Source organism: Sparus aurata, chromosome 19, assembly GCF_900880675.1.
Source record: "Sparus aurata chromosome 19, fSpaAur1.1, whole genome shotgun sequence".
Taxonomy (NCBI): Eukaryota; Metazoa; Chordata; class Actinopteri; order Spariformes; family Sparidae; genus Sparus; species Sparus aurata.
This window is the reverse complement of record NC_044205.1, coordinates 26,877,553-27,409,657: the sequence shown is the minus strand read 5'-3', so window position 1 is coordinate 27,409,657 and position 532,105 is coordinate 26,877,553. Positions and strand designations below refer to the sequence as shown.

Sequence of the window (532,105 nt, the reverse complement as noted above, 5' to 3'; positions counted from 1 at the left end):
TCATTGTCCTGACGAGGATGAGCAGCATTTAAGTCTCTTTAAGTTGATTTTTACACTAAAAAGAAACCAAATCCTCAAGAAACTGGAAACGTATAAAAAACTCAACGATATCGCCTCTTTTAACAGTGTTTTGCGTTTGTTTGAGGGTCTGCAGAGCAGGACCGGACGATTAAATGTCAGTCCGAGGTCACGATGTCCTGGCCAGCTAAAGAGCTTACCTCTGAGGTCACGTCCTCGCATCAGTCACCTGACTTGGCACATAACAGAGGCTGAGGTGGATCGACTCCAGGAGATTATAAAACCAGCGGATGGTCCGACTTAAAGGGATATTCCGGTGTAAATTTAATCCATGGTCTAACACACCTTGAAACTGTGTTAGACTCAGCACAGCATCTAACCTCCGCTAGCTTAGCTGGATTTCTATTGTGAAGCTAAAAACAGATTTCAACTCTCCTCCATCAGCTTCCGGGTCGGGGAAGTCCCGACGCGACGATTACCGAGTGCGGTTAGAAATGCTCAATTCCGTTCTTTTCCCTGTCCGCTCTCGATAATAACTGTTATAAACTGGCAGGTAAGACACATATGAACTTTGATTGCTTTTCCATGGAGTCATAATCAGACATTTTCATCCATGAGCCGCGGAACTCTACTGCACTCGGTAATCGACTCGTCGGGACTTCCCGTCAACAGGAAGCTGCTGCAGAAGAGTGGTAAATTTAGTCAGCTTTTCAGTAGAAATCCAGCTAAGCTAGCGGAGGTTAGATGCCCCGGACTATGTGCTGAGACCCTATTTGTACTGTTGCTGAAGTTTGGTGCTGTTCTGAGCATTATTTGTGGCTTTTTGGTGGCGGTTTATATTTGGATCCATTTACTGCAGTGTATTGTTGTCGTGCGGTCGTTTCTGAGGTTGATAAAACTCCGTAAATTAGCGGTCTGCTAACTTGATCTCTCGAGAGGGAGTCTAACACAGTTTCACAGTGATTTAGACCATGTATTAAATTTACACCGGAATATCCCTTTAACTATTTCTCTTTTAATATAATCTTGATTTATCCAGAGACAGTTGACAGACAACAACTGCTTCACACGTTCTTCTTACCTTTACGCTTCAAACTTACTGGAGGTGCAGTTTCCTCATCCTGTTACGAGCTAGCCTCTATTTTGTGTCTCTGCAACTACAAGGTCTATTTGAATAATGAAGGCAAAATAATAAAGGGAACACCTAAAGTGTTTGTTCAGATGTGTATTAGCAGATGTGGCACTGGGCCTGAGTGGCACACAGCATAAATTAAAGAATTTTTAGAATGAATCTCCCTGACATCTGATGCAGCTGCAGCTCATAGTCTCCAGCAAACCAACACAAAACATCTGAACATCACCTCTGCAAGCTTTTATGCTAATAAAGAGAATCAGAACAAAATTAGAGAGGTTTGAGTGCCATTTCCTCACATTTGGCACATTTTGGCACCAACTGTGCCATTTAAAATTACTACATATTTAACTTATATGTTGCTGTAGGTGCTCAAAAAATATCCCAATTGGGCTTCGCTCAGGTTGAACAGACAGCAGATAGTTCAGGAGACGTGGTTAGTTCCCAAATTCAAATCTGATTTTGACGCGTCCTGTTGGCGTGTTATGAAGGCGCCGTAAACCTCTGTGATCATGAATCTGATGGTACTCTGTTGGCAGAAGAGCTGTGATTGGCCAAACTGGATGTTTGAATTCAGATAAAACCTTTTACATGGTTACATTTAAGATTTGAAGATCACATTTTAGTTTGGGTTTGATGGGATGAAGGTAAAGAGAAGCATCTTGAAGGAACTGTGATGCAAACCAACAAAATTAAAATCTCAAATAAAGATGAATCCCCTTGTTCACGAGACAATCAGAAGCTCCTGCAGCTGCTGTGAAAAGGTCAGGAGGGTCTGGATGTTCTATTATAAGAGTCTTCAGCTAAAGCTGCAGAGATAATCGCAGCTAAACCGTTGAACCTGAACATATTCATGTCTCTGTTAAACTGCCGTATTAGATAATGATAATCGGATAATCCAACATTGATCCGTTCTCTGACACCATGAGCTGCATTATCAGTTATAGCCTCCTGCAGTGTAAGTTCTCCGCGGCGATCTCTGAGCAGGAGGGTTCGTGTATCTGTCAGGAAGTGTCCTAACATCTGACCCCTCGGAACTGGAACAGCCAGTAAGTCAAGAAAGTGTCAAACAAGTCGGCATGACATGAAAGATATGTTTGAGTTCATTCAGAGGCTGTTCAGACCTAATAATACCACCTCCATCCTGATGAGACCTCAGTTCACCGCTCTATATGCAAAATAAACACATCACTGAGACAAACAGATCGGACATTTTAACACAAAGAAATATGGAACTTAATGCAGAAAATTTGCCGAATCAACAAGAAGGCTCAAATAATTAGGAATTTGTCAGAGACAGTGTTTCACAAAGTTTATAAAGTGTCTACAAACTCAACAACTCACAAAATTGATAGATTTTTAAAGGGAGTCTGGGAACTTTCTTCACGGGGACAAAGAACTACTTAGGTAGTACGATGTACGATTTGACATTTACTGTCAATAAAATGTTGTCTTCTTTCATAAATTTAGTCTACATGGTTAAATCAGTTAAAGCAGCTGTTGGTACAGACATGCTGCCACAAACTGGCACTTTTTACAAGGAAACAACTTCATGTTTTGAATTTAAAGCCGAATTTACAAGAAGGCACTAATGATTTAGAATTTTCTTTGGCAAAAGTTTCACGCAGTTCCTTAAGTATCTCCTCACTCAACAACACACTCAACCAGACGATTTGTGAAGGGAGTCTGGTGATATGTGTTCACAAATATCACAAACAAGTTATTTACGCACTCTGACCCACACAGAAATGAGAGAGTGTGATCCATTCTGTCTGTGGTTGTGGTTTCTGCTTCTTCCCCTGTCACAGCGGAGACAGTTGAGTCCTTCAATGAGTCCATTACACAGTTTGTCCACCAGAGAGTGCTGACAAGTTCATCTTAGCCATGCTGACAGTCCACCACTTTGGTCCAAACTGAAACATCTCAACAATGATTTGATGCGTTGGTGTTAACTTGGTAGATTCATGTTATTTTCAGTTCACATTTGTTGTTTGAAGAGAACTGTCTCAATAATTACCGGATGGATTGACATGAAAACTGACTCCGATGAATCAGACATTCACGGTCCCCAGAGGATGATTTGTAATCACTTTGAGGATCGCCTAACTTTTCACAAAGTCCCATTATCAGGTCTAATTTTACTTCTACCCTCTGTTTTGTGACAACATGCCTGCATCAACAAAATCAGCTGTGATTACTGTTTGACAGGGAAGTACAGTAACAAGCACTGAGTCAAAAAACAGAAACCTGGAATGTAAATATAGAAATCAATTTTATTAAAAGAATAACTGATGTACAATTACAATCACATATTAACAATCTGTTTAACAGCAGCAGACAATTGAAACATGACAAACATCTGGTTGAAGACACGTTTGACAAGCTAGTTTACTGTTGTTCTCATCGGCTTGATATCCTGCTGCGAGATCTCCCTGCAGAGACATTCTTGTCCTGTATCTTGTGGCCAGTTAAGGCTGATGGGAGAGGAACATGTCGAGGAGCTCTGTCGGGAGGGAGACGACCACGATGGACGCAGTGCTCTGGACGGAGGACAGCGACTGCAGGTATCTGAGGTGAAAAGCCACGGGGGAAAGTCCTGACGCTGCCTCCTGTAGAGCACGAGACGCCTTCACCTCTCCTGCAGCCACGATCATCTGACAAACACACAGACAGAAACAAGGTGAGGCAGAAATTCCTCAAGATGCTCCTTGTTTGTACACCTATTTTCCTCACTAAACAGAAAAAAAACTGAACCAAGAGGGGCTTTATCGCCTCATTAAATCATCTGAAAACACACTTCAATCAAACTGGACTGAAACTAAATAAATCTCACCAAAACAATCTTGGTCTAACTTTCCACAATCACCTCCGCCGTGTCTTCTCGTCCCTGGAGTCGTAGTCCTGGTCAGAGCTGTTGTAAATCGCCTCCATACTCTGTCCCCTGTCTTCAAACTGACCGCTGTCACGATCCAGGCTTCTGTCAGCTAACAAGGCCATGTAGCTCCGAGGCTAACTTAGCTACTTGCTAACAACAGCTCCACACTACAACTAAAGATAGCTACTGCAGAGAGTATAGCGAGCAGCAGTTAGCAGATCTGCTGCCCTGTGGTGTTTTGGAGCTACCTTTGACTTCTGGCCATTTCTTACAAATCACACCTTTCACTGACTGTTTCTTTCAGCTACTTTGTGTTAAAGCCTGCTGTATATCACACAACCTGAATGACTGAACAACCTACAGTTTGTTTAATGTGTGCAGGGTCAGTGGGATTAAATGAAACAGATGGCAGCAGCTAAGACGCACCTGTGTGTTTGTACCTGTCCTCATCGAGACAACACACAACACAGACGAAGTGAAGCTGACAGGGAACATCTGACAGACAGACTGTGTGTTTGTGTGTGTGTGTGTGTGTGTGTGTGTGTGTGTGTGTGTGTGTGTGAGTGTGTGTAGATACTTTAGCTCTGGCCCTCCTGGCAGCCTCGGCCTCTGACGCCATGCAGCGCTGCAGACTGACGGGGAGCGTCAGGTCTTTTAACTCCACCCGCTCCACCAGAACACCCCACAGTCTGGATGCAGTGTACAGCGCCTCCTGCAGGACGAAACAGGTAAAACTAATTTCACCATGTGATTATACTACTGAGGGGCAAAGTGAAGCATCCAAACATGAATATGCAATTTGGACATTTATTTAATCCTTTAATGAAACATGTAGTCTTATTTAATCAGAGCATAATGGTGAGTACACATTAAGAAATTGTTTATAAAATCCATTTTAAATCCTCTCCTGTCCATCTGAATGCAAAAAAAAATGTTTTACACCCTTTTAAGAGCCAAAATCTTCACTGGAGCTGCTAAGCTAAAAGTGTTAGTGCACACCCCGTCTAACATGTGTGATTGAGCTCGACAGCATGTCTAATTTGTAAATAACGTCTTTTTAAATCAGTTTGGAATCTCAGGGCTTCTTGAGACTTGGATTACAGCAGACAACCTTTATGGAGCTATTTGATGTTTTTTTGGTTGTTTTTTTCAGTTTTAAATCAAGTCTCCATCTACTTCAGCTGCAACGCTGTTTTGCTGTGAAACTCTTGTTTTGTGGACTACGAAACTTCACCTGACTTTATATCAGCATGGAGGGAGAAGAGGATGACTGAATTCTCACTGTTCCTTTAATATATTACGCTCTTGACCTGTGTTGGATTTTGTTTGCATACATCATGAACTTCAACCTGTCATATTTGTTTCAAAAAATCTCACTGGATTCTTGTTTGCTCTTTGAACGACTTAATAAAATGTTAAAACAAAAAATAAAAAAATAGAGTTACAAGTTTGAAAACCAACAAAAAAGAATAATAATAATAAATGTTAATAAGAAAATAAAGAGGCACAGACTGGGCTGGCCGCAGTAAAACGTTGAGCTCTTTGATCAGAACACAGATGTAGCGTTAGAGGCAGCGTTTCACTCACCTCCATTCTCTTGGCGATGCCCGTCCTCTGTGTCAGTATGTCCGTCAGAGTGTGTGCGCCCAGTGTGGCTCTCAGGGTCGTCTGGGCAAGCGTGTGTGTGGCCTGGTAGCCATTTTTAACACGGGTCACCCAGACGGAGGGGTCCACCACCCGGTAAAACACAACAGCATCCACCTTTAATGGCACCCAGTCGGCAGTCAGAACCTAAACAGATGACCTCATCAGTAACTGCAGATTACTGCAGTCATCTCACAACCTGGCAAATCATAAGAACTACTGCTGTGTGAACATGCAGAGCTGACTGACTCATGACAGAGCTGCTGCTGACCTCTTGTGGCCGGATGTTAAAGCAAACAGTCCGCAGGTCCACAGTCTGGATGACGTCCAGCCAGGGGATGAACCAGAACAGACCTGCAGAGACGGAGGATCACAGCTGGAACACTTTATTTGAAACATTTTGAAGCAAAACCTTGGAATTATTATCTATAACATGTTCAGTCAGTTCAGCTTTAGACTAATTGTTATGATTTTAGCTGGAGTTCCCAATGGCCGACATGTTTTATTTCCGTTTCTTTGATCATAGTCTGTTAAAGGTCTTTATAGAGGCGAGCTGTTTGAATTCAAACTATGTGTGTATTATGTGAGCTAAGTTCAAAGGAATTATTATAACAAACTGTACTGCTGGAGACAGACAACATCGTCACCAACAGAAGTTGATAATCTGACAGCTTGTCTGTACATTTTTGCATTCTGTCACAGCGTTACGACTGTTTTGGAATCAGGGTTGTAATATTATAGTTGTTCCTTCTGGCAGGAGGCTCGTGACATTTTATTATAATAACATTTAGAAGCACTGCGGTTGGACATCATCAACAATTTGTCATTATTATGTTTTGGGATTCCATTTCACAGGACAAGCTGTTAAAAAATACGGGAACATGGATCTTTAATATCATACCTGTACGTCATTATTGTTCAGTGTTAATTTCTTTCCTTCCTTTGTTTCTTGTTTTCTAAATGAATCTGGTATCATGAAGCTTCTGGTTCTGCTTATCAAGTTCTGTTTTTCCACTTTTTGTACATCGCTCTATATATGTGTATCAAAAGTATTTTATTGGTCCTGTTACAACTGTTATATCTAGAAAATAATTGTAGATTGAAATGATTTGTACTGTACCAGGTCCTTTAGCTTGTCCTTTAATGACACGGCCCAGTCTGAATATAACGGCCCTCTCATACTCCTGGATGACCTGCATGAAGGAAACCAGTCAAAAACACTCCATCCTTACATACAGACTATTTGTATTTATTCATTACAGTGTATATGTTGTTGTCAGTTAACTGATTAACTGCTTTTCTTGTTGTTACATAATTAAATAGATTTTAATTTAATTCAACTGTAGGTATCATGACCATATCAGTTTTTATGTTGAAATTCATATCTAACTTACAGAAGCACAATTCACTAGCATCTATGTGTTTTGGTGTGTAGGAGCAGATGCATGTTTGTGTCCTCCCTGTTGTTTACATCAGATCACCTTGGCACACATCCAGCCTGTGAGGGGGAAGGTGAGCAGGATGAAGGCCGCGGACAGCAGGGTCAGCACCGCCCCGAGCACCTCCCACACACCGCCGCCCCTCCTCTCTCCATCTACCGACAACAGAGGCAGCAAGGCGGATAAAACGATAAAACAACGACACTCCGGCTGTGAAGAAGTTACTGAAGCTGCTTCTTAAAATAGCCCAAGAAATGTTAGCTAGCAAAGTCGAACTAAACGACCGTTAGCTTACGTTTACGGTGGAGTTTGACGTTTTCAGCAACAAATTCATCCGCACAGACAGCTCCAACTCTGTTACCGCCAGGCATCACCCCGCAGCACAGCTTAGTGAAGTATTAACTAATTTAATTTGGTGTAGGAGTCATTACCAGGCCGTATTTTACTCTTTTTCAAACCATTCGTAACGACAACTTTCAGCCGTTGGGGTCTGTTGGGGCCGTCCCCTGGATTCCGCGTCACGTTGCCCAGCAACATGGACACGCCCCCGCCCTTTCAGGTTAAAAGAAATTAAACAAAATAAAAGCACAAATATATTATATATATCTTAAAAAGCATTTCCCTTCTTCATGTTTTACACCTAGTTTATTTAGTGAGTCGAGTTACTCAAGTACTGTATTTATATTTTATCTAAATGATGCCATTTTATAGTTTTACCTAATGTGGCAATCCTGAAATTTCTGGAAGCGCAGTTGCAGGTGTATTTTTGCGGGCCAATTACGTCACAATGCTGTGTTCAGGCTGTCCCAATTCGACAGTGTTGTGCATGAACTCGTTCATATTTTGGGTGAACGTGAACTGAACGTACTGTATTCTGCCTGATTAACATTATTGTGAACGTGTTCATTCTGGCATTTATGAACGGTGCGTTCTCACAGTTTAACTTCGTTCAAACAGTGCCAGATTTCCATCGAGCCTTCCAGGCGAAAACCAGCTAAAACACACCGTGAACAGGCCTGAATATGTAGCGGAAAAACACCCAGTCTGGCTGTTGTGTATAAAAAGGATGCTGGACGAGAGGTTGGTTCAACTCGCTTTACTTTCGATCAAAACAAAACTTGACTATTTCAGACAGAAACAGCTGCATACCAAACATGCAGTGAGGCATTACCAAATCGAACACAGATAAATTCGTCCTGAACGGACATAACACTGGCAACACCCGTAACACCTCCACAGAGTCGCAACGTTGCACAGTGTTGGGAAAGTTCACTTTCTACATGAACTAGTTCAAAGTTCAAAATTCAAAATTCTGAACTAAGTTCACAGTTCCAAAATGAACTAGTTTATAGTTATTTTTTTCCTAATATGTTGATGCGAGCTATTATTGTTGTAAATTATTGCCACAGCCCATATAGAACCACAGAACCACATTATTCTATCAGTTTTAACACTGAAACTGCAGCTCTCCGAAAATATTCTGCAAAACCAGGTTGTCCAGCTGCAGCTGGGAGATGAAGAAAACGGAGCCGCTACTGTACATCGTTAATGTGATTTGGGTGGTAGAGGATCTGTTTTGGCTCGCCGTTGCCGTGTCTTTTGATTTTTTATTCACTACCAGCAGAAGTAACAGACAAAGATTTCACAGAATGGGACAAATTAATTTCAAGATATATTTGGCGGGGGACAAGACCTTGAATAAGATATAAAACTCTTCAACTGCCTAGAGATAAAGGGGCACTAGCCCTACCATGTCTTAAGAGCTACTATCAGACTGCACAGTTAAAAACTTTGTGGAATTTATGCAATCCGGCCTACAGTGCAAGATGGAAGGACATTGAATGTCTCACATCAAACGCACATGTTCCAATACAAGCAATATTAAACGATAAAATATTGAGGGAACATCTTCAAGAGGAGTTAAATCCTTGGCTGGGGTTATCCTTAAATATATGGTTTGAGATTATTTCAAAGAACAATCTGATTGTGCAGAGCAAAGTACTGCGATGGATCGCACATGATTCAGACTTCACACCAAACACGATAGATAGTAGATTCAGTAGATGGGAAGTGGGACCAAAAATATTTTGGGAGCTTTTTAAAAAAAAGGCCATCAAAAGCTTTCAGGATCTAAAAAATCAGTATGGATTAAACAATCAAGATTTATACAGATATTCACAGATGCGGCATTATATGGAGCAAAATATAAAAAAAGTTTAATTTGGATGAGCTTGAGTCTGGAATTATTAAATTATTCAGCTGGACAGCTGAATGATTCAGACCAGGGCAAGAAATTAATCACAAAATTATATAAAGAAATCGAAAGATTAAAGGGCAATAATACAACATATATAAAAGAAAAGTGGAGAAAAGAGGCAGGGAGGATGTTACCAGAGGAGGAATGGGTGATAGTAAATGAAGGACAGTGGAAAACAACATGCTTCCTCTCATGGAGAGAATATAGCTGGAAGAACATTGTGAAGTACTTTATTACACCAGCACAACAAAAATCTCGAGATACACGATGTTGGAGACTTTGTGGGGAGAATAAAGCCATTTTTCATATCTTTTGGGGATGTCCCTGTATTCTACCTTATTGGCAGGAGTTACAGTATGGAAACAATTCTGAAAGTGCAAATTCCACTTACATTTGAAGTATTATTGTTGGGAAAAGAGAACCGGGAGATTACAAGGTCAGGAGAAAAATACATATTTCGAATAATGCTGGTGGCAGCTAAAAAAGCCATCACCAGAAAATGACTTTCTCAACTAGACTAAAAACAGAGACTTTTAAAAATTACTGGGAAAACTGAGTTAATTTTGTGTCTCCACTGAGAGCAGACTTTGTGCAGTAAGGACACTGTGTATGGTAGATTACTGGTCCCCTTGGTTCAGACTACAAACTTGTTAATTGTTCATATGTTTATTATGTTTACCCTCCAACAGGAGAAAAGGGACATGGTAAGAGAGGTGTGAAAATGAGGACAGGAGTGAAAAAGAGATTTTTTTTTCTTCACATTCACTCTACTGTAACTTTCTTTGAGAATGTACGTCTATCTATGTCTCTGCTCCCTGGTGGAGAAGTACAGGAATGTTTTATATGTAAAATGTTGAATTTTGATATGTGGGATCAATAAAAAAAACGTTAATTAAAAAAAAGAAAAGGAAAATGAGTTAATTAGTCTTACTGTGTGTCTGAGGGTCCATTACTGAAGAATAAAGGTTCATCTTTGGACCGGTCACTCCTCATAGACAGACAGCTGGATACTGGAGACTCTGCTCTCTGTCTGTAGAACTGAACTCTGCAACAACATGTTTATATTAATATCACATGAATCCTTGATCAATTATCTGATGACAGCCAACTTGGGTGCCAACAAGACAAAATGTTATCAGTAGGGCAGTCAAACGATTCATTTTTTAAATTGTGATTAATATATTTTTTTTTGGCACATTTCTTTCTGTTCTAAATGTACCTTCATGTATTTTGTTCATGTTCTTAATACTTTTAACAACATAAGAAAGAGCAAATATGCTTGCTTTATGAAAATGTTTATTCAACACTTAAAATCATGCACTTCAAATAAAAGGCTCAAAAATTACAAATCCCCTCACCCTAAATGGGATCAAAACATGGTGATGTCTGCTTTTGGCGGTGGGCTCTCTGCGTCTGCTGTGTGTTTGGCTTGTAAATGATATCTGAGACTCAACGTACTTCAATGGTAACTCATTTCATGTCGACAGTACGTGCAGATAACTTTTGTCCTATGAATTCACAATAATTGTGTGACATCTCGTCCTGTGTTTGTGTGATTCTACGGTGCAGCAGATTAGACTACGATGGGCTGCCAGAGTCTCGTTAATCGATGGGAAACACTGTATATTTAGGGAAACAGCTCATGATTGTCCCAGGAAGGGTGGACTGGACTCCCCTGTCCCCCCTTAACATCCACTGATGGTGGTCGTTGTTGCAGTAGTAATAGTAGTCGTGCTATTTATAGTAGTAACACAAGTTATTGCTACAAGGAGCAAGTAGCAGAAGTAGTCAGGAGTGGAAAGTAACTGAAACTCAAGGACTGTACTTAACTGCAGTTTTGAGGCACTTGTACTTCTTCTGAATATTTAAATGTCACTCTGCCGTATACATTTGGACCGAACCATCTGGCAGTGTTTAGAAAGTAAATTTGCCGTTCATAAGTTCTTTCTCCATTTACTTTCACTTTCGCTTTTCAGTCCACCGTGTTTTTCCCGAACGCCAACCCTGCTTCTTCTTCTTCTGATTCCCTTTCTTATTCTTCTGCCACCCTCTGGATAAAGACTACAGGTGCCACTGACGGCCGTAAATCAAACAATGCGCGTTCCTTTACTTTTTTAATACAGAGTGTTAATCGAGATTAACGCGTTAACTTTGACAGCCCTGGTTAGCAGTTAACATTTCTGCAAACTACAAATACGTCCAGATTTGTACATGTAATAGGCTACACACCATATTGGACGCCCACATGTGACTCTTCATGTCAGGTGTGATGTCACTGGGAATGGAGATGTGGACAATGTGTTGTTTTTTTTATGTAAATCTTTATTTAGTTTTTCAATCAACATGAACATTAACACAAATATGGAGAAATAAAAAAAACCCTCAAACTGTTTTCTAGTAAACACATTTTATGAAGGTGGACAGCTGTAAAGTAATAATGATGAAGTATCTTATAGTGTATAAATCTGCCTCTGGCTTCTCTTCTGAACCAACGGTGAGTTAAATTAAATTTCTTGGGGTGATAATAGATTAAAAAATTAGTGGCATTGCAAAAATAAGTCAGCAGGCGTAACGTTACATTCAAAGTTATATTAGGTGGCGACTATTTTCACTACCATGGCATGTCCTGTTGATAATGATCCCGTGGATGAAGGTGCAGCATTACTGCGCAGAGAATTAAATATTCGTCAGGAGATGATTATCAGACTGCGCATAGATGTTCTTGCATTTCCAGACAATTATCTTTTTGAGCGGTACCGTTTCACGTCACAGTCCATCATTTACATACACAACTTGATCCGTCCTCACATTTCCAACATTACCAACCGAAGTCATGCTCTCACATCCCAGCAGATATTGTGTGCTGCGCTGCGTTTTTTTGCAAATGGGAGTTTTTTTTATACAACGTCGGAGATGCAGAGCACTTGAGCAAGGCAACTGTATGCAGAGCGGTCAGAAAAGTGTGTCTCGCCCTGAAACAGCTACTACCATCTTTATCATTTTCAGCTCCTCTGCCTCCGTTAGAGGTGGCGGTGCTTGGCCACCACCCGTTGTACGGGCATCTGCTTTCTTTCTGTTGGCTGAGTAGAAGTCTGTGTTAGTTTAAAGGAGTCATATTATACCCTATTTCTACAAGTTAATCTAGTTCCCTGGTGTCCTAATGAAATGTCTGTGACATGCTTTGGTCAAAATACCATAAGGATGAAGCACAATAGCAGTTCATAACTGTTCAATAACCCTGCCAAAACAGCCCTGTTCAGAACAGTCGGTTTTGAGTGCCTGTCTCTTTAAATGCAAATAAGACACAGGTAATCCACCCACTTCTTCCGGGAGGTGTGACGACGCCGGCACGCTCATGCTACCATGACAACAACTGAGCGTGAACCCTGGGAGAAACATGGCTGCAGGAGGAAACTTTGCTGTCCAACCTTAAATGTTTGAACCAGAGTCAGACCCTGAACAAGAAGGAGCTAGCTAATAAGTTGCTCAATGTAGACTGCAACAAGACGTTTCTGAATGGTGAGTTATGATCTTTATTTTACTTTTTTCTTAAAAATGTGTATGTTTGTACGTCGGTAAATACGGTCGCTGACTAAATACGGTCGACCGCTGACCGCTCTATGTGTAACTCACTGCTTATAAAAATCTAGATGTGTTGAGTAAACATAAGTAGCATGCTATTCCCGTTACACGAGTAAATTTCACAAGTCCGCAATGTTTTTTCGGCAGCTACGAGTGGGAATGTAGCACTTTTATTCTCAGCTACGCCATAATAATGTTAACTGTTACGTCATTATTTTGTCCGACATCTAACTCACAGCCATACACTTTTCACGTGTGTGCGGGCTGGGGCGACTGTCTGCCAGCTCCGTATCCCCCATAGTAATGTCTGTTTATCCGTTTGTACTGCGTTTCAACATAATGCACTAATTCCAATTAATAACGTTACATCGTTGCACATGCTGACCAGTCGTTATTGCTAACAACATATTCAAATAAAAAAAACCGTTAAACTGATATGTTCCCTTTTTCCCCTCTGGTTTAGGTGTGTACTTATGTTTAGATGCATAACAATGCATACAGCACCTGAGAATGTCTGCTTGTTGAATGAAAATGTAACTATTCAGTCATATTATCAGTCATCAAACGTCACTTAACCTTTCACATTTACAGGTTATAAGAAGACTAAATCAGCTTCAAAACTCACGTTCCTGCATGGCAGACCACCCTGGCCTCGTACCAGTGTGCATTCTCACTTCAGAATGCACTAAATATCTACAGAGCCTTTACGTCTGAGGGGAATAGAACAGTAAGTGTTTTTTTTTTTTGCATACCGTAAAATATCAAATAATAGCCGGGCGTTTATTTGTTTGTTCCAACCACTTAACAGACCAGGCCTTTGTTTTGGACAGGCGTTTAATTGAGACCCGGCTATTATTTGGTAATATACGGTATAAATTCTGTTACTGTAATAAAAATATGAGTAATGAAATAAATTCAATTTTCCACTTTGTTACATTGCTTATTTTTCTTTTTGAAAGGCAGTTTGACAATTGTTAAAATGTTACATATCAAACACTAGGAAAGATACATTTCTGCAAAAAAATCAATTTGCAAGAACACAGTTTATTAGCAACATCTACACCTAGGTCTATGACAATCTTGCTGCTCATAAATGGTGGAAATACAAATTAGATATTGTGCAGGAATTTATGTTTTGTACTTTTGGATACTCATCCCACTCCTACGAACCTGTCTCTTGATGATCATAATTCTTATGTCTACATGTCAAACACTGAAAGTACAGAAAACAGCTTATATAATTTTATAAATACAAGTACAGCAAACAACACACAACTATTCAAAAAGTTACTGAATGTACAAGTAGTTTTTATTGCCTGTTGTTAAACAGTAGGTAATATAAATATTTACAAAAAAATATAAGGTAAATCAAAAACTATGTCTAAATATAAATGTATAACTAAATATATCCACTCTGTTCAGCCGTTACAGATACTTGGCATATAGGAGCTTTGAGAGCTGGTGTTGGGGCTTTCTGGGCTGAAGAGTTTGTGGCACTGCCCAGCTGTGTGGTGCTGCGTATACGGATGGAGTTCCCCGGCACTCAAGGCATCTACGTGGGGTTCAGACCGGCCCTTGACTGAACCTTGTCACATAGTGGTCCATCACCTTAATTATTTAACAGAACATGATATAGATGAGAAGACATTTATGTGTGTGAAAGCAGCATTATGTTGGGGATAAAACAACTGTACAGTCAAACAGCCACTTAATATTTAGCCTACTTTACAATGTAAAACATGATCAAAATGAGGAACCCCCATGAGATTATGCCGAGGTCTAATGTTTTTATGTGTCATCTTAAACTGCAGCCAAGGGCGCTTCTCCCCCGCGGGATTGCACCTAAATTAAATAAATTAATAGTCTACCACTCAAGTTTCCCCCTGTAATATTATTGTGATTACAAAGGACTACATTTAAACTTACGCGTTGACCCGAGCACCAATGTTCTCTCACGCCGTCTCCCTCTCTTTTGCTGCTGCAGCGGTGTTACACTTCCTTCTAAAAACGTGCGCAAACTCACCGTATGAGCGCATTAATATTTCCAATTCCAGTGGGGTGAAAAACGTAGCCCTCCTCTTCCCCGTTGCCATGGTGACTCGTTGAATCGGGGCTCCATTGATGCTGTCTTTTTATTCTTGTAGTGCACGCGCTTAACTCCAGGTGAAACTACTCCGAGTTGATCAAACTAACTCAAATCAGCTGTTCTGGAACCGAAAACTCAGAGTTTCCTATCTCAGAGTAGATCAACTCAGAGTTTGTTGAACCTGCTTTGTGAAACGGACCCCAGGTTAAGTTCAGAGAGTATGTTATAATCTGAAATGATATTGCTTTGTTGTTGTTGTCGCTATCATCATGGCCGTTACATGTCATCATATGTATCATAACTGCTATAATTAAGTCTACATATTGGGATGATGAATGGGAAAAGAAGAATCATGTTTTTGTTTTGTTTTCTTTCTTTCTTTGTTCTCTCGCTTTCCTCCCACTCCTTCATTTGTCTTTGACTGGTGCATGTCTTTACATTTTGTCTGATAATGGTTTTCTCTTTTTTATTTTCTGTTTACATGTTTGCAATAAACTAACTAAACTAAACCAGCCTGCAGTGGAAATGATCTTTGCCCACGTGTCCTCGTCAATGTTCACATTCAGATCCCTCTGCCACGTCAGACTAAGATTCTCATAGTTACTGTACATAGAATTCACAATTATCATATAAATAGGGACAGTGTGACATCTCGTCCTGTGTTTGTGTGATTCTACGGTGCAGCAGATTAGACTACGATGGGCAACCAGAGTCTCGTTAATCAATGGGAAACACTGTATATTTAGGGAAACAGCTCATGATTGTCCCAGGAAGGGTGGACTGGACTCCCCTGTCCCCCCTTAACATCCACTGATGGTGGTCGTTGTTGCAGTAGTAATAGTAGTCCTGCTATTTATAGTAGTAACACAAGTTATTGCTACAAGGAGCAAGTAGCAGAAGTAGTCAGGGGTGGAAAGTAACTGAGTACTCAAGGACTGTACTTAACTGCAGTTTTGAGGCACTTGTACTTCTCCTGAATATGTAAATGTCACTCTGCCGTATACATTTACTGCACTACGCTGGAAGCATTTGAGGTTTTACTGCAGGACCTTTACCTGACGGCTGTTAGCCTGCAAGTTGTTTTACATGCACAACATGATCTGTGCTGCGATGTTTTTCATCCAGGATTATTGTACTCTTTCCATTTAGCCAACAGCTGGAGTTAGATTTCACACAACAGCTGCCCATCTTATACAAAACGATGGATTGTCATTTCCAACCTCTTTGACTCGTGACTCCGTATGAAGAAGCAGAATCTAGTCGGGGCTCCTTGTCAAACATCAGAGGTCTGTTAGTTGTTAGCAGCCCCCCTCTGAACCTCTGTGATCCATTAAATACCAGAACTGCTGAGCTGTTTCTTAATTGATGACATTGATCAACACAAGTGGAACCATCAAAATATTGTTAAATTATGTTTAATTTTATTGTTTAATGAAATTAACATTTAACTTTACATGTTCATAATAATATACAGAGAGATTCATATGCAATACAAAATATAAACATCCAGAGTAACGAACACAGATCCAGAAATAATCTTGCAGTGATGAATATGATGCTGCAGACTTCTGCATTCTGACATCAACCTCAGAGCTGATCTCAGAGCAGTTGACACTGCAGCACTGACAGTCATCTCCACTTGTTGTGATTGGTCCGTCAGTCACTGCTGGATGAAGCTCTCCTCTCCACTCCACCTCCCAGTAACACGGCCCAGTCAGAGCCTCTCCACCCACCAGCTGATGGTGCTGCTTCAACCTCTCTGGATCATCAGGACACAGCTGATCCTCTCAACACCTCCACCTTTCTCATCACTCTCACAGAGATCACCTCCATCTGATGAGAGAAGCAGAGAGACAGCAGAAGTGATAAATGAGTGTTTCCAGAGACTCCCTCCATCAGCTATCAGTCAGTGATATAAAGACCAGCAGGACTTCAGTCCTGTTCAGACCACAAGTGGAGCGGCTGTGTAGCGTAGCCAGCTTCCTTTCTGCTTCATGTTAACGTGTTGGAGTGAAGCTCACAGACCTGCAGACACTTTGGACATCAAGTCTGTTTACTCTGCAGGTTTCACTGAAGGACACAGTGGAAATAAACTGCTGACAGTCCCTGAACGCATCATTACTGCAGGAACACAGATACTCACAGCTCACTTTAATGATGATTTACTGCTGTTAAAAACCAGAGTCTCACTCACATTTAAAGATTTCAGCTACTTTGGAAACATTACATGACAAATATGTAAATATGGAGTCTGTTATAAAATATTTGGACAAATCAAATGACACGTGGGCAGATATAAATATAACGTTAAAGGTCCTACATTGAACAGTAAAACATCAGCTGTGGTTTCTGGACTTCAGCAGAGGTTCTGGTCTGTATACAGACCACATGGTTACTAAATGATGTAATGATGGTTCTCTGAAATAAGAGCCTTCAGTCAGACTGATCTGAGAGCTGTGACAAAGATGAACTGATGAGTTCTTCAGTGTTGAAATGAGAGAACAAACACTTTGAGATCAGATTTGATGCTCCGACAGTTTGATGAATGAGGACACTGTCTCTATACATCCTGTGATGCTGTCAGCTGTGATCAGCTTTATTTCCTGTAGACATGAACACAACAACAACAGTCGTCTTCACATCAACTCAAACACACCATCACAACAAGCTTCTGGCTCGTCTGATTGGCTGACTGTTCTCCTCTCACAGCTTCACTGAGGAAAGCAGGAAATACTGGATCTTTACTTTGATACTGTGTTTAGTACAATACTGCTGAAACCAGCATGAACTGACTCCAACCCTCTACTCACAGCAGAATCTCCAGTCTGCAGTCTGGACTCTCCTTCAGATCACACAGCAGCTTCACGTCTGAATCCTTCAGGCTGTTCCAGCTCAGGTTCAGCTCTCTCAGATGGGAGGGGTTGGACTTCAGAGCTGAGGCCAGAGAAGCACAGCTGATCTCTGACAAAGTGCAGCTGATCAATCTGAATAAAGAATAAATGATGTAAGTTTAGAAGACAATGTTCCTGCTTGAAATCATTCAGGCAGTAATAATCTGTTCAAAAAGAAAATGAGAAAATGGAAACTCCAAACATCTGAACCCAACAGGACGCAGGTTAAAACCTCTAAAATACAAAAGGTGACAAAGAGCTCTCATTAATATTAATGACAACGTGCTGCTGCTTCAATAAAGACGTCGTGACTTCACCTCTTAAACTCTGCAGCTCCACCAGTGGCTCCATCTATACAAACTCATGTTGTGAAGCCAAACTAATAAAAACTCACTAAAACTGATTTTAGATTCAATTCAAGATCACAAAGTTTCCAAAGATGCAAATATGCATCTATGAATGGATTTGGTGTAGGAAGCAGAATCTCTTCTTGTTGGTTCTCAGACTCTCTTGCACTATTCATCACGTGCACAGCACTGAGTCTGGCTCGCTCACTTTCCTTTACTTTTTACCTGCGTCGCTATAAGACACCTGGTTTGTTACTTTATATTTCTGCACCTCTCTGGCTTGCCTTTGAACTGGACTCCCTCCATAAGCAGCTCTATGTTCACCACCACAGTTACAGCATCTGATTTTTGTGTCTTGGCCACACTTTCCATATTCATGTTCACCTGCACATCTTAGTTTTCCTTCACATTGTCCTGCAGTGTGTCCCATTCTCTGACACTTGAAACATGGTAATGGTGCCGGGATAAACTCTCTCACATCACAGCTCAAATATCCCATTCTTACTTTCTTACACTCACTGTTTTCAAACTGGAGGACGACTGACAGACTGTCTGATTTCAGCCACTTTCTTTGTGTTTGCAGCTTTCACCATCTTTCCCTCTTTTACTTCTTGAGCTATCTCATCCATCAACATTGCCAAAGGAACATCATAAATAACACCTCTAAGCTTTGATCATTTTCCTGGGATGTGAGCACTGATTTTGTCTCCATCTAATGTATCTGCTCTGAGGAACTGATCTCTTTGCATCTGATCTCAAGTATTTAGCAAACGTGATGTTCCACATTTCTTTTTCAGTTGCTTTTGTCAGTTTCAGTGGGTGAAAATGTTCCTCTTCTTTTTTGAACACTATCATTACTTTCCATTCTGTTTGTTCACTCTCCCTCCTCATGTTGTCCTCCTTAGTTTTTTAACCATGTTGCCGCCTCCAAGCCAGAAGCTGCACTACCAGAGCTGTCACTGCTATCTGTCCTCTTTCTACTGACATCCTGCCATGGCATAATATCACTATCTCCATCCGTACTGTCACCATGATGGTTACAGTCACTGTACAGTTCCTGCTAATCCACCAATACTCTGTTCACTTCTCTCTCGCAATCTCGTTCTCCAAACAATTCTCTCTCTCACACCTTCTTACCTCTTTCCATTTCTTCGTCTGTGGTCTCAGCCTTCCTTAGTTTATACTTCCACATATATTTTATGATAAAACTGGTGTGTAAAGTTCTCCAAAATGCTGAAAGAACCGGATCCTTCTGGGAGCTCTCAGATTATGCTACCATCAGTCTCGCCACCATAATAACTGTAAATCTCACATCTAATTTACTTTTTATTTATTTAAAACTTTTTAATGAAAAGTGGCGTCAGAAAATCAAATCATCTTCAGTTTAAACTATTCAGTCAGTATAAGCATCATATAGCTTCATAAATCTATCATTATCATTTATTTAAAAAAAACTTGACATCCAGTGTAGATGTTTGTTGTTATATGAAGGTTTTAAATGTGCAGCTCCACATTAAGATACTCAGGGACTGATTTACTAAAGGTTTGCGTGTGTAAAAACGTGTGCAAACTTGATTGCACGCGCAAACACATGTTAAAGCTGATCTACTAACCGGACGCAAGGAGGATTGCGTCCCTCAAACGGGCAAAATAGCGCACGCAATCCATTTAGCGTGTATGCCTTAATGAATATGTAAATATGGGCGTCGTTGCCTGAACACGCAAAATATTGGGAGGAGTAGATGCAAATAGATTAATTTAGCGCACGCAATGTGATTTACCAAACCTAGAACTAATTGCGTTCGCTGATTTTGCGTCTTTATTTAGCACGTTTGAAAGTCATGTATTAACTGGCACAGCTTTACGCACACATGGCTGCGGTCGTTGTAGCAAGGAGGAGGCATAGGCACAACGAACGAACTATCTCTAACAAACAAAACAAACAATAACAGCCACCAAAAAATGACGACCCAGCCTAAATTTAAACAAAATGAATATTGAAATTGCCATTATCTATTTTCTTTCCGTTTTCGCAGGCTACCCTCCCTCTCCCGGCTGCTCAGATGAAACACCACTGATGCTTAATGACCTCCCAACTGCCTGTACGCCCCCCTCGATCCCTTTTGCCAGGGCATTGATGGCCATCGTCAGCCCAGATACAGCACTGACTAGCTGCCTGTGTGCGTAACGATGGCACGAGTGACCCGCCTGAGCGCGCGCGTCACAGAGGCCACAGCTCTCACCTCCTGTGCCATGGAATGTAACCCGTCTTCAAGTGCCACAGACTGTTTCATTATAGGGAAAAACATCTTGTGATACTGGAAAATGAAACGCACACACTTCTGCGTCACTGTTGGAAAATAAAATCCTCTGATAAATGCAGAAGCAAAAATACTTTTGTAGCCTAAATGATGAAATTACGCGTTTTCAGTGCACATTCAACTAAACGTTAACACAGGAAGCACATTCTTTTTCTTATTTTTTCTTTTTTTTTTTTGGCACATATCTGAATAAATTAAATGTATCCAATAAAAGAAATGCGTGTTTGTGCTATTATGGGCATACCTTGCTCTGAAGTTTCTGGCTCAAGGGTGTCAAATCCTTCAATTCCCCAAATCTGTTCATCGGAGAAAGTCAGCAGTACCTGCTGCTCAACTGAAGACAGGGGATGTCCTCTGTCGGTCCACCACCTGCTTCATTTGCCGAGGTTTTATTATAAGCCATTTTTTCTTTTGCTCTTCTTCTTACATCTTGCCATCCCCTCTTAATTTCATCGGCCGTTCTTCTTGTTTTGCTGACAGCATTAACAGTGTCACAGATATCCTCCCATATTTCCTCCCGTTTCTCCTGGATAAATTAATGTTTCTTTGTTGTAACTCGTGAATATGTATCCTCCACTAACACCTCCAATTCAATAGCATCAAATTCATCTTTCGTTTGCGCCCACTCTCTCCCACGCTCTCCATGGTGAAAACTAGTAACACACGCAAAAACCTCATTTAAATAGGACGGTTTCCAACACGTTTGCTCCTGTTATTCATTGCGCGAGCAATCATAGTTGACCACCCACAACACGCAAACCAACAGCGCGTGCAATCTTTTAGCGCACGCAAGCAATTTAGCGCCCCTTATCTGGGATCTTAGTAAATCAGGCCCTCAGTGAGGATCAGTATAATATCAGCCTGATGTCTGCAGTTTAGTGTCACCACAACTTTCACATCATCTTAATCTGAGCACAGAAGTAAAACATGTTGTCTGACCTCAGAGTCTCCAGTCTGCAGTCTGGACTCTGCAGAAAATCACTCAGATGATTCACTCCTGAATCCTTCAGGTTGTAGTTCTGACTCAGGTTCAGCTGTCTCAGATGGGAGGGGTTGGACTTCAGAGCTGAGGCCAGAGAAGCACAGCTGATCTCTGACAAACTGCAGCTCCTCAATCTGAATAAAGAATAAATGATGTAAGTTTAGAAGACAATGTTCCTGCTTGAAATCATTCAGTCATTAATAATCTGTTGAAAAAGAAAATGAGAAAATGGAAACTCCAAACATCTGAACCCAACAGGACGCAGGTTAAAACCTCTAAAATACAAAAGGTGACAAAGAGCTCTCATTAATATTAATGACAACGTGCTGCTGCTTCAATAAAGACGTCGTGACTTCACCTCTTAAACTCTGCAGCTCCACCAGTGGCTCCATCTATACAAACTCATGTTGTGAAGCCAAACTAATAAAAACTCACTAAAAACTGATTTTAGATTGAATTCAAGATCACAAAGTTTCCAAAGCTGTAAATATGTCAGGATGAATTCTGGGGAAATGTGATTAAAAGTTATTTGTATTCTGGCTGTAGTGATATAAGATCTTTAAAATAGAATTACTGAGCTGTTAAAGACAAATCTTTGCAGTGATAAATATAAATATTCCAGCCAACAGAATCAAATACCTTTTCGGTGTCGAGGTTGAGAACAACAGATTTATCTTTAGTTTTGCTCAGATGTTCCATTAAGTGTAAAACCCGTCTTACATCATCTTGTGTCTGTCTGTTCTTGATGAATCCTGTTTGGTCGTCATCTATTATGTCAGGAAGTAAGTTCTCAAGTCTTGTTGTAATTATTGAGGTGTACAGTCTGCAGTCTGAACTTTGTATTGATATGGGTCTGTATGAACTACACTCAGATTTATCTTCATCTTTGGGATTATGGAAATTATTTCTTGTCTCCAGGATTTTGGTGTTTCTCCACCTTTAAGTGTAAAACTGAAGCATTTCAATAATACTGCTGTTAGTATCTCTCTGAATGTGTTGCACCATTCAGCTGGGTATCCATCCACACCTGGTATCTTAACTGTAGTCTTGATATGACATTATCTAATTCTTGTTTCATTATCTTACCTGTCATTACTTTATCATGTTCTGTTCCAATGGATGGCAGGTCCAGTGAGTTCACAAAATGTGTGATGCTTGTCAGCCTCCAAGCCAGAAGCTGCACTACCAGAGCTGTCACTCCTATCTGTCCTCTTTCTACTGACATCCTGCCATGGCATAATATCACTATCTCCATCCGTACTGTCACCCATGATGGTTACAGTCACTGTACAGTTCCTGCTAATCCACCAATACTCTGTTCACTTCTCTCTCGCAATCTCGTTCTCCAAACAATTCTCTCTCTCACACCTTCTTACCTCTTTCCATTTCTTCTTCTGTGGTTTTAGCCCGTGGAAGTAGAATCATGTCATTAATCAAGAGCATAGATTTTCAGTTTGAGAACATGATTTCATTCCTTTTCAGTGACACAGCTCCTTCGCGTGCTCAGATTTTTTCTCCTCATGCTCACATTTTGTGCTTGCATTGAAATGTCTTCTGCTTTCTTTCAAAATGTCTGCTTATGTTGTTTTGGAAAGATTCTCCATCTGGTGACACCACCCCTGAGTGGTTACGAATGGAAAACTCCTCTTGTCTTCATACTTCTTTACACTCACTTCTATGCTCAAAACTTCCTCTTTTGGATTCCATATCTAAATTCACCTCAAATCCAATTGTGAAACACTCTTTTAAAATTCTGACACAGTTCAGACAAAGTTTTTCTCTCAAGGACCTGCCCACTTGTGCTCCTATAACAAAAAACCACCAGTTCATGCCATCAATCATAGATGGTGCTTTTCATGAATGGGCTAATAGAGGAGTTGCCACAATAGAGAATCTATTTATTGATAATATTTTTGCATCTTTTGATCAACTAAAGCTTAAATTTAACCTCCCAAACTCTCATCTTTTTAGATTTTTGCAGCTCCGTAGTTTCATATCAACATCATTTACTCACTTCCCATCCCAACCACCCAATACCCTCCTAAATTCCATTCTGAAGCTTAATTCAGGTTCCAAAGGGAATATTGGGAACGTATATTCCTTACTAAATGCATATAATTTGGAACCTTTGACATCATTAAAGATTCTATGGGAGGAAGATTTGGGGTTTGAACTTCCTGAGGAGATTTGGGAAAGAGCTTTAGATAGAATACATTCCTCTTCAATCTGCTTGCGACACACAGTTATCCAGTTCAAGGTCATGCATCGTCTTCATTGGTCTAAAGTGAGACTAGCAAAGTTCGCACCTAACGTCGATCCCATTTGTGATCGATGCAGGCAAGCACCAGCCACCCTCTCGCATATGTTCTGGTTTTGTTCAAAACTAGACAACTTCTGGCAGTCAATATTTAAAACTTTTTCAGATGTTTTACAAGTACCCATTGAACTTTCTGCCATTACTGCCATATTTGGAATAACTCCACAAGATACCCACCTTAACCGCCAGGCACAGAATAGGATAGCTTTTGCATCTCTTATTGCTAGGCGATTAATACTTTTTAAGTGGAAGGAGAAACTTCCCCCTACCTTTAAGATGTGGATTAATGACCTTCTACACCATTTGGTACTAGAGAAGATTCGTTACTCTACAAGAGGATGTATTCAAAAATGTCATGCTACATGGAGACCGTTTTTAAGTTATATAGAGAAATAAGATGTCACTAATTTTGGTGTTCTATATGATTGATCCTGTATTATGTATAATTTGAAACCCATAAGGACCACTTTCAATCACCTGTTGATGTTCTTTTTTTTATTTTATTTATTTATTTATTTACTTGTTTATCATGCTGTTTGTTTTAATCAACTATTATTTTCTTGCTATTCCAATTGTGTCATTTTCAAAAATAAAATTTTTTTATTTTATTTTATAAATATAGAATTGTATGTGATGCATGTAATACAAGTGGCTGCATACCAACTCAATACAAGATTGTCGAATGGTGCAGTAATACTGTTGCAGGGATGGGGCTCCGTTGGAGTGGGGGTGGGGGCTGTTGTTTATATTTGTATTACTCCTGATCATTTATACCTTTGAATATATGTACTTTGTACATTATCTTTCTATGTACAGATATGAATAAAAAGACTTGGAGCAAAAATGTCTGCTTGAACTAAAAAATCACATGCCTGTGTTCACATTTCTCCTTCTTGCACACAAAGATTTCGCTCGCATTCAAATGTGCCCTCTGCGTGCTCAGATCTAAGTGCACGCGCTCAGAACACACACCTGCTCACAGGTCGAGTTCTGCTCTCGGATCTCTCCTCTGCTCACGGATTTTTCTTGCATCAACACTGTCAACCAATAGAAGGCCGGCTACTGTTGACCAATCAGATTATACCCGCTTCTTTGCGGGGCGGGCACTGTTTCTACTGGGTTTATCAACTTCCGTCCTCCAGGCTGTTAAATGTGGTGGTTCCCTTTATTTTATGACGACTTTTGGAATAAAATATCAGTTAATTAATACACGAGCGCCCGTGCTTTTCATTACAATAGCTACATCAACATAAAGTAGAACAATAGCTGCTCTACTTTCGCCATATTAGCCAGCTACCCAGGCAGCGGGATATATCTTCTATAGTATAAATACTGAGGGGTGAGCATGATCGTGACGATAGTACAGCAGTTAAGACCTTCATATTATGCTGCTTTTTGCATCATGGGACGCTGGTTCGCATCCCGGCCCGGCGTACAGAGCGGGGTGTAAATGTACCGTATATTACCAAATAATAGCAGCGTTTCAATTAACCGCAGGGTCCCTTTAAACGCCGGGTGCAGGTGTATATTTTGATAAATAACCGCTGGTTCCAAATAAATGTCGGGTCTAATTCATTTATTTTTTTAAATAGAGGAAGAAGACGTGACCACTGACACTGCACGTTTTTCTTCTTCACCTTTTTCACGCGTTGTGCTGCTTTCTGTTAGTCAGTATCACACTGATGATCGCCATGGCTCCGGTGCAGCAACAAAATAAAAAGTACCACTTGAAATTCAAACTTTCTGTCTTAAAATATGCAGAGGAAAACTCTGGAGAAGCAGCCGCTAGACGTTTCTCTGTGGACCAAAAGAGAGTGAGAGACACTGAGCTTCAGCGTCTGTCCGAGGAGGACAGCAACAGGGCCAGGCTGCCTGCTGGAGGGAGGAAGAAGGCTAGAGAGGAGCCTGAGATAAACATGAGGGGATGAGTTATCAGCAAACGGGCACGCCACGAGAGAGTGTCCCGCAAAATGATCAGGGCGATGGAGAAACAAATGTCCGCCACCGTGAGTGACGGCAGAGATGAGGAGTTTGCAGCGAGTGCTGGTTGGCTGAATCGTTTCCTCCGCCGCAACAACTTCACTTGCAGAATGATGCCAGAGAACTCACTGAGAAGCTGGCGAAGTTTGTAACATTTTCATTCTGGATTTTTGAGAGGAAGGAATTAAACTCCTGTCACAAATAAACGCCTGGTCTGTTCAGTGACTGAAACAAATAAACGCCCGGCTATTATTTGGTATTTTACGGTATGATAGCTCGCCTGGTCGGGGAGAGAGACATGCATCACAGTGCTCAGCTGCAGACACAGCAGAGAGGTGACGAGACGCGACTCATCATGACTGACAGGCATCAAGGCCACTCAGCGTTACCTTACCGACCCGCCCCCAGATATTTCATTCACATAAACAAGGCCTGTGGCCAGGGGCGGTTCTAGGGGGGGCCAACAGGGGTCAGTGCCCCTGTGACTCTGAGTCTGGACCCCCCTGTGGCCCCCCTGACAGGGAGTCTGCATTAATATCACAATGACAGATTTCTTGCAATGATTTTGTTCTGAAGGGAAAGGCAGAATTAAAGTGTCTCAGCAGTTTACTACCCAATCGAAATAGCTGAAATTGTAAACACTGCTTTGTCTGAATGAGGGATTTATCCTTTTTTCCGGGTTGTATGTGCCCCCTAACAAAAAAGCCGGCCCCAACCTGGCCCCCCTATTAAAACTGGTCTAGAACCACCACTGCCTGTGGAGGTTCTAGACAGCTGTTTTTTTTTTTTTCTTTCTTCTTCTTCTGGGGGGGCAACTGCAATGAACCAGCTTTGGGGGCCAGCTTGCAAAAGGTTGAGAACCCCTGCAGTAGTAGAATCCGTGTACCCAGCAGATTCTCTCACTGCAACGCTTAACAAGAGATGATGGGTAAACATACGTGATTAAAAAGGTGTACTGAAAATTACGCTATGATGAGAGCGTATTTTTCATTCATTACACGAGCGACGGTGCCGGCCGGGCCGGGATGCAAAAAGCAGCATGATATGAAGGTCTTAACTGCTGTACTATCGTCACGATCATGCTCACCCCTCAGTATTTATACTATAGAAGATATATCCCGCTGCCTGGGTAGCTGGCTAATATGGCAAAAGTAGAGCAGCTATTGTTCTACTTTATGTTGATGTAGCTACTGTAATGAAAAGCACGGGCGCTCGTGTATTAATTAACTGATATTTCATTCCAAAAGTCGTCATAAAATAAAGGGAACCACCACATTTAACAGCCTGGAGGACGGAAGTAGATAAACCCGGTAGAAACAGTGCCCGCCCGTACGCGACGCTCCTTGAAGTACAGCGAACGCACCTGCAAAGAAGCGGGGATAATCTGATTGGTCAACAGTAGCCGGCCTTCTATTGGTTGACAGTGTTGATGCAAGAATAATCCGTGAGCAGAGGAGAGATCCGAGAGCAGAACTTGACCTGTGAGCAGGTGTGTGTTCTGAGCGCGTGCAGTTAGATCTGAGCACGCAGAGGGCACATTTGAATGCGAGCGAAATTTCTGTGTGTAAGAAGGAGAAATGTGAACACAGGCATGTGATTTTTTACTTTAAGCAGACATTTTGAAAGAAAGCAGAAGACATTTCAATGCAAGCACAAAATGTGAGCATGAGGAGAAAAAATCTGAGCACGCGAAGGAGCTGTGTCACTGAAAAGGAATGAAATCATGCTCTTAAACTGAAAATCTATGCTCTTGATTAATGACATGATTCTACTTCCATATTAGCCTTCCTTAGTTTATACTTCCACATATATTTTATGATAAAATTGGTGTGTAAAGTTCTTCAAAGTGCTGAAAGAACCGGATCCTTCTGGGAGCTCTCAGATTATGCTACCATCAGTCTCGCCACCATAATAACTGTAAATCTCACATCTACTTTACTTTTTATTTATTTTCATTTTTTAGGAAAAGTGGAGTCAGAAAATCAAATCATCTTCAGTTTAAACTATTCAGTCAGTATAAGCATCATATAGCTTCATAAATCTATCATTATCATTTATTTTAAAAACTTGACATCCAGTGTAGATGTTTGTTGTTATATGAAGGTTTTAAATGTGCAGCTCCACATTAAGATACTCAGTGAGGATCAGTATAATATCAGCCTGATGTCTGCAGTTTAGTGTCACCACAACTTTCACATCATCTTAATCTGAGCACAGAAGTAAAACATGTTGTCTGACCTCAGAGTCTCCAGTCTGCAGTCTGGACTCTGCAGAAAATCACACAACAGCTTCACGTCTGAATCCTTCAGGTTGTAGTTCTGACTCAGGTCCAGCTCTCTCAGATGGGAGGGGTTGGACTTCAGAGCTGAGGCCAGAGAAGCACAGCTGATCTCTGACAAACTGCAGTACTCCAATCTGAATAAAGAATAAATGATGTAAGTTTAGAAGACAATGTTCCTGCTTGAAATCATTCAGTGATTAATAATGTGTTCAAAAAGAAAATGAGAAAACGGAAACTCCAAACATCTGAACCCAACAGGACGCAGGTTAAAACCTCTAAAATACAAAAGGTGACAAAGAGCTCTCATTAATATTAATGACAACGTGCTGCTGCTTCAATAAAGACGTCGTGACTTCACCTCTTAAACTCTGCAGCTCCACCAGTGGCTCCATCTATACAAACTCATGTTGTGAAGCCAAACTAATAAAAACTCACTAAAACTGATTTTAGATTCAATTCAAGATCACAAAGTTTCCAAAGATGCAAATCTGCATCTATGAATGGATTTGGTGTAGGAAGCAGAATCTCTTCTTGTTGGTTCTCAGACTCTCTTGCACTATTCATCACGTGCACAGCACTGAGTCTGGCTCGCTCACTTTCCTTTACTTTTTACCTGCGTCGCTATAAGACACCTGGTTTGTTACTTTATATTTCTGCACCTCTCTGGCTTGCCTTTGAACAGGACTCCCTCCATAAGCAGCTCTATGTTCACCACCACAGTTACAGCATCTGATTTTTGTGTCTTGGCCACACTTTCCATATTCATGTTCACCTGCACATCTTAGTTTTCCTTCACATTGTCCTGCAGTGTGTCCCATTCTCTGACACTTGAAACATGGTAATGGTGCCGGGATAAACTCTCTCACATCACAGCTCAAATATCCCATTCTTACTTTCTTACACTCACTGTTTTCAAACTGGAGGACGACTGACAGACTGTCTGATTTCAGCCACTTTCTTTGTGTTTGCAGCTTTCACCATCTTTCCCTCTTTTACTTCTTGAGCTATCTCATCCATCAACATTGCCAAAGGAACATCATAAATAACACCTCTAAGCTTTGATCATTTTCCTGGGATGTGAGCACTGATTTTGTCTCCATCTAATGTATCTGCTCTGAGGAACTGATCTCTTTGCATCTGATCTCAAGTATTTAGCAAACGTGATGTTCCACATTTCTTTTTCAGTTGCTTTTGTCAGTTTCAGTTGGTGAAAATGTTCCTCTTCTTTTTTGAACACTATCATTACTTTCCATTCTGTTTGTTCACTCTCCCTCCTCATGTTGTCCTCCTTAGTTTTTTAACCATGTCGCCGCCTCCAAGCCAGAAGCTGCACTACCAGAGCTGTCACTCCTATCCGTCCTCTTTCTACTGACATCCTGCCATGGCATAATATCACTATCTCCATCCGTACTGTCACCCATGATGGTTACAGTCACTGTACAGTTCCTGCTAATCCACCAATACTCTGTTCACTTCTCTCTCGCAATCTCGTTCTCCAAACAATTCTCTCTCGCACCTTCTTACCTCTTTCCATTTCTTCTTCTGTGGTTTTAGCCCATGGAAGTAGAATCATGCCATTAATCAAGAGCATAGATTTTCAGTTTGAGAGCATGATTTCATTCCTTTTCAGTGACACAGCTCCTTCGCGTGCTCAGATTTTTTCTCCTCATGCTCACATTTTGTGCTTGCATTGAAATGTCTTCTGCTTTCTTTCAAAATGTCTGCTTATGTTGTTTTGGAAAGATTCTCCATCTGGTGACACCACCCCTGAGTGGTTACGAATGGAAAACTTCTCTTGTCTTCATACTTCTTTACACTCACTTCTATACTCAAAACTTCCTCTTTTGGATTCCATATCTAAATTCACCTCAAATCCAATTGTGAAACACTCTTTTAAAATTCTGACACAGTTCAGACAAAGTTTTTCTCTCAAGGACCTGCCCACTTGTGCTCCTATAACAAAAACCACCAGTTCATGCCATCAATCATAGATGGTGCTTTTCATGAATGGGCTAATAGAGGAGTTGCCACAATAGAGAATCTATTTATTGATAATATTTTTGCATCTTTTGATCAACTAAAGCTTAAATTTAACCTCCCAAACTCTCATCTTTTTAGATTTTTGCAGCTCCGTAGTTTCATATCAACATCATTTACTCACTTCCCATCCCAACCACCCAATACCCTCCTAAATTCCATTCTGAAGCTTAATTCAGGTTCCAAAGGGAATACTGGGAACGTATATTCCTTACTAAATGCATATAATTTGGAACCTTTGACATCATTAAAGATTCTATGGGAGGAAGATTTGGGGTTTGAACTTCCTGAGGAGATTTGGGAAAGAGCTTTAGATAGAATACATTCCTCTTCAATCTGCTTGCGACACACAGTTATCCAGTTCAAGGTCATGCATCGTCTTCATTGGTCTAAAGTGAGACTAGCAAAGTTCGCACCTAACGTCGATCCCATTTGTGATCGATGCAGGCAAGCACCAGCCACCCTCTCGCATATGTTCTGGTTTTGTTCAAAACTAGACAACTTCTGGCAGTCAATATTTAAAACTTTTTCAGATGTTTTACAAGTACCCATTGAACTTTCTGCCATTACTGCCATATTTGGAATAACTCCACAAGATACCCACCTTAACCGCCAGGCACAGAATAGGATAGCTTTTGCATCTCTTATTGCTAGGCGATGAATACTTTTTAAGTGGAAGGAGAAACTTCCCCCTACCTTTAAGATGTGGATTAATGACCTTCTACACCATTTGGTACTAGAGAAGATTCGTTACTCTACAAGAGGATGTATTCAAAAATGTCATGCTACATGGAGACCGTTTTTAAGTTATATAGAGAAATAAGATGTCACTAATTTTGGTGTTCTATATGATTGATCCTGTATTATGTATAATTTGAAACCCATAAGGACCACTTTCAATCACCTGTTGATGTTCTTTTTTTTATTTTATTTATTTATTTATTTACTTGTTTATCATGCTGTTTTGTTTTAATCAACTATTATTTTCTTGCTATTCCAATTGTGTCATTTTCAAAAATAAATTTTTTTTATTTTATTTTATAAATATAGAATTGTATGTGATGCATGTAATACAAGTGGCTGCATACCAACTCAATACAAGATTGTCGAATGGTGCAGTAATATTGTTGCAGGGATGGGGCTCCGTTGGAGTGGGGGTGGGGGCTGTTGTTTATATTTGTATTACTCCTGATCATTTATACCTTTGAATATATGTACTTTGTACATTATCTTTCTATGTACAGATATGAATAAAAAGACTTGGAGCAAAAATGTCTGCTTGAACTAAAAAATCACATGCCTGTGTTCACATTTCTCCTTCTTGCACACAAAGATTTCGCTCGCATTCAAATGTGTCCTCTGCGTGCTCAGATCTAAGTGCACGCGCTCAGAACACACACCTGCTCACAGGTCAAGTTCTGCTCTCGGATCTCTCCTCTGCTCACGGATTTTTCTTGCATCAACACTGTCAACCAATAGAAGGCCGGCTACTGTTGACCAATCAGATTATACCCGCTTCTTTGCGGGGCGGGCACTGTTTCTACCGGGTTTATCAACTTCCGTCCTCCAGGCTGTTAAATGTGGTGGTTCCCTTTATTTTATGACGACTTTTGGAATAAAATATCAGTTAATTAATACACGAGCGCCCGTGCTTTTCATTACAATAGCTACATCAACATAAAGTAGAACAATAGCGGCTCTACTTTCGCCATATTAGCCAGCTACCCAGGCAGCGGGATATATCTTCTATAGTATAAATACTGAGGGGTGAGCATGATCGTGACGATAGTACAGCAGTTAAGACCTTCATATTATGCTGCTTTTTGCATCATGGGACGCTGGTTCGCATCCCGGCCCGGCGTACAGAGCGGGGTGTAAATGTACCGTATATTACCAAATAATAGCAGCGTTTCAATTAACCGCAGGGTCCCTTTAAACGCCGGGTGCAGGTGTATATTTTGATAAATAACCGCTGGTTCCAAATAAATGTCGGGTCTAATTCATTTATTTTTTTAAATCGAGGAAGAAGACGTGACCACTGACACTGCACGATTTTCTTCTTCACCTTTTTCACGCGTTGTGCTGCTTTCTGTTAGTCAGTATCACACTGATGATCGCCATGGCTCCGGTGCAGCAACAAAATAAAAAGTACCACTTGAAATTCAAACTTTCTGTCTTAAAATATGCAGAGGAAAACTCTGGAGAAGCAGCCGCTAGACGTTTCTCTGTCGACCAGAAGAGAGTGAGAGACACTGAGCTTCAGCGTCTGTCCGAGGAGGACAGCAACAGGGCCAGGCTGCCTGCTGGAGGGAGGAAGAAGGCTAGAGAGGAGCCTGAGATAAACATGCGGGGATGAGTTATCAGCAAACGGGCAAGCCACGAGAGAGTGTCCTGCAAAATGATCAGGGCGATGGAGAAACAAATGTCCGCCACCGTGAGTGACAGCAGAGATGAGGAGTTTGCAGCGAGTGCTGGTTGGATGAATCGTTTCCTCCGCCGCAACAACTTCACTTGCAGAATGATGCCAGAGAATTCACAGAGAAGCTGGAGAAGTTTGTAACATTTTCATTCTGGATTTTTGAGAGGAAGGAATTAAACTCCTGTCACAAATAAACGCCTGGTCTGTTAAGTGATTGAAACAAATAAACGCCCGGCTATTATTTGGTATTTTACGGTATGATAGCTCGCCTGGTCGGGGAGAGAGACAGGCATCACAGTGCTCAGCTGCAGACACAGCAGAGAGGTGACGAGACGCGACTCATCATGACTGACAGGCATCAAGGCCACTCAGCGTTACCTTACTGACCCGCCCCCAGATATTTCATTCACAAAAACAAGGCCTGTGGCCAGGGGCGGTTCTAGGGGGGGCCAACAGGGGTCAGTGCCCCTGTAACTCTGAGTCTGGACCCCCTGTGGCCCCCCTGACAGGGAGTCTGCATTAATATCACAATGACAGATTTCTTGCAATGATTTTGTTCTGAAGGGAAAGGCAGAATTAAAGTGTCTCAGCAGTTTACTACCCAATCGAAATTGCTGAAATTGTAAACACTGCTTTGTCTGAATGAGGGATTTATCCTTTTTTCCGGGTTGTATGTGCCCCCTAACAAAAAAGCCGGCTCCAACCTGGCCCCCCTATTAAAACTGGTCTAGAACCACCACTGCCTGTGGAGGTTCTAGACAGCTGTTTTTTTTTTTTTCTTTCTTCTTCTTCTGGGGGGGCAACTGCAATGAACCAGCTTTGGGGGCCCAGCTTGCAAAAGGTTGAGAACCCTGCAGTAGTAGAATCCGTGTACCCAGCAGATTCTCTCACTGCAACGCTTAACAAGAGATGATGGGTAAACATTAACATTATTAAAAAGGTGTAATGAAAATTACGCTATGATGAGAGCGTATTTTTCATTCATTACACGAGTGAGGGTGCCGGCCGGGCCGGGATGCAAAAAGCAGCATAATATGAAGGTCTTAACTGCTGTACTATCGTCACGATCATGCTCACCCCTCAGTATTTATACTATAGAAGATATATCCCGCTGCCTGGGTAGCTGGCTAATATGGCAAAAGTAGAGCAGCTATTGTTCTACTTTATGTTGATGTAGCTATTGTAATGAAAAGCACGGGCGCTCATGTATTAATTAACTGATATTTCATTCCAAAAGTCGTCATAAAATAAAGGGAACCACCACATTTAACAGCCTGGAGGACGAAGTAGATAAACCCGGTAGAAACAGTGCCCGCCCGTATGCGACGCTCCTTGAAGTACAGCGAACGCACCTGCAAAGAAGCGGGGATAATCTGATTGGTCAACAGTAGCCGGCCTTCTATTGGTTGACAGTGTTGATGCAAGAAAAATCCGTGAGCAGAGGAGAGATCCGAGAGCAGAACTTGACCTGTGAGCAGGTGTGTGTTCTGAGCGCGTGCAGTTAGATCTGAGCACGCAGAGGGCACATTTGAATGGGAGCGAAATCTTTGTGTGCAGGAAGGACAAATGTGAACACAGGCATGTGATTTTTTAGTTCAAGCAGACATTTTGAGAGAAAGCAGAAGACATTTCAATGCAAGCACAAAATGTGAGCATGAGGAGAAAAAATCTGAGCACGCGAAGGAGCTGTGTCACTGAAAAGGAATGAAATCATGTTCTCAAACTGAAAATCTATGCTCTTGATTAATGACATGATTCTACTTCCATATTAGCCTTCCTTAGTTTATACTTCCACATATATTTTATGATAAAATTGGTGTGTAAAGTTCTCCAAAATGCTGAAAGAACCGGATCCTTCTGGGAGCTCTCAGATTATGCTACCGTCAGTCTCGCCACCATAATAACTGTAAATCTCACATCTACTTTACTTTTTTTTTTTTTTTTTTCATTTTTTAAGGAAACGTGGAGTCAGAAAATCAAATCATCTTCAGTTTAAACTATTCAGTCAGTATAAGCATCATATAGCTTCATAAATCTATCATTATCATTTATTTAATAAACTTGACATCCAGTGTAGATGTTTGTTGTTATATGAAGGTTTTAAATGTGCAGCTCCACATTAAGATACTCAGTGAGGATCAGTATAATATCAGCCTGATGTCTGCAGTTTAGTGTCACCACAACTTTCACATCATCTTAATCTGAGCACAGAAGTAAAACATGTTGTCTGACCTCAGAGTCTCCAGTCTGCAGTCTGGACTCTGCAGAAAATCACACAGATGATTCACGTCTGAATCCTTCAGCTTGTTTCCACTCAGCTCCAGCTCTCTCAGATGGGAGGGGTTGGACTTCAGAGCTGAGGCCAGAGAAGCACAGCTGATCTCTGACAAACTGCAGCTCTCCAATCTGAATAAAGAATAAATGATGTAAGTTTAGAAGACAATGTTCCTGCTTGAAATCATTCAGTGATTAATAATCTGTTCAACAAGAAAATGAGAAAATGGAAACTCCAAACAGTTCTCTCTCTCACACCTTCTTACCTCTTTCCATTTCTTCTTCTGTGGTCTCAGCCTTCCTTAGTTTATACTTCCACATATATTTTATGATAAAATTGGTGTGTAAAGTTCTCCAAAATGCTGAAAGAACCGGATCCTTCTGTGAGCTCTAAGATTATGCTACCATCAGTCTCGCTGCCATAATAACTGTGAATCTCACATCTACTTTACTTTTTATTTATTTTCTTTTTTTTATGAAAAGTGGAGTCAGAATTTCAAATCATCTTCAGTTTAAACTATTTATTAAAAAAAAACTTGACATCCAGTGTAGATGTTTGTTGTTATATGAAGGTTTTAAATGTGCAGCTCCACATTAAGATGCTCAGTGAGGATCAGTATAATATCAGCCTGATGTCTGCAGTTTCGTGTCCACAGGTGTGGACTCGAGTCACATGACTTGGACTCGAGTCAGACTCGAGTCATGAATTTGATGACTTCAGACTCGACTTGACAAAATGTAAAGAGACTTGCAACTCGACTTAGACTTTAACATCAATGACTCGTGACTTCACTTGGACTTTAGCCTTATGACTTGACAAGACTTGCTACTTTCCCGAAAAAGGTTCCCCAAAAAGGCCCTAAAAAGTTATTTAGAAGCGCTCTGTATCTTTCATTGTGTACTTGTGTGTCTGTGCGTGTATGTGCTGTTGGCACAACATCCAATCAAATTAGATCCACATTGTTTTCATCCGACAGCATCCATCCAATCAAATTGCAGGACAGCCAATGAAGAGGAGCTGTCAAATAACGCGCCAGTTTGAAAAAATGATACCAAAGATAGTTTCGTTCGGGTATAAAAACTACGAGGTGGTCAACAAAAAACTAATTGCAGTATGCAAAACATGTTCCAACTTCGTTCGACATTTGAAGATGCACAAAGAACGGTAAGTTCTGAATGTAAGCTAACGTTTATTGGCTAAGTAACTTTTATTTGCTGTGTAGTTAACGTTAAATCAATGAGGCTGCAAACTCACTTAAGTTATATTGCAGACACGGTAATCTGTTGTGTCCACTGTGAGTTCACTATCTTATTCATACTTTTGTTATGTGATTTTTGCAGGGTTGTATGAGGTACTTATACATAACATAAGTCAATGTATCACACACAGCAGACGGCGGTCAGCAGCAACGTATTTTAGCCACCTACAAAAAGACAAACGTAATAAAATAAAGGTCAGTTAAAATGTACACTATATTAAGAATATGTGTACCGTTTTACCTAACTTTCCGAAAGGGAAATGAAGTTACACTGCTTGTTGTTTACCTCGCAACACATGTGAGTTGCTGGTCTCCGTGCTGCATGATAAAATTGCTGGTGGGCTGGAGACAGCGAATTAACAAGTGATATAACTTCAGTTTCTTGACAGAATGGACTGTCTTGACAGCAAAATAAAGCAATGAAAATATTCTTTATATGGCTTACACTTAAAACTGACATTGATTTTATTAAGTTTGCCTCTTTGAGGTGGCTTAAATACGTTTAGCTGCTGACACCATCCACAGCAATGTAAAGCCTAAAGTCATGTGCAGGTAAGCTGTCTGCTTCTCTGTATTGTGAGTGTGACTGACCACCATCTTCTGTGTAGTCCCTCATAGAACCCCACTTCACAAATCCCAACTATCCCTTCAACCCGAAATACGTTTTTTTTACAAGTCAAATACATGACCAGTGCTGCAATCTGCTATAGCAGCAACTGTAACGTTGCCCCCCCCGAAAAAAACAGAGAACAGAGAACCTTGCTGAAGAAAGACGCTCAAAATTAAAAACTCAATTGAGCAACACTGACCATTAGTGCTGGGCGGTATACCGGTTCACACCGAATACCGGTGTATATTTTCGTTATGATAAGAATTTTTAATATACCGTCATACCGCTGTATTTGATTACACAACGTTCGGAACACTACGCTGCGCGACACCGTTTCAGACCGGACCCTTTTCAATGTTGCGCTTCTAAACAGGCATGGTGCGCCAGGCGTGGTGAGGGTAAACAGTAGTGCTCTGGTGTTATGTTAAGCTGAAGATGGATAGGTTAGACATTGCAGTTCATCACTTCATCCGTGGACGTCAAGATGAGAAACTGAAAAGCCGCTGAGATCCGAGAGATGCCAGCGTCTCCTCTGTCTCTGTAGCTGTCAGCTTGTTGTTGTAGCAGCAAGCTACTAACGGTCGCTACTTTCAAATTAAAAGCCTCCCGCCAAGAACCCAGTTCTAAACTCCAATGGGGTGCAATGTAAAGCTCTTATTTTGAAGACAAATTCGACCTGTTTCCTGTTATCTGTCTGTTACTTGAGGCAGCTAACGGAGGGGGCGAGGCGCTCCGCTGCACGCTTCCTTTAATAGCGAGGGTTTAACACCCAACTTCGTGCTTCATGTCACGTCACGTTTACGCCTACCTCAGTGCCGCCTTTCTATATAAAAAAGGGGCCAGTAATTCCTCTCTCAACCAGTAGAAAATGCTGTGAACAACTGATTATGCATGGAAAAAAAAATACCGTCATATACCCTGAAACCGTTAGAATTTTGAAAAATACCACAACATACATTTTTGGTCATACCGCCCAGGACTACTGACCATGTTTCAGTCACTGTGGACATTTGGTCTGACCGAAAGATGAGGGGATTTCTCGGTGTCACTGTGCACTGGATGGACAAAGAGGCAGAGAGGATACAGCTCAAGTCCAGTCTCTTGGCCTGTGAGCCCTTCAAAGGCTCACACACAGCTGAAAGAATCTGTGACCAATTTGAGGCAATATGTGATGAATACAACATTAAAGCTAAACTGGACTACATTATTTGTGTCAATGCTGCTAACATGCGAAAAGCATTCACTGTGTGCTTCCCCATTGAACAAGAGGATGACAATGACGGAGATCATCTTGATGACCCTGAGCTCTGGTGTGACTTAACCCTGGAAGATCAGCAAACAGTAGATGTTGCTATGGCAAAGAAACAGCGCTTGCAGTGTTTTGCACACACTCTTCAGCTGGTGGTGGGAGACAGTTTGAAAGAAGCAGAAGTTGTATCTTCTTCTCTTTCGAAGTTATCAAAACTCAGCTCACTGCTGCACACAAGCACAACATTCAAAGATGTGTTTGATGCTGAATTTGGGGAACAGAAAGGCATCCCTGCTGCAGTCAACACAAGATGGAACTCAACACTGAGGCAAGTGAAGGCAGTTCTCCACTGCAATCATCTAAAGCTCTGTGCTGTTCTAGAAAAGGCTGGGCACAGGGAGTTGTCATTCACAGCATGGGAGTGGAATCTGTTGAAGGAGTTGGTGGACACCTTGAAGCCATTTGGAGAAGCAACTGATTTGACACAGGGGGAGAAGGTCATCACAATGAGTGCTGTTGTTCCATCCATCTTGTCCCTCAACCACCACCTTGAGAAGCTGAAGCCTCAAGTCTGTTTACTGAGCGGCCTGGTCAGAAGTCTCCAGGCATCCCTGAACAAAAGGTTTCCTCGAATCTTGATCAACGTGAAAATGGCCAGGACACAAGATGGGATCACTGCCTCCTTTTCAGATCCAGTCTACCTCAAAGCAGCTGCTTTGGATCCAGCCTTTTCTCTGTTGTGGGTGGAGCCCCACGTGGTGGTCAGTTGTGATGTCAAGGCAGAGGTGGCACAACAAGTTAAAGGTAAATGTTACTGAGTCTAATGTAACTTTTTCCTCATAATATGATCTAATTGACTGCAACAATGATTCAGTATTTTAGTCTAACAGACTGCATCAACAACACAAATGGTAATAAGGAGGGACTTCCGCCATGTTCGTGTAGGGCGTGAAGTTTGAGCTCTGCTGATTAACCACCCTACCAGACGACATTTTAACTAAAACTCTGCAAAAACATGCCCAACGACACCGCAAAGACAAACGCTGCCGATAGACTCTCCAGATATCAATTTAGAAACAAAGAAGCGGAGGAAAAGTCGGTAGAAACAACAGACGCTAACAAGCCTGCTAAACCTGACGCAGCTAGCGCTAGCAAAGGTGCTGGAGCTCCGGCTAAAAACATGGATGAGATGCTGCAAGCTATCGTTCAATCCAACCGAGAAATACGGCAGGATATTTTGCAGATGAGGATGGATGTAAAGGAATTTAAAGGCCAAACCAAGGAATCATTCACAAGACTTGAAACGTCAGTTGGAGGTTTGAGTGCACAACTAACGAAGCTTGAGAAGAGGGTCGTTGACGCTGAGGAACGTATAACAACTTCGGAGGAGACCACCGCGGCTCACAGGAAAGCCATCGGCTTCCTTCGCAACGTGAGGCGGAACTTGTGGACTGGTGTGAGGATCTTCAGAACCAGGCGAGAAGGAAAACTTAAGGCTGTACCAGGTCCCTGAAGGAAGTGAGGGAAGTGACATGGTGGCCTTCATTAAAAAACTACTGCCGAAGGTGCTGACCGACTTGCTGTTAACTGAAGATGACATCAGGATTGAGCGAGCACACAGAGTGCCTATGCCGAAACCGAAAGACAATGACCCCCCTCGCTCCATCGTGATTAGGTTGGTGGACTACGTGGTGAAGGAACAGATCCTGCAGCGAGCCTGGAAACAGCGCACAGTCAAGATGGATGACAGGCAGGTCTACTTCGATAATGACTACTCACCTGAGCTGCAGAGGAAACGCGCTCAGGTCAGATATGTTGTTAAACAGTTGAAGGACAAAAATATTAAAGCGAAGTGCATGTACCCGGCTCGGCTGAGGATGACGGTGGACTCCGAGGAGAAAACTTTTCAAATGGTGATGGACGCAGCGCCAGTACTAAGGGACCTAAAGATCCAGGTCCAAGTTGACGAGCGGGATAAAGTGGAGTGGGAGCTGGCCAGGCACAGGTGGGAGAGACGGGACACCAAACGAGGTGGTCGGAGAGTCGGCATGTTTACGGAGGAAGACTGCAGGTTTTTCTTACCCTGAAATGTCTGGGCATGTGATGTGGGAAGTAAGGGTTTTTTTCTTATTATTTTAAGACAGCCTTGTACAGCTGTGAATAATCTTCTGTTTGATGGACTTAAGTTTAATGCGCCCCTTACCCTCCCATCACAGTGATGGTGTTGGGGTATATATTTTTGCAGATTTGTTTCAAGTCTATATTACTATTTTTCATATATACCGATTTCTCTCTATATTCTGCTGAGCTAGAATGTAACAATTGCATATTATCTAGTCGTTTTTGGTGGTGGCATCAGCTGCAATTGACTCGATATGAGTGATTTACACTCAGCCATCATAAGGCTGCAGCAGTTTACCCGGTGGAGTGGGACTGCTGCACAACGTGACATTATCCCGGAGGAACTCCGCCCAGTTCCACATGGGGACTGGTCACTCTTGGAGATAGGCCAGTCGAGGACTTAGAAGCCAGGTTGATGTGTGTGTTTTCTGACGTTTTTGGTTGGAAATTGTACATAGTTCCTGTTATTTTGTGTGTTACTTCCTTGACAACTGCTAAGACTTTTACAAACGGTGACGGTGCATTTGGGACTTAGAAGCTGAATGTAAGGCATTATGATAGCAAGGATTAAAAGTAGTGTCATATGGATGGGTTGACTGTGGTTAGCTATAACATAAAGGGTCTGGGAAGCCCAATTAAAAGAAAGAAAATACTCAATCAACTTAAAGCTCTACACTGCTCTATTGCAATGTTACAAGAGACACATCTGTCTGAGGTAGAACACCTTAAATTAAGGAGGGATTGGGTGGAACAAATATATAGTGCATCTCATAAAGGAGGGAGAAAACGAGGGGTTGCTATTCTATTTGGAAGGAATGTCTTTTTTAACAACAACAACGGTATTGGAAGACAGGGATGGCAGATATTTTATGGTGATAGTAACTGTTCGGGGAATGATGGATGGATTGGGCTTGATTGATGTATGGCGTAATCATCATCCCAGAGTCAGAGATTACACATATAGATCACAGGTCACATGGGAGTTACTCCAGATTAGATATGTTTCTTGTTTCAAAGGCTGATGCACATAGAGTGACAGAGTGCGAGATAGAACCTATAACCTTGTCGGATCATGGCCCCATTAAGATGAAAATAAATTTAGGTCAGGAAAAACCATTCAGATATTGGAGACTTAAAGTGAAACTCTCGCCAAAAAGCAACCGAGGCTTTATTTGGGATTGAATATGAGTCAAACCTTCGTGTGAAAGCATAATTAGGACGAAAGAGGCACTTTTAAGATTTACTGTAGTTTTGGTTTTGAGCACTTTAATTTTGAACGGGAGTGCATGTGGCAGGACATGATAGTGTTCTAAAAATAGCGATTTTGATGCTAAGAAGTCTCGACACAACATGAAACTTTGCTCGTAGTATCACCAGGGTCTCTACTCATGAACACGAGCATTGAGAACATTGTTTGTGTACGCAGAGTTTATGAAAAAGAAGGTTTTTGAACTACTCACGTTATACGATATATCGCCATGTGCATGCGTGTATTTGTTTTCCTCGTCTCTTGCCTCCAAACACGCTGGATGACAAGAGGGTTCACTCTGTGCATCGGTCTCAGCACCTGGGCGCGTTTGTGGCTTAGCGGAATGAAATGAATGGAGTGAACCATCTTGTCAGTCATTCAGGATCTTTGTATCTGTGGGAGGAGGTGCAGCCGCAAGCGCACACACAGACAGCAGCAAGTGAGCCTCGTGAGGAACATGGAAAAGCTTATTGCAAAGCCAAATGCCACAGCCCCGGTGTGGGAATATTCCGGTTTCAAGCCCAGCCGGCGGACCGCCATTAACCACCAATAGGTTTTAACAGACCAGGTGTTTATTTGAGACAGGCGTTTAATTCCCTCCTCACAAAAATCCGGGATGAAAATGTCACAAACTTCTCCAGCTTCTCGGTGAATTCTCTGGCATCCTTCTGGGCAATAGTTGTCTTCTGCAAGTGAAGTTGTTGCGGCGGAGGAAACGATTCAGCCAACCAGCACTCGCTGCAAACTCCTCATCTCTGCTGTCACTCACGGTGGCGGACATTTGTTTCTCCATCGCCCTGATCATTCTGCGGGTCACTCTCTCGTGGCGTGCCCGTTTGCTGTTAACTAATTCCCGCATGTTTATCTCAGGCTCCTCTCTAGCCTTCTTCCTCCCTCCAGCAGGCAGCCTGGCCCTGTTGCTGTCCTCCTCGGACAGACGCTGAAGCTCAGTTTCTCTCACTCTCTTGGGGTCAACAGAGAAACATCTAGCGGCTGCTTCTCCAGAGTTTTCCTCTGCATATTTTAAGACAGAAAGTTTGCTGCACTTGAGTCATGGCGATCATCAGTGTGATGACTGACAGAAAGCAGCATGATACGTGAAAAAGGCGAAGAAAAAATCGTGCAGTGTCAGTGGTCACGTGCAGTGTGAGGGGACCACATGATGTGTTTGTAATGTGTTTATGTGTTTACAGCTGCTAATGTATGTAACGCTGTTACTGTGATGACACATGACAGTTAAATATTGAATCTGTCTATAATAACCACATCCTGACATGTAACTGGGATTTTTGATAATCTAAGTACTAATAATGGCAATCATGACAAAAAATGAACAAAGACTGCAGATAAAGATAAGAAGCTGCAACTGGCAGTGAGCTGCTTTCTTTTCTGTTAGCAGTGAAGTGATGTTCTCCATGACAGAACATTATAGAATATGATAATGTATAAAATAACATTTAATGGTAAAAAACTACAGTTGCATTAGACTTCTATTATAAATATGCAGCATATATATAGTTTATTATTATCATTATTATTATCAATTTTATTATGACTATTATTTTTCTGCATATTCTTGACTTTGAATGGGAGCTGCTGTAAAGCATTTCTGTTTCTGATTCATATATTATGCAGTCAGTTGTCCAAAAAAGTTAAATTAAATGAACCAAGACAGATGTCAGGTGTAGTTATTATAGACACAGATTCAATATTTAAGTGTCATTTATCATCACAGTGACAGCGTCACATACCAGCAGAGTAAATCAGAGGCGATGATGATGTCTGGGGCATGGCCTAGTCAACTTGATGATATAGTGTCCTTTCGCAGATCCAAACAGGGTTTCAGGTATTTATGGATCACACTCACTCCCCAAGTCACACAACTATACACAGCGAACTATAAAAAATAATTTGAGGCATTTAGGGATGAGCTGGCGGGATGGGATGTTCTACTGCTATCTCTTTTGGGTAGAGGCTGTTAAAATGAATCTGCTTCCCAGACTCTTTGTTCCTGTTTCAATCTCTCCCAGTCGGGATTCCAACATCGGCTTCCAATATGCCGGACAAGCTTATATCTCGGTTCATATGGCAAAAGACCACGAGTGCGGCTTAAAACACTCACTCTTCAGAAGAACAGGGGTGGACTCAGCCTCCACAATATAAAATACTATTATTGGGCAGCGCAATTTACAGCAGTGGTAGCCTGGATTAATAATGACACGGAGACAGGATGGGTAAACATAGAACAGAATTTGCTGCCGGCTATACCTCTGTCTGCCCTAGTGTTTTGGAGCAAACAGTCCCAGAATAAAATGGTAATCAAAAATTTAAGGCTGAAGAACACCTTAAAAGTATGGTCGACTGTCCAAAAGAGAATTAGAGGGCCGTCTGCCCTTTCACGGGCGATGCAGATTGCGGGAAACCCGGATTTCCTCCCCTCAACAACGGATGTTGCTTTTAAAAGATGGGCAGGCAGGGACTTAAAAGTTATTGATCAGTTGTTCTGTGACAATGTTTTACAGCTATTCTCATATCTCCAAGACAAATTATTTTTACCCCGAAGTGATATGTTTCAGTATTTTCAGATTAGGCATTATATCACAAGTCATACAGATTGGAATACAATTAAAGGTGCTCCGTCACACACAGAGGTGTACTTCATTAATATAATTAAACATCAAGTACCAAACAAAAAACATGTCTCCCACATGTACAGAAATGTGTTATTAGATACATAAGATAACACTTTTTATTTAAAAAATAAATGGGAACTAGAGTTAAATGTTGTAATTGAGGATGGAGAGTGGGAAACGATTTGCACTGGATGTCATAAGGGTATTAATAGTAATATGTGGAAGGAGTTTGACTGGAAGATGAAGACAAGATTTTTTAAGACACCTTTGGAGGTTTCCAAATTTGTAAATGAGCCAGCTGCATTATACTGCTGGAGAGAATGCGGGATGGTTGGCGACCACTCGCACATATTTTGGGACTGCCCAAAGCTGCTTCCTTCTTGGAAGGGGATAAAGAGCGAGACTGATACAATTCTGGGGATTGATTTACTGTTTAGCCCTAGTCAGTTTCTTTTCGATTTATCTCCTGATGATACATACAATAGAGACCAAAAGCACCTGTTACACATACTTTTGATGACTGCAAGAAAAATGATGACAATAAAATGGAGGAATCCACGGCCACCTACAGTGGCGCAGTGGAAACAGAAGCTGAGGGAGGTGTATGGAATGGAGGCTTTAACTGCTCAGTTACAATTACGGTCTGATGTCTTTAAGAGGAGGTGGCTACCTATTGCAAGAATTGATCCTGCAAGATGCTGCAGAAACTGAGCAACCTGTGCCTCTTGTTGATGAAGAAGAGCAAAAGGACCTTAGAGAAGGAGAAGGGCTGTTTGCTGCATACCATAAGAGACAGAAGAAGGATGTTGGGACTAATCCAGCACTACAGCTAAGTCACTACCTCGACATAGCCGAAGGACAGAACGCCCTTTTGTTCTGGCCATTGAACATGGAGACTCTTCCTTCACTGTTCCGAGTGGCCATTAGAGTCTTGGCAGTGCCTGCCTCCAGTGCTCCGGTGGAGCAAGTTTTTCAGCCATGGTGGCATCATACTACGTCCCCATCGTGCACAAATGACTGACAGACTTTTAGCCAATTTGGTCTTTTGCAAATGCAATGCAGCATAGGGCCCTGACATATAAAAAGCACAACGCTGTTCATTGGTATGTTCATGTATTTGTTATGTTTCTCATGTGTACACACACACACATAAACACACAGACAGTATGAGATGAGATAAGGACAGGACAGAAACTGCTGTGGAACTAGTTAAAATGCAATATGCCATGGAATTACAATGTTAGCACTTTTGTACAAATAAGTAAAGTTGCACTTGTTTTTTCAAATGTGTTTATTCTGTAAAGGAATTAGTTAAATGTTAAAAATGACTGGTTAATTGTGCAATTAGGAGGTGCAATGTCAGCACTATTTTTTTATCTCCTGCAATTTCAATTGCACTTGTTTTAATAAATAAATACAGATTTTTAAAAGCATACACGATCTGCATAAATATATTAGTCTGTGGTTAAAAGGACTTGAAAGGACTCGAAACTCAAACTGCAGGACTTGGGACTTGTCAGTCTTGACACGGGACTTTAGGGCAAAGATCTGTGACTTACTTGTGACTTGCAAAACAATTACTTTGTCCCACCTCTGTTAGTGTCACCACAACTTTCTCACCATCTTAATCTGAGCACAGAAGTAAAACATGTTGTCTGACCTCAGAGTCTCCAGTCTGCAGTCTGGACTCTCCTTCAGATCACACAGCGGCTTCATATCTGAATCCTTCAGGTTGTAGTTTCCTCTCACGTCCAGCTCTCTCAGATGGGAGGGGTTGGACTTCAGAGCTGAGGCCAGAGAAGCACAGCTGATCTCTGACAAACTGCAGCTCCTCAATCTGAATAAAGAATAAAAGATGTAAGTTTAGAAGACAATGTTCCTGCTTGAAATCATTCAGTGATTAATAATCTGTTCAAAAAGAAAATGAGAAAATGGAAACTCCAAACATCTGAACCCAACAGGACGCAGGTTAAAACCTCTAAAATACAAAAGGTGACAAAGAGCTCTCATTAATATTAATGACAACGTGCTGCTGCTTCAATAAAGACGTCGTGACTTCACCTCTTAAACTCTGCAGCTCCACCAGTGGCTCCATCTATACAAACTCATGTTGTGAAGCCAAACTAATAAAAACTCACTAAAACTGATTTTAGATTCAATTCAAGATCACAAAGTTTCCAAAGATGCAAATATGTCAGGATGAATTCTGGGGAAATGTGAACAAAAGTAAATCCATAAAATCAAAGTCTCCTCAGTTTGAACTAGTGTGAGTATCATATAGTTTTATAAAACTGACGGAAAAAGAAAATACTGAATATTTGTTGTTGTCGGTTTGTTGAAACAGAGATAACTTATTTATCAATCGTGTTTCTGTGTTTTATTGTCACTTTATTAAAACATGATGTGGAATATAAGATGACGATCAAGAGTTGAAGAGGATCACAGTGAATTATTCAGTGTAGATTTCTCTTTTTTTATGAAGGTTTTAAATGTGCAGCTCAACACTGCTCTGCCACAGTCAATGGATTAAACTACTGTAAAAGAAAATAGACTTTATCATTGAGATAGTCAGTGTGGATCAGTATAATAAAAACTTAACATTCAATTCAAGATTACAAAGTTTCCAAAGATGCAAATATGCCAGGATGGGGAAGAGTAAACAAAAGACATCCATCCATTTTCGTCCGCTTATCCGGGGCCGGGTCGCGGGGGCAGCTGCCTGAGCAGGGACACCCAGACTTCCCTCTCCCTGGACACTTCCTGGCCAGCTGGGTGACATAGTCACACCAGCGTGTCCTGGGTCTTCCTCGGGGTCTCCTCCCCGTGGGACATGCCAGGAACACCTCCCGAGGGAGGCGTCCCGGGGGCATCCGAAACAGATGCCCGAGCCACCTCAGCTGGCTCCTCTCGATGTGGAGGAGCAGCGGCTCTACTCCGAGCTCCTCCCGGGTGACAGAGCTCTTCAACCTATCTCTAAGGGAGCGCCCTGCCACCCTGCGGAGTAAACTCATTTCAGCCGCTTGTATCCGGGATCTTATTCTTTCGGTCATGACCCAAAGTTCGAGAGTAAATTGAGAGCTGCCGTTTGCATGCGGAAATCCTGCGCCAATTCTCCGCACCCTCCTCTGTGTGAAAGTTTCATATGCGGAGAGGGGGAAAATTTCGCTCCGGCGCTGATCCGCCTCTGGAGGTAGTATCAGGGCCGCATCATTGGTGAGCCGTCCCAGTGTGAACGGATAATCCGGAGGTGCGGAGTGAGGGCGTGTCGGTCTGACAGTCTGATAACTGCACAGGTCCTTCACTCAACTAAATACAGAGAAATGTCCCACAAAGCAACGTTACAGGACCGAACAAAAGTAACGTAGTAACTGTAACTGTCTTTAGCAACTTATATGAGGAAAACAAATACCACAGCTGTATGTGGAGAAGCGTCCGTCCTCCTGTCCGTCCTCCGCCTGTCCTCCTGACTCTTCCTCACATTTCTGCTCAGAAAACAGCGTTTGTCACCGGCAAAAAACTTTAACCCACCGAGTGTTTGTGATGAAAATAAATCACCGCGACCGTCAGCCCTCCTGACCGAGACTTCAGGGAGCAATTCCCCCAGAAAACAGCCTCCGTCCCCGCGAGTGACAGAGTCAGACAGCGTCCTGTTTACTGATGGTGATTATGTATAATTATGTAATTTAGCGCGAAAAACGTAACTCCGTCACTTTCCAGGATGTTTGGTGGGTCAGGATCTCAATCACTACATATTATAACAGCATCCATATGATTATAAACTGTCCGCGGATTTTGGATTAACGGGAGAACACCTGGGGAAACACCGACGTCATCAACATGACGTGTACCGTCACGCCTCTTTAGGAGCCGCAGCGCCGACTTTCTGTGTGGATTACAGACCTGAAGGCGGAGATTGCTTCGCTCTGTCGGAATCACCATCGGCGGAAAATTGCCGAACCACAGCTCCGGAGATAATGCGGAGACGCTGTTTAAAAACGGCTACAGACAGCATTACTGCGGCTGCTGCACCGATCCGCCTGTCAATCTCCCGTTCCATCCCTCCCTCACTCGTGAACAAGACCCCAAGATACTTAAACTCCTCCACTTGAGGCAGGAACTCTCCCCCAACCCAGAGGGAGCAAGCCACCTTTTTCCGGTCGAGAACCATGGCCTTGGATTTGGAGGTGCTGATTCTCATCCCAGCCGCTTCACACTCGGCCTCGAAGTATTCCTTCCACCGCCCGACGATGTCCCCAGTCGAGGTCAACAGCCCCCCACCTCCACTGTAAACAGTGTTGGTGGAGGACTGCTTCCCCCTCCAGAGGTGCCGGATGGTTTGCCAGAATTTCTTCGAGGCCGACCGGTAGTCCTCCTCCATGGCCTCCCCGAACTTTTCCCAGGCCCGAGTTTTTGCTGCCGTGACAGCCCGTGCTGCCGCACGCTTGGCCTGCCGGTACCCGTCAGCTGCCTCAGGAGTCCCCTGCGCCAACTAGGCTCGATAGGACTCCTTCTTCAGCTTGACAGCAACCCTTACTTCCGGGGTCCACCACCGGGTTCGGGGATTGCCGCCACGACAGGCACCGGAGACCTTACGGCCACAGCTCCGGACAGCTGCGTCAACAATGGAAGTGGAGAACATGGTCCATTCAGACTCAATGTCCCCAGCCTCCCTCAGGATCTGGTAAAAGCTCTCCCGGAGGTGGGAGTTAAAGATCTCCCTGACAGAAGGTTCCGCCAGATGTTCCCAGCAGACCCTCACAATACGTTTGGGTCTGCCAGGTCTATCCAGCTTCCTCCCCTGCCAGCGGATCTGACTCACTACCAGGTGGTGATCAGTTGACAGCTCAGCCCCTCTCTTCACCCCAGTGTCCAAGACATACGGCCGGAGGTCAGATGACACGACCACAAAGTCGATCATAGACCTCCGGCCTAGGGTGTTCTGGTGCCACGTGCACATATGGACACCCTTATGCTTGAACATGGTGTTTGTTATGGACAAACTGTGACTAGCACAGAAGTCCAATAACAAAACACCACTCGGGTTCAGATCAGGGAGGCCGTTCCTCCCAATCACACCCCTCCAGGTAACACTGTCACTGCCCACGTGGGCGTTGAAGTCCTCCAGTAGAACGATGGAGTCCCCGGTTGGAGCACTCTCCAGTACCCCTCCCAGGGACTACAAGAAGGCCGGGTACTCGGCACTGCTGTTCGGCCCATAAGCCGAGACAACAGTGAGAGTCCTATCCCCGACCCGAAGGTAAACTCCAAAACATGGCGGCTGAGCTGAGGAGCTATAAGCAAGCCCACACCAGCTCGCCGACTCTCACCGCGACAAAAGACATCTACTGTGTTTATTTATTTTCTGGAAAAGTGGAGTCAGAAAATCAAATAATCTTCAGTTTAAACTATTCAGTCAGTATAAGCATCATATAGCTTCATAAATCTATCATTATCATTTATTAAAAAAACTTGACATCCAGTGTAGATGTTTGTTGTTATATGAAGGTTTTAAATGTGCAGCTCCACATTAAGATACTCAGTGAGGATCAGTATAATATCAGCCTGATGTCTGCAGTTTAGTGTCACCACAACTTTCACATCATCTTAATCTGAGTACAGAAGTAAAACATGTTGTCTGACCTCAGAGTCTCCAGTCTGCAGTCTGGACTCTGCAGAAAATCACACAGATGATTCACGTCTGAATCCTTCAGCTTGTTTCCACTCAGCTCCAGCTCTCTCAGATGGGAGGGGTTGGACTTCAGAGCTGAGGCCAGAGAAGCACAGCTGATCTCTGACAAACTGCAGGTCATCAATCTGAATAAAGAATAAATTATGTAAGTTTAGAAGACAATGTTCCTGCTTGAAATCATTCAGTGATTAATAATCTGTTCAAAAAGAAAATGAGAAAATGGAAACTCCAAACATCTGAACCCAACAGGACGCAGGTTAAAACCTCTAAAATACAAAAGGTGACAAAGAGCTCTCATCTCTCTATAAAAGCAAGGAATCTCTGTCTGTCTGTCTGTGTGTGTGTGTGTGTGTGTGTGTGTGTGTGTGTGTGTGTGTGTGCCTCAAATATCTCTGCAGATCAGGATCAGACTGACCTGAGACTTTCAACATGGCTGCTGCGTGTTTCAAGGGTGTGCGACTTCGCATTTGTTTGGACTGCAATGATACCGTTAATAAATTATTTCATAAATGCTTTACAAATTCCGCTAGCATTGCTAACCATAGCCACGACAGTCACGTGCGCACCAGAGCCAATCACTGCAGAGCCCACCGCCACCCCCCACCTTAAGAAACAAGCAGATTTATACCTGCAGCGGCGCGAGCTGGACCGGGATTTTGCCGGCGGTTCGGTCCCGTTCTGTTTGTTGCATCTAAACTGACTGTTGTGTATTAATGAGACTAAAAGAATCCGGACCGAGTCTGTTCGGGTCTGAGGAGATCTGGAGATGTGCGGACAACAAAGTGGAATCGGAATCTGTGGATGTTCGTGTGTAGCTAGCTGCTAGCCGCTAGCCCTCACAGCCCACCTCCCGAGGCGACGGACCGGACGCATCGGCACGTCCAAAACCGGACTTAGGGTAAATAATGTCCGCCACGCTTTTTCGAGAATATGGCTGTCACTTTTGCTTTGTGTCTGGTGCAGGAAGAAACGGTAAAAACGGGCTTTTGTCACGAAAGTGTCCAAGCAGCAAGTTTGGTTGTTGAGGAACAGGAAGTTGTGGGAGGGACGTAGGCGGATGAATGACAGGCAACGACGGTCGGACAGCGATATTGAGAGTTGAGAGATTTGTGACATTTAGCGTGTTTGGAGTGTGTAGTTAGTGTGTTATGTAGTGCTGAATGAGCATTGCCTGCATTTAAATGTAAATAGTTATATATAACTTTGTAAATGTTTTTAATTTATGCACATATTTAGCAAACAACTATTTATATTTGCATTATAAGTAATAAAAAATGGTTTGTTAAACATATTTGTGGTTTTCACAGTAAAAAATCTAACTTTTTTTACTCTGATTTTATATTTTTTTGTGATTTTAGGTCCATTGTGTTAACACAGTATGTCAAAATAAGAAAATAACTTTACAGTCACACATGTGAAGTTGTGATGAAAAGAATGACATCAAGTAAATAGTTTTTAAGGTGATATATAATGGCAAAATCAAAAATAGCCAAAAACGGTCAATTATACCCTGGAATATCAGATTGCACAACAAACCTAAATATCCCTGACGTCCCACCTTCAAACACAGCCTCATTTGGCCATCCATGAAAAAGCTACTTAACCTCCCACTTTTCTTCAGGAATATATTTTTCTTACAGGCACTGCACTAGTTAATATTAATGACAACGTGCTGCTGCTTCAATAAAGACGTCGTGACTCCACCTCTTAAACTCTGCAGCTCCACCAGTGGCTCCATCTATACAAACTCATGTTGTGAAGCCAAACTAATAAAAACTCACTAAAACTGATTTTAGATCCAATTCAAGATCACAAAGTTTCCAAAGCCGCAAATATGTCAGGTTTAGGGGTGTCACGATTCTCCAAATCCTCGATTCGATTGCATTTTCGATTCTAAGGTCACGGTTCGATTCGATTGTCAATTTTTACATTTATTATTTTAAGCACAGGTTGCTATGCCATTTTAGACTAGACTTTTATGCAATATAATATCTGACCTTTGTTCACAATGTACCACACTACATTGTCAAATTTAAAACATTTATTAACAACTTCAGTGAAAGAGGAGCCGGTTTAAGTTCTGTCGATGGGTCTCCTGCATCTGTTGCCATTGTTGTAACACAGCTGTAGCCCCGCCCCCCTTCAGGAAGAGGGTGGTGCTTCAGGTATGTGTGGGCGAGCAAGTGTGAGGGAGGGTGAGTAAGTGCAGCAGTGAATTAATGGGGGATTATTTCCCGACCAGCTTAACAGGTCCACGGTCCGGGAGCCGAACAGGAATGGTGTAACACCATGCTGTCGTTTGGCTGACTGTAGCTAATAGCTGCTGGCTTAGCTAGTAGCTAAGTTAGAGGTGGTTGACTCGCAGCACTTCAACACGTGTGTGTTTTTGTCCACTTGGCAAGTCGACCGGATGTGACGTGGGGGCGTGGCAGCATCGACGATCCCATTTTTTAATTCAGAGTTCGAGATTGTGACTTAATTTCGGTTGATTTCGGTTTAAAATCTAAATCGTGACACCCTTAATCAGGATGTATTCTGAGGAAATGGGAAGAAAAGTTAATCCATAAAATCAAAGTCTCTTCAGTTTGAACTTATGTGAGTATCATATAGTTTTATAAAACTGATGGAAAAAGAAAATAATGAATATTTGTTGTTGCCTGTTCGTTGAAACAGAGATAACTTATTCATTAATTGTGTTTCTATATTTTATTATCACTTTCTTAAAAAACATGATGTGGAATAAACGATGACGATCAAGAGTTGAAGAGGATTACAGTGAATTATCCAGTGTAGATTTTTCTCTTTGTATTTTCTTTTTTTGGGTGGAAAAGTGGAGTCAGAAAATAAAATAATCAAATCATTCCGTCAGTTTAAGCATCATAGAGCTTCATAAATCTATGATCCCTCACAAGCACAGCTGATCTCTGACGGACTGCAATTAATCAATCTGAATGAAGAATAAATGATGTAGATAAAAATCCATTTATATTCCGATCAACGTTCAGTTGTTTAATGTGGAGTTCAACATCACTGTATCCTAATTAATTAACATCATCCTAAAATGATTGAGGGACTTTGTTATTTTGTTATTGTGGATCATCATATTGTAATGTCAGCCTTCTACATGTCTAAATGTCACCACATTCATGTCACCACATTCATGTCAACACAGATGATCAACATGCTGCTGAACTCTGCACCCTCTTTAACACCTGTCCCAACACTACAGTGTCCATAACAACATGAATCATATTAGAGTACAGACTGAATTCTACTGACAGACTAAAAAAAGAGTTGTTGTGTTTTTTGTTCAGACAAACACAGAAAAAAAAAGTAAAGGATGTTTAAAGTTCTGTTATGGATTGAAATCAGGAATATAAACACTGCACAAGAACAAAATACATGAACTGACCTCAGAGTCTCCAGTCTACAGTTTAGACTCTTTAGTCCTGCACCCAGATTCCCTCCTGAATCCTTCAGCTCGTTGTGACTCAGGTTCAGCTCTCTCAGATGGGAGGGGTTGGACTTCAGAGCTGAGGCCAGAGAAGCACAGCTGATCTCTGACAAACTGCAGCTCTCCAATCTGAATAAAGAATAAATGATGTAGATATAGATCAATTTATTTTCCAATCAATATTCATTTGTTCAATGTTCAGTCCAACATTACTGTGTCCTGATCAATTAGCTTCATCCTAAAATGATTGAGGGACTTTGTTATTTTGTTATTGTGGATCATCATATTGTAATGTCAGCCTTCTACACACATAATCTAAATGTCACCACATTCATGTCAACACAGATGATCAACATGCTGCTGAACTCTGCACCCTCTTTAACACCTGTCCCAACACTACAGTGTCCATAACAACATGAATCATATTAGAGTACAGACTGAATTCTACTGACAGACTAAAAAAAGAGTTGTTGTGTTTTTTGTTCAGACAAACACAGAAAAAAAAAGTAAAGGATGTTTAAAGTTCTGTTATGGATTGAAATCAGGAATATAAACACTGCACAAGAACAAAATACATGAACTGACCTCAGAGTCTCCAGTCTACAGTCTGGACTCTTCAGAAAATCACACAGATGATTCACATCTGAATCCTTCAGGTTGTTGTGACTCAGGTCCAGCTCTCTCAGATGGGAGGGGTTGGACTTCAGAGCTGAGGCCAGAGAAGCACAGCTGATCTCTGACAAACTGCAGCTCTCCAATCTGAATAAAGAATAAATGATGTAGATATAGATCAATTTATTTTCCAATCAATATTAGTTTGTTCAATGTTCAGTCCAACATTACTGTGTCCTGATCAATTAGCTTCATCCTAAAATGATTGAGTGACTTTGTTATTGTGTTATTGTGGATCATCATATTGTAATGTCAGCCTTCTACAAACATAATCTAAATGTCTCCACATTCATGTCAACACAGATGATCAACATGCTGCTGAACTCTGCACCCTCTTTAACACCTGTCCCAACACTACAGTGTCCATAACAACATGACTCCAATTAGAGTACAGACTGAATTCTACTGACAGACTAAAAAAGAGCTGTTGTGAGTTGTGTTCAGACAAACACAGAAAAAAAGAGTAAAGGATGTTTAAAAGTTCTGTTACGGATTGAAATCAGGAATATAAACACTGCACAAGAGCAAAATACATGAACTGACCTCAAGATCTCCAGTCTACAGTTTAGACTCTTTAGTCCTGCACCCAGATTCCCTCCTGAATCCTTCAGCTCGTTGTGACTCAGGTTCAGCTCTCTCAGATGGGAGGGGTTGGACTTCAGAGCTGAGGCCAGAGAAGCACAGCTGATCTCTGACAAACTGCAGCTCTCCAATCTGAATAAGGAATAAATGATGGAGATATAGATAAATTTATTTTCCAGTCAATGTTCATTTGTTCAATGTTCAGTTCAACATTTCTGTGTCCTGATCAATTAGCTTCATCCTAAAATGATTGAGTGACTTTGTTATTGTGTTATTGTGGATCATCATATTGTAATGTCAGCCTTCTACACACATAATCTAAATGTCACCACATTCATGTCAACACAGATGATCAACATGCTGCTGAACTCTACACCCTCTTTAACACCTGTCCCAACACTACAGTGTCCATAACAACATGAATCCAATTAGAGCACAGACTGAATTCTACTGACAGACTGAGTTTTGTTCAGACAAACACAGACAACAAGAAAAGTAAAGGATGTTTAAAAGTTCTGTTACGGATTGAAATCAGGAATATAAACACTGCACGATAGAAAAACACAAGAACTGACCTCAAGATCTCCAGTCTACAGTTTGGACTCTTCAGTCCTGCACACAGCAGATTCCCTCCTGAATCCTTCAGCTCGTTCTTACTCAGGTCCAGCTCTCTCAGATGGGAGGGGTTGGACTTCAGAGCTGAGGCCACGACTTCACAGTCAGTCTCTGAGAGTCCACAACCAGAAAGTCTGTGATGACAGAGAAAATAAAACTGAAGATCAAATAAAATCTGACACTTTATCTACAAAACAGACACAAACACATTTGGCTGTAGCTCAGCTGGTCAGTTGTTCAGTCTGAGCTGGTCAGTCATTGATCACAAGGTTTGTGGTTTGAAACTTGAGCTCCTCCTGTCCACATGTCAAAGTGCTCTTGAGCAAACTAATGATCCCTCAATGGCAGCTTTAGACCAAAGTGTCTCCCACACAAGGTGATGTGATTTGTGTCTGTTAAACTTTATTTGAACGTGATGTCCACTGAGTGCTACAATCACTGGAGGTTGTAACAGCACTTGTATGTATTTGATCCTGCCTGTCCTCCTCACTCACACCACCAACTTACATGCGTGTGTGTGTGTGTGTGTGTGTGTGTGTGTGTGTGTCTGTATATAATAAGAACAATAAACAGACACATTATAGAAACAAAGTGTAGAAACTCAATCCACTGTAAAAATAAGTAGAGCTGCCCCCAAATAGTCGACCAAGCACTGGTCGACCAAAAACTCATTAGCCAACCAAAATTTAATTGGTCGATTGGTCGCAGGAAAAAAAACAAAAAACATTTGGAGCCGTGTCGTGTCAAAATTAAGTCAAAATCTATGTGACTGGCTACTGGCCTGTGTATAAAAGGCTGGAGGGGTTTTAATTTGAAGGGCCAGATACAGGAAGTCGTGACAGTCACTTACTGTCAGTGTTTATTTTTTAACATGGCAGGTCTCTTCGACATCGCGGTTAGACAGTTAACAATTAATAGCCAACCATGTCGGGAAGGACGTCTAAAATATGGGATCATTTTGAAAAGGAGAAGGTTGACCCCAAGAAGGTGACATGCAAACTTTGCAAGAAAAACTTCGCCTATCACTCCTCCACCTTAAACATGTAAGTAGCCTAGCTACCTGCCCATGGCGGCCCGAACGTTTGGAAGCAGAGATAAATACATTTTATTATTGTTATATGCACTAGTGTTAGACTATTTTCTGACACATTAAGAATTAGAATGTGAAACAATTTGCTGGTGTCATTAACAGGCGGCAGACTTGTAGCACGCGGCTGTGTCATAATTTTATGTTAAATAATTTCTGTCCCTGAGGCTAGTATACTTGGGGGAAAAAAATGAATATATATATATATATGCGTCGATTAGTCGACTAATCGCTCTAAATGACGACCACTGGTCGACCAAGAAAATCCTTGGTCGGGGGCAGCCCTAAAAATAAGACTGTTGTGATAAAATGACTGTAAAACTTTTTAATCTTCCATCACTTGAAGAGTGAGAAGATGATAGAAGATGTTTTTTCTTTTAGATATTTATAGTTAAAAACACAAAATCAGATTTAACTTGTCTGAGTTTTATAGAGCTGAACTTTCAGATTGTGCATGTGTGTAACGTGTGGATCTTTAATACTGATGACGTCAGCTCAACATTGTTTTATAATGTAATAAACACACAATGATAATCACATCTGGACTCACAGAGCCTTCCTGCAGTTCCTCACAGCTGGAATCAGTCTCTGTCGTCCCTCTGGAGATGCGTCGTACTTCTTCAGGTCCAACTCATCCAGAACCTCCTCTGACATCTGCAGCATGTAGGCCAGAGCTGAGCAGTGGATCATAGAGAGTTTCTTCTTTGATCTGTTCTCTGACTTCAGGAACTCTTGGATCTCCTGATGGACTGAGTGGTCGTTCATCTCCATCAGACAGTGGAAGATGTTGATGCTTCTGTCAGGAGAGATATTAGTCTTTCTTCTCTTCTTCAGGTTGTTGATGGCTCTCTGGATGATTTCTGGACTGTTGTCTGTCTGACCCAGCAGACCTCCTATGAGTCTCTGGTTGGACTCCAGAGAGAGGCCATGAAGGAAGCGAACAAACAGGTCCAGGTGGCCATTTTTACTTTCAAGGGATTTCGTCATTACTCCCTTTAGGAAGTCATCCAGTGTTGAATCAACAGTTTTCTTTCTCAGAAAAGTCTTCAGGACCTCTGTGTTCCTGTTGGTGTAACAGTGGAACATGTAGACTGCAGCCAGAAACTCCTGAACGCTCAGATGAACAAAGCAGTAGACTGTTTTCTGGAAGATCACACTCTCTCTTCTGAAGATCTCTGTACAAACTCCTGAGTACACCGAGGCCTCTGTGACATTAAGACCACAGCGCTCCAGGTCTTCTTGGTAGAACATGATGTTTCCTGTCTCCAGATGTTCAAATGCCAGCCTACCCAGCTTCAGAAGAACTTCCCTGTCAGCCTCCGTCAGCTCCTGTGGACTCGTCTCACGTCCCTCATCGTACTTCTGCTTCTTCCTCTTTGTCTGAACCAGCAGGAAGTGTGAGTACATGTCAGTCAGGGTCTTGGGCAGCTCTCCTCTCTGGTCTGTAGTCAACATGTGGTCCAGAACTGTAGCAGTGATCCAGCAGAAGACTGGGATCAGACACATGATGTGGAGGCTCCTGGAGGTCTTGATGTGTGAGATGATTCTGCTGGACAGATCTTCATCACTGAACCTCCTCCTGAAGTACTCCTCCTTCTGGACGTCAGTGAAGCCTCGTACTTCTGTTACCCTGTCCACACATGAAGGAGGGATCTGATTGGCCGCTGCAGGTCTGGAAGTGATCCAGACGAGAGCCGAGGGAAGCAGCTTCCCCTGGATGAGGTTTGTCAGCAGCACGCTGACTGATGACTTCTGTGTGACATCAGACACGACCTCATGGTTGTTGAAATCCAGTGAAAGTCTGCTTTCATCCAGGCCGTCAAAGATGAAGAGAAGTTTACAGACAGCGAGCTTCTCTGCTGTCACCATCTGTAATGTTGGATGGAAAACATGGAGCAGCCTGAGAAGACTGTACTGCTCATCTCTGATCAGGTTCAGCTCCCTGAACGACAGCAGAACCAGCAGACTGACATCTTGGTTTTCGGAGCCCTCTGCCCAGTCCAGAGTGAACTTCTGCACCGAGAAGGTTTTTCCAACTCCAGCGACGCCGTTGGTCAGAACGACTCTGATGCATCTCTGTTGGTCAGGTGAGGCTTTAAAGATGTCGCAGCACCTGATTGGAGTGTCATGGAGGGTCTCCATCTTGGAAGCTGTCTCTATCTGTCTCACCTCATGTTGGGTATTAACCTCTTCACTCTGTCCCTCTGTGATGTAGAGCTCAGTGTAGATCCTGTTGAGGAGGGTTCCACTTCCTGTTTCATCACTTCCTGTTTCATCACTTCCTTCAGTCACACGTTCACATCTCCTGCTCAGACTGATCTTATGTTCATCTAACACCTCCTGCAGACCAGCATTCACTAAAAAAGGGAGAAAAGTGTGAGACAAAACAAAACACAACAACAATCTGCACATTATTTTCACTTTTCCCAGGACCAAGATAAGAATATATAAAGCAGTAAAGTTGCCGCTGTATGTGAACTGGCCTCCTACAGGAGGGCTGTAACAGTAGAGCATCCCATTTATTATTAGTCAAATAAACTTGATAGCTTTTAGAAATGGTGCTCAACCACTGAGATGGAGGCATTGGCACTAATGGCTCCAGGACTTGTTGAGGTTTCTGTCAGCTTGTCTGCAGATCCTGTGGTTGTTTTTACACATTACAATCAGAATCAGAATCAGAAATCCTTTAATGTCCCGCAGACGGGGAAATGTGTTTGTCACAGCAGCGACAGAATATTACAAAAACAGAAACATATTACAAGAACAGAAGCAAAAATAAGCAATAAAATGAAAAAGGGAAGAAATAAATACATATATACATATTTACATGATATAGTGCAAAATTAACAGCAGTTTTTTGTAACGTAAGTTTTAAATACAGATAATAAATATGGGTTTAAAGGAAATTGACCATATAGTGCAAAAACAGAAGTGACCTTTGTGCAGACATACTGCACAGTGCAGATCACCAGGTGAGGTCTGTAGGCTACTGGGAGCTGCTGGTTGTACAGTCTGACAGCAGCAGGGAGGAAGGACCTGCGATACCTCTCCTTCACACACTGAGGGTGTATCAGTCTGTTGCTGAAGGAGCTGCTCAGTGCTGTGATAGTTATATGGGACTCCTGCATCAGCAGCGATGACAGCTTGTTCATCATCCTGCTCTCTCCCACCACCTGCACTGAGTCAAGCTTTACTGTTGTTGCTTCTTCTGTTTGTGTTATTGGTGCAGTTGTCCAGTTTTTTGGGGGACTTTTTTCTGTTAGGTTTAGTTCTAGTTGGTTTGACTTTAAGGGCAGAAACAAGATCCTACGGCCCGTTGTGGTTGTTCTGGCGTCTCTTCGCCTTTGTTGATTTTGTGGGCCGATCGACCCTCTGTCATTTGTTGCTGGTGTTGATTTATGATCACATTTATAATGTTTTTAATGCAACTACTTGACTGTTTTGGTAATTTTAGACCTCTTTTGAAAAGAGCCTCTCTGGTGTTGGTAACACACGTGTGTTCTGTAAGTTAGCAAACCCAAGTTCTCCCAGACTCCACGATGGTGGAACGAGCTCCAGACTGAGATCAGGAGAGCAGGAACTGTGCACTTCTTCAGCCTGAACACTTACTAGAAGGCATTCGGTTTATTTGCTGAAGCTGATGTTCCTGCTTGATTCTTGTGATTTGGGGGTTTGTGTCCACGTGGTTGAATGCACTGACTGTAAGTCTTTAAATAAACAGAATGACATTTAGCAGGTGACATTTTTAATTGGTAGAGATGTAGAGTCTTACATTGAACACTGCTGCTCTGACCGGCTGGTCTTGTTCTGGATCTTTTTCCACACTGGGGACAGGAGGAGTCCCCTGATGAAGCAGACTGGTCCCAGTATGAGGTGATGCACTGCCTGCAGAACCAGTGTCCACAGCTGGTAGAGACTGGATCCTTCAGGACGTCCTGACACAAAGCACAGCTGCAGAGCTGCTCCTCCACACAAACATGACTCCTCTTCCTGTCAACACATTTCTTGGTGACTACAATGATTTGTTGAGTGTTGATACAAGGTACAAAACTAACAATACTTTCTTAAAGTGTAAATTCTCTAATGGAAGTTCTCATTTCGTTTGCTGCAGAAATTAAATGAGATCCATTTCACTTTGAAACATGTTCTGCAACAACATGTTTTTATTAATATCACATGAATCTTTGATAAATTCTCTGAAGACAAAGTCATATAGGAAGCTCTAAATACACAAACTGCTGCTGCTGTTGATAATTAGCAGGTTTAAAAGTTTGTTTCAGTTCTCTTCAGAGGAAGACGACACGGATGACTTCTTTATGTCACAAGTTTTACAAGTTTTAATGTTAGTAAATTCATTTTAGTAGAAAACTTTTAATAGATTAACATAAAATTACTGTCGGCAGAAGCAGCTGAAAATGAATCATATATGTTAGTAGCAGTTCTCTTACTGTGTGTCTGAGGGTCCATTACTGAAGTATAAAGGAAGCTCTTTGGACGGGTCACTCCTCATAGACAGACAGCTGGATACTGGAGACTCTGCTCTCTGTCTGTAGAACTGAACTCTGCAACAACATGTTTTTATTAATATCTCATGAATCTTTGATAACTTATCTAAAGACAAAGTCATTTAGGAAGCTCTAAATACACAAACTGCTGCTGCTGTTGATAATTAGGAGGTTTAAAAGTTTGTTTCAGTTCTCTTAGTTTAGATTACATCTTTTAGGTGACTGACAGCTCAGAGGAAGATTGTGACTGATTTATTTTGTGTCAAAAAATGTACTAAACAAAAACATTTTAATAGATTAACAGACAATAAACATTGGCAGAAGCAGCTGAAAATGAGTCATATATATTAGTAGCAGTTCTCTTACTGTGTGTGTGAGGGTCCATTACTGAAGTTGAAAGGAAGATCTTTGGACCGGTCACTCCTCATAGACAGACAGCTGGATACTGGAGACTCTGTTCTCTGTCCATAGAACTGAACTCTGCAACAACATGTTTTTATTTATATCATGAATCTTTGATAAATTCTCTGATGACAGCCAACTAGGGTGCCTCCAGGACAAAATGTTAGCAGTTACCATTTCTGCAAAATACAAATACGTCCAGATTTGTACATGTAATAGGCTACATACCATACTGACATCTTATAGATCGTGTCATATCACAATATGATGACAATATTATTCTGGTCATTGGGTTGAGGAAGCTTGAAATGCATTTTAGTAAAAATGTAATACATAAACACAAAATCAACATCTGTAAAAGTAACTGAACATGAGTCACATGAATAAGTTAGTAGCAGTTCTCTTACTGTGTGTCTGAGGGTCCATTACTGAAGTTGAAAGGAAGATCTCTGGACCAGTCACTCCTCATAGACAGACAGCTGGATACTGGAGACTCTGCTCTCTGTCTGTTGAACTGAACTCTGCAACAACATGTTTTTATTAATATCACATGAATCTTTGATAAATTCTCTGAAGACAAAGTCATTTAGGAAGCTCTAAATACACAAACTGCTGCTGCTGTTGATAATTAGCAGGTTTAAAAGTTTGTTTCAGTTCTCATCAGAGGAAGACGACACGGATGACTTCTTTGTGTCACAAGTTTTACAAGTTTTAATGTTAGTAAATTCATTTTAGTAGAAAACTTTTAATAGATTACCACAAAATTACTGTCGGCAGAAGCAGCTGAAAATGAATCATATATGTTAGTAGCAGTTCTCTTACTGTGTGTCTGAGGGTCCATTACTGAAGTATAAAGGAAGCTCTTTGGACCGGTCACTCCTCATAGACAGACAGCTGGATACTGGAGACTCTGTTCTCTGTCTGTAGAACTGAACTCTGCAACAACATGTTTTTATTAATATCTCATGAATCTTTGATAACTTATCTAAAGACAAAGTCATTTAGGAAGCTCTAAATACACAAACTGCTGCTGCTGTTGATAATTAGGAGGTTTAAAAGTTTGTATCAGTTCTCTTAGTTTAGTTTACATCTCTAAGGTGACTGACAGCTGACAGATACTCAGAGGAAGATTGTAACTGATTTATTTTGTGTCAAAAAATGTACTAAACAAAAACATTTTAATAGATTAACAGACAATAAACATTGGCAGAAGCAGCTGAAAATGAGTCATATATATTAGTAGCAGTTCTCTTACTGTGTGTCTGAGGGTCCATTACTGAAGTATAAAGGAAGCTCTTTGGACCGGTCACTCCTCATAGACAGACAGCTGGATACTGGAGACTCTGTTCTCTGTCTGTAGAACTGAACTCTGCAACAACATGTTTTTATTAATATCTCATGAATCTTTGATAACTTATCTAAAGACAAAGTCATTTAGGAAGCTCTAAATACACAAACTGCTGCTGCTGTTGATAATTAGGAGGTTTAAAAGTTTGTATCAGTTCTCTTAGTTTAGTTTACATCTCTAAGGTGACTGACAGCTGACAGATACTCAGAGGAAGATTGTAACTGATTTATTTTGTGTCAAAAAATGTACTAAACAAAAACATTTTAATAGATTAACAGACAATAAACATTGGCAGAAGCAGCTGAAAATGAGTCATATATATTAGTAGCAGTTCTCTTACTGTGTGTCTGAGGGTCCATTACTGAAGAATAAAGGAAGATCTCTGGACCGGTCACTCCTCATAGACAGACAGCTGGATACTGGAGACTCTGCTCTCTGTCTGTAGAACTGAACTCTGCAACAACATGTTTTTATCAATATCTCATGAATCTTTGATAACTTATCTAAAGACAAAGTCATTTAGGAAGCTCTAAATACACAAACTGCTGCTGCTGTTGATAATTAGGAGGTTTAAAAGTTTGTTTCAGTTCTCTTAGTTTAGATTACATCTTTTAGGTGACTGACAGCTCAGAGGAAGATTGTGACTGATTTATTTTGTGTCAAAAAATGTACTAAACAAAAACATTTTAATAGATTAACAGACAATAAACATTGGCAGAAGCAGCTGAAAATGAGTCATATATATTAGTAGCAGTTCTCTTACTGTGTGTGTGAGGGTCCATTACTGAAGTTGAAAGGAAGATCTTTGGACCGGTCACTCCTCATAGACAGACAGCTGGATACTGGAGACTCTGTTCTCTGTCCATAGAACTGGACTCTGCAACAACATGTTTTTATTTATATCATGAATCTTTGATAAATTCTCTGATGACAGCCAACTAGGGTGCCTCCAGGACAAAATGTTAGCAGTTACCATTTCTGCAAAATACAAATACGTCCAGATTTGTACATGTAACAGGCTACATACCATACTGACATCTTATAGATCGTGTCATATCACAATATGATGACAATATTATTCTGGTCATTGGGTTGAGGAAGCTTGAAATGCATTTTAGTAAAAATGTAATACATAAACACAAAATCAACATCTGTAAAAGTAACTGAACATGAGTCACATGGATAAGTTAGTAGCAGTTCTCTTACTGTGTGTCTGAGGGTCCATTACTGAAGTTGAAAGGAAGATCTCTGGACCAGTCACTCCTCATAGACAGACAGCTGGATACTGGAGACTCTGCTCTCTGTCTGTTGAACTGAACTCTGCAACAACATGTTTTTATTAATATCACATGAATCTTTGATAAATTCTCTGAAGACAAAGTCATTTAGGAAGCTCTAAATACACAAACTGCTGCTGCTGTTGATAATTAGCAGGTTTAAAAGTTTGTTTCAGTTCTCTTCAGAAGAAGACGACACGGATGACTTCTTTGTGTCACAAGTTTTACAAGTTTTAATGTTAGTAAATTCATTTTAGTAGAAAACTTTTAATAGATTACCACAAAATTACTGTCGGCAGAAGCAGCTGAAAATGACTCAAATATATTAGTAGCAGTTCTCTTACTGTGTGTCTGAGGGTCCATTACTGAAGTTGAAAGGAAGACCTCTGGACCGGTCACTCCTCATAGACAGACAGCTGGATACTGGAGACTCTGCTCTCTGTCTGTAGAACTGAACTCTGCAACAACATGTTTTTATTAATATCACATGAATCTCTGATAAATTCTCTGATGACAAAGTCATTTAGGAAGCTCTAAATACACAAACTGCTGCTGCTGATGATAATTAGGAGGTTTAAAAATTTGTTTCAGTTCTCTTAGTTTAGTTTACATCTCTAAGGTGACTGAAAGCTGACAGATACTCAGAGGAAGATTGTAACTGATTTATTTTGTGTCAAAAAATGTACTAAACAAAAACATTTTAATAGATTAACAGACAATAAACATTGGCAGAAGCAGCTGAAAATGACTCAAATATATTAGTAGCAGTTCTCTTACTGTGTGTCTGAGGGTCCATTACTGAAGCCAAGAGGATGATCTTTGGACCGGTCACTCCTCATAGACAGACAGCTGGATACTGGAGACTCTGCTGTCTGTCTGTAGAACTGAACTCTGCAACAACATGTTTTTATTTATATCATGAATCTTTGATAAATTCTCTGATGACAGCCAACTAGGGTGCCTCCAGGACAAAATGTTAGCAGTTACCATTTCTGCAAAATACAAATACGTCCAGATTTGTACATGTAACAGGCTACATACCATACTGACATCTTATAGATCGTGTCATATCACAATATGATGACAATATTATTCTGGTCATTGGGTTGAGGAAGCTTGAAATGCATTTTAGTAAAAATGTAATACATAAACACAAAATCAACATCTGTAAAAGTAACTGAACATGAGTCACATGGATAAGTTAGTAGCAGTTCTCTTACTGTGTGTCTGAGGGTCCATTACTGAAGAATAAAGGAAGATCTCTGGACGGGTCACTCCTCATAGACAGACAGCTGGATACTGGAGACTCTGCTCTCTGTCTGTTGAACTGAACTCTGCAACAACATGTTTTTATTAATATCACATGAATCTTTGATAAATTCTCTGAAGACAAAGTCATTTAGGAAGCTCTAAATACACAAACTGCTGCTGCTGTTGATAATTAGCAGGTTTAAAAGTTTGTTTCAGTTCTCTTCAGAAGAAGACGACACGGATGACTTCTTTGTGTCACAAGTTTTACAAGTTTTAATGTTAGTAAATTCATTTTAGTAGAAAACTTTTAATAGATTACCACAAAATTACTGTCGGCAGAAGCAGCTAAAAATGAGTCATATATATTAGTAGCAGTTCTCTTACTGTGTGTCTGAGGGTCCATTACTGAAGTTGAAAGGAAGACCTCTGGACCGGTCACTCCTCATAGACAGACAGCTGGATACTGGAGACTCTGCTCTCTGTCTGTAGAACTGAACTCTGCAACAACATGTTTTTATTAATATCACATGAATCTCTGATAAATTCTCTGATGACAAAGTCATTTAGGAAGCTCTAAATACACAAACTGCTGCTGCTGATGATAATTAGGAGGTTTAAAAATTTGTTTCAGTTCTCTTAGTTTAGTTTACATCTCTAAGGTGACTGAAAGCTGACAGATACTCAGAGGAAGATTGTAACTGATTTATTTTGTGTCAAAAAATGTACTAAACAAAAACATTTTAATAGATTAACAGACAATAAACATTGGCAGAAGCAGCTGAAAATGACTCAAATATATTAGTAGCAGTTCTCTTACTGTGTGTCTGAGGGTCCATTACTGAAGCCAAGAGGATGATCTTTGGACTGGTCACTCCTCATAGACAGACAGCTGGATACTGGAGACTCTGCTGTCTGTCTGTAGAACTGAACTCTGCAACAACATGTTTTTATTTATATCATGAATCTTTGATAAATTCTCTGATGACAGCCAACTAGGGTGCCTCCAGGACAAAATGTTAGCAGTTACCATTTCTGCAAAATACAAATACGTCCAGATTTGTACATGTAACAGGCTACATACCATACTGACATCTTATAGATCGTGTCATATCACAATATGATGACAATATTATTCTGGTCATTGGGTTGAGGAAGCTTGAAATGCATTTTAGTAAAAATGTAATACATAAACACAAAATCAACATCTGTAAAAGTAACTGAACATGAGTCACATGGATAAGTTAGTAGCAGTTCTCTTACTGTGTGTCTGAGGGTCCATTACTGAAGAATAAAGGAAGATCTCTGGACCGGTCACTCCTCATAGACAGACAGCTGGATACTGGAGACTCTGCTCTCTGTCTGTTGAACTGAACTCTGCAACAACATGTTTTTATTAATATCTCATGAATCTTTGATAAATTCTCTGAAGACAAAGTCATTTAGGAAGCTCTAAATACACAAACTGCTGCTGCTGTTGATAATTAGGAGGTTTAAAAGTTTGTTTCAGTTCTCTTAGTTTAGTTTACAGCTGTTAGGTGACTGACAGCTGTCAGACACTGAGAGGAAGAATGTAACTGATTTATTTTTGTGTCAAAAAATGTACTAAACAAATACATTTAGATAGATTAACAGACAATAAACATTGGCAGAAGCAGCTGAAAATGAATCATATATATTAGTAGCAGTTCTCTTACTGTGTGTCTGAGGGTCCATTACTGAAGACAGGAGGAGGATCTTTGGACCGGTCACTCCTCATAGACAGACAGCTGGATACTGGAGACTCTGCTCTGTCCTCCTCTTCCTCCACACAAAGTCTCCTGGAGGCCATCTTCTGGACTTCAGTCAGTCTGAGAGGTAAAACAGTTACACTGACTGTGAGCTCAAAACACGAGAATGAGGAAAAGAGTTTGTTCAACAGTGGGGTTGGGCCGATGAATGATGTCATCATCCATCACAGATGGCTGACAGCCATGGACTACTAATCTCTGACCATCGTAACACTGTGATTCAAAAGGTTTCCCCACCAGAGAGCACAATTAAGAGGCGTGTCCCCTCAGAGTTGTTGTTGTTTGTGGGGAGAGGATGAGAAAAGAAGTATGTTTCTGCTCAGTGCACTAACATCACGTCTCCATGTCCCGTTTATTGTTTTCTTATTAAACCAGCTCAGTTAGACGAACCCAAGACACGAACACAGGACGCTTTAAACCTGGCACAGGGATGTATGACGGTGGTGACAGGAGACAGTTTCCTCGTCTTTTTACAGGAAAAATGCACACTGGATGATTGGAGAGGACATCGGGGTATTTTCTCATGATCTTAGGATAGTGTGTAAATTATTGACCACACCTGAAATATTTAACTGCTGTTAATGTGCAGACGCAGGTTCAGATATCTGCCAGCAGGTGGCACTGTCCACATCTGATGGCTTATTATTATTTCAGGGCATTTAAAGACACTAAACAGTTTTCACAGTCTGGATTATTGTTTAAAGGCACCTGAGTATTTTAGACTAACTGGTTCTTGACAGGGCTGAAAAACTTAACATACATTAGAGGGTGTAGTTAATTTTCACTTTTCAAAATACACATGACTTGAAAAGCAGAAAAGTCATAGTTGGAAAAAACACAACAAAGATGAACAAATGAAGGTTCATAAATAAAAAAAATAAAAAAACGTATATTAAACTCATATATGATAAGATTAAGACAGTAAATCTGACATCTAGACCAGAACATTTAGGCTGTCTGTGCACATTTAGTAAAGATATATTTGAGGATGTTTATTAAATGTTAAGATTTAGACCATATTTCACCAGAATTTGGCTTTCAAATGAGAAATCTGTCACATTGTGAAGGATAAAAGGTAACTTTATGGCACAAAATAAAGATGTATAAAGAAACTCACTGCACCTGTGCACCTCGTACCTCAAACCTTCGCTTGTTGCCTTTTTCTCTACAACTACGGTGTCCGAGTGTCGTTGTTTACTAGGAGTGTAACGATACACGTATCGAAGCCGAAATCGCGACACTCAGATCCACGAGCCTGTCTCGCGCTGTGAGAAGGCAGAATCGCGACACAACTTCCAGTCCAGTTCAGCACTATGAGCTGTAACACCACATTAACACCGCAGCGGTCGTTCACCAATTCTCCGCCGTTGTTCGTTCACACAGAGCGAAACACCACCGTACCGCTGCGTAATTCAAACAGAGAGCCGGCGCTGCGGCTCCTAAAGAGACGTGACGGTACACGTCATGATGACGTGTGTGTGTTTTCAAGGGGTTTCCCCGGTGTCTCCCCTGTCAATCAAAACCGACTGTCTTCCGGGGTAAAGTTCACTGAAGTCTCGGTCCGGAGGGCTGACCGTCGCGGAGATTTTTTTTCATCAGAAACACTCGGTGAGGTAAAGTTTTTTTGCCGGTGACAGACGCTGTTTATCAGGCAGAAATGTGACGAGGAGTCTGTAGGACGGGCGGGAGGAAGGAGGCTTCTCCACGTACAGCTGTGGTATTTTCAACTTGTTGCCAAAGACAGTTACAGTTGCTAGGTTACCTTAGTTTGGTTCTGTAACGTTGTTTTGTAGGGACATTTGTCTGTATTAAGTTGAGTGAGGGATCTGTGCAGTTAACAGACCATCAGATAGACACGCCCTCCACAATACTGCACCTCTGGTACTATCAGACAAGTATCATATACAGAAGTTATTGAAATGTTACAGAAATAAAATGTTTAATTTAGAAAGAAAAAAAATATCGAGGTTTGAATCGAACCGTGGGTCAAAAATCGTGATACAAACCGAATCATGAGTTTGGTGTATCGTTACAGCCCTATTGTTTACAGTGTTTGCGCATGCGCTTTACAGTAGTAAGCGCAATTGCGTTGTTTGACATTAATGTATAAAACTACTCGCGTTACGGTGTCCGGGAAAGGTCTTGTTGGCTGCACACAGCCACTCATCAATGTAACGTCTCAGCAGAACGAGTTACACAATTTATTTGTGTTTTGTGACACATTCATGTTGTAACCGCATCTTCAATCAACGTTGAAATAACGGCTGCTGGTCAGTGGCTCAAAGTTTCTGCTATCGATTAGTCAGACTGGCTACGGTGGCTAGGCTAACGTTAGCCATGTTAGCTAAAGCTAGCTTTTGTTAACTTTGAGCAGTTCATAGGCAGAAATGTAGCAATATTACTTTACCATCATGTCACAAGCACTCCACGTGTCCTGACTGTCTACACACACACACACACACACACACCAACAACACAACATACAACAGAAAGTCCCACATTGTGTTATTTCTCCAGCAGGGGGCGGTACTCACCCGGCAGCTTCCTCTGCAGGCTGAGGCCGCTGGAGGTTCATGTCGGAGCTGCGGTGGGAAACAGCGGCCGCTACAGTGGTGAGCTAATACACAGCTGCTGCCTTCCAACCACACTGAGGGGTCAAGCTGCCTCCAGTTCAGAACAATCATCCATCATGTTTCACTGTAGACATCGTCACATACAAACTCAGCAGACATAAGTTGGCCCTGTTCAAGAGTAACACAACACAGAGAGAACAGGAAGTGAGACACAACCTGTCTCTGGATCAAATCCATCAAACTGTTGACTTTATTCCAACATGTCTTTCCTCTACAGTCCTCAGGGAGAGAACGACTTCAAGACTTTGACAGTAAAATAATAAAAATGTTGGATTAACACTCACTCACGTTCAGTGTCCCGCTCCGTCTGCTGTCGACACAAAATGGAGTCTGAGTTCACCTTTAGTTTCACTTTGAGAGTTCCCTCCCTGTTCTCATGCATCTGGATCACAGTGGCTCTCATTCATCAAACGAACGTACGGCAGAAAAACGTGCGTACGACCATTTCCACGCAAACTTCGGCATTTATCAATTTGGACGTGAGCGGGAGCTACGATCAAATCTCACGTCAGGTCTGAGATCGTGTACGCAAATCTGAGTCTGTGGATTTGCGGTGGCTGAGTCTGAAAATAACAAACCTCAGCTGTCATTAAGCATAAGCAGTCACATATTTAGATCAGATCAAAACGGATTCTTAAAACGAATACAACAAAAACATTTGTTTAGAAAGCCCACGTTTTTACTGATAGTCTACCACTTTTTTGTAATATAAAATATGATAGGCTAAATAGCCTAACATGACAACTAATTAACGGAATACCTAATAACCTGCTACAGAGCAGGAACGCAGACACAGTGCGCACACACGCACACGGGTCACAGTGGAGCTGTTCGGGCTGCTGAAGGGCAGGTGGCTCTGTCCCGGACCAGCAGGGGGAACGCTGCTGTACACCCGGAGAAAGTGTGTGATATTATTTTGGTCTGTCAAGTTTTGCACAACATCGCATTAGTGGCCAGCACAGCCTCCACTGGGGGCTACACGGAGGAGACAGGACCTCATTCATCACCTTTAAAACGTAAAGTATACCTTCAACTCTTGCAAATGCTCTGCAGTATTTAATCAGTCATGTGAAGTATTGGTGGAATTGGCTAAAGGCATAATAAACACAGAAAATGGACAACATTTACTCATTTTAACACTTTATTAAGGCTTTTTTAGAGTTTCATTAATTTCTTTTAATGTGTTATTTGTTGCCTCATGTGCGCCGACAACTGAGGCCAATAAACTGCATATTTCTGTTTGTCTGTCCAGGACCTCTGCTGTGATGATGTTTGGTCTGGACGCAGCTCCGGGGCCAGAGGGCACGCGCTCTGGGGAGGAGACCTGGCCGACATGATGCTGGTGTCTGGCTCTGAAACATTTAGAAATACAATAAAAATGTATACCCATGTAACATGTGTAAGCCTGATTATTTGTAAGAAATGTGAACAGTCAGAGTTTGATAGATTTTACAATGCAGGCAAAAGGGGGTTGTTAGTCACCATTCTGCTCTGACGCGAGTGCGTCTGCGTCACCTCAGCCGGAGTCCGTTCCTCTGGCAACGCTGTTGACTGCCTCCGTTATTCTCTTCCATACAGCGTTTTTATGACCTCCTTTAATTCCATTTTCCGACTGCCAAAAAGCACATCTTTGTTTTGCTCCACCTCGGATGTCAGGATGCCGATCTCCATCTCAGAACAGTTTATTTTCTTGCCAGTGTTTCTTCTCTCCATGTTTGACGTCAGTGGGCGAGGCCTCCGAACCAGGAATATTTAAGGGCGTAACATGTTAATGACGATCGAATTCAGCCGCAGCATTTATCAAGACCCGCTCATTCATAAGCTCAGATTGGTCAGATACGAATGTTTCATAAATCACACGTGTGTCCTGTCGTACGACCAATTCTGCGCTCAGATCTGCGCCCGTTTTCACGCAAGATTGATAAATGAGGGCCAGTGTGTCTCCTCCCTCATCAGTTATTTATCTCTGTTGTGTGTGTGTGTGTGTGTGTGTGTGTGTGTGTGTGTGTGTGGTGTCTTTGTGTTTGTAGGTGGATTGATGCAACAGTTTTTATTACAGGTATATCTGAATTAATAACATTTCCTGGTAAAAGAAAATGACTCCTGTACTAAGTTTAAACACATCTGTGATCTCAGTTTAGACTGCAGGGAGATCAGATGGGCAGTGAACGCCTCACTCACCTCCTCTGATAGAAGTCCACAGAAAGCTCAGGACCACCAGGTACACAGAACACCTGACCACAGACATCCTCTTCTTACATCTCCTCTGTGATTCTGTAGTTCACTGGAAAGAAAATAACTTTACAGCAGGAGTTTGACGTCAAAGTCGAAGCTGCCAACTGGTCTGACTGTTTTAAAGTTCCATGTCTGTTCATCCTGAAACAATTAGTCAAGTATGTGAGCAACTTTTAGGTGCGTCATCAAACTCTATTTAGTTTCCTACGGAAGCCCTGAGCGGTCATGTGTCTAACATATTATTTCCTCTGGTTTCCTGTGATAACAAGCTCAATTTTATTTTTATTTTCTCAAGATAAAGAGTTATTTATGTCAGTACCATCAAATAACCAGATAATTCTCTTGAGATCTTGAGAAAACGAGATAAATTATCGTCATTATCACAAGAAAATAAAAAGTTGTTGCCTCTTATTCCTGAAGGCTTCATGTCTATTTGATCAGCAGCGGCCTGCCAGCATGAATACACGGCATCTTTACAAGTGTAGCGACTGATTTAAGATGAAAATGTGAAACTAAAGAGTGTCAATTATTAATGGAAACAAATCATAAAAAGTTCTCTTTGTCTGCTTTGTTTCTGTAACTGTATAATGCAGAATAAACTTCATAATGAAGCAGAATTGCATAATTAAAAAAAAAAGAAATGCAGGATTAAATACATTTGTGGAAATTATTAGAAAAAAATACAAGTAAATAAATAAATACATGAAAAAATGTAGGAATGAATCAATAAAATGAAAAAGTAAGAGAAAGTAAATAAATGGTTGAATTAATAAAATATGGACTATATTGGTGACCAGAGTGCACAACTGATGTTAGACTGATTTCAGTCAGCTGTAAACACTACACAGCTGGTCCCACTTTATATTCTGAACCTGCAGTGACACTGGTCTTATGAACAAAGTCTGTTGGCTGACAAGAAATCGCGGCTTTGAACCAAAAGTGACTGAATGTTTGCGTTGATGTCTTCCACCCTCTGGAACATCTCCCAGTAAGAACTCACCTGCTTTGAGAGCACTTTGTCCTTAAATGTGTTCAGGCAGTAAAATGCTTCCAGGCCAGTCCAACCTACATACAAATATAAACAGTGAACATGTAAATCTAGAGGGGACGTCCAATGTCAGCTACTTGGACAATAAACCAATCAACAAATGACTCTTCAGGAGATCATCAAACTGAAATGTGCTCCTACAAGCTCCAGTGAAATAACATGTTCAAACTGAAGGTGTGTAGAAGCTTCAGGTTTCAAAGGGTTCAAGAATGAACACAGTTTCTTACTAGAACTACGTGGAGCAGCCAAGAACACACGACAGGGACCAAACAGACCAGAACTTCTGACTGACAATCTAATGGGACGAGGTTCTCAGTGAGAGAGAGACAGATTCAGAATCAACTCTATATATTGGCATTAGTGTTATTATTATGATGGTTGTTGTTGTTGTTGTTGTCCATCAAAACCCATCAGACACAGATTCACCTCCCAACACTGAAACTCACCAACACATCACACATTCATATTCAGATGAAAGAGAGATGAAAGAGAGCAGAATATAGAGAATCTTTGTTCACACTTTCTGCCAGCAGAGGGAGCTGCAGACCGTCAGGAGTTCATCAGTCTGTCTGCAAACTGACCCTGAAACCTGTCACACCTGAGTTCATCAACAGCTTCCTCAATCGTCTCATTTCAGTTTTAGTACAATTTAAAGTTTCCAACATTTACAGACAAACAGCTGACACCCTGCTCGTATGTTCGTGTCAGAGTCAGCGTTTATTTTAAACTAAAGAAGTCAAATAAAAGGAGAAAAGAGATTATTATGTCACATCTTTACTTTGCTTCTTACTTCATGCACACAATAACTTGATACCTTCCTATAACTTGCAGCAGTCAGTTCTCATCCTGCAAAACCTTTTGAAGATTTCTGCAAATGAAAAAGAGGAAACAATCTTTTCTTTTTGATAATAATTAAAGTTTAAAGGCTGATAAACTCTTTTTGTTTTACTTGAGTATGGTTTATTGAGAACACAGACATAATTTACACTCTGCAAAGCAAACTTGAAGGTATAAAAGTTATTTCCTGAGTTTGTGTTCATCATATTTATCACGTGATAACAAACAGATGTGGGAGTAATCTGTACGAGAGACTCTGAAGCAGCCACGTTATTATTGACATGTCTGCTCTGAGATTTACCCTACATCGTACATACATATCCTTACATCGACTAATTGATGTTATTCTGATCATTTGGTCTGCGTGAAACTCTTCTTATTTTAATAAACAAGAACCGTGAAGTTAATAATGTGTTAGTGATGTATAAATGTTGGATGAAGCGAAGAGAGAAAAAGAAAACTGAACTTGAGTGATAAAGAAATTCTGCTGCTTGTAGACGAGGTTCATTATGGACATTTTATAATAAGGAGAATTTAGTCCCACGTTGACAAGGACAGACAATGAAAGAGGAATTACATTTGGATTATATCGCTTGAGATAATGTTTAATTAATCATTATTATTCAGTAAAGTCACGTGGGAGCTGATGGAAGCTGAGCTCCCATAAACAACCTGTGGAGGTCCCAAATACATCAGCAACAACCGTTATTCTCAATCTGTAGTGATGCATTTTTCAACATGATGAATACTGTTTATGTTCATGATATAAACAGTCTGAAAGAAACAAGTTGTCCAAATGAACTAAGCACCATATTGTTGTGAATGTCAGTGACAATGACTGCATTTCACCACCGAGCCACCAGGGGGCGCAGTAGAACAGACACACCTGTGACCTTGAACATGAGTGAGTCGTGAACAGGTTGTGGAGCTGTTTGGATGGAGAAGCTACAACCTGTATCTACAAGTGTTATCCTCATAAATGTAGTGAGACAGTAATATAGACTAGACCACCACGCCAACCAGGAAACAGACGCTGCTAGTGACAGAGACTACAAGGCTGCCAGTTTGTTTCACTGCTACGGAGGATGCTAACTCTGCTCCACACCTGATGCTGCTGGATGTGGGAGGACCACCACACACTCACACTGTTCAGAAGAGGAGCAGGATGAGGTGGCAGGAAGCTGCTACGACCAAACCACCTCCAAACACCCGGGAATACAATCAGTGGAGATCCTGGAAGGAAAAACACTCCTGGCTGTTTGCAAAGGAAGATGGTTTAGGATGCCTCGTCTGTCAGGAAGACAAGACTCTGTTACTTTATGAGAACGAGTTTGGAGTTCATTTGGCAGATGTGTGGATCGATGGCGCTGTAAGCAGCCCTGTTCAAAAGCAGCAATGTTCTTACACCACGACAGCATTGACCATAAAAGAGCTGTTGAAATAGCAAAGCCACAAAAATAGAAAAGAGAAGTTCTTCCAAAGAAAGTGTCCGACCTCAGCTCCAGTATGTTGAAGGAGTCAGCCTGTTGGTTCAGGGCAGCTGATACTGTCTCTGAAGAAAGGTCGCCTTATACAGAACTGATCCCATCATGGAACTTAAAGAGATGAACGGGGCGACAGTCGGCCCTGTTCATCGATCCCATCGTCCATGTGCTCAGATTGTACAGCACATTGCAAAGGAAATGAAAAGGAAATGTATTTCTACTGTCAGATCACTTGATTCCATATCAGCAGATGAAAACACAATTCATGGACACCGCACGTGATTCTTGATGTCAGGTGTGATGTCACTGGGAATGGAGATGTGGACAATGTAGGTTTTCTGTTTTTTATTTAAGTCTTTATTTAGTTTTTCAATCAACATGAACATTAACACAAATATGGAGAAATACAAAAAAAAAAGCACAAACTGTTTTCTAGTAAACACATTTTATGAAGGTGGACAGCTGTAAAGTAATAATGATGAAGTATCTTATAGTGTATAAATCTGTCTCTGGCTTCTCTTCTGAACCAACGCTGAGTTAAATTACATTTCTTGGGGTGATAATAGATTAAAAAATTAACTGGAAATCCCACATCGAGCACGTACAACAGAAAGTCTCACTGCAGTTTTAAACAGAACAAGACAGGTTTTGTATCAAAAAGCACTTCACACTTTATTCTGTTCCCTCGTCCTTCCATATCTCACCTACTGGGCTGAAATCTGGGGACATCACTACAAAAGCAGGTTACACTCACTGATCATACTTCAAAAGAGAGCAATCAGATACATTCATAAAGCTGATATCAGGATCATACTAACTCACTATTCACACAGTCAGAACTACTAAACTTCAAGACCAAGTGGCATTTCAAACAGCACAAGTTATATTTAAGGCAAAACATCATCTATTACCAGAAAAACTTCAAAAACTATTCACAGAAAGGGAAGGAGGTTATGATTTAAGGGGGAAACATCATTTCATAACTTTGAGGTTGTGCACCACAATGTTTGTGTTTGTGTTTGTGTTGCTGGAGTGAGACTATGGAACAGTATGAATGTGGAGTTAAAAGAACACACGACCATAAAACAGTTCAAAAAGACATATAGAGAAAAGATGTTTATGTGATATAGTGAGTGAGGAAGGTGTTTAAATATCACCAGGTGTTCATTGTTTATTCATCAGCTTCATTTGTTACAGATTTTAATGTTGCCTCTGTTTATAGACTGACTGTGTGTGTGTGTGTGTGCGTGTGTGTGTGGATTAATCTTCAAGTTTAAATTTTGCGCTGTTAAAAATTATGGGGATTCCATTTGTTGAATTTTTTTTTTCTTCTTTTTTTCTCTAGTTGGTGGGTTACTCTCCAGATGCACATGATGAACAGAGAAGCACAGTGATGTGAGTATTTAATGATGGTGAAAGGAGGTCGGAGTTAATAAGTTTTACACTTCTTCTCCTCCTTTTCCAATGTATTAATTCATTAGTATTAGTATTATTTGGGGTATTAGGATGACGGTGGTGATGATGATGAGGACAATGATGATTCACATGATGACTATTATCTTAATATGAAATTATAATATTATTGCTTTGTTGTTGTTGTCGCTATCATCATGGCCGTTACATGTCATTATATGTATCATAACTGCTATAATTAAGTCTACATATTGGGATGATGAATAGGAAAAGAAGAATCATGTTTTTGTTTTGTTTTCTTTCTTTCTTTCTTTTTTCTCTCACTTTCCTCCCACTCCTTCATTTGTCTTTGACTGGTGCATGTCTTTACATTTTGTCTGATAATGGTTTTCTCTTTTTTATTTTCTGTTTACATGTTCCAAATAAACTAAACTAAACTAAACCAGCCTGCAGTGGAAATGATCTTTGCCCACGTGTCCTCGTCAATGTTCACATTCAGATCCCTCTGCCACGTCAGACTAAGATTCTCATAGTTACTGTACATAGAATTCACAATTATCATATAAATAGGGACAGTGTGACATCTCGTCCTGTGTTTGTGTGATTCTACGGTGCAGCAGATTAGACTACGATGGGCTGCCAGAGTCTCGTTAATCGATGGGAAACACTGTATATTTAGGGAAACAGCTCATGATTGTCCCAGGAAGGGTGGACTGGACTCCCCTGTCCCCCCTTAACATCCACTGATGGTGGTCGTTGTTGCAGTAGTAATAGCAGTCGTGCTATTTATAGTAGTAACACAAGTTATTGCTACAAGGAGCAAGTAGCAGAAGTAGTCAGGGGTGGAAAGTAACTGAGTACTCAAGGACTGTACTTAACTGCAGTTTTGAGGCACTTGTACTTCTCCTGAATATTTAACTGTCACTGCCGTATACATTTACTGCACTACGCTGGAAGTATTTGAGGTTTTACTGCAGGACCTTTACCTGACGGCTGTTAGCCTGCAAGTTGTTTTACATGCACAACATGATCTGTGCTGCGATGTTTTTCATCCAGGATTATTGTACTCTTTCCATTTAGCCAGCAGCTGGAGTTAGATTTCACACAACAGCTGCCGATCTTATACAAAACGATGGATTGTCATTTCCAACCTCTTTGACTCGTGACTCCGTATGAAGAAGCAGAATCTAGTCGGGGCTCCTTGTCAAACATCAGAGGTCTGTTAGTTGTTAGCAGCCCCCCTCTGAACCTCTGTGATCCATTAAATACCAGAACTGCTGAGCTGTTTCTTAATTGATGACACTGATCAACACAAGTGGAACCATCAAAATATTGTTAAATTATGTTTAATTTTATTGTTTAATCAAATGAACATTTAACTTTACATGTTCATAATAATATACAGAGAGATTCATATGCAATACAAAATATAAACATCCAGAGTAACGAACACAGATCCAGAAATAATCTTGCAGTGATGAATATGATGCTGCAGACTTCTGCATTCTGACATCGACCTCAGAGCTGATCTCAGAGCAGTTCACACTGCAGCACTGACAGTCATCTCCACTTGTTGTGATTGGTCCGTCAGTCACTGCTGGATGAAGCTCGCCTCTCCACTCCACCTCCCAGTAACACGGCCCAGTCAGAGCCTCTCCACCCACCAGCTGATGGTGCTGCTTCAACCTCTCTGGATCATCAGGACACAGATGATCCTCTCAACACCTCCACCTTTCTCATCACTATGACAGAGATCACCATCTGAAGAGAGAAGCAGAGAGACAGCAGAAGTGATAAATGAGTGTTTCCAGAGACTCCCTCCATCAGCTGTCAGTCAGTGATATAAAGACCAGCAGGACTTCAGTCCTGTTCAGACCACAAGTGGAGCGGCTGTGTAGCGTAGCCAGCTTCCTTTCAGCTTCATGTTAACGTGTTGGAGTGAAGCTCACAGACCTGCAGACACTTTGGACATCAAGTCTGTTTACTCTGCAGGTTTCACTGAAGGACACAGTGGAAATAAACTGCTGACAGTCCCTGAACGCATCATTACTGCAGGAACACAGATACTCACAGCTCACTTTAATGATGATTTACTGCTGTTAAAAACCAGAGTCTCACTCACATTTAAAGATTTCATCTACTTTGGAAACATTACATGACAAATATGTAAATATGGAGTCTGTTATAAAATATTTGGACAAATCAAATGACACATGGGCAGATATAAATATAATGTTAAAGGTCCTACACTGAACAGTAAAACATCAGCTGTGGTTTCTGGACTTCAGCAGAGGTTCTGGTCTGTATACAGACCACATGGTTACTAAATGTAATGATGGTTCTCTGAAATAAGAGCCTTCAGTCAGACTGATCTGAGAGCTGTGACAAAGATGAACTGATGAGTTCTTCAGTGTTGAAATGAGAGAACAAACACTTTGAGATCAGATTTGATGCTCTGACAGTTTGATGAATGAGGACACTGTCTCTATACATCCTGTGATGCTGTCAGCTGTGATCAGCTTTATTTCCTGTAGACATGAACACAACAACAACAGTCGTCTTCACATCAACTCAAACACACCATCACAACAAGCTTCTGGCTCGTCTGATTGGCTGACTGTTCTCCTCTCACAGCTTCACTGAGGAAAACAGGAAATACTGGATCTTTACTTTGATACTGTGTTTAGTACAATACTGCTGAAACCAGCATGAACTGACTCCAACCCTCTACTGACCTCAGAGTCTCCAGTCTACAGTCTGGACTCTCCTTCAGATCACACAGCAGCTTCACGTCTGAATCCTTCAGGTCGTTCAAGCTCAGGTCCAGCTCTCTCAGATGGGAGGGGTTGGACTTCAGAGCTGAGGCCACAGAAGCACAGCTGATCTCTGACAAACTGCACCACCTCAATCTGAATAAAGAATAAATGATGTAAGTTTAGAAGACAATGTTCCTGCTTGAAATCATTCAGTGATTAATAATCTGTTCAAAAAGAAAATGAGAAAATGGAAACTCCAAACATCTGAACCCAACAGGACGCAGGTTAAAACCTCTAAAATACAAAAGGTGACAAAGAGCTCTCATTAATATTAATGACAACGTGCTGCTGCTTCAATAAAGACGTCGTGACTTCACCTCTTAAACTCTGCAGCTCCACCAGTGGCTCCATCTATACAAACTCATGTTGTGAAGCCAAACTAATAAAAACTCACTAAAACTGATTTTAGATTCAATTCAAGATCACAAAGTTTCCAAAGCTGTAAATCTGCATCTATGAATGGATTTGGTGTAGGAAGCAGAATCTCTTCTTGTTGGTTCTCAGACTCTCTTGCACTATTCATCACGTGCACAGCACTGAGTCTGGCTCGCTCACTTTCCTTTACTTTTTACCTGCGTCGCTATAAGACACCTGGTTTGTTACTTTATATTTCTGCACCTCTCTGGCTTGCCTTTGAACAGGACTCCCTCCATAAGCAGCTCTATGTTCACCACCACAGTTACAGCATCTGATTTTTGTGTCTTGGCCACACTTTCCATATTCATGTTCACCTGCACATCTTAGTTTTCCTTCACATTGTCCTGCAGTGTGTCCCATTCTCTGACACTTGAAACATGGTAATGGTGCCGGGATAAACTCTCTCACATCACAGCTCAAATATCCCATTCTTACTTTCTTACACTCACTGTTTTCAAACTGGAGGACGACTGACAGACTGTCTGATTTCAGCCACTTTCTTTGTGTTTGCAGCTTTCACCATCTTTCCCTCTTTTACTTCTTGAGCTATCTCATCCATCAACATTGCCAAAGGAACATCATAAATAACACCTCTAAGCTTTGATCATTTTCCTGGGATGTGAGCACTGATTTTGTCTCCATCTAATGTATCTGCTCTGAGGAACTGATCTCTTTGCATCTGATCTCAAGTATTTAGCAAACGTGATGTTCCACATTTCTTTTTCAGTTGCTTTTGTCAGTTTCAGTTGGTGAAAATGTTCCTCTTCTTTTTTGAACACTATCATTACTTTCCATTCTGTTTGTTCACTCTCCCTCCTCATGTTGTCCTCCTTAGTTTTTTTAACCATGTCGCCGCCTCCAAGTCAGAAGCTGCACTACCAGAGCTGTCACTCCTATCTGTCCTCTTTCTACTGACATCCTGCCATGGCATAATATCACTATCTCCATCCGTACTGTCACCCATGATGGTTACAGTCACTGTACAGTTCCTGCTAATCCACCAATACTCTGTTCACTTCTCTCTCGCAATCTCGTTCTCCAAACAATTCTCTCTCTCACACCTTCTTACCTCTTTCCATTTCTTCTTCTGTGGTCTTAGCCCATGGAAGTAGAATCATGTCATTAATCAAGAGCATAGATTTTCAGTTTGAGAACATGATTTCATTCCTTTTCAGTGACACAGCTCCTTCGCGTGCTCAGATTTTTTCTCCTCATGCTCACATTTTGTGCTTGCATTGAAATGTCTTCTGCTTTCTTTCAAAATGTCTGCTTGAACTAAAAAAATCACATGCCTGTGTTCACATTTGTCCTTCTTACACACAGAAATTTCGCTCGCATTCAAATGTGCCCTCTGCGTGCTCAGATCTAAGTGCACGCGCTCAGAACACACACCTGCTCACAGGTCAAGTTCTGCTCTCGGATCTCTCCTCTGCTCACGGATTTTTCTTGCATCAACACTGTCAACCAATAGAAGGCCGGCTACTGTTGACCAATCAGATTATCCCCGCTTCTTTGCGGGTGCGTTCGCTGTACTTCAAGGAGCGTCGCGTACGGGCGGGCACTGTTTCTACCGGGTTTATCTACTTCGTCCTCCAGGCTGTTAAATGTGGTGGTTCCCTTTATTTTATGACGACTTTTGGAATGAAATATCAGTTAATTAATACACGAGCGCCCGTGCTTTTCATTACAATAGCTACATCAACATAAAGTAGAACAATAGCGGCTCTACTTTTGCCATATTAGCCAGCTACCCAGGCAGCAGGATATATCTTCTATAGTATAAATACTGAGGGGTGAGCATGATCGTGACGATAGTACAGCAGTTAAGACCTTCATATTATGCTGCTTTTTGCATCATGGGACGCTGGTTCGCATCCCGGCCCGGCGTACAGAGCGGGGTGTAAATGTACCGTGTATTACCAAATAATAGCAGCGTTTCAATTAACCGCAGGGTTCCTTTAAACGCCGGGTGCAGGTGTATATTTTGATAAATAACTGCTGGTTCCAAATAAATGCTGGGTCTAATTCATTTATTCTTTTAAATCGAGGAAGAAGACGTGACCACTGACACTGCACGTTTTTCTTCTTCACCTTTTTCACGCGTTGTGCTGCTTTCTGTCAGTCAGTATCACACTGATGATCGCCATGGCTCCGGTGCAGCAACAAAATAAAAAGTACCACTTGAAATTCAAACTTTCTGTCTTAAAATATGCAGAGGAAAACTCTGGAGAAGCAGCCGCTAGACGTTTCTCTTTCGACCAGAAGAGAGTGAGAGAAACGGAGCTTCAGCGTCTGTCTGAGGAGGACAGCAACAGGGCCAGGCTGCCTGCTGGAGGGAGGAAGAAGGCTAGAGAGGAGCCTGAGATAAACATGCGGGGATGAGTTATCAGCAAACGGGCATGTCACGAGAGAGTGTCCCGCAGAATGATCAGGGCGATGGAGAAACAAATGTCCGCCACCGTGAGTGACAGCAGAGATGAGGAGTTTGCAGCGAGTGCTGGTTGGATGAATCGTTTCCTCCGCCGCAACAACTTCACTTACAGAAGACAACTATTACCCAGAAGGATGCCAGAGAATTCACAGAGAAGCTGGAGAAGTTTGTGACATTTTCATTCTGGATTTTTGAGAGGAAGGAATTAAACTCCTGTCCCAAATAAACGCCTGGTCTGTTAAGTGATTGAAACAAATAAACGCCCGGCTATTATTTGGTATTTTACGGTATGATAGCTCGCCTGGTCGGGGAGAGAGACATGCATCACAGTGCTCAGCTGCAGACACAGCAGAGAGGTGACGAGACGCGACTCATCATGACTGACAGGCATCAAGGCCACTCAGCGTTACCTTACTGACGCGCCCCCAGATATTTCATTCACAAAAACAAGGCCTGTGGCCAGGGGCGGTTCTAGGGGGGGCCAACAGGGGCCAGTGCCCCTGTGACTCTGAGTCTGGACCCCCCTGTGGCCCCCCTGACAGGGAGTCTGCATTAATATCACAATGACAGATTTCTTGCAATGATTTTGTTCTGAAGGGAAAAGCAGAATTAAAGTGTCTCAGCAGTTTACTACCCAATCGAAATAGCTGAAATTGTAAACACTGCTTTGTCTGAATGAGGGATTTATCCTTTTTTCCGGGTTGTATGTGCCCCCTAACAAAAAAGCCGGCCCCAACCTGGCCCCCCTATTAAAACTGGTCTAGAACCACCACTGCCTGTGGCGGTTCTAGACAGCTGTTTTTTTTTTTCTTTCTTCTTCTTCTGGGGGGGCAACTGCAATGAACCAGCTTTGGGGGGCCAGCTTGCAAAAGGTTGAGAACCCCTGCAGTAGTTGAATCCGTGTACCCAGCGGATTCTCTCACTGCAACACTAACGAGATGATGGGTAAACATACGTGATTAAAAAGGTGTGATGAAAATTACGCTATGATGATAGCGTATTTTTCATTCATTACACGAGCGAGGGTGCCGGCCGGGCCGGGATGCAAAAAGCAGCATAATATGAAGGTCTTAACTGCTGTACTATTGTCACAATCATGCTCACCCCTCAGTATTTATACTATAGAAGATATATCCCGCTGCCTGGGTAGCTGGCTAATATGGCAAAAGTAGAGCAGCTAATGATCTACTTTATGTTGATGTAGCTATTGTAATGAAAAGCACGGGCGCTCGTGTGTTGATTAACTGATATTTCATTCCAAAAGTCGTCATAAAATAAAGGGAACCACCACATTTAACAGCCTGGAGGACGGAAGTAGATAAACCTGGTAGAAACAGTGCCCACCCCTACGCGACGCTCCTTGAAGTACAGCGAACGCACCCGCAAAGAAGCGGGGATAATCTGATTGGTCAACAGTAGCCGGCCTTCTATTGGTTGATAGTGTTGATGCAAGAAAAATCCATGAGCAGAGGAGAGATCCGAGAGCAGAACTTGACCTGTGAGCAGGTGTGTGTTCTGAGCGCGTGCACTTAGATCTGAGCACGCAGAGGGCACATTTGAATGAGAGCGACATTTTTGTGTGCAAGAAGTAGAAATGTGAGCACAGGCATGTGATTTTTTAGTTCAAGCAGACATTTTGGGAGAAAGCAGAAGACATTTCAATGCAAGCACAAAATGTGAGCATGAGGAGAAAAATTCTGAGCACGCGAAGGAGCTGTGTCACTGAAAAGGAATGAAATCATGCTCTCAAACTGAAAATCTATGCTCTTGATTAATGACATGATTCTACTTCCATATGAGCCTTCCTTAGTTTATACTTCCCCATATATTTTATGATAAAATTGGTGTGTAAAGTTCTCCAAAATGCTGAAGGAACCGGATCCTTCTGGGAGCTCTCAGATTATGCTACTGTCAGTCTCGCCAACATAATAACTGTAAATCTCACATCTACTTTACTTTTTATTTATTTTCATTTCTTTAGGAAAAGTGGAGTCAGAAGATCAAATCATCTTCAGTTTAAACTATTCAGTCAGTGTAAGCATCATATAGCTTCATAAATCTATCATTATCATATATTTAAAAAAAACTTGACATCCAGTGTAGATGTTTGTTGTTATATGAAGGTTTTAAATGTGCAGCTCCACATTAAGATACTCAGTGAGGATCAGTATAATATCAGCCTGATGTCTGCAGTTTAGTGTCACCACAACTTTCACATCATCTTAATCTGAGCACAGAAGTAAAACATGTTGTCTGACCTCAGAGTCTCCAGTCTGCAGTCTGGACTCTGCAGAAAATCACACAGCAGCTTCACTCCTGAATCCTTCAGGTTGTTGTTTCCTCTCAGGTTCAGCTCTCTCAGATGGGAGGGGTTGGACTTCAGAGCTGAGGCCAGAGAAGCACAGCTGATCTCTGACAAACTGCAGTACTCCAATCTGAATAAAGAATAAATGATGTAAGTTTAGAAGACAATGTTCCTGCTTGAAATCATTCAGTGATTAATAATCTGTTGAAAAAGAAAATGAGAAAATGGAAACTCCAAACATCTGAACCCAACAGGACGCAGGTTAAAACCTCTAAAATACAAAAGGTGACAAAGAGCTCTCATTAATATTAATGACAACGTGCTGCTGCTTCAATAAAGACGTCGTGACTTCACCTCTTAAACTCTGCAGCTCCACCAGTGGCTCCATCTATACAAACTCATGTTGTGAAGCCAAACTAATAAAAACTAACTAAAACTGATTTTAGATTCAATTCAAGATCACAAAGTTTCCAAAACTGCAAATATGCATCTATGAATGGATTTGGTGTAGGAAGCAGAATCTCTTCTTGTTGGTTCTCAGACTCTCTTGCACTATTCATCACGTGCACAGCACTGAGTCTGGCTCGCTCACTTTCCTTTACTTTTTACCTGCGTCGCTATAAGACACCTGGTTTGTTACTTTATATTTCTGCACCTCTCTGGCTTGCCTTTGAACAGGACTCCCTCCATAAGCAGCTCTATGTTCACCACCACAGTTACAGCATCTGATTTTTGTGTCTTGGTCACACTTTCCATATTCATGTTCACCTGCACATCTTAGTTTTCCTTCACATTGTCCTGCAGTGTGTCCCATTCTCTGACACTTGAAACATGGTAATGGTGCCGGGATAAACTCTCTCACATCACAGCTCAAATATCCCATTCTTGCTTTCTTACACTCACTGTTTTCAAACTGGAGGACGACTGACAGACTGTCTGATTTCAGGCACTTTCTTTGTGTTTGCAGCTTTCACCATCTTTCCCTCTTTTACTTCTTGAGCTATCTCATCCATCAACATTGCCAAAGGAACATCATAAATAACACCTCTAAGCTTTGATCATTTTCCTGGGATGTGAGCACTGATTTTGTCTCCATCTAATGTATTTGCTCTGAGGAACTGATCTCTTTGCATCTGATCTCAAGTATTTAGCAAACGTGATGTTCCACATTTCTTTTTCAGTTGCTTTTGTCAGTTTCAGTTGGTGAAAATGTTCCTCTTCTTTTTTGAACACGATCATTACTTTCCATTCTGTTTGTTCACTCTCCCTCCTCATGTTGTCCTCCTTAGTTTTTTAACCATGTCGCCGCCTCCAAGCCAGAAGCTGCACTACCAGAGCTGTCACTGCTATCTGTCCTCTTTCTACTGACATCCTGCCATGGCATAATATCACTATCTCCATCCGTACTGTCACACATGATGGTTACAGTCACTGTACAGTTCCTGCTAATCCACCAATACTCTGTTCACTTCTCTCTCGCAATCTCGTTCTCCAAACAATTCTCTCTCTCACACCTTCTTACCTCTTTCCATTTCTTCTTCTGTGGTCTTAGCCCATGGAAGTAGAATCATGTCATTAATCAAGAGCATAGATTTTCAGTTTGAGAACATGATTTCATTCCTTTTCAGTGACACAGCTCCTTCGCGTGCTCAGATTTTTTCTCCTCATGCTCACATTTTGTGCTTGCATTGAAATGTCTTCTGCTTTCTTTCAAAATGTCTGCTTGAACTAAAAAATCACATGCCTGTGTTCACATTTCTCCTTCTTACACACAGAAATTTCGCTCCCATTCAAATGTGCCCTCTGCGTGCTCAGATCTAAGTGCACGCGCTCAGAACACACACCTGCTCACAGGTCAAGTTCTGCTCTCCGATCTCTCCTCTGCTCACGGATTTTTCTTGCATCAACACTGTCAACCAATAGAAGGCCGGCTACTGTTGACCAATCAGATTATCCCCGTTTCTTTGCGGGTGCGTTCGCTGTACTTCAAGGAGCGTCGCATACGGGCGGGCACTGTTTCTACCGGGTTTATCTACTTCCGTCCTCCAGGCTGTTAAATGTGGTGGTTCCCTTTATTTTATGACGACTTTTGGAATGAAATATCAGTTAATTAATACACGAGCGCCCGTGCTTTTCATTACAATAGCTACATCAACATAAAGTAGAACAATAGCGGCTCTACTTTTGCCATATTAGCCAGCTACCAAGGCAGCGGGATATATCTTCTATAGTATAAATACTGAGGGGTGAGCATGATCGTGACGATAGTACAGCAGTTAAGACCTTCATATTATGTTGCTTTTTGCATCATGGGACGCTGGTTCGCATCCCGGCCCAGCGTCCAGAGCGGGGTGTAAATGTACCGTATATTACGAAATAATAGTAGCGTTTCAATTAACCGCAGGGTCCCTTTAAACGCCGGGTGCAGGTGTATATTTTGATAAATAACCGCTGGTTCCAAATAAATGCTGGGTCTAATTCATTTATTTTTTCAAATCGAGGAAGAAGACGTGACCACTAACACTGCACGTTTTTATTCTTCACCTTTTTCACGCGTTGTGCTGCTTTCTGTCAGTCAGTATCACACTGATGATCGCCATGGCTCCGGTGCAGCAACACAATAAAAAGTATGACTTGAATTCAAACTTTCTGTCGTAAAATATGCAGAGGAAAACTCTGGAGAAGCAGCCGCTAGATGTTTCTCTGTCGACCAGAAGAGAGTGAGAGAAACTGAGCTTCAGCGTCTGTCCGAGGAGGACAGCAACAGGGCCAGGCTTCCTGCTGGAGGGAGGAAGAAGGCTAGAGAGGAGCCTGAGATAAACATGCGGGGATGAGTTATCAGCAAACGGGCACGCCACGAGAGAGTGTCCCGCAAAATGATCAGGGCGATGGAGAAACAAATGTCCGCCACTGTGAGTGACAGCAGAGATGAGGAGTTTGCAGCGAGTGCTTGTTGGATGGATCGTTTCCTCCGCCACAACAACTTCACTTGCAGAAGGATGCCAGAGAATTCACAGAGAATCAGGCGAAGTTTGTGACATTTTCATTCCGGATTTTTGAGAGGAAGGAATTAAACACCTGTCCCAAATAAACGCCTGGTCTGTTAAGTGATTGAAACAAATAAACGCCCGGCTATTATTTGGTATTTTACGGTATGATAGCTCGCCTGGTCGGGGAGAGAGACATGCATCACAGTGCTCAGCTGCAGACACAGCAGAGAGGTGACGAGACGCGACTCATCATGACTGACAGGCATCAAGGCCACTCAGCGTTACCTTACTGACCCGCCCCCAGATATTTCATTCACAAAAACAAGGCCTGTGGCCAGGGGCGGTTCTAGGGGGGGCCAACAGGGGCCAGGACCCCTGTAACTCTGAGTCTGGACCCCCCTGTGGCCCCTGACAGGGAGTCTGCATTAATATCACAATGACAGATTTCTTGCAATGATTTTGTTCTGAAGGGAAAGGCAGAATTAAAGTGTCTCAGCAGTTTACTACCCAATCGAAATTGCTGAAATTGTAAACACTGCTTTGTCTGAATGAGGGATTTATCCTTTTTTCCGGGTTGTATGTGCCCCCTAATAAAAAAGCCGGCCCCAACCTGGCCCCCCTATTAAAACTGGTCTAGAACTGCCACTGCCTGTGGCGGTTCTAGACAGCTGTTTTTTTTTTTTTCTTCTTCTTCTTCTGGGGGGGCAACTGCAATGAACCAGCTTTGGGGGCCCAGCTTGCAAAAGGTTGAGAACCCCTGCAGTAGTGGAATCCGTGTACCCAGCAGATTCTCTCACTGCAACGCTTAACAAGAGATGATGGGTAAACATACGTGATTAAAAAGGTGTAATGAAAATTACGCTATGATGATAGCGTATTTTTCAGTCATTACACGAGCGACGGTGCTGGGATGCAAAAAGCAGCATAATATGAAGGTCTTAACTGCTGTACTATCGTCACGATCATGCTCACCCCTCAGTATTTATACCATAGAAGATATATCCTGCTGCCTGGGTAGCTGGCTAATATGGCAAAAGTAGAGCAGCTATTGTTCTACTTTATGTTGATGTAGCTATTGTAATGAAAAGCACGGGCGCTCGTGTATTAATTAACTGATATTTCATTCCAAAAGTCGTCATAAATAAAGGGAACCACCACATTTAACAGCCTGGAGGACGAAGTAGATAAACCCGGTAGAAAGAGTGCCCGCCCGTACGCGACGCTCCTTGAAGTACAGCGAACGCACCCGCAAAGAAGCGGGGATGATCTGATTGGTCAACAGTAGCCGGCCTTCTATTGGTTGACAGTGTTGATGCAAGAAAAATCCGTGAGCAGAGGAGAGATCGGAGAGCAGAACTTGACCTGTGAGCAGGTGTGTATTCTGAGCGCGTGCAGTTAGATCTGAGCACGCAGAGGGCACATTTGAATGGGAGCGAAATCTTTGTGTGCAAGATGGAGAAATGTGAACACAGGCATGTGATTTTTTAGTTCAAGCAGACATTTTGAGAGAAAGCAGAAGACATTTCAATGCAAGCACAAAATGTGAGCATGAGGAGAAAAAATCTGAGCATGCGAAGGAGCTGTGTCACTGAAAAGGAATGAAATCATGTTCTCAAACTGAAAATCTATGCTCTTGATTAATGACATGATTGTACTTCCATATTAGCCTTCCTTAGTTAATACTTCCACATATATTTTATGATAAAATTGGTGTGTAAAGTTCTCCAAAGTGCTGAAAGAACCGGATCCTTCTGGGAGCTCTCAGATTATGCTACCATCAGTCTCGCCACCATAATAACTGTAAATCTCACATCTACTTTACTTTTATTTATTTTTATTTTTTAAGGAAACGTGGAGTCAGAAAATCAAATCATCTTCAGTTTAAACTATTCAGTCAGTATAAGCATCATATAGCTTCATAAATCTATCATTATCATTTATTTTAAAAAACTTGACATCCAGTGTAGATGTTGTTGTTATATGAAGGTTTTAAATGTGCAGCTCCACATTAAGATACTCAGTGACGATCAGTATAATATCAGCCTGATGTCTGCAGTTTAGTGTCACCACAACTTTCACATCATCTTAAAACATGTTGTCTGACCTCAGAGTCTCCAGTCTGCAGTCTGGACTCTGCAGAAAATCACTCAGATGATTCACGTCTGAATCCTTCAGGTTGTTTCCACTCAGGTTCAGCTCTCTCAGATGGGAGGGGTTGGACTTCAGAGCTGAGGCCAGAGAAGCACAGCTGATCTCTGACAAACTGCAGCCCCACAATCTGAATGAAGAATAAATGATGTAAGTTTAGAAGACAATGTTCCTGCTTGAAATCATTCAGTGATTAATAATCTGTTGAAAAAGAAAATGAGAACATGGAAACTCCAAACATCTGAACCCAACAGGACGCAGGTTAAAACCTCTAAAATACAAAAGGTGACAAAGAGCTCTCATTAATATTAATGACAACGTGCTGCTGCTTCAATAAAGACGTCGTGACTTCACCTCTTAAACTCTGCAGCTCCACCAGTGGCTCCATCTATACAAACTCATGTTGTGAAGCCAAACTAATAAAAACTCACTAAAACTGATTTAGATTCCAATTCAAGATCACAAAGTTTCCAAAGCTGTAAATGTGTCAGGATGAATTCTGTAGGACAGAATCTCTTCTTGTTGGTTCTCAGACTCTCTTGCACTATTCATCACGTGCACAGCACTGAGTCTGGCTCGCTCACTTTCCTTTACTTTTTACCTGCGTTCGCTATAAGACACCTGGTTTGTTACTTTATATTTCTGCACCTCTCTGGCTTGCCTTTGAACAGGACTCCCTCCATAAGCAAGCTCTATGTTCACCACCACAGTTACAGCATCTGATTTTTGTGTCTTGGCCACACTTCCATATTCATGTTCACCTGCACATCTTAGTTTTCCTTCACATTGTCCTGCAGTGTGTCCCATTCTCTGACACTTGAAACATGGTAATGGTTTGCCGGGATAAACTCTCTCACATCACAGCTCAAATATCCCATTCTTACTTTCTACACTCAACTGTTTTCAAACTGGAGGACGACTGACAGACTGTCTGAATTTCAGGACTTTCTTTGTGTTTGCAAGCTTTCACCATCTTTCCCTCTTTTACTTCTTGAGCTATCTCATCCATCAACATTGCCAAAGGAACATCATAAATAACACCTCTAAGCTTTGATCATTTTCCTGGGATGTGAGCACTGATTTTGTCTCCATCTAATGTATCTGCTCTGAGGAACTGATCTCTTTGCATCTGATCTCAAGTATTTAGCAAACGTGATGTTCCACATTTCTTTTTCAGTTGCTTTTGTCAGTTTCAGTGGTGAAATGTTCCTCTTCTTTTTTGAACACTATCATTACTTTCCATTCTGTTTGTTCACTCTCCCTCCTCATGTTGTCCTCCTTAGTTTTTTTAACCATGTCGCTGCCTCCAAGCCAGAAGCTGCACTACCAGAGCTGTCACTCCTATCTGTCCTCTTTCTACTGACATCCTGCCATGGCATAATATCACTATCTCCATCCGTACTGTCACCCATGATGGTTACAGTCACTGTACAGTTCCTGCTAATCCACCAATACTACCGTCAGTCTCCCTGCCATAATAACTGTAAATCTCACATCTACTTTACTTTTTATTTATTTTCATTTTCTTAGGAAAAGTGGAGTCAGAAAATCAAATCATCTTCAGTTTAAACTATTCAGTCAGTATAAGCATCATATAGCTTCATAAATCTATCATTATCATTTATTTAAAAAACTTGACATCCAGTGTAGATGTTTGTTATTATATGAAGGTTTTAAATGTGCAGCTCCACATTAAGATACTCAGTGAGGATCAGTATAATATCAGCCTGATGTCTGCAGTTTAGTGTCACCACAACTTTCACATCATCTTAATCTGAGCACAGAAGTAAAACATGTTGTCTGACCTCAGAGTCTCCAGTCTGCAGTCTGGACTCTGCAGAAAATCACACAGATGATTCACGTCTGAATGCTTCAGGTTGTTCTGACTCAGCTGCAGCTCTCTCAGATGGGAGGGGTTGGACTTCAGAGCTGAGGCCAGAGAAGCACAGCTGATCTCTGACAAACTGCATCTCTCCAATCTGAATAAAGAATAAATGATGTAAGTTTAGAAGACAATGTTCCTGCTTGAAATCATTCAGTGATTAATAATCTGTTCAAAAAGAAAATGAGAAAATGGAAACTCCAAACATCTGAACCCAACAGGACGCAGGTTAAAACCTCTAAAATACAAAAGGTGACAAAGAGCTCTCATTAATATTAATGACAACGTGCTGCTGCTTCAATAAAGACGTCGTGACTTCACCTCTTAAACTCTGCAGCTCCACCAGTGGCTCCATCTATACAAACTCATGTTGTGAAGCCAAACTAATAAAAACTCACTAAAACTGATTTTAGATTCAATTCAAGATCACAAAGTTTCCAAAGATGCAAATATGTCAGGATGAATTCTGGGGAAATGTGAACAGAAGTTATTTGTATTCTGGCTGTAGTGATATAAGATCTTTAAAATAGAATTACTGAGCTGTTAAAGACAAATCTTTGCAGTGATAAATATAAATATTCCAGCCAACAGAATCAAATACCTTTTCAGTGTCGAGGTTGAGAACAACAGATTTATCTTTAGTTTTGCTCAGATGTTCCATTAAGTGTAAAACCCGTCTTACATCATCTTGTGTCTGTCTGTTCTTGATGAATCCTGTTTGGTCGTCATCTATTATGTCAGGAAGTAAGTTCTCAAGTCTTGTTGTAATTATTGAGGCGTACAGTCTGCAGTCTGAACTTTGTATTGATATGGGTCTGTATGAACTACACTCAGATTTATCTTCATCTTTGGGATTATGGAGATTATTTCTTGTCTCCAGGATTTTGGTGTTTCTGCACCTTTAAGTGTAAAACTGAAGCATTTCAATAATACTGCTGTTAGTATCTCTCTGAATGTGTTGCACCATTCAGCTGGGTATCCATCCACACCTGGTATCTTAACTGTAGTCTTGATATGACATCATCTAATTCTTGTTTCATTATCTTACCTGTCATTACTTTATCATGTTCTGTTCCAATGGATGGCAGGTCCAGTGAGTTCACAAAATGTGTGATGCTTGTCAGCCTCCAAGCCAGAAGCTGCCCTACCAGAGCTGTCACTCCTATCTGTCCTCTTTCTACTGACATCCTGCCATGGCATAATATCACTATCTCCATCCGTACTGTCACCCATGATGGTTACAGTCACTGTACAGTTCCTGCTAATCCACCAATACTCTGTTCACTTCTCTCTCGCAATCTCGTTCTCCAAACAATTCTCTCTCTCACACCTTCTTACCTCTTTCCATTTCTTCGTCTGTGGTCTTAGCCTTCCTTAGTTTATACTTCCACATATATTTTATGATAAAATTGGTGTGTAAAGTTCTCCAAAATGCTGAAAGAACCGGATCCTTCTGGGAGCTCTCAGATTATGCTACCATCAGTCTCGACACCATAATAACTGTAAATCTCACATCTACTTTACTTTTTATTTTCTTTTTTTTTTTTAGGAAAAGTGGAGTCAGAAAATCAAATCATCTTCAGTTTAAACTATTCAGTCAGTATAAGCATCATATAGCTTCATAAATCTATCATTATCATTTATTTAATAAACTTGACATCCAGTGTAGATGTTTGTTGTTATATGAAGGTTTTAAATGTGCAGCTCCACATTAAGATACTCAGTGAGAATCAGTATAATATCAGCCTGATGTCTGCAGTTTAGTGTCACCACAACTTTCACATCATCTTAATCTGAGCACAGAAGTAAAACATGTTGTCTGACCTCAGAGTCTCCAGTCTGCAGTCTGGACTCTGCAGAAAATCACACAGATGATTCACGTCTGAATCCTTCAGGTTGTTCTGACTCAGGTCCAGCTCTCTCAGATGGGAGGGGTTGGACTTCAGAGCTGAGGCCAGAGAAGCACAGCTGATCTTTGACAAACTGCAGCTCCTCAATCTGAATAAAGAATAAATGATGTAAGTTTAGAAGACAATGTTCCTGCTTGAAATCATTCAGTGATTAATAATCTGTTGAAAAAGAAAATGAGAAAATGGAAACTCCAAACATCTGAACCCAACAGGACGCAGGTTAAAACCTCTAAAATACAAAAGGTGACAAAGAGCTCTCATTAATATTAATGACAACGTGCTGCTGCTTCAATAAAGACGTCGTGACTTCACCTCTTAAACTCTGCAGCTCCACCAGTGGCTCCATCTATACAAACTCATGTTGTGAAGCCAAACTAATAAAAAACTCACTAAAACTGATTTTAGATTCAATTCAAGATCACAAAGTTTCCAAAGCTGTAAATCTGTCAGGATGAATTCTGGGGAAATGTGAACAAAAGTTATTTGTATTCTGGCTGTAGTGATATAAGATCTTTAAAATAGAATTACTGAGCTGTTAAAGACAAATCTTTGCAGTGATAAATATAAATATTCCAGCCAACAGAATCAAATACCTTTTCGGTGTCGAGGTTGAGAACAACAGATTTATCTTTAGTTTTGCTCAGATGTTCCATTAAGTGTAAAACCCGTCTTACATCATCTTGTGTCTGTCTGTTCTTGATGAATCCTGTTTGGTCGTCATCTATTATGTCAGGAAGTAAGTTCTCAAGTCTTGTTGTAATTATTGAGGTGTACAGTCTGCAGTCTGAACTTTGTATTGATATGGGTCTGTATGAACTACACTCAGATTTATCTTCATCTTTGGGATTATGGAAATTATTTCTTGTCTCCAGGATTTTGGTGTTTCTGCACCTTTAAGTGTAAAACTGAAGCATTTCAATAATACTGCTGTTAGTATCTCTCTGAATGTGTTGTACCATTCAGCTGGGTATCCATCCAAACCTGGTATCTTAACTGTAGTCTTGATATGACATCATCTAATTCTTGTTTCATTATCTTACCTGTCATTACTTTATCATGTTCTGTTCCAATGGATGGCAGGTCCAGTGAGTTCACAAAATGTGTAATGCTTGTCAGCCTCCAAGCCAGAAGCTGCACTACCAGAGCTGTCACTCCTATCTGTCCTCTTTCTACTGACATCCTGCCATGGCATAATATCACTATCTCCATCCGTACTGTCACCCATGATGGTTACAGTCACTGTACAGTTCCTGCTAATCCACCAATACTCTGTTCACTTCTCTCTCGCAATCTCGTTCTCCAAACAATTCTCTCTCTCACACCTTCTTACCTCTTTCCATTTCTTCGTCTGTGGTCTCAGCCTTCCTTAGTTTATACTTCCACATATATTTTATGATAAAATTGGTGTGTAAAGTTCTCCAAAATGCTGAAAGAACCGGATCCTTCTGGGAGCTCTCAGATTATGCTACCGTCAGTCTCCCTGCCATAATAACTGTAAATCTCACATCTACTTTACTTTTTATTTATTTTCATTTTTTTAGGAAAAGTGGAGTCAGAAAATCAAATCATCTTCAGTTTAAACTATTCAGTCACTATATATATATATACTTCCCCATATATTTTATGATAAAATTGGTGTGTAAACAGGGTTCGATATATCCGATGGCCCGGGGCCAGTAAAGTAGGTGCAGGGCATGTCGATTGGCCAGTCACTGCCCGTACGACAATCGTGATTCGCTAGAATGCATGCGAGAAATCCTTCGAGTGACAGCGGCGAAGGAGTGCTACGAGTCCGAGAGGAGGAAAAGGGGATTTCTCCCGAGGTGGAGGGATCAGTATACCTGGCTGAACCACCGTGGCGGCGTAATGTATTGTGAAGTATGTAGGCAGTTTCCGGCGAAGGCTGTCAGGGGCGTCGCGCCCGTGGGGGATGTGGGTGTTTTACCACACTTTTCCCGGTGAGAGGGTTCAACACCTTCACTTTTTCTGCAGTTTATCCGCAGTTTGAACAAACGCCTCACTACAGTCTCTCAGTGTCTCCGGCCGCTCTGTGTATGTGCTCGCTGCAGCTGCCTCCTCTCTCCTCCCTCTCCTGTTGCTGCTTCAAACATGACACCGGCTTTGGGACTGACCGGCTGATGATTGGCTGTTCTGCCTTAAGTCCCGCCTCTCTTGCTGTGTTAGATTTATTGTTCAGCTCGTGCTGATGAGGCAGGATCTACCGTAAAATACCAAATAATAGCCGGGCGATTATTTGTTTCAATCACTTAACAGACCAGGGCCCGTATTCACAAAGACTTTTATCTTAAGTAGTAAGTACTCCTAAATCGGACTAAAAGTTTTTATGTAGGAGTCGTTTCTTAAAAGTAATTCACAAAGCTGCTGAGACCTACTTTTAGTTATGAAAACAGTGAACTCCTAAACTAGAAGTAACTCTCTGTTGCTATGGATGACGTCATTCTATAAGGACGCACTTAGAAGCGGTGACAACGGTGATTGGCTGTTGAGTGACAGGGCAGCCCATTGAAAAGTCAATTAGGCTACGCAATGCATGAAGTGAAAATAAGGAAGTTGCCTACAAGCCCATGACAAAGCCTATGAAAAGATATTGGATAAAGAAATGTAATTATGAAGAGAATTAAGTGCACCCCCCACCCCCTGCCAAACAAATACGCTTCGGACAAAAATGACAAATTAGAGGATAAATAAAAAAAAACGGCAATAAATAAAAACGACATTTGCTCGAAAAGCTGCGTCAAACCACTCTCCATTAAAATTCGGGAATCGTGTGTTGATCCGGGCCATTTCCCAACAATGTCCAGTATATTGTAATGTGTGTCAAAGACAATTTGTGTATAGATGGAATGCAAGCCCTATTCGCACAGGACTAGTATAACGTGGGGACCTCCAGTAATTTGTAATAATTGCGGAGGTCGTCTGTGATCTTAATCCCGTGCGAATCTGCCATGTCTGTTATTTGTAAAGTAAAAATTCCACTGCAAATTACGTACCATATTTCACCAAACACAGAGTTCATGTGATAATATTAGTCCTGTGCAAATCGGCATCTCTGTGATTTGGGGTCGTTTTTTGTTTTTCTTAAAGGAGTCATCACCCGGAAATCGCAATTTCTCTCGTTAAATCATGCATATTGGTGTTGGACCTCTGTTGAAACTTGCCTGAAAAGCTGGAGTTTGAAAGTGGCTTATTTTTTTCGCTTTGGCTGTTTTTCCGAACAGGAAGAGCGCACAGTAGTGCGCGTTCCTAAAGCACAAGATTTTGACCCTGCTCCTGTGGTGACGTTACCACAGGAGGCTACTTGCATATTAAGCATCGGCTCACAGCCGTCCTCAGCCAGAGTGAGCACGCTGAATCTGCTTATTTCTCCGTCATTTTCACGCCATACATCGTGACCGCCAGCATTAAAACTCAGGTCTTACATGTAAAACACGAGTGTGAAAAGTAAGAAGGAAAAAACAAAGAATTTACCATTCAGAGACATCCTGCTGTAAACGTGTCTCTTCCACCGTCTCTGCCTCTTCACTCTCCCGTTCAGTTTCCGACTCCGGCTCGTACATAAATGCCTGAATTCCGTAAGGTTCGTCATTTAGTGTGTGCGCCATGACAGGGGGCTGTTTATGTTTTGGAGTCTGTGTGTGCACGCAGGCTCGCCCCCCATTCCGGCTCTGTCCTTCCTGCGGCCAATCAACGCGCGCCTCATTACATATTAATACAATGCACATCCGGACCGGTCAAAACCTCGCGCATAATCTCGCGTGAGAAAGTCGCGGTATGAAAAAGGGTCAGAACAAGCTCTATGTTTGATTTTTTTTTATTTTTTTTTTTTCTAATAAGTTTTAAGAATTGATCCAAAGCGATCCAAGAGGGACTTGATATGTAAAAAACCAGGTGATGACTCCTTTAAGGTTTTTTGTGTTTTCCACACCTTTTTCTGCCTTTTTCCCGGTCCAGAATTATGGAGGCTGCGTTGGGAATTATAAATGAAAGTTTTGACAGCATTTTGGGTGCAAATTCAGGAGGCTCATCAGAAGAGCGAAATCTCGAAAGATTATTAGATGGATTACATGCATGGCAGCATGCGGTAAGGAACATTTTTCCATCTTTCAACAGGCTCACCAGTTATTATATTAAAAAATATCCATATCTAACTGTTGTGTTGCTCCAGTAAGGGCTCCGGTGCGATCGACCCGGAGGATAATGTCAGTAAATCCGAGTTAAAACACAGACTTCGCTTATCCTGTGTGAATGCGCCGCACAAAACACGGACGTGTTGGGATCATTTCTAAATCACTTGAGGTCTCCAGGTAATACTAGTCCCGTGCAGTGGCGTGGCGTGATGAAAATTTCCGAGGAAGCCAAGTGAGACATAACCTCTAAGCTGTGTATGTTTTACGGGGGTGGGGTCAAAAAATCATATGTTGCAATTTATATGTTGCTATTTCATGTAGTCGGATGAACTATTAGAGCGCCCAGCATCATTTTACCAGGACTTACACACGCTTGTTATCTGACCGACACTTTGAGCACCGACGTGCTCTCTCTCTCTCTCTCTCTCCCTCAGTCAGTCAGTCACTCATACACGCACACACACACAGTCCTCACAAACGTCTCATTAATATATGCAACCACCCTCCCAAAAGCACAACCAGCTGCTTAATGCACAGCACACATTTGATATTGGAAAGATGCGAATTCATTCACACACTCAATCAGAAGCCGTTAAGTTTTACGTCCACGTCAAACACGACTTGTACGCTCTATGTGAGATACGCAAATGCTTTTCACTTTTCAGTTTATATACATAATAATAAATGTAAATGTTCATTATACAGCAACACAACAACCCAGTGCCAGTGGCTGTAAACAGCACACCTGACATGTGCATGTATTCAGACAGCCCGGCCCGTCACAGCCGCTGTCCGTGGTGCTCATTTTCTCCACATAAACAAAACAATAAACAACAACTGGAGTGGACTCACATGCTGCTTAATCAAAGCAAGCAAGACACAATAAGGACTATAATCACATCATTATGATGCGCACAGAAAAAAAAAAGCGTTTTCCTCACCCTATTCGTAGAGGAAGGCCATCCTCCTGTCTCTCATGGTGGCAAAGTGATCGTGACCATGTCGTATAACTTCCCACTGGCTTTTAGGTCCTCCACAACAACAGAGTCAATGGATATCTTGGTCAAGTTTATAAGCCTGTCCTGTCCACATGTGTTCCTCAGTTTTGTTCCTCTTTAGAAAGGAGAATGAGCGCTCTGCTGATGCGCTGGTAGCCGTAATCGTGAGCATACGCTGCAGCAGTTTGAAGACCTCGGTGTCAAACTCCACAAAAGTTTGCACCAACTCCACAAAATTGCCCCTGTTTACGCTGCCAGTGGCCTCACTGTGACCCCTGAACGCTTGCTCTTGGCGCGCAAGGTACAGGGCTGCAACGATGAGTCTCATTAAAATATCCCGTTTTTTCTTCACCTGCTCATTGTGCTTCTTTGTGCTCAGACTTTTTGCCAAATCCAGAGCCTCGTTAATCCAAGCTTGGCGCTACCAGCTAGCCACTCGGTGCGGACGTAATTCTCCTCATTAAAAGTCCGAAAACTTTTCTTCATCTCAGTACGGAGCTCTAGTGTTGGTGTTAGCCTGCCGTCAGATTTAATTCGGACTTGAGTTGCTGCTGTAGAGTCAGTTTAGTAAAATTATTTTTTACTAAATACTCCAAATCTCCACCCTCCATACTTGCGCTTAATATTTTTGCTAGCTTACCAAGTATTGACACAAAACAACAACTTCCGTCATTTCATTCAATGACGTTAACGTACTGTGATTTGATTGGCCTGAAGCCAACGAGTTTGTGCAGCGCCATAGAGAGAAAGAGTTGCGACACTCTGTGATGTCGCCGCCGGGGTGGTCACGTGGTTCATTTAAGCCCCAATAGTTCCAAAACACAGGCTGGCTGTCATGTTCTTCTATGGGACAGACAGCAGCGATTGCGTTTTTGAGCGGTAAATATTAAAAAACACACACATCCAAGTACTTTTTTAGCTGTTATTGTGTTATTGCATTTTTGTTAATGTCAGTTTTGCATTTGGAGAGTCAGGGTGACAACGAAAAGCTGTGTATTACTTAGATAACTTTTACATTTTTGGAGGGAAAAGCTTAGTGTTCATGTTTAACTTTTCTTTTAATTATCATGCATGTCATGATAATCGTCTCATGATTTTCATTTTAGTGCAACTGGCCTGTACTATTGATTACCGTGATTTGGCTTATAAATTCCGATTCAGCCATTAGCTTACCTTCGTGGTAGCAGAGGTCTGCCATGGTCTATTCAGCATTCACCCAGCAGCTAGCTTCACTTCTTCTGATGAACATGGTCACCCCAGGACCACAACGTCATGTTAGAACTAAGAATATTACTAGAATATTTAAGATTAAGCCATACACATATTATCAAAACTATTTATTTACGCCTGCATGCTTGGGTCTATAGGTAACTGCAGGGCTATTAAGATTTTTCTCTGTGGTTCTGGGTTCGTAACGTTAGCTGTAACTCAACTCAAGTAACTTAAGCAAATAACAAAACACTTGTAACTCCTGTTACAGTTATTGAGACATCAGTGTAAGGATGGCTGATACAAATCCATGTTTTCAAATAAAGTATTTTTTATTAAACAATGACAGACAACAAGAATGTGTGTCTGTGTGTGTGAACAAGAAAAACAAAAACCAGGGGCAGGTGATCCATGACATCGCAACCATGAAAAAAAAAAAAAAGCTCAGGAGAAGGACCAATGCCAATGCGCAGACCATTTGCAGCAGCCACCGCCATCACCGTCAGCCGCCGTGACCACCACCGTCAGCCACCATGACCACCACCGTCAGCCGCCATGACCACCACCGTCAGCCGCCGTGACCTCCAGCAGCAGCCGCTTAAAATAAAGCGCAGTAGCCTACATACAGTAATGAGAGTAACCATGTTAAAGTAAACACGGAACAGTACAAAACATTAAATGCAGGCAACAACACGTCACGTAATAAAAAAGGCAGTATGTCCCAAAATTCAATGAAATATTAAATGAAATATTTATCACAAACGCCCCCTTATTTCTACTACTGCTAGCAGCTAGAACGAGTCCTATATCACACACATAACCGACTAACGATGGCTGACACGGTCAGGTTCAGCAGATAAAAGCCAAAATAAATAAAACCCATTGATAATACATGTAAATTCTGCTTGTTAGTTACCAAACATCATTAATATAAAAGTTGCTAGCGATTCATTACCGGACTCTTACGTTACCTTCACAGCTGGCGACGTCGCGCTAGCTAACTAGCTAGCAGGCAATGCTTGAAAATTGTCTCTAACAACCAAGATAAAATATAGATAATTATGCCGTGCACGTACAAATGAAGACCAGTATACGCATCACAAAGGGCCTCTGATACAATATAGACAGTTGACAATTCAAAAGAGGTCGATATTTCAGCAACTTACCTCTGGAACTATTCGATGCGCCGCAATGTAAGTGAATGAGGTCCAGCGCCCAAATGACAGTGTTTGGAACTATTCCGAGCTCCATAACCCGGAAGTAGGCGGTACAAAGCGGCGCCATTTTTTACAACGGAGGTCTATGGGAGTGTCGCCACTCTGTTAACTCTATAGGCAGGAACACACCGGCCCAACCGTTGGACGTCTGAAGCGTTTGGAGAGGCTCGGACGAGGTCGGGAGCAAATATGTTTGGTGTGTTCAGCTCTGTCGGAAGCTTTCGGAGCCGCGCGGACGTTGTCGGATCCGACTGAGCATGCGAAGTCTGAGGAGGAGGGCCGTCGGACGTCTGAGCCATTGGATTCTCTGATTGGTTGTGTGCCAGCTGAATAGCCGTTCTGATTGGCGTTGTGCTAGCGAATCAGCGCGGTGTGTGGGAGGGACGGAATACTGTGTGCGCTTTGTTTTTCTATGCACTCCGTTCCGTCATTCCCCGTTTTCATGTTTTGCAGGACTGGCACAGACTAGTTGTTCTGTCCGTTCAGGACGAATTAATTCTTGTTCGTCTGGTAATGCCTCGCTGCATGTTTAGTATGCAGCTGTTTTTATCGGAAATAGTTAAGTTTCGTTTTGATCGAAAGTAAAGAGAGTTGCGTGCATAAGGTTCTCGTTTACAACTCACAACACAAGCGCCACCCGCTTATTGCATCTCGCGCAAGCGCAGAACGTACACGCTACTGTGGAGTAGGCAGCACGTCGAAGCGGTGTGTTCTATGCAACTTTTCTGCCGAACAGGTCAGACAAGAGGCAACGGAGTGGTCGGAGAGTGGTCGGATAAGGCAGTTGGACGTCTGGGCGGTGTGTGGGGGCCTCTCTCTGAGTTTGTGGCTTCCCTTAACACTGTCCTGACCAATCACAGGGGAGCAGTGTCGTGCCAAACGTCTCACCTGATTGGTCAATCATTCTTTTTTTTTTTCACGAAGGGAGGCCAGCTCAGCTTGGCCTCCTCACAGAGAACAGAGTGCAGTACCATGTTTTCAACGCTCATTCACCACGTAACATTTAGAGGGGCGCTGTTTTACACATTATGAAACGCTCAATAATTAATGAAGAGAGACGAGGAGGAGACGACAGACAAAACACAGAAGGATTACGTAAACTGTTAAAAAAAGTATTTTTATTAAATGACGGTTATATTCTGAAAAAAGTGAGGAAGCCTGGCTTCCCTTGGCCTCTGCAAGAAAACGCCACTGGTCCCGTGCACAGAGCTGCATTTTCCCCGTAGTCAAATACCGGAGTGTTGCCAAACATTTGAACTCTGGCGTTATTGGATTGTTTCAGTTGGTTGGGGACGTTACTGCGTCCCTCACCAACTCAACCACAACTTCAATCCCTTCACAGTCCATCCGACATCGTTTTAATATTTCCCTGTTATTTAGCGTCTCCAAAACATTCAGCTGTGACCAGGTCTTAGCGAGTTAGGAGTCCTCTGGACTACTTCTAAGGTCTCCCAGACTTAGGTGCTACTTTTAGGCTTAAAATGTTTTGTGAATAACTCTTATTTTCAAAAATTAGGAGTCCTAAAGTTACGACTGACACGCCCATTATTTTTAGGAGTTGCTCCTAAATTCGCCTGTTAGGAGCTACTTTTAGCCTTAAGATTCTTTGTGAATACGGGCCCAGTTGTTTATTTGGGACAGGCGTTTAATTCCCTCCTCACAAAAATCCGGGATGAAATTCATAAAAATGTCACAAACTTCGCCAGCTTCTCTGTGAATTATCTGGCATCCTTCTGGCCACAACACGTGAAAAAGGCGAAGAAGAAAAACGTGCAGTGTCAGTAGTCACGTCTTCTTCCTTGATGTTTTTTCAAAATAAATTAGACTCGGCATTTATTTGGAACCGGCGTTTTTTTAACCAAAATATACACCTGCACCTGCGTTTAAAGGGGACCACATGATGTGTTTATAATGTTTTTATGTGTTTACAGCTGCTAATGTATGTAACGCTGTTACTGTGATGACATATGACAGTTACATATTTAATCTGTCTATATTAACCACATCCTGACATGTAACTGTGATTTTTGATGGGTACTAATATAACAATCATGACAAAAAATTAACAAAGACTGCAGATCAAGATAAGAAGCTGCAACTGCCAGTGAGCTGCTTTCTTTTCTGTTAGCAGTGAAGTGACATAGTCCATGACAGAACATTATAGAATATGATAATGTATAAAATAACATTTAATGGTAAAAAAAAAAAAAAGTACAGTTGCAGTAGGCTTCTATTATAAATATGCAGCATATAAATAGTTCATTATTATTATTATTATTATTATTACTATTTTCTGCATATTCTTGACTTTGAATGGGAGCTGCTGTAAAGCATTTCTGTTTCTGATTCATATATTATGCAGTCAGTTGTCCATATTTTAAGTTAAATTAAATGAATCAAGACAGATGTCACATTTACTTGTCAGGGTGTAGTTATTATAAACACAGATTCAATATTTAAGTGTCATTTATCATCACAGTAACAGTGTTACATACGCTGTCGCGGTGGTTCAGCCAGGTATACTGATCCCTCCACTTCGGGAGAAAGAATGGTACTGTTTGTACAGTGCTTTCAGAAAATCAATCAACTGAAAAATGATAACAGAATTATAGGAGTGAGAGAAATGATACATCTCAAAATATTAAATATGTTGTAATTTCAATTTTGAAATTGTAATACTTGTTATTACGCAAACCCCTATTACTTTTTGCCATCATTGCCAGATCATACTGACTTTTCAGGGACAGACTCTCTAAACAATTAAATGGGAACAATTTCAATAAATAAACAAGTCTTTTTCTTTTTTCTTTTTAAAAAAAAACCAAAACAGTTATTTTCATTTTTCGTGGCTGGGCCACTAAAATTACACATGGGGCCAGTAAAACTCGAATCTACTGGCCAGTAAGAAAAAAATGTTATGTTGGACACTGGTAAAGTTCTCCAAAATGCTGAAAGAACCGGATCCTTCTGGGAGCTCTCAGATTATGCTACCGTCAGTCTCGCCACCATAATAAGTGTAAATCTCACATCTACTTTACTTTTTATTTATTTTCATTTCTTTAGGAAAAGTGAAGTCAGAAAATCAAATCATCTTCAGTTTAAACTATTCAGTCAGTATAAGCATCATATAGCTTCATAAATCTATCATTATCATTTATTTTAAAAAACTTGACATCCAGTGTAGATGTTTGTTGTTATATGAAGGTTTTAAATGTGCAGCTCCACATTAAGATACTCAGTGAGGATCAGTATAATATCAGCCTGATGTCTGCAGTTTAGTGTCACCACAACTTTCACATCATCTTAATCTGAGCACAGAAGTAAAACATGTTGTCTGACCTCAGAGTCTCCAGTCTACAGTCTGGACTCTCCTTCAGATCACACAGCAGCTTCATGTCTGATTCCTTCAGGCTGTAGTTTCCTCTCAGGTCCAGCTCTCTCAGATGGGAGGGGTTGGACTTCAGAGCTGAGGCCAGAGAAGCACAGCTGATCTCTGACAAACTGCAGCCCCACAATCTGAATACAGAATAAATGATGTAAGTTTAGAAGACAATGTTCCTGCTTGAAATCATTCAGTGATTAATAATCTGTTCAAAAAGAAAATGAGAAAATGGAAACTCCAAACATCTGAACCCAACAGGACGCAGGTTAAAACCTCTAAAATACAAAAGGTGACAAAGAGCTCTCATTAATATTAATGACAACGTGCTGCTGCTTCAATAAAGACGTCGTGACTTCACCTCTTAAACTCTGCAGCTCCACCAGCGGCTCCATCTATACAAACTCATGTTGTGAAGCCAAACTAATAAAAACTCACTAAAACTGATTTTAGATTCAATTCAAGATCACAAAGTTTCCAAATATGCAAATGTGTCAGGATGAATTGTGTTTCTATATTTCATTATCACTTTCTTTTATAACATGATGTGGAATATAAGATGACGATCAAGAGTTGAAGAGGATCACAGTAAATTATTCAGTGTAGATTTTTCTCTTTATATGAAGGTTTTAAATGTGCAGCTCAACACTGCTCTGCCACAGTCAATGGATTAAACCACTGTAAAAGAAAATAGATTTTATCATTGAGATGGTCAGTGTGGAACAGTATAATAGAAACTTAACATTCAACTCAAGATCACAAAGTTTCCAAACATGCAAGTATATCAGTATAAATTCTGTGGAAGACTAAACAAAATACATCTACTGTATTTATTTATTTAATGAAAAGTGGAGTCAGAAAATCTTCAGTTTAAACTATTCAGTCAGTATAAGCATCATATAGCTTCATAAATCTATCATTATCATATATTTTAAAAACTTGACATCCAGTGTAGATGTTTCTTGTTATATGAAGGTTTTAAATGTGCAGCTCCATATTAAGATACTCAGTGAGGATCAGTATAATATCAGCCTGATGTCTGCAGTTTAGTGTCACCACAACTTTCACATCATCTTAATCTGAGCACAGAAGTAAAACATGTTGTCTGACCTCAGAGTCTCCAGTCTGCAGTCTGGACTCTGCAGAAAATCACACAGCAGCTTCACTCCTGAATCCTGCAGGCTGTTTCCACTCAGGTCCAGCTCTCTCAGATGGGAGGGGTTGGACTTCAGAGCTGAGGCCAGAGAAGCACAGCTGATCTTTGACAAACTGCAGCTCCTCAATCTGAATAAAGAATAAATGATGTAAGTTTAGAAGACAATGTTCCTGTTTGAAATCATTCAGTGATTAATAATCTGTTCAAAAAGAAAATGAGAAAATGGAAACTCCAAACATCTGAACCCAACAGCACGCAGGTTAAAACCTCTAAAATACAAAAGGTGACAAAGAGCTCTCATTAATATTAATGACAACGTGCTGCTGCTTCAATAAAGACGTCGTGACTTCACCTCTTAAACTCTGCAGCTCCACCAGTGGCTCCATCTATACAAACTCATGTTGTGAAGCCAAACTAATAAAAACTCACTAAAACTGATTTTAGATTCAATTCAAGATCACAAAGTTTCCAAAGATGCAAATATATCAGGATGAATTCTGGGGAAATGTGAACAAAAGTAAATCCATAAAATCAAAGTCTCTTCAGTTTGAACTAGTGTGAGCATCATATAGTTTTATAAAACTGATGGAAAATGAAAATATTAAATATTTGTTGTTGTCTGTTTGTTAAAACAGAGATAACTTATTTATTAATTGTGTTTCTATATTTTATTATCACTTTCTTAAAAAACATGATGTGGAATATAAGATGACGATCAAGAGTTGAAGAGGATCACAGTGAATTATCCAGTGTAAATTTTTCTCTTCATAAGAATCCTTTTTCATTTTTCTCTTCATATTTTCTTTTTTTGGAGGGAAAAGTGGAGTCAGAAAATAAAATAATCAAAGTATTCCGTCAGTTTAAGCATCATAGAGCTTCATAAATCTGTGGTCCCTCAAAAGCACAGCTGATCTCTGATGAACTGCAATCAATCAATCTGAAAGAAGAATAAATGATGTAGATAAAAATCCATTTATATTCCGATCAATGTTCAGTTGTTTAATGTGCAGTTCAACATTACTGTGTCCTAATTAATTAGCTTCATCCTAAAATGATTGAGTGACTTTGTTATTGTGGATCATCATCATTCATGTCAACACAGATGATCAACATGCTGCTGAACTCTACACCCTCTTTAACACCTGTCCCAACACTACAGTGTCCATAACAACATGAATCCAATTAGAGTACAGACTGAATTCTACTGACAGACTAAAAAAGAGTGTAGTTTCTGGGCTGTCTTCATCAAAGATGTCGGCGTGTAGTATGTTGATAAAAGAATTCTGCGGAGGCCAGGCTGGCTGGAATGATAGAGCAATCTTTATTTAAACAGATCTCAAATGCCTGCATCCGGACAGAGTGCGGCCGCACGTCTGGTGTCAAATCTATGGCAAAGTAATGCCAAACGCTTTGCCCTCTGCTCTATCAGAACTCCTATCGCTTCGATCTTAGGAATTCTACCAAATACCACCACCCTTCTCTGCTGTGTGGGGCCATTTTAGAGCCTATTGTCCATAACCGCCCACTTCTCCTAATTGGTCACTTTGATAGATTAAAGCTACATCTATCCAATGGGAAAGAAAAGAAGGATGGGTCTGCCTCACATCCCCTATGAAATAACTCTTGTGGGGGCTACTTAACTTTGCTGATGTCAGCTAAAGTAGACAGGATGGTCTCTCTATACTCATGACAATTATATACGTTGAGTCAGCTCCAAACTTCTGGTGTGGGCTCCTTCCTGTAGCTTATCTCTGATGCTCACCTCAGGCCACCATCAGGGCTCCTGGTCAGCAGTGTTGTGCCTGAACGTGTTCAATGAACGATCGTTCATGAACTCGTTCATATTTTGAACTGAACGTACTGTATTTCTGCCTGATGAACGTTATTGTGACCGCGTTCATTCTGGCGTTTGTGAACGGCGCGTTCTCACAGTTAAACTTCGTTCAAGACAGTGCCAGATTTCCATCGAGCCTTCCAGGCGAAAACCAGCTAAAACACACCGTGAACAGTAATATGTAGCGGAAAAACACCCAGTCTGGCTGTTGTGTATAAAAAGGACGCTGGACGAGAGGTTTCTGCAACTTGCTTTACTTTCGATCAAAATGAAACCGAACTATTTCAGACAGAAACAGCTGCATACCAAACATGCAGTGAGGCATTACCAAACGAACACAGATAAATTCATCCTGAGCGGACAGAACACTGGCAACACCTATAACACCTCTACAGAGTTGCACCGCGCATGCGTCATCAATGTGCTAAGCATGGAGCCAAAAACAGATGAAGGCTTCACATCTGTTTTTTTATCTAAAAAGTTTTGGAGTGATGTTGTCGGATCTCATTTTTTTGATGCTGCCAACTCTGTCCATTCTCTTACTCTAAACATGTGATTTGCTATGTTAACCCAGAAGATAATGCTCTTGAACACACAATGAACTTTGTTATCCTATATAAAATGTTTTATTCACAAACAAAAATTTGCAATATCACTACCTAAATTTGCTCCTTTTCTCCTGGAACTGAGCTCTTTGCTTAAATCTCTGATTTTGTTAAATAACAAAAAAGTAATCTTACTGAGTCATGATGAAAAGTTTTTCCCTTTAGCCACTGTCTGAACTTTCCATTTATTTATTATTTCATGTTTCCCTTTCCTCATCTTTTTTTCTTTATTATTTATTTACTTATTTATGTATTCATGTATTTTTTATTTTTCATTTGTACTCTATCCTGTACCACAAACCTGAAATGACACATTTAACTAAAGCACCGGCGAGCCTTTCAAGGTATGTGCAAGTGAATAAAAATTCAAAAGACCCAAATCACATTAATGGTGTACAGTAGTGGCTCCGCTGTCTTCATCTCCCAGCTGCAGCTGGACAACCTGGTTTTACAGAATATTGTATGAGAGCTGCAGTTTCAGTGTTAAAACTGATAAAATAACAGCTGTCTGTGGTTCTATATGGGCTGTTGCAATAATTTTGAAAAATAATAGCTTGCGTCAACAAATTGAAAAAAAAAAGAACTATGAACTAGTTCAGTTTTGGAACTGTGAACTTAGTTCAAAATTTTCAATTATGAACTATGAACTAAACTAGTTCATTTTAATGTGTGTGAACTGAAAGTTGAACTACTTCATGTAGAAAGTGAACTTTCCCAACACTGCTGGTCGGGGGACCCTTATCCTGTCGTATTCCCACATTTGTCTACAGAGGAGCGTCTGATCCTGTCCCATCCTGTCCCATCCTGTCTTCCCCCTATTCACTATTGTCTTAGAACCCAGGATATGTAAGAAACACACAGACACTACAAGAGTTGTTGTGAGTTTTGTTCAGACAAACACAGAAAAAAAAGGAAAGGACATTTAAATGTTCTGTTATGGATTAAAATCAGGTAGATAAACACTGCACAAGAGCAAAACACAAGAACTGACCTCAAGATCTCCAGTCTACAGTTTGGACTCTTCAGTCCTGCACCCAGATTCACTCCTGAATCCTTCATCTCCCTGTTGTTACTCAGGTCCAGCTCTCTCAGATGGGAGGGGTTGGACTTCAGAGCTGAGGCCAGAGAAGCACAGCTGATCTCTGACAAACTGCAGTCCTTCAGTCTGAATAAAGAATAAATGATTTAGATATAGATCAATTTATTTTCCAATCAATGTTCAGTTGTTTAATGTGCAGTTCAACATCACTGTGTCCTGATCAATTAGCTTCATCCTAAAATGATTGAGTGACTTTGTTATTGTAGATCATCATATTGTAATGTCAGCATTCTACACACATAATCTAAATGTCACCACATTCATGTCAACACAGATGATCAACATGCTGCTGAACTCTACACCCTCTTTAACACCTGTCCCAACACTACAGTGTCCATAACAACATGAATCATATTAGACTACAGAGTGAATTCAACAGACAAACTGAGTTGTGTTCAGACAAACACAGAAAACAAGAAAAGTAAAGGATGCTTAAAAGTTCTGTTATGGATTTAAATCAGGAATATAAACACTGCACAAGAGAAAAATACAAGAACTGACCTCAAGATCTCCAGTCTACAGTTTGGACTCTTCAGTCCTGCACCCAGATTCACTCCTGAATCCTTCAGGTTGTTGTGACTCAGGTCCAGCTCTCTCAGATGGGAGGGGTTGGACTTCAGAGCTGAGGCCAGAGAATCACAGCTGATCTCTAACAAACTGCAGCTCTCCAATCTGAATAAGGAGTAAATGATGTAGATATAGATCAATTTATTTTCCAATCAATATTCATTTGTTTAATGTGCAGTTCAACATCACTGTGTCCTGATCAATTAGCTTCATCCTAAAATGATTGAGTGACTTTGTTATTGTAGATCATCATATTGTAATGTCAGCATTCTACACACATAATCTAAATGTCACCACATTCATGTCAATACAGATGATCAACATGCTGCTGAACTCTACACCCTCTTTAACACCTGTCCCAACACTACAGTGTCCATAACAACATGAATCATATTAGAGAACAGACTGAATTCTACTGACAGACAGAGTTTTGTTCAGATAAACACAGAAACAAGAAAAGTAAAGATGTTTAAAAGTTCTGTTACGGATTTAAATCAGGAATATAAACACTGCACAAGAGCAAAACACAAGAACTGACCTCAAGATCTGCAGTCTACAGTTTGGACTCTTCAGTCCTGCACCCAGATTCCCTCCTGAATCCTTCAGCTCGTTCTTACTCAGGTCCAGCTCTCTCAGATGGGAGGGGTTGGACTTCAGAGCTGAGGCCACGACTTCACAGTCAGTCTCTGAGAGTTCACAACCAGAAAGTCTGTGATGACAGAGAAAATAAAACTGAAGATCAAATAAAATCTGACACTTTATCTACAAAACAGACACGAACACATTTGGCTGTAGCTCAGCTGGTCAGTTGTTCAGTCTGAGCTGGTCAGTCATTGATCACAAGGTTTGTGGTTTGAAACTTGAGCTCCGCCTGTCAACATGTCAAAGTGCTCTTGAGCAAACTAATGATCCCTCAATGGCAGCTTTAGACCAAAGTGTCTTCTAAACAAGGTGATGTGATTTGTGTCTGTTACACTTTATTTGAACGTGATGTCCACTGAGTGCTACAATCACTGGAGGTTGTAACAGCACTTGTATGTATTTGATCCTGCCTGTCCTCCTCACTCACACCACCAACTTACACGTGTGTGTGTGTGTGTGTGTGTGTGTGTGTGTGTGTGTGTGTCTCTGTATATAATAAGAACAATAAACAGACACATTATAGAAACAAAGTGTAGAAACTCAATCCACTGTAAAAATGAGGAGGGCTGCCCCCAAATAGTCGACCAAGCACTGGTCGACCAAAAACTCATCAGCCAACCAAAATTTAATTGGTCGATTTGTCGCAGGAAAAAAAACAAAAAACATTTGGAGCCGTGTCGTGTCAAAATTAAGTCAAAATCTATGTGACTGGCGACTGGCCTGTGTATAAAAGGCTGGAGGGGTTTTAATTTGAAGGGCCAGATACAGGAAGTCATGACAGTCACTTGCTGTCAGTGTTTATTTTTTAACATGGCAGGTCTCTTCGACATCGCGGTTAGACAGTTAACAGTTAATAGCCAACCGTGTCGGGAAGGACGTCTAAAATATGGGATCATTTTGAAAAGGAGAAGGTAGACCCCAAGAAGGTGACATGCAAACTTTGCAAGAAAAACTTCACCTATCACTCCTCCACCTTAAACATGTAAGTAGCCTAGCTACCTGCCCATGGCGGCCCGAACGTTTGGAAGCAGAGATAAATACATTTTATTATCGTTATATGCACTAGTATTAGACTATTTTCTGACACATTAAGAATTAGAATCTGAAACAATTTGCTGGTGTCATTAACAGACGGCAGACTTGTGGCACGCGGCTGTGTCATAATTTTATGTTAAATAATTTCTGTCCCGGAGGCTAGTATACTTGGGGGAAAAAATTAATGTATGTATATATATATATATATATATATATATATATATATATATATATATATGCGTCGATTAGTCGACTAATCGCTCTAAATGACGACCACTGGTCGACCAAGAAAATCCTTGGTCGGGGGCAGCCCTAAAAATAAGACTGTTGTGATAAAATGACTGTAAAACTTTTTAATCTTCCATCACTTGAAGAGTGAGAAGATGATAGAAGATGTTTTTTCCTTTTAGATATTTATAGTGAAAAACACAAAATCAGATTTAACTTGTCTGAGTTTTATAGAGCTGAACTTTCAGATTGTGCATGTGTGTAACGTGTGGATCTTTAATACTGATGACGTCAGCTCAACATTGTTTTATAATGTAACACACAATGATAATCACATCTGGACTCACAGAGCCTTCCTGCAGTTCCTCACAGCTGGAATCAGTCTCAGTCGTCCCTCCTTTGGTGTGTTGTACTTCTTCAGGTCCAACTCATCCAGAACCTCCTCTGACATCTGCAGCATGTAGGCCAGAGCTGAGCAGTGGATCAGAGAGAGTTTCTTCTTTGATCTGTTCTCTGACTTCAGGAACTCTTGGATCTCCTGATGAACTGAGTGGTCGTTCATCTCCATCAGACAGTGGAAGATGTTGATGCTTCTGTCAGGAGAGATATTAGTCTTTCTTCTCTTCTTCATGTTGTTGATGGCTCTCTGGATGATTTCTGGACTGTTGTCTGTCTGACCCAGCAGACCTCCTAAGAGTCTCTGGTTGGACTCCAGAGAGAGGCCATGAAGGAAGCGAACAAACAGGTCCAGGTGGCCATTTTTACTTTCAAGGGATTTCGTCATTACTCTGTTCAGGAAGTCATCCAGTGTTGAATCAACAGTTTTCTTTCTCAGAAAAGTCTTCAGGACCTCTGTGTTCCTGTTGGTGTAACAGTGGAACATGTAGACTGCAGCCAGAAACTCCTGAACGCTCAGATGAACAAAGCAGTAGACTGTTTTCTGGAAGATCACACTCTCTCTTCTGAAGATCTCTGTACAAACTCCTGAGTACACCGAGGCGTCTGTGACATTAAGACCACAGCGCTCCAGGTCTTCTTGGTAGAACATGATGTTTCCTGTCTCCAGATGTTCAAACGCCAGCCTCCCCAGCTTCAGAAGAACTTCCCTGTCAGCCTCCGTCAGCTCCTGTGGCCTCGTCTCACGTCCCTCATGGTACTTCTGCTTCTTCCTCTTTGTCTGAACCAGCAGGAAGTGTGAGTACATGTCAGTCAGGGTCTTGGGCAGCTCTCCTCTCTGGTCTGTAGTCAACATGTGGTCCAGAACTGTAGCAGTGATCCAGCAGAAGACTGGGATCAGACACATGATGTGGAGGCTCCTGGAGGTCTTGATGTGTGAGATGATTCTGCTGGACAGATCTTCATCACTGAACCTCCTCCTGAAGTACTCCTCCTTCTGGACGTCAGTGAAGCCTCGTACTTCTGTTACCCTGTCCACACATGAAGGAGGGATCTGATTGGCTGCTGCAGGTCTGGAAGTGATCCAGACGAGAGCCGAGGGAAGCAGCTTCCCCTGGATGAGGTTTGTCAGCAGCACGCTGACTGATGACTTCTGTGTGACATCAGACACGACCTCATGGTTGTTGAAATCCAGTGAAAGTCTGCTTTCATCCAGGCCGTCAAAGATGAAGAGAAGTTTACAGACAGCGAGCTTCTCTGCTGTCACCTTATGTAATGTTGGATGGAAAACATGGAGCAGCCTGAGAAGACTGTACTGCTCATCTCTGATCAGGTTCAGCTCCCTGAACGACAGCAGAACCAGCAGACTGACATCTTGGTTTTCGGAGCCCTCTGCCCAGTCCAGAGTGAACTTCTGCACCGAGAAGGTTTTTCCAACTCCAGCGACGCCGTTGGTCAGAACCACTCTGATGCGTCTCTGTTGGTCAGGTGAGGCTTTAAAGATGTCGCAGCACCTGATTGGAGTGTCATGGAGGGTCTCCATCTTGGAAGCTGTCTCTATCTGTCTCACCTCATGTTGGGTATTAACCTCTTCACTCTGTCCCTCTGTGATGTAGAGCTCAGTGTAGATCCTGCTGAGGAGGGTTCCACTTCCTGTTTCATCACTTCCTGTTTCATTTCCTTCAGTCACACATTCACATCTCCTCCTCAGACTGATCTTATGTTCATCTAACACCTTCTGCAGACCAACGTTCACTAAAAAAGGGAGAAAAGTGTGAGACAAAACAAAACACAACGACAATCTGCACATTATTTTCACTTTTCCCAGGACCAAGATAAGAATATATATTGCAGTAAAGTTGCTGCTGTATGTGAACTGGCCTCCTACAGGAGGGCTGTAACAGTAGAGCATCCCATTTATTATTAATCAAATAAACTTGATAGCTTTTAGAAATGGTGCTCAACCACTGAGATGGAGGCATTGGCACTAATGGCTCCAGGACTTGTTGAGGTTTCTGTCAGCTTGTCTGCAGATCCTGTGGTTGTTTTCACACATTACAATCAGAATCAGACTCAGAAATCCTCAAATGTTTCAAAAACAGAAACATATTACAAGAACAGAAGCAAAAATAAGCAATAAAATGAAAAAGAGGGAAGAAATAAATAGACATATATACATATCTACATGATATAGTGCAAAATTAACAGCAGTTTTTTTTTGTTTTGTTTTGTTTTTTTAACATAGGTTTTAAATACAGATAATAAATATGGGTGTCAAGGAAATTGACCAGATAGTGCAAAAACAGAAGTGACCTTTGTGCAGACATACTGCACAGTGCAGATCACCAGGTGAGGTCTGTAGGCTACTGGGAGCTGCTGGTTGTACAGTCTGACAGCAGCAGGGAGGAAGGACCTGCGATACCTCTCCTTCACACACTGAGGGTGTATCAGTCTGTTGCTGAAGGAGCTGCTCAGTGCTGTGATAGTTATATGGGACTCCTGCATCAGCAGCGATGACAGCTTGTTCATCATCCTGCTCTCTCCCACCACCTGCACTGAGTCAAGCTTTACTGTTGTTGCTTCTTCTGTTTGTGTTATTGGTGCAGTTGTCCAGTTTTTTGGGGGACTTTTTTCTGTTAGGGTTAGGGTTAGGGCGTTGACTTTAAGGGCAGAAACAAGATCCTACGGCCCGTTTTGGTTGTTCTGGCGTCTCTTCGCCTTTGTTGATTTTGTGGGCCGATCGACCCTCTGTCATTTGTTGCTGGTGTTGATTTATGATCACATTTATGATGTTTTTAATGCAACTATTCGACTGTTTTGGTTATTTTAGACCTCTTTTGAAAAGAGCCTCTCTGGTGTTGGTAACACACGTGTGTTCTGTAAGTTAGCAAACCCAAGTTCTCCCAGACTCCACGATGGTGGAACGAGCTCCAGACTGAGATCAGGAGAGCAGGAACTGTGCACTTCTTCAGCCTGAACACTTACTAGAAGGCATTCAGTTTATTAGATGAAGCTGATGTTCCTGCTTGATTCTTGTGATTTGGGGGTTTGTGTCCACGTGGTTGAATGCACTGACTGCAAGTCTTTAAATAAACAGAATGACATGTAGCAGGTGACATTTTTAATTGGTAGAGATGTAGAGTCTTACATTGTACACTGCTGGTCTGACCGGCTGGTCTTGTTCTGGATCTTTTTCCACACTGGGGACAGGAGGAGTCCCCTGATGAAGCAGACTGGTCCCAGTATGAGGTGATGCACTGCCTGCAGAACCAGTGTCCACAGCTGGTAGAGACTGGATCCTTCAGGACGTCCTGACACAAAGCACAGCTGCAGAGCTGCTCCTCCACACAAACATGACTCCTCTTCCTGTCAACACATTTCTTGGTGACTACAATGATTTGTTGAGTGTTGATACAAGGTACAAAACTAACAATACTTTCTTAAAGTGTAAATTCTCTAATGGAAGTTGTCATTTCGTTTGCTGCAGAAATTAAATGAGATCCATTTCAGTTTGAAACACGATCTGCAACAACATGTTTTTATTAATATCACATGAATCTTTGATAACTTCTCTGAAGACAAAGTCATTTAGGAAGCTCTAAATACACAAACTGCTGCTGCTGTTGATGATTAGGAGGTTTAAAAGTTTGTTTCAGTTCTCTTCAGAGGAAGACGACACGGATGACTTCTTTATGTCACAAGTTTTACAAGTTTTAATGTTAGTAAATTCATTTTAGTAGAAAACTTTTAATAGATTACCATAAAATTACTGTCGGCAGAAGCAGCTGAAAATGAATCATATATATTAGTAGCAGTTCTCTTACTGTGTGTCTGAGGGTCCATTACTGAAGTTGAAAGGAAGACCTTTGGACCAGTCACTCCTCATAGACAGACAGCTGGATACTGGAGACTCTGCTCTGTCCTCCTCTTCCTCCACACAAAGTCTCCTGGAGGCCATCTTCTGGACTTCAGTCATTCTGAGAGGTAAAACAGTTACACTGACTGTGAGCTCAAAACACAAGAATGAGGAAAAGAGTTTGTTCAACAGTGGGGTTGGGCTGATTAATGATGCCATCATCCATCACAGATGGCTGACAGCCATGGACTACTAATCCCTGACCATCGTAACACTGTGATGCAAAAGGTTTCCCCACCAGAGAGCACAATTAAGAGGCGTGTCCCCTCAGAGTTGTTGTTGTTTGTGGGGAGAGGATGAGAAAAGAAGTATGTTTCTGCTCAGTGCACTAACATCACGTCTCCATGTCCCGTTTATTGTTTTCTTATTAAACCAGCTCAGTTAGACGAACCCAAGACACGAACACAGGACGCTTTAAACCTGGCACAGGGATGTATGTCGGTGGTGACAGGAGACAGTTTCCTCGTCTTTTTACAGGAAAAATGCACACTGGATGATTGGAGAGGACATCGGGGTATTTTCTCATGATCTTAGGATAGTGTGTAAATTATTGACCACACCTGAAATAGTTTACTGCTGTCAATGTGCAGACGCAGGTTCAGATATCTGCCAGCAGGTGGCACTGTCCACATCTGATGGCTTATTATTATTTCAGGGCATTTAAAGACACTAAACAGTTTTCACAGTCTGGATTATTGTTTAAAGGCACCTGAGTATTTTAGACTAACTGGTTCTTGACAGGGCTGAAAAACTTAACATACATTAGAGGGTGTAGTTAATTTTCACTTTTCAAAATACACATGACTTGAAAAGCAGAAAAGTCATAGTTGGAAAAAAACACAACAAAGATGAACAAATGAAGGTTCATAAATAAAAAAATAAAAAAACATATATTAAACTCATATGATAAGATTAAGACAGTAAATCTGACATCTAGACCAGAACATTTAGGCTGTCTGTGCACATTTAGTAAAGATATATTTGAGGATGTTAATTAAATGTTAAGATTTAGACCATATTTCACCAGAATTTGGCTTTCAAATGAGAAATCTGTCTCACTGTGAAGGATAAAAGGTAACTTTATGGCACAAAATAAAGATGTATAAAGAAACTCACTGCACCTGTGCACCTCGTACCTCAAACCTTCGCTTGTTGCCTTTTTCTCTACAACTACGGTGTCCGAGTGTCGTTGTTTACTAGGGCTGTAACGATACACGTATCGAAGCCGAAATCGCGACACTCAGATCCACGAGCCTGTCTCGCGCTGTGAGAAGGCAGAATCGCGACACAGCTTCCAGTCCAGATCAGCACTATGAGCTGTAACACCACATTAACACCGCAGCGGTCGTTCACCAATTCTCTGCCGTTGTTCGTTCACACAGAGCGAAACACCACCGTACCGCTGCGTAATTCAAACAGAAAGCCGGCGCTGCGGCTCCTAAAGAGACGTGACGGTACACGTCATGATGATGTGTGTGTGTTTTCAAGGGGTTTCCCCGGTGTCTCCCCTGTCAATCAAAACCGACAGAGACTGTCTTCCCGGGTAAAGTTCACTGAAGTCTCGGTCCGGAGGGCTGACCATCGCAGAGATTTTTTTTCATCAGAAACACTCGGTGAGGTAAAGTTTTTTTGCCGGTGACAGACGCTGTTTATCAGGCAGAAATGTGACGAGGAGTCAGTAGGACTGGCGGGAGGAAGGAGGCTTCTCCACGTACAGCTGTGGTATTTTCAACTTGTTGCCAAAGACAGTTACAGTTACTAGGTTACCTTAGTTTGGTTCTGTAACGTTGTTTTGTGGGAAATTTGTCTGTATTAAGTTGAGTGAGGGATCTGTGCAGTTAACAGACCATCAGATAGACACGCCCTCCACAATACTGCACCTCTGGTACTATCAGACAAGTATCATATACAGAAGTTATTGAAATGTTACAGAAATAAAATGTTTAATTTAGAAAGAAAAAAGAATCGAGGTTTGAATCGAACCGTGGGTCAAAAATCGTGATACAAACCGAATCATGAGTTTGGTGTATCGTTACAGCCCTATTGTTTACAGTGTTTGCGCATGCGCTTTACAGTAGTAAGCGCAATTGCGTTTTTTGACATTAATGTATAAAACTACTCGCGTTATGGTGTCCGGGAAGGTCTTGTTGGCTGCACACAGCCACTCATCAATGTAACGTCTCAGCAGAACGAGTTACACAATTTATTTGTGTTTTGTGACACATTCATGTTGTAACCGCATCTTCAATCAACGTTGAAATAACGGCTGCTGGTCACTGGCTCAAAGTTTCTGCTATCGATTAGTCAGACTGGCTACGGTGGCTAGGCTAACGTTAGCCATGTTAGCTAAAGCTAGCTTTTGTTAACTTTGAGCAGTTCATAGGCAGAAATGTAGCAATATTACTTTACCATCATGTCACAATCACTCCACGTGTCCTGACTGTCACACACACACACACCAACAACACAACATACAACAGAAAGTCCCACATTGTGTTATTTCTCCAGCAGGGGGCGGTACTCACCCGGCAGCTTCCTCTGCAGGCTGAGGCCGCTGGAGGTTCATGTCGGAGCTGCGGTGGGAAACAGCGGCCGCTACAGTGGTGAGCTAATACACAGCTGCTGCCTTCCAACCACACTGAGGGGTCAAGCTGCCTCCAGTTCAGAACAATCATCCATCATGTTTCACTGTAGACATCGTCACATACAAACTCAGCAGACATACGTTGGCCCTGTTCAAGAGTAACACAACACAGAGAGAACAGGAAGTGAGACACAACCTGTCTCTGGATCAAATCCATCAAACTGTTGACTTTATTCCAACATGTCTTTCCTCTACAGTCCTCAGGGAGAGAACGACTTCAAGACTTTGACAGTAAAATAATAAAAATGTTGGATTAACACTCACTCTGACAGCGTTCAGTTTCCTACTCCGTCTGCTGTCGACACAAAATGGAGTCTGAGTTCACCTTAGTTTCACTTTGAGAGTTCCCTCCCTGTTCTCAGGTATCTGAATCACAGTGTGTCTCCTCCCTCATCAGTTATTTATCTCTGTTGTGTGTGTGTGTGTGTGTGTGTGTGTGTGTGTGTGTGTGTGTGTGTCAACTCAAACAGGTCGCACAAGATTTAAGTAAGACTTCCTAGTAATCTTCTTTCTGCACTTCTTAGTAGCTGGTTTATTTTATTGCTTCACTTCTTTTTATTTTGATTGTCAAAAATGTTTTTCTTGCAGATAAAATGGAGTTGTGCGTTTTTTTCTTGTTATATGAACATGATCACTGTGAACTCTGTCACAGTCTACAGCATGACTCTAGTAATAAACAATCTCAGCATCAGTTATCATCAGTTTTTACAACTTCAATTATTCTAAAAGTTGTATTTTAACTCACACAGACCTGTTCTTACTAATCTTATCTATCTTAACTTACTGTTATCTGGCCGTCATGTCATGTGCTGACAGTTTAGACTCACTGCGTCAGTCAGTGTAGTTCAGGTGAAAGTGATTTTACAGCTTATCTACAGCTAATAAAACTGAGTTCTCTCCTGTTATATTGAGAGGACAACTTAACTTTCAAAGGACAATTAAAACATCTAAAACTGTGAAACAACAAAACTACAGAGAGTGTGTGTGGTGTCTTTGTGTTTGCAGGTGGATTGATGCAACAGTTTTTATTATAAGTATATCTGAATTAATAACATTTCCTGGTAAAAGAAAATGACTCCTGTACTAAGTTTAAACACATCTGTGATCTCAGTTTAGACTGCAGGGAGATCAGATGGGCAGTGAACGCCTCACTCACCTCCTCTGATAGAAGTCCACAGAAAGCTCAGGACCACCAGGTACACAGAACACCTGACCACAGACATCCTCTTCTTACATCTCCTCTGTGATTCTGTAGTTCACTGGAAAGGAAATAGGCGCGTTCAAGTTGACCTCCTGCTGCCTGACCGCATCAGCGAGATCTGCTGGCACAGCAGGGGCGGGGCTACAAACGCTGCTATGAAGTCGGACACTCTCTCTTCCCGTAGACGTGACGTGACCTGGCTGAGGTTGCGGTGTTTGCCTTCTTCGTCGGCGAAGAAGTGGAGGAAATTGAAATTCCATTAATGTTTGATTACAATCAACAACGACTGCGATCAGTTTTCTTACCTGATGCTATGGGAACTTTGCTGGCCTTTTTCTCATATGCTGCCGTGTTGCATGCAGACGACCGGAGATCAAGACCCGTGTCAAGCCTGTCTTTTTGCAGAGGGTGTATTCATCTGATTACTTTTTTATATATATATATACAGTTCATATTCACAGACAACAACAGAATGTGACAGCTTTGTCACAATAACAACTTCAAATTTGGATATTTTGTAATTGCTTCACTTCAAACAGTCACAGTGGCTCATCAAGAGTAGATGAAGAGCCTAAATGTTGTCTTACTGTAAATGATCATGTTCTGTTTTCCTTGTAATATCACCATTAAATACATTTGAACGTTGTCTGTCTGGTACATTATAGTAAGTCTTGCCTAATAACAATACAATACAATTACAACAGTTATTCATTATTATGATGACAACTGTGATTAGGTGCATGATTATATCACAGCTGAGGGGAATTTGCTGACTACATTTAACAAATAAGCATACCCTTAGCATAAAATAGTATACTTGAAGTTCATTTTATTAAGTATGCTTGAGTATAAGTATAAGTATAGCTAGTATACTATGGACCATGTACTTGTAGCGTACTAGAAAGTATACTTATTTAATACTTCTTCTGACTAAATTGGAACATTTTAAGTTTATAAAAGTATACTTTAAGTATACTTTATAAGGTCATTTTAGGTTTACAGAAGTACACTTTCAAGTATACAACAAGTACACTCATCTATATACTACTAGTGTACTAAGTATGTACTTCTGGTCCACATTTTATTTTATTAACATGTAAGTTTATAACAGGCGTAATACCTCAATGCAAACGTGTGTAGTGAATAACATTTTTACTCGCTAATTTAAATGTAAGCACAGGTAACTGACTTGACCTTAATCTACAATTAGATCAAAATATGCTAAGTATCAGTATTTGTAATTTGAAAAGTTCTAGCTAGAGATTCACCATTCATTACCACACACATCAACAGTTTAACAGACGGGAAGTCTCTCCCGGAAAACATCCCTTCACTCACGGTGCCAACATTTTTATCATCTTTGTTAACTCGACACAATTTAACCACAGAATAAGGATGTGAATTAACCCGCAACCGTCTTACACATCATCTTATTCACAACCACATTCACGAACCATAATTACACCAATAACAACAGAATACCCAAGAGTCTTTGCGCCACAGTCCACAAGGGGCGTTACAGTATACTAAAGTACAAGTATAAGCTTTAGTATTAAAGTATAAGTGTAAGTCTAAGTATTAATGTACTTAGTCTTAGACTATTCTTTATACTTTTCAATATAAGCCAAGTTTACTTCACTATACTTTTGTTAAGTATATAAAAAGTACACTTCAAGTATACTGCCTCAGTTTTAGTATAAAATAAGTATACTTGTAGTACATTTGTATAAACTAATTTTTGCTAAGGGTAACTATAGACACATGAGATGATGCATTTTCTCATAGCAACATTTTTCACAATGAATAAAATACATTTCACTGAATGAATGAAATACAATAATCAGAACAAATGACTGAATCAGATGCCTTGTCCCGCTGCGCCATCTCATCACACACAGGCTGTGTCCAAATTCAGGGGCAGCATCAGGCTCGGTTCTAGACTGCCTTGATTGGGGGGGCAGTAAGAAATGTTGATGGGTCACCAACTGCTACTGTTTTGAGTGACATCGGGATGACGTTTTGTTGTATGCCTCCCAGTCTATGATGCCAACCCAGACGTAAGCATGGCAGATTCGCCATGGTTCCATCAGCAAAGCTCTAACGGGAATTCTTTTTCTGGATTGACGAAGAAAACTAATTCTGTGGCCAACAAATTATTGATGTCAGTCTACTAACATATTTTCTATTTTAATTTGAAGCTACAATGTAATTGGCATTTTACATTTTAAGCCCACCTCCACCTCCCCGATGTAGGACAACTCTATCAATGCCCAATTATAATTAGTTATCTAATATTAAATGAAATCTAAACCTAAATACAGCGCGACTGGCTGATAGAATTTTTGACGCACGGAAAGAACACACACTTTGAGCCCCAGTGATGCTATAAACAACTGCACCAAAACATGGACATATCAATGCACAACCCCAATGCATAAAAAAAACTAAATCATCAGAGTCAGCTGCTCCATAATAAAAAAGGCTTGCCATCATTCGTTATCCATGTTTACCTCTTCTAGATGAAGCTGCACTTGATTTTAAAAACAAATCAGTTGGTTTGCAGCATTTTTCACCGTCAGCCTACAGTGCTCTCAGATTTCTCTCTCTCTTTTCTCCGCTCACTCCTTGTGTCGCTTGATGCCGCGATTCTTTTTTTTGCTTGCTTAATCTCAGTCAGCTTCCAATTTTCAATCTCCAACTTCCAACAACCACGCAGACGCGGTCCACTCGATTCAGTCTTGAAATTCCAGAGGGCATTGCTTCATTTTTAACTTTTGCAAACAAATTTAGTTAGATTTGTATTATTTCAGACCATGCATGTTTTTGAACATCTGAATAAGAAATTCGCTACAAAAGAATGCAAACTGACATGACTGTGATATAGAGACTTGTATGTGGTATGTAAATAGTGATTAGATCATAATTATTATATTAGATGTGGAGAAATTGGTGAGATTAAATGGTAATTTAGGGCGTTTTCACACCTGCCTATTTGTTTACTTCGGTTGAATCGAACTCTGGAGCGTTTACCCCCTTGGTGCAGTTCGTTTGGGAAGGTGTGAACACATCAATCGCACTCGGGTGCGGACCAAAACAGCCGGACGGAGACCTTGTGGAAGAGGTGGTCTCGGTCCGGTTCCAAACAAAATCTGGTACAGTTTGTTTGTGGTGAGAACATGATCCAACTCGATCCGACCCAATTGCAGGAAGCATCAGTGCTTAACCCCAAATTTCCACTGGATACGTGTCCGCCCGATCAGGTGTTTTGCTCTGCCATCTGCCGTCCGGTAACTCCCGGTTGCGTTTTGAGTGGGACATGGCGCAGTACAGTAGACAGCTGGCATCTCGAGGCCGAGGAGTTTCCGCGATAATCACATGATCACTCGCGACCGCAGTTATAGGTCTGTGTCATAAAAACAACAACACGAAGTGTTCCCGACCGAAGGATCAGCAGAAGAGCTTGTGTTTGTCTCTTTTTTTAGATTTGTGTGCTGGTGTAAACACTGAGTGTTTTATTTTGAAAAGTAACCGGATGTCATATTGTTGTTGTTTCAGTACTTGACTTCCTGTCTGCTTGGTGCTAAATTCAGCTGAATTGCTGCCTCGTTTTCGAAATTTAGACCAATTACAGAGCAGTTTCCTCGCGCATCACACATTGTGGTCCACTTGTAAATGCTGCTGTGTGAACACAAACCAAACTCGAGGTAATATCCAACATTGTAACAAGTTGGTCCCTGATTCGGACCAGAGCAAACGAACTATAGGTGTGAAAACGCCCTTAGCCTTTGAGTAACACTTGACAGGGAACAGAGTGATTAGTCAGCTGGCCCATAAGGGCTTGTGGTTCCTCTGGCATCTGCCCATGTTTAAGATTGTCAGTCTGTCACATACATTTTGCCCCACCACCAAATTTCCCAAATTCATCGTGGTAGATATGACAGGAGGTTGGGAAATTTGGTGTTGGGGCAAAATGTAAGTTTCTTTATAATCTGTGACAAAGCAATTTTGTAAACAGCGCTATAAAAATAAATAAATAAATCTTGTCTGATTGGTTGATGCTATATTATTGTGCACCACTTTCTCGCGCTTTGGAAAGTTGTGTGTGCCTGCCTGGGTTCCACGTTCCCCGCGGGGGTGGGTGAGGCTCGCGGGCCAACAGGACTAACAGCGGGATGGCAAGGGTTGAAAGTTGAAACCCGCTTCACAGCCGGTATGTAGCCTGCCCGTGTGATGTTTCCCATACAAACTTGGCGGTACAGGATAGAGTACAAATTTAAAATTAAAAATAAAATGATACATAAATAAGTAAATACATAATTTAAAAAAAGAAGAAGAAAGGGAAAAATAGATAGTTCAGACAGTGGCTTCAGGGAAAAACTTTTCATAATGACTCAGTAAGGTATTACTTTTTTTGCTATTTAACAAAATCAGAGATTTAAGCAAGAGCTCAGTTCCAGGAGAAAAGGAGCAAATTTAGGTAGTGATTTTGCAAATTTTTGTTTGTGAATAAAACATTTTGCATAGGATAACAAAGCTCATCATGTGATTTGTGAAGGGAGTCTGGTGATAAGAGTTCACAAATATCTGCTGCTAACATTGCCAAGGGAGCACAAACAAGTTATTTACGCACTCTGACCCACACAGAAATGAGAGTGTGATCCATTCTGTCTGTGGTTGTGGTTTCTGCTTCTTCCCCTGTCACAGAGGAGTCAGTTGAGTCCTTCAATGAGTCCATTACACAGTTTGTCCACCAGAGAGTGCTGACAAGTTCATCTTAGCCATGCTGACAGTCCACCACTTTGGTCCAAACTGAATCATCTTAACAATGATTTGATGCGTTGGTGTTAACTTGGTAGATTCATGTTATTTTCAGATCACATTTGTTGTTTGAAGAGAACTGTCTCAATTATTACTGGATGGATTGACATGAAAACTGACTCCGATGAATCAGACATTCACGGTCCCCAGAGGATGATTTGTAATCACTTTGAGGATCGCCTAACTTTTCACAAAGTCCCATTATCAGGTCTAATTTTACTTCGACCCTCTGTTTTGTGACTACATGCCTACATCAACAAAATCAGCTGTGTTCACTGTTTGACAGGGAAGTACAGTAACAAGCACTGAGTCAAAAAACAGAAACCTGGAATGTAAATATAGAAATCAATTTTATTAAAAGAATAACTGATGTACAATTACAATCACATATTAACAATCTGTTTAACAGACAATTGAAACATGACAAACATCTGGTCGAAGACACGTTTTAAAGCTAGTTTACTGTTGTTCTCATCGGCTTGATATCCTGCTGCGAGATCTCCCTGCAGAGACATTCTTGTCCTGTATCTTGTGGCCAGTTAAGGCTGATGGGAGAGGAACATGTCGAGGAGCTCTGTCGGGAGGGAGACGACCACGATGGACGCAGTGCTCTGGACGGAGGACAGCGACTGCAGGTATCTGAGGTGAAAAGCCACGGGGGAAAGTCCTGACGCTGCCTCCTGTAGAGCACGAGACGCCTTCACCTCTCCTGCAGCCACGATCATCTGACAAACACACAGACAGAAACAAGGTGAGGCAGAAATTCCTCAAGATGCTCCTTGTTTGTACACCTATTTTCCTCACTAAACAGAAAAAAAACTGAACCAAGAGGGGCTTTATCGCCTCATTAAATCCCTGAAAACACACTTCAATCAAACTGGACTGAAACTAAATAAATCTCACCAAAACAATCTTGGTCTAACTTTCCACAATCACCTCCGCCGTGTCTTCTCGTCCCTGGAGTCGTAGTCCTGGTCAGAGCTGTTGTAAATCGCCTCCATACTCTGTCCCGTCTTCAAACTGACCTGCTGTCACGATCCAGGCTTCTGTCAGCTAACAAGGCCATTGTAGCTCCGAGGCTAACTGAGCTACAGGCTAACTGAGCTAACTGGTTAACGAGAGCGCCACACTACGACCTAAAGATAGCTACTGCAGAGAGTATAGCGAGCAGCAGTAAGCAGATCTGCTGCCCTGTGGTGTTTTGGAGCTACCTTTGACTTTTGGCCATTTCTTACAAATCACACCTTTCACCGACTGTTTCTTTCAGCTACTTTGTGTTAAAGCCTGCTGTATATCACACAACCTGAATGACTGAACAACCTACAGTTTGTTTAATGTGTGCAGGGTCAGTGGGATTAAATGAAACAGATGGCAGCAGCTCAGACGCACCTGTGTGTTTGTACCTGTCCTCATCGAGACAACACACAACACAGACGAAGTGAAGCTGACAGGGAACATCTGACAGACAGACTGTGTGTGTGTGTGTGTGTGTGTGTGTGTGTGTGTGTGTGAGTGTGTGTAGATACTTTAGCTCTGGCCCTCCTGGCAGCCTCGGCCTCTGACGCCATGCAGCGCTGCAGACTGACGGGGAGCGTCAGGTCTTTTAACTCCACCCGCTCCACCAGAACATCCCACAGTCTGGATGCAGTGTACAGCGCCTCCTGCAGGACGAAACAGGTAAAACTAATTTCACCATGTGATTATACTACTGAGGGGCAAAGTGAAGCATCCAAACATGAATATGCAATTTGGACATTTATTTAATCCTTAATCCTAAACATGTAGTCTTATTTAATCAGAGCATAATGGTGAGTACACATAAGAATTGTTTATAAAATCCATTTTAAATCCTCTCCTGTCCATCTGAATGCAAAGAAAACATGCAAAAATATGTTTTACACCCTTTTAAGAGCCAAAATCTTCACTGGAGCTGCTAAGCTAAAAGTGTTAGTGCACACCCCGTCTAACATGTGTGATTGAGCTCGACAGCATGTCTAATTTGTAAATAACGTCTTTTTAAATCAGTTTGGAATCTCAGGGCTTCTTTAGACTTGGATCACAGCAGACGACCTTTATGGAGCTATTTGATGTTTTTTTGGTTGTTTTTTTCAGTTTTAAATCAAGTCTCCATCTACTTCAGCTGCAACGCTGTTTTGCTGTGAAACTCGGAAAATGTTTTGTGGACTACGAAACTTCACCTGACTTTATATCAGCATGGAGGGAGAAGAGGATGACTGAATTCTCACTGTTCCTTTAATATATTACGCTCTTGACCTGTGTTGGATTTTGTTTGCATACATCTTGAACTTCAACCTGTCATATTTGTTTCAAAAAATCTCACTGGATTCTTGTTTGCTCTTTGAACGACTTAATAAAATGTTAAAACAAAAAATAAAAAAATAGAGTTACAAGTTTGAAAACCAACAAAAAAGAATAATAATAATAAATGTTAATAAGAAAATAAAGAGGCACAGACTGGGCTGGCTGCAGTAAAACGTTGAGCTCTTTGATCAGAACACAGATGTAGCGTTAGAGGCAGCGTTTCACTCACCTCCATTCTCTTGGCGATGCCCGTCCTCTGTGTCAGTATGTCCGTCAGAGTGTGTGCGCCCAGTGTGGCTCTCAGGGTCGTCTGGGCAAGCGTGTGTGTGGCCTGGTAGCCATTTTTAACACGGGTCACCCAGACGGAGGGGTCCACCACCCGGTAAAACACAACAGCATCCACCTTTAATGGCACCCAGTCGGCAGTCAGAACCTAAACAGATGACCTCATCAGTAAATGCAGATTACTGCAGTCATCTCACAACCTGGCAAATCATAAGAACTACTGCTGTGTGAACATAGAGAGCTGACTGACTCATGACAGAGCTGCTGCTGACCTCTTGTGGCCGGATGTTAAAGCAAACAGTCCGCAGGTCCACAGTCTGGATGACGTCCAGCCAGGGGATGAACCAGAACAGACCTGCAGAGACGGAGGATCACAGCTGGAACACTTTATTTGAAACATTTTGAAGCAAAACCTTGGAATTATTATCTATAACATGTTCAGTCAGTTCAGCTTTAGACTAATTGTTATGATTTTAGCTGGAGTTCCCAATGGCCGACATGTTTTATTTCCGTTTCTTTGATAATATTCTGTTAAAGGTCTTTATAGAGGCGAGCTGTTTGAATTCAAACTATGTGTGTATTATGTGAGCTAAGTTCAAAGGAATTATTATAACAAACTGTACTGCTGGAGACAGACAACATCGTCACCAACAGAAGGTGATAATTTGACAGCTTGTCTGTACATTTTTGCATTCTGTCACAGCGTCACGACTGTTTTGGAATCAGGGTTGTAATATTACAGTTGTTCCTTCTGGCAGGAGGCTCATGACATTTTATTATAATAACATTTAGAAGCACTGCGGTTGGACATCATCACCAATTTGTCATTATTGTTTTTTGGGATTCCATTTCACAGCAACAGGACAAGCTGTTAAAAAATACAGGAACATGGATCTTTAATATCACAGCTGTACGTCATTATTGTTCAGTGTTAATTTCTTTCCTTCCTTTGTTTCTTGTTTTCTACATGAAGCTGGTATCATGAAGCTTCTGGTTTTGCTTATAAAGTTCTATTTTTCCACTTTTTGTACATTGCTATACAGGGTGTCCCAAAAAAATTTATACACACTTTAAAAGCTGATAACTCAATTGTTTGTTTTTTCTTTGCAGATTAAACCCATTGGAATTAATGATGGCAGCCAGACTAAACTTTGAAGAAAGGAAATTTATTCTAAAATGCTACTGGAAGTATGAAAACGCAGTTGAAGTGCAAAGACAAATTCGTAATGTGTGCGATTCCATTGCTTCGCGTTGTCAGCAGTGTCTGGACCAGAACAGAAGTCAGTTTGAGAACAGGCGGTGACAAAACAATAAAATGATGTTTGTAAATTCTATTACATTTTGAAAATTAAATGAATTTTAATAAACACCAACTTTACAATTATTTAAAGTGTGTATACACTGTTTTGGGACACCCTATATGTGTTTTAAAAGTATTTTATTGGTCCTGTTACAACTGTTATATCTAGAAATCAATTGTACATTGAAATGATTTGTACTGTACCAGGTCCTTTAGCTCGTCCTTTAATGACACGGCCCAGTCTGAATATAACGGCCCTCTCATACTCCTGGATGACCTGCATGAAGGAAACCAGTCAAAAACACTCCACCCTTACATACATACAATTTGTATTTATTTATTACAATGTATATGTTGTTGTCAGTTAACTGATTAACTGTTTTTCTTGTTGTTACATAGTTATAAATTAAATATATTTTAATTTAATTCAACTGTTGGTATCATGAGAACATATCAGTTTTTATGTTGAAATTCATATCTAACTTACAGAAGCACAATTCACTAGCATCTATGTGTTTTGGTGTGTAGGAGCAGATGCATGTTTGTGTCCTCCCTGTTGTTTACATCAGATCACCTTGGCACACATCCAGCCTGTGAGGGGGAAGGTGAGCAGGATGAAGGCCGCGGACAGCAGGGTCAGCACCGCCCCGAGCACCTCCCACACACCGCCGCCCCTCCTCTCTCCATCTACCGACAACAGAGGCAGCAAGGCGGATAAAACGATAAAACAACGACACTCCAGCTGTGAAGAAGTTACTGAAGCTGCTTCTTAAAATAGCCGAAGAAATGTTAGCTAGCAGAGTCGAACTAAACGACCGTTAGCTTACGTTTACGGTGGAGTTTGACGTTTTCAGCAACAAATTCATCCGCACAGACAGCTCCAACTCTGTTACCGCCAGGCATCACCCCGCAGCACAGCTTAGTGAAGTAATAACTAATTTAATTTGGTGTAGGAGTCATTACCAGGCCGTATTTTACTCTTTTTCAAACCATTCGTAACGACATCTTTTAGCCGTTGGGGTCTGTTGGGGCCGTCCCCTGGATTTCGCATCACGTTGCCCAGCAACATGGACACGCCCCCGCCCTTTCAGGTTAAAAGAAATTAAACAAAATAAAAGCACAAATATATTATATATATCTTAAAAAGCATTTCCCTTCTTCATGTTTTACACCTAGTTTATTTAGTGAGTCGATTTACTCAAGTACTGTATTTATATTTTATCTGAATGATGCCATTTTATAGTTTTACCTAATGTGGCAATCCTGAAATTTCTGGAAGCGCAGTTGCAGGTGTGTTTTTACAGGCCAATTACGTCACAATGCTGTGCGAAGGCTGTCCCAATTCGACAGTGTTGTGCATGAACTCGTTCATATTTTGGGCGAGCGTGAACTGAACGTACTGTATTCTGCCTGATGAACGTCATTGTGAACGAGTTCATTCTGGAGTTTATGAATGGCGCGCTCTCACAGTTTGTTCAAGACAGTGACAGATTTCCATCGAGCCTTCCAGGTGAAAACCGACTAAAACACACCGTGAACAGGCCTGAATATGTAGCGGAAACAAGACTTAACTATTTCAGACAGAAACAGCTGCATACTAAACATGCAGTGAGGCATTACCAAACGAACACAGATAAATTCGTCCTGAACGGACATAACACATGGCAACACCTATAACACCTCCACAGAGTCGCACCGCCGCATGTGTCATCAACATGCTAAGCATGGAGGCAAAAAGAAATGAAGGCAGCAGCACTACCTCAGACTCTGCCTCCACCATTAATACGGCATCTTTGTATGACAAGGTCAGTGATGATCCAGGTGGGAAAATTCTGACCTTTTTGTGTAAACTTTGCCCGCCGGGTTTCAAAAAGCAACTCCGTACATCAACAATGTCAACAGCGAACCTGAAACGGCACATTGAACTAAAGCACTTTGCATTTTGAATTATGAACTATGAACTGAACGAGTTCATTTTAAAATGTGCGAACTGAACTTTGAACTAGTTCATGTAGGAAGTGAACTTTCCCAACAATGCAATTCGAAGGCTCCTCCGGATGTAGCCCACAAATATTCCTTCTTTTCCCTGTTTTTGGAGGATGCACCGCTCCTATCATTCGTGGCCTCACATATCCCAAGATTCTTTGCGTGCCCGTAAAAGAAGAAAGACAGAACGAAAGTGGCGACATCACGTGGCGTAGATCGTCACTTTCGCAGGCCTGGGCAGCAAAAATCATGACGGGTAAATGAAGGGTAAAACATCTGGTGACGCAGCCAGGAAATGCTCCAAAGGCTAGACCGTCAAATTTAACAACGGCTGACACAATTAACAAGACACAACAAGGACTCGCCTTCAAAGACCACAAAGGCCGAGTCCTTCAGAGGATGCAGACCCTGAACTGAACGCAGCATCTATGAGTAAATGTGAGGTCTTCAATCAGTGGGCCGTAACCTCAGTAATCATTGTGGTAGCTCATTCAGAGATTGATCGTGATTTAACAGATATTTAGTAGTAAAGCAAAGTAGTTTTAGTAAACTCCACTTTAAAGGAACAGTTCTCCCCAAATTTTAAATTAAAGGGATATTCCGGTGTAAATTTAATCCATGGTCTAAATCACCGTGAAACTGTGTTAGACTCCCTCTCGAGGGATCAAGTTAGCAGACCGCTAATTTACGGAGTTTTATCAACCTCAGAAACGACCGCACGACAACAATACACTGCAGTAAATGGATCCAAATATAAACTGCCACCAAAAAGCCACAAATAATGCTCAGAACAGCACCAAACTTCAGCAACAGTACAAATAGGGTCTCAGCACATAGTCCGGGGCATCTAACCTCTGCTAGCTTAGCTGGATTTCTATTGGGAAGCTAAAAACAGATTTCAACTCTCCTCCATCAGCTTCCGGGTCGGGAAGTCCCGACGTGACGATTACCGAGTGCGGTTAGAAATGCTCAGTTCCGTTCTTTTCCCTGTCCGCTCTCGATAATAACTGTTATAAACTGGCAGGTAAGACACATATGAACTTTGATTGCTTTTCCATGGAGTCATAATCATACATTTTCATCCATGAGCCGCGGAACTCTACTGCACTCGGTAATCGACTCGTCGGGACTTCCCGTCAACAGGAAGCTGCTGCAGAAGAGTGGTAAATTTAGTCAGCTATTCAGTAGAAATCCAGCTGAGCTAGCGGAGGTTAGATGCCCCGGACTATGTGCTGAGACCCTATTTGTACTGTTGCTGAAGTTTGGTGCTGTTCTGAGCATTATCTGTGGCTTTTTGGTGGCGGTTTATATTTGGATCCATTTACTGCAGTGTATTGTTGTCGTGCGGTCGTTTCTGACGTTGATAAAACTCCGTAAATTAGCGGTCTGCTAACTTGATCTCTCGAGAGGGAGTCTAACACAGTTTCACAGTGTGTTAGACCATGGATTAAACTTACACTGGAATATCCCTTTAAGCCATTATCTCCTAACTGTTTTGATGTAAAGCTCCAGAAATGTTGTGTGGACCTGACTTTCCATCAGCGTGGGAGTGAGTAGATAATAGTTAAATTGTCATTTTTGAGTGAACTGTACCTTTAATCACAAAACCCTCTTGGATATCATGGTAACTGAGGTGTCACAAAGCTGGAAAATGAGCTTGTCGGACACACCGAAACGGTTTTTGGTTTTAACATTGATTTGTCACTATTCTGTCTCTTATTCTGAAATCAACCCAAGTCTTTAATGTGTACCTGAGTATTTTATAATCTTATAATCAGGAGAAAAGCATTCAGAACATACATTTTTAAAACTTTTTTCCATGTTTTTATGCCTCGTTATTACCCACTTCCTGCCATGTTATCACTCATTAAATCTTGTTTTTAAGAAATGACGTCCTCTATTAATACGTGGAAACTTTGTTGGGCCACTGACAGACAAGTTTCCTTCCTTGTTCGGGTTAAAAATGCCACTGTATGTTATCTTCCTTTTTCATCTCTTGCTTAAGCTCTCTTTCTCACCCATGCACACACTCACAAACACACTTCCTGTGAAACTGTCAGGCCAGCTCAGTGGTTTTCTCCTGTCATTGTGTTTGTTCTCTCTGCGCGTGCTGAGCGCTGACCTCTCCCAGCCCGCCTCCTCCTGCTGCAGAACCTCCAGAGTTCAACGCATCGAGATCCAACATCAACACAGCGTCTGGACTTCTGTGGAGCTTCTGTGAATGCAGTGCAGCCGCTCTCTGACATGAAGCAGTGCTGAGGAAGCAGCAGGTGGTGAGACGTGTTCATAGAGGTGACTGTCTGATGACATGGCAGCAGCTCTGCCGGTGTGTTACCACGGCTGCATCAGCAAGAAGGAGTGCGAGGATCTGCTGGGGAAGAAGAACAAGGATGGAGCGTACCTGATCCGAGACAGCGAGACCATCCAGGGAGCCATGTGCCTGTGTGTTTAGTGAGTAAACTCTGATGTGCCGGTCACATCGCTCCATCTGAAGTGTTTATTTAAGGCTTCAACACAGCGACTAGTACTTTGAATATTGTAGCACTCATAGTAGTAATCAGTTTTATGGTATTTTTTAATAATTATTGGTATAACATACTCCATACTCAGGTTCATTTCCCCCATGTGTGATGAAAAAAAGATCTTGAAAGTCATTATATAATCGAAGGTTGCTCAAAATAACGACTTAACTTAATAGTCACTAATAAAAATAATGAGTTGAGAACTCAAAACCATGAAAACGTGTCTCAGAATAACGACTAACTTCTATCGAAATAATGTGAATCTTTCTTAAAATAATGGCAGCGTCTTAAAGTATTCAGTCATTCTCCTGAGAATAAGGCTCATATTTTTGAAATACTAAGTCAAAATTTTGAGTTACTAAGTCAATATGTTGAGTAATTAAGTATGATTAAGATGCTTCAGTTGGTTGTTGTCTCTGTGTCTTATCTGTCGTAAGTCTCTGTGGTTCCATTGCGGTCGCTCGCTGTCGTTGCCTCGCAGCCATTTTCGATTTCATCTGACCAACATTTGTTCATGAAACAAGACACAGAGTAGTTCTGCTTTTACACAGAAAAATGCTTTTCAAGGGCTGTTCTGATGAGACACACTGCCCGTCCTTCAGCTGTCACTGACCCTGACAGCAAGGTCCAAACATGACAAAACAACACAAACTGAAAGTGGACAGATGTTTAATCCTCCACCTGTAAAGCTGCTACTGGAACTCCTCTTGTTCACACAGTTTACGGTTGAAATTCTGCTAAATATGGTGGTTCAACGACATGTATCATGTTTGTCTTGGCAGTAAACAGAAGACGGTGTTCACCTACAGAGTGCTGCAGACACACACCGGACACTATACTCTCTTGGTAAAGACACACACACACACACACACACACACACACACACACACACACACAAACACACACATATAAAGTGGGCCATTCACACAGTCTGCGTTCCCATTGGATGTTCAACAAACTGGGATTTTTTCAGATTTAGTCGCAGTTGTATTTGCTGTAACACAACGCCCTTTTCCACTGGTCATCAAAAATCACACTTAAACTCGCTGAGCTCAGGATGTTAATGCAAAGTCAGTGTCAGATGTTTGGTGATCAGCTGCTCCGTCGACACTTCTGGACTCAACCGTCCCACTTCTTCGTTTAAAAAAGTGTGAGAGTTGTAAACAAACACAAGTAAACACACGACTAGTTGTGAACTTACATAGTTTCATACTTCTAGTCCTCCTGTTAGTTGATTAAAGTAAACTTTAAAGTACACCTTCGTTAAAATAAGGGTTTAACAGTTTACTGCACTTCCTTTTCCTCCTTTGAGCCAACTTAACATCATTCTTACAGTTTAATATTCAGATATTATTTGTGTACTTTACTCACTGCTCATTACTCAAATGTCCCTTTAACTGTACTGTAAGTAGACTTGAAGGTAACACATCAAATACATATAAAAAAAAAATCTTATGTACAATTTGAGCGAAAGATTACAATCTAAAAATGAAGGCAATGAATCACAATAAAGGGAACACTTGAAACATTTGTTCAGATGTGAACGTGTGCGTACACGTGACTCTGGGTCAGAGTAAATTAAGACGACACAGCATAAATGAAAGATTTGCTCGGAAGGAACTGATGAGTCCACACAAAGTAAACCGAAAGCATGTGATAATCTTTTCAGTTAACAGTGGTATAATAATAGAACACTAAAATAAACGTGTTAATTTAAGGAATATGGGATCTTTAATGGTTAAAATTAAACGATATATAAATACCCAGCCCTCGTTCTTCACCGATGTGTGTTTAGAACTACATAACACTGAGGTTATGACCTCACTGTCCTCAGCAGCAGCTACAGCAGCTCTGCTCACAGAAACACCGCAATTCAAGAGAGAAAACCAGAGTTAGCGCTGCAGCCGCTGTCCAGCAGACACAGACCGTGTGACCGTGTGACTGTGTGACCTCAGCGACCTGAGAAACACTTTCCCACGCTGAAGTGGTGCAATGTAACTAAGTACATTTACTCAAGTGCTGCTGCTCGATGTATTTTACTCGAGTATTTTCATTTCATGCAGCTTTACATTTCCACTCCACTACCTTCGGCTGACGGCGTTTTCCAGCTCAGTTCTTTAATATTTGCATCAGATTGTCGTCGCTCGTAGACATCAGCCATACGGATGATGAGGATCGTGGAGGATAACGACTTGTCTCTTGTTTTTCTCAGAGTTCTGTCTTTAATTTTAGGATTAAAAAGGGGAAAATAGTGTTTGACACTCTCTGGCTCCATGTGCAGTTTCCTCAAGCAACGTTTCTTTAATTGAGAACGATGCTTGATCTTGAAGAAGGCCTGAGGACTTTTTCTCCACTTTTTAGTCTGCTGTCAGTGATCAGCACCTCTTCAAAGCCCTAAAGCAATACTCCCTCTGATTTGATATCAGAATTTGCTGAGAAAAAAGTCAAAATTACAACCAAAAATGTTAAAATTCTGACAAAAAAGGTCAAAATTCTGACAATAAAGGTCAAAATTCCATGAAAAAAGTCAAATTTTTCACATGAAAGGTTAAAATCCTACAAAAAAAGTCAAAATTCTGACGAAAACAGTCCAATTCTGGTAAAAAAAAGACAACAATCTGAGGGCAAAAGGTCAAAACTCTGACAGAGAAGTCACGTCAGCACATTTTGCTGACGTTTAACGCACAGTGACAGATCTTTACTGTAATACCTGCAAACCGAATTTTTCCTCTTCGCTCATCATCAACTGATCTTCACACTATCAGCTCCTGTGAGAGTGCAGATGATAATCTACGAGAAGTGAGCAGTGCCTTTGAAGTGTCTTTGAATCTAACAGCCATAAACTATTTCTGCACTGCAAAAGTTTCAGGTGTGAAAAAACAAAATCAGAACCAGCTCTAACAGGCAGATCGAACCTTTAAAGGAGCATTTCCCCCCCAAGTGGAAACTCAGTAGATATCAGTCTCTCCCCCACATCACAGGAAACTCCTCTGACGTCTCACGAGTGTCGGGCGCAACGCCGATGGGCACATGTTGTTTTTCCACTCAGAGCAGTTGAGGTTTTGGTTAATTCACAAACACTAATAATAGCTGCAAATGTTCTGGTTTCCTCCTCCAGGTCTGTGAAGTCTCCGCTCACACCTTAAAAACAAAATGTCAGTTCAAACTGATCATCCAGCTGCTGCAGTTTCACATCTTTAGACACAATTTACATTTTGATACGAGCGAAGAATTAAAGGAGCAGATCATCCAAAGTATATATAATGTCATGTGACAATGTAAGCATTGGGAGTACTTTTACTGTTATTGTTTCTGTTAAAGAAAGGGACAGTGAACATTAATCAACATTCAAACAAATGTAAATTGCACTTAAGTCAGCTGAGCGACTAGCTTCCATTGCGTAATGTGAGTATAATGCTTACACGTTTTAACACAAGGATAACGTCACCCGGAAATGTGAATTCACTCATCATCTCCTCCCGAAACGCATATGCACAGTCAGGTGAAGTTTCATAATGTACAAAACATTTCTGGAGCTTCACAACAAAACAGCGAGTCGCTGAGAACAACAGAAAAAACATCAGACAGTTCCACGCGGCTTCTCCGACGTAATCCAAGTTTCTGGATCTCCAGAATCCCAAACTGATCTGAAAAGACATTATTTACAGCCTTTATCAGATGGAATCTTTGCTGGAGCTGCGAAGCTAAAAGCGTTAGCGTGCCCAAAGTCTGAAGCGGGTTTGATGCTGCATTCAAGATCGTTTGGAAGTCATTCGCTCAAAGCATTTGAACCAAACGCTGGCAGCTGTTTTTCAGTACAGGAACGGATTATTTAAACCATGAAATGTATTCATCAAATGTTATCATCTGCCAAATGTTTACATTCGTCTGCCATGTTGCAGCGTCATCATGGCGTCGCAGCTCGTGTTCCAGAGTTTCCTCTGACGTTCCAAGTTTTTGCTCCGACTTGAGGAGATACTTCACGATTACGATGAGATCCAGACGAAGAGCGATTGACCACGGCAGCAGTCCTGTTGTCTTTGCACGGATGTCATCTCTCTCTAAACTAAAAGGTTTAGTTAGTAGATAAATACTGAAAATTAGGTCAGAGGCTTCAGCAGAGCTCTCTGTCGCGTCGAGCATCTGGGCAGCAGGTAAACGCTGAGGTCAGCAGAGATCATGAACTCTCGTTGAGCGAGTTGCTTTTAGCTGCGCAGCTTGAAAAAGGTGTAAATAACGTCTTTTCAGATAAATTTGGGATCTGTAGACTTTTATAAACCCCTTAAGGAACACCGTTCCAACATAGGAACACCCTTCACTAAACAAACACCCTTCGTAAAAACGAAGAGTTTTTTTTGCTAATAGTTTTAAGCATCAGATCTTAACAGTATATACTCACTGTTGGAAAGCTGAGACTGTCCTGATTATTTTAAAGCCCAAAAAAGTTATTTCCAGACCATGTAATAGCCTTCTAAACTCACCATGACACAACATTAGAAAGAGCCCTCTACCGCAAGAAGCAAGAATGCCTACACACCTTCAGGTGTTCCCTTTTTCCACAGCTACAACGTCATGCCACAATTTTTATTTCATAGTTTGCCAAGAGTCCATAGAATGGGAATATCCATGTAATTTAACCCAAAACTAGCTACAAGTGTCGAACCAGCAAGAAACCCTGCAGGGTCTTAGCTTTCATTTCAGACCAAGATTATGTTTCTAGGTAAAGGGGTTCTCACGTTATAAGCCTTTGAATCTCAGTAGGCGCTCTTGGAAAAAAAGGACCCAAGCAGAACACACAGTGATGCCTTTAGAAAAAAACTTCAAATGTTGAGTGTAGCAAACTGAGACCTGTGGCTGTGGCCTCATTGTGTCTGCTGTGTCCATAGACATACCTGAGCCCTCATATCTTAGTCAGTTTATTGACATTTGAATTGGACGGAAACCAAAACCTGTGTTCCAACCTCTGTAACTCTGTGTCAGTATGTCATAGAACTTCTAGAAAAAACTGAGCGTGTCACCTTTCCAATGGTACCAAGCACTGAGTCTCAGACTATGTGGGAGCTGTCATGCTTTTAATTTCAGTATGTAGTTTTGGAAAAAGAACCTTAAAATGAGGGCGTTCATTAAGAGGTTAACCCCGACGTTGCAGCACTGTTCCGCTGTTCTGCTCCACAAATTTTAATTTTTAGGTGAACTGTTCCTTTAATGTACCATTTTGTGCTGATTTGCACCTTTAAAGACTTTATTCTAATCGTCTTCCTTCTTAGTATTGTTTTGATTTAATGTGCTCTGTTTAAATCTCTCTGTGTTTCTCTTCTTTCACATCCTCCATGTTGTCAAATAGAAACTGTTTTCATAGATAATTATTTAAATTTATTTAAAACAAACACGTCAAACATTTGCAGCTGTTCTCCTCCGTTTTCTTTTGGTTCTGTGCTGTTAGTCAGACAAAACAAAACAACACGTTGGAAGACGTGTTATGTGATTTTCTGACATTTTATAGAAAATAACAAACAGATTCATCAATAAAATGATGATGAAAATAACTGTTAGTTGGAGAGTAGATTAAACTTTAATGCTAGAATTTTTCCAACACAAATACACGATAATAAAAAAAGGATCACAAACAACTTTTATACAACAAACAAATACAACAATCACAAAGTTCATCGCCTCCGTTCACATTCTCTGTTTCTTCTTCTTGTTCTTCTCCTCCCGTGTTATTTACCGCCTGCTGCTGTTGTTCCTTCAGACAGCAGGAGGTCTGGAGGAGACACTTTTCAAGAGTTTGGACGATCTGATTCGTCACTATAAAAAGAAGAATCAGGGCTTGGCCATGCACCTGCGCCACTCTGTGAAGAGGAAGACGGCCTTGCTGATCCAGCCCCGACACGCACCTGTACCTGAGGGGGGGGCCTGGGGGGCGTCCATGCCTCCACCAGAAGAGGACCACGACTATGAAAGTGCGTCAGGTTTTATCTCTTTCACAACTTCTTCTATGACTCACCGTTCGTCTGACCTTTTCTCTGTTTTTTCCTTCAGACGCTCCTGACTCTGAATACGTCGAAGTCTTACCTCCATGAACAGCTTCGTCATGAAGCGTCAAACGCACGAGCAGAGAGAAGACAAAGACAGACTCGAATATGGACGACAGGTTCACAGACTGAATCAGATTCAGGATAACTAAGATGGAACGTGGACACATGGACAGAGACTGAAGAACACATTCTCCGTCTGCTTGTTTTTTTGGCTTCCTGTTTTTTTCGCTATGTTAAAAAACAGCTCTAGTGAATTTCATTCAGACAGTGGATGAATTGAAATCACTTTGATGATCAAATAGACCAATTATCTGGTCTGCTTCTTTGTTTTTATGGCTGCTGGCTTGTAAAACTATAGATGTCCGTCTGATGGAACTCATGGAACCGTATGTTGGTGAAGTAACCTTGAGTTCAGTTAGCATGTTAGCACATCTGGTTCCCTCGTCTCAAAGTGTGTGACATTCTTTAATTGGTTTTCGGTCAAATGCCTAAAATAAGGTGTTTTCTTTTTTTCTTCTTCGTTAAACGTCCCACAGTTTAATCCTGAAGCTCTTCATGTGTTAAAAACAGTTAGCGGTTGCTAACGAGTGTCTGAATGAGACGACAGAGGTTGTCGGGGACATTAAACGTCCTCACAGCGAACACGGAGACTCATCTACTCACTAGTCCGTCTTTAGTAAAACACTGTTCTAACTCTGACTTTACAACTTGTACATACATCAGTTTATAGGAAACCTGGATAGTTATTGTGCAGTAAGACTCTTAGTGGTGGAGACGTTTCAGTCATGTGACCGTGATGTCGTCTGTTCGTAGGCTAACATTAGCTTTTTTATTGCTATGCTTAAAAAATCACGTAATCTTTTTGAGGAGGGAACCAGAGCGATCTTAACTTCAGGGTTAACCACAAAAACACATGATCCCAACATCATTCTATCAGGAGAGACAGATCCTGTTTGAATTGTGTCATGAATCCCCGATATCAAGTTTGTGAGTTTAAAATGTCCTTTTGCAAGTCAAGGAAGTCTCAGCTTGTCTTAACGATACTAAAATCTCATGTAGTTTTGTGTTAAAGAAATACATCGTCTCACGTGACGTCACATCGGCACAGAAAAAGTATCAACGAAGATGAAAATCACAATAGATAACTGCTGTTCTGTGACAGGAGAGCTGGTTCTGGTTCTGTTCTGTGAGCTGCTGATGTACAGGAGCAGCTCTACAGCGTTGAAGTCAGGATGCGACGTCAATAACGACACTGTGTCGTCAGTGTTGCCAGATCTTGCATGAGAAACAAGCAAGTGGGCCTATGAAAACAAGCCCAAAACAAGCAACTTCTCTGGCTAACACACACATGAATATCACCCTGAATCCATACATTTATTGCATTGTATCATTGCATTTGTTAATTAATATTTGTTATTTTATGTTATGATCCTTTTTTGTTTTAGTTCCAGGACTTCAAAACAATATGACATACAATACAACAGGAAGAGGACTGAGGAAGAACAAGCCCAAAAATCCTGCGACCCGCAACTACCAATATTTATAAGCGACTTTACAGAAAAACAAGCCCAAAGTCGCTTTTAATAAGCGGACTTGGCAACTGTGTCGTCTTTATAATGACGTATTCTCACAGTCTGATGTTTGATTAGTTTGATGACGAACTGACAAACATCATGTGTGATTCATGACACAATTCAAACAGGATCAATACTTTGTCAATATCTGTCTCTCTTTATTCACTACCAGACAAAGGTTTTATGAAATACGGTCCAATACGGTTGTCGTGCTATTAAACACAACCATGTCCAGGTAAACACGGTAAACATTCGGCCTGCGTTAGCATTATGTTGCCCTCGCGGCTGAAGACTCTTCCACGTATTTCTGCAGCTGCAATATGTGACGGATATTTGTGTTCATCTCAGTGAGAACGCCTGTTTTTTGTTTTGACGGCGGGTGTGAAACTCTGACTCTGGAGTTAGAAGGAACGCAAACGAGTCTACGTGTGTGCAGCCGACTGATCATTTGCATGTGACTCATCCTAAAAAACACATGCATGTGGAAACTCTTGATGTCAGTGCAAATCTGCTCATCTGCAAACCGTCTGCCATCCAGTCAGTCAAGTGAGGGAGTTTCAGTATTTCTCAGCACTTATCAAAGTGTCGTTTACCATCACTGACAGTCATGCAGAGAACTATGTCACAGTTTTTAAAATGAGGATCTATCCACTTTCACCACCGCAGCTTCTAACTGAGCTCAAACACAATTAACAGTCCTTCCAGAAAAATGCAGTTTTTTTGTGATTGTTGCAGGCAAAAATCTTTGATTATGCGGAACAAAATGTGATGGAATATGCTGGATATTTATGCAATTTTCCGCAATGAAATTGCAGGAACTTGCAAAAACTGCGGTTTGATGAAAAAGAGAATTTTTTTTTTAACCCCCACCACCCTGTTCTCACTAGGTTTCTACCTTAATGTAAAGAGTCATTTCTTATTACTTCCTATGACAAGCAGCACACTACATCACAGAAAGTGCTGCAAATATTTCAGTTCTCATCTTGTTTTATTTCAGACCTTAATAAACACACGGCTCAAATTTACGAAACATTGACGAGTAAAGCATGTTCCGTAGCTTTACAAAAGGAATATGCTACAACTTCTGTAAATATGAATAAATAAAATATAAAAAAAATAAAATATGCTTCCCAGTGGTGGTTCTAGGACCGTTTTAATAGGGGGGCCAGGTTGGGCCGGCTTTTTTGTTAGGGGGCACATACAACCCGGAAAAAAAGATAAATCTCTCATTCAGACAAAGCAGTATTTACAATTTCAACAATTGTGATTGGGTAGTAAACTGCTGAGACACTTTATTTCTGCCTTTCCCTTTAAAACAAAATCATTGCAAGAAATCTTTCATTGTATTATTGATGCAGACTCCCTGTCGGGGGGGCCACAGGGGGGTCCAGACTCAGAGTTACGGGGGCACTGGCCCCTGTTGGCCCCCCCCTAGAACCGCCCCTGGTGCTTCCTGATTTACAGACAACTTCTGTTAAAATAAGTGCTTCCAATGCACAAAGTGCAATCTCTTACTTTACCATACATGTACATAGTACTCTCCTCCTGCTTGTCACGGTCAAGAAACATAAAACTCACACAAGGTTTTTCTTTCATGTTCATGTTCTATAATTAAAAAATAAGATCATTTATTCACTTTGAATGGTTTTAAAAAAGGTTCAACTCTGAGCAGATAAATCCACTATATGACCTCTGTGTTTGAAACGCTCAGTTTTTTCTCAACATTAAAAAGAATAACAACAGTAGCCACACTGCCTCATTTCACTGAACCTGAAAGTGATTTAAAAACGTCTATGCCAGTATCAGTTCCTTCTTCATGTTGCTACTTATTGATCTGAAGATGGCAACACAAGCCGTGCTGTATCCTCACACTGAGGGTCAGCTGATCGACCAACACACCTGGTAATCTCTCAGGCCGACCAGGATGATGTCTGACGTGTTAATCCAAACCTGGAGGGAAACAAAACAGAGCGCTGATTACCCCGTATCATACAGCAACACACAGCACTTTGTGACCCTCACACACACACACACACACACACACACACACACACACACACACACACACAGAAGGTCAATAGAGTCCATACTGCCACATCAACGGTGGCTGACTGACCATTGAGAACACGCCGACTCAGCATTACGTCAGGGGGTTTCCTGTGTGTGCTGGAGGGGGAAAAGGTGCGAGAGGACGTTCAGGACATTCCTACCGGAGTTTTCCTCTGATGTGGCAAAGCCGCTTGGTTCCATCGAAGCACATGGCCTCCAGACGGCTCAAATTTACAAAACATTGACGAGTAAAGCACGTTCTGTAGCTTTACAAAAGGAATATGCTACAACTTCTGTAAATATGAATAAATAAAATATAAAAAAATAAAATGTGCTTCCTGTTTTACAGACAACTTCTGTTAAAATGAGTGCTTCCAATGCACAAAGTGCAATCTCTTACTTTACCATACCATACATACTGTACCTCCTGCTTGTCACGGTCAAGAAACATAAAACTCACACAAGGTTTTTCTTTCATGTTCATGTTGTTTATTTTTTTATGTATCTATGACTGCATGAGAAGCATATGTGCAAAAACATGTAAGATATGTGAGATTTTTGCATTAAAATGTTCAAAACAACGAGTTTTATAGTTTTGTTGAGTCAGGTAACCAAATGAAACACACCGTCACCTCGAGGAAACATTTGGGATAACGTAAGGTGCAATCAAGGTCGTGTATTCAAGTTTTCTTCGACTTCAGCGTGTGTTCCTCGGAGAACGAGACGAAATGTAACATGAAGAAGACTTGACCTTGTATCGCACTTTGAATTGTCGAAAAGTATTTGCATATTTTCACACACTGGTTTTTTTTCATGTTTGACACAACGTCCGCACTTGTTTTTTGGAATCGGGGTTGTGTTATTAGCAGACATGAACTCTGATATTCAGATGAAAAACCAGGTCAAAAATCAGTCCACATGCTCCGTCTCCTCTCTTCTTACCTTCCTGTCAACTTTTAGTGGATGTGAATGTTAAAAAAAAAAAAAGACTTTAGGGTCAAACTGACACAATAAACAGCAGTCAGACACGCCCCGTTTGGGTGCAATGTGTGAATGCAACCTGTGGTTGTAATGTCACAAGTTATTCACAATAATAGAGTACAAACTTGCGGTTTGACAGCCACTCAGAGCTGATATTGAACATTTGCACTGAGGCCTCCTGAGGTTTGAATTTAAAGTAAGGAAGAAAAAAAAAACGCTTCTCATCTCTTACTGTTGCTGCAGACATTGAGAATGGTGGCAATATTTTATTCTGAAAGTGTTCCTGTTATTAAGGAGGCGATCACCTTCTTTCTCACTTCCTGTAAATAAGATTCTCTGGAACATTTTCACTGTGACTAAAAGTTCATTCTTGCACACACAAGAAACCAGAATCCTCTGGAGACTTTACTTGATTTCATGGCTTTGGTTTGCAAAGTTAAAAATACGACTCGAGAAGCTTCAAGGCTCAGAGGACGTCCGTGTGGCCTCAGACGTCTTCTAGGTCTCGTTGACTTTAAGGACAGAAACATCACCACATCCTGTTTCTGTGAGTTTTGATGTTGCACATTGTTGCACGTGTCGCATGTCTTTATTTCACATGCCACGTTTGACCAAACAAGCGCAGAGGGAACAACAAAGACACATGAATAAGCGGAAATGTCAGCGGTGGGTTTTGAGACTATGCTCGTTGGTCTAACCACAGTTTCCACACACAGAAGCAGCTCTGAGCATCTACAGACACACAGCCACACACCAGCAGGACGCTTTCAAACAGTAATCTGATACAGTTACTAGTTACCTGTTAAAGGTGTAGTCAGCGATGTAATCCTAGAAAATACTAAGGATACACACTGGGATGGACACTTACGCTTACATTTATATGCATCCTAATTACGTTATACTGTTACATGTAATCAATTACTCCTCAGGCCTGCTGACATGAAAAATTGAAAAATGTTGTCAGCAACATAATCCATGTCTCATAATATTCATGTAATGTAACTTGATTACTTTCTGTTACTTTCGGGTTGCGTCCAGACAAAACATGCAGATAAAGACAAGAAAAAAGACGTATCAGACTTTATTTTGGAAAATTGTAATCCCTCTTTTTAACTCAGTGTACCTGTAATCTAATTACATATTTCTTTCTGTAACTTCACAAGAATACAGTTACATTTGTATGCATCCTGTTACATGCAAGTATCAGAAGTAACAGTACAAGTAAATTGCACACAGTTCTATGTATGTATGTATGTGTATACTGTATACTATAGCTCAACTGGTTTCCAGACTAATAACTAAAGCTGTAAAGTAACTAGTAACTAAAGCTGTAAAGTAACTAGTAACTAAAGTTGTGAAGTCACCGGTAACTAAAGCTGTAAAGTAACTAGTAACTATAGTTGTAAAGTAATGGCATTGACAAGGAAGGTAGTGAAAATAATGCAGAATAAATTAAATTCAGTAATAAGTGCTGAGTCAGTTAAGTAAGACATCTCACCTGTGTGTGTGTCTCTAACACTCCTCCTCACCTGTGTGTGTCTCTAACACTGCTCCTCACCTGTGTGTGTCTCTAACACTCCTCCTCACCTGTGTGTGTGTCTCTAACACTCCTCCTCACCTGTGTGTGTGTGTCTCTAACACTCCCCCTCACCTGTGTGTGCCTCTAACACTCCCCCTCACCTGTGTGTGTGTGTCTCTAACACTCCCCCTCACCTGTGTGTGTGTCTCTAACACTCCCCCTCACCTGTGTGGACCCTCGCATGTTTGATCAGTCCTGCCCTGTAGCCGAAGGTCTTCCCGCAGCTCTTGCAGCAGTACGGCTTCTCTCCCGTGTGGGATCTCATGTGAACCTTCAGTCTGCTTCCAAACTGGAAGTCTTTCCCACACAGTTTGCACACGTTGGGCTCGTCGCCCGTGTGCTTCCTCAGGTGTACCTGCAGGGTGGTCTGGTATTTAAAATCTTTCCCACAGATGTCGCATCTGAAAAACGTCTGGCCCGTGAGAGGGTCGTGATGTCTTTTCTGTTCCGGTTCTGAATCTGTGGTTGATCCTGAGTCTGGGTCGTGGTGCTGTCGGCTCTCAGCTTCATGATGGTGGTCAGCCTGTGGTTCTGGTCCAGTCTCCTCGTCAGCCTCCAGCTTCAGGACGAGCAGCTCTCCCTCCTGCCCGCTGCACAGTTCCTCCTCCTCCTCTTTAATCTCTACAGGCTCCTGGTTCCTCTCCTGGTCGTGGAGAACCTCCTCCTCCTCCTCCTCCTCCTTACAGACAGGTTCCTCTGGGAGCTCCGTCCTGTTTTCATGTCCTTCAGGTTTCCAGACTATGTGCAGCAGTTCGCGCTGACGGTCGATCTCCTCCTCGTACTCGACGATCATCCTTTTAAAAACTCCGAATATCTCTTCAGCAGCAGCAGTCAGCCGCTCGTTGACAAACTCTCTCAAACTGTCAACGGAAGGCATCTTTGTTTTATATTCAAAGTCAATAATTTGCTGCCCTTCAGCTAAAATATCTGTTTCCTAGCTCGTTCAACACAGAGCAGCTAGCTTAAATGCTACTAGCTGTGTTTTGTTTACTCGCAGCAGTGAGAGTTGTTTTTTTTTTCAAATAACTTTATTGAGAAACATTCAGATTCACAAACAGATGATTTATATGAAAATTACAAAATGAGTCTGTTTGATATTATGAAGATGAGAAAACAAAGACACAAAGAAAGAAGAAAGAGGAAAGACAAAAAAAAGTGATTCCTTAAAGTAGTGGTGTTTTGATGAACTGTGTTGCCAGACTTCTTGACAGAAACAAGCAAAAATGTCTATAAAAACAAGGTCAAAAGAGGCAACTTCTCTCTCGTTATATATATTTCCCCTGACCATTTCTTTAAAAACAGATCTGATCAGTTTATATGATTGGATTAGCTTTTACCTCTCTTTAATTTGTGCTTTTAAAATCACAAGCTAAATGGATTTGTGACTTTTTTGTGTGACTATGAGTTAATATATCTTGTAAATTTGCACAAGAAACCTATAAAGTTCAAGGGAACCCTTTGTAAATCTGACTTTTGTGCATGTGAAATTTGCCATACATAGTTAATAAATGCACAATGAAATTAACATCAAGGTTTTAATGTAAAGGACATAATCACACCCAGATTCAGTATCATAATTTAAGGCATAATATGCAAGAATTAGCCACCTGTTCAATTTGTACAAAACAAACGGGGTAATTGCTAACTGCTGCCCACTGTAGATTTCATTAGCTACTTAGCTCGGTTAGCCATTCATTCGGTGGTCTGAGGGCCCCAGGGGAGTGTTTATGTTTACACTGCAAGCACAGGAGCTTTGTACTGGACGGGGTCTAACTTGTTAGCGTGCTAACTTCAGAAGATGTCCTTACAACACAATACATACACATCATATCTTCATAACTGTTAATAGTTTGAGTCATTTTTGATAGAGTTTATCTTTAATTCTTACACACTGCACCATTAATTAACACATTAAGTTTGAATCCCTGTCTATTATTTTAGCAGGTTTTCTTTTTCTTGTTCTTTTTTTTTTTTAATCTCTGATCTACCTCGTCAGCTGCTTTAACTAACTGTTGTAAATTGAATTATGTAAATAAAGTTTTAGAAAAGACATGAATCTGCTGACAGGAATGATGACATTTCGCTGCCGCGGCGGTCCGCCGCGCCGCATCCAAAACGCACCGCTCACAATAAAATGAATGGGAGACCTGCGTTTCTGCCGCACCGCCTGGCTGGAATTATTCACGAACTGCAACGGCTGGTTCATGCCCCGCCCCCTTATCCCCAGTCTTGTATAAGAGGGGGGAGTCATTTTAGTTCTCTGAATTTATATATGTATTTATATACATTTAACATTTATGTGTTTTTCGGTTTGATACTAAATCGTACGCAGTACTCGAACGTATTATTTTATTTGCTACACAAATCAAACAAACTCGATCGATGTAGATTTAATCTGTTGTCTCTCCCCTTTCTCGTAGATGGTTCGGTCCATTCTCGTTCGAAGCTCGGAGCGGGAGGAAGTCGCTGTTCTGTAGCCGGTTGTTGTTGATTTTTCTCGAAGAAGGAAAAAAGCTTCACATGTAAAGTATGTCTCGTTTAGAGTAAAAGAGAAGCGGTCAAACATTTAAATCCACGTTTGAATACATTTGCTTAATCAGTCGGTGTCATGAAACGTATAGAAATATGGGATTGTAAGCTAGTGTTAGCAGCATGAGTTAGAGGTCCAAGATGGACGTTGTTGTAACATGTTAGTAACTTTGCTTTGAGAGCTGATGATGTGCTGTTTCGCCGTTTTACCCTTAAAGAAGCAGGTTTGTTCGACAGGATGGACATGACGACGTGTTTGAAGTCTTTGCTGTTGGCTATCCAGCAGTACAGAGACGGCAGGACAGCACAGAACGCAGCCCAGCTACAGAAACAAGTGGAGGTGAGCTCTGCTGTCTGCTTCATGACAGCTAACATAGAGAGGTTTGGTTACACTGGTGATGTCAGTATCCCAGAGGTTTAACCATTCATATCCTCTCTGCAGTAAACTGGCATCCACTGTGTACAAAATGGGAGATTATATGAACAGTACACACATACGTATACAAACAGTAGATCCATGAGTCCAAATGTTAGCTAACATGTCCCCGGACCCAAACTTGGACAATATATTCACCCTCACCCTCAGAAATAGGACAGTATAAATAAGTAACATAACATAATAACTTACTTGTCCAGATAAATACCATATAAACACTGACATCCAATCACCCTCAGAATGATTATCTGCACACCTGTATTGTTACTGCTATTGTATTGTTAAGATGCAAAATGTTCCAAGGATGCTTAAAGCTCCTTTAAAGGTGCAGTAAGTAGGAATTTTTGATTTAAACATGTAAAGACTAATTAAACAACACAGTGTGAAGAAATAATAGTTTTGGCGCAATGTCACAGTCATCTTTGTCTGACGTTGGCATGCTAACCAGCTAGCCCCGGGCCTGAACACTTCTTTTTCTCTCTTGCTGGTGATGTAAACACCAAGACTCCCTTAGCAGTCTGGCTAGCTGCACGGCTTACTAAACTAACAAGTTAATGGCAGTTACAGTTACAGTTAGCTGCAGCTACAGTCCCCAGTATCTTGTCTCAGTTATGTGTACCTACATGTTGTGTTTGTGTGTGTTCGCAGGAAGTTTCGGGCCTGAAATGTGACCAGCTGCTGTCCTCGGGTCAGGTTCTGCCCAGTGAGTGTGTGAGTGGGCTGGTGGAGCTGGTTGGAAACCCAAACACCAGCCTGACACTGACGAGCTCCATCATATCCCTGCTGGCACAGCTAGGTAGAGTGCAGCTTTATACGTACAACATATTAGCACTACATGTACTATAACTTAAATGTTCTGGTGTTTTTTTGTGTCATTTTATTGTCCTGGTTTGTCACCTGGTTAGCTTTTAGGAAAGCTCCTGACACAAACAAAAGGTTTTGCATGCACATAAACAGGATCTCACACAACCATCAAGATGGGTACCTTATGGGTCTTACAAACCAACTTGTTTGCAAAGTTCTTTCATTCTCCTTTTATGGTGACTTAAAAATCTCTGACACACTTTAATGAAACAGTGTGAAAGTAGAACACAACTCTGTCAGTGAGTGTGATTCCTGGGGCAGAAAAGTGAACTTCCAGCTTTGTTTTTTCACTTCAGCCTGTGATGATGACAGCCGGGAGACTCTTCACAGCAGCTACAACCTCACCAGCACCCTGGCTTCTGTCATCCACTGCCACCGTGCCACACCAAGAGAACCCCTGGTACTGCAGGTAAGTCCGTTGAGAAGAGCTGCACATGTTAGTTCTCTGTTTTCCAAAAAGAAAATAAATACATTTGTTCACACTTGAGGTGCAATCTTTCTTCAGGGATGGATCGTTGTCTTACTGTTGTCTCATACGTATCATTCAGTGTTTGCAGGTGCTGCAGAAACTGACTTACAACACTCGCATCTTCCAGTCTACAAACTATATCCATGAGCTCATCACTTTTCTCGTCACCAATATGTAAGAGCCAATTCTTACATCTCAGAGCAATGAAGCTGAAGTACTGCTGTGTTTGTTTTACTTTTAATTAACCGTATTACCTCTTTTTTTTTTTTTTTTTTTGCCACAGCCAGTCACACAATGACGACATCATCATGCCGTGCCTCGGCCTCATGGCTAACCTGTGTCGGGACAACCACTCGGTGCAGAGCCACATAAAGTCTCTGGTGAGTTAGTAACCTACAGAGAATAAGACAAAGTAAGACAAAAATGGGTTGAATAATTCTGCCTAAATGTCTTCCTGTCCTGATTGAATGAGACATGCCTCTTTTTATTGGATTTCTCAATTTTTTTATGACTATTTTTAAAGGAAAAATTCTCATTCAACCAGTATAGGAAGACATTTTGGGTCCAATGACATGGAAGCCATTGAAATAAAAAGATTACTATAATACATATAATGAGCATCCACGTCTTCGACGCGATGCATCTTGGAATCAATCATTTACGCATCTCGAGTTTTAAATACATCACATTGCTTCTTGTGAGTAGATCACGTGTTTCTGTGTTCTTGTAGGAGAACGTGAAGCCGTTCTACCGCACTCTGATCAACTTCCTGGCTCACAACAGTCTGACTGTGGTTGTCTTCACTCTGTCCATTCTGGCCAGCCTCACACTGAATGAGAAGGTTGGAGAGAAGGTAGGTGGGAAACACTCTCCTGAGATCTGCTCCATTTAAAACCAGGTGCTGTTTGTGCTGTGTGCATGTGGAGGCTCGTCTTTTTCTGCATCTGATCTCCCAGTTGGAAACAGATCTTATTTACAGAATTTCCATTGTGCTGTTTCATCTAAACTTCTCCAAATTAGTTGGGGATATTTAAATGTTTCACTTAGTGGTTTATTCTGTGATATATCTAAAGTTTTATTTTGGCTTTTTTAAATATTTTTGGTCCCCAAATAATAATAATGTAACACATTTCACTTGACTTTTATTGCATGCACATGCATGCACCCATATCCATGGCTAATTTTGAGTTGTGTATTTTGAAATGCTCCAGTAAAATGTTTTTTCACTTCACAGTTAGCTCAATCAAACATTCACTATCTGTGTCACCATCAGCAGGTCACAACCCTTTAAATAAACCAATATTCAGACGTCTCTCTGTCTGAGCTGGAGTGTTAAATATAATAAAGTGCAACAAGACATTTTATTTTTAGTGTTTAGTTTCTTGGTAAGAATTTTCTTTTATCTCAACATCACAAACCACAATTTGTTTCCTCTTTCTGTTCCCCTTTTCACTTCAGTTTTTATCAACACTGAAAATAATCTTCCTTCTTTCCTGTTAAGCTCTTTGATGCAAAGAACATCCATCAGACCTTCCAGCTTGTGTTCAACATCATCGTGAACGGTGACGGTACTCTGACGAGAAAATACTCTGTTGACCTTTTAGTCGACCTGTTGAAGAACCCCAAGATAGCAGATTACCTCACCAGGTACGCCCACACACACACACACACACACGTAAAAGTAGGTTTCTAACAGAGTGCTCAATGTTTTTCATCAAGTTGACCTGACTGAATTAAATTTGAAAATAATGTTTTCCCATTTCAAGGTATCAGCACTTCTCAGCATGTGTGTCTCAAGTTTTGGGACTGCTGCAGTCAAAAGATCCAGACTCTGCATCAAAGGTGAGACGAGCTTAACCAGACATGTTAGACTTTTTTCTGTGTAACTTTACACAACTGTCTGACCGCACTTACAGACACTGAAACCATCCCATGCGGCTAAAATGTGTCATTTGCGTTCGCTAGTTAAAATGTTATCTGGTGCATTGAACAGGGGCTCTGCAGCTGCAGTAACCAACGACCTTTCTGTGGTGAAAGAGACGGAGTACTATTATTTTTATTAATTAGATCTAAGACAGTAGAGCAGTGACAGGAAATAAGGGCAGAGACCAGAGGGAAGGAAGTGAACATCCTCCTGCACACCTGATGGCCTAAAACTGGCTCTTAATTATAGGTAATAGTCAGAAAATGACCTGTAGTGCAGGTGCAGTGCAGTGAAGTTGTGTTTGTAGCAACAAAAATATCTTTTTAGTGGTGAATAATCACAGTGTCATTATGGTGTGTGTGTGTTGTTTGCAGGTGTTGGAGCTTCTCCTGGCCATGTGCAGCGTCTCAGGGCTGCGTTCGCTGCTGTGCGAGGTGGTTTTCAAACCGGCCGCACCAAAACTCAGAGCTGCAGGCCGCAGACAGGCGGCGGGACTGGATGGCGGGCGCAAAACCGAGCCTGGGCTCGCCCTGGTGCAGTGGCTGAGCTCGCCTGTGGAGGGCGCTGAGTCCTGCTCGCTCAAGGCCCTGCAGCTGTTGAATGAGCTGCTGGAGGTACAGCAGACTGATACACCCGCACACTGAAAACACTAACAACAGGCTCACATCTGGCTTTACTGTGCAGTGTGAATGTATATCAGTCCCTGGTCACTCAACCCTGCAGTAGTCGCAGGTGTTCGTTGCCTGCAGCTCGGCTCAGCGGTGACGTGAACACAGCACCAGGTTAAACGTACACATTTTGTCCTCATTTGTGTGATTAATGCTGTTGGCTTGTTAACATCTTCTGTCACTGACAAGCAGCCTGAACATTGTTCTGCGAGTTTCTCAGCTCCTGAAAAACAACATGTCTAATTCAGAATGTTAGTGATCAAGACTTTATAAAAGGTGTAACGTCGAGTCTGATCATGTTGATGATCTGCTGCTTTCTGCTGTCCCCGGTTTTCCGGTGCAGTCATGATGATGAACAGAATACACAAGTAGAAAAAAACATAAAGTTTGACTTGTCCACTGACAATGTGAATAGAGTTATTTGCAGTGTATCGACATCAAAAAAACAAAACAAAAAAACTGTATATGCTCTAATTTTCAGGTAAAAGTGGGCTAATAGAGGTTTTAGTCAGCTGGTGTGGAGACGCAGCTCTGTGTTGTTGTTTGACCAAAATCTAAAAAGTTAAAACTACAACAAGGAACTTTGATGTTTTTCATTGACTCTAGTGACACCTTGTGGACAAAAGATGGTGATGAAGCATAGTAAACTCATAAAATGAAGTAGGGTTGGTGATCCTGCCAGCATTATCTCCTCTCTCTACACACAACCTTTGCTCACGTCCAGATGAAACAAACAACACTTCAAAGATGACTCGGCCTTCTGCTGCACTTCCACACACTGTATGAATGAACACGATCAGCTGATCTGTAGCAGAGATGCTGAGTTTATTTTCTTTTTCAGAGATCCTTTGTCGATTTGTTAGTAAAGAGGGTTCACTCTGGACAGATTTGAGAAACTGGACTTTGTAACAAACTGAATTTCTCTCTTTTGTTGTCAATTGTTGATTTTTGTTTTGATGTTGAACTCAATCTTAGGAATCATACATTTTGGTGAATATTACTTGAACCCTAACCTGCAAAAAGCCTTCAGGATAAAGTCAAGCTGTTGTTGTAAGATACCTCTATCTTTTTAAAGAAAATGAATATGACTGTTGTCAGGACATAAAACCAATGATCTGCTAATCTTTACAAATCCAGATGTGAAAATGTAACAATGTCAAAAATAAAACAATTTCTGTATAAGAAATCTAATGCTGATTTAGAGAATAATATAATAACCTTTATTCATACAGAATCTTTCTTAACAAGGTGACAAGGTACTTTTACAGTGGAAAAATATATATTATTCTGTACAGTTGAGTTAAAAGCCAATTAAAACATAAAAAATCACGACGCCCCCTGCAGCTACTAACCTTTAATTTTCCCCTGACTTTCTGTCCGTGTGTCCCTCCTGCTCTCGGTCCAGGAGGCGCTGGGAGGAGACAGTGTGTCTGACGGTGTGCTGAGCTTCGTAGAAATGTTGCTTCCAGTCCTGTTGGGGCTGCTGAAGAGCCTCGATCCTGCACAGGGAGACGCTCACCTCAGGAAACACTGCCACCGCATCACACACGTCACCGGCCTGCTGCTCGATATCCTTTGACCCGACTGTGCCGCTCTGCTGTCTGAGTGCTTCTCTGGTTGTGTTTGAAGCCTTAACTCTTCCACTCCTGTGTGCCGAGGACTCCACCAGGTCCGTAGTGTCCCGGCAGGTGAGCGCTCAGCTCTGCCTCTCGCAGGTTCAGTCCCTCCTCTCCTGTTGTCATAGCAACAGCCCCCTCACCTGCCTCCCTGCTGGCTCTGAGAACGACCTCAGGTGAGCAGAATGCTGTCGCCTGTAGACGTATTTCACTTAACAGAAACTTAAATTAATGTTCAAAAGGAGAATCTCGTACAGAAGACAACACAACACATGTTCACTGCTCAGCCAGATCAGCTGAATCTTTGTGTCTCAGTCAGGTGTTTGCAGAAGCTCTGCTGAAGACTCTGGAGTTAATGAGCAAACTGAGGCAACAGGTGAAAGACATGGAGACCAGCTTCTACAGGATGTTACAGGTACACACACACACACACACACACACACACACACATTCCTTTTTTAGCTTTTATTTGTTAAGTTTAATCTATTTATTGTCCTTTTATTCTTTTTACTGCTCATAATCTTTTTATCTGTTCTTAATTCCTCTGAGATGATGTCGTTTTCTTATTCTTTGTTGATTTTTTTTTATTTGTTTCGTATCATTGCATTACTTCCTTTCTTCTCTCTCTTCTTTTTCTTTTTGCCTCTTTTATCAGTTTAACTTACAAAAAAACAAAAACAATATGAGTTATTATGTTTCATTTTCTATACCACCTTCTGGTTTTAATTCATCTTCGTGTTCGGCTCGACTGTTGAGGTTTTATTCTTTCCTGCTTCTGCCTGATTGTCAAAGCTCTTTGTAAACTCTGTTTTTAAAGCTGCTATGTTAATCTAGTGTATTACTGTGTCCCGGTGTTTCAGGACCAGAGGATCGTGACGCCGCTCTCTCTGGCGCTGACGTCCCACCACAGAGAGCGCGTGCAGACCGGACTCGCCCTCTTGTTTGAAGCCACGCCCCTCCCTGACTTCCCCTCACTGATGTGAGTCGCCTGCTGGAAACACATTTATAAAAATAACAAAAAAAAACAAATGCGCCTGGTTCTAATGAGAATTTCTCGCCTGGCACAAACACAAATGTTTTCTAGCTTTCAGGTTTACTTCCTGGTTGTGCAGCTCTCATTATGCACAGTACTGTACTGCAGTGCTGCAATACAAACCTCAAGTTGCTGCTGCTGAAATGGATCATGTGAATTGGCGTTTTCCACTCTGAATTAATCTAATGTTGTTTCTGAAGTCTGGGAGAAAGTATCGCTGCCAACAACGCGTACCGCCAGAGAGAATCTGAGCTGTCCGTCAAACGTGTCGCAGTGCAGGAAGTCCCGCCCTCCAGCGTGCTGGACTCTTCCAGCAGTTCCAGTCGGAGCATCCACAGTCTGGTTGAGAAGATACAGAACGGCTTAGAGGTACAGAACGTCTGTGTGTGTCGTTACTGCAGAGTTCTGCATTTCACACTTCTGCTAGCTTATTATTGTTATTATCATCGACCGTGAAATGAATTTTTTTTCCTTCTGTTGTTGTTTGCAGCTGCAGGAACACGTGAAGGACTCGCACGTGTCTGACATCATCAACGTTTATGAACACAAGCTCTCTGCATTCGCGGTGAGTACACTCGTCAGAAGAATCACAGCTGGATGTGAGAGTGGCAGGCAGAGAACTGGACAACAATCAGTCAAGTAAAAAGTTCAAGTATTTGTAAATGCTTTAAAGCAATGAAAGTTACGACTGAAGGACATTTGTTGACACAGTAGTGAAAGGTAGCTCAGTTACTGAGCTGCTGTTCTTCGCTTGAGTCTCTTGAGAATTTTATCTTTCTTATAACTTCTATTTAACTTCATCTTCGAGAGAAATGTTTTCTTTTTTTGGGATAAAACTAAATGTAGTAGGGGGAAGCTACTCTTTAGATCAAGAACTGACATTAAACAATAAAATAGTTGTACAGGAAATGAAATCACTTAACAGCACACATTAGTTGAAGCGTCACATCTCTTCGTGTCTCCTCTTGTTAGTCGAAGGAGAATCGGCTGCAGGACCTGTTGGAGGCGAAGGCTCTGGCTCTTTCTCAGGCCGACCGTCTGATCGCTCAGTATCGCTTCCAGCGAGCTCAAGCTGAGGCCGAGGTAACATTCACACAGGAGCTACAGGAATATGGCTGAATGTTCTCCTTTTCTATTATTTTGTTTAGTATGACAGAAGCTGCAGAGTTGACTCCGTGCTTCCTGCTGCTGACATGTGTTTCTGTTGCAGGCCTGTCAGCTGGGCTCTCTGCTGAAGGAGGCAGAGCGGCGCCGTGAGGACCTGCAGGGTGAGCTGAGCACCCAGGTGCTGGAGGTGGAGCGCTCCAAGGCCGACATGGAGGAGCTGCTGCAGCACAACGCCCGGCTGCAGAAGGACTCGGAGGAGCACCAGGCCCTCAAAGGAGCCTACAACGCCCTGCTCAACAGGTCAGAGGCAGACCGGCTGGAGCTGGGAACAGATTTATCTAAATCAGTTTATCTGCAGGTCATGAAGAGCGTTAAAAACATTAAATTTAGCTCTCTTAAATGCACTTTTCCTGACGGTTTGAACTTAAAATGACCAGATTAAACAGTCAGCTGTTCCATTGAGCTTCAGGCTGCAGTACGATGAAGCACAGACTCTTTTCAGGTATGTAACAGGTTGATCTCTGCTCAGGTTCAACGAGAGCGAGCGGCTGCTGAAGGAGCTGCAGGCGGCTCACATCTCGCTCACCAAACAGAACGAGTCTCTGAGGAAGAACCACGAGGCGCTACAGCTGCAGCACGAAAAGTAATACACACACACATATACACACATGTAACTTTGAGGTGTTATTTGTCTCTGCATCTTAGTTTTTTTAACATAAATACAGGTAACACATCAGTCTGCAGCACGCTCTCCAAATTCTGTGTGTGTTTGTCAGGTTGGCGTCGGTGTTGGAGGAGAGAGAGGACGACATCAGGTCTCTCCAATCAGATCTACAGAAGAAGAACAGAGACATTGCAGGTTGGTCGGACATCTGCTTCAGCCGGCTTTTTAAACCGTGCAAAGCCTTCATGATTAGTACTTCAGCTGCATCCACATCCACACGACTCCGGTTTTACCGACGTCTAAAACTGACAAAAAAACACTGCTGGCCCTGTTTTAGTTTGAACACACGGGGCTACGTGAACCCCAAACATGTACTAATCCCCATCATCCAACCCAAACCTGCTTCTTTAAATGTTTCGCCTCGTTCCCGTCAGGTCTGCAGGGTGAACTGAGAGCAGAGGAGGAGAAGGTGAAAGAAAAGGATCAAGAGAAGAGAGAACTGGAGGAGACGGTGGACGTTTTAAGGAAGGAGCTCAACAAGACGGAGCAGGCCAGGAAAGACGCCAGCATCAAGGTAATGAAGAGGAGACCACAAACCCTCAAAGAACATGAGACGCTGCATCAGATGTTATAATTTAGTCCGGAACCAAACACAGTTCATTTATTTGTATTTATCTGCCATCTGTCTACTTGCTAGTGTGATGTGAACTAGTAACTAAAGCTGTCAGACAGACGAACTGAAGTACCACACATCAGTACTTATTGACAGTTATTGAGCAAATGTTTTTAGTTACATTCCACCTCTGCTGTGGTTCATGTTTCCTCAGGTTTGGGCTTTAAATGTCAGACGTTCAGTCTGGTGTAAATATTCAGATAAATACATTCCTTTTCTTTTTTAATTTTCTTTTTAAAACAAATACATTATTTTTTTAAATCATTATTATTATTTTATTTTTTGTTCATTATTATTTTATGAAAAATTTGAAGTAATTTTTTTCTAATTTTATTTATTCATGTTTTGATAAATCATCTTTTTTCTTTTAAAATGAATTTATAAAGAAATGTAATTTATTTTTAAAAGTATTAATTTATTCAAATCTTAATTATTATAATTTATTTTATTTTTGGTTTTTGTTCATTATAATTTTATTTAACTTTAAATGTTTTTTTTCTATTTTTGTTTATACCTTTTTGATAAATCATCTTTTTTGTTTTTTATTGAGTTTTTAGAATTCAAAATCAAGTCTTTATTATTATTATTATTATTATCATTTTTTGTCAATTTTTTTATTAACTTTAAAATTAAGTAATTTTTCCCCCTAATTTCATTCATTCATTTTTGACAAATTATATTTTCCTTCTTTTTTAATGATTTTTTTTCATAAAATGTGTAATTTATTTTTGAAAGTACTAATTTTAAAATCAAATCATTATTATTATGATAATTCATTAATTTATATATTTTTTCATGATTATTTATTTATTAGCATTTTTTTAAAGTAATTTATTTTGTATTTGATTGATATTTGATGAGTCACAGCGCTGTAGAGATTAGAAGCTCTGACCCTGCGGGTGTTCTCTCTCTTCTCTCGTCCAGGCGTCGTCTCTGGAGCTGCAGAAGAGTCAGCTGGAGGTGAAGCTGAAGCAGAAGGAGGACGAGCTGAACAAACACTCTGCCATGATCTCGATGATCCACAGCCTCAGCAGCGGCAAGATGAAGAGTGACGTCAACCTGTCGCTCTGAGGAACGTTACAGATGAGTGACGAGGACGAGGATCGATAAATTAAACCTTTATGGACTATGATTTTAATTTTTTAAACTCCCCGGAAGTTTTTTAACACCTAATAAAACACACTCAATGAAATATACTAAACTAAACTTGTATTTTTAGAGTCCAGGCATAATTAAATATTTGTGTGTCCGTGTTTTTGTCGTTTGGTGAATAAATGATGGATCTGTAGAAAGTCCAGATAAAATATATGTGTGTGTGTGTCTTAAATAGTGAGTCAGAGCTGATGTAATACATTTTTGTTGGCATTCTTAGAAATGCACGTGTTGCTCATAGCGTCAACTACCTCGAAACTGATCCGATTGAATCCCTTTTGATGAGATTTTGTCCCAAGAAACTCTGAGAAAATGCTCATGACAGTTACAGTAAGTAAACTCCAACAATGAGCTGAATTTTAAGCTTACATGAAGGTAATGTTCATAACGGATGCAAATATATGTAACATTTCTCCATTAAAACGTGTAAAAAGGAAAAGTATGTTGTTATATTTTATGTTGAGTTGTATTTATTCTTCATTTGGGCGCTATAACTTCCAGGAGCGAGTCCGAAAGTGAGGAAGGAATTTGGCGAAACGCAGTGAGAGAGATTTTCAGATTTTCTTCTGCAGTGATTTTGATAGAAAATCTTTCACCTCACGTTTCTTACACACAAGTGTTTATTGACCACAAACAGTCTGAATACTTTTACTGCACATTCACCATAAAGTAGCGAACCACAGCACACTGAAGATGTCTTCAGGTCGACCTCTGACTGAGCTCAGCACTCAGCAGAGACTCTGGTTCTGGTTCTCTGTCTCCTCTCTGAGCTCTCCTCCCGTCGGTAAACGTTTCCGGTTTAGAGTGGAATCTGATGAGACTTCAGGTGTTTATTCCTCCAGAAGGTGAAAAAAAGCATGTTTTGAGAATAAAAGGTAATTTAAAAAACTCAAGTTAACCTCAGTAATCAGGTGAGTGACGAGATGTTTTATACCTTTTATAAGTGAGATTCTTGAAGTGTACTGACAATAAATCAATATGCCTTTGATCAATAAAGTTGTATTTTTATCTATAATTATATATTTTTTGTTTATTGTAGAATCAAGAATCTGCAATTAAACGAGTAACTTAAGTTCTCACCGTAGTTAAAAAGTGAAAGTCTAGCAGAAGCACCTCAAGTACAAAGTTTGAGTAAATGTACTTAGTTACTTTGTACTTATGATTTTTTATGGATAAAGTCATTTTTGTTTTTATTTGTCCTCATATTTTCTTTGAAAACACAAAAACAGTTCCTTCTTGTGATCTTCTGAAGTCAGAATTCACAGAAAAGCAGAAAACACTAACAGAGTTCTTCATGTGGGATTGTTTTTGTTGAGCGCTGAAACAAACTCTGTAAATCTGAATGTTCAGATGTTTGTTGTCATGTTATTTCTGTATCTGACCTCGTGTGTTTCCTGTACAGATCTGAGGTGACAGCAGCCGGCTGCTCTCTCTCTCTCTCTGTGTTTTCTATTTTCTGTCCGGTGTGTTTCTGCAGCTGCTGCCCGTCACTCACTCTGCTGCTGGCAGAAGGTCGGTGGGTGAAAGGACGCCGAGTTTCTCACAGCAGCCGTCAGACATGGAGCCTCAGCGAGCAGCTCTGGGCGCCGTGTTCCTGCTCACTCTGCTCTCCACCGGTGAGTTTGTAAAATTAACTTCAGTCTTTCTTTTATCCAGATGTTGGAGCTAAAGTGCGACTGACGAGGCCCACACTGACTAGTTTAGTGTAATTTGGTGTCAGCAGAAAAGAGGAAAACTTCTCACAGCTCATTACTCAGACTTCCACAGGACAGGAAATGTTTCTTATTTCATGCTGTAGTGATAAAACAGGACATTTGATGTGTTTCTGCAGTATACAGACAAGATGTCTCTGTTATTTAATTGTGTAGCTTCAGTATAAAAACTTAAAAATGTTCAATAAATCAGTGAAATAACAGAAAACGCACTGGTAGCTTCTTAACCGGACTTTGTAAAGTCATTTAAAACAGGAAATGTATTGTTAATCTACAGCTTGTTAACGGTCCACTGTGTAGTCAGTTATTTGTAGAAGTAGTATTTATAATTACAGGATACAAAAATGTTAAATACATTTGTAAAATAAGAAAAAATATACTGGCAGCTCATTACTGAGATTTATCAGTGAAAACAAGTAAAATAGTTACAAAAAATATGTGACTGATAAGAACAAACAAATAAAGACGGGTCAATTTATTAGAACAAATAAAACAAAAGAGTTTTTAAACAACACAAAGACAAAGAAACATTGACAATATAAGAAAATAACTTCCTTTCATCTTCTGTTATCTTTTCTGTTACTTAAAGTTTTCTCTTCCTCGCACTTATTTACTTAGAATATCATCTTTAACAGTGTGAAAAGACGGAATTTCATCTACAGCAGGAAACAAAATCAATCAGAGAGACAATTTTTCTGATCAGTGATTTGTTTTACGTCTTCTTTCTGAAGCACAGATGTCCAAAGTCTCTCTGGCGTCTCAAATGTTCACATTCAAGGCTTTTCTCAGACTTTTATAAAAGCTCGACTGATCAAGCAGTTTGATCGTGTCAGCTTCAGCTTCAGGAACATCTGACGTGAACTTTGTGACACTTTATTGACCAAACGATTCATCGACAGATCGATCTGAAGAAACTGAACTGAAGGATTCGTTCTTAAAGAGTTAAACTTTACAGCGAGCGCTTGTTACTGATCGGCTGGCGACTCTGAGTGGACTTTGATTTTGTTAAAAAAGTCAAACTGAGTGACGAATAAAAACAAACATGGCCGCGTGTTAAACTGGAAGTGATCAGAAGAGGAATGTCTGTCTGTTACTGTCAGTGCAGAAACAGAGCAGCTGCCATGATCCCCGAAATATGAGCGGCATGAAAGTATTCACACACACACACACACACACACACACACACACACACACACACACACACACACACACACACCGTGTTTGTTTTCATGTGTGTGTGTGTGTGTACAGGAACTCTTTATTTACAGCTCACTTATTTTAGTGTAAACTAAACAAATGCATTATTTGGGGGATGTTTTTCTTTACTTTGCATCAGTTATTGGAGAATAATAAGTTTTTATTAATTACTTGTAGCACTTCAGTCTTTATGTTGTCAGTTATATTGGTTATATTTCAGTGTTATCGACACTGTAGTTACAGGGTTATTTGAGGCATGAATCTTTACATATTTTATAACTTATTTCTTATTATTTAGTCTCTATTTCATATTTTCTTATTTCTTTATAATGTGGCAACTCTAACACTTAACACTCATCACCAACCCCAACATGGAGCCGACTCGGCTCAGAAAAGGTCGTAAAAAAAGATGAAAATCACAATAAATAACTGCAGTTCTGTGAGAGGAGAGCTGGTTCTGGTTCAGTTCTGTGAGAGGAGAGCTGGTTCTGGTTCAGTTCTGTGACAGGAGAGCTGGTTCTGGTTCAGTTCTGTGAGAGGAGAGCTGGTTCTGATTCAGTTCTGTGAGAGGAGAGCTGGTTCTGGTTCAGTTCTGTGACAGGAGAGCTGGTTCTGGTTCAGTTCTGTGACAGGAGGGCTGGTTCTGATTCAGTTCTGTGAGAGGAGAGCTGGTTCTGGTTCAGTTCTGTGAGAGGACGGCTGGTTCTGGTTCAGTTCTGTGAGAGGAGAGCTGGTTCTGGTTCAGTTCTGTGAGAGGAGAGCTGGTTCTGGTTCAGTTCTGTGAGAGGAGGGCTGGTTCTGGTTCAGTTCTGTGACAGGAGAGCTGGTTCTGGTTCAGTTCTGTGACAGGAGAGCTGGTTCTGGTTCAGTTCTGTGACAGGAGGGCTGGTTCTGATTCAGTTCTGTGAGAGGAGAGCTGGTTCTGGTTCAGTTCTGTGAGAGGAGAGCTGGTTCTGGTTCAGTTCTGTGACAGGAGGGCTGGTTCTGGTTCAGTTCTGTGAGAGGATAGCTGGTTCTGGTTCAGTTCTGTGACAGGAGAGCTGGTTCTGGTTCAGTTCTGTGACAGGAGAGCTGGTTCTGGTTCAGTTCTGTGAGAGGATAGCTGGTTCTGATTCAGTTCTGTGAGAGGAGAGCTGGTTCTGGTTCAGTTCTGTGACAGGAGAGCTGGTTCTGGTTCAGTTCTGTGAGCTGCTGATATACAGGAGCAGCTCGACAACGTTTAAGTCAGGAGACGACGTCACTAAAGACTCTGTGTCGTCTTTATAATGACGTATTTTCACATCTGATGTTTCATTAGTTTGATGACAAACTGACAAACATCACAATTCAAACAGGATCAATACTTTATCTGTCTCTCTCATTCACCACCAGACAAGGAGGTGCTGTGACTTCGACTCTCTATACAAATATTGGATAAATGATAATGATGTCATGACATTTAATATCTTAAAGGTCAGAGGTCAAATGCACTGTGACATCATGATATTCGGCTGGAAATGTTCAACGCCACAGCTCAGGAACAGCACAACAGAGCGTCCTCTGAAGGTGTTATTGATAACAGGTGTTACTGATCAATAACACCTTCAGAGGACGCATTCATGTCACACCAACGAATCGTCTGCCCGCTCACGTGGTTAGCAGTTTGTGCACAAGCTAACGTGTGTGTGTGTGTTGACTTAAATGTGCACGTGTGTTTAAGTGTTAAAATGTGTTTAAAATGTGTGTGTGTGTGTGTGTGTGTGTGTGTGTGTGTGTGTCAGGGTGCTGGGGCAGGAACGAGGAGGAGCGTCTGATCAACCACCTGCTGAAAGAGAAAGGATACAACAAAGAGCTGCGTCCTGTCGAGAGGCAGCAGGACGCCGTCGACGTTTACCTCGCGCTCACACTGTCCAACCTCATCTCTCTGGTACAGTGTGTGTGTGTGTGTGTGTGTGTGTGTGCATGCCTTTTACTAAAATATTCTATTACATTTATTTGATATCTTAAAGTGAAAGTTTTCCCTCTCGTCTTTCCTCGCTACTGTCGCAAAGTCCAAACCAAAAAAACAGCTGTAAGAATCCCAGTTTGATCTAGAGACCCTTTTCTTCATGCTGTTGAAAGGCAGAATAAAACAGGCTGTTGTAGTTATAAGTCAGCAGGTTTTGTAGAAAAGCTGCTAGTTTTGAAACGTCTCAAGTCCCGATGGTGAGAGGAAACACGAATCAAACGGGGTGGACAGACTTTGGGACGCTCTCCATCGAGTGAAGGCCCGAGTTTTCAAAAACCAAAAATCTTAGAAGAGAAAAGAGATGAAGATGAAGATCTCGTCCTCTTCTCATCTGTTTTATTCTCCTTTAATTGTAGAAAGAAGTAGACGAGACGCTGCTGACGAACGTATGGATAGATCACGTAAGTAAATGAAGTTTGCTTGTTATTTCGCTTCACATCGAAGGCAGCGGTTTCTGTTTTTCCAGTAATTGTATTTGTGTGTGTTGATAGACGTGGAATGACTACCGGCTCACCTGGAACGAGACGGAGTTTGACGGCATCGACACGCTTCGCCTGCCGTCCAACTTGGTGTGGCTGCCGGAGATCGTGCTGGAAAACAAGTGAGATTCAGTCTGATTCTTATTTCTTAACACGAGTGGAGACAGAAAAGAGTCCAACCTGCTGTCACAGTTTAACTTCACTCCTTGTGACTGATGTGCTTCGACTGAACGCTGGAACATGAACTCGCAGAGGCTCGAACCTTTCTTGTAATCTGTGTTTCATGTCGTCTCTGGTTTGAAACGCTGAGCGCTGGTGGTGCATTCAGGTGCTTGCGGTAAACTCCCGACTACAAGAAACAATAAAACCCACTGTGCAGTTTTCACAGAACTTCAATTATGAGACAAAACAAACCAAGTTTTCATTGTTTCCTAAGAACTTTAAGAACAACGTCTCCTGACGCTCCTCTGTAACGACCTGTCTGTATTTCTGCTCTCTCCGTCAGTAACGACGCCCAGTTCCAGGTGGCCTACTACAGTAACGTACTGGTGTACTCCAACGGTCTCTGCTACTGGTTACCTCCAGCCATCTTCCGCTCCTCCTGCTCCATCAGCGTCCAGTACTTCCCCTTCGACTGGCAGAACTGCACACTCAAGTTCACGTAAGGAGCTTGAAGCAGACAGAGTGGTGTTTTATCTTGTGTGCAGCTTCATGTAAAGGTTAATGTGAAGTTTAGGAAACGTTTTTTATTTGTGTTGTTCATCAGTTTTGATTCTATTTCTAATTGTTGTTTAATTACAGTCAGTTAGCAGAGGGAGTTTATTTGTTTTTCTAAAATATTTAGTTTGAGTTTAGCTATTATTTTTACTTTTATTACGTTGTTTTTGTATCAGGGTGAGTAGACAGGCATAAGAACAGAGCGGTCATCAGTCCACACATTCTCTCCTCCTACAGAAGTTCAGATACTTGTGTAAAAGTAGAAGTACTGATTCAGCTTGTTTACTCCAGTAAAGTAATAGATTACAGGCTCTGACATGTACTCAGAGTATCAGAGTAAAAAGTCTCCCTCTGAAGGACATTTGTGCTCAAAGCTAACTGAAGCTCACGTCATATTAATAGAATTCAAAGACTATTAAAGTTAAAGGTAGAATCAGTAGGATTTGTCCCAGCTGTTCCTGAACGCACCACAAAGACAGCTGATTGTCGAGTCTCATTCCCAGGACGTCAAATAGACACATGTTGGGTTGGTAAAGCGTCCCGAGCAGCAACAAAGAGAGAAAATCAGAAACTCTCTGCAGATACGAGACACTAACACGCCTTTTCTCCACATTCCAGCCTCCCTCTCTGTCTGTTTACGCCTTCTTACGGCTTTTATGTCTTTGTCTCGTCTCGCTGCGTCTGAAATCAGACTTTTGATGTCGGGAAGGTAGCGCACGGTGACGCCAAATGAAAATAATCCATAACTCACCTCAAACGCATCAAACTACAATAACAAGCTTGTTTGTATGTGAGGGAGTTCAGAGATGTCAGAAACATAAATATTCAAGTAAAGTACAAATACTGAAGTACAGTAATGAAGTATTTGTACTTCCCACCTCTTTATGGCAGTCATTGTTGGGGTAGTTTCTGCATATTACTCATTACTTCACATGCATTATTTTACTTATTTACTCCTGTAGAAAGTAATTTATTACATTACTTTTGTATAATTCTCCAACATCTCCTGAGTTGTGATGTCACATAACTGCCATAAACTAATATAACACCAAACTCTTTTTATTACTCACTTTATTACTCCTTAGTTGAGAAAGGTAACGGGGACTGTTGGGCCTTGGTGGAGGTATGCGCTCTACTGAGTGTACTTCTGGTTTTTTATTCAAATGTGTCCTTTTGTTGAGACTTTTTCCTGGAATTGCATCATGTTTTCTTCTTTTGAAACTCCATTTCCCATGTTGCTTTGCAGCTCCCTGACCTACAATGCCAAAGAGATCAGGATGCTGCTGAAAGAAGAAGAAGATGAGGTCAATAAATGGACGGTGGAGTGGATCATCATCGACCCCGCCAGCTTTACAGGTGATCGTCCTCCTGTTGGGGCTTCAGATTCTGAATCATCAACAATACAGCCAGTTGTGAAAAACCACAGAGGCTCAGAAAGATATTCTTCAACCGTCTACAGCTTGTCGGATGATATTTTTGATGAATATTACAAACAAAACCCAACCTCCAGATTAAATGTTAGCTCAGTGTGCTTCTGCAAAACCACAGATAACTTCAAACAGAACGCGTCTTTATGTTGCAGCTTTACATTTTGGATAAACATAATCGATTTGGCTTCAAATACCTTTGGTCCCCATGACTTCCCGTGAAAAATAACTGGATTTGATCCTGCAAAATGGATAGCAATGCACCCAATGCACTGTAAAAATAACCAGTTTTGACACCACAAATACAGCTGGAAATGTCTGCAGGTATCGCTGTAAGCATGTAATGTTATCAGTGTGATGCAGACACCTGCATAGATATTGACTTTTAAAAGTTATTCATGGTAGTTCAAGAACAAAAACGCCTCTTCAGGTTGTTAAAATCTCCCAACATCCACAGACAATATTGAGGACTTGTCCTCTGAGAAGCATCAGGGTAAGCAGAGCCGACATTTAGTGGGTGCAGTTGTTTTTTTTATTATCTAATCCTCGTTGTCCGCTTCTTGTCCTCGGTGTTGTTTTCCTCGACAGAGAACGGCGAGTGGGAGATCATCCACCGGCCGGCCAAGAGAAACACCTACAAGCACATTCCCATGGAAAGCAACAAGCACCAGGACATCACCTTCTACCTGGTCATCAAACGCAAACCTCTGTTCTACATCGTCAACATCATCATCCCCTGTGTGCTCATCTCCTTCCTCGCCTCGCTCGTCTACTACCTGCCCGCTGACAGTCAGTGCACATTTACTCCTTAACACGCTCCCAACAAATCACAGAGTGTTTTCTCAATTATCTCCAGTGGGACCAGATCATGTAGATAGCTCTAGTTTCAGTCATCTGACCGTTAAACAACTTAAAAACATTTTATCTTCAAATTTTAGCAGCTGGCAACAACTCAGTTTGTGACGAGAGTCCAGGTTTCTCTTGTTGTCGGGACATTTCCATCATATTCCCATCAAAGACAAAGTCTGTCCTCTGGGTTTTAACATCCTCAGATGGAGTAGATGAAGACTTTGTGTTCAGCTCACATCCGTCGGTCCCTCATCTCGTTAAAAAACATCCGGTGGTCTCGCACTTAGAAATGTTAAAACACAGTGGTACCTCGTTAAAAGTAAATCAAATCAAATCAAATCAAATCAATTTTATTTATATAGCCCAAAATCACAATCACATTGCCTCAGTGGGCTTTACAATCTGTACAGTGAACAACATCCTCTGTCCTTAGACCCTCGATTCGAGTGAGGAAAAACTTCACATGTTGATGGAAAAAAAACCTTTTAACAGGGTAAAAAAAAACAATGGAAGAAACCTCAGGAAGAGCCACAGAGGAGGATCCCTCTTCCAGGACGGACAGACATGCAATAGATGTTGCGTGTACAGAAAAGAGCAACAATTCACAGTTTATAAGTTATATAAAGTGAGTGGATCCAGGAGACGATCGAGCAGGAAGAGGCATCACCAAGTCGTGCCCGAGCCAAACGACCTCCTGTCCACCATGCTGACCTGGAAGAGGGCAGGCCACACAAGATAATTAGTAATAGACAGAGAGAGGCATCAAGGTTAACAGAAATATAGATATGAGGAGATGATGAAACAGAGGAGAGCAATGATCCAGGAGAGCCCGGGGTGTGACGATCCAGATCAGGCAGTGTTTCAAGGCAGCAGGAGCCCGGAAATGGTAGATGGTCCCAGGGGGCCGTGGTCCATCAGAAGGGAGCCTGAAAGAAAGAGGGGAGGAGGAGAAAGAGAAGGAGGAGAGAGAGGAGGAGGAGGGGGAGGAGAGGCTATAGAGAGTGACACAGCTTGCAGGAACAGAAAACAAAAACAAAGGTTAGAGAAATGCAATATTGATAAAAGTATCCGTGTGCGTGCGTGTGTGCAGGTGGTGAGAAGATGACCTTGTCCATCTCGGTGCTGCTGGCTCAGTCTGTCTTCCTGCTGCTGATCTCTCAGAGGCTGCCGGAGACGTCCATGTCTGTTCCTCTTATCGTCAAGTAGGTAACACACACACACACACACACACACACACACACACACACATTTTATCTTGATTTTCTACAGATCAATTATTTATTTTCCAAATTCTTTTTCCAAAAATTCTTACTAGCTCTGTGAAAATTTTGTATCAATCAGAATTCTGAAATAAACAAAAACTAATAATTAAGAGATAATTCTGAGAAAACTGGAGGAAAAGTAAGATTTATTTTATAATATCTAATATGCACGGACAAAATAACAAAACAAAAAAGTGATGAACAAACAAATTAAACGAAATCACAATAGAATAGAAAATCAGGGAAACTGAAATTGTTATTTGATAATGAAACATAATTTTTTTGGGGACGTTATTGTTGCAGGTAATTTTCGGGAGTTGAGGTATTCACAACTTGGAGTGCAAACAAACACATGAAGTAAACAAATATAAGTAAATAATAATAATGAAAAAAAGGACAACACAATGAATAAATGGAAACAATATTTCTATTTGTATTATTACCTCTTTAATATTGAAAATAATACAATTCTGAGTTTGAATATCTTCTTCAGATCAATTAAAGAACAAAGAAACACAAAAAAATTATTTTCAGCCTCAACTCTGACATATCTGTGTGTGTGTGTGTGTGTGTGTGTGTGTGTGTGTGTGTTTCAGGTATTTGATGTTCATCATGGTGTTGGTGACGGTGGTGGTGTTAAACTGTGTGGTCGTCCTCAACCTGCACTTCAGGACACCGAGCACACACGTCATGTCTGAGTGGACCAAGAAGGTACCACACACACACACACACACACACACACACACACACATATACACACACACACACGTGCACACACCCCCTAGCATTTTTTTTTTGGAGGACGAGGCAAAATGTCCTCACAAGAAAGGTGGGATTTCAAGGGTTGGTCCCCACAAGGAAGGTATACAAACATACACACACATTAAAGTGTGTGTTATGACCTTAAAATTCTGTTGTTTGTGTTCTCCTTCTCCAGTTCTTCCTCGAGCGGTTGCCCCGTATCCTGCGCATGTCCCGCCCCACAGAGGCGGAGCCATACTGGGATGGAGCGTTGCCACGGAGATCCAGCTCGGTGGGCTACATCGCCTCGGCGGAGGAGTACTACAGCGTCAAGTCCCGCAGCGAGCTGATGTTCGAGAGGCAGTCGGAGAGACACGGACTGACGACGAGGACCACACACGCAGCCAGTAAGAAACCACAGCGAGTCATTTCTGCTGATCAGTCTGAATCCTGACGACAGAAGACGAAGCTGAGCCGCTCTGTGTGTCTGTTTTCATGTAGCTGTGAAGCCGCAGGACGATGGAGGTGTGACGGATCAGCTGTACGCAGAGATCAAGCCGGCTGTGGACGGAGCGAACTACATCATCAAACACATGAGGAATAAGAATGACTACAATGAGGTGAGATGGAGACCAGAAAGGATTTTACCCGAGAGGAAAAAAGTGACCAAGAGTTATTATTATTATTTTTTTTTTTTAGCAGTAAAAAAGAACATTTTCCAGAGAAAAATGTTTTTTGTGAAACACATGTGAACATGTGAAAAACAAATTCATGTGTGATAAAATTATGTATGTATATATTTTGACACTGTTTCAGACATGAAAAGAAAATCCTCCTGACAATTCATTTTCCCACCTGTTGTCACACATTTCTTTTTTTCCAGGGGAAATTAAAAAAAAAAAAAAAAAAATTGTGCAAAAAGGAAACTAAAAAACCTTTTCATTTTTTTGTCTTTTCATTATTATCATTTATTCATTTTAAGATATTTTGACTGATAGAAAATACATTAAGGATTTTTTACCACTAGTTCCCAAAAAACGCAAAAAAAAAAAAACCAAAAACATTTTGAGACAGAAAGATGAAAAAAAAAGAAATAAAACATCCTTTACTCAGTTCCAGACATCGGAATAAAAAAAATCCCTGATAATAATCGTCTGTCGTCGCAGGAGAAAGATAACTGGAGTGGGATCGCTCGTACGGTGGACCGACTCTGTCTCTTCCTGGTTACCCCGGTGATGACCATCGGCACCATCATCATCTTCCTGACGGGAATCTGTAACCACCCTCCTCACCTGCCCTTCAAAGGAGACCCGCATGACTACAGAGAGGAGAACCCCCGCCTGCTGTGACCACACAGCAGTCACGTCACTCCGTAGTGTTCAGATCCAGACGTTTGGTGTTGCTTCATTTTGTTTGTTCTACAGAAGCTGATTAGGGCCACTGTGAACGAGAAAAAGACTTTATCTCAGAATTGAATATAATACAGAGGAAAATGAATCAAGAATTCTGTTATTAAAGTCAGAATTCAGAAGAAAAAGTCTGAAGTGATTGTATTTTTTTGACAGTGGCTGTGATCGTCTTCCGTACGTCTCTCTTTGAGTGTTTTCTTAAATTAGAAGTGGATAACTGAACCAGTCCGTAACTGTTTTAAATGTATTTGTGTAGTTTGAATAAAGATTTATTCTGTTGATCTCAGTGGATTTGGGAAGAAATTAAAGATGTAAACATGAACCAGAGTATTGTATTTAAAAAAAAAACCCAAACTATCCATCCATCTTCTTCCGTGTTATCCGGGGCCGGGGTAGGGGGTGGGGGTGGGGCCGGGGGAGGGGTGCATTACTGCGGCCGCTGCACCGATCCGCCTGTCAAACTCACGCTCCATCCTTCCCTCACTCGTGAACAAGACCCCAAGATATTTAAACTCCTCCACTTGAGGCAGGAACTCTCCCCCAACCCGGAGGGAGCAGGCCAACTTTTTCCAGTCGAGAACCACGGCCCCGGACTTGAGGTGCTGATTCTCATCCCAACCACTTTACACTCGGCTGCAAACCGCCCCAGGACATGCTGGGGACCTCCAGCATGTCCTGGGGCGGTTTGCAGCCGAGTGTAAAGTGGTTGGGATGAGCAACAAGACAACATCATCTGTGAAAAGCAGAGATGAAATCCAGTGGCTCCCGAACCAGACCCCCTCCGGCCCGTGGCTGCACCTAGAAATTCTGTCCATGAAAATAATGAACAGAACCGGTGACAAAGGGCAGCCCTGCCGGAGTCCAACATGCCCTGGGAACAGGTCTGACTTACTGCCGGCAATGCGAACCAAGCTCCTGCCATGTTTGTTCAGGGCCCATACAGCCCTTAACAGAGGGCCTCCGACCCCGTACTCCTGGAGCACCTCCCACAGAATGCCATGAGGGACACGGTCGAATGCTTTCTCCAAGTCTACAAAGCACATGTGGACTGGTTGGGCAAACTCCCATGAACCCTCGAGCACCCTGCCACTGAGCCACCCTGACAGAGGGTTCCACCAGACGTTCCAAGCAGACCCTCAAATGAGTTTGGGTCTGCCAGGTCTGTCCAGCTTCCTCCCCTGCCAGCGGATCTGACTCACTACCAGGTGGTGATCAGTTGACAGCTCAGCCCCTCTCTTCACCCGCGTGTCCAAGACATACAGCCGGAGGTCAGATGACACGACTACAAAGTCGATCATTGACCTCCGGCCTAGGGTGTTCTGGTGCCACGTGCACATATGGACACCCTTATGCTTGAACATGCTGTTTGTTATGGACAAACTGTGACTAGCACAGAAGTCCAGTAACAAAACACCACTCAGGTTCAGATAGGGGGGGCCGTTCCTCCCAATCACAACCCTCCAGGTAACACTGTCGCTGCCCATGTGGGAGTTGAAGTCCCCCAGTAGAACGATGGAGTCCCCGGTTGGAGCACTCTCCAGTACCCCTCCCAGGGACTCCAAGAAGGCCGGGTACTCTGCACTGCTGTTCGGCCCATAAGCTGAGACAACAGTGAGAGTCCTATCCCCGACCCGAAGGCGCAGGGAAGCGACCCTCTCATTCACTGGGGTAAACTCCACATGGCCTATCGTCAATATATTCTATTTTTCCATTTGCTCTGAGAATATGAGGTAAAACCAAATCAAAACAGATGCTTCCAAAATAATGGTGACTAATCGAAAAAAATTAGCGATAGATTACCAAAATAATTGTTATTGCAGCCCTACTCTTAATAATTTACACAATGTATTTAATCCTGCATTTGTTTTTAAATTCTTTATGCAATTCTGCTTCATTATGAAGTTTATTTGGCATTATGCAATTCAAAAACAAAGCAGACGAAGTGAACTTTTTATGGTTTGTTTCCATTAATCATTGATAATCTTTAGTTTCACATTTTCATCTTAAATCAGTCGCTACACTTGTAAAGATGCCGTGTATTCATGCTGGCAGGCTGCTGCTGATCAAATAGACATAAAGGCTTCAGGAATAAGAGGCAACAACCTTTTATTTTCTTGTGATAATGATAATTTATCCTTTTTTTTTCAAAATCTCAAGAGAATTATTTGGTTATCTGGTGGTACTGACATAAATAACTCCTTATGTTGAGAAAAGAAATAAAATTGAACTTGTTATCACAAGAAACCAGAGGAAATAATATGTTAGACACATGACTGTTCAAGGCTTTCGTATAACTAAATAAAAAGATGAATTAATACAAAGGTAAATAAATACAGAGGCAAACTGAAGCACAAATATCCACTTATGTCACTTTTTACATATATAATGGCTACATCTGTTTTGGCGCGCAGGTGGTCAAGTGGTTAGCGCGCATGCCATATACGCAGCCTGGGCCGGTTCGATTCCGGCCGGAGGTCCTTTGCTGCATGTCACATCCCCCTCTCTCTCTTCTGTGTTTCCCATCTGTCTACTGCTTAATAAAGGTGTCTATGCCATTAAAAATCTTTTTAAAAAATAAAATAATAATGCCTACATCTATTTTAAATAATCATTTATTTATTTCCGTTTGATTTTGTCAGTTTCAGTCCTCCATACACACACAGAGCAGAGATAAACACATGGTTTGCTGTAAATGATAAGGGGAGGAGACACAGTGACCGTGTGATCCAGAAACATGAGAACAGGAAGGGAACTCAAAGTGAAACTAAACTGAACTCAGACTCCATTTTGACTCGACAGCATATGGAGCAGGAAACTAAATGCTGTGTCAGGGTGAGTGTTAATCCAACATTTTTACAGCTGCTAATGTCTGTAACTCTGTTACTGTGATGATACGTGACAGTTAAATATTGAATCTGTGTATAATAACCAGATCCTGACATGTCAATGTGACATCTGCCTACCATACTGTCAACTTGGTTAATTTCATTTAACTTTAAATATGGACAACTGACTTTATAATATATGAATAAGAATCAGAAATACTTTATTGATCCCCGACGGGAAACTGCAGCGTTACAGCTGCTCCCAGCTGCTGTTCTGTCATGGAATATATTACTTCACTGCTGACTGAAAAGAAAGCAGCTCACTGCTGCGGCAGCTTCTTATCTTGATTTGCCACCTGTATACTGAACATATAAGGAGTAGTTAACGTTTATAATCACCAGAGAACGTTACAGACGTTGTTTTTGGTTCATATTTGTTTCCTGAATATATTTGTGCGTGTGTGAACGTGTACATGGGAAACATAAACTACTAGCACTTTGTAGAAGGAGCTTTATAAGGTTCACTCGACGTATTGCAGCGACTGGCCAACACGCTCAGTGAGGCGTCTGTGTATATGTGGATGTATGTCTGATGATGGTCAGGGATTAGTAGTCCATGATTGTCAGCCATCATGATAGACGATGGAATCATTCATCAGCCCAACCTCATTCAGTCTTCCTCATTCTTGTGTTTTGAGCTCACAGTCAGTGTAACTGTTTTACCTCTCAGACTGACTGAAGTCCAGAAGATGGCCTCCAGGAGACTTTGTGTGGAGGAAGAGGAGGACAGAGCAGAGTCTCCAGTATCCAGCTGTCTGTCTATGAGGAGTGACCGGTCCAAAGATTTTCCTTTCAACTTCAGTAATGGACCCTCAGACACACAGTAAGAGAACTGCTACTAATATACGACTCATTTTCAGCTGCTTCTGTCTACGTTAATTTTGTGTTATTCTCATTAAAATGTTCTACTAAAATGTGTTTACTGAGTAAAGCTTGTTACACAAATAAGTCATCCATGTCTTCCTGTGAAGAGAACTGAAACAGACTTTTAAGCCTCCTAATTATCAACAGCAGCAGCAGTTTGTGTATTTAGAACTTCCTAAATGACTTTGTCTTCAGAGAATTTATCAAAGATTCATGTGATATAAATAAAACCATGTTGTTGCAGAGTTCAGTTCTACAGACAGACAGCAGAGTCTCCAGTATCCAGCTGTCTGTCTATGAGGAGTGACCGGTCCAAAGATCCTCCTTTATTCTTCAGTAATGGACCCTCAGACACACAGTAAGAGAACTGCCAACTTATTCATGTGACTTATGTTTAGTTACTTTAACAGATGTTGATTTTGTATTTATATATGACATTTTACTAACATTTATCTCAAGCTTCCTCAACAACAACCCAACAGCCAGAATGAATGCTGGCTTGTTAACATTCTGTTTGTTGATGAAGCAACTTTAAGTTTCTTTAGGTCCAATCTTCAAGTTTTCACTTCTCAACACTGTGTTTATGTTTTTGTTAAGTTTAGGCACAAACTAACCTGGTGAGGATCAGTTAACATGTTTTATCTTGAAATACCTGAATACAGTAAAATATATCATATTGTATGTCATCATAATGTGATATGACACGTTCTGTAAGATGTCAGTATGGTATGTAGCCTATTAAAATTACTTTGTCTTCAGAGAAGTTATCAAAGATTCATGTGATATTAATAAAAACATGTTGTTGCAGAGTTCAGTTCTACAGACAGACAGCAGAGTCTCCAGTATCCAGCTGTCTGTCTATGAGGAGTGACCGGTCCAAAGAGGAACCTTTATTCTTCAGTAATGGACCCTCAGACACACAGTAAGAGGAATCGACTCATTTTCACCTGCTTCTGCCGATATTTATTTTTTGTTAATCTAAACTTTCTACTAGGGGTGCACCGATCCGATATTAAGATCGGATATCGGCTCCGATATTGACAAAACGGCCGGATCGCAGATCGGTAAAATGAAACAGATCCATGGCCGATCCAGGTTTTTTTTTTTTTTCCCCTCCGTCACAGCACATCCTACGTCATTCTTCAGCGTTAGTGTGTCGCATGCTGGAAGAACACAAGTTGTTGTTTGACACAACTCTTTATTAGTTTATTCTTAGGTTCAGCTGCTATGTTTTATTTTGTATTCCTGTTTGCAGGACGTTACACACTTACTCATGTCACATTTCTCCGCTGATTAGCTAGTAGCCCCGCCATCAGTTGTTAGTCTCACTGATCAGCTGTTAGCCTACCTATACTAGCAATACCACCTGGGCTGTCCATCGTTGCTCCGTTGGTCCTCCCTCCACCACAACCTCAGGGTTATTCACCGCCGGGCTGCTTTGTCTCCTCCTCTGCTGCTGCGGTCTCCCCGGCTCGCAGCGATGCTGGATGGTCGCCCCCGCTGTGTGCACGGAGCCTCCAGACGCTAGTTTGTTTAGGGACGGTGCTACTGACTTCGGTGCTAGTTTTCCCTCCGTGCTGACCGACAGGCGCTACATTCATTGTTTGTTTTGTTTGTTCCACTTTGTTACGTGTGTCCTTGGGTACCCTGACAGGTGCTATATAAATTAAATGTATTATTATTATTATTATTATTATTAATGTTACACATGTTTACAATGTTCGGTAACTGATTATTTTGTCTTAGTTAGGAAAGTCTGGTGCCTTTAGTCCCTTTCACATGGTGGAAGGTATTCAGTTTATTATTAATTCAACAACGGTATCGGATCGGTATCGGGTATCGGCCGATACGCTCAGTCCAGGTATCGGTATCGTGATTGGATCGGAAAAAACTGGATCGGTGCATCTCTACTTTCTACTAAACTATGATTACTGAGTAAAATTCCTGACACAAAAATAAATCAGTCACAATCTTCCTCTGAGTATCTGACAGCTGTCAGTCACCTAAAAGCTGTAAACTAAACTAAGAGAACTGAAACAAACTTTTAAACCTCCTAATAATCAACAGCAGCAGCAGTTTGTGTGTTTAGAGCTTCCTACATGACTTTGTCATCAGAAAATGTATCATGACACACAGTAAGAGAACTACTCACTTATTCATATGACTCATGTTCAGTTACTTTTACAGATGTTAATTTTGTTTTTATGTATTAACATTTCTACTAAAATGTATTTCAAGCTTCCTCAACAACAACCCAACAGCCAGAATAAATGCTGGCTTGTTAACATTCTGTTTGTTGATGAAGCAACTTTAAGTTTCTTTAGGTCCAATCTTCAGGTTTTCACTTCTCATCACTGTGTTTATGTTTTTGTTAAGTTTAGGCACAAACTAACCTGGTGAGGATCAGTTAACATCATGTTTTATCTTGAAATACCTGAATACAGTAAAATATATCATATCGTATGTCATCATATTGTGATATGACACGTTCTGTAAGATGTCAGTATGGTATGTAGCCTATTACATGTACAAATCTGGACATATTCGTAGTTTGCAGAAATGTTAACTGCTAACATTTTGTCTTTTTGGCACCCTAGTTGACTGTCATCAGAGAATTGATCAAGGATTCATGTGTTATTAATAAAAACATGTTGTTGCAGAGTTCAGTTCTACAGACAGAGAGCAGAGTCTCCAGTATCCAGCTGTCTGTCTATGAGGAGTGACCGGTCCAAAGATGAACCTTTATTCTTCAGTAATGGACCCTCAGACACACAGTAAGAGAACTACCAACTTATTCATGTGACTTATGTTTAGTTACTTTAACAGATGTTGATTTTGTATTTATATATGACATTTTACTAACATTTATCTCAAGCTTCCTCAACAACAACCCAACAGCCAGAATGAATGCTGGCTTGTTAACACTCTGTTTGTTGATGAAGCAACTTTAAGTTTCTTTAGGTCCAATCTTCAAGTTTTTACTTCTCAACACTGTGTTTATGTTTTTGTTAAGTTTAGGCACAAACTAACCTGGTGAGGATCAGTTAACATGTTTTATCTTGAAATACCTGAAAACAGTAAAATATATCATATCGTTTGTCATCATAATGTGATATGACACGTTCTGTAAGATGTCAGTATGGTATGTAGCCTATTATATGTACAAATCTGGACATATTCGTAGTTTGCAGAAATGTTAACTGCTAACATTTTGTCTTTTTGGCACCCTAGTTGGCTGTCATCAGAGAATTGATCAAGGATTCATGTGATATTAATATAAACATGTTGTTGCAGAGTTCAGTTCTACAGACAGAGAGCAGAGTCTCCAGTATCCAGCTGTCTGTCTATGAGGAGTGACCGGTCCAAAGATGAACCTTTATTCTTCAGTAATGGACCCTCACACACACAGTAAGAGGAATCGACTCATTTTCACCTGCTTCTGCTTACGTCTATTGTCTGTTAATCTATTAAGATGTATTTGCGCAAAAAATTTTCTGACACAAAAATAAATCAGTCACAATCTTCCTCTGAGTATCAGACAGCTGTCAGTCTCCTATAAGCTGTAAACTAAACTAAGAGAACTGAAACAAACTTTCAAACCTCCTAATTATCAACAGCAGCAGCAGTTTGTGTATTTAGAGCTTCCTGAATGACTTTGTCATCAGAGAATTTATCAAAGATTCATGTGATATTAATAAAAACATGTTGTTGCGATAATAACGAGTCAATGTAAATTCTTCTTGACGCAGTTAATTGTTTTAAAGCTTGATTATCGTGCACACATTATGACCCTCGGCCCGCCCCGTTATTTGGGAAATCAGGAAGTGATGCAGCAGTGACGTTGTGGATGGTGAGCAGAAACAAAGCTCCTTCAGCAGAAATTTATAAAGAAAAGAGTCTTTTGAGAGGCAAGTTAAGCTTTAAAGTAGGGCTGCAACAAACGATTATTTTGGTTGTCGACTAATCTATCGATTATTTTTTCGAGTAGTCGATTAGTCACGATTATTTTGGCAGCATCTGTTTCTACTTTGGTTTTACCTCATATTCTCAGAGCAAATTAAAAACCCATGAAACATGCATTTGAAAACATTGTTTTGAAACACAATGTTTAATATGTCAACTGAACTAATTAATACTAATTTTTACAGTTTTTAATTGATTACATATCTTACAAATGAATTATTATGTTATAAATCATTGCATTAAGTGGAGGTTTACTATTCAGTGTTTTATCCAATTTATATTATTACTGTTTACTGACTTAATATCCTACACATGAATTATCACTGATATCGTTGCTGTCAGACAGAAACCTCTTATTTGCAAATTTGACTTATTTTCTTAGAATCATTTTACTGGCCACCCTTCACATCTGTACACATTATCAGCCAATGAATGTATTAAAGAGCTCGTCTCCAGCTGGCCTCTTGGCTGATGACACATGGGGCAGCACAGCCACACTTGTTGTTGTCATTCGAGATCTGTTGCATTTTTAATAACTATGAACTTTAATAAATCACTTTTTGGTTGCACACTAATGGATGAATATGTCTTAAAAATGCAAATCCATTTCAGTTTGATTTGCTTGTAGGTTTGTAGGCTATTTTTTCAAAATAATGACTGTATTTCCAGCTGCTACAAAAGGGCAAATCTCTCTCCTCTCTCCATTGTTGTTTTGTCGCTGCGTTGTGTACACGTGAGTTCTCCTCATGCTGAAAACGTGACTTTTCGCACACGTGACATCACTCCTCGAGACGAAAGAAGAAAGCAAAAATATATATTTTTACTGAGGAAAATGTCATAATAATAGTAACACACAGTGACTTGAGTAAGTAACTTTAATCTAATTACTGGCTTGGACATATTAACGCGGTAGATTACTCGTTACTGAGTAACGGGCCAGGACTCAACGTGCACGGTGTCGGGTTGGGTTTGATGTTTTTGGGCTCGATCTGAGCTCTACTACAGAGTCACACGTAAATTTAATGTCATATATTGAAGATGTGAGGTTACCGCCCGAATATTTTCTTAAACTTTGGACGTGTTTGGTTTCGCTTTCCTGCTCTCCTCAACATGTTCCGACATCATCATGTTCTTCTTCTTCTGCGGAACCGTCTTCTTCTTCTATGCCACACTGTGGTGCGCATTCTAGTAGCAGTGCTAAAGCGATTTGCTCCGGCTCAAATCTTCTTTTTTTTTTTTTTCCGAATAATGATAAATAATAATAACAATAATAAATATGACGCGTCGACGCACACATTTCGTGTCGACACATTTTTATTGTTGACGTAATCGATTACGTCGACTAACCGTTGCAGCCCTTCTTTAAAGTCCTGCCAGATGGTTCTCTCTACAAGAACACAGTTATTTACATGAACTGCTGATGTGAACTGAGTTACCACTGGAGTACGTCCAGTCTCAGGGGACACTTGCTGGCACTCAGCTGATGCAGAGAGCCCTCCTCCTCCTCCTCCTCCTCCTCCTCCTCACCACAGGCAGACCACACTGTTTAGTTTGTAACAGAGACGCCTGAACAACTGTACATGAGACAAACTCTCACCACTGATGTTGAATGTGTGGCTACAGCCTGCAGGTGGGTTAACATTGTTTAGTTGACCTTTACCAGTGTGAAGTGGGACACTACATTGTGTTGGTGTTACTAAGGAATGTTACATTCAGGTCAGTGGGACCATCAGTTGTTGCGTGTTGGACTTCAGTTTGTCATGTTTCGCTTTCAGTATATGTTTTGGGTGTGCGGCACTTCTGAAGTTATTCTGCACAGTATGTGTCATTATTTTGGATGTTGCAATAATAATGAACATACATTTGTATAAGTTTGTCCACTTTGAGTGTTAAAACTTGAAACATGTCCCTCTGAGGTACAATAACAACACATAAATATGTCAAGATTTAACTATTTTAATGGATTGACAGCCCCAATTTAACCATATTGGTGTTTGCAACAGACAGAGAGCAGAGTCTCCAGTATCCAGCTGTCTTCCTATGACAGGGGTACTCAAATACAAATCTCAAAGGGCCACAAAGATTTTTTTCAGTGACTCAAAGGTCCATGTATTTAATATATATTTAACAAATATCCAAACTAAGATAAAATGTCATTTCCATTTTGACAAATTAGAGTAGTTGGATAAAACAAAGTTTGTAAGTCTCTAAGTGAGCGCTCTGTTGCTTTTTGTTGTTGTGTCATGGATGTGACAAATTCCTATGCTTCGTCTCATAATGCCGTTTCAAATTGAAAATCTTCATCACATCTGTAGTCTCTCTCCTGGAATATTAACCACATGGGTCTTGTGCTGGTTGAAGGGAGAATGAACGCATTTTTTTTTTTAGTCCATTCTTCTTTGAATTGCCGATTTTCACTGTCCACTTTTCTTTTAGCAGTGATCTTGGAACACGCCATTTTTGTGCAATATAGGCTCCTACAGCCGGTAAAATCCAAACTGCTCCAAAAACAAAAGTGAAAGTTAAATATTGCGCTGGCAGTTAATGACCCAGTAACACATTGTTTGTGTACCGGTATACATGTGCTGGCCCAACCAAAACACATGGTGAAGGAATAATAGTTTGCGGGCCACAAATAGGCGGCAGGCGGGCTGAATGCGGCCCGGGGGCCACCTATTGAGGACCACTGGCCTTTGAGGAGTGACCGGTCCAAAGATCTTCCTCTAGAGTTCAGTATTGAACCTGGACCCTCAGACACACAATAAGAGATTGTAAACTGACTTGGTTAAACATGATACATTGAGAATGAAAACGAAACAAAATGCCAAGATTTTTATAACTGTAATGCAGAACTATTAGTGCAGATCATGTTTCAAACTGAAATGGATCTTATTTTATTAAGTAATAAGTATTGTTAGTTTTGTACCTCTTGTCGACACTCAACAAATAATATTAGTTATTGAAAATTGTCTTAACAGGAAGAGGAGTCATGTTTGTGTGGAGGAGCAGCTCTGCAGCTGTGCTTTGTGTCAGGACGTCCTGAAGGATCCAGTCTCTACCAGCTGTGGACACTGGTTCTGCAGGCAGTGCATCACCTCATACTGGGACCAGTCTGCTTCATCAGGGGACTCCTCCTGTCCCCAGTGTGGAAAAAGATCCAGAACAAGACCAGCCGGTCAGACCAGCAGTGTTCAGTGTAAGACTCTACATCTCTACTGATTAAAAATGTCACCTGCTACATGTTATTCTGTTTATTTAAAGACTTGCAGTCAGTGCATTCAACCACGTGGATACAAACTCCCAAATCACAAGAATCAAGCAGGAACATCAGCTTCAGCAAATAAACTGAATGCCTTCTAATAAGTGTTCAGGCTGAAGAAGTGCACAGTTCCTGCTCTCCCGATCTCAGTCTGGAGCTCGTTCCACCACCATACATTGATTTGAGAATGGCCTTTTGTTGTGGCCAGCCTAAGGCACACCAGTACAATATTCGTGCCGTCTAATCAGCATATTAATATGCCACACCTGTTAGATGGGATGGATTATCTCGGCAAATGAGAAGTGCTCACTAACAGATTTAGACAGATTTGTGAACAAGATTTGAGAGAAATGGTTCTTTTGTGTATAAAAAAAAAAGTTTTAAATCTTTGAGTTCAGCTCATGAAAAATGGGAGCAAAAACAAAAGTGTTGCCTTTATATTTTTGATCAGTGTAAATCAACACCAACAACAAATAACAGAGGGTTGATGGGCTTTATATATTCTTGAAAATAATGTGCATTTTCAATTGTCGTTGTGTTTTGTTTTGTCTCACTTTTCTCCCCTTGTTTAGTGAACTTTGGTCTGCAGGAGGTGTTAGATGAACACAAGATCAGTCTGAGGAGGAGATGTGAACGTGTGACTGAAGGAAGTGAAACAGGAAGTGATGAAACAGGAAGTGGAACCCTCCTCAACAGGATCTACACTGAGCTCTACATCACAGAGGGACAGAGTGAAGAGGTTAATACCCAACATGAGGTGAGACAGCTAGACACAGTTTCCAAGATGGAGACCCACCATGACACTCCAATCAGGTGCTGTGACATCTTTAAAGCCTCACCTGACCAACAGAGACGCATCAGAGTGGTTCTGACCAACGGCGTCGCTGGAGTTGGAAAAACCTTCTCGGTGCAGAAGTTCACTCTGGACTGGGCAGAGGGCTCCGAAAACCAAGATGTCAGTCTGCTGGTTCTGCTGTCGTTCAGGGAGCTGAACCTGATCAGAGATGAGCAGTACAGTCTTCTCAGGCTGCTCCATGTTTTCCATCCAACATTACAGAAGGTGACAGCAGAGAAGCTCGCTGTCTGTAAACTTCTCTTCATCTTTGACGGCCTGGATGAAAGCAGACTTTCACTGGATTTCAAGAACCATGAGGTCGTGTCTGATGTCACACAGAAGTCATCAGTCAGCGTGCTGCTGACAAACCTCATCCAGGGGAAGCTGCTTCCCTCGGCTCTCGTCTGGATCACTTCCAGACCTGCAGCAGCCAATCAGATCCCTCCTTCATGTGTGGACAGGGTAACAGAAGTACGAGGCTTCACTGACGTCCAGAAGGAGGAGTACTTCAGGAGGAGGTTCAGTGATGAAGATCTGTCCAGCAGAATCATCTCACACATCAAGACCTCCAGGAGCCTCCACATCATGTGTCTGATCCCAGTCTTCTGCTGGATCACTGCTACAGTTCTGGACCACATGTTGACTACAGACCAGAGAGGAGAGCTGCCCAAGACCCTGACTGACATGTACTCACACTTCCTGCTGGTTCAGACAACGAGGAAGAAGCAGAAGTACCATGAGGGACGTGAGACGAGTCCACAGGAGCTGACGGAGGCTGACAGGGAAGTTCTTCTGAAGCTGGGGAGGCTGGCGTTTGAACATCTGGAGACAGGAAACATCATGTTTTACCAAGAAGACCTGGAGCGCTGTGGTCTTAATGTCACAGAGGCCTCGGTGTACTCAGGAGTTTGTACAGAGATCTTCAGAAGAGAGAGTGTGATCTTCCAGAAAACAGTCTACTGCTTTGTTCATCTGAGCGTTCAGGAGTTTCTGGCTGCAGTCTACATGTTCCACTGTTACACCAACAGGGACACAAAGGTACTGAAGGCTTTTCTGAGAAAAAAAAATGTTGATTCAACACTGGATGACTTCCTGAACAGAGTAATGACGAAATCCCTTGAAAGTAAAAATGGCCACCTGGACCTGTTTGTTCGCTTCCTTCATGGCCTCTCTCTGGAGTCCAATCAGAGACTCTTAGGAGGTCTGCTGGGTCAGACAGACAACAGTCCAGAACTCATCCAGAGAGCCATCAACAACATGAAGAAGAGAAGAAAGACTAATATCTCTCCTGACAGAAGCATCAACATCTTCCACTGTCTGATGGAGATGAACGACCACTCAGTCCATCAGGAGATCCAAGAGTTCCTGAAGTCAGAGAACAGATCAAAGAAGAAACTCTCTCTGATCCACTGCTCAGCTCTGGCCTACATGCTGCAGATGTCAGAGGAGGTTCTGGATGAGTTTGACCTGAAGAAGTACAACGCATCTCCAGAGGGACGACAGAGATTGATTCCAGCTGTGAGGAACTGCAGGAAGGCTCTGTGAGTCCAGATGTGATTATCATTGTGTGTTTATTACATTATAAAACAATGTTGAGCTGACGTCATCAGTATTAAAGATCCACACGTTACACACATGCACAATCTGAAAGTTCAGCTCTATAAAACTCAGACAAGTTAAATCTGATTTTTTGTTTTTCACTATAAATATCTAAAAGAAAAAACATCTACCATTTTCTCACTCTTCAAGTGATGGAAGATCAGTTTTACAGTCATTTTATCACAGCAGTCTTATTTTTAGGGCTGCCCCCGACCAAGGATTTTCTTGGTCGACCAGTGGTCGTCAGTTAGAGCGATTAGTCGACTAATTGACGCATATATATATATCCATTAATTTTTTCCCCCCAAGTATACTAGCCTCAGGGACAGAAATTATTTAACATAAAATTATGACACAGCCGTGTGCTACAAGTCTGCCGCCTGTTAATGACACTAGCAAATTGTTTCAGATTCTAATTCTAAATGTGTCAGAAAATAGTCTAACACTAGCGCACATAACAATAATAAAATGTATTTATCTCACTTTCAAACGTTCGGGCCGCCATGGGCAGGTAGCTAGGCTACTTACATGTTTAAGGTGTTACATCATGTTCGTCGTGGAGGAGTGCTAGGTGAAGTTTTTATTGCAAAGTTTGCATGTCACCTTCTTGGGGTCAACATTCTCCTTTTCAAAATGATCCCATATTTCAGACATCCTTCCCGACATGGTTGGCTATTAATTGTTAACTGTCTAACCGCGATGTCGAAGAGACCTGCCATGTTAAAAAATAAACACTGACAGTAATGGCGTTTTCACACCTGCCTTGTTTAGTTCGGTTAAATCGAACCCTGGAGCGTTTACCCCCTTGGTGCACTTCGTTTGGGAAGGTGTGAACACATCAATCGCATTCGGGTGCGGAACAAAACAACCGGACCGAGACCTTGTTGAAGAGGTGGTCTCGGTCCGGTTCCAAACAAACTCTGGTACAGTTCGTTTGTGGCGAGAACATGATTCAAACTCGATCCGACCCAACTGCAGGAAGCATCAGTGCTTAACCCCGAATTTCCACTGGATACGTGTCCGCTGCGTTATGGCCAGATCAGGTGTTTTGCTCCGCTGTCCGGTAACCCCCGGTTGCGTTTTGAGTCGGACACGGTGCAGTACGGTAGGCAGCTGGCGTCGCAAGGCCAAGGAGTTCCCGCGATAATCACATGATCACTTGCGACCGCAATTATAGGTCTGTGTCATAAAAACAACAACACGAAGTGTTCCCGGCCGAAGGATCAGAAGAAGAGCTTCTGTTTGTCTCTTTTTTGAGATTTGTGTGCTGGTGTAAACACAGAGTGTTTTATTTTGAAAAGTAACCGGATGTCAAATTGTTGTTGTTTCAGTGCTTGACTTCCTGTCTGCTCGGTGCTAAATTCGGCTGAATTGCTGCCTCGTTTTCGAAATTTAGACCAATTGGAGAGCAGTTTCCTCGCGCATCACACATTTTGGTCCACTTGTAAATGCTGCTGTGTGAACACAAACCAAACTCGAGGCAATATGCAACACTGTAACAAGTTGGTCCCTCATTCGGACCAGAGCAAACGAACTATAGGTGTGAAAACGCCCTAAGTGACTGTCACGACTTCCTGTGTCTGGCCCTTCAAATTAAAACCCCTCCAGCCTTTTATACACAGGCCAGTCGCCAGTCACATAGATTTTGACTTAATTTTGACAAGACACGGCTCCAAATGTGTTTTTTTTTTTTCCTGCGACCAATCGACCAATAAAAATTTTGGTCGGCTAATGAGTTTTTGGTTGACTATTTGGGGGCAGCCCCCTTCTATAATGTACCTGTTTATTGTTCTTATTATATACAGACACACACACGTGTAAGTTGGTGGTGGGAGTTAGGAGAGCAGGCAGGATCAAATACATACCAGTGCTGTTCCAACCTCAAGTGATTGTAGCACTCGGTGGACATCATGTTCAGATAAAGTTTAACAGACACAAATCACATCACCTTGTTTGGGAGACACTTTTATCTAAAGCTGCCATTGAGGGATCATTAGTTTGCTCAAGAGTACTTTGACATGTGGACAGGAGGAGCTCAAGTTTCAATCCACAAACCTTGTGATCAATGACTGACCAGCTCAGGCTGAACAACTGACCAGCTGAGCTACAGCCAAATGTGTTCATGTCTGTTTTGTAGATAATGTGTCAGATTTTTTTGATCTTCAGTTTTATTTTCTCTGTCATCACAGACTTTCTGATTGCGGACTCTCAGAGACTGACTGTGAAGTCGTGGCCTCAGCTCTGAAGTCCAACCCCTCCCATCTGAGAGAGCTGGACCTGATTAAGAACAAGCTGAAGGATTCAGGAGTGAAGCGGCTGTGTGCAGGACTGAAGAGTCCAAACTGCAGACTGGAGATCTTGAGGTCAGTTCTTGTGTTTTGCTTTTGTGCAGTGTTTATCTACCTGATTTAAATCCGTAACAGAACTTTTAAACATCCTTTACTTTTCTTGTTGTCTGTGTTTGTCTGAACAAAACTCAGTTTGTCAGTAGAATTCAGTCTGTACTCTAATTGGATTCATGTTGTTATGGATACTGTAGTGTTGGGACAGGTGTTAAAGAGGGTGAAGAGTTCAGCAGCATGTTGATCATCTGTGTTGACATGAATGTGGTGACATTTAGATTATGTCTGTAGAAGGCTGACATTACAATATGATGATCCACAATAACACAATAACACTGAACATTGAACAACTGAACATTGATTGGAAAATAAATGGATCTATATCTAAATCATTTATTCTTTATTCAGACTGAATGACTGCAGTTTGTCAGAGATCAGCTGTGCTTCTCTGGTCTCAGCTCTGAAGTCCAACCCCTCCCATCTGAGAGAGCTGGACCTGAGTAACAACAGGGAGATGAAGGATTCAGGAGTGAATCTGGGTGCAGGACTGAAGAGTCCAAACTGTAGACTGCAGATCTTGAGGTCAGTTCTTGTGTTTTGCTCTTGTGCAGTGTTTATCTATCTGATTTTAATCTGTAACAGAACTTTTAAACGTCCATCCATCCATCCGTCCATCCATCCATCCATCCATCCATCCATCCATTTTCTTCTGCTTATCCGGGGCCGGGTCGCGGGGGCAGCTGTCTGAGCAGGGACACATAGACTTCCCTCTACCTGGACACTTCCTTTAGTCCTCGAGGTCTCCTCCCGGTGTGGCATGCCAGGAACACCTCCCGCGGAAGGCGTCCTGGGGACATCCAATATAGATACCCGAGCCACCTCAGCTGGCTCCTCTCGATGTGGAGGAGCAGCGGCTGTACTCCGAGCTCCTCCTGGATTATAGAGCTCCTCACCCTATCCCTAAGGGAGCGCCCCACCACCCTGCGGAGGAAATTCTTTTCTCGCTTGTATCCGGGATCTTATTCTTTCGGTCACAACCCAAAGTTCAAGACCATAGGTGAGGGTAGGAAGGTAGATTGACCAGTAAATTGAGAGCTTCGCCTTTCGACTCAGCTCTCTCTTCACCACGGCAGACCGATACAACGTCTGCATTACTGCAGCTGCTGCACCAATCCGCCTGTCAATCTCACGCTCCATCCTTCCCTCACTTGTGAACAAGACAAGATACTTGAACTCCAAGAACTCTCACCCAACCCGGAGGTAGCAAGCCACCTTTTTCCGGTCGACAACCATGGTGTCAGACTTGGAGGTGCTGATTTTCATCCCAGCTGCTTCACACTCAGCTGCAAACCACCCCAGGACATGCCGGAGGTGGCAAGACAACATTGTCCGCAAAAATCAGAGATGGAATCCAGTGGCTCCTGAACCAGATCCCCTCCGGCCCTGACTGCGCCTCGAAATTCAGTCCATGAAAATAATGAACAGAACCGGTGACAAAGGGCAGCCCTGCTGGAGTCCAACAAGCACTGGGAACAGGTCTGACTTACTGCCGGCAATGCGAACCAAGCTCCTGCTCCATTTGTACAGGGACCGTACAGCCCTTAGCAGAGGGCCTCCGACCCCGTACTCCCAGAGCACCTCCCACAGAATGCCATGAGTGACGCGGATCTCATCCACCCCCAGTGTTTTGCCACTGAGGAGCTTCCGGACTACCTCACTGACTTCGGCTTGGGTGATGAATGAATCCACCTCTGAGTCCCCAGCCTCTGCTTCCTCTATGGGAGGCATGTCAGTGGGATTGAGGAGATCCTCGAAGTATTCCTTCCACCGCCCAACAATATCCCCAGTCGAGGTCAACAGCTCCCCACTTCCACCTTAAACAGTGTTGGTGGTGGGCTGCTTTCCCCTCCTGAGGCACTGGAGGGTTTGCCAGAATTTTCTCGAGGCTGACCGGTAGTCCTCCTCCATGGCCTCCCTGAACTTTTCCCAGACCCAAATTTTGCTTCCGCAACCGCCCGTGCTGCCGCACGCTTGGCCAGCCGGTACACGTCAGCTGCCTCAGGAGTCCCCGGTTGGTGCACTCTCCAGTACCCCTCCCAGGGCCTCCAAGAAGGCCGGGTACTCTGCACTGCCGTTCAGATTTATGAAGCTCTATGATGTTTAAACTGACGGAATAATTGGATTATTTTATTTTCTGACTCCACTTTTACCCGCAAAAAAAGATAATATGAAGAGAAAAATGAAAAATCTACACTGGATAATTCACTGTGATCCTCTTCAACTCTTCTTCGTCATCTTATATTCAACATCTTTTTTTAAAAGAAAGTGATAATAAAATATGGGAACACATTTAATCAAAAAGTTATCTCTGTGTCAACGAGCAGACAACAACAAATATTCAGTATTTTCTTTTTCTATCAGTTTCATAAAACTATATGATACTCACACTAGTTCAAACTGAAGAGACTTTGACTTATGGATTTACTTTTGTCCGCATTTCCCCAGAATTCATCCTGACATATTTGCAACTTTGGAAACTTTGTGATCTTGAATTGTATCTAAAATCAGTTTTAGTGAGTTTTTATTAGTTTGGCTTCACAACATGAGTTTGTACAGATGGAGCCACTGGTGGAGCTGCAGAGTTTAAGAGGTGAAGTCACTACGTCTTTATTGAAGCAGCAGCACATTGTCATTAATATTAATGAGAGCTCTTTGTCACCTTTTGTATTTTAGAGGTTTTAACCTGCGTCCTGTTGGGTTCAGATGTTTGGAGTTTCCATTTTACTCATTTTCTTTTTGAACAGATTATTAATCACTGAATGATTTCAAGCAGGAACATTGTCTTCTAAACTTACATATTTTATTCTTTATTCAGATTGTGGAGCTGCAGGTTGTCAGAGATCAGCTGTGCTTCTCTGGCCTCAGCTCTGAAGTCCAACCCCTCCCACCTGAGAGAGCTGGACCTGAGTGGAAACAACCTGAAGGATTCAGACGTGAATTGTCTGTGTGATTTTCTGCAGAGTCCAGACTGCAGACTGGAGACTCTGAGGTCAGACAACATGTTTTACTTCTGTGCTCAGATTAAGATGATGTGAAAGTTGTGGTGACACTAAACTGCAGACATCAGGCTGATATTATACTGATCCTCACTGAGTATCTTAATGTGGAGCTGCACATTTAAAACCTCCATATAACAACAAACATCTACACTGGATGTCAAGTTTTTTAAATAAATGATAATGATAGATTTATGAAGCTATATGATGCTTATACTGACTGAATAGTTTAAACTGAAGATGATTTGATATTCTGACTCTACTTTTCATAAAAAAATGAATAAATAAATACAGTAAATGCATTTCGTTTACTCTTCCACAGAATTCATCCTGATGTTAAGTTTCTATTAAACTGATCCACACTGACCATCTCAATGATAAACTCTATTTTCTTTTACAGTGGTTTAATCCATTGACTGTGGCAGAGCAGTGTTGAGCTGCACATTTAAAACCTTCATAAAAAGAGAAAAATCTACACTGAATAATTAACTGTGATCCTCTTCAACTCTTGATCATCATCTTATATTCCACATCATGTTTTTAAGAAAGTGATAATAAAATTAGAAACATAATTGATTAATAAGTTATCTCTGTTTCAACGAACAGACAACAACAAATATTCAGTATTTTCTTTTTCCATCAGTTTTATAAAACTATATGATACTCACACTAGTTCAAACTGAAGAGACTTTGATTTTATGGATTTACTTTTGTTAACATTTCCCTAGAATTCATTCTGACATATTTGCATGTTTGGAAACTTTGTGATCTTGAATTGAATCTAAAATCAGTTTTAGTGAGTTTTTATTAGTTTGGCTTCACAACATGAGTTTGTATAGATGGAGCCACTGGTGGAGCTGCAGAGTTTAAGAGGTGAAGTCACGACGTCTTTATTGAAGCAGCAGCACGTTGTCATTAATATTAATGAGAGTTCTTTGTCACCTTTTGTATTTTAGAGGTTTTAACCTGTGTCCTGTTGGGTTCAGATGTTTGGAGTTTCCATTTTCTCATTTTCTTTTTGAACAGATTATTAATCACTGAATGATTTCAAGCAGGAACATTGTCTTCTAAACTTACATCATTTATTCTTTATTCAGATTGGAGGGCTGCAGTTTGTCAGAGATCAGCTGTGCTTCTCTGGCCTCAGCTCTGAAGTCCAACCCCTCCCATCTGAGAGAGCTGGACCTGAGAGGAAACTACAACCTGAAGGATTCAGACATAAAGCTGCTGTGTGATCTGAAGGAGAGTCCAGACTGCAGACTGGAGACTCTGAGGTCAGACAACATGTTTTACTTCTGTGCTCAGATTAAGATGATGTGAAAGTTGTGGTGACACTAAACTGCAGACATCAGGCTGATATTATACTGATCCTCACTGAGTATCTTAATGTGGAGCTGCACATTTAAAACCTTCATATAACAACAAACATCCACACTGGATGTCAAGTTTTTTAAATAAATGATAATGATAGATTTATGAAGCTATATGATGCTTATACTGACTGAATAGTTTAAACTCAAGATGATTTGATTTTCTGACTCCACTTTTCCTAAAAAAATGAAAATAAAAAAAAAGTAAAGTAGATGTGAGATTTACAGTTATTATGGCGTCGAGACTGATGGTAGCATAATCTGAGAGCTCCCAGAAGGATCCGGTTCTTTCAGCATTTTGGAGAACTTTACACACCAGTTTTATCATAAAGTATATGTGGAAGTATAAACTAAGGAAGGCTGAGACCACAGAAGAAGAAATGGAAAGAGGTAAGAAGGTGTGAGAGAGAATTGTTTGGAGAACGAGATTGCGAGAGAGAAGTGAACAGAGTATTGGTGGATTAGCAGGAACTGTACAGTGACTGTAACCATCATGGGTGACAGTACGGATGGAGATAGTGATATTATGCCATGGCAGGATGTCAGTAGAAAGAGGACAGATAGCAGTGACAGCTCTGGTAGTGCAGCTTCTGGCTTGGAGGCGGCGACATGGTTAAAAAACTAAGGAGGACAACATGAGGAGGGAGAGTGAACAAACAGAATGGAAAGTAATGATAGTGTTCAAAAAAGAAGAGGAACATTTTCACCAACTGAAACTGACAAAAGCAACTGAAAAAGAAATGTGGAACATCACGTTTGCTAAATACTTGAGATCAGATGCAAAGAGATCAGTTCCTCAGAGCAGATACATTAGATGGAGACAAAATCAGTGCTCACATCCCAGGAAAATGATCAAAGCTTAGAGGTGTTATTCATGATGTTCCTTTGGCAATGTTGATGGATGAGATAGCTCAAGAAGTAAAAGAGGGAAAGATGGTGAAAGCTGCAAACACAAAGAAAGTGCCTGAAATCAGACAGTCTGTCAGTCGTCCTCCAGTTTGAAAACAGTGAGTGTAAGAAAGTAAGAATGGGATATTTGAGCTGTGATGTGAGAGAGTTTATCCCGGCACCATTACCATGTTTCAAGTGTCAGAGAATGGGACACACTGCAGGACAATGTGAAGGAAAACTAAGATGTGCAGGTGAACATGAATATGGAAAGTGTGGCCAAGACACAAAAATCAGATGCTGTAACTGTGGTGGTGAACATAGAGCTGCTTATGGAGGGAGTCCTGTTCAAAGGCAAGCCAGAGAGGTGCAGAAATATAAAGTAACAAACCAGGTGTCTTATAGCGACGCAGGTAAAAAGTAAAGGAAAGTGAGCGAGCCAGACTCAGTGCTGTGCACGTGATGAATAGTGCAAGAGAGTCTGAGAACCAACGAGAAGAGATTCTGCTTCCTACACCAAATCCATTCATAGATGCATATTAATGAAGACACACTGATTGTGGACAAAATTAGTTTTGTTGCTTTAATCTGCAAGACTGTGAATGTTGCAATGCAGCAAAAGAGGAAAAGTGATATAATCAAGACAGTTGTTGAGGTAGCTGTAGAGATCCTGGGGTTTAAAGAAAATACAGCTGAACTGATACATGAAATGTTGAACCTGACTAACTATGATGGACTGTCTCAAGGTAATTAGTATCATCCTCATGGTAGTCCATATCCTACAGTGGAATGACAGAAGCTTAATTGCCAACTGACAAGAGTTCAAGAAAGTTGTGACTGATCTGAAACCTGATGTGAAATTAAACTTGGTGACATTTGGGCAATGGTTTAACAGATGAGTGGGAAAAGGACAAATGTTAAAATTCCAGTGCTGGTAGATGGTGAATATCTGGCAACTACAAACAAGCAAACAGCTGAGATATTGTATAAGAAGTTTGCAAGTTTACATAATGGAAACCGACAAGATGAAATCCATAATAATGAATTATAGTGATGAAGTTTCCACAACTAACATGTGTGATGCAGTCAAAGCAGTAATCAGGGGAAAACTCATAATGTGGTTTTCTATTAAAAAGAAGGAAAAGCAGAAACAAATAAAAAACTACAAGAACTCAAAGACCAAGAAATTAAACATATGGAACAAAATGACCCCCGATTATTAGAGCAGATAAAAGTGACCAGACAAAACTTGAACAAATTATGTGACAGTCAAGAGGAGATGAAACTTAGATTCACCAAACAAAGATATTATGACAATGGACCAAGAGCTAAAAAACTATTATCTTGGAGGATAAGAAGGCAACAGGATGAAAGGTCCATTCATAAAATCAAAGATACACAATCTGTCAAAATGTGTAACAAGCTAAAAGAAAAACAACACTGCTTTGAAAATGGTTTAAGTTCTTGTACACACAACCAGATAGTGTAGATTCTGCAAGCATTACACATTTTGTGAACTCACTGGACCTGCCATCCATTGGAACAGAACATGATAAAGTAATGACAGGTGAGATAACAAAACAAGAATTAGATAATGTCATATCAAGACTACAGTTAAGATACCAGGTGTGGATGGATACCCAGCTGAACGGTGCAACACATTCAGAGAGATACTAACAGCAGTATTATTGAAATGCTTCAGTTTTACACTTAAAGGTGGAGAAACACCAAAATCCTGGAGACAAGAAATAATCTCCATAATCCCAAAGATGAAGATAAATCTGAGTGTAGTTCATACAGACCCATATCAATACAAAGTTCCGACTGCAGACTGTACGCCTCAATAATTACAACAAGACTTGAGAACTTACTTCCTGACATAATAGATGACGACCAAACAGGATTCATCAAGAACAGACAGACACAAGATGATGTAAGACGGGTTTTACACTTAATGGAACATCTGAGCAAAACTAAAGATAAATCTGTTGTTCTCAACCTCGACACTGAAAAGGCATTTGATTCTGTTGGCTGGAATATTTATATTTATCACTGCAAAGATTTGTCTTTAACAACTCAGTAATTCTATTTTAAAGATCTTATATCACTGCAGCCAGAATACAAATAACTTTTAATCACATTTCCCCAGAATTCATCCTGACACATTTACAGCTTTGGAAACTTTGTGATCTTGAATTGAATCTAAAATCAGTTTTAGTGAGTTTTGTTAGTTTGGCTTCACAACATGAGTTTGTATAGATGGAGCCACTGGTGGAGCTGCAGAGTTTAAGAGGTGAAGTCACGACGTCTTTATTGAAGCAGCAGCACGTTGTCATTAATATTAATGAGAGCTCTTTGTCACCTTTTGTATTTTAGAGGTTTTAACCTGCGTCCTGTTGGGTTCAGATGTTTGGAGTTTCCATTTTCTCATTTTCTTTTTGAACAGATTATTAATCACTGAATGATTTCAAGCAGGAACATTGTCTTCTAAACTTACATCATTTATTCTTTATTCAGATTGGAGGGCTGCAGTTTGTCAGAGATCAGCTGTGCTTCTCTGGCCTCAGCTCTGAAGTCCAACCCCTCCCATCTGAGAGAGCTGGACCTGAGCTGGAACAACCTGAAGGATTCAGACGTGAATCATCTGAGTGATTTTCTGCAGAGTCCAGACTGCAGACTGGAGACTCTGAGGTCAGACAACATGTTTTACTTCTGTGCTCAGATTAAGATGATGTGAAAGTTGTGGTGACACTAAACTGCAGACAACAGGCTGATATTATACTGATCCTCACTGAGTATCTTAATGTGGAGCTGCACATTTAAAACCTTCATATAACAACAAACATCTACACTGGATGTCAAGTTTTTTAAATAAATGATAATGATAGATTTATGAAGCTATATGATGCTTATACTGACTGAATAGTTTAAACTGAAGATGATTTAATTTTCTGACTCCACTTTTCATCAAAAAATGAAAATAAATAAAAAGTAAAGTAGATGTGAGATTTACAGTTATTATGGTGGCGAGACTGACGGTAGCATAATCTGAGATCTCCCAGAAGGATCCGGTTCTTTCAGCATTTTGGAGAACTTTACACACCAATTTTATCATAAAATATATGTGGAAGTATAAACTAAGGAAGGCTAAGACCACAGAGGAAGAAATGGAAAGAGGTAAGAAGGTGTGAGAGAGAGAATTGTTTGGAGAACGAGATTGCAGAGAGAAAGTGAACAGAGTATTGGTGGATTAGCAGGAACTGTACAGTGACTGTAACCATCATGGGTGACAGTACGGATGGAGATAGTGATATTATGCCATGGCAGGATGTCAGTAGAAAGAGGACAGATAGGAGTGACAGCTCTGGTAGTGCAGCTTCTGGCTTGGAGGCGGCGACATGGTTAAAAAACTAAGGAGGACAACATGAGGAGGGAGAGTGAACAAACAGAATGGAAAGTAATGATAGTGTTCAAAAAAGAAGAGGGAACATTTTCACCAACTGAAACTGACAAAAGCAACTGAAAAAGAAATGTGGAACATTACGTTTGCTAAATACTTGAGATCAGATGCAAAGAGATCATGTTCCTCAGAGCAGATACATTAGATGGAGACAAAATCAGTGCTCACATCCCAGGAAAATGATCAAATCTTAGAGGTGTTATTTATGATGTTCCTCTGGCAATGTTGATGGATGAGATAGCTCAAGAAGTAAAAGAGGGAAAGATGGTGAAAGCTGCAAACACAAAGAAAGTGCCTGAAATCAGACAGTCTGTCAGTAGTCCTCCAGTTTGAAAACAGTGAGTGTAAGAAAGTAAGAATGGGATATTTGAGCTGTGATGTGAGAGAGTTTATCCCGGCACCATTACCATGTTTCAAGTGTCAGAGAATGGGACACACTGCAGGACAATGTGAAGGAAAACTAAGATGTGCAGGTGAACATGAATATGGAAAGTGTGGCCAAGACGCAAAAATCAGATGCTGTAACTGTGGTGGTGAACATAGTGTTGCTTAAGGAGGGAGTCCTGTTCAAAGGCAAGCCAGAGAGGTGCAGAAATATAAAGTAACAAACCAGGTGTCTTATAGCGACGCAGGTAAAAAGTAAAGGAAAGTGAGCGAGCCAGACTCAGTGCTGTGCACGTGATGAATAGTGCAATAGAGTCTGAGAACCAACAAGAAGAGATTCTGCTTCCTACACCAAATCCATTCATAGAGAAGATTAATGAAGACACACTGATTGTGGACAACATTAGTTTTTTTGCCCTCATCTGCAAGACTGTGAATGTTGCAATGCAGCAAAAGAGGAAAAGTGATAGAATCAAGACAATTGTTGAGGCAGCTGTCGAGATCCTGGGGTTTAAAGAAATTACAGCTGAACTGTTACATGAAATGTTGAACCTGACTAACTATGATGGACTGTCTCAAGGTAATTAGTATCATCCTCATGGTAATCCATATCCTACAATGGAATGACAGAAGCTTAATTGCCAACTGACGAGAGTTCAAGAAAGTTGTTGCTGATCTGAGAGTGGAACCTGATGTGAAACTAAACTTAGTGACATTTGGGCAATGATTAAAAATATGACTGGAAAAAAGAAAAAATGTTAAAATTCAAGTGCTGGAAGATGGTGAATATCTGGCAACTACTAACAAGCAAACAGCTGAGATACTGGATAAGAAGTTTGCAAGTTTACATAATGGAAGCCACCGAGATGAAATCCATAATAATTAATTATAATGATGAAGTTTCCACAAGTAAGATGTGTGATGCAGCCAAAACAGTAATCAGGGGAAAACTCATAATGTGGTTTTCTATTAAAAAGAAGGAAAAGCAGAAACAAATAAAAGACTACAAGAACTCAAAGACCAAGAAATTAAACATATGGAACAAAACGACGCCCAATTATTAGAGCAGATAAAAGTGACCAGACAAAACTTGAACAAAATATGTGACAGTCAAGAGGCGATGAAACTTAGATTCACCAGACAAAGATATTATGACAATGGACCAAGAGCTAAAAAACTATTATCTTGGAGGATAAGAAGGCAACAGGATGAAAGGTCCATTCATAAAATCAAAGATACACAATCTGTCAAAATATGTAACAAGCTTAAAGAAATACAACACTGCTTTATAAATGACTATAAGTTCTTGTACACACAGCCAGATAGCTTAGATTCTACAAGCATTACACATTTTGTGAACTGACTGGACCTGCCATCCATTGGTACAGAGCAGAATAAAGTAATGACAGGTGAGATAACAAAACAAGAATTAGATAATGTCATATCCAGACTCATAACAGTTAAAATGCCAGGTGTGGATGGATGCCCAGCTGAATGGTACAACACATTCAGAGAGATACTAACAGCAGTATTATTGAAATGCTTCAGTTTTACACTTAAAGGTGGAGAAACACCAAAATCCTGGAGATAAGAAATAATCTCCATAATCCCAAAGATGAGTAAATATAAATCTGAGTATAGTTCTTACAGACCCATATCAATACAAAGTTCAGACTGCAGACTGTACGCCTCAATAATTACAACAAGACTTGAGAACTTACTTCCTGAGATAATAGATGACGACCAAACAGGGTTCATCAAGAACAGACGGACACAAGATGATGTAAGACGGGTTTTACACTTAATGGAACATCTGAGCAAAACTAAAGATAAATCTGTTGTTCTCAGCCTCGTCACCGAAAAGGTATTTGATTCTGTTGGCTGGAATATTTATATTTATCACTGCAAAGATTTGTCTTTAACAGCTCAGTAATTCTGTTTTAAAGATCTTATATCACTACAGCCAGAATACAAATAACTTTTGTTCACATTTCCCCAGAATTCATCCTGACATATTTGCAGCTTTGGAAACTTTGTGATCTTGAATTAAATCTAAAGTCAGTTTTATTGAGTTTTTATTAGTTTGGCTTCACAACATGAGTTTGTATAGATGGAGCCACTGGTGGAGCTGCAGAGTTTAAGAGGTGAAGTCACAACGTCTTTATTGCAGCAGCAGCACGTTGTCATTAATATTAATGAGAGCTCTTTGTCACCTTTTGTATTTTAGAGGTTTTAATCTGCGTCCTGTTGGGTTCAGATGTTTGGATTTTCCATTTTCTCATTTTGTTTTTGAACAGATTATTAATCACTGAATGATTTCAAGCAGGAACATTTTCTTCAAAACTTACATCATTTATTCTTTATTCAGATTGGAGAGATGCAGTTTTTCAGAGATCAGCTGTGCTTCTCTGGCCTCAGCTCTGAAGTCCAACCCCTCCCATCTGAGAAAGCTGGACCTGAGTAACAACACGCTGAAGGATTCAGATGTGAAGCTGCTGTGTGATTTTCTGCAGAGTCCACACTGCAGACTGGAGACTCTGAGGTCAGACAACATGTTTTACTTCTGTGCTCAGATTAAGATGATGTGAAAGTTGTGGTGATATTAAACAGCAGCCATCAGGCTGATATTATACTGATCCTCACTGAGTATCTTAATGTGGAGCTGCATATTTAAAACCCTCATATAACGAGAAACATCTACACTGGATATCAGTTTTTTAAATATATGATAATGATAGATTTATGAAGCTATATGATGCTTATACTGACTGAATAGTTTAAACTTTTCATTAGAAAATGAAAATAAATAAAAGTAAAGTAGATGTGAGATTTACAGTTATTATGGTGGTGAGACTGACGGTAGCACAATCTGAGAGCTCACAGAAGGATCCGGTTCTTTCAGCATTTTGGAGAACTTTACACACCAATTTTATAATAAAATATATGTGGAAGTATAAACTAAAGAAGTCTAAGACCACAGACGAAGAAATGGAAAGAGGTAAGAAGGTGTGAGAGAGAGAATTGTTTGGAGAACGAGATTGCAAGAGAAAAGTGAACAGAGTATTGGTGGATTAGCAGGAACTGTACAGTGACTGTAACCATCATGGGTGACAGCACGGATGGAGATAGTGATATTATGCCATGGCAGGATGTCAGTAGAAAGAGGACAGATAGCAGTGACAGCTCTGGTAGTGCAGCTTCTGGCTTGGAGGCGGCGACATGGTTAAAAAACTAAGGAGGACAACATGAGGAGGGAGAGTGAACAAACAGAATGGAAAGTAATGATAGTGTTCAAAAAAGAAGGGGAACGTTTTCACCAACTGAAACTGACAAAAGCAACTGAAAAAGAAATGTGGAACATTACGTTTGCTAAATACTTGAGATCAGATGCAAAGAGATCTGTTCCTCAGAGCAGATACATTAGATGGAGACAAAATCAGTGCTCACATCCCAGGAAAATGATCAAATCTTAGAGGTGTTATTTATGATGTTCCTCTGGCAATGTTGATGGATGAGATGGCTCAAGAAGTAAAAGAGGGAAAGATGGTGAAAGCTGCAAACACAAAGAAAGTGCCTGAAATCAGACAGTCTGTCAGTAGTCCTCCAGTTTGAAAACAGTGAGTGTAAGAAAGTAAGAATGGGATATTTGAGCTGTGATGTGAGAGAGTTTATCCCGGCACCATTACCATGTTTCAAGTGTCAGAGAATGGGACACACTGCAGGACAATGTGAAGGAAAACTAAGATGTGCAGGTGAACATGAATATGGAAAGTGTGGCCAAGACGCAAAAATCAGATGCTGTAACTGTGGTGGTGAACATAGTGTTGCTTAAGGAGGGAGTCCTGTTCAAAGGCAAGCCAGAGAGGTGCAGAAATATAAAGTAACAAACCAGGTGTCTTATAGCGACGCAGGTAAAAGGTAAAGGAAAGTGAGCGAGCCAGACTCAGTGCTGTGCACGTGATGAATAGTGCAAGAGAGTCTGAGAACCAACAAGAAGAGATTCTGCTTCCTACACCAAATCCATTCATAGAGAAGATTAATGAAGACACACTGATTGTGGACAACATTAGTTTTTTTGCCCTCATCTGCAAGACTGTGAATGTTGCAATGCAGCAAAAGAGGAAAAGTGATAGAATCAAGACAATTGTTGAGGCAGCTGTCGAGATCCTGGGGTTTAAAGAAATTACAGCTGAACTGTTACATGAAATGTTGAACCTGACTAACTATGATGGACTGTCTCAAGGTAATTAGTATCATCCTCATGGTAATCCATATCCTACAATGGAATGACAGAAGCTTAATTGCCAACTGACGAGAGTTCAAGAAAGTTGTTGCTGATCTGAGAGTGGAACCTGATGTGAAACTAAACTTAGTGACATTTGGGCAATGATTAAAAATATGACTGGAAAAAAGAAAAAATGTTAAAATTCAAGTGCTGGAAGATGGTGAATATCTGGCAACTACTAACAAGCAAACAGCTGAGATACTGGATAAGAAGTTTGCAAGTTTACATAATGGAAGCCACCGAGATGAAATCCATAATAATTAATTATAATGATGAAGTTTCCACAAGTAAGATGTGTGATGCAGCCAAAACAGTAATCAGGGGAAAACTCATAATGTGGTTTTCTATTAAAAAGAAGGAAAAGCAGAAACAAATAAAAGACTACAAGAACTCAAAGACCAAGAAATTAAACATATGGAACAAAACGACGCCCAATTATAAGAGCAGATAAAAGTGACCAGACAAAACTTGAACAAAATATGTGACAGTCAAGAGGAGATGAAACTTAGATTCACCAGACAAAGATATTATGACAATGGACCAAGAGCTAAGAACTATTATCTTGGAGGATAAGAAAGCAACAGGATGAAAGGTCCATTTATAAAATTAAAGACACACAGTCTGTCAAAATGTGTAACAAGCTAAACGAAAAACAACACTGCTTTGAAAAGACTATAAGTTCCAGATAGCTTAGATTCTACAAGCATTACACATTTTGTGAACTCACTGGACCTGCCATCCATTGGTACAGAGCAGAATAAAGTAATGACAGGTGAGATAACAAAACAAGAATTAGATAATGTCATGTCCAGACTCATAACAGTTAAAATGCCAGGTGTGGATGGATGCCCAGCTGAATGGTACAACACATTCAGAGAGATACTAACAGCAGTATTATTGAAATGCTTCAGTTTTACACTTAAAGGTGGAGAAACACCAAAATCCTGGAGACAAGAAATAATCTCCATAATCCCAAAGATGAGTAAATATAAATCTGAGTATAGTTCTTACAGACCCATATCAATACAAAGTTCAGACAGCAGACTGTACGCCTCAATAATTACAACAAGACTTGAGAACTTACTTCCTGAGATAATAGATGACGACCAAACAGGGTTCATCAAGAACAGACAGACACAAGATGATGTAAGACGGGTTTTACACTTAATGGAACATCTGAGCAAAACTAAAGATAAATCTGTTGTTCTCAGCCTCGACACCGAAAAGGTATTTGATTCTGTTGGCTGGAATATTTATATTTATCACTGCAAAGATTTGTCTTTAACAGCTCAGTAATTCTATTTTAAAGATCTTATATCACTACAGCCAGAATACAAATAACTTTTGTTCACATTTCCCCAGAATTCATCCTGACATATTTGCAGCTTTGGAAACTTTGTGATCTTGAATTAAATCTAAAGTCAGTTTTATTGAGTTTTTATTAGTTTGGCTTCACAACATGAGTTTGTATAGATGGAGCCACTGGTGGAGCTGCAGAGTTTAAGGGGTGAAGTCACGACGTCTTTATTGAAGCAGCAGCACGTTGTCATTAATATTAATGAGAGCTCTTTGTCACCTTTTGTATTTTAGAGGTTTTAACCTGCGTCCTGTTGGGTTCAGATGTTTGGAGTTTCCATTTTCTCATTTTCTTTTTGAACAGATTATTAATCACTGAATGATTTCAAGCAGGAACATTGTCTTCTAAACTTACATCATTTATTCTTTATTCAGATTGAGGAACTGCAGTTTGTCAGAGATCAGCTGTGCTTCTCTGGCCTCAGCTCTGAAGTCCAACCCCTCCCATCTGAGAGAGCTGAACCTGAGTGACAACTACGACCTGAAGGAATCCGACATGAAGCTGCTGTGTGATCTGAAAGAGAGTCCAGACTGCAGACTGGAGACTCTGAGGTCAGACAACATGTTTTACTGTTGTGCTCAGATTAAGATCAAATGAAAGTTGTGGTGACATTAAACTGCAGACATCAGGCTGATATTATACTGATCCTCACTGAGTATCTTAATGTTGAGCTGCACATTTAAAACCTTCATATAACAAGAAACATCTACAATAAATGATAATGATAGATTTATGAAGCTATATGATGCTTATACTGACTGAACAGTTTAAACTGAAGATGATTTGATTTTCTGACTCCACTTTTCCAAAAAAAAATAAAATAAATAAAAAGTAAAGTAGATGTGAGATTTACAGTTATTATGGTGGTGAGACTGACGGTAGCATAATCTGAGAGCTCCCAGAAGGATCCGGTTCTTTCAGCATTTTGGAGTATTTTACACACCACTTTTATCATAAAATATATGGGTAAGTATAAAATAAGGAAGGCTAAGAACACAGAGGAAGAAATGGAAAGAGGTAAGAATGTGTGAGAGAGAGAATTGTTTGGAGAACGAGATTGCGAGAGAGAAGTGAACAGAGTATTGGTGGATTAGCAGGAACTGTACAGTGACTGTAACCATCATGGGTGACAGTACGGATGGAGATAGTGATATTATGCCATGGCAGGATGTCAGTAGAAAGAGGACAGATAGGAGTGACAGCTCTGGTAGTGCAGCTTCTGGCTTGGAGGCGGCAACATGGTTAAAAAACTAAGGAGGACAACATGAGGAGGGAGAGTGAACAAACAGAATGGAAAGTAATGATAGTGTTCAAAAAAGAAGAGGAACATTTTCACCAACTGAAACTGACAAAAGCAACTGAAAGGGAAATGTGGAACATCACGTTTGCTAAATACTTGAGATCAGATGCAAAGAGATCAGTTCCTCAGAGCAGATACATTAGATGGAGACAAAATCAGTGCTCACATCCCAGGAAAATGATCAAAGCTTAGAGGTGTTATTTATGATGTTCCTTTGGCAATGTTGATGGATGAGATAGCTCAAGAAGTAAAAGGGGGAAAGATGGTGAAAGCTGCAAACACAAAGAATGTGCCTGAAATCAGACAGTCTGTCAGTCGTCCTCCAGTTTGAAAACAGTGAGTGTAAGAAAGTAAGAATGGGATATTTGAGCTGTGATGTGAGAGAGTTTATCCCGGCACCATTACCATGTTTCAAGTGTCAGAGAATGGGACACACTGCAGGACAATGTGAAGGAAAACTAAGATGTGCAGGTGAACATGAATATGGAAAGTGTGGCCAAGACGCAAAAATCAGATGCTGTAACTAAGCAGCAGCACGTTGTCATTAATATTAATGAGAGCTCTTTGTCACCTTTTGTATTTTAGAGGTTTTAACCTGTGTCCTGTTGGGTTCAGATGTTTGGAGTTTCCATTTTCTCATTTTCTTTTTGAACAGATTATTAATCACTGAATGATTTCAAGCAGGAACATTGTCTTCTAAACTTACATCATTTATTCTTTATTCAGATTGAGTTGGTGCAGGTTGTCAGAGATCAGCTGTGCTTCTCTGGCCTCAGCTCTGAAGTCCAACCACTCCCATCTGAGAGGGCTGGAGATGAGCTGGAACTTCCTGAAGGAGTCACACATGAAGCTGCAGTGTGATCTGAAGGAGAGTCCAGACTGCAGACTGGAGACTCTGAGGTCAGTAGAGGGTTGGAGTCAGTTCATGCTGGTTTCAGCAGTATTGGACTAAACACAGTATCAAAGTAAAGATCCAGTATTTCCTGCTTTCCTCAGTGAAGCTGTGAGAGGAGAACAGTCAGCCAATCAGACGAGCCAGAAGCTCGTTGTGATGGTGTGTTTGAGTTGATGTGAAGACGACTGTTGTTGTTGTGTTCTTGTCTACAGGAAATAAAGCTGATCACAGCTGACAGCATCACAGGATGTATAGAGACAGTGTCCTCATTCATCAAACTGTCGGAGCATCAAACCTGATCTCAAAGTGTTTGTTCTCTCATTTCAACACTGAAGAACTCATCAGTTCATCTTTGTCACAGCTCTCAGATCAGTCTGACTGAAGGCTCTTATTTCAGAGAACCATCATTACATTTAGTAACCATGTGGTCTGTATACAGACCAGAACCTCTGCTGAGGTCCAGAAACCACAGCTGATGTTTTACTTGTCAGACTCAGACATTTTAAAATTAAATGAAATATTCAGATGTGACTGATACTCTGGTTTCTAACAGCTTTGAATCCAAACAGCCATCCATCATTAAAGTGAGCTGTGAGTATCTGTGTTCCTGCATTAATGATGCGTTCAGGGACTGTCAGCAGTTTATTTCCACTGTGTCCTTCAGTGAAACCTGCAGAGTAAACAGACTTGATGTCCAAAGTGTCTGCAGGTCTGTGAGTTTCACTCCAACACGTTAACATGAAGCTGAAAGGAAGCTGGCTACGCTACACAGCCGCTCCACTTGTGGTCTGAACAGGACTGAAGTCCTGCTGGTCTTTATATAACTGACTGACAGCTGATGGAGGGAGTCTCTGGAAACACTCATTTATCACTTCTGCTGTCTCTCTGCTTCTCTCATCAGATGGTGATCTCTGTGAGAGTGATGAGAAAGGTGGAGGTGTTGAGAGGATCAGCTGTGTCCTGATGATCCAGAGAGGTTGAAGCAGCACCATCAGCTGGTGGGTGGAGAGGCTCTGACTGGGCCGTGTTACTGGGAGGTGGAGTGGAGAGGAGAGCTTCATCCAGCAGTGACTGACGGACCAAACACAACAAGTGGAGATGACTGTCAGTGCTGCAGTGTGAACTGCTCTGAGATCAGCTCTGAGGTTGATGTCAGAATGCAGAAGTCTGCAGCATCATATTCATCAGTGCAAGATTATTTCTAGATCTGTGTTCTTTATTCTGTATGTTTATATTTTCTCTCTCTGTATATTATTATGAACATGTAAAGTCAAATGTTTATTCTTCTGTAATGAGCAAAAAAGGAGTGAAACAATATTTTGATGGTTCCACTTGTGTTGATCAATGTCATCAGTTAAGAAACAGCTCAGCTTTTTATGACTTCAGCAACTACGACCACCATCAGTGGATATTAAGGGGGACAGGGGAGTCCAGTCCACCCTAGCTGGGCGGTACTTAGCCTATATCCTTCAAGACCTTTTCAGACAGGCACTCTGCAATAATGCCACAACTGTATGTTCACACTGAACAAAAAGCTGCTGCAGTGTGTCCTTTCATACAGCATCCGTTGGTGTTGGCGTGACAGTACACATGAAAAAGTTTCCACCTGTACGTCTGAACTAAATCTGTAAATCTAAACATGTCTCAACGAACTTTTAATGATCGTTTGGATGCTGTTATAAAACGCTGTGATCGGCAAAGTGATCGAGAAGAGTTTTGTTCTAAATGACATCACCATATAATCACCATCAGCACATAGAGGACTCTGTCTGGCTCGGACACACACTCGTCCTGTAGAACCGCTCCTTCACACACTCGGACCTGCTATGACACGTATGTGTAAAACTCCAGCACCTGTTTTAACTCCAGCTGACTGATAGCATAGTTGGTTATCAAAACAAAACATTTAACACTGTTAAAAATGAACTCAGAGACGTAACTCAGGTATCACAATATTAAAGTAATGTAACTAGATTATTTACTTATGCCTATAAAGACTAGAGAGAAAATAAATATCAATAAGATGTTACATTCTTTATGTACTAATTGTAATCTTGTTAACGATCTCTTTTTTTACTAGATGTATCTGTATGTGTGTATCTTTTGTATCCAAATTATGTCATATATGTTTTTAATTATGCAAATATGTATTATTTGATTAAACAGAAAATCCACAAAGAACAGCATGATTCCAACTTTAATGTATGAAGTTGTTTATTATATTATTATCATGGTATTATCATATTATTTTCTCTCAGTTATAAACAGCATTTGTGCATTAAAATAATGCATGTGTGAGTCTGTTTTGACCTCCGGTGGCTGAAGTTGTCACCTGGCTGCAGTCATGTTGAGGTCAGATCCCTGCTGGAAGAGGCTGCAGGCATGAAACTCCTCCAGAAGAGGTCAGTAGAACCATCTGTGTGATCCAGAACTGTGGAGTGTTTGCAGAGCAGGACTCAAGTTGAGCTCCAGTGTTTCTTAGTGGTTTATTTTCAAACAGGACAAAACATAACACATGAAAATAAAGCTTTAAAACCCAAATAGCTGTGATATGTTCACAAAACATCTATACAATATATAATAGACATTACATGGAGCTGTCTGGACATTCAAAGTCTCACTGTGCATAAAATATATAAAATTCGTACCTTAACAACAGACACAACCACATGATAGTGTTTTAAAAGAAACACAGTGTATTAAACCATTGTCACAGCAGTTAATCAATAGTGTTAAAAAATAACCTCCTTTAGGACCAAATGTTCCCCTGACACCTGAACTCATCCTCAACACTCCAACACAAAACAATCATTTATTCTCATTACTTATGTTTTACGAGTCAGCACAGGGGATCGTTGTTTCACTGCCTTCACTGCTGATAGAAGCTGAAATGATAGAACACAATAACACAGACACAAATGAAACAATCCAGTGAATATCTGATGTCTGAACTCATTTTGAGGACAGTTCCACAGTGACTGCAGGAAACTCTTACTTTCTTTCAACAAAGTGGTCTTCTGGTTTGTGCCGGCGCTGACCTTGCAGCTGTAGGTCAGATCAGTGACACCGTGAACACGGATCAGAGAACTGCTGATGGTGTAGAGCTGCTGGTCAGTCTGCTGGACTGTGGTTGGTTTCTTGAAGGTGTTGGTTGATGGAGGGCTGGTGGACCAGGTGAGCTTAGGCTCAGGGTAGATCCCCTCTGAGCTGCAGGTGATGCTGTTTTCATCCTGCTGAATGTGGACTTCACTGATCGGAGCTGCAAAAGACAAAATCCACTTTTTTAAAAACATGTTTTGGAGGCGGTGATCTTGGAGACCTGATGGTGACAGCTTCAGCCCGTGTTAGTCATGCTGTGTTTTCTTGGTTTTTAATTGTTCTCTGCACCCATTGTCGTTTATCCACAGCCATGACGGCGCTCCAGAACCTTGAAGATGAGATTTTATGAGCTGGACAAAAACAATGACATGCTAAATACTCGAGTGAAGGTTCAGAGTAACTAATGACTGACAGAAGGTGCAGTTATACAGCCCAGCATGCAGACTTTGACAAATGACAAATCAAATGACCAACAGGAGACCATTGTTGTGTGGAACGTTTTTGGTGACACTTCAGTGAATATTGGTGAAGTTCTTGAATATTTCTCCCAATAGAAATTCCTCAAAATGATAGAAAAACCTTCTTTGTCAAACTAGCAGCTGTAGTTCAACCAACAGGGAGATTCCTGGTGGTTGAACTAATTTTGGGCACATTACACTGAATAACAGTGAAGTTATTGGACATGTTCACAATAGAAATTCCTCAAAATTATACTAAACTACATTTGTCCGAACTAACAGTTGTAGTATAACCAGCAGGAGACCACTGATGTGTGCAGTTACTTTGGTGACAATAACAGTGAAGTTATTGAATATGTTTTGTTGTTTCTTTTTTCGGTGTTGCACTTTGTAGACGGTCCCTGCGCCCTCGTCTCACAGCCGGCTGACCATAGAGACCAGAGTTACTGTCCAGCCGGAGGAGCTGGTTCTGATGGAAACACGGTTGTAGCTCGTTGTCTTCCTTACTACGGCAGGAACGAGTCGTCGTTTGTGTTTTAACAATGTTTCGCTTATGAGTTATTGATCCGGGAAGTTCCAATCTGTGAATATGTTTCCAACTTTACCGACACGAACTCCCACAGAGGCGGAGCCATACTGGGATGGAGCGTTGCCATGGAGATCCAGCTCGGTGGGCTCCATCCCTCGGCGGAGGAGTTCCACAGCGTCAAGTCCCGCAGCGAGCTGATGTTCCAGAGACAGTCGGAGAGACACGGACTGACGACGAGGACCACACACGCAGCCAGTAAGAAACCACAGCGAGTCATTTCTGCTGATCAGTCTGAATCCTGACGACAGAAGACGAAGCTGAGCCGCTCTGTGTGTCTGTTTTCATGGAGCTGTGAAGCCGCAGGACGATGGAGGTGTGACGGATCAGCTGTACGCAGAGATCAAGCCGGCTGTGGACGGAGCGAACTACATCATCAAACACATGAGGAACAAGAACGACTACAACCAGGTGAGGCGGAGACCAGGCAGGATGACGTCACGGCAGGGGGCGTGACTACTTACTACTTATTGGACAGGTGTGATAGTGAAAGGTGAGGTCAGGTGATGTGGGACACTTTCTGTAGATGCTCCAGTAGAATTATAGAAACATCACTGGAGTGAGTCAGCAGGTTTTTTTTAGGACGTGTCAACATTTTTATGAGAATATGCAGTTTTTTTTTTAAACACACCATGACCCAACACACACTCAATAAATACAATTAACATGTCTACTCTGAGTACTAACTTCAGTCCTCATTAACACGTCTATTGGGCTCATTGAATACACTAAAGTGTCAGCGTGGCTTTAACCTTTCAGTCTTTCAGTCACAACATAAGAGAACACAAAGCTGCTGTTCTCTCCCTGCAGCTGACAGCGAACATTCAAACCTTAAACTGTGATGTCACATGAAAAGGCTCATAGATCAGAATGAGGCCGTTAAACGCTGCTGCTTGATCCGACTCGCTGATGATACACAACTCTCTACTCCACGCTGGCTGCAGATTATTACACATTCCTCACCAAAAGAAAGACGTGACGGTCACGTAACACAACCTGCTGAAACATGACAGATGCATCTTGTGTTCAGTGAGCACGGAGACGTTAAAACTCCCCTGAAAGACAACATGAATCTGTTAGTTCTATTCAGAACTTGAGGTCGTGGTGCACTTCTGCCTCTCGAGGGCAAAATGAGTGTTACAAAAACAAACACTTGGAAAACTGTTCTCAGTTCTGCTGTTTTCCACCTGATTTCACACATGAACAAAAAACTCTAAGTGGAGACCTGAATGACTGAGAACCTTCATCAACATCAACACAAAAGATTTCTTGAGGAAAATGTGTTTTCATGTGTGAAACAAAGTAGGAGAAAAAGAAAGTGACCCTGGATTAGTCTCTCTGTTTCACACATTACATATATTGTTGTGTAGTTTTTCTCCAGAGCAAAGAAATTTGTTTTCATGTGTAAAAAAAAAGGGATATAAAAAAATCTTTTTACCCGAGAAGAAAAAAGTGACCAGTGTTGACACACATATTTATTTATTTTCTTTTCAGAAAAAAGACAATTTCTCCTGAGAAATTTATTTTTTCACTCCGATCAACACAAACAAATTAATGTGTGATAAAAGTATACATATATATATATATATATATATATATATATATATATATATATATATATATATATATATATATATATACATATTTATACATATATTCTGTCACCAGGTTTCACACACTTTTTTCACAGGAATTTATTTTTAAAAATGTGTGAAAAAAAGGAAACAAAAAAACTGTATTTATATATTTTTACATATTTTGAATGACACATATTTATTTTCTTTTTTATCTATAAGTCTCTCTCTATATATTTTGACACTGCAATTAATTTTCCTACCTGTTTTCACACATGGAAAAAAAAATTTTCCAGAGGAAAATTATTGTTATAAATTGTGTAAAAAAAGGAAACTAAAAATGTTTTTTCTTCTTCTTTTTTTTCAACATATTTTGACTGAAAAAACCCATTAAGGAATTTTTACCAGCAGTTCTCAAAAAACGCAACAAAAAACATTTTGAGACAGGAATAAAAGTCTGAATTTTGGAAAAAAAAAGTAAAACATCTTTTACTCAGTTCCAGACATCAAAAAAAAAAGAAAAAAAAAAAAGAATCCCTGAGAAAATCAAATCTGTGCTCATGTGTGAAACCGACTTCCTCTCTGGTTCTCGAGTCATAAACACAGGAGAGAACAACGGTTAAGATCAGATTTAGAAAACTGATCACCAGATAAAACAAATGTCTTCACTTGCCCCTCGGGGCTCCGTAACTTTGGCTCTGATGCAACATGTAATCTGAAAAGTAGCAACATGTGGTGGAGTGAAAGAATAAAATAGCAGAACATTTGAATACGCGTGTACAATTTTGAGGTACTTCTACTTTACTTAAGTACAGAGCTTGAGTAAATGTACTTAGTTACATTCCATCACTGGTAACTGGAGTCTGTTGTCACAGGAGAAAGATAACTGGAGTGGGATAGCTCGTACGGTGGACCGACTCTGTCTCTTCCTGGTTACCCCGGTGATGACCATCGGCACCATCATCATCTTCCTGATGGGAATCTGTAACCACCTCCTCACCTGCCCTTCAAAGGAGACCCGCATGACTACAGAGAGGAGAACCCCCGCCTGCTGTGACCACACAGCAGTCACGTCACTCCACAGTGTTCAGATCCAGACGTTTGGTGTTGCTTCATTTTGTTTGTTCCACGGAAGCTGATTAGGGCCACTGTGAAAAAGAAAAAGACTCGAAACGAAAAATGTTTTCTGTTTTTTTTTTTTAGGAAAATGAAGCAAGAATTCTGGTATTAAAGTCAGAATTCAGAAGAAACAGTCAGATGTGATTGTATTATTTTACAATGGCTGTGATCGTTTTCTGTACGTCTCTCTTTGAGTGTTTTCTTAAATCAGAAGTGAATAACTGAACCAGTCTGTAACTGTTTAAATGTACTTGTGTGGTTTGAATAAAGATTTATTCTCTTGATCTCAGTGGATTTGTAAAGAAATTAAAGACGTAAATATGAACCAGAGTGTTGTATTCTGTAAAAAACTAACTGTAGTTCAAACTCACAATGTTTAAAATGTTCACAATACAAGAAGCTAAAACTGGAAAACAGACCCAAGCAGTCATGTGTCCAACATATTATTCTGACCTCTAAATATTTATCTGACAGGAGACAAGATAGAACATCTAATTTTAACTTTCCAGGCCTCTAACACAAATCGTTGTGTCTCTTTGTAGTTGTTTTGTGTCTCTTTGCAGTCACTTTGTGCGTCTTTGTGGTCGAGTCACATCTCTCTTTCGTCCTTCACAGAGGCAGACTGAAGCGCAAATATCCAGTTATGTCAGATTTTACTTATATAATGCCAACATCTATCTTAAATAATCATTTATTGATTTTTTATTTACTTTTGATTTTTGTCACTTTCAGTCCTCCATACACACACACAGCAGAGATCAACACATGATTTACTGTAACTGATGAGGGAGGAGACACACTGTGATCCAGATACCTGAGAACAGGGAGGGAACTCTCAAAGTGAAACTAAGGTGAGCTCAGACTCCATTTTGAGTCGACAGCAGACGGAGTAGGACACTGAACGCTGTGTCAGAGTGAGTGTTAATCCAACATTTTTATTATTTTACTGTCAAAGTCTAGAAGTCGTTCTCTCCCTGAGGACTGTAGAGGAAAGACATGTTGGAATAAAGTCAACAGTTTCATGGATTTGATCCAGAGACAGGTTGTGACTCACTTCCTGTTCTCTCTGTGTTGTGTTACTCTTGAACAGGGCCAACTTATGTCTGCTGAGCTTGTATGTGACGAGGTCCACAGTTAAACATGACGGACAATTGTTATGAACTGAAGGCAGCGTTTCCCCTCATTGTTGTTATTTACTTGTTTTTATTTCTAAATATTTTCCCTTTGCATTTCCCTCTAATAATTTCCACAAATGTATTTAATCCTGCATTTCTTTTTAAATTCTTTACGCAATTCTGCTTCATTATGAAGTTTATTCCGCATCATACAATTACTGAAACAAAGCAGACAAAGTGAACTTTTTATGATTTGTTTCTATTAATAATTGATACCCTTTACTCTGACATTTTCATCTTAAATCAGTCACTATACACTTGTAAAGATGCCGTGTATTCATGCTGCTGATCAAATAGACAAAAAGCCTTCAGGAATAAGAGGCAACAACTTTTTGTTTTCTTGTGATAATGATAATAATTCTTTTTTTTTTTCTCAATATCTCAAGAGAATTATCTGGTTATCTGGTGATACTGACATAAATAGCTCCTTATCTCGAGAAAAGAAATAAAACCAGAGGAAATAATATGTAGCGTTCAGGGCTTCTGTAGGAAACTAAATAAAGAGATGAATAAATACAAAGGTATTTATCCATCTCTTTATTTAGTTTCCTGCAGAGGCAAACTGATCCACAAATATCCACTTATGTCACATTTTACATATGAAATGCCTACATCTATTTCAAATAATCATTTATTTATTTATTGAGTCATTTACTTTTTGTTTTTCTTTTGATTTTGTCAGTTTCAGTCCTACACACACACACACACACACACACACACACACACACACACACACAGTGCTGATAACACAACAGTAGCTTGCCTATCAGACCAGTTGGGCAGCTTTGACCTTCATACCCACTGAAGTTGTTTTCTTTCCAGTGAACTACAGAATCACGGAGGGGATTTAAGAGGAGGATGTCTGTGGTCAGGTGTTCTGTTTACCTGGTGGTCCTGAGCTTGATGTGCGGTGGTGTCTGTGTCCGCACTGAGCAGGAAGGGCGGGGCTTACTGACACAGTACACACACACACAGAGGGAGAGAGTCTAAAATACTCAGGTGCCTTTAAAAAATAATCCAGACTGTGAAACATGTTTGACAGCTCGTGTTTAGTGTCTTTTAATGCCATTAAATAATCCAAGTCATCAGATGTGGACAGTGCCACCTGCTGGCAGATATCTGGAACTGCATCTGCACATTGACAGCAGTAAACTATTTCAGGTGTGGTCAACAGGGTTGGGAGGGTTACTTTAAAAATGTAGTCCGATACAGTTACTAATTACCTGTTAAAAAATGTACTCAGTAACGTAATCCAAGTACCACAATATTAAAGTAATGTAACTTGATCACTTTAAGTTACTTTTGGATTACCTCAATACAAATGCAAATAAAGACTTCCTCTGAGGAACACATAACGCAAATTAAAAATGTAATTAATTGTAGGGTATGTTAGATTTATTCAGTTTTATTCATTGACTACTAACTATTCAGCTGTATTCAAGAATTACATCACATATTACAATAATAATAATAATAATAATAGTAACAATTAATTCAATTATTATTAGTGTTATTGTAACTACTAGGCCTATTTCTAGTAATAGCAGTAGTAAAACACCCCCACATATAGGATGTGTGTCACTTATTTGTCCCCCAAAATTACCCATACAATTTCCTAATATAATCATGCTATTTTAATACCTTGTTGTGATCTAAAGTGTTAGTGACCCATTTCAGTCACTGCAGGTGTTTCAGGCAATTTTGTAACGTACGAGCCTCACAAGGTGGCAGTAGCTACATTTCAAGTGTCTATGGGGCCCTCGAAAGTCAACAAGATTTCCACGATGAAATCCGTGCAAATGTTTCACAATAAAAGCCTATTGAGCTATTTATGTTAGAGGACTTTTAATTTGAGACGGACACAGGAAGTGTTGAGTTTGTATTAACAATGTAATGTCTTCATTTTAACAGGGCAAACGGGAGCGAACCAAAACGAGACTTCAAAACTACCAAAAACCTAAACACGCACCATCTCGGTCACCAGCAGCACCACCCACAGACCCAGTAGTAGTACCTAGTAGCAGCAGCAGCAGTAGTAGTTGTTACAATGACTGTCTGGTTAGCAGGCTAACTAATGTTAACTTTAGCTAACGTTCGCAGTTTCGCTTACCATTAAATGTTTCTTTAAATTAGATGTGGTGTCCTTGGACGATGACAGTGTGTGCACAGCTGGGAGGCATAGCTTGCACTGTGCAGTGATGTTGTTCCCTCTTACTTCTTTAGAAACAAAGTAATGGCGAAATTTCCACGCAGTGAAAGCATTTTTTTCTCTAGCGCTCGAGTCCATAATAAGCCGTCTGGCTTCACCTGAGGGCAGAGCGTCGTTGTAACTGACTTGTAGTGAACTGTAGTAATGTGTGCGCCGTGCATACGGCATTGCCGCATTGGCAAGTGTTAGATTAATTCATTCACATTTATTCATCATTCATCATCATATATTTTAATTGTAATCCAACTAATAATCCAATTTTTTTTTTCCAGATGTATCTGTAATCTGATTACGGCTTTTTTTTCTGTAACTGTAACGGAATACAGTTACTGTTTTTTTTGTATCCTAATTACGTAACGCCGTTACATGTAGTCCGTTACTCCCCAAGCCTGGTGGTCAATAATTGACACACTATCCTAATGTAACCTATAGGCAGGAACACACCGGCCCAACCGTTGGACGTCTGAAGCGTTTGGAGAGGCTCGGACGAGGTCGGGAACAATATATGTTTGGTGTGTTCGGCTCTGTCGGAAGCTTTCGGAGCCGCGCGGACGTTGTCGGATCCGACTGAGCATGCGAAGTCTGAGGAGGAGGGCCGTCGGACGTCTGAGCTATTGGATCCTCTGATTGGTTGTGTGCCAGCTGAATGGCCGTTCTGATTGGCGGTGTGCTGGCGAATCAGCGCGGTGTGTGGGAGGGACGGAATACTGTGTGCGCTTTGTGTTTCTATGCACTCCGTTCCGTCATTCCCCGTTTTCATGTTTTGCAGTACTGGCACCAGACTAGTTGTTACGTCCGTTCAGGACGAATTAATTTGTGTAAGTTTGGTAATGCCTTGCTGCATGTTTAGTATGCAGGTGTTTTTTTTCGGAAATAGTTAAGTTTCGTTTTGATCGAAAGTAAAGAGAGTTGCGTGCATAAGGTTCTCGTTTACAACTCACAGCACAAGCGCCACCCGCTTATTGCATCTCGCGCAAGCGCAGAACGTACACGCTACTGTGGCGTAGGCAGCACGTCGAAGCGGTGTGTTCAATGCAACTTTTCTGCCGAACGGGTCAGACAAGAGGCAACGGAGTGGTCGGAGAGTGGTCGGATAAGGCAGTTGGACGTCTGGGCGGTGTGTGGGGGCCTTATCTTTTTGTTGTGGCAGCCCTCATTAGATTTGCCATGTATTCATCACACAGGAGGTGTAGTTTTATTGTGAAGGGGGGTGACCGGAAGTGTGGTTGTTGTTGCCGAGCGCGGAAGTTGACAATGGAGGAAAAATAAAGTACGGCACTGTTGCCGCTGAAGACGGCCATTCGTGTCCTTTTATTATTTTATTATTCGCTCAGTATAGGCGCCCTAAATCCTCGGTTACATTGGTGGCAGCGGTGGGATTTTCCCTACGTGGATAGCAAGCGTTAACGACCGCCGAAACAGTTCGCCGAAGTTTAGCTAAGTGGCTAGCTACCGCTAGCATCGTTAGCTTAGCTGTTCAAGTGTAATTAGCATAACGTGTATGCCGTGTCGTCAGACCTGCACTTCGCGGTTAGTCATTAGCTCGGGTCGAAGAAACAAAACGACTGAAGCTGCAAATATGTGGAAGTTTGACCTAGGACCCACTGCGTGACAGAGAGCGACGCGGTGAGAGGCCATTAGCCAGCGGAGTGAGGATCGAACTCCCGCCGCCCTTCACCGGAGAAGACAAGCAAAGTTTCCCCTGCTGGGCCAGACAGTACGAAGTGGCTGTGAGAGCACTCGTGGGAGGCACCAGCGATGACTATGACTTTGAACTGGTGAGAATTTTGCCAACACGGCTGACCAAGGCTGCTTTTCTCCTGTGGGACAGCCTGCCAGCGGCCGTTCAGGCTGATTATCCTGCAGTTAAAGAGAAGCTGCTTGAGGCTTTTGGACAGAGACATTTTCTAGATTGTTTCAGAGCTAACCTCTCGGCTCGCCCCCGCGCTCCAGGGGAGAGCTTGGACGTTTATGCGGCGGACATAGGCCAGCTAGTGCAAGAAGCCTTCCCAGGTTATGGTGACATAGCTCAAAAAGAGGAGAAATTTCGGAGGTTCCTGGCGGGGCTCGACCCAACTCTGCGAGCTAAATGTCACGAGCAGGGGGCTACTGACTTGGAGGAGGCCCTGATCATCGCTGCCCGATGTGAAATGGCCAGAGAGACTTTGAAACTGGACTATGTCAAATTCCAAGCACACCACGCTTCCCCTGGGGGGAGTGCAACTGCCATGGTGCACTCCATTTCGGAGGGAGGAGGTGCGTACAAAGCTATAGAGAAACTTTCTGAGGACATGAGAGAAATGAGGCTGGAAATGAGACGTATGACTGAAGAAAACAAGCGCCTGAGAGTCAATAGCTGGAGGGATGAGTGGAGAACCTTTTCCCCAGGTTGTCAGTGTGTGTGTGGGGAACAGGGCTGCCAGTCACGTCGCCCTCGGGTCGAACCGAGAGGGCGGTCACCGGACTGTCGCTGGCCTGAGCAGAGAGCAGACGGGGGCCCCGGGGACAGACCGCCTCCCCGTGCGACCTATGATGACAGAGCGCCCTCTCCAACCTGGCGTGGTCCTCGACCTCCCAGGGGCCCCTTTAATGATGACACACAGGGACGCCGAGGAGTACGGTTCCTCTCACCCAGAAGGGAAGACACCTCCAATCAGCCGGGAAAAGAGGTGTAGCTGGTGTTGCGGCCCAGACATCAGCTACATCCCCTATGGGCCCCCTGGAGGAGGAAACAGGTACTTCCCCCACAAATAATACACTGACACAGGACACTAAAGGGCAACAGCACACCTCCTACATGAGGGGGAGCATTGAAGGGACTGAAGTCAACATCCTGGTGGACTCAGGTGCAACAGAGTCATTTATAAGTGCTGACTTCCGCAAAACAGCCCCAACACTGCACAAGCGCCCCCTAAAAGCTGACTTTGTTGCTGCACGGGCTGTGAATGGACAGATGCTGGATACCTTAGGGACCATAACAGCCACGTTACATCTGGGAAATAATTCTTGGCAGCATGTGTTCCAAGTGCTTCGGGGGTCCACACAGACAGCACTACTGGGCCTGGACTTTCTGGTTCCAAACCGTGCCCTTCTGGACTATGCTCATGGCACACTGCAGCTATGGGACACGATCGTCCCGCTCCTGTGTGGAAAAGACTTGATTCCAGAGTGTTGCAACGTTTCTATAACCACTGCCACGACACTGCCTCCCCTCAGTGAAATGCTGGTGCCGGTCTGTGTGACACCGACCAGGCCCGTGGACCAGTCTCCTGATTTTGTGGGCTATTTAAAGCCCCATCCTATTAGAGGATGGGGTGATAGAGGGAAGCTTCAGCCCCTGGGCCTCACCTGTCGTTCTTGTTAAGAAGAAGAACGGTGAGTGGAGATTTTGCATTGACTATCGCCGCTTGAACAGTATCACTGTGAAAGACTGTCATCCTCTCCCTCTGGTTTAGCACCTTGGATTTCTCGAACGGCTATTGGCAAGTGGAGGTCGCAGAAGAGGACCGCGAGAAGACAGCCTTTACCACCGGCCGGGGTCTCTACCAGTGGCGGTCGATGCCGATGGGCCTCACCAACTCACCTGCCACGTTTCAGCGTATGATGGAGCTGGTGCTGAGGGGACTTCCCTGGCAGGTGTGTATGGTGTATCTCGACGATGTCTTGATATACAGCCCTACGTTTGAGGACCATCTCTGCAGCCTCCGCAAGGTTTTCTCCAGGATTCAGGCAGCTGGCCTCAGACTTAACCCTAAAAAGTGCCACCTCGCTAGAGACCATGTAGTGTTCCTGGGACATGTGGTGTCCCGCCATGGCCTGCAGCCTGACCCCCGAAACACAGACAAAGTGAGGAGTTGGCCCACTCCCAAGAATCCAACTGAGGTGAGGGCCTTTGTGGGACTCTGTTCAAATTACCGCCGTTTTGTCAGAGACTTTGCACAGCGCGCCGCACCCCTGCACCGCTTAACTTGTAAAGATGTGCCTTTCCAGTGGACGACAGAATGTGATGCAGCCTTTGAGTACTTGAAAGGGGTGCTCTCCGCTGCCCCTGTAGTCACTATGCCGGACTTCAACATCCCCTTTAAAGTGTACACGGATGCCTCCATGGAAGCGGTGGGGGCTGTGTTAGCTCAGGATAAAGATGGACTTGAACGAGTGGTGGTGTATGCCAGTCAGTCCCTGTCAGCCACTGAGAAACGTTGGTCAACATTTGATAGAGAGCTGTGGGCTGTAGTGTGGGCTGTGCGCCAGTTCAGGCATTACATTGGTGCTGCAGCCTTCACCATTGTAACAGACCATAAGCCTCTGTTGGGCCTGCGTTGCATGTCCATTGACAAAGATCCTACAGGAAGAAGAGCAAGATGGATATTGGAACTGGACCCTTTCAACTGGGTCATGAAACACAAACATGGACATCAGCATGCTAATGCTGACGCTCTTTCGCGGAGACCCCCTGAGTATGAGTCTGAGGCCACAGATAGCCGTCAACAGGAAATGGCGGCTCATGTGAACACCATAGACTCAGAACAGGAGGCACCTGCTCCCCCCTCACACCCCCCTGGGCCGCACCTACCAGCCGGCGGTCTCCAGGCCGCCGATGCCACCACTAGAGGGCAGTATAGGGACATGAACAGGGAGCCAGATGACTTGTCTTTCTTGTCTTCACTCTCACAGGATGGAGCTGGCGTCGCGGAGCTGCAGCGGGCTGATCCTGACACTAGCAGAGTACTGGACTGGATTGGAAGTAATGGTTCTCGGCCTCCTCGGGACCAGATGAGAGGTCAGCCTCGGCGGCTGCGTAAATTGTGGACTGAATTTCCTCGTCTCTCTGTTGTGAATGGTCTTCTCTGTCGGACGGTGAACTCCCCCACCACGGGGGGTGCAATTTGTCAGGTGGTTGTGCCCTCCTCGCTTGTCCCAGAGGTGTTGCAGCATCTGCATGGAGGTCCCATTGCGGCACATTTCTCAGCAGACAGAGTATGGGAGAGAGCGAGACAGACTTATTTCTGGCCCTTCATGTTTGGAGATATTCAGCAGTGGTGTGAGCAGTGTGTCCCCTGTCAAACCCGCAGGGCCCCGGTGCCCCGGCACAGAGCACCGATGGGGGGGGTTCAAGCTAGCCGACCATTTCAGAGAGTGGCCACAGACATTCTAGAACTGCCAATGACTTCTAAAGGTAGCAGATATGTGTTAGTAGTCGAAGACTACTTCACCAAGTTTGTAAATCTGTATGCCCTCCCTAACCAGACAGCTCAGTCAGTAGCACAGTGTTTGTTTGACGACTATGTGCTGCTACATGGCATCCCAGAGGCACTTCACAGCGACCAGGGCCGGCAATTTGAGTCGGAGATTGTACAGAGACTATGTCAACTTTTGGGGATCACTAAGACCCGCACAGCCCCTTACAATCCCAAATCAGATGGCATGGTTGAACGTTTTAATCGGACTCTTGTTAGTCAGCTGGCGAAGGCGTTGCTTGCCACTGGTGGAGAATGGGATGATTACCTGAAATCTGTGGGTTTTGCCTACAACACATCTGTTCATGCCAGCACCGGTTACACCCCATTCTATCTGGTTCATGGACGCGAAGCCAGGGTCCCAGTGGATGTTTTGGTGCCATCACAGCGGGGCCGCTGGGGGGTCTTTTCATCTCAAGGGGACTACGTGACCTCGTTGGTGGAGAAACTGGAGACATCCTTCGGTGCTGCCAGACGGTCCAGCACCTGTGCCCGGGAGAAACAGAAACTGTATCATGATGGAACTGCCCGTCACAGGCCCTATGCTGTGGGGGATCTGGTCTGGCTCAGTAATCCTACGGAGGACCGGATGAAACTCGCGCCTCACTGGAAGGGCCCGTTCAGGATCCTGGCTGTGTTGGGCTCGCAGGAAGACGCTGGTCTGACCTATCGCATTGGCTGTCCTTTGGACTCTGACGGACATGAGCAGGTCGTTCACTACGATCGGCTGAAGCCATACACACTGCCTCTGCCTCCCGGTTCCCTCAGCAGTTCTTCCCCTCCTTCGGTCCTCTCACGGCTGGAAGATGGACTGTTTCATGTGGCTGAGGAACCACTCATCGCGGGTGGTGTAGGGTCAGAGTCTGCTACGGGTTCGAGTGAGCCCCCACCACGGCTGTCTCGGTTTGGGAGAGCTGTGAGGCAGCCTGTTCATTTCAAGGACTTTGTGACTGTTCAGTGAATGTCATGCTTTGAATGTATGCATAATGTGTGATGCAGTGTTGTGTTTCTTGGGGGGGGGTTCTTATCTGTATTTGCAGTTTGATTAATGCCTGTAGGGATCTATGTTTAGTTTTTTTGTTTTTTTTTTGTTTTTTTTTGTTGTTTTTTTATTATGCAGGCTCAAGACAGTACTGTTAGGTTATGAGGAAGGATGTGCTGCTCTTTACTGTTACTCGTTAAGGGTTTGAAGGTGTATGTGTCTTACATTTGACCTGTTAATTGATGCTGGTCATGTGTGAAACGAGGACGTTTCTTTTTGGAGGGAGATAGGTATGTAACCTATCTTTTTGTTATGGCAGCCCTCATTAGATTTGCCATGTATTCATCACACAGGAGGTGTAGTTTTATTGTGAAGGGGGGTGACCGGAAGTGTGGTTGTTGTTGCCGAGCGCGGAAGTTGACAATGGAGGAAAAATAAAGTACGGCACTGTTGCCGCTGAAGACGGCCATTCGTGTCCTTTTATTATTTTATTATTCACTCAGTATAGGCGCCCTAAATCCTCGGTTACACTAAGATCATGAGAAAATACCCCGATCTCCTCTCCAATCATCCAGTGTGCATTCTTCCTTTAAAAAGACGAGGAAACTGTCTCCTGTCACCACCGACATACATCCCTGTGCCAGGTTTAAAAGCGTCCTGTGTTCGTGTCTTGGGTTCGTCTAACTGAGCTGGTTTAATAAGAAAACAATAAACGGGACATGGAGACGAGATGTTAGTGCACTGAGCAGAAACACTTCTTTTCTCATCCTCTCCCCACAAACAGCAACAACTCTCTCTTAATTGTGCTCTCTGGTGGGGAAACCTTTTGAATCACAGTGTTACGATGGTCAGGGATTAGTAGTCCATGGACGATGGCATCATTCATCAGCCCAACCCCACTCTTGACTGTTCACCTCGTTTTTGTGTTTTGAGCTCACAGTCAGTGTAACTGTTTTACCTCTCTGAAGTCCAGAAGATGGCCTCCAGGAAACTTTGTATGGAAGAAGAGGAGGACAGTGCAGAGTCTCCAGTATCCAGCTGTCTGTCTATGAGGAGCGACGAGTCCAAAGATCTTCCTCTATACTTCAGTAATGAACCTGGACCCTCAGACACACAGTAAGAGAACTGCTACTAACTTATTCATGTCACTCATGTTCAGTTACTTTTACAGATGATGATTTTGTGTTTATGTATTAAAATTTCTACTAAAATGCATTTCAAGCTTCCTCAACCCAATGACCAGAATAAATGTTGGTGTGTTAAAACTTTAGTTGTTGATGTTGCAACTTTGAGTAAAAAAAAATATCTGCTTCCATTTAAGAATTAACACATTAAGAAAGTATTCTTAGTTTTGTACCTTGTATCAACAATTAAAAAATCATATCAGTTACTCAAAAACTGTCTTGACAGGAAGAGGAGTCCTGTTTCTGTGGAGGAGCAACTCTGCAGCCACTCTTTGTGTCAGGACGTCCTGAACGATCCAGTCTCCAGAACAAGACCAGGCGGTCAGACCAGCACTGAACAATGTAAGACTCTACATCTCCACCAATTAAAATGTCACCTGTTACATGTTATTAAACACTACCTGGCCAGAAAGAAGAAACACACCTTCAGCTTTGATTACTTCACGCTTTACGCAACGCTTATTTCTGTCCAGAGTTGCATTAATTTTTCACCAAGATCTTGTATTGATGATGGGAGAGTTGTGCTGCTGTGTGAAGCCTTTTCCAGCACATCCTAAAGATTCTTAATGGAGTTCAGGTCTGGACTCGATCCATGTGTGAAAATAATGTCTCATGCTCCCTTAGCCAATCTTTCATAATTTGAGCCTGGTTTTTCATGGCGTTGTCATCTTGCAATATGCCTGTTCCATCAAGGAAGAAGAAATCCGCTGATGGAAACACCTGGTCATTTAGCATATTAGCATTTAGCATATTAAAAACTGACCTCAGTTTTTGGGCACATAATGTTGCTGAACCTGGACTTGACCAACTGAATCAACCCCAGATCATAGCACTGCCTCCACAGGCTTGTACAGTAGGCACAAAGAATGATGGGTGCATCACTTCATTTGCCTCTCTTCTTACCCTGATGAGCCCATCACTCTGAAACAGGGTAAATCTGGATTCATCAGACCACATGACCTTCTCCCATCGCTCCAGAGTCCAATCTTTATGCTCCCTAGCAAATTGAAGCCTTTTTTCTGATTAGCCTCACTGCTAAGTGGTTAGTCCCAGTCCCTCTCTTCTCTTCACATTGTGTGTGTGGAAATGCTCTTACTTTCACTATTAAACATAGCTGTGAGTTTTACTGTTTATCTTATTATTTTTTTTACCATTTTAATTTCACCAAAATTCTAAGTGATATCTGATCACAAGCATTGAAGATTATTTTCTGATCACATTTCTTCCTGGAAGATGATGGTTCACCACTATCCTTCCAGATATTAATAGTAGTTTAAGCAATCTCCTTAGTTGTTTTCTTTGCTTGATGCAGGCCAATAATTCAACTCTGCTGAAACAGAGTATCATCTTTTCCATAATCACAGATTATGTCTTCAGACGTGGTTGTTTAAGAATTGAGAAGCTAATCACTGCATCAGTTATGTTTTAATAACTTGATGCCAGCTGAAACATTAATCACTGCAGTAATTATCTAATGGAAGGCTCTTACCTATTTGCTCAGTAAAATCCAGTTTGGATTTTTTTTTTGGCCCGGCAGTGTATTTATTTAAAGAATTGCAGTCAGATACAAACCCCTAAATCACAAGAATCAAGCAGGTACATAATAATAATAATAATAATAATAATAATAATAATAATAATAATAATAATAATAATATATTTAATTTGTAAAGCACTTTACATTTAGACAAATCTCAAAGTGCTACAGGAAAAGCACCAATAAAAGGAAACATTAGTAAAAGAAAAAAAGAAAAACATCTGAAAGTCCATAGCAACTTAGTGGTCATAGGCTCTGCTAAAAAGGAAAGTTTTAAGTCCTTTTTTAAAACATTCAACCCTCAGGTATTCAGGGAGGCTGCTCCATAGACGAAGGGCGGCAGAACAGAATGCTCGGTCCCCTAAGGTGCGGAACTTAGTATTGGGGGGGTGGAGACAGTGAGAGTTGGTTGAGCGGAGGGGTCGAGATGCAGTTTGTGGGGTTAGCAGTTCTTTAAGATAGGAGGGGGCATTGCCATGGATACACTGGTGAGTGAGGAGGGAGACCTTGTAATCAATCCTGGTGGAGATGGGAAGCCAATGGAGTGAATGGAGGATGGGTGTGATGTGTTCATACGTTCGCACTCTCATCAGGATCCTAGCAGCACTGTTTTGCACATACTGTAGCCTTTGGATGCTCTTGCTGGGGGTTCCAATCAGTAGTGCATTGCTCCTAGTTTCAAGCCCCGCCCACTGAGATACCTGCAAACAGGAAGGAAGGGACACACAAAGCAGGCCATAGAACAGCAGGGGGCCGTCACAGGTGCCAACAAGTATGACTTCTGTTTTGGAGCTGTTTAACTGTAGGAAGTTGTGCTTCATCCACGGCTTTATCTCCTCAAGACAGGTGGTGATAGTAGATAGTGGTGATGGTGGAAGCAAAGTTGCAGAGGGGCTCGAGTCCATTTTAATGTACAGTTGTGTGTCATCTGCATAACAGTGAAATGAGACTCCAAAGCAACTGATGATCTGGCCAAGGGGGAGCATGTAGAGTGTGAAGAGGCTGGGGCCAAGGACTGACCCTTGAGGGACCCCACAGGTGACAGTGTGTGTCCCTGATCTTGCACCTCCAATGGAGATGTACTCTGTCCTGTCGGTGAGATACGAGTGGAACCAGTCGAGAGCGGTGTCAGTGAGTCTAATGGTGTGATGTAGCCAGTTAAGAAGTATACCGTGGTCGACAGTGTCAAATGCTGCAGACAAGTCAAGGAGGATGAGGAGAGAGGGTGAGCCAGCATCAGCCGTCATCAGCAAGTCGTTTGTGACCCTCATCAGAGCTGTTTCAGTGCTGTTGGCGGAGCGGAAACCAGACTGAAACCTTTCGAAAAGGTTGTTTTGTTTCAAGTGATCCTGTAGGTGGGCAGAAACAGCTTTTTCTAGTACCTTGGATAGAAATGGAAGGTTGGAAATGGGCCTGTAGCTGGCAAGGATTTCAGGGTCCAAGGAGGGTTTTTTAAGGATAGGTCTGATTATGGCAGTTTTTAGGGCATGTGGAACATGGTCAGCTTGGATGGAGTAGTTTCACTGTGGTGATCAGAGGACTAATGATAAAGATATTTGTTTTCACCAGGACTGTAGGAAAGGGGTTGAGGGCACAAGTAGAGGGTTTCATCCTCCTGATGATGTCCTCAACCTCTTGCTATGAGACTTCAGAGAAGCAGTGGAGAGGCTGGGAGATCGCAGACTGTGGGTCAACAGTCAGGATAGGTAGAGTGGAGAGACAGCCAGATAGGATGGCATGGATGGAGTCAATTTTGGAGCTAAAAAAGGCCATGAAACTGTTGCAGTGTTCTTCTGTAGTTTCTATGTGCGGGGCTGTTTGTGGCTTGAGGAGATGATTAATGGTGGAGAATAGCTGCTTAGAGTTTCCAGTATTCTCTTTTATTATGTTGGAGTAAAATTTTGATTGTGCTTCTCTGAGGGATTTTGAGTAGGCCCTTTGATGTTCCCTATAGGCTTGTTTATGCACAGTGAGTTTCGAGGCTTTGTAACGCCGCTCCAAAGCACGCCCATTTTCCGCAGTTCGTTAGTGAACCAGGGTGTTGAACGGGAGAAGCTGACTGTTCTGGTCCTGACGGGTGCATGGAGATCCAGGATGTTACCCAGGGTTTTATTATAGAAATCCACAGAATCACTGGCTGATGAAAGCTGAGCAGAAAGAAGGCACTGGAGGTCCACAGTCAAATTTGGTGATTTTTCTTAATATGGGAGATGGAAATGGTAACTCCATGGAGATGACCTTGAGGTCAGACACGCCCAGGTCATACACCTGTAGATTGCTGATAGGGGTAGAGTCTGTGATGACCAGATCGAGAGTGTTAAACTGTAGTGTTAAATTTTGACATTAGGACAAATGGTAAGTCTCTGGATTGGCTTAAGCATCCTAAACATCAGCTTCATCAAATAAGTGTTCAGGCTAAAGAAGTGCACAGTTGCTGCTCAGATGGCCGACCAAGAGACGAGAAGCCAGAACAAGCCACAATGGGCCGTAGGATCTTGATTCTGCCCTCGCAGCCAAACCAACATTAGAACAAAACATAAAAATGGACTACTGCACCAATAAAACAAAAAAAGAAAGAACAAGAGCAAATCCAAAATTCCACGTTCAGTGCAGGAAAACGAGATAGTTGTAATGTGTAAAAACAACTACAGGAGCAGCAGACAAGCTGACAGGAACCTTTTGAAAGTCCTGGAGCCATTAGTGCCAATGCCTCCATCTCAGTGGTTGAGCACCATTTTTAAAGGCTATCAAGTTTATTTGACAAATAAGAAATAGGATGCTCAACCGTCACAGCCCTCCTGTAGGAGGCCAGTGTGCATACAGCTGCACCTTTACTGCTTTATCTTGGTCCTTTTAAATGAAAGAATAATGTGCAGATAGTTGTGTTTTGTTTTGTCTCACACTTTTCTCTCTTTCATAGTTAATGTTGGACTGCAGGAGGTGTTAGATGAACATAAGATCAGTCTGGGGAGGAGATGTGAACGTGTGACCGAAGGAACTGAAACAGGAAGTGGAACCCTCCTCAACAGGATCTACACTGAGCTCTACATCACAGAGGGACAGAGTGAAGAGGTTGATACCCAACATGAGGTGAGCCAGCTGGAGAAAGATTCCAAGATGGAGACCCTCCATGACACTCCAATCAGGTGCTGCGACATCTTTAAAGCCTCACCTGACCAACAGAGACGCATCAGAGTCGTTCTGACCAACGGCGTCGCTGGAGTTGGAAAAACCTTCTCGGTGCAGAAGTTCACTCTGGACTGGGCAGATGGCTCCGAAAACCAAGATGTCAGTCTGCTGGTTCTGCTTTCGTTCAGGGAGCTGAACCTGATCAGAAATGAGCAGTACAGTCTTCTCAGGCTGCTCCATGTTTTCCATCCAACACTACAGAAGGTGACAGCAGAGAAGCTCGCTGTCTGTAAACTTCTCTTCATCTTTGACGGCCTGGATGAAAGCAGATTTTCACTGGATTTCAAGAACCATGAGGTCGTGTCTGATGTCACACAGAAGTCATCAGTCAGCGTGCTGCTGACAAACCTCATCCAGGGGAATCTGCTTCCCTCGGCTCTCGTCTGGATAACTTCCAGACCTGCAGCAGCCAATCAGATCCCTCCTTCATGTGTCGACAGGGTAACAGCAGTACGAGGCTTCACTGAGGTCCAGAAGGAGGAGTACTTCAGGAGGAGGTTCAGTGATGAAGATCTGTCCAGCAGAATCATCTCACACATCAAGACCTCCAGGAGCCTCCACATCATGTGTCTGATCCCAGTCTTCTGCTGGATCACTGCTACAGTTCTGGACCACATGTTGACTACAGACCAGATAGGAGAGCTGCCCAAGACCCTGACTGACATGTACTCACACTTCCTGCTGGTTCAGACAAAGAGGAAGAAGCAGAAGTACCATGAGGGACGTGAGACGAGTCCACAGGAGCTGACGGAGGCTGAAAGGGAAGTTCTTCTGAAGCTGGGGAGGCTGGCGTTTGAACATCTGGAGACAGGAAACATCATGTTCTACCAAGAAGACCTGGAGCGGTGTGGTCTAAATGCCACAGAGGCCTCGGTGTACTCAGGAGTTTGTACAGAGATCTTCAGAAGAGAGAGTGTGATCTTCCAGAAAACAGTCTACTGCTTTGTTCATCTGAGCGTTCAGGAGTTTCTGGCTGCAGTCTACATGTTCCACTGTTACACCAACAGGAACAGGGAGTTCCTGGAGGCTTTTCTGAAAGACTCAAAACCAAAGTCTGGTCTTGACAAGATTTCTACGTTTTTCGGTAGAGGCACGGGTGGCCATGAGACCAGTTACCCATCCCTGGATGATTTCCTGAAGAAAGCCATGGAGAAATCCCTTGAAAGTACAAATGGCCACCTGGACCTGTTCGTTCGCTTCCTTCATGGCCTCTCTCTGGAGTCCAACCAGAGACTCTTAGGAGGTCTGCTGGGTCAGACAGACAACAGTCCACAAACAATCCAGAGAGCCATCAGCAACCTGAAGAAGATGAACAGAGATGATGTCTCTCCTGACAGAAGCATCAACATCTTCCACTGTCTGATGGAGATGAACGACCACTCAGTTCATCAGGAGATCCAAGAGTTCCTGAAGTCAAAGAACAGATCACAATACCTTTCTGAGATCCACTGCTCAGCTCTGGCCTACATGCTGCAGATATCAGAGGAGGTTCTGGATGAGTTGGACCTGAAGACATACAACACATCAAAGCAGGGGCGATGGAGACTGATTCCAGCTGTGAGGAACTGCAGGAAGGCTCTGTGAGTCCAGATAAGATTATCATTGTGTGTTTATTACATTATAAAACAATGTTGAGCTGATGTCATCAGTGTTAAAGATCCACACGTTACAAACATGCATAAAAATTCATTTCTATAAAAGTCAAACAAGTGAAATTTGATTTTGAAATACTTGTACCATTTGTGTTTTTCACTATAAATATCTAAAAGAAAAAAGCATCTTCTATCATTTTCTAACCTTTCAAGTGATGGAAGATTGAAAAATGTTTCATAGTCATTTTCTCACAACAGTCTTATTTTTACAGCAATGCAGTTTCTACACTTTGTTTTTATAATGTGACTGTTGGTCTAATTATATACATGTACACAGACATATCTGTGATCCACTGGATCTCTGAGAGTTGAGGTTTTTTTTCCAAACATTTTTATTGAACAAGTTTTGCAAAGCACAAAAAAGACAAAAACAACAGAAACGGACAGGTACAGCATCAAAACATCACAAGGTCAAGACAGGCAGCTAAAAACAAAAAGTAACTGGACCAACGTTAAAATTAGACGGCAACAGACAGACAAACAGACTAACAAACAAGGAAAAAAATAAAATAAAAAATAAAACAAGAGTTTCAGGGAGCATGTACAGGAAAGCGGACCCTGCATCCGGGATGCTGTGTATAGGCATCTTCAACATGACAAGTGATGCTATTCCCCATGCCCCCCTCCAGGCCGAGTCCATCAGTCCTGATTTCATCCTCTGGGCCTTGGCCGGTCCCAGGTAGTCAAAGAAAGAGTCCCAAATCATGTAGAATGTGAAGGGTTTGACCTTTAAGGCCATGGAAAAGGATTCAAAGGGATGATGTTTGTCACACTACACAACCATTGATTTAGGGTTGGAGCTTTAACAGAGATCCACATGCATAGAATACACTTCCTGGCTATATTCAGCAGAATATGCACCAGCTTTGTGGAACGAAGATCAGCAGGTAACTCATCAGGCAGACCCAACACAACAAGTCCTGGCTCCCAGATGTAGGGGAGACTGGGCTAGGTAGAGCCAAAGGGTAAGTTGAGCCACCCCTTGTTGCTGGGAAACGGTAAAAAACATTGATCATGTGATCAAATATTTAGGAGGATGGCATCATTTCATGGATTCTATGAAGGTAAGAACCACATGGGTAAAGTGGTTGGACATTTATTTTCCAAAAAACATTTTTCACTCTTGAAAGTGAATTTAGTCTATCATAACTTTCATGAGAATTGTGATTAGACCAAAATAGATCATTTTAAATTTGTTTCATACATCAATTGTGGTATCTATGAGCTACAACATGAAGTCATAAACCTAGCATAAAAGTGCACCATTTTTGCTGTGGGGACTAATAAAGTCAAAATGGTAGCTCTGGGGTAAGTTGAGCCACCCAGCAGAGGTGGGAGATGGATGGATTGAGGGAGAGGTGGGGATAGATGGAATGAGAGGAAGATGGATGGAGGAGTTTAACGAAGATGGAGAAAAGAGGATAGAAGGAAGAAAGGATGATGAGAGGATAAGAGTGTCAGTTCAGATTGTTCAAATGTGTTACTAGTCCATAACTGACCTTACTGTCAGCAAGGACACCAAAAAACTATGATTCTGGACCAAGGATTCAGTTCTAGTGTTTTCTTTCCATAAACACAGCTGTTCATGTTCTCTTCCCAAGCGCAATTTAAGGCATTCTCATGTTAAAATGTTTTTTTTTTTACAAAACAGTTGTTAAGCAGTAATATTCAATAATATTGTTATTGTACCTGTTGAATTGTGTATAATAGAAATACACATGATATGCTGGATATGGGGGCAGCTCCACAAACAATGAAAAAATTAGCCAACAGCAGATTGACATTTAGTACAAAGATCTGAGAGTTGAGGTTTTTAGTCAGACCCAAAATGCAGAGACTTGATATAGAAATGAATTTATTGAGGCAAGTTGGTGGTGGGAGCGAGGAGGACAGGCAAGCAGGATCGAGCAATAGAGATAGTCCAGGCAGATGGGTGACGTTGCAAGCTGCAAACATAAGAATGACATGGAGTCTAGCCATAGAAAAAACACTGGAGCACAAAACTCGTAGTCAACAAAACACTAGATGACACCGAGATAATGTGCTAAGGTTTAACAAGAGCACAGGTAAAATCACCGGACGTGACGGAACAATCTGTGACAGGAGTGGTGAAGAGACCAGGGTATTAGCTGTAAGGATTAAGGACTGATCTGTCTATTTCACTGTATTTAACATCTATTATTATTGCTTGATTTGAGAGGATGTAAATCGAGGACATGTTCCCTCTTGCAAGCAAAGAAATCTCCCTCTCCATTCTCACTGAATGAAAAGAAAAAAGTTGATTTTGTTAAACAGCTGAACTCCACCTGAGTGAAACTATTAACTATGAAATTATAATAATACAATTTCTGATGCAGAGCAGAGTGATATTAAAAGATGCATAGACTTCATACAAGCACATAACTGAGGTAAATACATGCAAGTGCTGTTACAACCTCCACTGATTGTAGTACTCAGTGGACATCATGTTAAAATAAAGTTTAACAGTTTAATATCACATCACCTTGTCTGGGAGACATTTTTGTCTAAAGCTGCCATTGAGGGATCATTAGTTTGCTCAAGAGCACTTTGACATGTGGACAGGAGGAGCTGACTGACCAGCTTAGGCTGAACAACTGACCAGCTGAGCTACAGACAAATGTGTTCATGTCTGTTTTGTAGATAAAGTGTCAGATTTTATTTGACCTTCAGTTTTATTTTCTCTCTCATCACAGACTTTCTGGTTGTGGACTCTCAGAGACTGGCTGTGACGTGGTGGCCTCAGCTCTGAAGTCCAACCCCTCCCATCTGAGAGAGCTAGACCTGAGTAAGAACCGGGGGATGAAGGATTCAGGAGTGAAGCTGCTGTGTGCAGGACTGAAGAGTCCAAATTGTAGACTGGAGATCTTGAGGTTAGTTCATGTATTTTGATCTTGTGCAGTATCTACTGGATTTAAATCCATAACAGAACTTTTGAACATCCTTTATTTTTCTTGTTTTCTGTGTTTGTCTGAACACAACTCAAAACAGTCTTTAGTAGAAATTAGTAGAATTCAGTCTGTATCTAATTGGATTCATGTTCAGGATTGTTAGGGATCCTGTAGTGTTGGGACAGGTGTTAAAGAGGGTGTAGAGTTCAGCAGCATGCTGATCATCTTTTTAAATCATCTGTGTTGATGATCAACATGCTGTGCTTTTCAAGACACCCAAAGGGCCTGACAGGGTTCCAGGTTCAATTCATTCACACATAGTCATACTGGTGATGGTAAGGTAAACTACAATAGTAGCCACAGCTAACCTGGGGCAGACTGACGGAACCGTGGCTGCCATTCAGCACCTCTGACCACCACCTCAAACATACAGCAGTTATACACATTCACACGAGGCAAGGCGAAGTGGGTGAAGTGTCTTGCACACAACGACACAACGACCATGGCGCAATTGGCCAGGCGGGGATCGACCCTCGGAACATAGGCCAACCCGCTCTACCACCTGAGCCACGGTCGCCCTCATGAATGACATGGATGTGGTGACAGTAAGATTATGTCTGTAGAACTTTGTAGAACAAAGTCACTCTGTCATTTTAGGATGAAGCTAATTGATTAGGACATAGTAATGTTGAACTGCACATAACTGAACATTGATTGGAATGTAAATTGATCTTCATCTACATCATTTATCTTTTATTCAGATTGAGTCACTGCAGTTTGTCAGATATCAGCTGTGCTTCTCTGGCCTCAGCTCTGAAGTCCAACCTCTCTCATCTGAGAGGGATCATAGATTTATAAAGCTATATGATGTTTATTCTGACTGAATAGTTTAAATGGAAGATTATTTGACATACTTGAGTAACAGGAGGCTATTGATCTTTGCAAAGAGACAAGTTCCTCAGAGCAGATACATTAAATGGAGATCAAATCAGTGCTCAAATCCAATTATTTATGATGTTCCTTTGGAAATGTCGATGGATGAGATGGCACTGTGTTTTTATACAGTGGATAAATGACATTAGCGGGGATTAGCAGTTAAATTAAATTATTGCACTTAAGTGATGGATCAAGTTAATGCACAGGTATGTATGAGTAGATTATTAATTATTAATTGCACTCCATCTATTCTCTATTTCCCCATTTCCTCCTCCCCCTGGGCGAGGAGTTGTTGAGTATAATGGCATGAGGGGCAAAAGAGTTCTTGAGTCTGTTGGTCCTACACTTGGGAAGGAGCAGCCTTCCACTGAACAGGCTCCTCAGTTTGCTGATGACGGTGTGCAGGGGTTGGCTGGCATTGTCAATAATGTCCAGCAGTTTGTCCAGTGTCTTCCTCTCTGCCACCGTCACCAGTGAGTCCAGCTTCATGCCGACCACAGAGCCGGCCCGCCTGAGCAGTTTATCCAGTCTGGAGGTGTCCTTCTTGGATATGCTGCCCCCCCAGCACACCACAGTGTAGACGAGGACACTAGTAACCACAGACTGCTAAAATATCCACAGCAGTTTGCTGCAGATGTTGAAGGACCACAATCTCCTCAGGAAGTACATCCTGCTTTGTGTCTTTCTGTACAGGTGGCTGATGTGTGTTGTCCAATCCAGTTTATTATCCAGAACACACAATCTCTTCGCAAAGTAAAAAGAAAAAAAAAAGGTTAACTTAGTGAAAGAGGTTAAAATAGGGAGAGCTACTGGAGAAGCAGCCGTCTCCTACAGCGCCAACAATCAACCAATCATTAATATTGATGAAAGCTCTTTGTCATCTTTTGTATTTTAGAGGTTTTAACCTGCATCCTGTTGGGTTCAGATGTTTGGAGTTTCCATTTTCTTTTTCAACAGATTATTAATCACTTAATGATTTCAAGCACGAACATTGTTCTCTAAACTTACATCATTTATTCTTTATTCAGATTGAGTGACTGCATGTTGTCAGAGATCAGCTGTGCTTCTCTGGCCTCAGCTCTGAAGTCCAACCCCTCCTATCTGAGAGAGCTGGACCTGGGTGGAAACTACCTGAAGGATTCAGACATGAAGCTGCTGCGTGATCTGAAAAAGAGTCCAGACTGTAGACTGAAGACTCTGAGGTCAGTAGAGGGTTGGAGTCAGTTCATGCTGGTTTCAGCAGTATTGTACTAAACACAGTATCAAAGTAAAGATCCAGTATTTCCTGCTTTCCTCAGTGAAGCTGTGAGAGGAGAACAGTCAGCCAATCAAACGAGCCAGAAGCTTGTTGTGATGGTGTGTTTGAGTTGATGTGAAGACGACTGTTGTTGTTGTGTTCATGTCTACAGGAAATAAAGCTGATCACAGCTGACAGCATCACAGGATGTATAGAGACAGTGTCCTCATTCATCAAACTGTCGGAGCATCAAATCTGATCTCAAAGTGTTTGTTCTCTCATTTCAACACTGAAGAACTCATCAGTTCATCTTTGTCACAGCTCTCAGATCAGTCTGACTGAGGGTTCTTATTTCAGAGAACCATCATTACATTTATTAACCATGTGGTCTGTATACAGACCAGAACCTCTGCTGAAGTCCAGAAACCACAGCTGATGTTTTACTGTTCCATGTAGGACCTTTAACGTTATATTTATATCTGCCCATGTGTCAATTGATTTGTCCAAATATTTTATAACAGACTCCATATTTACATATTTGTCATGTAATGTTTCCAAAATAAATGAAATCTTTAAATGTGAGTGAGACTCTGGTTTTTAACAGCAGTAAATCATCATTAAAGTGAGCTGTGAGTATCTGTGTTCCTGCAGTAATGATGCGTTCAGGGACTGTCAGCAGTTTATTTCCACTGTGTCCTTCAGTGAAACCTGCAGAGTAAACAGACTTGATGTCCAAAGTGTCTGCAGGTCTGTGAGCTTCACTCCAACACGTTAACATGAAGCTGAAAGGAAGCTGGCTACGCTACACAGCCGCTCCACTTGTGGTCTGAACAGGACTGAAGTCCTGCTGGTCTTTATATCACTGACTGACAGCTGATGGAGGGAGTCTCTGGAAACACTCATTTATCACTTCTGCTGTCTCTCTGCTTCTCTCATCAGCTGGACGTGGTGATCTCTGTCAGAGTGATGAGAAAGGTGGAGGTGTTGAGAGGATCAGCTGTGTCCTGATGATCCAGAGAGGTTGAAGCAGCACCATCAGCTGGTGGGTGGAGAGGCTCTGACTGGGCCGTGTTACTGGGAGGTGGAGTGGAGAGGAGAGCTTCATCCAGCAGTGACTGACGGACCAATCACAACAAGTGGAGATGACTGTCAGTGCTGCAGAATGAACTGCTCTGAGATCAGCTCTGAGGTTGATGTCAGAATGCAGAAGTCTGCAGCATCATATTAATCAGTGCAAGATTATTTCTGTATCTGTGTTCTTTCTTCTGTCTGTTTATAATTTTTATTTCATATGAATCTTTCATTATATTCTGGGACAGACTGCATTGTTCGTAGAAAGCGCTACTGTTGAACTGAATGTTAGAACAACAGAAATGTTTTTGAATGGGATCACTTCCTCTAAAAGGAACACGTTCAAAATATCAGTAATTAATGTTTGTTTGAACTGCAGATGGAAAAAAAAATACTATCTCTGTTACAGTGACTCTCTTCTGCTTGTGCGAGATTACTGTTTTTATTCTAATAATCCCTGATGAATACATGGACAGAAAGGAAAATTACATGTAAAGTCAGATGTTTATTCTTCTGTAATCACACACTTGGACCTGCTATGAAACAGTTCATGTGTAAAACTCCAGCTCCTGTTTTAACTCCAGCTGACTGATAATATAGTTGGTTATCAAAACAAAACACTTAACACTGTTAAAAATGAACTCAGAGACGTAATCCAGGTATCACAATATTAAAATTGCTTATGCTAATAAAGCAACTTTGCTTATGCTAATAAAGATGTATTGAAATATCAATAAGATGACTTTTATTTAATGTTAATGATGAGTATATATTCTTATAGCATACACAATTACAGTCTAGTGTATCAGTCTTTATGTAGTAATTTTTACTGGATGTATCTGTATTTGTGTATCTTTTGTATCCAAATTACGTTATTTATGTTTTTAATTATGCAAATATGTTTTATTTGATTTAACTTTAACAGAAAATCAACAAAGAACAGCATGATTCCAGCTCTAATGTTGATTTGTATAAAGTAGTTTGTTATATTATTATCATGGTATTATCATATTATTTTCTCTCAGTTATAAACCGCATTTGTGCATTAATTTAATGCATGTGTGAGTCTGTTTTGACCTCCGGTGGCTGAAGTTGTCACCTGGCTGCAGTCATGTTGAGGTCAGATCCCTGCTGGAAGAGGCTGCAGGCATGAAACTCCTCCAGAAGAGGTCAGTAGAACCATCTGTGTGATCCAGAACTGTGGAGTGTTTGCAGAGCAGGACTCAAGTTGAGCTCCAGTGTTTCTTTGTGGTTTATTTTCAAACAGGACAAAACACAACACACATGAAAATAAAGCTTTAAAACCCAAATAACTGTGATATGTTCACAAAATATCTATACAATATATAATAGACATTACGTGGAGCTGTCTGGACATTCAAAGTCTCACTGTGCATAAAATATATAAAATTCGTACCTTAACAACAGACACAACCACATGATAGTGTTTTAAAAGAAACACAGTGTATTAAACCATCGTCACAGCAGTTAATCAGTAGTGTTAAAAAATAACCTCCTTTTAGGACCAAATGTTCACCTGACACCTGAACTCATCCTCAACACTCCAACATAAAACAATCATTTATTCTCATTACTTATGTTTTACGAGTCAGCACAGGGGATCGTTGTTTCACTGCCTTCACTGCTGATAGAAGCTGAAATGATAGAACACAATAACACAGACACAAATGAAACAATCCAGTGAATATCTGATGTCTGAACTCATTTTGAGGACAGTTCCACAGTGACTGCAGGAAACTCTTACTTTCTTTCAACAAAGTGGTCTTCTGGTTTGTGCCAGCGCTGACGGTGCAGCTGTAGGTCAGATCAGTGACACCGTGAACACGGATCAGAGAACTGCTGATGGTGTAGAGCTGCTGGTCAGTCTGCTGGACTGTGGTTGGTTTCTTGAAGGTGTTGGTTGATGGAGGGCTGGTGGACCAGGTGAGCTTAGGCTCAGGGTAGATCCCCTCTGAGCTGCAGGTGATGCTGTTTTCATCCTGCTGAATGTGGACTTCACTGATCGGAGCTGCAAAAGACAAAATCCACTTTTTTAAAAACATGTTTTGGAGGCGGTGATCTTGGAGACCTGATGGTGACAGCTTCAGCCCGTGTTAGTCATGCTGTGTTTTCTTGGTTTTTAATTGTTCTCTGCACCCATTGTCGTTTATCCACAGCCATGACGGCGCTCCAGAACCTTGAAGATGAGATTTTATGAGCTGGACAAAAACAATGACATGCTAAATACTCGACTGAAGGTTCAGAGTAACTAGTGACTGACAGAAGGTGCAGTTATACAGCCCAGCATGCAGACTTTGACAAATGACAAATCAAATGACCAACAGGAGACCATTGATGTGTGGGACGTTTTTGGTGACACTTCAGTGAATATTGGTGAAGTTATTGAATATTTCTCCCAATAGAAATTCCCCCAAATTATGGCAAAGCACATTTATTTCCAAACTCACAGTTGTAGAATAACCAGCAGGAGATCACTGATGTGTGCAGTGATTCTGGTGGCACTAAAGTGAAGTTCTTGAATAGAAATTCCTCAAAATTATAGAAAAACCTAATTTCTCAAACTAGCAGCTGTAGTTTAACCAACAGGGAGATTCCTGGTGGTTGAACTAATTTTGGGCACATTACACTGAATAACAGTGAAGTTATTGGACATGTTCACAATAGAAATTCCTCAAAATTATACTAAACTACATTTGTCCGAACTAACAGTTGTAGTATAACCAGCAGGAGACCACTGATGTGTGCAGTTACTTTGGTGACAATAACAGTGAAGTTATTGAATATGTTTCTCTTTTCGGTGTTGCACTTTGTAGACGGTCCCTGCACTTCGTCTCACAGCCGGCTGACCATAGAGACCAGAGGTACTGTCCAGCCCGGAGGAGCTGGTTCTGATGGAAACACGGTTGTAGCTCGTTGTCTTCCTTACTACGGCAGGAACGAGTCGTCGTTTGTGTTTTAACAATGTTTCGCTTATGAGTTATTGATCCGGGAAGTTCCAATCTGTGAATATATTTCCAACTTTACCGATACGGACTCCCACAGAGGCGGAGCCATACTGGGATGGAGCGTTGCCATGGAGATCCAGCTCGGTGGGCTCCATCGCCTCGGCGGAGGAGTTCCACAGCGTCAAGTCCCGCAGCGAGCTGATGTTCCAGAGACAGTCGGAGAGACACGGACTGACGACGAGGACCACACACGCAGCCAGTAAGAAACCACAGCGAGTCATTTCTGCTGATCAGTCTGAATCCTGACGACAGAAGACGAAGCTGAGCCGCTCTGTGTGTCTGTTTTCATGGAGCTGTGAAGCCGCAGGACGATGGAGGTGTGACGGATCAGCTGTACGCAGAGATCAAGCCGGCTGTGGACGGAGCGAACTACATCATCAAACACATGAGGAACAAGAACGACTACAACCAGGTGAGGCGGAGACCAGGCAGGATGACGTCACGGCAGGGGGCGTGACTAAGTTACTTATTGGACAGGTGTGATAGTGAAAGGTGAGGTCAGGTGATGTGGGACACTTTCTGTAGATGCTCCAGTAGAATTATAGAAACATCACTGGAGTGAGTCAGCAGGTTTTTTTTAGGACGTGTCAACATTTTTATGAGAATATGCAGTTTTTTTTTTAAACACACCATGACCCAACACACACTCAATAAATACAATTAACATGTCTACTCTGAGTACTAACTTCAGTCCTCATTAACACTATTGGGCTCATTGAATACACTAAAGTGTCAGCGTGGCTTTAACCTTTCAGTCTTTCGGTCACAACATAAGAGAACACAAAGCTGCTGTTCTCTCCCTGCAGCTGACAGCGAACATTCAGACCTTAAACTGTGATGTCACATGAAAAGGCTCATAGATCAGAATGAGGCCGTTAAACGCTGCTGCTTGATCCGATTCGCTGATGAAACACAACTCTCTACTCCACGCTGGCTGCAGATTATTACACATTCCTCGCCAAAAGAAAGACGTGACGGTCACGTAACACAACCTGCTGAAACATGACAGATGCATCTTGTGTTCAGTGAGCACGGAGACGTTAAAACTCCCCTGAAAGACAACATGAATCTGTTAGTTCTATTCAGAACATGAGGTAGTGGTGCACTTCTGCCTCTCGAGGACAAAATGAGTATTACAAAAACAAACATTTGGAAAACTGTTCTCAGTTCTGCTGTTTTCAACCTGATTTCACACATGAACAAAAAAGTGTAAGTGGAGACCTGAATGACTGAGAACCTTCATCACCATGAACACTAAAGACTTCTAGAGGAAAATGTGTTTTCATGTGTGAAACAAAGTAGGAGAAAAAAGTGACCATAGATTAGTCACTCTGTTTCACACATTACATATATTGTTGTGGTTTTTTTTCCAGAGCAAAGAAATTTGTTTTCATGTCTAAAAACAAAGGGATATAAAAACGTTTTTTTTCACCCGAGAAGAAAAAAGTGACCAAGAAAAAAAAAAAATCTCCACTCAAATTAATGGTGACAGACATCTTTATTTATTTTCTGAGCAGAAAAAGGACAATTTCTCCTGAGAAAAATGTTTTTTCACTCTGATCAACACATGAAAAACAAATTAATGTGTGATAAAAGTATACATATATTCTTTTTTGACACCTGGTTTCACACACTTTTTTTCAGAGGAATTTATTTTAATATTGTGTGAAAAAAAGGAAACAAAAAATGTGTATTCATTTATTTTTAACATATTTTGAATGACACATATTTATTTTCTTTTTTATCTATAAGTCTCTCTATATTTTTTGACACTGTATAATGTCTATAATATAATACATTTTCCCACCTGGGTTCACACATGGAATTATTTATTTTTTTCCCAGAGGAAAAATTATTGTTATAATTTGTGAAAAAAGGAAACTCTTCTTTTTTTATTTTTATTATTATTATTATTATTATTATTATTTTTACATATTTTGACTGATAAAACAAACCCATTGAGGAATTTTTACCAGCAGTTCTCAAAAAAATCAATAAAAAACATTTTGAGACAGTATTAAAAGTCAGAATTTTGAAAAAAAAAAATATATATATCTTTTACTCATTTCCAGACATCATAAAAAAAAAAAAAAAAAAAAAAAACCCTGAGGAAATAAAGTCTGTGCTCACGTGTGAAACCGACTTCCACTCTGGTTCTCGAGTCATAAACACAGGAGAGAACAACAGTTTAGATCAGATTCAGACAACTGATCACCAGATAAAACAATTGTCTTCACTTGCCCCTCGGGGCTCCGTAACTTTGGCTCTGATGCAACATGTAATCTGAAATGTAACAACATGTGGTGGAATGGAAGTATAAAATAGCAGAACATTTGAATACTCGTGTACAATTTTGAGGTACTTCTACTTTACTTAAGTACAGAGCTTGAGTAAATGTACTTAGTTACATTCTATCACTGGTAACTGGCGTCTGTCGTCGCAGGAGAAAGATAACTGGAGTGGGATCACTCGTACAGTGGACCGACTCTGTCTCTTCCTGGTTACCCCGGTGATGACCATCGGCACCATCATCATCTTCCTGATGGGAATCTGTAACCACCCTCCTCACCTGCCCTTCAAAGGAGACCCGCATGACTACAGAGAGGAGAACCCCCGCCTGCTGTGACCACACAGCAGTCACGTCACTCCACAGTGTTCAGATCCAGACGTGTTGCTTCATTTTGTTTGTTCTACAGAAGCTGATTGGGGCCACTGTGAAAGAGAAAAAGACTCAGGAAACATGTTTTCTGTGGGGTTGGGGTCAAATCTAACTTTATCTTATCTTTAACTTTTATATACAATACAGAGGAAAATGAAACAAGAATTCTGGTCAGAATTCAGAAGAAAAAGTCAGAAGTCATTGTATTGTTTTACAGTGGCTTTTATCGTCATCTGTACGTCTCTATTTGAGTGTTTTCTTAAATTAGAAGTGAATAACTGAACCAGTCTGTAACTGTTTAAATGTACTTGTGTGGTTTGAATAAAGATTTATTCTCTTGATCTCAGTGGATTTGTAAAGAAATTAAAGACATAACATAAACCAGAGTGTTGTAGTGATATGCGAGTCATGAACGGATCGTTCAGAACTCGAGATTCGTTTTACTGACTCGGGAGTTACGAGTCATTGTCTCCACTAAGGGGCGTTCAGACCGAACGCGATAGACGCGAATGGAGCGGCAACTCTACATTGAAAATCAATGTAAATGGCGCGATGACACGCGATTCAGGTGTCGGCGGCGCGAATGGAGCGTCTGGCGCGTCTGGCGCGGCGCGAATAAAGTTGAAAATATCCAACTTTTCAGGCGGCATCGCGCTGCGACATCCAATCAGCGACGAGTTCAAGCCTACGACGTCACTTCCCTCACGTACGGTTGTTTACGGTCGCTCAGAGCAACGAAGGAGGAGAAGCTAATTGTAGCTGTGTGTGGGCACCCGGCGCTGTACGACACCGCAGCTCACCTCAGCTGAGATGGAGCACCTGTAGTTGGTGTCCAGGCGGGAGATCCTGGCACCGACCTGAGCTAACAGGTCCTCGAGCTGGGCTCCGGTCAGCCTGAAGTACCGCTGGAACCGGTCGTCATCCAGACGGAGCTCCTGGAGCAGACAGTGAAATTCACCCAGCTCCGTGTGTCTCCGGAGGACTTCATGAATCCAGACACGACGGCGGGTGGTTTTCCGGTGTTTCTGGGACTTGTACAGCAGGTACAGTGCAGCAACGGCGGTGACATCAGCCATGCTAGACGTGGAAAGACAACTGCGGGTTGAGAAATATCGGTTCAAAAATGAGCGGGGAAGCGCGAATGACGCGAATGAAGCGAATAGTCCAAAATGATCAAGCGGCGCGAATGAAGCGCCTGAAGCGATTGTATTCGCGTCTGTCGCGTTCGGTCTGAACGCCCCATAACTCGTTCACTGAATCACCGCTGCTACCACCAGCTAACAGCAAAGAGGAGACATGCCACAATTGTTTGTGTGTCAGAGATGAATTAATACAAAGGGGAATAAATACAGAGGCAAACTGAACCACAAATATCTAGTTATGTCACTTTTTACATATATAATGCCTACATCTATTTTAGATAATGATTTATTTATTTAACGATTTATTTATTGATTGATTTCTTTTTAATTTTGTCCGTTTCAGTCCTCCACACACACACACACACACACACACACACCATTGCATATTTCTTTTTGAGGACCAGGCAAAATGACCTCACAAGTAAAAATGTCCTCATTTGTCCTCACAAGAAAGGTGGGATTTCAAGGGTTGGTCCACACAAGCATAGTAATACAAACACACATACACACAGCAGAGATTTGCGTGCTGGAGGAGGAGACGCAGTGCTCCAGATACCTGAGAACATCCTGCATTTCTTTTTACATTATTTATGCACTTCTGCTTCATTATTAAATTTATTCTGAACTATGCAATTCAGGAACAAAGCAGATGAAGTGAACGTTTTATGATTTGTTTCTATAAATATTGAATACCTTTATTCTGACATTTTAATCTTAAATGAGTCACTGCACTAAAGAGGCAACAACCTTTTGTTTTCTTTTGATAATGATGATTTAACTTGTTTTCTCAAGATCTCAAGAGAATTATCTGGTTATCTGGTGATACTGACATAAATAACTCCTTATCTTGAGAAAAGAAATAAATCACTGGAAACCAGAGGAAATCATATGTTAGACACCGTGACCGTTTATGGCTTCTGTAGAAAACTAAATAAATAGAATGAATGAATGAATGAATGAATACAAAGGTGAATAAATACAGAGGCAAACTGAAACACAATTATCCAGTTATGTCACATTTTACAATGCCTACATCTATTTTAGATAATCATTCATTTATTTATTAATGTATTTCCTTTTGATTTTGTTAGTTTCAGTCCTCCATACACACACACGCAGAAGAGATGAACACGTGGTTTCCTGCAACTGATGAGGGAGGAGACACAGTGACTGTGTGAACGTTATGTCAGGGTGAGTGTTAATCCGACGTTTTTATTATTTTACTGTTAAAGTCTCAAAGTCGTTCTCTCCCTGAGGACTGTCGAGGAAAGACATGTTGGAATAAAGTCAATAGTTTCATGGATTCGATCCAGAGACAGGTTGTGTCTCACTTCCTGTTCTCTCGGTGTTGTGTTACTCTTCAGCAGGGTTGGGTTTATGTCTGCTCAGTTGGTATATGAAGATATCTACGATAGACATACCGTCACAATGGCCAATGTTGTTGTTTTAAGTAAGTAGTTATTTTGAATTAATTGTGCTCTCTGGTGGGGAAACCTTTTGAATCACAGTGTTATGATGGTCAGGGATTAGTAGTTCATGGCTGTCAGCTATCAATGGCATCGTTCACTGGCCCAACCCCACTCTTGAGCAAACTCCTTACCTCATTTTTGTGTTTTGTGCTCACAGTCAGTGTAACTGTTTTACCTCTCAGACTGACTGAAGTCCAGAAGATGGCCTCCAGGAGACTTTGTGAGGAGGAAGAGGAGGACAGAGCAGAGTCTCCAGTATCCAGCTGTCTGTCTATGAGGAGTGACTGGTCCAAAGATCTTCCTCTAGTGTTCAGAAATGGACCCTCAGACACACAGTGAGAGGAATTGACTCATGTTCAGTTGCTTCTGCCAATGTTTATTTTGTGTTTATTTATTAAAAATTATGCTAAAATGTAATTGCTAAGTACAATTTGTGACACAAGAATAAAACAGTCACAATCTTCTTCTGAGAATCTGGCAGCTGTCAGTCTCCTAAAACCTGTAAACTAAACTAAGAGAACTGAAACAAACTTTTAAACCTCCTAATTATCAACAGCAGCAGCAGCAGTTTGTGTATTTAGAGCTTCCTAAATGACTTTGTCATCAGAACATTTATAAAAGATTCATGTGATAATAATAAAAACATGTTGTTGCAGAGTTCAGTTCTACAGACAGAGAGCAGAGTCTCCAGTATCCAGCTGTCTGTCTATGAGGAGTGACTGGTCCAAAGATCTTCCTCTAGTGTTCAGAAATGGACCTGGACCCTCAGACACACAGTAAGCGAACTGCTACTAAGTTATTCATGTGACTCATGTTCAGTTACTTTTACTGATGCTGATTTTGTATTCATGTATTAAAAATTCTACTCAAATAGTTAGTTAGTTGCTTTTATTCTCTCCCTTAGGAGAAATGTATTTTGGACACAAGAGAACGTCACATGTTCACATATAGAACATCACAAAACACAGAACACACAAAACGCACAAAAAAAACACAAGAGGAAAGAGGAGGAAGTCTGTTTACATATAGCATAAATTCATATCAGCACAGAACACTCTTCATTGCAGTTTTTACACACGCTCTTCCTTTTGCACGTATACCCATACAACACCATTAATTCTATTGCACTGATCATTTTATTGCCATCCATCCATCCATCCATTTTCTCCCGCTTATCCGGTGCTGGGTCGCAGGGGCAGCTGTCTGAGCAGGGACACCCAGACATCCCTCTCCCCGGACACCTCCTTTAGCTCTTCCAGGAGGATCCCAAGGTGTTCCATGGCGAGCAGAGTGACATAGTCACTCCAGCGTGTCCTGGGTTTTCTCAGGGTCTCCTGCCGGTGGGGCATGCCAGGAACACCACCCAAGGGAGGCGTCCAGTGGGTATCCGATGTAGATGCCCAAGCAACCTCAGCTGGCTCCTCTTGATGTGGAAGAGCAGCAGCTCTACTCCAAGCTCCTCCCGGATGACAGAGCTCCTCAGCCTATCTCTAAGGGAGGGCCCTTCTTCAGCTTGACAGCATCCCTTACGTCCGGTGCCCACCACCGGGTTCAGGGTTCCACCATGACAGGCCTCGGAGACCTTACGGCCACAGCTTCGAACAGCCACGTCAACAATGGAAGTGGAGAACATGGTCCATTCAGACTCAATTTCCCCAGCCTCCCTCGGGATCTGGTCAAAGCTCTCCCGGAGGTGGGAGTTGAAGACCTCCCAGACAGAGGGTTCTGCCAGATGTTCCTCACAATGCATTTGGGTCTGCCAAATCTGTCCAGCTTCCTCCCCTGCCAGTGGATCCAACTCACCACCAGGTGGTGATCAGTTGACAGCTCAGCCCCTCTCTTCACCCGAGTGTCCAAGACATACGGCCATAGGTCAGATGACAGGACCACAAAGTCGATCATTGACCTCCGGCCTTGGGTGTCCTGGTGCCACGTGCACTGATGGACACCCTTATGCTTAAACATGGTGTTTTTTATGGACAAACTGTGACTAGCACAGAAGTCCAGCAACAGAACACCACCGGGGTTCAGGTTGGGTAGGCCGTTCCTCCCAATCACACCCCTCGAGGTATCACTGTTGCTGCCCACGTGAGCATTGAATTCCCCTAGTTTAGCAATGGAGTCACCCGTAAGCCAAAACAACAGTGAGAGACCTATCCCCAACCCGAAGGTGCAGGGAACGACCTTCTTGTTCACCGGGGAAAACTCCAACACATGGTGGCTGAGCTGGGGAGCTATGAGCAAGCCCACACCAGCTCGCCGCCTCTCGTCGTGGGCAACTCCAGAGTAGAAGAGAGTCAAGCCTCTCTCAAGGAGTTGGGTTCCAGAGCCCAGACTGTGCGTGGAGTGAGCCCAACTATCTCTAGCTGGTACTGCTCGACCTCCCCCACCAGCTCAGGCTCTTTCCCTCTCAGAGGGGTGACATTCCATGTCCCCATGGCCAGAGTCACCGTCCAGGGATTGGGTCGTTGGGGTCACGACCGCCACCCAAATCAAATAGCATCAGCCCCTTCTGAACCCTCCTGCGGCTGGGGAACCTACTGAAGGGCGGGTCCATGTCATTCTTTCGAGCTATGCCCGGCCGGGCCCCGTGGGCAAAGACCCTGCCACCAGGCGCTCGCAAGCGAGCCCCAACCCCAGGCCTAGCTCCAGGCTGGGGCCCCGGTAATGCCATTCTGGGCGACGTGAACATCCTTGTTTTAATCTCTATCATCAGGGGCATTGGAACCTTTTAGTCTGACCCGTCACCCAGGACCTGTTTGCATTGGGAGACCCTACCAGGGGCTAGAGGCCCCAGACAACATAGCTCCTAGGATCATTTAGGTACTCAAACCCCTCCACCATGGTAAGGTGGCATTATTATTGGTTTATTGCAATCCTATTATTCTATTGCACTTTCCTATACCATCCTTTTTATTGGACATTTGGGTCCTTCATTCAACTCAGTTTAAATTTAACCTGTTCCTCCTCCTCGTGTGAGTTAAGGAATGTAGCCGGTGCTGGGCTCACAGCTCTAAGGGACCAGTTGTGTGTGAGTGTCAAAGGTAAGCAGAAGACAAGGCCACTAGTCCACTACTAGGCTTGATAGGACTTCTAATAGGGAAGAGCGTGAAGCATTTTGGCATTGCTTTTGCCATGGATTTGAGAATCTTAGAAAGCAGGCGCTTCTGGGTCGGATGCGGGCTTGAGATCTGTTTCAATAAAGATTGCTGTATCATTCCACCCAGCCTGGCCTCCTATTTAATGATCAAACTACACGCCGACACCTTTGAGGAACAGAGCCCAAAAAAAACACAACTGCACTGCCCCTTTATGAATCTCTCACTCCCATACACGCATTCACACACACACACACACACACACACACACAGACACACACACAAAAAACTATTCTAATTTTGAAAGAATGAGCTTCAAATGTGTAATCTATTTTCACATATTTGTATTTGTATTTCAGAAAATGGTTCAAATGTAGATTTGGACTACTTCTTTTATTGCAATTAAAACTTAATTCAGTCATTGACATTTGAGAGTGACAGACAGCATAAAAGGGACAAAAAAAATAAATAATGAAAAAATGTGGCCATGACTTGGGACATTACTGTTACATGTTACTCCTTTGAGAATCTGGTTTACCACAATAAACTTCATTTGAATCTAACCCAAGCTAAGCTTCCCAGAGTGATTGTACAACAGTAAAGGGTGTGATCAGCTGTCTTGAGTGGAAGGCTTTTATTGTGAAGGAGCCTCACAAAGTGTTAAGTTTGTATTAATGAGACGGATAAAAGATGAAGTTAAAGGAACCGTCATGTTTATAAGAGTGAATTCAAATAGAAAAGTAAAATACATTTTCTGTTCTGTGATCATCTGTGACAAATCTTAACATTTTTCATCAACACTCAACAAATCATTGTAGTCACTTGGAAATGTCTTGGCAGGAAGAGGAGCTATGTTTCTGTGGAGGAGCAGCTCTGCAGCTGTACTTTGTGTCAGGACGTCCTGAAGGATCCAGTCTCTACCAGCTGTGGACACTGGTTCTGCAGGCAGTGCATCAGCTCATACTGGGACCAGTCTGCTTCATCAGGGGACTCCTCCTGTCCCCAGTGTGGAGAAAAATCTATAACAAGACCAGCCGGTCAGACCAGCAGTGCACAATGTAAGACTCTACATCTCTACTGATTAAAAATGTCACCTGCTACATGTCATTCTGTTTATTTAAAGACTTACTATCAGTGCATTCAACCACATGGACACAAACCCCAAAATCACAAGAATCAAGCAGGTACATCAGCTTCATCTAATAAACTGAATACCTTCTAGTAAGTGTTCAGGCTGAAGAAGAGCACAATTCCTGCTCTCCTCATCTCAGTCTGGAGCTCGTTCCACCATCGTGGAGCCAGGACAGCTAATGGTCATGATTCTGTCCAACTGTAGCTGGACCCTCTCGTAGTGAGGGAGTAGGAGCTGACTGGCAGGAGAAAAGCACAGTGGACAGGCTGGTTTGACCATGACTTGAATATAGGAAGAGTCTGAGCCATTTGCAGCAGGATAGACAAGTACCAGTGATTTGAATCAGATTCCAGAGCCAGAACAACCCACAATGGGACGTGGGATTTTGATAATAAAAGTGAAAATAATTGTCGTTGTCGTTGTGTTTTGTCTCACACTTTTCTCCCTTTTTTTAGTGAATGTTGGTCTGCAGGAGGTGTTAGATGAACATAAGATCAGTCTGAGGAGGAGATGTGAACATGTGACTGAAGGAAGTGATGAAACAGGAAGTGATGAATCAGGAAGCAGGACCCTCCTCAACAGGATCTACACTGAGCTCTACATCACAGAGGGACAGAGTGAAGAGGTTAACACCCAACATGAGGTGAGACAGCTAGAGAGAGCTTCCAAGATGGAGACCCTCCATGACACTCTAATCAAGTGCTGCGACATCTTTAAAGTCTCACCTGACCAACAAAGAAACATCAGAGTGGTTCTGACCAACGGCGTCGCTGGAGTTGGAAAAACCTTCTCGGTGCAGAAGTTCACTCTGGACTGGGCAGAGGGCTCCGAAAACCAAGATGTCAGTCTGCTGGTTCTGCTTTCGTTCAGGGAGCTGAACCTGATCAGAGATAAGCAGTACAGTCTTCTCAGGCTGCTCCATGTTTTCCATCCAACATTACAGAAGGTGACAGCAGAGAAGCTCGCTGTCTGTAAACTTCTCTTCATCTTTGACGGCCTGGATGAAAGCAGACTTTCACTGGATTTCAAGAACCATGAGGTCGTGTCTGATGTCACACAGAAGTCATCAGTCAGCATGCTGCTGACAAACCTCATCCAGGGGAAGCTGCTTCCCTCAGCTCTCGTCTGGATAACTTCCAGACCTGCAGCAGCCTATCAGATCCCTCCTTCATGTGTGGACAGGGTAACAGAAGTACGAGGCTTCACTGATGTCCAGAAGGAGGAGTACTTCAGGAGGAGGTTCAGTGATGAAGATCTGTCCAGCAGAATCATCTCACACATCAAGACCTCCAGGAGCCTCCACATCATGTGTCTGATCCCAGTCTTCTGCTGGATCACTGCTACAGTTCTGGACCACATGTTGACTACAGACCAGAGAGGAGAGCTGCCCAAGACCCTGACTGACATGTACTCACACTTCCTGCTGGTTCAGACAAAGAGGAAGAAGCAGAAATATGATGGGGGACGTGAGACGAGTCCACCAGAGCTGACGGAGGCTGACAGGGAAGTTCTTCTGAAGCTGGGGAGGCTGGCGTTTGAACATCTGGAGACAGGGAACATCATGTTCTACCAAGAAGACCTGGAGCGCTGTGGTCTTAATGTCACAGAGGCACTGGTGTACTCAGGAGTTTGTACAGAGATCTTCAGAAGAGAGAGTTTGATCTTCCAGAAAACAGTCTACTGCTTTGTTCATCTGAGTGTTCAGGAGTTTCTGGCTGCAGTCTACATGTTCCACTGTTACACCAACAAGGACACAAAGGTCTTGGAGGCTTTTCTGGGAAAAAAACAAGTTAAATCAGCACTGGATGTCTTCCTGAACAGAGTAATGACGAAATCTCTCAAAAGTAAAAATGGTCACCTGGACCTGTTTGTTCGCTTCCTTCATGGCCTCTCTCTCAAGTCCAACCAGAGTCTCTTAGGCGGTCTGCTGGGTCAGACAGACAAGAGTCCAAAAGTCATCCAGAGAGCCATCAAGAACCTGAAGGAAATTAACAGAGATGATGTCACTCCTGACAGAAGCATCAACATCTTCCACTGTCTGATGGAGATGAACGACCACTCAGTCCATCAGGTGATCCAAGAGTTCCTGAAGTCAGAGAACAGATCAGAGAAGAAACTCTCTGTGATCCACTGCTCAGCTCTGGCCTACATGCTGCAGATGTCAGAGGAGGTTCTGGATGAGTTGAACCTGAAGAAGTACAACACATCAAAGGAAGGACAGCGGAGACTGATTCCAGCTGTGAGGAACTGCAGTAAGGCTGTGTGAGTCCAGATAAGATTAACATTGTCTTTTTACATCATAAACCAATGTTGAGCTGACGTCATCAATGTTAAAGATCCACATGTTACACACATGCACAATCTAAAAGTTCAGCTCTATAAAAGTCAAACAAGTAAAATTTGCTTCTGTGTTTGTTTGTACTTTTTATGTTTTGCACTATAAATATCTAAAAGGAAAAAATATCTTCTATCATCTTTTAATTCTTCAAGTGATGGAGGATTGAAAAATGTTTTTATAGTAATTTTATCACAAAAGTCTTATTTTTACAGTGGGTAGAGTTTCTGCATTTTGTGTCTTTTTGTTGTTCTTATTATATACAGACACACAGACATGTAATATCTATGATCTGCTGGATCTTTGAGGTTTTTAGTCGGACCCAAAATGCAGACACTTGAGATAGAAATGAATTCAAAGGTGATTTATTGAGGTATCAATCTGCACACATGAATAGGGACAAACATAGGAATGAGATGGAGTCTAGCCATAGAAAACACTGGAGCACAAAATACGTAGTCAACAAAACACTAGATAACACTGAGATAATGTACTGAGATTTAACAAGAGCACAGGTATTATCACAGAACGTGACGAAACAATCTGCCACAGGAGCGGTGAAGAGACCAGGGTATTATAGCTGGAAGGATGAAGGACTGATCTGTCCATTCTCAGAGTTTAACATCTATTGTTATTGCTTGATTTGAGAGGATGTCAATCGAGGACATGTTCCCTCTTGAAAAGCGAAAAAATCTCTTGCTCCATTCTGATTGAATAGAAGAAGCAACTTTCGTTGTTTACTTCCTCATAATCAATTTTATTTTCATATGTGTTTCTGTATTATACATGAGTTTGCTTCATAAACAACGAGGACCCTCTGTCTCTCTCTCTGGTGGTATGTGAATGTACTGGTCTATAAACTGGTATACTCCGGAGCTATCAAACATTCAGCTCATGGGACAACATCAGGGTTCATCCTGCCAGTGTAGGATGCAGGATGTAGGTTTGATTTTGACATTGGTGGGAACATACACAGTTTTTTGGGTTTTTTTTCACATTACAGTGTTATAGCCTATGTTGAGGTCTCAACTGTAACTCCACCTGGCCTCTCCCTGAACTAGGCCTACAACCAGGCAAGATTGCTGCAGCAACCTAATGAAATAACCCATGATGCCAGTATGACATTAACTTCGTACGATGCATTACCTACTGCACAAATGCAGTCAAACATATGCAGTAAGACATTTAGTATAGCACCCTGTCAAATGTATTTGTAGCCCTGATGAGTTACAACCTGGCTGTGGTTTCTCTGTCACCTGATAAATCAAATCACATCACCTTGTTTGGGAGACACTTTGGTCTAAACCTGCCATTGATGGACCATTAGTTTGCTCAAGAGCACTTGACATGTGGACAGGAGGAGCTCAAGTCTTAAAGCACAAACCTTGTGATCCATGACTGTCCAGCTCAGACTGAACAACTGACCAGCTGAGCTACAGCCAAATGTGTTCATGTCTGTTTTGTAGATAAAGTGTCAGACCTTATTTGACCTTCAGTTTTATTTTCTCTGTCATTACAGACTTTCTAGTTTTGGACTCTCAGAGACTGACTGTGAAGTCGTGGCCTCAGCTTTGAAGTCCAACCCCTCCCATCTGAGAGAGCTTGACCTGAGTCACAACGGGGGGATGAATGCTTCAGGAGTGAAGCTGCTGTGTGCCGGACTGCAGAGTCCAAACTGTAGACTGCAGATCTTGAGGTCAGTTCATTTATTTTGCTTTTGTGCAGTGTTTATCTACCTGATTTAAATCCATGACAGATCTTTTAAACATCCTTTACCTTTCTTGTTTTCTGTGTTTGTATGAACAAAACTCACAACAACTTTTCTTTAGTTTGTCAGTAGAATTCAGTCTGTATTCTAATTTGATTTGTGTTGTTATGGATACTGTAGTGTTGGGACAGGTGTTAAAGAGGGTGTAGAGTTCTGCAGCATGTTGATCATCTGTAGCCCCATTCACACAAGAGAAGACGCATAAATGCCACAGCGGTGGTTCACCATTTCCCTGGTGATGATGATTCACACAGAGCGAAGCATCTAAGCCTTAAAGAAGAACCGCCATGTAATTCACACAGAAAGCCGGCGCTGTGGCTCCTAAAGAGGCGTGACGGTACACGCCATGATGATGATGTCGGTGTGTTTTTAAGGTGTTTCCCCGGTGTCCCCCTGTCAATCTGACTCCCTCACTCGCGGGGGAGGTAGAGTTCACTGAAGTCTCGGTCAGGAGGAATGACCGTCGCGATGATTTATTTTCATCACAAGCACTTGGTAAGTAAAAGTTTCTTGCCAGTGACAGACGCTGTTTTTTGGCCAGAAATGTGGAGTCGGCAGGACAGACAGGAGGACAGATGCTTCTCCACGTATATCTGTGGTATTTTTTTCCTTATACAAGTTGCCAAAGACAATTACAGTAACTAAGTTACTTTTCTTTGGTCATGTAACGTTGTTTTGTGGGACATTTCTCTGTATTAAGTTGAGTGAAGGACCTATGTAGTTACAGTGCCGTGCAAAAGTACAAAAGTGTCAGAGATTCTCAATTGGATTTAGGTCTGGACTTTGACTGGGACATTCTAACACATGAATATGCTTTGATCTAAACCATTCCATTGTAGCTCTGGCTGTATGTTTAGGCTCGTTGTCCTACTGGAAGGTGAACCTCCGCACCAGGCTCAAGTCTTTTGCAGACTAACAGGTTTTCTTCCAAGATTGTCCTGTATTTGGCTCCATCCATCTTCTCATCAACTCTGACCGGCTTCCCTGTCCCTCCTGAAGAAAAGCATCCCCACAGCATGATGCTGCCACCACCATGTTACACGGTGGGGATGGTGTGTTCAGGGTGCTGTGCAGTGTTAGTTTTCTGCCACATATTGCATTTAGGCCAAACACTTTGGTCTCATCTGATCGTTTAACTGTTGTTAGCTTCTCCTCTGCCGGGGCATGCAGGTGGGAAACACTCATTGCAGAGTCCTGCACGGGTTCGGGTACCCGATGGGTGACCCCCCACAATTTGGATGAAACGGGTGAAAAATAATGTACCGTGTCAGACACAGGTGCGGGTCAGGCTTCGGTATCAATTTATAGCGGCTTGGCTCGGATGCGGAATGTAATTTATGCTACTGTCCGAAAACAGGTTAGATGCGGTTTTTATGTATGGCGGGTATGGGCGGGTGGGGGTTTGCAAAATAAGACCTGTAAAGGACTCTGACTCACGGTTCAAAAACAAGCTGTTTGTTTTGTCTTAATAATAATAAATGGGTAGGTCGGTGGCTATGGGACAAGAGGGAGGCACAGCCCACTTGAGTTGCATACCATTTCCTCCTGACAACAAACACAACAATTTTTTTTCTTCACCTCTCGCAGTCGACTTGGGATCAGTCCGCGGTCTATCAGTAAACCGCGATCGACTAGTTGGGCACTCCTGGTCTAGTACATGACCACTAGCTGTCTAGAGTTATCATTGGCCTCTTGGCTGCATACCTGATCAATGCTCTCCTTGCTCGGCCTGTCAGTTTAAGTGGACGGCCATGTCTTGGTAGGTTTGCAGTTGTGCCATACTCTCTCCATTTTCAGGCGATGGACTGAACAGTGCTCTGTGAGATGTTCAAAGCTTGGGATATCTTTTCATATCCTAACTATGCTTTAAACTTCACAACTTTACCCCTGACCTGCCTTGTGTGTTCTTCTGAGGCTTTCACAGAACAGCTGTATTTATACTGAGATTACTGACGCACAGGTGGACTCCATTTACTAATTTGGTGACTTCTGAAGGCAGTTGGTTGCACTGGGTATCGGAGTAAAGGGGGGTGAATACTTTTGCACGTCACACTTTTCTGTTTTTTATTTGTAAAAAAATTTATCATGTATCATTTTCCTTCCACTTCACAATTATGCACCACTTTGTGTTGGTCTATCACATAAAATCCCAATAAAATACATTTACATTTGTGGTTAAAACATGACAAAATGTGGAAAAGTTTAAGGGGGTGAATACTTTTGCAAGGCACTGTAACTGACAGTCCGATCGATACGTGAAGCCAGCTTATCCGTTCACACTGGTTCGGTTTGTCAATAATACGGCCCTGATACTACCTGCAGAGGCGGATCAGCTCCGGAGTGAAATTTCACCCCTCGCCGCCCCCGAGAGATTCACACTGAGATGGAGGCGGGGAATTTGCAGACTAAAGCTGCATCCAAATGGCAGTGTGAATGGGGCTTGTGTTTACATGAATGTGGTGACATTTAGATTATGTCTGTAGAAGGCTGACATTACAATATAATGATCCACAGAGATCAGCTATGCTTCTCTGGCCTCAGCTCTGAAGTCCAACCCCTCCAATCTGAGAGGGATCATAGATTTATGAAGCTACATTATGCTTATACTGACTGAATAGTTTAAACTGAAGATGATTTGATTTTCCCAGAATTCATCCTGACATATTTGTATCTTTGGAAACTTTGTGATCTTGAGTTGAATGTTGAGTTTTTATTACACTGATCCACAGTGACTATCTCTATGATAAAGTCTATTTTCTTTTAAAGTGGTTTGTGGCAGAGCAGTGTTGAGCTGCACATTTAAAACCTTCATATAAAGAGAAAAATCTAAACTGGATAATTCACTGTGATGCCCTTCAAGTCCTGATCGTCATATCATATAAGAAAGTGACAATAAAATACATAAACACAATTAATAAATATCTTTTCTGTTTCACAAACAGACAACAACAAATATTCAGTGTTTTCTTTTTCCATCAGTTTTATAAAACTATATGATACTCCGTCTAGTTCAAACTGAGAAGACTTTGATTTCATGGATTTACATTTGTTCACATTTCCCCAGAATTCATCCTGACATATTTGCAGCTTTGGAAACTTAGTGACCTAAAATCAGTTTTTGTGAGTTTTTATTAGTTTGGCTTCACAACATGAGTTTGCATAAATGGAGCCACTGGTGGAGCTGCAGAGTTTAAGAGGTGAAGTCACAACGTCTTTACTGAATCAGCAGCACTTTGTCATTAATATTAATGAGGGCTCTTTGTCACCTTTTGTATTTTAGAGGTTTTAACCTGCGTCCTGTTGGGTTCAGATGTTTGGAGTTTCCATTTTCTCATTTTCTTTTGGAACTGATTAGTAATCACTGAATGATTTCAAGCAAGAATGTTGTCTTCTAAACTTACATCATTTATTCTTTTGTCAGATTGAAAGGCTGCTGGTTGTCAGAGATCAGCTGTGCTTCTCTGGCCTCAGCTCTGAAGTCCAACCCCTCCCATCTGAGAGAGCTGGACCTGAGTGAAAACAAGCTGACGGATTCGGACATGAATTGTCTGTGTGATTTTCTGCAGAGTCCAGACTGCATACTGGAGACTCTGAGGTCAGACAACATGTTTTACTTCTGTGCTCAGTTTAAGATGATGTTAAAGTTGTGGTGACACTAAACTGCGGGCATAAGGTTGATATGATACTGATCCTCACTGTGTATCTTAATGTGGAGCTGCACATTTAAAACCCTCAGACAGACACAATATGATGTAAGACGGGATTTGCACTTAAAGGAGAACTTCGGTCGATTTAAACATGCAGCTTCATTGCTCAAGCTACCCTTGACTTGCCAGTACCGAAGACGCGAACAAATTTGGTCCAGCCATTACAGAGCTCCGTGAACGGAGACGTAGCATTGAACGCTAACAGCATGGGGTCAGAACTTTAGACTGTGTTTTAAGCGTCTTAACATGCTCCACATCTCACACCAAAAGTTATGCAACATCAGCAGACACCTTAGCACACAGCACTGTAGCGTGTATGACTCAAAATGAATAAAAAAGTAGTTAAAACAATGTGTTTGTGCAAGGAGCTACTTACCTGTTTGTTGACATCGGCGTCTTCCGGTAGCTAGGCTAAACTAGCTGATCCGTCGAGCGTGCATTTACTCCCTCACTGGCGGAGACGGAAACGTAATCCAGCATTTTCGTGTTTATGTTCATAATGTACATGTCCATGTTACAGCCTGTCATGAGCCATGAGCCTTACAATAGCCTGTTAAGCCTGTTAAGTGCACACTCGATGGATATGCTAGTTTGGTCTAGCTACCGGAACACACGGATGTCAACAAACAGGTAAGTAGCTCCTTGCACAAACACACTGTTTTAACTACTTTTTTATTCATTGTGAGTCATACACGCTACAGTGCTGTGTGCTAAGGTGTCTGCTGATGTTGCATAACTTTTGGTGTGAGATGTGGAGCATGTTAAGACGCTTAAAACACAGTCTAAAGTTCTGACCCCATGCTGTTAGCGTTCAATGCTACGTCTCCGTTCACGGAGCTCTGTAATGGCTGGATCAAATTTGTTCGCGTCTTCGGTACTGGCAAATCAAGGGTAGCTTGAGCAATGAAGCTGCATGTTTAAATCGACCGAAGTTCTCCTTTAATGGAACATCTGAGCAAAACTAAAAATAAATCTTTTGTTCTCAGCCTCGACGCCGAAAAGGTATTTGATTTTGTTTGCTGGGAATATTTATATTAAACACTGCAAAGATTTGTCTTTAACAGCTCAGTCATTTTATTTTCAAAGAATTTATATCACTACAGCCAGAACAGAAATAACTTTTGTTCACATTTTCCCCAGAATTCACCCTGAAATATTTGCAACTTTGGACACTTTGTGATCTTGAATTGAATCTAAAATCAGTTTTAGGGAGTGTTGTGTCGACAGACTGTGTGGAAAAGCTACCTCGGGTGAAAAACGACAGAGAATCAAGGCTAGGGAACGTTAGCTTCTTTATTGACCGACTGCTTGGACGAACACCACCATCAGCACACTCAGCTTCTTGTTAACTCCCCCTCAGGAGCCCCATGTGGTCTAAGCACCCCTTATAGGCATGAACAGGTTACAACACAGCACCCTGTGAACATCAGTGGCAACACAGTACAAAAGTACCTTCTTCTCACTGTCACCTCCCCTGTCGCTTAGACGTAGCCCAACTAAACCTTGTGTGAAATAGGATCCATGTCCATAATATGAGACTTTAAGTCTCTTTCTGTAAGTCCATTAAAAGTCCAAACGTTGAAGAGGACGCACATTTCTTTTAGGGCCCTTCATACATCCTGAGCTTGAGGAATCATTCAGAGCTCGGTCATACTCCACTGAACTGTGGTGATCCTCAGGTGTCTGCTCACAGACCACAGTGAGAGTCTAAGTGTCCTTTTTTTCATTTCCAGGATCAATGTCAATGGGGTAATCCAAGACTCCCTCAGTGTTAGTCACAGGTTGTTCTGAAGTCACATTCTTTCTCTTTGCATACAGCATCTGATTTGCATGTCTTTTTACACATGTTCCATTTACAGAAACCAAGTATGTTACCGGACCCAAAACATCAGTTATAACACCATCCAACCACTTCTCCTTTCCCCTGTAGTTCTTTACAAGCGCTGCCTGACCTACTGGGAAGGATCTGAGTTTCCTCTTATTGCTTGATGGGTTTGGAAAATCTGAGCATGTTTGGACAGGCTGGGACACTTCTGGTTTCACTAGAGACAGTCTAGTGCGGACAAGTCTGTTCAAAAACAGCTCTGCCTGTGTTTGCTTGGTAGCTTTCTGTAGCTAAACAGAAAATTAGCAACACAATCCTGTAATGACATGCAGGACTTTTTAAAGTTCTGCACCAATCTTTCAGCCAATCCTTTTGAAGCAGAATGACAAGCAGGAGTTTTAATGTGTGTGACAGCATTCAGCTTAAGGGATTTCTCAAATTCACTAGAAGTAAATTGAGGTCCATGGTCAGTTACCACCTCTTTAGGCAACCTGTATGCTGCAAACAGGTTTCTCAAGACTTCAATAGTTTTGCTGGCTGTAGTGGTATGGAGATGATTTCAGGCCAGAGAATATGCATCCATCACCACCAGAAACAGCATGCTACGCTGCTGTTTACAAATGTCACACAGATTCACCTCGCTTTCAATATCTTCATCAAGGGTAGGCCACCAAAACAAGGAGAGAGATTTCATTTTTAACATGCCCCGATGACTGTCATGTAACTCTGACAATAACCTGCTTTGTAATCCTTCTGGAATGACCACCCTGAAACCCCAGAGCACACAACCATTCTCTACTGTTAGTTTAAACTTTCGTTTACCATATGGTTATAAAGCCTCCTCTGGAATATACTTTGGCCATCCTGACAAAACAGACAGACACAAGATGGTGCAAAATGTGCTTTACACTTAATGGAACATCTGAGCAAAACTAAAGATACATTTTCAGCCTCGATGCCAAAAAGGTATTTGATTCTGTTGGCTTGGAATATTTATATTTAACACTGCAAAGTTTTGATAGCTCAGTAATTTTATTTTCAAAGAATGTATATCACTACAGCCAGAATAAGAATAAATTATTAAATCTATGCATTGTAATCTTTTTGGCATGACCACCCTGTGTCATGACTCTAGATTCATGTTCTTTGTGTTGTGTTCTTGTGTCTGGTTTTGTCTTGTGGTTTCTTGTATTTGATTTCCATGTCTTTGTATCTTGTCTTGTTCAGTTTTATGTTTTGATTTTCCATGCCCCACTGTGTCCTTTAAGTGTCTCTTATGTTCTTCTCTCTGTCTCCCTCTGTCTGTAGTATTGTTCCCTCCATGTTTTCTCCTCTGTGCTCCTCCCCCTTGTTAACTCACCTGGCCTCCTCCCTCCTCTCTCTCCTCACCTGTTCCTCATCTTGTCAATAGTGTCTATGTATTTAGTCTGTGTCTTCCCCGCACTCCTTGTCCGTTAATTGCCTCTGATTTTGTCTCTGTATCTGTCTGCCTTTGAACTTCAATTTTTGATTTGAGCTTTAGTTTTTTGTTTGCACTTTGTCTAGAGTTACTTTGTCTTAGTTGCTACTTTGCCTTTTGTTCCGTTCTGTCTTGTGTACCTGACTCCCTTGGGTTTTTTTTGTAGCATTCAGCTTTAAATTAAAGCTCGCTTTTTGTTTCCCCATATCCTTGCCTCCCGTGTGTAACTGTGTTTGGGTCCACCTGGCTTGGCTTCTTAACATGAGTTTGTATAGATGAAGCCACTGGTGGAGCTGCAGAATTTAAGAGGTGAAGTCGCAACGTCTTAACTGAAGCAGCAGCACATTTTCATGAATCTTAATGAGAGCTCTTTTTCACCTTTTGTATTTTAGAGATTTTAACCTGTGCCCTGTGGCATTCAGATGTTTTGTGTTTCCATTTTCTTTTTGAACTGATTATTAAACACTGAATGATTTCAAGCAGGAACATTGTCTTCTAAACTTACATCATTTATTCTTTATTCAGATTGTGGGGCTGCAGTTTGTCAGAGATCAGCTGTGCTTCTCTGGCCTCAGCTCTGAAGTCCAACCCCTCCCATCTGAGAGAGCTGGACCTCAGAGGAAACAGCCTGAGGGATTCAGGAGTGAAGCTGCTGTGTGATCTGAAGGAGAGTCCAGACTGTAGACTGCAGATTCTGAGGTCAGTAGAGGGTTGGAGTCAGTTCATGCTGGTTTCAGCAGTATTGCCCTTAACATTGCATCAAAGACTGTTGTTGTTGTTGTCTTCAGTCTACAGGGAATAAAGCTGGATCACTGCTGACAGCATCGCAGAATGTTTTGAGACAGTGTCCTCATTCATCTAACTGTCGGAGCATCAAATTTGATCTCAATGTGTTTGTTCTCTCATTTCAAAGAATGTCTGTGTTCCTGCAGTAATGATGCGTTCAGGGACTGTCAGCAGTTTATTTCCACTGTGTCCTTCAATGAAACCTGCAGAGTAAACAGACTTGATGTCCAAAGTGTCTGCAGGTCTGTGAGCTTCACTCCAACACGTTAACACAGTGGTGTCAAACTGATCCAGTAAAGGGCCATGTGAGAACACACAGCAAGAACACACCTGATCCAAAGGTGTGTTCTTGCTTGGTTGGAATGAAAACCTGCAGCGACATGGCCCTTTACTGGATCAGTTTGACACCACTGCGTTAACATGAAGTTGAAAGGAAGCTGTCTACGCTACACAGCCACTCCACTTGTGGTCTGAACAGGACTGAAGTCCTGCTGGTCTTTATATCACCAGCCCTTTTTAGATAGAAAAGGTGGCACATTTGCTCCAAGGTAAGGGCAGCAATGTGCCAGCCTTTCTTTCTAAAACGGAGGCGTAATATTCCTCCTTTTCCAAAAGCCGCCTCTGAGGTAGGTGTAAACATGTGATGTGACGTGAAGCTTGAAGTTGGGCTGTGAACAATGACAACACATTTGTCTTCAAAATAAGAGCTTTACATTACACCCCATTGGAGTTAAGAACTGGGTTCTTAGCGGGGGGCTTTTAATTTGAAAGTAGTGACTGTGCTTGCCGACACAACATCAAGCTAACACAACCAAACGGCTACAGAGACCGAGGAGACGCTAGCATCTCCTGGATCTCAGTGGCTGTCCAGTTGTTCATCTTAATGTCCGTGGATGAAGTGATGGACTGACTGCTGTGAACAGCTGTTTCTTGGTTTTAAAACTCCCTGGCTGTGGGTCAACAGTGCAGGTCATGGACACCTCCGCCCACCTCATGAAGAGGCCGGCACATTGCCGCCTCGTTTTTAGATAGCAGGCGAGGCGGAAAATTGGCGGACCAAAACAGACCCCCAATTTGCCGGCCTCTGTCTAAAACCACGGACCAAGCCGCTAAAAGGACGGGCAAATTGGCGGCTTGCTGCCCTTTCTAAAAATGGCCACTGACTGACAGCTGATGGAGGGAGTCTCTGTAAACACTCATTTATCACTTCTGCTGTCTCTCTGCTTCTCTCATCAGCTGGAGTTGATCTCTGTCAGAGTAGTGAGAAAGGTGGAGGAGTTGAGAGGATCAGCTGTGTCCTGATGATCCAGAGAGGTTGAAGCAGCACCATCAGCTGGTGGGTGGAGAGGCTCTGACTGGGCCGTGTTACTGGGAGGTGGAGTGGAGAGGAGAGCTTCATCCAGCAGTGACTGACGGACCAATCACAACAAGTGGAGATGACTGTCAGTGCTGCAGTGTGAACTGCTCTGAGATCAGCTCCACTGTCACACACAATGTCCAGTCCAGCATCATCCCTGTGTTCCTCTGGATGTGACAGAGTATCATCAGTGTATCTGGACTGCTCTGCTGCTGCTCTGTCCTTCTACACAGTCTCTGCAGACACACTGACACTCCTTCTGCTCCACACTCACACACCTCCTCCACCTGGAACCTGGACGTGAGTCTGCACCACGTTCTGTCTTTCTTCTTTTGATTCAGTCTGTGTTTATACACTTATTGGTTGTTGAATGATTGAGAACGCCTGTTAATTTTCATATTATACTGTAAAATGGAGGTTGATGTCAGAATGCAGAAGTCTGCAGCATCATATTCATCAGTGCAAGATTATTTCTGTATCTGTGTTCTTTATTCTGAATGTTTTATATCTTTTATTGCATATGAATTCCTCATTATATTCTGGGACAGATTGGAAAAGACCTACTTACTCTGTTACAATAAAACTTATCTGCTTGGGTGAGATTACTGTTTTTATTCTAATAATCCCTGACAAATACATGGACAGAAATGAACATTACATTTAAAAAAAAATGTTTATTTTTTTAGATATACCATTATAATACCAAATTGGGAAATTCTTTTTTCCACTCACATTACACACAGGTGCGCACACACAAACACATGCAGTGTAGAGGAGATGAGCGAAGGGGCAGCCACAGATGCCAACGAGCAGTGTTAGGGGTCGGTGCCTTGCTCAAGGGCACCTGGCAATGCCCAGGATGTGAACCAGCACTCTCCAACTGCCAGTCCACATCATTCTTTTTTGGTCCGGGTGGGACTTGAACCCGTGACCTTCCAGTCCCCAAGCCAAGTCCCTACAGACTGAGCTATTGCCGCCCCTTCAGTCATGGTTCCACTTTTGTTGATCACTGTTATCAATTAAGAAACAGCTCAGCAGTTCTGGTATTTAATGGATCACAAAGGTTCAGAGGGGGGCTGGAAACGGTTGGAAACGACTGGTTGAATTTTTAACAATCCATCGTATTTTATACCTCACTTGGCTCCTCTCATCGAGAGGAGCCAAGTGAGGTGGTTCGGGCATCTACATCGCATGCCCCCTGGATGCCTTCTCAGGAGGTGTTCCTGGCATGCCCCACCGGGAGGAGACCCAGAGGAAGACCCAGGACACGCTGGAGTGACAATGTCACTCGGCTGGCCTGGGAATGCCTTGGGATCCTCCCGGAGGAGCTAGAGGAAGTGTCCAGGGGGAGGGAAGTCTGGGTGTCCCTGCTCAGACAGCTGCCCCTGCGACCTGGCCCAAGATAAGCGAAAGAAAATGGATGGATGGATGGATATATCTGCATAATTTCTTTCAGTGCAAAATTTGAACTTTTAAGATAAATCCACGCACGCACACACACACAAAGTCAGTCTATAAAAAGAGGCAACATTAAAATCCATTACAAATGAAGTCAATGACTAAACAATGAACACCTGGTGATATTTAAACACCTTCCTCACTCACTATATCACAAACATCTTTTCTCTATATGTCTTTTTGAACTGTTTTATGTTCGTGCGTTCTTTTAACTCCACATTCATACTGTTCAATAGTCTCACTCCAGCAACACAAACACTTCTCATTGTGGTGCACAACCTCAAAGTTATGAAATGATATTTTCCCTTAAATCATAACCTCCTTCCCTTTCCATGAATAGTTTTTGAAGTTTTTCTGGTAATAGATGATGTTTTGCTTTAAATATTCCTTGTGCTGTTTGAAATGCCACTTGGTCTTGAAGTTTAGTAGTTTTGTCTGTAGGAATAGTGAGTTAGTATGATCATGATATCAGCTTTATAAATGTATCGGTTTGCTGTCTTTTGAAGTATGATCAGTGAGTGTAACCTGCTTTTGTAGTGATGTCCCCAGATTTCAGCCCAGTAGGTGAGATATGGAAGGACGAGGGAACAGAATAAAGTGTGAAGTGCTTTTTGATCCAAAACCTGTCTTGCTCTGTTTAAAACTGCAGTGGACTTTGAGACTTTCTGTTGTACGTGCTCGATGTGGGATTTCCAGTTAATCTCTTCATCTATTGTCACCCCAAGAAATTTAACTTACTTGACTCTTGGCTGACAAGAAAAGAAAGAGGCAGATTTATACACTATAGGATACTTTATCATTATTACTTTACACCTGTCCACCTGCTTTTTTCTGTATTTCTCCATATTTGTGTTAATGTAAAATAAATGTATAATAAATAAAATGTCCATAATGAACCTCGTCTACAAGCAGCAGAATTTCTTTATCACTCAAGTTCAGTTTTCTTTTTCTCTCTTCACTTCATCCAACATTTATACATCACTAACACATTATTAACTTCACGGTACTTGTTTATTAAAATAAGAAGAGTTTCACGCAGACCAAATGATCAGAATAACATCAATTAGTCGATGTAAGGATATGTATGGACGATGTAGGGTAAATCTCAGAGCAGACATGTCAATAATAACGTGGTTGCTTCAGAGTCTCTCGTACATATTACTCCCACATCTGTTTGTTATCACGTGATAAATATGATGAACACAAACTCAGGAAATAACTTTTATACCTTCAAGTTTGCTTTTCAGAGTGTAAATTATGTCTGTGTTCTCAATAAACCATACTCAAGCAAAACAAAAAGAGTTTATCAGCCTTTAAACTTTAATTATTATCAAAAAGAAAAGATTGTTTCCTCCTTTTCATTTGCAGAAATCTACAAAAGGTTTCGCAGGATGAGAACTGACTGCTGCAAGTTATAGGAAGGTATCAAGTTATTGTGTGCATGAACGAAGAAGCAAAGTAAAGTAAAGATGTCACATAATAATCTCCTTTCTCCTTTTATTTGACTTTTTAAATTTAAAATAAACGCTGACTCTGACATGTACATACGAGCAGTCAACTGTTTGTAAATGTTGGAAACTTTAAATTGTAAATTGAATGAGATGACTGAGGAAGCTGTTGATGAACTCAGGTGTGACAGGTTTCAGGGTCAGTTTGCAGACAGACTGATGAACTCCTGACGGTCTGCAGCTCCCTCTGCTGGCAGAAAGTGTGAACAAAGATTCTCTATATTCTGCTCTCTTTCATTTCCCCATCAGAAACATGTTGTTACTCTGTGTACATTGTTTCCAGTGACCGGGCCGTTGTAAAGATGCCGTTCATTCATGCTGGCAGGCCGCTGCTGATCAAATAGACATTAAGCCTTCAGGAATAAGAGGCAACAACCTTTTATTTTCTTGTGATAATGATAATGATTTATCTCATTTTCTCAAGATCTCAAGAGAAGGATCTGGTTATCTGGTGATACTGACATAAATAACTCCTTATGTTGAGAAAATAAATAAAATTGAACTTGTTGTCACAGGAAACCAGGGGAAATAATATGTAAGACACATGACTGAGATGAATACATGGTTTCCTGTCATGAGGGAGGAGACGCAGTGACTGTGTGAACCAGATACATGAGAACAGGGAGGGAACTCTCAAAGTGAAACTAAAGTGAGTTCAGAATCGACGGCAGATGGAGCAGGAAACTGAACGCTGTGTCGGAGTGAGTGTCAATGCAACATTTTTATTATTTTACTGTCTGAGACTGTAGAGGAAAGACATGTTGAAATAAAGTCAACAGTTTGATGGATTTTAAATCCTGACTGTTCTGTTGTATTTTGTGTTGTTGGGATGTGTGTGTGTAGACAGTCAGGACACGTGGGATGCTAGTGACATGATCAAGTAATATGGCTTCATTTCTGCCTATAAACGACTCAAAGTTAATGAAAGAGCTAGTTTTAGCTAACTTGGCTACTATTAGCCTAGCCAACCTCCCTTTCAGCCAGCAACCAGCAGCCATTAGTTCAACGTTGATTGAAGATGCAGTTACAACATGAATGTGTCACAAAACACAATTAATTGTGTTACTCGTTCTGATCATTTGTTCAGGCTGAGACGTTATTTTGATGATGAACAAGACCTTTCCCGGACACCATAACGCGAGTTGTTTAATACATTAATGTCTAACAGCACTTACTGCTGTAACGCGAATGCACAAACACTAAATAACATCCGGACACCGTAGTTAGAGAAAAAGGCAACAAGCGAAGGTTTGAGGTACGAGGTGCACAGGTGCAGTAAGTTTCTTTATACATCTTTATTTTGTGCCATAAAGTTACCTTTTATCCTTCACAGTGTGCAAATAAGATCTTATGCTTACTTAAGTTCTACTTTTTAAAGCCAGCATTGCAAATTCTGGTGAAATATGGTCCAAACCAAATCAAATCAATTTTATTTATATAGCCCAAAATCACAATCACATTGCCTCAGTGGGCTTTACAATCTGAACAACATCCTCTGTCCTTAGACCCTCGATTCTAGTGAGGAAAAACTTCACATGTTGATGGAAAAAAAACCTTTTAACAGGGTAAAAAAAACAATGGAATGGTCCAAATATGCAACATTTAATCAACATCCTCAAATAGACCTTTACTAAATGTGCGGTGATAGTGTTCTTGTCTAGATGTCAGGTTTACTGTCTCAATCATATTATATATTAGTTTTATTTATGAAACGTTATTTGTTCATCTTTGTGTTTTTTTTTCCAACGATGACTTTTCTGTTTTTCGAGTCATGGAGAGAGTATTTTGAAAAGTAAAATTAACTACACCCTGTAATGTATATTATGTTTTTCAGCCCTGTCAACAACCAGTTAGTCTAATATACTCTGGTGCCTTTAAACAATAATCCAGACTGTGAAACATGTTGACAACTCTGAGGGGACACACCTCTTAATTGTGCTCTCTGGTGGGGAAACCTTTTGAATCACAGTGTTACGATGGTCAGGGATTAGTAGTCCATGGCTGTCAGCCATCGGTGATTGACGATGGCATCGTTCATCGGCCCAACCCCACTGTTGAACAAAGTCTTTTCCTCATTCTTGTGTTTTGAGCTCACAGTCAGTGTAACTGTTTTACCTCTCAGACTGACTGAAGTCCAGAAGATGGCCTCCAGGAGACTTTGTGTGGAGGAAGAGGAGGACAGAGCAGAGTCTCCAGTATCCAGCTGTCTGTCTATGAGGAGTGACCGGTCTAAAGAGCTTCCTTTATTCTTCAGTAATGAAACTGGACCCTCAGACACACAGTAAGAGGGATTGACTCATTTTCAGCTGCTTCTGCCAACCTTTTTTTGTGTTTATTTGTTACAATTTCTACTAAATTGTAATTGCTACGTAGAATTTGTGACACAAAAATAAATCAGTCACAATCTTCCTCTCAGTATCTGACAGCTGTCAGTCTCCTAAATGCTGTAATCTAAACTAAGAGAACTGAAACAAACTTTTAAACCTCCTAATTATCAACAGCAGCAGCAGTTTGTGTATTTAGAGGTTCCTAAATGACTTTGTCATCAGAGAATTTATCAAAGATCAATGTGATATTAATAAAAACATGTTGTTGCAGAGTTCAGTTCTACAGACAGAGAGCAGAGTCTCCAGTATCCAGCTGTCTGTCTATGAGGAGTGACCGGTCCAAAGAGCTTCCTTTATTTTTCAGTAATGAACCTGGACCCTCAGACACACAGTAAGAAACTGATTTTACTTTAAACCGACCTGTTGGAAGATGATGTATTAAGGCTGAAGACAAAATGCTTCAAGATTAAAAATAATGATGCACAACTAATAATGCAGACACTGTTTTGAACTACAGTGGATCTTACTTTACTTCTGTAGCAAAAAAGACAATGAGACAATGTTTATATTTCTCCCTCAAGTTACTGTAAATATTTACAGTTATTCAAATTCTGAAAGAATGAACTTCGAATGTGGCATCAATATTCACATATTTGTCCTCAGAATATTTAGTTGGTTTGTCTGTTCAAATGCAGATTTGGACTTCTTTTTTTTTAATTGCAGTTAAAACTTAATTTAGTCGCTGACATTTGAGGGTGACTGAAAGCATAAAAGGAATGACATCCAAAAGAAATGAAAACATGGCCGGGACCTGAGACATTACTGTTACATGTTACTTCTGAGAATACTGGTTTACCACAATTAACTATATTTGAATCTAACCCAAACTAAGCTGCCCAGAGTTACTGTACAACAGTAAAGGATGTGGTCAGCCTCTTTAGTGGAAGGCTTTTTGTGATGGAGCTCCACAAAGTGTTGAGTTTGTATTAATAAGACAGATAAAAAATGAAATTAATGGAACAAATAGAAAATCAAATAGAAAAGTAAAACACATTTTCTGTTCTTTGATCATCTGTGACAAATCTTTAAATTTTTCATCGACACTCAACAAATCATTGTAGTCACTTGGAAATGTGTTGACAGGAAGAGGAGTCATGTTTCTGTGGAGGAGCAGCTCTGCAGCTGTGCTTTGTGTCAGGACGTCCTGAAGGATCCAGTCTCTACCAGCTGTGGACACTGGTTCTGCAGGCAGTGCATCACCTCATACTGGGACCAGTCATCAGGGGACTCCTCCTGTCCCCAGTGTGGAGAAAGATCCAGAACAAGACCAGCCGGTCAGACCAGCAGTGTTCAATGTAAGACTCTACATCTCTACCAGTTAAAAATGTCACCTGCTACATGTTGTTCTATTTATTTAAAGACTTACAGTCAGTGCAACCACGTGGACACAAACCCCCAAAATCACAAGAATCAAGCAGGTACATCAGCTTCATCAAATAAACTGTGTAGGAGCCATGAATTAATTGGTAGGTGTTTTTCTATTTGTTACAAGGTGAAGGGATATTGTTATCTTTTGGTGTTTGTTTTGGTTATGATAATTTATTATGCGGACAACAGCCAGGTAAGCTCACCTGTGGATGTGTGCATTGAAGCTGTAAATTAATGGAAGGATTGCGGCTTGCATATTGGCAATTGCCATCCGTGCGATGTATTCCGATGCTGAATTGACTCCATGCTGTAAAATATGAATCAGCGCTCTGTCTCTGAAGTTGCTGCTGTGTGTGCTGTGATAAGGATAATATTTGTTGGATGGATTTTGTTTATTTCCGGGGATGTTTTTCAATTGCACAAACAATATATTGGAAAAAAAGAAAAAATCAAAAGGACATTAATGGAGGAAACTTAGATAAATAAATGCTGACATCGAAATGGAGCATGGGAAAAGACAAACCACACTCAAAGCCACAGCCTGGGCAAATAAAATTAAAAAGCTTCAACATGAACGCAAAATCCAGTCCTTCCTGAAAAACACAGAGTTTTTTTGTGATTATTGCGGGCAAAAATCCTTGATTATGCGGCACGTTTTCTTAAAAAATGCGATGGAATATGCGGGATATTTATGCAATTTTATGCAATGAAATTGCAGGAACTTGCAGAAATTGCGGGAACTTGCAAAAATTGCGGTTTGATAATAAAAAGAGTAAAAAAAGTGATTCCCCCAACACCCTGTTCTCACTAGGCTACTACCATAATGTAATTTCTTATTACTTCCTATGATAAGCAGCATACTACATCACAGAAAGTGCTAGGAATATTGAAGTTCTTGTTTTATTTCAGACCTTAATAAATACATGGCTCAAACTTACAAAACATTGATGAGTCAAACAAATTTTGTAGCTTTACAAAAGGAAGATGCTACAACTTCTGTAAAAATTAATAAAGAAAATATAAAAAAAATTAAATGTGTGCTTCCTGTTTTACAGAGGTAGCTATACAAAACAGACATCTTCTATTAAAATAAGTGCTTCCAATGCACAAAGTGCAATCTCTTACTGTACCGGACATTTACATACTACTGATATACTTACAACTGTAAGGTTTTTTAAACTAGTATGATTTTTTTGTTGGCAAATGAGAATGATTTGTGGGCTTCATCATGGCTTCATCGCGGGTATTGCAGCTTTTTGATGATGTTCACGTCGCGTAATTACGTCACTTCGTAATGTTCCCATGGCAACAGGGGAAAATGGCTGCTCTTGTGTGAAGCAAACGCAACATTTTTCAACTTTCTGCTGAGATATATGTGACTTTTTCGCAACGAAAATGCGGGGATTATGAAATCATGCAAGCCCTGCATATTTTGCGCGGAAATCGGCAATTTATGCAGCTCAATCTCATTTTGAGAAATTAAATCAACTTTGTGAAAATGCTACCATGTCACATGAGGTTCTGTTCCTTTACTCATGGAGGATGAACAAAATAGACAAAACGAATGGTTTTCAGGAATCATGAATTACAGTAACACATTTAAAGAGAATGTCGAAAGGTGGCTGAGTGAATCAGAGGAATCACACAACAAAATTACAGCCTCAGTCTGCCTCAGTCTGCAATAAATGTGTGTGTGTCAAATGTGGGAAGCAAAAACTCTGCTACTGGAAAAAGGTTTTGCTGTTCCTATTGCTTCTTTTGCACATCTGAAAACAGAGGCTGACTTGGCAGCATTAATGGCAAGACAGAAACTGTTAAAGGACAAACATGAACTGGAGGAACATCTGAAAAGGAAAAAGGAGCAGCTCAAATTGGATGAAGACATTGCAGCACATATGGCAAAATTAATGCTCTCAAAGCTTTTACAAAATCATTTAATCCACAAATGTCAGTGAAACGGAGGGTAACTAAACACGACTGCTTGGATCCAGGAACAAGGCCTGAAGAGAGAGTTGCGCCTCAGTTCACTTCGAGTCACTTCATGAACACAAACAACATCCAGTGAATCACAATGCTAATGAGAATGCACACACTCATTATGAATACACCTCGAATGCAGGATTTGGATCAAGAGATGAGAATCAAAACAATATGCTGGGAATTATGAGAAAGCAAATCGAAATAACTACGCTCTTAATTCAACAGCAAAGCCTCTCATTGTTACCAAGGAGAGAAATCCCAACTTTTGATGGGGATCCACTCAAATATAATTTATAAGAGCTTTTGAGAATGGTGTGGAGAGAAATACTGACAACTGCAGGGACAGAATGTTTTTCCGAGCAGTACACTAGGGGTCACCCTAAAAAACTGGTGAGAGAAATTGAACTGCTGTTTGGGACAAAAGTTCCTAAGGCATTGGAACCACTGGAAGTCATTCAGTGTAAATGTTGGACCCTATGCAATCTGGACAATGCAGGACTGGACTGTGAATGGACCTCTAAAAGGTAAAGGCGAGAAAACAATGGATTGTGAGCAGCAAGAGGTATCAATACACAGAGCCTCAGTTGTGAATTGTGAGGAACTTTGGCAGCAGCAGTTCAAGACAGATTTCCCTGAATGCAGTGTGGATGAACAACCTGGAATGTCAAGAGAGGATCAAAAGTTTATGGAATTGGTCACAACTTCAGCAAAACAAGTGAATGGCCATATAGATAAATTTACCATTACGGAACAAGGAACTCAACATGCCAAATAACAAGAAAATTGTTAAGCAGTGTGCTTCATACATGAAGAGGATGCTTCAGAAGGACTCATCATTCCATGCAGACTACATTGCCTTCATGAACGATCTGGTAACCAAAGGTTATGCTGAACGAGTGCCTGAGGAGGTACATCCTGCACCATGGCGTTTACCATCTGACAAAAAGATGAGAAGAAGATCAGAGTTGTCTTTGATTGTGGAGCAAGTTTCCAAGGAACATCTCTTAATGCTCAGCTTCTACAAGGAACTGATCTCATCAGTTTGTTGATTGGAGTGGTGACCAGATTCAGGGAAGAATCAGTGGTGATCATGGCAGATGTTGAATCCATGTTTCACCAGGTAAGAGTCCCAGCTGAAGATGCTGATCTGTTGAGGTTTCTCTGGGGATTGAAACCAAGACCTCACTGACTTCAGGATGATGGTGCATCTCTTTGGAGCAACTTCTTCCCCCAGCTGTGCTAATTTTGCTCTCAGGAAATGTGCAGAAGATAACAAAGGACACCTCAGCCAAGAAGTGGTGGACAGGGTTCTTTATTGCTTCTACGTTGATGATTGCCTGGTGTCAGTGGCTTCATTGGAGGAAGCAATATCTCTCTATCACGACCTCGTCTCCATCTGTGCAGAAGGTGGTTTCCAGCTTACAAATTGGATAAGCAACAGACGTGGGGTCATGGCCGCAATACCTGAAAATCACAGAGCCAAGGATATGAAAAGGTTGGATCTGGATCAGGGTCAGCTACCTGTAGAGAGAGTGCTTGGTGTAGTATGGTGTATTCAGTCAGATACCTTCAGGTTTAAGATCGTGATCAAGGACAGACCACTGACCAGGAGAGGAATTCTCTCAACTGTTAGCTCCATCTATGACCCTCTTGGAATCCTGAGCTCTGTTGTGTTGTCAGCAAAGCAAATATTAAGGGATCTGTGCTGGAGAGCACTCAGCTGGGATGATATCATACCTGATTCAGCGGCTGAAAAGTGGATGGGTTGGCTCCAGGAACTGTGTCGTTTGGAGGACTTTAAAGATATGAGATGTCTGAAGCCCTCAGACTTTGGAGCAACAACCGTGGCACAGCTGCACCATATCTGTGATGCAAGTGAAGATGGCTACGGAGTAGTGACTTATCTGCTGTCGCACAATGCACACTCACAAGTACACAATGCGTTTGTTATGGGGGAGGCTAGAGTGGCTCCACTTATGTCTGTTACAATCCCCCCCTCCTCAGTTTCTGATTCAACCTGAGAGAGCACGGCCTGTTGTTCATCAACTTCCAGCAGATGACCCGGAGGTCAAGAAAGCTGTGGCAGTAAATGCTGCACAAGCTGCAGAGGAGGTTGACACTGTGCTTGCATGATAAATTATTTCTCATCTTGGACTGGTTTGAGGAAATGTGCTCCTCTGATCTAGAGATTTAAGAAATTGCTCATGGCTTGCTGCCAGAAGAGGAGAAAGTTAAAGATGGATCTAACACAGTCTGGTCTGAATTTGAGAGAGAGGTATTGGATGACTGGTGCTAGCACAGTCCTAAGGAGAGTTCTGTCAAAGTGTGTCATCTGTCAAAGACTGAATGCTCAGCCAGTGTCCCAGTGGAGGGCAGGCTTACCTGTCGAAAGAGTTACTCTAGATGAACCCCCATTTACTCGGGTTGGAGGAGATTATTTTGGACTGTTTGAAGTGAAGAGCAGAAAGAGTGTAGTGAAGAGGTATGGTGTAATTTTTACCTGCCTGGCCATACATGCAATTCACATTGAAGTGGCACCTTCACTGGACACTGACTCTTTCATAAATGCACTCAGACGCTTTATAGCAAGACACGGTCAAGTCCTGGAACTACTTTCTGACAATGAAACAAACTTTGTGGGAGCAGAGTGTGAATTGGAAATAGCAACTGAGCAGTGGAATCAATCAGAGATTAACAGTGTACTTCTTCAGAAGGGAATCAAATGGCGTTTTAAACCCCCAGCTGCTTCGCATCGTGGAGGACCTTCGGAGCGGTTAATCAGATCTGTGCAGAAAGTGCTGAACTCCACTGTGAATGTTCAAAACCTGGATTACAAATACATCCTAAAATGCTTCTCGCCTTGATTCACCTTACGTGAATCTAGCCTTGGCCAAGAGGACTTGATGTCATCAGGCGGCACCCATCGTTCAGTGGGTGTTTCGACCCTTTTTCTGCTGCCTCCCCCATTCTGTGAGCTGCTGTCTTTCTCTCCTTCCCTGTCATTCCAATGGATGTGAGCATTCTCCTCACTGACTGAGCAGGGAATCCTCTACAGCCGACCTCGACCGGGAACAGCCGTGCCTGCCATCCTTTCCCCCTGCAGTCATGCAGAAGGTATTTGGCGCTCTTTCAAAGGCCTTTTCACACCCCTCTTCCCATGGGACTGTAAGTTCTATGAGGATGATCTTTTTTGCCTCTTCCAACCACAGTACCATAACAGGCCTCAGGGTTGTCTGGGGGAACTTCAGCCTTCCTCCCAGGTCGACCTTCATTTCCCATGATTGGGCCTTTTGTAGCAGACTGGTTCTTGTTATTGCTTTGGTTGGTGGCTTTTTCCCCTCCCTTACAAATTGCATTTGCTTTGTGAAATAGAATCCACTATCAGCAGCTGGCCAATTACCAAAGCATCTACAGATCCTAATGACCTGGAAGCACTAACACTAAACCACCTGCTGCTGTTGAAAACGGTACCATCTTTACCACCAGGAGACTGTCAGGAGGCTGCCGTGTATGCTCAATGGCGGTGGAAGCAGGTGCAATACATATCGGACTTATTCTGGAAAAGATGGGTTAAAGAATACTTACCTCAACTGCAGGAGCTTCAGAGATGGTCTGGAGTGAAGCAGAACATTATAGCAGGAGATATTGTGCTCATTGTGGACAACACAGCACCTCGAAATTCCTGGGCTGTGGGAAAAGTACTACAAACTTGTCCAGGCAGAAGAGGATTTGTGCATCTGGTGTGGATTCAAACAAAGAGCAGCTGCCTGGACCGTCCAATAACGAAGATCTGCCTGCTACAAGAAGCCAAATCTGGATGAGGAACGGCTACTACACACTGTGACTCTTTGACCTCCAACTTGACTTTGATTTTTACTGACAGATATACCACAGAATGATGGCTAAAATGACTCTGCCAGTGACATTTGGCTTTATTGACTTGTGACTTAGGAAGAAGGAAGACAAAATATGAATAATGGACTCCAAATGTTTTTTTTTTTTTTTATTTATATAAATATGGTTCATTATTATGGATAATAACCAAATGATTAGGTGCTGGGGTGTAAGAGCCATGAATGAATTGGTAGGTGTTTTTCTATTTGTTACAAGGTGAAGGGGTATTGTTATCTTTTGGTGTTTGTTTTGGTTCTGATATTTTATTATGTGGTCATACTGAGTAGGGGATAGCGGGTCACGTGGATATTGGTGGGGTTATTAGTTAATATAGGTACCTGTTCATTTCTCATTGTTAGAGAGAGAGGGTGAGCTGGGTCTCCGTATTTTTGTTGACCGCTATTTACGTTTGATCACTGAGATTAGTTTGATTATGAGTTTGTTCATTTAATTATGAGTTGATCATCGTTTTTCATTGATAAAAAGTTGAATATTGGAGACTTCTTTTAGGAAACGCTTCAGACAATCAGGCCCAACCTCAGTCTCTCAGCGGCTCCTTTGTTTGAGTCGCTACAAACGGAATGCCTTCTAGTAAGTGTTCAGGCTGAAGAAGTGCACAATTTCAACATTCAGTGCAGGAAAACAAGACGACAAGCTGACAGAAACCTCAACAAGTCCTGGAGCCATTAGTGCCAATGCCTCCATCTCAGTGGTTGAGCATGATTTCTAAAGGCTGTCAAGTTTATTTGAAAAAGAAGAAATGGGATGCTCTACTGTTACAGCTCTCCTGTAGGAGGCCTGTGCACATAAAGCAGCACCTTTGCTGCTATATATGTTCTTATTTTGGTCCTTTTAAATGAAAGTGAAAATAATGTGCAGATAGTTGTTGTGTTTTGTTTTCTCTCACACTTTTCTTCCTTTTTTTAGTGACTCTTGGTCTGCAGGAGTTGTTAGATAAACATAAGATCAGTCTGAGGAGGAGATGTGAATGTGTGACTGAAGGTACTGAAACAGGAAGTGATGAAACAGGAAGTGGAACCCTCCTCAACAGTATCTACACTGAGCTCTACATCACAGAGGGACAGAGTGAAGAGGTTAATACCCAACATGAGGTGAGACAGCTAGAGACAGCTTCCAAGATGGAGACCCTCCATGACACTCCAGTCAAGGGCAGCGACATCTTTAAAGCCTCACCTGACCAACAGAGATGCATCAGAGTCGTTCTGACCAACGGCGTCGCTGGAGTTGGAAAAACCTTCTCGGTGCAGAAGTTCACTCTGGATTGGGCAGAGGGCTCTGAAAACCAAGATGTCAGTCTGCTGGTTCTGCTGTCGTTCAGGGAGCTGAACCTGATCAGAGATGAGCAGTACAGTCTTCTCAGGCTGCTCCATGTTTTCCATCCAACATTACAGAAGGTGACAGCAGAGAAGCTCGCTGTCTGTAAACTTCTCTTCATCTTTGACGGCCTGGATGAAAGCAGACTTTCACTGGATTTCAAGAACCATGAGGTCATATCTGATGTCACACAGAGGTCATCAGTCAGCGTGCTGCTGACAAACCTCATCCAGGGGAAGCTGCTTCCCTCGGCTCTCGTATGGATAACTTCCCGACCTGCAGCGGCCAATCAGATCCCTCCTTCATGTGTGGACAGGGTAACAGAAGTACGAGGCTTCACTGACGACCAGAAGGAGGAGTACTTCAGGAGGAGGTTCAGTGATGAAGATCTGTCCAGCAGAATCATCTCACACATCAAGACCTTTAGGAGCCTCCACATCATGTGTCTGATCCCAGTCTTCTGCTGGATCACTGCTACAGTTCTGGACCACATGTTGACTACAGACCAGAGAGGAGAGCTCCCCAAGACCCTGACTGACATGTACTCATACTTCCTGCTGGTTCAGACAAAGAGGAAGAAGCAGAAGTATGGTGAGGGACATAAGACGAGTCCACAGGAGCTGACGAAGGCTGACAGGAAAGTTCTTCTGAAGCTGGGGAGGCTGGCGTTTGAACATCTGGAGACAGGAAACATCATGTTCTACCAAGAAGACCTGGAGCGCTGTGGTCTTAATGTCACAGAGGCCTCGGTGTACTCAGGAGTTTGTACAGAGATCTTCAGAACAGAGAGTGTGATCTTCCAGAAAACAGTCTACTGCTTTGTTCATCTGAGCGTTCAGGAGTTTCTGGCTGCAGTCTACATGTTCCACTGTTACACCAACACGAAGACAAAGTTCCTGGAGGCGTTTCTGGAAAAAGAATATGTTTATATTTCACTGGATGACTTCCTGAGTAGTGCCATGGAGAAATCCCTTCAAAGTAAAAATGGCCACCTGGACCTGTTTGTTCGCTTCCTTCATGGCCTCTCTCTGAAGTCCAACCAGAGACTCTTAGGAGGTCTGCTGGGTCAGACACAGAAGAGTCCAGAAATCATCCAGAGAGCCATTAAGAACCTGAAGAAGATGAACAGAGATGATGTCTCTCCTGACAGAAGCATCAACATCTTCCACTGTCTGATGGAGATGAAAGACCACTCAGTTCATCAGGAGATCCAAAAGTTCCTTAAGTCAGAGAACAGATCAAAGAAAGAACTCTCTGTGATCCACTGCTCAGCTCTGGCCTACATGCTGCAGATGTCAGAGGAGGTTCTGGATGAATTTGACCTGAAGAAGTACAAAACATCAAAGCAGGGACGACTGAGACTGATTCCAGCTGTGAGGAACTGCAGGAAGGCTGTGTGAGTCCAGATAAGATTATCATTGTATGTGGATTACATTACAAAACAGTGTTGAGCTGTTGCCTCAGATAGATGACACTGAGATAATGTAATGAGGTTTAGCAAGAGCAAAGGTATAATCACAGAACATGATGAACAATTCGCCACAGAGGTGGAGAAGAGACCAGGGTATTATAGCCAGAAGGATGAATGACTGATCTGTCCATTCTCACAATGTTTACATATCTATTACCATTGCTTGATTTGAGAGGTTGTCAATCAAGGGTATTTTCCCTCTTGACAAGTAAAAAAATCTCACTCTCCATTCTCATTGCACAAAGGAGCAACTTTACATTGATTTGATTCATAAACAATGAGGACGCTCTCTCTTTCTCTGGTAGTATGTGAATTGACTGGTCTGTAAACTGGTATACTCTAGAGCTATTACACATTCAGCTCCTGGGACAACATCTGGATTCATCCTACGAGTGAGGGAGAGCTCAGCAGGTTCAGTTCAGTGGAGAGATTTTATCATCACCAATCTACAAGAAGAAATGATGTTGTTAAACAGCTGAACTCCACTTAAGTGAAACTATTAACTATTACATTTCAATAACACAATCTTTGATGAAGAGCAGACTGATATTAAAAGATACATAGACGTCATACAAACACATGACTGAGGTAAATACAAGTGCTGTTACAACCTCCAGTGATTGTAGCACTCAGTGGACATCATGTTCAAATAAAATTTAACAGACACAAATGACATCACCTTTTTTGGGAGACACTTTGGTCTAAAGCTGCCATTTAGGGATCATTAGCTTGCTCAAGAGCACTTTGACGTGTGGACAGGAGGAGCTCAAGTTTAAACCACAAACCTTGTGATCAATGACTGACCAGCTCAGGCTGAACAACTGGCCAGCTGAGCTACAGCCAAATGTCTTAATGTCTGTTTTTTAGAGAAAGTGTCTGATTTTATTTGGCCTTGTTTTTCTCTGTCATCACAGACTTTCTGGTTGTGGACTCTCAGAGACTGACTGTGAAGTCGTGGCCTCAGCTTTGAAGTCAAACCCCTCCCATCTGAGAGAGCTGGACCTGAGTGAGAACTGGCTGAATGATTCAGGAGTGAAGCTGCTGTGTGCAGGACTGAAGAGTCCAAACTGTAGACTGGAGATCTTGAGGTCATTTCATTTATTTTGCTCATGTCCAGTGTTTATATTCCTGATTTAAATCCATAACAGAACTTTTAAACATCCTTTACTTACCTTGTGTTCTGTGTTTGTCTGGGCACAACTCACAACAGCTCTTTTTAGTTTGTCAGTCTGTACTCTAATTGGATTCATGTTGTTATGGATACTGTAGTGTTGGGACAGTTGGGATAATACGTGTTGACATGAATGTGGTGACATTTAGATTATGTCTGTAGAAGGCTGACATTACAATATGATGATCCACAATAACAAAGTCACACAATCACTCCACTATTCTAAAAATAATAAATAAATGGAAAATCCAGTTTTGTTTACTCTTCCCCAGAATTCATCTTGACATATTTGCAACTTTGGAAACTTTGTGATCTTTAGTTGAATGTGAAGTTTTTATTATAGTGATTCATACTGACTATCTCAATTATAAAGTCTATTGCTTTTACAGTGGTTTAATCTATTGACTGTGGCAGAGCAGTGTTGAGCTGCACGTTTAAAACCTTTATACAAAGAGAAAAATCTACACTGGATAATTTACTGTGATCCTCTTCAACTCTTGATTGTCATTTTATAATCCACATATATACATATTTTTGAAGAAAGTGATGATTAAATACCTAAACACACTGAATAAATACGTTATCTCTGTTTCAACAAATGGACAACAACAAATATTCAGTATTTTCTTTCAGATGTTTGGAGTTTCCATTTTCCCATATTCTATTTGAAGAGATTATTAATCATTGAATGATTTCAAGCAGGGACATTGTCCTCCAAACTTACATCATTTATTCTTTATTCAGACTGAATGACTGCAGTCTGTCAGAGATCAGCTGTGCTTCTCTGGTCTCAGCTCTGAAGTCCAACCCCTCCCATCTGAGAGAGCTGGACCTGACCGACAGCAACAACCTGAAGGATTCAGACGTGAAGCTGCTATGTGATTTTCTGCAGAGTCCAGACTGTAGACTGGAGACTCTGAGGTCAGTAAAGGGTTGGAGTCAGTTCATGATGGTTTCAGCAGTATTGTACAGTATCAACGTAAAGATCCAGTATGTCCTGCTTACTCAGTGAAGCTGTGAGAGGAGAACCGTGACAGGCTTCATGATTGGACAGGGAGAGAGAACAGTCAGCCAATAAGATTAAAAGCTTGTTGTGATGGTGTGTTTGATTTGATATGAAGAAGACTGTTGTTGTTGTCTTCATGTCTACAGGGAATAAAGCTGATCACAGCTGACAGCATCACAGGATGTATGGAGACAGTGTCCTCATTCATCAAACTGTCGGAGCATCAAATCTGATCTCAAAGTGTTTGTTCTCTCATTTCAACACTGAAGAACTGATCAGTTCATCTTTACCACAGCTCTCAGATCAGTCTGATTGAAGCCGCAAATCACTGGCTATTCTTTCAGAGAACCATCATTACATTTAGTAACTGTCTGGTTCGTAAAACAGACCACAACCTCTGCTGAAGTCCAGAAACCACAACTGATGTTGAACATATTAAATATGTTTTTATTTATCATTTTTGTCCAAATATATTTGTTATAACAGATACAACATTTAAATATTTGTCTTGTACTACTATTTATAAGAAGATTAAATATTCACATGACTGAGATTCGGAGACTAACACTAAATCATCATTAAAGTGAGCTGTGAGTGTCTGTGTTCCTGCAGTAATGATGCGTTCAGGGACTGTCAACAGTTTATTTCCACTGTGTCCTTCAGTGAAACCTGCAGAGTAAACAGACTTGATGTCCAAAGTATCTGCAGGTCTGTGAGCTTCACTCCAACACGTTAACATGAAGCTGAAAGGAAGCTGGCTACGCTACACAGCCGCTCCACTTGTGGTCTGAACAGGACTGAAGTCCTGCTGGTCTTTACATCACTGTCCATTTTTATACTTGGCAGCAAGCCGCCAATTTGGCCATCCTTTTTGCAGCTAGATTCGCGGATTTAGACAGGGCGGTAAATTGGGGGTCTGTTTTGGTCCGCCAATTTGACGCCTCGGAGGGTACACTTATTTCCGCCTCCATTCCTATCTAAATCCGAGAGGTTAATGTGCCGACAGTTGCGTGAGATGGGTAGAGGTGTCGATGACGTGCACTGTTGTGCGACCCACAGCTGCAGAGTTTTAAAACCAGGAAACAGGTGATGACAGCAGTCAGTCCATCACTTCATCCACGGATGTCAAGATGAGCAACTGGATAGCTGCTGAGATCTGGGAGATGCTAGCAAGCCCCCCGCTTAGAATCCAGTTCTAAACTCTAATGGGGTGCAATGTAAAGCTCTTATTTTGAAGACAAATTTGTTGTCACTGTTCACTGCCAGACTTCGTGCTTCACGTCACGTCACATGTTTACGCCTACCCCAGTGGCGGCTTTTGGAAAAGGAGGAATATTACATCTTGCTTTTAGAAAGACAGGGTGGCACATTGCCACCTTCACCTTGCAGCAAATGTGCCGCCTTGTCTATCTAAAAGGGGTTGCTGACTGACAGCCGATGGATTGAGTCTCTGTAAACACTCATTTATCACTTCTGCTGTCTCTCTGCTTCTCTCATCAGATGCAAGTCGTCTCTGTTCGAGTGAAGTGATAGGTGGAGGTGTTGAGAGGATCAGCTGTGCCCTGATGATCCAGAGAGGTTGAAGCAGCACCATCAGCTGCTGGTTGGAGAGGCTCTGACTGGGCCGTGTTACTGGGAGGTGGAGTGGAGAGGAGAGCTTCATCCAGCAGTGACTGACGGACCAATCACAACAAGTGGAGATGACTGTCAGTGCTGCAGTGTGAACTGCTCTGAGATCAGCTCCGCTGTCACACACAATGTCCAGTCTAGCATCATCCCTGTGTTCCTCTGGATGTGACAGAGTATCATCAGTGTATCTGGACTGCTCTGCTGCTGCTCTGTCCTTCTACACAGTCTCTGCAGACACACTGACACTCCTCCACTCCTTCTGCTCCACACTCAGACACCTCCTCCACCTGGACCCTGGACGTGAGTCTGCATCACGTTCTGTCTTTCTTCTTCTGATTCAGTCAGTCTGTGTTTATACAATTACTGGTTGTTGAATGACGGAGAACGCCCGTTAATTTTCATAATATACTGTAAAATGAACGTTGATGTCAGAATGCAGAAGTCTGCAGCATCATATTCATCAGTGCAAGATTATTTCTGTATCTGTGTTCTTTATTCTGTATGTTTATATTTTATTGCATATGAATCTTTCATTATATTCTGGGACAGTTACTTGGTAGGGGAAGCATTGAACACTCAGAATACAATGGAATTTAGATTCATTGTCTGCACGTCTGCAACTTTAATGGTCAAAATATAAAATTCTCTTAAATTAAATTACCTGAAAAATACAAATGCATGACATACATGAATTATATAGAATTTCCTGTAATACCATTTGAAATAGCATCACCATCACCAGATTCAGGTTTCCTCCCACCATTATGTTTTACTGTCAGTGATTTGATCAAAAATAACAAAAGAAAATGTGATTTTCACAACCAGTACCCCACTGCTCACTGTCTCCCTCTTGTAGCCCTGCATTTAGGTCTAATTTATCTCCAAAATGACTATTATAGCAATACCACACAATTTCTCTTTCAAACATGCACATCACCCCCCACACACACACTTAGACCAGCCACTACACTCAATGTAAAAACTGTATGCTGTCTTACATTATGTTTGTGTTGTTGTTTTTATTAAGTTTGTTATATACGTTTATATTTTGTTAAAAAAAATCTATTAAAAATAATAATAATAATGATAATTTATCTCCAAAACTGTACGTGGTGGAATTAGAGTTGGGGTGGAAAAAAATACATGAATGAGGCTCTACGGTCGTTGCAATTTAATATTGTTAAAGTTTCTCTGATTGGATTGAGAGCAGTCACTTAGTCTGCAAACACCAGAAAATTTCTCCTCTTTTCCTACTGCAAAGCGAGCGCTAAATTTCAACAAAACAAAATAAAGTTATAGGCTAAATGCTTTTTAAACCATTTAAATCATTAAAACATTTAAATGTGTTTTTATTTCAGAATGATCTTTATTCATTAATTTCAATTGATCTTTTTTTCCATAATAATGGATTAATTCAACACAGAGCTGCTCACCTCCTTCCTAAATTGTGGGTAGGCCTACTGGGGCTGGTTCAGGGGTAGGTGGCTCACGGCGCTCACAGACAGCTGCTGCTGCTGCTGCTGCACTTGACGTGTCTGTTCAAACATGCATCATTTTTGACAGGAGGGGTGGTCAACTGATTAAATATGGGCAGCTTGCTAAAGGTGAACAGTGAAATCTAAAAATCCAGAGTTTGTGAGAAAAGTGAGCTAGCTTAAAAACCACAAGGTTAACGTTAAGACAAACAACAGACTAATGTGTTCCAGAACTTTCCACCACATGAACCAAACCCACCTTGTTTCTGGAAAAACTGGGTGACATACTGACGCCCCTTTGCTTCTCTCTCTTGCCTAATCTTTTTGTCTTTCCTTTTTTGGCTACCCGACTTCTGGGGCACTTTGCCTTCTCTCGGTCTCCTTACTGACTGACACGCGGCACCACGCAGCAGTTCAGTTGATTTGATGGGAGGACCGAACCATTTTACGTAAGGGGGGGGGGGGGGGGGGGGGTCTTGAGAAATGTTTCCAAAATAAACGTGTTATTATCAGTGCATTAGGTGATGCATATTTATGATTATAAACTAACAAATTAGTGTCATATTATTTTTGTCAGTATGACAATTTTATTAGGGGCCTTTCTGGGCCCCTGTCAGTGATGGGCCCCTAGAATCCTTCCCCTTTTCACCCCCTTTTCGGCGCCCCAGCTTGTGTGAGATTACTGTCTTAATTCTAAAAATCCCTGAATGAAAATTACATTTTAATTCAAATGTTTATCCTTCTGTAATGAGCAATAAATGTATTAAAGGAGTCATCACCTGGTTTTTTACATATCCAGTCCCTCTTGGATCGCTTTGGATCAATTCTTAAAACTTATTAGAAAAAAAAAAAAAAAAAAAAAATCAAACATAGAGCTTGTTCTGACAGCCATCAGGTAAAGGTCCTGCAGTAAAACCTCAAACACTTCCAGCGTAGTGCAGTAAATGTAGTTAAGTACAGTCCTTGAGTGCTCAGTTACTTTCCACCCCTGACTACTTCTGCTACTTGCTCCTTGTAGCAAACACTTAACTACTGTAAATAGCACGACTACTATTACTACTGCAACTATGAACACCATCAATGGATATTAAGTGGGGACAGGGGAGTCCAGTCCACCCTTCCTGGAAAATTCTTGAGCTGTTTCCCTAAATATACAGTGTTTCCCATCGATTAACGAGACTCTAGTGGTGCATCGTAGTCTAATCTGCTGCACCGTAGAATCACGCATACACAGGATGAGATGTCACACTGTCCCTATTTATATGATAATTGTGAATTCTATGTACGGTAACTATGAGAATCTTAGTCTGACATGGCAGAGGGATCTGAATGTGAACACTGACGAGGACTTGTGGGCAAAGATCATTTCCACTGCAGGCTGGTTTAGTTTAGTTTCATTTGAACATATGAACAGAAAATAAAAAAGAGAAATTCATTATCGGACAAAATGTAAAGACATGCACCAGTCGGAGACAAATGAAGGAATAGGAGGAAAGCGAGAGAAAATAAAAAACAAAACAAAACAAACACATGATTCTTCTATTCCCATTCATCATCCCAATATATAAACATAATTATAGTAGTTATGATACATATAATGACATGTAACAGCCATGATGATAGCGACAACAACAACAAAGCAATAATACTATACTCATAATAGCAATCATGTGAATCATCATTGTCCTCATCATCATCACCACCATCTCCCAATACCCCAAATGATAATAATACTAATGCTGAAATTAATAAACATGTCCGAAAAGGAGTAGAAGAAGTGTAAAACGTATTAACTCTGACTTCCTTTCACCATCATTAAATACCCACATCACTGTGCTTCCCTGTTCATCTGTTCATCTGGAGAGTAACCCACCAATGAGAACAAAAAAAGAAAAAAGAGAATATGTACAACTTAAATCCCCATAATTTTTTCCAGTGGAATCTACGAACTTGAAGACACACACACGCACACACACTAGCATTTTTTTCTTGAGGACCAGGCAAAATGACCTCACAAGTAAAAATGTCCTCATAAGAAAGGTGGAATTTCTAGAGTAGACCCCCACAAGCATAGCATACAAACACACACACACACACACACACACACACACACACACACACACACAGTCTATAAACAGAGGCAACATAAAAATCTGTAACAAATGAAGCTGATGAATAAACAATGAACACCTGGTGATATTTAAACACCTTCCTCACTCACTATATCACATAAACATCTTTTCTCTATATGTCTTTTTGAACTGTTTTATGGTCGTGTGTTCTTTTAACTCCACATTCATACTGTTCCATAGTCTCACTCCAGCAACACAAACACAAACACAAACATTGTGGTGCACAACCTCAAATTTTTGAAATGGTATTTCCCCCTTAAATCATAACCTCCTTCCCTTTCCATGAGCAGTTTTTAAAGTTTTTCTGGTAATAGATGATGTTTTGCCTTAAATATAACTTGTGCTGTTTGAAATGCCACTTGGTCTTGAAGTTTAGAAGTTTTAACTGTGTGAATAGTGAGTTAGTATGATCCTGATATCAGCTTTATGAATGTATCTGATTGCTCTCTTTTGAAGTATGATCAGTGAGTGTAACCTGCTTTTGTAGTGATGTCCCCAGATTTCAGCCCAGTAGGTGAGATATGGAAGGATGAGGGAACAGAATAAAGTGTGAAGTGCTTTTTGATCCTAAACCTGTCTTGCTCTGTCTAAAACTGCAGTGGTCTTGAGACCTTTTGTTGTACGTGCTCGATGTGGGATTTCCGGTTAATTTTTTAATCTATTGTCACCCCAAGAAATGTTATTACTTTACACCTGTCCACCTTTATAAAATTTGTTTACTAGAAAACAGTTTTTTTGTATTTCTCCATATTTGTGCTAATGTTCATGTTGATTGAAAAACTAAATAAAGACTTAAATAAAAAATAAAAAGAACACATTGTCCACATCTCCATTCCCAGTGACATCACACCTGACATCAAGAATCACGTGTGGTGTCCATGAATTGTGTTTTCATCTGCTGATATGGAATCAAGTGATCTGACAGTAGAAATACATTTCCTTTTCATTTCCTTTGCAATGTGCTCTACAATCTGAGCACATCGACGATGGGATCGATGAACAGGGCCGACTGTCGCCCCGTTCATCTCTTTAAGTTCCATGATGGGATCAGTTCTGTATAAGGCGACCTTTCTTCAGAGACAGTATCAGCTGCCCTGAACCAACAGGCTGACTCCTTCAACATACTGGAGCTGAGGTCGGACACTTTCTTTTGAAGCACTTCCCTTATTTTTTTCTTGGCTTTGCTCTGTTATGGTCAGTGCTGTCATGGTGTAAGAACATTGCTGCTTTTGAACAGGGCTGCTTACAGCGCCATCGATCCACACATCTGCCAAATGAACTCCAAACTCGTTCTCATAGAGTAACAGAGTCTTGTCTTCCTGACAGACGAGGCATCCTAAACCATCTTCCTTTGCAAACAGCCAGGAGTGTTTTTCCTTCCAGGATCTCCACTGATTGTATTCCCGGGTGTTTGGAGGTGGTTTGGTCGTAGCAGCTTCCTGCCACCTCATCCTGCTCCTCTTCTGAACAGTGTGAGTGTGTGGTGGTCCTCCCACATCCAGCAGCATCAGGTGTGGAGCAGAGTTAACATCCTCCGTAGCAGTGAAACAAACTGGCAGCCTTGTAGTCTCTGTCACTAGCAGCGTCTGTTTCCTGGTTGGCGTGGTGGTCTAGTCTATATTACTGTCTCACTACATTTATGAGGATAACACTTGTAGATACAGGTTGTAGCTTCTCCATCCAAACAGCTCCACAACCTGTTCACGACTCACTCATGTTCAAGTGTCTCTGTTCTACTGCGCCCCCTGGTGGCTCTGTGGTGAAATGCAGTTATTGTCATTCACCACAATATGGTGCTTAGTTCATTTGGACATCTTGTTTCTTTCAGACTCTTTATATCATGAACATAAACAGTATTCATCATGTTGAAAAATGCATCACTATAGATTGAGAATAACGGTTGTTGCTGATGTATTTGGGACCTCCACAGGTTTTTATGGGAGCTCAGCTTCCATCAGCTCCCACGTGACTTTACAGAATATTAATGATTAATGAAACATTATCTCAAGCGATATAATCCAGACTTAATCTGTCTTCATTGTCTGTCCTTGTCAACGTGGGACTAAATTCTCCTTATTATAAAATGTCCATAATGAACCTCGTCTACAAGCAGCAGAATTTCTTTATCACTCAAGTTCAGTTTTCTTTTTCTCTCTTCACTTCATCCAACATTTATACATCACTAACACATTATTAACTTCACGGTACTTGTTTATTAAAATAAGAAGAGTTTCACGCAGACCAAATGATCAGAATAACATCAATAAGTCGATGTAAGGATATGTATGGACGATGTAGGGTAAATCTCAGAGCAGACATGTCAATAATAACGTGGTTGCTTCAGAGTCTCTCGTACAGATTACTCCCACATCTGTTTGTTATCACGTGATAAATATGATGAACACAAACTCAGGAAATAACTTTTATACCTTCAAGTTTGATTTGCAGAGTGTAAATTATGCCTGTGTTCTCAATAAACAAAACAAGTAAAACAAAAGGGTTTATCACCCTTTAAACTTTAATTGTTATGAAAAAGAACAGATTGTTTCTTTTATTCATTTGCAGAAATCTTCTTCAAAAGGTTTTGCAGGATGAGAACTGACTGCTGCAAATTATAGGAAGGTATTAAGTAGAGATGCACCGATCAGGGTTTTTGGGGCCGATCACCGATCACCGATCACCAAAAGCAGTATCTGCCGATCCCGATATTGCCGATCACCGATCACAGTGTCAAATCCATAAATTCTTCTATATTGTTGTCTTGTGTAACTTTCATATATTTAATTAATGATTCTTCTTACACAACATTGACATTGTATTATTAAGTATAAAAATTAGGAGATGAGAAAGTATCATGAATTGACCACCGTTTTATTGCAGGCTGAGGCAATGTGCAATATTTCACATTTTAGAGACTCTCTTAGAGACAACTTGGACTCAGCTTACATAGAGTAACTGTAGCTTACTAGTGGGAATGCAGTCAGGGTGGGAATTCTGTCATTTTAGGGGCAAGTCCATTTGGCCTTCACTTTTATTTTCAGGGGCACCAAGGCCACATGTCAGGGCACAAAGGCCACTTAGTAAAATTTGTTGATTTACCTTTCAGACTGATACCATAACATCCTAATTTATAATAAGACATGGATTATGTATTAACACATTTTCTAATACCAAAATCAAGTTAAAGTTACATTAGCAAGTAGTTTTTGTTAAGTAGGGTTAGGGTGAGGTGATTTTTGTGACACCTCACTGAATATTAGTGTTATTGAATATTTCTCCTCATAGAAATTCCCCAAAATTATGGGAAAGCACATTTTTTCCAAACAAAAAATTGTAGAATAACCAGCAGGAGACCATTGATGTGTGGAGTGATTTTGGTGACACTACACTCTGAATAATAGTGAAGTTATTGAATTTTTTGTAGTTTCTCTTTTCGGTGTTGCACTTTGTAGACGGTCCCTGCGCCCTCGTCTCACAGCTGGCTGACCATACAGACCAGAGTTAATGTCCAGACACTCGTTTTGATGAAAATACGGTTGTAGCTCGTTGTCTACCGTACTACGGTAGAAAAGAGCCGTCGTTTGTGTTTTAACAAGGTTTCACTTATGAGTTATTGATCCGGGAAGTTCGAATCTGTGAATATATTTCCAACTTTACCGGACTTGAAATTCCCACCCTGCATGCAGTCAATGCACTGTCTCTATATTGAAACGTCATCTGATCGGCCTGATTTGATCTCTTTTGAGAACTCCGATCAAAACCGAGGGCGTTATCGGCCGATTGCGATCGGTTGCCGATCGATCGGTGCATCGCTAGTATTAAGTTATTGTGTGCATGAAGTAAGAAGCAAAGTAAAGATGTGACATAATAATCTCTTTTCTCCTTTTATTTGACTTCTTTAGTTTAAAATAAACGCTGACTCTGACACGTACATACGAGCAGGGTGTCAGCTGTTTGTCTGTAAATGTTGGAAACTTTAAATTGTACTAAAACTGAAATGAGACGATTGAGGAAGCTGTTGATGAACTCAGGTGTGACAGGTTTCAGGGTCAGTTTGCAGACAGACTGATGAACTCCTGACGGTCTGCAGCTCCCTCTGCTGGCAGAAAGTGTGAACAAAGATTCTCTATATTCTGCTCTCTTTCATCTCTCTTTCATCTGAATATGAATGTGTGATGTGTTGGTGAGTTTCAGTGTTGGGAGGTGAATCTGTGTCTGATGGGTTTTGATGTACAACAACAACAACAATGATGATAATAATAATAATAATAAATATCATCGCGCCAATTAATAGAGTTAAAACAGGAACATTCTGAATCTGTCTCTCTCTCACTGAGAACCTTTAGATTGTCAGAAGTTCTGGTCTGTTTCGTCCCTGTCGTGTGTTCTTGGCTGCTCCACGTAGTTCTAGTAAGAAACTGTGTTCATTCTTGAACCCTTTGAAACCTGAAGCTTCTACACACCTTCAGTTTGAACATGTTATTTCACTGGAGCTTGTAGGAGCACATTTCAGTTTGATGATCTCCTGAAGAGTCATTTGTTGATTGGTTTATTGTCCAAGTAGCTGACATTGGACATCCCCTCTAGATTTACATGTTCACTGTTTATATTTGTATGTAGGTTGGACTGGCCTGGAAGCATTTTACTGCCTGAACACATTTAAGGACAAAGTGCTCTCAAAGCAGGTGAGTTCTTACTGGGAGATGTTCCAGAGGGTGGAAGACATCAACGCAAACATTCAGTCACTTTTGGTTCAAAGCCGCGATTTCAGACTTTGTTCATAAGACCAGTGTCACTGCAGGTTCAGAATATAAAGTAAACCATATTTTATTAATTCAACTATTTATTTACTTTCTCTTACTTTTTCATTTAATTGATTAATTCCTAATTTTTTTATGTATTCATTTACTTGTATTTTTTTCTAATAATTTCCACAAATGTATTTAATCCTGCATTTCCTTTTAAATTCTTTATGAAATTCTGCTTTATTACATTTCATCTTAAATCAGTCGCTACACTTGTAAAGATGCCGTGTATTCATGCTGGCAGGCCGCTGCTGATCAAGTAGACATGAAGCCTTCAGGAATAAGAGGCGACAACTTTTTATTTTCTTGCGACAATGATAATAATTTATCTTGTTTTCTCAAGATCTCGAGAGAATTATCTGGTTATCTTGTGATGCTGACATAAATAACTCCTTACCTTGAGAAAAGAAATTAAATTGAACTTGTTATCACAGGAAACTAGAAGAAATAATATGTTAGACACATGACCGTTCAGGGCTTCTGTAGGAAACTAAATAAAGTGCTGATGACACACCTAAAAGTTGCTCACATACTTGTTTCTGGATGAATAGACATGCGACTTTTAGCCAATCGGACCTGTTGGGCAGCTTCAACCTTGACGTCAAAGTCGTTTTCTTTCCAGTGAACTACAGAATCACTGAGGAGATTTATGAAGAGGATGTCTGTGGTCAGGTGTTCTGTGTACCTGGTGGTCCTGAGCTTTCTGTGGACTTCTATACAGTGCCGACCCTGACAAATTTGGTGCCCTAGGCAAGATCTTAGCCGGTGCCCTCTTGCATCGCAGTCAATTTCACAATCAATGTTCATACACTTACACAGAAACTGCATGTATATATTCAAGATTTTATTTCTTTTAAGTCAAAAATATCACACCAAATAAAAACTGAAGAAAGAAACAAGTGATAAAAATACAATATAAATAAGGCACTGTGCAAACATATTATCTCTCAGCCTCAGAGTGCCGTCTCTTGCTTATATATTGTCAGCCGCTTTGCAAAATGACCTGCAACTCCTTCCATGTTGCCATGTGGGTATTGTGCTCCTGGCTATCCTCATGAACCTTCAGCAAGTGGCTTGCATTGTTCCAGTCCTTTAGTCCTTCCTTATTAAGTCCGTATTCTTTTGGAGGAATCATTTAGCAGCAGAAGCAGTGCAAGCTATCATTTCTGTTTGAGTACATCAGCCAGCTTATTTTGATTTTTTTCCCCATTGACTTAGACTCTGTTACAAAAGTCATGTTGACACTCTCCCATCTTTTTTATTTGAACTGGTCCTCTGTGAACTATCTCTCATATCACTTTGTCAGTCAGAAGAGATGGCCAGTCAGCAGGTCTGTTGGTGCCTTTAGTCCTGATGCTGTGTCACTGGGGTGGTGGTGAAATATGTTAATGTACATCTGAAGAGAGAAGAGAAGTATATGTGACCACTGCATGTTACATTTTAATAAAAAATCAGATGCTTGATGTGTGCTATACATAAGACGAATATAGACTAATAATGAAAATGTGATGAGATTCATTCAACTTTATTGTCATTGCAAAACAATTCAGTCTAACCAGAGTGCCAGATGAACCAGATGAATGATGTGGGAAAGCTAAGGTGTGGAGTATTAACAGTAATACACTTAACTGCACTTTAACACTGATGTAAACTTTAACAAACATAAACTGTGACACAATACACCAAAGGCTTACAACTACACTATTACAAAGGGGATGGAAAACTAAAAGCATTTTAACTGACATACAAGCAGGAAAGACACCTGTAATAACACCTGAACAGGCCTAATGTTAACTTTCCAAACATCCCTGATCAATTTAAGGTGGAGTAACATTAACACACGTCGACTCAGCTATTTACTGATTAAACACTGCCCCCTGTAACTCGGGAGTGCAAAGGGCAATATTCACAGAATTTTCTGAAGTTATAATAGAGGGTAACAGGTGTATGTACACTGAATTTGGTCATTGTCACCCTTTGCACTCCTGAGTTACAGGGGCAGTTATTTTTTTTGCAATACTGCCCCTGTAACTCAGGAGTGGGCGTTCCCGTCGGGAGCAGTCATTTGCTGTGGAGAGACCAGTAACACCCCCGATGGGCGTTCCCGTTGGGGTCAGTCGTTTTTTGGCAAGCAGTCGTTTTCTGGCACAACAAGTGTTGTTTACTGATTCAGACTCCATTTTGAGTCGACAGCAGACGGAGCAGGAAACTGAACGCTGTGTCAGAGTGAGTGTTAATCGAACATTTTTATTATTTTACTGTCAAAGTCTCAAAGTCGTTCTCTCCCTGAGGACTGTAGAGGAAAGACATGTTGGGATAAAGTCAACAGTTTGATGGATTTAATCGAGAGACAGGTTGTGTCGCACTTCCTGCTCTGTCAGTGTTGTGTTTACACTTAGCAGGGCCAACTTATGTCTGCTGAGTTTGTATATGACGATACAGTGAAACATAATGACGGACGATTGTTATTAACTGGAGGCAGCTTGTCCCCTCAGTGTTATTATTTACTTGTATTTATTTCTAAATAGTTTCCCTTTGCATTTCCTTCTAATTAGGGGCTGTGACGATTAGTCGACTTAAACGATTACGTGGACAATAAAAATTTCTTGACGCAAAATGTTTGCTTCGATGTGTCGTATTTATAATTGTTATTGTCATCATCATTTAAAAAAAAAAAGATTTGAGCAGGAGCAAATTGCTTTAGCACAGCTACTAGAATGAGCACCACAGTGGGACATAGAAGAAGAAGCAGAAGAAGAATATGACTGATGGCGGAACATGTTGAGGAGAGCAGGAAATCGAGACCAAAAATTTCCAAAGTGTGACAGTGGGAACATTTTGATAATAAAACCGCGAAACATGTGACGTGCAGACTTTGTCAAACACAGCTGTCATTTCATGGCAGCACTACAGACATGCATGAGCACCTAAAAACGTTAGCACCCTAGAGCTGTGGTGGCATTTACGCCAGATGGATATGTCCGCGAGTTGAACTGATAAAAGTTATTTGTCTTAGTTGTCAGTGAGTTATATTGGTTTGGACCATATCCTCGCTGTCGGGTGGAAACCTCCTATCGTCAATATATGATATTACATTTACGTAGGAGCCTACAAACCTACAAGCAAATCCAACAGAAATGGATTTGTATCTTTTTTTTTTTTTTTATATATTCATCCATTAGTGGGCAACCAAAAAGTGATTTATTAAAATTCATAGTTATTAAAAATGAAACAGATCTCGAATGACAACAACAAGTGCGGTTGTTGTGAACCCATGTATCATCAGACAAGAGGCCGGCTGGAGACAAGCTCTTTAATACATTGATTGGTTAATAATGTGAACAGACGTGAAGGTGGCCAGTAAAATCGATTATGAAAAAATAAGTCAAATTTGCAAATAGAAGGTTTCTGTCTGACAGCAACGATATCAGTAATAATTCATGTGTACGATATTAAATCAGTACAAAACAGTAATAATATAAATAAAACAATGTTTGATAATTAAAATAACAATTTAAAAACGCAGTTGTGTTTCAAAATATTATGTTTTCAAATACATCTTTCAGGGTTTTTAATTTGCTCTGAGAATATGAGGTGAAAAAGTCGAAACAGGTGCTGCCAAAATAATCCTGACTGATCGAAAAGATAATCTATAGATTAGTCGACAACCAAAATAATCGTTATTGCAGCCTTAATCTTGATAACTGCTGATCAAATAGACATAAAGCCTTCAGGAATAAGAGGCAACAATGTTTTATTTTCTTGTGATAATGATAATAATTTATCTCAAGAGAATTATCTGGTTATCTGGAGATACTAAATAGACATAAATAACTCCTTATCTTGAGAAAATGAACCAAATTTAACTTGTTATCACAGCAAACCACAGTTCAAGGCTTCTGTAGAAACTAAATAAAAAGATGAATGAATACAAAGGTGAATAAATACAGAGGCAGACTGAAGCACAAATATTCACTTATGTCACTTTTTACAATTATAAAGCCTACATGTATTTTAAATAATCATTTATTTATCTATTAATGTCTTTCCTTTTGATTTTGTCAGTTTCAGTCCTCCATACACGCACTCAGCAGAGATGTATTTCCTGTAAATGGTGAGGGGAGGAGACACAGTGACTGTGTGATACCTGAGAACAGGAAGGGAACTCCCAAAGTGAAACTAAACTAAAGTGCAGACTCCATTTTGACTCGACAGCAGATGGAGCAGGACACTGAACGCTGTGTCAGGGTGAGTGTTAATCCAAATTTTTTATTATTTCACTGTCAAAGTTTCGAAAGTCAACAGTTTGATGGATTTGATCATGAGACAGGCTGTGTCTCACTTCCTGTTCTCTCGGTGTTTTTACTCTTCAGCAGGGTTTATGTCTGCAGAGCTGATATATGACGATGTCTACCATAGACATACCGTCACAATGTTGATGTTTTAGGGAATTAGTTATTTTGAACATGGACATATACATACATACACATAACACAGAAGCCTCACTGAGCGGGTTGGCACGTTGTGACGCTGCGATACGTCGACATCGCCGCCATCTTGGATGTGGCAGCTCAGCCCCGTGAACTGATACAAGTCAATGAAGTGAGCTTTGTAAAGCTCCTTCTACAAAGTGCTATAAGTTAATGTCTCCTATTTTTACATTCACACACGTACGGATATATTCAGGAAACAGAGAGGAACCAAAAACAATGTCTGTAACGTTCTGTGGCGATAATAAATGTTAACTACTCCTCATATGTTCAGTATACAGGTCGGCACCAAACCACAGGATGTGTTTTATAATGTTTTTATGTGTTTACAGCTGCTAATGTCTGTAACGCTGTTACTGTGATGATACATGACAGTTAAATATTGAATCTGTCTATAATAACCAGATCCTGACATGTAAATGTGACATCCTGTCTACCATACTGTCAACTTGGTTAATTTAATTTAACTTTTAATATGGACAGCTGACTTCATAATATATGAATCGGAATCAGAAATACTTTATTGATCCTCGATGGGAAACTGCAGCATTACTGCTGCTCCCATTCAAAGTCATGAATATGCAGAAAAATGTTTATAATAGGAGCGTATTTTTTATTTATTTATTTATTTTTACGTCAGAGGACAATTAGTGTCTGAACGCAGATGCGCGCGTAGCGTTACTCTGGCAAACTTGTGGATAAAATGTCTGCAGTGTGGAAATAACGTATTCTTTGAGTGTTCTGTTTTTATATACCGTATCAAATGAGTAGTATTAAATGCAGCTCCGCGAAACGGCCGTATAGCAGACGTTACAGGTCGCCGCTGGACTGCTTTCACTTTCTAATTTAAAACGTGTTCACTCGAGCAATACAGGCAAAGACACCGAAGCAGCAAACAGTCGCGGATACTTTCAAAAGTTAAGAGAAATATCCTCCACTTTTTTAATCACACAATAAAATAATTTATGTTTTGTGAGCATTTAATTCTATGTCATATTTACAGGACATATATGTTACATGACATTCATTTTTTAATGTTTATTAAGCGTAAACAAAATAGTGTCTCATAACTTAGTCATTTTATGTATAAACAACAGTTATACATTGTAATTTTAAAGTCAAATTAACAACATTTTTCATTATTCAGCTAAATCCAAATTAGCTCACTCTACTCAAATATTTAGTGGAAACAGCTTGCACACTGAACATAAAAGTTATGAGTACACCTAACTCAAAATAAGTGGGTCACATGAGCCTTGTCTGACCTGAGATTTCTGTCAGTTTAACATAATATATGCAATCAACTGATAAAATAATTTGTGTTTTGGTAACATAGAAGTATATGTCATATTAAGTGCAATATCTAGTATACATAACACAAAAGTCACTCGTGATTGGTTGGCAGATCTGTCACTATTGGTCACCCTGAGTCATTATAAATGTAAACCCCAATAATAAATAAATAAATAAATAAATAAATATATATTTAGGATATCATCAAGGACATGAATGAATTTATTGAGGAAAGGAACATTAGCCAGGAACGTGCTGTTTATTCAAAGAAAGAGCTTTATTAGCACAAACGCAAACACAAAGCAAAGGAGATCTGCCCACACAACATATGGGCAGCTCACGAGAAGCCCAAAATCCGACAGCACCGTGAAGTGTCTGCAGTGGCGGCGTTCTTTATGAATTCGGTCCGTTTTGCAGACGTCTGTGGTGCACTGCCCTGTACTTTGGTATCGCCTCTAATGTCGACTGCAGTGTGGCACAGAGCTCGGTCAGCTCCTGGCTGCGAAAGGATGGAGGTCGCACAATCCATCCAGACACCCCGCCATCTTGTGCCGTCTTCCTCCTCAGACCTCAGGTCTATGGCGGCGCACTTCCAAATGTCCACCTCATCCTCAGCTAGCACTCTGACTCGCTTCCAGCAGCTGTAAAAACAATCAATAAAGACAATCGGTACTGCACGATGCACTGCGTATGGACACAACACATCTATTAATGCACCTGAAAAATAACCAATCTAATAAATCTTACCCTATTTGTTCGGTATGCGCACTAGTTTGGTGAGTCTCATCCAGCAGAGCGTGTAAAACAGGTAATCGAGGAGATGCTGAACGCTGTGAAATAGACAAGCAACGTGTTCACGTCATTTTATGTGCAATGTAAGGAATATCTAAAAAGCAGTAGATGATTTGGAGGCACCAGGCGTGAGCCCGGGGCCTTAGCCTAATGTTAGACCCCGGGGCTGAGAGGTTTTATAGGCCCTCCATCCCCTCGATTTATAGAGTCTCATTTTAAAAAAGCGTAATATCTAGGTAATCTACATCACAAAATGCAGTAGTTTCTTTCAAGACACACAACAGTGAATTTTCCCTCTTTGAGCCAGAAAACACCATAATATTGTTATTAACATATCACTGAGCCCACTGAGCATAAACACAATACGCTTTTTTTTAACAACCACACATAGCAAATTATGGTGATAATAAAACCAAAATGTGTGCAAATATGACTTCAAACGATATTATGAAAAACAACACCAACCACCATCTGTCTGCACAAACCTCTGCTCCGGCCTCAGCGGGCCCTGTCTATCAATCACATGCACCTGCACAGACACACTCCATTCAGCCCCATGGATAGCAACATGGCCTAATGCCAGGTGCCAAAAAGATGAAACTGAGCAACATTTACAGGAGGTTTGCAGTATAATCTAAAAACCTAATTTAATTTGCGGAAACAGAAATATATTCTGTGATCAATAAATGTATTTGCATGTTTGCTTTTATGCATTTTAAGGTGCAATAATAACCTCTGCGCTCTCACTGACTCTTGCTGGCTGCGCTGCAGATCACTCACTCTTGCTCTCAATCTCTCCTTCTGTGCGCTCAACTTCGCCTGCACACTGGCTCAAGCTCGCACTGCGTTAACAACAGCTAATCTGAATTTAGGCTCTGATCTCTAAGTCTCCCACTGGGTTGACTTTGTGGCACATTTATATGGCTGTGCCAACTTGAGCGAGTATTCGCCATCATTGCTGCACTCTGTCCTCTGCTGCAGCGGCGCAGTTACGCCCGTCTCTGAGTGACACCTCCATCCCGATACAAGTCCAGCAGGCTCCACATTGATATAGTAAATAGCTACCCGCATTGTCTCCACCTTGCTGAGTCGTTTGTCTTCCAGCTGCTGCGGCAGATGCTTTCTGAGCCGCGCGTGGCCTTCATTTACTCAGCGCACTCAAGCTGCTCCTTTTGCAGATGAACGCAGGCTCGAAGGAGTAATCACACACGCCGAGGAGTCCGTGAAAGGAGAAATACGATAACCGTGTGTAGGGTAAACTCTGGCCGTGCACGGGGTCGAGGTATGCGGCGTCCAGGTGGAAGGGCAGTCCGAGTCGGAGCGCATCCTTGTTGTGCGCTCCGGTGTGGAGAAGTCATGGAGAGCAAGCGTGGACATATGAAACAGGCTCCACTAACGCTTCTCCATTAATTAAAAAGGATAGAACATGTTTGCATGGGGTGTGATCCGGGGCAGAGAAGTAGCCCTATCTCTCTCATCAAGATACAAATTGTTTGCATAATGTTCCGACGACACTGTGAATTATTGATATTTGGAAATTGACTGGCATTGAGTGAGGCCCGCGGGCCGCCAGGTGCCCCTGATCTAGACAAATATCTAAGCAAATGTGCATTTCTCTTAAAACAATGCACAACCACAACAATTTAAAACCTGCACAATCTATAAATACAGCACTTTCTTCCTGTCTGGTCCTCTCTCTGGGGCCCGTGTGCTTCCCCCTCCTCCTGCCCTCCACTGCTGTGGGCGGTCCCCTGCTCCTCTCCAGCTACATCCACCTGCGCAGCCTGCGGCTCCTCCGCTTCCTCCGGTGTGTGAGATAGCTAGCTTCACCTGGTGCTGGGTCCATCTTCAGCAGCAGCTGGTTTAAAAAAGCTTTGGGATGCTCTTCAGTAATTCTTTTTCGCGCAGCTCTTTCTTAATACGTTTTTTTCTTTTCTGGGCACCACTCTCAGACGTCTTCCCCGACATTTTCCACTAAATGTCACTCAATCATAGAGGGACACACCCCAAAACTAACTATAGACATTCTGATAGGTCAGCCCACCGGCCATAGGCTATGGGGCCACGTGGGTCACTCCTAATTTGGATCAATCAGCAGCCACGTAACGTGCGATTAGAGTGATTGACAGAAAACCTGACAAGTTACAAAACAATATGATCTTTTCAGCTCATTGTGAACCTGAACTTGGGAGGCCCCTGAACTTGTGAGGCCCCTGGGCTTCAGCCCAGGCAAGCCCGTGCATTAAAGCGGCCTTGGTCTCACACGAGAGTCTGCTGTCACAGTGCAGCGTCACACGCTCACCTGCTAACACAAGGAAGGTGGAGGCCAATGTTGGAATAGTAAATGCAGAATAAGATGGAGCCATATAAAAGTGTATACTTTGTTTCAACAAAAAAAAAAAAACTATTAGGAATAGCTTGGATGCAGGTGTATTTTTTTTAATGCAGCTGTGTTATCCAGGAAAATATTAGTTAAGGCTGAGTATCTGATCGGGACTCGGTATAGGCAGATACTAAAGGGCTCGGCTCGGGATCGGGGTAAAAAAAACCTGATCAGGACATCCCTACTGCTAATGTCTGTAACTCTGTTACTGTGATGATACATAACAGTTAAGTATTGAATCTGTCCATAATAACCAGATCCTGACATGTAAATGTAACATCTGCCTACCATATTGTCAACTTGGTTAATTTAATTTAACTTTAAATATGGACAGCTGACTTCATAATATATGAATCAGAATCAGAAATACTTTATTGATCCCCAACGGGAAACTGCAGCGTTACGGCTTCTCCCAGCTGCTGTTCTGTCATGGAATTATTACTTCACTGCTGAAAGAAAAGAAAGCAGCTCACTGCTGCGGCAGCTTCTTATCTTGATTTGCCACCTGTATACTGAACATATAAGGAGTAGTTAACGTTTATAATCACCAGAGAACGTTACAGACGTTGTTTTTGGTTCATATCTGTTTCCTGAATATATTTGTGCGTGTGAATGTGTAAATGAGAGATATTAACTTATAACACTTTGTAGAAGGCGCTTTATAAAGTTCACTCCATTGACTTGTACGGGGCGGAACTGCCACATCCAAGATGGCAGCGATGTTGACATATCGCAGCAACGGGCCAACATGCTCAGTGAGGCGTCTATGTATATGTGTGTATGTATGTATGTCTATGGTTTTATACATTAATGTCAAACAATGCAATTGCGCTTACTGCTGTAAAGCTCATCCGCAAACACTGCATTGTTCCTTTAAAAAGACGAGGAAACTGTCTCCTGTCACCACCGACATACATCCCTGTGGGTTCGTCTAACTGAGCTGGTTTAATAAGAAAACAATAAACGGGACATGGAGACGTGATGTTAGTGCACTGAGCAGAAACATACTTCTTTTCTCATCCTCTCCCCACAAACAACGACATGGCTGTCAGTCATCGGTGATGGGCGATGGCATCGTTCATCAGCCCAACCCCACTCACAAACTCTTCACCTCATTCTTGTGTTTTGAGCTCACAGTCAGTGTAACTGTTTTACCTCTCAGACTGACTGAAGTCCAGAAGATGGCCTCCAGGAGACTTTGTGTGGAGGAAGAGGAGGACAGAGCAGAGTCTCCAGTATCCAGCTGTCTGTCTATGAGGAGTGACCGGTCCAAAGATCCTCCTTTATTCTTCAGTAATGGACCCTCAGACACACAGTAAGAGAACTGCTACTAAGTTATTCATGTGACTCATGTTCAGTTACTTTAACAGATGTTGATTTTGTATTTATGTATTAACATTTCTACTAAAATGTATTTCAAGCTTCCTCAACAACAACCCAACAGCCAGAATAAATGCTGGCTTGTTAACGCTCTGTTTGTTGATGAAGCAACTTTAAGTTTCTTTCGGTCCAATCTCCAAGTTTTCACTTCTCAACACTGTGTTTATGTTCTCGTTAAGTTTAGGCACAAAACTAACCTGGTGAGGATCAGTTAACATCATGTTTTGGCCTGAAATACCTGAATACAGTAAAATATATCGTATGTCATCATATTGTGATATGACACGATCTATAAAATGTCAGTATGGTATGTAGCCTATTACATGTACAAATCTGGACATATTGGTAGTTTGCTGAAATGTTAACTGCAAACATTTTGTCCTGGAGGCACCCTAGTTGGCTTTCATTAGATAATTTATCAAGGATTCACGTTATATTAATAAAAACATGTTGTTGCAGAGTTCAGTTCAACAGACAGAGAGCAGAGTCTCCAGTATCCAGCTGTCTGTCTATGAGGAGTGACCGGTCCAAAGATCCTCCTTTATTCTTCAGTAATGGACCCTCACACACACAGTAAGAGAACTGCTACTAATATATATGACTCATTTTAAGCTGCTTCTGCCAGCATTCATTTTGTGTTTATCTATTGAAATGTTCTACTAAAATGTATTTACTAAGTAAAGCTTGTTACACAAAGAAGTCATCCGTGTCGTCTTCCTCTGAAGAGAACTGAAACAAACTTTTAAACCTCTTAATTATCAACATCAGCAGCAGTTTGTGTATTTAAAGCTTCCTAAATGACTTTGTCTTCAAATAAGTTATCAAAGATTCATGAGATATAAATAAAAACATGTTGTTGCAGATTTCCGTTCTACAGACAGAGAGCAGAGTCTCCAGTATCCAGCTGTCTGTCTATGAGGAGTGACCGGTCCAAAGATCCTCCTTTATTCTTCAGTAATGGACCCTCAGACACACAGTAAGAGAACTGCTACTAACTTATCCATGTGACTCATGTTCAGTTACTTTTACAGATGTTGATTTTGTGTTTATGTATTAACATTTCTACTAAAATGTATTTCAAGCTTCCTCAACAACAACCCAACAGCCAGAATAAATGCTGGCTTGTTAACACTCTGTTTGTTGATGAAGCAACTTTAAGTTTCTTTCGGTCCAATCTCCAAGTTTTCACTTCTCAACACTGTGTTTATGTTCTCGTTAAGTTTAGGCACAAACTAACCTGGTGAAGATCAGTAAACATCATGTTTTATCTTGAAATACCTGAATACAGTAAAATATATCATATCGTTTGTCATCATATTGTGATATGACACGTTCTGTAAGATGTCAGTATGGTATGTAGCCTATTACATGTACAAATCTGGACGTATTTGTAGTTTGCTGAAATGTTAACTGCAAACATTTTGTCCTGGAGGCACCCTAGTTGGCTTTCATTAGATAATTTATCAAGGATTCACGTTATATTAATAAAAACATGTTGTTGCAGAGTTCAGTTCTACAGACAGAGAGCAGAGTCTCCAGTATCCAGCTGTCTGTCTATGAGGAGTGACCGGTCCAAAGATCCTCCTTTATTCTTCAGTAATGGACCCTCACACACACAGTAAGAGAACGGCTACTAATATATATGACTCATTTTAAGCTGCTTCTGCCAGCATTCATTTTGTGTTTATCTATTGAAATGTTCTACTAAAATGTATTTACTAAGTAAAGCTTGTTACACAAAGAAGTCATCCGTGTCGTCTTCCTCTGAAGAGAACTGAAACAAACTTTTAAACTTCCTAATTATCAACAGCAGCAGCAGTTTGTGTATTTAGAGCTTCTTAAATGACTTTGTCATCAGAGAATTTTTCAAAGATTCATGAGATATAAATAAAATCATGTTGTTGCAGAGTTCAGTTCAACAGACAGAGAGCAGAGTCTCCAGTATCCAGCTGTCTGTCTATGAGGAGTGACCGGTCCAAAGATCCTCCTTTATTCTTCAGAAATGGACCCTCACACACACGGTAAGAAGAACTGACTCATTATCACCTGCTTCTGCTTACGTCTATTTTCTGTTATTCTATTAAGATGTGTTTGCTCAAAAAAGTTTCTGACACAAAAATAAATCAGTCACAATCTTCCTCTGAGTATCTGACAGCTGTCAGTCTCCTAAAAGCTGTAAACTAAACTAAGAGAACTGAAACAAACTTTTAAACCTCCTAATTATCAACAGCAGCAGCAGTTTGTGTATTTAGAGCTTCCTAAATGACTTTGTCATCAGAGAATTTATCAAGGATTCATGTGATATTAATAAAAACATGTTGTTGCGATAATAACGAGTCAATGTAAATTCTTCTTAACGCAGTTAATTGTTTTAAAACGTGATTATCGTGCACACGTTATGATTCTCGGCCTGCCCCGTTATTTGGGAAATCAGGAAGTGATGCAGCAGTGACGTTGTGGATGGTGAGCAGAAACAAAGCTCCTTCAGCAGAAATGTATAAAGAAAAGTGTCTTTTGAAAGGCAAGTTAAGCTCTAAAATAGGGCTGCAACTAACGAATATTTTGGTTGTCGACTAATCTATCGATTATTTTTTCGATTAGTCGATTAGTCACGATTATTTTGGCAGCATCTGTTTCTACTCTCACCACTGATGTTAAATGTGTGGCTACAGCCTGCAGGTGGATTAACATTGTTTAGTTGACCTTTACCAGTGTGAAGTTGGACACTACATTGTGTTGGTGTTACTAAGAAATGTTACATTCAGGTCAGTGGGACCATCAGTTGTTGCTTGTTGAGTTTGTCATGTTTTGCTTTCAGTATATGTTTTGAGTGTGCAGCACCTCTGAGGTTATTCTGCACAGTATGTGTCATTATTTTGGATGTTGCAATGATAATGAACATACATTTGTATAAATTTGTCAACTTTGAGTGTTAAAGACTTGAAAGATGTCCCTTTGAGGTACATTAACAACACATAAATATGTCACGATTTAACTATTTTAAAGGATTGACAGCCCCAATTTAAACATATTGATGTTTGCAACAGACAGAGAGCAGAGTCTCCAGTATCCAGCTGTCTTCCTATGACAGGGGTACTCAAATACAAATCTCAAAGGGCCACAAAGATTTTTTGCATTGACTCAAAGGTCCATGTATTTAATATATATTTAACAAAATATCCGAACTAAAATAAAATGTCATTTCCATTTTGACAAATTAAAGTAGTTGGATAAAACAAAGTTTCTAAGTCTCTAAGTGAGCGCTCTGTTGCGCTTTGTTGTTGTGTCATAGATGTGACAAGAATCCTGCTTGCAGCTTGATATGACGATTTCAGTGCATTTATTTTTTTTGTTCTTACCTCTGAACTTTGAGGAAATGTCTCTTCAAAATTCCTATGCTTCGTCTCATAATGCCGTTTCTAATTTAAAAAAATGTAACATCTCATCTATAGTCTCCTGGCATATTAAGCACATGGGTCTTGTGCTGGTTGGAGGGAGAATGAATGCACTTTTTTTTTTTTGTCAGTTCTTCTTTGAATTGCCGATTTTCACTGTCCACTTTTCTTTTAGCAGTGATCTTGGAACACACCATTTTTGTGCAATATAGGCTCCTACAGCCGGTAAAATCCGAACTGCTCCAAAAACAAAAGTGAAAGTTAAAAATTGCGCTCGTATTGAGTGACCCAGTAACACGATGTCTGTGTATCGTTGGCATGGAGACAAGTCCCGGTATACACGTGCTGACGCAACCAAAACACATGGTGAGGGAATAATAGTTTGGGGGCCACAAATAGGCGGCTGGCGAGCCGAATGCGGCCCGGGGGCCACCTATTGAGGACCACTGGCCTTTGAGGAGTGACCGGTCCAGAGATCTTCCTCTAGAGTTCAGTATTGAACCTGGACCCTCAGACACACAATAAGAGATTGTAAACTGACTTGATTAAACGTGATACATTGAGAATGAAAACGAAACAAAATGCCAAGATTTTTATAAATGTAATGCAGAACTACTAGTGCAGATCATGTTTCAAACTGAAATGGATCTTATATTATTAAGTATTAAGTATTGTTAGTTTTGTACCTCTTGTCAACGCTCAACAAATCATATTAGTTATTGAAAAATGTCTTGACAGGAAGAGGAGTCATGTTTCTGTGGAGGAGCAGCTCTGCAGCTGTGCTTTGTGTCAGGACGTCCTGAAGGATCCAGTCTCTACCAGCTGTGGACACTGGTTCTGCAGGCAGTGCATCACTTCATACTGGGACCAGTCTGCTTCATCAGGGGACTCCTCCTGTCCCCAGTGTGGAAAAAGATCCAGAACAAGACCAGCCGGTCAGAGCAGCAGTGTTCAGTGTAAGACTCTACATCTCTACCAATTAGAAATGCCACCTGCTACATGTTATTCTGTTTATTTAAAGACTTACAGTCAGTGCATTCAACCACGTGGACACAAACCCCCAAATCACAAGAATCAAGCAGGAACATCAGCTTCATCAAATAAACTGAATGTCTTCTAGTAAGTGTTCAGGCTGAAGAAGAGCACAGTTCCTGCTCTCCTGATCTCAGTCTGGAGCTCGTTCCACCATCATACACTGATTTCAGAATGGCCTTTTATTGTGGCCAGCCTAAGGCACACCTGTACAATATTAATGCTGTCTAATCAGCATGTTGATATGCCACACCTGTTAGGTGGGATGGATTATCTCAGCAAAGGAGAAGTGCTCACTAACAGATTTAGACAGATTTGTGAACAATATTTGAAAGAAGTGGTTCTTTTGTGTATAAAGAAAATGTTTCAGATCTTTGAGTTCAAGTCATGAAAAATGGGAGCAATAACAAAAGTGTTGCGTTTATATTTTTGTTCAGTGTAAATCAACACCAACAACAAATAACAGAGGTTTGATGGGCTTTATATATTCTTATTTTGGTCCTTTTAAATGAAAGTGAAAATAATGTGCATTTTCAATTGTCGTCGTGTTTTGTTTTGTCTCACACTTTTCTCCCTTTTTTAGTGAATGTTGGTCTGCAGGAGGTGTTAGATGAACATAGGATCAGTCTGAGGAGGAGATGTGAACGTGTGACTGAAGGAAGTGATGAAACAGGAAGTGATGAAACAGGAAGTGGAACCCTCCTCAACAGGATCTACACTGAGCTCTACATCACAGAGGGACAGAGTGAAGAGGTGAATACCCAACATGAGGTGAGACAGCTAGAGACAGCTTCCAAGATGGAGACCCTCCATGACACTCCAATCAAGTGCTGCGACATCTTTAAAGCCTCACCTGACCAACAGAGACGCATCAGAGTGGTTCTGACCAACGGCGTCGCTGGAGTTGGAAAAACCTTCTCGGTGCTGAAGTTCACTCTGGACTGGGCAGAGGGCTCTGAAAACCAAGATGTCAGTCTGCTGGTTCTGCTGTCGTTCAGGGAGCTGAACCTGATCAGAGATGAGCAGTACAGTCTTCTCAGGCTGCTCCATGTTTTCCATCCAACATTACAGAAGGTGACAGCAGAGAAGCTCGCTGTCTGTAAACCTCTCTTCATCTTTGATGGCCTGGATGAAAGCAGACTTTCACTGGATTTCAACAACCATGAGGTCGTGTCTGATGTCACACAGAAGTCATCAGTCAGCGTGCTGCTGACAAACCTCATCCAGGGGAAGCTGCTTCCCTCGGCTCTCGTCTGGATAACTTCCAGACCTGCAGCAGCCAATCAGATCCCTCCTTCATGTGTGGACAGGGTAACAGAAGTACGAGGCTTCACTGACGTCCAGAAGGAGGAGTACTTCAGGAGGAGGTTCAGTGATGAAGATCTGTCCAGCAGAATCATCTCACACATCAAGACCTCCAGGAGCCTCCACATCATGTGTCTGATCCCAGTCTTCTGCTGGATCACTGCTACAGTTCTGGACCACATGTTGACTACAGACCAGAGAGGAGAGCTGCCCAAGACCCTGACTGACATGTACTCACACTTCCTGCTGGTTCAGACAAAGAGGAAGAAGCAGAAGTACCATGAGGGATGTGAGACGAGTCCACAGGAGCTGACGGAGGCTGACAGGGAAGTTCTTCTGAAGCTGGGGAGGCTGGCGTTTGAACATCTCGAGACAGGAAACATCATGTTCTACCAAGAAGACCTGGAGCGCTGTGGTCTTAATGTCACAGACGCCTCGGTGTACTCAGGAGTTTGTACAGAGATCTTCAGAAGAGAGAGTGTGATCTTCCAGAAAACAGTCTACTGCTTTGTTCATCTGAGCGTTCAGGAGTTTCTGGCTGCAGTCTACATGTTCCACTGTTACACCAACAGGAACACAAAGGTGCTGGAGGCTTTTTTGGGAAAAAAACATGTTGATTCAACACTGGATGACTTCCTGAACAGAATAATGACGAAATCCCTTGAAAGTAAAAATGGCCACCTGGACCTGTTTGTTCGCTTCCTTCATGGCCTCTCTCTGGAGTCCAACCAGAGACTCTTAGGAGGTCTGCTGGGTCGGACAGACAACAGTCCAGAAATCATCCAGAGAGCCATCAACAACCTGAAGAAGAGAAGAAAGACTAATATCTCTCCTGACAGAAGCATCAACATCTTCCACTGTCTGATGGAGATGAACGACCACTCAGTTCATCAGGAGATCCAAGAGTTCCTGAAGTCAGAGAACAGATCAGAGAAGAAACTCTCTCTGATCCACTGCTCAGCTCTGGCCTACATGCTGCAGATGTCAGAGGAGGTTCTGGATGAGTTGGACCTGAAGAAGTACAACACACCCAAGGAGGGACGACAGAGACTGATTCCAGCTGTGAGGAACTGCAGGAAGGCTCTGTGAGTCCAGATGTGACTATCATTGTGTGTTTATTACCTTTGTAAAACAATGTTGAGCTGACGTCATCAGTATTAAAGATCCACACGTTACACACATGCACAATCTGAAAGTTCAGCTCTATAAAACTCAGACAAGTTAAATCTGATTTTGTGTTTTTCACTATAAATATCTAAAAGAAAAAAACATCTTCTATCATCTTCTCACTCTTCAAGTGATGGAAGATTAAAAAGTTTTACATTCATTTTATCACAACAGTCTTATTTTTACAGTGGATTGAGTTTCTACACTTTGTTTCTATAATGTGCCTGTTTATTGTTCTTATTATATACAGACACACACACACACACACACACACACACACACACACACACGTGTAAGTTGGTGGTGGGAGTGAGGAGGACAGGCAGGATCAAATACATACAAGTGCTGTTACAATCTCCAGTGATTGTAGCACTCAGTGGACATCATGTTCAAATAAAGTTTAACTGACACAAATCACATCACCTTGTTTGGTAGACATTTTGGTCTAAAGCTGCCATTGAGGGATCATTAGTTTGCTCAAGAGCACTTTGACATGTTGACAGGAGGAGCTCAAGTTTAAATCACAAACCTTGTGATCAATGACTGACCAGCTCAGACTGAACAACTAACCAGCTGAGTTACAGCCAAATGTGTTCATGTCTGTTTTTAGATAAAGTGTCAGATTTCATTTGATCTTCAGTTTTATTTTTTCTGTCATCACAGACTTTCTGGTTGTGGACTCTCAGAGACTCACTGTGAAGTCGTGGCCTCAGCTCTGAAGTCAAACCCCTCCCATCTGAGAGAGCTGGACCTGAGTGAGAACGAGCTGAAGGATTCAGGAGTGAATCTGGGTGCAGGACTGAAGAGTCCAAACTGTAGACTGGAGATCTTGAGGTCAGTTCTTGTATTTTGCTCTTGTGCAGTGTTTATCTACCTGATTTAATCCAAAAAATCCGTAACAAAACTTTTAAACATCCTTTCCTTTTCTTGTTTCCTGTGTTTGTCTGAACACAACTCAGTTTGTCAGTAGAATTCAGTCTGTGCTCTAATTGGATTCATGTTGTTATGGACACTGTAGTGTTGGGACAGGTGTTAAAGAGGGTGTAGAGTTCAGCAGCATGTTGATCATCTGTGTTGACATGAATGTGGTGACATTTAGATTATGTGTGTAGAAGGCTGACATTACAATATGATGATCCACAATAACACAATAACAAAGTCACTCAATCATTTTAGGATGAAGCTAATTAATTAGGACACAGTAACACAGTTGGACTGGACATTAAACAATTGAACATTGATCGGAAAATAAATTGATTTTCATCTACATCATTTATTCTTCATTCAGATTGATTAATTGCAGTTCATCAGAGATCAGCTGTGCTTGTGAGGGATCATAGATTTATGAAGCTCTATGACGCTTAAACTGACGGTATAATTTGATTGTTTTATTTTCTGACTCCACTTTTCCCCCAAAAAAGAAAATATAAAGAGAAAAATTTACACTGAATAATTCACGGTGATCATCTTCAACTCTTGATCGTCATCGTTTATTCCACATTGTGTTTTTTAAGAAAGTGATAATAAAATATAGAAACACAATTAATAAATAAGTTATCTCTGTTTCAACAAACAGGCAACAACAAATATTCAGTATTTTCTTTTTTCATCAGTTTTATAAAACTATATGATACTCACATTAGTTCAAACTGAAGAGACTTTGATTTTATGGATTTACTTTTGTCCACATTTCAGCTCTTTGTCACCTTTTGTATTTTAGAGGTTTTAACCTGTGTCCTGTTGGGTTCAGATGTTTTGAGTTTCCATTTTCTCATTTTCTTTTTGAACAGATTATTAATCACTGAATGATTTCAAGCAGGAAAATTGTCTTCTAAACTTACATCATTTATTCTTTATTCAGATTGAGGAGCTGCAGTTTGTCAGAGATCAGCTGTGCTTCTCTGGCCTCAGCTCTGAAGTCCAACCCCTCTCATCTGAGAGAGCTGGAGCTGAGCTTGAACGACCTGAAGGATTCAGGAGTGAAGCTGCTGTGTGATTTTCTGCAGAGTCCAGACTGCAGACTGGAGACTCTGAGGTCAGACAACATGTTTTACTTCTGTGCTCAGATTAAGATGATGTGAAAGTTGTGGTGACACTAAACTGCAGACATCAGGCTGATATTATACTGATCCTCACTGAGTATCTTAATGTGGAGCTGCACATTTAAAACCTTCATATCAGTGCTGGCCCTGACAAATTTGGTGCCCTAGGCAAGATCTTAGCCAGCGCCCTCTTGCATCGCAGTCAATTTCACAATCAATGTTCATACACTTACACAGAAACTGCATGTATATATTCAAGTTTTATTTCTTTTAAGTCAAAAATATCACACCAAATAATAACTGAAGAAAGAAACAAGTGATAAAAATACAATATAAATAAGGCATTGTACAGACATATTATCTCTCAGCCTCAGAGTGCCGTCTCTCGCTTATATATTGTCAGCCGCTTTCCAAAACGACCTGCAACTCCTTCCATGTTGCCATGTGGGTATTGTGCTCCTGGCTATCGTCATGAACCTTATTTATTTATTTATTTATTTATTTATGTTGTTTGTTTCGGACATGTCAATTCATAAGCATCACATTTCATCATTGTTCAAATAATACAACACACATGGCCGAAAGGGAAAAGCGGGAGAAGCCAAAGCTTATCAAGTCCCGCCCCCATTACCCACAGGATAAAATCTTCATTCTGATCTTTTCTTGTCTTTTGCAAATTACTTTTTTTCTTTTCTTCTCTTTTTTTCTTTTGTTATGACCTTTGACAAAACATATTACAGCAGTAGCATATAGAGCTGAATTCAAGCTCTAGACAGTACATACAGATTACATGTGTGTCTGCACATGTGTCCATATTAGTCCATCATGAGTGAACAACAGTCTCATCTTATGGCCTCATCTTATAGCCAGGCTTGCCACAAAGTCAGAATATCCAATTGAGAGAGAGCAAAAGTCCAGTGTATTTATTATTTGTTGAGATGGTGTTGGGATGGTGTAAGAGCCCTTTAATGCATTTTCATGTTATTCATCAGTCTCCTCTGCAGCTTTTATGGCTGCTAGCTTCGCCATGTCCTCCCGATTGGTGGCTACATCAGCTCGCATCTGTATCACGCAGTCGCGGATTGTTGAGATGTCAGAGCGTATTCCGACCACAGCACTCCGAGTATTGGCGTTGTCCGCCCTCGCACTGGTCTGCTCAGTAGCGATCTTTCTCATTTTCCAATATTGCATAAAGATTCCAAATCCCAAAGCGATCGTTCCAATTGTCATGAACGTGAACATGTACACGTCCTCGACATCTTCCACATCCAGTGCGGCAAGGCAGAGGACTCGCCAATTTTCCCAACCATCCTTAACGTAGCCGGACATAAAGGTCCCGTCCGGGCATGTCGGTTCACCAGAACCCGCACGCCGTGTTGAGAACACTCTGTCGATGGCATTCATTGACCAGCTCAGCGACTCCATTGTGGATTGATTGATTGATTGATTGGTTAAGAACGTAGTTGGACAATATTAGACGAATCTCAATCGAATGACTGTTGTGTGCCAATTTACAGGGTTGAGTCCTTCACAGCTCAAAAGAACTTGTGATAACTCACAGTAGTGGCACAGTGTTCGTACCTAAGTTGTCTCACATTGTTGATACACATTATAACAACATCCTGCCATGTACAACTGGCATTGGCCTTGGACCATACAATTTTCTCAGGTTCAACTTATTGTTTGGGTACAGAATGGTATTTGTTATGCTCACATGCCGTCTCAACAAACGTGAACGTCTTCAGCAAGTGGCTTGCATTGTTCCAGTCCTTTAGTCCTTCCTTATTAAATCTGTATTCTTTTGGAGAAAACATTTAGCAGCAGAAGCAGTGCAAGCTATCATTTCTGTTTGAGTACATCAGCCAGCTTCTTTTGATTTTTTCCCCATTGACTAAGACTGTTAGAAAGGTCATGTTGACACTCTCTCATCTTTTTTTTTTTTATTTGAAATGGTCACCTGTGAACTCGCTCTCATCTCACTCAGTCAGTCAGAAGAGATGGCCAGTCAGCCTTTATGATGCCTCCTGATGCTGTGTCACTCTGCTGTGCTGAGGTAGAGGACAGGAGCACCTGATGCTGCGTCACTGGGCTGCTGGTGAAATATGTTAACGTGCATCTGAAGAGAGAAGAGAGTATATATGACCACTGCATGTTACATTTTAATTAAAAAAATCAGATGCTTGATGTGTGCTATACATAAGACTAATATAGACTAATAATGAAAATGTGATGATATTCATTCAATTTTATTGCCATTGAATTATACAATTCAGTCTAACCAGAGTGCAAGTGCAGTGTTTATTTAGCCTATGAATGATATGGGAAAGCTAAGGTGTGGAGTATTAACAGTGATACACTTTAACTGCACTTTAACACTGATGTAAACTTTGACAAACATAAACTGTGACACAATACACCAAAGGCTACATCTACCCTGTTAAAAAGAGGATGGAAAACTAATAGCATTTTAACTGACATACTGGCAGGAAAGACACCTGTAAAATAACACCTGAACAGGCCTAATGTTAACTCTCCAAATGTCCCTGATGAATTTAAGGTGGAGTAACATTAACACACATTGACCTCAGCTACTTATTGATTATTAAACAATGCTGCTGTCGTCCGAAGTTAGCCAGCAAGCTAACACTCTGCTCCAACAAAGATCATTCAACTATTTATTTCATTCACTTCATCACATTATCGTTACTGTACCTGCATCTTCTTCACGTCTTCCTCTTCCTTCCGTCTTTATCTTTTCTTGGTGCCGGATGGTTTCAGTCTTTTGGACCTTGTGATTCCGCTACAGTATCAGTAAATCTCTCTCTTGGTCTTGGGGTCTCGGTCCGGTCAGATGCAGGCAGCTCGCCTCTCGACCCGCCCCCCTCACAGAGGACAGGTACACTGCACCGAGCCAGAACCCAGAAACAAGGTCTCTCAGTTACTTATTAGTCTTTCGCTATGACGTTATGTTGCTGTGGTGGGCTTATATAATATTTAGAAATAATAGCAGTGATGGCACTGGTAAAGAATTATTTGTTTATTTATTTTTTTTATTATTCTGTTGTTTTCTCGCCCCATTTTCAGCGCCCCCCGCGGATGGCGGCGCCACTAGCATTTGCCTGTACTGCTTATGCCCAGGGCCGGCTCTGCTTCATATAATAAGAAACATCTACACTAGATGTCAAGTTTTTTAAAAATAAATCATAATGATAGATTTATGAAGCTTTATGATGCTTATACTGACTGAATGGTGTAAACTGAAGATGATTTGATTTTCTGACTCCACATTACCAGAAAATGAATAAATACAGAAAATGTCTTTTGTTTACTCTTCCCCAGAATTCATCCTGACATATTTGCATCTTTGGAATATTTGTGATCTTGAGATGAATGTTAAGTTTTTATTATACTGATCCACACTGACTATCTCATTGATGAACTGTAGCAGAACAGTGTTGAGCTGCACATTTAAAACCTTCATATAAAGAGAAAAATCTACACTGAATAATTCACTGTGATCCTCTTCAACTCTTGATCATCATCGTTTATTCCACATCATGTTTTTAAGAAAGTGATGATAAAATATAGAAACACAATTAATAAATAATTGATCTCTGTTTCAACAAACAGACAACAACAAATATTCAGTATTTTCTTTTTCCATCAGTTTCATAAAACTATATGATACTCACACTAGTTCAAACTGAAGAGACTTTGATTTTATCGATTAACTTTTGTTCACATTTCCCCAGAATTCATCCTGACATATTTGCATCTTTGGAAACTTTGTGATCTTGAATTGAATCTAAAATCAGTTTTAGTGAGTTTTTATTAGTTTGGCTTCACAACATGTGTTTGTATAGATGGAGCCACTGGTGGAGCTGCAGAGTTTAAGAGGTGAAGTCACGACGTCTTTATTGAAGCAGCAGCACGTTGTCATTAATATTAATGAGAGCTCTTTGTCACCTTTTGTATTTTAGAGGTTTTAACCGGCGTCCTGTTGGGTTCAGATGTTTGGAGTTTCCATTTTCTCATTTTCTTTTTGAACAGATTATTAATCACTGAATGATTTCAAGCAGGAACATTGTCTTCTAAACTCACATCATTTATTCTTTATTCAGATTGGAGAGCTGCAGTTTGTCAGAGATCAGCTGTGCTTCTCTGGCCTCAGCTCTGAAGTCCAACCCCTCCCATCTGAGAGAGCTGGACCTGAGTAAAAACAACCTGAAGGATTCAGGAGTGAATCATCTGTGTGATTTTCTGCAGAGTCCAGACTGCAGACTGGAGACTCTGAGGTCAGACAACATGTTTTACTTCTGTGCTCAGATTAAGATGATGTGAACGTTGTGGTGACACTAAACTGCAGACATCAGGCTGATATTATACTGATCCTCACTGAGTATCTTAATGTGGAGCTGCACATTTAAAACCTTCATATAACAACAAACATCTACACTGGATGTCAAGTTTTTTTTAAATAAATGATATTGATAGATTTATGAAGCTATATGATTTGATTTTCTGACTCCACTTTTCATTAAAAAATGAAAATAAATAAAAAGTAAAGTAGATGTGATATTTACAGTTATTATGGTGGCGAGACTGATGGTAGCATAATCTGAGAGCTCCCAGAAGGATCCGGTTCTTTCAGCATTTTGGAGAACTTTACACACAAATGTGATCATAAAATAAATGTGGAAGTATAAACTAAGGAAGGCTAAGACCACAGACGAAGAAATGGAAAGAGGTAAGAAGGTGTGAGAGAGAGAATTGTTTGGAGAACGAGATTGCGAGAGAGAAGTGAACAGAGTATTGGTGGATTAGCAGGAACTGTACAGTGACTGTAACCATCATGGGTGACAGTACGGATAGAGATAGTGATATTATGCCATGGCAGGATGTCAGTAGAAAGAGGACAGATAGGAGTGACAGCTCTGGTAGTGCAGCTTCTGGCTTGGAGGCGGTGACATGGTTAAAAAACTAAGGAGGACAACATGAGGAGGGAGAGTGAACAAACAGAATGGAAAGTAATGATAGTGTTCAAAAAAGAAGAGGAACATTTTCACCAACTGAAACTGACAAAAGCAACTGAAAAAGAAATGTGGAACATCACGTTTGCTAAATACTTGAGATCAGATGCAAAGAGATCTGTTCCTCAGAGCAGATACATTAGATGGAGACAAAATCAGTGCTCACATCCCAGGAAAATGATCAAAGCTTAGAGGTGTTATTTATGATGTTCCTTTGGCAATGTTGATGGATGAGATAGCTCAAGAAGTAAAAGAGGGAAAGATGGTGAAAGCTGCAAACACAAAGAAAGTGCCTGAAATCAGACAGTCTGTCAGTCGTCCTCCAGTTTGAAAACAGTGAGTGTAAGAATGGGATATTTGAGCTGTGATGTGAGAGAGTTTATCCCGGCACCATTACCATGTTTCAAGTGTCAGAGAATGGGACACACTGCAGGACAATGTGAAGGAAAACTAAGATGTGCAGGTGAACATGAATATGGAAAGTGTGGCCAAGACACAAAAATCAGATGCTGTAACTGTGGTGGTGAACATAGAGCTGCTTATGGAGGGAGTCCTGTTCAAAGGCAAGCCAGAGAGGTGCAGAAATATAAAGTAACAAACCAGGTGTCTTATAGCGACGCAGGTAAAAAGTAAAGGAAAGTGAGCGAGCCAGACTCAGTGCTGTGCACGTGATGAATAGTGCAAGAGAGTCTGAGAACCAACAAGAAGAGATTCTTCTTCCTACACCAAATCCATTCATAGATGCATATTTGCAGCTTTGGAAACTTTGTGATCTTGAATTGAATCTAAAATCAGTTTTAGTGAGTTTTTATTAGTTTGGCTTCACAACATGAGTTTGTATAGATGGAGCCACTGGTGGAGCTGCAGAGTTTAAGAGGTGAAGTCACGACGTCTTTATTGAAGCAGCAGCACGTTGTCATTAATATTAATGAGAGCTCTTTGTCACCTTTTGTATTTTAGAGGTTTTAACCTGCGTCCTGTTGGGTTCAGATGTTTGGAGTTTCCATTTTCTCATTTTCTTTTTGAACAGATTATTAATCACTGAATGATTTCATGCAGGAACATTGTCTTCTAAACTTACATAATTTATTCTTTATTCAGATTGAGGAGCTGCAGTTTGTCAGAGATCAGCTGTGCTTCTCTGGCCTCAGCTCTGAAGTCCAACCCCTCCCATCTGAGAGAGCTGGACCTGAGTGACAACAACCTGAAGGATTCAGACGTGAATCATCTGAGTGATTTTCTGCAGAGTCCAGACTGCAGACTGGAGACTCTGAGGTCAGACAACATGTTTTACTTCTGTGCTCAGATTAAGATGATGTGAAAGTTGTGGTGACACTAAACTGCAGACATCAGGCTGATATTATACTGATCCTCACTGAGTATCTTAATGTGGAGCTGCACATTTAAAACCTTCATATAACAACAAACATCTACACTGGATGTCAAGTTTTTTTTTTTATAAATTATAATGATAGATTTATGAAGCTATATGATGTTTATACTGACTCAATGGTTTAAACTGAAGATGATTTGATTTTCTGACTCCACCTTGCCTAAAAAACATTTAAATAAATTAAAAGTAAAGTAGATGTGAGATTTACAGTTATTATGACATCGAGACTGACGGTAGCATAATCTGAGAGCTCCCAGAAGGATCTGGTTCTTTCAGCATTTTGGAGAAGTTTACACACCAATTTTATCATAAAATAAATGTGGAAGTATAAACTAAGGAAGGCTGAGACCACAGACGAAGAAATGGAAAGAGGTAAGAAGGTGTGAGAGAGAGAATTGTTTGGAGAACGAGATTGCGAGAGAGAAGTGAACAGAGTATTGGTGGATTAGCAGGAACTGTACAGTGACTGTAACCATCATGGGTGACAGTACGGATGGAGATAGTGATATTATGCCATGGCAGGATGTCAGTAGAAAGAGGACAGATAGGAGTGACAGCTCTGGTAGTGCAGCTTCTGGCTTGGAGGCGGCGACATGGTTAAAAAACTAAGGAGGACAACATGAGGAGGGAGAGTGAACAAACAGAATGGAAAGTAATGATAGTGTTCAAAAAAGAAGAGGAACATTTTCACCAACTGAAACTGACAAAAGCAACTGAAAAAGAAATGTGGAACATCACGTTTGCTAAATACTTGAGATCAGATGCAAAGAGATCAGTTCCTCAGAGGAGATACATTAGATGGAGACAAAATCAGTGCTCACATCCCAGGAAAATGATCAAAGCTTAGAGGTGTTATTTATGATGTTCCTTTGGCAATGTTGATGGATGAGATAGCTCAAGAAGTAAAAGAGGGAAAGATGGTGAAAGCTGCAAACACAAAGAAAGTGGCTGAAATCAGACAGTCTGTCAGTCGTCCTCCAGTTTGAAAACAGTGAGTGTAAGAAAGTAAGAATGGGATATTTGAGCTGTGATGTGAGAGAGTTTATCCCGGCACCATTACCATGTTTCAAGTGTCAGAGAATGGGACACACTGCAGGACAATGTGAAATCCATAATAATGAATTATAATGATGAAGTTTCCAGAAGTAACATGTGTGATGCAGCCAAAGCAGTAATCAGGGGAAAACTCATGATGTATTTTTCCATTTAAAAAGAAGGAAAAGCAGAAACATTAAATTAAATTAAATTTAAAAAAACTACAAGAACTCAAAGACCAAGAAATTAAACATATGAAACTGTCAGGATCTGGGGCCAGACTAGAGTTAGTTGGAAACACGTGTAATTTATTGAAAACACAAAAGCAATAGTGGTGACGTGGCTGGTATCCTTCGAGACGCCGGGAGTGGTGGTGTGACTCAGGCTCAGGCTCCAGGTTCGTGGTCGGTGATGCTGGCAGGTTAGGTGCTCCTCCGAGATGCTGAAGGTGGTGGTGTGACTCAAGCTCAGGTTTAGGGTTCATGGTCAGCAGGGCTGGCAAGTGACAGGGTTCAGGCTCAGGACTGGTGGTCTGTGACGAGGCAGAGAACAGGTAAGCAGAGGTTTCGAAAAAACACAAGTACAGGTGCGGCTGGCGTTTTCTCACTGTGACTGATTCAACGATTCGGCGGGGTCTGGAAGGTTGGTCTGGGTATATATGGGTGCGCTGATTATGGTTGATGAGCTGCAGGTGTGCTGATCGGCGCTCCAGCGACCACGCCCACCAGTGGCCTCCAGAGGGAGAGAGAGGGAGAGCAAAACACAGAGACATACACCAAACCAAAACACACCAAGCACACAAAAGGGGAGCAAAGGAAGACAAAAAATCACAAACATACTCACACTGGGCAGGAGGCCCTGATCACAGCCTGCGGGTCGTGACAGAAACAAAACGACCCCCAATTATTAGAGCAGATAAAAGTGACCAGACAAAACAAAATATGTGACAGTCAAGAGGAGATGAAAGTTAGATTCACCGTATTATGACAAGGGACTAAGAGCTGAATAACTATTATCTTGGAGGATAACAACCAGATAGTGTAGATTTTGCAAGCATTACACATTTTGTGAACTCACTGGACCTGCCGTCCATTGGAACAGAGCAGAATAAAGTAATGACAGGTGTGATAACGAAACAAGAATTAGATAATGTAGATAATGTCATATCAAGACTACAGTTAAGATACCAGGTGTGGATGGATACCCAGCTGAATGGTACAACACATTCAGAGAGATACTAACAGCAGTATTATTGAAATGCTTCAGTTTTACACTTAAAGGTGGAGAAACACCAAAATCCTGGAGACAAGAAATAATTTCCATAATCCCAAAGATGGGTAAAGATAAATCTGAGTGTAGTTCATACAGACCCATATCAATACAAAGTTCAGACTGCAGACTGAACGCCTCAATAATTACAACAAGACTTGAGAACTTACTTCCTGACATAATAGATGACGACCAAACAGGATTCATCAAGAACAGACAGACACAAGATGATGTAAGACGGGTTTTACACTTAATGGAACATCTGAGCAAAACTAAAGATAAATCTGTTGTTCTCAACCTTGACGCTGAAAAGGTATTTGATTCTGTTGGCTGGAATATTTATATTTATCACTGCAAAGATTTGCCTTTAACAGCTCAGTAATTCTATTTTAAAGATCTTATATCACTACAGCCAGAATACAAATAACTTTTGTGCACATTTCCCCAGAATTCATCCTGACAGATTTGCAGCTTTGAAAACTTTGTGATCTTGAATTGAATATAAAATCAGTTTTAGTGAGTTTTTATTAGTTTGGCTTCACAACATGAGTTTGTATAGATGGAGCCACTGGTGGAGCTGCAGAGTTTAAGAGGTGAAGTCACGACGTCTTTATTGAAGCAGCAGCACGTTGTCATTAATATTAATGAGAGCTCTTTGTCATCTTTTGTATTTTAGAGGTTTTAACCTGCGTCCTGTTGGGTTCAGATGTTTGGAGTTTCCATTTTCTCATTTTCTTTTTTAACAGATTATTAATCACTGAATGATTTCAAGCAGGAACATTGTCTTCTAAACTCACATCATTTATTCTTTATTCAGATTGGAGAGCTGCAGTTTGTCAGAGATCAGCTGTGCTTCTCTGGCCTCAGCTCTGAAGTCCAACCCCTCCCATCTGAGAGAGCTGGACCTGAGTAAAAACAACCTGAAGGATTCAGACGTGAATCATCTGTGTGATTTTCTGCAGAGTCCAGACTGCAGACTGGAGACTCTGAGGTCAGACAACATGTTTTACTTCTGTGCTCAGATTAAGATGATGTGAAAGTTGTGGTGACACTAAACTGCAGACATCAGGCTGATATTATACTGATCCTCACTGAGTATCTTAATGTGGAGCTGCACATTTAAAACCTTCATATAACAAGAAACATCTACACTGGATGTCAAGTTTTTTTTAAATAAATGATAATGATAGATTCATGAAGCTATCATCTATCCAGACTCAGTGCTGTGCACGTGATGAATAGTGCAAGGGAGTCTGAGAACCAACAAGAAGAGATTCTGCTTCCCACGCCAAATCCATTCATAGAGAAGATTAATGAAGACACACTGATTGTGAAAATAAGCTTTGTTGCTTTCATCTGCAAGACTGTGAATGTTGCAAAGCACCAAAAGAGGAAAAGTCATAGAATCAAGACAATTGTTGAGGCAGCTGTAGAGATCCTGGGGTTTAAAGAAAATACAGTTAGTTAGTTAAAAGTTAAAAAATTAGAACCGACATTTATTCGGAACCGGCAGTTATTTACCAAAGTATACCTCCACCGGCGTTTAAAGTGACCCTGCGGTTAATTGAAACCTGGCTATTATTTGGTAATTTATGGTATGAAAGGCAAACTACTTTCGAAACACGGCCAGATGGTTCGGTCGATAGGACAAAAGTTATCTGCACGTTCTGTCGACATGAAATGAGTTACCATCGAAGTACATTGAGTCTCAAATATCACTTGCAAGCCAAACACACGGCAAATGCAGAGAGCCCCCCCACGGTTCGGTTCGGTATACACTGATCGTTAGGAAAATCAATTATGTCTTGTATAGTCAGGTTAAAACTGAAAGAATGAGGCAGTCTGACATTTGATACATCATTATGACAGTAGGTAAGATTCTGGCACTATAAGAGAGGAGACATTGCTAGTTCCAACATGCTTTTCATTTATTTGGCAAATAAAGTTATCTTTAACAAATGCTAAGAACAAATATTTATTCACTGTCACTAATGTAATGTAATGAGCAGTCACAGTCAGGAAACTTTCAGTAGCCCTGGAGTCCATCACTAGTAAGCGCTACACAGGCTGTCAGACAACTCTAACATTTCCTCGTCGGGTCTCTTCATAAAGTACGGGAATTACCGTGTGTTGAAGTGTTTGCGGGAGGGGATTTTATTTTATATCCCGGCTCGAGTGTTTTAATCATACAACAAAATCCCGCACCCTCCACCACGGCAAAAGGCTGCATATCTTACTACCTCCTTTCGTTCTGCATGTTGCCCGTCTGACTCGTCGCTGTCAGGCTGTTTAAAAGCTGTGGGCAGTAGAAGTTGTCCTGTCGACTCTCTCCCTTTCCTCCTTGCGCTGCCAGTTGTCTCACTGGGATGATGTCTTTGCAGATGAGCTGACATGTTAGTCGTGTTACTGTTTGCATAAACAACACGTGTTACACAATCCTTGCACACTGTCGCACTTTTGTCAACAACTTTCATACCGCCGTCATCATAGGTCACTCTAAATGCAAAGTGGTCCCATACAGCAGAACTATACAGTGCTGCTGGCGCATCTTCTAGCTCTGACTCTTTTCCACTTGCCATGCCCACAAACATCTCCACAGCTGACCCAAAGATACTCTATTACTATCTGCTACACCGAAAAAAGGGGTCCGGCTCCCATGCTAAAGCCCCAAAATTTACAAGGAAACTTGATAGTTTTCAGTCAGACTTGAACGGACATTTAAGTGAACAATTGTGTATACGTTTTCTCCACCTCAAAATACAGGTTGAAATCAAGAACGTACTTTTGAGCTGAAATGCCGTCCGGAAACTGCAAGCGCAACCGCAAGTTAAGCGAGCTGCAGCCTTGGTCAAAGCTAACCCGAGTGACCATGCTTATTCACAAATGGAAGTAACAACTACCAGTACAGGGAAGAGAAAGGACCCTCCTGGCACTCCAACTAAAAATGATACGCCACCCATGAAGGTAAAAACTCCCCAAGAGGCGCCTGCAGTCTCAAACGAGGCTCTTGTAAAGGCTATAGAGAATTTAACTAATAAGATGGATAGCTTCGGAGTTCAGCTAAGAGAAAACTCCATCATGGTGGCAAACATATCCAAAATTGTGGAGATAAATGCAGCAAAGATTAAAAAGTGCAAAGAATAGATTTAAGCTGTGAAAAAAGAAATGCCCCGACTCATCAAAGAAAATGAGGAGCTGAAAGAAAGAATGACTGAGCTGGAGAGGCACAAGAGACGCTGGAACCTCAGAGTGCATGGCTTAAAAGAAAAACATGACGAACGCATCCGAGACATCATCATGGAGATCCTGTCCAACATTGTGCTGCAGTGGGCTTCGTTAATCGAAACCATGGTTGACACCGTTCATCGCCTTGGGAGAAGAGAGGTGGGGAAAAACCGCCAAGTCATCATCGGTTCACCATGAGACACCACCGGGATGCCTTCTGGAAACTGTCCAAGAACTGTAAAATCAGCAAAGACTTGGGGATCCACTTTAAGCAAGATTTCTGCAAAGCTGGCCGAGAGGCTCGCGCTGCTGTGTGGCCGAAGATGGAGCAAGCTCGAGCTGCAGTGAAGAACGTGTACTACAGAGGACATGTGGGGTGCATTGATGGTAACAAGGTTGTACCAGATTAGATAAATTACAAAGTGCAAAAGGTCATGCACCTTTCTCCCCCAGGTATTTGAGCCTCCTTTGGTGAATGTGTTAAATTCATTTTGGAGCACATACCTCTTATGTTCAAATTGGAGGCTGGGTGCTTAATGCTTAACATTCCAGTATTATTTCAGGTTTATTAGATATTTATGTTTTAAAGTACTCAGGGTTATTTTTGATGCATTGCATCACACGATTTGTAAAAACAAAAAAGAAAAACAAACAAAGGTTTTATGCTTGAGCAGAAAATCTCAAATTTCTTCTTTTGATACATCATAATGTTATCTACTGAAGTTTAGGTTATCTCAGCCTTTCTCTTTTGATACGAGTACTTCTACATTATATGCTACAGTTAAAGCTAGGGTCTACAATCCTGGAGAGCTAGCAAGAGAGCGAGCAAGATTTGAAAGTGGCACCTCCTCTAAATTCCACCTTTTTTCTGCCTCAGGCTTTCTTTTCCTTGCCTTTTTGGCAGGGTGAGCTGTTACAAGTAATGCTGGCTGCATTTTCTCTGCCATTGTAACCACATGAACGTCTTCTCCTGCAACTCGTATTTCTGCAGAGGAGTGTGCTGAATATTTCCGGCATCAGTGAAACTTAACGTGTGCGCGCGTGGAGGAGGAAGGGACAGAGGATGAGACATGAAGGCATCTGACCAATCCGTGCTGTCCAGGCCGGACGGCACGGATTAGTCAGATTTTTCTCAGTCCTACAGCTGCCACAGAGGTCCGATTATTTTCGTTCCTTTTTCTGAATACATAATGTATTGACTACTCTCAGGAAAGCAGGGTCATTTCACCCAGTATAACAAAATGTGTTTCTGAACAACATTACAGACCCTAGCTTTAAATGAGGATTTGATGCACTTTTCTAGAACGTATGCTTGAAGATTATGCATCAAGTTAATGTGAACCTTAAATTAGGCTAACTTTAATTACATCTGGAATAGAAAAACACACTGCATTAGGAAAGGAACTTTGGTTAAAGGATATGAGGAAGGAGGTCTTAAAGCCATTGATATAGACTGTATCAACTGCACTATTAATATTAACTGGTTGAGATTGTTTTTGAAGAGTGAAAATAGCTTGTGGTTTCACATCCCAAATTACATTTTTAATGATCTAGAAGGTGTTAACTTCCTTCTGAGATGTGACTTCAACCTAAAGAAGCTCCCTATCAAATTATCTGCCTTCCATCAACAGGTTTTACATTACAGGAAAATGATCTACAAGCACAATTTTAGTCCCTACAACACCCCATTATGGAATTGCAGATACAGTTTATCGAGAAATAAATATTTTTTTAATCGAAATTGGCTAGAGAAACAAATTTGGTCAGTGATGTACCTCTTGGATAATACCGGAAACATTGTACCCTTTGAGATTCTCTGCTCTAAATATAACCTGAATGAAAGAAGGCAGTATAATCATCTTGTCAAAGCAATCCCTCAATCTATTGTTGTGATGTCTTATAATCTGTATAAAAGTAACGTGAACCCAACACTTCCTTCGCTTTTGGTAAATGGTCACAAAATCACTGATCTTAAACTACCTAATATCACAATCCAACATACCTTGGTTAAAGAACTGTATCCATTCTCATCCAACAGAATATCAATTCTACAATTTTTCTCTAAAAAAGAAGTTGAAAGTTTGAGATCCAAATTCTGTAAGTTTCCCATTGCTCCCAAAGCGAAGGAAGTGCACTTTAAAATTGTTAATAGAGTTTACCCCTCCTCTGAATTTCTAAGGAATTGTTTTAATTTTGACCACACTAATAAGGCTGTTAATACTTTCATCATTCTTGGTACATTTTTCATTCATAAAAATAGATGCATGAAATCCAAATCTAATTTCTATGTTTTTCATAAAGAACTATGTCATTATTTTTCATCCTTGAAATGTATGAGAAGACAAATGCATTGAAACTTTGTAGGTTAGTAGAGGAGCTTAATCTTAATGAAAACCCCTAGCTCTCCCCCTTTATTTCTTTTACTTTTACTTCTCCCAAATATTAGCATTATTTTATTTATTTAGTTATTTATTTTTCTGAGATTTCTTCCTTTCTTTCGTCTTACACAGTTGATATTTTGAGGCTTGTCCGTGTGCCTTGTTTATTTTGTACTGCAATGTACTATGCCAGTATGTTGTGTACAATTATCATTCAATAAAGACAAGAAAAAAAACAAACAAAAACCTTTTACCGAAAATCGATGGGCCGCCATCTTTGAGCACACTAATACTTTTATAGCACATAGCCACAGAAACGAGACCTGGATGTTAAGGGTTGCGTACTCGAATATATGACATCATCCCTGAAGAGTTGTGGCTGATGCACAGAGGGCATGTGTACTAGTACATAAGCTCCGAAATCTGAGATATAGCACATCTCTGCGTTTAGATGTAATTTGGCCATTGAACAAAACATGCATCTTGAGTACACTGTGTTCTTCTGTCATATCATTTGTGACCGTGATGGGGCAGTTTTTGCACAAGGACTGAAATGTACCTATCACATGCAAGTAATAGGGTGTGTGTAGTATAATGCAATGAGGCATATGCATAAGTTTGTGCTAAAATAAAAATAGAAATAATAAAGCTTCCTCAGCAGTTAAATATATTTAATAAAATGTGAAAAGAAGGGGAAAAAAAACAAACTATCTGCTACACTGCTTCGCTTCTTCTTCTTGTTTGCTGGCGGTTGGCATTAGCTCAGTTCCGCAACCTGCTGCTTTGTAGTATACACGCTTCACCTCATTAGTAAATGAGAAAAAGAAGTTTCGCGAGCCTATGAACCGAGCGGTACACACATGCCCCTAACCGAGACAAGCTTACCGAATGGGACGGATTTTTTTGATGAACGGTTCCACCCCTAATACCCAGCTGAATGGTCCAACACCTTCAGAGAGATACTAACAGCAGTATGATTGAAATGCTTCAGTTTTACACTTAAAGGTGCAGAAACACCACAATCCTGGAGACAAGAAATGATTTCCATAATCCCAAAGATGGGTAAAGATAAATCTGAGTGTAGTTCATACAGACCCATATCAATACAAAGTTCAGACTGCAGACTGTACACCTCAATAATTACAAAGAGACTTGAAAACTTACTTCCTGACATAATAGATGACGACCAAACAGGGTTCATCAAGAACAGACGGACACAAGATGATGTAAGATGGGTTTTACACTTAATGGAACATCTGAGCAAAACTAAAGATAAATCTGTTGTTCTCAGCCTCGACACCGAAAAGGTATTTGATTCTGTTGACTGGGAATATTTATATTTATCACTGCAAAGATTTGTCTTTAACAGCTCAGTAATTCTATTTTAAAGATCTTATAGCACTACAGCCAGAATACAAATAACTTTTGTTCACATTTCCCCAGAATTCATCCTGACATATTTACAGCTTTGGAAACTTTGTGATCTTGAATTGAATCTAAAATCAGTTTTAGTGAGTTTTTATTAGTTTGGCTTCACAACATGAGTTTGTATAGATGGAGCCACTGGTGGAGCTGCAGAGGTGAAGTCACAACATCTTTATTGAAGCAGCAGCACGTTGTCATTAATATTAATGAGAGCTCTTTGTCACCTTTTGTATTTTAGAGGTTTTAACCTGCGTCCTGTTGGGTTCAGATGTTTGGAGTTTCCATTTTCTCATTTTCTTTTTTAACAGATTATTAATCACTGAATGATTTCAAGCAGGAACATTGTCTTCTAAACTCACATCATTTATTCTTTATTCAGATTGGAGAGCTGCAGTTTGTCAGAGATCAGCTGTGCTTCTCTGGCCTCAGCTCTGAAGTCCAACCCCTCCCATCTGAGAGAGCTGGACCTGAGTCGTAACTACAACCTGAAGGATTCAGGAGTGAAGCTGCTGTGTGATTTTCTGCAGAGTCCAGACTGCAGACTGGAGACTCTGAGGTCAGACAACATGTTTTACTTCTGTGCTCAGATTAAGATGATGTGAAAGTTGTGGTGACACTAAACTGCAGACATCAGGCTGATATTATACTGATCCTCACTGAGTATCTTACTGTGGAGCTGCACATTTAAAACCTTCATATAAAGAGAAAAATCTACACTGGATAATTCACTGTGATCCTCTTCAACTCTTGATCGTCATCTTATATTCAACATCATGTTTTTAAGAAAGTGACAATAACATACATGAACACAACTGATAAATAAGTTATCTCTGTTTCAACAGTCAACAACAAATATTCAGTATTTTCTTTTTCCGTCAGTTTTATAAAACTATATGATACTCACACTAGTTCAAACTGAAGAGACTTTGATTTTATGGATTTACTTTTGTTCACATTTCCCCAGAATTCATCCTGACTTATTTACAGCTTTGGAGACTTTGTGATCTTGAATTGGATCTAAAATCAGTTTTAGTGAATTTTATTAGTTTGCCTTCACAACATGAGTTTGTATAGATGGAGCCACTGGTGGAGCTGCAGAGTTTAAGTGGTGAAGTCACGACGTCTTTATTGACGCAGCAGCACGTTGTCATTAATATTAATGAGAGCTCTTTGTCACCTTTTGTATTTTAGAGGTTTTAACCTGTGTCCTGTTGGGTTCAGATGTTTGGAGTTTCCATTTTCTCATATTCTTTTTGAACAGATTATTAATCACTGAATGATTTCAAGCAGGAACATTGTCTTCTAAACTTACATCATTTATTCTTTATTCAGATTGAGGAGCTGCAGTTTGTCAGAGATCAGCTATGCTTCTCTGGCCTCAGCTCTGAAGTCCAACCCCTCCCATCTGAGAGAGCTGGAGCTGAGTAACTACAGCCTGAAGGATTCAGACGTGAAGCTGCTGTGTGATCTGAAGGAGAGTCCAGACTGCAGACTGGAGACTCTGAGGTCAGTAGAGGGTTGGAGTCACTTCATGCTGGTTTCAGCAGTATTGTGCTAAACACAGTATCAAAGTAAAGATCCAGTATTTCCTGCTTTCCTTAGTGAAGCTGTGAGAGGAGAACAGTCAGCCAATCAGACGAGCCAGAAGCTTGTTGTGATTGTGTGTTTGAGTTGATGTGAAGACGACTGTTGTTGTTGAGTTCATGTCTACAGGAAATAAAGCTGATCACAGCTGACAGCATCACAGGATGTATAGAGACAGTGTCCTCATTCATCAAACTGTCGGAGCATCAAATCTGATCTCAAAGTGTTTGTTCTCTCATTTCAAAACTGAAGAACTCGTCAGTTCATCTTTGTCACAGCTCTCAGATCAGTCTGACTGAAGGCTCTTATTTCAGAGAACCATCATTACATTTAGTAACCATGTGGTCTGTATACAGACCAGAACCTCTGCTGAAGTCCAGAAACCACAGCTGATGTTTTACTTGACTTTTACTTTTTACTTGATGTCCAAAGTGTCTGCAGGTCTTTGAGCTTCACTCCAACACGTTAACATGAAGCTGAAAGGAAGCTGGCTACGCTACACAGCTGCTCCACTTGTGGTCTGAACAGGACTGAAGTCCTGCTGGTCTTTATATCACTGACTGACAGTTGATGGAGGGAGTCTCTGTAAACACTCATTTATCACTTCTGCTGTCTCTCTGCTTCTCTCATCAGCTGGAAGTGGTCTCATTGAGTGATGAGAAAGGTGGAGGTGTTGAGAGGATCAGCTGTGTCCTGATGATCCAGAGAGGTTGAAGCAGCACCATCAGCTGGTGGGTGGAGAGGCTCTGACTGGGCCGTGTTACTGGGAGGTGGAGTGGAGAGGAGAGCTTCATCCAGCAGTGACTGACGGACCAATCACAACAAGTGGAGATGACTGTCAGTGCTGCAGTGTGAACTGCTCTGAGATCAGCTCCACTGTCACACACAATGTCCAGTCCAGCATCATCCCTGTGTTCCTCTGGATGTGACAGAGTATCATCAGTGTATCTGGACTGCTCTGCTGCTGCTCTGTCCTCCTCCACTCCTTCTGCTCCACACTCAGACACCTCCTCCACCTGGAACCTGGACGTGACGTCTGCATCACATTCTGTCTTTCTTCTTCTGATTCAGTCAGTCTGTGTTTATACACTTACTGGTTGTTGAATGATGGAGAACGCCCATTAATTTCCATTTATACGGTAAAATGGAGGTTGATGTCAGAATGCAGAAGTCTGCAGCGTCATATTCATCAGTGCAAGATTATTTCTGTATCTGTGTTCTTAATTCTGTCTGTTTATAATTTTTATTCCATATGAATCTTTCATTATATTCTGGGACAGATTGCATTGTTCGTAGAAAGAACGACTGTTGAACTGAATGTTACCACACAAAGAAATGTTGTGGAATGGGATCACTTCCTCCAAATGTAACACGTTCAAGATATTAGTTATTAATGTTTGTTTTGACTGCAGATGGAAAAAAACTACTAACTCTGTTAAAGTGAATCTCTTCTGTTTGTGTGAGAGTACAGTTTTTATTCTGATAATCCCCCACAAATACGTGGAAATTATACATTTTAAGTCAAATATTTATTTTTCTGTAATTAGCAATGAATGAATCAAACAATATTTTGATGGTTCCACTTGTGTTGATCAATGTCATCAGTTAAGAAACAGCTCAGCTTTTTATCACTACAGCAGCTACGACCACCATCAGTGGATATTAAGGGGGACAGGGGAGTCCAGTCCACCCTAGCTGGGCGGTACTTAGCCTATATCCTTCAAGACCCTTTCACACAGGCACTCTGCAATAATGCCACAACAAAAAGCAGCTCCAGTGTGTCCTTTCATACATCTTGCATCCGTTTGTAGAACAAAACGAGGCGTGACGGTACACATCAAAAAGTTTCCACCTGTACGTCTGAACTAAATCTGTAAATCTAAACATGTCTCAACAAACTGTTAATGATCGTTTGGATGCTGTTATAAAACGCTGTGATTGAGATCCTGACCCACCACACATCTGGCAAAGTGACCGAGAAGTGTTTTGCTCTAAATGACATCACCATATAATCACCATCAGCATATAGAGGACCCTGTCTGTCTCGGACATACACTCGTCCTGTAGAACCGCTCCTTCACACACTTGGACCTGCTATGAAACAGTTCATGTGTAAAACTCCAGCTCCTGTTTTAACTCCAGCTGACTGATAACATAGTTGGTTATCAAAACAAAACATTTAACACTGTTAAAAATGAACTCAGAGACATAATCCAGGTATCACAATGTCAAAGTAATGTAACTAGATTACTTTATTTATGCTAATAGAGACTAGAGAAAATAAATATCAATAAGATGTTACATTCTTTATGTACTAATTGTAATCTTGTTAATGAACTGATGATTTTTTACTGGATGTATCTGTATATGTGTATGTTTTGTATCCAGATTACATTGTAGATGTTTTTAATTATGCAAATGTGTATTATTGATTAAACAGAAAATCAACAAAGAACAGCATGATTCCATCTCTGACGTTGATTTGTATCAAGTAGTTTATTATATTATTATCACGGTATTATCATATTATTTTCTCTCAGTTATAAACCGCATTTGTGCATTAATTTAATGCATGTGTGAGTCTGTTTTGACCTCCGGTGGCTGAAGTTGTCACCTGGCTGCAGTCATGTTGAGGTCAGATCCCTGCTGGAAGAGGCTGCAGGCATGAAACTCCTCCAGAAGAGGTCAGTAGAACCATCTGTGTGAACCAGAACTGTGGAGTGTTTGCAGAGCAGGACTCAAGTTGAGCTCCAGTGTTTCTTTGTGGTTTATTTTCAAACAGGACAAAACATAACAAATGAAGCTTTAAAACCCAAATAGCTGTGATATGTTCACAAAACATCTATACAATATATAATAGACATTACGTGGAGCTGTCTGGACATTCAAAGTCTCACTGTGCATAAAATATATAAAATTCGTACCTTAACAACAGACACAACCACATGATAGTGTTTTAAAAGAAACACAGTGTATTAAACCATCGTCACAGCAGTTAATCAATAGTGTTAAAAAATAACCTCCTCTTAGGACCAAATGTTCACCTGATACCTGAACTCATCCTCAACACTCCAACATAAAACAATCATTTATTCTCATTACTTATTTTTTACGAGTCAGCACAGGGGATCGTTGTTTCACTGCCGTCACCGCTGATAGAAGCTGAAATGATAGAACACAATAACACAGACACAAATGAAACAATCCAGTGAATATCTGATGTCTGAACTCATTTTGAGGACAGTTCCACAGTGACTGCAGGAAACTCTTACTTTCTTTCAACAAAGTGGTCTTCTGGTTTGTGCCGGCGCTGACGGTGCAGCTGTAGGTCAGATCAGTGACACCGTGAACACGGATCAGAGAACTGGTGATGGTGTAGAGCTGCTGGTCAGTCTGCTGGACTGTGGTTGGTTTCTTGAAGGTGTTGGTTGATGGAGGGCTGGTGGACCAGGTGAGCTGAGGCTCAGGGTAGATCCTCTCTGAGCTGCAGGTGATGCTGTTTTCATCCTGCTGAATGTGGACTTCACTGATCGGAGCTGCAAAAGACAAAATCCACTTTTTTAAAACCATGTTTTGGAGGCGGTGATCTTGGAGACCTGATGGTGACAGCTTCAGCTCATATTAGTCATGCTGTGTTTTCTTGGTTTTTAATTGTTCTCTGCACCCATTGTCGTTTATCCACAGCCATGACGGCGCTCCAGAACCTTGAAGATGAGATTTTATTAGCTGGACAAAAACAATGACATGCTAAATACTCGACTGAAGGTTCAGAGTAACTAATGACTGACAGAAGGTGCAGTTATACAGCCCAGCATGCAGACTTTGACAAATGACAAATCAAATGACCAACAGGAGACCACTGATGTGTGGGACGTTTTTGGTGACACTTCAGTAAATATTGGTGAAGTTATTGAATATTTCTCCCAATAGAAATTCCCCAAAATTATGGCAAAGCACATTTATTTCCAAACTAACAGTTGTAGAATAACCAGCAGGAGATCACTGATGTGTGCAGTGATTCTGGTGACACTACACTGTATAACAGTGAAGTTCTTCAATATTTCTCCCAATAGAAATTCCTCAAAAGATAGAAAAACCTTCTTTCTCAAACTAGCAGCTGTAGTTCAACCAACAGGGAGATTCCTGGTGGTTGAACTAATTTTGGGCACATTACACTGAATAACAGTGAAGTTATTGGACATGTTCACAATAGAAATTCCTCAAAATTATACTAAACTACATTTGTCCGAACTAACAGTTGTAGTATAACCAGCAGGAGACCACTGATGTGTGCAGTTACTTTGGTGACAATAACAGTGAAGTTATTGAATATGTTTCTCTTTTCGGTGTTGCACTTTGTAGACGGTCCCTGCGCCCTCGTCTCACAGCCGGCTGGCCATAGAGACCAGAGTTACTGTCCAGCCCGGAGGAGCTGGTTCTGATGGAAACACGGTTGTAGCTCGTTGTCTTCCTTACTACGGTAGGAACGAGTCGGCGCTTGTGTTTTAACAATGTTTCGCTTCTGAGTTATTGATCCGGGAAGTTCCAATCTGTGAATATATTTCCAACTTTACCGATACGAACTCCCACAGAGGCGGAGCCATACTGGGATGGAGCGTTGCCATGGAGATCCAGCTCGGTGGGCTCCATCCCTCGGCGGAGGAGTTCTACAGCGTCAAGTCCCGCAGCGAGCTGATGTTCCAGAGACAGTCGGAGAGACGCGGACTGACGACGAGGACCACACACGCAGCCAGTAAGAAACCACAGCGAGTCATTTCTGCTGATCAGTCTGAATCCTGACGACAGAAGACGAAGCTGAGCCGCTCTGTGTGTCTGTTTTCATGGAGCTGTGAAGCCGCAGGACGATGGAGGTGTGACGGATCAGCTGTACGCAGAGATCAAGCCGGCTGTGGACGGAGCGAACTACATCATCAGACACATGAGGAACAAGAACGACTACAACCAGGTGAGGCGGAGACCAGGCAGGATGACGTCACGGCAGGGGGCGTGACTAAGTTACTTATTGGACAGGTGTGATAGTGAAAGGTGAGGTCAGGTGATGTGGGACACTTTCTGTAGATGCTCCAGTAGAATTATAGAAACATCACTGGAGTGAGTCAGCAGGTTTTTTTTAGGACGTGTCAACATTTTTATGAGAATATGCAGTTTTTTTTTTAAACACACCATGACCCAACACACACTCAATAAATACAATTAACATGTCTACTCTGAGTACTAACTTCAGTCCTCATTAACACTATTGGGCTCATTGAATACACTAAAGTGTCAGCGTGGCTTTAACCTTTCAGTCTTTCAGTCACAACATAAGAGAACACAAAGCTGCTGTTCTCTCCCTGCAGCTGACAGCGAACATTCAAACCTTAAACTGTGATGTCACATGAAAAGGCTCATAGATCAGAATGAGGCCGTTAAACGCTGCTGCTTGATCCGACTCGCTGATGAAACACAACTCTCTACTCCACGCTGGCTGCAGATTATTACACATTCCTCGCCAAAAGAAAGACTTAACGGTCACGTAACACAACCTGCTGAAACATGACAGATGCATCTTGTGTTCAGTGAGCACGGAGACGTTAAAACTCCCCTGAAAGACAACATGAATCTGTTAGTTCTATTCAGAACATGAGGTAGTGGTGCACTTCTGCCTCTCGAGGGCAAAATGAGTGTTACAAAAACAAACATTTGGAAAACTGTTCTCAGTTCTGCTGTTTTCCACCTGGTTTCACACATGAACAAAAAAGTCTAAGTGGAGACCTGAATGACTGAGAACCTTCATCAACATCAACACACAAAGATTTCTTGAGGAAAATGTGTTTTTATGTGTGAAACAAAGTAGGAGGAAAAAGAAAGTGACCCTAAATTAGCTACTCTGTTTCACACATTACATATATTGTTGTGTAGTTTTTTTCCAGAGCAAAGAAATTTGTTTTGATGTGTAAAAAACAAAGGGATATGGTTTGTTTTTTTTACCCAAGAAGAAAAAAGTGACCAAGAAAAAAAAAATCTCCCCTCAAATAAATGTTGACACACATATTTATTTATTTTCTTAAATATTTTTTGGGCCTTTAATGGCTTTATTGACAGGTAAGCTGAAGATATGACAGGAATGAGGGGGCACATGGGACGCGCTACCAACTGAGCTACACGGCACCAACAATTTCTCCTGAGAAAAATGTTTTTTCACTCCAGTCAACACAAACAAATTAATGTGTGATAAAAGTATACATATATTCTTTTTTGACACCTGGTTTCACACACTTTTTTTCAGAGGAATTTATTTTCAAAAAAATTTGATAAAAAGGAAACCAAAAATTTGCATTCATTTATTTTTTCATATTTTCACTGACACATATTTATTTTCTTTTTTATTGTGTGATAAAAGTCTCTCTATATTTTTTTTTGACGCTGTAATTCATTTTCCCATCTGGTTTCACACATGTAAAAGTTGTATTATTTTTTGTCATAATTTGTGAAAAAAAGGAAACTAAAAATGTTTTTTCTTCTTCTTTTTTTTTTTTTTTTTTTTTTTTACATATTTTGACTGATAAAAAAAACCTATTAAGGAATTTTTACCAGCAGTTCTCAAAAAATATCTTTTACTCAGTTCCAGACAAAAAAAAAAAAAAAAGAAAGAAAAGATCCCTAAGAAAATAAAATCTGTGCTCACGTGTGAAACCGACTTCCACTCTGGTTCTCGAGTCATAAACACAGGAGAGAACAACGGTTAAGATCAGATTTAGAAAACTGACCACCAGATAAAACAAATGTCTTCACTTGCCCCTCGAGGCTCCGTAACTTTGGCTCTGATGCAACATGTAATCTGAAAAGTAACAACATGTGGTGGTATAAAGCAGCAGAACATTTGAATAGGCCTACTTGTGTACAATTTTGAGGTACTTCTACTTTACTTAAGTACAGAGCTTGAGTAAATGTACTTAGTTACCTTCCATCACTGGTAACTGGCGTCTGTTGTCGCAGGAGAAAGATAACTGGAGTGGGATCGCTCGTACGGTGGACCGACTCTGTCTCTTCCTGGTTACCCCGGTGATGACCATCGGCACCATCATCATCTTCCTGATGGGAATCTGTAACCACCTCCTCACCTGCCCTTCAAAGGAGACCCGCATGACTACAGAGAGGAGAACCCCCGCCTGCTGTGACCACACAGCAGCCACGTCACTCCACAGTGTTCAGATCCAGACGTTTGGTGTTGCTTCATTTTGTTTGTGCTACGGAAGCTGATAAGGGCCAGAGAAAAAGACTCAGGAAACGCAAAATGTTTTCTGTTGGGTTGGGGTCAAATCTATCTTTATCTCAGAATTAAATACAATACAGAGGAAAATGAAGCAAGAATTCTGGTGTTAAAGTCAGAATTCAAAAGAAAGAGTCAGAAGTGATTATATTATTTTACAGTGGCTGTGATCGTCTTCTGTACATTTCTCTTTGAGTGTTTTCTTAAATTAGAAGTGAATAACTGAATCAGTCTGTAACTGTTTTAAATGTACTTGTGTGGTTTGAATAAAGATTTATTCTCTTGATCTCAGTGGATTTGTAAAGAAATTAAAGACGTAAACATGAATCAGAGTGTTGTATTCTTTTAAAAACTGACTCTAGTTCAAACTCACAATGTTTAAATGTTCACAATACAAGGAGCAAAAACTGGAAAACAGCCCTAAGCGGTCGTGTGTCCAACATATTATTCTTTATTTATCTGACAGGAGACAAGATGGACACATCTAATTTTAACTTTCCAGGCCTCTAACACAAATCTCTGCACAAAGCGACTGCAACACACACACACACACACACACACACACACACACACACACACACACACACACACACACACACACACACACACACACACACACCAGAGATAAATAACTGATGAGGGAGGAGACACAGTGTGATCCAGATACCTGAGAACAGGGAGGGAACTCTCAAAGTGAAACTAAGGTGAACTCAGACTCCATTTTGTGTCGACAGCAGACGGAGTAGGAAACTGAACGCTGTCAGAGTGAGTGTTAATCCAACTTTTTTATTATTTTACTGTCAAAGTCTTGAAGTCGTTCTCTCCCTGAGGACTGTAGAGGAAAGACATGTTGGAATAAAGTCAACAGTTTGATGGATTTGATCCAGAGACAGGTTGTGTCTCACTTCCTGTTCTCTCTGTGTTGTGTTACTCTTGAACAGGGCCAACTTATGTCTGCTGAGTTTGTATGTGACGATGTCTACAGTGAAACATGATGGATGATTGTTCTGAACTGGAGGCAGCTTGACCCCTCAGTGTGGTTGGAAGGCAGCAGCTGTGTATTAGCTCACCACTGTAGCGGCCGCTGTTTCCCACCGCAGCTCCGACATGAACCTCCAGCGGCCTCAGCCTGCAGAGGAAGCTGCCGGGTGAGTACCGCCCCCTGCTGGAGAAATAACACAATGTGGGACTTTCTGTTGTATGTTGTGTTGTTGGTGTGTGTGTGTGTAGACAATAAAGACATGTTATGGGGCGCCGATTGTAAAGTTGCTCATGCTAAAATAAACAGCAACTTTTCGCCACATTTAGCAACAAACTGCATTTAAAAAACATATGTGATATTTTAAAATGTTACTTTTGACCAATTTACAGCAATATTTGTGAACGTTGTGATATTTATGCACTTCTCTTGTAAAAATATAATGGCAATGTTAAATCTAAATAAAAAATCGAAATCTAAATGTTAAATGTGAACTATAAATGTAAAATTTAAATCTAAATGTTAAATGTGAACTATATATTTTAAATTTAAATTTAAATGTTAAATGTGAACTATATATTTTAAATTTAAATTTAAATGTTAAATTTGAATCTAAATGCTTAATGATAATCTGAATTTCACGGTGAAAGTAAATATTAAGCTAATATGCAAATTCACACTGCCTGTCAGCGGAAGTAACAAAATAAAAGCTCATTAACGCGAACAAACGCTATTCGCGGTCTTTCTAAAGTAGTCAGATGGAGTGATTGCGCTGCCCCTTTAGTCACATCTCCTCATCATGCTGTTAAGTTGCCTGCCAGCATGTCCAGTGACTTAGCTGGAAACATTGGCGGGGCCGTTTTGTATGGAAGTTAAATCAAGTCATTAATCAAGAGCATAGATTTTCAGTTTGAGAGCATTGTTAGGTCAATAGCTTTCTTACTTGGTGCTTAGCTAAAGCCTTTATGCCATCGAGAGTTCTTCCTACGTGCTTCAAGTTTCCTTTTTGTTATTGCACTTACTTGGTTTGTTGAAGTTGATTGTAGTCCATCCTTTTGGTTATGAGTGGGTTGTTTGAGTGTGTGCATGTGTTGGCTCCGAGCTCTGACGTGCATCAAATGAACTGAATTAACTAAAGGTAAAACTGAACAAAGGTACGCTAATATCCATCGATCGATTGATATCCAAAAATAGCGTTCTATATTATTATTATAATTATTGAGAATCAAAAACAAATCAGAGCAGAGCAAAGCAGTAAAAAGACTGTGTGCTCTCCTGGCATTCACTGTTGCACACCTGCGTGTACTTAGTGGCCTGATTATAAAGGTCTTTCAGTATAACCACTGGTCAACACCAGATGATGACATTTCTCATATTTAAATGAGCAAGAAAATGAACTAAAAAATGGCTCCAACATACCGGCCCCTATTGTTATGGACTTACGCAGAGATGAACAGAGTACTCGACCCCAGTACTTGAGTAAGAGTACAAATACTACTGGTCAAAATTTACTCCGTTACAAGTAAAAGTAGCTCAGTCGACATGTTACTCGAGTAAGAGTAAAAAAGTACTTGCTTTTAAAGGTACTTAAGCATCCAAAAGTACATGCATTTAAATTTACTTTAAGTAAAAGTAAGAGTAAGAGTACATTTCTTATTTTTCACATCAATGAATTACTATAATTTTTTCTAAATGAAAGGACCTTTTAACTCTTGTTTCTGAGAATTAACTCTTTGAAACCACCTGCACTGATGTGCTTGCTTTTAGGACCACAATGTTATATAAAGCCTGCAGAAACACCTATAAAAACTAATACAATGAATGGGATCACAGGAGGACAGCACAGTGATGTTGATAGGTTTTCAATGTAGTGAGTCTCCGGGACACACAGGTGGTGAGTTGAGTGGGTCCCTGGGAAATTCAATGGGTCCTGACTCCCCAGTTATGATTTTTTTTCTTTCTTTCTTATATTATTCTCTTTCTTCAATTTTATTGAGTGTTAAACTCCTTTGATGGTGGTATGATATGGTTATAATAAACGGATATATTCATGTATGTTCAAAATGTATCTGAAATTAAACAAATAAAATTCCAAATCTGAAAAGTTTATTGCAAAGCAACTGTCACAGTGGCATGACACATGATAGTCAAATCAAACAGCATAGTTGTAGCAACATAAATAGCACCAAAATAAATTACTTAAATTCAAATAGTCTGCTGAACTGTGACTGGTGTAGTAAGCTTTTGAAAAGTGCGGGGGATGGATGTGGTGGTTTTTTTTACACAATTTTGGGTCGGGGGGGGGGGGGGGGTGATAAATGTTAAAATATTAAATCTGTGTCTATAATAACCACACCCTGACATGTAAATGTGACATCTGTCTTGATTCGTTTGATTATAATAGAAGCCTACTGCAACTGTGCTTTTTTTTTTTTTTTTTTTTTACCATTAAATGTTATTTCATACATTATCATATTTTATAATGTTCTGTCATGGACTATGTCACTTCACTGCTAACAGAAAAGAGAGCTGCTCACTGCCAGTTGCAGCTTCTGATCTTGATCTACAGTCTTTGTTAATTTTTTGTCATGATTGTTATTATTAGTACATAGATTATCAAAAATCACAGTTACATGTCAGGATGTGGTTATTATAGACAGATTAAATATTTAACTGTCATGTGTCATCACAGTAACAGCGTTACATACATGTATAGCGACTCCAAACAAAAGATGAAGTCATTGAGAGGCTAAGTTAGGGAGCATTGCACTGATGACTCGCAAGACAAACGAGGAAGCCGTTTCCGTATTGGCGATTGCGTCGTATTTATTGTCCAAACAACATAGCACACAAGACAAGGCAAGGCACGGCAGATGTTCGTGATACTCAGTTTGTCGTTGGTTTGAGCGGTCAACAAAAAATACACTCTCCCTACTCACCCCCTCTCCATGCCGCCGCCGCAGACAACAGGTGAATATGTAGTCATTCATTCAATCACTCAATCACTACTCCCCGCCCACACCCACGTGACATGCGTAAAACGTGTCAAACTAACAGCTGATGTCAGCACAATCATAAACATCAACATCACCGCATATAGCACCTTCAATACATTAGCAGCTGTAAACACATAAACACATTATAAAACACATCATGTGGTTTGATGTCGACCTGTATACTGAACGTATCAGGAATAATCAACGTTTATAATCATCAGAGAACGTTACAGACATTGTTTTTGGTTGCTCTCCGTTTCCAGAGAATTCACAGAGAAGCTGGAGAAGTTTGTGACATTTTCAACCCGGATTTTTGTGAGGAGGGAATTAAACGCCTGTCCCAAATAAACGCCTGGTCTGTTAAGTGGTTGAGACAAATACACACCCGGATATTATTTGGTATTTTACGGTAGATACCGCCTCATCAGCACGAGCTGAACAATAAATCTAACTTAGCAAGAGAGGCGGGACTTAAGGCAGAACAGCCAATCATCAGCCGGTCAGTCCCAAAGCCGGTGTCATGTTTGAAGCAGCAACAGGAGAGGGAGGAGAGAGGCAGCTGCAGCGAGCGCAGACTAAGCGGCCGCAGTAAGGCGTTTGTGCAAAACTGCAGAAAAAGTGTTGGTGTTGAACCCTCTCACCGGGAAAAGTGTGGGTGTTAAAACACACACATCCCCCACAGGTGCGACGCCCCTGGTTGAAAGGAAATCAGCAGTGACGGGCTCGTTGTTTTGGTAGCGGCTAAATTAGGCTGTCGCGATACTTTGTACAGGGGATCACGTCTGCGCTGAGTAGATGCGCAGAGGGTTAAAACAGCGCTTGTCTGGTCTGCTAACAACAAGGTTTCTTTTGCCGGTTACTGTGATTAAACACGAGTTGTTTAATGTTCACAATGTATCGTTTTTCATGGGAAAAATGAGGTGCGTCCCCGGAACGCATGGATAGTGAGTTTAGTGCGTCCTTTCAGATTTTAATGCTTCAAGGACGCAGGACGCGTACCTAACAACATCACTGCAGCAGATATTGCAGATGCAGATGTTTATTAACAATCATCAAAACTGTAACCAAATGAACCTGCACCGTCCAACTAACTCTCTATCATTTAGCTAAGTTGGGAACTGGAACCCCCTCAAAGACCAATGTTGTCCCCAGACCACTGGTTGAGAATCACTGCTTTACAAAAAACTACATCTGATGCAGCCATTGTCGCGGTTTTGTGTTGACAAACGCAGTCGAGAGCACGGTTACTTTAGTGGTGTCCTTATGGGGAGGGATGACGTATATCCGCTTTTACGTAGATCTCAGTGGAGAGCGTGCACTGTGATAGGTTTCCTTCTTTGACAAACACAGCTTGTGTCCAATAGTATTTAGAAAAAGAAAAAAAAAAAAAAGAGCAGACCTGAAAGTAACGAGTACTTTTCAGCCTTCCTAGAAATTAACTCGAGAAAAAGTAAAAATATTTGTCTTGGAAATGTATTCAAGTAAGAGTAATAAGTACCAAAGAAATCTAATACTCAAGTAAAGTACAAATCCTCTGGATATGTACTTAAGTACAGTACTCAAGTAAATTTACTCTGTTACTGTCCACCACTGCTGAGACCTGCTCCTTAAAACGTGACCTTTGTCCACACACACATACACACACACACCAGCACACAGACCAGTTGGGCAGCCTCGACCGTGACGTCAAACTCCCGCTGTAAAGTGATTTTTTTTTTCAGTTAACTACAGAATCACAGAGAAGATTTAAGAAGAGGATGTCTGTGGTCAGGTGTTCTGTGTACCTGGTGGTCCTGAGCTTTCTTTGGACTTCTATCAGAGGAGGTGAGTGAGACGTTCACTGCCCATCTGATCTCCCTCCAGTCTAAAATGAGATCACAGATGTGTTTAAACTTAGTACAGGAGTCATTTTTTTTACCAGGAAATATAATTAATTCAGATATACATATAATAAAAACTGTTGAATTGATCCACCTAAAAAAACAAAGACACCACACATTCTCTCTGTAGTTCTGTTGTTCGTTTCACAGTGTTAAATATTTTAAAAGTCCTGTGAAAGTTAAGCTGCCGTCTCATTATAACAGGACAGAACTCGGTTTCATTTGTTGTGGATGTAAAACGATTTTCAAATGTACTATACTGGGTGACAGAGTAAATCTAAAATATCGGCATAAAAGTAGGGATAAGTGAGAACACAGGTCTGTGTGAGTTAAACATTTAACTGTTTTATAATAATTTAGGTTGTAAAAACTGTTAATAACTGATCTTGAGATTGTTTATTACCAGTGTCATGATGTGGACTTGACACTAATCAAGTGACAAAGTTCAGAGTGATCATGTTCATTTAACAATAAATACAAAACCCTAACCTCCATTTTATCTGCAGGAAAATTGATTTGACAGTCAAATTATTAAGAAGTGACGCAATAAAATAAACCAGTTGCAAAGAAGTGTAGAAAGAAGATTAGTAGATTTATGTGGGAACACACACACACACACACAGACGCACACACGCACGCACACACACACACACACACACACACACACACACACACACACACACCACACACACACACACACACACACACACACACACACACGCCACCCTGTCCCATCAACAACTCTGTTTAACTACGGATGAAAATACACTGATATGTAACTGAGGAGCTTCCCCCCTTCTGTGTGTGTGTGTGTGTGTGTGTATAAATATGGATTGTCATTTCTGACTATTAGAGGACTGATCATAAAAATTACCCCGATACATTTTCCAACAGTTGCTTGTTACAATATTTCAGACTGAACAATGTTGACAGCTCAGTGTTTAGTGTCTTTTAATGCCCTGAAATAATAATAAGTCATCAGATGTGGACAGTGCCACCTCCTGGCAGATATCTGGACCTGCGTCTGTACATTGACAGCAGTAAACTATTTCAGGTGTGGTCAATACATTTACACACTATCCTAAGATCATGAGAAAATACCCTGATGTCCTCGCCAATCATCCAGTGTGCATTTTTCCTTTAAAAAGACGGGGAAACTGTCTCCTGTTACAACCGACATAACTAAGCTGGTTTAATAAGAAAACAATAAATGGGACATGGAGACGTGATGTTAGTGCACTGAGCAGAAACATACTTCTTTTCTCATCCTCTCCCCACAAACAACAACAACTCTGAGGGGACACGCCTCTTAATTGTGCTCTCTGGTGGGGAAACCTTTTGAATCACAGTGTTACAATGGTCAGAGATTAGTAGTCCATGACTGTCAGCCATCGTGGTGGACGATGGCATCGTTCATTGGCCCAACCCCACTGTTAAACAAAGTCTTTTCCCCATTCTTGTGTTTTGAGCTCACATTCAGCGTAACTGTTTTACCTCTCAGACTGACTGAAGTCCAGAAGATGGCCTCCAGGAGACTTGGTGTGGAGGAGGAGGAGGACAGAGCAGAGTCTGCAGTATCCAGCTGTCTGTCTATGAGGAGTGACTGGTCCAAAAACAATCCTCCTATCTTCAGTAATGGACCTGGACCCTCAGACACACAGTAAGAGAACCACTACTAATATGTATGATTCATTTTCAGCTGCATCTACTAATGTTTATTTCGTGTTAATCTATAAATATTTCTACTAAAATGTAGTTGCTGAGTAAAACTTGTGACACAAAGAAGTCATCTGAAACAAACTTTTAAACCTGCTAATTATCAACAGCAGCAGCAGTTTGTGTATTTAGAGCTTCCTAAATTACTTTGTATTTAAAGAATTTATCAAGGATTCATGAGATATTAATGAAAACATGTTGTTACAGAGTTCAGTTCTACAGACAGAGAGCAGAGTCTCCAGTATCCAACTGTCTGTCTATGAGGAGTGACCAGTCCAAAGATCCTCCTCTTCTCTTCAGTAATGGACCCTCAGACACACAGTAAGGGACTGTACACTGACTTGATTAAACATGACAGAATGAGGATGACAACAAAACAAAATGGCAAGATATTTATAACAATAATGCAGAACTATCAGTGCAGATCATGTTTCAAACTGAAATGGATCTTATTTTATTTCTGCAGAAAACGAAATGAGAACTTCCATTTAAGAATTTACACTTTAAAAAAGCTCCTCCTTGAACCGGCACCTTATCGTGGCGGAGGGGTTTGAGCACCTGAATGATCCGAGGAGCTATGTTGTCCGGGGCTTAATGCCCCTGGTAGGGTCTCCCAAGGCAAACAGGTCCTAGGTGACGGGTCAGACTAAGATCGGTTCAAAAGCCCCTAATGAAAGATATAACATCGAGAAAGTTTACGTCGCCCGGATTGGTGTCACTGGGGACCCGCCCTGGAGTCAGGCCTGGGGTTGGGGCTCGCAGGCGAGCACCTGGTGGCCGGGTCTTTGCCCAAGGGACCCGGCCGGGCGCAGCCAGAACGAGCGACGTGGGCCCGCCCTCCAGTGGGCTAACCACTCGTAGGAGGGTTCACAAGGGGCCGGTGCAGTGTGATTTGGGTTGCAGTCGTGGGCGGGGGCCCCGGCAACCCAATCCCTGGATGGTGACTCTAGCCATGGGGAAATGGATTGTCACCTCGCTGGGGGGGAAAGAGCCTGAGCTGGTGCGGGAGGTTGAGCGGTACCGGCTAGAGATAGTCGGACTCGCCTCCATGCACAGTCTAGGCTCTGGAACCCAACTCCTCGAGAGAGGCTGGACTCTCTTCTACTCTGGAGTTGCCCGCGGTGAGAAGCAGCGAGCTGGTGTGGGCTTGCTTATAGCTCCTCAGCTCAGCTGCCATGTGTTGGAGTTTACCCCGGTGAACGAGAGGGTCGTTTCCCTGCACCATCGGGTCAGGGATACGTCTCTCACTGTTGTCTCAGCTTATCCGCCGAACAGCAGTGCAGAGTACCCGGCCTTCTTGGAGTCCCTGGAGGGGTACTGGAGAGTGCTCCAACCGGGAACTCCGTAGTTCTACTGGGGGACTTCAACGCTCACGTGGGCAGCAACAGTGTTACCTGGAGGGGTGTGATTTCGAGGAACGGCCTCCCCGATCTGAACCTGAGTGGTGTTTTGTTACTGGACTTCTGTGCTAGTCACAGTTTGTCCATAACGAACACCATGTTCAAGCATAAGGGTGTCCATATGTGCATGTGGCACCAGGACACCCTAGGCCGGAGGTCATTAATCGACTTTGTAGTCGTGTCATCTGACTTTCGGCCATATGTCTTGGACACTCGGGTGAAGAGAGGGGCTGAGTTGTCAGTTGATCACCACCTGGTGGTGAGACAGATCCGCTGGCAGGGGAGGAAGGTGGACAGACCCGGCAGACCCAAACGTATTGTGAGGGTCTGCTGGGAACATCTCTGTCAGGGAGGTCTTTAACTCCCACCTCCGGGAGAGTTTTGACCAGATCCCGAGGGAAGCTGGAGACATTGAGTCCAAATGGACCATGTTCCCCACTTCTGTTGTTGACGCGGCTGTCCGGAGCTGTGGCCGTAAGGTCTCTGGTGGCTGTCGTGGCGGCAATCCCTGAACCCGGTGGTGGACTCCAGAAGTAAGGGATGCTGTCAAGCTGAAGAAGGAGTCCTATCGAGCCTGGTTGGCCCGGGGAACTTCTGAGGCAGCTGACGGGTACCGGCAGTCCAAGCGTGTGGCAGCATGGGCAGTCGCGGAAGCAAAAACACGGATCTGGGAAAAGTTTGGGGAGGCCATGGAGGAGGACTACCGGTCGGCCGCGAAGAAATTCTGGCAAATAATCCGGCGCCTCAGGAGGGGGAAGCAGTCCTCCACCAACACTGTTTACAGTGGAGGTGTGGAGCTGTTGACCTCGACTGGGGACACTGTCGGGCGGTGGAAGGAATACTTCGAGGATCTCCTCAATCCCACTGACACGCCTTCCATAGGGGAAGCAGAGGCTAGGGACTCAGGGGTTGACCCATTCATCACCCAAGCAGAAGTCACTGAGGTAGTCCGGAAGCTCCCAGTGGCAAAGCACCGGGGGTGGATGAGATCCGCCCTGAGTACCTCAAGTCTCTGGATGATGTGGGGCTGTCTTGGCTGACACGTCTCTGCAGCATCGCGTGGCAGTCGGGGACAGTGCCTCTGGACTGGCAGACCGGGGTGGTTGTCCCCCTATTCAAAAAATACTGGACCAGCTCTATGACTTCCACAGGGTGTTGGACTCCGGAAGTGCCGCCCTTTGTCACCGGTTCTGTTCATTATTTTTATGGACAGAATTTGTAGGCGCAGCCACGGGCCGGAGGTGGTCTGGTTTGGGAGCCACTGGATTTCATCTCTGCTTTTCGCGGATGATGTGGTCTTGTTGGCTCCTTTGAGCCAGGACTTCCAGCATGTCCTGGGGCGGTTTGCAGCCGAGTGTGAAGCGGCTGGGATGAGAATCAGCACCTCCAAGTCCGAGGCCATGGTTCTCGAACGGAAAAAGATGGCTTGCTCCATCTGGGTTGGGGGGGAGTTCCTGCCTCAAGTGGAGGAGTTTAAGTATCTTGGGGTCTTGTTCAAGAGTGAGGGAAGGATGGGACGTGAGATTGACAGGTGGATCGGTGCAGCGGCCGCAGTAATAGGGTCGTTGTATCGGTCTGTCGTGGTGAAGAGAGAGCTGAGTTGAAAGGTGAAGCTCCGGATTTACCGGTCAATCTACGTTCCTACCCTCACCTATGGTCATGAACTTTAGGTCATGACCGAAAGAATAAGATCCCGGATACAGGCGGCTGCAATGAGTTTCCTCCGCAGGGTGGCGGGGCGCTCCCTTAGAGACAGGGTGTGGAGCTCTGTCACCCAGGAGGAGCTCGCAGTAGAGCCGCTGCTCCTCCACATCGAAAGGAGCCAGCTGAGGTAGCTCGGGCATCTGTTTCAGCATGTCCCATCGGGAGCAGACCCCAAGGAAGACCCAGGACACGCTGGAGTGACTATGTCACCCAGCTGGCCTGGGAACGCCTTGGGATCCTCCCGGAAGAGCTAGAGGAAGTGTCCGGGGAGAGGGAAGTCTGGGTGTCCCTGCTCAGGCAGCTGCCCACGCGTCCTGGCCCTGGATAAGCGGATGAAAATGGATGGATGGATGGACCTTAAGAAATTATTGTTAGTTTTGTACCTTGTATCAACACTCAGCAAATCATATTAGTTATCAATAAATGTCTTGACAGGAAGAGGAGTCATGTTTCTGTGGAGGAGCAGCTCTGCAGCTGTGCTTTGTGTCAGGACGTCCTGAAGGATCCAGTCTCTACCAGCTGTGGACACTGGTTCTGCAGGCAGTGCATCACCTCATACTGGGACCAGTCTGCTTCATCAGGGGACTCCTCCTGTCCCCAGTGTGGAGAAAGGTCCAGAACAAGACCAGCCGGTCAGACCAGCTGTGTTCAATGTAAGACTCTACATCTCTACCAATTAAAAATGTCACCTGCTACATGTTATTCTGTTTATTTAAAGACTTACAGTCAGTGCATTCAACTACGTGGATACAAACCCCAAGATCACAAGAATCAAGCAGGTACATCAGATTCATCTAATAAACTGAATGTTTTCTAGTAAGTGGTCAGACTGAAGAAGTGCACAGTTCCTGCTCTCCTGATCTCAGTCTGGAGCTTGTTCCACCATCGTGGAGCCAGGACAGCTAACGGTTATGATTCTGTTGAGCTGTAGCTGGACCCTCTTATAGTGAGGGAGTAGGAGCTGACTGGCTGTAGAAAAGCACAGTGGACAGGCTGGTTTGACCATGACTTGAATGTAGGATGAGTCTGAGCCATTTGCAGCATGATTGGCAAGTACCAGTGACTTGAAACAGATTCCAGGAGCCACTGGTCGCCAGTAGAAGGTGCTGAAGTCTGGGAGAACTTGGGTTTGCTAACTTACAGTACACATGTGTTACCAACACCAGAGAGGCTCTCTTCAAAAGAGGTCTAAAATAACCAAAACAGTCAAGTAGTTGCAGCATAAACATTATAAAGGTGGTCATAAATCAACACCAATCACAAAAACAAGGCGGAGATTGTTGTTGTGTTTTGTTTTGTCTCACACTTTTCTCCCCTTTTTTAGTGAATGTTGGTCTGCAGGAGGTGTTAGATGAACATAAGATCAGTCTGAGGAAGAGATGTGAACGTGTGACTGAAGGAAGTGAAACAGGAAGTGATGAAACAGGAAGTGGAACCCTCCTCAACAGGATCTACACTGAGCTCTACATCACAGAGGGACAGAGTGAAGAGCTTGATACCCAACATGAGGTGAGACAGCTAGAGACAGCTTCCAAGATGGAGACCCTCCATGACACTCCAATCAGGTGCAGTGACATCTTTAAAGCCTCACCTGACCATCAGAGACACATCAGAGTCGTTCTGACCAATGGCGTTGCTGGAGTTGGAAAAACCTTCTCGGTGCAGAAGTTCACTCTGGACTGGGCAGAGTGCTCCGAAAACCAAGATGTCAGTCTGCTGGTTCTGCTTTCGTTCAGGGAGCTGAACCTGATCAGAGATGAGCAGTACAGTCTTCTCAAGCTGCTCCATGTTTTCCATCCAACATTACAGAAGGTGACAGCAGAGAAGCTCGCTGTCTGTAAACTTCTCTTCATCTTTGATGGCCTGGATGAAAGCAGGCTTTCACTGGATTTCAAGAACCATGAGGTCGTGTCTGATGTCACACAGAAGTCATCAGTCAGTGTGCTGCTGACAAACCTCATCCAAGGGAAGCTGCTTCCCTCGGCTCTCGTCTGGATAACTTCCCGACCTGCAGCGGCCAATGAGATCCCTCCTTCATGTGTGGACAGGGTAACAGAAGTACGAGGCTTCACTGACGTCCGGAAAGAGGAGTACTTCAGGAGGAGGTTCAGTGATGAAGATCTGTCCAGCAGAATCATCTCACACATCAAGACCTCCAGGAGCCTCCACATCATGTGTCTGATCCCAGTCTTCTGCTGGATCACTGCAACAGTTCTGGACCACATGTTGACTACAGACCAGAGAGGAGAGCTGCCCAAGACCCTGACTGACATGTACTCACACTTCCTGCTGGTTCAGACAAAGAGGAAGAAGCTGAAGTACGATGAGGGACGTGAGACGAGTCCACAGCAGCTGACGGAGGCTGACAGGGAAGTTCTTCTGAAGCTGGGGAGCCTGGCGTTTGAACATCTGGAGACAGGAAACATCATGTTCTACCAAGAAGACCTGGAGCGGTGTGGTCTTAATGTCACAGAGGCCTTGGTGTACTCAGGAGTTTGTACAGAGATCTTCAGAAGAGAGAGTGTGATCTTCCAGAAAACAGTCTACTGTTTTGTTCATCTGAGCGTTCAGGAGTTTCTGGCTGCAGTCTACATGTTCCACTGTTACACTAACAGGAACACAAAGGTCCTGAATGCTTTTCTAAAAGACTTCACACTCAGGGACTCAAAAACAAACTCTGCTTTTGAAAAGATTTCTAAGCTTTTTTCTGGCAGTGAGGCCTGTTACCCATCCCTGAATGACTTCCTGAGGAGAACCATGGAGAAATCCCTTGAAAGTAAAAAAGGTCACCTGGACCTGTTTGTTCGCTTCCTTCATGGCCTCTCTCTGGAGTCCAACCAGAGTCTCTTAGGAGGTCTGCTGGGTCAGAAAGACGAGAGTCGAAAAGTCATCCAAAGAGCCATCAAGAACCTAAAGGAGATGAACAGAGATGATGTCTCTTCTGACAGAAGCATCAACATCTTCCACTGTCTGATAGAGATGAAAGACCACTCAGTCCATCAGAAGATCCAAGAGTTCCTGAAGTCAGAGAACAAATCAAAGAAGAAACTCTCTGTGATCCACTGCTCAGCTCTGGCCTACATGCTGCAGATGTCAGAGGAGGTTCTGGATGAGTTGGACCTGAAGAAGTACAACACATCAAAGCAGGGACGACTGAGACTGATTCCATCTGTGAGGAACTGCAGGAAGGCTGTGTGAGTCCAGATAAGATTATCATTGTATGTTTATTACATCATAAAACAATGTTGAGCTGACTTAATCAGTATCATAGATCCACACAATCACAGCTCTATAAAATTCGAACAAGTAAACTTAGCTTTCTGAAGCATTATTTGTGTTTTTCACTATGAATATCTGAAAAAAAACATCTTCTAGCTCTTCAAGTGATGGAAGATTGAAAAATGTTATCATCATTTTATCACAACAGTCTAATTTTTACAGTGGATAGCGTTTCTACACTTCTATAATCTATAATGTGTCTGTTTGTTGTTCATATTATATACAGACACAAACACATGTAATATCTGTGATCTGCTGGATCTGTGAGGGTTGAGGTTTTCAGTTGGACCCCAAATGCAGAGACTTGAGATAGAAATGAATTCAAAGGGGATTTATTGAGGTAAACAAGTTGGTGGTGGGAGCGATGAGGACAGGCAGGCAGGATCGAGCGATCGAGAGAGCCCAGGCAGATGAGTGAAGCTGAGAGACGCTGAGGATCTGCACACTTTCAGAAGGAAAAACATAGGAATAAGATGGAGTCTAGCCATAGGAAAAAAACACTGTACCACAAAACATGCAGTCAACAAAACACAAGATACTGAGATAATGTACTGAGGTTTAACAAGAGCACAGGTATAATCACCCAACATGACGGAACAATCTACCACAGGAGTGGTGAAGAGACCAGGATATTATAGCTGGAAGGATAAAGGACTGATCTGTCCATTCTCACAGAGTTAACATCTATTATTTTTACTTGATTTGAGAGGAGGTCAATCGAGGACAAAATCTTCCGCTCCATTCTCATTGAATAAAAGGAGCAACTTTACATTGTTGACTTCCTTATAATCAATGTATTTTCTCATGTATTGCTACATTATAAATGAGTTTGATTCATAAACAATGAGGACGCTCTCTCTGTCTCTCTCTCTGGTAGTATGTGAATGGACTGGTCTGTAAACTGGTACACTCCAGAACTATCACACATTCAGCTCCTGGGAAACATCAGGGTTCATCCTGCTAGTATAGGAGAACTCAGCAGGTTCAGTTCAGTGGAGAGATTTTATCATCACCAAACTACAAGAAGAAATGATGTTGTTAAATGATGTCGTTAGCTCAACTCCACCTGAGGGAAACTATTAACTATGAAACTATAATGATAGTTCATAACCTCCAGTTATTACAGCACTCGGTGGACATCATGTTCAAATAAAGTTTAAATGACACAAATCACACCACCTTGTTTGGGAGACACTTTGGTCTAAAGCTGCCATTGAGGGATCATTAGTTTGCTCAAGAGCACTTTGACATGTGGACAGGAGGAGCTCAAGTTTCAAAGCACAAACCTTGTGATCAATGACTGACCAACTTAGGCTGAACAACTGACCAGCTGAGCTACAGCCAAATGTGTTCATGTCTGTTTTTTAGATAAAGTGTCAGATTTTATTTGACCTTCAGTTTTATTTTCTCTGTCATCACAGACTTTCTGATTGTGGACTCTCACAGACTGACTGTGAAGTCATGGCCTCAGCTTTGAAGTCCAACCCCTCCCATCTGAGAGAGCTGAACCTGAGTCAGAACAGCCTGAATGATTCAGGAGTGAAGCTGCTGTGTGCTGGACTGAAGAGTCCAAATTGTAGACTGGAGATCTTGAGGTCAGTTCTTGTATTTTACTCTTGTGCAGTGTTTATCTATCTGATTTAAATTCATAACAGAACGTTTAAACATCCTTTACTGTTCTTGTTTTCTGTGTTTGTCTGAACAAAACTCACAACAGCTCTTTTTCAGTCTGTCAGTAGAATTCAGTTTGTACTCTAATTGGATTCATGTTGTTATGGATACTGTAGTGTTGGGACAGGTGTTAAAGATGGTGTAGAGTTCAGCAGCATGTTGATCATCTGTGTTGACATGAATGTGGTGACATTTAGATTATGTCTGTAGAAGGCTGACATTACAATATGATGATCCACAATAACACAATAACAAAGTCACTCAATCATTTTATGATGAAGTTGATTGATTAGGACACAGTAATGTTGAACTGCACGTGAAACAACTGAAGTGATTGGAACATAAATAGATCTTTATATAATAATTTATTCTTTATTCAGATTGAGTTGGTGCAGTTTGTCAGAGATCAGCTGTGCTTCTCTGGCCTCAGCTCTGAAGTCCAACCCCTCCCATCTGAGAGAGCTGGATCTGAGTGAAAACAAGCTGAAGGATTCAAACGTGAAGCTGCTTTGTGATTTTCTGCAGAGTCCAGACTGCAGACTGGAGACTCTGAGGTCAGACAACATTTTTTACTTCTGTGCTCAAATTAAGTTGATGCGAAAGTTGTAGTGACACTAAACTGCAGACATCAGGCTGATATTATACTGATCCTCACTGAGTATCTTAATGTTGAGCTGCACATTTAAAACCTTCATATAACAAGAAACATCTACACTGGATGTCAAGTTTTTTAAAAATAAATGATAATGATAGATTTATGAAGCTATATGATGCTTATACTGAGTGAATAGTTTAAAATGAAGATTATTTGATTTTCTGACTCCACTTTTCCTAAAAAAACTGAAAATAAATAAAAAGTGAAGTGGATGTGAGATTTACAGTTATTATGGTAGCAAGACTGACGGTAGCATAATTTGAGAGCTCCCAGAAGGATCTGGTTCATTCTGCATTTTGGAGTACTTTACACACCAGTTTTATCATAAAATATATGGGGAAGTATAAACTGAGGAAGGCTTAGACCACAGATGAAGAAATGGAAAGAGGTAAGAAGATGTTAGAGAGAGAATTGTTTGGGCAACGAGATTGCGAGTGAGAAGGAACAGAGTATTGGTGGATTAGCATGAACTGTACAGTGACTGTAACCATCATGGGTGACAGTACGGATGGAGATAGTGATATTATGCCATGGCAGGATGTCAGTAGAAAGACGACAGATAGGAGTGACAGCACTGCTAGTGCAGCTTCTGGCTTAAAGGCGGCGACACGGCTAAAAAAACCTAAGGAGGACAACATGAGGAGGGAGAATGAACAAACGGAATGTTCAAAAAAGAAGAGGAACATTTTCTGATCTGAAACTGACAAAAGCAATTAAAAAAGAAATGGGGAACATTACATTTGCTAAATACTTGACTAACAGGAGGCTATTGATCTTCGCCAATGATCAGATGCAAAGAGAGAAGGTCCTCAAAGCAGATACATTAAATGGAAAAACAAAATCAGTTCTCACATCCCAGGAAAATGATCAAAGCTTAGAGGTGTTATTTATGATGTACTTTTGGCAATGTTGATGGATGAGATAGCTCAAGAAGTAAAAGGGGAAAAGGTGGTGAAAGCTGCAAACACAAAGAGAGTGCCTGAAAACAGTCTGTCAGTAGTCCTTCCGTTTGAAAACAGTGAGTCTAAGAAAGTAAGAATGGGATATTTGAGCTGTGATGTGAGAGAGTTTATCCCGGCACCATTACCATGTTTCAAGTGTCAGAGAATGGGACACACTGCAGGACAATGTGAAGGAAAACTAAGATGTGCAGGTGAAAATGAATATGGAAAGTGTGGCCAAGACACAAAAATCAGATGCTGTAACTGTGGTGGTGAACATAGTGCTGCTTATGGAGGGAGTCCTGTTCAAAGGCAAGCCAGAGAGGTGCAGAAATATAAAGTAACAAACCAGGTGTCTTATAGCGACGCAGGTAAAAAGTAAAGGAAAGAGAGCGAGTCAGACTCAGTGCTGTGCACGTGATGAATAGTGCAAGAGAGTCTGACAACCAACAAAAAGAGATTCTGCTTCCTACGCCAAATCCATTCATAGATGCATATTTGTGGCTTTGGAAACTTTTTGATCTTGAATTGAATCTAAAATCAGTTTTAGTAAGTTTTTCTTTGTTTGGCTTCACAACATGAATTTGTATAGATGGAGCCACTGGTGGAGCTGCAGAGTTTAAGAGGTGAAGTCACGACGTCTTTATTGAAGCAGCAGCACGTTGTCATTAATATTAATGAGAGCTCTTTGTCACCTTTTGTATTTTAGAGGTTTTAACCTGCGTCCTGTTGGGTTCAGATGTTTGGAGTTTCCATTTTCTCATTTTCTTTTTGAACAGATTATTAATCACTGGATGATCTCAAGCAGGAACATTGTCTTCTAAACTTCCATGATTTATTCTTTATTCAGATTGGGGAGCTGCAGTTTGTCAGAGATCAGCTGTGCTTCTCTGGCCTCAGCTCTGAAGTCCAACCCCTCCCATCTGAGAGAGCTGGACCTTAGTCTCAACAAGCTGAAGGATTCAGACGTGAATCATCTGTGTGATTTTCTGCAGAGTCCAGACTGCAGACTGGAGACTCTGAGGTCAGACAACATGTTTTACTTCTGTGCTCAGATTAAGATGATGTGAAAGTTGTGGTGACACTAAACTGCAGACATCAGGCTGATATTATACTGATCCTCACTGAGTATCTTAATGTGGAGCTGCACATTTAAAACCTTCATATAACAACAAACATCTACACTGGATGTCAAGTTTTTTAAATAAATGATAATGATAGATTTATGAAGCTATATGATGATTATACTGACTGAATAGTTTAAACTGAAGATTATTTGATTTTCTGACTTCACTTTTCCACAAAATTAAAAAATAAATACAGTAGATTTCTTTTGTTTACTCTTCCCTAGAATTCATCCTGACATATTTTCATGTTTGGAAACTTTGTGATCTTGAGTTGAATGTTCAGTTTTTATTATACTGATCCACACTGACTATCTCAATGATAAAGTGTATTTTCTTTTACAGTGGTTTAATCCATTGACTGTAGCAGAGCAGTGTTGAGCTGCATATTTAAAACCTTCATATAAAGAGAAAAATCTACACTGGATAATTCACTGTGATCCTCTTCAACTCTTGATCGTCATCTTATGTTCCACATCATTTTTTTAAGAAAGTGACAATAAAATACATAAACACAATTAACAAATAAGTTATCTCTGTTTCAACAAATAGACAACAACAAATATTCAGTACTTTCTTTTTCCATCAGTTTTATAAAACTATATGATACTCACACTAGTTCAAACTGAAGAGACTTTGATTTTATGGATTTACTTTTGTTCACATTTTCCCAGAATTCATCCTGACATATTTGCATCTTTGGAAACTTTGTGATCTTGAATTGAATCTAAAATCAGTTTTAGTGAGTTTTTATTAGTTTGGCTTCACAACATGAGTTTGTATAGATGGAGCCACTGGTGGAGCTGCAGAGTTTAAGAGGTGAAGTCACGGCGTCTTTATTGAAGCAGCAGCACGTTGTCATTAATATTAATGAGAGCTCTTTGTCACCTTTTGTATTTTAGTTTTAACCTGCGTCCTGTTGGGTTCAGATGTTTGGAGTTTCCATTTTTTCATTTTCTTTTTGAACAGATTATTAATCACTGAATGATTTCAAGCAGGAACATTGTCTTCTAAACTTACATCATTTATTCTTTATTCAGATTGTGGGGCTGCAGTTTGTCAGAGATCAGCTGTGCTTCTCTGGCCTCAGCTCTGAAGTCCAACCCCTCCCATCTGAGAGAGCTGGAGCTGAGTCACAACAACCTGAAGGATTCAGACATGAAGCTGCTGTGTGATCTGAAGGAGAGTCCAGACTGCAGACTGGAGACTCTGAGGTCAGTAGAGGGTTGGAGTCAGTTCATGCTGGTTTCAGCAGTATTGAACTAAACACAGTATCAAAGTAAAGATCCAGTATTTCCTGCTTTCCTCAGTGAAGCTGTGAGAGGAGAACAGTCAGCCAATCAGACGAGCCAGAAGCTTGTTGTGATGGTGTGTTTGAGTTGATGTGAAGACGACTGTTGTTGTTGTGTTCATGTCTACAGGAAATAAAGCTGATCACAGCTGACAGCATCACAGGATGTATAGAGACAGTGTCCTCATTCATCAAACTGTCGGAGCATCAAATCTGATCTCAAAGTGTTTGTTCTCTCATTTCAACACTGAAGAACTCATCAGTTCATCTTTGTCACAGCTCTCAGATCAGTCTGACTGAAGGCTCTTATTTCAGAGAACCATCATTACATTTAGTAACAATGCGGTCTTGTACCTCTGCTGAAGTCCAGAAACCACAGCTGATGTTTTACTTGTCAGACTCAGACATTTTAGAATTAGATGAAATATTCAAATGTTACTGAGACTCTGGTTTCTAAAAACTTTGAACCCAAACAGCCATCCATCTTTAAAGTGAGCTGTGAGTATCTGTGTTCCTGTAGTAATGATGTGTTCAGGGACTGTCAGCAGTTTATTTCCACTGTGTCCTTCAGTGAAACCTGCAGAGTAAACAGACTTGATGTCCAAAGTGTCTGCAGGTCTGTGAGCTTCACTCCAACACGTTAACATGAAGCAGAAAGGAAGCTGGCTACGCTACACAGCCGCTCCACTTGTGGTCTGAACAGGACTGAAGTCCTGCTGGTCTTTATATCACTGACTGACAGCTGATGGAGGGAGTCTCTGGAAACACTCATTTATCACTTCTGCTGTCTCTCTGCTTCTCTCATCAGATGGAAGTTGTGGTGATCTCTGTGAGAGTGATGAGAAAGGTGGAGGTGTTGAGAGGATCAGCTGTGTCCTGATGATCCAGAGAGGTTGAAGCAGCACCATCAGCTGGTGGGTGGAGAGGCTCTGACTGGGCCGTGTTACTGGGAGGTGGAGTGGAGAGGAGAGCTTCATCCAGCAGTGACTGACGGACCAATCACAACAAGTGGAGATGACTGTCAGTGCTGCAGTGTGAACTGCTCTGAGATCAGCTCTGAGGTTGATGTCAGAATGCAGAAGTCTGCAGCGTCATATTCATCACTGCAAGATTATTTCTGTATCTGTGTTCTTTATTCTGTCTGTTTATATTTTGTTTTTCATATGAATCTCTCTGTATATTATTATCAACATGTAAAGTCAAATGTTTATTCTTCTGTAATGAGCAAAAAAGGAATCAAACAATATTTTGATGGTTCCACTTGTGTTGATTAATGTCATCAGTTAAGAAACAGCTCAGCTTTTTATCAGTACAGCAACTACGACCACCATCAGTGGATATTAAGGGGGACAGGGGAGTCCAGTCCACCCTCGCTGGGCGGTACTTAGCCTATATCCTTCAAGACCTTTTCACACAAGCACTCTGCAATAATGCCACAACAAAGGCTCGCCTTCACGCCGCCTTTGTTTGTTCACACTGAACAAAAAGCTGCTCCAGTGTGTCCTTTCATACAACATGCATCCGTTTGTAGAACAAAACGAGGCGTGACGGTACACATCAAAAAGTTTCCACCTGTACGTCTGAACTAAATCTGTAAATCTAAACATGTCTCAACAAACTGTTAATGATCGTTTGGATGCTGTTATAAAACGCTGTGATCGAGATTCTGACCACCACGCATCCAGCAAAGTGATCGAGAAGTGTTTTGCTCTAAATGACATCACCATATAATCACCATCAGCACATAGAGGACCCTGTCTGTCTCGGACACACGCTCGTCCTGTAGAACCGCTCCTTCACACACTCGGACCTGCTATCAAACAGTTCATGTGTAAAACTCCAGCTCCTGTTTTAACTCCAGCTGACTGATAACATAGTTGGTTATCAAAACAAAACATTTAACACTGCTAAAAATGAACTCAGAGACGTAATCCAGGTATCACAATATTAAAGTAATGTAAGGCAAGGCAAGGCAAGTTTATTTGTATAGCACAATTCAGACACAAGGCAACTCAAAGTGCTTTACAGGCACACACAAATTACATTAAAAGACAAACATTTCATTTAAAAGACATTAAAAATTGCATTATAAAAAAAAAAAAAAAAAAAACTCAGAGTAATAATGCAGTTCAAAGACTTGAATTGCTTCAGTTAAAAGCAGTGGCAAAAAGAAATGTTTTAAGTCTTGATTTAAAAGAGGTGAGTGTTGGAGCAGACCTGCAATTTTCAGGGAGTTTGTTCCAAATATGTGGCGCATAGTAACTGAAAGCTGCTTCTCCATGTTTACTTCTGACTCTGGGGACTGAAAGCAGACCGGTACCTGACGATCTCAGAGGTCTGGATGGTTCATAACGCGGCAGCAGATCAGAAATGTATTTTGGCCCGAAACCATTCAATGCTTTATAAACCAACAACAGGACTTTGAAATCTATTCTCTGATAGACAGGAAGCCAGTGTAAAGATCTAAGAACTGGAGTGTAACTAGATACTAGATTATTTATGCTAATAGAGACTAGAGAAAATAAATCTCAATAAGATGACTTTAATGTTAATGAGTGTATATTCCTATTGTAGTCATTTCCATGGAAGTGATTGTTCCCGGTATTATATTGTAGTAAAGAATACTTTTATATTGAGAAATTTAAGTTTGATTATATTTTCAAAACCAGATAAATTCTGTGTTGCATATAAAACGAATATTATGAATATTAATAGTTAACCAGTGACGTTTGGAATGGCGAAATTTGGTTGGCTGTTTAGAAACTTCGTGACACTGGAGCTTGGAGCAACACAGTCTTTTGACCAACACTTAGTCAGTTAAACTTTGTAGACAGTTAAGAGGGAAGTTTTTTTTATTGTGTATGATTTAAGGTCATCAATAAACAGATAAACAAGACTTTTGGATTCCAGACTTTTATTTTCTGACTTCAGCGTTGCTGCACGCACACCTACAGAATACATAGTTATCATGTCATTCTTTATGAACAAATTGTAATCGTGTTAATGATTTCCTTTTTTACTGGATGTGTCTGTATGTGTGTATGTTTTGTGTCCAAATTTTATTATATGTTTTTAATTATGTAAATGTGTTTTATTTGATTTATTTTAAACAGACAATCCACAAAGAACAGCGTGATTCCATCTCTGACGTTGATTTGTATGAAGTTGTTAATTATATTATTATCATGGTATTATCATATTATTTTCTCTCAGTTATAAACAGCATTTGTGCATTAATTTAATGCATGTGTGAGTCTGTTTTGACCTCTGGTGACTGAAGTTGTCACCTGGCTGCAGTCATGTTGAGGTCAGATCCCTGCTGGAAGAGGCTGCAGGCATGAAACTCCTCCAGAAGAGGTCAGTAGAACCATCTGTGTGATCCAGAACTGTGGAGTGTTTGCAGAGCAGGACTCAAGTTGAGCTCCAGTGTTTCTTTGTGGTTTATTTTCAAACAGGACAAAACATAACACATATGAAAATAAAGCTTTAAAACCCAAATAGCTGTGATATCTTCACAAAACATCTATACAATATATAATAGACATTACATGGAGCTGTCTGGACATTCAAAGTCTCACTGTGCATAAAATATATAAAATTCGTACCTTAACAACAGACACAGACACATGATGGTGTTTTAAAAGAAACACAGTGTATTAAACCATCGTCACAGCAGTTAATCAATAGTGTTAAAAAATAACCTCCTCTTAGGACCAAATGTTCACCTGACACCTGAACTCATCCCCAACACTCCAACATAAAACAATCATTCATTCTCGTTCCTTATTTTTTAAGAGTCCTTCCATTTATCTTCGGTTCTTGTGCGTTCTACAAAATTAACCTTGTTTCACGACCTTGTTATAAAATGATACGAGATGATTAATTTTAACCTGAATTGACAGAAAACCAGAATACTGTCTTCTCTCCTCGAGTCCCTTTCACACATGAAATCGTGACGATATCCAGAAAACCAGGGGTCCGTTTCACAAAGCAGGTTTAGTGAAAACTCTGAGTCTGTTAACCCTGAAATGAGGGAAACTCTGAGTTTTCCGTTTCACAAAGGGAGGTAACTCAAACCAGAGAAAGAGGGGTAACTCCAGCCTGTTTCACAGAGAGAGGTAACTTAAGCTCTCGGTCAGTTACCACGGTAACATACTCTATGAACCTAACCAGGTCGGGACCAGGTTTTTCTAAACAAACCTCGAGTTTCTCTCTGTCTCCGCCCTCTTTCAGCCACACACGCTATTTGATTTCCTCATTCATTAAGTCAGCAGGCGAGTTTTGGCGTAGTATAGTTCTGCCGTCTGTTTTTTGAGAAAATCATTGCAAAAATCAGTCAGTAGGGCTACATTAGAAGTTATATTAGGTGGCGACTATTTTCACTACCATGGCATGTCCTTTTGATAATGATCCCGTGGATGAAGGTGCAGCATTACTGCGCAGAGAATTAAATATTCGTCAGGAGATGATTATCAGACTGCGCATAGATATTCTTGCATTTCCAGACAGTTATCTTTTTGAGCGGTACCGTTTCACGTCACAGTCTATCATTTACATACACAACCTAATCCGTCCTTACATTTCCAACATTACCAACCGAAGTCATGCTCTCACATCCCAGCAGATATTGTGTGTTGCGCTGCGTTTTTTTTTTTTTTTTTTTGCAAATGGGAGTTTTTTATACAACGTCGGAGATGCAGAGCACTTGAGCAAGGCAACTGTATGCAGAGCGGTCAGAAAAGTGTGCCTCGCCCTGAAACGGCTACTACCATCTTTATCATTTTCAGCTCCTCTGCCTCCGTTAGAGGTGGCGGTGCTGGGCCACCACCCGTTTTACGGGCATCTGCTTTCTTTCTGTTGGCTGAGTAGAAGTCTGTGTTAGTTTAAATAGGCTTAATTATTTAACAGAACATGATATAGATGAGAAGACATTTATGTGTGTGAAAACAGCATTATGTTGGGGATAAAACAACTGTACAGTCAAACAGCCACTTAATATTTACAATGTAAAACATGACCAAAATGAGTTACCCCCATGAGATTATGCCGAGGTCTTACCTGTTTGAACAAAACAGGTTTCAACTTAAGCTGCAGCCAAGTGCGCTTCTCAGCCAGGGTTGCACCTAAATTAAATAAATTAATAGGCTACCACTCAAGCAGTTTCCCCCTGTAATATTATTGTGACTGCAAAGGACTACATTTAAACTTACGCACTGACCCGAGCACCAATGTTCTCCCACGCCTTCTCCCTCTCTTTTGCTGCTGCAGCGGTTTTACACTTCCTTCTAAAAACGTGCTCAAACTCACCGTATGAGCGCATTAATATTTCCAATTCCAGTGGGGTGAAAAACGTAGCCCTCCTCTTCCCCGTTGCCATGGTGACTCGTCGAATCAGGGCTCCATTGATGCTGTCTTTTTATACTTGTGGTGCACGTGCTTAACTCCAGGTTAAACTACTCCGAGTTGATCAAATCAACTCAAATCTGCTGTTCTGGAACCGAAAACTCAGAGTTTCCTATCTCAGAGTAGATCAACTCAGAGTTCAGGGTTAGACTCAGAGTTTGTTGAACCTGCTTTGTGAAACGGACCCCAGATCAGGATAAAGTCCACATTTGCTTCTTCACACATGCAGCACACAACAGGACTTTGATGGATGTCTAAACAGAATACAGTTGGCAGTTTCTCCTGTGATACGTGACTGAAACAGGTGTCCAATCCTTCATGTTGCACCTTTGACTTCTTTGCTGTTTGGTTCAAGTGCGGACGACATGAGGTGGAGGAGGAACAGCAGACTGTGCTTCACAGGCCGAAGTCTCCCACATACACAATAAGGATAAAAATAGATATAAAAAGCACCAGAGCAGAAACAGTGTGCAGCGTCCTCGTCCTCATGTATCAGTCTGGATAAAGATGTTTGTCAGATGGCTCCAGAACACAATCTGAAGGTCTCGTTTCAATACGGTTCCACTGAAACTGTTACACAACTCGACAACCTCAAGTTCCCAGTGAATAACAAAATGCCTTGAGAGTCCCGAGCACGTCAAATTTTTAATTGAAATGGACTGCAGATATGAGTGAAACTGTGTAAATGTAACTCCATCAGACTGTATAACTCTTTGATAACTAACTAACTCTTTTGATAAACAACTGGCAGATATAGATATACAGTACAAGAAGAAAAAGATGGAAAACCTTGCACTGGAGTCCGAAATAAAAAAGAGAACAATTAGAAAATTGGACCTTGAAATAAAAAAACTTGAGCGGGAGGTGAGTTATGCCTTCAATGCACACTGTATGCTGACTGTAACACAAATGTATTAATCATTATTCTCCTTTCCTCCCCCAACTCCAAGAAGATGACACATCTTAAATAAAAAAACAAAAGGCCAATTTCAATTTTCATTTGATGTGTATGGATTTGTCCGGCATTTATTTACAGTATTACATACAGACCTTTGAATGTGTATTTATCCTTGTGTTGTATAATATGCTTTGATTCTGTGCTTCCCATCTTGTAGAGTCACTGTGTGACTTCAGTTTTGAAAGGAGCTGATGGTTTACCTGTTTTGCTTTGTCCTTATTCGATAAAGGAACATAATGTTACACTTTGATGTGTATTTATATTTATATGGGATGTGTATTTTATACGACGGAGTATTAGGGCCACACTGAGGAAGAAAGAAAAAGTCATAAATTTGAGACTGGTTCTTTCTGCGTAAAAGATGCATTTTCTTGCATATTCTTTTAAAAGACGTGATACTTATGACAATGTGATGCTGATGTGCTAAAAGATTAAGTATCTCCTTGTTTGTGAAACCTATACTGAAGTACAATTCCACAAAATGCTCCGCAGCCCTCATCTTAACAACTCTCCTCCTCTAAAACAACGGGTTACAATATTATGACTTTATTCTCGTAAATGTATGACTTTATTCTCAAAGTCTGTGAATTTTTTATTTTCTTCTCTGTGGCCCTGATATTCCGTCATTTTATATATAGCCTTATAGTTTATGAGAAACTGTAAATTATCTAATGATAGCAACATCATCTAAAATCACAATTTATCCAAAATGATTGAAATTAATGATCACAAACATTTAAATAATGACAGTGGGTCTAGTTGTGTGTGATAACAATGTGTAGTGGGCAGTGGAATAACTATTGGTTTCCATTTGTGGTGACTGCTGACTGAGATAAGGGATGAGATTGAATAGATCCTGGAACTTAGCCTGGTCTGGAGCAGGCTAGCTCCACAGAATGAATCTCCATGGTAACTTATACCATAACATATCCTACTGCTCCCTATCCTGCTTTTGAGCAACTGGATCACGGATAAATTGAGCCAGGATAACCAAGATATCCTGGCTTAATCCCTTATCCTAGTTTGGTGCAATACCCCTCAGGAACAGGAAGTGGAAGATCATACACAGCAGCAGCACACCTGTGAGGAGGGTTCTCACCCTTTTGTTGCGTTGTTCCAAACAGGTTGGGAAAACCGCCATGTGCTTCAGGTGCTGGGGTGTTTGTTGTCTATGTTGTCTTCCCTTTTGGGCTGGAGATTACCGGTAGCTCAGTTATTTGTTTCTTTTGTTTTAGGTCTAGCTATCCTTTAAGTAGTTTAGGGGGAGGCGCGGGAACGACGGCTCACTGCACGGCTGGTCCTGCATCTTCCCATGTTTTGTTATTTTTGGTCGGGATCTCCAGCCCTCTTTTGTTTGTCCTTGGCTTTTCTTTTGACAATTATACAATAAAGCTTTCTCTCTGAACCTGCGTCTGTACATTAACAGCAGTAAACTATTTCAGGTGTGGTCAATACATTTACACACTATCCTAAGATCATGAGAAAATACCCCAATGTCCTCTCCAATTATCCAGTGTGCATTTTTCCTTTAAAAAGACGAAAAAACTTGTGAAAAATGGGCCTTGCAGCCCACGTCCACACAGAATGGTGTTGACAAGTCACACTGAGGTTGAGGGGGTGATGTGGTGAAGACACAGCACGGCAAATGTGGATTATGATCAAACTTGCAGATTTATTTACAGTGCAAAAAAAAAAAAAGAAAATAGGTGTTCGAGCCCAACGGCAAGAAAACCACAAAGAAACAAAAATGAACCAACTGGTTTCTCAATTCAAAAGGCACAATTCTCTGTACCTCTCCTGAAGTTGACACTCTCCAGTGTCAGACACTCGCACTGAGGGCAGAACAGAAAACCCTCGCTTTAAATAGCCCTTCAGTGGAGTTAATTGGGAGAAACCAATGTGACAGGGTGTTTTTTCCCAGGTACAGTGATTCAGTTAATATTTTATCACACACACATAGGCTACATGTCAATACTCATTATAATAATAACCTCATTATTTATCTATAATTACACAATACTTCCATTTCAATACAGCCAAACATTTTGTATTTGTTACCATAGCTCCACCCGCTCAAATCCACACTTTCCCCTGTTATCCCAAACAGGGAATAAAATAGCCATTGACGAGGGGCTGGTGTTTCTTCGGGACACAAATGGGTGCCGGACCAGGAAGTGAAAGTGAAAGTTATCAAAGTAATGTTGGTGTTTGCGTGCTCAATGTATGGACAAACGGGATGGGATGAGTTATGGAGCCGAATCGACGGGTACCGCGTCGTTCGCTGTGATGTTGGCAGAAGTTTGGTGAGTCACTGAAATTTGTGGAAAATAGCGATGTGAATGAGTTACGCCGCGTCAGGCGAGTTGAGGGAAAAGAGGGCTAACTTTTCACAAAACTGTCTCCTGTCACCACCGACATACATCCCTGTGCCAGGTTTAAAAGCGTCCTGTGTTCGTGTCTTGGGTTCGTCTAACTGAGCTGGTTTAATAAGAAAACAATAAACGGGACATGGAGACGTGATGTTAGTGCACTGAGCAGAAACATACTTCTTTTCTCATCCTCTCCCCACAAACAACAACAACTCTGAGGGGACACGCCTCTTAATTGTGCTCTCTGGTGGAGAAACCTTTTGAATCACAGTGTTACGATGGTCAGGGATTAGTAGTCCATGGCTCAACCCAACTCTTGAACAAACTCTTTTCCTCATTCTTGTGTTTTGAGCTCACAGTCAGTGTAACTGTTTTACCTCTCAGACTGACTGAAGTCCAGAAGATGGCCTCCAGGAGACTTTGTGTGGAGGAAGAGGAGGACAGAGCAGAGTCTCCAGTATCCAGCTGTCTGTCTATGAGGAGTGACCGGTCCGAAAGTTTACCTCCTGTCCTCAGTAATGGACCTGGACCCTCAGACACACAGTAAGAGAACCGTTACTAATTTATTCATGTTAATATGCTTATAATTTTTATTTGTTCCCAGCAACTTCATCCAGTGTAGATTTATTTTTTGTATTTATTAAAATTCTTACTGAAATGTGACAAATGTTTTGTATCGTCTTCTGAGTATCTGACAGCTGTCAGTCACCTAAAAGCTGTAAACTAAACTAAGAGAACTGTAACAACCTTTTAAACCTCCTAATTATCAACAGCAGCAGCAGTTTGTGTATTTAGAGCTTCCTAAATGACTTTGTCTTCAGAGAATTCATCAAAGATTCACGTGATATTAATAAAAACATGTTGTTTGTTGTTTTGAACTACAGTGGATCTTACTTTACCTCTGTAGCAGAAAAAAAGAGAACTTCCATTTAAGAATTAAAACTTTGAGACAATGTTTATATTTCTCCCTCATGTTAAAGTCACTGTTAATATTTACAACTGTTCAAATTCTGAAATAATAAGATTTAAATGTGTCATCAATTTTCACATATTTGTCCTCAGAATATTTAGTTTCTTTTCAGAAAATGGTTCAAATGTAGATTTTGACGTTTTTATTAGTTAAAACTTAATTCAGTCGTTGATATTTGAGAGTGACAGAGAGCATAAAAGCAAAAACATAAAAAAAAAAATGAAAACATGACCGTGACCTGAGACATTATTGTTACATATTACTTGTCTGAGAATATAGTTTACCACAATTAACTTCATTTGAATCTAACCCAAACTAAGCTGCCCAGAGTGACTGTACAACAGTAAAGGATGTGATCAGCTGTCTTTAGTGGAAGGCTTTTATTGTGAAGGAGCTCCACAAAGTGTTGAGTTTGTATTAATAAGACGAATACAAAATTAGATAAAAGGAACAGTCATGTTCATTAGTGTGAATTCAAATAGAAAAGTAAAACACATTTTCTGTTCTGTGATCATCTGTGAAAAATCTTGATATTTTTCACCAACACTCAACAAATCATATTAGTTATTAAAAAATGTGTTGACAGGAAGAGGAGTCATGTTTCTGTGGAGGAGCAGCTCTGCAGCTGTTCTTTGTGTCAGGACGTCCTGAAGGATCCAGTCTCTACCAGCTGTGGACACTGGTTCTGCAGGCAGTGCATCACCTCATACTGGGACCAGTCTGCTTCATCAGGGGACTCCTCCTGTCCCCAGTGTGGAGAAAGATCCAGAACAAGACCAGCCGGTCAGAGCAGCAGTGTTCAATGTAAGACTCTACATCTCTACCAATTAAAAATGTCACCTGCTACATGTTATTCTGTTTATTTAAAGACTTACAGTCAGTGCATTCAACCACGTGGACACAAACCCCCAAATCACAAGAATCAAGCAGGTACATCAGCTTCATCTAATAAACTGAATGCCTTCTAGTAAGTGTTCAGGCTGAAGAAGTGCACAGTTTCTGCTCTCCTGATCTCAGTCTGGAGCTCGTTCCACCATCGTGGAGCCAGGACAGCTAACGGTCATGATTCTGGTGAGCTGTAGCTGGACCCTCTCGTAGTGAGGGAGTAGGAGCTGACTGGCAGGAGAAAAGCACAGTGGACAGGCTGGTTTGATCATGACTTGAATGTAGGATGAGTCTGAGCCGTTTGCAGCAGGATAGGCAAGTACTACTGACTTGAATCAGATTCCAGCAGCCACTGGTGGCCAGTAGAAGGTGTTGAAGTCCGGGAGAACTTGCTAACTAAAGGGGGGGTACACACGTAAGGATTTTATAAATCTTAAGAGATTTCTTATCTGTAGAGCCCCCACACATGAAGATTAAAAAATCCGCTTTGATCGTACTGTGTGTGGTGTGCTCCAATATTCTCAGCACAGGACACCACACACATAAAGATTATCTGTCTCATTGCTGATCTAGAATCTAGATCTAGACCGAGCCAGAAATATTGCGTGATTAAACGTGACCAATGGCAACAACCCCAACAACGTCCGCTTCCGTGTTCCTCAGTCAGCTGGTTGGCTACGTTGTGTTTCACATCACATTTCACAGAGTAGTGACTCAGGAGTATTCGGCTTTCCGCACACACATGAAGATTTTTGGTCATAAACAACAAGTTTAACGTTTACGCCAACAACAAAAACAATGCAAAGATTGTCGCTGTGTTTTGTTTTGTCTCGTCTCACACTTTTCTCCCCTTTTTAGTGAATGCTGGTCTGCAGGAGGTGTTAGATGAACATAAGATCAGTCTGAGGAGGAGATGTGAACATGTGACTGAAGGAACTGAAACAGGAAGTGATGAAACAGGAAGTGGAACCCTCCTCAACAGGATCTACACTGAGCTCTACATCACAGAGGGACAGAGTGAAGAGGTTAATACCCAACATGAGGTGAGACAGCTAGAGACATTTTCCAAGATGGAGACCCTCCATGACACTCCAATCAGGTGCTGCGACATCTTTAAAGCCTCACCTGACCAACAGAAACGCATCAGAGTGGTTCTGACCAACGGCGTCGCTGGAGTTGGAAAAACCTTCTCGGTGCAGAAGTTCACTCTGGACTGGGCAGAGGGCTCCGCAAACCAAGATGTCAGTCTGCTGGTTCTGCTGTCGTTCAGGGAGCTGAACCTGATCAGAGATGAGCAGTACAGTCTTCTCAGGCTGCTCCATGTTTTCCATCCAACATTACAGAAGGTGACAGCAGAGAAGCTCGCTGTCTGTAAACTTCTCTTCATCTTTGATGGCCTGGATGAAAGCAGACTTTCACTGGATTTCAACAACCATGAGGTCGTGTCTGATGTCACACAGAAGTCATCAGTCAGCATGCTGCTGACAAACCTCATCCAGGGGAAGCTGCTTCCCTCGGCTCTCGTCTGGATCACTTCCCGACCTGCAGCGGCCAATCAGATCCCTCCTTCATGTGTGGACAGGGTAACAGAAGTACGAGGCTTCACTGACGTCCAGAAGGAGGAGTACTTCAGGAGGAGGTTCAGTGATGAAGATCTGTCCAGCAGAATCATCTCACACATCAAGACCTCCAGGAGCCTCTACATCATGTGTCTGATCCCAGTCTTCTGCTGGATCACTGCTACAGTTCTGGACCACATGTTGACTACAGACCAGAGAGGAGAGCTCCCCAAGACCCTGACTGACATGTACTCACACTTCCTGCTGGTTCAGACAAAGAGGAAGAAGCAGAAGTACCATGAGGGACATGAGACGAGTCCACAGGAGCTGACGGAGGCTGACAGGGAAGTTCTTCTGAAGCTGGGGAGGCTGGCGTTTGAACATCTGGAGACAGGAAACATCATGTTCTACCAAGAAGACCTGGAGCGCTGTGGTCTTAATGTCACAGAGGCTTCGGTGTACTCAGGAGTTTGTACAGAGATCTTCAGAAGAGAGAGTGTGATCTTCCAGAAAACAGTCTACTGCTTTGTTCATCTGAGTGTTCAGGAGTTTCTGGCTGCAGTCTACATGTTCCACTGTTACACCAACAGGAACACAAAGGTCCTGAAGACTTTTCTAAAAGACTTCAAACTCAGGGACTCAAAACCAAAATCTGTTTTCGAGAAGATTTCTAAACTTTTTTCTGGCAATGATGCCCGTTACTCATCCCTGGATGACTTCCTGAGGAGAGCCATGGAGAAATCCCTTGACAGTAAAAATGGCCACCTGGACCTGTTTGTTCGCTTCCTTCATGGCCTCTCTCTGGAGTCCAACCAGAGACTCTTAGGAGGTCTGCTGGGTCAGACAGACAACAGTCCAGAAATCATCCAGAGAGCCATCAACAACCTGAAGGAGATGAACAGAGATGATGTCTCTCCTGACAGAAGCATCAACATCTTCCACTGTCTGATGGAGATGAACGACCACTCAGTCCATCAGGAGATCCAAGAGTTCCTGAAGTCAGAGAACAGATCAGAGAAGGAACTCTCTGTGATCCACTGCTCAGCTCTGGCCTACATGCTGCAGATGTCAGAGGAGGTTCTGGATGAGTTAGACCTGAACAAGTACAAAACATCAAAGGAGGGACGACTGAGACTGATTCCAGCTGTGAGGAACTGCAGGACGGCTCTGTGAGTCCAGATGTGATTATCATTGTGTGTTTATTACATTATAAAACAATGTTGAGCTGATGTCAACAGTATCATAGATCCACATGTTAAACACAATCACAATCTAAAAGTTCACTTCTTTTTTTAAAGATTTTTTTGAGACATAGACACCTTTATTTGACAGTGGATAGACAGGAAAGGGGGGAGAGAGAGGGGATGTGACATGCAGTAAAGGTCCTCTGGCTGGATTCAAACCAGGGTCCACTGCGTACATGGCATGCGCTCTAACCACTTGACTATCTGTGCAGCCTAAAAGTCCACTTCTTTAAAACTCAAACAGGTCAAATAGCTTTTTGAATTGTTGTTTGTGTTTGTGACTATAAATATCTAAGAGGAAAAAACATCTTCTCACTCTTCAAATGATGGAAGGTTGAAAAATGTTTTTACAGTCACTTTATCACAACAGTCCTATTTTTACAGTGGATAGAGTTTCTACACTTTGTTTATATAACGAGTGTTTATTGTTCTTCATATACAGACACACACCCATGTAATATCTGTGATCTGCTGGATCTGTGAGGGTTGATGTTTTTAGTCAGAAATAAAATGCAGACAGTTGAGATTGAAATGAATTCAAAGGTGATTTATTGAGGTATCAATCTGCACACATGAAGAGGGAAAACATAGGAATGAGATGGAGTCTAGCCATAAAAAAAACACTGGAGCACAAAACACGTAGTCAACAAAACACTAGATGACACTCAGTGCGTTTACATGACACTCAAGAAAACCGAATTACTGTGTTAGTCCGACTATGATCAGATTTTTAAGATGCATGTATACGCTCCATCCCAGCTCCGGCAGTCCGGAGCCCTCCGGAACAGATACGCAGGACTTCTATATCTGGCGGATGCCTGGGCACCACGCAGCAATTTAGCACCGAGCACACAGGAAGTCAAGCGCTAAAATAACAAACAGCATCCGGTTACCTTTCAAAGTAAAACACCCGGTGCTGACATCAGCGTACAAATCTCAAAAAAGAGACAAACGCAAGCTCTTCTGCTGATCCCTCGGTCGGGAATACTTCGTGTTATTGTTTTTTTATAACACAGACCTATAACTGTGGTCGTGAGTGATCATGTGATTATCGGGGAACTCCTCTGCCTCGTGAGCCAGCTGTCTACTGTACTGCGCCGCAGCGGACTCAAACAGCAACCAGTGGGGATTACCGGACGGCGGAGCAAAACCGGATCGGAGCTGCAACGCAGCGGACACCTATCCAGTGGAAATTAGGGGTTACTCTGACCAAAATCAGACCTGATCGGATTTCTCATAGTCGGAGTAACACACTTAGATTATTCAATTGATAGTTGCTTTACTCCTGCATTTATACAGTCCATCAGATCAGATTGGATTTTGTGTTTTTCCCCGGGGCGTGAGCCAGAAGTAGACAGATGGCGGCGGCAGAGTCTTTCCTCCAAAATAACTGCAAGAAAGAGTGCCGTTGAGGGATCATTAGTTTGCTCTTTGACATGTTGACAGGAGGAGCTCAAGTTTCAGTCCACAAACCTTGTGATCAATGACTGACCAGCTCAGGCTGAACAACTGACCAGCTGAGCTACAGTCAAATGTGTTCATGTCTGTTTTGTAGATAAAGTGTCAGATTTTATTTGACCTTCAGTTTTATTTTCTCTGTCATCACAGACTTTCTGATTGTGGACTCTCAGAGACTCACTGTGAAGTCGTGGCCTCAGCTTTGAAGTCCAACCCCTCCCATCTGAGAGAGCTGGACCTGAGTCAGAACAGGGAGATGAAGGATTCACATGTGAATCTGCTATGTGCAGGACTAAAGAGTCCAAACTGTAGACTGCAGATCTTGAGGTCAGTTCTTGTATTTTGCTCTTGTGCAGTGTTATCTACCTGGTGTCAATCAGTAACAGAACTTTTACACATCCTTTACTTTTCTTGTTTTCTGTGTTTGTCTGAACAAAACTCATAACCGCTCTTTTTTATTCTGTCAGTAGAATTCAGTCTGTACTCTAATTGGATTTATGTTGTTATGGATACTGTATATGGAAGCAAATTTCTACCATAATTCAAATTAAAATGCATTTACAGCTTTTTCATTTTCAGAATGTAGCTGCATTTTTTTGACTCATAAATAAAATTAGTAATAAGTCATCCAAATTGCATTTTCATTTTCTTCTTCAAGACTGCTCATTTTGTAACTTAATTCAAATGATAAAGAAAAGCACATTTAAGATTTAATATTCCAAAGATGGCCCAGCAAATAGCTACCAAAATTCAATTTGAAATGTCAAATTTGAAAATTAAAATGCATTAGCAGAAATGCTTTTTCATTTCAAAGTCAGAGCTGCATTTTTGACTCAAATAAAATTAATAATAAATCATCCAGATTGCATTTTCATTTTCTTCTTCAAGACTGCTCATTTTGTTACACAAAGACAAAGAAAACTGCTTTTTCATTTTCAAGCCCTCCCCCGCAAAAAAAGGTCCAATATTCAATTTGAATTCTCAATCCCAAGCGGCGCAGGAGAGTGACGTCAGCGGCCTCTCTTCTTCAGTGTTGCCAACATGGCGACTGTCTCGCTAGACTTAGCGACTTTTCAGACCCTCTAAGCGACATTATTTCGAAAAAGCGACTATCGACAAATTTAGCGACTTATTCAGATCATCGGGAGAAAGGCGAGAAATAGATTATATTGTAATTCACATGCTGCTCAGAGTTATCGCAGTTCCATGCGGCTGCGCAGGCGACGAGCCGTGTGTGTGGGCTGACTGGGGCAGGTAGGAGCGTGGATCTGATACCGGATAGCTGCCGTTTACTCTGTTTTGATCTGTTAATGTTAGGTGTCTTAGCACAGGTGAGACCCAGAAGCGGACAGGAGGCTGTAGCTGGATGCAAGGACTGTTTATTGTAACACTTGATGTTTCTGGGCTTCCCTCTTCAAAGGTGTTGGCGTGTAGTTCGATAATAAAGGATACTGCGGAGGCAAGGCCGGGTGGAAAATAGAGCGATCTTTATTTAAACAAAATCTAATGCCTTGAGTCCGAGATCAGAAGCGGCCGCGTTCTGATATTATCAAATCTGAGGACAAAACAATGCCAAACATGCTTGTCCTCTGCGCCATTAAACCTCAGCCTGTGCTCTTACGAGGTTTTTCCAAAATTCCACCCCATTCCTTTCTGTCAGGGCCTTTTTTAAGAGTCTCGTCTCAAAGTCACCCACTTCTTCTGATTGGTTCCCTTGCCAAATTACCTAACAGAAGTACAAGAAGTTTGATCTGTGCTTAGTCATCTCCCCTTCGACATGCAGGTCAAGCTTAGCTAAGCACCTAATCATTTGTTATCTTTTACCTCTTACAGTTGGAAGCTACCTCCTGGACTTCTATTCACACAATGAAAATCAATTGGTCATGATTGAATTCACCTAAGTGGGTCAGTCATGATTGAATCTAACTTAAGTAAGTCAGAATGTGTTGTCCTCTCGACACCTCACACGGACAAAGTCAGAGTAGAGGGGGTGTGCACGGGGAAGCCACGCTCCGGGGTGCCGGAGAGCTTGAAGTCTTGTCGGCATACAGGGGAGCTCTGGGCGGGTGGAGCGCGCAGAGGTGCTGGGAGCTGGAGCGGGGTCTTGTCTTGGTCGTGGCATGGGAGGTTGTTGGAGGCAGAGTAAAGCAGAGTTGGGGGGGGGAAACACTGGTAGAAGTTAATGCACAAAAGCTTTAGTCTTGGCAAAACTATGACTTAGCCAAATACCGCGTGTAGTACACGAAATCATCTGGCAACAGGGCGGCGCAAGGCTCGAGGCTATAAAGTGGCCAGTGATTTTGTGACCCGCTGCAGGTGCGTGGGTGTGGGAGAGAGCGAGACATTAGCTTATAGCACTTTGTAGAAGGAGCTTTATAAAGTTCACTCCATTGACTTGTATTAGTTCAAGGGGCTGAGCTGCCACATCCAATATGGGGTGATGTTGATGTACGGTCCAGCACTGATACCTTCAGTTTATTACTGGGAATACTGACTGTAAAGTACCGTGTGGGTTTCATGTTTCTGACTGTGAGACTGCAGTCTGACCCACCGTCACTGTCAGCAGCTCTTCAGAGCGGCTTCATTGCGATCACCGTAAATGTTAGAGCATTTTTGCACTGGAAAAAAATTGATTTAACCAAGCAAACACGAACCATGGCTGGCTTGACCGCAGAACAGAACTGGACAGGGCGGTGATTTCCCCGCTGTTTCTGAAAACATGTACGACAGTCTATGCTACCAACACAGCCTTCACACTCTCCTCTTGTCCCTTCTCTTGCTCCAGTGTTGAATAAGCAACCCGCCGCCCCCTAACGTAGATGCGTAGCACGGTCGGTCAGACTGGGGGCTGAAGACGAAGAGAGGCCGCTGACGTCACTCTCCTGCGCCGCTTGGGATTGCGAATTCATATTGAATTTTGGACCTCTTTTTGCGGGGGGAGGGCTTGAAGACGAGACGAGACCCCGCTCCACCTCCCAGCACCTGTGCGCGCTCCACCTGCCCAGCTCTGACTTTGTTCGTGTTACAATAAACAGTCCTTGCATCCAGCTACAGCCTCCTGTCCGCTTCTGGGTCTCACCTGTGCTAAAGACGCCTAACATTTCAGATCAAAACAGAGCAAACGGCAGCTATCCGGTATCAGATCCACGCTCCTACCTGCCCCAGCCAGCCCACACACACGGCTCGTCGCCTGCGCAGCCGCGTGGAACTGCGATAACTCTGAGCAGCATGTGAATTACAATATAATCTATTTCTCGCCTTTCTCTCGATGATCTGATCCCGCTTTTTCGAAATAATGTCGCTTAGAGGGTCTGAAAAGTCGCTAAGTCTAGCGAGACAGTCGCCATGTTGGCAACACTGAAGAAGAGAGGCCGCTGACGTCACTCTCCTGCGCCGCTTGGGATTGAGAATTCAAATTGAATTTTGGACCTTTTTTTGCGGGGGAGGGCTTGAAAATGAAAAAGCAGTTTTCTTTGTCTTTGTGTAACAAAATGAGCAGTCTTGAAGAAGAAAATGAAAATGCAATGTGGATGACTTATTACTAATTTTATTTATGAGTCAAAAAATGCAGCTACATTCTGAAAATGAAAAAGCATTTCTGCTAATGCATTTGAATTTGAATTATGGTACAAATTTGCTTCCATAACTAAAGTGTTGGGACAGGTGTTAAAGAGGGTGTAGAGTTCATCTCCATGTTGATAATCTGTTGACATGAATGTGGTGACATTTATATTATTTATGTAGAAGGCTGACATTACAATATGATGATACACAATAATACAAAAACAAAGTCATTCAATTATTTTAGCTAATTAATTAGGACACAGTTATGTTGAACTGCACATTAAACAACTGAACATTGATTGGAATATAAATGGATTTTTATCTACATCATTTATTCTTCATTCAGATTGATTAACTGCAGTTCATTAGAGATCAGCTGTGCTTGTGAGGGATCATAGATGTATGAAGCTCTATGATGCTTAGAAAATAATTTGACTATTTTATTTTCTGACCCCCCCCCAAAAAAAAAAATATATAAAGGGAAAAATGAAAAATGATTTATATAAAGAGAAAAATCTACACCGGATAATTCACTGTGATCCTCTTCAACTCTTGATCGTCATCATTTATTCCACATCATATTTTTAAGAAAGTGATAATAAAATATAGAAACAATAATATATAAGTTATCTCTGTTTCAACAAACAGACAACAACAAATATTCTGTATTTTCTTCTTCCGTCAGTTTCATAAAACTATATGATACTCACACTAGTTGTGCCTATAATCTGTCCCAGCTACAGAACAACAGAAGGGACAGTGGTTGTGTTTCATTTTCTGACAACGTGCCGGCTGCGGTTCGTGTTAGCTTGTGTGTGTATGCTAACCACTTCACATTTTACTGCTTCAGTAACGAGTGTCAGTAACTACAAAGCTGGCTTTGCCTCGACACTAACCCTCATAAAAGGATCAGTCCCAACCATACCGGACCAGCACCTGCACCCGAGCCACTCATAAGTTTCGCCGCGGTTTGATAGTATTTACAGTTGCCGACAAGTATGGTGAAGTCAGCTGGAAACTGGCTAACTAGTTAGCAAGTTTGATGTTAATAATATTACAAGGGAGCTTGGTTGTCACAGTAAAAAGTCTGGAAACATGCGCAGACTGGAGACAGAGACAATGTTAACAGTGTCCAAGAGTTTGGAGACTGTGTTGGAGACAAACACAGCTTTCGCTAGCTGTTAGCCATTAGCTACACGGTAGTAACTGTAACAATACATACAAACAAACTAACACTATTAAGACACACTAACCATTCTGAAACGAGTCTGTACAGAACCTCCCCTTCTGGGTCCCATTCTGGGTCAAACTGGTTCGGTTGGACAAAGAAATCTCAGAGCCATAGTGTTACATCCACTGTAAACATTAGTGCACGCTACCGTTGGAGCTGGTTCATTAGACAAAAGCTAGCATGACTTGTCTCCTGAGATGGTGATGAGGACATGTTTCCCTCATTCCCTTAGCACTCCTTGTGATGACCATCCTCTTTGAGCACATCCTAGTCCAAATTTTCTTCAGTCATACGTGTTTTTTTGAAAAATTTGAAGATAACTCTTTAGCCCGTTTAGCCATTGTCCAACAGCTGTATCCAGCTGCTCCAGTAACCCGCCTTCTGATGGGTGGTGAACTTAAGTTTCACGCCAGACATCACTTTAAGATTAAGTTTGTTTTTCTTTCTTTTTTGTATATTAAATTTTAAATGTTCAAGGAAATAAAAACCACAGTGAAACTTTTAAAGCAAATTATATTAAAAAAAATGTGGGGCTTTTTAAAAAAAATATTTTTTATTTTTTATTTTTAGATCTCACTGTGTGGGCCTGTGCACATCCAGACCCACCCATAGCTCCACTCATGGCACACACACCTCACACACCTGACACACCACCCTGTTCCTGAAAGGGGCGGGGCTACGTCACTCTTGCAACAGTGGCAACTGCAGATGCAAGAGACCCATCGACAAAACTAGAACCCGCTCCCCTTTTACTGAAGTTGTTAATAGATGCTTTAAATTTGACAATGTAGTGTGGGTCAAATATTATATTGCATAAAAGTCTAGTCTAAAAATGGCATAGCAACCTAATAATAATAATAATAACTTTATTTATATAGAACCTTTCAAAAACAAGTTACAAGGTGCTGTACAACAGCAATAAAAACATGACAAATACAAGCCTGACAATGACATAATAAAACCGTCAAGAAAAATAAAATTGGACTTAAAAATTAGAAATTTAAAATCACACAACCTCAACAAAGTAATCATGCAACGATAATAAAACAAAATTAAGAGAAGGCCAATCGATAAAAGTGAATCTTTAGAGAGATTTATAAGAAGCCACTGCCTGCTTGCCTGCCTGAGATCGGCAGGCAGGGAGTTTCACAACTGTGGACTGCGGACAGCGAAGGCCCCGGTCACCTTTTGTGATGAGACTGGACCTCGAGACCAGAAGCAAAGCTGTGCCGGCGGATCTCAGGCAGTGTTCAGGCTCGTAGGGTAAAAGCAGGCCACAGATATAGGTAGGAGCCTGACCATTCAGTGCTTAATAACAATTAATAAAATCTTGAAATCAATTATAAAACTCACGGGCAGCCAGTGGAGAGCAGCAAGGGTTGGAGATATATGTTCACTTCTCTTTGTTAAAAGAATGAACCTTTGCTTAAAAGAAAAAATACATGTGAAAATCGAGAATCCAATCGAACCGTGACCTTGGCATCGAAAATGCAATCGAATCGAGGATTTGGAGAATCGTGACACCCCTCATCCTGACATATTGCAGCTTTGGAAACTTTGTGATCTTGAATTGAATTTGAAATTAGTTTCTGTGAGTTTTTATTAGTCTGGCTTCACAACATGAGTTTGTATAGATGGAGCCACTGGTGGAGCTGCAGAGTTTAAGAGGTGAAGTCACGACGTCTTTATTAAAGCAGCAGCACGTTGTCATTAATATTAATGAGAGCTCTTTGTCACCTTTTGTATTTTAGAGATTTCAACCTGCGTCCTGTTGGGTTCAGATGTTTTGAGTTTCCATATTCTTGTTTTCTTTTTGAACACATTATTAATCACTGAATGATTTCAAGCAGGAACATTGTCTTCTAAACTTAAATTATTTATTCTTTATTCAGATTGAGTGTCTGCAATTTGTCAGAGATCAGCTGTGCTTCTCTGGCCTCAGCTCTGAAGTCCAACCCCTCCCATCTGAGAGAGCTGGACCTGAGCTGGAACAACTACAACCTAAAGGATTCAGGGGTGAAGCTGCTGTGTGATTTTCTGCAGAGTCCAGACTGCAGACTGGAGACTCTGAGGTCAGACAACATGTTTTACTTCTGTGCTCAGATTAAGATGATGTAAAAGATGTGGACACTAAACTGCAGACATCAGGCTGATATTATACTGATCCTCACTGAGTATCTTAATGTGGAGCTGCACATTTAAAACCTTCGTATTAGAACAATCATCTACACTGGATGTCAAGATTTTTTTTAAAAATTAAATCCTCTCCTGATCGTTATCTTATATTCCACATCTTTTTATGAGAAAGTGACAATAAAACACATGAACACAATTAATGAATAAATTATCTCTGTTTCAACGAACACACAAAAACAAATATTCAGTATTTTCTTTTTCCATCAGTTTTATTAAACTATATGATACTCACACTAGTTCAAACTGAAGAGACTTTGATTTTATGGATTTACTTTTGTTCACTTTTCCCCAGAATTCATCCTGACGTATTTGCAGCTTTGGAAACTTTGTGATCTTTAATTGAATCTAAAATCAGTTTAAGTGAATTTTATTAGTTTGGCTTCACAACATGAGTTTGTATAGATGGAGCCACTGGTGGATCGGCAGAGTTTAAGAGGTGAAGTCATGATGTCATTATTAAAGCAGCAGCACGTTGTCATTAATATTAATGAGAGCTCTTCGTCACCTTTTGTATTTTAGAGGTTTTAACCTGCATCCTGTTGGGTTCAGATGTTTTGAGTTTTCATTTTCTTATTTTCTTTTTGAACAGATTATTAATCACTAAATGATTTCAAGCGGGAACATTGTCTTCTAAACTTAAATGATTTATTCTTTATTCAGATTGGAGTGCTGCAGTTTGTCAGAGATCAGCTGTGCTTCTCTGGCCTCAGTTCTAAAGTCCAACCCCTCCCATCTGAGAGAGCTGAACCTGAGGGGAAACCACAACCTGAAGGATTCAGACGTGAATCACCTGTGTGATTTTCTGCAGAGTCCAGACTGCGGACTGGAGACTCTGAGGTCAGACAACATGTTTTACTTCTGTGCTCAGATTAAGATGATGTGAAAGTTGTGGTGACACTAAACTGCAGACATCAGGCTGATATTATACTGATCCTCACTGAGTATCTTAATGTGGAGCTGCTCATTTAAAACCTTCATATAACATGAAACATCTACACTGGATGTCAAGATTTTTTAAAAAATAAATGAAAGTGATTTATGAAGCTATATGATGCTCATACTGACTGAATAGTTTAAACTGAAGATAATTTGATTTTCTGACTACACTTTTCCTTAAAAGTTTAAGGTAAAAATAAAAAGTGAAGTAGATTTACAGTTATTATGGTGTTGAGCCTGACGGTAGCATAATGTGAGAGCTCCCAGAAGTATCCGGTTCTTTTAGCATTTCGGAGTACTTTACACACCAGTTTTATCATAAAATATATGGGGAAGTATAAACTAAGGAAGGCTAAGACCACAGACGAAGAAATGGAAAGAGGTAAGAAGGTGTGAGAGAGAGAATTGTTTGGAGAACGTGATTGCGAGAGAGAAGTGAACTGAGTATTGGTGGATTAGCACAAACTGTACAGTGACTGTACCATCATGGGTGACAGTACGGATGGAGATAGTGGTATTATGCCATGGCAGGATGTCAGTAGAAAGAGGACAAATAGCAGTGACAGCTCTGGTAGTGCAGCTTCTGGCTTGGAGGCCTGCAACATGGGTAAAAAACTGAAAATTATAAATCTCACGGGCAGCCAGTGGAGAGCAGCAAGGGTTGGAGATATATGTTCACTTCTCTTTGTTAAGAGAATGAACCTTTGCTTCGAAAAAAATACATGTGAAAATCGAGAATCGAATCGAACCGTGACCTTGAATGATTTCAAGCAGGAACATTGTCTTCTAAACTTACATCATTTATTCTTTTTTCAGATTGGGGAGCTGCAGTCTGTCAGAGATCAGCTGTGCTTCTCTGGCCTCAGCTCTGAAGTCCAACCCCTCCCATCTGAGAGAGCTGGAGCTGAGTTACAACAAGCTGAAGGATTCAGGAGTGAATCACCTGTGTGATTTTCTGCAGAGTCCAGAATGCAGACTGGAGACTCTGAGGTCAGACAACATGTTTTACTTCTGTGCTCAGATCAAGATGATATGAAATTTGTGGTGACACTAAACTGCAGACATCAGGCTGATATTATACTGATCCTCACTGAGTATCTTAATGTGGAGCTGCACATTTAAAACCATCAAAAGCATTTGAAAAAGAAATGTGGAACATCACGTTTGCTAAATACTTGAGATCAGATGCAAAGAGATCAGTTCCTCAGAGCAGATACATTAGATGGAGACAAAATCAGTGCTCACATCCCAGGAAAATGATCAAAGCTTAGAGGTGTTATTTATGATGTTCCTTTGGCAATGTCGATGGATGAGATAGCTCAAGAAGTAAAAGGGGGAAAGATGGTGAAAGCTGCAAACGCAAAAGAAAGTGCCTGGAATCAGACAGTCAGTAGTCCTCCAGTTTGAAAACAGTGAGTCTAAGAAAGTTGTGGGATATAAATGGGATATTTGAGCTGTGATGTCAGAGAGTTAATCACCATTACCATGTTTCAAGTGCCAGAGAATGGGACATATGCAGGACAATGTAAAGGAAAACTAAGATGTGCAGGTGAACATGAATATGGAAAGTGGGGCCAAGATGCAAAAATCAGATGCTGTAACTGTGGTGGTGAACATAGAGCTGCTTATGGAAGGAGTCCTGTTCAAAGGCAAGCCAGAGAGGTACAGAAATATAAAGTAACAAACCAGGTGTCTTATAGCGACGCAGGTAAAAAAGGAAAGGAAAGTGAGCGAGCCAGACTCAGTGCTGTGCACGTCATGAATAGTGCAAGCGAGTCTGAGAACCAACAAAGAGAGATTCTGCTTCCTACGCCAAATCCATTCACAGAGAAGATTAATGAAGATACACTGATTGTGGACAAAATTTGTTTTGTTGCTTTCATCTGCAAGACTGTGAATGTTGCAATGCAGCAAAAGAGGAAAAGTGATAGAATCAAGACAATTGTTGAGGCAGCTGTAGAGATCCTGGGGTTTAAAGAAATTACAGCTGAACTGATACATGAAATGTTGAACCTGACTAACTATGATGGACTGTCTCAAGGTAATTAGTATCATCCTTCTGGTAATCCATATCCTACAATGGAATGACAGAAGTTTAGTTGCCAACTGATGAGAGTTCAAGAACGTTGTGGCTGATCTGAGAGTGAAACCTGATGTGAAATTAAACTTAGTGACATTTGGGCAATGGTTAAACAGATGAGTGGAAAAAGTAAATATGTTAAAATTCTACTGCTGGTAGATGGGGAATATCTGGCAACTACAAACAAGCAAACAGCTGAGATATTGTGTAAGAAGTTTGCAAGTTTACATAATGGAAGCCACCAAGATGAAATCCATTATAATTAATTACAATGATAAAGTTTCCACAGGTAACATGTGGGATGCAGTCAAAGCAGTAATCGGGGGAAAAATTATAATGTGGTTTTTTGTTACAAAGAAGGAAAAGCAGAAACAAATAAAAGACTACAAGAACTCAAAGCCCAAGAAATTAAACATATGGAACAAATACGTTCCGTTCCCTTTCCGCTTATCCGTGAGGGTCGCGGGATGTTGCCGCTTTTTTTTTCCCCCTGAGGGGTTGCGGGGCTTACTGGGACCAAATCCAGCTTTACTCTATGGGCGTAGGCCAAGGGAACTTACTTCCTGACATAATGGATGACGACCAAACCGGGGTCCTCAAGAACAGACAGACACAAGATGATGTAAGACGGGTTTTACACTTTACTGAAACATCTGAGCAAAACTAAAGATAAATCTGTTGCTCTCAGCCTTGACACTGAAAAGGCATTTGATTCTGTTGGCTGGAATATTTATATTTATCACTGCAATGATTTGTCTTTAACAGCACAGTAATTTTATTTTTAAAGATCTTATGTCACTACAGCCAGAATACAAATGACTTTTGTTCACATTTCCCCAGAATTCATCCTGACACATTTGCAGCTTTGGAAACTTTGTGATCTTGAATTGAATCTAAAATCAGTTTTAGTGAGTTTTTATTAGTTTGGCTTCACAACATGAGTTTGTATAGATGAAGCCACTGGTGGAGCTGCAGAGTTTAAGAGGTGAAGTCATGATGTCATTATTAAAGCAGCAGCACGTTGTCATTAATATTAATGAGAGCTCTTCGTCACCTTTTGTATTTTAGAGGTTTTACCCTGCATCCTGTTGGGTTCAGATGTTTTGAGTTTTCATTTTCTTATTTTCTTTTTGAACAGATTATTAATCACTGAATGATTTCAAGCGGGAACATTGTCCTCTTAACTTACATCATTTATTCTTTATTCAGATTGGAGTACTGCAGTTTGTCAGAGATCAGCTGTGCTTCTCTGACCTCAGCTCTACAGTCCAACCCCTCCCACCTGAGAGAGCTGAACCTGAGTAACAACGTCCTGAAGGATTCAGGAGTGAAGCTGCTGTGTGATTTTCTGCAGAGTCCAGACTGCAGACTGGAGACTCTGAGGTCAGACAACAGGTTTTACTTCTGTGCTCAGATTAAGATGATGTGAAAGTTGTGGTGACACTAAACTGCAGACAACAGGCTGATATTATACTGATCCTCAATGAGTATCTTAATGTTGAGCTGCTCATTTAAAACCTTCATATAAGAAGAAACAAAAATGCTAATGATCGTTTTATGAAGCTATATGATGCTTATACTGTCTGAATAGTTTAAACTGAAGATTATTTTCTGACTCCACTTTTCATTAGAAAATGCAAATGAATTAAAAGTAAAATAGATGTGAGATTTACAGTTATTATGGCGGCGAGACTGACGGTAGCATAATCTGAGGGCTCCCAGAAGGATCCGGTTCTTTTGGCATTTTGGAGTACTTTACAAATCAATTTTATCATTAAATATATGGGGAAGTATTAACTAAGGAAGGCTAAGACCACAGACGAAGAAATGGAAAGAGGTAAGAAGATGTGAGAGAGATAATTGTTTGGAGAACGAGATTGCGAGAGAGAAGTGAACTGAGTATTGGTGGATTAGCACAAACTGTACAGTGACTGTAACCATCATGGGTGACAGTAAAGATGGAGATAGTGATATTATGCCATGGCAGGATGTCAGTAGAAACAGGACAGCTAGGAGGGACAGCTCTGGTAGTAAAGCTTCTGGCTTGGAGGCGGCGACATGGAAAATGATCAAAGCTTAGAGGTGTTATTTATGATGTTCCTTTGCAATGTCGATGGATGAGATAGCTCAAGAAGTAAAAGGGGGAAAGTTGGTGAAATTTGCAAACGCAAAGAAAGTGCCTGAAACCAGACAGTCTGTCAGTAGTCCTCCAGTTTGAAAACAGAGAGTCTAAGAAAGAAAGAATGGGATATTTGAGCTGTGATGTGAGAGAGTTTATCCCGGCACCATTATCATGTTTCAGGTGTCAGAGAATGGGACACACTGCAGGACAATGTGAAGGAAAACCAAGATGTGCAGGTGAACATGAATATGGAAAGTGTGGCCAAGACGCAAAAATCAGATGCTGCAACTGTGGTGGTGAACATAGAGCTGCTTATGGAGAATGTCCTGGTCAAAGGCAAGCCAGAGAGGTGCAGAAATATTAAGTAACAAACCAGGGCCCGTATTCCTAAAGATTCTGAGAATCCTCTCAGAGAGCTCCTAACTTAACCTAAAAATTCCTAGCAAGGAGTCTTAGCTTAGGAGTGATTCCAGAACATTCTCAGAGAACTCTGAGCAAGGAATGGACAGAAACTCCTATCTTAGTGAGGAGGTGTGGTTGACCCCGTTGCTAGGTATGAGTCATCATTTCAAAAGCTGTGATTGGTTGATCCTAAAAGCTTGATAAAAAATATACTTTTGGTGACAATGGGCAAAGGATGGACCCTCGATAAACTTAATCATAGAATCTAATCTTATGAAGACTGTGTAATTGTAAATAATATTTCACATAAAAGAAAATATCTGTTAAATGAATAGTAAGCTATATTTTTAAATTATCCTACAAAATGTGTGAAAACTTAGGCCAACTTGCACAGAATTCACATAGTGATAGTTATATTTATTTGCTTATGATAATTGCCATGCTGGTAATTTTTTCACTTTCAACATTTCAACTCAATTTGGTATTAACGAGGTTAACATGGCTCAGCTTTCATCAATGTCTGTGATTGCTGACCGGCCTATAAGAAGCAGTGTTGTGATGACTTTCATTTTGGGTGGTATTGCATTGTGGCGTTGGGTTGGAGAAGTAAGTGCATCTCTAATGAGATAAACCACAAACATGATTCCTGCACAATCCAATCTGTAGCATTTCATTAATTCACTGTCATCCAGTGTTTGGAGAATATCTCTCCTGCCTCTTCCGTCTGCATTTTGTCCTCTGCTTGGGGAACTCCTAAGCTGCTAAAAGTCCTCTTCCGTGCTCTTAACAGATCTCACCTTAGGAGCTCTCTTAAGAGCTAGGATTCTTTAGGAATAGATTTTATCTTTACTAGGATCTAATCTTCACTTTTAGGGGAAATTCTAAGAAAACATCATGATTCTAAGAATTTTCTTAGAATTTGGCCACTAGGAGCAACTCTTTGCACTAAGAATCTTTAGGAGAGCAGTGTTGAGCTGCACATTTAAAATCTTCATATCAAGAGAAAAATCTTCACTGAATAATTCACTGTGATTTCAGCTCTTAATCATCATCTTATATTCCACATCATGTTTTTAAGAAAGTGACAATAAAATACATAAACACAATTGATAAATAAGCTATCTCTGTTTCAAAACAGAAAAACAGACAACAACACATTCAGTATTTTCTTTTTCCTTCAGTTTTATAAAACTATATGATACTCACATTAGTTCAAACTGAAGAGAATTTGATTTTATAGATTTACTTTTGTTCAAATTTCCCCAGAATTCATCCTGACATATTTACAATAGAGATGTCCTGATCCGGGCATTTTTCCACTGATCGGAGTCGTCATTTTTAACGTTTTTTTTTAACATCAGAGCACAATTTGTGGCAGAACTCAGACGCGCGTGTGGCGTTACTCTGGCAAACCTGTGGATAACATGTCTGCAGTGTGGGAATAAGTTAAATTAGAAAGTGAAAGCAGTCCAACGGCGATATGTAACATCTGCAATATGACCGTTTCATGGAGCTGTATTTAATACTACTCATTTGATTCGGCATATAAAAAAATATGTGTTCACTCGAGCAGTACAGGCAAGGAGACCGAAGCAGCAAACACTCGCGGATACTTTCAAAAGGAAAGAGAAATATCCTCAAGACAGCGACATGGCCACAAATATTACAGAGAAGGTAATTGAATTAATCGCTCTGGATAACCAGCTCATCTCAGTCGTAAAGGATCAGGATTTTCTTTGTCATCTGGAGTTTTTGAATCCCCAGTATGCCCTTCCATCTCTGCATTACATCACATTGACTCCACTTTCCAGTTACAACATTTCGGTATGCGCGCTGGCTTCGTGGGTCTCGTACAGCAGAGTGTGTAAAACAGGTAATCGAGGAGATGCTGAACGCTGTGAAATAGACAAGCAACGTGTCCACGTCATTTTACATGACAACGTAAGGAATATGAAAAAGCAGTGGATGATATGGAGGAACCAAGCATGGGCTGCGTCTCACACACTTCAGCTGGCTGTACAAAAGGGTCTGCTGTCACAGTGCAGCATCACACACTCACCTGCTGACACAAGGAAGGTGGAGGCCAATGTTGGAGTAGCATGCAGAATAAGAAAGAGCCATATGAAAGTATATACTATGTTTTAACAAAATAAAAGAACCTATTAGGAATAGCTTGGATGCAGGTGCCTTTTTTCTTAATGCAGCTGTATTATCCAGGAAAATATTAGTTTAGGCTGAGTATCGGATCAGGACTCGGTATCGGCAGATACTAAATATTGAAGGACTCGGATCGGGTTTGGGTAAAAAAAAAAAAACAAGCAGGAACATTGTCTTCTAAACTTACATCATTTATTCTTTATTCAGATTGAAGGACTGCAGTTTGTCAGAGATCAGCTGTGCTTCTCTGGCCTCAGCTCTGAAGTCCAACCCCTCCCATCTGAGAGAGCTGGACCTGAATGGAAACAACCTGAAGGATTCAGGAGTGAAGCTGCTGTGTGATTTTCTGCAGAGTCCAGACTGCAGACTGGAGACTCTGAGGTCAGACAACATGTTTTACTTCTGTGCTCAGATTAAGATGATGTGAAAGTTGTGGTGACACTAAACTGCAGACATCAGGCTGGTATTATACTGATCCTCACTGAGTATCTTAATGTTGAGCTGCACATTTAAAACCTTCATATAACAAGAAACATCTACACTGGATATCAAGTTTTTTTAAATGAATGATAATGATAGATTTATGAAGCTATATGATGCTTATATTGACTGAATAGTTTAAACTAAAGATGATTTGATTTTCTGACTCCACTTTTCCAGAAAATAAATAAACACAGTAGATGTCTTTTGTTTACTCTTCCCCAGAATCCATCCTGATATATTTGCATGTTTGGAAACTTTGTTTTTATTAATTCTGATCCACACTGACTATCTCAATGATAAAGTCTATTTTCTTTTCCAGTTGTTTAATTGACTGTGGCAGAGCAGTGTTGAGCTGCACATTTAAAACCTTCGGATAAAGAGAAAAATATACACTGAATAATTCAATAATTCACTGAACTCTTGATCGTCATCTTATATTCCACATCATGTTTTTAAGAAAGTGACAATAAAATACATAAACACAATAATGGATGAGATAATGAGAGCTCTTTGTCACCTTTTGTATTTTAGAGGTTTTAACCTGCGTCCTGTTGGGTTCAGATGTTTGGAGTTTCCATTTTCTCATTTTCTGTTTGAACAGATTTTTAATCACTGAATGATTTCAAGCAGGAAAATTGTCTTCTAAACTTGCATCATTTATTCTTTTTTCAGATTGAGGTGGTGCAGTTTGTCAGAGATCAGCTGTGCTTCTCTGGCCTCAGCTCTGAAGTCCAACCCCTCCCATCTGAGAGAGCTGGACCTGAGTGTCAACAAACTGCAGGATTCAGACATGAAGCTGCTGTGCGATCTGAAGGAGAGTCCAGACTGTAGACTGGAGACTCTGAGGTCAGTAGAGGGTTGGAGTCAGTTCATGCTTGTTTCAGCAGTATTGGACTAAACACAGTATCAAAGTAAAGATCCAGTATTTCCTGCTTTCCTCAGTGAAGCTGTGAGAGGAGAACAGTCAGCCAATCAGACGAGCCAGAAGCTTGTTGTGATGGTGTGTTTGAGTTGATGTGAAGACGACTGTTGTTGTTGTGTTCATTTCTAGGGGAAATAAAGTTGGATCACAGCTGACAGCATCACAGGGTGTATAGAGACAGTGTCCTCATTCATCAAACTGTCGGAGCATCAAATCTGATTTCAAAGTGTTTGTTCTCTCATTTCAACACTGAAGAACTCATCAGTTCATCTTTGTCACAGCTCTCAGATCAGTCTGACCGAAGGCTCTTATTTCAGAGAACCATCATTACATTTAGTAACCATGTGGTCTGTATACAGACCAGAACCTCTGTTGAACCACAGCTGATGTTTTTACTGTTCAATGTAGGACCTTTAACGTTATATTTATATCTGCCCATGTGTCATTTCACTTGTCCAAATATTTTATAACAGACTCCATATTTACATATTTGTCATGTAATGTTTCCAAAATAAACGAAATCTTTAAATGTGAGTGAGACTCTGGTTTTTAACAGCAGTAAATCATCATTAAAGTGAGCTGTGAGTATCTGTGTTCCTGCGGTAATGATGCGTTCAGGGACTGTCAGCAGTTTATTTCCACTGTGTCCTTCAGTGAAACCTGCAGAGTAAACAGACTTGATGTCCAAAGTGTCTGCAGGTCTGTGAGCTTCACTCCAACACGTTAACATGAAGCTGAAAGGAAGCTGGCTACGCTACACAGCCGCTCCACTTGTGGTCTGAACAGGACTGAAGTCCTGCTGGTCTTTATATCACTGACTGACAGCTGATGGAGGGAGTCTCTGTAAACACTCATTCATCACTTTTGCTGTCTCTCTGCTTCTCTCATCAGGTGGAACTGATCTCTGGCATAGTGATGAGAAAGGTGGAGGTGTTGCGAGGATCAGCTGTGTCCTGATGATCCAGAGAGGTTGAAGCAGCACCATCAGCTGGTGGGTGGAGAGGCTCTGACTGGGCCGTGTTACTGGGAGGTGGAGTGGAGAGGAGAGCTTCATCCAGCAGTGACTGACGGACCAATCACAACAAGTGGAGATGACTGTCAGTGCTGCAGTGTGAACTGCTCTGAGATCAGCTCCACTGTCACACACAATGTCCAGTCCAGCATCCTCCCTGTGTTCCTCTGGATGTGACAGAGTATCATCAGTGTATCTGGACTGCTCTGCTGCTGCTCTGTCCTTCTACACAGTCTCTGCAGACACACTGACACTTCTCCACTCCTTCTGCTCCACACTCAGACACCTCCTCCACCTGGAACCTGGATGTGAGTCTGCATCACATTCTGTCTTTCTTCTTCTGATTCAGTCAGTCTGTGTTTATACAATTACTGGTTGTTGAATGATGAAGAACGCCCGTTTATTTTCGCATGATACTGTTAAATGGAGGTTGATGTCAGAATGAAGAAGTCTGCAGCATCATATTCATCTGTGCAAGATTATTTCTTTTATCTCTGTTCTTTATTCTGAATGTTTATATTTTTCATTGCATATGAATCTCATTATATTCTGGGACAGATTGCATTGTTTGTAGAAAGAACGACTGTTGAACTGAATGTTACATCACTAAGAAATGTTATGATATGGGATCACTTTCTCTAAATGTAACACATTCCAAATGTTAGTAATTGATATGTGTTTCGACTGCAGTTGGAAAAAAAATACTAACTCTGTTAAAATTAATCTCCTCTGTTTGTGTGAGAGTTTTTATTCTAATAATCCCTGACAAATACATGGACAGAAATAAAAATTACATTTAAAGTCAAATTGTTATATTTCTGTAATAAGCAAAACATTAATTAAACATTATTTTGATGGTTCCACTTGTGTTGATCAATGTCATCAATTAAGAAACAGCTCAGCAGTTCTGGTATTTAATGGATCACAGAGGTTCAGAGGGGGGCTGCTAACAACTAACAGACCTCTGATGTTTGACAAGGAGCCCCGACTAGATTCTGCTTCTTCATACGGAGTCACGAGTCAAAGAGGTTGGAAATGACAATCCATCGTTTTGTATAAGATCGGCAGCTGTTGTGTGAAATCTAACTCCAGCTGCTGGCTAAATGGAAAGAGTGCAATAATCCTGGATGAAAAACATCAGAGCACAGATCATGTTGTGCATGTAAAACAACTTGTAGGCTAACAGCCGTCAGGTAAAGGTCCTGCAGTAAAACCTCAAATACTTCCAGCGTAGTGCAGTAAATGTATACGGCAGAGTGACATTTAAATATTCAGGAGAAGTACAAGTGCCTCAAAACTGCACTGAAGTACAGTCCTTGAGTACTCAGTTACTTTCCACCCCTGACTACTTCTGCTACTTGCTCCTTGTAGCAATAACTTGTGTTACTACTATAAATAGCACGACTACTATTACTACTGCAACAACGACCACCATCAGTGGATGTTAAGGGGGGACAGGGGAGTCCAGTCCACCCTTCCTGGGACAATCATGAGCTGTTTCACTAAATATACAGTGTTTCCCATCGATTAACGAGACTCTGGTTGCCCATCGTAGTCTAATCTGCTGCACCGTAGAATCACACAAACACAGGACGAGATGTCACACTGTCCCTATTTATATGATAATTGTGAATTCTATGTACGGTAACTATGAGAATCTTAGTCTGACATGACAGAGGGATCTGAATGTGAACATTGACGAGGACTGGTGGGCAAAGATCATTTCCACTGCAGGCTGGTTTAGATTAGTTAGTTTTTTGCAAATATGTAAACAGAAAATATAAATGAGAAAACCATTATCAGACAAAATGTAAAGACATGCACCAGTCAAAGAGAAATGAAGGAGTGGGAGGAAAGCGAGAGAAAAGAAAAAAACAATAAAACAAAACAAAACAAAAACATGATTATTCTATTCCCATTCATCATCCCAGTTATCACACATAATTATAGTAGTCATGATACATACTATGTATGTATGTATGTATGTATGACATGTAACGGCCATAATGATAATGACGACAACAACAACAAAGCAATAATATTATAATTTCATATTAAGATAATAGTCATCATGTGATTCATAATTGTCCTCATCATCATCACCGCCATCCTAATACCAGAAATAATAATAATAGTAATGCTGAAATTAATTAACATGTCTGAAAAGGAGTAGAAGAAGTGTAGAACGTATTAACTCCGACCTCCTTTCACCATCATTAAATACTCACATCACTGTGCTTCCCTGTTCATCATGTGCATCTGGAGAGTAAACGACCAACAAGCAAAATGAAAGAAAAAAGAGAATTTAAGTTTTTTACAGTGCAAAATTTAAACTTGAAGACGATGAGAATGTTTGTTACCAGAGTTATGATGCAGACTTCAGTCAGGTGGCAAAGCTCAGACTGTTCCTATAACAAGAAATATAAAACCCACATGTCCATTTTGTCTGCAAGAAAAATGATTTTGACAATCAAATTGTAAAGAAGTGAAGCAATAAAATAAACCATGTGCAAAGAAGACTAGTGGATTTATGTGGGAAGTGCGTGACCTGTTTCTGTTCACACACACACACACACACACAGTCAGTCTATTAAGCATGAAAATCTTTGACAAATGAAGTTGATGAATAAACAATGAACACCTGGTGATATTTAAACACCTTCCTCACTCACTATATTTTATACCTTCAAGTTTGATTTGCAGAGTGTAAATTATGTCTGTGTTCTCAATAAACCACACTCAAGCAAAGAAAAGGTTTATCAGCCTTTAAACTTTAATTATTATCAAAAAGAAAAGATTGTTTCCTCTTTTTCAATTGCAGAAATCTTCTTAAAAAGGTTTTGCAGGATGAGAACTGACTGCTGCAAGTTATAGGAAGGTATTAAGTTATTGTGTGCATGAAGTAAGAAGCAAAGTAAAGATGTGACATAATAATCTCTTTTCTCCTTTTATTTGACTTCTTTAGTTTAAAATAATCGCTGACTCTGACACGTACATACGAGCAGGGTGTCAGCTGTTTGTCTGTAAATGTTTGACACTTTAAATTGTACAAAAATTGAAATGAGACGATTGAGGAAGCTGTTGATGAACTCAGGTGTGACAGGTTTCAGGGTCAGTTTGCAGACAGACTGATGAACTCCTGACGGTCTGCAGCTCCCTCTGCTGGCAGAAAGTGTGAACAAAGATTCTCTATATTCTGCTCTCTTTCTTTTACCCCATCAGAAACATGTTGTTACTCTGTGTACATTGTGTCCAGTGACCGGGCCAACACTGTCATAGATGCAGTGAGGAGACTTTGAGTGACGGCTGTATAAAATGTAAGAATAGATTTTTTTGTTTCACTTTGAATGTGTGATGTGTTGGTGAGTTTCAGTGTTGGGAGGTGAATCTGTGTCTGATGGGTTTTGATGTACGATATGAAACAACAATGATGATAATAATAATAATAATTATAGTGCCAATAGATAGAGTTAAAACAGGAACACTCTGAATCTGTCTCTCTCTCACTGAGAACCTCGTCCCATTAGATTGTCAGTCAGAAGTTCTGGTCTGTTTGGTCCCTGTCGTGTGTTCTTGGCTGCTCCACGTAGTTCTAGTAAGAAACTTTGTTCATTCTTGAACCCTTTGAAACCTGAAGCTTCTACACACCTTCAGTTTGAACATGTTATTTCACTGGAGCTTGTAGGAGCACATTTCAGTTTGATGATCTCCCGAATAGTCATTTGTTTATTGGTTTATTGTCCAAGTAGCTGACATTGGACATCCCCTCTAGATTCATCTTTATATTTGTATGTAGGTTGGACTGGCCTGTAAGCATTTTACTGCCTGTACACATTTAAGGACAAAGTGCTCTCGAAGCAGGTCAGTTTTTATTGGGAGATGTTCCAGAGGGTGGAAGACATCAACGCAAACACTTTGTTCATAAGACCAGTCTCACTGCAGGTTCAGAATATGAGGTAGACCATATTTTATTAATTCAACTATTTATTTACTTTCTCATTTACTTTTTCATTTTATTGATTAATTCCTACATTTTTTATGTATTCATTTACAGGTATTTTTTTCTAATAATTTCCACAAATGTATTTAATCCTGCATTTCCCAGACAACTTTGTCACTTGGAGTGAACGGAATCATCTGCAGCTCAACGTGACAAAGACAAAGGAGCTCATAGTAGATCTGAGGAGGGCGAAAACACCAGTGACCCCTGTTTCCATCCATGGGGTCCCTGTGGACACTGTTGAGGAGTACAAGTACCTGGGGGTTTAGTTTAATAATAAGCTGGACTGGTGTAGAAAAAACTGAAGGCCAAAGCAGACTCTTTTTCCTCAGGAGGCTGAGGTCCTTTAACATCTGCTGGACGATGCTGAGGATCTTCTACGAGTCTGTTGTGACCAGTGCAATCTTCTTTGCTGTCACATGTTGGGGCAGTGGGCTGAAGGTCGCAGATAACAACAGACTACACAAACTGATCAGAAGGGCCGGTGATGTAGTGGGGGAGGAGCTGGACACTCTAACAACTGTGGCAGAGAGGAGGATGCTGTCCAAGCTTAAGTCCATCTTGGATAATGTCACACACCCTCTCTACGACACACTGGCCCAGCAGTGGAGCACTTTCAGTGGAAGACTCCTCTCACCCAGATGCACCACTGAGCGCCACAGAAAATCATTCCTGCCTGTGGTCATAAACTTTATAACGCCTCCCTGAGAGAGTCAGACACCCCTCCTTCTGTAACCTGACTCAAGCAAAAATACGGACAATCATTCTTCTTTTATGTTTGTTTTTGTTTGCACTTTTGCACATTATTTAAACTGTACATTGATCTTTTACATATTGTTATATATCTATTTATATATATATATATTTATATTTTGTTCTTAATATATGTTGTTTGTATGTCTTGGATGTGTAACAAAAATAATTTCCCCCTGGGATTATTAAAGTATTTCTGATTCTGATTCTGATTTCCTTTTAAATTGTTTATGAAATTCTGCTTTATTAGTTTTTCAGCTTAAATCAGTCGCTACACTTGTAAAGATGCCGTTCATTCATGCAGGCAGGCCACTGCTGATCAAATAGACATGAAGGCTTCAGGAATAAGAGGCAACAACCTTTTGTTTTCTTGTGATAATGATAATAATTTATCTTGTTTTCTCAAGATCTCGAGAGAATTATATGGTTATCTGGTGATACTGAAATAAACAACTCCTTATCTTGAGAAAAGAAATAAAACCAGAGGAAATAATATGTAGTTTTCAGGGCTTCTGTAGGACACTAAATAAAGAGATGAATAAATACAAAGGTATTGTATTTATCCATCTCTTTATTTAGTTTCCTACAGAGGCAAACTGATCTACAAATATCCATTTATGTCACATTTTACATATATAATGCCTACATCTATTTCAAATAATCATTTATTTACTGAGTCATTTACTTTTTGTTTTTCTTTTGATTTTGTCAGTTTCAGTCCTACACACACACACACACACACACACACATACACACACACAGTGCTGATGACACAAAGTAGCTCGCATACTTGACTCTGTTTCTGGTTGAATGCACATGAAACGTATCACCTATCAGACCAGTTGGGCAGCTTCGACCTTGACACCCGCTGAAGTTGTTTTCTTTCCAGTGAGCTACAGAGTCACGGAGGAGATTTAAGAAGAGGATGTCTGTGGTCAGGTGTTCTGTGTACCTGGTGGTCCTGAGCTTTCTGTGGACTTCTAGCAGAGGAGGTGAGTGAGGCGTTCACTGCCCATCTGATCTCCCTCCAGTCTAAACTTTGATCACAGATGTGTTTAAACTTAGTACAGGAGTCATTTTCTTTTGCCAGGAAAAGTAAATAACTCAGATATACCTGTAATAAAAACTGTTGAATCAATCCACCTACAAACACAGAGACACTGCACATTCTCGATTCATTGATTTAGGTTTTTAAAAAATGATAATAACTGACTCCTGAGATTTGTTATTACATGTTGTGGACTTTAGTCAGGTGACAAAGTTCAGTATTTATTGATGGATCCAAAGAGCCAGAGGGCTGACATGTAGGAACATGACTGTTCATACCAGAGTTTGAATTAGTCACATGCTGAAGAATTAATAACAGATGATCTGTTTACAGCAGAATTTACGGCTATAATTTCAGGTATGCAATGGATAGAGGAGGAGGAGGTAAGATGTCATCTGCTCGATTCAACTGCAGCGCTCGAAACCTTGAATTCAAAACAGTACGAAAGGAAAGAAAATATATATGATGATGCTGAGACTACAAAGACTTGGAATTAATGTGCAGTTTTGTTGGGTTCCTAGTCATGTTGGTGTGGAGGGTAATGAGAAGGCAGATGAGGTTGCTTAAAGAGCATTGAAATTAAATGATGATGATATTCTGAGTCGACTTTGTTAAGGGTGAGGCCTAATCATTAAAAAGGAATGCAGGAAGGGATTCATAGCAGAAGAAGTGGGAGGCAGATGAAAAGGGAAGACACTACTTCACCATTCATAAAACAATTAACATGAAAGATTTTAAAAGTGAAGTGAAAACGAGAAAGTGATTATCTCAAGACTAAGACTCGGACATACAGGATTAAAATCAAGTCTTTATTTAATGGCAAAGTGTGTGTCAGATAAATGTGATGTTTGTAAGGTTGCTGAAAATGTTGAACATTTGTTGTTGTTATGAAATGTAACAAATATGATGTAGAGCCCGGTGAATTACGCAGTAGGATATATGAATATATATATATATATATGAGTATAAGAAACACATATCACATATGAATAAAGGAAACACTGCCTATGTTTGTGTAACTGTATCTTCACTCTCAAGCAAATTTTGGAATTGACAATATAATTATATCTGGTGTAATCAATACAAATATGGATTGTCATCTCAGACTATCAGAGGATGTATCATAACAAATGAAAACCATTTGCTTGATACAATAATTCAGACTGTAAACAATGTTGACAGCTCAGTGTTTAGTGTCTTTAAATGCCCTGAAATAATACAAGTCATAAGATGTCAACAGTGCCACCTCCTGGCAGATATCTGGACCTGCGTCCTGTGTTCGTGTCTTGGGTTCGTCTAACTGAGCTGGTTTAATAAGAAAACAATCAACAGGTCATGGAGATGTGATGTTAGTGCACTGAGCAGAAACATACTTCTTTTCTCATCCTCTCCCCACAAACAACAACTCTGGGGGTACGCGCCTCTTAATTGTGCTCTCTGGTGGGAAACCTTTTGAATCACAGTGTTACGATGGTCAGGGATTAGTAGTCCATGGCTGTCAGCCATTGTTGATGGATGATGGCATCATTCATCAGCCAAACCCGACTCTTGAACAAACTCTTTCCTCATTTTTGTGTTTTGAGCTCACAGTCAGTGTAACTGTTTTACCTCTCAGACTGACTGAAGTCCAGAAGATGGCCTCCAGGAGACTTTGTGTGGAGGAAGAGGAGGACAGAGCAGAGTCTCCAGTATCCAGCTGTCTGTCTCTGAGGAGTGACTGGTCCAACAATAAACCTCCTGACTTCAGAAATGAACCTGGACCCTCAGACACACAGTAAGAGGAATTGACTCATTTTCAGCTGCTTCTGCTAACCTTCTTTTTGTCTTTATTAGAATTTCTGCTAAAATGTAGCTGCTAAATGCATTTTGTGACACAAAAAGAAATCGGTCACAATTTTCCTCTGCTCCTAAAAGTCTCCTAAAAGCTGTAATCTAAACTAAGAGAACTGATACAAACTTTTAAACCTCCTAATTATCAGCAGCAGCAGCAGTTTGTGCGATGCCGATAATGACTGATGTCATAGCTTGTAGTCTTTGGTTGGTTTCTCCCTTTGCCATTGCCTCCGGAATTTGGTCGACATCATCGTCGAACTGCTTCCACAGTGAAGACATGTTTGCTGCCGGCCATTTGATCCAACTTCTGTCGGACTTGATGCTTGTGGTGTCGATCTGCAACACTGGGAGGTTCCAGGCACAATAGGGTGACTCCGGGCCTGGCCCCTCCTGCATCTCACCAGGTGTAGCACCTGTGCGTTGTGTTGCTGTCGCTTCTGACAAGAACCTTATCTTCGCTCGTGGATATTGAAGCTGTGTGTGTGCTTGCAGACTTTACCATGTGCATTTACATGTGCATGTACACTGCTTGCTCATAGTCATTTGTGCTTTGCTTGGGTCAGTTTCCGTTATATTCGTTCGACTGGGTTGCTCATCCTCGCCCCCTCTCGGGCAACCCTGGGGGTATCTTTCCATTAAGGTTCATCGTAGCTTAATTTGGGCGTCCTCCTCACAGAGGACACAGATTGGGTTCCCTGCCCTTTCTGTCCCAGTCGCCATCTCTCTGAGATGTCACTGTCTCCCCAGTAGTCACCACACTCTTCATGGTTGTCATCAAGTCTTTCCTGGCTGTTACTGATGAACTCATGTGATATAAATGAAAACATGTTGTTGCAGAGTTCAGTTCAACCGACAGAGAGCAGAGTCTCCAGTATCCAGCTGTCTGCTTATGAGGAGTGACTGGTCCAAAAGTTTAACTCGTGTCTTCAGTAATGGAACTGGACCCTCACGCATACAGTAAGAGACTAATTTTACTTTAAACCGACCTGTTGGAGGATGATGCATTGATGCTGAAGGCAAAATGCTTCAAGACTTATAACAATGATGCATAACTATTAGTGCAGGCACTGTTTTGAACAACATTGGATCTTAATTTACTTCTGTAGCAAAAAAAAGAACTTCCATTTAAGAATTCAAACTTTTATTTTTATTAACGCTAACGCTAACGCTAACCCTAACCCTAGCCCTAGCCCTAACCCTACCCTTTATTAACGTTTATATTTCTCCCTCATGTTAAAGTCCAGTGTTGGGAAGATTACTTTGGAAATGTAATTGGTTACAATTACAAGTTACCCTGTTGAAAATGTAATAGTAGTGTAACTATTTCAATTACTTTCTCAAAGTAATGTAACTAATTACATTTGATTACATTTTGATTACTTTTCTTAATTTAGAATTTTCACATTTTAAGACCTATAGTGTGATAAACCTTTCAGTTCAAAGGTTGAACCATATATTATGAGTCTGACCTTCGGCCTGTACTGAAGGAGGCTCACTTCCTCACTAAATGGAGCGACAACGGGCTGATTTCAGCCAAGAGGAGCAGGTTGTTTTAATGGAGAGAGTATGAGCGATATAAAAAGCCTGATCACAGCCTGAAGCAACAGTGTTGCTGCAAATATGACAAGAGGAGGCTGATTTTAATTTCTGACAGCTCTACATTGAGCTGCTTTTAAATATGAAGCTTTAGAGCAACAACAACTGTTGTTTTAAACTGTGTTTTAGATTGTTTTCATATATTTCACTGATCGCAATTATAAAATGCCAGTGTGTGTTTTATTGAAAGCGAGGCTGGTGTGCATATGAAAATAGGTTACAGTGGGTTTTTTAGGTGCTGTAGCTACAAGCAAATCTCATGTTGTCTCTGTACAAAGACCTTTTTAAATGTGAGAAAACAGAGAAGACCTACTCAAGATTTACTGCGTTTGGGCAACACATAACAGGCGAAACTATTCATTTGTTCATGGCCACATTAAGTTAAATTATCTGTCCTGCTGCGAGCGCACAACTTCTTTCAGTGGTGACTGACTGTATATAAAGTAAACAGGCTACAGCCTAATAAATGACCTCCTGACGCGAGTCGGATCATCAGCTGAGCAGCGTGTCCCCTCAGCTGAACATCTGTAGAGACGCTCAGAGAGAAAGTAAACAGCAGCGGGTCAGCGCGATCTCTCCCTCCGTACAAATGTTCTGATCCAGCTCCACTGGACTTTCAAAGGAAAGGTGACGCCAGCTGTAAATGAGTTTAATAGTGAAACAGCGGCGCTTTTAGAGCCGATTTTATGATTAAACTCTGAACAGAACCTGGTCGGGGACCAGGTTATGAGCTAAGCATAAGTTACCATGGTGATCTAGCCGGGTTAACAGAGAGCCACCTTTGTATACAGGGAAGCCTGGCTTCTGTCTGTATGAAGTGTTTTCTGTGTTTCCAGCACAGGAACATCTTGTGCGCCGCCGACACTGTTGCTGCTGAGTCTGACTGCCGCCGTGCGGTTTGTCGGTTGAGTCGAATGGCACATGACCAGAGAGAGCCAATCACAAGCGTCAGTTTTGGAAGGAGGATATTGATATGAAAAAAACTAAAAACAAACATGAATCCAGAAGGGGCGAAAAACTGTGATTTTTCAAATGTAACTTAAGTTGTAATCACTGAAATTTCCAAAAGCAACTGTAATTTAATTACATATTTTCTCCCAGTAATGTAACGGATTACAATTACGTACATTTTGTAATTAAATTACGTAACGTCGTTACATGTAATTCGTTACTCCCCAACACTGTTAAAGTCATTGTAAATATTTACAAGTCTGTAATAATGAGCTTCAAATGTGTCATCAATGAGCAAATTTTTTTTAATTGCAGTTAAAACTTAAGTTGGTCTTTGACATTTAAGAGTGACAGAGGGAAAATATACAAAAAAAAGAAAACGACCATGACCTGAAACATTACTGTTACATGTTTCTTGTCTGAGAACCAAAGCTAAGCTGCCCAGAGTGACTGTACAACAGTAAAGGATGTGATCAGCTGTGTTTAGTGGAAGGCTTTTATTGTGGAGGAGCTCCATGAGTGAGTTCATTACAAAGTGAATTCAAATAGAAAAGTAACACATTCTTATAAACAAATATTCTATTCTTTGATCATCTGTGACAAATCTTGATATTTTTCATCAACACTCAACAAATCATATTAGTTATTAAAAATGTCTTGACAGGAAGAGGAGTCATGTTTCTGTGGAGGAGCAGCTCTGCAGCTGTGCTTTGTGTCAGGACGTCCTGAAGGATCCAGTCTTTACCAGCTGTGGACACTGGTTCTGCAGGCAGTGCATCGCCTCACACTGGGACCAGTCTGCTTCATCAGGGGACTCCTCCTGTCCCCAGTGTGGAAAAAGATCCAGAACAAGACCAGCCAGTCAGACCAGCAGTGTACAACGTAAGACTCTAAATTTCTACCAATTAAAAATGTCTCCTGCTACATGTTATTCTGTTTTTTGTTTTTTTTTTATACTTTATTTGTAGGTTTTCAGTTTTTATAGACAAACATCAAAGATTACGTAAAAAAAAAAAAAAAAAACATACAAACATGTGACATTAATACAAAAATACAAAAATAAAAGGCTCTACCATACCCTATCCTCTGAAGGAAACAGGCAGGCAACAAAAACAAGACAAAACAAACAAACAAACAAAAACAAAAAACAGTGAAAAAACAACAAAACAAAAAACAACAACAACCCTGCGATTAAAGAGTTCAACAATTAACATAAAAAAACAGCGCCAGCTTTGAGATGAAGGTTTATAGTACAAGAGAGGGATGTGCGTATATTATGCATATACATACACATGGATGCACACATGCACACAGATACATGACAGCACATATACATACCATGTCCATACATCTGCATGCACAAAAACCATGTTATTCTGTTTATTTAAAGACTTACAGTCAGTGCATTCAACCATGTGGACACAAACCCCAAAATCACAAGAATCAAGCAGGTACATCAGCTTCATCAAATAAACTGAATGCCTTCTAGTAAGTGTTCAGGCTGAAGAAGTGCACAGTTCCTGCTCTCCTGATCTCAGTCTGGAGCTTGTTCCACCATCGTGGAGCCAGGACAGCTAACGGTCATGATTCTATTGAGCTGTAGCTGGACCCTCTCGTAGTGAGGGAGTAGGAGTTGACTGGCTGTAGAAAAGTACAGTGGACAGGCTGTTTGACCATAACTTAAATGTAGAATGAGTCTGAGCCATTTGCGGCAATATAGGCAAGTACCAGTGACTTGAATCAGATTCCAGCACCCACTGGTCCCCAGTAGAATGTACTGAAGACTGTATGCTAACTTACAGTATATGTGCATTACCAACACCAGAGAGGCTCCTTTCCAAAGAGGTCTAAAAGATCCAAAACAGTCAAGTAAGTGCAGTAAAAACATTACAAATGTGATCATAAATCAACACAATAACAAATGACAGAGGGTCCATGGGCTTTATATATTCGTATTTTAGTCCTTTTCATTGAAAGTGAAAATAATGTACAGATTGTCGTCGTGTTTTGCTTTGTGTCACACTTTTCTCCCTTTTTTAGTGAATGTTGGTCTGCAGGAGGTGTTAGATGAACATAAGATCAGTCTGAGGAGGAGATGTGAACGTGTGACTGAAGGAACTGAAACAGGATGTGATGAATCAGGAAGCCTGACCCTCCTCAACAGGATCTACACTGAGCTCTACATCACAGAGGGACAGAGTGAAGAGGTTAATACCCAACATGAGGTGAGACAGCTAGAGACAGCTTGCAAGATGGAGACCCTCCATGACACTCCAATCAGGTGCTGTGACATCTTTAAAGCCTCACCTGACCAACAGAGACGCATCAGAGTCATTCTGACTAACGGCGTCGCTGGAGTTGGAAAAACCTTCTCGGTGCAGAAGTTCACTCTGGACTGGGCAGAGGGCTCCGAAAACCAAGATGTCAGTCTGCTGGTTCTGCTGTCGTTCAGGGAGCTGAACCTGATCAGAGATGAGCAGTACAGTCTTCTCAGGCTGCTCCATGTTTTCCATCCAACATTACAGAAGGTGACAGCAGAGAAGCTCGCTGTCTGTAAACTTCTCTTCATCTTTGACGGCCTGGATGAAAGCAGACTTTCACTGGATTTCAACAACCATGAGGTCGTGTCTGATGTCACACAGAAGTCATCAGTCAGCGTGCTGCTAACAAACCTCATCCAGGGGAAGCTGCTTCCCTCGGCTCTCGTCTGGATAACTTCCCGACCTGCAGCAGCCAATCAGATCCCTCCTTCATGTGTGGACAGGGTAACGGAAGTACGAGGCTTCACTGACGTCCAGAAGGAGGAGTACTTCAGGAGGAGGTTCAGTGATGAAGATCTGTCCAGCAGAATCATCTCACACATCAAGACCTCCAGGAGCCTCCACATCATGTGTCTGATCCCAGTCTTTTGCTGGATCACTGCTACAGTTCTGGACCACATGTTGACTACAGACCAGAGAGGAGAGCTGCCCAAGACTCTGACTGACATGTACTCACACTTCCTGCTGGTTCAGACAAAGAGGAAGAGGCAGAAGTACGATGAGGGATGTGAGACGAGTCCACAGGAGCTGACGGAGGCTGACAGGGAAGTTCTTCTGAAGCTGGGGAGGCTGGCGTTTGAACATCTGGAGACAGGAAACATCATGTTCTACCAAGAAGACCTGGAGCGGTGTGGTCTTAATGTCACAGACGCCTCGGTGTACTCAGGAGTTTGTACAGAGATCTTCAGAAGAGAGAGTGTGATCTTCCAGAAAACAGTCTACTGCTTTGTTCATCTGAGCGTTCAGGAGTTTCTGGCTGCAGTCTACATGTTCCACTGTTACACCAACAGGAACACAAAGGTCCTTGAGGCTTTTCTGAAAGACTTCAAACTCAGGGACTTAAAACCAAAATCTGTTTTTGAGAAGATTTCTGATTTCTTTTCTGGCAATTATGCCCGTTACCCATCCCTGGATTACTTCCTGAGGAGAGCAATAGAGAAATCCCTTGAAAGTAAAAAGGGTCACCTGGACCTGTTTGTTCGCTTCCTTCATGGCCTCTCTCTGGAGTCCAACCAGAGACTATTTGGAGGTCTGCTGGGTCAGACAGACAACAGTCCAGAAATCATCCAGAGAGCCATCGACAACCTGAAGAAGAGCACAACGACAAAAGTCTCTGCTGACAGAAGCATCAACATCTTGCACTGTCTGACGGAGATGAACGACCACTCAGTTCATCAGGAGATCCAAGAGTTCCTGAAGTCAGAGAACAGATCAGAGAAGGAACTCTCTGTGTTCCACTGCTCAGCTCTGGCCTACATGCTGCAGATGTCAGAGGAGGTTCTGGATGAGTTTAACCTCAAGAAGTACAGAACATCTCCAGAGGGACGATGGAGACTGATTCCAGCTGTGAGGAACTGCAGGAAGGCTGTGTGAGTCCAGATAAGCTTAAAATGGAAATTGTTAACAAAAAATGTTGAGCTGACATCATCAGTATTAAAGATCCACAAGTTACACACATGCACAATCTAAAAGTTCAGCTCCACAAAAGTGAAATAACTGAAACTTGCTTTTTGAAAAATTTGTATTTGTTTGTGTTTTTCACTATAAATATCTAAAGGCAAAAAAAACATCTTCTATCATCTTCTCACTCTTCAGATGATGGAAGATTGAAAAATGTTTTTACAGTCATTTGATGACAACAGTCTCATTTTTACAGTGGATAGAGTTTCTACACTTTGTTTCTATAATGTGTCTGTTTTTTGTTCATATTATATACAGACAAACAAACGTAATATCTGTGATCTGCTGGATCTGTGAGGGTTGAGGTTTTTAGTCAGACCCAAAATGCAGAGACTTGAGATAGAAATGAATTCAAAGGTGATTTATTGAGGTAAACAAGTTGGTGGTGGGAGCAATGAGGACAGACAGGCAGGATCGAGCAATGGAGAGAGTCCGGGCAGATGGATGAAGCTGAGCTGAGAGATGGTCATATTTGCACACGTGTCTAACCAAAGAAAAAACACTGGAGCACAAAACATGTAGTCAACAAAACACTAGATGACACTGAGATAATGTACTGAGGTTTAACGAGAGCACAGGTATAATCACAGAACGTGACGGAACAATCTGCCACAGGAATGGTGAAGAGACCAGGGTATTACAATTTATTATTACAATTATTACAATCAATTCATTTTCATATGTGTTTCTATATTATAAATTAGTTTGATTCATAAACAATGCGGACACTCTCTCTGTCTCTCTCTCTGGTAGTATGTGAATGGACTGGTCTGTAAACTGGTATACACCAGAGCTATCACACATTCAGCTCCTGGGACAACATCAGGGTTCATCCTGCCAGTAAAGGAGAACTCAGCAGGTTTAGTTCATCCATCCATCCATCCATTGTCAACCGCTTATCCAGTGTCGGGTCGCGGGGGCAGTAGCTTTAGTAGTGAGCCCCAGACTTTCCTTTCTTTGGCCACACCGGCTAACTCTGACAAGGGAATCCCCAGGCGCTCCCAGGTCAGAGAAGAGATATAATCCCTCCACCTGTTCCTGGGTCTACCCCTAGGTCTCCTCCTAGTTGGACATGCCAGGAACACCTCCGTAGGAAGGCGCCCTGGTGGCATCCTCATCAGATGCCCGAACCACCCATTTCGGCTGCTTGTACCCGCAATCTTGTTCTTTCAGTCATGACCCATCGCTCATGACCGTATGTGAGGGTTGGGACAAAGATTGACCGGTAGATCAAGAGCTTTCCCTTCCAGCTCAGCTCCCTTTTCGTAACAACCATGTGGTGAAGCGCATGCAGCACCGCACCCCATCATCCCCTCACTCGTGAACAAAACCCTGAGGTACTTGAACTCCTTTACTTGGGGCAAGGACTCATTCCCCACCTGTAGTAGGCAATTCACTGGTTTCCTACTGAGAACCATGGCCTCAGATTAAGAGGTGCTGATCCTCATCCCTGCCGCTTCACACTCAGCTGCAAACCGATCCAGTGAGCGTTGTAGATCTACAGCCGATGGTGCCATCTAGACCACATCATCTGCAAAAAGCAGTTATTTGATCTTCAGGTCACCGACCTGTAACCCCTCCACACCACGACTGCACCTCGAAATCCTGTCCATGTATATCAAAAACAGGATTGGGGACAAGGCACAGCCCTGGCAGAGGCCAACATCCACTTGGAACAAGTCTGACTTACCTCCGAGTACATGCATGCAGCTCGCTTTTAGAATATAGGGAGTGGATGGCCCTGAGAAGGAACCCCATCAACCCATACTCCTTCAGCACCTCCCACAGAACATCCTGGTCACGCGGTCGTACGCCTTCTCCAGATCCACAAAACACATGTGGACCTGGAGATTGTACTCCCAAGCCCCCCTCCAGGACCAGAGTAGAGAGCTGGTCCGTTGTTCCACAACCAGGACGGAATCCGCATTGTTCCTCTTCAATCTGAGGTTCGATTCAATCTCATCGATCCCTGGGGCTTTGCCACTGTGGAGTTGTTTGACTACCACAGTGACTTCACCCAGGGAAATCGGCGATGATACCCCATCATCCTCCAGCTCTGTCTCCATGACAGAAGGTGGCTGAGTGGGATTCAGGAGGTCACCAAAGTACTCCTTCCACCGCCCTATGATCTGCTCAGTTTAAGTCAACAGGGTCCCATCCTTGATGTACACAGCTTGGATGGTTCCCCGTTTCCCCAACGGTACCCATTGATAGGTTAAGTTCAGTGGAGAGATTTTATCATCACCAAACTACAAGAAGAAATTATATTGTTAAACAGCTCAACTCCACCTGAGTAAAACTATTAACTATGAAATTATGATAATACAATCTTTGATGAAGAGCAGAGTGATATTAAAAGATGCAAAGACTTCATACAAGCACATGACTGAGGCAAATACATACAAGTGCTGTTACAACCTCCAGTGATTGTAGCACTCAGTGGACATCATGTTCAAATAAAGTCTAAAGGACACAAATCACATCACCTTGTTTGGGAGACACTTTGATCTGAAGCTGCCACTGATCATTAGTTTGCTCAAGAGCATTTTGACATGTGGACGGGAGGAGGTCAAGTTTCAAACCACAAACCTTGTGATCAATGACTGACCAGCTCAGGCTGAACAACTGATCCGCTGAGCTACAGCCAAATATGTTCATGTCTGTTTTGTAGATAAAGTGTCAGATTTTGTTTGACCTTCAGTTTTATTTTTTCTGTCATCACAGACTCTCTGATTGTGGACTCTCAGTGACTGATTGTGGGGTTGTGGCCTCAGCTTTGAAGTCCAACCCCTCCCATCTGAGAGAGCTGGACCTGAGTGACAGCTGGCTGAATGATTCAGGAGTGAAGCTGCTGTGTGCAGGACTGAAAAGTCCAAACTGTAGACTGGAGATCTTGAGGTCAGTTCTTGTATTTTGCTCTTGTGCAGTGTTTATCTACCTGATTTAAATCCATTAGTGCATTGCCCATAGGAAGTATGTATTCCTTAGAAAATTGGGAGGTTAAGTAGCTTTTTCATGGATGGCCAAATGAGGCTGTGTTTGAAAGTGAGACGTCAGGGATATAATTTGCAGTTTTTGACTTTTTTTGATTTTACCATTATATCTCACTGTAAAAACTATTTGCCTTGCCTTGTTTGGAGTCATTATTTTCAGCACAACCTCACATGTTATTTTATAGTTATTTTTTTCCATTTTGACATGTATTCCATTATATTAACACAACGGACCTAAAATCACAAAAAAACCTAAAATCCAAGTTGGAAAAAGTTAGATTTTTAATGTGAAAACCACAAATATGTTTAACGAACCATTTTTATTACTTATAATACAAATATAAATTGCTGTTTGCTAGATTTGTGCATGTGTTTGTGAAATTTACAAAGTTATTTTAACTATTTACATTTAAATGCAGGCAATTAAATTGAGCAATCAGCTCCTCTCTGACTGCTCAACATTCAGCAGTCTCCTCATTGTTTTGACTTACAACACAAAAAAAACAACTACACTACACACTAAACACACTACACCAAACACTGCCGTTTTTACCGTTTCTTCCTGCACCAGACACAAAGCAAACGTGACGGCAATGTTTGCGAAAAAGCATGGTGGACAGTATTTACCATAAGTCCAGTTGTGGACGTGCCGGCACGTCCATTGACTCAGGAGGTGGGCCTTGGGGGTGGGCTAGCAGCTAGCTACACACGAACATCCACAGATTCCTATTCCAGTTTGTTGTCCTCGCGTATCCAGATCTCCTCAGACCGGAACAGACTCTTCCCAGACTCGTTCAGTCTCATTAATCCACAACAGTCAGTTTAGATGCACAGAACGGAACCAACCGCCAGCAAAATCCCGGTCCAGCTCGCACCGCTGCAGGTATGAATCTGCTTGTTTCTTAAGTTGTGTTGTGGATTCCGGCTCTGCAGTGATTGGTGATCTGCAGAGATATTTGAGGAACACACACACACACACACACACACACACACACACACACAGAGAGAGAGATTCCTTGCTTTTAAAGAGAGATAACAGAACTTTTAAACATCCTTTACTTTTCTTGTTTTCTGTGTTTGTCTGAACAAAACTCACAACTGCTCTTTTTTTAGTCTGTCAGTAGAATTCAGTCTGTACTCTAATTGGATTCATGTCATTACGGATACTGTAGTGTTGGGACAGGTCTTAAAGAGGGTGTAGAGTTCAGCAGCATGTTGATCATCTGTGTTGACATGAATGTGGTGACATTTAGTTTATGTCTGTAGAAGGCTGACATTACAATAATACAATAACAAAATCAATCATTTTAGGGTGAAGCTAATTAATTAGGACACAGTAATGCTGGACTGAACATTAAACAAATGAACATTGATTGGAAAATAAATTGATCTATATCTACGTCATTTATTCCTTATTCAGATTGAAGGACTGTTGGTTGTCAGAGATCAGCTGTGCTTCTCTGGCCTCAGCTCTAAAGTCCAACCCCTCCCATCTGAGAGAGCTGGACCTCAGTCAGAACAGGGAGATGAAGGATTCCCATGTGAAGCTTCTGTGTGCAGGACTGGAGAGTCCAAACTGTAGACTGGAGATCTTGAGGTCAGTTCTTGTTTTTTGCTCTTGTGCATTGTTTATCTACCTGATTTCAGTCTGTAACAGAATTTTAAAGGTCCTTTACTTTTCTTTTTTTCTGTGTTTATCTGAAAAAAATACACAAGCACTCTTTTTTTACTCTCAGTAGAATTCAGTCTATACTAGTACTACTACTGTAGAGTTCAGCACCATGTTGATCATCTGTGTTGACATGAATGTGGTGACATTTAGATTATGTGTGTGGGCTGACATTACAATATGACGATCTACAGTAACACAATAACAAAGTCACTCAATCATTTTAGGATGAGGCTAATTGATTAGGACTGTAATGTTGAACATTAAACAAATGCACATTGATTGGAATATAAATTGATCTTTATCTTTATTCTTCATTCAGATTAATTAGATTTTTTCTTTTCATTAATTCTTTATTCAGATTCATGAGATTTTTTCTTTTCAGTTTTATGAAACTATATGATTCTCACACTAGTTCAAACTGAAGAGAATTTAATATTATGGATTTACTTTAGTTTATATTTCCGCAGACTTCATCCTGACAAATTTGAAGCTTTGGGAACTTTGTGATCTTGAGTTGAATCTGAAATCAGTTTTAATGAGTTTTCATTTGTTTGGCTTCACAACATGAGTTTGTATAGATGTCTTCATTGAAGCAGCAGCACGTTGTCATTAATATTAATGAGAGCTCTTTGTCACCTATTGTATTTTAGAGGTTTTAACCTGCGTCCTGTTGGGTTCAGATGTTTTGTGTTTCCATCAAGCCATCCATCCATCCATCCATCCACCCATCCATTCATCCATCCATCCATCCATCTTCTTCCACTAATCCAGGGCCAGGTTGCGGGGGCAGCTGTCTGAGCAGGGACACATAGACTTCCCTCTCCCCGGACACTCCCCCTAGCTCCTCCGGGAGGATCCTAAGGCCCTCCCAGGCCAGCCAAGCGACATAGTCACTCCAGCGTGTCCTGGGTCTTCCTCGGGGTCTCCTCCCAGTGGGGCATGCCAGGAACCCCTCCCAAGGAAGGTGTCCAGGGGGGCTCTGATACAGATGACCTCAGCTGGCTCCTCTCGATGTGGCGAAGCAGCGGCTCTACTCCGAGCCCGTCCTGGGTGACAGAGCTCCTCACCCTATCTCTAAGGGAGCGCCCTGCCACCTTGCGGAGGAAACTCATTTTGGCCTCTTGTATCTGGGATCTTATTCTTTCAGTCATGACCCAAAGTTCATGGCCATAGGTTTGGGTAGGAACGTAGATTGACCGGTAAATCGAGAGCTTCGCCTTTCAGCTCAGCTCTTTCTTCACCATGACAGACTGATGCAACGACCGCATAACTGCGGCAACTGCACCGATCTGCCTGTCAATCTCACGCTCCATCCTTCCCTCACTCGTGAACAAGACACCAAGATACTTAAACTCCTCCACTTGAGTCAGGAGCTCTCCCCGAAACCAGAGGGAGCAGGCCTCCTTTTTCCGGTCGAGAGCCATGGCCTCGGACTTGGAGGTGCTGTTTCTCATCCCAGCTGCTTCACACTCGGCTGCAAACCACCATAGGACATGCTGGAGGTCCTGGCCCGAAGGAGCCAACAAGACAACATCATCCGCGAAAAGCAGAGATGAGGTCCAGTGGCTCCCGAACCACACCCCTCACCTCCCACAGAATGCCACGAGGGACACAGTCGAATGCCTTCTCCAAGTCCACAAAGCACATGTGGACACACCACATTGTTCCTCCTGAATCCAAGGTTCGACTATCTGCTGAATACTCCTCTCCAGTACCCTGCAACAGACTTTCCCAGGGAGGCTGAGGAGTGTGATACCCCGATAGTTGGAACACACCCTCCGGTCCCCCTTTTTAAATAGAGGGACCACCACCCCAGTCTGCTAGTTCAGAGGCACTGTCCCTGACTGCCATGCGGTGCTTCAGGGCTGTGTCAGCCAAGACAGCCCCACAACATCCATAGACTTGAGGTACTCAGGGTGGATCTCATCCAACCCTGGTGCCCTGCCACCTAGGAGCTTCTGTACTACCTCAGTGGCTTCGGTTTGAGTGATGAATGAATCAACCTCTGAGTCCCCAGCCTCTGCTTCCTCTACGGAGGGCGTGTCAGTGGGATTGATGAGATTCTCGAAGTATTCCTTCCACCGCCCAACGATATCCCCAGTCGAGGTCAACCGCTCCCCACCTACACCGTAAACAGTGTTGGTGGTGGACTGCTTCCCCTTCCTGAGGCACCAGATGGTTTGCCAGAATTTCTTCGAGGCCGACCGGTAGACCTCCTCCACGGCCTCCCCGAACTTTCCCCAGACCCAAGTTTTTGCTTCCGCGACCGCACACGCTTAGCCTGCCTGTTCCCCTCAGCTGCCTCAGGAGTCCCCCGAGCCAACCAGGCAAGAGGTGACCCTCTCGTTCACCGGGGAGTACTCCAACACATGGTGGCTGAGCTGGGGATCTATGAGCAAGCCCACACCAGCTCGCCACCTCTCGCAACGGGCAACTCCAGAGTAGAAGACAGTCCAGCCTCTCTCAAGGAGTTGGGTTCCAGAGCCCAGACTGTGCGTGAAGGTGAGCCCAACTACCTCTAGCCAGTACAGCTCAACCTCCCGCAGTAGCTCAGGCTCTTTCCCCCCCAGTGAGGTGACATTCCATGTCCCCATGGCCAAAGTCACCATAAGGGGATTGCGTCGCTGGGGCCCCGCCCACGACCACCACCCAAATCACATAGCACCGGCCCCTTCTAAACCCTTCTGCAGTGGTGAGCCTACTGGAGGGCGGGCCCACGTTGCTCGTTCGGGCTTTGCCAGGCCTGGCTCCAGGGTGGGGCCCCAGTGACGCCATTCCGGGCGACGTGCATTTTCTCGTTCTCAACTTTTTCATAAGGGGCTTTGGAACCGCTCTTAGTCTGACCTGTCACCTAGGACCTGTTTAACTTGGGAGACTCTACTAGGGGCATTAAGCCCCAGACAACATAGCTCCTAGGATCATTCAGGTGCTCAAACCCCTCCACCACGGTATGGTGGCGGTTCAAGGAGAGTTTTGAGTTTCCATTTTCTCCTTTTCTTTTTGAACAGATTATTAATCACTGAATGATTTCAAGCAGGAACGTTGTCTTCTAAACTTAAATCATTTGTTCTTTATTCAGACTGTGGCGCTGCAGTTTGTCAGAGATCAGCTGTGCTTCTCTGGCCTCAGCTCTGAAGTCCAGCCCCTCCCATCTGAGACTGCTGGACCTGAGAGGGAACAACCTGAAGGATTCAGACGTGAAGCTGCTGTCAGATTTGAAGAAGAGTCCAGACTGTAGACTGGAGACTCTGAGGTCAGTAGAGGGTTGGAGTCAGTTCATGCTGGTTTCAGCAGTAATGTACTAAACACAGTATCAAAGTAAAGAGCCAGTATTTCCTGCTTTCCTCAGTGAAGCTGTGAGAGGAGAACATGATTGGACAGAGAGAGAGCAGTCAGCCAATCAGATTAGAATCTTGTTGTGATTGTGTGTTTGTTGATGTGAAGACGACTGTTGTTGCTCTGTTCATGTCTACAGGAAATAAAGCTGGATCACAGCTGACAGCATCACAAGATGTATAGAGACAGTGTCCTCATTCATCAAACTGTCGGAGCATCAAATCTGATCTCAAAGTGTTTGTTCTCTCATTTCAACACTGAAGAACTGATCAGTTCATCTTTATCACAGCTCTCAGATCAGTCTGACTGAAGGCTCTTATTTCAGAGAACCATGTGGTCTGTATACAGACTAGAACTTCTGCTGAAGTCTAGAAACCACAGCTGATGTTGAACATAATAAATATCTCTGTCCATTTATCATTTGTTTTAACCATACTAGACACCATGCTAAAATGTTTGTCTTGTACTACTATTTATAACATGAAATATTCACATATGACTGAAATGCTGGTTTTTTAACAGCTTTGAACCTAGACAGCAGTAAATCATCATCAAAGTGAGCTGTGAGTATCAGTGTTCCTGCAGTAATGATGCACTCAGGGACTGTCAGCAGTTTATTTCCACTGTGTCCTTCAGTGAACAGCACAGCCGCTCCACTTGTGGTCTGAACAGGACTGAAGTCCTGCTGGTCTATCACTGACTGACAGCTGATGGAGGGAGTCTCTGTAAACACTCATTTATCACTTCTGCTGTCTCTCTGCTTCTCTCATAAGCTGGAGGTGATCTCTGTCAGAGTGATGAGAAAGGTGGAGGTGTTGAGAGGATCAGCTGTGTCCTGATAATCCAGAGAGGTTGAAGCAGCACCATCAGCTGGTGGGTGGAGAGGCTCTGACTGGGCCGTGTTACTGGGAGGTGGAGTGGAGAGGAGAGCTTCATCCAGCAGTGACTGACGGACCAATCACAACAAGTGGAGATGACTGTTATTGCTGCAGTGTGAACTGCTCTGAGATCAGCTCCACTGTCACAGACAATGTCCAGTCCAGCATCATCCCTGTGTTTCTCTGGATGTGACAGAGTATCATCAGTGTATCTGGACTGCTCTGCTGCTGCTCTGTCCTTCTACACAGTCTCTGCAGACACACTGACACTCCTCCACTCCTTCTGCTCCACACTCAGACACCTCCTCCACCTGGAACCTGGACGTGACGTCTGCATCACGTTCTGTCTTTCTTCTTCTGATTCAGTCAGTCTGTGTTTATACACTTACTGGTTGTTGAATGATTGAGAACGCCTGTTTATTTTCATATTATACTGTAAAATGGAGGTTGATGTCAGAATGCAGAAGTCTGCAGCGTCATATTAATCAGTGCAAGATTAATTCTGTATCTGTGGTCTTTATTCTGTCTGTTTATAATTTTTATTCCATATGAATCTTTCATTATATTCTGGGACAGATTGCAATGTTCGTAGAAAACACTACTGTTTAACTGAATGTTAGAACAACAGAAATGTCATGGGATCACTTCCTCTAAAAGGAACACGTTCAAAATATTAGTAATTAATGTTTGTTTGAACTGCAGATGGATAAAAAACTACTATCTCCGTTACAGTGAATCTCTTCTGCTTGTGCGAGATTACTGTTTTTATTCTAATAATCCCTGACGAATACATGGACAGAAAGGAAAATTACATGTAAAGTCAAATGTTTATTCTTCTGTAATCACACACTTGGACCTGCTATGACACGTCTGTGTAAAACAAAACATTTAACACTGTTAAAAATGACCTCAGAGACGTAATCCAGGTATCACAATATTAAAGTAGATTTGCTTATGCTAATAAAGACTAGAGAAAAGAAATATCAATAAGATGACTTTTATTTAATGTTAATAATGAGTGTATATTCTTATAGAATACACAATTACAGACTAGTGTATCATTCTTTATGTAGTAATTGTAATCGTGTTAATGATCTCCTTTTTTACTGGATGTATCTGTATGTGTGTATCTTTTGTATCCAAATTACGTTATATATGTTTTTAATTATGCAAATATGTTTTATTCGATTAAACAGAAAATCAACAAAGAACAGCATGATTCCAACTCTAATGTTGATTTGTATAAAGTAGTTTATTATATTATTATCATGGTATTATCATATTATTTTCTCTCAGTTATAAACAGCATTTGTGCATTAATTTAATGCATGTGTGAGTCTGTTTTGACCTCCGGTGGCTAAAGTTGTCACCTGGCTGCAGTCATGTTGAGGTCAGATCCCTGCTGGAAGAGGCTGCAGGCATGAAACTCCTCCAGAAGAGGTCAGTAGAACCATCTGTGTGATCCAGAACTGTGGAGTGTTTGCAGAGCAGGACTCAAGTTGAGCTTGACTTGTTTTTTTGTGGTTTATTTTCAAACAGGACAAAACATAACACATGAAAATAAAGCTTTAAAACCAAAATAGTGATATGTTCACAAAACATCTATACAATATATAACAATCATTAAGTGGAGCTGTCTGGACATTCAAAGTCTCACTGTGCATAAAATATATAAAATTCGTACCTTAATAACAGACACAGCCACATGATGGTGTTTTAAAAGAAACACAGTGTATTAAAACATTGTCACAGCAGTTAATCAATAGTGTTAAAAAATAACCTCCTCTTGGGACCAAATGTTCACCTGACACCTGAACTCATCCCCAACACTCCAACATAAAACAATCATTTATTCTCATTACTTATTTTTACGAGTCCTTCCATTTATTTTCTGTTTTTGTGTGTTCTACAAAATTAATCTTAATAAAAATAATAATAATATTAATTCATTTAATTTATATAGTGCTTTTCAAGGACCCAAAGTCACTTACAGAGATAGGTACACAGATAGCAAACAAAGGTAATACACAAATAGCAAACAAAGATAACAAAAGACAAAGCACGACAGGGAAACAAAAGCAATGGTGGGGCGTGGAGTACACAGTAACACTGGTACAGACAAAAAGACAAAACAGGTACAACAGTAGTCAAGAGGTGGCAGGGTTGGATTGAAGAGCGGTGGGGGGCTGATGAGTGAGGAGAGTTGAGGGTCAGGGGGAGAGGGCAGGAATGAAGGTAGTTATGGGTAGGGGAGATCGTAGGCTTGTGAGAAGAGGTAGGTTTTTAGGCGGGATTTAAAATCTTGTTTCATAACCTCGTAATAAAATGATATGAGATGATTAATTTGAACCCTGAATTGACAGAAAACCAGAATACTGTCTTCTCTCCTCAAGTCCCTTTCACACGTGAAATCCAGACGATATCCAGAGAACCAGATCAGAACTTTGTCCGTATGGTTCAGATGAGGATCGTCTGGGTCGAAGGTAAATGGACTTGAGATTCTTTAGTACTTTTCCAGTCTACTGACCACTCACACATTCACACGCTGATGGCAGAGGTCGCCATGCAAGGTACCAACTGCTGATCAGGAAGTTTGGGTTCAGTATCTTGCTTAAGGACACTTTGACATGCAGCTAGCAGGAGCCAGGATTCGAACCAGCAGCCTTCTGATTACTAGACAACCCGCTCTACTGGCGCTACATGGATGTCTAAACAGAATACAGTTGGCAGTTACTCCTGTGATACGTGACTGAAACAGGTGTCCAATCCTTCATGTTGCACCTTTGACTTCTTTGCTGTTTGGTTCAAGTGTGGACGACATGAGGTGGAGGAGGAACAGCAGACTGTGCTTCACAAGCAGAAGTCTCCCACATACACAATAAGGATAAAAATAGATATAAAAAACACCAGAGCAGAAACAGCATGCAGCGTCCTCGTCCTCATGTATCAGTCTGGATAAAGATGTTTGTCAGCCGGCTCCACAACACAAATCTGAAGGTCTCGTTTCAATACAAAATGTCTTGAGAGACCCGAGCACGTCTCAAGTTTATTTCCACTTCCTGTCCAGTAGACATTCAATTCTTCATGGAAGATGCATGTAGTGCCGTCACAGCTTTTCTTTGGTTTCGCATTAGTGTTCGATGTTTTCCTTCATTATTTCCGATTCCTGCAAACACAATTGAACAGAATTCAGTCCTGAAACATGTAACATTCAAAACTCCTCTACAATAATGTAAATATCAGAGCAAACTTGGTCAGATTTTGTGTTTTGTCTTCACTTCATAATTTGAATGATCATGAATATAACATAATGCACGATATGAGAATCTGCTTTGCTTCTACCTGACAGCTGAACAGAAAAACAGTCAGCTTTGTTTTAATGATGATAAAAAACTTTCAACTTTAAATAAATGAAAGAAATGTTTATAGATATAAAATGCAAGATTTCTCAACTTTAACATACAGAATACTTACTTTAAAGCTACATGTTCTTCACCACCTGTTTCTTTTTCACCAAATTTCACTTCATTCTGAGTCAAAAAGACATGAAAGTTAGTTCACAACAAAGGCAAAATATAAGATCATGCTAAATTATTGATACTCGTATTATTAAATTTACCTTTTTAGATTGTTGATGTCTTCTGAAGAATAACCAACCAACCACCGAGACAACTACGATTAAAACTACAACTCCAGCTACTACACCTATAATAACATGAGAGTTGCCTGAAACAGAAAGAGATTTAGTTTTTTAATCTTCATACCAATCAGATGTCATAAGTTCAGTATCAGCTGCTGTAGCATCACGATGTAGCGTGGACATTTATAAAGGAGGTGTGTAAACACGCAAACGTATTAAAGCTGATATTACACACAACAACATCTCTTGTACAGATAAACTGAAAGTTTCTACTTGGTGCTACCTCACCTTGACTCTCCACCATCTTCAGGAAGGTGTTGGTTATGAACGTCTCCTTATGGTCACTCAGTTCACAGGTGTATGTTCCATCCTGAGCTGAAGATAAGTCCTTCAGCGTGAGGCTGCCTGACGCAGATACATCCTTCACGTGCTGCCTCCACTGCTCTGAGGCTGTGTAGGAGACGTCGGCGCTGGTCTGGGTCAGGACGATCTGACTGTGGTTGAACCTCCAGATGAGGCCTGTGTGGGGAGCTTTTTTATCAGCACAGGGGATCGTTGTTTCACTGCCTTCACCGCTGATAGAAGCTGAAATGATAGAACACAATAACACAGACACAAATGAAACAATCCAGTGAATACCTGATGTCTGAACTAATTTTGAGGACAGTTCCACAGTGACTGCAGGAAACTCTTACTTTCTTTCAACAAAGTGGTCTTCTGGTTTGTGCCGGCGCTGACGGTGCAGCTGTAGGTCAGATCAGTGACATCGTGAACACGGATCAGAGAACTGCTGATGGTGTAGAGCTGCTGGTCAGTCTGCTGGACTGTGGTTGGTTTCTTGAAGGTGTTGGTTGATGGAGGGCTGGTGGACCAGGTGAGCTTAGGCTCAGGGTAGATCCCCTTTGAGCTGCAGGTGATGCTGTTTTCATCCTGCTGAATGTGGACTTCACTGATCGGAGCTGCAAAAGACAAAATCCACTTTTTTAAAAACATGTTTTGGAGGCGGTGATCTTGGAGACCTGATGGTGACAGCTTCAGCCCGCGTTAGTCATGCTGTGTTTTCTTGGTTTTTAATTGTTCCTTCTGTCATGTTCTCTGCACCTATTGTTGTTTATCCTCAGCCATGAAGTGCTCCAGAACCAGAACCTTGAGAATGCTAATTACTTGACTGAGAGTTCAGAGTAACTATAATGGCTGAAAGAAGGTGCAGTTATACAGCACTTGCACTTCAGCCTGCAGACTTTGGTCTCAGAGGATGATAGATAAAATGATACCATAATCATAATCGTAGTTTTTATTACTTTGTATTAGTTTTTATAAGGTCATTAAAGAAAGCACTGGGCTCAGATTGAGAGTTTCTGTAGGTGGTGGATAAACTGCTCATTCTCGTGCATGTTCTTCCAAACAAAGCAGAAATGTAGAGTCACTACAAACCAACAGATTCATACATTCATACTTTCTCTTGCGCTTCTCCGGAGGGAATTTGTCCTTCTTGCAATCAGCACAATAAGTCTGCGATAATGTTTACTGTGCCGGGGTTTCTTATCAACTAGATGACCTCAATCACACAGCCCTGAATGAATAAAGTTTCAGTCCGCTCTCTCTGGGAATGAAATGGTATCAGCCCAGGTGTCTGATTGCTGCAGCTGAGAGAGCTCGACACTCAGCAATGTGAGAAAAATGCACATTTGCAGCAAAAAACCTCCATTTACTCTTAAATTTGAAAGGACCAGACTTCAGACCGACATCAGAGAACTGGCGGCGATGAAGCTCGACTGCCTCACTTTAAAAAACAAAAGCCGCACTGAAACATTTTTCACAACACTCTTGCCAACACAGCCACTAATAATCTACAACATGTCAGGTAAAAAGTAACAAATGACACTGGAAAAGAGACGAAGGTCAAACTGCACTTTTGCAAGGAAATAAAGGATACAACAGTGACTTCTCTCTCTTTGTTTCTCTTCTCATGCATTCATTTGCTTTGCTGAGCAGCCAAACAGAGAGTTTTCCCACAATGAGAGTCTGGAAGAAGCTGCTGACTCCTCTGACTGGTGCTAACGGTGCGTTTCGTCACGGTACGCATACTTACAGTCTAATGCATTCAAATTACACTGAGTGAGTTGGCAGGAGGAAAAATGCCAACTCAAAAGAAACCTGACCTGCACTGAAGGGACACTTAACGTGGTACCAGTTTGGAGCTGAGTTCAGGCCGTGTCGGGCCGAGCCGGGAACACATGATGACCCTGAAGCCCCGCAGCATTGTGGGATGTTGCTAATGCTGTAAAGTTCTGAGATTTATGAATACATGATGGTTGAATTTCCTACCTTCCACATTAATGTTAATAAATGACTCGTGGTTTCCAGCGATGGTGCTTGTATAACATTTGTATCTGCCCTGGTCCTGAAGCTCCACCCTTGACAGCTGGAGCGTGGCGTCCCCTTTGGAGATCTGGTCCTGGAACAGTGACGTCCTGGCCTTGAAGCGCTGGTCTTGGTATGCGAGCTGGTCTCCGCCGTGGTAGTAAGAGTGGACGGTGATTTCTTTTCCGTTCACATGAATCCAGTGGATGACGACATCAGCACCCGGCTTAAAGCTGCACGGTAAGATGCAGCTGGTGTTGAAAACACAGACTGCAGCATCTGAAACACACCAGGTGAAGAAGAAGTGAGCATCTTTAAAAGCAGCAAATCACATTAATCACTGATTCATCTGTTCGTCTTTCATTAAGAGGCTTTATCAGTCTGCGGTATCTACTGATACGAACAACAGTGTGTCATCTCTCTAACAACAGAAGTCTAAACTACATTGATGGATGATGTGGGCTCGCCGGGGTATGATAATGATTACAATGATAATAATTAGCTTGTAGTATGACAGAAGAATTCATCAGACAATTGATGCATTCATTGTTTTGTTTAGACCTCCAAGGGACAAGATGGCTGTTTATTTGAGACACCTGGAGACATTTCCATCAGCCATTTCTTCACAGGATTTCAGATCATCTACGTCTGTGATCGTCTTGACCAAAACAGGTATTTTAAGCCAAACTATGATGTTTTCCTACGGTAGTTGGGTATAAACCAGAGGAGGCTCGTCCATAGAGGCAGAGGAGGTTGGTCCTCCTCTATTTTGAGAGGCAAGAGGAAGATCTTTTTTTTTTTTTTTAAGAAGGAGTAACTGGTTGAAATAAATCATTACCAAATCTCAGTATCATTTATAAAATATTCTATATATATTATATCATTAAAAAAAAGTTTCTTCTTTGGAAGAAAATCCACCTAAAACGGTTGAACAGCGACAGCAGCAGCCGGAGGAGACAGAGCAGTCTGTGAGAGGAGCAGGGAGCAGGAAGGTGGGGGCTAGAGGAGGACGGAGGGCTTCTGTCCTCCGTGGGAGGGATCTCCTTCCATTCACTCAATGCATTTAGGATTTTTTCATGCTGATCTATGATTGGCTAAGACACGTAAAATAACGCGCTAAGGGAGGACGTCCTCCCTTACCAATCAGCAACCAGAATGCAAGATTGACAGCAGGTTGGTCCAATAACAGTTCCAAAATTTCATTCTCACATTTATACAAACGTAAACAAAAAATACTTCTATGTATTTTACAGCTTTCACTGCCAGCCATGTTCGGACACGAAATATTGAGTTTTGAGCGATATTGGAATCGGTTTCAAAGGAAATATAAGCAAATTTCTGAAAGAGAAAAAACTGTTCGTAGAAATCAGAGAGAAGCAGTCAGAAACATAATTCATAATTTTTGTTTTGTTCGTCCTGCTGGAGAACATAACGTTAGCGGCACGACCGGGACACAATACAGAGCAGCAACACAGTTGTTTTGGGTGATTGTGATGAGTGATGAGTGTGATGTCATGTGCTGCCGTGAAGTATGTACATCGACTGCTGTGGTAGCACAGTGAGTAGAGCAGTTGCCTGCCACACAGGTGTCTGGGAATTGAATCCTGGAAGGGGTTCACATTGGTATTTTTTTTGTCTTGTATATTAGCCATTTAATAAAATGTTTTTTAAAGAAGTCTTGTAAGTCATTGTTTTACTGCTTGATTTTCATTGAATATAAGAAAGTAGGGATAAGTAGTTGACTTGTATAAAATAACATGACACCGTGGACTGGTTTTCCTCCTGTCCTCCCCAATTATTTCAGTCACCTGCTGCCACTGGTATACACCCATAGCACAGGTGTAGTAGTGTTGAGAATGCAGCCTTGAATCAACTCCTCCCACAACAAATTCCTTCATCAGGGTGAAGCTTCGAGACACCTGTGTGTCACTGTTCTGCTTCCTGCTCTCTGTCTCTGATTGGTGTCCATGTAAGGAATCTCTGTTTGCCTCTTACCTGAGTGTCAGGAGTGGTTCACCTGCACAACAACACTGTTTCCACACAGTTTTGCCTGGAGTTTTGTTTTATGTGTTTCAATAGCGTTGAAGTTTGTTTGTTTTCCTTTGTTTAGGTCAAGTTATTTTAACTGGTTACCTTAATTTATTTTGTTGTTTTGTTACCTTGGTTAGTTGATTACTTGTTGTTTTTCTGACCATTTGTGTAGTTGCCATATTGTTGGGGGGCCCCGCGGTGAGGACCCTTCACTTTACTTGCATGGGTGATCTGTCAACTGCACAGTTCTGCTGCGAGCTTAGTTTTCCTTTTTCATAGTCGTGGTTGCACCAACTTTTAATACAATAACACTGATCATCTTCCTAATATTTCCTATTGAGGCCTCTTTAAAGGATAAATGTAGTAAAGTTATTTTTATTCACCTTACAGATGTTTTTCATTTGCTCATTAGTCTTTTCTTTTCCCTCTCAGCAGTTCCAGCTGCTGCCTCTTTAGGTTTATTATTTGGATTATTGTTTAGAATAAAACCTTTAATTAGCTTTAGGACTCACGTCTCTGCCTATTCAGTACTGAGCCTGTGTGTTCTTTGCTATTTCCCAACTAGTCTCAAAGGTTCAAATAAGTTGTAGGTCATCATTCAACCTGAACAAAAGTGAAGTTGCAACATAAACAAACAACTAGTTTGAATGTATCTGTGGTTTGACAGAAACGTGGCTAAAATGTATTCCTGCATTTGGGTTAGAATAAAGATATTCATCTGTGCGGCTTTAAGATCAGAAAATATAGAAAACAAAACGTTTTTAAGTGAGAAAAACATTCAGATGCTCTCTGGGATGATAAAGTGAAACTTAGTTGATTATGATGTTGACTTTAGATTCAGAGTTACAGGAAACATGCATCATACATTTTTGGAGTGTGTGTGTGTGTGTGTGCAGGAATGAAGCCAAACAGGCTGCACAAGATTCAAGACAATCTATTTATCTTCTATCTAATCTTATCAGCAACTGGTTTGTTTCATTGCTTTACTTCCTTATATTTCAATTGTCAAACACATTTTTCTCGCAGATAAAATGGAGGTGTTGGTTTTATATTTCTAGTTAAATGAACACATGATCACTCTGAACTCTGTCACTTGAATAAAGTCCACAGTGTGACTCTGGTAATAATCAATCTCAGTGTCAGTTACATAACAACAACAAAAAAATGAAAACCTAAATCAATGAATTAGCTTGTTGTGCCTTTACTTTTACTCAACTGTTAAATGTTAAACTTACACAGACCTGTTCTCACTTATCTCTACTTTATCTGGTCGTGCACACAGTTTCAGTCTTTTAAGAGTCACTGCGCCAGTCAGTGTAGTTCAGGTGAAGGTCATATTAAAGCTTATCTACAGCAAATGTAACTGAGTTCTCTTCTGTTATAATGAGACAACAACTTAAGTTTAAAAGGAGATTTAAAACATCTAAAACTGTGAAACGAACAACAGAACTACAGAGAGAATGTGTGGTGTCTTTGTGTTTGTAGGTTGATCAATTAAACAGTTTTCATTATAAGTATATCTGAATAATAACATTTCCCAGAAAAAGAAAATGACTCCTGTGCTAAGTTTAAATCTGTGATCTAAGTTTAGACTGCAGGGAGATCAGATGGGCAGTGAACGCCTCACTCACCTCCTCCGATAAAAGTCCACAGAAAGCTCAGGACCACCAGGTACACAGAACACCTGACCACAGACATCCTCTTCTTAAATTACCTCCGTGATTCTGTAGTTCACTGAAAAGAAAATAACTCTGCAAAGGGAGTGTGACGTCAAGGTCGAGGCCGCCCAGCCGGTCTGATTGGTTTAACACTCCATGCACTTGTCAAGCAACAGAGTGAAGTATGTGAGCTACTTTTAACTTTGGCATCAGCACTGTGTGTGTGTGTGTGTGTGTGTGTGTGTGTGTGTGTGTGTGTGTGTGTGTGTGTTCTTGTGTGTGTGTGTTCTTGTGTGTGTGTGTGTGTGTGTGGACAAATGTTAGTTTTTAAGGAGGAGTTTGCAGCATTATAGGTTACACAATTAACATTGTTGTAACATACAAACTGAGGGTTGAGTCTGCTGAAAGGTGGAGTGTTCATATCTTTTAACTCAGTAAAAGTAACAATCCCACAGTGTAGAAATACTCTGTCTGCATTAAACACTTTACTCTCTCTTTCACTGAACATGCAGCAGGTTTAGTTATCAGGTTTCTCTCCCGCCTGCATCATTATTTCCAACACCTAACCAGTAATGGATCGTCCAACATAAAGTGTCTTGGTGACGTGTGGCCAACACCTGCTGCCAGAACTTTGATTCTACAAGTCTCTGGAAATCTACTGGAGGGATCTTGGATCCTGGACCTCCTGGATGAGGACCGGCACCTGTTTGATTGGATCCGGGACATTTGTTCTTCTTTTATTTCCCATCGAATTTCCCCCCCAAAAAAATCACTAATTTGCCGAGAGAAAAGAGACGTATCTTCAAATATAACATTTGCCGAATTGACAAGTACGATCAAATAGTTAAGAATTTGATGAAGACGGCGTTTCAAGTTAATGAAGTTTCTCCTTAGTCAACAATTAGGTGATTTGTTAAGGGAGTCTGGTTAATTTGCAATTAATAGTTCAGTGGTTGGTGGTGTGTTCACAAACATCTGCTGCTAACATATTATATGCAGGTTCTCCTCCACCTCGATGAAGCTCTGTCAGGCTTCCTGCTAACAGGGAGTAACTAACCAAACTATCAGCTAATCTTATCAGTCAAAGATCTTAACACAAAGCTAACAAAGTTCACCTTATCTGTTAGGAGTGGGAGTTTTTAAAAGATGACTCAAGAAGAGATAACAGTCACGGAACGCAACAAGCCATTGGGCAACGCCTCGGTGCTAGTTATCGAAACTAATAACACTAAAACTGACTCAAACTCTGAACATTCAGTGCGTTTACATTCATTGATAGAACGACACACAGTAGAGTGCATAACTGTGTCAAGGCCTAACAGTCCACTTAATGAGGCTCTGTGGAACTTCTGTGTTGTGCTACAGGCTTGTATACACAAACAGGAGAGACGAGGCTAGTAATTTTGTAATTTTAATCTAATTTTTTCTATATTCTGTTCTGTTTTTAGGGTGACTTTAACATCTGTCTAGGGACTACAGATGAAAAATAGCCTCTTGGCTAATTCTGGCACATTTACAGTAATGTTATTAATGTGCACTGTCACTGTTTTCAAATAAACTAAACTTGAGGAAGGTCTCACGTTTCAAGTAATGTTACAATCAGCTCACATATGTCCAAAATAAAGTGATTGATACATGTAAATTGCTGCAAATTGTTAAACAGAGCAGCTTTAAAGTGAAACTCTCGCCAAAAAGCAACCTAGGGTCTTTTTGTGAATGTAAATGAGTCAAACCTTTGTGTAAAAGCATAATTACGATGAAAGAGGCACTTTTAAGATTTACCGTATTTTCGTTTTCGGGTCAAACTCATTTTCAGTGGGAGTGCTACGGGCACTTTTACGATAGCATCAAAATCTCTATATTTAAAACAGTAAGAAGTCTCGACACAACATGAAACTTTGCTGGTAGTATCACCAGGGTCTCTACACATGAACACGAGCATTGAGAACATTGTTTGTGTACACAGAGTTTACTAAAAAGAAGCTTTTTGAACAACTCACGTTAGCAGTAGCTTGTTCCGCTCGCCGCCGTCCTGCCAGTGGAGAAGTGTCGATCTCAGAATGTGACGTAACCTGGAGGACAGTTTCTTACATGAGGCTCCTTTTTCAACTTCAAGGTCAATATTGTTTTTCACTAACGACAAAACAACAAATTATCCTGCATTTATATGGAACTAAGCTTTAGGAGCGTTCCACCTTAACTGTCCTCCAGGTTACGTCACATTCTGAGATCGACACTTCTCCACTGGCAGGACGGCGGCGAGCGGGACAAGCTACTGCTAACGTGAGTTGTTCAAAAACCTTCTTTTTAGTAAACTCTGTGTACACAAACAATGTTCTCAATGCTCGTGTTCATGTGTAGAGACCCTGGTGATACTACCAGCAAAGTTTCATGTTGTGTCGAGACTTCTTACTGTTTTAAAAATAGAGATTTTGATGCTGTTGTAAAAGTGCCCGTAGCACTCCCACTGAAAATGAGTTTGGCCCGAAAATGGTAAATCTTAAAAGTGCCTTTTTTGTTGTAATTATGATTTTACATGAAGTTTTGACTCATATACATTCACAAAAAAAAAGCCTTGGTTGCATTTTGGCGAGAGTTTCACTTTAAGGAGGGTTAAATCGATGCTATGGCGACAGCAGCGCATGGAGATGCAGCGACTGGTAGTGCCTCCATATTGTGTTTTTTTATTGTCTCCACCTCATCTCTGTGGACTGATGGATGTTGAGTTATATTGTTTTGGTATATCTCATATAAAAAGCAGACACAAACCTTCAGTGATTAGTCTTTTTTAATAACATTACATTAATTATGACACATTAGTGAAAGAGATCAAGTATAATTCAGGAAACGTGACGCATGTTGGCAGTGCAGAGAGAATCAGAAACCCTTTGATTCTGCCGCAGATTATGTATTTATCATAGAAAGTTAAACATTAATCTCCACGTCAATACGAAAGTATGTATTGTTCAGTCACATCAGTGATTCACAGTCACATTCATCTTTATAATCCAGGAAACAATTTACAGAAGGAGCTTGACCTCGTGGAGTGTCCTCTCAGTTCAGTGAAGGTGTGATTGCAGCAGGACTCAGGTGCAGGAAGCAGAACACGAAGTCAAGCTTTGAATTTAAAGATCCAGCCTGTGCAGGTTCTGATTCCCTCTGAGAGCCCGGGACGACCGACTGAAGCCTCGGGAGAAAAAACATCCTCCAACATCGTAAAATTCAAACCGAGGCCCTTTTTGTGCTTATTGAAGTTCACAAGTTTTGTGATGCAGCGTTTTGCTCCTCGGCCTCATGTAACTTTTCAAATGATCCACGAAGTTCAACGACTTTTACACTCTGAATAGTTCCAAAAAATTTCATTTCACTCAGTCCTGTTTCATGTCCTTCAAAGTGAAACAGACAAGACCACAGAAAACTTTAGAAAACAAACATAACAAACAATGTTCTCGCCTCGTCCTTGTGGCACCACGAGTCTAAATAAACACCTCATCACACCAGCATCTACATGGTAAAAATCATACATTCAAGAGTTGATCATGTAGTTTCATCTTACGGCAGGTTTCCATCCAAATGTTTGCCCAACTTATGACTGAATTTCGAGAAAATCTGCTTAAAATACTGTGAATTAATGTTGTTTCCATGTATTATGTGATTATCAAGAGTCTGCATGTTTGATATGAGCAGTGAGTGACAACAGCTCTCCAATTGGAAAACCATCATGCAGAAGACGAGAGTGCAACAAGATGATGTGATTAAAAGATGCTTTACACGATGATAAGTACGATAAACTGTGGTGGACACGCGGTCGCTGCCTGCCCTTTTCTTTCCTTTATTTTATGTACAAATAAGGATTTGTTGTCAAATTTTCAGTTTAAACCAAATATTTCAAATCCTGGTGAGATCGATCTAAAAGTGAAACATCTTTAAATAAACTTTGTGGATGTCATGTTTGCGTAAAGACGGCTAATATATTTAGAAGTAGAAACGCTTGCTAACGTGATGATGGTGGTATTACAGATATTTATAAAAGCTTAAATTTGAGGATCAAACATTCAAATATAACTTAAGTAATAAAATAACAAGGAATGATATTAAAATGTGATCATAGAGGAAGACTGACATCGATAACGTCTCATTAGCCAACTGACTGAGCTCAGCTAACGAGGTAACAAGGTGGCTAACAGGCCGTTAGCGACAGTAGAAAGGACATCGAGGCACTTTGTAGGAGCTATTGTTGTCGTCTGTTCGTCACTATTTCACAGAGCGAGAACCAAATATTTCATAAAGAAGTACAGATTCATTTTGCTGTGACGAGGCCTTAATGCAGACAAAAGGTTTCAAACTGCTAAGACGTCTGCAGACTTTTCCCCAAATAGTCCCAGAACATCAGGCTTCACTGCCCAAGGTCCAGAACTACAGTCGAGGAACCAAACTCACATCTGAGTCCCAGGTAAAGTTGCTGAGCTCAGAAGAAAAGTTCCTGTGATGGAAAATCCATTTTTTTTAGAATCAGCATGAGCCGTCTTCAGGGATCGTCACAAGAAAAACGGTTCCTGAACGGCAGATTTGCAGCTGCACCGTCAGGATCCACGGACCCTTCATGAGGACGCTGGAAGCAGTTTGTTGTTCGCTTTCTACACTCGAGCATGAACAGTGAAAACAGTTTATCAGGGTGTCATTCCATGTCTACAAGAAGAGTTCCTTGTTAGAAAAACATCCAATGTGCCCGAAAAAAAGAATTACGTGTTTAAAAAGCTCTGAAGAAAAGCAGTTTGTTCCGTGTCAGTGTGTAGCCGTGTGCGTGTTTGATTTGTTAGTATCTAGTTAGTTTAAAGTGTTTCCAGGTTGTCGGTTCAGTTTGTTCTCAGGTCAACTGGGTTCCAGTCTGGAGGCCCGACTGTCCGTTGGTGCTGCCCACGGTCAAAGGTCTGCTTTCATTCAGGTTACTGTCGGCTGTCGAGTCTGTAAGAAGGACAAGAAGACATTCTGGATGAGAGGATGAAAAACATGAAGTTCAAAGCTGTTGTTTGGAGTACAGACGTGATTTTGGGCTCTTTTGAAAGTTTATAAGTGGATTTCTTTTCCACAAGCTGTCAGATGCTCATGTAAAATTGTCATGATTTTGGTTTTAGTGTGGAACTTTATTTGTGTTTGGTGTGTATTCTCTCTGCTGGTGAGTTTCAGAGGTGTGTTTTAGTCTGAGGCGTAGTTTCCCTGGAGGGTTGTAGCATGAGACACACCTGAAGCAAATCTCCTCGTCACTCCTGATTCAACACATTGGTCTACTTTTCATTCGCTGCCAGATTGTTTGTGACGCCACACCTTGGTAATTAAACATTAAGCCTTTATCTGAGTGTTTCTGCCGGGTAGCCTTTTTGTGTCACGACCTGGTTTAACCACACCAAGACGCTCTCAGGACCCGTCTACTCTCTGGTAAACTTCACACCTTCACCCAGCCTGCCGCGACGCTTCTCTGCATTCACTGGAGCTTCCTGACCTCAAGTCCTCCTACACTTAAAGTCCAACTTTTATTAAATAAATCACCTTTTCTGTCCATCTAATATTCAAACGGTCACAAAAATAAGCCTGTAGATGAGCTGTAACTGGCCCTGTTACCTGTGAAACACATCACACAGTCTCATAGGGTCCAAGTTAAAATTTAAAAACAATATCACTGAAAAAAGACACCTAACACTTAATAAATATCTATTTTTATCAACTCAACATCCTGCCTGGGAGTAACAGGAGCATTAAACTCATTATAGATCTTTATTTCCTTATTTACACTAACTTTGTGCAGATGAAACTCAACCGGCTGAACACACAAAACTACATAAACCTGCATCATTTTGGCACTTATTAGTGGAGGCTGCAGAATAAACGAATAATAAATGACAATATTGTGCAGCACTTAAGTTTTGATTGTATATTAAACACTTAAAATGTCCTGATGTCTGCTGACACGTATATAATGAAGAGCAATAAAACATGGGTTGAATGTTTGTCTGTTGCTTGTAAATGCTCAATAATGTGACGTAAAAATAAAATGGTACAGATTCAGGAAAATATACACATTTCCTGCAAACAGACACATGTTTTTTTTCTGCTTTCATCTTCTGTTCATCATCTCACAACCCCTCAGAGTCCCGTCAGGATCCGTTAACAAGGTTCTGAGCCAGAACTACAACAAGAACCTGTGATATATCCAGTCTTCATAGAGGTTTAATGTTCAGTTTCTATTTAAGATGGGTGTTAAATCAACTTAATGGTCATTTGGTGCTGTTTTTACTGTATTCATCAGCCTCACTAATGTCAATAAACTGAGTTACAGTAGAAGACACTGATCCTGTGGAATCAGAGCGAAGAGGTAATCTATAGCTCCATCTGGTGTCTGGTTCTGGTGGTGCAGGTACTGATACTTTAAAGATTTTAATGACTGACCTTTGACTGAATGCAGCTCTGTCACCTCTTCGGGGTCGTTTCTGGGCTTCGAAGCGCCTCCTGGGTGAGAGATGACAGAGACGTAATCAGATTTAAACTAGTACTGAAAATGACTAAAATCTTGCCATTGCACTTAAGTCTAATTGAATGTATTATCTTTATGTTTTAATGGTTTTTAATTATCCATTGTGATTAGTTTTATTACTCTGTCTTGTGTTTTTTGTGTTGAGGCACTTTGTAACGCTGGTTTTGATTACAGGTTAGATATAAATAAACGTGTTATTATTGTTGTAGGTCAGAGCAGCCGCAGCAACTACAGTCAACAAAAGTAAGGAGGTGCCGACGGAGAGAAACTCCCCAGACTCCCTCTGAAAACTGCTCACTTTTGATTGTTGTTGAGTCAGAAGAAACTTTATGAATTTTATGAAACGCTCGCTTTGACAAATTCTTCATTAAATGGACCTTCTTGTAAATTCGGCCTATATTTGAGTTCAATTAATTTCTTTTTAGTTTAAAAACTGACGCGTTTATTTGCATATTGAGCAGGAGTGTGCAGTGTTTTCCAGCACACCTACGTCCCGTGTCCATGTTTCGGTTGATGACCGCCTACATTTCCTAGATTACGTCAGTCGTGACCCGGATGGAATTAGTTGTAACTGGTGTAACTGGTGTGGGTGCAGCGTCACAGTAATCACCTGGTTTATATTCCAGTTCTTCTATTTATTCTCATGTGTAACTTAAAAATAAATAACAGTTCTGCGTGTGTGTGTGTAAGAATAGAGGTGTAGCATCGTGCAAATGCAGTGTTTGGATATTAATTGAAAATTAATTTGATTTGTTTTCATATTGGATTTTATATCAATGCCACCTGTAGACGTGGAGGTTTGCTATCCACTAGTTTAAGTTTATTTCACAAATGTACAGAAACTAATAAGTGATTATGAAACCGGCTCAGTTTAAAGGCTCACTGTGTAGCTTTTGGGGAAGACATTTTAAAAAGAACAGAAAGAGAAGTGATGAAAGAAGATCGTGACGAGACTGAAGAAACAAACTGTCGTCAGAAAAAAAGCCCATGATTATAAGAAGCCACGTTTCTTGCTTCAGAAAGCAACATCTTGAGAAAATTAATCCAATATATCTATTGCCTACCTACCTTACATACCTGAGTTTAAAGTTCATTTTCGCCAAAGCATACACATAGTGGCAGCTTCAACCCTGACGGGCCTCTTGTACGACTGGAAATTTCGGTGTTATTAAAGTTAATGTTTTTACTCAGTATGACTCTGAGTTCTTGGTATGTAAGCTTCATTCATTCTCAGCTCATGTTTGGACTGAAATACTGGGAGCTGAATCTTTATTTAATAATTAAAAATCGACATGGACGTTTTGGGGCGAGCCGCCCTTCTTCAGATTGTTTTCTTGTGATCACAGGTAATCAGTTCCTCCCAGCAGAGGGAGCCACGTCCTTATTTAAGCATCTCTTAGTAAAGCTACTGTTCCCATTCCCGCCTCTCTTCCTCAGCTGTGGTCACAGGGATATTATTTTTACTTCCCTTCAGACAAATAACTGAAGAAGTGCAGCTCAACCAGTTACTCTACCTAATTGTATCTAAATTTTCAGGACTTTGTGGCAGTATTCATTGGTTTATTTCTGCCACAAAGTAGTTTTATGTATTTTAGAAGTGCAACATTTTGAATTTTAATCACTGAAGTCCGTGTGTGATTATTTATTGGTGAGTAGTCAACTGAGCAGCTGCCTTACAGAATGCTAAGTTTAACATTTTGATCAATTCTCGACTTTAGAATATCTTCTAGTAAAAATCCAAACGAAAATGTTGACCTATTCTTTTAAAAGTTAAAATTATTAATGGTAATCGTGGAAAATCAAGACCAACAAACAAACATCCAGGATGATTTCTGCCCGAGTTTGAATCAGAGTATATGAGTGCACATTGATTGTAATGTATGTGACGTGTGCGTCCATCAAGCTGTCTTCTTTTTATCAGTTAATGTCCACGTCTGTTGGAGTCCATCTTTACCTTTCACCTTCAGGTAGGCCAGCATTCCCGCCAGAGCCAGAACCAGCACCGCGATCACCAGGCCGAGGATCCACCAATAAGACGGCGCCTCTGAAGTGCTTCGCTGAACTGCACACAGGTAAAAAAAAAAATGTAAATACAGGGGTTCTTGAATATGTTCACAATAAGTGCAGTTTTAACCTAATCGTCCCAGATGTTTGTGTCTTTTTCAATTTGCTGAATTTTCGTTATTATTGTGATTCTGCGTATGTGTGTTTTCAATCGCACTAGCTGCTTATTTTCCACCGTCTCGAAACATCCATTAATATTTTGTCCGGACACGAAGAACAAGTACGCATCTAGTACGCAACAAAACCAAAGCAAAACAACTTGGATGAAAGAAAACCAGGCTCAATAGGTATCACAGTAAGATAGAAAAACAGTAAATCATTAACAACATATTTATTTTTTTGACAAACAATTCTCTCTTGTTTAAAAAAAACTAAAAACTCTCCACTACTTCATGATTGTGTGATACCTATTAAGCCTATTTTTCATTCAGATTAAAGAAATCTGCAAGCTACATCGGAAATGGTTCAGTTTGTTATATATTTTATTTTTTGAGACCTTCTCCGTGTCCAGCGTGAAGATTTGTTTTACAATATTGTAAAAGGAACATTTAAGTTGTTTCCAGTGAAACAAGACGACACGTTTGGCTCTGAGAAATTGTGAAAATCCTTTTTGTGGTCTCAAAATGTTTATTGTTTTAATTTGATTCGTGTTGGGCAACAACTATTTAAATGGATGCATATTGCAAATCATCCTTTGGGTTTCTTGGATGTTCAGGACAATTTTTAATCATTTATGACATCTGTTGATATTTATTCTGTGTTCATATCCAGGTTTTCTATCTTTGTGTGATACCTATTGAGCCTGTTTTTCATTGGGCTCCAGAAACGTGCAGGTTACAGCTTGTATTGGCTGGTTTGTTGCATATTAGTCAGGTTTTAGTCCTCACATGGGGTTTTGAACCTGTTACTCCAGTGAACCAGTTTGCACACAGGCCTCTTTGGTTCATGTTGTGTTTGTGACCTCACCGTCAGGATCGTCGATGGTGACACCAGTGCGCTCGGTGTGAGTGTTGTACGGCATGGAGAACACACAGGTGTAGCTGCCCGTGTGCTCCTTGTGCTTGGGATCCATCAGTCGCAGAGAGCCGTCTCCAAACGGGACCCTGAAGCCGTCCAGCTCCACGTGGTTTTCCCACGGCGGCGAGGAGACGCCTTTGCCCGACTGGCTGTCGTAGGTGAGGATGTGAGAGGGGTCCTCGCCGTTGGAGAAGGTCCAGTGGAGGAAGGGGTTGTTCAGGTAAGGAGGGGCATAGCAGGGGATGGTCAGATCTCTCCCTTGAGTTCCTTTTATTTCTACCAGAGAGTAACAGCAAAGGTTTGGGTTGAGAGGCACAACAATCAGAGGTAGAGATTCCCTAGTCAAAATCACATGAATACTCTTGATAGAAACCTAACATTTGTAGGATAAATACGGTGTGTACCTCTCTCCCTGAGCGAGGCAGTCCAGGCCGGACCGCCGTAGGAAGTCGTGACTTTGCAGATGTAGATGAGGTCAGGTTGTCCGCTCAGCCTCTTGAGGCGGCTGTCAGCCGAGTACAGCCCCTGTTTGTCGGGCAGCATGCGCGTGACCGGTCTCAGGTCCTCTAAAGTGGGCGGTTCGGTCGCCCAGGTTACACGAGGAGCCGGGAAGACATTGCGGACGGTGCACTTCATCTCCTCGTAGCCGCTCAGCCTGGACAGCTCCAGAGACAGGCCTCGGATGGGCGCTACACACACACACACACGAAGACACACACAGCATGCTTAAATGTTTCCCAGCAGCCCTGATGATGGACTCTAAATGCCACAGCCCAATATAGCCTGACAGTGGGTGATATCATTCTTATGCAGATAACATTCAAGCACTGTCAACACAACAAAACACTGCCACAAAAAGAAATACTCTCTTAAAAACATCACTTTTCTTGACTGATCTAAAAGAACCTTAACGTCACTCTCACCACAGAGTCTCCCAGGGGAGAAAAAAATATTGGCCTGGAAATCCGTGTGCAAAAAAGGCTTGAAGTCATTTAGAAGTAATTATGCACCTGGCAGTCAGAATAAAAGGAGGGAATTATTGCACAAGGCTGTAGCCACGCTGGTGCCTCTGTCAGACTGGTGAGCTAAATGCTAACATGCTAGTTAGCATTAAACAAAGTGTACGTTTGCTATACATGATGTTCTTGTCAGCAGATCATTTAAAAAATGTTTCATATTAAACCAATCCTTGTAATAGACCCGTCAGTCCACCATTGTTGTGTTTGTCCTCCATGATAGACATTCAACGTCTGGATACTCTTTCAAAATAAGGGCACCAAAAGTACTTAGTTAGGTTTAGGAAAAATATCATGGTTTGACTGAGAATAACTACTTCCTTAAGTCAGCTCACCCAAAAATGTAATTTCAGTCATCGTCTCCTTCCTCCATGTTGATTTAAAGTCAGTGAAACAGCGTTGCAGCTTTCTCGTAAACCCTCAGCAACGCCCTCCCTACCTGGACTTTCTGGTACTTTATACTGTTGTTGAGTGACGACTTTGTGTTTCTAACAAAGCTGCTGTTCGCTGGCTGTTTGCTGTCGTATTAAACTGCACCTGCTCATAAGACGGTTAAACATGGGTGTTGCCAAATTAACCGCGTCTAAATTCTCAAGGATCATAACTTTGATACTGAGACAAGAAACTGAGACGACCTCAAACTGCGGGTTGCAGAGAGTTAATAAACAACTTGTTTTGCTCTGTAATGATTGTTATGTTAAACCCTTCTCAGTAAGTATGAAACAAGCACAACACCTTTTCTCTTTCTGATGAATCTATAAAACCTCTGCACCAACATGTTGATGACATCACTTGTAGGGAAGCTTAAAACCGTTTTTTCATGACGGCGTTCTCACCCGCCTAAACAAACCGGTTCTGAACTGTGATCAGATTCTGTGAGGTGTGACCGCATCCCAAACTCACCTTCCACCTTCACGATGACCTTTGCGTTGTGTTCACCGGTCGAGGTTTTCACATGACACCGATACGTCCCTCGGTCCTTTAACCCGCAACTCCGGAGGATCAGCGTGGCGTTTCCGTGGGATATCAGGTGTGGGAAAATGGATGCGCGGCCAGCGACCTTCTCGTGCTCGAAGTGCTCTTCGCTGCTGTCTTCATCATCATCATGATCATCATCATCATGATCATCATCATCATCGCTGTCGTCGCTGTCGTCGTGGTTGTCCTTGGTTACCTTGGTGTCATGCTTGAACTTGTACACCAGCTCATCCTGCCTGAACCACTCGACGGTCTCCTTGCTGTCCGGCTTGAAGCTGCAGGGGAGAACGCACTCCTCGGAGACGGAGCACGTCACAGCCACATCTGAAACATTACATTCAAACTGGTAAGACTGGAGAAAGAGCAAGATACATTTCGAAAGTGTCCATCCTCAAAAAAACAAAGAACTACACCACTGCTCCATAGCGCTCGCTGGCCAGCTGAGAAATGTTTTTGCGGCAAGTTTGCTACACTCAACAAGCTCTCTTTGTTGTTGAATAAACACACAAATAATCAACTTACCTCAGTCCAAAAAGGCTACCAGGCCTGACAGATACGGCTCACTGCTGTCGCTGTGTGCTTTGTGCTAACATTAGCTGCTTAACGAGGCTGTTGCTGCTCTGTTCTTTGTCTCAGGGGCTGTGTGCTTTGTGCTAACATTAGCTGCTGAACGAGGATGTTGCTGCTCTGTTCTTTGTCTCAGGGGCTGTGTGCTTTGTGCTAACATTAGCTGCTGAACGAGGATGTTGCTGCTCTGTTCTTTGTCTCAGGGGCTGTGTGCTTTGTACTAACATTAGCCACAGTACAAGGCTGTTGCTGCTCTGTCCTTTGTCTCAGGGGCTGTGTGCTTTGTGCTAACATTAGCCACTGAACGAGGCTGTTGCTGCTCTGTTCTTTGTCTCAGGGGCTCTGTGCTTTGTGCTAACATTAGCCACTGAACGAGGATGTTGCTGCTCTGTTCTTTGTCTCAGGGGCTGTGTGCTTTGTGCTAACATTAGCCACTGAACGAGGATGTTGCTGCTCTGTTCTTTGTCTCAGGGGCTGTGTGCTTTGTGCTAACATTAGCCACTGAACGAGGATGTTGCTGCTCTGTCCTTTGTCTCAGGGGCTGTGTGCTTTGTGCTAACATTAGCCACTGAACGAGGATGTTGCTGCTCTGTCCTTTGTCTCAGTGGCTGTGTGCTTTGTGCTAACATTAGCCACTGAACGAGGATGTTGCTGCTCTGTTCTTTGTCTCAGGGGACTGTGTGCTTTGTGCTCAGTGCATATTTGTCATCACTAACTATATCCAACTACTTCAAGTCTCCTGCAAGTGTAACACCTAACATTATCGTAATTAGCACTATTGCATTAACAAAATATTCTCTGGTTGTGTTTTTTTGGGGCAAGCGAGCTCACAGCTGTGTCTCTGAGCTAGGAGGAGCAGACAGGCTGGGTGTAAGGATGGCGGATTGCCCCTCCACAGGCACTGAGCTTGGATTACTTGTTTATTTCAAGGCGGATTTTGCTTCCGGCTGCTCGTGGAGGGGCAGTTGGCCCTTCAGACACCCAGCCTGTCTGCTCTCTAGAGCCCAGAGACACTTTAAGAAGAGCAGCAGCAGGTTGATCAACCAAAACGGTCAACATGTAGGGAGGAGTTTGTAAACCAGCCCTGTAGTTAGGTTCACGCTGTGCTGTACACAGAAACTATTTGGTGAGCATCAAACTCTTTTTGTTATTCACAGATTTCAGTCAACAGTACAGGAAACTATCAGATATCAGTATCATTCAGCGGATTGTGTTGTTCGGTTGTTTCCTTCAGATGGTTCAGATTACAGTCTGCTAGGTTGAAACCTCCAACGAAATGTTCCAACGACTCTGTTCTCACCTGGTCGAACAAACCAAAGGAGGAAACAGTGATTCAGGCTCATGTTTTATTCACGTTTAGTCTCGTTCTCGTTTAATCTGAAACAGTTTAATCTGAAACAGGAATGTGTTTTTTTTCATCTGACATCTAAGAATTATTCACCCTCAACTTTCCTTTATTGCCACACATGCAGGGTGGAGGTGGGTTATTAATCTCAGCAGTGACTAATAGATTGCAGTGGCATTTACTCAGATATTTCACAAAAAAGAGGAAGTCAGAGCCCTTCTTGGGAAAAACAAGTTGGCAAAACACCAACGTAAACGCTCGAGTCTTCACACGCCTCATTGTGACATTGTGAGAAGCAGCCAGGCCGTCTGATTGAAATCAGATCGGAGTGACGTGAACCACAGCGCGGCTACATTTAGTTTTGTATTTCAGCCGCTCAGTGTTGGATTACAGCAGACTGGAGAGCGGAGGCACCTCTGATTGTTGAGCTGCCTGAGGCTGAAATAATCTCACTGGTGAATACAAATTTCTGTCAGTGCAGCCTGAAGGAGTGCCAATATGCACATCACAAAATTAAATCGAAATGTCCTGTTTTGTCATTAATTCTTGACCATATGTTAAAGGAACAGTTCACCCAAAAATCTAAACCCACTGATCATCTCCTGCCCTCACGCTGATATAAAGTCAGCTAAAGTCTCGTAGTCCGCAAAACATTTCTGCAGCGTCGCAGTGAAACAGAGTTGCAGGATTCTGCTAAACAACTGAAGCAGCTGGTAAAGAAACATAAAATGGCTTCATTCAGCTCGTCTGAAGAGATCCAAGCTTCCTGAAGCCTCGAGAGTGATTTGAAAAGATGTTATTTACAGCTTTGAAGCTTTCTATCAGGATGCAGGAAGGAGACGATGACTGAATGTTTTATCGTTTGGTGAAGTGTTCCTTTAAGATTGTTTAACGTATTGAATCAGGTTAATGTTTCACTCTCTGCCGGCCACCTTGAAGAAAGCGTGTTTGCTCAGCAGATTAAAACACAAGATTTTCATCAAGGGCACAAAATGCCACATAACTGTGTGACGGGGGGTCGATGGCAGCCGGCAGCCAGGCAGGTAAACCGGTCGAGAGCTGCGCTGCGTGGTGCAGGTGTGAGTCAGAGGTGTGAGTCATGATTCTGCTGCTGATTAAGCTTTGATTTACAGGAAGAGCGAGAATCAGAGGAAGAGCTGTGAGCGTGAGCTGGCAGCCGCCGTCAAAACATGTTCAGACCGCAGAGGAGGGGCTGAGACGACCCTGCGTGGATGTGTTTGAGAAGTAACGGCAAACAAAAGCTCAAATTAGAAGAAAAAAAGATAATCCGACAGTTTTTTGGCACCAAATCAAAGCTCGGATTCTCGTCGTGGCTCAAATGTCTTTCAGCAGTCGTCCTGATGGAACCTCTCAGTGGGGGACGGACAGCTGAATGTACATATTTAGCATGTGGGTCAATCCATGTCAGCTCACGAGGGCCTTCCAGTTCATGTCACGGATTCTCTCCGATGAATTCATGTTGCAATTTATAATCTTTGAGTTTATATCCATTTGCATATAAAAGTTAAGCAGGTTTTTCAGCTCTGGAGCTATATTTAACAAGATCTGTGTCACTCGGCACCAAATAACTTCTGGATGTCACACAGAACCAAACTCTGGCTGCAGAAGAGGGAAAACTAGACGAGAAATTAACTGTTGGCACGTTTCTTTAGTGTCTCTTTGGATGTTCAGGACAAATTACAGCCCAGTCCAGTGAAAAATATGTGATTGCTGAGGCTTCAGATACACAGACAAGGAATCACTAAAATGCTGAAATGAAGTGCAGTACAAGGTCTCCTGAATTTAATAGTTTCCACGTGAATCCATGACATGAACCGGGAACAGATTTCGGGTGAGTTGGCGTTGGAGTGACCTATATAAAATGTTCAGCTCGTCCCGGATCTCCGAGTTAAATGTTACCTTGACGCTCAGGAATGATGGTCAGAGCTACTAAATCAAAACCAGACGCACGTTTCTTTCAAGCTCAGCTGTGTCACAGCTTCCTCTCTTGCTGTGGTGGCAGAATATTTCCATCCTGAGCTCATACCTGACGTCAGGATTCAGGAGAGAAGTTTGAATAAGGCCTCTGACTAATTCGGGACAGTTCACTGTTGCTAAAAGAAAAAAAATCTTGCAACTGTAAAAAGCACAGATTGTTGTGTTTTCTGAGGATCAGGTTCTGTAAGGAAACCCTGCAGTTCTTTTTAATCCCTGTGAATGTTGCAGGTCGGTTTTGGCTGCAGGACAAAGAGGCGTTTGTGTCTCACCTGGCGTTTTGTCCTGCGTGGCGAGGCTGATCCAGAGCAGCAAACAGGCCCAGGTGTGTATCGCTGACATGGTTTCCTTTCAGCTCGGGCACGTACGACTCAGACGGACACACGGGAACACACGTAGACGCGTCTTCACTCCATGCTTCTCTCACTCTTTTTTTTTTCGGCCACTTCTTCCTCTTTCCGGTTTCAGGTTTTCCCTCGGATCTCTCTGGGTGGTTCGGCATCAGACACACAAGGAAAATGGGGAGAGAAAAAGCATAATTAGAGGCACATTCCTCATGGAAATGGACACAGTCAGGAGGATGTACAGTGTGAAACGTGACAGAACATGTGCTGCCTTCTGGGGAGGACTCAGGTTTGATCTGCTGAGGATTTGACTGTCTTCAGGCTGAAATCTGCCATCTGATGAGCCAGAAAACTAAAATAAAAGTGAGATTTACAGTCGGAGCCTCGCAGCCTTTCATCCACCACCAACTCTGAATAACTATAAGCCTTCTTCTTCTCCTTCTCCGTCATTCCTCTCTGTCATTTCACCAGCTTATCCTCCTCTGTATCTCTTCAGAGGATTGATAAGTGAAGAGGTTGTGTCTGTTGTTCGTGCACGTTGACACCCTCTCACGTTATCTCCACGCTTTCCTAACCTCCCAAAACAAACACAGGTGAACTTGGTACCGTGCATCAAAGAGCAGGAGGAAATGAGGAAGTGAGGAGTGCTGCTGCTCATAAATCCGTCAGTCTTCAAGGTGACGGAAATCTGCTTTTACCGGAGCTGAAGCATGCAGTCAGGGGAGAAAGTGTGTTTAATGAATGAGTGTGTCACATTGTAAGAGTCCTCGAGTGTTTACATTCGCTCCTTCCTGCATTAAAGCCGCAGACAATCCCTCTCTTTCAGAGTTATACAGTGCAGAAGAAGCACATTATGTCACTTTTACTGCAGCTGGCGGGAGAAGAAGTGAAGCACTTGGCTTTTTTCCCAAATGATTCCTCATGATGACAAAGCAGACGAGCAGCAACGGATGAAGTTTTTCTCAGAAGTTTTTTGGTCAGAAGTTGTTGAATATTTCACAAATTCACTGCAGGAAAAAGACTCCCGAACACTGTCCACCTCACTTTCAATTAAGTTAAATGTCAACAGCTTTTCTGTGTTTTTATCAACAGATAAATGACAAATGATGAATTGATAATTCCCCTAAAATACATTCAGACTAAAGGAACGAGCATGTTTTGAAAACGTGCGGAGGAGAAAGTCTTCGTAGGTTCTTCTTCAGTCTCTGATCGTTGTCAAGTTGTTTCACTGCAGCATTTTATAATAATTATGTTTATTGAACAAACTATCAGCTAGAAGTAACTTGTGAGATTATATACTGCGTTGCCTCTGAATCACACATTAACAAGTTATAATCAGATTATATTAAATGTACAATACGGTTTATTTTTGAACCAGTTCATCCTGATTAAGGGTCTTTTTTCATCCCCTGAACTCAACTTAAATTCAGTGTTAATGCAATTTTCATGCAAAGTAAATAAACTCTTTATTCTTTTATGCTAAGAAACAAAGTGTAGTGTCGCATTATACAATCTCAGGAAAAAACAAGGGATTAGAAAACAAAATAAAGCTTGTTTCTTTATCATGTCCGTATCAGGATTTACAGTTTGACCCCGTCAGTTCCAGATTATCTTAAACTCAGAGCGCTTCACATTTAAATAAAAACACGTGCAAGACACTGCGCTCACTTTTTAACTAAATCTGAAACTCATAGTGCCTCAGATGTAACTGTGCACAGCTGCAAGTAACATGTACAGAAGAATGTGTTTACTTGTGCATCTCTGTGACTACAAACAGGCGTGTTAGTGTCTCGTATCTGCAGAGAGTTTCTGATTTTCTCTCTTTGTTGCTGCTCGGGACGCTTTACCAACCCAACATGTGTCTATGTGACGTCCTGGGAATGAGACTCAACAATCAACTGTCTTTGTGGTGCGTTCAGGAACAGCTGGGACAAATCCTACTGATTCTACCTTTAACTTTAATAGTCTTTGAATTCTATTAATATGACGTGAGCTTCAGTTAGCTTTGAGCACAAATGTCCTTCAGAGGGAGACTTTTTACTCTGATACTCTGAGTACATGTCAGAGCCTGTAATCTATTACTTTACTGGAGTAAAGAAGCTGAATCAGTACAATTATCCGAACTCCTACTGGAGGAAATGACGTGTGGACTCTGATATCGAGGCTTCAGTGATGTTTTTGATTTAGTCAGATTTAGATTCTGTCCAACTTCTGCAGGTCAGGAAGCTGAAGTACATTTTCCAGCAGATCAGTCAACTTTTCTATTGTTACCAACAACTTTATAATCAAGAAACAAGTGACTAATTTGCCTTTTCTAACAGTTTAATTCCTTAATTGCTCACTGAGGCAATACTCTGAGTACTTTATTACTTTAGGAAACAATCTGTGGATTCAATAACAATCTGTCCATGAAAAGTTTAATTCATCCTTAAACTGTTTTAGTATTTATCTTTGTGTCATTTAAGTTCCAACATTAGTGGCATTTTATCCGAATTAAAGGTCTTTTTCTCTCCACCTGAGTTTAAATGAAGCCACGTCAGTCTTCATGCATTCATTCATATTTATAAAAACAAAGTGTGTGAGGAAACAGAAGAGAACTGCAGCATTCACTCTCTGACCTCATGTGCACTCTGAGCTTATCTCAAACCGCTTTCATCACAAACCACAGAGCTTTTAAGTGTGTGTGTGTGTGTGTAGATTAGCTGATTACTTTAATGAATGAAATCTTCACTTTGAGACAACCATCATCATCATCATCTCTCTAGACATCAAACTAAAATAACTTCACAGGTATTAAAAGTTTTAGTTTGTACTCACAGACTCTCCTGGACATCAGTGGTAAAACCTCCTCTGACAACCTGAGTAAGTCAAACATTTTATAGTCCTGTGATAATCACACAGAGCTGCTACAGTCACAGAGCTGGAATCAGAGCCATGTGTGTGTGTGTGACGGTGACGTGCCGGGAAATCAGAGTGAAGGCTGAAGGGAAGAAACTCACAGTGAGTCAGCTGCAGCTCCGGATCAGAAGAAATCCAGAAGTGAGGAGGAGGAGGAAGGAGCACGAGAGCCGGCTGCCTCCTGAGACCGAGTGTCAGCCTGACTGGATCAACAGGTTATTTAGAGAATAGGAACCACACACCACACACACACACACACACACACACACACACACACACACACACACACACTCACACACTCACACACTCACACTCACACACATTCACAAGGTACTGCAGGGAGGGTAAGGTCGCTCCACACGCACACACACACCCTCTTGGATGGGTGGAGTTTGGTTTGTGATTGGCAAAGTCTCACAAACACACACACACACACACACACACACACACACACACAGAGGACCCTCCATAGGAGTCGAAGCCGTCAAATGTCAGCGGGGTTTGCTTTCAAAGAGCAGAGCTGTTTTAGTGCGTGCTGTGTACCGTGAGCTATGCGGCTCATGTGAGGACGCTTCACACCTGCTGACAGCAAACATTGTTCAGAAGCAGCTTGTCTTCACACGCAGCAGAAGAAAGCGGCCAACGTCTTCAGTCATCTTTGATTCATCGTTAAGTCAGAGTTCAGTCTGGTGCCGTGGAAAAGAAAAGTAAAACACAGATGCTGAACGGGGGGGAAGTACACTGTTCTCTTTCCAGGGAAGCATTTACGTTCATACCTGGAAGTTGAACCCACGGAAACTTTTCAGCTTCCCCTCCTCTGAGCGTTTCCTTCTGATGCTAGAATCTGAATTTGATCTAAGTGCTCTGAAAAGTCAGAGAAAAATATCCGGTTGTATAAATAAGTTGGACCTGAGCGTCTCCATCGAGTGAACATCGTCTGTTTTACTTACAGTTTCTATCTCTTCACCTCCTCCATCAGCAGGCTCTTTTCTTTTCAAAGTTATTCTAGTTGTTCCAGCTTTAACTGGAGAAAACGACGTCTCTTCCTGTTTCGGTTGCACAATAGTCAAAAGAATCAAAGTCAAAAAAGTCATAAAACCTTTGACTGGTGGTGAATGAAGAGAGGAGAATAAAGTATTGATCTTGTTTGAATTGTGTCACGAATCACACACATGATGTTCGTCATCAGACTAATGAAACATCAGACTGCGTAGATACGTTCTTATAAAGTGTCGTCAGTGACGTCGTAGCAGCTCACAGAACTGAACCAGAACCGGCTCTCCTTTCACAGAACTGCAGTCGTCAATATGAGCAGATTTATTCTGGTGTTCGTCTTGTTTACGACCGTTTCTGAGCCCAGTCGGCTCCATGTTGGTGTTAATGAGACGATGTAGTTCACTGAACGCTTGAACTTTAATTACAACAAACTTGGACTTAATTGATTATCTAAGATTATCTTTTGATTTGAGTGAAAACGTGTGTAATCATGACACAATTCAAACGAAACATTGTTGATTTTATGACTTTGATTAATTGTAATTCGTCCTTCTTTTGTGCAGGAAGTTATCCAGCCTGGTTGCAAACTGAGCCGCTGAGTGAAAGCAACGTTTACATGTCATATTTCTTCAGAATCAGAAGTTAAAGTTGTGATATCGGAGAGGCGGCGTTTGCAGGTGTGTTGTTTTTGGACCTCGCTGCTTCCTGGAGATCCTGTGAAATGTGTGACGTTTAATTTCCTTTATTCCTCCATTTCATTGTCCGTGTTATCGCTCTTTTCTTTGTTTGTCCACTTCATGTCCATTAACTCCCAACGTCAGCAGAGATCAGGACAAACATTACTTTAATGTCGCGTGTGAACCAGCGACTCTGAACACGTCAGTGACTGTATGCTGGTGATAATTGCTGGGAAAGTCCTCACCAACACCCAGTGTACATCTTTGGTATTACAGCATTCAGAGATGGTTACAGACTTAACAGATATTTATTCACATGAACAACTTCCAGATCATTACTTTAAAGCAATAATCGCTGTCTGTGGTCAGTTTAATGGCGTCATAGTGGCAGGATGGCGACCAGGGCGGGACAGGAGCTGCTCTCTCTCTTCAACCTTTGCTTCTTATTATCACGCCACCATTATGAAGATAAGACTGAAACAGTAATCAGTAGCTGCATTCCTAATAATCAAATGATCAACTTACAACCTTGACCTACGTAGAACACCAAGGAAACATTATTGTGACTTGGAAATTGTCAAATTTCTGACCATTTGAAGTCCGATACGAGCATCTGGACTGAGATGCATCTGTAGAAATCTGATTTAAGTCCAATTCCAAAACTCCACGACATGTTTATTTATTAGATTTCCTGAAATCCATCTGGATACAGTCAGGATATTACCCTCCCGAAAAAAATATAACAGCACTCGAAGCAGCTGAGAGTCTTTTTCTTGCTGACCTCCAGTTTCAGCCATCACGATCAATGTTGGACTTTTAAACGTAGCTCATTACTTTACAACATTACTGCCATTAAATAATAACTTGTTACGTAACAAAAGAAACAATACAACACAGGCTCTTATAGCCGAGTATGTGATGTTTAGAAATTCAGCTCATGGACCCGTAAACTGACGTAGAAACCATAAAAGCACAAAATTACACTAATTTCCTTCTCGGTAACGGTTCTAGCAGAACTTGAAGCTCGCCGTTCCTGTTTCGGAGCTGTTGGAACCACCGGTATCTTCCTCCACCTCGGTCATGTTGTGTTCATCCTAAAGACGCTTCCTCATATATGAAGCAGATCTCTTCACAGCTGACGAGCGTTTATCCTCCAGGCACAACTTACATTTCATCGTGATGTTGTTCCTGTCCTTATCGCCCAAAAAATTAAAGTAATGGGAATATTTACACCAAGTTAACGCCGTCCTCTCTGCCGTAGCGCTACGTAGAATTAGCTCCCTACGTATGCGCACTGACACAACTGCAGGTTTACCTTCAGCAGCCGCCTGCAGAGAGAAACAGGAACAAAGACTATGCTTGTACACGTTACATTTCTTGTTACAATAGAAACACTGGTCACGATATCAGATTTTCCACCACACGATTATAACAAAAAGATCGATTACTATCAACTACTTTGCGAAAAGGCAACCAGGTGAATCTCATGAACAAAAGATGCACAAAAGGTGGACGATGTCTTCCGGAGGTGTAAACTGAGGAGTGCTGGATCAGACCCGGCTCGCTCCACTCCAGCACAGATTAAACGTCGGCCGATATTGACGACCTTTTGTTGTTTTAAGCTGCTTCCAAACCGTGATTTATTTTCTCGCACAAAAGCCTCTCTCTCTCCACACACACACACACACACACAGGGTGGAGGTGTGCGCTCACCTCATATAATCACACCAGGTGCCTGTTTTTTCATTGTCCCACTGAGAAAATCCTGATTACTGATGGGTTTGTGTGTGTGTGTGTGTGTGTGTGTGTGTGTGTGTGTGCCTGTTTGTAGGTTGGTGAAAGATTGCTGTGGCTGTAGATAAGAGGATTAGGGTGGAATTAGTGTCATTCCTCTATCGCCACGAGGAATAGATTCATATCGATTTTAATCAGCGATAGAAAGATCCACAAAACCGCAGATAAAACAGACGGAGAGGGACTGCGACGGGGAGACGAGGGTCGGATGAAGCTGGTCGGAGCAGCGGGAGATTCCCTGGAGATCAGCCGGGATGATCAGCTGGAGACCGATGCAGGAACACATCCCTCGTGTGTGTGTCTACGTTCTGGAGTTCTCTGGTTGAGGAAACTTCCAGGCGCCCGTGGGATGTTTGACCAAAACCACCAGCGTTAGACTGCAGGGTGGTCAGGACGCTCGGCTGCAGAGACGTGGAGCTGCTGGGTCGCTGTGGCTGCTGGGATGCTGGCGCTGTGTCAGTTGTGGCGGGGAAACCTGTGAAACATGAGGGTGGACGTGCTGACTTGCATGGCCGTGGCCGTGGCCAGCCTCGTCGCGATGGCGACCGGCGGCCGCAACTCTGGACGCAGGAAGAACAAGGAGGTGTTCCTCGGGGAGAACAGCAAGTTCAAGTTTGGAGGGTGAGACGCTCGGATGTGTGGATGAATGAGAAGCTTTGAGTGAGCAGTGGAGATGGTTAGAAACATGAAACCAGAGGAATATTTCTGTTTATTAAACCTTCATTTTCTGTCCACTGGTGGCAGAACAGCAAGCTGCAAACTCCACAGACGTATTATCACTTTATCAAACATGAACGAAGCTTCTGCGTCTGAAAAGTGACGCCAGTTCAGAGTGTTTTTTAGAAAAAGCATTGTTTCTAAAGACCAGCAGGAGGCGACTCTATTGGTTTCAGAAAGAAGTCTGATTGTATGTAAGCTTATGAGAACTTGATTTATTACCTCTGCATGCTCAGTATGTAAATTATGTAAGTGGTTCAAAAATCTGATTGGTCAACTAGACATTCAGAACATGCTTAACTTTATTTAGATTTTTAAAAATAATACTGTAGGCTACAGCCCTAATGTTAGCTAGCTAGCATTAGCAAAATCAATGTTAATTACTGTTAGCACCCTTAATGTAAGCTAGCATTAGCCACATTAATTCAGCGTGGAGAAAAAGCTAATAAATCTATTGTTATACACAGAGAGTGGGATGTTTTTTAAATGTGTAAATTGCCTTTATAGACCATTAACTCCCCTTTAAACCATTTATTTCAGCTGTTAAAGTAAAACATATATATCATACATCACAAATTGGTCAACTTTCCTGTTTACTGTCAGAAACAAAAGTGTTATGTGCTTGTTCATCGGAAAAACAAGTTAACGAGACATCGTAAACACATTACAGGAGGACACATTTTGTCTGATGTCAAGAAATTTCAATTTGTCTACTTTTCCTTTAAAACCCTTGAAGTACATTTTGCTGATATTTATTTTCACTGAGTGAGGTTTTGAATACTTCCTCCACCCTTTACAGTTAATAATACACTGAGGTTCCCACGGTCTAACCTCTTTCACTTCCCGGTTTCACAGAAGCTGCTTCTAGTTTTATCATTTTATTTTTAAAAGTGACATAATCACAGTCTCCCTCCCTTAAACACAGTTTTATTCACTTTAAACTGACCACTGCAAGTTGGTAATAATGCAGCTTTTAGCTCCTCGGACAGGTTTTTCTCTTTATTTGTCTGGCATCCAGATTTCCTGGAGCTCCGGTTGGAAACTCTTCGTGGAAACTCGCAGCTGGTTTCTGCCTCACATCTGCCGGTCATGTCATTTTAATTTCCAACTAATTTCAGTCTAACTTCCCTTCAACAGTAAACTGAAGTGAGTTGTTGCATCTTCATTTCCAACTAGTTCATGACATCTAAAGTAAAAAGAAGTTGTTTTTTTTAACCATTTACGTCCTCGCTGAATATAAATATGGACTTTTTTCCTTTTTTTTGCAACTGTGTTGTCAATTAAATTCGTAGCTTGATTCTTAAAGTACTGATTCAGCTTGTTTTCTCCAGTAAAGTAATAGATTACAGGCTCTGACATGTACTCAGAGTATCAGAGTAAAAAGTCTCCCTCTGAAGGACATTTGTGGTCAAAGCTAACTGAAGCTCACGTCATATTAACAGAATTCAAAGACTATTAAAGTTAAAGGTAGAATCAGTAGGATTTGTCCCAGCTGTTCCTGAACGCACCACAAAGACAGTTGATTGTTGAGTCTCATTCCCAGGACGTCAAATAGACACATGTTGGGTTGGTAAAGCGTCCCGAGCAGCAACAAAGAGAGAAAATCAGAAACTCTCTGCAGATACGAGACACTAACACGCCTTTTCTCCACATTCCAGTCTCCCTCTCTGTCTGTTTACGCCTTCTTACGGCTTTTACGTCTTTGTCTCGTTGACGCCAATTAAATATCATCCATAATTCACCTCATCAAACTAAAATAATGAGCCTGTTTTCAAAATGTGAGGAGGAGAAAGTTCAGATGTTTGTGTTCAGATGTAGCGAGGAGAAGACAACGAGATACTTGAGTAAAGATACCTGAAGCATCAACATCAACAAGCAACAAGCATCAAGTACAACAACAAAGTATTTGTACTTTGTTGCTTCTCACTTTAGGATAAAAGAAGTTGAAGGAGGGAAAAATATTTGTATTTGATTACGAGAGTTTTAACTGAAACTTGCACAACAAGACGCACTGTTGTCGACTTCTGATGAGGGTGTTGTGCTGATATTAACACACACACTAGCGTTCAGTCTCTGCCATAAAAGCATGTGACGTGAACTCTGGCTTCATTCCAGAGAAATCATAAAAGCTGATGTGAGTGAGAAAACAATATAACCGTCATCAGCAGCTCACTGTGACTGACAGGTGATCTGAGGGAGGTGCAGAGCAGAAACTGCAGATTAAAGTGAAGTCATGTAGAAATGAGTCAGTCGACTGTGCTCGGAGCATTTAATACCACTGTTTACTTCTACTTCACCACATCTCAGAGGGAAACACTGAACTCTCTACTCCACGGCTCACCAAAGATAATAAATGCAATACTTTTATTCAGGCTGATTTTACTTTCAGAGCCAAAACCTGTTTGAATCTGTGTCGATCTGGACTCAGACTATCAGACGTTTTGGGTCAATTTAATCCTGATTTGCCTGGCCCGGCAATCGGAGGAGAAATCCGATCAGGGATGTGGGACGGTGCTGAAGTTCGGCTCAGATTGTCTGGTAATGTGATGGGTTTGAAACCCGACCAGAACATGAAGCTCGGCGCCGTGATGAGACCCAGAGGAAAGTCTGCTTTAACAAACGTGACAACGTAAAGAAACGTTCATATTAAACTTAGCTGCGGTTTTTGCAGAAACGTACTCGGCTGATATTGATTCTGGTGATTGGGTCGGCGCTGATCAGGCTGTTCAATCAGCACCTGTGTGTGTGTGTGTGTGTGTGTGTGTGTGTGTGTGTGTCCTTATTGTCTTCATGTGGACCAGATGTCTCCAGAACAATATGAAGATTTCTTTCTGTTTTTGTTCCAAAGTGTAATTTTGTTTCATTTTTACTGAACTATGTCAGTAAGATTGATTTTGGGTGAACTCTCTGTCAGGTGAAGAATTAAAGATTAATGATTTTTTAATTTAAATTAAGTGTTGAGTTTATTTAATTGCATTAAGATCGAGGTTGAGATTTGTGTGAAATTTGTTTGAGTTAGGGGATTTCATTGTTTGTTTCAAGGTTAATTTAAGGGATTACAGAAATAGGATTTGGCTCAAACACAATGTTTGACCTCACAATAATAAGAGACCACATGGTGTGTGTGTGTGTGTGTGTGTGTGTGTGTGTGTGGGTGTGTGTGTGCGTGTGTGTGTGTGTGTCGGTGTCAAGGTGTGTGACTTTCAAAGAGGCTTTTGATCAGAGAAAATCTCAAACAGCTTTTATCTCTTTTCTGTGTGCTCACCTGTTCGCTGCACGTGTGTTTGTGTGTGTGGGTGTGTTTACCTCCTTTAACCACACACACACACACACACACACACACACACACACACACACACACACTGCAGCATGTCCTGCATCCGAGAGGCGCCGTGCTCGGGCTGTAATTACACCTCCGACATCCTGAATGTCGTCTCGTTGGGGTTTCCCTGGTTGAATGTCAGACGTATATATAGTAGTTTAACAGTTTATTTAACTGCACGACGTGTTTACTTTATGCCGTCTCGAGTCAACAACTCTCAAACACTGCTCCCAAAGAAATACGTAGTTTAAATATTTTTGAAATCTGACATCACTTTAAGTTATTTGAAGCGGCCTCAGAGGGTTGAAGCTTCATTCATGTTCTCTCTCCGCACATTTCCAACGGTACTGTAGCAGGTCAGCCTGTGGGATATAAAGTGTGCAAGAACCAAAGCAGAATGTGGTGTGTAGATTTATGTTAATCTCCAGAACAACACGCCATAAATGGGCGTGTGAAGGGTGGAGGCAGACCCCCAACCGAGTTCTCCTTAAAGAGCTCTGATGCCATCGTCCTCTGTCTCGATGCAGCAGGTGAAGTTTCGTAGGAAACAAAACATTTCTGGAGCTTCACAGCAAAACGGAGTTGCAGCGTTCTGTTAAACAACTGAAACAGCTGGAGATTTGATTTATTTATTTCCCAAATTGATCTGAAAAGTCATTATTTACACCCTCGAGATGTCGAGCTTGTAAACCCACATTTAGCTCGGCAGCTACGGTGACGTTTACAGCTAGAAAAGTGTCTGAATAACGTTTTTTTTAAATCAATTTAAGATCTCAGGGTTTCTGGAGACTTGGATTCCCCCGGACGAAAAGTTTGGAGCCGTTTTCTGTATTTTTTGGTTGTATTTTACAACAAGTCTCCAGCTGTTTCAGTTGTTTAGCAGAATGCTGCAGCTCTGCTTCACTGTGACGCTCCAGAAATGTTTTTGTGGACTACGAAACGTCACCTGACTTTAAATCAGCAGTGGAGGGAGGAGATGATGACTGGATTTACATTTATTAGGTGAACTGCTCCTTTAAGTACAACTTGTTACGTTCCACCACTGATGATATAAAGACAGGAGACACATTGCAGAGGTCATTGTTCTTTCCGCTCTGACTTTCATATGAAGGTTGAGGAAGAAAGGACTCATGGGAAGTGTAGTGCATGTCGTCGCTACCTGCCTCCCAGCAGCCGGTTTTATCAGTCACCGAGGATTGTTTTGGAACGCGATCAAACGCTTTGTGCATTAGGCAGAGAACATGTGCACACACGTGTGTACGCATGCACGTGTGTTTGTTTGTTGGTGGAGCTTTTCCACGGCTTTGATTAAGGTTATGGTTTTTTGGCAGACTGAGAGCGAGATTCAGCTGCAGGCAGGCAGGGAGGGAGGAAACCGCAAAGTGTGTTTTCTCTAATCAAAACCCGCAATTACAGTCGTGATTAACCAACTAATCACTCAACACACTGTCTGTTTCTTGTGTGTGTGTGTGTGTGTGTGTGTGTGTGTGTGTGTGTGTGTGCGCAGACGCATCGACTACAAACTGAAGAGGCAGGACAGCACCAAAACACTGCTAATCAAGAGTGAACAGCTGCTGAGGATTGAGGAGCACGACTTCGCTCTGAGACCAGGCTTCGGAGGTCAGACACACACTCACACACACACACACACACACACATATAACACACACACACACCCTTGCATTTTCCTTTGTGAGGACGAAGCAAAATGACCTCACAAGTAAAAATGTCCTCACAAGAAAGGTGAGATTTCAAGAGTTGGTCCATAAAAACACAGCAATACAAACACACACACGTTTGTCTTTATGTGTTTGTGAGGACTGCTGTTGCCATAACACATTCCGTCGATTCACACATGTGACCCCTCCTGATCAGATGTCACTTACCCGCTCTATATTCAACCAGCACCTACGTCATTAGAACCAACAGATACAACAAACAGCTTCATTCGTAACGTTTGCCGAATGAACAAGTCAGCCCTCATAGTTATGAATCTGCTGTAGATTGTGTTTCACAACGTTTATACAGTTGCTTCTAACGCAACAAGTCTCAAAATTGAGCGTTTTCTTAAGGGAGTCTGGTGGCTTTCTTTCTCCAAATCAGTCACAGGTTTTTACAGCAATGTTACAACAAAGTGACCCTTTTTCCTTTTTACAAGGAAGGAAAATAAAGAATTTCCAAGAAGGCACGGATGAGTAATAATTTGCGGGAGCCGTTTCTCCTCATGATGCAACAGCTCATAAAGGAAACCTGGTTTTTAAATGTCAGTGTTCTCAGCTCTCAGTGCTTCTGACTAAATCTGTTCAGTTTCTCTCGTCCTGTTTGTTCTTTCAAACACCTGCTGTGTTTCACTGTTTTACTGCTGCTGAAAACACGTTTCCTGTGATGCTGCTTCATAATAAAAGCTTTGATAACAAAATAATTAAACCTGGAAATTAAACCTGTTTGTAACTGAATTAGTGGAGCCGTTTTGTTAGTGTGCTGGGAAAAGTGCGCCATTGTGTTAAGACACACCTTCAAGCACCAAGTCAAACCCAGTAGAACCGGGCCGGCCCTTCAGAAAACCTGTGGGTGACATCACAGTGGCTCTGCCCAAAATTTTACACAATAAAGTGGTCTTATTGTCTGTAAAACTCATGTTACAATATACATTTCTTATGTTGAAATGCTTAACTTTTAGAAAGTCCTTAGACATAGTGAATGTCCCGAAGTTGCACAAAACTGAAATTGGACCTCAGAAAGATAGCAAAACAAGCCTTCACACAAACACACACACGCCCACACACACACACACACACACACACACACACACACAGGGACACCTCATCTCATCTCGGATCTCTGATGATTTAATCCACTCACTAACACAACGTCCTAAAGAGGAAATCAGTCCTCGTCCCACGCTGATGATGCGTACGCGTTGGTTTGATGATGGGCACTGGGTCACCCACACAACTGATGTGTCAATCCCAAAATCACCAGCGCTGACCCAGATTACACCATTGTGTGGCAGCAGGAGTGTGTGTGTGTGTGTATGTGTGTGTGTGTGAGTGTGTGTGTGTTCATTTGAAATACAGTAGGACTCTGTGTGCTCACTCAAATGTGATTGTGTGTCCCTTTTGTGTGTTTTGGCAATATAATGAGTGCTTCACTGTTGTGTGTGTGTGTGTGTGTGTGTGTGTGTGTGTGTGTGTGTGTGTGAGTCGGGGGGATTCATGTGTATTAATCTGGATTATATTCCAGGTCTGGAGCAGATGGAGGGGTGGGAAACAAACCGAGGTCTGGGATGGAGATCATCGGTATCAAACACACGACAATGGAAGCCGGCAGACACGCAAACACACGATGCTAAAAGGCAAATGTCTCTGTAATCTGCACTGTGAGTGGAGATGATCGGTCTCGGTTCAGGCGGTCTCGACTGCAACGTTTGAGGAAGGTTTGTGTTATCGAAACGCCAGTCGAATGAATAAATTGTGATGCTGGAGCAACATGCAAGAGCAGCATGCAGAAAGTGATCAAGTAAAAAACGTCTTTCTGGCCTCGACTTTTACAGCGATCAGCCTCAACATTAAACGCAAAAGCCGTAAGAAGGCGTAAACAGACAGAGAGGGAGACTGGAATGTGGAGAAAAGGCGTGTTAGTGTCTCGTATCTGCAGAGAGTTTCTGATTTTCTCTCTTTGTTGCTGCTCGGGACGCTTTACCAACCCAACATGTGTCTATTTGACGTCCTGGGAATGAGACTCAACAATCAACTGTCTTTGTGGTGCGTTCAGGAACAGCTGGGACAAATTCTACTGATTCTACCTTTAACTTTAATAGTCTTTGAATTCTATTAATATGACGTGAGCTTCAGTTAGCTTTGACTACAAATGTCCTTCAGAGGGAGACTTTTTACTCTGATACTCTGAGTACATGTCAGAGCCTGTAATCTATTACTTTACTGGAGTAAAGAAGCTGAATCAGTACTTCTACTTTTACACAAGTATCTGAACTTCTACTGGAGGAAACAACATGTGGACAGTTGGCACTTCTGAAACACTGGGATTCTTAGTTGGAGCAGGATTTTGCATCTTAAAGGGATATTCCGGTGTAAGTTTAATCCATGGTCTAAATCACTGTGAAACTGTGTTAGACTCCCTCTCGAGAGATCAAGTTAGCAGACCGCTAATTTACGGAGTTTTATCAACCTCAGAAACGACCGCACGACAACAATACACTGCAGTAAATGGATCCAAATATAAACCGCCACCAAAAAGCCACAAATAATGCTCAGAACAGCACCAAACTTCAGCAACAGTACAAATAGGGTCTCAGCACATAGTCCGGGGCATCTAACCTCCGCTAGCTTAGCTGGATTTCTATTGTGAAGCTAAAAACAGATTTCAACTCTCCTCCATCAGCTTCCGGGTCGGGGAAGTCCCGACGCGACGATTACCGAGTGCGGTTAGAAATGCTCAATTCCGTTCTTTTCCCTGTCCGCTCTCGATAATAACTGTTATAAACTGGCAGGTAAGACACATATGAACTTTGATTGCTTTTCCATGGAGTCATAATCATACATTTTCATCCATGAGCCGCGGAACTCTACTGCACTCGGTAATCGACTCGTCGGGACTTCCCGTCAACAGGAAGCTGCTGCAGAAGAGTGGTAAATTTAGTCAGCTTTTCAGTAGAAATCCAGCTAAGCTAGCGGAGGTTAGATGCCCCGGACTATGTGCTGAGACCCTATTTGTACTGTTGCTGAAGTTTGGTGCTGTTCTGAGCATTATTTGTGGCTTTTTGGTGGCGGTTTATATTTGGATCCATTTACTGCAGTGTATTGTTGTCGTGCGGTCGTTTCTGAGGTTGATAAAACTCCGTAAATTAGCGGTCTGCTAACTTGATCTCTCGAGAGGGAGTCTAACACAGTTTCACAGTGATTTAGACCATGGATTAAATTTACACCGGAATATCCCTTTAATAAATGTACATTAAATTTTAATTCTTTCAGTGTAGAATAACGGTGCGATGGTGAAATACGATCGGTCTCGTTTGAATGCAGTATCTTATCTTTCGTCTTGATGAGTCTGAGGTGAACAGCGGAGATGCTCTGTTCATGTTGCTCAGGAATGTTCCTGCTGCATTGTCGCAGCAAACGTTGAACCTGGGCGACCACCCTGAGTTTGTCTTTGATGGAGCCTCCACGCCGGCCCGATTGAAGTCGGCCCACGTGAGATATGAAAGGATTCTAATCAAGAAACCAACACTGACCTTTACGTATAAACACTGAAACTGTGGGCTCCAGTTTGATCCTGACCTGAGAGGTTTTCACAGTCATTATTTTCATGGCCACAAAGACGGAGCATGTCACAAAAATGTAAACATCTTCTAAGTTTTTTCAGAAAGGACAATGCTGTCATCTCTCTGGTGATGACAGTTTCTTCCTTTCATTCTTCTGTTGATGTAAAGACGTGAAAATCCCCCAAAACTGGATTGTAAACTCTTTGTCTTGGTGACTGCCTCTACTTTGGACTAGAAATCCTGGAAATACCTGGAAAACTTGTTTGTAACTTGAGTGTTCAGATCCTTCACAGACTGACAGTGTTTGGATAATGTTTCTTTTAAAAGTAACTCATTACGGTACAAGATTACTGCCATTAAAAAGTACGTTAGTGTGTTATCTAGTGAGAAAAGTGACATGTTAGAGTTTCCAAATATGACGTTATTTTGTGGCCTTATTTGTAGCCGTCTTCACAGACGCAGTACAACATTTACATCTTTATTATGCTAAGCCTTCTTCAACTCGTGTTGCCCAAATATTCAGAATAATGGGAATATTTCTACAAAGTTAATGCTGTCCTCTCTGCAGTCTCACTACGTTTAATCAGCTCAACAGAAACAGAGACGATGCTTCAGGGATTTTATTTGTACTTTGTGGTGACAAAAGGACAAGACAGCAATTTTTTTTCTGGTACTGGATTACTTTGAACTAAATAACAGACAACTTGAATTGCAGAACTAACATGTTACGTTACTTGTTAAAACAAAGAATTAATCTGAGTATGCTAACAGATTGTTTTGGAACAAGTGACCTCTGTGTCGGTCGATACGGTTGGTTGGCGTCCTGCTTGTCTCTGTGGTCCTGCCTGTCATTCAGGGTGGGGACAACAAAAGCACCACTGTCTGCCCCACGGCCCGGCTGCGGCATTTCACCGGACTGTAATTTTACACTGAGGAAATTCTCAGCGTTTTCTGCCTCATGATAAGCCGATAGCTGCCCTGTGTGTGTGTGTGTGTGTGTGTGTGTGTGTGTGAGATCCGAGAAGCTGAAGCATCAAAACATTCTGGGTCCTCTCGAGGGACCCGAGTCCTAAAATACACCATGTGACATTTTCTTGCTATTCGGTGCACGTGTGAAAGACTTACCGCGTTTCTGCATCGAGGTCAGCCTCTAAAGGACGTCTGTAAACTTTAAATGAGACCCTATAAACTTTACATCGGCCACATCGGTCTGGGGACGTTATAGTTGGACACCATGATGCAAAATGTGCTGCTGTTCTTCACGTAGGAACTTCGTCTGGCTTCAGTTCCAGGTACCAAATCTCAGATCTGATTGGCTGATTCATTGCTGAGTTTCTGAACTCATGAGAGACGGATTAAAAACAGAATGATCCAAATCAAAGCAGCAGGAGTGGAGATATGCTGACTTTAAGTCTGGATCCTACATTTCCCATGATGCAACTTGATAGTGTCTATCTTTAAAGGAACTGTTTATGCAAAAAAAGTCAGCATTCTGGAGCTTCACAGTAAAACAGAGCAGCAGCGTTCTGCTAAAGAACTGAAGCAGCTGGTTCAGACTAAAGTGGATCAATGCAGCTCGTCTGAGATCCCAAATTGATCTGAATAAACATTATTTACACCATAAAGCTTGTGCAAACGCGTCAGACTGGTTACACGCTAACACTTTTAGCTTTGCAGCTTAAAAAAGGCTGTAAAACATTTTAAAAATTCAATCTGGGAGATGTCGGCTGAGCTGTGCAGAGCCGTTTCATGTTTTTTTGGTTGGAGGAAGGAGATGATGACTGTTTTTGAATGAACAGTTCCTGTAAATATAGACATTATCAAGTTGCATCATGGGAAATGTAGGATCCAGACTTAAAGTCAGCATATCTCCATTCCTGCTGCTTTGATTTCGATCATTCTGTTTATTTGTCTCCCATGAAATAGTTAATTACCTCTTTATCTTTCTACCACAACCAGCTCATTGTTACTTCGACGTCATGTTTCACCTGCGTCTGTTTGTTGGTTGGTTTGTCAACGAGATTACACAAAAGCTGCTGAACAGATTTCTACAGAACTTGGATGGAGGATGAATCTCGGCCCAGAATAGACCGGATTAACGTTTGGTGCGGATCCTGATAAAGGGACGCACCTCAAACATCCTGAGCCCGCCACATCTTTTACACTAAAAATGAATAGAAAGATGATCAAAATTAATACATTTTCTATCAAATGACTGATTGATTATTCAAGTAATTGTTTTAATCTATACCTCATATGTTTTATATGTAGAAATCTTAACTTGAAATGCACTTCAAGCTGTCGGTAAAGCTCAAGTAGAAAGCAGTGATGTGCACAAGGGGGGAGCAGGGGGAAGTCGCCCCCCGACGTGGCCCAATTGTTGAAAAACACTCACTAAAGTGTCCTCCTGGGAGCCAAAACATGCCCTAAAGTGCCTTCTTGGGAGCCAAAACACACGCTAAAGTGCCCTCTTTGGAGCCAAAACGCGCTAAAGTGCCCTCTTGGGAGCCAAAAAAGCGTGCCAAAGTGCCCTCTTGGTTGGCAAAACACACTAAACTGCCCTCTTGGTTGGCAAAGCACACTAAACTGCCCCCTTGGCTGGTTAAAACATGATATACTGCCCTCTTGGGAGCCAAAACACGCGCTAAGGTGCCCTCTTGGGAGCCAAAACACACGCTAAAGTGCCCTCTTGGGAGCCAAAACACACGGTAAAGTGCCCTTTTTTTCGCCCCTGCCCTTCAAAAAGTCTGTGCACGCCACTGGGAGAAAGTGAACAAAACAAAAAACAAATCCTGACATCTATGAGAGCAAAAACAAACATTTCCTCAACATTCAGCCGTGATGTAAAGCACACATTATTTGCAGTCGGTGCTTCATCCAAAACCACCGCCGTGGTTCTGTAAAGGTTTAGTACATAAAGGCTGCGTGTGTTTCAGTCCGCTGTGAGCTTTAATTACAATACAGTCAGTCTAAGCTGCCAGGGTTGAGTCGGTATAGATTGTGTAGGAGTCTGACGCTCACGCTCTCAAAGAGCTGCCCAGAGAATCACCTCATAATCCTCTTCACCACCTTTCACCTCTCTCCTTTCTCTGATCGCTGACAGAATCTAAACACACAGCGGGCGACCGAGGAACAAACACCCTGAGACCTCAAAGCTGCATCATGCTGCTTATGAATTGATCCATCTGCAGCGTTGTGTTCAGGGATTAAAAGACAGAGCGCACAAATGTTTTAGGACAAAATAACATGACCTTAAAACATGATTTTGATGTGTTATTAGAGTAAATCTGCAGCAGCTCACTCACTGAGATGCTGTAGGTTTACTCAAATACAAAGTCCAAAGCTGGATTGAGCGACCGGCAGGACAACCGAAAGACAAACAATTAACTTTTCAGGCCAAACACAGAAAAGATATCCTTGTTTAGAAGGCCGGATCACCCAGAGTTCACCTGCACAGACAGAAGAGATGACAGCTGTGACTCAAACATCATTAATCACAATGACTCATGCTGCAGAAAGAATGCGACCACCTGAGGCTGTGTACCGACTGACTCCGCTTGTGAAACAGGCAGAGCAGGAACAAACCGAGACCGACCATTTCCTCCAGTTTCCTGGTTTGTAGCAGAACTAATTGAGCGGAGGCCCATCTGCGACAGAGACCAACATCTGTATTCACTCAGTGTGCTTTCTCCAGAGTTTCAGGCTCGCTGTGAAGAAATCCCTGACAGTAACTTACTCATCAACATGTTTACACCAGCTGATTAGAAAAATCAGCTGAAACCACAGAAGGGTTCAGCTCATGATGCCGCAGCCGTTGTTGTGTTCAGTTTGAGTTTGCTTCTTTTTTTTCTTCTGGTGTTCAACCACGTCTTTACACAGACCTGTCTCCACCACAACATTTCAGATCAAACTGTTGAACTTAACGGGCAGCTTGGTGAGAAGAGGTGGACTCCGTGTTTATAACATCGATGCTCAATGTTTAAAACTTGAGGAAGGAGATCGGAGACAGCTCATAGTTCAAACAGCATTCACAGAGCAAAACGCAGGTCTGTTACAAAGTGAAGACTCAATATCTGAAGAGAAAGGCATGGTATATATCGCTCTCTGTGGGTGTGTTTTTCCATTACAATAGTTCCTAATTTATGACCTGCACTTAAGGGAATACTTCACAGAGAGGGAAGTGATAAGCTCCAGTGGTCACTCAACACCAGACACAGGTAATAAAACGGCCTGAAACAAGGTCACAGGTTACAGGTCATGTTAAACAGCTACATTGAACATTCCTGTGTAAGACTTCAGTTCACATCTCTCTTTATGAAGTACAAAATTTCCATCACACTCACAAACACTCAAAGTTGATGGACAGTGTTTCCCAGATGTTGAACTTGAAACACAGAAAACACAGACGACGTTATCATCACCACCTTGTTGCTGCCGTGTACATTCACCCCGACACAAATTCAAAGCTGCACTCCGTGTTTTTGTATATTTGTATATAAATACCTGCATATATGTTGTGTAATTTTTGGTGCATGAAGGTTTGTTTACAGGATAGTTGTTCCCTACCTGATATCGGTGTAAAAGTGCAGCATCATCTTCACTGTCACACAGTGTGTTTGCATGCACATCTTAGTCGGATTACAGCCATAGTTCGACTATGCTACTCAGTCAGACAACTGCAATTATCCGAGTATACATGCCGGTGAGAAAATCGGATTATTGGCTGAAGCATGTCATACCCCGGTATGCTAGGTGGCGCTGTACCCATTTCAACTAGTGTTAACAGAAACACCTCCGGCTGACCTCTTTACATCACCAGCAACAACAAACTGCCTCGGCATTCGTGAAAGATGGCGTACGAAGAGCGAGACAAAGCTATATCTTTGTACACTTCGTATATGGTGTACATGATAATGACACAAACTAGATGCACAATGGCGCTCTTTCTTGCGGTGATTTCGTAGGAAAGACGCCGCCGCCGCCGCCGTCCTTCTACTTCCAGCTCATGGCCCCGGGAAAGAAATCTCGCGCTTGTGCATATCGCGAAAATCCGATCTGATAGAACGTATACATGCAGGAGTAATACGAATATCAATCGAATAATCTAGGTGTTTTAATTCGACTATGAGAAATCCGATCCGGTCCGATTTTAGTCAGACATAGGTGTATGCATGCATCTTAAAGATCCGTTCATAGTCGGACTAACACAGTAATTCGGTTTTCTTGAGTGTCATGTAAACGCACTGACAAGAAGTAGATCCTCTGTACTTTCTTGGTGAGGGAGCTGATGAGGTCCCGGGTGATGATGGTGGCCAGGAGGTGGACAGATTGCTTCGTCCAAACAGGAAGTGAAGGTGTTAATGGGTCTCACGTCTGAAATCTGTCCAAACACAAAACGGCTGTGGGTTGATGTTGAATCATCATATGACCTCCTTTCGCACGTGTCTCTCCATAAACCTCCTGTTTTAAACACAATCTGCCTGAGTGTAACATGGGAAAAGGAAAAGGAGAGAGTGACCTTCTGTCTCAGGTTTTTCCCACAAACAGCACTCGTCGTCTGGGTTACTCTAAATGTTGAGTCTGCACCGCTGGTGGTTTTTTACGAGTCACGGCGGGACAAAGCCGGCCTGCGGCGGGAGCTTTACGGTCCTGGCTGTCAGATGAACTTCATTAAATAAAGTGTTCATTGAGCTGCCGGCCTGCGAACATTCAAGCAGAATTAACACACTTTACATCTAAAAAGCACACAGACACTTTGGAGTGCATCTTTTTTTAATTCTTGTTGACCCTGAGAGTGAAAAGAGGAATGTAACCTGGTAAACCACGTCCAGACGGAGGTCACGGACAAACCCAGACTCGTGTGTGAGGCTGTGTGTTTATGTATGGCCTTCTAATCCAGCAGACCTGGTTTCAGTGATTTGCAAAAAGCATTTTCATTTTCTTGGTCTCGATCAGTGACCGCTGAGACACCAATGACCAAAAACCAGAGCAAAATGAAAGTACAAAACTTTTCGCACGTGTAGGTTAAACTTGGGTTATGTTTCTTTTTAAAGAAGTATTTGTAAATCCAGAACTTCTGGAGGAATAAACACCTGGACTCTCATCAGATTCTGCTCTGATCCGACGGGAGGAGAACTCAGAGACTTTTTAACTTCTGGGGATTAAAAAGGTGATTTCTCTTCACTCCTGTTGATCAGCCTGACTGCAGCAGAGATCCGGAGCTGACCTCCACTGTCGGGTGGTTCTGTTCTGTTCTGTTGACTGCTGACTGGAGCTGGAGGGGAAATGGACTTTACTTCATAAGCGTAACATTACAGAGAGGAGACAGAGAACCAGAACCAGAACCAGACTCTCTGCTGAGTGCTGAATGCAGTCCGTCAGTCCTTCAGTGTCTTATCCTGTGAACACCACAGGGTGGCGACTGTAACACACAAGCTGCAGAAAGTTCACTTCCCCTCTAAATTTACTGATACGTGAATAATCTCACATCCCGTTCGCTGTTCAACTCTCTACTTCAGGCTGCGGCCACAGTATTGTTACACATGGCCGGTCATTTGTTGGTGAAAATCTTGCTATTGATTTGGGGACAATGACATGACTGGTTAGTTAGCTAATTGTGTTAGCTAGCATACTGTCAAATTATATTTACTGTTTGTTAACCGTATGCAATGTTATTGACTTTGAATCTTGCTAGCATAGCGTTAGCTTTCTGGCTCATCGCTGAGCGGACTAGAATATCTCCCGTTGCCAAGTCGTATCTAAGGTCCGTCCTATTTACTGGAGGAGTGAACAACGTCTCTGTTGCATAAGAATCTTACCGGAGATTAATGATTGTTCCAGGTATTAGTCAAACCCTCAGGCGCTACCAGGGAAACTAAGTTATGGCTTGTAAAAAACACATGAAAATGTAAATTAATGGTACGAATTTCTTTTCTTTGGCAAGTGAACATGGTATAAGCGGGATAATGCCCTTCGAGGTGTCCATAAACAGGAGTTAATGGCCTCCGCATCGTCCATTAACTCCTGTTTATGGACACCTCGTCGGGCATTATCCCTTACTTATTGCACCGAATTTTAAATTTAATATTAAAAGTTATTATGGTCTGATTTGGAGCTGCATGCTAGCAGCCTGGGGGTTGGTCGTTCCACCGCTGTTGTCCAGACTGAAATATCTCAACAACAAGAAGATGGTTTGCCATTAAATTTAGTTCAGAGTTCCCAGAGGATGAATCCCTGACTTTTTTATTGAGATAAAACATTTGTGGTTTTAAGTAAAATGTCTCAACAATTGCTGGATGGATCAACAGGACTGTGCTAACTTTACATCTGCTGCCATCGTCTGGTCAAAACTTGCACTTCGTGTTTAATGCTAAAAAGCAAGTGCTAAAATGCTAAACTAAAAATATTACTTACAGTAAAAGTAAGTAGCTTCTAATCATCAGCATGTTAGCGTTGTCTTTGTGAATATATTCATCAGGGATACGATTAGAAAGCTAAAGTTAGCATTTAGCTCAAAGCTGTGCAGCCCCACAGAGCCGCTGATGTTGTTCCAGCTGTGGGATATTACAAAAAATCAGACAACTTAATCAACCCAACTGTTGTTCATTCAGTCAATACCTTGTTCAACTTCTCTGCAAGTTTTCTTCATGTTCACTCCAGCTGGTCCAGAACTCTGCAGCGGACCTCGATCAAACCCAAACATAGATCACACTTACCTGTCACTTCTAGGAACGATTTTAAGGGATTAGTGTTGGTGTAAGAGTTATTGCATGGTCAGGCTTTTCTAAATTTAAAGTGATTGTTGACCTCAGGCTTCTGTGAGCAGCCTCACATTAGCCTTACAGGCGGAGATGTTTAGGAGTTTAAGATAACAGGAAAATCACTGCTGATGCTTGTGGTTCGAGGCAGGAATGACCCTGGTTAGTCAGCAGGCCGCAGCAACGGATGAATCCTAAAATGCCCCGAGTGAGCTGACCACCAAACATCATCACAGTCAGAAACCCTCCTTCCTAAAGTTTGCTTGTCATGATTGCAAACAGAGACTGAGTAGCTGCGATTGGAGATTGTTTTTTGTGGGGGATTTGAGCCGTTTTAGCTATTTCTGCTCTGTTTGTGTGCACAAATCAGGTTGTTCAGGCGGTTAGACAAGCGTAATCTGCTAATGAGGCGGATGGAGTCGGGGAGTGTGGAGGACAGATGTTGATGCTGCGGTGAGCTGTTGTTGTTACCAGTGTTTGACCAAAATGAGGCTTGAGGGCTGATAGAGATGATGTGATACAGGCTCCTGAAACTCAGGTTGTGTAATTTCGGAACAGATTATTGCAAATTTGTTTGCATTTTTGGTGTTTTTTTTTCCAAAGTTTTACTCATGTTCTGGTGGGGAAAAGCCTCTGAAACAGGATGTTTACCCTCGTTGGGCACAAACACTGGACTTTTCAGGTTTTCTGAATAAAATTGTGTAATTTCCTTTAACATGTCAGCACCGGTTACTGATTTCCCCCATTGTGCATTTTTTTAAAGATGTTCACCGATAATTCTTCACTAAGAAATGTATCAAATGTTTTGTTACATGATACTAAACACAAGCTGCAGAATCTCAAATTGCAAATGGATGTTTTTTTTGCAGCACACCTTTGGAGATCTGAGGAGAGCGAATGTTTTCCTGGACGCTGTATTGATGTTGCCTTGATTAATGACTTTAAAGCTAATGATGATCTTATCTTGGCTTCAGGCGCAGCCATCCCTGTTGGCATCGATGTGCAGGTGGAGAGCATCGACAGCATCTCAGAGGTCAACATGGTGAGCGTCAAATGACTCCGAGCTGTGGTGATGAACCTGACAGGACGGAGGAAACTCTCCAGAGGAAATTAAAAAACGTGTAGGGCTCCACCTTTAAAGGGATATTCCGGTGTAAATTTAATCCATGGTCTAAATCACCGTGAAACTGTGTTAGACTCCCTCTCGAGAGATCAAGTTAGCAGACCGCTAATTTACGGAGTTTTATCAACCTCAGAAACGACCGCACGACAACAATACACTGCAGTAAATGGATCCAAATATAAACCGCCACCAAAAAGCCACAAATAATGCTCAGAACAGCACCAAACTTCAGCAACAGTACAAATAGGGTCTCAGCACATAGTCCGGGGCATCTAACCTCCGCTAGCTTAGCTGGATTTCTATTGTGAAGCTAAAAACAGATTTCAACTCTCCTCCATCAGCTTCCGGGTCGGGGAAGTCCCGACGCGACGATTACCGAGTGCGGTTAGAAATGCTCAATTCCGTTCTTTTCCCTGTCCGCTCTCGATAATAACTGTTATAAACTGGCAGGTAAGACACATATGAACTTTGATTGCTTTTCCATGGAGTCATAATCACACATTTTCATCCATGAGCCGCGGAACTCTACTGCACTCGGTAATCGACTCGTCGGGACTTCCCGTCAACAGGAAGCTGCTGCAGAAGAGTGGTAAATTTAGTCAGCTTTTCAGTAGAAATCCAGCTAAGCTAGCGGAGGTTAGATGCCCCGGACTATGTGCTGAGACCCTATTTGTACTGTTGCTGAAGTTTGGTGCTGTTCTGAGCATTATTTGTGGCTTTTTGGTGGCGGTTTATATTTGGATCCATTTACTGCAGTGTATTGTTGTCGTGCGGTCGTTTCTGAGGTTGATAAAACTTCGTAAATTAGCGGTCTGCTAACTTGATCTCTCGAGAGGGAGTCTAACACAGTTTCATGGTGTGTTAGACCATGGATTAAATTTACACCGGAATATCTCTTTAAGACCGATACAGTTGTCATTTTTACACCCAGTGCCCACGTTGTGTAAGAAGCAAAAGTCTTAAAGTGAAGTGTGGTCGGGCGCTTTGTTATCTTGATGCAGCAGAAAAGCAACTGTGACACAGAACAACAAATATTGATTTTTCCTGCTGTTTGTAGGGCACACTATTCTGATATCCGTCATTTTAAACATTTCCATGCATGCAGTAATGTCACTGCAGTAAACACCCCGGCACGTTTAGGTAGCAAAAACTAAAAGCTGTAAGTTTGAAGAAACAGAGTTAAAGTTTTGGCTTCAGAAATAATTAATTTCATACAGCTCTGATGGAGCTCAGGATTTATAAGGAGGACTTCACTCCAAAATGTTTTTTTTGTGTATGACCCTTTGGATGATTAGCAGAGAACAGAAACAGATCCTGACTGCGTGTAAATGCTCCTTGTTTCCAGATTATCTGCAGTTTAATTCACAATAAACAAGAAGCTAACCGCTCTGTTACTTCCTTAAATCATTCAGTAAAACACACAAATTTCAGAATCTTTTAGGATTTTATCTGCTCTTACAGAAAGCTGGAACATCAGAGAGTTTACAAAAAAAAAAGCTTGTGATCTGCTGCTCTGACATCACTTCCTGTCTGGTTTGTGACCCCTCGATGGTCTCTGCTTTTAACTCAAGCAGCCACTTACTTACAAGTGCTTTATCGAGTTCCTGCAGCCGAGAGAGATGAATGGTTGAGATGATGGTGCACATTGTCATCGTGTCCTCGGGCTGCTGCAGAAAAATGTCCATCACTTTCTTTACTGGCACTGATTTCTGAGCCTCTTCAGCGCCAATACCCCCAAAATAAAACTAAAGGACTTGAAAAAAAATTCAGACTTTGACATCAAATGATGATCCACCCTTCCCGTTTTTGTTTGCAGTAACTAATAGTTATACAATAAGAAAGTGTTTATACTAAAAGGTTGAAAACCTCCGATTAAATGCTGTGAAAGATGTGTTTCTGTTCAAGCACATTTTTCGGCATTGTTTCATACAGATTCATGTTCTGAAGGGCAGTAAAACACGAGAACAAATAAAGTCAAACATACAGAAAGAGAGAGGCTGGGAAATAAAGAGACAGATGAACGCAGTCAAAACAAAAGAAAAGTAATGATTAAGACAGATAAAGAACTGTTATGTGATTATGTATGAATGGTCTTTGTTGTTGCGCGTGCAGGACTTCACCATGACTCTTTACCTGCGTCACTACTGGAAAGACGAGCGGTTGGCGTTTCCGTCCCGAAACAACCTGAGCAGGACGTTTGACTCGAGGCTCGTGAAGAAGATTTGGGTTCCTGACGTCTTCTTCGTCCACTCCAAGCGCTCCTTCATCCACGACACCACCATGGAGAACATCATGCTGCGGGTTTACCCCGACGGAAACATCCTCTACAGCGTCAGGTACGGGACAGGGACGGGTGGAGACGGAGGAAGGGAAGTTGTGGAGGTAAAATGGAGGTTGTGGGCTTGAAGATGCTCCTGAAGACATCTGGTAAAAAGTTTTGGCTGCAAGACTTGAGCTGAAAATCACCTGTTTGTTCGCAGTCCTTCTGGGCCAGCGTCAGCACGGCTGGGTCACCTGAAAGGAAAAAACCTGAGAAAATAACAAGACTGTGAGGTCAGGAGAGGTCGATGCAGGATGTGATGAGTAACTTGAGTTTGTTTTTGTGTGTTTCAGGGTCACTGTGACGGCTCTCTGCTCCATGGACTTCAGCAGCTTCCCTCTGGACACACAGAACTGCTCGCTGGAGCTGGAGAGCTGTGAGACACACACACACACACACACACACACACACACACACACACACACACACACACACACACACACACACAGAATGCAGCAAACACAGTCCTTGAATCTCTAATGTTGAGGTCTCACTGTTGGCAGGAATGCGAGGTGTTGTAATTTGCGAGGACGTGCACGTACAGCAACTGACTGACTGGAAATAAACGGCGCTGGGAAATATGCGACTTGATATGTTCACCCCCTCATGGCGACAGCAGGGGCCTCCACAAAGACCTCATGGTGTCAAAATCACTTCCAAATTCCCCATATCCCAATCTGATCCAGCATCTGTGGGTAATACCGGAACAAGTCCGGACCAGGCTGCACCGTTGATCAAACTTTTCTCCGATCCCTCGAGGCGTTGGCTCAGGACCTCTGGGTGTGTCCTGTGGTGTTTGGCACCAGGCGTTGGTTGCAGAGTCTTCGAGTCCTGTTGTTTGGGAGGTGGGGCCTCCATGGACTGGACTTGTTGTGGCGCATCCCACCGAAGCTTCATCAGTTTGGGATCCTTGAATTTGGAGGCCAAGACTTGATCTCTTTGTTACGCTCCTCAGGCCATTCATGAGTAGTTTTGCGGAGCGCTGTACTTTGTCTGCAGCTGTGTTTTGGACGCAAGCTTTCCCAGCAGAACAGGATATTGTGATGTCATAATCAAAGTGAATCACTTCACCCGTCAGTCCTTTCGATGCCGTGGTTGATAGACGTATATAAACTCTTCCACCGTGTTCACATGCAACAACACAAACAAGTAAAACTCAGATGACTGTCACTAAATCCAACCAACATCTGTGTCTGTCCTCTGTTTTCCATGACACTGAACACCTCTCTGCTCTCTCTCTTTCCACAGATGCGTATAATGAGAACGACCTGATGCTTTACTGGAAGAATGGGAACGACTCTCTGAGGACAGACGAGATCGTCTTGTCTCAGTTTTTCATTGAGCATTTCCACGCCTCCAGCGGCCTGGCTTTCTACAGCAGCACCGGTGTGTGTGTGTGTGTTTGTGTGTGTGTGTTTGTGTGTGTGTCTCTTAATAACCTACATTCTCTGTGAATGGGCTGAGGTTTCTGTTTTCAAAAAGATGCAGAAAGTTGTTCACTAATGAAAAACTGATTTTCAACAGTGGTGTCTATAAACATTTGTCTACTTTTCTGGGTCCAGTGAATGAATGTAAACAATATCTTCATGTAAAACATTTGCTGAATTAACAAGAAGGCCCATATTATTATGAATTTGTCATTTACAGTGTTTCACACAGTTTACAAAGTTTCTCCTAACTGGACAACTCATAAAATTGTGCGATTTTTAAAGGGAGTCTGGTGACTTTCCCCAGGCAGTTTACAGAAGTGGCCTGTAGTGGTTACTGTTTATTGTATTTATACAATTTACTGTCAAAATGCTGTTATCCTTAATGAATAAAGTGTTCAGACAGCTGCTAAATATTGGCGGGTTAGATAGACTGATACAGAGATACTGCCACAAACTGACAAACTTTTAATGCCGAATTTACAAGAAGGCTCCAATGAATTAGAATTTGTCGTAGCAAAATTTACAGAGTTTGTTTTAGCGTCTCCTCGCACAACAAGTCTTAAAACACATGATTTGTTAAGGGAGTCTGGTGATGTTGCAGTATGCGGCTGTTCTGCTGGCTAATTAAATGCAGAATCTAGTTCTCTTAAAAGTGAGTTGCATTTTCATACTTTTTATCTGCATCTGTATGTGTGCAGTCTATATCTGTCTTGTCTATATCAGATTGACATTTTGGGAATTCAGAAAATAATGTCATGCTCAGCTGTCTTGAACACAAAAGACTCTCCTCCTGTTTGACATCCTCCCCCGTCTCCTCTCGTCTCGTTAGGTTGGTACAACCGTCTCTTCATTAACTTCATCCTGCGGAGGCACATCTTCTTCTTCATGCTGCAGACGTACTTTCCCACCATGCTGATGGTCGTCCTCTCCTGGGTTTCCTTCTGGATCGACAGGAGGGCCGTTCCTGCACGAGTCTCTTTGGGTAACACGTTACATTAATTACATTAATTGATTAACTTGAACCAAAAACCAAAGTGTTAACACTTAAAAAGTAATGATTTACTCTGTGAGGACAGCATCATGTGACTGTATGAACTTATTTGTGTTATTGGGATAGACAGCAGGTGCAAATATTACGTTTGCACATGTAAAATGTCTGTTTTTGCTTCTAAAGTACACAAAGTTTTCAGGCGAGCTGTGAGGTAAAGACTCGTCTTGTCGTCCTCCTGCAGGTATAACCACAGTGCTCACCATGTCCACCATCATCACAGGAGTGTCCTCCTCCATGCCTCAGGTAACAGCTCTGTTTGTTTGCCTTCAGGTGCGGTAACAAACTTTACAAACTAACATTTTTTCCAAGGAAAGAAACAACTTCATGTTTTGTATTTGATACCGAATTTACAAGAAGGCATTATTAATATAAATCTGTCATAGCAACATTTCACAAAGTGTGTAAAGTTCCTCATCATACAAAAAATCTTTAAATTACATGATTTGTTAAGGGAGTCTGGTGATGTTGCAGTAACTGGTCACCAGACCCCATGTGGCTGCTCTGAGGGCTTGATTTAGTTCATAATGCACTGCACATCTGACCTCCACCTGCTTCATGTGTGAGTTATATTTTTATTCTCTCCATGTTTGACGTTGTGTATGTGTGTGTTTGTTGTCCAGGTGTCGTATGTGAAGGCGGTGGACATCTACCTGTGGACCAGCTTCCTGTTCGTCTTCCTGTCTGTGATCGAGTACGCAGCTGTGAACTACTGCACCACTCTGGAGGAGATGAGGAAGATGAAGAAGGGGAAGGTCAGCACGGACTGTTACACCAAACATCAGCAGGGAGGGAAAAGTGGGAGGAACAGAGAGACATGGCAGCCATATTTCACTGTGTGTCTCCCTCTAGTGGCCAAACAGAGACACTACACCACAGCACAGACAGGGACTCTAATCTGGCATTGTTCAAGTATTTTTCCAGGGCTGGGATGTAACTAAATACATCTACTCATGTAAAAAATGGAGGTACTTGGATAACAGATTCGTTTTTATCCTTTTTATGTAAAATTGTCAAAAACATTTCATGGTTTAAAGGAGAAATTAGTAAAATATGGCTGGTTTTACCTGGGAGATAAAAAGCAACTTATCAAAATAAACTCACAAAATATCAAGACAGTTTTTGCACCTGTTTTACTAATTAAACAGAATAAAACTGTACAATGTCTGCCAAACAAGCGGTGTGTTTATGTGCTCTTGCAATAATCAGAAACAACATTATTCTGACTAGGAAAATTCACATGACTGCCTATGACAGTAGGAACAACTAATCGGACAGTCTGAGAATAATTTGGTACATGAGTTGCTGAGTTAAAGTCATATGACTCTGAAACAAACCCTACAGAGACCCACAGAGACCCACAGAGACCCACAGATATCCACAGAGACCCACAGAGACCCACAGAGACCCACAGAGACCCACAGAGACCCGCAGAGACCCACAGAGACATACAGAGACCCACAGAGACATACAGAGACCCACAGAGACATACAGAGACCCACAGAGACCCACAGAGACCCGCAGAGACCCACAGAGACATACAGAGACCCACAGAGACATACAGAGACCCGCAGAGACCCACAGAGACCCACAGAGACCCACAGAGACATACAGACACCCACAGAGACCCACAGAGACCCACAGAGACATACAGACACCCACAGAGACCCACAGAGACCCACAGAGACATACAGACACCCACAGAGACCCACAGAGACCCACAGAGACCCACAGAGACCCACAGAGACCCCCAGAGACCCACAGATATCCACAGAGACCCACAGAGACCCCCAGAGATCCACAGACACCCACAGACACCCACATAGACCTACAGAGACCCACAGACACCCACAGAGACCCACAGAGACCCGCAGAGACCCACAGATGGTTCTGGAGCTGTGTTTGTCTGCTCAGCATGTCCTCAGCTTCTGTCTTCTCCCTGTTCCGTTTCAGATCCCGTCCACCTTCAACGCCAGCCAGGCGATGGCCTTCGACGGCTGTTTCCATGACAATGACATTGAGCTGACTCCGTTCTCCCGCGTCGCTCCCACTCTGACCTCTGACCCCCTCACCACGCCGGCCCAGACCCCAGACGTCCGGCCCGCAGAGGGGACTCGCCTGCGCCGGCAGCGCTCTGTGCGGGAGAACGTGGACCTGCTGGTCAGCAACAGCTACATGATCGACTCGTACTCCCGGCTGGCCTTCCCACTGTCCTACCTGCTCTTCAACACCATCTACTGGAGCCTGTACTCCTGATGCAGCACTGTGAGCTCCTCGTGGTGTACTTGAACAGGGTTCAGTCAGAGAGCATTCTGGGGGATTCCTCCATGGACACTTGATCACAGAGGAGCCCCTTCAGCTCCGGCTTCAGCATTAATCATCTCCTCTTCAACAGAGATAGAAGCACTCGAGTTCCTCAGATGAAGTCTCACGCTGACGTTTGTCTCACAGGAGTGTGATGAATCCTGAGACTTGGATAATGACTCTGCTTTCTGTGCTTCAGAAGAACTTTTCATTGTAATGACACATTTGTCTGTTTCCTTAGCTGCAGGGAAATATCCTATTAGGATCAAACTTGTGTGATAATGTTCTTCTTACTTCCCCTTTTTGATGAATAACCAACCACCTGCTGTACGTTGGAATTTAATTTCTTTTCTCATTAAATTTTTATCTTGTTCATGAGGATGTAAAAGTGAATTTGTGTTCTGCAGGGTTCTATTGTACCTGTGTTGTGTGTCTGATTTTTGGGGTTGATTGCGACCTGCAGGTGGCTCTTTGTATATTTATGTTTTAATAAATATATTTTATATTCTAAAAGTTGACAAGCAAAATAAGAAATAAATAAAGTTTTCACTTTATGTTGGAAACAGAATTCACATCATTTACTGATGTAAAAGTATATTATAAAGAAATCCAACTAGATAATTAGTTGGCCGATTATAAAGATTAAAAACATAATGCTAACACAGAGTGCACTTTTTAACAGCTAAATATCATATTTTCACACTCAAGTTAATATCTGACTACTTTCAGGATGAAGAATACATTTTTAAAAAGCTCTTCATTATGGGAAATATTATTTAATACAAAATATAACTAAACAATCAGCTATGAAAACAAAAACCAACAAACAGAAAAACAAAATATGGACAAAAATTGAGAAATGTCATTTATTTTTTTAAAATTATGGAGGACTACATTTACCAAAAATCTTAACCCATAAAACAAATATGTCTTATCGCCTCAATAATATTGTAAGTATTAAAATAAAATTAAAAATTAAAAATTAAAGAATTTTATTTTGTAGGAAGTTGATCTAGGATGCATTTGAGGACCTTCGTATTTCTATAATCCTGTGCTACAGAACGAATTAATACTCTAATTGGCTGATTTTAAGGAGACTATTAAATTAAAAAGACATGAAGGGGATTAAATGAGCTGATTCATTATATTTTTTTCATTTATTATGTTTCCATTAAAAACTTTTAAATAACCCTAACCCAAAAAGATGATAAAGTAGTAGAATAAGTGTTATTGAACGGTTGATTGAGTAAATAAATCACGAAAAATACTACTGATTAAAAAGAAAATCATTTACCTTTCCTGTCAATTGTCCTGTGGATATGACATGTCCGATGGGAGTCCAGCAGGTGTACTTTAAAATCATCTAAAATAAGATCACACAATTTCCAGATTTCATTTAAACGCGCAGTTCCCCTGGTAACTACAGACAGTCACGTTAAAGTGTGGTTTGGGGGAAAACCGCAGGGACAAAGTCACAGTCCCGCACACAAACCGCAAGAAATCGAGCCTGACTTTAACGCAGCAGGAGGACAGGTGACAGGTGAGTCAGCGTCAATGTCAACAACTCGGACAGAAGCAGGTTGTTGTTTTTTTTACAGGATTGTGTTAAAATATGTTGGTTTAACGTTAGCTAGCAGTGACCGTTAGCTTCTTTTAACGTTAATGTTGTGGTTCGATTAATGGACGTTAGCTAGCTAACTTAACGGTAGATTGCTAATTGCGAACTCCGCTATGTTAGCTGCTGTTTTCACCAGAGGCTAACAGCTCGGGCAACTTGACTTATTGCGCATTATTATTATGCACCTTATTTCGCTACTTAGATTCAAGTTTTACCACAAAACATATCTGCTAATGCCTGTTTTTAGTCGATTAAAATGTGCTGAAGCTAACTTCACGTAGCTTATAGCTCACAAAGTTTGCTAACAAGATGCTTTGTAAACGTTAGCCGTTAGCGCTAACGTCAGTTACGATGGTACCCATCAGAAATTAGTGAGAAATCAACTTTATCCCGCATTTTAACGCATTTTCTTTACCTCACTCAGCCTGGTTAGCTGAAACTGATGTGAACCAGTGAGCAGCATCTGGTGAAGTTAATGTCAGCCTTGAAAGATGCATTATTAAAGGTTAAAGGAGCAGTTCACTCGAAAATGAGAGTTTAGCCATTTTAGATAAGATGTACCTTTTATTGATCAGTTTACTAAGAGAATGAAACAGAATGAAATAAAAACCCTGCTCAAATAAATTGATTGAACTACAGATGCCTGTTTTTAGTTGTTTAGAATGTGCTGAAGCTAACTTGACTTAGCTTATAGCTTACAAAGTATGCTAACAAGATGCTTTTAAACGTGAGATGTTAACTTTAATGTCAATTTGTGTCAGAAAAGTTGGATGAGGAACCAAAGTGAACAAGAAACTATTTGATTTAGCTATGTAGTGTTATCTCAAAGTGATACCAACAGACTAATGTTTAAATCTTACAAAGTTATAGGTTAGCTAAACATAAAAAGTTTAGTTTGAGTTTCCTTGTTGTTAAAGACGTATTCTACACAGACTGAAATAACATCTTAGATAAGATGAGATAAGATAGAACGTGTCTTTATTGATCCTCTGTAGGAGAAAATCAGTTTGGCTTTGACTAAGAGAAATAAAACAAAATGTTTAAGTATCAGAAACGTGTGTTTGTCAAAGAGATTATTTTCTGCAGTAATCCAAAATCCAGTTAAAGAATCCCACAGGCTTTTTGTTGAGGGGACCACAGCGGTGCTGACCTCAGGGTTCACTGGGTGATCTGAGCAATTATTAGTGGAGCCTGAGGCGGACCCATTAGATGTACATCTGCTTATCACAGACAAATATGGAATTATGACTCTGTTGTTTCCTTTACAGCAGGCCAGTGTGCAGTATTTACCAGGACTCCTCAGCATCGAGCCCTCTTGCTGTTGCAGTGTTTCCTCCAGGCCAGCTGCTGCCGTGACTCACTTCCTCTCCCCTCTGCTCCTCCAGCCGTCCCCCCGGTGACCATCGACAGCAGCAGCACTTGTCCCATCGTGTTACCCACCAGCCCGAGTCACATGACTTCAGACCAGCATCCACTGTGTCCGGCTGATCTACAGGTGCAGTTCACGCTCGGAGCACTGGGTCCTGGATACTGCTACGTCTACCAGGTACTGTAATATAAGCCTCGCTACACAGACAATCATACTGCACTTTTGTACCTAAAGTAACAGAACTACTCAGAAATCTGGTCTGAACATGTTTGAAATCAACTTCACAGTGAGGTTTCAGACTGGAAAATAACTCTTGATTGAAAAAGTCAATTCTGCTTCATTTATATAACTTGAGATCACATTTTCACACCGTCTATCTTCAGACCCTGGATGTGAGTCAGGAAAAACTTTCTAACCTTTACTGGGGGAAACAGTAAATAACCTTTTCAGGAGTGCAACATGTTTATGTTTGTAGACAGAAATAGCTATATTATTAAGTTACTGTTATTTAAAATTACTTTGATTATGTCATCTCTAGCTTTCAGCCTGTTCACAACAGGCAGGCAGAATAGTCTGAGTGATTGTTGGGGCCCTGACAGCTCGTGGCCTTGTGAGGGGCGGCAGGGAGGAGGCTTAAACTAATGTAAGTCAGAGTGGAGGGAAAGAGGAGTGAATGGTCGGATGGGAGGAAGGGGGAGTTTCAGGGACAGAGAGGGAGGAGTGGACCCTGCTGCATTACCGCTCTGTGATTGGTGGCTGCTGGGCCATGTGCTGACCCCTTTCAAACTGTATCCTAACTAGGGCTCCCGCATACATTCTCACACACACACACACACACACACACACAAAGTGGTGTGCGGCCCACTGTTGAGTGGCAGGGACATGTGAGCTCCTTCACATTTGCTATTCTGGGCAGGGGAGGGGAAAAGGGGGAGGGAAGGGGAGGGGGTGAAGCAGGGAGGAGTAGAGGGTCTTTTCTCTTTCCGCATGCGGCTGAGCCATCGTGAGGAGCTGCTCATGATATTGTCCCGTGTTGTGTAGACTCTCAGTGCGTTCGGCCATAGAAGTCTTGTGTTTTGTTCCCACTCTAGGCCGGAGAAGATGGGGTGCTGCTTTAGTAAGGAGCTGAACCCCGGCCTGCAGAACGAGAGGAGCGGTCTGTTACAGCCCCCGCTCCACGATGGGCTGAACGAGGTGACGGAACAGGTCAGGCGACACGCTGCGGCTGTGGCTCAGCATGTGTGCTTGGACGAAGAGGAGACATGTGTGGCAGATGGAGGGGCCGACAGGAAGCCTTCAGAGGATGAAGAAAAAAAAACAGAAGTGGAAAACAAAGTTTGTCCGGAGGCGGCCGTGATCAGCGGGGACGGTGACACACAGAACGAGAGGGATCCTAAAGCAGCTAGCACTCAAGAGGAGACCGGGGCTATTATTATCACAACCAGCACAAACATACATTCAAACACGGACGCAGAGGCAGGTGTGACACATACTCCCAGGCCCAGCTGTGGACCGGCTCCCTATAAGGAGGTGCCCACACAGAGTCCAGTCAAACAGAAGATTTTGGAGAACGCCACAATCAGAGCTTCGTGGTTCAGTTCGCACCCAGATGGCCAGAAGCAGCACAAACAGTTAAGCGGTTGGTCAGCTCCCGCCAGGTAACACTCCGGTGACTCTCAGGACAGTGTCACAGAGAGTGAGGTGTCGGGCGAGCCGCCGCCGGTCAGTGTGTGTCAGGGGCCACAGGGGGTTAACCCCGGAGCTGAGCGCAACGATGAGGAAGGTGAGGAGGTCTGTGTGGTCACGACGACACTGGGTCAAGGTTTTGAAACGAGGACCCGGAGCTTCTACAGTATATGTTCCATTGACGCCGATGACCTTGAACACGACCACGTTCACAGCCAATCCCAAACAGCTGGAGCGACACTGTCACTGCAGACAGCTGAAGTAGAAACAGCTGCTCTGCCCTGCATAGTGGAGTCTCCAGCCTCCAGCCAATCACACGCAGATGCATCCGCATTCTGTGAGCATGTCACAGAGTCTAAGATGACCCATCAGTCACATGATGAGGAACCAGCTCCAGCGCAATCAAATGCTGAACCGCCGTCCACTGTTTTGTCACAGAGACACTCCACCACCCCTCCTCCTGTTGTACCTCCACAGCTGGAGTCCCCGTCCAGCAGTCAGACAGACAGAGAGGATCCTCAAACGTCCACACAAGACAGCCTTCAGCCTGGAAAACTGACCGACCAGACAGCCCCAGAGGACGCAGCGGAGTCCAAGGATGACATGACGATGATGTCACACACAAAGGAACGTGCATGTGTGGAGGGGTCAGAGGCGAAAAGGGTTACAGAGGAGTGTGTGTGCGTGGAGAAAGTGTGTTCAGTGGACCACAGAGCAGCAGAGGGACCCCTCAGGGCCACAGAGGAAACAGTGGTCAAATTCCAGGAGGAAGATTTGGATCAGAGTGTTGATTCGGACTTTAACCCGCTGGACGATCATCTGCGGTGGTCTGACCCGTCAACACAGCAGCTCATCCAAAGTCCACAGCCAGCAGCAGCTGAAACTCCCGAGCTGGACACTTCCAGTCAGAGCAACCTCAGCCTCAAACTGCTGCACGAGGAGGAGGTTGTGTTGCCTCTGTCTGAAGGACAGATAGAGATGGATAAATCATCCCTGCAGAGCACACCAATCGCTGTGAGTACATACAGAAGCCCCAGTGAGAAGGGTAATGTCAGTCACAGCAGCACAGCAGATACAACTCTCACTGAAGTCTCCTCATATTCCACCATCTCAGCTGTGTCATCAGTGCCTTCTGAACTGACCGCCTTCTCCTGCAACACAGATCTGACCGCTCTGTCAGATGTCAGGTCCACGTCTCACCAGAGCGACTCCATCACATCTGACAAAGTTGATGTCAATTCAAACGATCCAACATTTGAGTTGAGCAACATTAAGCCTCCTGGTGAAGAAGTCAACAGTCCTGAGGATGCGATGGTGTCTCTGATGAGTGACTCACAGGAGCCTCTTCAGGATCTCCTCCTGAGCGGAGATGACAAAAAAACACAACCAGAAATTTGTCACAACAGCAAACATGTTGAGAAAGGTGATGTCACAGTTGTTTTACCAGAAACCGCTGATAGTCCCTCTCAACTGCTCTCTGTCACTACCTCCTCCACTCCACCTTCATCTTCCTTGTATCTGTGCACGTCTTCAGAGAAAGGAGGGCATAGTTTCTGCCCAGAGATCGAAGCTGACAGTTCTGAGAGTGGATGCAGACAAATCCACCAGAAGGTAAATCCACCAGAGAAAGTCTTCATGCGTATGTGTGAGGAAGAAGAGACAACAGCTGCACAGGGGACTCAGATCCATCACCTCACTGTGTCAGTAAAGCATGAATCTGAAGATGTGGAACCCTCAGAATTATTAACCTCTGACTGTGACTCTGAAGTCCACATCGGTCTGCAGCATGACGCTGCTGACTGTTTGCCTCAAGCTGGAGGTTCACCAGATGGAATTTACTCGGAGGAAATGAATGAGATGAAGAGGCACATGTCACAGGAGGAGCATGATGCACTTGACGATGATATTCCTCCTCAAACTCCTGACAATTCACAGTTAGGTGAGCAGACCAGCGCCCTTCATCCTGTTCCATCTCCACAGCTGGTAAACATTGAGGAACCTCAGGACAGCTCTCAGCCTGAAGACCTGAGCAGTCAAACAGCTTCTGATGAGGAAACGAAAGAGATGAAGCAACACATGTCACAGGAGGAGGATATTCCTCCAGAAGCTCTCAGTGTTTCAGCCACTGAGATGCCGCTCAAGGACCATGATGAGACCAGCAACTGTGACTTGTACATGATTCCTAACGGCTTCAGCTGTCCAGATGACAACACCTCGGTTTTGGACTGCCAGGACGACCCCGTCATGATCATTGTGGACCCAGGCCAGATTGACGTTTACGCCTCAACTCCGTCGTATGAGATCCATCCCCTCTGTCACAATCCGTCAGTGACCGCTGAGGAGGGAGAGCATGAAGGAGGGATGAGGGAGATGGTGTCTGAGCTGCTGGGAGAGGACGGCGATGCCTCCGTCTGCCGTCTCTACCCCCACCCCTGGATCAAGCTGGGTCTGGAGGAGAGCTGTGGAGTGTGGGCCCAGGGTGTGTCTGAGGTCGAAGCCGCCCAGGGCGACCGCAAGACGGGCACTGGATCAGAGCAGATCCCAGCCTTGGTGTCTGAGCTCCAGCCCTCTATGGCTCTGCTGGGAGCCTACCCGTACAGCACTGTGATGCCTCAGGGACCCTGTGTGTGGGACTGGCACACAGATTGCACTCAGCCTGTAAGTGTTCACTCAACATGAGACAGTTGGGTTCAGTGGAAATATTCAATGTGAAGTCTTAACCCCTTAAGTAGAAACAGTGTTCAGTCAGACAAAGAAAGACTTGAGGTTGAGCCTTGAGGTTCAGAGTGATTTATTGGTGCATTCATGCACTAAACTAAACACACATAAATACACACACAAAGAATCCACGACTGGATTGGACGTCTTTGAATACGCTTTGATTCGAAGTTGTTACATAACGAGCGTTGGTTATTCACACAGAGATCTTTGACGCATCACAGATTTGCCAGAATGAGCTGAGAAAAAAACAAGAGTTGAGTGTTGGGTTCACAGACGTACAGTATGTAAAGTAACACAGCCTCCATGTGTCCGCGTTGTGTTCACTCAGGTTCAGAGGGCTTGTTATCTTAAAAACAATGTTGGAGATAAAATGTAAACGGGTTGATGAAGTGTGCCTGAGCTTTAAAGGAACAGTTTCTGTGAACAGAACTTTGTCATCCACAGAAACCTTTCTGGAGCTTCACAGCAAAACAGTGTTGTAGCATTCTGCTTGACAGCTGAAGTAGTTGTTTCAAAACGAGTCCTCAGCTACTCGAGCTGTTTAGGAGAATGCTGCCACACTGTTTTTCCAGAAATGTGTTATGTACTACAAAACTTCACTGGGCTGAATGACTGAATTTTCTAAGAAATTTAGCCCAGAACATGTTTTCCTCCACATCTCTGTTGGAGCATTGAGTACGATGAAATGGCATTCTGTTCTGTGCTTTTATCCAGTACTTCCAATAACACATATGAACATTAGATTTAAAATTGAAAGATTGATGAATGAATACACCTGACTTATCTTTTCATACTGGATGAATGTTGTGAACATTTTGTGGTTTTGTTTCAGGGACCTGTTGCTGCCCCCAGCCTTAACCCTGATGCTGAAGTCTGGACCAATCCCAACTTCAGCTTGGATGTCTCCAGCCCTGCCTACCTGCAGCCTGAACAGCCATGGGTGCAGTTCCCCAACAATCTAACCAATCAGGGAGGTAGGCTGGAGTGACTTATTCAATTTATCATGTTCACTGAATCACAGGAGTTCATTTGCATATTTTTGTCTGCGGCACATTTTGGCCCTTGTGTGGTGGTAAGATGCTATGTGGTGGATTCTACAGGATACGTACCAGAGTTCCAGCTGGAGAACGTGTGTCTGACTGAGGCTGTGGTTGAGGCGGATCCCAGCACACTGGAGTACCAGACACTGACTGCTGAAGCTCCTGTAGTTAATACAAAGCCCAGTGAGCCGCCTGTCACAGGTGAGAGTCCCAGTCAGTAGTTAGAGAGTACTACTCTCTGCTGATTGTAATCGGATAGATGCCTCCAGTGATGTCACTCAGTGGTTGAATTGCGTTGTGGGTAATGTAGGCATCAGGTATTTAAAGGGAAAAAGAAAATGTGGACTAAATAAGGTGATTCTGGTTCTGCTGTTTCAATTTCGATCATTTGTTGGCCACAATGAGTCCAATAGTGTTACAAGCTGCGATGCAGATGAGACCAGTGGACTGCTTTAATGTGTGAAATGACCCTTTAACCACTTGAAATGACTTCAGGTGTTTGTAGTTTGTTTATTTTGGTTGATGTTGTGATGACTTCTTTTGTCTTCAGATGAGATCAGACAACAGCTGAGGACAGTTTTGGAGTCCTGCCTGACCAGGTAACAACTCACAGCTCATTGTTTCTCTTAGTTCACTTGAAGAAGTCATGTCATCAGATATTTAAATGACACATGGGGTTTAGTGCTGTGTTTGCTATCCCAGCTGCCATTTCCCTTGTCTTGTCATGAAATTAATACCATCATGTGTGACATGTCATAACATTTGTATCCTCCAAACGTTCCTCGATAGAGTCTGTCCTCTTCTGTCCCTCCACAGGGAACACCTCGGCAACGACCTGTACCTCAATTCTCAGATGGACAGCGACCAGTATGTTCCCATCCAAACTCTGGCCAGCCTCGACACGATCAAGAACATCAGCACGGACCTGGACCTCATCTCCGACATTTTGAAATGTCAGTGTCGCTATTCTGCTGTGATAAGTTATCCTGACAACCTCTTACAGTGAACCACAATTAGTCTGGAGTTTTTATTAGTCATTAGTAATGATAATATATTGTTAATGCACATGGACAGGTGTGTTTTTTGGGTATTCTAAGATTTGAATCCCTCCAAAATTCAGGACTATCAGCATTAAAGAGAAACATATTTTTGAGTATTGCTCCGACATTTTTATCAAAGAATCCAATCAAACACAAGAAAGACTTTCTGTTGGACCGTCAAGTGTGGTTTGTTTTTGTCCTGAGATGTTATCTTCTCTCACTGGCTGACAGCCCTGCCGGTGGTCCAGGTGGCTCCATGTGGACAGAAGGTCCGGCCCAGTCAGAGTCGATGTGTCGTCATCCTGCGTGAGATCCCCGACAGCACACCTCAGGAGGCAAGAGACCGTTGACCAATCCATAACATCCTAACTCCTCTCCTCTCCTCTCCTCTCCTCTCCTCTCCTCTCCTCTCCTCCCTCTCCTCTTCTCCTCTCCTCTCCCTCTCCTCTTCCTCTCCTCTCCTCTCCTCTCCTCTCCTCTCCTCTCTTACAAAGTTTTCAGTTCATTTCTATCTTCTTAAACTGGTGCTGTGACTGGAAGCTTTCGTTCATGAACCTAAATGCTTGTCTTGTTGTCCTGTCACTGTCAGACGGTTCGACATTGATAAGCTAATATAATGCAGAGGTTTAAATGTAAAGTCTATTTGTGTTGGTTCTGGTTTGATTTAACCCCTTTTTTGTTGTGCAGGAGGTGGAGGCTCTCTTTGAGGGCGACGGCCTGCCCGAGTTTCTGAGCTGTGAGTTTGTGAAGAACGACAACTGGTTCATCACTTTCAAATCAGAAGCTGATGCCCAGCAGGTAACATGCAGACATCTTTCTTATCTCTGAATATTTGATGCTAGAGGAAATTTGAACAGGACAACTGTTAAACAGTTGGCACACTGTGTAGTTTGTATGATTTGACAACCGTGTTACTGTGCATGTCGTGGTTAGGCCTACAGGTACCTGAGGGAAGAAGTCCGAGTGTTTAAGGGAAAACCGATCATGGTGAGGATAAAGGCCAAAACTATGGCAGTCACTTCCTACGCTCCAAAAAATGGATACAGACCGGCCCAGCTGGACCAGTACGCCTCCTACTACCCCACAACCACCTACCAGCCGCCCTGCCCCGCCCACGTACCGGCACAACAACTGTATGATTTCACCAATGAGGTGTGGGCGACTGGGTACCAAGAATGTGCCGAGGTGAGTCCTTAAAACTAAACCAACCAAGAAGAGATCATTATAACAGGAACAGATTTTATTATCACATCACCAGACAGAGAAGCTTTTTTTTTTTTTTTACATGAGGCGATCCTGTTGCTGGTTTTGGCTTATTAAATGTGTGAACAGTCTCTCTGTGGTCTTATCTTGTTTCAGCACTCGTTAGGTCGTGAGCAGTGTGATTTTGTTGTTGTTTTTGTCAGCAGCCTCCACCACTGATGGGTGACTTCATGAATGGATTCTCAGCAGCTTCCAACTTCAAACCTCACAACACACACAGGCCGAGGTAGTTAAGAGTCACTCTGTGTTTTGATTAAATAATAGATGTGCTCTTCAGATCTGTTACCGGTGAGAATATTTTTTTATCATCCTACGTGTGACAGCTGTGAGGCTGTTTGAATCTCAGTTTGAATAATCACTGGCTGGCATTCACAAATGATTTCTTCCAGGAGAGGCTCGAGGTGGGCGAACTCTGGAGACCGTTGGCAGTCCGGCCAGAATGATTCACACTCGTCAGAACAGGCGCCAGTGGAGCACTCCTTCCCTCCGGGTCGAGGGCGGTCCCGGGGCAACGCACGGCGTCAGAGCAGAGGTGGGAGGACGGAGCCCAACAAGCAAGTTGTGTCACCTGCTGATTGTGGAAGGTAACAAAACTTAGAAGTTTTCAGAAGTTTGAGTGTAACTGATCGTGACTCACACGACTCACACAGTTCATGTAGCTGTAGTCAGATGTTGAGATACCTGTTAATGATCATGGATAGATATTGTTGTTGGATGGACTTTGGATTGGATTCACACCTGTAGTTTAGTTCATTGGTACTTCTGTGTTCATGCTGACAATTAAATCAAAAGATGTAAAAGTAAAGTCACATCTTGATGATGTCATCCTGCAGTGCCACATGTGGAAATCAGATTCTGATGACTGAGCAGCTCATGCAGCACTTTTTGTTTATGTAGTGTGACAATGAGGCCTGTGCTCATATATCCGATATCCTGATAACAGCTGTGTGATTTTTTTCCATATTAGTGTCATTTCTCACCTGGCTGACCGTCTACATTTTAGAGGGAAGGGAACCACTGAAACACCTTACACATCATAGAAGTGTTGTGTGTGTTTCAGTATAGTGAACAGCATCAGTCTGTCAGTCAGCAATGGAAATGTGAGCACACAAAATAAGCAAGAAAACAACAGAATCAACAAAATGTTAAAATGCAAGGACAAAAACAGGACAGCTGGTGATACTAGGGGTTTATTTATAATTTATTATACTTAATCAAAAAGACGTTGCCGTAGTTACAGCTAGCAGTGCTGCACTGTAGGCAGAGATTTATCACTGTAAAGTCTCTACTCTTTGCTCTGTGTAGCAGCAGCTATGTAAAATTGCAATTCTGCACACATGCAGCCCTCTGTGCCTAAAACTAGAGACACATTTGAATTACAGCAGGTGGGCTGATGCTTTAATGCTGAGACATAACTGTTCTCAGCGCTGCTCTGCTGTGTTTCTGAAGGAGAGGAAACTTCAGCCAGAGGAGGAGAGAGAACCCGAGGTCATGGGACAAGTCTGCTGGTAACAACCATGTAAGTATCCAGCGGGCGTCATCGCTGTTTGTGCACTTCACCTTGACGAGACTGTGAACTGACTGTGTGTGTTTGTGTAGAATGCACAAAGTCAGTCGCCTCCTCGTCAGCCGTCTCCTCCTCTTGAGCTCGGGCCCGCAAGCTTCCCTCCCCTTCCCCTGGCAAACACTGCCATAGCAACGGTACCTGCAGCTAACGGCAGCGTCAAGGTAACCAGTTCTCGCTGTCTGACACACACACACACACACACACACACACACAGAGTTCATCTGTGTCTCATGCTCGAGGAGCTAACAGAAGCTCATCTCGTACTTAAAGCCCAGACTGTGTTAGTGCTTATCATGTACACAGACATACAGACACACAGACACACATACATACACAACACTGAACTGTCTTCTGTTCACCAGAGTCCAGTGAAAAGCAGCAGCCCATCAGTGCCCACACTGACACCAGAGCCTCAGCAGTAAGTATCTCAGACAGCAGCTGGATGAATATTTTCCTTTACATCAGCTGTTCTGATTAATTCGCTGTTTTGACATGACTGCTTTCTGATGGCATGATGAGATCTGCAGCCGCAGCACAAGCTGCTCCAGTTATCCTTCTCCCGCCCGCCTCGCTCTCAGAATATTTCATATGTGGACTTTGACCACTTTTCCAGTTGTCATGGTGCCAGCTGTGGTCAGAGCTGTGTGTGGTGAGATTGGTTTGTTGATCTCTGCAGGAATGTGAAGGAGCACGCAGAGACGACCAGCGAGGCCAAACCAGCTCTGCTTACACAGGAACCCATCGCAGTAAGACTTGCTTAGCAACCGCTTCACTGATTTTATGGTGTTGAATTATGGCTCCTTTTTTTATTTCAGAGCTCCCAGTTTGGTGCTTGTTTCCGTCTGTCCTTTAATATCTGCAGTGCTTTTAAACACCTTGAAATTGAACTGAAATGTAATGAAATGAAGTCCTGTCATTTCAGTTTTCATTACTCGGGGCATGAACACATTTTAGTGGAATTTCTTAACACATTACGTAAATTATTTTAAACAGGAATACAGATTATTAGACAGGATTTTATCGTTTAATCGCACACCAATAGTCACACTTGTTAAGTATTAAACAATTTACATTTTTGTGTAAATGCCATAAATCAACCACAACAACAACCAGATTCATATGCTACTTTTCTGCATATCCAAAGTTATTTTATAATCCCAAAAAAGACTATAAGTTGTTGCTTCTGTTGCACTGAACCATAGACAACCAATGGTTAATAGATTGATATGTAACATTTCTATAATTGTTCTCTGAGCCACAATGTTGAAGAGGTGATGATTTGATCTGTCACGATTTATGAATGGCATCGTATGCGATAGTCTAACAAGCATAGCCGTCAGTGAAAAGATAATATTTAAATCAAAAGCCAAATTGAATGGTGCACTTGGAGAATCGGAACATTTGTAATAGCTGATTTTGACCCAACTTTGTGCTCTGATTGGCCAGGAGTCCAAGAAGCTGAGCTACGCCGCAATCTGCCAGAGAGCATCGTCCAATGAAGCGGTGCCGCCAGCTAACCACGCCTCTTCAGACACTGAGCACTCGCCAACCTATCCAGGCCAGGCGCCCGAGCCAGCTCTGCTGCCACTGTGATGATTCTGGGTTGAGAAAAAGACACTTAGGAACATTTTTTATCCTATGGTGTCATATAAGCTAAAACTGTGTTACTCTACTGTCATAATTACACAAACCAGCTGCATATTTACTGTGAGGGACGATGTGTGTGTGCAGGAAGATTACTTTAAGTGCCAAACAGCCTTTAAATCAACTACATTTAGGTCTGGATCTTCATTGATTTCAATAATTAACCCTTCATAAACACTGTAGGCGTTCACTGAAGTGTGCACTGGGTGGGGTGGGGGGGTCTGACTGCTGGCTGGTTCAGAACTGGATGGGCTGGTGTGGGTCTGGGGGCGCTGACCACTCAGGATGTTTCAGCCAATTTCTCAGTTTTTACAAAGATGGAGGGAATGTGTAAATGTTGAACTGCTACTTTACATTGGCTTTATTTCTTGGTTTGTAGTTCAGATCAGTTCATTGAGGGCCAGGTTCCATTTTAATTTAGTTTCACCGCCTCTCCTGCTCTGTGTGTTGGGTGGGTTCTCTCTGTACAGGATGTTCCACCATGACTTTTTTTCCCCCCCTAACATCTGTATTCTTTAGTCTACAGGGCTGCTGAAGGTACACACAGTGCTTTTCTTTAAATATTAGTCCCAGTCAACCATTTTGTTTCCTTTTTTAGATGTTGGTGAGATGTCCAGGCCTGTAATGAACCAAGGTCCAGTTTGTTTTAGTGATTATCGCCGTTAAAAGCACTGAATAGCGATACTTTAGCTCTGCATGATTTTTTTAATTTCATTTTAGAATTTAATTTATGTCATACTTTTATTTATGTTAGAAAGGAGTGCTTCTGTGTGTTAGAGCTTTCGTCTCAGCTGTGTAGAGAGAGGAGTTGTGTTGATGAACCTCGGTGTCATAAGGTCCAATATTCTGGACACAGGGAGGCTCATCTCCTGTTCTGGCTGGGTGGGGTAGTTACTCAGTGTCTGTAAACAACAACTGTTTCAGCACAAAGAACTTGAACTGTATTTGAGAACTTGAATTTGACTGCACTGAGTCGATCTACTGCTCGTTTGTTAAAAAGGTAACATTTTTATTGTGGAACTGTTGTCATGGAGAAGGAGCAGGCATGGTTGTGGCACATGTTACTGTACAGATGTACATATTACTGAACAAATATTAAAGAAGTGCCTTTGAAGTTACAAATGTTGGTTTATGTGTTTATATGTTGATGCAAAGTCTAATTAATCAAAGCTTTTATTCCTTCATCCGTCTGTCTTTCTGTCCTTTGTTGTTCTCTTTATTTCTTTCATTTTTATAAGAGTATTTATTTAGTTTTCATTCATATCTGTTAAAGCCTCGATATCCTACGAGACATTCTCTGCCTTGATTTTCTGCTGCACCATCCCTGTGTAACATATGATGTTCACGCCCTCGGTTGTGGTTCCTCCTTATTACCAGCAGATGGCAGATGGGTCACATTATAACAGTCATTACTGCATTATGAGGCCCCACCACTTGTTTACAATGAGGATGATTTGATTCCTGGACGGCTATAGGCCTAATGAGTGAATGATGAATAATACTAATGAAATAGTCTGTACCAGAAGGACAGATTGATGCTCTCATATGCATCCGTGCCTCATTAGGCTTGTTCTATCATACTGGACTTAATTAAAGGCCACTTGACCTTTAATATTAATCACGTTATTCAGTTAAGGTTTAGTTTCTACAGGCAGATTAAGAATGACCAAATTAAAAGGCAATGGCCAGAGCAATGGAGAAGACAGACAAAATTTAAAACAGAGAACGTCACTGAACAAACCTTGATTCATTAAATACAAACTTTTAGATGGTATTTTCATAAAAGAATATATTGTGCAGTAATCAATGGCAACAAAAAACAAATACATTTTTTATCCTGTTTGAATTGTGCCATGAACTACACATAAGTTTGTGTATTTAAATGTACATTTTGCAAGTTAAAGTGGCAATTTGTTGTTTAATTGAACTTCAAATACATACAAACAATCCATACATGTTCAAAATCCCAGTCCAGCCGCAGCACAACTAAATGGCAACAAACAAAACAAAACTACGCTGAATAAAAGGAGTACATTTGAAATATCTAAATAGTTTAATAAGTAAACATTTTTTTTAATTTAAATTTTTATATGGACATCAAGTATAATTTATAAATCTGTAACTTTGAAAGTGTGACAGGAGGGCAATCTGTAAAGCTGATTAATTGTATTAATGTAATATTTTGCTAAAATGATAATTAAATTACCTAATATACATTTCATCAGGGGAGAAGTTGGATTTGTTAAAGAGTTAGTAAAATATCAATCTTTGTTAGAGTGACATTTTTTTTCAAGCATTTCTGAAAAGTATTTCTGTAAATCAAGCCAAAAGGCTGCAGTGACCATGCTGACAACTGCAGTTCAGTGAAAGTCATGTATGTGAACTAGCTACTACACAGACTGGATGTACAAGGTTTAAGTTAGGGGGTTTGGTGGGGTTTAAATGAGATGACGTCACATACACGACTGTTGTAAAGCCACGCCCCTTCCTGTTTGCCCCATGGGGTCTTATTCTCGAAAAAAACTTTGTGTTAGTGAAATAAGAGAGACAAATCATTGATTGATCCTGTTCGACTTGTGTCATGAATCACACATGTTGTTTGCCAGTCTAACAGACATTTTTCCAAGTCAATGAAGACTGAATATACGTCATTATAAAGACTGCGCAGCCAACTGTCTCGTTAGTGACGCCATCTTGTTGAATGCTCACCAAAAGGCCTGATTTAATTATAGAATAATTGACGAACTACCATTTTACATAACTGCAGTTGTCTTTATGGACAGTTTTATTGTGATTTTCATATCCTAGAATCTTTTCTGTGTTGGCGGCCTTATTGGTGACGTGTTGACATGACGAGTTCACAGAGCGTCATGTCGTCGTATTTATTTACAACAAACTGCAACTATATAGATCCGAAAAATGATATTTAAATTCACAAACAATATCTGTGTAGTTTATGGCTCAATTCAAGCAGGATCAAAACATTATTTCACAAAGTTTTTCGATATAAAAAAGATCAACATCCCACCTGCGAAAATACCGGGCTTTCCGACCGGACATGCTAACTTCCGGTTTAACGCCCGGCTAACTTGAATGTGGATACATTAATTGAATCGTGTGGCTCTTCTAGATTTTCCAAATGTTATTGGATCAAATGGCTCAACAAAACGAGTCATTTCGCGGAGGTTGTGACGCTTAAAATAATTTATCCACCATTATCCGTTTTTATATCTCTTCAGTTACAACTGTTTCCGGCGCATTAGTGACGTGAACGTTACGTAAAACGTAACGTTTCAGATAAAAATGAGTCAGACGGGCTGCGGGAAGTGGGAACGGGGTCAGTAGGCGTTTAAAACACCCGTGTAGACCCGCTATGTTGGTGGAAAAGCGGTGTAAGGTTCCAGAGAATGCCTCAGGTGTGGTTATACGCAGGAGGACTACACCTTCTGTGCTGTAGGTGTGGTTGCTCGCCGCGCCCCCTGCCGGTGATGGCCGGCTCAGCCTCCACCCGCCCTCCTCTGTACAGTCACGTGACACCCGCGGCAAGAAGCTGCAAACGGCTCTGACTGTGGAGCTGCGCGAGCCTCATCATCACCACCTCAACCGCCGCAAAGGAGCGGAGCGAGCCGACCGAGCAACCGGGGTCTGTAACGATTCGAGGAGCCGGGCGCCATGGCGGGCCTCCGTTAAAACGAGAGCCAGATTTATCCTCTTTGTTCTCCCTCGACGCCTCGTAGCCTTTACGCGCCTCCGCCGAGGAGGGGCCGCCGAGGAGAAGCTCTCCCTTTCCGAGTGAAGGAGGAGGCAGGAGTAGAAGCAGCAGCGGCGGCGGCGGCGGAGGCAGCAGTCGAACCGGGGAGGTGTTTTCTAAGGTACGAGCCGAATGGCGGACCGTGAGGCGTCGCCGATACCGTTGGAGATCCGAGCCCGGCTTGCGGAGCTGGAGCTGGAGCTGTCAGAGGGTAAGAAATTAATAAAATGGGGGCGAAAAAAAGCGCAAGCTTCCTCCCCCCTCCTCCTCCTCCTCCTCTTTCCCCTCGTTATCCCGTTATCTCATCACCACCACCATCATCATCATCCCCATCCACACCGGGAGCCTTCCTACTAACGGAATCTAACCGTTCATTCCTGCGGCCCCCTCCTCCTCCTCCTCTCGTCCCCTCCCGCTCCTCCCATCCAGATGTTTGTCAGCCAGGGACCGGCCTGGCCAGCTCTGTGTAGCCGGGAGAGGATGAGGGCAGAGCGGGAACACACTGCGGGATCGGGCCGCTGCTCTTTGTCTCGTTTAAAAAAAAACCCACACACACCAGACCGGCCCGTTCGCCCGGTGTGGGTCCGAAATCCACCTCGTTGTTTGACCTTGAGATGTTGACACAATCAGCCGAGCCTACCTGTGTGTGTGTGTGTGTGTGTGTGTGTGTGTGTGTGTGTGTGGTCGGGTTTAATAATAGCATTGCGATGCAACGCTGCGTGACAGAGCAGCACAGAGGGGCAGTCCGGCTCCTGATGCCCGTGATCTCAGCCTCCTGCCGCTGTGTTTTTTGGGCCTGTAGAGCAGCCGAGGATGAGGAGGATGCTTGGGAGTATTTTTCACCCCCTCCTCCTCTTCCTCTTCCTCTTCCTCTTCCTCTCTTCTCTCCCCATACACAGATACAACAAACACACTCTCTCTTATTTCTATGGGCCATTGAATCTCAATCACAGCGATCCACCCTGCTGTTATTTCAACACAGCCCATCTCAGATAGGAACGAGGCATTTCTGCCTTATATAATGGGGGTGGCATATTTTATTCATACCGGCTCGGGAGGCCTACATTGTGAGGGAGAAAGCCTAGATACGTGCTGGATGTGAGCCACCCTGTTGCCTGAAATGTGTGTGTCTTGCGGATGGATGTGTGCTAGATTTATCGGCAAACAGGGGTTAATCATGTGGATGGATATTGTGCAGCTCGTCTGTCACTTGTGTCAGGTCTGCAGTGAAGCCTCCCTCACCTGCAGTGATGTGCAGCTGAAAATACAGTCTCAGGGTCTCGGGATGACGTAGAATAAATGTTTCAGGGTGTAAATGCAGAGAAAAATCAAGTGTCGGACAAACAGGAATCTGCAGCATTAATCCCAGAGCATCACCTTTGAAATCCCAGAGAGCAGCATCATCAAACTGCCCCTCTTCCCTCTGATCAGCCCCATCATTAATAAAAGCGTTTATTTCCTCTCGCTGCAGTGACACACACACACGCACACACACACTGAGGTAAGACTGTGGCAGCTGCAGGCCTATTGGATCTCCTAATCCAGCCGAGAGTGTTTATCAGAGCAGAACCTGCTGCTGGCAGATGTTATTAATGATGGAAACGGCGGGAGGAAGTGGAAACGTCACGCCCGAACGTCAGACAGCATGAAACACTCCAAACATCCAGGTGTGTGTGTGTGTGTGTGTGTGTGTGTGTGTGTGTGTGTGTGTGTTGGCAGGGTTATTGGTGGATCACAGCGGGATGAAGCCTGACAGGCCTCCTGACAGCGCGATGGACGTGTCAGTGTGTGCGTCTGTCACTGGTGGTCATCGAAAAAAAAAAAACAGGCAGAGAGTGTGTTGATCAATTGTTGAGAGTGCGTGTCTGTGTATGTGTGTGTGGTCATTACAAAATAAAAGCACGGTGTGCAGTTGATGAAGCTGTGTGGATGGATTGCGTATTTCTAAAGAGGATTAACATCGGGAGGGAACGAGAAACACTCAAATTAATTTGTCGGTTTCACCTGTTTTGTTTTGGTATGGATCATCTTTATATGGCTGATATGAGCGGGTCACAGTATTTTGCTGTTTGTTGTTGTTTGCGGTGACGATATATTACGGTATTAAAACAATAAAAGCAGTACTCCACCCAAACATCATTCTACATCGTCTTTTCACCCTACTGGCAATGTCAGGTAGAATAAGATAAATCAAACCAAAAAGTACTTGTTTATTTGCTTCAAATAGGAATAGAACTGAGGTACAGGCCCACATTTGTTTGAGAAGGAGTAGCCTGTTGTCTTGTGTGATGTCCATATTTTGATATCACAATATTGTCCTGCACAAATATCGTGATAGCAGATATTATAGTCGCTCGAACTGCGCTGGGTGATGGCTTCTGAGGGGAGCAGTGCATGTTATTGCATATTAGCATAGCATTAGCATGTTTTAGCATATTTTTGATGTACTGAAAAATGTATGATGGCGAAATCCATGTCGTAGCAGAAGGTGACACCAGTGACGGTGATGAAACTGGTATACCGCTCAGCCCTGAAAGCTGCCTGATTTGATTGTGAAATGTTAAAAAAATCAGCAGATTAATAGATGAGCAGGTTGACGGATTCTGAATCGGCATCACATTTGATAATCAATCAATCGTTTAAATCTTTCTTTTTTAAGCAAAATGCCAAACATACACATATTCCAGCCTCGCACATGTGATTCGTTACAGGATGTTTTCTGTGACATGAGACTGAAACGTTTGGATCGATCGGACGTCTGTCACAGCTCTGTGACATTGCAGTGTACTTTATATCGTATTATCTGAGATTTTATCAACCTGTTTCGCAGAAAAGACTAAGAGTGATTCATCCTCTGCTCATCAGAAGGACCATGAATAACAAAGCTCCATAATAACTGAAACACCGGCAGCACTTTGAAGGCTTTACAATCATTAGCTAAGTGGGCTAGGTTATAATAATAGTGTTAATATTCACTCAATGAAGTCGTCAAACCTAGATGTTCATAAATAAATGATTTGCTGTAACAGTCGCTGTAGAAAATGAGGATTTGCATCCTGCTGTGACTTTGGAAAACTTTGGTTGTGGTTTCAGGTTGTGCCTGAAGTCCAACCCATAACTGCAGAAGGTATCGTGGGAGCTAGGAATAATGTGGATAGATGAAACAACTAATCATTTAATGGAGTAAATCATTTGCAGATCAATCTGTAATTGAAATAATTGTAAACAGCAGTTTCTATTTAATATTCTAAACAGGGAAGGCAGAAAATTCTCACAGTTGAGGCGGTTTTGCTCAGCTAATCTTCCCCTCGTTGCCCTGATGGTGATTTCTTTACATTAAATAAGATCTCATAAACATCCGAGATAAGGATAAGAACGTAATTCATCGTATTTATTTCAGGAACACGACGAAGCTCACAAACAGATTTAAGAGCGAAACTGTTTGGAAACAAGATGCAAAATTGCACATTTCAGAAGCAAATACAGAAAACTGACAGATTTGCTCAATAAATCATCACTTAAAGCCTCGTTCGGGATATTTTTCAATCAAATAACATCTCGAAATTGATTTGGCACTCAGTAGAGCGCCTACCTCGCCGTGGCCCAACAGTCCCCTTTTATACTCACTCAGATATACCAGCCAAGCAGCATGCATTATTCCCTGATAATCAATAAAAATGTTTATATAAAAAAAGCCCCCGTCTCTAAATGTGAAAGATCCTGGAGCCATCAGGATCCTTTTAATGCAGTCTATTCTGGGGCTAGACCCATCCTCCATCCAAGTTTGGTGGAAATCCGTTCAGTAGTTTTTGTGTAATCCTGCTGACAAGCCAACAAACAAACACAGGCGACAACATCACCATCAAGATACTGTCCTAAAAAAGCAACAAAATGCACATTTAAGAAGCTGAAACCAGATCATCAAGATGTTGCACTGGAACGATCAATTCATGAGAAAGAAGAAAAAGCTTCTTCACCAAAACGACTCCTGGCAGCGAAGTTACCGAGTCTTCTGAAGGATTAACAAAGTTTTCAATCCACAAAGACCTCAGCCTTCAAACAGACGGAGTGTCTGAGGACACGGGCCATCACTGTTATTAAAATTCAAAGTAATGAACCCTGGGCAACAATTTCCTGTCAGATTTGATGGCTGGCGCAGCGGGATGAAACTTTTTATTCTTCGTCTTTGAGAAGACGAACCGGCGCTCCACCTGTTTATTAGATAAACTCAGCAATCAGCCCAGTTGTGGCAGATAAGCCTCTCTCCCGCTCCCTCGCTTAGTGTCGCCTAAATCACATCATCTCTGCCGTATTACTGTGACCTCTCAGCATTAAGGCGCTGTTCTGGAGCGTTTTAGAGCGTTTAGCTTCGGCTCTTATGTAGAGTGACTTGCAGATGGGACAGACAGGGCTGTCTTTGGACTCGTTGGACATCAGCAGGAGGAAATCGGGAGCTTTTGGGCACAGGATGTCGTCCTTAACTGCAAAACTGCCCCTGTGGTTAGTGAGCTGTCTGAGGAAACAAACTCCAGCGCTGAGAATTCCAGCAGACCATAAAGTAGCCGTTACAGTCTTACATGATAAAGCTTGAGGTTCCTGTTCATGCTTTTGGTGTATTGAACTTCCAAAAAGAGACTGAAACAGGGTTTGTGTGCGGAGTCTTTGAGGTGCTGTTGAGTCTGTCGACTGGGTTAAATATTAAAGTGTCTGACCAGGAGAAACAAAGAGAAACTGGTCTGAGTTGAGGGACTGTCCACACATTCATATTTAATCAACAAAGTGCTGCTCAGGTGAGAAGCTGACGGCACATTTCTCTCCTCTGCTAAATATTTCACATCCGATCAAAGCTTGTTTTTTCTGTATCGAATATTTATTAGGAGTCACTGAAGGTCACGGCGATGGCTCTCCTAAATTCCTGCCGATTTGGGAAAATACAATATTGCAGTGTCTGTGTTTCCCAGAGTGTGTGTGTCTGTGCGAACATACAACAACAACAGCGTGCATCTGTGGCCTGCAGCGGTGCGTTTCAGGTCAGTGTGGCCTTGTTTTTCTGTGTCTGCAGAGCTGCACACTGCATCTTTGCTGGTGATGTGCATGAATAATCCATGATTAATTATTCCGTGTTGTGTAGTGAAGTTGATTAAGCTCGATGAATGAATCAAACTGGGTTTAAAGCGGCGGTGGAATGTAGCCTCAGTGAGTGTTGTTGGGGGAGAATCTCATGAAATGAATCAGGATGATTTTTCAGTAATATTGAATGGAAATGTGACATCATCAACAGGAAGTTTGCTGTTTTGGGGGGATGGAACAAACATTAAAACATTTAAACTTCAATCTCAACATTGTAAACACTGTTGTTAGTGCCAATCACATGACCAACAAAAACATGACAAAAAAGTGTGTGTGTAAGCACCAACACTCCACCCAGTTAGCTGCACTGCTAACCGAGCTAATTAGCAGCTACAGTAAGCAGCAATTAGGGACTTCTCCTTCATATTGCAACTGCCCCGCAATACTTTTTGATTTATGCTGCTGTGTCAGAAGATGCTGCTGTAGCACAGATCAATAGAACTAAGAAAAGATAAGATAATGCTTAGTTAGTCCCACAACAGGGACGTTTGTATTGTTCCAGCAGCAAAGGGGATAGCAACATATATATTGTAGATGAGCATCGATGAAAAACAAAAAATAATGAATTAGTGAAAAAGCTAAATATGTACAAGAGGATAATAAAACCATAATAATAGTGTAAACATTATATTGTACATATATATGTGTGTACATCCATAATTACTGACGCAAATCAAAACTGTAGGGAAACAAGCTGCAGAGTTGTTGGTTCATTTTTGGGTGCGACTAAAGGACCAATGAAACACGTGTCCTGCTCATAATCTTCTTTTTGACTGATGCTGAATATCAAGAGCAGCCCGAGATCTGACATCACTGGTTGTACACCTGCAAGTCGGACCAATCAGTGATTTTTAGGGAGTGGCACAAACAACACAACCTTTAATCAAACTGAGGTTTGTAATTCAGCATGAAGCTGCTGCTGGTCTTTAGCGTAGAGTCGATAAATACTTTGATAAGTGCCGATATCTGATGAGTGCTGATGTCTTCCCTCAATCTGACAAATAGAAACATTTTTCTCTATTTAAAAAAGCATTTTTTTCATTTACCGAAAGATTGCAGATATATCAGACGTTAGATTCTGTCTTTGCCTGAATTAGATGCTTTATATCTGATCTGAACAAGACTGTGAATACGAAGCCTACATTTGGTACTTGACAAGTTTTGTTTTTCTCCGTGCTGCGGACACATTTCAGTCGGCACCAGGCGAGCATGACGGTCTGATAGCCGCCCTAATGGTCAATAATACAGGCTAAATTTGACAGAACAAAAGCCATGTGTTTCCTGTTAAAAACCAGAAGCAAACCAGTGACAGCTCAGTGAGGGGTGCGTTGGTGTGTTATCAAAATAGAGCAGTTGTCAGTCATTTGTTGGAAATGACGTCTGTCTCCATCAGAAGCCTGTTGAGCTTCACCACAGTACAATGAGCAGAAGTGTGGGCTGGGTCCGTGGGTGTGTTGTGTAATGTGACTGTTAATGCAAGAAAGCTCAAAGACTTTCTGATCGACTGAAAATCAATATCAGGATTTTACATTCTTGTTGATTATAATTCAGGGCTCCTTAACAACTCGAAGTCTTGCTTGAGAACATGTGTGTTGAAATATTAAACAGTTGTTGTTAGACGTGTGATGCGAGTGAGGCTGAGCAGAAGTAACTCAGCTGCAGTTTTCTACTGCGATGACTGCACAGTTGTGACAATATGATGGTGACAGAATCTGTCCACACACAGACAGACAGACTTATAAACACCTGACAAAAGCCTCAAAACCACGTCTGTGTTAGTTCAAGTTAGAATAGGATGACATTTATGCCACGATGACACACACACATACTCTGTGAAACCATAAGATCATCACGTCATCAGAAACATCCAGAAGACATTAATACTGTTCATTAGACACACCTTGCTTCTTTCTCGTCTCTGTTGAGAGTAGCACATGTGCAGGGCTGGTCAGATACTCAATATTGAACAATTTTGAGCAGTATTGAACATCGAACAGCTATTATGGCATCATGAGGCTTTTATTTTGAAAAGAAAATGCATGCCATGCTGTCGCAGCATCTATATTTGGCTTCTGGTTAATTGGTCTGATGTAGCACTTTTACGGGGGCAATTTAACAAACAGACATTAGGGACTGAGTTTCTAAGAATGCCAGCTCACCAATTTGACAATATTTTGGGTTTAAAGCGGGAGAAAACTGCGAGCCAAGGGATGTAAATGCAGCTGCATGTCGCCTATGCCGTAAGAAAGGGTGAATTAGACAGGGCAACTCCACAAAGCTGCAGTCTCACCTTGTCTGTCATGATATTTGGGCCTCGTATCTAATAAATATGCAAACAGTTAATCTGATCGTTTCTCTCAGGTTGGAATAAATGTATTCTTTCTTTGTATGTTTGCATCACCTGGAGCTAAAATTAGGTGACGTTGCTTCTGGGATTGACAGAAACACGGCAGGATCAGCAGGGCTGGGCTGTGACTGATGCAACTTTACAAATTAATGAATGAATACATTTCTCAATAAAGTTGAAAACTGCCTACTTTAATGATGGTGTTGGAGAGAAACAGCAGCTAACATTGGTTAAGAAATAGAGTCTGCTAACAGAGCGCAACAGCAGCTAACGTTGGATTACACATAAACTAATGACCATCTTCACACACAATGCAGTTCCACAGAGCCCCTTTAGAAGACAATTTCAGGCTGTAATAACCAGATAGACATGTTTGTCAATATTTTTAGCTTATTACTGATGGAATAGTTGATTGTTATCAGCAATTTTGACAGTCGATAAAGTCATTTCTGAAGCCAAAATGCCAAATATTTGCTGTTTTTGGTCTCATTTATATTTATACTTTCAGCTTTGCTCAACATGATTGTAAGTGATGTAGGACGGCTGGGCTCTACTGACACTGATGAATGTAATCGGCAGTTGCAGCCTTAATTAATAGATTGGTAGAAGAAGTAGAGTCCCGGATGTCGTGATGTGTTTCCACTGGTGGTATCTTGACCCAGTGATCCACCAGGACGCCCCGCTTTTCTGTTTTTCTGCCACTGTGGACGTGACACTTGGCTGCCACTGCAACTGTGTATTATTCTGTGTGTGTGTGTGTGTGTGTGTGTGTGTCTGTCTGTGTGTGTGTGTGTGTGTGTGTGTGTGTGTGGCCCGTGGCTCTGCTGTGGACACATACGCTGTTGAGCCAGCGGACGCTCCACGGACCACACGGGTCCCTGCATGTGAGTGTGTACAGCCCAAGGTCCCAACACATGACGCATACTTCTGTCCTGCGTGTGTGTGTGTGTGTGTGTGTGTGTGTGTGTGTGTGGTTTTGGTTACCATGGTAGCTTTATGGGTGGACTGTCTGTTTGAGATGATGTGATAAGGAAGAGAGAGGGAGAGATCAAATAAAAGCTGGATGTTGAGGAATAAGACAGCAGGAACAAACAGCGGATGGATGGATACTACTGTCTATTGATAGTTGCTGTTAGTGTCCAATCAGTTCAGTCGTCCACACATTTTTTTATGGCTGCAAATATCAGAAGATTTAGTACAAATGCTGAAACGATGCTTGAATTTGTGTAACAGAATGCTGCATTTTCTGACGCCTCATTCTGAGAAACATAAACATGTTATATTCAACAATAAAAGCATTAGTTACTGATACCGATCATTAGAAACCAAAGAGACTGATAACTGATATGGAATCAAAAGTGGAGAACGTAAGTACAATTTAATAGTAATTTGGAAGTACTTTACTCAAGTATTTCCTTTCTGTCCACTACTAGCACGTTACAAATCAGATGGTGTTGTGGGCGGGACATTGTGTGAGAGGATGTTGTATCAGAGCCAAAGTAGCACATTTTTTAACTATTTTATTTTATCTGCAATCTGAAAGAAAAACCACAGATACTAATAATCAGAAAAACACTAAATGCTGGTTCAGATAATCAGCCAGATCAATATCAAAGAATAAGAAGACAACACAAGCTAATCAATCAATCAATCATGAAAATAGATGCCAATTAATCTAATAGTTGATAACTAGTCGTTGCAGCTTTACAGTTGATAGCAATAAAGTAGTGATGCAACTGTTGATTCTACCAACACCAGAGGAGTTAGAGGCACAAACATGTCGTGGAAATGAACTGTAAATGTTAAATAGACCAGAATTCAAATTCTAACAAGACAGACTGGAGAGATTTGGGGACACGCAGAAGTAGACAAGGCAGGAAAATGTGTTGACATCCAGTGAAAACATCTGATCCCAGAATCCCTCCATCATCATCAGATCGGATGCTATGTGCATCAGCATCAAAGCAGTCATGCGTCTCTACATTTCCCTGTTTTTCCATTTGACAAAAGACCCCAAAATTAGGCAAAGTTATGATTTAAATCAGAAACCATCTGCTCAAAGAAAGTAAACAAGACTGAGAGCAGCTTTAATAACTCACAGATTAATAATACATAATGATCAAAGACTCTGTCCGGTCTGCAGTGCCTGTCTCCTCTGAACACTTTGTAGAACGTCACTTTACTGTAAACATCAGTGAACAGTTTCCTGTTGAAGTGGGAAACAGAACAACTCTTCATGTGTGGAGTAACTAATAATCCTCGTGATCGGTTTCAATGATGTCACAAACCATAAGACAGAAAACATCAGGGGAGACTGACTGTCGCTCTGGCAGACTGTTATTCAGTTTTGTGTCTGATTGCTGATAAAATAAAATACAATTTTAAAAAAATGCAGTACTTTGTCTGTGATGCAGCGTCCTTTCTCTGTTAGTGGTCCACAGCAATATCTGATGTCACAGTTAACAGCTGATCAGCACTGAATCATCTGAATGTGCTTGCTGAATTAAACGTGTTGACATTTATTGCTATCAAATGAATAAAGTGTCAGAAAGTGGAAATTATAGTTGGTCACACTGCATCACTGGTTCCTCTTGATCTTTGACTTTTCCTGTAAATATATATGTTCCAGTTGTCAGTTAACTTCTCCTGGATTACTCATAATGGGTATGTTTAAAAAAAAACATTGGTCAACCCCTCGTAAATGTATTCTTACTCTATTTTTTAGACAAAATGTCAGAAACAATTCACAAGTTTCAGCTTCGTTGAGACGTTAACATGTTCTTGTTTCCTTAAACTTCAGTGATGAATCTCTCCAGGCTTTGGACAGTTGCACATGTGACGACATTAACTTGTAGGAGAAAGCGAGTTTTTACAGATCAGAGTTTTTCTTGAATCGTACTTCAAGGTAAAGCAGACAGAGGAGCAAATGAGAAAAATCAATGAGAGGTGATGTGTTTACTGCAGACGACGTCGCAGGTTAGTGGTGAACCGCCTGAATGAGTTTTCAGAGAGTTTTTTTTTTGTAAGCAGACCTTTCAGCTGCACGATCTCAGCGGGCGGAAAAACTCCAATCTGCAGTCGGCCGCTATCGATTCTCTCTCAGCTGCGTGCCATTAAAACAGCCGAGTGTCAGCGAGCGGCGAGGAGAGGGAGCGAGGAGACGGAGGAAAGTAATTAGGCTGCCAATACAGACTGCCGTCACACACACTCACACACACACTGCAGACACAAACATATGCACTCACCCAGGCAGGTATCATTAGCCCACTTCTCACATCTGACGCTCCAAATCCAAGATGGCCGTCTCGGGCCTTCTGCGGGAGAACCGTTGCTAGGCAACTCCCTCCCTGCTCTGCTGCGCTGCAAGTGGAAGATGGCGTCTCCCCGTGGACCGTGTGTGTGTGTGTTTGAGAGACGGAGAGAGAGAGAGAGAGAGAGAGAGAGAAGAAGAAGAAGCAGGAATGTTGTTATGCTGCGGTTGATCTGAGAAAAGGCCTCACACACACACACACACACACACACACACACACACACACACACACACACACACACGGAGCGGCACAGATGAGCAGATTGGACCCAGATGTTCTGGCCGTACTCCATGGTCAGATTGTGAAATGTAGACTCTTGTCGTTCTCCGTCTATAGTTCCATTTAAAAAAATCATATCTATCTATCTATCTATCTATCTATCTATCTATCTATCTATCTATCTATCTATCTATCTATCTATCTATCTATCTATCTATCTATCACTTGTTCTTCTCACTCCTTACGTCTGCTTTTCTGTCATTCCCTCCCCTCTCAACGAAAGATTTGTGCTTCACAAACATGACAGCTCTGCAGCAGACCTGCCTGCTCTGTTCTGTCCGTTCTGGTATCGAGCTGCAGAAAACTGAATCTGTACCAGAACCTGATTTGGAGTCCAGAGACCTCTCAAGCTACATTGTGTTCATGATTCTCTCTCTGTAAGAAACGACCCGTCTTCTGAAACTGGATCTAGAATGTTGCAGCAGCAAGTTGTCAATATTTGTTTGCAGCCATAATTTGTTTGTGCGCGTAGATGCACAGCTGCAACTGTGTCCTCCAGCTACACAACCCAAAAACACAATCTGTGTGCAAACAGCTCAGTTCACCCTTTTGCAAATGAAGTAACGGAGTCACTGCTCAGGTGTGATAATTTCACTTATCTCAGATGAAACAACAGCTGGAAACAAAGCAGAACACTAGCAACAGCTACAACTGGTGTGTCAGGATTTCTGAGGAAAGCTGGTAGATATTTGGTAAAAGTTAGCTTTTATTTTCTCGCCTTAAAACAAAAGACGTATGTAGCGTTGTTGAGAAGATATCTGACGTGACTCGCACATCAATATCCACACATGAGATAAAGTTGTCTTCATGTTATGTTTCGTCTCCTTCGCCGACTTCCTTCCTCACTCTCTGACGCTCTCCTGCGTCCTTTCCTTGAGGAAACTTGTGGATTCCTCTGGTACGAACATATGGGTTAATGTACATGTGCAACCCAACGAAATATGTGTAAGGCCTAGTCGATATTATAACATTTTAAAGCAGAAATATTACATATTATGTCTCTAAAATAACATCGCACTTGCTGCCATAATTTACATCTTGAAGTTTCCCATAGGCTGCAACTGCTTGTCCAAAAAGTGACGTATTTAACTTTCAAGTTAACGTAAATGTTTAGGGTTTACTGATGGGTCAAAACCTTTGGGACTCAGTTATGTGAGACTTGATTACCCTTCTGACTGCCACCAGACAAAAGCTAACTGAAGTGAGTTGTAACACATCAGGTAGGGAGTTCACCTGCAGACTTTCCACCTACAGATCAGGCCGTACCTTTTATGGTTTTCAGTTTTTGAGCCATGGCGACGTGTAGGGTGGGGTTGAGAAACTTCAATCTTTCTAAAACAAGAAGAATTTATGGGAGATTAGTTCCACTTTGAGAAGATAGTTTGTACTTTGTATTTCCATGTATTCACCCAGAGAGGTGTCTGAGGCAGGTGTGTCAGCTCTTGTCCTGTCTGAACTTCTTCTCTCACTGTATTTGATTTGGCTCCCTGTTGTTGGCGAGTTAAACATCACTGTAGCAATCAAATAAGAATCAATAATTAGAGTTTAACAGCAGTTTAATGGGGACAAACGAGGAGGTATTAGCTCACATTAGCCCTGCTGCGAGGGCCCCGGGGTGCTGTGATTGACAGGTGCTGGCGCTGGTTGTGAGGGGGGAGGAGGGTGTCAATGGTTGCCTAGGCAGCGAAAACCGCCCCAAGGGATTGTAATGAGCTTTTCCACGGCCGTCCCTCCACACTGACCTCTGCCTGTCTGTCCACTGAGCTCTGATGTTGTCACATTATTAGTCTTACAAATCTTTATATAAAACATGTGCTGAGGCTGTTACTCCACCTCTTTATCAGGCAGTTTGTGAAGAGACACAAAGGAAATATTATGCATTTTTATGATTGTTGACTTCTGGTATCTGGTTGGTCTTTTCCTGGAAAGGTCGTCGGGGATCAGAGGAAGAACGGTTTGTTTGGAGGGCACTGAGGAATTAGCATTAGCAACAATGGTTACCGCGGTACCACTAAACACAAACACAAACGGCTGAACAAAGATAACTTAACACCAAACTGCCCGTTAAGATTGTTAAAAATTAATCAATAGTTTACTTCGCAGCACAAACAAACGTGACTGGCTGCAGCAAAAAAACTGAAAAACCTCACAGCTTTTTTGAGAAACGCAACCCAACGCCACGTTACGGTGACCAATCACGACGCTGGCGGTCACTGCAGGACTGGCTTGTTTAACCTACTGAGCACTAGCATCATGGTCGCAGATCAGATCAACACACCGGACATCCTGAGCAGTGTAGCTTTTACGATTACTACCACTGATGTGGACAGACAATCACTTGTAGGACCATCATGGTAGCAGCAGATCCACAGAGCAGTTTGTGATTTTGTCACACTGGTCGGCGGGGGTTAAGGTTCAGATTTGTTCTGCATGCAGCCTTACCGTGACATCCTCCTCCTCATCCTCCTACAAGAAGTCTCTCTGCAGCTGCATCCAATCAGACGGAATTGTTGTGAATCTCAACTGTGTGCTTGTCAGTGCATCAATACGACTGACATGTTTCCTGATGCGGCTGTGATAAAGCAGACGATTGGTTCTGGAGGGAAGGGGCGGGACATGTACGTCTCTGGTTTAAGTTCTCTGGTGTCCTGAAATAAGAAATCAGACAAAGCTTAGACACGTTGTGGACTGGAGCGCTTGTTTCAGCTTGTTGCTCATCGTTTCTGTTGAGTCTCAAACGAGTTGAAGAGTAAAATAAAGGATCATACGACCTGGAGAGGCTCTACACACACGGGAGAGTCTGCTGGTGGAGGCTGACCATCTGTGCAAAGTCCCACACGATTCTTTTATCTTTCTATCCTCATTTCCATCATTATTCATCACACCATTTTTTTATGTTGTTTCAGTTATGTTTCACATTTCTTATCTTTAACAGTCTAGACAGAGACATTAAAAGTCTGGGAGAGGCAGAAGAGGTTGGGTGACACCTGATTCCAAACTGAGGGCGACGTGCTCACATCAGCACCGAGCTTCAAGCAACAAGAAAAGATGTTTCTCTAAATAATTGAATGGCTAAATTAATAAAAGCAGCCCACACCGCCGTCACTGGCTCTCTCACTCTCTATCTATCTCTTATTTGTTTGCAGGGGACATCACTCAGAAGGGTTATGAGAAGAAGAGGCACAAGCTGATCAGGGCATATGTTCCACATGCTGGAGGTAATTTAGCAACCTCTGACCTCCTCACACACAGCCCCGCCCCTCTCCTCCACCCTCAGCTAAACTATTCCCTCTCCACCACCACCGTATCGATCTGGTTTCATGACAAATACAGTTGCGATGATACTCTGCTCCATCGATTCAGTCTTCAGCCGCCGCCATTAGTGAATGTAGGTTAAGACTCCCCAGAGCTCAGCTTGGGCCTGCTCCTCTGTATCTGAATCTGAACAGCCGCTCACTGCCTCCACACACACACACACTCTCTCTCTCTCTCTCTCTCACACACACACACACTCACACAAGCCCCCATAGGCCTCAGTGCGACTAAAACACACAAACATCCGTCACACAACCTGGGCTCCTCTATATCATTTTCCACAGGGATGTAGTTTTATGGGTCACTACTTATGGGACACTGAGGGATCTTCTGTCCGAGAGCAACAACACAACTACCACATTATTATGATTTTATTTTTTGCTTTTTTTTGTTTGTTTTTTTCAATTATTTTGTTTTATGAAGTCAGAAAAATATGATTTTTCTGCCGAATCAAATCATCTCCATGTTTGTTTTCCCTTTTTTTCGGCGCTATATTTATTGCTTTTGTGAAACGTGTGTGCATATGTGTGTCTGTGTGTGTGTGTGTGTGTGTGTCTGTGGATATATGTGTGTGTCCGTCCGCCTGCTCGTCTGCTTGCCTCTGTAGGTATGGAAGGGCCCATGTCTCACCGGGCTCCTCTCGGCCCTCCCTCCGCTGCCCGTTTCCACCGGCGGCGGACCTCCGGCACCAGAGACGAACGTTACCGATCAGGTACAGAAGCTACGCCTTCAACTACACCTGCAGCTTCACCTGCAGCTTCACCTGCAGCTTCACCTGCACAACAGCCAGAGGCAGCTGCATCACTGCTGAAAAGAATCCTCATTTATCAATCATGTGAAGCTGTTTTTTTATTATACTAGTTATTTTGTCACTGAATTACTGTGGCTGACAGGATGTGTTCGTCATTTTAAGGCGTGTCCAAGCGAATAAGTATCACATGGATCCACAATGCAAAGAATTCAGTCTATTTATTATGACTTTTTCAAACTTAATTTACTCAGTTTGTAAAAAACTGTGATATTACACATCAGGATTATTTTCTCCTTCAGAGTCACATAGGTGTTTTTTACAACCTGAGATGTGTTTTTGTTGACGAATGTTATTGTTAAAGGTGCAAGATGTAAGAGTTGACCACCTGTCAAATTCAGAACAGTTAGGAGCAGCATGTCGCTAACTGCTGCTAACTGTAGCCGCTATCTAGGGAGTTCACAGAACCAATTAGTGTTGACAATGACAAGTAGCTGGTTAACATGCTAGCTTCAGATTTTACCTTCGCAACACAGTCCAGAGCCCTCAGAGTAGTCCATCGACCAATCGTTGCAGCTCTCACTCAGTCAGGTACGTTTCCTCCTCTGCCTTTGTGTGAATGAATCCCTCTCTGTGTCGGTCAGACGTCCACACCGAGGCGGTGCAGGCCGTGTTGGCGCGACATGTGGAGAGGAAGGTGGCCGTGCCGATGCCTTCCAAGAGGCGTTCACTGGTGGTGCAGACCTCCATGGATGCGTACACGCCACCAGGTGACGAGACGCACACCAAAACACACACCTGCACTCCTCCGCAACTCTCTGCAAACATATAACCATGTTTTTGAAATCAGTTAGTTTGCTGTTGAGTTGAAGAGGCTTGACATTAACATTTTGAGGCTCTTGTCCTTTTGAAAAGTACATTTATCTTTAACTTTGAATGTTTAAGAAAGTAGGCTGGTAATGTACAGTGCACATTATCTTTTGAATTTGAATTTTGTGATCATTGAATATATCTTTGAAAGTATAAAAGGCACACACACACACACACTCATTCGTACACACTGGTTATCTGAGCTGAGCTGGGTTGTACAGTACTAAGCCTAAAATGTGACCCGAGTGAAGCTGCCCAGCGCCCAGACGGGATTATCTTGTAATGCTCCGTCTCTGCTTCTCAGGCGCTTTTTTTATTCTGACAGAGAAACACACTCATTTCACCAAAAACTGCAAACAGGCACATTTCCAGAGGTATGACAGACTTACAGTAACAACAAACCTCAGACAGCTGTAATGTTGGAGTCAGTCATCTACTGTAAATGTAGCCCGTCATGAAAAATAGGAAAAACACTGATTATTAGCTCCTTTGAAATGTTTCTGTGCTCTGTGTAACCACAGGAAGTCAGATGAAATGGGATGGGGAAGTTGACCTTTACCTCAAATATGAGCTCATTAGATTGAACATAATCAGAGTTGAAAACATAATTTGGGTGCTGATTGAATTTCAATGAAGGAAATGTAATAACTTTGCTCACCGGTGATTTGCTTTTTAACCTTTGAGAATATTCTTGAGTGGATGCGACGTCTCTCCAGAGCGCCACGTTCCTCACGAACGCACCATTTCACACCATTCTGACAGCACAGAAATCTGCCTTCTGCCCTCTGTGTTACTTAAATTTAAGATTTCTGTTCACATGTATGTTAACTGGGCCTCCCTGTGCCTGCCCCTCTGTGTTCAGAGGATTAACTCTAATTTAAACAACTGAATCCAGTCTCGGTGGTTCTTTTCTGAAGTGCAGCCTGAAGCCAGTTTTAACTAAATTGGTTCTTGCGGCCGCTCGACATGCGCTGACTAATTATTGACATTTTGGGTCTTTGAGCCTGAGAGTCGGCAGTCTGCTCTGCCTCTGAGACGTCATGAAACTTGAGTGGTGAAAAGTGTTGAATCATGGTCTGCTGCCTGACTTTGTCTCTGTTCAGCAAAACAATGGTCAAGCAATCGACTTTAAAAACCCCGGCTCAGATCTGTTCATCATTAAAGGGCTCACATGTCGAAGCTCGAGTCGTGTTGGCTGATTGGATATCATCTTAAATCTCTGTTGGGATTATTGTCCTTTATGACCCAGACCTGCGCTACACTTACTGACACCACATGGCACCAAAAGTATGTGGACACCTAAATATGACACCCATGTGAAGATATCCATCCTTAACCACTTGTATTAAAGGAACAGTCACCCCCAAATTAAAACTCAGTCATCATCTCCTCTCATCCCCATGCAAACAAAACATTTCTGGAGCTGCAAAACAGAGTTGCAGCATTCACCAAAACACCTGAAATGGCTGGAGACTTGATTTAAAACGTGAAAAAAACAACCAGAGAAACATAAAGTGGCTCCATACAGCTCGTCCAGTTCTGAGATCACAAATGGGTTTGAAAAAACAGTTTTTAAGTTGAAATCTCAAACCGTACATAAAACCAAACCCCATCTGAAGTGGATATTTTGTGGATCCTATTTTCTTTACTAAGACTCTTTCAAAACACAGTACACTTTTTTATTCTCTGTTTCTGACTATAAAGTGCCAAAACCATTATTCACATTAACTGAGTAACTTTTACTACAGCTCTGTTTTTGAGTTGTGACTACAGCATTTGTGAACCTCTGGTTTCACAGGTGAGGAGTAAGACTGACACAAGTGCTGCTTACTGTGCGTATGTTGTGTTAATGTTGTTTATTTTCTGTTGACCAATAACGGTGGTTACTGACTCTCACTAGGCCTGTCCCCCCTGTGCTCAGACTCGTCGTCGGGCTCAGAGGATGAGGCGGGGCCAGGTGACGACATGTCGGGCATGGAGCACTGGATGAGCCGCCCTTCCCACCTAGGCCCCGCCCACCTAGGCTCCACCTCCTCCTCGTCCTCGTCCACCCAGAGCGGAGGCAGCGGCAACGCTGGGCGGCTGGCCGACTCGCTGGCGCACACGCACATCTCGCACCTGGCGCACACGCACCTGGCGCACACGCACCTGGGCCAGTCGCACCACCAGCAGAGCCACCTGTCGCAGTCCCACCACGGTGAGACTTTACTGGTTCCAACTGAGAAAGACCTGTGTACTTTAATAGATATGGTTAAAAGGTCCATTGTGTTGGATTTAGAGGCATTTAGCGGTCTTAGACACCCCTCCTCACCCTCGTCTACCAGCGTCATCAGTGTGCAAACCTTCGTATAATACACCTGTGCTGTATGTCCACATGCAGGAATCGGCCACCTGTCTCTGAAGAGGAAGGGAGCTCTGAGTGTTGCAGAGAATGGAGGATCTCTGCGACGATCCTGCGAGTTTGGATCTGACATGTTGTGGCCACCACCACTGGAGTCAGACGGTAGGTCCAATACAAAGATACTTACTGGAGTGTTTTAATCAGATTTGAAGGAGCGATTTGTAAGATATGGACAGAATTTGTGATGTGACGAGACAACAGTGTTGACGTTATGTCAGAAGACATTTATGTACTGTGTTCCAGAGATGTCTACTGAAGTTAGCATGTTCACCTGCTAGCCCTGGCCTCCACAATCACCTCTGGTTTGGTCCAAATAAATCCTCAGTTCACAGAGTTAGATGTGAAAATAGTCTGGCTCTACAAGCAGTTTTCACCGGCTGCTGATGTCCGACTCTGTCTTTTCCGTCCCCTGCTGAGTTCGTCTCATCCCTGGAGTCATAGTCCCGGTCAGACTTGCTGTAAATCGCCTCCTTACTGTAATCCCCTGTCTTCAAACCGACCTCCTGTGTTCTGTCCCAGTTTGGCGTCCAGTTGACTGCGATGTCTCCTCTGTGATCTGAGATTTTGGTCCAGGTAGACTCACATCAGTTAACAGAGCCACTTAGCTCCACGGCTAACTCATCTACTTGCCAACAGCTGGTTGTCGCTACAGCAGAGAGCACAGTGAGCAGCAGTTAGCAGTTATGCTACCCCCTATAGTTTTGGAGCTACCAAAATTCTGCCAGTTTCTTCCAAATGACACCTTAAATATCAGCTTTAGTAAATAGATAAGACCTCTAACTGGTGGATTGAGTGTCAGACATTTCCAGGAAAACAGACAAAAGCTCTGAACACTCAGCTCCCAAAAGATGTGATTTATTTGAGCATAGTTCTGATCACAGATCAAAAACATTACACAGATCTGATGAGTGATCCAGCTTCAGTGAGTGCATCTGTTAAAACCCTTTGAATGTGCTCCACACTCTCTTAGCGTTTGATTTTAGGACATTCACAAGCTTCTTCTAAAAAATAATTAGCTTTGTTTATTTCCGGATTTTTGTGTCTCCAAAATCGTCTGATTAAAAGCAGTTTTTGTGCAGAAATCGTACACTTTGTATCATAAAATGTGCTTTAATTTGATCATGAGTAAACAAAGGAAGTATTGTTTTGGAACAGGTATTGTACTGAATAGATCTCCCGCCATGCAGACCTCGCTCACGTATGTGTTTGCCAGGGATGTGACCCACATTCACAAAGAAAAGGACCATCGTATTGTTGTTTAATTGTCCAGAAGAGCAATTAAACGAATCACTTGACAAAGACCACAGTGATAAATATGAACAATGAGTCAACACTGGCTGTTTGTTGAGTTTCTGTCTACCTCTCTCATTGCTCTCAATCCATCCGTCTGCTTCAGAGAACCACTCGGCCCCCCCGGATGTGACGGGCTACTCATCGGACTCGTCCCACTCCCACACCGAGCGTCACCACATGGCCAATATGGGAACCATCGCCAGGAACACGCAGAAGTACGGCAACGCAGAGCGCATGGAGACGGGCGATGGTAAGAGTCATTTCCTGCGCTGTGTCAGACACCGTCACACCTTTAGCCTGCTCCCGACTGGAGCCTCTGAGTAAAGATGCCGACAAAAATAGAACCTCCTCAAATTGGACCACCGCCTTAGAGAACTGACCAATTACACCATCTCCGTTCATGTCACTCCCTTGGATGAACAGATTGGACTTTTTTTTTTTTTTAAACACACATTGTTTTTGAAGCGATGCTGTTCTTTTTCAGCATGCTTCACAATCACGCAGTCACAGTTAGAAAACTGAGAGCTGTTCAGAACAAACACAGTCTGGTCCGTTCCAGCTGGAAGGACTATTTTCAGTTCCTCTCCGTGAAGCCTTCGAGACATTTGAACTTCTAGCTAACAAAACTTACCGTAACACTTGCGGTTTTGTTATTGCTCAGATGATGAGGACTGTCCTGCAAACAAAGACAGAGCTTTTATTTTCCACTGTGCAGAATTAGCCCAAGTCATCCTCCTCACTCAGTGTGTGCGTGTGTGTTTGTGTGTGTGTGTGTGTGTGTGTGTGTGTGTGTGTCTGGGGTTTTCACAGGTGTTCCAGTCAGCAGTCGCGTGTCAGCTAAAATCCAGCAGCTCGTGAACACGCTGAAGCAGCCTCGCAGACCTCCACTACGAGAGTTCTTTGTCGATGACTTTGACGAACTTCTTGAGGGTTAGAAACCGCCTTTGATTCTGCACGACGCATGATTTAAGTTACAGTGTGTCATCCAATCTGTCTTCATACTTGGGAGTCATGGAGGATTTCCTTTCATAGAATGATTAATTGTGTGCTCAGGTGTTCAGCTTCAGTTCACCTCATTCCATCAAGATGTAAAACAAGCTTTTGTGAGAGGGGACACAACTCTTTGCAGGTGTTTCACTGCATGAGTGCAAAAGTTTGTGGCAGAAAAGTACATTTACTCGAGGAGAAGCACCTTCCTGGAGACTTTTCATGTCACATCTATTCCATTTCATTTAAAAGGATATAGAATTTATCTTTCCCATATGGTTAACTGACAGCTTTAGTTAAAAAACAAACAAGTGATTAATTCAAAAATACGTTTTTTGCGCTCTCCATCGAGAGAATGTCCGTGCGTTCACTCTTCACCTTCTCTGCCTCCTCCATCAGTGGAGATCTTCTCTCGTTTGCAGTGTAGAGTTTCCACTGTTATTCCAGTTGTTCCCCTGTTACCTGGAGAAACTGACCGGGGTAAACAGTGCCTCTGTTCTGGAACACATTGTGCTTGGTGTCAGACTGAGCAACATCGTAAAAGCGAGGCCCTAAAATGACGTCCTCAAATATTTTCCGTCCACAACCCGAAAATATTTAGTTTACTGTCATAGAGAAGGAAAGAAACCAGAAAACATTCACATTAAACGAGCTGGAATCAGAGAAATTAGACTTTTATTCTAAGAAAATATGCCAATCCATCGATCGTTGCAGCTGTAGTGCTGTTGCTTAAGTAACTAACTGACTGGATCTGTAAGTAAGTAATTCAGGACTGCTGTATTAGTATTTTTACTTGAGTAAAGCATCTGAGTACTTCAACAAACCTCCACAACAAACATTGCTGTACAGCAGCTTAACGCAAAGGGAGAGAGAAAACAGAAAATCACGACCGATTGAGTTCAGAAACATGCAGTTAAATAGAGTTCAGTCAGTCAGCTCACATAGAAACATTTATTTACATGTTATTACAGCGCTGTAGCACAGTTGCTGCATGTTGGCCCTCTCGGCTCACCGCCTCATCACTCCCTGCAGTGCTCATTTGTGCATGGAGAGAACGACTGAGGAGTGATGATAGCAGTCCTCCCGGGACTGAAGTCAGAGCCTGCGGCTGGATGCTGAGGTGGTTGGTGAGGCTTAATAAAGCTAAGCATCAGCATCAGTGAAGGTCGGAGTGATACTTTTAGAGCAGCGAAGCAGAGCAGAGTTGGAGCTGGACAGCTTAGATAGAGTGCAAAACAGAGAGGATGTATTGGATAGACGAAGCAGAGAGTGAGGAATGGGCGGAAGCACTGCAGCCGGTCTGAACCGGCTCGCTCCGCTACTTGTTTATTAAACTCGGCATTAAATGTCTTAAATGACCCGTCCTTTTTTCATAGATTTTGTTTAGTTGTGTACTTTCATGTTTTCAACAAAGTTCAAACCAGAGAAATCCACAAGTTCACTTAAAGCTTTTTGGTTGTTTTGATGTAAAAAGTGTCCGAGGTTGTGGAAACGTGGAGCCTTTCATAACTTCTGACTGCAAAAAAAGTCTCCACTAAGAGATGTCTGTCACACGCCCTGGTGTCAGTGTAAAGAATGATTTCCATCTGAAGAGACATATGGAACAGATAACAGGAACCAGATGATGATCAGCCCGTCTCATATAGAACACAAAGTTCTTCACCAACTATGTATGGACGTATATTTCAGGAATCTGCAGCCCACAGATCTCTGAAGCTGCTCTGCTGTTTGCTTTCTCCATCTGACTGCTGATTCTGTGTTTGTCTCCTCAGTTCAGTCACAAATCTTGTTTTTTAGTTATTGAGTTATTTTTTGTCGGTTTTCTGAACATTTGTTGTAAATAACTGGGTTCATGTGGTGGTTAATTCACTCTGGATCCACATTTTATGACAGAGGCTTTATGTTGAATCCTTCCTCTCTGCCGTCTGAAACTAAATCACTTGTCCAGTCACACATTTTACACATCTCCACACCGCATCTGTGTTCACCTTATTAATTATCGGTGTGTCTGAGTGTGATTCCAGGTTCTCTACAGCTGTCTCACTGCCACCGGCCTCGGCTTAATCTTTCCATGTGGTGTTTTGAATAACAGCAAACAAGCTGTGAGTAGTAAAGGTTTGTGAGCCGTGCACTCATGACTTTATCCGTCCTCTCATCTCCAGTCCAGCAGCCGGACCCGAACCAGCCCCGGCCCGAGGGGGCGGAGATGATGCCGGTGCGCGGCGAGGCGCTGGGTGTGGTCACCAACTGGCCCCCGTCACTGGAGGCTGCGCTCCAACGCTGGGGAACCATCTCCCCCAAAGCCCCCTGCCTCACCAGTCTGGACACGGCAGGGAAGCCCCTCTACGTCCTCACATACGGTAACCAGACGCTGCTGCAGCTCCGTCAGTCATTTACAGTGTTTCATTGTGCAGCAGTGAAATGAGATAATAAAGTTTATTCTACTGTTCGGATACAAAACGAACCTTCTGGGACAGATCCTGTTTAAATGTGTTGAACCAACGCACTTTATATATTTTCTCTGTGTTATTAGGCTACATAATTAAAATTAAGTATTCCGTATGCAAAAGTTTGGGGAATAGATGCACTTTTTTAATCTTAAAGGCTCATTTATGCTCACAATGCACAGATATGGACGGAGCCTTCTGTCTGTACTTTGTTTGTATTTCTGCACATTTTCTGAGAGCTTACAGATCGATGGAGCAGCTCCTCTGGTAGTCGCGGGGTGCGCTGTAGCAGTGTAGCCGAGCGAGACACAACCACAGGACAAGATGAAGAAGTTTTAAAAGTTAGCTGGAAGTCTTAGACATCACAGTCTGCATCTGTGTTTCTACCGATAACCTGAAGCCAGAGTGTTGGTGGCAGACAGGTGTGCAGCACTGTCAGCAGGGAGTTCCTTTCTGTTTTTAACATCCTGCATTAGACATCACTTAAAGCAGAAGAATAATCCACCATAAAACAAAACTGATTCTCTAGAGATCTGCTGAAAACTCTATAATGTCGTCACTTGAGGGAGTTTTTTTTCTTTTATCGACTGGCCTCAAAATAGAAGTCCAACAACACACGCTCATATCCTGTGAACTCTCTCACACACACACACACGAACACACACTTATGTATCCTGTGTCCTGCTCCCTGCAGGAAAGCTGTGGTCTCGCAGCATCAAGCTCGCCTACAACATCCTCCACAAACTGGGCAGCAAGCAGGAGCCCATGGTGCGACCGGGTGATCGGGTGAGTCACACTCCTCCACCGCCTCACACAGGCTCTGGGTTCTGGTCTTTGTGCTCGTCTCACTGAAGCAGCGCTGTTAGACCTTCGTTTATAAAACCTGATTATATGTGTTTAATTATATGTCGCATGGGTTTTTAAGTTGTTGAAGGCAAGCTGTTTTTGTTTGGCTGTGAAAGAACTAAAATATAATATTGCAAAGTGAAATATCCAAATCACAGAGGCTGCAGTTAACAGCTTCATAATGAGGTATTGTAGTTCTGCAGGGATCTCTTCCCCTCCAGATGTTGTTCTCCAGATGTAAAACGTCTTTGTGACACCACTCTCATGAAGCTGCAGCCATGAGAGTAGTCTTTTAGCCTAGCTTAGCATAAAGACTGTAAACTGGTGGAAACAGCTCACCTGGCCTCCTACAGTCACGTCTAAAGCTCACCTGATTCATCTGTTCATGAAAGCGTGACTCCTCCTGTTTTCAGTCTTGAAGCTAGGTTAAGCTAATTGTCTGCTGGCTTTTTTTTTAACCAATTTTCTGACATTTGAAACACACCACTGATCGTCTTCCCTCTCCTGTCTCAGGTGGCGTTGGTGTTTCCTAACAACGACCCTGTGGCCTTCATGGTGGCCTTCTACGGCTGTCTGCTGGCTGAGGTGGTCCCCGTCCCTATAGAGGTCCCCCTGAGTCGCAAGGTACTTCCTGGAATCCACCTCAACGTTTTTCACATCGTAAAAATGTCACACCTCATCACCCGGCTGTCTGTAGCTCATCTGCAGCCATCGCTGCTGCTCTCCAGTCCCTTTCCTTTAGTTTTCAGTTTGACATTACTCCACAGGATTAGTTTCTCGATGGGACGTCAGGTGATTTGATTTTGTAATGTTAATCCTTTCGGGCCACGTCTGTCCTTCACCTCCAAACTCCAAACTGTGCACGCACCTGATTCTGTTTTATGAATCTCAGTCATCGTTACACGCGACCGTTAAATGCAGCCGTGGCTGTTAACAGTGTCTGTACATTTACCTGTAAAGCATCATCGCAGTAACATCTCCATCATCATTATTAAACATCAGAAAGATGATTAAGTTATATTGAAACAGATTTAACAAAGTGCTTCAGAATTCAGGAGCAAATGAAAATGAACTGGGAACATCGTTTATACATCTCTGTGTTGTTTCAGTTCTTCTTACACGGACATCTCCGCGTCTCTGCACACTGTTGAGACGATGCTTTATCTTTGGTCTCAGCTGTTTCACATCAACAAGTACATCTGTGGAAATAATCCTGTCTGTAGAAAAACATGTCAGAAACTTAACAAGTCTGACAGGAAAGAAACAAGCCCTCCTGCTGCCCTGCCATCAGTCACAGACATACTGTCATCAGTCAGGTTTCAGCTGTTGATCTCGGTGCCAACACCTCCTGGGACCCAACATGTCAGCGGGAACATTCCCACTTTGACAGAAAGCTTTCAGCCTGAGTCTGTGACAGAAAAACAAAATGCTTTAATTAAAGGACTTTCTATTCTGTGGCCTCTCTGTGAGACGTGGCTGCTTCTCTCTGCATTGGGTCAGCATGGTAACACGCTCATTACTGCTGCAGAACAAAATGCTTTTTGCTGCACGCCGGCTGACTCTCATGGACCCCTTCCCCCATTCTGCATTTGTGCTGCAGGATTTTCCATAAAACGTGTGTTTTGGCTGCAGAAACAGTGCAGCAGCGACCAGCACCTGTGTTGTGTTGTGTTGTGTGTGTGTGTGTGTGAATGTGATGTCTTTGTAGAAGTAGATGAAACACCGCAGCACTCAGTGGAATACGGAGTCCACTTAGTCCAATGTTTAAATTAATTTATTGAAAGTGAGAATGTGAAGAAGGGTATAATCATATTTTCTGGTGACCAAGTGAACACAGAGGTCTGCTCTCCCCCACTCTGTATCGTCCAATAGGATGCCGGCAGCCAGCAGATTGGATTCCTATTGGGCAGCTGCGGCGTTACCGTGGCGCTGACCAGCGATGCCTGCCACAAGGGTCTGCCCAAGAGTGCAACAGGAGAGATCCCACAGTTCAAAGGTGAGAGTGAGAATCATCAATCATCAGCGGGTTGTAAAGGCCTGATGTGTGTGTGTGCGGGGGAGGGGAGTCTGCGTCACAGCACACGGTGACGATACGAGGAGAGAAAGAGAACGAGTGTTGTTTAAAGTCTCAACGAAAAACTCAAGAGCATTAAGAAGTAGTTTCAACACATTTATCTGTTGTTGTGTTGTGAGATGTTGACCGTGAAACGACAGGTGTAAAAAATAATCTTGTGCTTTGATAATTATAATTTGGGAAGTGAATTAGAGTTTGTTTCTGTCAGAATGATGTCTGAGATTAACTGACGGTGTGTTGTGCATGTGTGAATGAAAGAGTCTGTTTACATCCGTCCTGAGTGATAGAAGAAGAAGAAGACTTTATCGATGTCTTTGACAGATTTGTAATTATTTGTGCCTTCTTGTTAATTCTGTGAATGTTTTACAATAAGTTTCTTCTTTCTTTTTATAAAAAACATTGTGTCTCTTTGTTCCATTAGGGAGGTTGTCCTTTGAGACAAACCTTCCTTCTTTTACTTTAATTTTTTTTTTTATTGTCCACTGAGTCTCTTTTATCAGTTTTGAGTATTCACATATATAAACTTCTCTCTGCGTCTCTTTGTCTCACGGTCGCTGCAGGTTGGCCCAAGCTGCTGTGGTTTGTTACGGAGTCGAAGCACCTTTCCAAACCTCCCAGAGACTGGTTCCCTCACATCAAAGACGCAAACAACGACACTGCTTACATCGAGGTGAGCCAGCACACGATCATGATGAAGCGTTGTCTTCATTGTGGACACACGGACAGAAGCTTTGACCTCAAACTGTCTGTTGATTTAAACTGACATTCTTCTGGTCGCCTCACCAACCACTGGGCTGCTGCTTGACATGATCATATATTTATTTTCTGTGTATATGAAAAAGAGAAATCTGATCCGTCTGCTGTTTCTCTCTCAGTATAAAACCTGTAAGGACGGCAGCGTTCTGGGCGTCACCGTGACCAGGATCGCTCTGCTCACACACTGCCAGGCTCTCACCCAGTCCTGCAGCTACACCGAGGGTACGCACACACACACACACACACACACACACACACACACACACACACACACACACACACACACACACACACACCTGGTTCAGTCTGCAGGTCAACATTTAATCCGTTCTTTCTCCTTCTCTGTCTGCAGCCGAGACCATAGTGAACGTCCTAGACTTTAAGAAGGATGTGGGCTTGTGGCACGGCATCCTGACGGTAAGACCTGCCTGCTACTGTTTGCTTTTCACAGTCAACTCAAATCAGTGAAGGCAGGAAAATCACAAGATCAGTATAAATCTAAAACAAATGATGTCCTTCAAAGTGTTGTAGCTACATTAGCGCTGTTACAGATTGAATTCTGTATTTGAGTATTTAGATGATAATAACAACTTGCAAAAGAGACACAAATAATAACAGAAATGTGCAAAATTCAAAATCCAAAAAAGGATAATTCAGGGTGCCGGGGTGTGATATAGATTTAAGATGAAAAACAGCAGCCCTGTAGTGACACGTTGCAGCCACTTTATATAGTCAATATAAATATGAAAATGACTGTTTAAATTCTCAGTTTTCACAGTGTGTTACACTTACGTTTGTGATTTATTTTAATTAACTTTGTCTACTCATAAAGGTGTGATAGAAATGTGAAATCAAAAATGTAGATTTTGTCACATGTAGCCACATGACAAATTCACTGAGCGTGTTTTTTTATGTTTCCCCAATCGGAGTTAACTTGAGTTTGATTTATTTAAGTTTGTCGAGCACTTTAAACATCAGCACTTCTTGTTGAGCATTCTGTGATTCAAATGAACCTTTATTCCTTTTAATAAACATTAACAACCTGGGTTAAGAATTGAAGCTAACATGTAGGCTGATGCACCTGAATGAAAAATGTGGACACACTCGTGCAGCCGGTGTAAAAGTTGGTCTGGAGCTCTGTAGCTGCCTGACATTTAAAAGTAAAAGAATGAATAAAACCCTTCCACCATTCAATTTTACAACGTCATTGTGTGTGTGTGTGTGTGTGTGTGCGCCGTGCAGAGTGTGATGAACATGATGCACGTGATCAGCGTCCCCTACTCGCTGATGAAGGTCAACCCTCTGTCATGGATCCAGAAAGTCTGCCAGTACAAAGGTCAGACTCACACTCCACCTGCCACTCAGCTCAGTCCACTCTCTCCATTCACCTGCCTGTCAAATAGATTAAATGCTAATTTTCTCCGTGTCTGCCTCCTTGTGGTGTGTGTGTGTGTGTGTGTGTGCGTCTCCCCCTCCAGCTAAGGTGGCGTGTGTGAAGTCCAGAGACATGCACTGGGCTCTGGTGGCCCACAAAGACCAGAAGGACATCAACCTGAGCTCGCTGCGCATGCTGCTGGTGGCCGACGGATCAAACCCCTGTAAGGTCACGCTCGGCCTCGCTGCAGAGCTCTTTCACTAACAGGGGGAGTTTAGAGAGGTGTATCTGAGATAGAGAATGTCAGAGAAATGGATAAACTCTCTTGGGAAGTCAGGAAACTGGGTCACTTTACAGGAATAGAGCAGGATGTGTCGGACTCTGCACATTTGGTACAATAAATGGTTTTCAGCTCAGCTGGAGTTGAAACGAGGCTGAAATACAGCCAAGAGAAACCAGGGAACGATGTAACTTTCTGTTCCATAATGAGAGTTATTCATGTTTAAACCCCATTAAAGGTGAAGTTCACCCAAAATTAAGAATTCAGTCATTGTCCGCTCACCCTCCACGCTGAAGGAAAGTCAGGTGGAGTTTCGTAGTCCACGAGACATTTCTGGGGCTTCACAGCAAAAAAGAGTGGCAGCATTCTGCTGAACAACTGAAGTAGCTGGAGACTTATAACTTGTAACCAGTCAAGTTATTTTCTTGCAGTGGAGAATAAAAAACAGCTCAGAGTCGAGTTGGAGCCTGTTAGCAGCTTGTAGCAAAAAATCCTCATCCAGTAACATTCACGTGGGTGCACCTCGCGTCTTAAACAAACAACAGAGAAGCTTCGATCACAACACACACAGGAAATATGACTTTAGTCTCTGGTCAGGATGACATTACTCCCATATATCTTTATGGAGCAAAAGTGCTTTGCTTTATCATTGTGTAAAATCTCACGTATAGAGCCTTTAACCCCGAGGAGTTTAACCAGTGGACTAAACTAGCAAACTGGGGATGTTTTTCTGCAGAAGTATTTTTATTTTTAATGATATTTTGCTGTATTTTTTTGCAGGAGTTTTACTTGTGATGAAGTATTTTTGACACGGTTGTGTTTTATATTTGCTAAAGTAAAGAATGTGAGTACTTTGACCAGATTTCTACAGAGCAAAGAAAACAAGCAAAAGGTCATCAGTCATGAAGTTACTGAGGATGAAACATTGACAACCATCGGTGTTTTCTGACGTCATCCAGAGAGACATAATGTTCAATCTGCAGCTGACGTCTGAGGTTGGTTGAACCCGTTGTGACAGTTTGTGGCTGTTTGTGTCCGTCAGGGTCCATCTCCTCCTGCGACGCCTTCCTCAACGTCTTTCAGACTAAAGGCCTGCGAGCCGACGTCATCTGTCCCTGCGCCAGCTCCCCCGAGGCCCTGACTGTGGCCATCAGGAGGTACACACACACACACACACAACCTGGCTTTACCTACACAGAAGCACAAATATGCAAACAGTCTCAGACTCACTCACGTATGCAAATGCTGTGAACACATAATCGCGAATTTACAAATTCACACAGAGAATCCAGATCATTTCCCTCTGCAGCACACAGACTCCTCACAGAAGGAGCCTGTCTGCACCTACATTCACTCATCAACCAATCACAGATCAATAAACAGATCCGATAAACTGCCTCCAGTGATGTTACTCAGTGGCTCAGTTGCATTGTGGGTAATGTAGGCGCCAGACTTTGAGAAGGAAGAAGAATGTGTGTGATATAAAGGTGAAATTTCTCTGCTGTTTTAATTCTGATCATCTGTTTTTAAACTGTCCACAATGAGTCCAACAGTGTTAGTGAAGTGAACTGACTGCTTTTAAAAACCTGAAGCCTACATTACCCACAATACACTGTGTGACATCACTGGAGGCAGTTTATCAGACGGCATGCAGCTTCCTCTGGAGCCACTAAAAGGCGTTAAACGAAGGTGAACAATGTTCCACGTCTGTGTTGTGTTCAGGCCCGTGGAGGACAGCAGTCAGCCTCCAGGCCGAGGCGTCCTGTCCATGCAGGGTCTGACCTACGGGGTCGTCAGGGTCGACACGGAGGAGCGTCTGTCAGTGCTCACCGTGCAGGACGTCGGGACCGTCGCACCAGGAGGTGAGAAACTGTTTTAGTGACAACTGAAATGTGTGTAAAGCATCAGAAATAACTAAAAAAAAGGCAAGAACTGGAAACTTGCTTCAAAAGTCTGATCAGATATTCCCCGACTGAAATCTAAAAGATGTCTTTTTATTGCAACACACTTCTTATTTCATTTAATTGAAGATGTTGTGAATGACATTCAATGTAACATCAACAAATTGAGGTTCATAAAACAGATTAAGGTCGTTATGATTATTGATGAACATGTATGTGCAGTACAGTGATGGTTCTGGTTCTTATGTGTGTGTTCTTGTACGGAGGCTGTAGGTTTGTGACCAGCTGTCCGCTCTGTTCCTCTGAGAGTTAAACTGTCGGCCTTCACCGTCGTCACGCACTGAATGGCAAAAAATCCATTAAGTCCATTAAATCGTAAAATGAGTTTGGAGGGTGTGTCGATGTGCGGCCTCTCCTTTTCATCAATGTCCAATTTTAGGAGCTCTCTCTCTCCTCAGGACTGAGAGAGCGAGCTGAGTCTCACTTTCCAACGCCTGAAAGAAGCAACGAAGACGGGAGAGTTTTCAATATGACTTCAAGTTGCTCATTTCAGGGACATTCTGACTTCTAACTCTGACCCTGAATGCAGCGTTGACTCGGTGCTGGTTCTGGTTCTGGTGTGACCTTGTGATGATGAAGGTGTTAACTCTCTCTCTCTCTCTCTCTTTGTGTCTGTGTCTCTCGCCCCGTCAGGCCTGGCGTGTGTGGTGAAACCAGAAGGCGTCCCTCAGCTCTGTCAGACCGATGAGATCGGCGAGCTCTGTGTCTGCTCCATCGCCACCGGCACCTCCTACTACGGCCTCACCGGCATGACCAAGAACACCTTTGAGGTGTGTGTGTACATGATTGTTGGTGTCTTTGTGTTCAACATTAACACCAAGATGATGAAATGTATCTGAGTACATTTACTCAGGTACTGTACTCATGAAGCGATGGTTTGATGGATTAGTCGCTGTCTGTCTGTGTGTGTTTGCAGGTTTACCCGGTGAGCGCCAGCGGTGGGCTGGTCAGCGAGTACGCCTTCGTGCGGACCGGCCTGCTCGGCTTCATCGGCCCCGGCGGCCTCGTCTTCATCACCGGTAAGATGGACGGACTCATCATGGTGAGCGGGCGGAGGCACAACGCCGACGACATCGTCGCCACGGCGCTGGCTGTGGAGCCAATGAAATTCGTCTACAGGGGCAGGTGAGAGCGAGCCGGGAGGAAGGATGTGAACGTCTTCTTTGTTAATGTCTCCGTGTTTTTTTATCAGGAACATTATTTAGTTTATTCACATTTAAGGTTTGTTTCCTCTGAGATTTTTAAAGAGAGTTTAAATCATTTGTTTCTGTTCTGAGCTTAGTCATGTTTAAAATAATATCTTTTATTAAAAGCAATTATTTCATAATATTAAAAAGCTGATGAGGAGTATCAGTATGAGAAGTATTGATTAAATCCTAAAGATCTCTATCGATCAGGGCGGGACTGTGAGCGGAGCGGAGCAGAGACTGGCAAGTTCTTCACATCATTTCTATCGACAGCAGTTGAAAACCAGCCAGATGTCCGACACTGGAACGTTCACTGTCACCCTGATAAATGAGCGTTCACCCTGCACATAATGAATCTAATAAAGTAGAGCGATAGTGGACGAATCCAGAAACAGTAACAGAGCGAAGCTTAATTGTGTCCACGGCCACCGAGGAGGAAATTCATCTTTTAGCTGACAGCTTTCAAGAGTTATTTAAGGTCCAAGCTCACAGTGAAGTACTGCACTTAAGTACACGTTTGATGTACTTGTACTTTACTTCGGTATTTCCATTTTCTTCTATTTCGGTGCATCATGCTGCACTGTGGTTTTTATACACAACACTGCAGCTGTGATGAGACATTTGGCTGGTCGTCTTTGTATTTTGCATGAACTGCCTCCTCATTCAACGACGAGCAGCTGCAGTTTTTGCACCTCGATCCTGTTGTGAGTTACAGAGACGCTTTAAACTCCACTATTTGGAAATAATACACACGTTTTTCCATCATCCTGATTAAAACTTCTTCCCCAAAACTACAGAGTGCATCTCGAAATAAAAATAAAATAAAACAGGGATCCAAAATTGCAGTATGAATATTTTTCAGCTGTTCATCAATCACACGGAGGAAGAATATTTAACAGTTTCACTATAAACCTTATTGTCGTGTCGTCGCGGCCGTGATCGCCAGCGAGGACGAGACGATAACAAACTGTTAAATTCACCTCTGAGATAATAAAAATCATGTCAGGGTGTCGAGCTGATTTACTGCAGGTCTGATGCTGTTAAATAAGTCCTCTCACTCCACGTACGAAGGGGCCTTAGAGCTCCAGACGAGGCGGACTGATCAGTATCCATCTCTAATTTGTCAGTCCGGCACATGAGCCGGTTTTATGGTACTTTGAAGATGAGGTGAAGCTGAGGGCAGCCCTCTGACGGATGTTTCCTGCTCCGTCCCTGCAGGATAGCCGTGTTCTCTGTGACGGTGCTGAGGGACGAGAGGATCGTGGTGGTGGCCGAGCAGCGACCCGACTCCACCGAGGAGGACAGCTTCCAGTGGATGAGCCGCGTGCTGCAGGTCGGTTCACGTCTCTGGGTGTCGAACTCCCAACCTCACCCTCATTCACTTCTTGTGTCCCTCGTTGCTTCGTGCGCAGCAGAATCTAAACTGACTGTGAGAACAAACTCTCTCCTAATCAAAGGGTTTCCATGGTAACAACCCGACATCTGCTGTTACATTTTATTTTACTTGAAGCCTCGACGCGAACAGGGAGAGCCGCGGACGTTTGAGACGAGCAGCTGTGTTCGTCTGCTCAGACTCGCATTCTTTACTTTGAATCACCCTGGACTGAAACATGAGATTAATTCAGCAACACTAGCAGAGTGTAAGATCGATTATTGATCATAAATCACATGATTAAAGTGCGTATAATTTATTTACAAGCATTTAAGTGCCAACGTTGCTGTAGGCTCTTTGACTTATGTATGAGTGCCAAATGAAATACAATACAAAAAGAAATATACAGAATACATTTAATGACTGTATTTAAACTTTAAACACACTTCAAGCAGGGTTCGTACGGGTGCTTGAAATCCTTGAAAGTGCTTGAATTTGAATGTTGTGTTTTCAAGGTCTGAAAAGTGCTTGGATTTTAGTTTTAGTGCTTGAAAGTGCTTGACATTATAACTCTGTGTCTCTCATAAAATTGGGATCAGACTGGATAATTAATTTCTGAAGTTTTTGCTATTATGAAACATAATTTTTGATTTACAGCATAATATAATGTACATAATTGTGATAAAACGTGAAGAATAAAATCATGAGTGTATATATATTCCTGTAGATAAGTACTTTACCCCAGCAATAAGGTGCTGGAAAATATTGAAAATTACCCTTAAAAGTGCTTGAAAAGTGCTTGAATTTGACCTTGAAAAATGTGTACGAACCCTGTACAAGAGACGTAAAACAGGTAAAATGTTAAATGTATTGTCACTGAACTGTTTTCTATTAAGTAAACATCAAAAATGGAAAAGGAAACTATCACAGTCGGATCGTCTTGAAAACTACATTTCACAATAAAACCCAGATTTTCACAATAACTCCTGATCACCGGGTGATCCGTCTGTCCTCCTCTCAGGCCATCGACAGCATCCACGGCGTGGGCGTGTTCTGCCTGGCTCTGGTCCCGGCCAACACTCTGCCCAAGACTCCCCTGGGCGGCATTCACCTGTCAGAGATCAAGCAGCTGTACCTGGAGGGGGGGCTGCACCCCTGCAACGTGCTCATGTGCCCCCACACCTGCGTCACCAACCTGCCCAAACCCCGGCAGAAACAACCAGGTGGGAACAAACACAAGTCCAGATCCACCTGTCAGTGGCTCTGTGTACTGGTGCCGGTACGTGGTGTGTTATAGCTGTTGATGTGCTGATCGTGTGTGTGTGTGTGTGTGTGCGTGTGTGTGTGTGTGTGTGTGTGTGTGTGTGTGTGTGTGTGCTGCAGAGATCGGACCTGCCTCTGTGATGGTGGGGAATCTGGTGTCAGGGAAGAGGATCGCTCAGGCCAGCGGCAGAGACCTGGGACAGACTGACGACAACGACCAGGTGAGACACACACACACACGTAGGACAAGAACATACCATGAGCATATAAATAGTGTTTTTCCCTTTTATTTATCGATAAATATGGAGTATAAGCATGTTTTAAAATTCAGATCTGCAGACGTTTAAAAAGCTAAAGTCAAGTTCAGAGAGTTTATGAGTCGCTGATTGAAAAGTTGACATTATAGAGAAACTCTTTAGCTGACGGTCTGAGATATATCAGCTGTTCCAACTGAGTTCAATCATAAACAACTTTATAAACCGGCCGATCACTTTTTAATTGTGCGATGTAGAAAAGGTTTCAGTTTCATCATCAGTGATCTGGTCATAACGTTTATAAAGTTTGACAGCTCGTTTTTTATCGCCTCACTTTTTCTCTAATATTGATTAAAATATACTGACAGTAGAAACTCAGCAGAAATGCTGAATATCATGTTTGAAACTAAAGAACTGTTCACTCATGGATGAAACAGACACTTTATTGTCTTCATAAAACTTTTACTACCTGATGTGCTGATGTCAGTAGAAATTCATCATTTTACGGCCCTTGTAAACATGTTTGATGCACATTTACTGTTCATCAGAAAGGTTCCTTTAACCTGGAGTCAAGTTTCACTACTTAAAAAGTTGCTTGTTTCTGTTTAATTGGGTTTGTTTTTATCTATCTTCTCAAACACACACACACAGCAAAGTGTGTGTAAAAGCCAGTAAATAAAACTGAATGATCTCAGAGTGATGAACCCTGCAGTGTGATAACCTGCTGCTCTGATTGTGTGCTTCAGTTCTTGTTCCTGTCGGAGGTTTTGCAGTGGCGAGCTCAGACCACACCGGACCACGTCCTCTACACGCTGCTCAGCTCCCGGGTAACAACACACACACCTCGCCAAATTACAGCAGATCAGTCTCTCAGCTGTGCCGCTGCTAATCCCTGCTTATATAAGCTGCAGCACGCTGACGAAAATCTATATTAAACCTGAATATATAAAATGTTGAATTGTAAGAAGACCATCCTCTATCCTCCCTCTCCTCCTCCTCCTGCAGGGGGCGGTGTCCAGCTCCCTCACCTGCCTGCAGCTCCATAAAAGGGCGGAGCGAGTGGCGGCCCTGCTGATGGAGAGAGGAGGTCTGCAGGAAGGAGACCACGTCGCTCTGGTCTACCCACCAGGTCAGAGAGAGGAACTGTCAACAGAAGAACATTTAGATGTTGATCTGAAACTGAACTGAGCGCTCACACTTCCTCTCCCTCTGTGTGTCCTGCAGGTATTGACCTGATCGCAGCCTTCTACGGCAGCCTGTACGCCGGCTGCGTTCCCATCACGGTGCGACCGCCTCACCCTCAGAACATCTCCACCACGCTGCCCACCGTCAAGATGATCGTCGAGGTCAGAACTTTTATGAGTTCTTTCGTCTATTTTACTGACATATCGGCACAAGTGTCTGTTTGAGACGCAGAAAACTGCAGTAAAAAGCTCAGAATTGAAGTAATATTATTCTGATGTAACTCTAACCTGGAGATACTCCCCGTCCCTCTCTGCAGGTCAGTCACTCGGCCTGTGTGATGACCACGGCGGTCATCTGTAAGCTGCTGCGCTCTAAGGAGGCCACGGCCACTGTGGACATCAGGAACTGGCCTCCTGTCCTCGACACGGGTACAGCAGCTTCTCCAACACACACACACACTGAAACCTCGTCTCTTTAGTCCTGAATCTTAACTTTTTACCCTCAAACTTAAAGTGACCCCCAAGAAGCAGATTTTCCTTCCAGTTTACTCGCTGACTTTCTTCTTCTTCCTACATTTTACTGGCAGTTTGCAAAGTTACTCAGTCCAGCTGTGAGGTGAAACAAAACATCTTCCTCTTGAGCTACAACAGACTTTATACCAGTTTGTTCACAAATTAGTAGAACTCCTCCTTTTGCACCCCTAATGTACTAATATACATGTATTTCTAGACAGATGCAGATGGAAGGAGTCTCTATAATGTCTTCGTAATCTTTGTGCACATTCAGTCAGCAAGAGAATTAACATTTTTTACTTTTTGTGAACCAGAGAACGAGACTAAACAGGCTGGTTTTGACCTTTAGGCAAAAAAAAATAATAAAAAGAAGTACATCCAACAGTGTTTGACAAAAACAAGTACGTTCTGGCCTCCTGTACTCGTGTGTAACAAAACATCTGCCACAAGAGGACTTTTTCAAACCTCTCTCAACAAGTGCTTACAAGCTGCTGTGTTGCATTGTGAGTTCAGCGTGAGGTCAATGTCTCTGAGAGGAATCTAACTCAACAGACTGTCCTCTTGAGTGCAATAAAACAACAATCTGTGTGTGTGTGTGTGTGTGTGTGTGTGTGTGTGTGTGTGTGTGTGTGTGTGTGTGTACTACAGATGACCTGCCAAAGAAGAAGCCTCCAGCTCTCTATAAGCCCACCAACCCTGACGGTCTGGCCTATCTGGACTTCAGTGTGTCGACGACCGGCATGCTGGCCGGAGTTCAGGTCAGCTCAGCGTTAATCTTCGTCTTTCAGCCTCTCGTCCCGTCGGCTGCTCTTATTCCTTATTCCATTTATTCAGTACTTTTTTCTCATTCCGGAGGGAAATTCAGCCGTCAGAGCAGCAACAGTCAACAGAGTGCAGTTCGTTCAGGGGCTGCAGCCTCGAGGCTGGCAGACAAACCTCAGAGCTTCTCTTTAGATATCAGTGTCTTAAATAAACTCCAAACAGCAGATATAGAAAGATGTATTTATTCAAGTATGGAGCAAAACTCTGAGCACATCCAGGTTTTGTATAAAGAACGACAACTAATAAAGAGTAAAAGTGGAAAACACAAACTGAATCTGACAAATCCAACTGTCAAGAAACAGAAACAGAACTCTCTTCAGTTTGAATCTTAAGATTAACCGTCCACCTCTCCACCCTGTTCTCTGTTCGTCTGTTTGTGTGTCTTGTTGTGTCTCTCTGTCTCTCCCTCCCTCCCTCCCTCCAGATGTCCCATAATGCAGTTGGGGCCTTCTGCCGGTCGGTGAAGCTGCAGTGTGAGCTGTACCCGTCCAGAGAAGTGGCCATCTGTCTGGATCCCTACTGCGGCCTCGGCTTCGTCCTCTGGTGTCTCTGCAGGTCCGTGTCTCCATCAGCTGGAGTTGTTCATCTTTAAAAATGGAAATAATCTGTATTTTTATAAGGACAAAGTGTCATTATTATAATTATGGGTCATTTGATGCCAACTCGCCTACAATTCAGAGAGTCTCTGCCAGTTCTTGTCGTGGATTTTCTGGAGAACATTAAATTCAGTGGTCCTTAAAAAAAAATCCTGCAGCTTTGAAGAACATTTTGGTCTTCAGAGCTGAATTTGATCATTTCTGTGATTCTCTGTATGTGTATTCTCCTCTGGCTCCTGTATATTTAGAAAGTTGTCCCAACATCCATTATGTTTTGGCCGCACACAGAGAACAAGATGACCTGCAAGTATCCAACACAGACGTAACTGAGAGATGTTATTCTACTGCTTCGTTGTGTGATTTCTTCTGAGCGGTGTAGTTGCAGCTTTTTGCATTTTTAACCTTCATTTATTCCCGGGAGGTTCTCTGAGAGCGATGGTCTCTGTTTCAGGAACGTTCTGATCACATTCACACCTGGAAGCTGCAGTACAACCACAGTCTGGTCTGTTGGCCTCTGAGCAGCTGGGAGCAGTCAGGGTTAACGCCTTGCTCAAGGGCACCTCAGTGGTGGTAATGAGGGCTGTCTTTCACTCCCCTATCCCAGATGTATCCTGCTGGTCCGGGGATGTGAACATGGTGCATCAGCTCAGTCGTAGAGCGTGCGACATGTTCAGAGGCTGCGTATCTCAAGCATTACCACTGAAGACCAGAGAGACTTCTTCTCTGTGTCGTGTTGCACTCATCTTTTTGTTTTTTTATTACAGACTGTCTGGTACATGTTACACTCAAATTATCATTTATATCAGAAAGTCGCCTGGCGTCCTTTAATAACAGGAATCACTGTCGGGTTTATGTGATGTTTATCGGTGAAACTCGGACGACTTTAAATCTTTTCTCTCAGGTCTGTTTAGTTTGAAATCCTCAGCTCGTAAATTGTGAACTTGGCGAGAGCAGATTTCTGCTGCTGAATGTCTTATAAATACAGCGGACTGTAATTCACCTTCGGAATGAGAATATCTCGTCCTCCTCGATGACATTAAAGCAACAATAACTCACATTAACACCTGATTGTTCTGATAAACGACTTTCATTTCTGGCTCCCGGGCTGCTCAAGAAAATACATCTCTCTCTGAACGAGACCAACTGGTTATTTCACGGATAAATAGTCATTTTATTGGATGCAACCATAAAAAAGGTCGTTTAAGAGTGTGTGTGTGTGTGTGTTGTGTTTCCTGCAGCGTGTACTCAGGCCACCAGTCCATCCTGATTCCCCCGGTGGAGCTGGAGTCCAACCCGGCGCTGTGGCTGCTGGCCGTCAGCCAGCTGAGGGTGCGAGACACCTTCTGCTCCTACAGCGTCATGGAGCTGTGCACCAAAGGACTCGGGCTGCAGACCGAGGCGCTCAAGGTCAGCGAGCCACCGACACAACACGTCACTTCTCATGTCGCTTATTTAACCTCTTAATGAACGCCCCCATTTTAAGGTTTCTTTTTCCAAAACGACATACTGAAATTAAAAGCATGACAGCTCCCACATAGTCTGAGACTCAGTGATGTGCTCGGTACCATTGGAAAGGTTTTGGTTTCCCTCCAATTCAAATGTCAATAAACTGACTAAGATATAAGGGTTCAGGTATGTCTATGGACACAGCAGACACAATGAGACCACAGCCACAGGTCTCAGCTTGCTACACTCAACATTTGAAGTCAAAAGACTAAAAAATGGATTTTTCCCATTTTCTTTTCTAAAGGCGTGTCTGTGCGTTTTGCTTGGGTCATTTTTTTCCAAGAGCGCCTACTGAGATTCAAAGGCTTCTAACTTGAGAACCTCTTTACCTAGAAACATAATCCTGGTCTCAAATGAAAGCTAAGACCCTGCAGGGTTTCTTGCTTGTTCGACACTTGTAGCTAGTTTTGGGTAAAATGACATGGATATTCCCATTCTATGGACTCTTGGCAAACTATGAAATAAAAATGGTGTCATGACGTTGCAGCTGTGGAAAAAGGGAACACTCTGAAGGTATGTAGGCATTCTTGCTTCTTGCAGTAGAGGGCTCTTTCTAATGTTGTGTCATGGTGAGTTTAGAAGGCTATTACATGGTCTGGAAATAACTTTTTCTCTTTGTGTTTGGGCTTTAAAATAATCACGACAGTCTCAGCTTTCCAACAGTGAGTATATACTGTTAAGATCTGATGTTTAAAACTATTAGCAAAAAAAACAATTAGTTTTTACGAAGCGTGTTCGTTTAGTGAAGGGTGTTCCTATGTTGGAACGCTGTTCCTTCAGGGGTTGAAGCATTTTCAACCACAGGAAGTTTGTCGGATGTTTATTTACCTTCATCTTCACTGCAGGAACAAAGACCCATGTTTTTTGGCCACTTTGTTGGATAGACAGCTGATCTTCTTGGTCAGGTTACCTCTAATAACCTGTGAAACCAGCCCTGACCTCACTTACAGTCAGACATAGATGTGTCTCATAGTCATTTTTCCCAGAATGCATCAGTGCAGTTGGGCTCGGCCTGTAGCTGAGTGTGAGCTGTCAGATAAATCCTCAGACTCTGAGCGTCTCTAACTGACTTCAGCGCTCGTCTGTCCTCTGGCTCAGCGGTAATAAACTCGCACTCCGTCTCCGTCTGCTCGGCCCGAGGCCACGTCTGAGAGCTGAAGTCACCGCCGCCTCTGATTGGTCACTGATGGAAGCTGCAGAGTTAATTTTAGTGATTATCTTTCTTTAAGTCACCATGGAGACTGAAGGCTGAACGCAAAGTGAAAAGTACGAATGTTCCACCAAACACAGACACACCTTGTTGTGTCTCTACTCGTCACTGACGTAAAGCGATCAGCCACCAGAGTAAAACGTCGACCTGCCGCTGCTCCTCAGTCCTCCGTGTGATCACATCTTCTCTCCCCGTCGTCCAGGCTCGGGGTCTGGATCTGTCCCGGGTTCGGGCCTGCGTGGTGGTGGCGGAGGAGAGGCCCAGGATGTCGCTCACGCACTCCTTCTCCAAGCTCTTCAAAGACCTTGGCCTCCATCCACGATCCGTCAGCACGGCCTTCGGCTGCAGGGTCAACCTGGCCATCTGCCTGCAGGTGAAAACACGTCTTCACTTTGAGTTTACATCATCCTCGTGTCAAAATCATCAGCAGACAGTAAACTTCTCCGTCTAAAAACTTGAAACTTTAATGAAGGTGATGTCGTTTTGAACGAGGATGAAGTGCTGAGTCCGAGTTCTCATCAATGATTAATATAAAATAGAACTTCACAAGATGTCAAGCTGTCAAACAGTGAAACCACCGTCTATATTCAGATTAGTGATCATGTTTGCTCTTTATTAGATCAATTAGTTCCAGATCCAAACTACATTCCATCAGTTTTACATATTTAACATTTTAAAATGTCTTTTTTTTAAATAACAAAATTTAAATCCTTAAAAAAAAGGATTGAAGACAGTTGCAATAGAAAAATCGTTCTGCTGAATCAAAGTGTTGTTTCTGGCATTATGAAATTTCCACCCACATAGTTCATAGTTTCCTGACAGATGTTCCTGTAACGAGCCAGAACACAGCTGGTAGCAGCACCAGACAGAAGAATCCACCAAATACTTCCTCACAACTTCTTCTTCTTCTTTTTCGTCTTCTTCCTCTTTTTCATCTCCTCTTCCTTGTTCTTCCTTCCATCTACTTTCGTCTTCTTCCCTATTCTTCTCTCCTTCATTCGTGTTTGTTTTTCCAACTTTTTCTTCATTCGTCTTTCTTTACTTTTTCTTCTTCCGCCTCCTTTCTTCGTTGTTCTTCGTTGAAGTTTAACAGCAGCTGTCAAACAACGAGGTTTGTTTTCATTCTGCAGCCTCTCCTGCATTATGAGCACCGACTTCTAGCAGAACTAAACTTTGCATACACTCGTTTATTTGCTCCAAAACAGTTTAAAACAAGCCTCGTCCTTTTTGTTGCATTTCAGAAGTTTGCTTCCAAATCACTTGTCAGTCAGAAGAAAACACGTTGACCCTCCACGATCTAAACCAGAGACAGAAAACCCTCCCTCCCTTTAAACGAACTGAACTGACCTCCGTGTCTCCCTGATGTGACTCTCTGGTGACCACATGCTCACTCTGTCTGTGTTGTGATTGGCTGCAGGGCACTTCAGGACCGGACCCCACGACGGTGTACGTGGACATGAGAGCGCTGCGACATGACAGGTACCTGCAGTCCGTCACCGTGTCGCCGTCCTCCTCCTCGCTGTTCAGAAAGTCTGACCGTTTGTGTGTTTCAGGGTTCGGCTGGTGGAGAGAGGTTCTCCTCACAGTCTGCCGCTGATGGAGTCCGGCAAGGTGAGTGTGATTCAGTTACGCTCACACCGATCTGTAGCAGCTGGTTATGTGTTCGCAATGTTGGTTTAATTAAAAAGTAAGTAAACGCCCTTTTAATCTGTTTGTTGGAAGATATGAGTCACGTCTTCATATATGGAGGACGGAGATCAAAATAACAAACGGTCACTTTGAAATGAAACTTCACAAAACAGACACGCACACAATGAAGAAACTGTTCAGAGGCAGCAAACTGAACGACAGAAGATCCGACTATTTCTGCATCGTCCTCCCACATTCAGTGAGTCAAAGCAGACAGCAGGTTTGAGTCCATGACGAGCTCTGAAACATCCTCCCTCCCTGTCTGACTGTCTGTCGGTGAAAACACACATTCTTTAGATCCTGAAACCCCCCTCGCAGCGAGGTCGCGTCACACCCTGCAGCACGCCGTGAACCACTGCAGCAAACACACATCAGCCGCTCTTTAAGTGTGTCGTAATGTCAGAGCGACAGAGCTCAAGATGTCACCAGACGAACCGACTCGTTTCCCCTTCGAAAATAACAACCTGACTCCCGATGGAGAGAGAACAGGATGGATAAAGATCCGCTGCAGCCGCTCGTCACGTCCTGGCAGATGGTGAAGGAAGAAAATCTGATCGGCTGCAGTATACGACTCGCCCACGCTCACCGCTTATAGTCAAGTCGGGTTATTTTAAGAGCGCTTTTCAAAACAACAACTGTCAAAGCGAGCGCCACGTGATTTGGACCTGAACATTTTGTTTCTGTTCATTCCCGTCGTCATCCATCGCCGGCAGGCCTGCAGTCATGGAAACAGGTGCACTTATTTAATGTAAGGGCTCATAATGAAAACAGTGACAGCGGCTGTGTCCTGATAATGTGGCAGAAAAGTTCAGAACTCAGTAAAGGCGAAAAAATGTAAAATGTGAATGTCAACGTTATAAATGAAGCTTTGAGGCTCGGAACGATTCGGTTGTAAGAAAAGGATTCACATTAAACGGATTAGATTAGTAATTATGAGCTGAAAGTTCATTATCCAAACAAACAGTGTTTGCTATTAAAGGAATAGAATGAAACCGAGATGCAGAAGAGGCTCTGACGGAGCGTCGCAGGTGGTTTTGACAAAATGACCTTCAGTTAAATGAATTCTGTGTTATTTGTCCTGACCTTCATCCTCCAGCTTCATCTGTCTGATGAAGATGAACAAAAGCTTTTTAAATCAGCTTTTTTTTTTCGCACCGAAGGAGAAAATCTTGCTTCACTAAATACAGAGTCCTCCTGAAGCACTTTAATCCAGGAGCGAATCACATTGTGCTCATCTGCCGGCTGAGCGACACTTATTTCAGTTTCATTACAGATCTCTTAGCAACTAACCGAACTCCATCAGCGAGGTCAGCGGGGGAGCTGACGGCGCCGTGCCATGTCTTAATATATAACAGTCGACCTGAGAAGAGAGAAGCAAGTTAAATGATTCGACAACTTTGTCAGAGAGAGAGAACATCTGCAGGCGTGAGACAGAACAGCAGTCACACGGACCTGAACCACGACGCTTAAATCTGTTGAGGTTGTGTTTTAAAGGTCCAGTCTGTGATTTCTGCCGCTCAATCAAAACGAAAACCAAAGTTCAGTGATGTGAAGCAGCGAGGGATCATGGGAATTGTTGTCTACATGTACTTACCTGTCTAGTAGGAGTGGGAGAAAATACTACTATACTTAAAAATGCTTTAGTGCTCAAAAAACACATCAGTTTTCTTATTGTGTCCAGTGCTGCAGCTCTGTTTCAGCTCCTGTCTCTTTAAGGCCCGCCCCTCCCAAATACCTGGTCTGCTCTGATTGGCCAGCTCACGCACGCCTGAGCCCGCACCGCGCAACGGGCCTCCAGTCAGCTCTGACGTGTTTTCAGCTCCCAGTTAGCTTTACTCCGACATCATTCACTCCACATGGTGACGTAGCGTGATGTCACAAAGTCACAGTGGGACTACTGACGATGCGTTCAGGAGCAGTGTTCTGTATCTGTAGTGTTCTGTATCTTCTCTGTGGGAGAGAGGAGCGTCTGTTGGTGCAGACTTTGACATTTTTGCCTTTGAAGATATTTTACATGCACAAGAAGATTTATAAAACACAGAAGGGGAAGAAAAATACAAATCTAATAACATCACATATAGATCATGGAAACGCAGGTTAAACACATTAAATTGACAGTTTTGTTGCTGGAGTTTGGTGGTAAAACCGTCCTGATCTGCAGCTGCATGACTCGACATGAGAGCGACTGATGTTTTTCCTGGAGCCCGATGAGACGTTCATGTCTCCTCGTCCTCCACACTGACACACAAAGAGAGGATGTCGTGTTTCAGGGCCGGTCATCGATGATCAGCTCGCTGTTTGTTTTGACTCACTGCATGTGGGGGCGGAGAGAAGAAGAAAGAACTGTTTACCGGTCTGTCCGTCTCTCCCGGCGACGCCGCTTGAACGGGACATTTCACTGTCTCTGTTTTTTGTCACCACGTCCATTAAACTGCGCTCTGCGTTTCCTGTCTCATCTGAGACGACAGCTGAATTTAAAGTGTAACCTTGTGTTAAATGGGCTTTTTAGAGTCGTGTTCATGCAGGAAGCAAAGAGTGAGGATGTAACCATGGCAACTGATTATTCTTTACTTTTTCCCTCTCTCTGTTACACAGATCTTACCCGGAGTTCGTATCATCATCGCCAACCCGGAGACCAAAGGACCGCTGGGAGACTCGCATCTCGGAGAGGTCGTCAGATACGAACTCGTCTTTACTTTTACTTGTTTGTCGTCCTTTTTTTTCCTCTTTATTTCATATTTTCGTCAGTCGTTTTCTTCTTCTTTCCTAAAATTATTTTCCTTTTGTCTCTTTCTCTTCTTGTTTTTTTAACCGTTCATTTCAGATCTTTCCCGTTGCCTTTTCTTTTTTTTGCTTTATTCCTTTCTTGTCTGGTCTTAATTGTCTTTTCTGTCTTTTTCTTCTCCCGTCGTCTTTCCTTTTCTTTTCTCCGTCCCTCTTTGTCCTTCGCTCTCTGTTCCTTTGTTCCCTCCTTCCGTCCATTACACAACATTTATGTGGCTGACACTTTTATCCACAGCGACTGACAATAAGTGCAGTGAGCCATGTAGATACAATCACACACCGGCTTCATCAAACATCCCGACTGGTTTTCTTCTGCTCAAGTCTTCTGGACGCACAACAAAGAGTTTTCAGCTTCATTTAGCTGCTCTGACAATCAATGTTTTTGTTTTTTTACATCATTTATTTTATTCTTTGTGTGAACTCAGAGATTTTATCTGATCTTTTTTAAGCACATAAAAATGAAACAACCGCAAAAACGAGGTGGATTTATATTAAAAACATATTTTAAGCAGGTAGATGGAAGAGTAAAGGTCGTGTTAGGTGTTAGTTTGGAACACTGGTTTGATATTTGGATTGTTAATAAACTATTTATTAGATTGGGTGAATAATAAACTGATGATAGTTTGTGTAAAGGTTGTTAATATATTTGAGAAAACAGTTGTTTTTTTAATTTCTGGTCCTTCACTGATCGGGTCGGTCCAGCCAGGTGGGAACATGTGGTGTTGTATTCTGTAAACAGGAGGTCCAGAGATCATAATCAGTCCAGATTACAGACACTTTGAGTAACGAGGACGAGGAGTGAAGAGCCAGCCGCGCTCTTTATTTCTACAAATCATCGATCCATTTTTTCCGTCTCGTAAAAGTCGTCTTTCAGTCTTAATAGAAAAGTCCGTCTCTCCGTCTCCTGAATCTCTTTGATGATTTCGAGCCAATTACCGGCTGTAGGCGGGTCAGTCTGCAGCCGTTTACCAGTAATTGCTTTTTTTTTTTTGCTGTATTATCAGGACGCATCCATCTTGTCCTGATCGCCCAAATGAAGTGGTATGAATGTCACCTCCTGCAAATGGCTTCCTGAAATAGTTGTATCTTTGGGCAGCTCCTAAATATGAGAGGTTTTACCTCCTCGTCCCCAAAGATTTATATCCACACTGTCAGAGGAAAGACTGCAGCAGGAAGCAGCTTCTGTCTCGAGGTAACGATGTGGAGCTTTAAAGGGGCGATGTTTTTTACTGTCCTCTCCAAATCACAAGTGTACAAATAAGCACCAGATAAGCCTCAGAGACCCTTCTTTACTGACAGTGTGTTGGATAGTTTTCATTTGAGGAGTGATGAAACAGACAGGATAGTTTGACACAGGCTCTCACACTGTGACTGTCCCGTCTCTGCTTCATGTGGGTCGTAGTAGTTTCCTTTCTGTCGCGGTGTGACTTCGTTTGTGATGCAGCAGCTGAAGGTGGTGTCCTCCGTCCCTCCTGCAGATCTGGGTGCACAGCGCTCATAACGGCAGCGGTTACTACAGCGGTTACGGCGAGGAGGTCCTGCAGTCCGATCACTTCAACTCCAGACTCAGTTTTGGAGACACTCAGACGGTCTGGGCCAGGACGGGCTACCTGGGCTTCCTCCGCCGCACCGAGCTCACCGACGCCAACGGAGGTCAGTTTCCTCTGCGAACGCATTCCCTCAGCCGACCGCCTCCGGCTGCTGCATCAACGTGTTTCTGTGTTTCTTCCCCAACAGAGAGACACGACGCTCTGTTCGTGGTGGGAGCTCTGGAGGAGGCCATGGAGCTGAGGGGGATGAGGTACCATCCCATCGACATCGAGACTTCCGTCATCCGCGCACACAAGAGCATCATGGAGTGGTACGTCAAGGTTTCCCAAAATATTGTAAATGATACAAAGAAGATGAACTTTATATATGTACAATGATTCAAAGTTAATTCAAAAAGCTCTCCAGACGATGGTTGTGTGCTTGGTGTGTTGTGCTGCCACCTGCTGGAGCTCCGGCAGTAACAACCTGAGCTGTGTGTCGTCCTCAGCGCGGTCTTCCCCTGGACCAACCTGCTGGTGGTGGTGGTGGAGCTGGAGGGCTCCGAGCAGGAGGCCCTGGACCTGGTTCCCATGGTGACCAAGGCGGTGCTGGAGGAGCACTACCTGATCGTGGGCGTCGTCGTGGTGACGGACATCGGCGTCATCCCCATCAACTCCCGCGGCGAGAAACAGCGCATGCACCTCCGCGACGGCTTCTTACAAGACCAGCTAGACCCCATCTACGTGGCCTACAACATGTAGCCTGAGAGTGTGTGTGTGTGTGTGTGTGAGAGTGTGTGTGTGTGTGTGTGTGTGTGTGTGTGAGAGAGAGAGAGAGAGAGAGCTAGCATGCGTTTGTATGCCGTGCATATCGCCGTTGTTGTTCATTTATTTCCCCCAAAAATCAAGATGTACTGTATTTTTGAACCTGCATATGTTGTGGTCTTAAATCGTCCGTTTACTTTCAAGTCGTGTTGTGCCGGTTGGTTGATTGATTGATTGCTTGACTGACTGACTGATTGATTGATATGCTCTGTGGTGGTACGATCATTTTTACACCCCCGTTCAATCTCGTGACCGTGACCCGGAGCTCGTCACTGTAGAAAGCCTTAGGGGAACACTGTGTCCGGGGCGCCGCGCCGCCTGTCGATATTCCGAGGTCAAAGTAGAGAGAGAGAGAAAATACTAGAGACTGTATCTGTCATCACGTTTCACTGGTGGAATCTAAAGAAATCCCAGATTTGTGGTATTATTATAATTTCAATTAGAACAGGGGCAGCCAGATTCATGTAAAAATATAAATATTGTACATAGACATAATAATCTATATGGAGAGGAACCTAAAACACAATGAGGTGTAGTAGCCCCTATATGCAGCTCTCTCCACCTGCACCCTGTGTGTGTGTGTGTGCGCAGAGTGTGTGTGTGTGTGCGCAGAGTGTGTGTGTGTGTGTGTGTTCATCCGTCCGTGTTGGTGTGCGACAGGGACGTCTTACGTAGTTTTAATGTGATTCACGCAGCAGATTTTTTATCTCTAGGCGAGCGAGTAAGAACACGCCGAGAAAAAACCAACTTTATCTGTTCTCAGCGGCTCCGGAAAAAACAAACGTTCATCTTTTTAAAGTTTTCAAAGTTTGAGGAGGAGATCTCGAGGCTTAAAACACCGCAGGTTCAAGAACAGCGTGGTTGATTTGATGCTCAGTCATTGTCAGTTTTCATCGCACCAGTCAAACATTCCTGCAGTTCCATTAGTGAGGAACGACTCGCAGTAAACTTCAGTTTATTCCGTTTTAAAGCAAAGTGCACTGTGTGAATATAGAAGAGGGAATATTGCTGTTATTTAAAGGGAACTGAGACTCAACAGCCATTTATTTATTCTAGATTATTTATTGTAATCAGAGAGTGAAAGGAAGGCCATATCTGACACTGTCAGTCTGTCACACTCTGACTCCAGATCAGTCTGGAGGCTGTCGGGAAGAAAGGGAGCTGTCGATAAAGTTTACAGGAAAAAGCTCATATTGTAGCAATAATGCCAAAAAAGGATGTTCTTCGCTGCAGGGAAACAAGTTCCTACCAGACTTTAAACTAACGCGTTCGTTAGAGTTTCACTTTCAGCCCCGCAACAGGTTTAATATCAGTAATACTGTTAAATAATCTCCATCTTTAAGATGTTTTTTGGAGGAATTTTCACTTTAACTGCACAGTATGACGGTGAAGAGGCCGACAGGAAATGTCTTAGAAAAGGAATATATTCAGACTTTGTATTAACATCCAATCAAAGTCTGTCAGCATCCTGTGGCCACTCCCTGCTCTCTATATTAATAAACACTGGAACAAATGATGTTTATTATACACAAAAAAAGAAAGAACTTCATATAGAACATTTGCCGAATTTACAAGAAGGCCCAAATAATTAAGAATTTGTCAGAGGCAGCATTTCACAAAGTTTATAAAGTTCCTCTTAACGCAACAACTCACTAAATTGACTGATTTTAAAAGGGAGTCTGGTGACTTATCCTTGAAGTAGCTTATATTGGTTACCGCTGTCTGTATTTGTAAAATGTGACATGTTCAGTGTCAATAAAATGTTCTCTTCTTACATTAATTGAGTGTAAATGGTGTAAACAGTGTGTTCAAACAGCTGCTGAGTGTTGGCAGGTCAGACGCACGAGACACTTTTTACAAGGGAACAAAAAACTTCATGTTTTAAATTTAATGCCAAATTTACAAGAAGGCACCAGTGATTCTGAATTTGGCAAGTTTGCCAGTTCACAAAGTTTTTCAGGTGTCTCCTCATGCAACAACTCTCAAAACTGAGTGATTTGTTAAGGGAGTCTGGGGGCATACTGCAATATGAGATCGGCTGAAACAGACATTGATTTCTGGTGGTTTTCTTAACAGAAAGAAGAAGAATTCAACTGAAACCTGACAGATACAACGTCTCCAAGGTCTCACTATTAAAAGTAGTCAATTTATTAAGACCATCTAAAAACAGGAGATGACATTTAGGCGCATTACAAATCTGTCTGCGGCAAAATCTGCTTCATCTCTGCAGCCGACCAGACAAACATTAGATATTTATCTAGAGATTTACACCTGAACAGCCGTCTTTATATGGAAATCTGAGTCACTGTGGGAGATTAGAAATGATAAAAGCAACCATTTGGCAGCTGGAATGTTTTTAGAAGTTGTGATTGATTTGACTCCATCTGTTCGGCACCAAACCCCATTTAAAAAACTGCTTATTTTATTGTTTTTGACAGAGTCCTCAGTGAAGAACGTCCTCTGAGCTTCGGTGCATCAGTTACCACCTCATGTGCACTGACTCGAGCGATTCAGCAGATTTATTAAGGAGATACATAATTACAGATGAATATTTACCTTTAAAAAAAAAGGTCAGTCTCTCCTGAAAGCAGGTGTGACGTCTGGAAGTAAAGGTTCACCTGTGAGCCTGCAGGTGAAACAGAAACTCTAACTCAGAGTGTCGACGTTACTCAGAATAATTCAGCATCATGTGTTTACATCCCTGTGGATATGTGATGACATCATCTCATCGTTTCTCCTCCTTTGTTTGTTTGTTTGTTTGTTTGTTCGTCTCATCGTCTCTTATCCTGTTTTTTATCAGAAGAAAAGAAAAACTTTATGCATATCAGAAGTTGCTTAGCGCTTGTTTGGCTAACATAGCAGTTTGGGTTTGTGTGTAGCAGCGTAGCGGTCATGTTTCAGTCCCTGTGTGTGTGTGTGTGTGTGTGCATGCGTGTGTGTGTGTGTGTGTGCGTGCGTGCGTGCGTGTGTGTGTGTGTGGAGGATGTTCGATAAGAAGGAAAATCCCATCAGAAACCCGGAGAACTTGTCTGTGTTCAGGGCCGGATGGGAGAGAGACTGCATGGTGTGTGTGTGTGTGTGTGTGTGTGTGTGTGTGTGTGTGATTGCACGTGTGTGTGTGTTAGGTGTGTGTGTATGTGTGTGTGTATATTGTATGTAAATAGTGTTGATTTTGTACGGTACAAGTGTGTGTGACTTGTTTTGTACACATGATAAAAAGATTAAATGACACTTTTATAAGAGCCTGCTATTGGCTCACCGTCACACTATACAGTGCAATAAAGTGCTTTGATTGGCTAAAACTCAGACTGGTTCATTATTTATTATCATTTATTATTGTTTTTATTTTTATGTGACTGTTTATCGAGACGCTTTGTGACACTTGAGGTGACAGGTTTTATTTTTACAGGATCACAAACATAATACAACAAACTGAAAACTACTAAATTAGAAATGTTCAGATCAGGTCCAGTTTATAAAAGAACTGAGTTCTGAATTTAGTTTTTCTCAGAATTCTGATTGTAACATCAAAATCCAGTTCAAGTCAGAATTCTGAGGAAAAAAGTCAGTGTCAAGTTTAAATCAGAATTCCATGTTTACGTCAGAATTCCGAATTTAAGTCAGAATTCAAAGTTTAATATCAGAATTCCGACTTTAAAGGCTAAAATTCCAAGTTTAAATCAGAATTCCATATTTATGGCAGAATTTTCGTCTTAATGTCAGAATTCCAAATTTATTGTCAGATTTCCATCTTTAGAGCAGAAATCCGAGTTTAAGTCAGAATTCAAAGTTTAATATCAGAATTCTGATTTTAAAGGCTAAAATTCAGAGTTTAAATCAGAATTCCATTTTTGCGACAGAATCCAGAGTTTAAGTCAGAATTCTGTCTTTAGGTCAGAATTCCGAATGTCAAAATTCCAAGTTTAACGCCAGATTTCCTTCCTTAGGGCAGAATTCCGAATTTAAAGTCAGAATTCCAACTTTAAAGGCTAAAATTCAGAGTTTAAATCAGAATTCCATGTTAACGGCAGAATTCCAAGTTTAAGTCAGAATTCCGTCTTTAGGTCAGAATTACGAATTTAAGTCAGAATTCCGTCTTTAGGTCAGAAATCCGAATTTAAGTCAGAATTCCGTCTTTAGGTCAGAATTCCGAATTTAAGTCAGAATTCCAACTTTAAAGGCTAAAATTCAGAGTTTAAATCAGAATTCCAAGTTTAAGTCGGAATTCCACGTTCAATTCAGAATTCTCTTTAGGTAGAATTCCGAGTTTATGTTATGAAGTTCTGTTTCTAAGCACATTTTTGCACAGCTCTCCATCAGACAGACGTGGAAAACAAAATGGAGCGCACCTTCTCTGTCAGACAGACGACACACGGGACAAACCCTCCTTTAATCTCCAGGTTCAAACAGAAGTGGGAATCTTCCAGATCTCAGTTGAGCTCATAAACGTCTCTGCAGGAGTTAAATTATAAGGAATAAATTCGAATGTCATCATCCTCCAGGATTACAGAACTCTGTCTGCTCGTGTCTCGGCCCAGTTTGTTGTTTATTCAGATAAATATCTTCCTCATCGCCTGTTTTCTTCCCAACCAGTCCCATGAAATAAACCTCAGACATCCATCATCATCTTTTAATGACAAACATCTCAGAGTTTAAATATTCCTCCTCCCACAGTTGCTGGAGTCTCCTCTCTCAGGATTAAAGCTCCCAGTTTTCCCAGAGTATCAGCGGTTTTATTGGCCTCATGTGCAGCATCCTGCATCAAATCTGTAAACAGGAAGTGTGCAGAAGTTAAAGCTCAGAGTTCAGACGTGTGAACGACGTCCGGAGAGACTCATCACCTGCTCACCGGGCCGCTGCTGCAGGTCCGATCACTCTGTGACGACACCGGAAGCTTTTCTCTCAGATCGATGTGATTAAAGTCACAAACGACTGAACGAGCCGAGGATTCAGAATCCGACCCGTCGTTAAAACGGACCAGATGTTCGTGGTTTATTTATCTCAGACACAAACAGACAGAAATAAAAAGACATTTAGTGCCAACAGAACAGAACACATGAAGAAGAACTCGTGACAGAGGAGGAAGAATCAGATCCTGAACTTTAGAGAGAAAATGTGACGATTTGTTGCTTTTCTCTTGATTTATATAAAAATCTGGACAAAACAAACGATCAGCAGACGAATCCAGAGTGAAAATAATCTTCAGTTGCAGTGAAATCCTGTTTTTACACGAACGACTGAGTCAGAGTGACGCAAAGATGATGGAGTGTAACTGAGTACAATTACTCGAGTACTGAACCGAAAGCTCAGTTTTTGAAATATTGGTGCTTTAATTTGTATTTTCTGTGACTCAGAG

At 41.8% G+C, this 532,105-nt stretch overlaps 16 protein-coding genes, 2 long non-coding RNA genes and 2 pseudogenes across 33 annotated transcripts; 14 read left to right on the top strand and 6 right to left on the bottom strand.

Annotated features, from left to right (window-relative positions):
* Positions 1 to 3,403: 3,403 nt before the first annotated feature.
* LOC115569951 (band 7 protein AGAP004871-like) lies at positions 3,404 to 7,619 on the bottom strand. Of its 2 annotated transcripts, XM_030398201.1 has the most exons (7): positions 7,404 to 7,619; positions 7,151 to 7,263; positions 6,790 to 6,862; positions 5,941 to 6,023; positions 5,613 to 5,816; positions 4,603 to 4,737; positions 3,404 to 3,804 (listed from the first exon to the last, which is right to left on the bottom strand). In XM_030398201.1, exons 1-7 carry the CDS (start codon positions 7,477 to 7,479, stop codon positions 3,619 to 3,621), a joined length of 870 nt encoding a protein of 289 aa, XP_030254061.1. In that variant the 5' UTR covers positions 7,480 to 7,619; the 3' UTR covers positions 3,404 to 3,618. The 2 variants fall into 2 exon arrangements, with proteins under 2 accessions (XP_030254061.1, XP_030254062.1); XM_030398202.1 differs by lacking the exon at positions 7,404 to 7,619 and having other exon boundaries at positions 7,064 to 7,261.
* Positions 7,620 to 12,471: 4,852 nt separating this feature from the next.
* LOC115569992 (uncharacterized) lies at positions 12,472 to 14,840 on the top strand. The gene is made up of 3 exons (XR_003981652.1): positions 12,472 to 12,884; positions 13,539 to 13,674; positions 14,370 to 14,840. It is a non-coding gene; the product is annotated as an uncharacterized LOC115569992 (long non-coding RNA).
* Positions 14,841 to 16,432: 1,592 nt separating this feature from the next.
* LOC115569873 (NACHT, LRR and PYD domains-containing protein 14-like) lies at positions 16,433 to 71,602 on the bottom strand. The gene is made up of 29 exons (XM_030398071.1): positions 71,487 to 71,602; positions 69,207 to 69,413; positions 66,580 to 66,732; positions 65,703 to 65,816; positions 65,270 to 65,383; positions 64,855 to 64,968; positions 64,412 to 64,525; positions 63,979 to 64,092; positions 63,564 to 63,677; positions 63,121 to 63,234; positions 62,698 to 62,811; positions 62,265 to 62,378; positions 61,832 to 61,945; positions 61,417 to 61,530; positions 60,974 to 61,087; positions 60,551 to 60,664; positions 59,875 to 60,092; positions 56,653 to 58,459; positions 54,976 to 55,149; positions 54,362 to 54,532; positions 53,732 to 53,905; positions 53,105 to 53,275; positions 49,644 to 49,817; positions 45,664 to 45,840; positions 34,841 to 35,014; positions 28,110 to 28,286; positions 21,532 to 21,708; positions 17,844 to 18,017; positions 16,433 to 16,866 (listed from the first exon to the last, which is right to left on the bottom strand). The coding sequence occupies exons 2-29, from the start codon at positions 69,245 to 69,247 to the stop codon at positions 16,857 to 16,859; spliced, it is 5,454 nt and encodes a 1,817-aa protein (XP_030253931.1). The 5' UTR covers positions 69,248 to 69,413; positions 71,487 to 71,602; the 3' UTR covers positions 16,433 to 16,856.
* A 6,050-nt stretch (positions 71,603 to 77,652) lies between these two features.
* On the bottom strand, positions 77,653 to 119,690 carry LOC115569884 (NLR family CARD domain-containing protein 3-like). Its single transcript, XM_030398090.1, has 12 exons — positions 119,451 to 119,690; positions 118,559 to 118,589; positions 118,176 to 118,382; positions 115,559 to 115,711; positions 114,883 to 115,100; positions 111,686 to 113,489; positions 110,013 to 110,142; positions 104,133 to 104,197; positions 93,136 to 93,309; positions 89,386 to 89,559; positions 79,058 to 79,231; positions 77,653 to 78,083 (listed from the first exon to the last, which is right to left on the bottom strand). Exons 3-12 carry the CDS (start codon positions 118,214 to 118,216, stop codon positions 78,077 to 78,079), a joined length of 2,940 nt encoding a protein of 979 aa, XP_030253950.1. The 5' UTR covers positions 118,217 to 118,382; positions 118,559 to 118,589; positions 119,451 to 119,690; the 3' UTR covers positions 77,653 to 78,076.
* Positions 119,691 to 124,750: 5,060 nt separating this feature from the next.
* On the bottom strand, positions 124,751 to 129,280 carry LOC115569952 (band 7 protein AAEL010189-like). 2 transcript variants are annotated; one of them, XM_030398203.1, is made up of 7 exons: positions 129,048 to 129,280; positions 128,795 to 128,907; positions 128,425 to 128,497; positions 127,193 to 127,275; positions 126,865 to 127,068; positions 125,840 to 125,974; positions 124,751 to 125,038 (listed from the first exon to the last, which is right to left on the bottom strand). In XM_030398203.1, exons 1-7 carry the CDS (start codon positions 129,121 to 129,123, stop codon positions 124,853 to 124,855), a joined length of 870 nt encoding a protein of 289 aa, XP_030254063.1. In that variant the 5' UTR covers positions 129,124 to 129,280; the 3' UTR covers positions 124,751 to 124,852. The 2 variants fall into 2 exon arrangements, with proteins under 2 accessions (XP_030254063.1, XP_030254064.1); XM_030398204.1 differs by lacking the exon at positions 129,048 to 129,280 and having other exon boundaries at positions 128,708 to 128,907.
* Positions 129,281 to 132,284: 3,004 nt separating this feature from the next.
* On the top strand, positions 132,285 to 141,241 carry LOC115569971 (SH2 domain-containing protein 1B2). The gene is made up of 4 exons (XM_030398225.1): positions 132,285 to 132,657; positions 133,511 to 133,574; positions 138,481 to 138,691; positions 138,771 to 141,241. Exons 1-4 carry the CDS (start codon positions 132,515 to 132,517, stop codon positions 138,809 to 138,811), a joined length of 459 nt encoding a protein of 152 aa, XP_030254085.1. The 5' UTR covers positions 132,285 to 132,514; the 3' UTR covers positions 138,812 to 141,241.
* A 448-nt stretch (positions 141,242 to 141,689) lies between these two features.
* LOC115569957 (zinc finger protein 582-like) lies at positions 141,690 to 145,977 on the bottom strand. Of its 4 annotated transcripts, XM_030398212.1 has the most exons (3): positions 145,503 to 145,975; positions 145,115 to 145,472; positions 141,690 to 142,290 (listed from the first exon to the last, which is right to left on the bottom strand). In XM_030398212.1, exons 1-3 carry the CDS (start codon positions 145,824 to 145,826, stop codon positions 142,280 to 142,282), a joined length of 693 nt encoding a protein of 230 aa, XP_030254072.1. In that variant the 5' UTR covers positions 145,827 to 145,975; the 3' UTR covers positions 141,690 to 142,279. The 4 variants fall into 4 exon arrangements, with proteins under 4 accessions (XP_030254072.1, XP_030254070.1, XP_030254069.1 ...); XM_030398210.1 differs by having other exon boundaries at positions 145,115 to 145,976; XM_030398209.1 differs by lacking the exon at positions 141,690 to 142,290 and adding an exon at positions 144,436 to 145,021 and having other exon boundaries at positions 145,115 to 145,977.
* Positions 145,978 to 146,028: 51 nt separating this feature from the next.
* Positions 146,029 to 158,523, top strand: cip2a (cellular inhibitor of PP2A). 3 transcript variants are annotated; one of them, XM_030398098.1, is made up of 22 exons: positions 146,029 to 147,471; positions 147,697 to 147,818; positions 148,563 to 148,710; positions 149,075 to 149,187; positions 149,327 to 149,421; positions 149,531 to 149,627; positions 149,978 to 150,100; positions 150,749 to 150,894; positions 151,014 to 151,089; positions 151,546 to 151,785; positions 153,245 to 153,407; positions 153,484 to 153,631; positions 153,771 to 153,870; positions 154,316 to 154,434; positions 154,689 to 154,857; positions 154,979 to 155,053; positions 155,461 to 155,571; positions 155,699 to 155,895; positions 156,125 to 156,238; positions 156,372 to 156,454; positions 156,694 to 156,833; positions 157,857 to 158,523. In XM_030398098.1, the coding sequence occupies exons 2-22, from the start codon at positions 147,717 to 147,719 to the stop codon at positions 158,001 to 158,003; spliced, it is 2,706 nt and encodes a 901-aa protein (XP_030253958.1). In that variant the 5' UTR covers positions 146,029 to 147,471; positions 147,697 to 147,716; the 3' UTR covers positions 158,004 to 158,523. The 3 variants fall into 3 exon arrangements, with proteins under 3 accessions (XP_030253958.1, XP_030253959.1, XP_030253957.1); XM_030398099.1 differs by having other exon boundaries at positions 146,029 to 147,476; positions 147,716 to 147,818; XM_030398097.1 differs by having other exon boundaries at positions 146,029 to 147,476.
* Positions 158,524 to 159,584: 1,061 nt separating this feature from the next.
* Positions 159,585 to 170,186, top strand: chrnd (cholinergic receptor, nicotinic, delta (muscle)). The gene is made up of 12 exons (XM_030398152.1): positions 159,585 to 159,700; positions 162,754 to 162,899; positions 163,337 to 163,381; positions 163,472 to 163,581; positions 163,965 to 164,120; positions 165,423 to 165,532; positions 166,192 to 166,392; positions 167,543 to 167,654; positions 168,311 to 168,425; positions 168,652 to 168,862; positions 168,957 to 169,075; positions 169,622 to 170,186. Exons 1-12 carry the CDS (start codon positions 159,643 to 159,645, stop codon positions 169,802 to 169,804), a joined length of 1,566 nt encoding a protein of 521 aa, XP_030254012.1. The 5' UTR covers positions 159,585 to 159,642; the 3' UTR covers positions 169,805 to 170,186.
* A 2,372-nt stretch (positions 170,187 to 172,558) lies between these two features.
* Positions 172,559 to 325,215, top strand: LOC115569875 (NACHT, LRR and PYD domains-containing protein 12-like). Its single transcript, XM_030398074.1, has 16 exons — positions 172,559 to 172,696; positions 173,420 to 173,572; positions 173,858 to 173,971; positions 174,422 to 174,535; positions 176,274 to 176,387; positions 176,908 to 177,021; positions 180,555 to 180,751; positions 181,408 to 183,211; positions 185,459 to 185,632; positions 188,487 to 188,660; positions 189,765 to 189,941; positions 193,443 to 193,616; positions 197,138 to 197,311; positions 200,786 to 200,962; positions 202,438 to 202,611; positions 323,394 to 325,215. The coding sequence occupies exons 2-16, from the start codon at positions 173,439 to 173,441 to the stop codon at positions 323,410 to 323,412; spliced, it is 3,834 nt and encodes a 1,277-aa protein (XP_030253934.1). The 5' UTR covers positions 172,559 to 172,696; positions 173,420 to 173,438; the 3' UTR covers positions 323,413 to 325,215.
* LOC115569968 (acetylcholine receptor subunit delta-like) lies at positions 206,602 to 209,767 on the top strand (annotated as a pseudogene).
* LOC115569978 (acetylcholine receptor subunit delta-like) lies at positions 235,644 to 238,786 on the top strand. Its single transcript, XM_030398233.1, has 3 exons — positions 235,644 to 235,985; positions 236,080 to 236,198; positions 238,230 to 238,786. Exons 1-3 carry the CDS (start codon positions 235,928 to 235,930, stop codon positions 238,410 to 238,412), a joined length of 360 nt encoding a protein of 119 aa, XP_030254093.1. The 5' UTR covers positions 235,644 to 235,927; the 3' UTR covers positions 238,413 to 238,786.
* LOC115569888 (NACHT, LRR and PYD domains-containing protein 12-like) lies at positions 239,148 to 277,738 on the top strand. The gene is made up of 11 exons (XM_030398094.1): positions 239,148 to 239,488; positions 240,679 to 240,778; positions 241,239 to 241,391; positions 241,713 to 241,833; positions 244,990 to 245,203; positions 245,398 to 245,435; positions 245,762 to 247,548; positions 252,811 to 252,984; positions 256,906 to 257,079; positions 275,840 to 276,016; positions 277,602 to 277,738. The coding sequence occupies exons 2-11, from the start codon at positions 240,771 to 240,773 to the stop codon at positions 277,624 to 277,626; spliced, it is 2,871 nt and encodes a 956-aa protein (XP_030253954.1). The 5' UTR covers positions 239,148 to 239,488; positions 240,679 to 240,770; the 3' UTR covers positions 277,627 to 277,738.
* Positions 288,169 to 382,480, top strand: LOC115569878 (NACHT, LRR and PYD domains-containing protein 12-like). 5 transcript variants are annotated; one of them, XM_030398080.1, is made up of 12 exons: positions 288,169 to 288,368; positions 330,975 to 331,181; positions 358,784 to 358,942; positions 359,956 to 360,173; positions 361,113 to 362,982; positions 364,666 to 364,842; positions 371,203 to 371,382; positions 372,167 to 372,343; positions 373,259 to 373,432; positions 375,732 to 375,905; positions 380,359 to 380,532; positions 381,500 to 382,480. In XM_030398080.1, the coding sequence occupies exons 2-12, from the start codon at positions 331,141 to 331,143 to the stop codon at positions 381,507 to 381,509; spliced, it is 3,354 nt and encodes a 1,117-aa protein (XP_030253940.1). In that variant the 5' UTR covers positions 288,169 to 288,368; positions 330,975 to 331,140; the 3' UTR covers positions 381,510 to 382,480. The 5 variants fall into 5 exon arrangements, 4 of the variants coding, with proteins under 4 accessions (XP_030253940.1, XP_030253943.1, XP_030253941.1 ...); XM_030398081.1 differs by lacking the exon at positions 288,169 to 288,368 and adding an exon at positions 330,663 to 330,798; XM_030398082.1 differs by lacking the exons at positions 288,169 to 288,368; positions 330,975 to 331,181 and adding an exon at positions 358,187 to 358,333.
* LOC115569821 (acetylcholine receptor subunit delta-like) lies at positions 327,331 to 330,360 on the top strand (annotated as a pseudogene).
* On the top strand, positions 343,195 to 350,926 carry LOC115569946 (ribonuclease inhibitor-like). 2 transcript variants are annotated; one of them, XM_030398189.1, is made up of 4 exons: positions 343,195 to 343,902; positions 345,409 to 345,582; positions 346,039 to 346,212; positions 350,484 to 350,926. In XM_030398189.1, exons 1-4 carry the CDS (start codon positions 343,301 to 343,303, stop codon positions 350,491 to 350,493), a joined length of 960 nt encoding a protein of 319 aa, XP_030254049.1. In that variant the 5' UTR covers positions 343,195 to 343,300; the 3' UTR covers positions 350,494 to 350,926. The 2 variants fall into 2 exon arrangements, with proteins under 2 accessions (XP_030254049.1, XP_030254048.1); XM_030398188.1 differs by having other exon boundaries at positions 350,478 to 350,926.
* Positions 382,481 to 436,704: 54,224 nt separating the features above from the next.
* Positions 436,705 to 462,388, top strand: LOC115569587 (gamma-aminobutyric acid receptor subunit rho-3-like). The gene is made up of 10 exons (XM_030397574.1): positions 436,705 to 437,215; positions 442,141 to 442,253; positions 454,646 to 454,713; positions 456,907 to 457,130; positions 457,408 to 457,490; positions 458,363 to 458,500; positions 459,374 to 459,526; positions 459,777 to 459,838; positions 460,216 to 460,347; positions 461,546 to 462,388. The coding sequence occupies exons 1-10, from the start codon at positions 437,079 to 437,081 to the stop codon at positions 461,846 to 461,848; spliced, it is 1,413 nt and encodes a 470-aa protein (XP_030253434.1). The 5' UTR covers positions 436,705 to 437,078; the 3' UTR covers positions 461,849 to 462,388.
* Positions 459,388 to 463,595, bottom strand: LOC115569588 (uncharacterized). The gene is made up of 3 exons (XR_003981564.1): positions 463,191 to 463,595; positions 460,246 to 460,314; positions 459,388 to 459,520 (listed from the first exon to the last, which is right to left on the bottom strand). It is a non-coding gene; the product is annotated as an uncharacterized LOC115569588 (long non-coding RNA).
* Positions 463,596 to 464,921: 1,326 nt separating this feature from the next.
* Positions 464,922 to 476,966, top strand: LOC115569586 (uncharacterized). 2 transcript variants are annotated; one of them, XM_030397573.1, is made up of 16 exons: positions 464,922 to 465,060; positions 465,975 to 469,227; positions 470,123 to 470,264; positions 470,391 to 470,531; positions 470,881 to 470,929; positions 471,147 to 471,283; positions 471,602 to 471,705; positions 472,058 to 472,168; positions 472,304 to 472,555; positions 472,780 to 472,859; positions 473,023 to 473,217; positions 474,083 to 474,152; positions 474,233 to 474,361; positions 474,563 to 474,618; positions 474,877 to 474,946; positions 475,647 to 476,966. In XM_030397573.1, the coding sequence occupies exons 2-16, from the start codon at positions 466,930 to 466,932 to the stop codon at positions 475,791 to 475,793; spliced, it is 3,981 nt and encodes a 1,326-aa protein (XP_030253433.1). In that variant the 5' UTR covers positions 464,922 to 465,060; positions 465,975 to 466,929; the 3' UTR covers positions 475,794 to 476,966. The 2 variants fall into 2 exon arrangements, with proteins under 2 accessions (XP_030253433.1, XP_030253431.1); XM_030397571.1 differs by having other exon boundaries at positions 472,777 to 472,859.
* A 2,276-nt stretch (positions 476,967 to 479,242) lies between these two features.
* LOC115569585 (disco-interacting protein 2 homolog C-like) lies at positions 479,243 to 530,055 on the top strand. Of its 3 annotated transcripts, none has more exons than XM_030397568.1 (38): positions 479,243 to 479,806; positions 493,809 to 493,880; positions 494,585 to 494,689; positions 495,370 to 495,495; positions 497,496 to 497,792; positions 497,976 to 498,098; positions 499,393 to 499,539; positions 500,100 to 500,219; positions 502,439 to 502,636; positions 503,418 to 503,509; positions 504,083 to 504,193; positions 505,442 to 505,565; positions 506,195 to 506,313; positions 506,519 to 506,621; positions 506,752 to 506,816; positions 507,642 to 507,735; positions 507,878 to 507,997; positions 509,097 to 509,211; positions 509,777 to 509,916; positions 510,649 to 510,785; positions 510,932 to 511,140; positions 512,421 to 512,535; positions 513,596 to 513,797; positions 513,958 to 514,058; positions 514,838 to 514,918; positions 515,097 to 515,220; positions 515,316 to 515,437; positions 515,593 to 515,704; positions 516,437 to 516,546; positions 517,035 to 517,165; positions 518,445 to 518,613; positions 520,125 to 520,295; positions 521,340 to 521,401; positions 521,476 to 521,533; positions 524,207 to 524,281; positions 525,874 to 526,048; positions 526,133 to 526,256; positions 526,434 to 530,055. In XM_030397568.1, the coding sequence occupies exons 1-38, from the start codon at positions 479,728 to 479,730 to the stop codon at positions 526,684 to 526,686; spliced, it is 4,881 nt and encodes a 1,626-aa protein (XP_030253428.1). In that variant the 5' UTR covers positions 479,243 to 479,727; the 3' UTR covers positions 526,687 to 530,055. The 3 variants fall into 3 exon arrangements, with proteins under 3 accessions (XP_030253428.1, XP_030253430.1, XP_030253429.1); XM_030397569.1 differs by having other exon boundaries at positions 479,244 to 479,806; positions 506,204 to 506,313; positions 526,434 to 526,686; XM_030397570.1 differs by lacking the exon at positions 493,809 to 493,880.
* The last annotated feature ends 2,050 nt before the right edge of the window (positions 530,056 to 532,105 follow it).

Coding starts and splice junctions, on each gene's coding strand:
- LOC115569951 (XM_030398201.1), bottom strand. CDS start 7,479: ATGCCTGGCGGTAACAGAGTTGGAGCTGTCTGTGCGGATGAATTTGTT. Junction 6,024..6,789: donor AGGACAAGCTAAAGGACCTG/GTACAGTACAAA, acceptor CCGTCTCTGCAG/GTCTGTTCTGGTTCATCCCC. Junction 5,817..5,940: donor TTAACATCCGGCCACAAGAG/GTCAGCAGCAGC, acceptor TCATCTGTTTAG/GTTCTGACTGCCGACTGGGT.
- LOC115569873 (XM_030398071.1), bottom strand. CDS start 69,247: ATGAACCTCCAGCGGCCTCAGCCTGCAGAGGAAGCTGCCGG. Junction 61,946..62,264: donor AATGGACCCTCAGACACACA/GTAAGAGAACTG, acceptor ATGTTGTTGCAG/AGTTCAGTTCTACAGACAGA. Junction 61,531..61,831: donor AATGGACCCTCAGACACACA/GTAAGAGAACTG, acceptor ATGTTGTTGCAG/AGTTCAGTTCAACAGACAGA.
- LOC115569884 (XM_030398090.1), bottom strand. CDS start 118,216: ATGAACCTCCAGCGGCCTCAGCCTGCAGAGGAAGCTGCCGG. Junction 115,712..118,175: donor CCTGCAGAGGAAGCTGCCGG/GTGAGTACCGCC, acceptor TTTACCTCTCAG/AATGACTGAAGTCCAGAAGA. Junction 110,143..111,685: donor AGGAACTGCAGGAAGGCTCT/GTGAGTCCAGAT, acceptor CTGTCATCACAG/ACTTTCTGGTTGTGAACTCT.
- LOC115569952 (XM_030398203.1), bottom strand. CDS start 129,123: ATGCCTGGCGGTAACAGAGTTGGAGCTGTCTGTGCGGATGAATTTGTT. Junction 128,908..129,047: donor CGTCAAACTCCACCGTAAAC/GTAAGCTAACGG, acceptor TGTTGTCGGTAG/ATGGAGAGAGGAGGGGCGGC. Junction 127,069..127,192: donor TTAACATCCGGCCACAAGAG/GTCAGCAGCAGC, acceptor TCATCTGTTTAG/GTTCTGACTGCCGACTGGGT.
- LOC115569971 (XM_030398225.1), top strand. CDS start 132,515: ATGGCAGCAGCTCTGCCGGTGTGTTACCACGGCTGCATCAGCAAGAAG. Junction 132,658..133,510: donor GCCATGTGCCTGTGTGTTTA/GTGAGTAAACTC, acceptor TTGTCTTGGCAG/TAAACAGAAGACGGTGTTCA. Junction 133,575..138,480: donor CCGGACACTATACTCTCTTG/GTAAAGACACAC, acceptor TTGTTCCTTCAG/ACAGCAGGAGGTCTGGAGGA.
- LOC115569957 (XM_030398209.1), bottom strand. CDS start 145,826: ATGCCTTCCGTTGACAGTTTGAGAGAGTTTGTCAACGAGCGGCTGACT.
- cip2a (XM_030398098.1), top strand. CDS start 147,717: ATGGACATGACGACGTGTTTGAAGTCTTTGCTGTTGGCTATCCAGCAG. Junction 149,188..149,326: donor GAGAACCCCTGGTACTGCAG/GTAAGTCCGTTG, acceptor CGTATCATTCAG/TGTTTGCAGGTGCTGCAGAA. Junction 156,239..156,371: donor CTACAGCTGCAGCACGAAAA/GTAATACACACA, acceptor TGTGTTTGTCAG/GTTGGCGTCGGTGTTGGAGG.
- chrnd (XM_030398152.1), top strand. CDS start 159,643: ATGGAGCCTCAGCGAGCAGCTCTGGGCGCCGTGTTCCTGCTCACTCTG. Junction 159,701..162,753: donor GCTCACTCTGCTCTCCACCG/GTGAGTTTGTAA, acceptor TGTGTGTGTCAG/GGTGCTGGGGCAGGAACGAG. Junction 162,900..163,336: donor TGTCCAACCTCATCTCTCTG/GTACAGTGTGTG, acceptor CTTTAATTGTAG/AAAGAAGTAGACGAGACGCT.
- LOC115569875 (XM_030398074.1), top strand. CDS start 173,439: ATGGCCTCCAGGAGACTTTGTGTGGAGGAAGAGGAGGACAGAGCAGAG. Junction 177,022..180,554: donor AATGGACCCTCACACACACA/GTAAGAGGAATC, acceptor TTGTCTTAACAG/GAAGAGGAGTCATGTTTGTG. Junction 197,312..200,785: donor TGCAGACTGGAGACTCTGAG/GTCAGACAACAT, acceptor TTCTTTATTCAG/ATTGAGGAACTGCAGTTTGT.
- LOC115569978 (XM_030398233.1), top strand. CDS start 235,928: ATGTTCCAGAGACAGTCGGAGAGACACGGACTGACGACGAGGACCACA. Junction 235,986..236,079: donor GAGGACCACACACGCAGCCA/GTAAGAAACCAC, acceptor GTTTTCATGGAG/CTGTGAAGCCGCAGGACGAT. Junction 236,199..238,229: donor ACAAGAACGACTACAACCAG/GTGAGGCGGAGA, acceptor CTGTCGTCGCAG/GAGAAAGATAACTGGAGTGG.
- LOC115569888 (XM_030398094.1), top strand. Junction 252,985..256,905: donor TGCATACTGGAGACTCTGAG/GTCAGACAACAT, acceptor TTCTTTATTCAG/ATTGTGGGGCTGCAGTTTGT. Junction 257,080..275,839: donor TGTAGACTGCAGATTCTGAG/GTCAGTAGAGGG, acceptor TTCTTTATTCAG/ACTGAATGACTGCAGTCTGT.
- LOC115569878 (XM_030398080.1), top strand. CDS start 331,141: ATGAACCTCCAGCGGCCTCAGCCTGCAGAGGAAGCTGCCGG. Junction 364,843..371,202: donor TGTAGACTGCAGATCTTGAG/GTCAGTTCTTGT, acceptor TTCTTTATTCAG/ATTGAGTGTCTGCAATTTGT. Junction 373,433..375,731: donor TGCAGACTGGAGACTCTGAG/GTCAGACAACAT, acceptor TTCTTTATTCAG/ATTGGAGTACTGCAGTTTGT.
- LOC115569946 (XM_030398188.1), top strand. CDS start 343,301: ATGTTCCACTGTTACACTAACAGGAACACAAAGGTCCTGAATGCTTTT. Junction 343,903..345,408: donor AGGAACTGCAGGAAGGCTGT/GTGAGTCCAGAT, acceptor CTGTCATCACAG/ACTTTCTGATTGTGGACTCT. Junction 345,583..346,038: donor TGTAGACTGGAGATCTTGAG/GTCAGTTCTTGT, acceptor TTCTTTATTCAG/ATTGAGTTGGTGCAGTTTGT.
- LOC115569587 (XM_030397574.1), top strand. CDS start 437,079: ATGAGGGTGGACGTGCTGACTTGCATGGCCGTGGCCGTGGCCAGCCTC. Junction 459,839..460,215: donor TGTCCTCCTCCATGCCTCAG/GTAACAGCTCTG, acceptor TTTGTTGTCCAG/GTGTCGTATGTGAAGGCGGT. Junction 460,348..461,545: donor GGAAGATGAAGAAGGGGAAG/GTCAGCACGGAC, acceptor GTTCCGTTTCAG/ATCCCGTCCACCTTCAACGC.
- LOC115569586 (XM_030397571.1), top strand. CDS start 466,930: ATGACCCATCAGTCACATGATGAGGAACCAGCTCCAGCGCAATCAAAT. Junction 472,169..472,303: donor CAGAAGCTGATGCCCAGCAG/GTAACATGCAGA, acceptor TGTCGTGGTTAG/GCCTACAGGTACCTGAGGGA. Junction 474,947..475,646: donor TTACACAGGAACCCATCGCA/GTAAGACTTGCT, acceptor CTGATTGGCCAG/GAGTCCAAGAAGCTGAGCTA.
- LOC115569585 (XM_030397568.1), top strand. CDS start 479,728: ATGGCGGACCGTGAGGCGTCGCCGATACCGTTGGAGATCCGAGCCCGG. Junction 495,496..497,495: donor GGATGCGTACACGCCACCAG/GTGACGAGACGC, acceptor GACTCTCACTAG/GCCTGTCCCCCCTGTGCTCA. Junction 521,402..521,475: donor AGAGCGCTGCGACATGACAG/GTACCTGCAGTC, acceptor TGTGTGTTTCAG/GGTTCGGCTGGTGGAGAGAG.